General features: G+C 42.2%; 2 protein-coding genes and 1 pseudogene across 2 annotated transcripts; 2 read left to right on the top strand and 1 right to left on the bottom strand.

Annotated features, from left to right (window-relative positions):
* Positions 1-44,281: 44,281 nt before the first annotated feature.
* LOC121438928 lies at positions 44,282-44,810 on the top strand (annotated as a pseudogene).
* A 974-nt stretch (positions 44,811-45,784) lies between these two features.
* On the bottom strand, positions 45,785-73,489 carry Ddx1 (DEAD-box helicase 1). Its single transcript, XM_041639389.1, has 26 exons — positions 73,389-73,489; positions 70,720-70,771; positions 70,379-70,442; positions 69,646-69,675; positions 68,633-68,729; positions 67,014-67,061; positions 65,363-65,446; positions 65,072-65,155; positions 64,488-64,564; positions 63,670-63,742; positions 62,390-62,466; positions 62,168-62,282; positions 61,330-61,468; positions 59,215-59,275; positions 56,657-56,755; positions 55,458-55,547; positions 54,547-54,735; positions 53,876-53,927; positions 52,214-52,360; positions 50,928-51,019; positions 49,481-49,553; positions 49,333-49,405; positions 49,213-49,255; positions 47,404-47,499; positions 46,843-46,963; positions 45,785-46,099 (listed from the first exon to the last, which is right to left on the bottom strand). Exons 1-26 carry the CDS (start codon positions 73,402-73,404, stop codon positions 45,969-45,971), a joined length of 2,223 nt encoding a protein of 740 aa, XP_041495323.1. The 5' UTR covers positions 73,405-73,489; the 3' UTR covers positions 45,785-45,968.
* A 27,893-nt stretch (positions 73,490-101,382) lies between these two features.
* Positions 101,383-413,441, top strand: Nbas (NBAS subunit of NRZ tethering complex). Its single transcript, XM_041639422.1, has 52 exons — positions 101,383-101,505; positions 103,487-103,541; positions 105,075-105,111; positions 106,458-106,535; positions 107,056-107,103; positions 113,244-113,287; positions 127,384-127,517; positions 130,183-130,316; positions 131,304-131,402; positions 147,629-147,767; positions 155,020-155,088; positions 160,606-160,734; positions 167,158-167,221; positions 171,076-171,269; positions 172,546-172,803; positions 173,987-174,112; positions 175,937-176,088; positions 179,237-179,377; positions 179,621-179,699; positions 183,564-183,668; positions 184,013-184,149; positions 201,832-201,915; positions 205,529-205,682; positions 210,423-210,608; positions 211,627-211,800; positions 219,034-219,167; positions 225,798-225,860; positions 227,637-227,759; positions 239,710-239,812; positions 245,641-245,870; positions 251,832-251,944; positions 256,372-256,485; positions 263,961-264,074; positions 270,166-270,323; positions 271,060-271,146; positions 283,623-283,790; positions 288,039-288,152; positions 288,453-288,537; positions 300,215-300,291; positions 300,626-300,763; positions 313,839-314,068; positions 321,374-321,484; positions 331,507-331,757; positions 332,942-333,276; positions 360,552-360,770; positions 363,533-363,735; positions 365,886-365,975; positions 377,922-378,117; positions 393,846-393,985; positions 397,303-397,441; positions 402,820-402,948; positions 413,048-413,441. The coding sequence occupies exons 1-52, from the start codon at positions 101,392-101,394 to the stop codon at positions 413,321-413,323; spliced, it is 7,074 nt and encodes a 2,357-aa protein (XP_041495356.1). The 5' UTR covers positions 101,383-101,391; the 3' UTR covers positions 413,324-413,441.
* Positions 413,442-576,716: the final 163,275 nt, after the last annotated feature.

Raw genomic sequence — 576,716 nt, 5'->3', positions numbered from 1 at the left:
CCCCAGGCATGCCTGCTTTCCCCAGCAAGCCAGGCTAACCCAAGGACAGTCATTAACTTGTTATTCTAAGTAATCCTCTGCTGAAAGCTCTGAGCCGCCTGTGGTGGACAAGAACAGAGCTTTCCAGTACAAAATAAAAGCTGGACTTGCTGGCTCGTCTGAAGACAGACAGTTTCCAAGGAGGAGGGAGGGCCCCTGAGGCCGGCTGGCTCCAAACAGCACAGAAGAACCAGTACAGAGCCAGCCTTATTCAGCTGGCTGCGCTGGCTTCTGTAGTCGTGTGGAGAACACAGCATCGGCCCACCGCTCATGAGCGCCACCATCTTTGTGGTCAACGGAAGATGCTGCTCTGCTTACCACATCAGATGGACAGTGGGTGTGGCCCTTGGGTTTCTAAAACATCACATGTTATTATTTGCCCTGACCCAGATAAGATCCCCAACACCAGACCAGCTCCTGTGGGGACACTGCCCCCCCCCATTTCTCCAACCACATCTTCCTCTTATCATTCCTCCATCCTATTAGGCACTTAACTGTCACAATTGTGTTTGTTCCCTAGTCCCAGGAGTGTCCTCCTCCCTTCTCCCCATGAGCATAACCTGGCCAGGATTCGCTGCTTCCAAACAGGCATCTTGCTGGGGTGTAGCTCAGGGGTAGAGCCCTTTCTTTGAGTGCCCCAGGCCCTGGGTTCCATTTCCGGCAGAGGGAACGCAAACACCCACCTCGGTCACTGCATTTCACATGCTGTGCAGGCTCCTGGTTGACTTCCATGAGGTTATGTGAGGCCGCAGCCCCTCTCCCCAAGACTACCTGAAAGCTGAAACCCAAGCCCCTGAGTGATCCCCAAAAGTTACCTCTTCTTTTACTTCTAAAGTGCTCAGATCTTGGCAAGAGCAAACTTCCTGGGAGAAGAGTCGTTCTTAACATTTGTCTTTGGCAGGTTTTTGTTTTTTGGCCCCTTCCTAAGCTTGTTTCTAAGAACATGCTGTATGCCTTTTTTGGGTCCCTTGATACCCACAAATTCATTTCCTCTCTACAACTTCAGGGGTCCCAATACGCAGTCTTTGATAGACAAATCCACACACAGCTGCTGCCTTGGAGACCAGAAACCCGGAAGCCTCCACTGCCTGCCTGGTTCTTCTCTTGCAAACGTCTGAGAAGGCGTCCAGAAGGAGGCAGGGGCTATTCCAGCCTGATGAAGACTGGAGTTTCTGCAGGGAGTGGGAGAAAGTTCAGACCACGACCACCAAGCTTTTATATCCTTTCTCTTACAAGTAAAGTACCTCCTGGAAAATATGACGGCGCTGGCTTTGGCAGACCTGTGGGTCTTTTGCAAGCAAAGACGTGTTCCTTCCAGGCTTGGAATCTGAGCCAGCTCCACCCCGCCCCCCCCCCCCCCCCCATAGTAACAAACATAAAGTTAGGTACCACATTTTTCTTACTGCCTACCATGTTCCCGGCACTGTCCAAAGAGATGGACATGAACTTTGGCCAAATGATGAGTATGGCTCCGGAACCCACCCCACCCTCTTTTTGGAGCGGAGCAACTGGCACGTCCTTCAGCTACCCTGTAAATAAACAACACACAGTGGCCGCCTGGCACGGGAAACGTATGGTTCCACGGGGAAAATCATTCACCTAGACAAACCCCTGCTGGAAGCACTCAGCTGTGGAGTCCATTGTCACCAGCCCAAGTGTGACAACACCCAGCCAGGCCAGACCCAGGAAATGAAAGCCCAGGGTTCAACAGGAAGTTTCCCATGCCTCCCTTGCCTGCTCCAAGGGATGCAGCTGCTCAGAAGTGGGCATGGACTTCCTTTTCTGTTCTCTGGAGAAAAGAGACAGCATGGCTTTCTCTCCAAAGTCTTGGGATACTGAACAGGTGGATGACAACCCACTGTGAAGGACCACACTAGGCCACATGCATCTGTGAGCACGTGACATGGCAGGGATCTTCGTATGTTTTGCTCCCTGCAGCATACAGTCACCGAATCGATACTTTCTGACTGGCTGAGTGAATGAATGAATGAGCGAACGAACGAGGTAAGTATCTTGACTACAAACAGCCAACAGACTCAGCTATTGAGAACAACGGTTATCTACAGAGGAAGCTAAAGCAGCTCCCACCAGGGATATCTAGACACATGGGATTGGGTAGAGCCTGAAGAATAGAGCGTGAATCTATTAGCTTCTGGACAAATGTCTGGTATCTAGTGACAAAGCTACTAACCAACAAGTCCGTGACAACCCCAGACTTAGTCCTGCCTCTGCCACGCCTGGCACTGGTGATTAAATAGAACTTTTCAGCAGGGGGTTCATTTTATCCACATGTGGCTTTAGTTCACAGTGCCTGTCCATCTCCACAATGAGAGCCAAATGAGACAAGGCATGCCAAAGCATTTTAGCAACAGCAAAGATGAACTGAACATAGTTATCCCATCTTCCCTGAGGCTGGCTCTGCTCACCGTACTGTACTCACTTCTAACCCTTCCATGACTGGGAGCTTGATTCTCTTCCAGGTATAGTCACACTCTCTCACCTCTGCCCAGGAACCACTGGTGCCCGGCATGCACAGTTCCAGAACAGGGACCTCCAGAGAAGGCACGGGTTTGGCATGAAGTGATGAGAGGACCAGAAGACATGTAAGCCTGCACCAATGATTGGAGAGGGCAGGACTAGGGTGGTCACTCTGGTTTGCTTCGTGTTTCCTAGACCATCATTGAACAATGGAGAGAGGTAGAGGAAGAAATGCATCGTTGCACCAGGAAACCAGATCTTTGAACTGGAAAGAATTTGGAACTTGGCCCTGCTCCCTTCCTGCTCAGGGTTAGAGAGAGGGCTCAAGAGAGGTTTCTTTCTGAGCCCTGCTCTCCCCTGGGTCTCCTTGTGGTAACCCCCAGGGAGCTAGGCACTACTCTGACCCCGAGAGCATAAGCACAGAGGTCACCCAACCCAGGACCAGGAAACCCCTAAGGCCTTCCCTCAGTGCAAAACCTGGGTGTCCTTTCTCATGGGTGAGTGGGTGTCTGTCTACTGTCCCACCTCATATAATTGTAACCACTGGACTTTCAGAATGCCCATGGAGGAAATTACAGCCTTTCTTAAAACATCAACACATCCTTAACATCCTTAGTTAGAGATGCTCCCATTGGCCTATGGGGAGGATGTTTGGGAGGTGGGTAGAACCTAGAGGGTATATTTTCTGTATTTCTGGTCACACCTCTGCTGTGGGGCCCAAGACTCCAGCTAAGCCTCATTGCCCACCAAAATAATAATAATAATAATAATCTCGGTGCTTGACACACCTGTCTCTGCATGTCCTTTGTGACTATCTACCTATGTCATTCCAGGCAGTGTCCTGCCAGCCTGGTCCAGGTCCCCTCTATCAGGTGCAAACCTTAACCCTGAGTGGGGGTGGGTACAACCTCCCTCATGCCTTGCCCACACCCTCAGGGCTGGCACAACATCAAGGTTAGTTAAAAGGGGCCTCCAAAGCTCTTGCATGTGGCCCAGGGTCCGAGCGACTCATTAGGCGGTGGCGGCTCTCACACACGGCCTTTAATGTGGGGCGATGGTATTTTTCAGGATTCTTTTCAGAAGGAAAAAGTTAATAACGTGAAGGCTTTATTAGCTCTCTCTTCCCCCCTCTGAGACGTGCCCTTTGGTAGCGCAATGCCGGGGCTAGTTAAGGCCGAGGCCCGGGGATTTCCTCCTCTCTGGGAAAGACTGTAATTACACACACACGGGGGCCAAGGCAGTGAAGTGGTAACACACCAAGGTCTTAACCTCAGAGGCGGGAGGGGAGCTAGGTGTGAGCCGTCGTGGCCCGGCCTGCAAAGCAGAACCATATGGGAAATCCATTACCTGCTCTACAAAGGCGGCCTTGCTAATAAACGTATTTACTGGGTTAAATAAATATGCGCAGGGTTGTTAAAAGCCTGGCCCTGTGACTTCAAGTCACCAACATTTTTCACTTGTCAGAAAGAGCCTTTTGGAAGCTTTCAAGCAGCCTGCCTTCCTGCCCGTGTTTATGCATCCACTGTGCCCCTGCCCACGGAGAAAGAAAGGGTCTTTGTGTAGCACTGTGGAGACCTTACAGGTAGTTAGGGGCACACACAGGCTGTGTGTGCCGAGCCTCAGGAGCCCAGGTCAATGCTCGGAGCCCATGTGAGGAAACACATCCCCACACAGCTTTGTGTCCAAGGAGAGGGAGGGCTCTGCTCACACTGCATCATGGAATCTTCATGACTGTAATTTTCCGTCTATTTTTGCTGTCAAAAACATGTGATATAAAATCACGGTTTCCATCATTTTCAAGTGTACATTTTCAGTGCGTCTAGTATGTTCGTCACTGCTACTTTCTGCTTCAGAACCTTTTCACCACCCCAGTGGAAACACTCACCCCCTTGCTGGAGGCCTCCTCTCCTCTCCCCTCTAAGCCCCTAGCAACCTCTCACCTGGCCCCTGTTCTGCGGGTGTAGCTATTCCAGACCTATGGGATCTTTTGTGTCTTCAACAGTCACTCACTAAGTGATTTCCATTTCACCCATGTTACAGTTTGTATCCATACTTCATCCTTTGTTACAGTTAAGTAGTATTCCATTGTGTGGTTAGATCGCATTTTGCTATATATGCACCAACTTCATGGGTATCTTGATTGTTTCTTTCTTTTTGGATATTGCACATGATTCTACTGTGAACATTCTTTTTTCTCTTTTTTATTTTTTAAACAATCTTTTCTCATTTTACATACCAATCCCAGTTTCCTCTCCCAGCCTCTATGGACATTCTTTTTTTTTTTTTTTGTTTTTGTTTTTTTTTTGTTTTTCAAGGCAGGGTTTCTCTGTGTTTTGGAGCCTGTCCTGGAACTAGCTCTTGTAGACCAGGCTGGTCTCGAACTCACAGAGATCCGCCTGCTTCTGCCTCCTGAGTGCTGGGATTAAAGGCGTGCGCCACCACCGCCCGGCCTCTATGGACATTCTTACATAGTGTTTTTGAACACCTGTTTTTGTTTTGTGGGGGGAATATACCTAGGAGTGGAAATCCAGGGGGTCAGGGCAACTTTCTATTTAAAAAATATTGGTGGCCAATCCTTTTGCACTTGGGAGAAAATCAAGGAACCAAAATTTTTTTTTCTTATAAAACTCTAGTTCACTCAGCAGTAAAAAACAATGACTTCTTGAATTTTGCATGCAAATGGACGGAAATAGAAAACACTATCCTGAGTGAGGTAAGCCAGACCCAAAAAGAGGAACACGGGATGTACTCACTCATATTTGGTTTCTAGCCATAAATAAAGGACATTGAGCCTATAATTTGTGATCCTAGAGAAGCTAAATAAGAAGGTGAACCCAAAGAAAAACATATAGGCATCCTCCTGAATATTAACTTTCATCAGGCGATGAAAGGAGACAGAGACAGAGACCCACATTGGAGCACCGGACATAATTCTCAAGGTCCAAATGAGGAGCAGAAGGAGAGAGAGCACGAGCAAGGAACTCAGGACCGCGAGGGGTGCACCCACACACTGAGACAATGGGGATGTTCTATCGGGAACTCACCAAGGCCAGCTGGCCTGGGTCTGAAAAAGCATGGGATAAAACCGGACTCGCTGAACATAGCGGATAATGAGGACTACTGAGAACTCAAGAACAATGGCAATGGGTTTTTGATCCTACTGCATGTACTGGCTTTGGGGGAGCCTAGGCAGCTCGGATGCTCACCTTACTAGACCTGGATGGAGGTGGGTGGTCCTTGGACTTCTCACAGGGCAGGGAACCCTGATTGCTCTTCGGGCTGACGAGGGAGGGGGACTTGATGGGGGAGGGGGAGGGAAATGGGAGGCGGTGGCGGGGAGGAGGCAGAAATCTTAAATAAATAAATAAATTAATTAATTAATTAATAAAAATAAAACTCTAGTTCTTGTAGCTCTGCCCCAATGTTGGGCATATTCTCTTCATCTTGCAGACAAGTGTGAAAACCGAGGGACTGAGATTCATATCAAATATGGGTGCTTGGGATTTGAAAGCTGGTTCTTCAGACCATGGAATGAATAGTCTCCCTTCTTGCCATCTCCCCACTCGGCTGCGGCTCTATAGGAAATGGTGTGCACTTCCAGAGCCCCAAGAAGATCTCAAGAAATTGTTAAGTCGCCCTTCTGTAGAAACGTCACAGAGAACATGAACTTAGGGCCCCCAAAACACAGGGCTTCTCACATCCTCAGGTCACCAACAGTGAGAGTGTGGAGGGGGGCAGCTCATTTCTTCTCAAGCAGAAAGGCTTCTTTCTCTCCAAGAGGAAAGGTTCCTTTATTCCCATAGCGTTTTCTGGCTCTTGAAAACAGTATGTGATGCCTGCTGCCTGACTCTGTACGGATGACCTCGTATTCCGTGAGCGGAGCACCCCAAGAATTGATACAAGGAAAACAGCAGTCCTTTCACGCCTACTCTGCTTTTGATTTCACTGTCACGAAAATCTTATTGTTATCAGCCGGGTCATTCCTTACCGTATAGTCCAACCTAGTGTTTCTCATCAAGCCTTTGATTCTATGTATGTCAGTCATCACACACACACACACACACACACACACACACACACACACACACACACACCCCTGGCAGGACTGTGGTTACCACATGTAATCTCAGTCACTGGTCATTTCCTCTGCACTGAAGATCTAGTCAAGGCAATACAAACAGCCTCTGAGACCAACAAAGGTGGGCTTGACACCAACTGCGAGTTCTTCATTAGTGGGTTTAAGCAACACTAAGAGCCCATCTCAACCTTTATGCCCTTACCTGTAATTAAAGGCATGAGAGGCTATAATGTTTGGGGGGGGCGGGGCATTGTGTGGTGTGTTTTTGGCATGTGTGTGGTGTGGGTGCACATGGGTGGGGAACAAGTGTGTGTTAGAGTGTGTGTGTACATGTGTGTAGAGGCCAGAGATTGACATCTGGTGTCTTCTCCATCTCTCCCAACCTTACATCTATTGAGATAGGGTCTCTCAGTTTAACCTAGATTCTACACTCCAGGTGCTGAGATGATAGGCAGGTTGCTCTGCCCACCTGTCATTGTATGTGGGTGCTGGGGTCCAAACTCTGGTCCTTATGCTTACGTAGCAAGCACTTTACCTGCTGAGCCACCTCTCCATCGTCCTGTGATGATGTTTAATGAAATATCGCATTTTCTAGGATTCCCACACCCATTCCAGTTTTGGCTTAGGACAAGTCAGCAACCTTTCACCTACTCCTTCATTTGGTGATGGTGGGGAGGACTGGAGGGTGCAATGAAGAAAGGAGCAACACGCTCTAAATGGAACCATTCTCCGAACAGGGGGACATGGTTTTCTTTTCTGTACATTGCAGAGATCGCACCACTTGGTAAGATATTACAGTTCCAAGCCAGGCGGTGGTAGCACACACCTTTAATCCTACCAATCTGGAGGCAGAGGCAGGCAGATCTTTGAGTTTGAGGCTAGCCTGGTTTACAGAGCTAGTTCCAGGATAGCCTGGGCTACCCAGAGAAACCCTGTCTTAACAAAACAAAAGATATTACATATCCATTATGACAATTCTATTGCAGTCAAGTCGTAGACACAAAGTCAGTTGGGAACCGTTGAGGGTTTGGTCAAACTGCATAGAGCAAGGACCGCCGAGTCCGGTGAGCCATTTCCTGATCACTAGGCCCATGGAGGTGGAAAAGGAACTCTCAACGGCCCAGGCCATTCGGGGTAGAGGCGACTTTCTGGCTCATATCCATGCTCTCGGTCCATTCTCGGTGGCAGAAAACTAGTGAGTTTCCCGGGGTCAGTGGCTCCCTCTGGGAACAGACCCGGGAGGGGAGTAGAAAAAGTGTCTTCAGATAATGAGCAGAAGTTTCCAATCAACTTGATGCGTGTCAGATTCTCAAAAGATGAGTTATGTGTGGCAAAGTCGCTTCTTTCAAGTCCTGTTTATGGCTGGCTAAATAAGCAACAGGATAATCTGTCACTTCGGGTCTCAGCTGGTGAGCGCAGAGAGTAACAAGCTAATCTGATGTGAAATGATTTGGACAGTAAATAAATAAATCCCACCTTGATAAGCTAGTCTCCCCGGGAGCTCTCCCACGGGTCCTAAACATTCTGAATAAGGGTTGATGAGGGCTTCCCAGGGAGAGGCCAGAGACATCTTCCCTGGAGGTCCCCACAAGCGGAGCCACATTCCATCTGTTGGGGAGGGGCGGGGACAGTTTAGCTTGATGGAGGGCAAGCGGGTGAAGGGGTGAACCAGGTGACCTTTCCTCATCTCATCCACCAAGAAGGCTCAGAAACTTATCTCCAGGCAACTGACACATTTGGAGCCTGCACCCAGTATAAGATTCACCCTGAATTTCAGCGGCGTCAATAGGCGTGACTGGAGATACACATGAAGGGGGAAGTGCGTGCGTGCGTGCGTGCGTGCGTGCGTGCGTGCGTGTGTGTGTTAGTGGGGCATGGGTAATGCCTAAACAATCTTCATAGATGTCGTAAAGATGCAACTACTCCCTGGAAGGCAGCTTAGCAGAGCGGAGCGTCTGAACACTAAGTCACCACACTGCTGGGAAAGGAGTGATGATATTCCAGCTCACATAGTCCTGTGGCCCTGGGCAAGCGTTTTCTTTTTCTTTTTTCCTTTTTTTTCGGTAGCATCTTTTTGCAGTGTGAGATGGAAATATTTATTTATGTGTACCCTTTCCTGGTTTTATACCCATCCCTACTTGCTACCCATTTTAAAAAGCAAGCAAACAAACAAAAACCATTGCTCCAACAGTCACGTGCTTTAGAAGCCCCTCAAGGCAACAGCTTCTCGTGGTTAAGCACTTCAGTCTCTTCCACATCGCCTCTGGAGAAAAACCGGGAGCTACCCCTTGGTGGGATGCTCACAGCCCATGCTGTTCTCTGGATTTGATTCTTCACTTCCAAGGTTGGGTAGGTTACTGTCTGTACCTCGGTTTCCTCATCTATGCAATGGATGCAGATGGTACCTAACAGAGAGGGTTGTCCTGAAGCAGAAATGGCTCCACTGTTGAAAGTTCCAGCAAGGTTTGTGAGGAAATGGGACTCAGCCACTTCTCACAAAGGCAGACCCCCTCGGAGCCCGCCAGCCAGCATTGTCTGCTCTCGCTCTGTTTTCTTTTCTGTTTGAATTTTGTTTCTTCTTTTCATCATCTTCTTTTCTAGTAATAGGATTGCTCCTAGTTTTATTTTTAGAAAAATGGAATTTACATTTTCTTACATTGTAACAGTGACTTCCCTTGTAGGGAGTTTGAAAGAGATTTTAAAAAGTACGAAGAAAGAAAGGAAACGAAAGGAAAGAAGGAAGGGAGGAAGGAAAGAAAAAAGGAAGGAGGAAATGAAGAAAAAAATCAAGTAATTAAAAATTCTATCAAGTTGAGACAATTATTTGGGGGATGTTCCTATCATATTTCCCCCTGTGGGTATAGTAAAGGTCTGTACATTTTTTTCTTATTAGCATATTTGGTAGAGGTGGTTTATGCAACCTACTGCACACATTTTGTTCATTATCTTTTAACTACTCTGGGAACACATTATGGATGTAACTCTCAAATAGGAGGAACATTTTGGTAATGGCAATAACCATTTCCTGATTGCCAATTATGTACCAGATGCTGGCTGCTTCGGGAGCTCCACTAAAATTACTTCATTCATTTCTATAAGCCCCTAGGAGAGAGTCGTTAGGTTCTCCTACATATTAAGAACTGGATCTCTGAGGGAACAAATGATATACCAAAGTTCACACAAGTCAGAAAACGATAAAACCAAGATTTAAAACCAGGTCTGGGTCCAGCAAGGTGGCTCGGCGTGTAAAAGCATTCAGTGCCCCATAGTGCAAGCCTGACATTCGAGTTTGATCCTCAGAAGCCACATACAGGTGGGAGGAGAGAACCAGCTTCACAGGGCTATTCTCTGATCTCCACACACACTGTGGTGTATGATGTTCACACACATGTGCCAAAGGTAATCATAAATACAATTCAAAGGAAAACAACAGCCAGGTCCTGCGTACTCCATAGTGTAACCCTTGCATTCATTCAGTGGTTGGCCTAGAGATCTTCAGTAAGCACAGAGGTATGAGCCTTCTCAACATAAAGAATAGATGTGCAAGGGGACAAAGACAGGTGTGATGAGAAACCCAGAGACTTAGAGGAAGGTTTTCAATTCAATAAAAGAACCTTGATTTTCTCATAGGGTCCACGGAAGGAATTAAAGAATCAGAAGCAGGAATGACGTTAGGGACCTAACTTGAGGAACCACCATGGTCTCCACAGCGATGTTATACTGGGAGAAGTCGGGGCAGACACGCTGGGGGAGTGATGACTGCAGCTTGGACCAAGGTATGGGTGGACATGGAGAAAATAGAGTCAAAGAGCATCTTGGGAAATACACTCTACAGAGCTTGTCAATGATTAGCTGTGGCAAGAGAGGGCAGGATCCAGATTAACCCAATGGATCACCAGTTCAGTGTTTGGTTACAGCAGGGTTGAGATGCCAGAGAGGGCAAGATCATCACATGGAGGTCTGCCCCTGCCTCCTTTTCTATTAAGAACCAGATTGACAGCTGCATCTTAGTTATGAGCACAGTAACTCTTTACCACAGTTAGAGTGGTTACAAAGCCTAGCAAGTGAATGCTAGCTGCAACCCCATCGACTTGGGGTTATCAGTTGCACAGAGAGGAAGAAAGTGGACTGGAAGCTGTGATCCAGGTTCCCTACCTGGAGAAGCCACTCACTGAAGGGCGAATGGTGAATATGACGAGCCCAGAATTGTGAGCACCTGAAACCTCACCATGGTCCCTGGTAAGTCTTGCAATATGAAGGTCTGCCGTGGGGCAATAGCTTGTACCGTCAATCATATTTTAATAAAATGCTGATTGGCCAGTAGCCAGGCAGGAAGTAGAGGCGGGGCAAAGAGAATTCTGGAAGAGGAAAGCTCAGTCTGCAGTGGTGACCCAGCCACAGAGGAAGCAAGATGTGATTGTCTTGCCAAATAAGGTACCAAGCCACGTGGCTAACTCAGACAAGAATTATGGGCTAATGTAAGTATAAGAATGAGTAAATAAGAAGCCTGAGCTAATGGGCCAATCAGTTTATAACTAATATAGACCTCTGTGTGATTCTTTGGGACTGAACAACTGTGGGAACCTGGCAGGTCAGAAACCTCTGTCAACAAAGCACAGATGGGAGCCGGTTAGGGGAGCTTTCTGGAGTTTACACCATAGCTTTGCTCTAAAGAAAGAGTTGCCTCTCCTGCCTCTTAACTCTCAGATCTCGGCTGAAGCATGGGTTTGAATGTTACCAGCCACCAGTCACCCAGTGTACCCGGCCAGTTTAAGCCACACCTACCTGGGCCACTAGACACTAGAGTATTCATTCTGCATGCGGCTCAGTGAGAGAAAAGATCTCTTTTCATTGTACCCAAGCCCGTGGATTAGAGCAAGGGGAGCTACAGAAAGACTCACGTTATGGTGTCCAGTTGGAAGCAAAGTCAACACAGCCTTTCTGAACCATTACTTTAGATAGATGGAGGATGGAGCATGACAATTACCACCTCTGAAAGTGGTGGACATGATTCATTCACCAGCTGTGCAAATCTCAAAGGAGGCCACAAGAAAAAGAGAAAAACAAGGTAACGTGAACCCTACAGACAACATGGTAACTCTTCAGCAACAGACCTCCAGGATAGCAAAATACCCGGCAAAGAACTCAGAAGAGTGACCGAAAGGGGACAGTGGGATTAGGGAAAACACAAACTTCAGCAGAGCCAAGAAAACAACACGTGATACACGAGAAAGTTGGCGCAGACACAGGGGGTTGAAAAAGGTCTGATGGTCTCAACATGTCCAAACCAGAATGCCACTGAAGGCCTGACTAGCTCAAGTAGAAGAGAGGAATTTCAAACTTGAAATCAGCCATATAGATAGCTAAAAGAAGCATTTGAAATACCACTCAATGTACAAATAGCACCTGAGGAAAGAAACAAATTCTAGAAAATCCTTTCAATAAAGTCATAGCTAAAAGAGTTCCCTAGTCTTGGTAAAGATAAAAGACACCAAGGCACAGGATGGGTATAAGGCTCCAGCTAGATTTGAGCAGAAAAGATCTTCATCGTAACTTATAATAGTCAAGATATCAGAAGGAGAAGGCAAAGAGAGAGTGCTAAGAATTGGAAAAGAGATTGCCAAGCCTTATTTAAATCTGCAGCCATTGGAGTAAGCGCATACTTCTCAGCAGAAAACATACATACCACGGGGAATGGGATGCATTCCAAGTTCTAAAAGAAACTATGCCAATTATGACTACTTATACCCAGTCAAGATATCCTTCAGAAATGAAAGAAAAATAAAGACATTCTCAAACAGGCAAAAAAAAAAAAAAAAAAAAAAAAAAAAAAAAAAGAAGAGGGAATCCATCATTGCTGTACCAGCTTTTCAGACTTATGGAAGTCCCATATTCAGATATGAAAGACAGCGAAAACCAGGAGAGTGTAAAAACCCACTAGAGGATGTACAAAAGAGAATCAAAATGTAGCAATACAATAAGTACACCATCACTTTCATAGCGCATGTCTGTCCCCACCCAGGTACCAACACCTCCCCTCCCCCATGCAAAAGTAATTTAGATCTTGGATACTGCCTCCCAGAGTTGCTTCAATCCCATACATTTTTTGGCTCAGCACTGAACAGCTTCCCCTCTGCTACAAAGATGAACAACAACAAAACAAAATAAGAGCATTTAGCAAACATTAGTAGATTAAGAAAATGACATATAAATTGGTACTCACCTACGACAAGTTTGAAGAGAAAGAAACTTAAGTTCCTAAATAAAAGATACAAGCTAACTGTGCTTACAACATTCAGTTTACCAAGGAAGATGCAACTCTCACACGAAATGCCAGAGATGCTGTTTATAACATCTTCAACCAAGGGAGGGGGGGTTACATGTGTAGTATGATATAGAATTTATAATGAATGCTTGGAATGGAATTATCTGAGTGTTTCTATTACCTATGTGGGAAAGCCAATAGATATTTGTCATTCTTCTAGGCTATCCTACACCTGAACCCCTTTCTCATGATTAGGAAACCCTTTGTCTAATGGGGCCAAGTCCAACTGTAAAAGTTAAAAGATCAGTCTTTGCAGTGACTTAGAGCTGGGAAGGTGGCTCCCCTGGTAAAGGGCTTACTATGCATCACAAGGACCTGAATATGGACCCCCAGAACCATGTAAATGGCAATTTTAGTATATGTCTGTAAGCATAGTGCCAGAGAAGGGGCAGACACAGGCAGGTCCCAGGGCTCCCTGACTACCTGGTCTAACCAACAGGTAAACTCTGAGCTCAGTGAGAGAAATCCTGATTCAAAAAATAAGGTGGAAGACATCCAACATAAACCTTTGGCCTCCATTTGCTTAAGTGAGTGTGTGTTGTGTATATACATCTCTCTCTCTCTCTCTCTCTCTCTCTCTCTCTCTCTCTCTCACACACACACACGCACACGCACACGCACACACTCACACACCACTCATTAGACTGAGGATTGTCTCCTAGGACTGTTTCGATCCCACACATTTTTGCCTAGAGAGTCACCCCCTAAGAAGAAAAGCCTGCCCTGCTAAAAGCCAGCCATGTGGCTTGACTAATCCCTTGCTCCTCCTCTGGCCACCTGTCCAGGAGACTATGACGGTCATCAGAGAGTTCCAGGCTTACTTTACTGCCCTTTCTAACCTCTCACGTGTCCACGTCGCTGATCGCCAGCGTAATTACCTGGTTAATTCAGACAGATCAATTATCTCATGAGGATGAGAAAGCAGATTCTCTTTTCTGGCCTTGGATAATGAAGATTGTTCTTCCTCGAAGCTGTAAATATAACACCCAAAATAGCATGGAGTTGAGAGAAACTGGAGCTCATCAGCAGATTTAAAATTAAGTGCCCTTCTTTCCCATTGACAATAGGGTTTCGTTTTCATCTATATTTTTGCTATGAACTTCACTTCATCATGCTTAATTAGATGGATGTAATAGCTCAGACCAACGGGAGATATCACTATTGATAATGAGGAGACAACAGAAACAATGTGTACCTTGAGAGGTCCTGCCTAAGAGACTTGTACCATTTATGTTGGACAACACAAAATGGACTTGTTTTGTTTGTTTGTTTGTTAGTTTTTTTTGGTGGGGGCAGACTGTGGTGTATGATATGAGATTCCCAAATAACCAATGAAAAAAGACCTATTCCATAAACTTTTTGTGTGACAGAAATGTTATGTGTTACACTGTAACTGAATCATTTCTGGCAATGTGTGGCTACTGAGCCCTTGAAATGGAGATAAAGAATAAAAACATTGGGGGCTGGAGAGATGGCTCAGTGGTTAGGAGTACTGGCTACTCTTCCAGAGGATGTGGGTTCAAGTTCCAGCTACAAGGCAGCTCACAACTGTAATTCCAGTTCCAGGAGATCCAACACTGTCACACAGACATACACGCAGTCAGAACAGCAATGCACATAAAGTAAAAAATAAATAGGTTCTTAAAAAAACATCCATCTATTAAAAAACAAAAATGATAAATTCACTTATCACTAAAGTAAGTTTTTATGTATGACTAGTGACTATAGAATTATACAGGACAGGGGATATCTGTGACCAGATCTCTCTCACTGTGACCTCAACAAGAAGCCCCCAAGTAAATCAAGATTTCCCAAAGTTAGTCATTTGGCTGGAGATTGTTTGGAGACATGAGATGTGGAACAGAACTCCCCTTTCCCAGTACTGTATAGGGGTTTATTAATTGTCTACACAATTGCTTTTGTAAAGGATCTACTTCTGTTAGCACAGAGTGAGGAGCTCTGAATTTGAAGCCATTTATTAGGCTTAAATTTATGTGGTGTGAAATCTGTTAGATCATTTGCTCATCAGTAGGTTGTCTAGAAGAAAGGCCCATCTACAAAGGGCTTGGAGGGTGAGGGTCACTGGTGTAATCAGAAACATACCAAGCCTGCCCTGCAGCTAACGGGTCTGTGCTTTCAAGTAAATCTTGAGTTTGAGAAGTGGCCTTTTAAAGACCTTCCTATTGCTAACATTTCCTTTCTTATTAAACAAGAAGAAGGAAAAAAAACAAAAGTAATTATTTTTCACTATTCTTTAACTTAAAAACGGAAAGGTAGAAGCCTCTAGAAGTTCACATCTAAAATTGTGGGGCACGTGAGGTTGCCACAGTGGAACAAAACCTTTGAACCTAATAGGCAGGGGATGGGAATTAAGAAGGCTTGAGTAGGGTTTGGACAGAATGGTAATAGGAACGTCCAGCCAACCCCAGCCATCAGAGGACTGTACCACACTTCAGCATTCAAGAGGGAATTGTCAGTGTTGGTTTGGAGGCCAGCTCATTCATCCAACAAATGCCAGCCACAGGCCATACAGGACCTGAGCTGCATTCTGGGGAAATAAAGATGATAATGTAGCTGTTGCTTGGGGATTCACCCTTCTAGGAAAGCCCCCAGTGGGAACCTGCAGTGTGCCATCATGGGGGACGGTGTGCCTCAAAGTCAGCTGGAGGAATCTTCTGCTTAGTCAGTTGAATGTCTGTCTAGCATGCTCAAAGTCCCCCATCTGTTCCCCAGCACTGCACAAACCAGGCATGTTTGCCCATACTTGTAATCCCATGATTCAGCAGGTACAGGGGGGAGAATAGAAGTTTGAGACCATCCTTAGCTACATGGAGAGTTTCAGGGAGGCTGGACTGGAGACACTGTCTCAAGTAAATAGGTAAAATTAATTAAATAACAACAAACAAACAAACAACAAAAAAAATCAATGGATCGTCTGAACAGCAATTTGAAAAGCAATTTTTTTTTCTCCCTCTCAAATATTCTCATTTCCCAGTTCTGAGGCAACCCATGAGAATGACAGAGAATTATTTGGCATCTTTCTTTCTTTGTTTTGAGATAACAGGTCTTGATATATAGCATAGTATATGACATTTCACAGTCATGATCCTTTGCTTCAGCCTCCCAAATGCTAGGGTTACAGGTGTGTGGCAGTGCATCCATCAGTGAGAAAGAAGGCATTTACACTAGGAGTATTCAGGGACGGATAAGCTCTTAGAAGAGTCAGGTTAAGAGACAACCTGGGAAGCTTGGACAGAGGGAATGTGTCAGTTCTCAATCCTCATTATCCCAATTGCTTCAGCAAGACGCCCTAAACACCCACATCACTAAAGCCCAGGAATTTCACCCCATTGGGCTCCCCAAATCGTTCCTTCAGTATGTTTCACATGGAAGGCTACAACCATCCCCCTTCCTTGGCCATCTCTATCTTGCTATAAAGTCATCCATGGGAGCCATTGTGACTTCCCCAAAACATGAAATTGAATGTGTGTAATTATTGCTCATAACCCCCATTCTTCAGGCCTGACTCCTGGGAATATCTGTGGGTTGACGCTGTGCTCTGGACAATTTCTTCTCTGCACTTCCTTCTTCATGTGTTCAACAGAAGAAGGGTATACCTCTTTCTGAACCCATCAAGGCCCACCACTGATGCACAGTCTTTCTGTGAAGTCCCTCTTCATCCTGCTCCCATTGTGACACTTGCCCTCCTACCTCTGCTGGTATATCTACCTATTGGGTTTGAAGGTTTCATTTCATTGTGAGAATATCTCAGAATGGTCAGAACATAGGTCATGGGGACAGTCCCACCGGGACACAATCAGAGACATCAAGGAAATATGAGTCACAAAGAATGTTAAAGACAGTCTATAGAGTTAGTCTCATTCTGTAGAAATGGGAAAGACGTGGACAGAGAACTCCCAAGAAGAGGGGAGTAGAGAGCCCCAGACAGTTCTCTGGCTGTTGTCTGATCAGTCTTCCTACTACAGATTTTGAAAAGTGTCAGAAAAGTTCCCCAAAGTAGACCAAACGCTATAAGCAAACTTCATGATGAACGAAGCATGAAGGATTCCGCTCATTCCCGGGACATGGAAACTCGTGTGTATGGTAAACCTTGTCGATACCCAGGCCTTGCCCTTGCTGCCGTGTCTGTCTATTTCTGACTCAAGTCTCCCTCCCAGGCTCCCATTCCACCTAGCAGAGGTTGACCGTGGAGCAAGCATGGAAGAGCACTACATCAGCCTGGTTAGAAGCTATCACCCATGACATCTGGCCAAGTTGGTGAGTCCCACTCTGGCACCCTCTCCTCCTCTCCGGTCACTATGTGTGGGAAGTTGGAAAAGAATTAGCTATTGAGAGCATTAAAATAGTGGTCATCTCAGTGAAGCTGGAGAGGGGAGAAAGGATTGAAGCCCTGATGCTAAGCAAGGTAGCATCGAGGCTGTAAATAGGCAGCCCAGAAAGGATTGAAGTCAGCAAGGTATTTTGAGGACAGGTGACTTAAGAATCGAAGTCACATCATTCTTGTGAGGCAGGGAAGAGGGGGAAATGGTAGATCGATATCAAGAGCCCGGAGGCTCTCCTTGGCCAAGAGCTGAAGTTTGGCAGCCAGCTAGCAGTAGCGCCTGAAGCCAAACCTCTAGAGTCAAGCCCTTGCCCCCCACAGCCTCTCTATTAATGCTAACCACCTGGCACCTGCCATTTGGTGGCCTGATGCTAGCCAGGCCTCCTCGGGCACCTTTCATGTGACATTCCTCTCTCCTCAGCTTTCACAGGACACAGGGTTACTGCCTGCAGTGCTGGGAGATGAGAAGCAGGCCTCGGGGGTGAAGAGGAGGCTATGGTGATGCCCCAGGCCTCCCTGAGGGCAACGTTAGTAACCCTGGTTCCCACAGAGCTGAGCTTCAGCAGTGGTTCCCACTGCTGGGGCAGTAACAGGAGGTGTGAAGTCCATGGAAGGGGGGAGTTGGTGCGGGGAGGGGCCCAGGGCTTATCTGTAATGAAACCTCAGCGCTGGAGCCAAAGGAGCCTGCAGCTCCTGATGACCCAAAGTGCAACCACTGATGTGTCACCAATGACCTAGGGAAGGGCTTCTCCCGGCACTATTATCTACCCATGTTGGCAGAGGATCCCAGGATCCCAGGACAGGCCTTGAACGGTCATTGGCTATGAAGGCTCTGTTTCTTTCCAAGGATATGTTTTATCTCTACAAAGCATATATGCAAAACTGTCCATTCTCCCAGGGTCTCCAGACAGCTCTGGGCTCAAAGTATAAGGTATAGTTGCCAATGATGGTATTGGTGGGAAACAAACCTGCTTAGAGATTATTAACAGTCTTAGGCAATGTCCTCTCTTAGACCCAATGCGAGTCAGGAAATAGGCAGAGGGGCCCCTTGTGGGTCAGAGAGAGCTCTCCAAATTGCAACTTAGCTTGAAATCTCTTTAATTCCTCTAAGGATGAAGATAATGCCAAAGATTTTTCATTTTAAATAGGTAATGTGGAAAAATAGAAAATATTTGTGATGAGCTAGAACAGAGACAGAACTTGCGTTTTCTGTCATGTGTCACGCATGGACGGTTCTGCGCACTACTGAACAAAGTCATTAGGGCCACCCCTTGCACGTTCTTCCCCTGTGTCCAGCTAATCCCACACCATTTTGCAAACTGCATGCCCATATTGGGTCCCGTAGAGATCCCAATTTGAGCTTTGCCTGAGAGAGACACTTAAGTGGGAAGAGTAGGTCTGTGAAGGTCCTGGGTAGCGAGGTTCCCAGGGTGTGCTCAGCCCCCACTTGTGGGACAGCAGGGAGGCACAGAGTGTGGTGTAGGGTGTCCATGGGAATCTGTATGTGCTGGTCATTTGGAACTGTTTGTCTCTGAGGGTGATTTACATCTCATCCTGCTGGCTGTTTGATCTCCAGCCTGAAGGCTGAACACATTAGCGTGTCCACTCCACCCCCACCTCATGAGGCCCTTATGACCAGCCTTGGATGGTGTGGTTGGCATGGTCTGAGAGCACTGGGTGGCAAGCCTGCCTTGGGCCAGCAGAAATGGCAGAGCATGGAGAAGGGACATCCATCAGTGCTCTTTCCAGGAAGGCAGGGCAATGAGTTGAAAAGCAAGAGCACTCTGAGCCAGAGAAGTCACAGTACCAATCCCAGGCCCATAATTCACCCTTTACCCTTTGTGTAAATTCTCTGAGCCTTCCATTTCCTTATTTGTAAAGTGAGGGCAGTACAGCCTCCTTGAAGAGATTTGGGGGCAATAAAGATAGATAATGGGTCCAGAGCCCCTGGTTTAGGCAAAGCACTCATAAAAATCCCTATAAATTTTGTTGTTATTTACTTGGGGAAAAACTGACCCTATTACTAGGGCTCATCCTTCAACATCAAGCTGGGTGTTAGGCTCACACTAGTCACCAAAAAGAAGGCAGAAGGGGACTTTCTTTCCCAATGGAAGCCAGGGTTCTCACTACTGAGAACAGCAGTCACACGAGGATGAAAAACTAGGGAGGTAGGTGTATGCAATGGATTAAGTAGAATGCTGCAGATCCCCAAGTGGCTGCAGTGGCAGAAATGCTGCAGGTCACGCAGCTGCAGCCGGTCCTGAGAGCAGGCAGTCCCAGGCAGGGATGGTGCAGTTTCCAAGTGGCTGCATTGGGCCATGAGGGGCAGCGAGTCCCATGAGGAGAGACAGACACCACGAGACCACACCACAAGTCTCTGAAGACAGCTGGTCCCAGGCAGGGAGCCACGCTGCAGGCGAAAGACAGAGACATGGATAGGCACACTATGTAGAGTGACGTTGGATATTTATTTATTTGGTTATGGAAGGGAAAGGGAGAGGGGGTAAAAGAAGAAGGAGGAAAAGCAGAGAAAAACAGAGAGAGAGAGAGAGAGAGAGAGAGAGAGAGAGACAGAGAGAGAGACAGAGACAGAGTGGGTAGGGGAGAAGTGGGGAGAATGGAGCGAGACAGAAGCTGCCTCTTTGGGGGAGAGACAGAAAAGGGAAGGGTCTCAGGATGGAAGCTGAAGATCAGTTTGCCTCAGTGAATGGGGGGTAGGTGTGGCTTGTCTCTTAAAGGAACAGAGCAGACCATTATAATAGGTAGGGTATAGGGAAAGCAAACAGTTGGGGAACTGAGGTTCCAACTGTTTCTTCTGCTCTGCATCTTAACTTTCTCTGCCCAGAGTAGAGAGGCAGGGAGGTTGGTCCAGGAAGGGTAGGGTAGAAAGGGACCTAGATGATTCTCTGCCAACACAGTCTGCCTGCAAAGATGCTCCGTGCCCAAGCACTACCTTACCCTGTGAGAGCCTTTGTCATTGCCATTTAGTCATCCCCAGGTTAGTGATGGCTAGGACCTTACCTGAGCATGGTGGTGAGCCTGCTGTCCCAACACCTGGGAGCTGAGGCCAAAGAGTCTCTTGAGAATCAGAGATCAAGACAGCCTAGGAAACTCAGAGAGATGTCAGAATGAAGTTAGAAATTACGGGTGTGGAGAACTTTTGCAGAGAAGGCCAGAGAACTGGCAGGGATACCACCTGGGAAATTAGCTGGATTTTAAAAAAAAGAAGGAAGAATACAAACGTGGAAGCCCCAAAATATGAGCCTATTTCCACCTTGTCTGAAGGTCAGAGAGTTTTAGCCTGTTCAAAGTTGTTGACAACTGTGGCTATACACCCTGACCAAGGGTATGGTTATTTGGTGTTTTAGACATCAAGATGGCCTGTACAGGTACATCCAGTCCACTCTGACCAAAGGTCAGAGAATTCAAGCATACTTTTATTCCTTCTTTTGAATTAGGAGGTTTGACCTATGGAGTTACTACTTTCAGGATACTTGGTCTAGGGTAGGTTTACTGCCTAAACAACAGAATGCTTTTTTCAATAAGTAATGACATGATGTATCAAGTATTGGGGCAAGTAACTGTTCTAGTTGTCTTTGTGTCATGTTAAAGAGTCTTTTGCCTTCTTTTGCCTTCCTCCCCCTTTTGTATTGGGCATAAAAATGTATGGAAAAGTAAACACTGGTGAACTCCTCAGAACTAAGAATTCAGCATTCAGTATTTGCTGAGTTGCCTTCCCAATACTATCCTATGTCTCTGTGATTCCTTCTTATATCTATTCCTCCTACCTAACATTTCTAATCCTCATGCCCCTACCATGGAAGGTGCAAACCCGCCATTCCAGGATGGCAGCAGAAGTCACCCCAAAAAGGTGGCTCTCGACATATGGCAGCCCATCATGGCACAGCTTACAACATACAAAGGCCTAATGGAATGGGCAAAGAAAGTGTTACAAACAACATAATCTACCGGACCAAAGCTACTGTCTCAGGAGAGTGAGCCCAGGATACCCCTTCCCAATCTGATGAGCATCAGAATATGTGCCCTCCCTGTAATGGAAAAAATAAAATGGCGCAGATCCCCAAAGGGCAGCAGGCCACGAGGGGCAGCAGGTCCCAGGCAGAGAGCCACACAAAATCAGCCAGTCCCATGAGGAACTGCAGTGGGTAAAAGACAGAGATGAATAGGTATACCATGCAGAGTGAGGTTGAATGTTTATTTAGAGGGTTATGGAGGGGAAGGGAAAAGGGGAGAGGGAGGGAGAAGGGGGACAAAGAGAGAAAGGAAGAGAGAGAAACAGTGAAAGAGAGGCGGGAGGAGAGGAGAAGAGAAGCTACCTCTTCAGGAGAGAGACAGAAAGGAGGAGAGCTCAGGAGAGAAGCAGAAGGAAGATCTGCTTGCCGCAGTGGACAGGGGAGGGAGTGGGCAGGACTTGTCTCTTTTTTTTTTAAATGTTTATTTATTTATTATGTATACAATATTCTTTCAGCGCGTATGCCTGAAGGCCAGAAGAGGGCACCAGACCTCATTACAGATGGTTGTGAGCCACCATGTGGTTGCTGGGAATTGAACTCAGGACCTTTGGTAGAGCACACAATGCTCTCAACCGCTGAGCCATCTCTCCAGCCCCAGGACTTGTCTCTTAAAGGGACAGGACAGACCAATACATTCCCATATCTTTTTTATAAAAAAAAAAAAAAAAAGGAGGGAGGTTAGGTACAACAGGTTAAAGGAATCAGGGCAGTGGATTCTCAAGACTGCTTCCCACTTATTTGTGGGTGTCATCTTGAGGGGGGACTTGAGAAAGCTGGGTGTTGGTCACATCCTAGGGTAGCTGGTCTCTTTGCTCCTTTCTGGTGTTTGTGGTATGGAAATGACTGATGTCTCTAACACCGTTTAAGGTATTGACAGAACAGATGACAAAGTTAAGCTTAGGGGAAAAAAATTTAGGACCAGGAAATTGAGAGGGGTGTATCTGACTTATTTAAGGTGGATCCTTTAATTTTGCTCCCTAAAACTCACAACAATTTTTTGGGGTTGTGAAAACATAAGTTTTAGTTTATTTATGTCAGAATGACTGTGACAGATGTTTTTGTACAATGAAAAGTATTTCTAAGACTATGAAAGGCAGCGTGAAAGAGAAATTTGATAGTGTGCACTTGTCCTCACACCTTTATAACTTGCAGGTACACACCTAATAACTTGTATTTGTATTTTGCTAAAATTTGTTTGGTGAGGTTGTCCTTTTAAACTGACAAAACCTCTCAGCTGTCAAATTGCATTAGAGATCTTTGAGAAGAATAAAAGTTTACTTGAGTTATTGATTAAAAAATGACAGAGGACTTACTTGCTTGGCACCTAAAGCTACCCCTCAGGGGTCCTCCATAGTCGCTGAAGGTTGTATTTGCCTTTTGCTGTTTAGCACAGGGTTTGCCAGGCTCCAGAAGATCCTGTGGGCTAAAAAAATTTGTGAGAAGACAAGCCTACCTTGACCTGAGCAGCTAGGCTGTCAATTCCAGTGATTCTGTCCACTGTCTGGAGATCTTCATTTTAGATGAAAGGCAGTTTTTCCCAGTGGTCAGTGCTTGGCAGTTGAAGTGAATTATGGATAGACATTGTTCTGTGCCCATTTGTCTTCTGTCTTCTTTGGGAGAAGTAGAGTGCTGCTGCTGTTTCTGTTATAAAAAGTCTTTTAATAATTAAATATTTAAATGCCATATTCCCCAGATCTCTGAGTAGTTGAGGATTGTTTACCACATATAGATAAGCTATAACTATAGTATAGAATCTGCCTTTAGAACTGGGTCCAAGTTTGACTGTACTGGCTCTCAACTTAACAGGTAGGATTTATACTTGTAAAAGACAGAAAGAAGAAAACAACTACTTCCATTGAAGATTAATGGCAGAACTGACAATAGCAGAGAACAGCTTGATATATTTTAAAGCAGAGTTGGATTACATATATAGTATTTTTTGTAAGAGACTTAAAAGTACATACCAATTTAAAACATGAGACCTATTGTTTTTACAGTCTGAAGTGAGATACAATGAACTAATTAAAACATTTAACAGTAAACATGGGTACATTTAAGTTACATGTATGCACACACACACACACAGTGAACAGGAATTGGGTGAAATGGATGTTTTTGGTGGATCCTACCAAAGGCATACCACTGCACAAAACACACATGGAACAGAGTCAGCAAGAGGAATTTAGACACAATTCTAAACCAGGGGACCAGGCAGCGTATACCTCAGTAAAGATGGCCAGACATGGTCACCTGATCTGGCCCTCAGTTAAGATGGTGGTAAGGTCACCTGACCTCAGTCAAAATGGCGGCAGTCACGTGTTATGTGGAGAAGCCACATTTTCTGAGTCACAGGAGTTTTAAGCATAATAACAAGAGAGACCTAGAGGTGTGATCCACCCTGTCACTGAGCCACTTTGCCACAAGCAGTGGTGGGGGAAAAAGGCTGGAATTGACAAAAACAGCCCTGTGGATCTGACTAATCTTTTTGGTTTCTGTAGGACCAGTGGTAGCAGTGGCAGGGATACTTTGAGGAAAAGCAGAGCTGGCAGGACACTGGCAGAGCATTTAGAGGCAGGTGGCTGATAGTTTAGCTGAAAATGTGGAAACCTGTGAAAACAGCAAACAAACACCACAAGACCTGTAGAAGAATTTCTTCTCTCTATAGACAGAGCATTAATGAAGCTGGACTGGCTCCGGGTCCAGGCTACTTGGAAGCCAGAGGTTAGAGGCTGTCATGGATGGTCTCTCACAACAAGAACTACTTGTAAGCAGTCCAAACGAAAAGAAAAGAAAAAGAAAAATCTGAGGGACCCCTGGCCCCAAAGTGCACACACTGCTCAGTGTGTGCAGTGCTAGCATGGGTGGACCACCCTGGGTTGTCTGATCATGTTTTTGAGCTATGGGAAGCAACCATAGATAAATGTCAGCAAAGGGCTCAACCGTAGCCATGAAGTCTGTGGTTTGGGGGCAATATGGTTAAGCTGACTGGAAGGGGAAAACGCACCACCAAAGCTGCTGGTGTGCATAGAGGCTGGCATTCAGGCAGATAGAACATGGGGCTGCTGTAAAGAAACCCAGTTCCTGAGCCCAGGGTTCCACACGTCCTCAGCTGGCCCGCATGCAGGCAGGAGGGGACATGGAGAGAACCTGGCTGAGTCATAGAGCACCAATGTAAGGGTTTAGATAAGATTCCCCAGGGGGTACAGTGGACCTCAAGGGGTGGTGGGTCCCAGGCAGGGAGCTGCACAGTGGGTGGGAGATCTTGGTGGGTCAGCAGCGGGACAGCCAGGAGCCATGAAGAATGAGGTTGGATATTTATTAGTGGGTTACGGAAGGGAAGGGGAAAGGTGAGAGGGAGGCAGAAGGGGGATGAGGAGGGGGGAGGAGAGAAGAAAAGAGAAGCTACCTTTTAGGGAGAGAGACAGAAAGGAAGGAGCTCAGGCTAGAAGCTGAAGGAAGATCCACTTGCTTTGGCCAATGGGGGAGGGAGTGGGTGGGGCTTGTCTCTTAAAGGGACAGGGCAGACCATTGCACTCCTGCCTCACAAAAATAAAAGGCATTTGCTGTGACCTCCTCTCCCAAGTGAGTATCCATCAGTCTTAAATAGAAGACCCTGTTCTGTCCTTCATTGCCCAAGGTATGTCAAAACTGGAGCCTGCCTTTTGTTGTCTGAAGACCCTCTGAGAGGTGTCATCCTGGTCCTTCTGGGTCTGTTCCAGCTTCCTCCGATTTCAGGTGAGATCTCATGCAGAGATGAGTAAGGGGGAAAAGACCACCCTGTCTTCTGCCTTGACAAGCGGGTGGTTAGATAGAGCGGCAGTGCTTGGTAGGTGAGCAGGTGGCAGAATGAAGGTGTCACTGAGCTAGGAGAAACACAGGTAAATTATGGAGGAAGAGGGAGGAGGAGGGAGAAGGAGGAGGGAGGAGGAGGAGAAAGAAATAAGGAGTTGGAGGGAGGAGGGAAGTGGGAGGGGGAGGCAAGTAAGAGCAAGGAGAGTGAGTGGGAGAGAAAATGGATTGTCCCTGTCTTACACAGGAATAAGGTGGTCTGGGCTGTAAGGTGTATGTGTAACCAGGAAGCCCATAGAACACATAGAGCCTCAATCCTGACCTCACTTCTAGCTGCTAGGTGAGACTCTCAACATAGTGTGCCCCACTGTTCAGGGGATACAAACTGCTGATGATCTTAGGGAAGATAGGATGTTAGCTTGTAAGTTAGACGATCAGAAAATGAGAAACATCATCATATTTTTTTCTTGCCTTTCATATGATTTTATTTCCTCTCTTCATTCACAGAAATGTGATTCTAAAATGTTGTCTTTCCTGTAAACACAAGTTTCTCTCTCCTGCTTCTGGGCAAGGCAAGTGGGGCTTGGTGAAATGGTTCCACCGTGGGCCCATCCAGTCATCCAGCCCAAGCCACCCCTTTGCCTGGTGTTACACTTGCTATATTCTGTAGCTGTCTCAATGAATCCCATCCAAGACTTTTAACTTCTCAATGGCTTCCATGATTTTGCCATATTTTCCCCCACAGAATGTGCCTGATCTTTACTACATTACCATCACCTCTGTGGCCTGGAGATGTCTTATCAACATGGCCACTCCAAAGAGGCTGCCCATTTCTAGAACCTTTTCTCTTTCTTTCTTTCTTTCTTTCTTTCTTTCTTTCTTTTTTATTTTGGGTGCATCCTCTTAACTTGCTGTTGAACTCTCAGCCATGACCATCGTTCTTTGTAAGCTTGAAGCCAACACACTGGAAAGACGAACTGAAGTTTAGTTTCCCCTGGGGTTGGGCAGTTGTTAAGACCTCAGCCTCCCATCCTTGACGGCTGTATTAATAGAAGTGAGGTGTTCATGTCTGGGCATGTGTGGACCCTACTTTATTCCACACCTCCCAGTTGGTGCACTGGGTTGGGTATGGGTTCTATCTTTGATCCTTTTGACCTAAGAGGGGGCTTGGATGTCACATTAAAGAGGCAGAATTCAAAGGGCCACTGGTGGTTTGATGTGGGAAAGAGAAACCCTGGAAGAGGGGTGATTGGAGGGCTTCGTGGAGTGCTGAGGGACTCTCTGGTCTGAGGGAGCAGACAGTGAAGAGCAGAGAGAACAGGAATTGCTAGTGTGAGCATTGGTCTGCCTGTGGAATCAGGCCTGCACTGTGTGAAAATCTAACCCTAGAAGCCTGCACAATGCTGCCTGCTCTGGAACAGCTGCTGCGTGGGGGTGGGAGACCAGGTTCTTTCCACCCTATAACATTGACATTCTATGGCGCTATGAGATCCCCACTGGGGAAACCCTTAAGTTCCTACTCTGAGAATGCCTGCCCACATGCAGAAGCATGTCAGCTGCTTGAGTATCTCTGAGTCCCATTCAATCTGTGCAGTTGTTTTGTCCAGGGTGTGGTCCCCAGCAAGGGTGATGTCACTATAAAAGTATGAACATCATGTCCCACACCTTTCCAGGTCACTGGGCTGTTCCTGTAGCAGGAAGACAAATTTCCTGGCTCTGGTCTCCTCTCAGGGATCCCTGGTCCTAGTATCCTGTCTCTGAGCTAGCAGAGCATCCTGTGCTGCTCCCTGGGCTCGCTGGAGTCTTGACTGAAGCTTGGTGTCAGTCACGTGAAAAGACAGTGTTTGGGTCAGCTAGATGAGGAGATGGAAGTGGCAGTCCCGTGAGGACGGCCTGAGGTGCAGCATGCACTTCCCAGGGCAGAAGGACCATAGCTGTGTCTACAAGACAGGGGCAGCCAGAGCTGCTAGGCCTGGCACAGAATGAGATGATTGCAAAGATGCCCTCCCTCCCTCCAACCACTGTTCTTATTCCTCCTCAGTTGATTTTCCCATAAAATCTCCTCCATGTTCTCAACGCACTTCAGAAAACTCTTCCCCTGACCTTTCATAATCTGGGCCACATATTAGTATGGAAGTCCCAATATGGCAGGCTTAGATTCAGGCTTTTTCAAAGTTACTCTGAATTCTGATTCCAGGCAATGCTCCATGTTGAACGAATCTCAGTCCTGGGGTCAGAGAAAGGTTATGTGTTTCTTCAGAACGAAATCGGAGGAAGGCAGATGTAGCTCAGTGGTCAAGCACTTCTGGAGGCCATGTGCGAGGCTCCGGATGCCATTCCCAGCACTGCCACAGGAAGTGGGGTATAGGAGGAGCTGAGTGGCTCTGCTCTGTCTGTCAGACCCTTCCCCAAGAGATCTGTCAGCTCTGAGATCACAACACTCAGGCCTATGGACTGAGGACATGCGATGGGGCTTCCCAGGCTGGGAGGGTAGAGGTGGGAAGACACAGAGGGTAGAGACAGACATGGCATGTCGGGGTTGTTGTGGAATATTATTTAAACTGGGCAAAGATGTGTCATGTTTGTTTATGCTGCTTTTGTTTAATTATGAAAAGATGTGCTGCATTTGTTTCTCTTTGCCTGCCTAAGGCACCTGACTGGTCTAATCAAAAGCTAAATAGCCACTAGCTAGGCAAGAGAAGAATAGGTGGTGGCGGGCATAAAGAATAAATAGGAGGAGAAATCTAGGCTCAGGAAGGACTGAGAGAAAGAAGATGAGGAGAGACCAAGGGACACGCCAGGGGCAGAAGCCAGTCAGCATCCAGTAAGACATGAGAAGCAGTGAAAGTAAGATACACAGAAAGAAAAAAAAGTAAAAAGTCCTGAGGCAAAAGGTAAATGAAGAGAAACAGGTTAATTTAAGTTAAAAGAGCCAGCCCGAAATGAGCCTGAGCTAGGCTAGACATTCATAACTATCATAACTAGTAAGAAGTCTGCTTGTCGAGATTTGGGAGCTGGTTGGTGGTCCAAAAGGAAAAGTCTGGTTCAAGGGAGAGAGAGGGAAAGAGAGGGAGAGAGAGAGAGAGAGGAGAGAGAGAGAGAGAGAGAGAGAGAGAGAGAGAGAGAGACAGACAGACGGGGGGGGGGAGGGAGAGAGGAGAGAAAGAATCATTTTGTTTCACTGGGGAAGATAACACCTTGGTCAACACAACCTCAGCGTCACCAAGCCCTATGGGTGAAGGTCACCACCTCTCTTCCATAGAAACCTAGGATCACTCTTTCCTGCAGTATGGTTCCACGCATGCTGCAGGCCACAGTAGTTGTCTTCCTACTTCTCTACAGGGCCTGAGCCCTGGGATGGTCCCTGGCAGGTGTAAGCTCTCCTGGATGGCCATTCTGTAGGGATTGTCAAACCAGGGGAACTATAGGAATGTAATTCCAAAGATATTGCCAAAGCCCAGGAGGGTATGGTGTGCCCCTGCTTGCCCCATGCGTACCCAGTGCCCCATGCAGAAGATTCGTTTCCATGACAGCTTTGCTGAGTGGCAGTGCACGGGCCCTGTAGTCGCCAAGAGACAATTCGATGGCTTTTAATAAAGGCACATATCTACAACCAGCGCTGCTGTCATAAAACACTCTTTAGGAGGGTTCTCTGGGAGTTGGGTTGGCACTTTTATTCCTTTTTTTAATTAATTAATTAATTTATTTATTTTTGTTGTTGTTTTTGTTTTTTTCGAGACATGGTTTCTCTGCAGCTTTGGAGCCTGTCCCGGAACTAGCTCTTGTAGACCAGGCTGGCCTCAAACTCACAGAGATCCGTCTGCCTCTATCTCCCTAGTGGTGGGATTAAACATTGCCCAGCCCTTTTATATTGCTTTTTAAAAAGTAATTTTAGCCATTTTAAAAATGAGTAGGCCAGGAGCTCTAGATCCATCTGTAACATCGTCCAGTAATCTCTGTTCTCTGTCTCTAAACTTCTTATCTTCCAAGAACAAACTTCCCTCTCCCCACCCCTAATGATCTCTATCCTAGTTTGTACCACTAAAAGTTGGGTGGCCGTAGGCACAGCACATATGTGGAATCCTTTTGTATTCAACCTTTTGTGTCTGGTTTATTTCACTTAGCGCAAGATCCAAGAAGGTTGTTGCAGGGGTCAGAATTTCAGTTTTGTATCATGAACAATAAAAACCCAGAGACAGATATTGGGGTTCAACCCAAAAACCAGAAAAGCAAAGCAGCCAAGCCACTAGAGAAGTCTTACCTCTACCAAAGCTGGGTGACCTCAGACTAAGTCTCTCTCTCTCCCCATTTCATATTCCCTGTAGTGCTGGGATTAAGAGCATGTAATTCCCCAGGACTGGGATTAAAGGTGTGAGCCGCTACCACCTCGATTGGTTTCTTCATTGACACTGTGAGGCCCCGAATGGCCTTGAGCTCACAGAGTCTCTGTCTCCCAAATCCTGGGATTAAAGGTGCGTGTCACCACTGCCTGACCTCTAGTGGCTTAGCTTCACCCTTCTGATCTTTAGGCAAGCTTTATTTATTAAAACATAAATAAAATATTACTATATTTCACCTAAGTAAAAAACAAAGGCTATAAATAATATAAGAAAAACTATACACAGTAAGCACAATAACTATATACAATATACACAGGCAATAAATACATCAACAATGTCTAGTCCATTTGCACTTAACAAGTTCAGAGAAAATACTCCATAGCTATCCTATCTTGATGAGTCCAAAGTCTTGTACCTAAAGTAAAAGCCCCACAGTCTTCACAAATTTAAACACATTAAAAATCAGTCCCTTTGGGCTGGACAGATGGAGCATTGCCTGCTCTTCCAAAGGTCCTGAGTTCAATTCCCAGCAATCACATGTGTTCACAACCATATGTAATGAGATTTAGTGCCTTCTTCTGACCTGCAGCGATACATACAGGCAGCACACCGAATACGTAATAAATAAATAAAATCTTAAAAAAAAAATCAGTCCCTTTAAAAACATCCAGTCTCTTTAAAAATCCAAACTCTCTTAAAAGTTTAAAATTTCTCAACTGTGGGCTCCCATTAAAGTCAAAATTGAGTTAAATACTTTCTTATTTCAAGAGGGAAGAACCAGGGAACAGTCACAGTCTGAGGAAGGAAAAACCTTACTCTAACAATGTAAATAATTCAACAGCCAATATCTGGGATTCATTCGCCATCTTCTGGGCTCCTCCAAAGGACTTGGGTCACTTCTCCAGCTCTGCCCTCTGCAGCACACACAGCTTGTCTTCTAGGCTCTGGCTGGCTCTACTCCACAGTTACTGCCGTTCCTTGTCACTCTCCCATGTCATCTTCAAAACTCTGGGCTCTTCGGCTGCGAGTGAACTGCATCCTGGGCTCTCTTCAGGGACTCCAGCCCAACCGCACAGCACTAAGTCTCAGCTGTTCTCCATAACTCCCTCACACCTTCAAAACCAGTACCACCTGGGTGACTCTTAGGCTGCCAAGTTTGGCTGCCAGCAGGAGGTAAAACCTTGGCTACCTCTGGAACACAGCTTCTGTGCCTTAGGGCACTCTTCCAAAAAGACTTCACCTCAATGTTGTTGGTCTCTTGCGATTTTTCAGCGCCGGCTAACCAGAACCACAGAGTATGAACTCAAGCGGCCAGGGAGTCTTTGCTTCCCTCTGAAACCTCACAGGCCAGGCCTCCATGGTCTGCCCTGCTCTCAACATTCTTATCTCCCAAGCGCCACAGAACACAGCTCACCATGCTCTCAACACTTAATAGTATTCCTAGCCTGAAGCTCTTCCACAATCCTTCTCCAAACAAGGCCAGGTCTGTGACAGCTGCACCATACTATCCTGGTACCAATTTCTGTCCTAGTTAGGGTCACTACTGTTGTGATGAGACATCACGACCAAAAGGAAGAAGATGAGAGGAAAGGGTTTGGTTGTTTGGTTTGACACTTCCTTATCACTGTCCCTAAGTGAAAGAAGTCAGGGCAGTAACACAAACACAGGGCAGGGGCTGATGCACAGCCCATAGAGGAGTGCTGCTTACTGGCTTGCTCCCCATGGCTTGCTCGGTATGTTTTCTTATAGAACCCAGGCCCCGCTGCCCAGGGATGACACCACCCACAGTGGGCCGGCCTTCCCCCATCAATCAGTCATTAAGACAATGCCCTACAGGCTTGCCTACAGTTTGATCTTATGGAGTCATTTCTCTCTTTTCCAGTGACTCTCGCTTGTATCGAGTTAACATAAAATTAGTCAGTACACACAGATAATTTTAGAATAAGTAAATCTTTAAAAAAAAATGAAAGAGAATAACTTGGGAGTGCTGAGCCCTAACAAGGATATCCATCAGAGAGAGAGAGAGAGAGAGAGAGAGAGAATGAACGAACAAGCCCAGGAAACAGTATAGGAAAGGGGACACTAAGATTGTTTGGCAAGAACTACGGTGAAACAATGTCTTCCGGGTATGACATGGCCATTGCACTGATGTACTTCCACTGAATAAGATCAAGCCATTCTAGCATGGATGGGGAAAAGACTCTTGAAGCCCCATCCCCAGCTGAGGAGCTTTGGAAGTTGAGAGCTCCTGGCGGCATAGGGAGACTTCCTTTGTTTGGGGGGAAGTGGCCTGTGCTCCCATGGGTGGTCTTAACACCTGTGCACACACGGACAGCACTGATCGGACTCAGTGGGCTGTGAAATGAGGAGCTGAAGTCAAGGTGAGGGTGCGGTGAGGGCTTTGGGAGGACTTCACAGGGGAGGATGGGGTTCGTATGATCAAGATACATTGTATCCAAGCATGAAATTATCAAAAAATTAGTAAAGAGGTGAACTTCAGAAAGGCCAAGAGTCATTGCTGACAGTGCAGAGCGTTCAGTGACAGCCATTGCTTGGAACAAGCTTTATTTTCCCGTCTCTTTTGTAACCTCCTGGAGGTTACACAGATCATGATAAACTTGCGATTTTTCAACTCCACAGCTTCCAGCACAGATCAAGACAAGAATCATTATTTATTTATTCAAAAGTGATGTATTGAACATCTCTATCATGCCAGGAGTGAGTGACCTGTGGTTACCCTAGCAATAACGTCAGCTGAACCCAGGCAGGAGCTGCCAGCACCAAACCAATTAGCTGAGTGGGACCCAGGACAGGATGCTGGTAGGCAGTGGTGCTGGGCAAAAGAGCGCAAGCTTTGCAGTCTGAGAAACCCTTGCTCAGAGCTTGCTTGCCAATCAGTTATGTGTGGCCAAGTTATTGTACGACCTTCTCATAGTTGTCGAGGTCTCCATAGCAACCCCCTCCACACCTGCCGAGATGTACCTTACCTGTCATTGTCGCACCTTCTGCTTTTCCAGTCATTGCTTGCCAAATCCCACTGTGAGAGAGACTTGGTTTCCAGTGGGCGCTCCAGTTTTAAAGGTGGAATGGGCATATGATCTGGTCTGGCTGAACATTACCAAATCCCCTAAGTGCCAACTCACCACAGGACCTAAAAGCTAGCTGTTCCAATTGTCATACTGTATCCTGGGTCTTGTTTAAAAGCAGCTTTGTTTCTTCTGCTGGATCCAGGAGCCACATGCCTGGGATTGGCCACCATATAAATGTGAATAAAACCACCCAGAGGACAGCAGAGCCAAGGAAGGCAGAGAAACCAAGTGCCATGGCCGTCACCTGTTGTTAGGTCTCTTCTGTGGCGACTCTTGTTGGGGTTCCTTCAGCCTCCCTGGTAGAGAGGTGGTGTCAAGGGCTGGTGAACGAAACTCAGATAGAAGCAGGTCTTTTTGTTTGTTTTGATTTTTTTGTTTTGTTTTGTTTTTCCTTGAGACAAGGTCTTACTGTGTATCCCTGGCTAGCCCGAAACTCACAATATAGATCAAGATGCCTTTGAACTCACAGAGATCCACCTGCCTATGCCTCCTGAATATTGATTGGGCAGACAGAAGTTCTTACACTAGCCTGGGGAAATTCTCTAGATCAGTGGTTCTCAGCCTTCCGGACGCTGTGACCCTTTAATACAATTCCTCATGTTGTGGTGATCCCAACCATAAAATGATTTCATTGCTACTTCATAACTGTGACTTTGCTACTGTTATATTGTAAAGTAAATATCTGATCTGCAATATATCTGTTAGGCGACCCCTATGAAAGGGGTGTCCCACCCACCAAGGGGTCACGACCCACAGGTTGAGAACCACTGCTCTACAGGGACACAACCTCCAAGAGACTCAGTCTTTGTCTTGCTTTCTTCTGTAATTCAGAGGTGACCGCTAGAGTTCCAGTTGCAGGGTTGTGGCTGGGTATGTGTTCGTGTGTGTTCATGTGTGTGTTTGCATGTGTTCTCGTATGCAGGTGCATGTTAGCGTGGACATGTGTCCGTGTAGAGGCCAGAGACCAACACAGAACCTGGAGCTCTCAGACTCTGCTAGACTGGCAGGCCAGAGAATTGCGGGCATCCTCCTGTTCTGTTGCCCTGGTGCTGAAACTTTTATGGCACTGTGGTGTGTGCCCCCCAAGACCAGCTTTTTACCTGGATGTTGGGGATCTGAACCCATGTCCTCACACCTGCGTAGGAAGGGCTTTGCCCACTGAGCCGTCTCCCTCAGCCCTGAAGGAGCTTCCTTGAGGCAGGCGTGAGCTTGAGATAAGTACAGAGCAGAAAGCCAGAATGAACCGGATAACTGACGACAGAGGGTCAACTTTATCAGCCCCAAACTACCTGAGGCCTCTATGTCTTTTTCAAGAGGACACACAATAGAACCTTTGTGCCGAGTTATGGCTGGCAACGCTGTGGTATGCGGCTGCACCGCGCAATAACTGATAATTCACGACTCACACCGGTGTTCATGGGTTATTGTCTCTTCCTTTCGTTCTCGTCACCAAATGAACTAACTCCGTGTCTGACAGCTTGAGCAATGGACATGGGCGAGGCCTCGAGGTGGCACCCTCTGGGAGACACAGCCATTTCTCAGCTGGTCAGATACAAGCTCTTCTTCATCACTTTCTCTGGGGCAAAAAGTGCATCACCATCATCATCATCATCAATTTTACTAACTTTATGATATGGAAATTTGAGATCACTAATTCCAAAACGGAATTAAAACTCCCATTTGAAAAAAAAAATTAAATGAAAGGCCCTTTTCCCCATGCCATAACAACCTCTTTGACAGCAGGTGGGAAGGCTGTGGGGATCAGATCCATTGCCTGGCCCCTTCCTGTCCACAGCCCCAGTGGATCAAAAGGCCCAGAGAATGGGGAGGCTCTGCTTCTGCAGGACAGCCCCCGGCTCTTAAAATGAATGACCAACTTCTTTAACAGACTTCCCCCTTAACCCCCACCTCTGAGTCTCACATTCCCCATGGTTGGTGAGGCAGAAAATTTGTAAGAACAAAGCTCTTGCCCTAAAAAGATCTTTTCAACTTAGGGTCAGTTCCACATCCGAGGCTTCCAGAGGAGTCACCTTTAATTGAAGAAAGGGAGCAAAGAAGCCGTTGCATTTAAGCTCCAGGAGAACCACACACGGATGTGCATGGTATCTGCCTGCCCCCCCCCCCCATATTCTTCGTGGGAACCTGGCAGGTTTGGAGGCCCAGAGTAGCCCGAGGAGGTGGGGCAGTACCCAGAGGGCAAGGGAATCCTAATCCCTGGACTCCTTGCCCTCACACGGTGGGTTGAGTGCAAGGTTACTTCCACAAGCCTCGGCTGGCACTCTGCACCCTCCTAGCTCCAATTAGGCAGAGAAGAAGACATCTATAAGACTTTGTCATCTCCGCTGGTCCTGAGCTGGCCGCATGCCACTCTAGTCCTGGCAAGTGGTGGCATCCATCCCACTGCACAGTTAGCTGGGGTGAGCCAGTAGAATATACACACCTGGGCGCACGAAAGTCAATACTGCACACATTTTTAATCCTTAGGAAATGGCAGAAATCTAGGTTCTATACATGGACCTGAGATCTTGATCCCTGTTCCTAACCTATAACTATGCAGAAAAGCGGCTAGGTTTGAGGGCTCCCTTGAATCGGCTCCATCTGAGGAGGGGCCAGTCCTGAGTGTGGGCAGTATCCATTTCTCTGGGAGCCCAGAATGGGGACAGGGCAGATGAGCTTCCCCGCCTGGTACCCAAGGCCAGGTCAAGGTGATCAAGTTTCTCTTCAGGCATAGACACCACCCCTCAGGCTCCAGGGTAATAAACTCGGTGTCAGGGCTTCAGCTCTAGCCCAGTTCATTTCTGGGCCAAATCTCTGAAGGCGAAGGGTTTATTTTTAAGGACTAGCAGTTTGCTGCTTCCAGCTTCTCTCATCAGAAATTGTGCGATTCAGCTCGATCTGCATGGGAAGCATAATTTATCATTGTACACAGATGGCAGCTAAGGATGGGGAGGAGTGCGCTTTTCATTTTAGTTCAGCAAACATTTCCGGAGCCTTTCTTGTGTGCCAGGCACAGAGTAAAACCACTAGGGATGTGCAGGTGAGTGACAGGAGTCCCTGGTCCTTGAGCACTTACAGGCAGAGTGGGGAGACAGAGCCATGTCTGAACCTGGCCACAAACCTTGTCTTATTTCTGACATTCCCTGTCGGAGTCACCTTGGGAAAAGGACCTCTTCTCTTTCTAGACAAAGCCTTGCCAGCTTTGTTGATCTTGCTGAAACATGAATCTTTGGTTCCATTGATTTTCTTCTGTTGTTTCCATTTTCTGTTTATTAACATCTGCTCTGATCTTTATTATTTCCTTCCATCTGCTTGCTTTGGGATTTATTTTCTACTTTCTTTCACCCTGGTTCCTTAAGATGGGAATTTAACTTAGATTCTTTTTTTTTTTATTATTAAAAAATTGTGTGTGGGGGGGGGGGAGAGGGAGAGGGAGAGGGAGGGAGAGAGAGAGAGCCTACATGTGCCTTGTGCTGTCTATTGTCCTCAGAGGCAGAAGGGGCATCAGATCCCCTGGAACTGAGTTACAAGTGACTGTGAGCCACCACCTAGGTGCTGGGAACCCAACTCAGGTCCTCTGCAAAAACAGCAAGTCCTCTTAAGGCCTGAGCTGTCTCCTTAGGGTCCCTCTCTTTCCCTTTTAAATAGGGTGATTCATAGCTACAGAATTCTCTCTAAACACAGCTTCGTTACCTCCCATATCTGTCTTTGCCTTTTCCACTTTCCCCTTTGTCAAAGCAGTTTCTAATTCCCTTCATGATTTCTTCCTTGGCATAGGGGCCTTTTGTTCCTTGTGTTACGAGCTCAGCGCTTTCTGTTATTGACTTCTGAGTTCAGTCTGGTGTGTTTGGTGGATGTGCTTTGTATGGCTTTAATCCTTGTAAGTAGACTGAGGCATTGTGGACTAGCTGTTGCCGGGTCCTCTAAAGATTGGGTCTTGTCAGTTTATATTCTGTTAATGTAATTAAACCTTTCCTGTTCTTGTTGAAAGTCTGGTATTTAAGTATCCAGCTAGACTTCTTGACTTGTTACCTTGTTACTTCAAGTCATCGTTTTCCTTAAAGGACAATAATTATTCCTGCTTGACAGAGGGGTAAGAAACTCAAAACAGTGGTGACACATATCTTTAATGCCAGCACTTGCCTTTAATCCCCACACTCAGGAGGCAGAGGTAGGCAGATCCTGAGTTTGAGACCAGCCTGGTCTACAAAGTGAGTTCCAGGATAGGTAGGGCTACATAAAGAAACCTAGTCTCAAAAAAACCAAAATAAATAAACTAGTGAATGAACCTAAACATAAACAAATGAACTGAAAACACCAGGACCCAGCCTGCCACACAGTGAAGCCTGCTGCAGGGGCTGAGAACAAGGGGCAGTGCAGCACAGTGTGCGAAAAAGATTTCCCCCAGTGTAACTGGATGGTTCTGTTGCATAGACACTGCTCCATTCTGGAAAAACACAACCCACTTGGAAGAATCATCAGCCCTGGATGTTCCTACAACCTTGGAAATTTCCAAGACCTTCCATCTAAAATAATAACTAAAGTTCTAATTTCTCATCCTAACTAGATGACTCCTCAGGAGTTTCTGGTCGCTTACACTGTCTACTCCTCTCTCCTCCCTGCCTTTTTCCAGTTTAACAGGTGCTTCCCAGCAGCCTTTGCGGGGCCAGACTGCCCTCTGTCCCAAGGATCCTGACCCTAGGCCTGCGGTAACTGTCTAGACAGGTGAATCACAGGAACCGTACACTGTGGTGAGAGAAGGAACAGAAAGGCTTGCAGCACTGCCCGGTAGGGACAGAGGAGAAGCAGTAGGAGCGGTTCCCAACACAGCAGTATTAAACACTGACAAGTGCAGTCCTCCAGTTTCAGAACCCTCCCTGGCCCTGCCAGCCCTCTGAGGTGGGAGGGGCCCAGGGGAGGAAAAGGAGGAAAACAAGAGGATGTTACACCGAGTGAGTCATCCAGCCTCAAATAAAGGAGAGCTGCTAAGGCAGAAAGTTCTCGACTTGGCACTTTGCCAACTCCAGTGCTGCAAAAATAGCCATGATGAATTCACATATTTCTTTGCGAGTGTCGGTCCTTCGAACCAGTGAGATCTCAGTCAGAGCAAACTGGAACTTGGGACCCATATGCTCAAAATCATGCTCAGATTTTAGTCAAAGGTTTTTATTTTCTTGAGAAAGCTAGAAAGCTGTATTTCCTACTGAAAAGTTGTCTATTCTCCCATCCTGCTGGGGTTATTGGACTATGGGATATTGTTTCCTGTTTGGAGTGAAAACTCCTGTTTTCTTGTTGGAGGTTTCTAATACCTCAGCAGAATATTCCTGTCAGTCAGAAAGCTCCCCATGATAGGAGAGATAATGTCCTGCCTGTACCCACTCTGAACATAGTAGAGGGCGAAAAGGGGGTGTAGCCCATTCGCCTTTCCCTAGAGGGCACCTTGATCCATCTGGAATAGGGAGGGGGCATGGAGCTAATTAGAGTGTGTAGAGGTGACAAAGGGATGTGCTGAGGTGTTCCCAGAGGCCCACAGCATAGCAGGAAAGCCCACCTTCGAGGGCTTGACCAACTCAATACATAAGATCCAGCTTGACCTCCATTGAGCCTCAGGTTTCTTACTTTCAAAAAAGCTAGCACTGGTTCTTCCATGAGTCAGAACACAAACTATCTGGCTTCTGGGTGGCATTCCAGAGCATAGTTTCCAGAGTCTCTCAGCGGGGTGGAAAGGATGACTCAGGTCCCTGATCGGCAAGAAAGTGGGAAGATCTCTCAGCAGGCAACAGCACAAGAATAGAGACAGAGCCCCATTACTTCCCAGCCATGCGATCTCTAAACTAATCACTACCCTGCTGGTGTTTAAGCTTCCTCATCTGCAGAAGGGCAGAGTGATGATAACTCAGCTCCTGGGTCATCAGGACTGAACGAAGATGGGCACTTACAATGATGCCAGTTCACAGTCTAGACCAATAAATGTGGCCCTGTTATTTTTACATATGGAGGGGGCTGGAAAGACCAGAGGGTTGGTATGAAGTGAGAGGGAGTAAGGAGTGCTGAGAAATAGATTATAATGGACTTTAAGTGCCCATCTGAGTTGGGAGCCAAGTAACACAAGAGAGTCCTACCTCAGGTTCTTGAGTGGGTTTGACACTGAATAATAGGTCCAGCAGAGGATGCTATAGAGACAGTGTCGTAGTTAGGGTTTCTATTAGTGTGAAGAGACACTGTGATCACACCAACGCTTATAAAGGAAACACATCTGAGGTGGCGGCTTACATTTTCAGAGTTCAGTCTATTATCATCATGGCGGGAAACACACTGGCATGCAGGCAGACATGGTGCCCACTACATCTTGATTGGAAGGCAACAGGAAGTGAATTGTCAAACTGAGTAAAGCTTAAGCCAAAGAAACCTCCAAGCCTGCATCCACAGTGAGTGACACACTTCCTTCAACAAGGCCACACCTTGCTGGGCTGTGGTGGTGTATGCCTTTAATCCCAGCACTTGTGGAGACAGAAATTTCTGTCCTGCCGGTCCCCCAGCCATTCAGTCCCCACAAAACACACAGAGGCTTATATTAATTATAAACTGTTAGGCTTATTATCTCAGGCTTATTATCAACTAGCTCTTATAACTTAAATTAACCCATAATTCTTGTCTGTTTAGCCATGTGGCCTGGTACCTTTTCTCAATAAGGCATTCTCATCTTGCTTCTTCTTGCAACTGCATCTCTTTGCCTTTCCTCATCCCAGAATTCTCCTAGTCTGGTTGCCCTGCCTATACTATTCCTGCCTGGCTACTGGCCAATCAGTTTTTTATTAAACCAATATGAGTGATAAATCTTTACACTGTAGAAGAGCATTATCCCACAGCACACTTGAGAGGCAGAGGCAGGCAGAGCTCCATGAGTTCCAGGCCAGCCTGGTCTACAAAGTGAGCCAATTCCAGGCCAGGCTCAAAGCTACACAAAGAAACCCTGTCTCAAAAAACCAAAACCAACCAAAAAACAAAACCCACCACCACTACCACCACCACCGCCACACAACAACAACAAAAACAGAAACAAGGCCATAATTCCCTATAGTGCCAACCCTATGAGCTTATGCGGGTCAATTATATTCAAAGCACCACAGTTAACAACAAGCCTCCTGCTTCCAGCACCCAAGATAGCAGAAGGATGGGAGCTGATGGGATGGCTCAGCACTTAAAAGCATTTGTTGCTATTGCAAAGAACTGGGTTTGGTTTTCAGTACCCATATTTTGGCTCACAATCATCTGTAACTTCAGTTTCAGGGGATATAACACCATCTTAGGACCTCCACAGGTACCAGGCACACAAAACATGAATATACATCAAATAAAATAAAAACAGAAAACAGAAGTCACTTGCTGAGGAGTGAGATTCTGGAAGAGCACCACTGGGATGACCAACATTCTCATTTTTTCAGAATAGAGCTCATGCACTGCCATGTGAAGTGACTAGACTCATTGTGCTGGGTGAGCCCACGCAGCCTGCCCTTGTCCTCACCCACACCCACCCACTGGCAGGCAAGTCCACAAACTTCTACATCAGCTGTAGAAGAGGCAGGAAGTATGGCGGGAGTCGGCAATTAGTTAACATGATACCCACCTCTCTCCATTTGGAGCAGGCCTTTCAGAGACAGGCAGAGTCAAAGGAAACAACTGAGAAAAAAGCACTCCAGGTTCTAGAGATGCTAATGAGCACAGCAATTAGCCTAAGCACGATCCTGACATGTATGAAGTTCTGTATACAGAGAAGTCTCCAGTGATGGGCCCTGGAGAAGGCAGGGGTGGTGGTTCACCATCATGTGACAGGAGGAACCACCCAGGCACTAACCATGTGGGGCCAATTCATGGGGGAAAAAAAATCCCAATACACATTTCTTGGCCTTCAAGATCTAGGGGAAAAAAAAAAGACCACAGCCTCTGTCAAATGTAATGGGGAAATAATTCCTTTGAATCTGTGAATTTGCTTAGATGGGAAAAAAGGGAAGTCAGGTGATCCTTAAGTGACCCCAGGTGGCAAAAATACACCAGCACACGTGTTCAGGCCTTTGTGGGTACTCATGGTGTGACACTAGCGCCACCTAGTGTACACAACTGGGACACAAGCCACAAACCCACAAACCTGACTCTGGTCCTCTCCGTTGTCACATCTGTTTTGTTTTGCGGTGTTTTCTTGCTGCTGGGTTGTGAGCCAATAGCAGTGGGAAAATGAGCAGCAGTTTATGGATGGACATGCATTACAAGATTTGTTATCACAGCCTATAGCACTAATACTAGTATGCCAGTAAACAGTATGTAACTGTACAGAGAGGATCCAATCTCTCCACATTGCCTGCATTTTAAGCACCGAACAAAATACCTCAAACTCTAGTCTGGGTCTGCAGGCTAATGGTTCTCATGCCAGCACGTCTAAGAATTCTTCAGCGAGTCCTTACTAAGTCTGACTGCTGCTAAGCACGTCATTTCATCAACCTTAAATGGCTTCTCCAGAGCTTTCTTGCTCGCTCCCCTTGTACCCAGCCTCTCCTACTACAGTACTTTGCCCAAACACAGAAAGGACTTTCTCTTCTATACCCAAATCATACCGACATAGTTGGCTGTTAACACAAAGTAGCAAGCATGTGAGGGTCTCCAGGGATTCACAATGTGGGAAAGAAAGCCAAGCTCAGGCCAGACATCACCATGATGGACACGCAACAGTCAAGTAGAGTGGTCTCTCTCCTGTTCTATCAGGGTTTCCAGCCCAGATTCTTCTCCACAAGACCCTGCAAACACGCACATGCACACATGCGCACAGGTATGGCAGCTAAGGCGTGTGCGGAGGAGGAATCAGACTCCATGTACAGCAGCTTGGGACATCCGGGGCTCCAGTCCCGAGAGCAGCTAAAGCCAAGTTCCTAGAGGTGAGGTCCAGACACTGGCATGTCACTTAGAGCACAATCAGCTGTCATGCCCTTTGAGTCCACCTTTGTGTAAAACCATGCCGTGAGAACAAAAGCTCTGGGAGCTACTTCTTCAAGTGCTTCTCCAATCGTTCATGGTCCCTCAGCAATCCCGACTGGTTAAAATGCAGACATTGTGCGTCCCCCCTTTGGGCTGACAGACTCTGCATATGGGGAGGCTAAAGAGAAGTCTGTAACTATAACCGCAATCAAATGCAGGTCTCCTAGATTCCAAAGCCTTCCAGATTTCCCCAATAGTTTAACCAGAAGTGTACTATCAGAAAGAACCTAACTAGAGCTTTAGAGGACTTTACATGAACCTGAAACTGAAATGGACAGCAAAAATCTCACCCCTAAGGGAACCTCCTGTAACCCCCACCTTCTCATCCCCCTAAAGAAACCCTCTACAATGCCCAATCTCTGGCCCCAGAGGAACCCTGTAAAACCCATCTCCTCCTTCCCTAAAGGAACCCCATGCCCCCTCCTTCCTCCCTTGAAAGGGATCCTCCACAATTACTTTGGATTAGAAAAATAACATTCTTCCCTCTTCATCCTGCACCGTTTTGTTTTTGCTCTGACAGACTCCTCCCTGCCCTCACAAAAGATCACTTCAGCGTGCCTGGCAGTACTGTAGAAAACGCCTGTCTAGAGTCAAATGATGAGAGGGACGGGAGAGTTTACCCTGAGCTCCCTTGTATGTTTCCCCCACATTGTCTTCGTTCCACACCTCTCACTCAGACGGCAATGGGGCGCATATTGTCTAAGCCAGAAAGTGAGTAAATGGCTCTGCCCCTTGGATTGGCCAGGAACCAATTCTTTTCTTTAAGTCTGGGGCAGTTCTGAGTCATTGCCACAGTTCTACTTTGGGAAGGGTGGTGTGTGGGGTGTGTGTGAAAAAAGAAAGCTAAGTGCAAGCCTAGATCTTAGTTTATATTATAACTCAACACAGTGGTGGTGGTAGAAGCCACAGGGACGGAGGGTCAGGGCTAAGGGGACAAACGGGAAGGTCTTCTGTCTTCCACTCACTGGCACTGATCTACACACTCTAAACAGGCAACAGGAAAGCAAAGCTTAGGGGCAATGAGCTCTATTTTCGCTCATAAAATGTATTGCATAGGTTCTTTCTGTGTTGTTAATGTGAACGCCAAACAGCACAACCCTTTCAGAAAGTAATTTGGCACTGGCAGCCTTGAAAGATATCCATAATGTTCATACTCTTGAATTCCATGTTTAGGAAAGCATTCTGAAACAGAAGCGGCACACTGCAGTACTGTATGTAACACAAGGACACTGAAAACAATGCGAACACTGAGAAACAGGGTATGAGTGCCTCTCATCTACTGAACTTCGCTGAATGCTTGACAGACTACTGAATAATGCAAATTATTTTCATGAAGGAACCACAGCTTACAGAAGCTAGTGCCCGTGCCCTCTACTGTACTGAAAGTATGGGTTCAAACTAGATTCCATCCAGGCCTACATGAAGTCCACATGCTTTTCAGTTCCCATTGGTTCTCATCAACATTGGGGTGCACTGTGACATAATCATTGCTCTGCTTCAGTGGGTTACAAGTTTAGTAAGGCTGGAAACATCCCCCAACCCCCCAAGCACAGAACCATCCAGTCACCAAGCAGGAGATGCCCTCACAATCAAAGGCTGAAGACAGTGGGTGCTGGAGTGGAGAAAGCTGTAGAGAGGACTGACCTGAGATCTGTGAGTAGCATCTCAGTTCCTGTAGAATTTAATAAACAAGGGACAACAAAAAAGTTGGGTCAGAAACACTACCATTTACAAGTTAATATTTAACATGTTCTAGCCTTTCAAAGGCTTCTAGTGTTCTATGAGGCAGAGGCCAAAGTTCTGTGACCAAGATCTGATCATACGCGCTCAGATAAGATCCAGTTACTTATCAGACAATTCACAGAGAATGGGCAGCTCTTTTCCAGGGTCAGCCAGGTCCCTTATTAGGTCTCTGCCATTTCCCACTATCACACTGAACTAATGATTTATCTACTGGCTCACTAGAACTGCCTCCAAGGTCCAGCCTGAGTGAGAGGAAGGACAGAAAGAGGAGGCCAAGAATGACACAGGCTCGGTCATCAGTGGGCACCAGACTTAAAGAATGACTACAGGCTCACCACCGACAAAGCAGAAGGAGACAGCATCTAATAGGGAGCCAACAGAATGCACCAGTGAAGAGGTGGGGAAAGAGACAGTGGGTCAGGTCAGACCTCCAAAGAGCACCCCACAACCCCCTCCATCCTCACGTTGGGTCCATTTACCTGAAGCTTTCTCCTGAAGTGAGACAGCAATTTGAACTGCAGACAAAGTTAAGCAACCCTCAGCTGCCACTCAGCTCAACTCAGCACTGCTCTTAGCTGCCGGGGAATGTCAGAATCATTTTCAAAAGGGGTTTGGAGAGCGAACAATGAAACCAAAAATTTGAGTTCTGTTTATAGCTCTATCAACCAAAGGTTTGTTAAGCTCAGGTCTGTAACAGGAGGATTAGGTAGGGTCTTTCTGGCTCTTAGCATTTAGCCAACCTGAACTTCAGTCCTGTTGTACTATGATGCATCAAACATCCATTTCTAAAGTGGTTAAAGTGAGCAGCCTTCGGAGATCCCTTGGATCTGTGTCTTGCTTCAACAGTGTTTGGACGGAACAGACCCGGGGCCTCCCTTTGTTAGCTTCCACCGCTCCTCATCTGCAGCCGCAGCCTCTGGGACCATCACCTAGCCGCCTTCTGCTCCCAGGACCAACCAGCACCGCCTCTTAGAGGGTAGCTCCAGACTATGTCTCAACCATGACCTCCCAGATTCGTCAGAATTATTCCACTGAAGTGGAGGCTGCTGTGAACCACCCGGTCAACCTGCACCTGCGGGCCTCCTACACCTACCTCTCGCTGGGCTACTATTTTGACCGGGATGACGTGGCTCTGGAGGGTGTAGGCCACTTCTTCAGCGAATTGGCGGAGGAGAAGCGCGAGGGCGCCGAGCATCTCCTCAAGTTGCAGAACGATCGCGGAGGCCGTGCACTCTTTCAGGATGTGCAGAAGCCATCTCAAGATGAATGGGGTAAAACCCAGGAGGCCATGGAAGCTGCCCTGGCCTTGGAGAAGAACTTGAACCAGGCCCTCTTGGATCTTCATTCCCTGGACTCTGCCTGCATAGATCCTCATCTGTGACTTCCTTGAAAATCACTTCCTGGATAAGGAGGTGAAGGTCATCAAGAAGATGGGCAACCACCTGACCAACCTCCGCAGGTTGGCTACTGGGCCCCAGGCGTTTCTGTGCGAGTACCTCTTTGAGTGGCTCACTCTCAAGCATGACTAGGAGGCCTCTCCTTCCAAGGGGCTCCCACCTCTGCTCTGTACCAGCCCGCCTCAGGACCTTCACCCGAACCTCTCAAGAAGCCACTAAGCAGCTTTGTAACGCCCTGGAGCCCCTCTCAAGTCTTGGACCAAGTAAAAATAAAGCCTTTGAAACAGAAAAAAAAAAAAAGTGGTTAAAGTGCTGAGCATGCAAAGGCTGCCACCATATAGCCATAAGAAGTGATAGGACATCTCTAAAGAAACTCGTCTAGAAGCTAAAGACTGGCATCCTCAAATCATTTGGCACAGAGCTTGGGAACTGAAGCATCAGTGATGGCTTTCTCACTAATCTGTTTCTATACTGGATTTCACTCAAGATATTGCTGTATGATCTCATTGCTAAAAGGTCTGAAATAAAATCCCATGCTCTTAGGGAATCCCTAGGATGAGAATAACCCTACCCCCAAAACTACTCCATCAACTAAAAGTCCAAAGGCACAAAAGACCAATTCAATAGTCTTTCTCCTTGAGGTATTATAATCAAGGGGCAGAAATTAACTGGTTTTAGAACACAGAAGAACAGCAAAGCTGTTTTGTCCTTCCTTGCATCATCTGCAAAGGAAGGTTCGTGAAAAAAAGAAAGTCCAGAGACACCTTCACTGGCATTAGTTATCAATCCACATATACCAAACCATACCCAAGCCCTAAGCAATCCCCTGGCTTCCCAATTAGTCAAAAAGTCCTTCTACCTTGAGATCCTTGGCTTTTCTTTCATGTTGCAACTCTCCTCAGTTTCATGTACTTAGAAAGCCTTAAGTATCTGAAAAATCACATGAACCTAGCATTGCTCCTGTAAAAAATTCTACTTAAAGGATATTTGATCTGGTTTCATATGAATCCTGGGTCACATTCATGCATCCATAAAATATATTTCACAAGCCCATAGTATTCTTAAAAGAAAAAAAATGTAACTTTAAAAGAAGACACAAACCTTCATTAAAATATAGTTGTCAAATTTATTTTCATTAGGTTGCCATTTTATGAAGAATTCCTAAGATTTGTGTTTCTTGACATGCAAGAGTTAGCAGTCATAGCTCAGTTACTATAAATACTGCTGCTTGGAAGCAGCACCACCATGTTAGAGACTTTATTACTGAGACCCTATTCCGTCTACATGGAATCAGAAGGTTCTGAACAGCTGGTTGGGAAGGTAGCCAAGGTGCAGGAAAGATGTCTGTGCTTCCTTCTCAAGGGCAGCCAACTCCTGAACAGTAGGTGCCAGGATATCCACATGGCCTTTATAGTTTCCACCTGTACCACACACACAAATCATAAAGCAACGTAAATGACACGCTTGAAGACTTGTCAGGAAGACGTAGGCTCAAGTATCACTTCATACACTGTTTCCAGCATTAAGCTTCTGGGTGAGTTATCTGCAGCACATTTAGCTTTAACTTTTAAAGTCAAGAACTTCAATATAAATTAGTATTCAAGCTTCACTAATATAACAGTTGCCTCAATAGCCACACCCACCATTCCCTTGGTTTGCAAACCACTAGTTTACCCTGAATCAGAGACATTCTGGGCAAAGAGAACATTAAACAGGTTGCCAATTACATTAAAGACTTCTGATTCTTTGTTCAAAATCACCTAAAATACCCATTTTCTAATATTTCATTAAAAGTTCAAGTACTCTTGATATGAATACTTCAAGACAATCAGCTAAATTGCTGTCCCTCATTCACATACAGATCACATAATAAAATGCTGCAAGCCAAGCAATAAAGCACTGGAGAATAATTAGTAGAAAATAATTAACATGCTAATAATATACTATTAGCATAATGGAACAAAATCATTGTCTTCATAAACTGACATTCAAAGAGGCAAATTTAGCTAGGTGTGTTAGTACAGGCCTATAATCTCAGCATTCAGAAGGCCGAGGCAGGAAGATCCTGAGTTTCAGGCCAGTCTGGGGGTCTGGGCTACAAAACAGCGGTGCAAAGTGGAAAGGCAGGCAGGTGGACAATACACTGATAGGTCTGACAGCTTACCGCCAGCAGCCCTCTTTTGACCGTAGGTAACTTTCCCATCAAACTCATCCACTGGAACCTTTATATCTGGCTCAACCTGGGAAATAGTGCAGTTCAGGTGTTCTTCTATCTCGGAAAGTAGCTAAGAAAGAATGAGAAAATGAAAATATTTCAAATAAGAATTTCACTTTAATAGTTTCACTGTAGCTGTACTAACTAAAATTAGGCAGGCCTGATGCTTGGACAAACGGAAGCTAGATCTCTGAATCACAACTCACAAACAGCATTATTAGCCAATACCGCTATCTCATCGCTGACAAATATATCAAAGTAGAGTTGTAATTTTTCTTTTCTTTTTATTTAATAATTTATTTAACTTTACTTTATTTACTTTATGTGCATTGGTGTGAAGGTATCAGATCCCCTGGAACTGGAGTTACAGACAGTTGTGAGCTGTCATGTGGGTGCTAGGAATTGAACCAGGGTCATCAGGAAGAGCAGCCAGTGCACTACCACTGAGCCACTTATCCAGCCCCGAGATGTAAGTTTTATAGATGAATGCACTGTTTATCAAGGTCTCACCTGCATTTCATTGTACCAGATGGTACAGCCACCATCTTCCTTGAGCCTCGTGTTATAGCATCCTTTCCCACGGTTGCTGCATACATGATACCAAACCTACAGTAAAGGAAGAAAAAAATATCAACATGCATAGAGACAAAGAGAAATAATTTGCTCTAAATTTTGGGGTTTTTAACTTTTTATTTCCTTAAAACACTAAAAAAAAAAAAAGGATTATGTGTTTCATGCAATGGCTCATTGTATTTTGTATTCTGAAAATACAAAAGGGCGAGAGCTACAGAAAGAAATTTTCAGAGTGACCGAACAGTGAACTGACATCACAACCTGAGGTCCAAGGGGCGCAGGCGGCTAGGTGTGGCGGAGCATGCCTGCAAACCAGCACTCAGGCCTCGGCAGGGAGGACTGAGTCTGAGGCCTGCCTGAACCACAAAAAGGTGGGTATGGGTAGGAAGGGGATAAATACTGGAGAAGGTTACATCAAAATTAATATTCTGAAGACTGTTATAGGCAAGAACAATAAAGTACATAAGGGACATGTGCACATGAATTTGAGAAAAAGATGTATGAGATCTTATAAAAGTTTTTCTACAAATCCCTCATTACATTTATAAAGAGCCTGTGTCACCCCCAAAGTGTCCTATACTACAATGTTTAGAGAGTTTTTGTTGACAACTATATTAAGGCTATTAGGAATATTCATATATTGCCCTTTTTACTATAAATCATATGCTATTATTTATCTATTCAATCCATGCAGAGGAAAGAAATGCCATAAAATGTTCACTTAACCCAGACCTACAAAGACAAATATGGTATGCGCTCACTCATAAGTGGGTATTAGATGTAAAGTAAAGGATAACCAGGCTACAATTCACAACCCCAGAGAAGCTAGGTAAAAGAGGACCCTAAAAGGGACACACACACAGAGCCCCAGGAAAGGCAAATAGTAGAAGGGAGGGGATGGGGGATGGGAACATGAGGGTGAGATGGTCAAGTTGAGGGAGGGACAGAGGAGAGGAGCAATGAAAGAGATATCTTGATAGAGGGAGACATTGCGGGATTAGGGAAGTTCTCAGGAATTCACAAGGATGACCCCAATGAAGACTCCTAGCAATAGTGGAAAGGGTGCTTGAACTGGCCTTCCTCTATAATCAGTAACTAATGGAAGCAGTTGCAGGGATCCACAGCCAAGCACTGAGCTGAGCTCCCGGAGTTCAGGAGTTCAACTGAAGAGGGAAAAAGGATAGTATGAGCCAGGGTGTGTGTGGGTGTGTCAAGATCATCATTGGGAAAACCAGAGGACAGCTGACCCGAGCTAGTGAGCGCTCTGGACTAACAGCTGAGGATCCTGCATGGGAGACTCAACTAAGTCCTCTGAATGTGGGTGACAGTTATGTGACTTGATCTGGGGGCAGGGACTGGCAGTGGGACCAGAACTTATCCTGAGTGCATTAACTGGCTTTTTGGAATCCATTTCCTATAGTGGGATATCTTGCTCAGCCTTGATACGGGGGAGGGGCTTAGTCCTGCCTCAATTTGTCATACCAGACTTGCCAAGGGAGGGCTTACCTCCTCTGAGGAGTAGATAGGGGGTGGAATGGGGGCAAGTGGGGGAGGGTAGGAGGAGGGGAAAGAGGGGGAACTGGGGCTAGTATGTAAAATTTAAAAAAAATTTTAAATAATAATAAAAAACCATTCACTCACTTCCATTTGTGACTGACTCCAGTTTCAGAGGGAAAACCAAACTGCTTTTACTTCCCAATCAAACCACAACTCACAATGACTCTAAGAGAACACTGGGAAGATTACCTTTTCTTTCTCTGTTGCCACCAGGGAAATGGCCAGGCCCATTCTGAAAGATTTTAAAGCCTGTATTAGACCTTAGTTCTGAAACACAGGAGCTCAAAGGGGGAAGAACCTGGGCAGTACCTTTCAGCTCGCCCTACTCTGCCAATCCGGTGCACGTAGTTCTGTTTTTCATCAGGCAGGGTGACATTTATAACTGCAAATAAAGACAATGGTTAACAGCTGCCACGGTTTGTAAGGTTAGAGTGTAGGGCAGTAAGTCTCTTCTTACCATAAGGAACACCATGGATGTCAATGCCTCTAGCAGCTACATCTGTGCAAATCAAAAATCTTACGTCTCCTTTCTAAAAGAACCAAGAAAAAGGAGTCTGTCAGTGAACACACTAGACATAAAAACAATCTTTCCACTAACAGAGCTAAATGCTACTTTCAGATTAGCTTTTGGACATAATCTACTGGACCAAGTGTTGGTGTTTTCCTCTATTATCTGCAGAAACACAGTATGAATGTCTGGCCTTGTTTTCTTTACAGCAGTGTTATTAAACCTGGCTTTATCTTTAGAAATATTCTTGGAAACTCAAAACTATACAATAGAACAGAACATAGAAACTTAGGTGTTGTCCTTACTCATATTAAACTAAATCTAGGGGCTGGAGAGATGGCTCAGTGGTTAAGTGCACTGACTGATTTCTGGTGCTCCGTTCCCAGTGCCTACACAGCACTAACAACAATCTGTAATGTCAACTCTAGAGGACCCAACACCCTCTTCTGACTTCTGTGAGCACTGCACACATGTGGTGCAGGAAAAATACCCATACACATTCAAAAGAAAACTTCAAAACCAAAACCAAATCCACACTACTAGATGTTTTACCCCAAAAGTCACAAAGTAACAGACAAATCCCAAAAGAGTGGCAGGGAATGAGCCCCTAGTGCTTACAAAAGACAGACAAACTAGCCTTTGGAAGCCTTTGTGCAGAGGAAACTTGAGATTTGGCAGTGAGAGGAGCACAGTGATTTTTGGTCTAGTATAATCCCCGAATGGTGGTGTACTTGTGTAATGAGACCAGGGAACACCAGCGATACACAGTATGGAAGCATGAACCAATCTAAGCCCAGTAAGTCCCACATTTTCCCATACCACGGGTCTTAGAAAAAAAAAAAAAAACCTGCTCTGGTGAACTGGAATGTCAGTGGGAAGAAACTGCTGATGTTTATCTAAAAAGCTGAGGCCTACTAAACACACCAGGAGCTCTGAAAGCCATTAGTATGCAGAAGCACATGGAAGTGCACCTCAAACAACAGTAAAACACTACTAAACTCTAATGACAATTCCTTTAATAACAAAGTAAATTCTCTGTAAGTATTCATGTCCTCTCTAAAAAACTTCCACAGACATGGTTTACCTATGCCATATTTCCACAAAGTACCTATGTGAGGAAAGCAAGTATGTATTTATGTATGTCAAAGAGCAGGTTACCGAACACACCATCCAGGAGCAGTGGACCAGGTACTAACTACAGTGCTGTCTGCCTACCTGATGGGGAACATGACATTTTTTTATCTGAGTGTCAAAGGACTAATTCCTGCTACAATGAAGATGTATGGGTAAGAGTTCAGTCTCTAGGATGAGAAAAGTTGTAATGTTAAGTGACACAAGGAACACTATAATCAGCCAGTTTAAATAATAAGGAAATACAGGCAACCAGGCCCCGTACCTTAAATCTTTCCAAGTTCTGCTTTCTCTCATGAGGCTTTCTGTCACCGTGAAGACATACACATGAGAACTGGTGTCCTTTTTTATCAGGTCCTAATGAAAAGCATATTGAACAACTGACCTTGAAAAGCATTATGCAGAAGACTACAGACTAACAGCACCTGCCTATAAAGATCTGTATACCCAAGTTTGGCACAAATGAAAGCAACAGCTTTTCTGTCATAGGCAAAATGCCATTAAAATAAATTCCATGAAAGGCTGGGGAGGCAGCTTAGTTGGTAAACGTAAGCATGGGCAGTGGCGGCATCTTTAACCCCAGCTGAGAGTGTGGATGGACAGGTGGACTGGCGGAACTCGCTGGCTAGCAAGCCTAGCTGAATCCATTAGCTCCAGGTCCAGGGCGAGAGCAAGAAGATGGGAAGTAATCAAAAAAAGACCCCTTTGGCCTCCACAGGCATGTGTACACCCTACAGGAACATACACACCTCCCCTCCTCTCACACACACAAAACACAAGTCAGCAAATGGTTTTTAATAATTTCCTTGAGTTTTTGGTATGTTCTTTGTAACGACATATGCCTAATGTTTGTCTAGAGTAATACTCTATGTGACCTTAGCATAAGACTTCAGTCCACTGAATTACTGAATATGTAATATATATTAAATATATATGAATTAAATATATTCAAGATTTTTACAATACTGATCTTATTCTGTGATTTCTAATATGTATTTTCTCCTCCAGGACTAGAGATGGAACTCAGAGCCTTACTCATAACCAGGCAAGTTCTATCATTGAGCTCTCTTATCTCCTGTTCTTTGGGTTTCTGAGATACCATCTCATTATGCAGCTCAGGCTGCCCTTAAGTGACCTCACAATCCTCCAGCCTCTGCCTCCCAAGTGCTGGGATTACAGGTGTGTGCCGCAAGGCCTGGCTTCTTTCTTCCTTTAGTCTTATTTAAGGCTTCCCCCTCATTCCTCTTTTTCCTCTTTACCAGTTTAGAAAATACACATTCTGTATTAGTCATTATTCTTTAAATGTTAGTATTAATCCGTAACCTAGATCTACAGCCTTAGACTTCTGTGGTTCAGGTTTACTCTAATGAAGACTGCAGCAGTGCGGAAACGTTCTCACTATTTACCCCAGGGTTCATCCATGAAAATGTAGATAGACACTGCTAAGTTACACTGTGCCATCACTGCTTCCAGCTCTGTGCATGCATTCTGGCTTTCATCAATGTGACCTCAACAGTCTATGAAATGAGGATATAAGTGAGAAAAATTTACCTCCTCCTTGTTGCATAAAGTACTGCTCCAAGTTATCACAGTCAATTTTAGTTCTACAGAAGATAATTGCTTGATCCATCTTGTGTTCCTTGATTGCTCGGACAGCATACTCCCCCTTAAGTATTTTAATAGCTTCAGACCACATCTCTTGATTACCATAGCAACAGAACAAGCAACAGAATGTCAATATGAAGCTATCATGAGCACACATTATCGGTCAGACATACTTAACTCTCCTAAAAATCTCTGCTGTACAATAGATAAGGCAGAGTATGGGAGTGAAATACTGAGTTAATTCATTACTTCATTTACTTTTGTTTCCGTCAAGGTCAATGTTACCTACTTTTAGGTCTCTCTCTCTCTCTCTCTCTCTCTCTCTCTCTCTCACACACACACACACACACACACACACACACACAAAACCACAACCATTATAAACACAAATGTGCAAACAGACTAGCACAAAAGGCACACACATCAAAACTTGCTACTTTCCTCTCAGGCATTAGTTATAATTGGTCTTGCATTAACTTCCCTTCCTGCACAAGACATGATTATTGGATTATCTTAAGACTTAAGGAAATTAATAAATCTAACCAGCCTAACAGCACTCCACAAAATGAGAACCTGGCTAGAAGTTTCAGCCATGGGAAGTGGTGCTATCATGTTACCTGTCTGCTGATGCCCAACCTGTTTCTAAATGCTCTCTGGTCGTCTCCAGCTGCAGGGCAATACAGTAAAATGGGTATTTGGGAAGTGCATTCTCTATCCATGGGTTAACAGTATGGGCTTAACTAGTACTTTCTCTACTTTTCTCTCACAGGGAGGAAAAGTGAGTATAAATAATGCTAATCTGGAGTTACACATAAAACTGAATTCAAAGAAACTCCAATCAAGATTTCAGTCAATCCACCTTTCAGAAGTATATCACAAACCTCTCGGTGAACTCAACCAAGAAGCAAAACAGCTCTGGCCTCTTCTAAGGATCCACTCAAGACATCCGGTGTCAGACATGCAGTCTGATGAGTCTAAGGTCCTTCCCTTAGGTCTTAGCATCTTATATCCTACCGCACCTTCATAAATTCTTGGAACATTATGAACACGAAACAAATTGTCTCATAGGCTATCTTCACTGAGTTCAGACTAATGTTAATGCTTTTCAGAACTGATCACTGAGTAGAGTTTCTTGTTTGAGAATATGAAGTGTATGATTGAACAATACAAATGTGTTTAATGCCTTGAATCACATACCAAAAAAGTCACAATGATCACAAAAATAATCAAGAAAGCCAGATTGTCTTTCAACATTATAGCTAAAGGCATTTCCCCCTACCATCCCTCTTCCTCATTTTTCTAGAATTTCAAAGTCAATATAAATCTGTCACGACAAATTTGTTGGTTTTTCTATAATCTATAATCCAAGACTTATAATTTTGAAGTCATAAAACCAATGTCTAAGTTCACTGATTAACATTCCCCTCCCCAAGCTAAATGGATTATTGTGCCCCATTTTTCAATTATTCTTATTGCTTTTATTTTTCCCATTCTAACTTTGTAGGTCATATCTCACATCTTTTGGGAGACTAGTTGGAGCAGAAACTCAACAGAGCAAACAAGTTATTTCCCAGATCTCTAACACATTTTAGGAATTTTTCAGCTCACCTGGACTGTTAGCACCAGGTCTTGTGTTATCTTTTGCGTGTACATCATCAGTCTGTTGGAAGGGAGAGATAGAAAGGGATGTGGATATTAAAGAGTGATTAAGAGCAGGTGCCATTCTATTCAAAGGAAGAAATTTATCTGTCTTTGGACTGAATTTCAAGCATGTCTTTATAATCTGTACACAAAACCATTTTCAGTTCAGAAAATTTCTTCATTAACTAAGGAAATTAAGTATAAATGTAACAAAAATAAAAATGTGGCTTTCAATCTATTATATTTAATAGTTGAAACACACTTTTATTACATAAAAATAAATGTAGCAAAAGTGGAGAAAAGGACAAGATGGGCAAGTGAAACTGACTTTTATGAGAACAGGGCACATCAAATAACACAAGGCAGCTCCTACTGAAATGTTACTAAAATGGAAGTTTCTGCACCTGAAATTTGACATAGGTAATCTTTTTTACAAAAATTTTATCAAGGAAGCTAATCACAAAGAAAAAAGTTAAAGATGAAATTTGCCATTTATTTGGTGCCTTTTGCACGCCTAAGCTTTCACAGTCAAGACACGGCTTAATGTGAGGCTTTGGTACAAAAGCTCCGTGCTTTCAGCACCACTGAGCGCCCAGGAGACTCGTTCACCACACCAATGTTCACCACACAGCACTTACTCGAATGTGGTTCTTCCCCAGCCTTTCCCAGAGCTTGTCAGTTTTCGGATTTACAGGGACGACTACATGGTGCACAGTGTCTGGAACAGAATCTTCCCCTTTCAAATCGACCCATGTGGGAAAATGCATTATCTTCTCGGATAGTTTCTTTACATCGAAAGAATGCAGAGTAGCAGAGCAAACAATCACCTAAGACAGGAGAATATGGGTGTAGATCAACTCTATAACAATCAGCATCACATTACACTCATTTTTAAAATTTATTTCTTTTATATTTTGAGACTCACACTAATAATGAATAATATGAGAACAAAGTATAGTAACCAGAGGATCCAAAATACATCCAGTACCTGACTCCATGTACTAAAGAATAACAGTGTGACACTGGCAGGCTGTCGGCCAAGACAAATCCAATACCCCATTGCATGTAGTAACTATTAACTATGTGACACCGGCATGCCATCGGTACCCTCACTGTCAAACACAGAGCATGCTAGCTCTCCCTCTAGGAAGTTTTTTGTCTTGTTTATTTTAAAAGTCAGAGTTCACAAGTTATTAATCTTCCCGTTCTCTAAAAAGTCTCTCTTCTCAAACCACTTCCTATGGAAGGATGAAGAAAGGAAGGACAATGTTTTCAGAAACAACCACGACAAAGATGAGTGACTTCAATAGCTGAACCTACTTCCGCGCTGCACAGGAAGCAGCACTGAGAATGTCTTAGGGTCATCAGTGGTGACTAAGAAATCACCTTTATTTCTAAAAGCAGCTTTTAAGCTGTGTGTGCATGTGTACTACTCGGTAACTAGATGATAACAAAGTGTTTAATCAGCGAACTTATTCAAAACTCTTGGTTCCTCCATCAGTGGTACCGCTGGCTACACATAGTTGGAGAGGCACTGGCCACCTGATACCTGGAGTCTTTTCCCATCAGAAGTAATCTGAGGAATCTGACTGTGCATCCTGTTAATGAAGTCAGAGTAACCTTGAGAGAGAAGCCCATCCTGCAAAAGAAAAGAGTTTCTAATCAGTATTAAAATCTTTTAATTTTAAAATTTAAAATGCAAGGTAACCAAACAAACATATAAACATACATATCCCTGTATTTACAAAATAATTATGATCCGTTAAATACTTAAAGACAAGTTATAAATTCAACTTTAGTTTCCTTGTGACTACAATATGAAAAAGGTATAATAAATAAACCCAAACCATACTCCAATATTCAAAAATTAATACAACAGTTTATAACATATGTCTTTAAGATAATGACTTTAATTTGAAAACTGAGAAAGTTTCAGTGATGGGAAATTAACCCAACCATCTTGAGAATAATTTGGAAGAGTATTTCAAAGCTTCAAACACATTTATGTTCTTCCAGATGGTCCACATTTTGCATCTCTGATATAAATAATTTGTTGTATAAGAAATAATGTATGCACAAAAAATCATTAGGAATAAAAAAGGCAAACTACCTATGTAAATAATTTGTTGTATAAGAATAATGTATGCAGAGTTATTAGGAATAAAAAAAGCAAACTATGTAACTAGTCAGATAATAAACATACCATGATATATCCATATAACAGAACATTAAATAGCCTTCAAAGAGTAATTACGAATAGTGATGTGAAAAGTTTATGATTTTTTTTTATAAATGTTTGCAAAACTCCCCAAAGTCGAATTTTAATGACCTACAGTAAGTCAGTGCCAGAACCCCTACTGGATCCCGAAATTCAGCTGCTCAAGGTCTTGGTGTAAAGCTATGTATATTCCTATGTATATTCTCCATCTACTTGAAAGCAGGCTTAGATTTCTCATACCTGTGTGCAATGTAAATAGTTGTTACACTGCATTAGTTATGCAAAATTATAAGTCTATATATGTTCAATATAAACGGGATTTTTTTCTAATATTTTCTTTCAAGCTTGATTTAATATGCATATATAAAAAGCCAACTGCATGTATATCAATATGTAGTGTATGAAAATGTGTTTAACTGTGATATTTAGATAGTAGGATCATGGCTAAAGTGTATTTTTTTCATCTTATAAATCTTATATGAAAAAGCACAAGCATATTCTAAAGAAAATATGAACATATTTCAACATACTGCTTCATCCAGAACCAAGAATCTAACTTGAGACAAGTTGAGCTTTCCCGTTGATACCAAATCATCTAATCTTCCCGGAGTACCGACGACAATATCAACCTGAAAAGCCAAAAGCAACACCCAAGGCAAACTGAAAAATTACTATGATTACTTTAAACAGCTAAGTGTCCTTTTCCACTCACAACAAAACATACAGAGTATTGACATAGTGACAGTGAACGCAAAGGACATTTAAGGTCACTACGAATAAATAATGCTACACATACATCATCTGTGCTTCATGTGAAGTTAATATGATGACTTTGGCAACTGATTTTGGACAGCTTTAACTTTTAAACATAATCTAATACGTAAAATTTGCATTTTACAAGAAGAAACATATGAATTTACATGAATTCTAAAATTCCCAAATGACAACTTCAATACCAGCTCCACCATTATCCCACTATGAGGCCATGAATGATGTCATTCAGTATCAATTTCCCATTTTGAGCAGGGGAATATCTTTATCTTACAAGATAGTTTTGATAATTAAGAGAAGGCCCACAGAGCACTGGATGCCTTGTGTGTGCTGAGTGCTCACTGTATTTTCTTATAATAAAGAGTAATTGTGATTAGACTGGTCAGGAAATAATTATAGGGTCTGTCAAGTAGTCAGAGTGAACAGACACAATGCTCAATTTCTTCCAGGTTCCATCCCTGTGACACAATTGAAGGAGTAGATTATAGTGTGGACCCATTACTACGGTCACAGTACTGGATATGCCACTAGTAAGTGCCCACACTGAGATTCAAACTGAATCTATTAAGAGGTCTGTGGGGCTGGAGAGGTGGCTTAGGTTAAGAGCACTTATTGAATTTGTCGAGTACTGGGTTTGGTTTCCAGTGTCCAAAGAACAGCTCATAACCATCCCATAGCTTAGTGCCAGCAGAAAGAACACTCTCTTCTCACTTCCACAGGTGGAGACAACAGTGGAAAATGTGGGAAGGGAAACAAAGAGAGCACAGCACCTCCTTTAACAAAACAATGGAATAATACTGCCTTTCCTTTGCCACTGGCTTCAGTAGTATCCTGAGCGTGTGAATGTCCATGCGTGTGCACATGCACTGTAGGTCAGAGGCTGACATCAGCTATCTTCCACCTTATTTTTTGAGACGGGGTCTCTTACTGAGTAGGCTACGGCAACAGGCCCTAGGGATCTTCCTGTGGTTACTTTTCTAGCACAGGGATTATACGTTCAGGCCACCATGTCTGACTTTGTCCAAGATGCTTTTCCTCCACCTCCCAAGTGCTGGGATGACAGGTGTGTCCCTCCATGCATGACTTATGCAGTGGTGGATATTGAACCCAGGGATTCATGCATGCTAGGAGAGCTCTCTGCCAACTGAGATTCATTCCCAGCCTCACATCTGGCTTTTATGCTGGGGTTGGGGACTGAACTCACATCCTCATGCTTGCATAGCAAACGCTCTACTGCAGTCTAAGCCACAAACTACGAAACATGACTGATGGAAGCAGATCTAATGCTCTCAAAATTCCACAGCTGGAAAACATAAGGTGAAAAGCCCAGTACATTATGGGAAAACTGAATTGAGTTTGAAAAACAAGGGCCATGAATGAAACTATTAAATTTACTAACCAATAAAAAACAAACAAACAAATAAAAATCACATAAGAACATAGCAGAGAAACACTATCCATTTTAAAATAGCATTGGCAAGTACATTATTATGATGCCTTGTTCTTAATATACTGTCAAGCCAAATTTACAGTTCATTCAACATCAAATTTAGTTTGGCAAGGATGGAACTGAAAGGAACCGGAGATGGTCTAGATTTCACAATTAGATATTAAGGAAAGGAAATAAAAGGGAAATCTGTAAGATGTTCATTTCATAAACATAAATATAGAATTTTATAAAGTCCCAAATAATAGGGACCAGAGAATCTTGGCTTTGTCCTACACAATGGCACATCTAAGCAGTTTATAAGACTTTCTTCATGTGTCTGAGCTCAGAGGCTGTCTCGGTATTCTTCATCATTTCAAGGCTTGCAGAAACTTTGACATTTAATCTCCATATTTATATTGGTTATACTTAGCATTGGGCTTTTTTGTTGTTGTTGTTAAATAAATAATAAATACATCAGGCAGTGATGGCGCACGCCTTTGATCCCAGCACTTGGTAGGCAGAGGCAGACAGATCTCTTTGAATTTGAGGCCAGGCTGGCCTACAATGTGAGTTCAAGGATAGCCAGGACTGTTATATGGAGAAACCCTGTCTCAAAAAAAAAAAAGAAAGAAAAAGAATAAATAACTAAACATTGACTTTTAATCAGAAAGTCTAGAAGGAAATTTCCAGGGAACCAAAGCATAAACAAACAGCATGGTGGAATTTTGGATGAGGAATTTAAAAAGGACCACTGCCCTCTAACTTCTGGGTAAAAAGTAGGTGTGCCCACAAGGTGTCTTCCAGCATTTGGTCTTGTGCTCATTTAAGCTTCAGTCGATTTTTCTTGGAAAAAACAGAATTTATTCCCAAGTTAAAAGTACAACTTACCCCATTATCCAAAACTGAGAGCTGATCCCGAGCCGCCACTCCCCCAATTATGAGCAGTTCCCTGAAGTGAACAACAGAATAAGGGGGAGATTAAAGTCTGTCCTGCAGTTTGCTCTACACTCTTTTCAGGCAAGGTCACTGAAGAAGGGCTGCATTAACGTGAGTCCAGGAACATGGAAGCTGAGCACTTCACCCCCAAAACCAGAAATGGCGCTGGGGCAACTGAGCGCTTACAGTTAGTCAGTCCTCATCTACACAGCCTACCCCACGGAAGCTCTTCAAAACCAGACTTCCACCTTTTAAAACACACTTGTCTGTAGTATAGAGAATAGGAGTCAGGGTAAAAAGAGGTTGCCTTCAGGAAGGATAATCAGAAACTGAAGGTAAGACTTGTATTTAGTGTTACTCATAGCTTGTTAAAAGACAGAAAATTTCTCATTAAAAAAAGATTTTTAAGCTGAGTGGTGGTGGTGCACACCTTTAATTCCAACACTTGAGAGGCGGAGACAGACAGAACTCTCTGAATTCGGGACCAGCCTGGTTTACAGACTGAGTTCCAGGACAGCCAGAGCTACAAAGAAAAACCCTGTCTTGAGAAACAAATAAACAAACAAAAATATTTTATATGTATGAATGTCTTGCCAACACGCATGTATGTGTACCACACACGTCAGCTGCCCATGGAAGGGTGTGTCAGATGTGCTGAAACTGGAGTTACAGATGGGTGTGACCCACCATGTGAGTGCTGGAAAGCCTCTTGATGGGTTGCCTGGTGCTCTTTACCACTGAGCCATGTCTCTAGCCACCTCATCCCCCCTTTTTGAAACTGGGTCTAATTATGTAGTCCTGGCTGGCCTCAGACTCACTGTGTAGGATGGGTAGGGTAGTTTCAAATAGTCACTAGGGCTTCAAGTAAGGCAAGGGCTTATTTGTATTAAATACCAAATAAGTAATCTATAACCCATAATTTCACCATCCTCCCCAGTGAACTGTTTTCTACCATCCACTTCCCCTTGCGGACTTTGTCTAAACACATTCATTTTATAGATAATGACAGCAGCAAATCAAACTACAAAGGCATTTTACCTTTACAAAGGCTTCCAAAACTGCTCCTCTGAAGGTCAAGACTCTTACACTGAACAGGAGCTCTGTTATCAACTCCTTAGGAGCTTCCTTTTCCACATGCTCAAAATGCTTCCCCCAGTTTTCGTATTTTTCTCCTCTCCACACTATCCCACAATCCCACAATGAGTTCTGTGAAGGTGGGGGCAACTCTCACTACTGGAGCCCAGTCTAGATCTTAGGCACAGACTTTACAACACAGGGTTCTTAATATCTGCCAAATAAGTAATGTGTCAATCCATTCAATGAAATTAAGGATTATTTTGCCTAGTATAATTCATAACTAAATCAGTCTGCTTAACTTGTAAGTAAGGTCACTATTAACACCAGAACCTCTAAATTTCTGGAATAAAGAGAGTAGCTATGATCACATAACATTGTTAATATACCAAAACCCACCTAAATGTACATTTCTGAACATGAGCTTTATCACCCAAATTGCTCCAAGAAAAAAAAAATTAAAAAAAAAGTTAAAAACAAAGTAACAAAAATTATTAAGCATGAAATCCACAAGTAGTTTTCTTACAGGATTTGGCTTTTCACAAATTAAAAAGGATTCTGAGCTGAATATGGTGGCTCACACATGTAATCTTAGTACTTAAAATGCAGGAGGATGGTGAGTTTGAGGCCAGCATGATTACACAGCAAGATTCTATCTCACAAAAGGAATAAAGGAACAAAGAAAGTCTCCCTCCACGGAACACCTGGAGATGGAGAAGACAACACCGCAAGAGTCTTAGAGTCACTCTCAGGTTAGGGCTACTGACAACCTTCACTGAGCCACACATTTTCTAAGCAGTGAAGAGATGAAATTAATTTAACACTGAATGAAATCAGCCTCTGCCCAAAGGAGGACAGTCTCAGTGGAAACACCGCTACTACAAAGTTATAGTGTTTTATGTTGTACACCGATGCCTCCTTTTGTTTAACTTTCCTCTTCCAGAACACTTTAAACAAAGACAATAAGCATCTGAGCTCGAAAGGAAGGCTTACCGTAACTTAGGGTTATCAATATATTTCTTAAACTGCTTGACGTTGTTCAGGGTTTGCTCTGCTAACTCCCGGGAGGGTTCCACAATGAGAGCTTTTGGAGCATTAGGGAGAAATTTTGTTTGTGAAACCTGTGCATTACCTTAGGAGAACAGAAAGGACCACAGGTCACATAAAACACACCTGAAAACACGTCAGTTAAAAACATGAGTGCTAATGTTTCAGTTATCAAACTTTAAGTAATAATTGTAAAATATAGGAGACAATCCAACAAAATAAAGCTAAAATTCCTAAAATAACTTGTGGGTTTTTTTTTTTAAAGTCAAGTTGGGCTGAGTACAGTTGATTGAGGCTGTTATCTTGTGACAAGGCAGGAAATGTACTTTAAGTGGGTGAACTATACCAGGCAATCATACAGAAAATAACGTAAGCTTTCAAGTCAAAACTGCTTGGATCTGAATTCAGTTCTAGCACTTATCTGCTCTGAGACTTTGGGCAAATGATTTCAAATCCGTATTCCGCAGGCCCCCTGTAAAATGTAAAGGCTACCTCAGAGCGCTGTGGAAAGATCAAACAATCTGTGGCAAGCCCTCAGCAGGCTGCTATGGCACTTCAGAAGCACAGGAGCCAAGCACATCACTGCCATCAAGACTGAGATAGCCTAAATGCCTTAACAGACACAAAATAGCTAGCTCATCAATTGTGTTTGAAACTGAAGTTTACTAATCTGTTAATCACAGGGGTGGATTAAACTAGAGCAGGAGAAAAATGAGACTTACTAAGAGAAGCCCTTCCCATTCGGGTTCTCTAAAACCCTCACCCTCTCCGGTGCAGTAAGTACCTGTGTGCTGCGACTTGACAATATAACTATCAGGGGCCTTGGAAATAGCAACAAAACCATCTTTTGGTGGAAACTTAAATTCTTCTTCACCAAAGTTAAATTTCAATTCAGCATTCTGGCAGTGAATAAAAGGGAAAAAAAAAGGTTTAACATAATGGCAAACTGCCCAGTAAAATATAATAAAAATCAAACAGTTTAGATCACAGCAAAACTTCTAAATACCTTCAAAACACAGGCGGGGAAGAGAGCTTGATTTTTTATATGTGCTGGTATTTCAAATGCTAGACCAAGGTCTTTTCCTTTAAAACAAGCAAACAAAACCAGAGAAATTAAAATGAAAAAGAATTTCCACATACACACTAAAATCTACCAACCTGCCTCTCTTTCTCATGCTCTCTGGAACCTATGGATAAAGGTGGGCTGCCCAGAGCCAACCTGCTCAGTGTTTGACTTCACTAACTGTCCCCTCTTCGTGTCTACATGTCTAATTACTCCCTATCTCCAAGACCTCTGCCTCTAGAGACATCATAGCTCACATACTCCACATTAGACACAAAATCCTCCCTTGGATCCACAGTTCCTTCCATTTCACTTGTATTTTTCTTCTCACTTATGAAGTAAAATCCCTGATTTCCATTTTTAGGACATCCTTCCTTCTGCTCATCTCACTGTCTACATGTCTGACTCATGATCACCTACCACCTTTCCCTACCAAATTAGCTACCAAGTACCAAATTCTGAGGCAAACTTACTCCTGTCTCTCTTGACAATACCTTCAGTAGTACTGGGCACAAACCAACTTCTCCCTTGAGTAGCTGGAGCCCATGCGCCCCATTCTCTCCTTCTCTTCTTCTCTGCTAGATTCTCCTCAGTTAGCCAGCCTTTAGCCACAGGAAAGCAGGCCTTGGATCTTTACTATTATTTATGTCCAGTTCCCACCTCCTCATCTGTTTTCGACACGGCTGGCCCATGCTGCTGAGAACCCCGGGGTTTCCCACTTACTCTATCTCACTGAGCTAGCACTTCAGCCCCTCACACCTGCACCTCCTCACTGTTGCTAAGGCAGTGTGGACACTTACACCTAGAACCTTCCTTTGCCCTTCCCTCTTCCTGAAATGCTCTTCAGTTCTCTGCACAAACCCTCCCCCCTCCATGAGTTCTCATCAGCAGAGCCTTCTCTGAGCGCCATCTAGAAAAGCACATATCCCCACACAGCAACTGACTCCTTTGCCTTGCTCTTCCTCTCTTCCCCACTCACTACCACCTAATGTTTTATTTGTAAATAATGGCTGTCTGCCTCTCCTCATCAGTGTGAAAGCACCACAGAGCTACCCTTCATTTGTTCCACCTTCTGCTGCGGTTTCATCACTTTCCCGTGCACATGGCACACAGCAAACACTCAACAGAACAAATACCTACTGAAATGAAAGGTAGGTGAATAGGATAGAGGATTTAAGAACAGAGTAAGACAAGTAAGAAACAAGAATCATAAATATTCTTACCATTCTTAGAGAACTTCACATGCCCTTTATCAATATCTAAGTAGCACCCAATGGTATCATGCATAGTGAATTCCTGAAAACCCAGAAAGTGAAACGTCATGAACAGAAAGCTCTGAAACGAGGTTAACAAAGCACAAGCAGCAGCAGCAAAAACAATGGTGGTGTCTCTAAAGACTTTAAATGAAATGAGGGTATCTAAACGACTATCACAGGTGGGGATGGAGACTCACTCCTGTAATGTTGGAAAGGCTGAGGCAGAAGGATCACCAGGCTCCTAGGTTACAGAGTAAGATTTTGTCTTAAAAAAATAAACCACTAAAAACTTGTCAGAGCACATATCATATCTAATAGTAGATATATCTGACATACTTCTCAGAATCAACATGATATTAAAGATTACTGCCATGGACTTAGACACAGAAAACTATATTTAAAGTCTTCATAATCAAAACTAAAAATTGAGATGTAAGCGGACATTTCCTGTACTGACTGCCCGCTCCCCTATAGATATATTGGTTTTTTCAAGACAGGGTTTCTCTGTGTAACAGCAGTGGCTGTTCTGAAACTCACTCTGTAGATCAGGCTGGCCTTGAACTCACAGAGATCCATCTGTCTCTGCTTCCTGAGTGATCAGGTTAAAGGGGCATGCACTACCACCACCTGGCTCCCAATAAAAATTTAAGCCCTATCTACTTATTTAGTCTTAAATATATAAATTTCTTTCTCAAGTCCAAACCTGAACTATCTCAATCATGTCTTAAGTGATCAAGAATGTAAGACTTACAAATGCTGTTTCAATAAACAGCATCAAAGCTTACCTCTCCGTAATTATCAAACTGTTTATTATGAGATTTCTTTCCTGTTCCACCGAAGCCAAATCCAAACTTGTCAGTACCTAGATTTTAAAAGTAGTTTACTAGAGGTCTGAGCTCACCAGGAGAATTAAAAGCCCTGTGAAAGAAGTGATTTTGTCCTTGCAGTCTGAGAGTCCAGACAAGTCTCCCTGGGTTTCGGAGCCCTGCATCATCTGGGGCATTTTCAGCCAATGCAGAATATGCAACAGACACAAGTGACACCACCTCACTACTGGCTATGGTCACTAAACGAACTCACAATAATCTGAAGTGTCTCTGCAGTATGCTCATTCTAGCCTGATCTTCATTCATTTTTAGTCTCTCTTATTCCATATTGTCAGAACAAGGAATGGGGTGCAAACAGGAAGCAAGCAGTAACTTATTTCAAGTCTTTTCTGGAACCGAGTGAAGTACAGATAAATATTTTTTGTGTTCATAAAATTAAGTTCTAATGCAATGAAGCTCATTCATTCATCTGTCTCCAAAAAAAATTAAGATGTTAAAAATGTATAAATATAAGACAGCTCAGTTATTAAAGAAACACTTACCCAGGTCTAAGGAGGCCTGCATGGTAGACCACCCAACTCTGCACAGGCCTTGGTCATGACAGGATACCTCATAGTAGTGTTTCCCTGTAATGGTAAAATTCCATGAGATTAACACAAACTGCATACATATGACCCATTTACCAACCGCTTCTGAGTTACATTTGTATGTGACAGAAGAACTGTGGGTCTTTCTGTACCATGAAGATTGTCAGATCTCTGCATTAAAGTGCCTATGGAGAATTCACATACTGACAGTTCAACCTTAAGCAGTTATGAAGGCTGGTGCAATACCTTTCAGCAGTCCTCTGGTCGCTCTGCACCCGTGCCACTCCTTCACTTCTCTGCTCTGACAACACAGGCCATCTGACCCAATAGCTAGATGTGGGGAAACACAGAGATGTACATAAGTACAGGCCACACAAACCATTCTTCAGGAAATAAAATAATTACTCAGTCTCATCAATAAGAGCTTTACTTCTCAGAGTGTTCCAGACTTTAGATTCCTAGATGACAGCAGTCTTCCCCTTTATCCCTGCATCTCCTGGGCTTCTATACTGTCACTGTTAGGACAAGAATTCACCTGAGTCCAGGAAGACGAGTATAACTCCTAGAATATTCTGCCTGAATAACAGCCTCAAGGCCAATATGCGTGTTTGTCCTTCTTCAGTGGTGGGAGAACAAGACTGCTAAGGAATAACATGGGACTATTCGTTACAATTTGCTGCTCTGACTATTTAGTAAGAAGCATACAAATGACCAGAGTGTGTTACTGGGTAGTACTGGGGACTCTAAGAAATGAGGTTTTACATTACACACCAGAGTCAGACAGATGCAGATTAATAAAGATTTAGTTTTTGTCTATACTGGAAAAAAAAACTGTATCTTTAGCCACATTCATGTTTTTCCAAGTCATGTTTAGTACCTGGTAAAGAACAAACTTGTAAAATACCACTTTTTTCATTTTTCAATTACCTAATTTTTCAAAAATTTTAAGTTCTTATTCATGTGATAATATTAGAAATATATGTAAAAGGATCTCTAGTGAGCTGCCTGCAATCCCAGCACTTGGGAGATAGAGAGAAAGGAAAATCAAGAGTTCAAGAAGGAAATCAAGAGGAGAAAGGTAGATGGATGCTTGTAATTAAAACATAACGTCTGGGGCTGGAGAGATGGCTCAGTGGTTAAGAGTGCAGTCTGCTCTTCCAGAGGTCCTGAGTTCAATTCCCAGCAACCACATGGTGGCTCAAAACCATCTGTAATGAGATCTGGTGCCCTCCTCTGGCGTTTGGGTATACATGGAGGCAGAAAGTTGTATACATAATAAATATATATATCTTTTTAAAAAAAAAACACAATGTCTGTACAAATGGAATCCCAATAAATCCTAATAGTTTACACAATTAATGTGTCAATTAAAATAATAAAACAATAAACACAAACATTCTTTTATAATTTCTAAGTCTTCTACTTGAATTAGAAAAGCTTCTCTTCTACTAAATGATACATGCTAAATTGTACATGCACATATACGTCCACACATATTTTTTGTGTGTATGCACGAACACATATATATAATTTAAATCTCAAGTACATGTGAAATCTATTTCTAGTTAAGATACATAGAAGCCAGTTTTTGGTTGTTTCAGATGGATCGTCAATGTCGCCCGTGTCTTTCACCATATAAATCTCCCTTCCCCATGGAAACACAATACTACAATACTCCATTTTTTGTGTACATTACACTGTCATTTCCACTAGGATTTATTTCCATCATATTCTACTGTCTATTTCTAGTTCAGCACTATACTATTTAAATTTAGTGACTATACTATAATCTCTGGAAATTAAATCATGCACAATACTTTTTCATAATTTTTTTGGTATTTTCATTTTTTTTAAAGTTTCTGAATTATCAATGAGTAGGCAGAATTTATCCACTTACCAAAAGCAGATCCTCTGTCATATGGGTTCATCTGCCATTTGTTGAGCACTAGACAAATTAATGTAAGAAAAGTGAGTCAAACCATATGCTACATAGCTCTATGAAAACAGAAGATAGTTTGTACTTTATACACCAATGCCTTTGATTCAACATGGTTTTGTACATCATTTGTAATGTTCACATATATATGCAGCTGTTTTTATTAAAGACAAACTAGCCCTGAAAAATCAAAAGGTATCGATGAAAACCACTGGCCCACTCGGGACTGCAACCCAGTCTCCCCTTGTTTCAGTGCACTCTGGGTACAGGACACTGATCTCTGTCACTGATAAAGTGAAACTTAAGTATCTAAGCAACTCAACCTTGAACATAGAGGAAATAAACGATCTTATCAGCCAGTCCTTTATTTTAATTCAATATGAAATTTCAAGTCATACTTTTATTTTTCTTCCTGTTTTATATGATTGGTATTTTTCCTTTTCTAAAATCTTGTTGGACCATGAATAATAAAAAATTACAGTAATTAAGGAGACTTTATATGCATTTTAGCCCATTTCCCTGTTCATGGTCGAAATCCTTTCTGGATCAGGTCTGTCTATCTGTCTTTCTGAGCAAGAGCTGTCTATGAAGTTTATATACTATGAATGCTGGAGACCTATCTTCCTTAGGGCTCTCCCTTATCAGCTCATCCTAACCACTAGCAAGTCCTAAAGGTAAGAGATCCTACACATTATCCGTAAGCCTTTCTGGGCCTTGTTCCCCAGAGCAACCATTTTCTTTCCACATGTCTTTAGTCATCGGCTGTCATCGTCTCCCTTATCCTTCATGTTTACAATGTAGGTTTGTGTTCCCTCATCAGAGATGAGTTTTAGACCCACCCTACTTCTGTCTGGCCACCTCAGAAACATTCCTGTCTTGTATCATCTCTCATAAATGATGGCATATGGCTGTTAAAAGTTCTGAAACTATTTTAAAATAGGCCAATATTACAATGAATGTGTAATTACATTCATTTTTATCTCTCACAATTCATTTATTCATTCATTCATCCTTTATATATCAAAACTAAAAAGTTGATATGCCAAGTTCATTCAAACTTGTTATTTTTCATAATTCTGTTTTGTATCATAAAACAAGTTACTTCAAAATATATAATACATTTGTTAAAACATAACAGAAGCAGAGATGAAGAATAAAATTTAGGAACCCTGGAAGGAAAAAGATCGTTACTTAAAGATAAGGAAATGAAGGTGAGATTATTCATAATAGGATCAACACCCAGTAAGAGGATCAGCCTCCGTGTAAGGAAGACAAATACCACTTTGCACAATATTCATCCTTACTCGTAGACATACACAGTTATATATGGTTAAGAAAAACACAAAAACAACTAAAGGTAAATTCCAAATGCCAGTGTATTCTCAAAAGACACACCATTTGCATTTTAGAATGGACGATTTGCTAATTAGGTCATAAATGTCACTTTTTATCCTTGTTTCCAGGACACAACACTGCAATGCTGTACTGTGTACACAGCAATAAAATGCATACCCCAAACCAAACCAGCAAACAAGAGAATGACTAATTTTCAAAAAAGAAAGTATCAATATAATAGTTACCCGAAGCACCGGTTTTAATAGTAGTTTTCCCTTTCTTTCCTTCCTGTTGGTCTTTCAGGGTCTCATACACTATCTGGATAACTGGAATACTAAAGGCCTGTCAGAGAAACAGTTTCTGTTAGCAGTCGGCTGCTGAGGATAGTAGTCAATATAATGGCCAAGGCTATGCATGCACATTAGAAATTATCCAGAGAACTGCTATTTCATTTACCCAAACCTAAATGCCAATCAGATAATCAAGAGTTGACAGACAGAAGTCAGCTGATGCCCTGGAACTTCAGAATGAACACAGAGCAAAGCGGGAAGATGTCTACTCAGACGGCTTCTCTAGTCTAGGATAACAGACACACTTTCTGGGTGCAAACTTTTTAAGAGCACTGAAATTCTGAAATGCCTGTAAACATACAGAATTTGTGTCTCTTTCTGTAAGACCGCTTTAAATGACATCCTTAAATCCATACCCTTTACAAAGCTTCATAACTTGTCAACAAGAGAAACAGTACTCCGAATGGCTAGTTTTACATCAGCTGAAATGAGCTACAGTCATTGAGGGGAGGAATCTTAGCTCAGACACTGCCTCCACAGACCCATGGGGCATTTTCTTAATTATGAGATGGGAGGGTCCAAACCATTATGGGTGCAAAAAAAAAAAACCAGTCTGAGCAAGCCATGGGGAGCAAGTCAGTAAGCAATACTCTGTGACCTCTGCTTCAGCTCCTGCCTCCAGGATTCTGCCAGGTTTGAGTTCCTGCACTGGCTTCCCTCAATGGACTGGGATTTAGGATATGTAAGCCAAATAAACCCTTTCCTCCGCAAGCTGTTTTTGGTCATGGTATTTCATCACAGTGATAATAACCATAATTAAGTCAATGACAAACTATCATTTCTTATATATTAGAAGGTGATGTTTGAATTAAAAATTTCAAAATATAAGCTGTTCAAATACACAAATATATACTGTTCAAACATACTTTTAAATTCAGGTTTTAATTAAATGTAAATGTATTACTTACACCAGTCTTTCCACTTCCTGTTTCTGCTGCCTGAATAAGTGGGGGAAATTGTAGTTTAAATTGTGAATTAAAAGAGATTAAACTTAGCATAATAGCATGTAGAAACCTTGTAATACTTGACTAGCCAACTTTATTTCTAGTGTGTCAAGATTACTCTGTCTCAGTCAATTTTGATTCCTGTCAATCGGGTCACCTCTACCAATTCATTAAGAATCTGCCCTTTTCTTTCCTTTCCCATTACTACCACCCAACGGAGGCCCATGTCATTTTAACCTAATTATTAGAGTATACTAAGAGTATCTAACCGCACAGATCTATACTACAATCTGCTATACAACTGATATTCACAAAACCATAATTCTAACCTACACCTACCTGGCAGCTTTCCATACTCCCCACTGCGCAAATTATTTAACTTGAAAAAGAATCCAATCTGATTAAATGTATATTTCCTATTGTTATCGCAAGTGATACCACCATTCCAGCTATATATTTTATGCTCCCACCCACCATTACCTTCAATAAAAACTGTTAAGTCACTGCAAGCCTATCCCTACCACTTTTATAGAATACGCTGACCACAGTATACATGTTAAAAATGCCGGTTAGTGAATAAAAATAATTTGGTAAAACAATTCCAGACTCAAGCTTCTGAGATATCTTAAACAGGGTCACACAGCTCCAGAACATGTGTGCCCCGTACAACCAACCACCTTATTAGATGTAAACCTACCATAAGTACATCTCCTCCTCCTAGGATCAATGGGATAGATTCTGCCTGGATATCAGTTGGTAGACTAAAAGAATCACATTTGAAGAACTGTAGTTAGTTAAGAATAGAGAATTATCCAGGCTAATTAAGTCATGCTAAATCAACCTAAAAGAAACTGTACGTGGCAATCCAACCATTTTTTTTCCAGCTAGAATTAAAAATTCAAAGGAGACATTTATGACGTAAAGAATCACCATGAACTAAATTTCACTTACTCAGCTAGATAAAAATATATTTGACAAAAATTACTGTTCACATTAGGAGATTTCTGATACAAACACATTCAAGTTTTATATACTTACAGCCAATCCATTTCTTCCACAGCTTGTGCAATCTCAGGCATAACACCCATCTCTGAAAACAAAAAGTCATTTTAATAATCAAACCTATTAATAAGCCATCTTTTCTTAAAGCTGATTTATAGAACTGGGGAAAGGCTTTGAAGTTTAGCTCTTATATTGGTCCTTTGTATGGTATTGCTGAGTGTTGAGCTTTGGAGACAGATTTGAGTTCAATCCAAGGTCTCATTTACTAGAACAGGACCTTGGGAAAGAACTATAAACCTGTTTTCTCTGCAGAAAATGGGACTTGTCGTACCTGCTTTTGTGGGGGTATAGGAAAATGTTCCTGTAATACTGCTGACATGGTGCCATTAGCCCGTGGTAGCTCGTAGCTCGTGGTGAAAAACCTGGCAGGCTCCTAGCCCTGCACCTCTAGTTTCACCGGGTGAGCTAAGAAAAACAAACAGCCCACCTTCCATGGCAGCCATAGTCAAAATTCTGTTCATCAGGTACTGTGTGCCTCAGACTAGAAGAGGCTTCTTAATGTCCTTACTATAGATTTGACAAGTTTAAGGTAATGCTCACACTATTTACTGAGTTAACTATTATATTATGAAGCATATTCATAGACGAAAACTTCACACTGTACCTTTTAACTACATACAAATACTATATTTCAATTAAAAAAAAAAACTTTAAAAGTTTAAGTAAATCAAAAACTCCCAAATACAGGAGTAACTTTTGGTCACCTGCTCAGAATCTCACTCTACTCAAGCTTGACACTGGGGTCCTTCTTAAGTGTATACAGCCTCTCAGCCCCCAATACACCGCCCAGCACAAGGAGTGTGAGGTGTTTTCACAGTCAAGACACTGCTTCGAGGAGGAATTCCTTTTTCTAAGTTTGAGAAGTGTTTGTATTTTTAACATAAAAAACAAATTCTGATTAACTGATGGCGGGGAGGACAGGAAGCCTGAACAACGGGAGCTGTCAGGTGAAGACCTGCTTTGTCAATTGTCTGTTTAAATACTTCTGCATTAAGGCCAGCCATAAATGGACAAAGTGGGCAGTTCCTGAGTGTTCTGTCATTTTATCCTTCCTCAAGTGAAATCAATTATAGTAGGTAGATTACTTAACCTTCCCTTCCAAAGATAAACTAATGAAGCCCAAAAGATGACCAACTAGACTGGTCTAATAAACTATGCCTAGAGTCTATTCCTATTCTGACCCCTAGAATGCAAACTACTGGGAAAAATGGGGGAGCAATGGGCCAGGCTCAGGAGCTTAAGGCACTTGCCACCAAGTCTGAAGACCCAAGTTCAAGTCCCTGCTCCCACATGGTAGAGGATCAACTGCAGAAAGTTGACCTGACCTCCACTGGGAAACGTCCATGTTCAACCCCTACCACAAAAATATAAATTAAAAAGAAAGTGATAGCCTTAAATATGTTACACATGGAAAACTGCAAGCTCGAGCTGCTTGCAGGACTGATACAAGCAGCAACCATGGATTGCTTTTAGCAAATTTTAGACATTTTCCCCCAGATCCTAGTCATGTGCTGGGCATATTTTCTACAGAAACCTTATCTTTAAAAAAGTGCAACAGTTAACCTTTTAAGGGAAACAGGTACATGTTTAAATTCTTTCATTTAACTTTTGTCTGAAATTTGAGCATTTCTCCCAAAGATGTGTGCCCATAAAACAACGACCCACAACTTCCTGGCAGATTTCAGGTCTAAAGTGAGAGGATTCCTCTTGGAAGACGTGACTTTAACAGAAATGAAATGTTTCCCCTGTAGCCTGAGATTTGGAATTCCTGATATTCTTACAGAAGAAAATGGAAAAAGCAAATGATAGTAAAATGCCATTTAAATAGGTTAACAACATGAAAAGATAGCATACCAAACTCATTGCTATACATAAGCATACACACACACACATACACACATATACATACACACACATATATAGATCATATTTAGTATATTCAAGGCTGGTTGGAATTTTGCAAAACTGTGGGTGCATAAAGAAAGGTTGATTGAGAAAGTGAGAAACATCAACTGGAGAGTTCAATACCCCATCCCAAATCCTGTTTGCTATCACAAAGCAAGTAACTAATTCTAAAAAGTTTTAGTTAGTATGTTCATGAGGGGGGGAAAATTGCTTTAGCTTTGACACTGAACGTTAACCCTCAGTGTGCTGTTTAGCAAATGACGATTTGACTTATTCTTGATAGTTTTACTCGTGGAAAGGCTTGTGTGTGGACAGGGGACCCCCCCCCCCAACAGGACAATCATCCTTTTCCCTCAAAATATCCCTTCCCCACGCTACTTGCTTCTTGGCCTGGCCAGGACCAGATGTGTCGCGGGGCAGAAAAATGTTCTTGGTCACTGCCACGTCAAAGAGGCAGGAGGCCGGGCTCCGCGAGCGCAGACACCACGGTCGGGATTTGGCAGGTGGCGGCAAGGCCCACGGCAGAATGGGGGAAGAAAAAGCGGCTTGGCGAAGATTCCCGGGCAGCGCCCGCGGGAAAAAGCCCGGCCTGCACCGGCCGCCCCTGCCCGACAGCGCGGGTGCCCGGAGGACGGCATCCCTCCGGTCTCCCGCCACCCCACCGCCGCAACAGTAGTCCCCACCAACTCCCCGTGGACCGAGACGAGCCGCTCGCAACCCCTCAGCTTCCCACCACGCACCGGAGAAGGCCGCCATCTTCGCTCACTCCTCCGCCGCTCGCTCGGTCGTTCCTTCTCTCCCTCCCTGCAGACACGCCGACCTGCGACGGCCCGCGCTTCCGGTCCGCGCCCTATGGTTTTCCCTCTCTGGGCGAGGACGCAGACCCAGGACAAAGGTTCCGAGAAAGAAAAGACCCGCCGGTCTGCTCAAGCAAGGCTGAGGGACTTTGGTTTCCCCAATAACCATGTCTGGTTATTATCAGCCACGTTTAGAGTTACGATTGTACCTAGAGGAAGTCGTGTGCTATTGAGGTCATCCTTCCTCGATTAAGAAGCCACGATCCTCAAACAAGGAACTAACATACCCTGACAGCAAAACTGTGCCCTCTGACCTCAATTTCACAAGGATGACAAGGACAAACGGTTTGGGAATGACTTGGGAAAACACTGAATTCATTGCCCATTTAACCAGGACTAGCAAATGTTGTCACCCATAGGACCTATTAAATATTTTTATTGAAAAACTAGAGGTGTAGTTTCGTTTACTTACTTCAATCATGTTTAATGTAGTATTGATAATTTTAGGCTTGACTTCCAAGCTATTTTAAGTCCCCTTTCTTTTCAGAGTGATGGATCAGTAAAGGAATGATGGCTCCTCCCCATACTATGTGTGTTAGAATCTTTAAATATTCATCCATGATTCTGGAAAAGTTAATAGTTTATGTAATGCCACAAAACTACTGCTAAATTGTATCGTGGGATCTATCTCTGGAGACCATTCCACACTTTCTTCCCCAGAAATCAGGGAGATACATGAAACCTTTAGTCAACGTAGGACTAGAAGCACAGATTTGAGAGCTGGACATCCTGAGTCTGAATTCTAGCCTTATCACTGGCTAGCTTTGTAATCTTAAAAAATCATACAACATCTCTGAGTTCCATTTTATTCATCTGTAAAATAGAGATGAATGCTAACATGAATGGCTATATCATGGTAGATAGCTTGATAGATAAAGTTCAGAGTAGAGAGAGAATAGTGGACTGAACATGAATGACCAGCAGATTCAACTGGGCCGTGAGAGGAGAGGGGCATGGAGATCAAGAAAAGAAGAGGAGAGAGAGGGGCAGAAGAGGGGAACAAGAGAGAGCCGAGGGGACCAAGGGAACCAAGAGAACCAAGAAGACCAAGAAGGCAAAAGAGGACAAGATAACCAAGAGAGGGAGAAGAACCAAGAGAGTGCATGGCTGAAATGGCAGGTGTTATAGGAATCTGAAGCTGGGGGGGGGGGACAAAGCCCCTGGGATGGAAAGGTTTAGGGTAGGGGGCAGGAGTAAGAAGAGGAGGGAGGAGTCACAGGTACTGAGTGAGCCCACAGGCTATCATGTCCTTTGTTATATGATAATAGCCACACACTTAGCCATTTGTCCTGGGTGTCTTTGGAACCTGACCCAAAGCTCTTAGAAGAGTAAATAACACATGATAATAATGAATGTGGTGTTCTAATTATCACAAATAAACGGAACAGAATTCACCTGAATCTCCAAAGGCAATGGAGAATCTATTCAGGCCTGTAGCTTCACACTCCCAGAGGCCACCACTCACATAATTTGTAATAGTTATATACTTTGTGGAAATGATACTCCTAAGAGTTATGTAATGCAAACCTTGTGAGCATACACCAAATATGACCATGGACCAAAGAGAAGTACCAGGTCGCATACTGGGCCACATGCCAAAGTAGAATCTGAAACTTGGTATTTGTGCCTTTAGCTAGCACTCACCCTAAAACCATGTAAGTATTAAGAGATGAGGTGATATGGATGAGAAACGTCTCCACCAGTGTGTGTCTTGGAACATGTGGTCCTGGCTGGTGGCACTGCTTGAGAGATGTTTGTGTGCTACAACGTTGTCAGAGGAGAGGCTTTTGAAACTAAAAACCTCATGCCGCTTGCAGTTTCCCCTCTGTTTTGTGATTGCAGTTCAAGATATTAGCTCTTGACTTCCTGTTCCTGCTGTCATGCCTGCCACCTGCTGCTGTGCCTCTACCCCTCTATCATGGACTCTTAGCTATCTGGAATATCAAGCCAAATATACTCTCTCTTTCTTACGTTTTATTTGGTCATGGTGTTTTATCACAGCCACAGACCAGAGGCAAGTGAAGTATTTTTCTAAAAAGGAGCTGTTGATGTCCTGTTGTGTTTTATCTTTCAAAGGAAAAAGCATTTCCCAGGGTTCCATTCAGAGAACCTTTAATCTCAGGAGTTTGAGTCTTATAGATGGAGAGAAGAGAAGAGAAGAGAAGAGAAGAGAAGAGAAGAGAAGAGAAGGCTGTTGGAAGAACACAGTGCATTTTACATAACTGTGGAAGAAACATGACTTTTCCCAGCAAAGGCCAATTGAACACATAAGAAGTGAACTTCAAAGGAAAGGCATTTAAAATGAATTGTGCACAGAGGCTGAGTAGTTCATCAGATAAACTCTCGAGGACCCAGACTGTTTCCACACCATCCAGGGGGAGCAGGGACATCACCCACAAAGAGTCATGCCCTCGGGACTGCAGTAGGAGAAGTGCCAAGATATGCCCTTTGAGGGAAAGAATAAGCCTTTGTTACCAAAGCTGTTAGAGTCGGAGCTTGGGTTTTGACATCCCTCATAAGTTAGCATCAGCCACTAGTCCTCTACAAGTCAAGCAATCACACAAGTGACAGTGAAAAGAAGAAAAAAGATATCTGTTCAATATGGACACATTGGGAGGAACAACAAAGTAGTCTGGAGATGTTCCCTTCATGGCCATCCTTGGCATCCTGCCATGAAGTATGGGTTTAAATAGAAGGCACAAACTGTGTAGAACTAGGCAAGTCTTGTCAAGGTGTAGTTCTGCCCATCATCATTGTCTCAGCTCCAGTCTTTGGTAGCCTGATGGGCCTTCAGGACTGATTGAAATCTGTTGCCGGGATACAAGTTCTTCCTCTGCAGGCACCAGGGCTTTGTCATTTTTCTCCTTTTCCCAGCGTGAGATTCCAGGGGAGATTGCAAGTTCTCGGGATGCTTCATTTCACTGGTCTTATTTCCAAAGACATGGAAACCTGTGTCTCTTCAGAGTGATTTTATTCTATGTGCCGTATGCATGACGGAATCAGGGCTTTGCTAAGAGGAATTTAGATTCTCTCTTGACTTATGTGTCAGAAACAAGACTGTGGTGGTTTGAATGAAAATGGCCCCATGGCTCAGGGACTGGCACTATGAGGAGGTCTGTTCTTGTTGGAGAAGGTGTGGCCTTATTGGAGGAAATGTGCCACTGGTGGGGGTGGGGTCTTTGGGGTTTCAGAGACTCAACCCAGGCCAAGTGGCTCACTGTCTCTTCCTGCTGCCTACAGATCCAGATGTAGAACTCTCAACCACCCCTCCAACACTATGCCTACCTTTATACAACCTCTTCCTACCATGACTATCATGAACTAAACCTCTGAACTGTAAACCAACCCCAGTTCAATGTTTCCCTTTATGAGAGGTGCCGTGGTTATGATCTCTCTTCACAGCCATAAAACCCTAAGTCAGAGTCTTAATCTGAGAGTGGAGAACAGAGGAGAACAAATGCCCTGTCCCCTGCACTGCAGGCTTGGAATAAGCCAAGCTAGGAGCAGAAAAGCTATGCCTTGTTAAAGTAATCACTCTTAACCACTGTACCAAACTTCACAGTGTTAGGTCCTAAAGAAACTCAGGACAGTTAGCTGAGGTGACTGTTAACATCCCAAAGCAGACATTGGCAGCCAGGTTTACCCAGCATCCACATACTTGTTACAGAATCCTGGCTTCTCTCAGAACTTCTCACCTCAACCCCCTACCTTTTCATTCCCTGGGCTTCCCTTCCCTTCCACCAGCTTCAGATTCCTATATAACCCAGTCATTTGGCCATACATTGTTGGTTTTTCTCCTCTCCTTGTCCTCCTTCTCTGGGTTCTTCTCCCTCTCTTGGTCCCCTCTCTCGCCCCTGTTTCCCCTCCCCCATGTCCATGACCTCATCTATTCTCCTAGCCATGCTCATTCTGGACTCTTCCAGATGCCTTTGACTATTCTCTCACTCATATCTACAATAAAACTCTTCTCAACCATACCCAGGAGTGGTCACGTCCTCATTTTCTTTCAGAAAGATAGCTTAATTATAGAAATAAAGCTGTGGTTGTGATTATAATTAAAGTAACCAAAACACCAATTAGTTGAAAATGACCAGAAAAGCTTTAGAAGTAGGCCAAGGATTACATTTAGGTCATGGAAAGAAATGAACCTCAGAGGGTCAGTGAGATGACCCAGCAGGAAAATCAGCTAGAAGTAGGCAGAGAGAATGGGCTTCATAAGGTTTTCCTCAAACTTCCACATATATACTGTGGCGTTGCATGTACACATACAATCATACATATTCTAATTTAAGAAAGAAAAACACATAGATTATATCTTAGTGTAATTGACATATTTTATATGAGCTCATGTAATATATTGCTCTAGTTATAAATGTGTGAGTGTGTGTGTTGCAATGCCTTCAAGAATGCAAATAAAAATTCAGTGTGTATTGTTTCTTTAGCTGTTGGATTTGAAAAAACCAGGTAGAGATGTTCCAGGCAATCAAAGGACTAGAAACCAGAAAAAAAAACCAGTCTTATGAAAAAATTCTGATTAAATGTGTCTGCAGAAGGAGATTTCTAGAAACTCTTGATCCCACAAATCCAGTTAGCAAAAGACAGGTACCACGGTTGGTTCCAAGTGGCAGGTACACAGGGAAGACATTATCCTGAACTATCCAAACTCCAAATGTAGTTTTGTCCCCAGCGTTTATTTCTGTGGCCTCGTAATAAACTAACAGTTTATGTAATTAATCATGATACAGAATCTTACTATACCATCCATATCAATCATACCCCATTAGGTATTTGTTGAGTAAGCTATGCTCCACTACAGAACAGATGGTTTTTGCAAAGGCAAGAAATCCTAAGGAAAACAACATTAAAATACCCAGGATAGTGCATAGAGATTGGACTTTGCAAAGCACCTTAAATTGGCCACCACAAACCATGAAAAATGGTTTTATATATAAAAGCCTACGTCAGTTCATTTATATTGTAATAACAAAATACAACTTCCCAAATGATGAGTTTTTAAAAATATGTTGGGCAGCTACCAAAAGAGAAAAAATTAAATGGTTTAACTAATGGAGAAATTTTCCATTAGTTAAGAAACAACAGTTTAATCCTTCACAGCTCTTTAGGCTGAAAAATAAATCCAAGATTTAGATGTTGGTATGTTTGTTCATTGGCGAGGAATAAATCTCAACTTGAGAAATGGCCTTTTGAATACTGCACCCTCTGAAGCGCTGGAATGGTGGGTGTATCCTAACATGACAGAAGATGAAAGGGCAAGCCCCCAGTGCTGCATAAAGCCTCTTTGGAAAGCTTTAATCACATTCATGAGGGAAGACTATATTCACCTTTTGAGAGTCTTGTCCTTTAGTAGTGTCACAAGACAATGCCTGAATTTGGTGGGGTTACATTCAAACTGTGATAGTGTTCCCCTCTCCCAATTTCTCTATCTTTGCTATAGAGGTTGGAAAGGAAAACAGCAATAACAAATCAAACAAAGTAAGCAAACAGACAAAACAAACAAACAAAAACATTTCCCCCGACTCTTTTGAATCATCAGAGTCTTGAGACCCAGTTTTGCCTAGAGAGGTAAATGTAGTTCCACACTGGGTCTTCTATGAACATTGCACAAAAGATGACAATCTGATCAGATTTTTTTTCTTTTCCTCTTGAAACATTGACATGATACAGAAAAAGATAACATAAAAAATATTGTCCATAAGGCTGTTGTAGCACAATATAAAAGAAAACTAGATTCTTCATGATGATGATGAGTTAAGTTACCAGTACAGGTATTTCTACTTTGAAAGATCTCTTTTTTATTTTAATTATTCATTGTTTAAACATTTATTTATGCACTTATTATGGGAAGGCATACCATGACCTGTGTGTGTCAGGTCATGAGGAGATATTGCAGGATTGGTTCTTTCTTTCCATTAAGTAGGTCCAGAGAATTGAACTCAGGTCGTCAGACTTGGCAATAAACACCTTTACAAGCTAAAACACCTCAAAAAACCTCTCGAGACCCCTCATGGTTTGAAAAATCTCTCCATCAGTTAAACCATTTAAACTTTTCTTTTGTCAGCTGCCAGACATACTAAGAAAACTCATCATTTTGGAAGCTGTATAATCAATCTATTGAAAAAGTTCAAGAGAGGGTTGGGAAGATGGTTCATTAGGTAAAAATGCTTGCTGTGCCAGCACGAGGACCCGAGTTTGCATCCTCTACACCCACTTGTGTGCCAGGCATGGTGGTGTGTGTCTGTAACCTCAGCACTAGGAGGTGGAGAGGGTTAGCTCCTACAGGTGCCACTCAGCAGCCAGCTTAGCCAAATCATCAATCTCTAGATTCAGTGAGACACCTTATCTTAAAAGATGAGGGGGAGAGAGAGAGAGGGAGAGAGAGAGAAAGAGAGAGAGAGAGAGAGAGAGAGAGAGAGAGAGAGAGAGCTGACATTCACCACCTCTGGTCTTCACATGAGTATGCATGGGCCAGTGTACCTCTCAAAGAAATCTATTGTGGATCCAAGAGAAGCTGATATGTGGCTTGAGTTGTGAATGTACCATTAAAATGATCCTTAAATGTTTGTTTTTTCTTCACAACCAAATGGGAAAACAAAAACAAAAAACAAGCAAACAAACAAAAAAGGAAGTGTGCCATTCCTTGTGAGAGCTGTGACTCTGAACCCAGCTGAAGAACTATAAAGCAAGCTGCTGGTTTAATGCTTCCTTTTATAAGTTATTAACTTGCTGCCTAGTTCCTAGTCTCGGGTTCTTCTTGGAAGAGGAAAAAAAGCTGCCAAGTTCCTGAAGATTTAGCCAAGAATGAAACAGCAAGGGAAGATACTGTTTTAAACTAAAACAAACCCAGTAGACTATGTCTTCCATACACGTTCTCCCAGTCCCTACTCATAGTACCTGATACACACTCATCTGTCATCCTACAAGATAACAGCAATCTTCTCCCTCTTAAACACTGCCCATGAAAATTGCCCTCAGATCCATGAGTTAGTGAAAAGAACTCAGGGAGCCCTTGCTGTTCATATTGAATCTTGACCTTCCCTCAGCCTTCTCTCCTTCATGACACGTCTTGATAGATGAGGCTCTTGAGTTTGTGTTTGTAAGAACAGCACATACCAGATCTTCCACTTCTAGACTCCCGATGACTTATTACCCATCACTGTCTTCCATAAATTTTACTTTCTAGCCTATCAAACTAAGTAGAACCCATTGCACACACCAGATTGTTTCGTGGCACCATATATTTTTCTATGTATGCTCTTCCTTGCAACAAGAATAGCCTTCCTTTCTAGTTCTTGGTATCAAAACAGTGTAACAATCACTGAAAACTTAGTGGCATAATGTAACAGCCAGTTTCTTAGCTCATAATTCTGTAGGCCAAAATATGGGGCTAAGCTTCGACTGGGTAGTTCTCCTCTATGTGATAGTCCTAGGATCCTTCATGCTGTTGCATTTAGATGGTATAGGGTAGGTTAGGAGGTATGAGAGGACCGTTTCTGTGGATGGTGCCTCAGCCTTCTGTTTCATGGCCTTTGTTCCATGCATGTGATCAGTCTGGGTGTTCTCACAGCAGGATTAATACCAGGGATGACAGACTTACTACTCACTAACTGGGTTCCATCAATATGTGTTCCTCTAATGCGGACTGCTTAACTCTTGAGCCTACACAGTGTCACTTCAGACAAAGTCTATTGCTGTGGGAGAATGCTCTTGTGCACGATAAAGATTTATCACTTGTATTAGTCTAATAAAATGCTGATTGGCCAATAGCCATGCAGGAAGTATAGGCGGAGTGACCAGACTAAGAGAATTCTGGGAAGGCAAAAGGCAGACAGTCATCAGTCAGAAGCAGAGGAAGAAAGATGAGAATGCCTTACTGAGAAAAGGTACCAAGCCACATGGCTAAACATAGGCAAGAATTTTGGGCTATTTAAGTGGTAAGAACTAGTTAATAATAAGCCTAAACTAAGAGGCCAAACAGTTTATAATTAATATAAGCCTCTGTGTTTTTCTTTAGTACTGAACAGCTGCAGGACCAGGCGGGACAGAAACTTCTGTCTATATTCTACTGGTCATACAATCAACCTTTACTCTTGTAGCAGGGACAGAAATACATTCTTTCCCCTCGGGGTAATCAATGGCAAAGAGTCTGCAATAATTTATAATAAAATTATCATGCATAAACTCATTGGGCATATAAAATATGTCTGTTATATCTTCCCATTATATTTTCTTAGAATTGTCATTCTGATTCAGATAAGCTAGCATTTTGCTGAAATTCTGTTACTCCAGTGTTCACTTCTCATTTCCCTTATAATTGGGACTTCTGTCTATACACAAAGCTACCCATGATGAAGATTGCTTTTCCATCAGCTAATTCCAGTCACTAGACATGGATGTATTCACCGGTTCTAGTAAGTGATGTATAAACAGCAGTGTCATATGGACCTCAGGGAAATATCTTTAAGTAAGGTATTACATGCTTCTTCCTCCTTGTGGGCTAAAAATGGGATATAGTAGCCATATTGCACCAAGTAAGTGGAGCCCCACATGGAGTATTCCCCACAATAGGAGAGTGTAGTAAGAAGCTGCGGGTTGCATTCCTGCCACCAGCTCCTGGCCGCCTGGCTAGCTTAGGCCCTGAAATAACAACACACAAATTGTATTCTTTTAAACACTGCTTGGCCCATTATATCTAGCCTCTTCTCGGCTAACTCTCGCACCTGGACTAGCCCATTTCTAATAATGTGTGTAGCACCCCAAGATGCGCTTACCGGGAATATTCTAGCCTATGTCCATCCTGGGTCGGAGCTTCAACATGTCTGCCCTGGAGAAGAGTGGTGGCCTGGCATCTGAGCTCACTTCCTCTTCCTCCAAGCATTCTGTTCTGTTTACTCCACCCACCTATGCTCTAACCCATCAGGGTCAAGCAGTTTCTTTATTAATTAACCAATGACCTTCCTCCATCAGGAGAGACATAGTCTGAGTCACAGATGCCATGGAACACCAAGTCAACCCAAAATTATAATGACATATTTCTTGTGTGACTCTCTTCATATTGGGGTCTCTGTTCCATGAAACCAAATGATTTTATCCTGTGGACCTCCTCTAAGTTATGTATTACTACAAAACAAGTTACCTCCACATCAGTCACTTAACCTAATATGTGTTTATCATTGCTCAGTCTCTGTGGACCAGGGGCAGCTTGGTTGGGCAGTTCTGCTTTGATCCTTCTTTTAGTGACTGTCACTGGTAGGGATTGAAACCATCCATCTAACCATCTGACTGTAGCTGGAGATCAGCTCTAAAGGATCACTCAGTCACGTGACTGTGTTGTTAGTTGGCCGAAGGCTCCTATTCTTCAGCTGTAGCTGGTCTCTTATGATGTCATGCTATGACTGGTGGCACATTTCCCTGCCTTCACCATTAAAGCCAGTCACCCCAGAGAACAAAACCGAGAGGTATCTTTGTAGGCAAAACCATCAGAGTCACGTGTGGTCACTTCTAGATGTGGGATTCCCCTCTGTATGCTGTGATTACCATTTGTTAACAAAGAAACTGCTTTGGGCCTATAGCAGGGCAGAACAGAGCTGGCGGGGGGGGGGGGGGGACTAAACTAAACTGAATTCTGGGAGAAAGAAGGTGGAGTCAGAAAGAAGTCATGTAGCCACCGCTGGGAACAGATGCCATGGGACCTTGCCAGTAAGCCACAGCCATGTGGGGATGCACAGATTAAAGGATATGGGTTAGTTTAGGTTATAAGGACTAGCTAAAAATATGCTTAAACTATTGGCCAAACAGTATTGCAAATAATATGGTTTCTGTGTGACTATTTCGGGTCTGGGCATCCGGGAGCAAACTAAAAGCCTCCGCCAACAACGTCTGCAATCTCTTAGTTGCCCACAGATTTGTGTAGTGTGGAAGGGGACTATACAAAAAGTTGCTATAATTGTCAAATAAAGAGAACCTTCCAGGCCATATTCCACGGGCTGTCACACACCCTCATTTCCGTAACAGACTCCGTGTTGCATTCACTTGCAAGCAGTAACCCTTCCATTCTGGAAGGACACTGACGCACAATATCCTCTGGAATAAATCCTGGTGCTTTTAAACCATCCATTCTCATTAAATTTGTTGCTTTACCTTCCCATGCTTTTAACAATTTACCTGACTCAGAGCAATTTGGATAAGGGGAGGGTCGAATGTAAACCTTCTCTTTCGTCTTCTTCTTCTTGTTGTTGTTTTTTTTTTTTTTTATCACTGTATTTTCTCCAGCTTCTGAGCTGAACAACCATCATTGAATTTTATGCTTTTGTCAAAATAAGCTGTCAGAAACTGGCCCAGATCTATTAGAAGAGAGCATCATTCTCTCTGCCCCGGAATTCACCTTATGGTATCGGGACCAGAGGGGGGCTGGCAAATACACATAAATCCAGAGATCTATAACTCTGTATCCCCTGAAGTAGTGGCCATAAAGTCCTTCACTCCAGATATATGGAGGGAGGGAGACAAAGGGGCAGCCAGGAAGAGCTGCAGAGGGACTGTAAAACAGAAAAAAAGAGATCTCACTAACTGTCGGGCTCATTATAAGGAAGCCTGGCCGGGCCATTATTTATGGCTTGATGCTTACTGGCAGGCAGGCAGGCAGGCAGGCAGGCAGGCAGGCAGGCAGGCAGAATTGCAGTTCTCGCTCCCCCACGCCTGCGGTCTGTCTCCTCAGCCCGCCATCTTGCAGGCTCATCAGGCCCCGTGAGTGATGCTGCTGAGTACGTGAGAACAGAGTGTGCACCTGGCAAACATTCTAAATCCCAGCATCCCAGAGGCTTCTTATATCTCTCTCTCTCTCATATCGCTTGCTGAAGAGAGCCATTTTATATCCATACATGGGAATTGTGGCTTGCTTTCTCCTTCCCAGAGTCCTCATTCACGGCACCTCCTATGCACCTGTGACACTGATTGCATGGGCTGTATGTTAACTTAGCTTGTGATTACCTATCTGGTTAAAATAAGACAACTTGCTGTATCCAAAAAGGGGCTACCTAACAAATAGGATGGTCACAAATGCTTCAAAATATCTAGCAAGAATAATCCTAAATATAAAAATTCACGTTACCTCTTCCCCTTGCTACAGTAATAAGAAGGGGAATTTGCAAAGGCTGATTCAACTGTAGCTCTGAGTGACAATGTTCCAGTTACTATGGCTGCATAATAAATCACCAGCGTGGCTTATTTTGTTCATGAAGTCTGTGGGTGAAGAAGCCAGTCACGGTACAGTCTGGATACATCAACTTTATTCTTCAATGCCTACCAGCTCCACTGAAAGACTCCAAGGCTGGGCTAGACTCAAGAGAAGACTCAGATACATCACTTGGGTGACGTTCATGTTCATGAACTCCTGGCTGGGGCTGGGGCTGGAGTTGGTTGAAGCATTACATTTGGCCCAGGCCCCGGAGAGTTTGGGGTCCAAAGGTAGATGTTCAAGCATACACACCATGTGGGGCTTTTCTAACCGAGCTTTAGAATTCAAGCAGAGTCAGTTCCCCAAATTCTATTAATTAAGACAATTATTAAGGTCAGCTCAGTTTCAAGAGAGCAATCTTTATTCCAAGAGCTCTCCATTCCAGAACAGTAATCCAATTTCTTCCTGGTAATTAGAAAAAAAAAAGCACCCTACCTAGCACAGTTAATCCCTTCTTTGCCTATTGGTTCAGAAGCATAAGCATCTAGAAATGGCCATATGGTTGTGCTAACTTCTCATTTGCTGGACTCAAGAAAGCTATGAATAAATCAGGCTAGCAATACAAATTTATCCAAGGCATACTTTCAAGTTGAGGGTGCAGAGATTAAAAAGACATTCTTGGCTAGATGTGGCGTAATCCTTAAATCCTAGCACTTGGAGGCAGAGGCAGGCAGTTTCCTGCAAGTTCCAGCCTAGCCTGGTCTATATAGTGAGTTCCAGGCAAGCCAGGCTACATAGTAGGACCTTGTCTTAAAACAATTGTCACTACTTACAAAGAAATGTATCTCCTTTTTAAGATTTCCCCTTGAATTTCTGCGTTGCTGGTGTTATTTGAGTCTCCCTAGGTACCCCCACATCTGTAGACATAAGTGGAAGCCACTTTGATGGGAAGCAGTGTAATTTCATTGATCCTGTTCCCTGTTGAAGACATGAGATGCCATGTCACTAATAAAATCTTCTACCACATACTTCTGGGGAACTCCAGAGGTGGTTGGGGCGTGTTGGCAAACAAATTCATTCCTTTTGGACTCTGTCAACTATTTTCTTTAGAAGCTACTATTGCTTTGTTTGGTCAGTGCATCTGCAAGCTGCATGGCTCTCTGAGGTAAAGCTGAGGAGAAGCCAGTTGTTTTCCTCTGCTAGGTTTAGTGAGCTTCTCAGGCAAGCTGACAGACAAATTTTAAAAGAGTTCCCCAAATACCCAGACGACATGCTAAAACACAGAAACAAAAGCAGAGCTTTAAAAGTGAATGAGTGTGAAGTCTCAGGAGAGAGAGAGAGAGGGAGAGAGAGAGAGAGAGAGAGAGAGAGAGAGCTCTTCCAAGAATCTATTTGCAATTGATACCATACCTGTTGGTAAAGGAAAAATCAGTTTTCTTCAATGAAGTGTCAGTAGGTAAATGAATCACACTCCAAAGCAGTCTCCATGCCCAGGGGTAGCTGACCAAAAGAAATGAACTCTGCGTATTGTTGACTTTTTGTTTTGACACACACATGCTGTGTGTGCACGTGTGTTACTTTTTTGTTTTTTTATTTTTATTTTTGATAGATTTGTTTGTTTGTTTTGGAGATTATAAACTTAAAGATTATTTAAGAATTTCCACCAAAATTTCAAGAGAAGTTTTACTTTATCCCTCTTTATCTTTTTTAAAACATTTATTTATTTTAAAATTCATTTTACATTTCAACCAAGGTTCTCCCTCTCACCTCTCCTTCTGGCCCCTGCCGCTTCCCTCCCCAGCCCAGCCCACCTCCCATTCACTCCTTCCAACAGGTAAGGTCTCTCATAGGCATTGACACAGTTTGGCACCTTAATTTGGGGCAGGACCAATTCCCCACCCTCTGCATTAAGGCTGAGTATGGCATCCCCTCATAGGAAATGGGTTCCAACAAGCTAGCTCCCTCACCAGGGATAGATCCTAGGCCTACTGCCAGGGGCCCCTCAGACAGCCCAAGTTCCACAACTGACTTCCACATACGGAGGGCCTAGTTCGGACCCATAGAGGCATCACAGCTGTCTATGCAGAGTTCATGAGTTTCCACGATCTTGGCTCAGCTGTCTCTGTAGATTTCTCCATCATGATCTTGCTCTCACTTGTTCATGTATTCCCTCTTCCCTTTGAATGGCTTCCTGGAGTTCAGCCTGGTGCTTGGTTGTGGATCTTTGCATCTGGTTCCATCAGTTACAGAAAGAAGGTTCTAGCTTCTCTGGACCAGTGAAATGTAGACTGAATATCTTTTGCTTTGTTTTATAGTTTCTATCCACTTAAGAGTGAGCATATATTGTGTTTGTCTTTCTGAGTTTGGGTTACCTCACTCAGAATTTTTTTCTAGTTCTATCCATTTGCCTGAAAATTACATAATATTGTTTTTTACAGCTGAGTAACAGTTCATTGTGTAAATATACTCCTTTTCTTTATTCATTCTTCAGTTGAGGGGCATCTAGGTTGTTTCCAAGTTTTGGCTATTTGCAAATAATGCTGCTATGAATATTGTTGAGCAAATATTCTTGTGGTATGATTGAGTATCCTTTGGATATATGCCCAAGAGTGATATCACTAGGTCTTGAGGTAGATTGATTCCCAATTTTTTAAGACGCCACCATACTGATTTCCAGAATGGCTGTACTAGGTGTAGAGGAGTGTTCTCTAGCCTCCACATCCTCTCCAAAAGAAGCTGTGCTCAGTATTTTTGATCTTGACTGATGGAGGAAGGTCATTGGCTAATAAAGGAACTGCCCTGGCCCATTTTATTGGTTAGAGGATAGGTGGGAGGAGTAAACAGAACAGAACGCTGGGAGGAAGAGGAAGTGAGCTCAGAGACTCCACAGCTCTCTCGGGAGCAGACGCCTCAGAGAGACGCCATGCCCCGCTCCCGGGCAGACACACGCCATGAAGCTCCGACCCAGGATGGACATAGGCTAGAATCTTCCTGGTAAGCGCACCTTGGGGTGCCATACACAGATGATTAGAAATGGGCTAAATTAATATGTGAGAATTAGCCTAGAAGAGAATGGGCCAAGCAGTGTTTAAATGAATACTGTTTGTGTGTTGTTATTTCGGGCATAAGCTAGCCGAGCAGGTGCCTGGGGTGTTGGGGACGCAGCCCCGCCGCCCTTATTACTGCATATGGCGCCCACGTGGACAACTGCTTCCAGATAAATCCTGAGACAGTTTGGGAAGTAATTCTAGAACAAAATGAAAGCATTGTGCCTGGTTTCTTGGTAGCAGCAATTTCTTGGTTCTACTCTGCTTGCTAGAGGCAAGCAAGCGCCTCATCTAAGAGAGGCTTCCTGACTCAGCTTTAGCTGCAAAGCCTGCAGCTCATTAAGAGGTCCTGCCACAAAACACTTAAACGGTGTTGACGAAAAGCTGACCGCATGCTTTTCGGTTTTCAGCTGTAGCAAAAAAAAAAAAAAAAAAAAAAAAAAAAAAAAAAAAAAAACTGCGCCGTTTAAAAATGCCGGCTTTCTGGGCTGTCCTGCCAGGACAAACTCTGACTCTTTTACGCAGGCGGTTTGTGCGGTTTGCGCGGTTTGCAAGCACAGGCTGCTGAAGCTCGCTTGCTGGCTACAGCCAGTACCTCAGCCATGAGGCTGGAAAGCTAAGGAATGGGCTGGATCCAGCCGGCAAAGCCACACCTTTAATCCTACTGATATTGCTTGGTAAATTAAAGACTTGTGTGGTCAGAAAAAGAGAGATATACAGTAAAGAGAGATTCAAAGACAAAGAAAATTTCTAAATGGTTTGAAGTGTGTTAAAAATATATGCAGACTAAAATTTAAAGTTCTTAAAGTAACAAAAAAAAGGAAGAGAGTTGTTGTGTGTGGTACACACCTTTAATCCCAACACTTGGGTAGGCAGAGGGAGATAGACCTCTGTGACTTCAAGGTGTGGTAGCACACGCCTTTAATCCCAGTGCCTAGAAGGCAGAGACAAACAGATCTCTGTGAGTTCAAGGTGTAGTAGTGTACACCTTTAATCCCAGTGCCTGGGAGGCAGAGACAGGCGGATCTCTGAGAGTTCAAAGACAGCCTGGTCTACAGAGTTACTTCAGGTCAAAGATACAGAGAATCTGTCTCAAAAAGCAAAGAGTTAAAAGTAAAAATAAACAAAATAGAGATTAAAACAAAGCTGCACAAAGATGGAAAATACACAGAGAATTTTGATAATGTATGCTATTGTGCTCTCTTTGAATTGTTTGAATGCTGAGGAAAGAGCAAAAGCTACTAAAAGATATTTATTTATAAATGTTGCTGAGCTAATCCAACATAGATATTTTGATGCCTTGACTTTGAAATTTGGATCTAAGGACATGATGCTTTGGAAAGGAGTTTCTTATTTTGTTTTCACAGAGGATGAGACGCTGTTCATTTCTTCTATTCCGATTTGGTATGATGGACCACGCCCTCCTGAAGGATTGTTGTGAACATCTTCAGAAAATTGCTTCGCTCAACTGCCAACTGAGATGAAACTAACACACAGGTTATACCATGAAAGACCTAATTAATGACGCCCCCATTCAGCAGGAAGCAGTTTGGAGAGAAATAACTGCGCCCATATTCCCAAATATTGTTTATAAATGTTCTTTTACATTTAAAGGGGGATATGATAGAGATATGGATAATTTACATTGATATGGATTTTGTTTTAGTGATTTAAGGTCAATTTTGTTATATGTATATGTGTTTCTGATCTTGATTAAGGAACTGTGATTGTGTAGTTCATTTAAAAATGTAATGTATAATTAGAAATATAGATTGTTAATAGATAATCATAATAGTCAAGTTTGTAGTCATGTTAGTTAAGATTTTCTAGATGTACATAGATATATTTTAGATAGGCATTCTTCATATTTTTCAAAGATTACAGAATAGGACATTTAATGTTTTAATAATTTAGGACTTTTCATGACAATGAGACACTCTGCTCCTGGCAGCACCAATCTACTTCAAGAGGAAGATGGGCATCGAAGAGGATCCTTATGGAGTTTGATAGCCATTTGGGCAAGAAACTGCTCTTGCCTGGACTATTGCATAAACTGGACACAGAGAACCCGCAGAGAGAGGACTACTGAACTTGCCTAAGGTGAGATGATCTTTCGGGCTCCTGATTCATGAGAGAATCTGCGAGACATTCTTCAGGAAAGCAGATAGTGACTGCCTTTGGAATTTCCTGCTTGATGAAAATGTCTGCTGGATACTATGGGCCTGAAGGCTGAAGATGGATGCCCCAACGGTACAAAAGAACTTTGGGTGACTGTCCAGGCAGTCATTTCTAGAGTTTGAAGTTTCTTAGTTCTTGTTTACTTAGGTAATATTATATCTTTCTGGTGTCTTTGATGGAGTTAAGAATAGTTAGTTATAGTTATAGTTTTCCTTAGTTATGATAAAGATTATTGTAATTTTTACTTGATAACTGCTTTGTTATATGTAATTTTGCTATGTTAAAGTTAAAGCCTTCTTTTTTTGTTTAAACCAAAAAAGGGGAAATGATGGAGGAAGGTCATTGGCTAATAAAGGAACTGCCCTGGCCCATTTTATTGGTTAGAGAATAGGTGGGAGGAGTAAACAGAACAGAATGCTGGGAGGAAGAGGAAGTGAGCTCAGAGACTCCACAGCTCTCTCGGGAGCAGATGCCTCAGAGAGACGCCATGCCCCGCTCCCAGGCAGATATACGCCATGAAGCTCCAACCCAGGATGGACATAGGCTAGAATCTTCCTGGTAAGCGCACCTTGGGGTGCCATACACAGATGATTAGAAATGGGCTAATTTAATATGTGAGAATTAGCCTAGAAGAGAATGGGCCAAGCAGTGATTAAAAGGATACAGTGTCCATGTAATTATTTTGGGTAAAGCTAGCCGTGGGGGCGGCCGGGTGCCGGGGACGCAGCCCCGCCGCCCCTATTACTTCACTTGGTCATTTTGACTTGTGTAAGAGAGTATCTCAGAGTTATTTTGATCATCCCTGATGATAAAGGATGTTGTGCAATTCCTTAAATGACTTTCTGTTATTTTAGTTTCTTCTGTTGAGAATTCTCTGTTTAGTACTTCATCTCATTTAAAACATTGGATTATTTGGTATTTTGTTGTCTAGTTTCTTGAGTTCTTTATATATTTTGGAGATCAGCCGTCTATCTGATGTGGGGTTGGTGATGCTGTTTTGTCTTATTGACCATGTTCTCGCTTTATAGAAGCTTTTTGATTTCAGGAGATTCCATTTATTAATTGTTGCTCTCAATGTGTGTGCTACTGGTGCTCTATTTAGGAAGTGTTCTCCTGTGCCAGTGCATTCAAGGCTACTTCCCATTTTCTCTTCTATCAGGTTCAATGTAACTGGCTTTATGTTGAGGTCCTTGATTCACTTGGACTTGAGTTTTGTGCAGGATGATAGATATGGATCTACTTGCAATCTTCTACATGTTGACATCCAGTTATATCATCACCATTTTTAAAGATGTTTTCCTTTTTTATTGTTCCTTTTTGGCTTGTTCATCAAAAAGGTGTTAGGTGTTCATATGTGAATGGATAAATATCAGGGTTTTCAATTTGATTCCATTCATCCATATATCTGTTTTTACATCAATACCATGCTCTTTTTATTACTATAGCTCTATAATAGAGCTTGAGGTTAGGGATGGTGATACCTCCGAAAGTTCCTTTATTGTACAGGATTGTTTTTAGCTACACTGGGTTTTTTGTTTTTCCATCTGAAGTTGAGTGTAGCATCTGTACTACTATGTGTACTATGGTCCTGTAGAACCTGTACTATGTGTACTATGGTATTATGCCTGTAGTGTACTGCCTGCACTACAGGACCATACACGAGCTGAACAAGGGCCTGGAGATTGACACACACAGAGAAAGAGACATGGGTCATCCTTGAATTCACCAAGAATGTTCCCTTTGTTGTGTCTCAGGGGAGCTTATATAGGGATCCTTAACTGATTATCACACCCCAACCAAACCCACCAGAACCCACTCTCCTGCTCAGAGCAGCTTCAAACATAGGAAAACAAATTGTTTTGCTCAGAGCAGCATAACAATTTGTTTACATCAAATTCAGGGTCTCAGGGTCCACAGTTCCCAACAGTTGAGTAATGTTCTCAAAACATCTGTGAAGAATTGTGTTGAGATTTTGATGGGGAGTGCATTGAATCTGTACATTGCTTTTAGTAAGATTGTCATTTTTATTATGTTGATCTTACCTATCCAAAAGCATCAGAAAATTTCCATTTTCTGATGTCTTCTCCAATTTCTTTCTTTAGAGAATTAAATTTCTTGTCATACATGTTTGGTTAGGGTTACCCCAAGTTATTTTATGTTATTGGTAGCTATTGTAAAGAGTAATGTTTCTCTGATTTCTTTCTCAGCCCATTTGTATATAGGAGGGCTACCTATTTTTTTTTTTGAGTTAATCTTGCATCCCTCCACATTACTGAAGGTGTTTATCAGTTGTAGGAGTTCTTGGGTAGGCTTTTCAGGATCACTATGTATACTATTATATTATCTGTGAAAAGTGATAGTTTGACTTCTTCTTGTATCCCCTTGATCTTCTTTTGTTGTCTTACTACTCTAGCCAGAACTTCATGAACTATGTTGAATAGATACAGAGAGAGTGGACAGCCTTGTCTTGTTCCTGATTTTAGTGGAATCATTTGTGTTCTCCATTTAATTTGATGTTGGCTGTCAGCTTGCTATAAGTTGCTTTTAATATGTTTAGATATGTTCCTTGTGCCACGCCAGCACGGGCTGGAACCAAGAGTCTCGGCGGAGGGTGTCCAGGTTGAATGAATACACAGAGCACGAGCTTGAGGTGGAACAGCTTCTCTTTATTGTCTGCTGGGCTGGTTTTATAACATGGCAACAAATGAGGAGGGGGCTGCGAAGGGACTGTAACCTGACCCTGGCAGGGATCAAGGACCAGTCACCATGCACTTAAAATTCCTTCCTTCCCCGCTCCAGGAGCAGAGGGAATTTATTATGTTTTCCTTGCAGATAAGCACCTCAAATGGGGGCAGAGATATCAACTCGGGGCTGCAGTTCCCACACCTTGTATCCTTGATTTCTAAAAGATTTTTATCATGAAGGAGTATTGGATTTTGTCAAAAGCTTCTTTGGCATCTAATGAGATGATCATGTGTGTTTTCCCCCCCTTTCACTTTGTTTATATGGTAGATTACGTGGACAGATTTCCATATGTAGAGCCAATGCTGAATCTCTGGGATGAAGCCTACTTGATTAGGGTGGATGTTTTTTTGATGCGTTGTTAGATTTGGTTTACGAGTATTTTATTGAGTATTTTTGCATCAATGTTCATGTGGAAGATTGGTCTGGGTATTAGGTATCTTTGTGTGGTTTGGGTATTAGGGTAACTGTAGCCTCGTAAAAAGAGTTTGGCAATGTTCTTTCTGTTTCTATTGTTTGTAGTACTTTAAGGAGTATTAGCTCTTCTTTGAAGTTCTGGTAGAATTCTGGGCTGAAGACATCTGGTCCTGGACTTTTTTTGGTTGGGAGACTTTTAACGACTGCTTCTATTTCCTTTGGGGTTATAGGTCTATTTAAATGATCTCATCTTGACTTAATTTTAGTAAGTGGTACCTATCATAGGTATAACCTTCTTTAGGTTGGAAAGGTTTTCTTCTATAATTTTGTTGAATATATTTTCTGTGCCTTTGAGCTGGACTTTTTCTTCTTCTTCTAACCCTATTATTTTTAGATTCGGTCTTTCCATGGTGTCCCAGATTTCCTGGATATTTTGTGTTGAGAATTTGTTTGCTTTAACATTTTCTTTGACTGATGAATCCATTTCCTCTATGGTATCTTCAACACTTGAGAGTTTCTCTTTTATTTCTTGTATTTTGTTGTTTATGCTTGTCCCTGCAGTTCCCGATCATTTACTTAGCTTTTCCATTTCCAGAATTCCCTGTTTGTGTTTTCTTTATTACCTCTATTTCAGTTTTTAAGTCTTTAACCATTTCCTTCACCTGTTTGATTGCTTTTTCTTGGCTTTCTTTAAGGGGTTTGTTGATTTCTTCTAAGTTTTTGTTTGTCTTTTCTTCCATTTCATTAGGAAAATTTTCATTTCCTTTTTAAGGACCTCAATCATCTTCATAAAGTCATTTTTAAGGTTGTTTTCTTCTGCTTCATCTGCGTTGGTATGCTCAGGTCTTGCTATTATAGAACCATTAGTTTCTGGTGGCGTGGCATTGCTCTTTATGTTGTTGAGTGCATTCTTGCCCTGTTGTCTACCCATCTCTTCCTCCGGTTGGTACAGGTGGATCCTGTGCTTCAGGTAGGCCCTCTTCCTCCAATTGGTGCAGGTGGTGGCCTTTGATGGCTCCTCCAGATGCAGATGGATTCATGCTCTGCTCATCATTTCTCTTGGTGCACAGGGGTCTGTGGCTCCTACTGTCAATGCTTCCAGGCCACCAAGGCCGTCACTCCATCTCTGATACTTCTGGGCAGGTACTGGGGTCACTGTTGCTCTCCCTTTCTCTCCGATGCTTCCAGGCTGGGGCCCTATCCCTCTTTATCTTAGTGCATTCAGTCACACCCTGCTCAAATTGATACATTTTCTTTATTTTCCATATTCCATCCCATGTTTTGGGAGCTGCATGTTACTTTTTCTCATTTGTAGCAAACATATGACTACTTTCTCAATAGGTATGAAGTTATTTAGTGCCTGCAGCATTCCCTTGATCCCAGAGAGACCATCTTCCCCTACTCCTAATATTGAAGATTTACCCTTTTCCAGCATTTTCATATGTAACAAAGTTGAAAGAATTTTGTGATGGATTCTCATACTCATACCGAGATTCTACCATTAATATTTCATATATATGAAGAAATCCCCAGTCCCTTATTTGAATTTTGTTTACTCTAATCAACTGTATTTTCATGCAGGTCATTTCTTCCTCTATTTTTGTCAGTCTGAAATTAAATTGGATGTTACTGGGGAACATGTCCTCCCAAAGCCATACACAATGACAAGTGCATGTATGGTATCCACTAACTCATTTTATATGTTTTATATTTTGAGACACATCAATTATGTTGTTGTTCTGAAATAGAATTTTAAAAAGCGATTCTAAATTCTAAGTCAGCAACTTTTAATTTACCCATATGTTTTATTTGCACTATTTATTTGTCTATTGTTTCCATTTCCATCTGGTCATCCACAGCAGGACATTTCACCTCTTCACCACGTGAGTGCAGCTTTGTCATTTTTGCCAAGCATTCTCTGGGATGTGCCATCCTGTGGAAAAGAAAACACAGAACTCAAACCTGAAGAGACATGTATGGAATTTGCTCTGTAGTGATCTTGGAATTCTGTCTGCCTTGCTTTCCATGTCTGTGAATGGATTTCCAAGCTTCGGTCTGTCTTTCCAAGTGTCAGTCTGTCCATTCCAGGAGAGACTATAAAGATCAGAGAACAATTTAAAGCACACGTAGCATCTATCAATAGCCAATAAAACAGTCAGTCAGCTTGGAAGCGCATTGAATAGCACGTGGTGGCTGTTGCACTTGCCATTGCTTGGGGCTCTGGGAGATCTGTTCTCCAGGGACATCCCATTTAATTTCTGAGTGACAGAAATAGAGGAAGAAATGACCTGATTGAAAGTATAGTGGATTAGAGTAAACAAAATTCAAGTAGGGGGCTGGGGATTTCTTCTTGGCTCAAGTTATGCCTGAACTTTGTATTGTTTTGCCTGCCAAGAGATATTATAGCAGTCTTAGGATATTTATGGACGGTTTGACTTGGATCTTTAGACTTTTGGAGAAAAAAGAATTTCTTGAATGACGCTTTGCAATCAGGTAGGAATGCGTGGCACCTAAGAGAGAATTTCCATGCCTTAATTCAATTTTGTTACACAGTTGTAAATTTAAAATGGAAGGAACTCCAACGACTAACCAATTTCTTTGGTCTCTAATGTGCAGAAGCACAAAAGGGTTAACTGCTGAATCATTGATGGCTTTTTAGCTTAATGGGCCTCTTTGCGGACAGGGACTAAAAAGCTGAGCCTCATGAGAAATGAGACTATGTCTTAATGATAGCTCTACATGGAAGAATTAAGAGACACAAATTGCGTCTTCTGCGACATCATTAAGCTATTCCTGCCTGATGGTAAGGTATAAATGTGTATGACCATCAGCAAAGTCAATTCTAGTTACATTTTAATTGATTTGAGATGTATTTGATGTGTGGTAAGGGTCGAAGGAGGTGGGGAAATATTACTATTCCCAGCTCCTTTCTGCTCCTCCCCATCAAAAGCTTTTATAAGCATCAGATCATTGCTCTTCAGATGAATATGCCCCAATGCCTTCTCTTAGGAATTTGAACCATCAGTATAGGCCCTCGGCTGGACCACCATGATGTAGAGCTTCAGTGTCCTCTTACAAATCTTTCAACATGGAGGGGGCAGGAGCAGGCACACTCCTATTGTGTATCTGTCTCAGTTTTTATTTGTCTTAAATCCTTATGTTCTTCACAGAGTTACAATTCGCGTTTAGTATCTGCAGTAATCTTTCTTTTAAAAATGATTTATTTGTGACTTAAAGTGTCTCTGAATTATAGGCATATCCGTAGTCTCTTGGGTTGCTACAATAAAATATCTAGAAGAACATTTTCTAAACAAAAGAAATTGATTTCCGACAGTTCTTGAGGCTGAGTTCAAGATCAGAGTACATCTGTTTGGAACTCTTTTTCACATATATTGCACTTTCTTCCTGTGTCCTTACATCATAGAAGGAATAGAAAAAGATCGCTCAATTATTTTGTGTATATACGATGTGTGTGTGTGTGTGTGTGTGTGTGTGTGCATGCACACACAGAGGCAGAGGGGCAAGCTGCGAGTCCTATCTATCACCCTCTGCCAATTCTCCTAAGACATTATTTCTGTGAAACTGGACCTACGTAGTAGCCAGTAAGTCCCAGCGATCCTCCTGTGCAGCCATTCCTAGCTTTGTATTATGTGTTTGTGCTGGGACAGGTCCTTAGGCATGTGCAGCAACCCTTCACCCGCTCTGAACATCTCTGCAGCCACCTTAGTCATCTTTCCTGAACCTTACTTCATTACCCACCAGTTCAGAATATTTAACATATGAATTTGGAGGGAAGACATACTCAGACCATAGAAGATAGAATTTCAACTGCAGGATGATGTTGATTAGATGGCTATCGTAGCACTCAGCAACCAAACTCTTACACAGCACACTTAATAGAGCAGGCTGGTAATAATATAAGTCCATCTGCTGGCATAGCACTCCTGGTCAACATTTCATTTACTTCTTCAACTGTTGGATTGCTTTGTCTACAGTATTGAGTTATCCTTTGCATTACAAATATCTGCCATGTGCTGCCCTATGGAGAAAAGAACATATGGATCTCAAGAACTATGTTTGCTTGTTTGTTTAAAGGCTCACTATGCAGCTCAGGCTGATTTTGAACTCAGGAGGATCCTCCTGTCTCAATCTCCCAAGTGCTAGGATTACAGATGTGATCCACTGTGCCTTGCTGAAACACTGGATCCGTTTTGCTCTATTGTGATCATGGAGTTTTATAAATTTGTAGTTTCCCTCTGAGAATGGAGGTTCATCTCTCAAGTCCAAGAACACATCCTTTGTTCATCGCAGCTGTATGATCAGGTAGACATGACAAAGAAAATGGAAGAAGCCAAAAGTCATTACAATTTCTGTCGAAGGAAAGACAGGGGAGAGGTTGGACCAGGAAAGTTGGTATGCCGTTGAAGGTGGGTGCTCTTTTGAGGTACTGTATGGGAACCCTACCATTTCCCCTGCCCAGTATTCAGATCTCTGCCTTCTCTGGTGTGCCATGTGAGACATGCTCTTTGTAGTGGTGTAACTTGTTATGTTCTGCAGAGTAGATAGAAAGAATGCTGGGGTTTGTGGTTGGGAACTCGATGAAAAGACCCAGATGCTGTAAAAGAAATACTCTGAGCGTGTAAAAGTAAGTCGTTTGAAAATCCCTGTGTAGTGAGAACTCCACCGAATATAGATGCAAGAGGTTTGCTTGACAGTAAGAGTTCCAAGCTTGCTGGTGCCACGTGGTAGGAGTTTGTTAAAAAAATGTTGTTTGAAAATTCTTCTTTTACTCAACAGCAATATAAATTTTGTCCCCTGCTCTGTGCTTGGTATTGTTATAAATGCTGGGAACACAGTGCAGCTGTGTATTGAATTTATTATACAAGATGATGATGCTCTCTATCAGGTCGGAACTTTCATTTTGGAGGTTGGGGACAGAGAGTGCACAGAGACGATACATTATACATCACATAGCCTTTCCAGTGATGACATGTGTCATGAAAAAAGAACACTAAATAACTGAGCAGGCGTGGAGAAGGCCGTGAAGCTGAAGTAGTGGTGAAGTGCTTGCAAATTTACACACAGGCAGGTGGTGTGGGAGGTCCTTCTGTATATGTGTCGTTTTTATTGGTTAATGAATAAAGAAGGGGGAGACAAGGAGATGCCATGTAGCCGCTGCTGGGGACAGACATGGTGGAACCTTGCCGGTAAGCCACAGCCATGTGGCAATGCACAGATTAATAGTAATGGGTTGATTTAAGATATAAGAGTAAGCTAGAAATACACTTAAGCTATTGGCCAAACAGTATTGCAAATAATAGAGTTTCTGTGCGGTTATTTTAAGTGTGGACAACTGGGAACAAACAAGAGGCTCTTCTACTACAGGCAGGCATGGTAGAGTTCAGAAGGGAGGTGACATTTAAACAGAAACTGGAAGGATATGAGAAAGCCACCATATATCAGGTAGAACCTCCATGATAGGGAACATCCCTGTCAAAGTGCCTGCTGTTTATATGTGTGTAGTGTCTCAGAAGCAGTAAGAGTCTAGCTAAATGTGTGTGTGTGTGTGTGTGTGTGTGTGTGTAACAGAAGTTTAGCTGTGAGAACACAAGGTGCAGGCAAAAGATATATGGCTTTGAGTTAATTTAACTTGGAGAGAAATGGGAACTATTAGACACGCTCCAGTTGTGCCTTTTAATTATATCATTGCCTAATGTGCAGAGATGGTTATTGTACAGTATCATTTCTGAAAGGTATGTTGGGAAATTGTGCTTCTTCTTAATGCAGCCCATGTGGTCATTCAGGTCACAGTTGGCTCTGTTTTCAGTAAACGGCCTTCCACAGAGAGACATTTGTTCAGGAATAAGCAAATGAACAAATGAGGTAAGTACCCCATTTAGGGAATCCTCCAGCTGTTGTATTTTTATTGTCCTGTACCCCCTTTCCCAGCTTGGCCTCTCTCTATTCACCCTGTCTGTCATTGCAACTCAATTTTTCTATCTATGTCTTTATGTGCTGCAGTCGCTTCTAACATAAATATTCTTTCCAGACCTTCTCCATCAGATCCAGTTTTTATCTATAGTTGAAGATCCACGGCTGGTCATGGTGGCACATATCTGAACTCTGAGTCCTGGGGAGGACTGAGTCTAAGGCTAGTCCATGTTGTACAGTGATTTCTAGGACATCCTCTGTTACATAGCTGGCAAGCTCTACCTGCTACAGGAAGTCTCCATCAGACCCTCTTGCGCTCACTGGGTGTTTTAGGAGCCTAAAAACACCATCCATGTGATATTCAACCGTTAGTTTATTCTGTAGATCTGGATAACTCCTTGGTATATTTAAAGCCCTCTGGCCGAACATTTTCTGTGTTAGAGGATGGCTACCTAAATGAACACCAGCATTTCTGGAGGTATTTGTTTCTAGTCTTTTGTTGAAACTGACTGGGTAAGAATGGTTCTGGGTCTCTGTCTCTGTCTCCTTTCATTGCCTGATGAAGGTTAATATTCTGGAGGATGCCTATATGTTTTTCTTTGGGTTCTCCTTCTTATTTAGCTTCTCTAGGATCACTAATTATAGGTTCAATGTCCTTTATTTATGGCAATGGGTTTTTTTTTAAATTTATTTATTTATTAAGATTTCTGTCTCTTCCCCGCCACCGCCTCCCATTTCCCTCCCCCTCCCCCAACTAAGTACCCCCCCCCCCCCCCTCCTCAGCCCGAAAAGCAATCAGGGTTCCCTGTCCTGTGGGAAGTCCAAGGAACCCCCACCTCCATCCAGGTCTAGTAAGTTGAGCATCCAAACTGCCTAGACTCCCACAAAGCCAGTGCGTGCAGTAGGATCAGAAACCCATTGCCATTGTTCTTGAGTTCTCAGTAATCCTCATTGTCTGCTATGTTTAGAGAGTCCGGTTTTATCCCAGACTTTTCCAGACCCAGACCAGCTGGCCTTGGTGAGTTCCCAGTAGAACATCCCCATTGTCTCAGTGTGTGGGTGTACCCCTTGCGGTCCTGAGTTCCTTGCTCGTGCTCTTTCTCCTTCTGCTCCTGATTTGGACCTTGAGATTTATGTCCGGTGTTCCAATGTGGGTCTCTGTCTCCTTTCATCGCCTGATGAAGGTTAATATTCAGGAGGATGCCTATATGTTTTTCTTTGGGTTCTCCTTATTTAGCTTCTCTAGGATCACTAATTATAGGCTCAATGTCCTTGGTTTATGGCTAGAAACCAAATATGAGTGAGTACATCCCATGTTCCTCTTTTTGGGTCTGGCTCACCTCACTCAGGATAGTGTTTTCTATTTCCATCCATTTGTATGCAAAATTCAAGAAGCCCTTGTTTTTTACTGCTGAGTAATACTCTAATATGTATATATTCCATACTTTCTTCATCCATTCTTCCATTGAAGGGCATCTAGGTTGTTTCCAGGTTCTGGCTATCACAAACAATGCTGCTATGAACATAGTAGAGCATATACTTTGGTTGTATGATAAGGCCTCTCTTGGGTATATTCCCAAGAGTGGTATTGTTGGGTCCAGGGGTAAGTTGATTCCGAATTTCCTGAGAAACTGCCACACTGCTTTCCAAAGTGGTTGCACAAGTTTACATTCCCACCAGCAATGGATGAGTGTACTCCTTTCTCCACAACCTCTCCAACAAAGGCTATCATTGGTGTTTTTTATTTTAGCCATTCTGACAGGTGTAAGATGGTATCTTAAAGTTGTCTTGATTTGCATTTCCCTGATCACTAATGAAGTTGAGCATGACCTTAAGTGTCTTTTGGCCATTTGAAGTTCTTCTGTTGAGAATTCTCTGTTCAGCTCAATGCCCCATTTTATAATTGGGTTGATTTACCTTTTCCTACTGCACGTACTGGCTTTGTGGGAGCCTAGGCAGTTTGGATGCTCACCTTACTAGACCTTGAAGGAGGTGGGTGGTCCTTGGACTTCCCACAGGGCAAGGAACCCTGTTCGTTCTTTGGGCTGACGAGGGAGGGGGACTTGATTGGGGGAGGGGGAGAGAAATGGGAGGCGGTGGTGGGGAAGAGACAGAAATCTTTAATAAATAAATAAATTAAAAAAAAAGAATGGTTCTGGGACTTGAGTCATGTTAGGCACAAATGAGCACAGAACGGACAGAGTCCAAGATCTACCTTACACATGGACACCGTCATTTTTCTACCCATAGTATGCCCTTTCAGCAGCCAATTAATTCACTTCACTCTCTTCCAATCAGCAGTGGCCGCGTCCCGGAAAGTTTGACCCGCGTGAGCTACCGTAGGGCCCCTCCTTCCGCCACTCTGTTCCGGGCCAACATGGCGGCCTCCGAGTCAGTGCCGGCTTCGAGTCCCGACTCTGCAGACGAGGAGGAGACGATCCTCTATGACTTGCTGGTCAACACCGAGTGGCCACCCGAGACAGAAGTGCAGGTGAGCCGGACCCTCCTTGAAGGCGGTAGGCGTGACGCGGGCGCTTGGAGCGTGGAGCCACGTAGCGGTGCCACGCAGCCCGGTGGAGCGGGGATGGCAGCTGTGCTGTCGCCTGGCAACGGCGGGGCAGCTGGGTCTGGGGCTCTCTGAGGGGTGTCTCTGGAGTCAGAGTTCGGCTGTCGGTCCTCAGTCAGGCTGTCACCCGCTCGGGTGGTCGGTGTCACTCGCCTGCCTTAGAGGGAGGGAGTCCTTGCCACATCCGGACTTGGCTTGCTTTCTTGTTCTCCGTGGCGGGAGAATTTTTTTTGCAGGACCCTACGGTCTTCTCGACATCTCAGTAAGAGGCTTGTAAGTGTGTGGTTTGTCTGTGTGTGCACACGGTCTTCTTGACATCTCAGAAATAGGCGTGTACGTGTGTGTGTGTGTGTGTGTGTGTGAGAGAGAGAGAGAGAGAGAGAGAGAGAGAGAGAGAGAGAGAGATCAGAAATCTGCCTGCTTGCCTTCCTGTCTGTCCGTCTGTCCTGGGTCCCAAAGATGAGTTGTCTTCATGGAACTTCCACTGTGGAGGAGAGAAAACCGACCAGTGACCAAGCTTTAAGTGGCCTGTCTGAGCAAAATGCGAAGGGAGTGAAAAGAAAGAAAGAAGCTGTGGTCGTTCTCCAGTTCTGCAGGAGACGAAGTACGGTGTTTGCTAACTTATAGACCCTGGAGTTACTCATTTCCTAGGGAGAGCCTGCTAGTCCTAGGGAGAAGAACAGGAGCCTGAGGACCATTTATTTGGCATATCATACAGAGGGCCTGACATGCCAGTGTATTAGGTCTAGTGTATTAGCATGCACGAAGGACTTTTATTAAAGATTTCTGAATCCAGCCTACTGACCTTCATTGCCATCTTTTCTGAGTGTTTATTCCCCTTGTCTTGAATTATGTCTTGTATGGCAGAGATCTCCATATATTGTTTTCATTATTTCCTGCTTCTCCTGAATAATGTGGACATTTTGTAGATCATGAAATTAAGAGGCTGTTTCGTGCTGCCTTTTAGTTGGATAAAGACACCTGACACTTCTGACAACATCTGTAATAATGTCTCAGCATGCTTAACATTACACATTGATTTAAAAACAGCACAGCGTCACCTTGTACGGAAACCTCTTTGTACTTTGCCCTCTCGCGTCTGTCTTTATTACAGATTTCCATATCTACTCAACACAGCTATTGACCTTTAGGCTCTGCGTCTGATTCACTTTTCTATACCCCCGCGGTGCCAAATTGTCTTCTGATGATTGCTTCATGTTTGTTGAGTGGGCTTCTTAGGGAATAATCTACTTGCTCTTGCTGATGCTTTTATTCATTATATTCTTGGTAGGAGTTTAATAGTGTACTTACTATACTTTCATATAGTACTCACCATAGGAAATATTGTTGTTCTTTATCCTACAACATTCAGTTTATAATTATGGAGTCAAATTATTTAATGTACTAGTTATATCTGTGTTTTGTTAATAACATTGTCTCAGTGGATACACAATAGATAACTACTTTTCCTCTGAGTAAAATTTGTTTAAGGTTTCTGTGGTCTACTTAAGTCAACTGTACTGACTTGTCAACCAGTATAGTCTTGAATGGTCAAACCCTGACCTCGTCTGGCCCTACACATGATAGGCAAGTTTCCTACCATTTAGATACACCTCAGCCCTGTCCCTGGTCTTTTTTTGTCTTTTTATTTGTGTTTTGATTTGAAAACAGTTTCTAACCTCATTTTTGTGTTTTTTCTGACATGTACCTGTAATTGTCAGTTTCACTCTTAAGCCACAGAAACACAGTCTAGATGATGTTATTTCAGTCTGGAAGAAGTTTTAAAATACTGATAGTACTCAATTCTCTGGATAGAAATAAAGAAGTTTAAATTAATATGTTGTGAGTATTGTAAAATTAAAAAATGTAAGTTTAAAACATTTTAAATTTTTTTTTTAAATTGTAGCTTAGAGGCAACCGAAAGCATGGGGCATCATTCATCATCACAAAAGCCATCAGAGGTAAATATGATTCGTGTTTTATGTATTACATAGTTAGTGGGCTGTTTTTTCTCAATTCACAACTGTGCAATTCTAGACAGCCTAGTGATTTAAAAAGGTTCTTTTAGACTTCTGATATAAAACCTAATGAAGGTAGTTAGCATACATATTATCTGGCTTTAATCTTGTATGTAAATATTTCTACAGATTCATGTATGTATGTGTGTGTGCGTACGTAGGTTTTCAGTCTTACATATCTCTAACTCAGTGTAGAACTAAACTGTAGCCTAGGTTTAGCCATTACCTGTGTTGTACCAGGAGGTGATGAGGAAGCCCAATGTGAGATACCATTGCACATGTTTACACAGAGGTTCAGATAGAATGTGAAAAATATTCAAATTACAAGTGTGATTAAATTGAGCATTCATTTAACCAATGATAGACTTTATATATAAACCAGCAAGAGTCTGAAAAAGAATTGAGGACCAGCCTTTTTGAGCTATGAGGACTTTATTATATTAACAGATTAATGTAATTCTCCCAGCACACTGTTAGGGTAGGTGCTGTCTTATATTTATTTATTTCATATTATATGTATGTATAAATGTATGTGGGTGTCCCTGTGTGTGTGTACCATGTGTGTGCAGGAACCCATGGATGTCTGAGGAGATGTAGGGTTTGCTGGAGCTGAAGTTATAGATGGTTGTGCGCCACCATGCCTGTGCTGGGAATCAAACCCAGGTCTTAACCACCAAGCATCTTTCTAGCCCCTACCTTTAATGTTTTCAGATGTGGAAATTTGTTCACATCGTTCTTTGGGAATGTGATTACCTGTCTGTCCTTCTGGCCTTTTAGGCCATCCTTATGTTGGGTATGAGTTCCTTATGAAGAGAAGAATCAGTTCAAAAAAATTGAAAACTTATGAATAACTAAGGTTGTGGTGTATTCAGTTTTCATTATCACAAACAAAGTTTTGACTTAATTTAGAAAACATATATAACTGATTAAAATAATTTAGAAAAAATTTGAAAGTATAAGTAACTACATATCATAATAAAAATTTCTTCATTTTACAACCTAGATATGATGTTCTTCTTCAGACTTTTCTCCCTCACTCTATACCTAGCTGTATGTACAGGAGTGTGTGTGTCTTTCTGTGTCTCTCAAACACACACACACACACGATATAAAGCAGTCTTAAACCTGTGTTTGAAATTTTGTTTATCACAGACTTCTCCAGGTATTACTTACATAGTTGTTGCAAAGTTCAAATTACTATCTTGATTTAGATTTTATACTTCATACCAATAGATTTGTTTTAAAGAGCAATCTACTGTAATTCCTAGTAATGATTTGAATAAGGTTTCATAGATTAAATTTAGCATCTCATAAACCATTTTTTAAAATTAGTAGTTGGAAAATATTTCAGTGTTTGAGTAATGTAAGCGTGGACTTTAATATAAACAAATATATGGTCTTATAAAAGTTATAGTGTATATTAGGTTGGTCTCATTTTATAAGTTGTTTGCAAATGGCTGCTTCTTTTTCTTACAGATCACCTGTTATTTTTTCGTCAGTACATCTGGTACAGGTGAGCCTTCAGTTTTTACAAAGATTGTCATTTGTGATTTAATGTTTTGAATATCAGATTAAGGTAAAGATATATATATCTCCAATATATATGGAAATTCAGGCTTTGGAAGTTTGTTCAAATTTGTTGTTGCCGTTTCAGTTTCTTAATGGTGTGTTTGAAAAGCTCAAGTTTTTTTTTTCATTTTTTTTATTAATTAACTTATTTTACATCCCAACCATGGCGTCCCCTACCTTCACCCCTCCCCCATCCTCCTCTGTAATCACTCAGAAAGGGGCATGCCTCCCATGGCAAACCTAGTTTTTAATAGGCATTTCACAGAATTTGGTGTAAGCTGCTGATGTCTCAGTACACTCATTGTTCCCCTAGTCCATAGTGATCATATTCTGCTCGCTTCCATTCCTCTGAAGAGCATCCGTAACTGCATAGGAGACGCCCCTATGCTGCATGTGTGTCTTGTATATGATAAGCAGCACTTTTGTTCTTGTTGTTGCATCAACTCTGTGGTCAAAAGCTGGCTTGCTGTGTTGTAGGTCTTCAGATTTTACCTCTTGTGCTTTTTTTTTTTAATTCTTTGAATGTTGTTATGTTCAACTATGATGCTGATTTTTCAGGTTCAACAAGGACAAGGAAATAATTAATCTGATAAAATAATATAATTCAGCATTTAGCAATGTTTGTAGTGTTTTTTAAAAGTAGACTTATTAATTGCATGTTGCTTTCTCTAAACCTTAAACTTAACAGTTCTAAAGATAAGATAGTTCTAAAATAGAGACCTTTGATCACTTGTAGAACTATTTGCTCAGTGTTTTTTTTTATTTTATTCTCTCTGTCTCTGTTTGTGTGTGTGTGCACGCAAGTGTGTGTATGTGATATGTTTGTTTTTGTTAGTTTTGATTTTTGAGGATGTAGGGCGCAATAGGGTAGAGATGGTTGAGGAAATTGGCTGCATTGGTAATTGTATGAACTATAAGTATGCCATTGGGTCTTTATCTCGTACTTATGAAGTTTCATATATCATATTAGTAGTTTTTGAACTGGGGAGATGGCTCAGCCATTAAGAGCACTGCTTGCTCTTTTAAAGGTCCTGAGTTAAAGTCCCAGCAACTACATGGTGGTTCACAACCATCTATTATGAGATTTTGTGCCCTCTTCTGACCTGCAGGCAGATCACTGTATATATAATAAATAAGATCTTTTAAAAATTGTAAAAATTTGGTAGTTTTTGGATTTAGGTTTACTAATATTCAAGTTTTTTAATATAAAACCCTCTCTTTTAATTTTTCCTCCTTTCCATATGATTTTCATGATTCATTCTTAAGCTAGCTTATGTGCTGTGCTTTCAGCCCTGCTCCGTTTTTGCTTCCCGAGGGACTGGTTCGCTTGGTCAATAAGCAGATAAACTGGCATTTGGTTCTTGCGAAGTAAGTATGTATAAATTCACTTCAAACTTCTGTCTGCATGTCTCCTAAATCTAGATTCAGACATGGATTTTAGGGGTCCTTGTGGCTTTCATTCTTGATTTGTATTAAATTCCCTTTTGTTACATATGGTCATTGTTGCTTGAACATATTAATTTAAGCTGTATTGAATCATTTCTATGATTTTGTACTTGTATAGTTGTCAAGTCAGAAGGTAGATAATGAAAGCAAAACTTTAAAAAACTTACTGGAGAGGGAGGGGGAGAGGAGTGGGGGGAGGAGGAGAAGGGTGGGAGGAGGGGGAGAAGGGTGGGAGGAGGGGAAGGGAAATGGGAGGCTGGGAGGAGGTGGAAACTTGTTTTTTGTTTATGGTTTTTTTATTTTTTTTTTCTTCTTTTCGCAATAAAAAAAACCACAAAAAAAAAAAATGAAAGAAGAAAAAAAAACTTACTGTAAAATAATCCCATCAAAGTAAAGACTCCAATACTCACAGCAGAATTTCTTTCTCTTTTCTCCCATGAAGCAATGGCAAGCTTTTGGCAGCTGTCCAAGACCAGTGTGTGGAAATCAGGTAATTGTTAATGTAGGCTCTATGGAAAATTTCTTTTGAGGAGAAAAACCCTCATTCCTTATACATAAGAGCTAAAGTTTTAATCTTTTCATAGGTGATATTTGAAGGGATTTTACTTTTGTGACGTATCAAAGACTGACTTACAAATGACGCTCTCTTAGTGTGGTTTGCTCATCTCTGTACTTATCTGCTGGCTCCCGAGAAGTGATACCTTCTTGCTACATGAAGATAATATTCTAGAAGTCTGGAAGTAACTGTTGTTGGACTAGTTACTGATGAAATAGTTATTTAGACCAATGTAAGATGTCTCAAGATATGAAACAAAGCAGGGCAATGTTGTGATATTTAACTCCTTTGCTTTTTGAGGGGCCTACCACCTAGCTCCCAGATAAATCACAAATGGAGACTTATTTTAGTTATGAATGCCCAGTCTTAGCTTGGCTTGTTTTTTTTTTTTTCTGCCATTTTCTTAAGTTATCCCATCTATCTTTGTCCTTGGGGCTTTTTCCTTTTCTTACATTGGTATATCTTATTTTTCCCTCATTCCGTGGCTGACTGTGTAGCTGGGTAGTTGGTTCCTGATGTCCTCCTCTCCTTGTTCTCTTAATGCTCATCCTCTCTCCTCCCACATTTCCCCTTCTATTTATTCTCTCTGCCTGCCAGGCCCACCTATCTTTGCTCCTGCCTTGCTATTGGCTGTTTATCTTTTTATTAGACCATCAGGTGTTTTATACACGCAAGGAACCACAGCTTTATAGAGTTAAACAAATGAAGCATAAACATAAGTCACACACCTTAAAATAATATTCCCCAGCAGGGCAGCTTTGCAATAATGGCATAAGTGTGGGAATATAGAACTGTGAATGACCAAGGTGATTACTGGAGATCTGTGTGGTGTCCACTCAGTACATTCAATGATACTATGTTCTTATCTAAAATATCCCTCTAGGGGTTGGAGAGATGGCTCAGTGGTTAAAACTGCTTATTGCTCTTGCAGGGACCTGGGTTCTGTTCCCAGCACCTGACCTTCATGGTGGCTCACAACTGCCCATGGCTTCATTTCCAGGGACTTTAATGCCTTCTTCTTCTTCTCACATAGACACACACATATGTACATTAAAAAACGTACTTTTTAAGCTGGCCTGGGTTGCAAACTCAGGAGTAGTTGGTTTGTTTTGGAATTTGCATCAATCCACCAAATATTTGCCATTTCTAATATTGAGGGTCCCCCTTTTAGTAGGCAAAGCCTACCTATTGGTTGTCAGATATAAGTGGAGGGCTTGGGTGATAGCTGAGCAGATAAACAGCTTGCCATGCCATCTAAAGGAGGGGAGTTTGGATTCATAGAACCTATGTAAAAGATGGGTGGGCATAGTGTCCTACCTGTAATCCACTTCCTGTGGTAGGTGGAAATGGGATCCCCACAGCAATGCAGTTAGCCACAGAAACTGAGAGCGTTAGCTCTGGTTTGAACATGAGACCCTGTGGCAGCATATGAGGTAGAGACTGGTAAGGAAGACACCTGTTGTCACTTTTGGGCCTCCCTATGTGCACATGTCCACCTACACATATGTGGGTGTGGATGCATACTGACATGCACAGCACACATATAAATACTTAGATACTAATAGAAATGTCTTCTGCTGTTCCACTGTTCTCACTAAAATAGCACTAGTGCCCATTCAGTTGCTCTTGCGTTGGTGTTCATTTTCTGCCCGTTTTCGGTTTTTTTCTTCCTGTGTATCCAAGCAGAACTGGATTCTCGCAGCTCTTTGGAGGAGTAGAAAAGTCTTTCCCTGTCAGGTACTGGCTTCAAGTGGGGAGGCTTTCTGAGTCCTTTCAAGCCACCAGGGAAATAATGGCAGTGATGACAATCTTCCCTTGCTCAGCACTTGAACCAGATATGGCTACATAGATCCTTCTGTGTTGTTTTTAAGCACGTTGTTAAGCATCCATTTGGCAGCATTTGAATTTATACCATTAGTAGGGATGGCTAGATTCTCCTATTCCGTTTGTTGCAGTTCTGTGAAGTGTTTTGAGAAACAAGCTTATAGTATATACCTTACTTATAAACAGCAGTCAGAACACAACATTCACTTTTCCCTTGAAAAGAGAAGATGGATGAAGTGATTTTTGATATAAGAGTCAGGGCATGTATGTGCGATCAACATATTTGGGTCTGAGAGGGAGAGCTTGACCAAAGATCCATGGAACTTGCCAATGAAAATTTAGGAGAAAGGATAATTTGCAAAAGCTTTGTAATACACACAAATTTTGGTATGAGATGAGCTCCACCAGGAAGCCTTTGAGAGCACACTATGTGTGGGGAGCTCCTCACCCCATGACACCGGTAACATTGAGCACATGTTGGGTTACTCTTATTAAGTTGATGCCAGTGCTGGGTGTTAGGTACTCCTGTTAACTCATGATATTCTCGTAGGTCTGAAATGTTGGGTAGATTTTCCTCTGCTTTGGAAATGAAGGATAAATGATACATGTAAGAATTCAGGATCCATTTTTGTAGCTTCAGGTTTTATGCACTGTGTTTCTGATGTGGGATTCCCCTCTGTATGCTATGAATATGTTTTATTACTATTAGTTAATGAAGAAGTTGCTTTGGCCTATGACAGGGCAGAATTTAGCTAGTGGAGAAAACTAAAGTGAATGCAGGAAGAAAGGAGGCGGAGTCAGGCAGACACCATGTAACCACCCAAGAAACAAGATGTGAGGTAACAACCCACAAATCTTGTGGTAAAATATAAAATAATAGAAATGGGTTAATTTAAGATGTGAGAGCTAGCTAGGATACGCCTGAGCTGTTGGCCAAAAAGATTTATTTATTTATTTATTTATTTATTTATTTATTTATTATGTATACAATATTCTGTCTGTGCATATGCCTGCAGGTCAGAAGAGGGCACCAGACCCCATTACAGATGGTTGTGAGACACCATGTGGTGGCTGGGAATTGAACTCAGGACCTTTGGAAGAGCAGGCAATGCGCTTAACCTCTGAGCTATCTCTCCAGCCCCGCCAAAAAGTTTTTGTGTGATTATTCAGGTCTGAGTGGCCAGGAAACGAAAGTACAGTTTCCATTTCCATTCCAGCCATGCTGTGCTTTGGTATGGATGCTGGCTGTCCCCCTCATTATGATTAGCACTTCTGTTTTCTACAGATCCAGCATGTGCCATTTTCAAGGAATGCATTGTGAATGAGGCCTGGGACCTGCAGCTCTGATTTTATTGTGTTTTCTTTATAGTTAGGGATCGTCTCCCTCAGTATGATATATTCCCACAAATATAAGGGTGGAGATGTAGCACAGTGATAGAGCTCTTGTCTACCTGGGGCAAAGCCCCAAGTTCAATTCCCTCCGCTCAAAAAAGGTCACTTGACCTCCACTTGTTCCATTTCTCTGAACATAATAGGAGTTGCTAGTCTCCATGTGATGAACAATGCCAGTGCAAGAGGAGGAACAGATGCTAAGAGGGGATTATGGGGTGTAGCTTTGTTCAGAGTTGCTGTTTAGCTGCTTTTGTGTTGAATGGATACAGGCACAGGTCTGGACTTGGCAGTGACCTGAAAGGAAGTGTTTTCTAGTAAATGAGGAATAACCAGCAAAGTACAGTGTATATAGCGATTGTCTTGCAGCTTTTCTTTGAGATGGGATCTCTCTGTGTGACCCCAGCTAGCCTAGAACTTTTAATTCTCTGCCTCTGCCTTCTCAGTGCTGGGGTTACAGGTGTGTGCCACCATGTTGGGCTGTTTTTGAATTTTAAAGTCACTTTCTCTCTTCTCTCTGTGTGTATTCTATCCACAACAGTGATGAACACAAGTGGCTTAATTATTTCAAACATTGCTGAGATAAAATACCTAACTAAAGCAGCTTAGGATCAAGGAGTTCATTCTGGTTTCTGGGAGCTGTAGTCTGTCGTAGTGGGGAAGGCGTGATGGCAGGAGCCTGAGGCAGGCTGGGCGAACCGCATGAGTGGTCAGGGACAGGGAGAGGACAGGAAGGAGGGCTGGGCTCCACAACCTTCACTTCCTTCAGCAAATGTCCACCTCCTAAAGGTCACACAACTTTCCCAAACAGCCCCCAACTGGGGACTAAGTGGTAAAGCTCGTGGGCTTATGCAGGGCAATTCCTATTTAAACCACATATACAATGTGAAACCTGTTCAGTGGTAGCTGTAGCAACACCGCGCATGTGTTTAAGGAGTAGTTCTTTTTTTTTTTTTTTTTTTTGATTCAAGTCAACTGTGGGAGTTGGTGCTAGTGTTAAGACCTAAGGGTCATTATTTGCCATAGGAGTAATTGTGAACCTGAAATGGTTCCTGAGAAAAGAAACACCGAAGCAGTTTAATTTTTGAGAGGTAGCCCTGCTTTCTGCAATAGTATTTGGGTTGTTGTTTTCCAGTGTTATTGTATTAAATGCTGGTCACTAACTTACTCTACTGTCCTTAACTTGCTTGTGTTAGGGGCTGATTTTGGATAAAATAACAATGTGTGAATTCTTCTTTAATTTGCATGTTGGCAGTAGCTACAGTTTTTGAGTGGTTAATAGATGTTTACTTTATTCAAATAGTGAAGTAATAATTCCATATGGTTGTGGGCTGCTGCTAGTAGGGGAACTAGTTAGAAGTTGTGAAAGACCCCAACAAAGACAGGAAGAAACTGAAGAAAATGTGTAAATATCCCTACCACAAGTTTGCTCTATGAAAGTGAATAAAGTATGATGGTTTTAGCAAAGCTGTTAGGTCCATCCCTCTTTCCTCTTCCCATTCATTTGCTGTCACGTGTAGGATGGATTCTATATTCACTGACATCTCCTTCAGTTTTCTCTGGGCTGTGTGAGGCGCTGTCATCCCATTGTCTGAAGGGAAGGTTATGCTCATCCTTTGTCTCAGCCCCTGAGATGGAGTCGGAATCAGGTCAGCTTCATTTCTGAGCCGGTTCTCTCTGCCTCGTCCCACTTGGGAGCTAAGAAGGGTGTTGTCTTGGATACTTATTTCTGTATTTATGTCTGTAGTCATAGCTAACATTATTTGAAAAATAGCTAAAATATGAAAAGTTTTGTAAATTATTTAAAAAACAGTGCTCAGTTAGTCCCTTTAGAAATAATAGAAGATATAGTTAAATAGAAAGAATTAGTAATTACCTTTTTGACTATCCAACTTGTTTACTATTAATATTTTGATATATGTTGTTTGAAACTTGTCTTTCTATCTGTGTGTATGTGTGTGTATCATTAGTGGATAATATTGTTTATTCTACTTGGTGTCAACTTGTGAATTACTCTTGTGATTTATAAATTTAATTTACACTTTAAAATTTATATCACTTTTTTTCCTTGGTAACACTTGAAATCAATTTATTATGAAATTGTTCCATGTCAGGTATAGTAATTGAATAATATTTCATTGGATGTGCACAGCAAAATTTAATTAATCTCCCATACTTGGTATGTTTTTCTTCTTTATAAATTGGATTACCTTAGTTTCCTTGATAACTATATAAATCTGTAATTACTTCCTGGGAATAACTTCATAGAAGTGAAATTGGTTAGTCAAGTTCTATAGATATTAAAGTTTTAGGTAATTATTTTAAAATTATGTTCTTAAAAGTTCACCAGTTTTTGTTTTGAACATAGTTTGTACTAATTATGCTACTACATTCTATATTTCAGGATTATAGATTGTAAACAGGTCACTGCTTTATGTATTATAACATATTTAGGTTATGTGATTTATTAAGTTACTGATTTGTGATCAGGCTTTGTAATATGCTACATATCAGTGGTTCTTAACTGATACAGTGTGTGGAGCTTTAGTCTATAATCTTACTTGGGTCCCATCCTAGATTTATTGAATCACATCTTTTGAGCCGGTGGTGCAGACTCCTACTGTATCATAAGATCATGCTTAAGCCCACTTCTGCTATATCATAATATTCCTCTTCTAGCCCCATTTCCGTAATAAGAAGATTGCTAATGACAGAATCCAGTTTGGGACACTAAACCACCTGTCTTTGTGACAGAGGGATTACCTACTATTATGTACAGGTGTTGTCTAGATCACAGTGTTTCGTAGACTTACATATCAGTTTATTATGGTAAAACTATTGTTTTTATTTTTCATTTGTAGGTCTGCAAAAGATGATTTTACATCAATTATTGGGAAATGTCAAGGTAAGAGTTTCCAAAATATTGAAATATGAAAATTTAAATTTTGTAATGATTTACAATGTTTCTGTAAAGTTTGAATAGATATTCCCAAAGTACTTACTAGTAAGATCTTATCATGACTTTATTAAACTTATTTAAAAAATTATAATTATTCTTTAATCTTTAAATGTTTTGATTTAGCATATATACTTTTTAGGGCTTTGAACTTAAATTGTGTTTTAAAATATTCAAGTCCATTTTTTTTGAAAGTATTTGTAAGTACTGTAGTCTTTTGTAGTACAGGGATAAATACTTAGTTATAATTTTAAAGTTGTTCAGATAAAAACTAATAAAAATGTTTGTGATTTGATCTTTCTTACTAATTCTTCTAAGTTCAATATTAGATATTTTGTTTTATTGACAGAAAGCTAACACATTCTGGCCTCATTTGTGTTTTCTGTTCTAGAGATATTTTGTTTATGATCTAACAAAGTTTCTGAAGATTAGAGTGCAAAGCTAGCCACACTAGTCAGCCATACAGTTTAGGCAGTGGTGACAAACATCTTTAATTCCAGCAGCTACATTAGTTAGTCATAGAGGCTGGGAAGTACTGGTCATGCCTTTAATCCCAGCACTAGAGAGGAATATAAGGCAGGATGAGATAGGAACTCGTCTTTTTCAGTCTGAAGGTTTCATAGAGGTAAGAGCTCTTTAGAGGCTTGGCTACTTTGCTTTTCTGATCTTCAACTTGAACTCCAATATCTGTTTCTGGGTTTTTATTAGTCATGCTACATCTAATGCCCAATGTTTGGGGTACAAATTTATAAAAAAAGCCATTTGTCTGTAGCTTTGCAGCCACCTGCCTAGGCTAGAGCTACATGTGACTGGAGTCACCGCCTTACAGCCTTGTTTTTCCTTACCATCTCATGGTGGACTTTCCTTGAACCCCCTTCTTGCACTGCTGCCAAAATAGGTAGCTGCCTTGAAATCTAATCAGACTTTTACTCTTCTATGCAATGAGAAAATTGGGAATTCTTAAGGGAGGAATTAGTTAAAAGGGAGAGTTTGTTTCCCATGTTAAAAAATGGGGAACACAGTTACAATAGAGAAAATCTGTCTCTATATGATTATGTAATTCATAAATTAAAAATGAAACAACTAAATGAAGGGATACTCAACTGGGATTGATATACTGTTAATTGTCATTTTGATAATCCTTGTTGTTTTGATAATTTATTCGTTTATCTCTTAAAAAGTTGTTTGGTTTGACTGCCAAGATAAAGGCCTTAGAAAAACTTAATAAAACAGATCACAGAGATATCCAAATTTAGACATAGGAATTTAATGGAGAATCAGTTTCAGCATTACACTATAAGGTTAGAGATAAACAGCCTAAGGTTTTTAAAAAATCTAGTAACCTTACAGGAACATCTGCCAAATGATAGATATACCCAAGGTTATGCAAGAGTTAAATGGACTCCTTTGGAAATGTTGGATTTAAGGAGATTCAAGGAAGTAATAGTCTCAAATGGCAAGCATTCACCTTTTGTGAAGCAAATGTTAAACTCAAGGTCAGTTTGTAATAGAAGTATTCCTAAAGGCTGGATAGACTTGGTTAAAGCTGCTTTAGAGCCTGATCCACATTTACAATGGAGTACCTGGTTCAGAGAAGAGGCTAAGACAGTTGAACAATGGAGTAAAGCTAGACGTAGGGAAATCTCCCAAGATCAACTTCTTGGAGAAGGAAATTATGCTATTGTAGAAAGGCAATCTTTATATGATGACCGCATCCTGGCTTTATGCTGTATAGCAGCTTTGAATGCTTGGGACAGAATTGGAGAAGTAGGAAAGGAAACTAAGTCATTTACTAAAGTTATACAGGGCCCAAAGAAAGCCTTTATGGATTTCTTACAAAGATTGACTTCAGGAGTAAATAGAATGATACAAAATTCAGAGCTTAGACAAATAATAATTGAATCTTTGGCTTTTGAAAATGTTAATTCTCAATGCAGAAGGATAATTAGGTCTTATAGTCAAGATCAGCACCCTTAGAGGAATGGATCCAAGAGACAATCAATAATGACTCTCATGACCATGATGATTCATGTATAGGAAAGGTGATTTCCAGAGGTTTAAGGTAAAATAAAAATGTCAAGTGTTATAATTGTGGCAAACAAGGTCACCTTAAAAGTGATTGTAAACAAGGCATTCTTAGAAACAATGTTTATTCTAATCAAAACAAAATGCCCTTTCCTTCTGGATTATGCAGAAGGTATAGCAAAGGCAGGCATTGAAGTATAGATCAACAAGAGATTTTCAGGGTAACACTTTGCCATCAGGAAACTCTGTGAAGGCGGGCCTTTTGCAGGCCTCTATGCCAAATCCAGTTTAGCCATTTACTGCCATCTAGAAGAAACTCCTTCCCGGATTAATTGAAGAGCCTAATGCCTACTTTAAGAAACCATACTGTTCTGGATAATAGAACAGCTATAGAAGAGACAACAAAAAAATTTAGGGTAAGCCATAAAGCGAGGATTTTGGCAAACTTCTATAAATGGACAAAGACCAGAATTAAAAATACAAATAAATGACATTATTGTCTGGTAGACATAGGTGTGATGTAGCAATAATTTCACCAAAATCTTGGCATCCAAATTGGCCTCTTCAGGAGGTAAATATTCAGCTTTTAGAGACTGAAACTTTATCTCAGGTAAAACAGAGCACGAATTTGGTCAAATATATAGACCCGGAAGGACAGAGAGGAAAATTAAAGCCACATGTGGCTATCATTGCAATGAATTTTTGGGGATGTGATTTGTTACAGTAATAGAATACTCATATTAATATTTCCCCAGTCTTAGAAACAAACCGTAAATTAACATGTTTCTGGGAAAAATATTAGAAGGTATTATAAAGAATAGTCGCTGACCATTGAGGTTGTATAAGAACAGGGCACAAGAGCTGCTAATATTCCAAAGGCACCAACAGTCCTACCTTTTAAATGGTTGACAGACAAACCTGTATGGGTTGCATAATGGCTTTTAACAATAGAAAACTGCAAACTTTATTATAGCTGGTGCAGGAACAATTAAATGTTCAGCATATTGAAGAATTAACCAGTCCTTGGAATTCTTCTGTATTTGTTGTTAAAAAGATATCTGGGAAATGGAGAATGATAACTCACCAAGATAGGATAGAGAATGGAGTATTTTCTTTGAGTTTGTCAAATGCAAATGGACTAAACATTGTTGATGCACTTATTGCCTGTATATGTTGTATATAGTTACTGTACTTATTGTATATAGTTTTTCTTATATTAGTTATAACCTTTTTATATTAAACAAAAGAGGGGAAATATAGTGATATTTTGTTTATGATATATCAAATAATGTTTGCCTGAAGATCAGAGTGCAAAGCTAGCCGTACTAGTCAGCCATACAGGCCATGCAGTGGCGGCACACACCTTTAGTCCCAGCAGCCACACCAGTTAGCCATAGAGGTCAGGTGGTGGTGGTGCATGCCTTTAATCCCAGCACTAGAGAGGAATATAAAGTGAGATGAGACAGGAACTCACTGCCTTTTTCAGTGAAGATTTCATAGAGGTAAGAGCTCTCTAGTGACTTGGCTACTTTGTTTTTCTGATCTTCAGCTTGAACCCCAATATCTGTCCCTGGGTTTTTATTATTTATGCTGCAATCTGTAATATGCACATAATTTTTAAATAATAGAGAAATTTTGTGTTTTTTTTTTTTGTTTTTTCGAGACAGGGTTTCTCTGTGGTTTTGGAGCCTGTCCTCCTGGAACTAGCTCTTGTAGACCAGGCTGGTCTCGAACTCACAGAGATCCGCCTGCCTCTGCCTCCCAAGTGCTGAGATTAAAGGCTTGCGCCACCACCGCCCAGCTAATAGAGAAAGTTTGAATTAACATGTATAACCTTTACTCAGTGGTGCATGATCGCTACTTAGGAAGTGCTAAAGAGTAACTACTAGGTACTATGATTATACCTAAAAATTCTCAGTTGATTGATTCTAACTGTGGAACATGGTTTTTATTTTGTTACTCAAGGTCATTCTTAGCCTACCCATCTATCTTAGTCAGGGATTCTATTGCTGTGATAACTCTGTGACCAAAGCAGTGTGGAGTGGAATGTGTTTATTAGGCTTACACTTCCATATCATTGTTTACCATCAAAGTAAGTCAGGACAGGAACTCAAACAGACCAGGAACCTGGAGGCAGGAGCTGATGGAGAGGTCATAGAGGGGTGTTGCTTACAGGTTCCCCACGGCATGCTCAAGTTACTTTATTATAGACCCACCCATGGCCACCTGCCCAGGAATGGCACCACCTCCAATGGGCTGGGCCCTTCTCTTTGATTAATTAAGAAAATACTTTAAAGGCTTGCCTGCAGCCTGATCTCATGGAAGCATTTTCATAATTAAGGTTTACTTTTAGTTTGAGTTGTTGATGTTAAGTCGAGCCAGCACACCATCCTGTGACAGTTTTTTTTTTTTTTTTTTTTTGGCCAGGTGTTCTGTGTTGTAGTGAACAGTTGTGAGCAGTTTTCTCAGCCCCTCTGTGCCCTCTTCCCTTGATACAGTTCCTTCTGCCACCCAGCTGCTGCTGTTACACTGCATTGGTTCATTAGCCTGCCCTTGTAAGGTCAAGTGCAGCTCCTTCTGCAGACCTTTCCTCTACTCCCCTCCTCACCAGTTTGCGACTCTGATACTCGTCTGCCTGTAGCGACCCTTGTCCTGATTTTTCTTTTCCAACTTAGATTATGTGTTACTTCTAATTGCTATAATGAGAATATTTGACCAAAAGAACTTAAGGAAGAAAGCATTTATTCTAGGTGGCTCAGGTTTTACAGTTCGTTGTGGAGGTGGGAGTGTGTGACCACTCATTCCATTAGCTAAGTAGTCAGGAAGCAGAGAGAGGAGAGTGCAGGCAAGGTGGGGTTGTAAGAGCTCAAGGCCCACCCTTCACTGGTACACTTCCATTGGATGACTCACTTACAAAACATCTACAGATTTTCCAATAGTACCATTGCCTGGGGACCAAATGTTCAAGTACACGAGTTTGTGGAGAATATTTCTCAATCAAACTGTAACAGATTGTAAAGTCTCTGAAGGCAGGGTTCCTCTGTTACTCAGCTTAAAAAAAGATTTCTAGTGCTCCCCATACTTGGTAGTTACATACATTTCTAGAGTCTAGCATGCTTTCCCACACAGGATCGACACACATGACAGTTACATACATTTCCAGTTACACATGGTAGTCACATAGATTTTTTTTGTCTCTGTTAAATTGTGGGGGCTATAAAATTATTTTTTATGAATGAGTATGTATTTGTCTGTTCTTGGCTAATTTTGGAAACTTTTGAGAGTAAATTGTAGGAGACTGCTCTTTAGTTTCCCAGTGCCCAGACCCGAATAATTACACAGAAACTATATTAATTATAACACTGCTTGGCAAATGACTTAGGTGTTGAAATAAGAGCAGTGGGCTGTGTCCCGCCACCTGGCTAGCTTTACCCGAAATAATTACACGGAAACTGTATTCTTTTAAACACTGCCTGACCCATTAGTTTCAGTTTCTTATTGGCTAGCTTTTACATATTGATCTAACCCATTTCTATTAATCTGTGTAGCCCAAGAGCTGGCTTACCAGGAATGATCTTAACCTGCGTCTGTCTGGAGTGGGAGAACCATGGCGACTCTCTGGCTCAGCTTCTTTCTCCCAGCATTCCGTTCTGTTTACTCCGCCTACCTAAGGGTTGGCCTATCAAATGGGTCTAGGCAGTTTCTTTATTAATAAGAAATCACTCCCACATCATTTCCCCTTTTTCTGTTTAAACAAAAAAGAAAGGCTTTAACTTTAACATAGTAAAATTACATATAGCAAAACAGTTATCAAGCAAGAATTACAGTTACAATATTTATATCTATTTTATCTTTTATCATAACTAAGGAAAACTATAACTATCTATTTATTCTTTAACTCCATCAAAGACTCCAGAAGGATATAATACTACCTAAGTAAACAAGAAATAAGAAAACTCTAGAAATGACAGAGACATCTTGCTGCCTGGACAGTCACCCAAAGTTCTTTTGTATGGTTGGGGCATCCATCTTCAGCCTTCAGGCCCATAGTATCCAGCAGACATTTTCATGAAGCAGGAAATTTCAAAGACAGTTCAGTCACTATCTGCTGTGTCCTGCAGAATGTCTCACAGACTCTTTCATGAGTCATGAACCCCAAAAGACCGTCTCACCTTTAGGCAAGTTCAGCAGTCCTCTCTCTGCGGGTTCTCTGTGTCCATTTTATGCAACAGTCCAGGCAAGAGCAGTTTCTTGCCCAAATGGCTATCCAACTCCATAAGGATCCTCTTCGATGCCCATCTTCCTCTCGAAGTAGATTGGTGCCACCAGGAACAGATATGTCTCATTGTCATGAAAAGTCCTAAGTTATTAAAATATTTTAAATGCCATATTCTGTAGCCTTTGAGAGATATGAAGAATGCCTATCTGAAATATATCTCTATATATCTAGAAAATCTAAGTAACATGACTACAAACTTTACTATCATCGATGATTATCCATTAGCAACCTATATTTCCTATTATACATTACATTTTAAAAGAACTACACAATCACAATACCTTAATCAATATCAGAAATACATATACATATAACAAAATTGACCTTAAAATCCACACCAATTCAAATTATTCATACCTATATCATTTCCCCCTTTAAATGTAAAAGAACATTTATAAACAATATTTTGGGAACATGGGCGCAGTTTTTTCTCTCCAAACTGCTTCCTGCTGAATGGGGGCGCTGTTAATCAGATCATTTAGGGTGTAACCTGTGTGCCAGGTTTATCTCAGTTGGCAGTTGAGTGAAGTAATTTCTTGAGGGTGTTCACAGGAACTTTTCAGGAGGTCGTGGTCTATCATACCATATCGGGATAGATGCAATCCACAGGGTCTGGTCCTCTGTGAAAACAAAAGAAGACCCTTTCCAAAGCATCATATCCTTAGATCCAAATTCTGAAGTCATACCCTCATGATATCCGTTTTGGTTCCATTTGGCAGCCCATAGAATGAAATGTCTCTCTGTACTTAGCTCCTTCATAGTCAAAAATTTTAAAGAAAACACAATGTACATAATCCAGACTCTCTGTGAATTTTCCATTTTTACGTGGCTTATTTTTCTTTATTTCTTTTAATCTCTTAACTATCTCTACTCTGTCTCTTTAAAGACTTTACCTTTTTTTTTAAACCATTAACTTTATTTTTTATATTCTTTTTCTTCTCCCTCTCAAGTCTATGTGCATTCATCCAACAGTGTGGTCTTTTATGTCTGAATCTGTTTTATTGTGAATCTGTAACATTTTTTTACTATCCAGGAACATTTCTTAAAATGTTAAGCAGTTCTTAAAAACTTAAGTTGCGCCATGTACAGGTAATACGGTACCGCCTGTGTCTTGCCCAGTTGAAACCTTAAATGCACTGTTTTTATGGTAATTACGGTAGTTCCTGCCTGAGACCATCACAGTTCAGCATGGCAGAGCTGAGCCAAGCCGCTCCTGCCTCAGAGCCATTTGGTGCCCCTGAGCCACACACAGTTCCAGGCACACAGCAGTCCACATTGCCATCAAGCAAGCCGTAGAGCTTTACTCCAAATGCTCCATTCAAAAGCTCTGTCTCCCACAGGAGCCAGACAGAGATCGCAATGGCGGCACAGCCCAGAAAGCCTGCATTTTAAAACAGCCAGTTTTTTTCCTGTTGCTGAGTCAGGACAATTTCTTTGCGGCAAACAACCCACAAACAGCAAAAAGCTGTCTTAAATTCCCTTTCTCTCCTTTTTAAGCCCTCTCAGGTTTTATGTGGAGTTCATTAGCACGTTGGGTGCCACTCTGTTAAAATACGGAGCGGCGGGCTGTGTCCCGCCACCTGGCTAGCTTTACCCGAAATAATTACACGGAAACTGTATTCTTTTAAACACTGCCTGACCCATTAGTTTCAGTTTCTTATTGGCTAGCTTTTACATATTGATCTAACCCATTTCTATTAATCTGTGTAGCCCAAGAGCTGGCTTACCAGGAATGATCTTAACCTGCGTCTGTCTGGAGTGGGAGAACCATGGCGACTCTCTGGCTCAGCTTCTTTCTCCCAGCATTCCGTTCTGTTTACTCCGCCTACCTAAGGGTTGGCCTATCAAATGGGTCTAGGCAGTTTCTTTATTAATAAGAAATCACTCCCACATCAACTTAGGCACCTTCCTGGCTAACTCTTACATCTTAAATTAATCCATTTCTATTATTTTATATTTTACAATGAAGCTTGTGGTTTGTTACCTCTTGTTTCTTGGGCAGCTACATGGTATCTGCCTCCTTTGGCAGCTACATGGCATCTCCTTGACTCCACCTGCTCTCTCTCTATAGCCATTCCAGCCTGGCTATATTCTGCCAAAGCAGCTTCATTCATTGACCAGTAAAAGCAACACATAGACAGAAGGTCATCTCACATCAGTAAATGTATATTTATTTTATATTTTGTATACTATAGTATATATGTACATTTTTGAATAGCATCAGTCAGGCTTTGTATTTCTCTCTATTTAGTGTATATACAAACCACATTAGGACCTTGCGCATTGGTAAGGTCTTTCTGTGGAGTAACTTTTTCAAGATAATGAGAAGCAGTGTTTAAATGTTGACTGTCAACTTGGAACTCAGGTATATCCTGAATTAACTTCATGTACTTCTCTCGTTGATAGTTGCTAGATTAGGTCAGATCTGCATGGGTCAAGAAGTCTACAGAAGAGTCATGTGGGATGTTCAATCGCCTATTTGCCAGTGTAGTTTTCTTGCTGGTGGAAGACTTAGGGAGTCTGAGACAGGCCTCTTCTGAGCATGCTCACTCAGTGTTGGCGTGATCCTGATACACAGGGAGGGCCCCTTTGAGTGTTTGCATTAGGGACCTGCTCTTAGCCAGCAGGTAAACTAAGATGCCACAAGTTAACATGAAAATAGGAAGCTTCAACTGTTCTGTATTTTGTACATAGTGTATTTGTTAGAGTTTTTTAGTGCGTACAGTTAATGTGGCAGCCTAGATGAGATAATGTGGTGAGAACTAATGGTTTATTTTGTGGGCTTCTGAATGTCAGAATTTATGACCTTAATGTTGCATTAATAGCTTCTCTCCATTTCATATAATGCAAGGCAATGATCATTTGCTTATTATTTGACTCATCTTTATGGGAATCACTCCCATATGCCAAATGATATTTCATGTGTGTGCCTGGAGAAGAGGGGCCAGATTGTCGTTAATGCATTTTTGAGACTGCATATTGCAGAGTCTGCAAACTGAAATAGGAGTTATTTGGTTCCACTTTGATATTTTTCAATTATTGTTTTATAAAAGATAGGCCATTTGAGAATGATTGAAATCTGGGCTGGAAGTTGTTTGACTCTGTTCACCAGACCATTGATGGCAATTCAGTCTTCTTCTTCTGCCTTAAAATGGCAGATGGGATTAGACTTTTGAAGAGCTGTGGTGTTGAGTTTTTGTCCTCTTGCCTACTGCAGGAACACCGAGAGAGCCTATTGGCCTATTGATGCAGGCTGGGCAGGCTGATGGCTCCTGGTTGCCACTTACTTTTTGAAGCCTCCTCAGCTTACTGTTAGATGCTGTGCAAGCACGGTTTCTTTAAATATGTGTCTACATGAAAAATATCAGGAATATAAACTATTTGAAATGCCCAGACTTTGAAACAAACTACTCAGTTTTTAAAATGTGAGTCCAGTGTCTCAGGTTATCCAACATCCCTTTGCTCTCTCTTTCTTTATTTTTGTATTTTTAGTGAATTTTTTTATTATTGAAAGCATAGTATACATTCTTAGTAGCAACCAAGGATGAACAAAAATAGACATTAAAATCCATCTGATTTTTAGGAGTTTTTCTCTAATAATGTAGCACAATATATTCTACACAAGTAAACTGTAATGAAATCTGGGATACTTGCTTGTTGATGGCCATGAACATTTTTTAAGGCTGACGTTTTAGACAGACTTTCTCAGGTTGTCTTTTCAACCCAGTTTTCATGCTAGCTGTAGGTATTTGGACACAGGTATTCTAATTATCAACAGAACCCTAAGCATTTCGATAAACTTGATCTCTGAGTAGCAAGCGACTCAGTATCATATTTGATTACCTTTAGATCAAGATCATTATTAGACCTTTATGCAGATACATTCATCAAAATACTGCACCTATATTCATGAGGAATATAGGTGTGTACTTGTTTTCACATCCTGGTTTTATACTTTGTTAGTGATGGTCTTAAAATTGGAGTGGGTGTTGTTGCTTTTTTATTTTCTGAAGAGTTTGCATGGAATCTTTTTATAAGCAGGATTTGATTCAGTTTTAAAAACAGATGTTAAAAATTTTGACTTTTGCATGAAATTTTTCATACAATTCATAGCTATAAAGTAGTTTATAACATTCTAACATTCTCTGTTTTATGTTTTCTGTTATCACTTTACTATCCACTGGAATCTGTACTGATACCACTTTTGTTGTTTCTAATATTTGTAGCTTACATCATCTTCTCTTTCTCTTCATTCAAGCCAGATTTTTGTCAGTTTACTAATGTTCCTCAGTCATAAAAATTTGGTTGTTGGTTTCTTTTTTGTTGTTGTTGTTTATTTTCTTTGACTTTTGGCTTTATCTTTTTTCCTTTGCATGCAGATTTTAAGTTGCTTTCATTTTGCTAGGTAGAAGATGGAAATTTAGATAATTAATTTCAAACCATCATTATTTAATTATATTTGCTATTTATTTGAGGCAGGGATTGCTACTTAACCTAGACTGGCCTGGAGCTCACCATCCTCTGTGTGCTTTTATTTAATAAAGTAGCTGTCTATTCTTATTTAGTATATGTGCCTGATAGGCAGCATTTGATTGGATTTTACCTTTTTTATCCTCTAAGTAGTTCCGTCATTTAATTGGAATGTTTAGAATATTTATATTTAATACAGTTATTGATTTGGTTAGGATTAAGTCTGTCTACTTTGTTTTTCTATCTCTTCCATTTGTGATGTACAGTCCAGCTTGAAACTTATTATTTGATTCATTTTAATAATAAATGTGATAACATAGTTGTAATGAATAATACAGGAAAGTTGAAAAAGGTAATAATACTTTTCATTTTAATTTGCTCTCTTCTTATATATTGAAATTAATAACTTGAAATAACCCTTCTATAATCCTGTGTACACATGAATTGGCTTTTTAGATAATGGAGTAGGATCATGCAATTTATTTCGTTTTCTTCAATATATTGTGTTGATAGTGTCCCATTTCTTAATTAGTTGGTTGATTTCTTTAGCCAGGTCTCAGTCTGTTGTGCATGCTCCCCTAGAATGCACTTTTGGGCAGGTTTCCTGCTTTAGCGCCTCCGACACCAGCCTCACCTGTTCATTAGCTTATGCTCTAGTCATTTTGTGTTGTGTGACCAAATATGCTGATGGAAACCATGTAGGATGAAGGGTGGGTGGCTGCCTTGTCAGCGTGATGGTGTTTAGAATGAGCTCACAGACAAATGTCTGAGTGTCTGTTCGGGGGTTTACAGACATGTTTAGCAAAGGAGGGAAATCCTGAGATGGTAACTCCAAATAGGACAATTTCTTCAATTTTAAGGACATCAGAGATCCATGGGACATTCAATTATGTAAGCAACATGATATGATGTGGTAAATACTTCAGAAGGGTTTGTGCTCAGCATATTTGGTGCACAGAGACCACTGTCTGTATTGAAGAGTCAAGGAAGGAGAGATGCAGCTGGAAAGGGACCATCTAGCAGAGGTAGTGAAGTGTGTGGAGGGCACAGGTTTGTTTATTTCCCAGGGGGTGAGGCTGGTGTTGGGAGTATGAGGGGGATGCGATGGAGGGGAAGCTAGAATACCATGATGGGCTCTTTTGTGAAGGATCGTCTGTGTATATTGAGAAGTCAGTGCTTGTGTTGTTGGAAGCAGAGCCATCAGGGATTTTAGGACAACAGGAAGATGTGATCTGTTTATCTTCCTATTTGAAAAGTTACCTTTGGAAAATGTCAAGGTGGAAAGAGAAGAGAGACACACGTGTGAAGAGTAGGTACAAGTAGGTAAGAGTCAGAGCAAGAGGAGATGAGACCTGGCTGCAGGGACGAATCAGAGGCCGCATTTGTAACTTAGTACCCATCAATCAGCATGTCTGCATCTCACCCTCTCCACCGTCCTCTCTCTGGAGCCACTTTTGTGTGCTCAGATTTTGTGAGATCAACTTTCTAAGATTTCATGTATGAATGAGATTGTACAGTATTGTCTGTGCCTGCTCATCTCATTTAACATAAAGATTGTCAGTTTCTCCATGTTGATGCAAATGATGGGACTGTATTCTTTTATGGCTGAAAAGTATTCCATTAAACACATGTATATATCTGATTTTACTTATCTATCATCACTTGATAAATATATTTTCTGTTCCTTGTCTGTTATAAATAATGAAGTAACAACGTGGGAGCGTAGTTATCTCATAGATCTCATTTGCTTTGAAAATAATCAGGAATGAGACTTCAGAGTCATAAGGAAGATTTATTTGTAATTTTAAAATCAATTTGCATATGGTTTTTATTACGACTATTAAGATATTTATTATCAAAATTTTAAAACTTTATGATTAGAAATAGCCCTTAATTTATCTGCCTTTATATATACATATATGTATATATAATTTATTTTCATATTTATTTCTTAGATTGTATCTTCTGATAATATACTCTGCCTTTACTTAAAAACTCTCGGTTGTACTTTTAATGTTGTGGATTTTTAGAGGAGCTGAACTCAGTGGCTTGGAATAATTACTGATTTTACTAACTTTAGGCTAATGCTGCTTAAATTTTTTTTTACTTATGACTCTAATTTGTCTGTGAAATTTATTGTCCCCAGGTATATAGATATAGAAACTAGATCTACAAATAAAATATTTATTGAAAATAAACCATACAAAATGTATTTATAAATATTTTGGTATGTGTATGTATATATGTAAATATATAATTTTATCTTTTATTAAAGAGGAAAACAAACCTTCATACTAATGAGATACATGTACTTGCTTATGTGGTACTGCACAATGTCAAACATCTTTAGTGTTTTTCAGAGTTTGGCTGACATTTTGATTTTGTAGTCATCAATGCTGAGAATATGCTTCACAAAAATACATAGTACCAAATGACAGAAGTATGTTTAATACCATTTAAAATTGTGCCCTAATTCTAAACCAAAATTCTTTGAAGTTTCTAAACTGTCAACTCAACTAACAATTTTAAAACCAAACATTCAAACACAGTACAGTCCAAATATTTGATACATCCTGAGAAATAATAGGAAAGTATTAGAAGTCTTTGTTTTCTGTAAAAATGTTTTTCTATAAGAGCAGGCAATTTTGTGTGTATAGTAAAGAGACTAGTTCATTGTATGCTGTCATTTTTGAGTCCTAGTGAGTATTTCAGGCTGTCTTCCTTGGTGTTGCATGGTCTGACATGTCGTGCATGTCCAAGGCGAGTGTGCTGTACAGCTAGGGAGTGCAGTATGGGTGAACACTGCCAGGGACACTTCAAATTTATTGTGTGTTTGATTTTGATTCAATTTTTGGTCATTGTGTGCCCAAAATATTTTTATCATCCTCACATTTTTCTTGACTCCCACAGTTAGGTTTGCCACCCCATTACAGCAGCACAGTTTAATAACTTGTGCTCTGGGCTTTTGATTACTCTCAATTTCATCAGTATTTGGAGTAGCTTATTCTTGAGCCCTTACTAGTCTAGGGCATGTTCAGCAATTATTAGAGCTCTGGCATCAGTAAGCTGCTTTGCTTATGAAGTAACGGAGCCAAAGTTTGCCATGGTTTGTGCCCTGAAGTAGGTTTCTGGGAACTATTGTTTTGACTGAGCATTAGATCACTTTAGGAGATGAGGTACTTACCGATTATTTATGCTAGCTACAGTCATTTAAACTATTTTCTCTCTTTATTATGTATTGTTTAAAATGCCTCCTTTCTTTTTGCTCTAGTTCCAAAGGACCCGAAGCCCCAGTGGAGACGGGTAGCATGGAGTTATGACTGCACGCTCCTGGCTTATGCTGAAAGTACCGGGACTGTAAGGGTGTTTGACCTCATGGGAAGTGAGCTCTTCGTCATTTCCCCGGTGTGTGTACATTTCAAATCACCCGCCACATGTTTCTTCTCTGTATAAGTTGCAGTGGATGAGTGTGAAGAGAGGCGAAATACAAGTATAAATGAGAATAATAAGCTATGATCTTAAAATATTAGCATCTAGTTAATAATTGTACTTATGTGGTTTTTATTCTTTGTATTTGTTAATGCACCTTGTAGGCATAAGCCATTTTACAACAAGAACTGAACAGAAATGATTAAAGTCTTTGGTTTTTGTTTTTTAAGACAGGGTTTCTTTGGAGCCTGTCCTGGAGCTCTGCCTGCCTCTGCCTTCTGAGTGCTGGGATTAAAGGTGTGCACCACCACTGCCCGGCTCAGAAATGATTAAACTCTTAAGATTAGGGGATGTCTGAATTTAAAAGGTTTTTTTTTTTTTTTTTTTCAGTCAATGAGGTAGAGACTAGCAAAGGATCAGGTCCAGGGAAAATTTCTCCTGTCTTTCAGGAGCAAGGCTCCAGTTAGAAACTGTCTCCTGGACTCAGAGTGAAGGGTTGTGTGGTAGTCTCAGGAGAATGGAAGCATGGTTTCAGTGGATCTACATTGCTATAGAAAGGAGGGATGGGATAATGTCGTTGAAGGAGCTGTGGGCTGCGTTCCTGCCACCCAGCTCCCAGCCGACTGGCTAGCTTATGCCCCAAAATAACAACACACAAATTATATTCATTTAAACTTTGCTTGGCCCATTAGTTTCTAGCCTCTTCTTGGCTCTCATATCTTGTTTAACCCATCTCTAATAATCTGTGTAGCACCAGTCTTACCGGGAAAGATTCAGCATGTCTGACCTGGTGGCTTGCTTCATCGCGTCTGCCCAGAGAGGAGAGGAGGTGTCTACCTCACTTCCTCTTCCTCCCAGCATTCTGTTCTGTTTACTCCACCCACCTATGTTCTAACCTATCAGGCCAAGCAGTTTCTTTATTAATTAACCAATGACCTTCCTCCATCATAATGTGAAGCAGGGAAGCTTAGGATGTGAGGACCATCTGTAAGGAGAAGCAGTCCTTGTTTATGGACTTGAACAGTCAAGCTACATTGTGTGTGGGCCTGGTGGTTGGTCCTGATGGGGTTTAAGTCACAGTGGGAGCATGAACAGTGTGTGGGCCTCAGGCACTGCTTCCTCCATCTCTGGCCCTCATCGTTTCATTTAGGACATCTCAGTTTCTCTTTTATCATGGTATGGATTGTTGATAGGCTATTGTGAGGGAAGAAACCCGTGAGTTGTTGCAACTGAGTCAACATCTAGAGCAGCTGGACTTTGTTACCTTAAAAGGGAGAGTAGAGAAAAAGCAATGGACTGACTTAGGAAGTTAATGTTGAGAGCCAATGATAGGGAATGATTTTCCTAAGAAATAACAAGTGGAAACATGGAAAGACTGAACAGAGCTCAGATTATAGAAGTTCCACAAAACCTAACTAAGGTTCAAATTACCATTTAACAGGCAAGTGCTGTCCAGTGGGACTGTAATGAGCGCTATCTATGCGGTCAAGGGTAATTTTACCTTTTCAAGTGGTTGTCATGGGGATGTGTAAAATTTATGGAGATTGTGTTTTATTTAATTACAGTACATCCAACACATGATCATTTTATCATGTAATCATTTTTAAATGTTGTGAGGTGTTTGCATTTTTTGCTTTGGTACTAAGTGTGAAATTTGGCAAGGGCTTTGATATTCATATTTGTAGACTCTGTGTCTGGATTAGGCCTTTGTGGGTGTTTGTTGAACAGTTCTAGATCATGAAGAATTCTTTGAAATGTTGGAACAAAACTTTTTTTCTCCATTTTCTTGAATTAATTTCTGTGGGCCTGCAAATTAATTTTTAAAAGAGATAGATTAGCATAATAAAATGTTTATTTGGTACCTGTATTTCTGAATGCATGGGGCTTGATAGAAAAGTGAAAAACCTAAAGAAACAGTTTGAGCCAGGAGCTTATATCCTGTAAACTGTGGAGATGTGGCTTTACAAGGGCAATGGAGTGTGGGTTGCTCGGGTTGTTGCGCTGTGGGAAATGATGTGGAGATACATGAAGGACTGACTAATCTTTAAAAGACTCACATGCTTATTTAGATGTGCCTCTTTTTTCTCTGCCTACTTCAGAGGGACACTATCACCAAAAGAAATTTGTGCCTCATTTTTAAGTAATGGAAGAATAGAGGGCCTTGTCTGTCCATTGATTTTTAGTTGCTTTAGCCTAAAATAGTCTTGCCAAGATGGAGCATTCTGATCACGTTCTAGGTAGATACTGTTATGTATGCCTCCAAATGTGCTTAGACTTTCAGATCTCCATCAACATGGTTAGATAGGTGCTTGATGGAAAGGCTGACATTGAGTGTGCATTCTCCCCTCTGAATTGTTGAGTAGGCATGTGGAAAGTGCCTGAAGTCTTTTTAGCATAGACTGTTGCAGTGGAGATTAATACTTGACAGCTTATGTCTGGGAAGAGGCTGAATGGTGGCATCTCCTGCTTTTCCCCCCCTCTTGATTTTACAGGGAATTTTAATAGGAATGTGCTTATTTGGCTGAGCATTTCAAGGAGCCTGCTGTGGTCTAAACTTGGTTTCATAGCCAGTGTCTGGGATATTGTCTAGTTATGTGCTATTTTTCTGCTACCTCTATAATAACTTAATTTCCTATTTCAGGCATCTCTTTTTCCTGGTGACTTGAGCTATGCCATAGCTGGATTAGTATTTTTAGAATACAAAGCAAGTGCACAGTGGTCTGCAGAGCTCTTGGTCATCAATTACCGAGGAGAACTTAGAAGTTACCTTGTCAGGTAAAAATGCATTGGACATCATTTTGATGTGATGTTTATTCTTCTGAGCTAGTGTCTGATATTGATATTTTTTTGTCAAACTATGAAAAATTGCAAATACATTAGTCACTTCTAAAGACTTGTATAGTGAATACTCATACATTTATTTCTTGTATTTCATAGTGCATTAGAAGCATCAAATGCTTGAGAATGCATATTATTAAGAGTTCATTATGTTATCATAGTTTTTTCAGAGATGCACTTTGCAGACAGTGGTATGCACATATCTTAATTGTAGCTCTCTGTGAGTTTGATTAGTGCACTGATTTGTACCATTCAGACCACTGTCAAGAAATAGAACATTGTCACCATACGAGAGAGCTCCCTCCTCCCTCCCTTTTCCACATCTACCCATGACAACTACTATTTTCAAAGACTTTATTTTTAATCATAAATTAGCTTTGCTTATTGAGACAGTTCACATCAATGGAATCATATATATATATATATATATATAATATTTATTTTGGTATATCGTTACTTTATTCCCTTTTAACCAATGATTCATCTTTCATGAATTATACAAATATATTTACATTTATATACACAAGTATCTCATGGTTTGTTTATTCATTCCTTTTTAGATAGACTTTTCAATTTGGGGCTGTGGCAAACTGGACCATTCTTGACCATTGGATCATGACACAGATTGTATGATGGCCATTCGTGCATAAGTCTTTATGGATAACCATTTTTATTCTTCCTGGGCCATTATCTTCCAATGGGATTGCTGGGTCATAGGGTCATGTAGTTTATTTTTATATGAAACTTTCAGACTTTTAAACAATATGATTGTATCAGTCATCTTCCCACTGTAGTGTGTTTGGTTGTTTTATGTCTTCAATAATGGCTGGTGTTGTCTGTCCCTAAAGCCTAGCTGCTACAGTATCTACTGGTGTCCGTGGTGGTTTAATGTTACTTATTTCTGTTTTTCTTTCTTTAACTTAGTGTTGGAACAAATCAGAGCTACCAAGAGAGTCACAGTTTCAGCTTCAGTGGTCATTATCCTCATGGGATAAATACTGCTGTTTACCACCCTGGTCATAGGTAAGCAGCCCTCTGTTCTCTTGTTTACTGGACTATTAGGTGCATATATAAATCTTGGTGTCTTCAGTCTGTACTTGTGTATAATTACATTTAGTATCTATGACATTGTATTTATATTCTGGTCCTTCTGCCTCTGGGCCAGACACTGGAAATTTCATTGAGAAGTTTGTCCTGTTCTATTAGCCTTCTAGACCTTCTCTCTCTTTTCTGTATGCAATACCTGTCACTATTTGGAGGACTAAGGAAGGACCGCGTCTGCAGTGCTTTCCTACGAAAGGGTCTCAGTGGACATCACCTGTCCACTTACAGAGTCAGGTTAACTTGTTGCTTGCGTTGTATCTCTCAGTACGTCTGCCCTCTTCTTCACCGTTACTCTGCTTCTTTATTTACCCACCATCCCCACTGGGGTTTACTTGAAACCATGAATGTTTCTACTGTTGGTGATGTTTCCTCTTTGTAACTGGAGACTGAAATTGACATGTGTTTTGTTAGTTGGCCAAGTTACGTGTCTGGTTCTCTAAATGGATAGAGTATCAGATTTTTAGTCAGATGAACAAAACATGAGATCTAAATTTTTAGTTTAATTTGTGTCTACTAGTGAGTCTTAAATGTTCTGTCATTATGCTTGAATGTCAGGCCAAGAATGTGTACAAGTTTTGTATGCCAGTCACAGGTAAGTCTATAGCTTTTTGTTCAGGATTTTATAAAATTTTTATAAGGTAGAAGAGCTTGCATACATCTGGTCATGGACACATAGACACATATACACAGTATAGACACACACAGACACATAGACACAGGCACACACACATAGTCACAAACACACAGATACACACACACATAGATACATACACACAGACACAGGCACACACACATAGACACAAACACACAGACACATGCACACATACATAGATGCACACACACAGATACGTACACACAGACATACAGGCAAATACAGGCACACACACACAGACACAGGCATACAGACACACAGGCAGACGCAGGCATATACACATAGATGCACACACACAGACACACAGGCAAACACAGGCACATACACATAGATGCACACACACAGACACACAGGCAAACACAGGCACACAAGACACGCAGACACAGGCATACAGACACACAGGCAAACACAGGCATATACACATAGATGCACACACATAGACACACAGACACAGGCACACACACAGACACAGGGACACACACTCACATACACACACCCCCACGTTCATGATCCCGTTGGCTTGTCAGAGAGGAAACACTAAACATTACTGTTAGTTATAACTCTTAGTCTCTCTCCTTCCTCACAGTGTTATCACTTCCTCATATTTAATTGTCTTGTTTTCATTTCATATCCATGGAATCACATAGAAGATACAGCAGTCTTGCTCTCTGACTTGATGTTTGATTTATATTGCTCTAGTTCATTTATTAACACTAGTAGGGAATTTCATTTTATCTTGACTATGCATCATGTTTCTTCATTCTCCTGTAGATAAAAATTTGATTTTTTTCAGGATGTTTTAAAAGTTGTAAAGTTGTAGTGTGCTAACAGACATTGCATATTACTTTGGCACATATGTGCATGAGTATCTGCAGGATGCAGAACCAAGATTTGATTGGCTGGACTATTGGGAACATCTCCAAGTTCATCAGATAATGCCACCATTTTTCACAGTAGTTGTACCAATTTACCATCAGCATATGAGCCTTTCTGTTATTTCTCATTTCTTTTTGTTGTCTGTAATAAGGCCTGCTTGTTTGTTCCCAGCTGTCAGCCCAGAAATAATCACACAGAAACTATATATTTTTTTTTTACTTTTTGAAGTTTTATTTTTTGTTTTTTTTTCTTTTTCTGTTTCTCTGTTTTTTTTCTTTTTTTCTTTTTTATTTTTTTTTAGAAACTATTATTTACAATACTGTTTGGCCAATTAGCTCTAGCTTCTTATTGGCTAACTCTTATATCTTAATTTAACCCATTTCTATTAATCTGTATGTTGCCATGAGGCTATGACTTACAGGGTAAAGTTCCAGCGTCTGTGTCTGGTGGGGCTACACGGCTTCTCTCTGACTCCACCTCCTTTCTCCCAGCATTCAGTTTAGCTTTCCCTGCCCATCTAAGTTCTGCCCTATCAACAGGCCAAGGCAGTTTCTTTATTCACCAATGGTATTCACAGCATACAGAGGGGAATCCCTCATCAGTTGTTGCTGTGTTTTTTCCCTTTTATTGAAAGTAGATTATTTTTCATACAATATGTTCTGATATTTTCCCTTCCTCCTATTCCTCCCAATTCCTCACCATCTTCCTTCCCATCTCAATTCACACCCTTTATGTCTCTTCTTTTAGAAAACAGGGAGGCATCTAAGGAATAATAAGATAAATAAAACAAAGACAACCAAATTGAAATAGGACAAAACAACCAAATAAGAAAAAGAGCCAAAGAAAAAGCACAAGAACTGCATTTAGATGCAGAGGCACATGTTTGTACACATGGGAATCCCATAGAAACACAAAACCAAAAGACAGAATATATAAGCAAAGGACTTGTGAGGTTTAAAATAAAAAAATGTCCTGACTTAACACTCTGAGACAAAGAGCCTCCAAAGATGCCAGTGAGTTTATTTTGTGTTGACCATTTACTACTGGGCATTCTGCCTCCCCTTTGGAGTGGTTTGTTTCTCCAGTGAGACTTCCTGAAAGGAAACTCCTTTATTTGTAAGATAGAGATGGATCCCTGTTTAGGTGTGTGTGTGTGTGTGTGTGTGTGTGTGTGTGTGTGTGTGTGTTCCTTCTCCTTTCAGCTCTAGGACCCTATCTGGTGCAGACCTGTGCAGGTCCTGGGCACGCTGCCTCAGTCTCTGTGAGTTCATATGTGCATTTATTCTTTTATTTATAGGGCCTTGTTTTCTTGGCTTTTTCCATCCCTTCTTGCTCTTAGACTCTTTATGCCTCCTTTTTCAAAGGGTTCCTTGAACCCTTGAGGGGAGGGATTTGATGGACACATCATGTTTAGGGCTGAGTATTCCAAGGTCTCTCACTCTCTTCATTGTTTGGTTCTTGTTTTCTGGTTTTGTTCCGTCTGCTGCAGGAAGAAGCTTCTCTGATGATGACTAAGTAAGGCACAGATCTATGAGTATAGCAGATTGTCATTAGGAGCCATTTTACTGCTCTGTCCTTTCAGTAGAACAGTAGTATTTGGGGTTTCCCACTCTTGGAGAGCAAGGGCTTTGTAGCTGGGTTGATATTTACCTTCCTCTTTTGGTAGTATGTCGAGTACCTGCCAATACCAAAAGCACTAATCCAAAGGGTGAAGGCTCTAGGTAGGCACCAGCTCCATTTTTAATGAGTTATGTAGGTGTTGTCTTCAGCAATAAGCCTTACCATCAGTTTGTGGGGAGCCATGAAAATAACCTTGGTAATTTGTACTCTTGGTTGATATCACATTGAATACCTATTATGAAAGAATTACTTCTGGGATGGAAAAGGTGCAGTGCAGAGGTATAAGTGTATGGTCTTCCGTTCATCCTCAGCTCTGCAAGAACCCAATAACAAAAAATATTCCATTCTAGTTTTAATTTGCATTTCCTTGTCTACTAATGCTGTTGAACAGCTCTTTGTATGCTAATTGACTAGTCACGCTTATTCACTATGAAATGCTTATCATAGGGCTTATTTTATTAGGTACTTTGGTTGTGGCATTTTGTATAATCTATATAATCTGCATATTAATTCTGGATGTGTGGGACACATGGTGAATACTTCCCAAGATGTCACTTACCATTACAGTTTTTTCTTTTATGTTTTATTTTTATGAATGATGTTTAGATATAATTTTAAGTGTTAAGTAGTTCTAAAATATCCCTTGCTTCAAATTCTTGCTTTCTACAGGTAGACACTCTTAGGTACTACTTGATTCTTTGATTTTAAGATTGAAGTAAAATGCTCACATTCCTACTTTTTTATTTCCAATTTCACCAGTTATATATTGACTTGTGTTTGTGGACAATGGTATTTATTTTTCTTACCCACTCTGCAGGTCTGCACAGTGCTTTGCTGCTCTTCTTTACTGCTCCTATTATAGTTTGTGAGTGAATCCTGGTGTGGCTAGAACGTGCTGGCTGTGGTGTGATTGAACTGCTCATGTATCGCACTAGTACATTTCCGTTCTTCCCTCTGTACCCTCTGCTAGACCATATGTAACCTGCTGTAGAGGGGACCATGAGTGACAAGTAAAGGACATATAGGGTGGGAGAAGCTGATAAGTACTCCTGAAAAAGGTTGTCAGAGATGGAGAGTAAAGAACAGATGGCAGGTTAGAGTGTCTAGCTGGTGAGATGTGTGGGCAGGCCAAGTGCTTATCATGACACCTGATGACTGGAGTACCCTGACATGGTGGAAGGAGATGACTGACTCCTACAAACTGCCCTCTGCTGTCCTCACCTGTGCTGCGGCATTGTACTTACACACACACACACACACACACACACACACACGTAATTTTAATAATAATAAACCCAACAAAAATGTGTCTAGGTTACCTCCGTTGACAAAAAAATGACACCTCACCAAAGACCAGCAAGAAGGTGAGGGTAGTTGTTTTTGGATTTCTAGGACCTGAGGGTTCCATGCAGACAGAATAGCTAGCTCTAACTTGGTAATGCCCTTGGTGTTGTCTAGGAAGAGCAGGGAGGCGGGTTTGAAAGGCACGAGCTGACTAGTAGATTAATGACCTGAGGTCAAAACCTAATGCTGAGTGCCAAATCATGTAGAACTTTGTAGGCCAATTAGGGTGACATATGCTCTTTTTAAAATTTACTCTCTGGTTAGTTAAAAATTCTTGTTAATTACCAACCCAGAAATGGTGGTGCATGCCTGTAACACCATGATACAAAAATCTAAGCACCTAACTACTGTTTTAGTGGTAGTGGTCTGCTTAATGAGTTTTAGAAAGTTCGGCATATTCTCTCAGTGAAGGAGATGCTCTTTTGGATTCTACAGTCAAAGGTAACTCCCAAGAGCAGTTGGCTCAGAGATGGATGGCATTGATGTTCCTGGTGGAGAATTGCTGTCAAGCAGGGATGAATGTAAATATCCCACTGGGAATGATAAAACATTTGCCTTGTGGTTTATATTTTCATTGTGTGGTCTTTTTTTTAAATGAAAGAAGGTGAAATATTTATCACAGCTTTGTTTGTTCTGTAGTAATATGAGCATGTGACATTCATCACCTGCGAGGGTTTTATAAGTGCACAATAAATCAGCCATAGAGGAGTTGGAATGAATTGATAACATACGAACTCATGGTTTTTATGAAATTCACTATGTTGTCTGGTGCTGCAAGCTTTGTTCAAGAAGAGAAATTGAGGTGGTGAATTGGGTAACATAAAACAGGAATTAATTGGGCATCTTGGGAATACACTCTATGGTCATGCTTGTTTATTTCCCCTCCATATCTAAGCCAACCCAAGAAGTATACTTGATCCTCCTTAAACAATCAGAGTTTCTCATCCCTGCTCCCCTTCTCCATCTACCCTGTGTGCCACCACTCTCCTCCTTTTCTTTTTTTTAAAATACTGTTTAATATACATTTTAAATGACACTGAATACTTTAAACAGGGTATAGTCTTTTTTTTGCCTTTGTTCTTAATTTAATTGAATTGTAAATACATGTATGCAAAAATTTGTTCTATTCAACTTTGAATTTCTATCAGGTGTTGTTAACTACAAAATTACTGTTTAGTAGTATTGACCTCTTTAGATTTTAGATCCTCTATATCATGATTTTTTTTTTTTTGTTTTGTTTTTCGAGACAAGGTTTCTCTGTAGCTTTGGAGCCTGTCCTGGAACTAGCTCTTATAGACCAGGCTGGCCTTGAACTCAGAGATCTGCCTGCTACTGCCTCCCGAGTGCTGGGACTAAAGGCGTGCACCACCACCGCCCGCTCGGCTATATCATGAATTTTCAGGATGTATGTCATACTGGAATAAGCTGTTTTTGCCAGTCTATTTGTACTTGCTGTCAGAAAATACCCGAGTGTGCTTTTCTTTTTTCTTTCTTTCTTTCTTTTTCTTTTTTCCATCTTTCCTTTCTTTTTTTCTTTCTAGAAAAGAGCTTTATTTTGGCTTAGAGTCCTAAAGGTCTAAGGTCCGTCGGCCTTATTGGGTAGATAGACTTCATGCTGGAATCCTGTGACCTTTCATGGAAAGAGGGCAGGAGAGAGAGAGAGAGAGGAGGGGAGTTGGGGGTAGGACAGAGAGAGAGGAAGAGGGAAGAAAGCTCCCAGCCACCATCTGGTTTCGCTACCACTAGGTTTGGAGATTTCCCAAATGGAGGTTCCCCTAATTGTTTTATCTATTCCTCATATCATAAAAGCCCCCATCTCTTAGCAATATAGTTAAGTTAATTTTGTTTACCCTCTTAGTACTTCTCAATAGAGATCAAATTTCAACCCATAGAACCAGAGCCTTGGGTTACAATCAAACCATATCCAAGCCATAGCACTATTCCTTATAAATAGTTGAATAAATTAGAAAAAGAGGCCCTTTAGTTTTCAATTGAACATCTTATCTGTAACACTTGTCTTTCATACAGTCCGTGGGAAGTACCTGACTGATGAATAATGCAAGTCAGAGCTGTGCAGAAGGAGAGCTCAAGCCTTTGGATGATTGAAAATATACTGTTCTCGAAGTGAATGTTGTCTTAAGCCAAACTTGACACAGCATTTACAGAGGACAATAGATAGGACATCAGCTTGTCTTGAAGTGGATAATCATCAGCTAAGGGTGACTTGCAATGCTGAAGAGTAGTTATGTCAAATCTGTCCCTTACCACACAGTAGTCGGGGCCGTGCTATTCTAGGAGGCTTTGAAGGTGGAAGAGGACACACATAGTCGTTAGGGAAGTAGGGAACACTTTCAAATAGTGGAGTGTTGAACGCTGAAGAGCTATGCTTTATGGGTGCTGATTTGGTTATTCCGGATGGGTTTCTGTTTGTTTTTTCACTTGATCAAAATATTTTGAATATGTAACTCACTATGCTGGCAGAGTTTGGTCATTAGCGGTCTCCAGATGGATACCAGCTAAGTAGGCTACAACTTGTTAGCCTCTTTATCTTTGTGGTGAGGAATAGTGTATGATTGGTGATATATGGTAATGGTGGTAAGTTTTTGGCAGTTGTGGCTTGACCTTGGCCTATTATTGAAATAAAAAATGGGAATCAGTTTGGGACCCCCTCCCTTGTCATTGCTCCTCTGGAGATTCCTTGGTAGGCTGTGTTGGTTCTTGTGATAGAGTTCAGCTTCATGGGGCTGATGCTGCTCTGCTGCTTGGTTGTTGCTTTGGATCTCATGATTTTTTTCCCTCCCTCCCCCTCCCTCCCTTCCTCCCTCCCTTCCTCCCTCCCATCTTCCATTCTTGTCTTTTGTTTTTTTGAGTGTTTTGATTTAACTTGGCATTTTTTTTTAATGTCTGGATTTTACTAATCTTGAGGAATATTTTTTGTGCTTTGATTATATTTTCTTGTGTAGATGTAAGAGCCATTCTATAATCCCCCTTTCTTCCTTTCTCCCTCTCTCCCTCCTTCCTTCCCTTCTTCCTTCCCTCCTTCCCAGAGAAATTAACTTGGCCAAACTGAATTTCTTTCTGTGCTCTGAATGCTGCCTCTTGCTTATTTTGGGAGTGAATGAAGAACTGCAAGACTTACCTTGACTTATTTTATAGGAATTTTACTTAGTTTTGTTTGAGAGGAACAATGGGTTCGTGTGTGTGTACATATATGAAATATGATGTTATATACTTTTGAGCCTTTTATTATTTTGACAAGTCTGGTCTTTTTTTTTTTTTAATGGTGCTGAGATGTAGCCCCATACCTTCTGTCTGGTAAACAAGTGCTCCACCATTGAGCTCCTCCAGTTCTTTAAGTATTTTAAAATTTTGGGCCATGAGTATCTTTTTCTTTCCTTGTTTCATTTTTGTGTGCATTCTGGTCATTGTATATAATATACACACCAGGAACTGTTGGTTATTTCTTTTTTTTTTGTGGGCCAGAAGGGATTTTACACCACTAGATGGCAGATTCTTCCAACATTTCTAGAATTAAGACCCTTAATAAGCCATTTCTAATTCTTGAAATGCTTTTTCAGTGTGACTCTTCATCAGCATTATATAAAGTCTTGGTACTGAAGGACTTGCATCACCTGCCTGTCCTTTTCTCAGGCAGCTGTGCCTGCTTCTCTGTTGCTGACCCTGTTCTCTGCCCCCTTGCTTTATTTAAGCTCAAGTTAATTCGGCTCCTTACCCCCCCCCCCCCCCCCCCCGTGTGTGTGTGTGTGTGTGTGTGTGTGTACTTTCTTCCCCAGTGTCACTTTATTCATTTATTTTTTTTTCTGGAACCTGTGTTCTTTCTCTGACTTTGAGAGTTGGAGCATTAGAGCTGGAACAGCCTTCATCTGTCATTGGTTAAACTCTTCATTTTTCAGGTGGGAGAGTTGCAGCTTAGAGAGGTTAAGCCAAGGACGAAGACTGTGTCTTATCTTTGTGCAGCTACAGTTCTTTGAACAAACTTCCTAGATAGATTTTTCCAGAGTGAAGCACACTGGGTAAATGCTGTAAAGGATACAGTGATGAAATGGACACCCCAAATGGCTCCAGCTCAGTGATAGAATTATGATTTGATTAACTGTTGCAGTGCATTGTGCTAAGTGCTCAAGGAAGAGATCATGATTAAATATTTGGGAGGCTAAGGGTGCTTCGTCTCCTGTTTCTTCACTTGTTCTTTAGAGACTGCAGACACTCACTGCATTTCCTGAAGTCCTCCGTGCACCGTTGCAGCCTAGCTGTACTATGCAGCATGTTCCCTTGGCCTGAGTGCTATAACTTAACCCACTTGTCTGTCTGGGAACTTTTCAAAGGCTGCATCCCTGTGATGCCCTCCCTAACGTCTTTCTTCATGCCCTTGTCCCTCTGATGCAGTTTTGTACCTAGCTCTAAGGTGGCTGCCAAGGTTCTGTGCAACAGTAGCTAGTGGTTACTAATGGCTACTAATAACTTCATCTGCAGTGGATTGGGTCCTGCTCATTTCTGTGTAAGAGAAGCAAGGAATGTACATAACAGAATGCAAACCTGCTAAGCAGGCTGTGCACTTGATACACATTGACTGTGAAATGGGAGAGTTTAGGTACTCATTGCTGTTAGGAGAGTTAGAAATGGCCTTGTCTGACAGTCCTTCAATTACTTCCTGAACACTTCATATACAAAATTAATGAGAAAGCCATGTCTACAGATTACATACATTTGTGCAAAGGTCTTTGAGCTTCATGCCTTGAGTCCCAAAATCGTGATAGTTTCTGCTAATACCTACATGATTTCATATTGAAGATTATTAAGAAAGAGCCTTTCTCTCTCCATCTTGTTTTTGTGAATGAAAAGTAGTTTTGTTGATGAGTGCTGCGGCCCGGAAAGCGCTGTTTGTGGCATTCCTTCATGACTCCTGGCTCTTACATTCTTTCTGCTTCCTTTCCGATGATGACCCCTGAGTCTTAGGGAGAGCCGTATAATGTAGATGTTCCAACTAAGGCTGAACACTTTATAGCTTCTTATTTTCTGCCTTTTGAGCCTCTGTGAATCTCTGTGAATCAGCTTCTCTGATGATGAGAGCTGCACTAACACGTGGGTGTAAAGATAATTCTTTAGGTCACACTTAGCTTAGCTTAGTGTCCATTTAGCTGAATAGTAGCAGAGTTGTCTCCTAGGGCTTCTGACCCACCCAGCATGGTTTCTTGGCTCACTGAACAGCAGTAGGAGACAGGAATTTGTTACAGCAGCTGTGACTCTGCATAAGACCAAGGCAGCCACAGTTCTGGACTGGATGAGGGAGGATCTCATAGCATCCTACTCACAGCTGAAGGGCTGTTGGCACTTGATGGCTACTGAGGAGGAAGAGTGAGTTTCATTTGGAAATGGCCCATGGTAGGCTGCCCGTTTTCCAGTGGGTGGCCTTACACCCTTGCACATGCTAGCAGTACTATGCTTACCCGGTGGGTTAAATAAAAAGCTCATGAATTTGGGAGGGAAAAGCGATGAGGGTATGGGAGGAGTTGGAGGGGAGTGAGAGTAGATTTGCTTAAAACATTATATTTGTGTATGAAATTCTCAAACAGTAAAAAACAAAAAATAAATAAAAATAAATCTACTTAAAGCAAGGTAAAGAAAGAAAAGCAGCTTTGTGAATCATGTGCTTTAGAGTTTTATTTATAATTAAACATTTAACATTTATCTTTATATAATTCAGTTACATAAATATATGATAATATGGTTGTCGTATATATGACAGTATTACATATGACTTTGAATGTAAACCTCAGCCTGACCCCTCTGCCTATGCCCTGCATCTGAGTATTCTTGGTGGAGGAACTTAACGAAGCAGAAAAGGACATTAGTCTATAAATTATTTCCTACCTATCGCCTGTTTGTAGACTTAATTTCTATAAAAATCTAATAGCAATTTTGGTGTTAAGTCAGAGAATGCTCAAGCTATAGCTATTAAGTTCCTGCTTCTTATATTTAACCCTCCAAGAGGAAGCTTTCATGACTTTGTTTATATTTCTTTGAATTGTATTTTGTGTGTATGGATGTGTCTTCCCTGTACCTATTCCTATGTACTGTGTACATACAGCACCCATGGAGGCCAGCAGAGGGTGTTGGATCCTTTTGGACTGGAGTGTGAACTGCCATGTGGGTGCTGGGAATTGAATTAGGGTCTTTAGGAAGAGCAACCAGTGCTCTAAACCTCAGAGCCAGCTTAGCTTTCATGATTTTAGCATGTGACCTTTTATTATATTAAAAAAATATTTTTCCACTTTACATTGTAAACAGAGCCACACTAATAATGATTGTAGTTTCTACAAACTACAATCTTTTGAGAAAGTCCACAAACTTTCTCACATTGGTAAACATTTTCACTGTAAATGTAATCTCACCAGTTTGTAAGACTTACTAAACCTTTAAGGGGGGTTGGTATAAATCTGCACATTTGGTCTTTGGATTTCTTTTATGTCTTTCCATTGTTTATTTATTCCTTGTCCATTATTCCTTTGAATTGGTGGTGGATCTTTTTAAATCCTTTATACAGATGTACTATTAACTTTATATGTTATAAACTTCCCCCATTTACAATTTTTTAATCTGTAAATACAAGTTTTAAATTTTAAGTAGAATCTTTATTCACACACACATATATGTGTTACATACATATACACACATATGCATATATACATAAATGTTTTTTTTTCCTCAGTATGTATAGCTCAAGCTGTTCTGGAATTTGCTGTCTAGGCCAGCCTGGCCTCAAACTTGCCATCTTCCTGCCTCAGCCTCACGAATATTGCTATTCCAGGAATGCATCATCACCCTTGTCTGTGTGGATGTCTTAATGACACAAAGGCAGGGAAATGCTCTCAAGTTGAGATGCACCAAACCCAGCTTGGCAGGGTGGATTGCCCCATGTGGATTGAGTTGGCACTCCCCTCTCCTCCCATGTAATTCAGTGTGTTCAGTTCTGTGAACAATTCTGCTAGTATTTCCTTTGAAAGTGCCTGCACTTTGTATATTAATTTAAGAAGGGTTTGTGTCATTCACATGTTGATAGTTCAACAGAGAACTTGCTGTCTTGCTTTCTTTCTTCAAGTGTAGCACTTTTCTAATGGGTGTTTTGAACAGTTTTTGTTGGTGAGCTTTACCATACTCTTGTGTTCACATTGTCCTGTACTGTTTAATGAAATGGTTAAAAGAAATAACCAACAGTTCCTGGTGTTGTATATTATATACAATGACCAGAATGCACACAAAAATGAAACAAGGAAAGAAAAAGATACTCATGGCCCAAAATTTTAAAATACTTAAAGAACTGGAGGAGCTCAATGGTGGAGCACTTGTTTACCAGACAGAAGGTATGGGGCTACATCTCAGCACCATTAAAAAAAAAAAAGACCAGACTTGTCAAAATAATAAAAGGCTCAAAAGTATATAACATCGTATTTCATATATGTACACACACACGAACCCATTGTTCCTCTCAAACAAAACTAAGTAAAATTCCTATAAAATAAGTGCGACTGCCACCTCCCACTATCCCCACTGCCCCTACCCCCTTCCTGCCTTAAATACTCCTCTGTTACTGTTGAAATCTATAGTAAAGACTGTCATTGTGGAGATGGCTCGCCCTAGTACCTCTGTGTGTTCTGTGCTGTTTAAGGAGGAGGGAGGAGCTTTCCATTTGCAGGCCACTGGCAGGTATTTACTGAGTGTATCATGTTGGGCCTGAGACTCCTCTCCTCTTCTAGCCATTGGCTGGCTTTTCCTCCATTAGCATGGCTTTACCAGTGCAATGTTGCTCCTCAGCATGTCTGTTGTCCTAGAAACCTCCTCTAATGCTGCAGTCACATGGAGGAATATTTATTTACTCAGCCAAGCAGTGGCCTGCTTTGATTTTCATTTTCATAATCTCTTGCAGGTTAGCTCTCAGTCAGTGTTGCGAACCTTGTGAATCAATAAAGTGATGTCAAAATTAATGTAATGATTTGGGCTGATGTGTGTGTATAAGTTTGCATGTGTCTTGAAGAAATCATGCCTTTTATTTTCTATAGTCTCACTCCTTAGATTTTGTTGATCACAGCTTTGTATTATCATTTAAAGTATTTTTAATTTTTTCATCTGTACTTTTTTTCCAGATTGGTAGTTAGATTTATGAGGGTAATGGTAGTTGGGAACATTTACTTGAGCAGTGATCTGCACAGAGCGAGTGCTCTGGACACATACAGTGCTGTCACTGTGACTGCAGACCCGGTGTGTCTTTGACCTTGGGGAACAAGCAAAATTGTATTTTAGCTCTGAGTGTTCGCCTGGAGTAGAAATAGTCCAGTTAGCTTCCAGCCACCCTCTCGAATTGTTGTCTCTTCATCTTCTGATGTGAACTAGTTAGTACTGCCTGGAAAAAGAGCAGGAGAAAGGATGTGAGCGAAGGCTGAAGTTGTGTTTCTCTCAGTGAGTACTTACCTGACGTCATAGGTTTCTGAGCTGGGATACTGGAGGATTATTACTCAGTTTTGAAGTTCTTACACCTTCTCCCTCCCTCCCTCCCTCCCCCCCTCTCTTTCTGCATTATTGTTGGCTCAGTTCAGAAACAAGTTAGGAAGCAGCTGGGGGCTGAGAAGCACCGTGTGGCACTGGAGTCTGATAGTCGTTGGGGTTTTAGGACTGGCGGTGAAGCATGGTGTGCTGTAGTTTACTGGGACCGCTCTACCATATCGTTGTGAATGTGCTGGTAGAGCTGCACTGATTTTGATTTCAGGAGATCAGAGGTTGAAATGAGCATTGGTGGGCTGCTCAAGGTGCCAGTAGGGCCATTATGGAGGGTTTTCTGGCTTTCCTAGACTCTCCAGATTCCCTGGCTTGTTAGCCTGCCTACCTGCAAAGCTGCCCTGAGCCAGTTGAGTCTGTCACACATTACTTCATTCCGAGCCAGACACTTTTGCTTGCTCCTTCCACTCTTGGGATCCTTGTGATTTCATGGACTCACCTGGAAAGCCAAGATAATTTCTATGTGGGGGCAGTTGATTGGCAATCTACATTTCTTTGCTGCCTAGCACAGAAGCTAGGTTGCTGATACATTTTTAATTTTTACTTTTTTTCCTTTATTTTTTTTAAAAGAAAACTCTTTTTTTTTCATTATACATACCAATCCAAGTTCCACTCCCCTACTCCCATTTCTTCCACATGCCCTCCCACCCAACCCCATCCACTCCTCAGAGAGGGTAAGGCATATTGCTTTGGGGAAGGTCCAAGGCCCTCCCTACTATATCTAGGCTGAGCAGGGTACCCGTTCAAAGAGAATAGGTTCCCCAAAAGCCAGTACATGCAGTAGAGATAAAATCCTGGTGTCGTTTCCAGTGGCCCCTCAGTCTGTCCAGCCATGCAACTGTCAACCACAATCAGAGGGACTAGTTTGGTCCTGTGCTTGTTCCTTCCCAATCTGGCTGCAGTTTGTGAGCTCCCATTAGCTCAGGTAGACTGTTTCAGTGGGTGTACCTGTCATGGTCTTGACCTCTTTGCTCATATTCTCATTCCTCCCACTCTTCAGCTGGACTTTGGGAGCTCAGTCCAGTGCTCTGATGCAGGTCTCTGCCTCTGTTTCCATCAGTTTCTAGATGAAGATTCTATGGTGATATTTAAGATATTCATCAATCTGACTACAGGGCAAGTCAAGATTGGGCCCTCTCTCCTCTATTGCTTAGGGTCTTTGCTGGGGTCATCCTTGTGGATTCCTGGGAATTCTCTAGAGCCAGGTTTCTTGCTAACCCTTTAATGGCTCGGCTCTCTCAATCAAGTTATCTCTTTCCTTGCTCTCATCTCTGTCCTTCCTCCTTCTTGACTATCCCATTTCCTCAAGTTCTCCTCACCCCTCCCCTTTCCCCTCCTTCCTCCCTTCCATTTCCCCCCACCCCCTGCTCCCAATTTTGTCAGGCTATCTTGTCTGTTTTGTCTTTTCCGGTGGATCTATATATGTTTTTTTTTAGGGTTTCAGGTGTCAGTGTTTACAATAGAGTAGTTCTGTTTGACAACCCTTGTATATACCTGTACTAGTCTCAAAGGTGAAATATAAGTGGTCATCATGTGATGTCAAGCTATTGATATTTATAAGTTTATATTACTCAGTTATAAACTTAAATGTGGTACATGTCTGCAGTCCCAGTATTTGTGAGGCAGGGCAGGAGGATTGGGAACTAGAGGTCAGCACTGCCTTTATAGTAAAGTATCTCAAAAAAAAGTATAAGTTAATATGGTTCTATAATTTAGTCTTTTGTTATGTCAGATCTTATAAACCTCATGAAATGCGGTGTTATCCTTACTAAAAACAGACAGACAGACAAAAACCAAAATGTTTCAAGTTGTAGGTTTCCCTTGAATGTGGCCGAGAACAAAGCGGCCGTGTGGTGAAAGCTCACTCTCGTCTCAGCCAGACGGGGGCTTTGTGGTGGGGAGGCTTTGTTGGTTTTGGTTTGGCTGAGTTTGACACAGTGTCCTGTCACTTGAGACAGTGGTAGATGGGGTGGGGACAGCATGTGAGCAGAGGTCCAGGGAACCACTCTCTTTGGTCGTGGGCTCTCTTAAAACATGAAAATTCTTTTCATTCTTATAATTATTAGTTTAACCATTAAGAAATGCGTGGATTATTTTTCTTGTTATTTCTGTTGTCTCTTGTCATTGATGACAGATAAGACATTAACAATGGATGTTTTTCTGTTAGCATATCAAAATTTCACCTTGAGTTTTTATCATTGTTTGTTTAGTAATTATTATTTGTACATGTGCATACATATGTACATGTGGAGGTCAGGGGACAACTCTGTGGAGTCAGTTCTCTTCACCTTTGCCTGGGTCTGGGGTTCGAACTCAGGACATCAGGCTTGCATGGCAAGTGCTTTAGCCACTGATCACCTTCCTGGCTCTACCTTGGTGCCTCCCCCCACTCTCACATAAGTGATTGTAAGGATCACTATCCTGCTACTATGCAGGATTCTGCCAGATGTACTGACCCTGATTTAACTGCAGAAGTGGCGGCTTGGCTTTTATTGTTTACCAGCTCAGTTTTGCTGTGACTGCATAGTGTATCTTTGACTCTCTAGTGTTTAGTAGATTGTTTGCTCTCTTAGTAACTGGCCTGTCCTTTGCTGATGGAGTATGGCAGGCAGAAGTGAATCATGAGTAACATGCGGCTCTCCTCTTACCTCTGAGCAGTTACTGCCGTGTGCTCTTTCCCATGGCACACACCCAGCTGCTGCCACGTCTTTCTAAGGCTGCAGTTGGGCCACATTGCATCGCGTATGGTGTTGGCATCACTGAGTGTGTGTCTGGTTCCTGCCAATGCTTGTTAGGTTTGATAACGCCAGTGTCTGTGAGCTGCATTGCAAATTCCAGACATTTCCCTTTATTTCTAAATTTCTGGATGCATTTAGGTGCCTAAATGTTTACCTTTTGCTTCTCTATCAGTGAAGGTGAAGTTCAAATTGAAAAACCATTAGGTTTCTTTTCTTGAATAGTAATCATCTAGGTATAATGACAGCAATTTTAGCTTTCTGTGTTCAGGGGGCTAATTCTGCACTGTTTTCTTGTTACCTTGTTCATATTTGTAATTTATTAATTCTGTTCTTGTTATTTCTAGACTTTTACTGGTTGGTGGATGTGAAACTACTGAACTGGGCATTTCCAAAGCTTCTAGCTGTGGCCTTTCTGCGTGGAGAGTCCTCTCAGGCTCACCGTATTATAAGCAAGTTACTAGCAGTGGAGATACGGTCACTGAGGTATGTGGTAGTGCAATTATCTAGACTATTTCCTAATTGGTGTTAGACAAGGAAACCTGTGAAAGATATAACCAGCAATGTTTGTCTCACAAAAGAGAAATTAATGGTTCTGTGATCTTAGTGTTTTATTATTCTCACTTGCTTATTAACTCTAACTAAAATGTTCTTAAAATGTATTAATAACAATGAATAGTATATCCCAAATAATATTAATAATATAACTAAAACATCATTTGTTATTACTATATATCAAATATAGTAAAATGTATTGAATTTAACTTGACTTCCCTTTTAGTAATGATATTTTCAGATAATAGAAAAGAAGTGTAGATCAGATGAGGCGACTCAGCAGGTAACTGTTTGTCTCACAAGCTTGGCAGCCTGAGTCCATAGGCAAAAGGTGAGGAATGATTGCATAGTTATTTTTTTGTACACTCTGGCTCGGACCTGTGTGCACACATATATCTGTACACACCCACAAATAATATACAAAAGTGTAAAAAAGAGAAAACAGCATAGCCTGTCTGCTGTCTTATTACTTATATTTTCTCACTTAGTCATTAACATTTAGCATGCTGTTTTTGTGTTGATAACTGTTCAGAGTGCTTTTATCCCAGGCTAGCTCACCTAAGAGTGCTTTCAGTTGGGTTAGCCCATGTCACTTAACCTAACCAGCAAGTGAGACTAGCATGCCAGTTCACATTCTGAACTACCTTGTATACATCCTTCCGTGTTTATAGCAAATGCCCTATTGCTCCGTATTCATTCTTTATCATTTATTAGACCTCTGTTTTGTGCCACACTCTCCTTGAGTTAGCCTTTCACCTTTGACCAAATAAGTTTATTTTGACCTGCAGTTTCAGAGACTTCAGCTGATGGTGGCTTGGTTCTCTTGTGGCATTGTAGCTCGTGATGGGGTCACATGATGTGAGAGTGCTTACTTCATGGCCTCTCTGAGAGGCAGGGAGAAGCAGAGTCAGAGAAAGCATGACCTTGATATGAGTGTCTACCAGGGTCCCCGTGTCTCTCTAGGGTGGTGTGCCTTCCCGCTGTCCTTCTACAACACCCCTTCCTGGAGGGAACACCACCTCCCAATAGCACTGATGCTGGCACTAGCCAGCCTTTAACACTTGGACCGTAGGTGCTTTCCAGATCCCAAGTATAGCACCCTGTTAGTCTGTAGCATTAGAGTAGGCTAGACAGAGTGTGAAAAAAATCATACAGTCATACAAACATATTGGAAGACCTAAAATGTCTGTGGCTTGTCACATCAAAATTCCTGGCCAAGCCTACTGATGCTGCTGTGTCTTTTCTAGGCAGTTTGTTATACCTGAAGATTAGAGAATCTGTGGACTATGACTTCTTGAGGTCCCACTGTCTCTACTGCTGGCTTTAGGAAGGGCAGAGAGGAATTAAAGGTGGAACTTTTCTCAGACTTATCCCAAAAGTGACACCAATTTTGCTTATTTATCAAACTAACCACGTGACCCTTCCTAGCTCCAAGGAAGATTGGAAATAGTTTCTGTGTGTCCAGAAATATGAAATCAGTTAGGTGCCGGTAAATGCTAATTATGTCTACCATGTTGGTCATACTCTACGTATATGTGTCTTGGTTTTTTGGGTAAATTGTGTGAAAGAAGCACTTGATGGCGGTTATGAGCCTGTACTTAGTGTGTGCCTGTCATGCATGAGAGCTGCGTGTTTTTAAAGTGAGGAATAAAACAGGCAAACTAAAGCAGAGTATAAGGGAATATGCTAATTTCATAAGTGATTGTATTTGTCTTGTTATTTTTCTTAAAATATATTGATTTAAAAGTAATCTTCCAAACCAGCAAATGGCTAGGTGTTGGAAAAGATTCTGAAGGATGAGCTTTTGAAAAAGAAATCTTTAGCAGTTACAGTAGTCTTCATTGTTATTGTTAGACTTGGCCTGCATTGTAATAAATAATTGTGATTTAACCCAACAAAATAATTCAAAATGATACCAACCTACTGTTTTTTGTGGCACGAACCTTAAATCAGCTAATATTTGCAGCTCCCATTATGGAATGCTGGTTTTTCTTCTTCCATTTATGATCCATCTACCTGCTTTCCTGCTTGGTCATTTTCCCTTCAGTGCTCAGAGAGGAGGCAGTTGGTTAGCAGCCCCTTTTCTCAGCCCTGGAGTGTTAGGCCAAATAGAGCTTAATGATGGAAGACAGGAAGACATAGCTTGGATCGGATGCCCTGGTTCCTTATCGCATTTCCTCTCAGATTATCTGTGTGTCTGACTGTTAATCTTATCTGCCCCGAAAAGACTGAGGTGGGATTGATTGAAGAAATGGACACATTACTTCATGTTGTAGGAACTTTTTTTTTTTTTTTGGTTTTTCGAGACAGGGTTTCTCTGTGGTTTTGGAGCCTGTCCTGGAACTAGCTCTGTAGACCAGGCTGGTCTCGAACTCACAGAGATCCGCCTGCCTCTGCCTCCCGAGTGCTGGGATTAGAGGCGTGCGCCACCACCGCCCGGCTAAACTCTAATTTTTTTTTTTTATTAGCTGTGTTTTTCACTGACTTTTGTAACTTCTAGTTTTATGTGACATAAATCAAGCAGATCTTGGAAAAATCTTATCCTTCAAATCTGCATAAAACAAGTATGATTCTTACAGCTTATTTTCAGATGGTTCAGTTACAATATGAGAAGCTTTTGCATGTATGAAAAGCAAACTGGTGTAGCAAAATGTAAATGACTGGTCAGCGCAACGAGTACGTTGTCTTTTCTGGAGCTTGAAATTTCTCTACATCAAAAGTGAGAAAAGGACCGCAAGGGGTGCGTCCACCCACTGAGACTGTGTGACTGACCTAATGGGAGCTCACCAAGGCCAGCTGGACTGGGACTGAACGAGCATGTGATCAAACCGGACTCTCTGAATGTGGCTGACAATGAGGGCTGACTGAAAAGCCAATGATAATGGCACTGGGTTTTGGTCCTACTGCATGTACTGGCTTTTTTGGGAGCCTAGTCTGTTTGGATGCACACCTTCCTAGACCTGGATGGAGGGGGGAGGTCCTTGTACTTCCTACAGGACAGGGAACCCTGACTTCTCTTATGACTGGAGAGGGAGGGGAAGTGGGGGGAGTGGGAGGGAAATGGGAGGCGGGGAGGAGGTGGAAATTTTTCATAATAAAAAAAAGGTGAGAAAAGGAAAGAAACAGATGAGTGTGGAGAATACAAGGGAAGACCACGTGGGCTCCGTGAGTCTTTTCGTCCAGCAGCATTGAGGGCATCTATAGAAAGTGGCCCTGCAGAGGGGAGTTTTCTGTGTGCTGTCACCTGGCAGCAGACCTTTCCCCTGGACTCCTTTGGGTTTGTGCGCTTCTGCTCGGCTTCCTTTTGAGTTCTGTATTGTAAAAGTGCTCTGCTGTGTGTACTCTTCCTGTCTCAAGCCCAAGGGGCTTTGATATTGACTTCTCTTAAGAGAAAATTGCTTGTCCACTGACAGAATGAGTTAGGAAAAACATTGAATTGCAGAGTGAATGCCCTGCTGTATGATTGACTTCTTGAAATGCTGCAAATGTATTTTGCTGCCATTAGTAGCTTTCAAGTGTGTTGTGCAGCTAACCTTGCAGCCCTTCTTCATAGCCTTCCCACCTCAGAATCATTGGCGGTTATAACGTTTGTCCCTTTCATCAGGAGGTGGCTGCTGTGCTTAGTGAGCGCCCTCTCCCACAGGCTGCTGGCAGGCTCTAAAACGACTATACAAAATTCAGTATGTGCATTGATCAACACTTCCAGATGAATGCTAGTGTCCTAAATGACTTTCCTTAATCATTGTTCAACATTGAATTATTGCTCCAAGTAATAGGAATATAAAAAAACTTATATAGCTAACTCTACAAATGTGTACAATAAAGTATGACAGTGCCCAGTTAGAATTCAGAAGCTGAGGATAGAATGGGTGTAGGCTCTGGAGTTAGAAGGCTGAAATTCCAGCACCCCCCCCCCCCACACCTTTTCTTGCCACTTGGGTGATGAGGCTTTTGTCAGGACCTTGTGAAGCAATCTCTTTGAAGGCAGTTGATAAACTCTTATGACAATATGCATGGTAATTATTGTTGTCTGTTTGGCGTTTTAAGACTGAACTTTGTATAAAGAAATGTGGAAATGAATGAAAGTCCTGAAGTTTTGTTATTGATGTTGTGCTTTTTCCAATGCTTATCATCCTGTGGAAATAGTGCAGGCACTTTGAGCATATTGTTTTCTTAAAAATCCTTTCTCTGAAAAGAGGGTGCAATCCGAATACTTCCCCTGAGATTCTCCTGTCTGCTCAGCTCTGTCCTGTGTGGGTCTTCCTTTGCTGCTGCCGCCAAGCACCTTTTCCTGTGCCTTTTCCCCCTTTCCCTCCTGCTTGTTTCCCTTCCCGTTCCCAGTGTCTGAGTGTGTAGGCAGCCTGAGCATGAGCTCTCACAGCTCCCTTCATCCTTTCTCTTTCTCCCAGACTCTGTGCTTTCAGATGTGCTAATACTCTTTGCCATTAATATTTCATTATTCTCCTTCCTTTAAAATTTTCTTTTGTCAAATTTCTTTTTAGTTACTGAGTTTTAACTTAGGGCAATTAAAAGTTTCCTGCATCCTTAAATTCTTGTTGAAGCACATTGTTTTTCTTAAAGCAATAATTTTGTTTCCTTATATTTCTTAGTTGTTTTCCGTAGTGCAATCTACCCTTGTTTACATATGTGAATGTTTGTCTTCTGATTTCCTTTTCTTTTTAACTTTATAGAACTTGTTGATCTTTGTGTTTGTCTTTCAATTTCTATGAGATATTTCTGAGTCTTTTTCTTGTTCATTGCAATGATACTAGAATATTTTCCAGGATTCCTGGGTTAGTGGTTCCCTGTGTGATTGGTAGAGTGACCCTCAGGTGCTCTGTCGATGTTGATGGGAAGGGCTATGGGCTCCAGAAACAAAGCTTCTCTCTTGTCTTGCAGCACACTGCATTTCCTTCTTTGCTTCTTCTATTAGTCCACCTCTGTTGTCAAAAGATACTGCCTCTCCTTCGCATTGTTCTTCCTCAGAAACCGTGTGCCTGATAGATAATTTTTCTAATGTGTTCTTGGATTCGGTTTGCCAGTATTTTGTTGAGGATTTTTGCGTCGATGTTCATGAGGCTTTGTGGGAGCCTAGCCAGTTTGGATGTTCACCTTCCTAGATATGGACGGAGGGGGGAGGACCTAGGGCTTACCACAGGGCAGGGAACCCTGACTGCTCTTTGGACTGGAGAGGGAGGGGGAGAGGAGTGGGGAGAAGGGGAGAAGGGTGGGAGGAGGGGGAGAAGGGTGGGAGGAGGGGGAGGGAAATGAGAGGCTGGGAGGAGGCAGAAAATTGTTTTTTTTTTTCCTTTTCTCAATAAAAAAAAAGAGTATAAAAAACACACAAAAAAAGAAAAAAAATAGAAAAAAAAAAAGAAACCGTGTGCCTGTCAGATTGCTCCTTCTAAGGACACTCCTGTCCTTTCCCTTTAGCCCATGTCTTGATGACATGGGTACTCTTTCAGTGTTATCAGGCAGCAAATGGACCTGATAGTTTTGGATTGGACTTAGATGGACCCTTGACTTCTTTTCTGTCTTTCCTTGGTTGTCCTTCTTGGGCCCTGCAGTACTTTTTCCATCTGCTTTGTTCATCACCAAGCAGGAGCAATGAATGTGACAAACTGGTACTGGATAATTTTTCTCTCTTTATGTACAGTTATTTTGGAAGTTATTATCTTCATCATCATCATTTGTTTTCAAGTTAAACTGATTGTATGGTTCTCATTTATATATCTTCATGTATTCTGTTGTTTTTGGAGGAAATATTGGGATGTTTGTGGATAAGCCATCACTGATCTTCAGTGGTTTGGAAGCTCTGGTAGCATAATTGTTAACCTTACCTGCATAATAAGCACTTTTGCTTCTAGTTGTATTTATGTACAGGTATGTATGTTTTTCTATGTGGGTTTACATGCATAGCATGTGAGTATGTTCAGTGCCTGTGGGGGCCGGAAGAGGACATTGCATCCCCTGGAACTGGAGTTGCAAGTGATAATGAGTTACTATGTGGGTGCTGGGAACTGAGCCTGGGTCATTTGTGACAGCAGTGAGCACTCTTAACTAGTGAGCCGTTTCTCTAGTTCCTTTGCCTTGTTTTGTTTTGAGCTTTTGAGACAGGGTGTCCTACTTATCTGAGGCTGGCCTGATGCTTATTGTGTAGCCTAGGATAGACTCACAGTCATGATAGTCTTGTTGTAACCTCCTGAGTATTATAGGTGTGAGCCACCATACTTAGCTTCCATTTTGCTTATTACAATATTGGAGTGAAATTCATATAGTAAAAAATCAGTTGTTTTAAAGTGGACAGTGATAGTGTACACCTAGGAAAGAATCAGTAGGTCATGTTTTAGTTTTGTTTCAGTTTTGAGGATCTACTAAACTTTCCCAGAGTGGCTGTACTACTTGATAATTCCCAAATCAGAGCATGGTGGTTCCAAATTTTCTACATTCTCAATAACACCTTTTCCATTCCAAAAATTATAGTTATCACTTTTCTTGTTTTAAATACTGGTTTCTAAATGTTATTTTTCCCCTTGTATGTTGGAAGAATAGATTCAGTTCCAAATGAATGAAGTTTCTATGGGAACTTTTGAATTTTTTCACAGTGATAGTAAGATAAATGTCAAACTTAGCCTCAGCCAAGAATATGCTTTGATTTCAATTTGCGTGTGCTGTGTTAGACTTGTTATTTGCCTACTGAAGAAAGCATTTGATTGTGACTTTTCTTAGACCTTCCCACTTGGTAGACTCCCTCACCCCATCAGAATGCTGTCAAGATCATTGGCATTCGTTGATTTTACTCACCGTATAGCCTTAGCTGGCTTGGAACTTGCTTTGAAGATCAGGCTGTCCTCAAACTCCCAGAAATCCACCTGCCTCTGCCTCTCGAGTGCTGGGATTAAAGGCTATCAATTTTTTTTAAAAGTCAATTTAATACTGGGCTACTTGGGCCTTGATGACCACATTGTAACTACACTCAACTCTCTATTGCTTTAATTGTGGTATGTTGTCTCAATCATGCGGTGTTCATTTTCTTCACTGAGGCGTATCCTTGACCCACTAGTGTTTTTTTTTAAAACTATTTTAAAAAATACTTAATGTGTGCTTTTTATTCCATCATAAAAGGGTAACAAAGAAAACATTCCATTAAGATTTCTTTATATGATGTATCTTAATTTTGTAGGTGCCGAAGACACTGGGATTATTAAAGCTGTTAAGTGTCAAGTTTTACACTCGTCGGGGACAAGAACAGGTAATGTAAATTTGCCTAAGTTTGTTTTTCAGACACTCTCAGTGGAGTGCCTTTAAGGTCCAAGCTGAGTGATGCTTGGCTGGTCAGGCCTTTGTCACTGTCACCAGATATCTGGCGCACGAGAGGCCGGACATGCTCATGGTTTCAGAGGTTTGAGTCCACCAGGCTCACGGGAGCTGGCGGAGCAGGACTGTTCCTGCAGGCAGCTGGGAAACAGGTAGAGCAGCTCACCTCGGGTGGAGAAGGGGCAAAGTGGAACAGTATCAGAAAGAGGCGTGGCATGCAGCCTCTGTGGCCCCTTGCCTAGGACACTGCTTCCTCCAGCCCGGCCCCACTGGCAGAACCTGCTTCAACAAAATCAGTGGGGGTATGTGGGTAGGAGTGCATAGCCTACCTGTAGTGATGAGGCGAGCAGGCCGCTTTTCGTCCCGCCTGGCTTCCGCACGACTAGCTTTACACCCAAAATAACAACACACAAAGTATATTCATTCAAACACTGCCTGGCCTATTAGCTCTAACCTCTTACTGGCTAACTCTCACACCTTGATTAACCCATTTCTATTAATGTGTATCGCCACTTGACTGTGGCTTATAGGCATGAGTCTAACCACCATCTGTCTTGGGTAGAAGATGTATGGCATCTGCCTGACTCTGCTTTCTTCCTCCCAGAATTCTGTTCGGTCTCCTCCACCCACCTAAGGGCCAGCCTATCAAAAAGCCAGGGCAGTTTCTTTATTAACAAATGAAAGTAACACATAGTCAGATGACCTTCCTACGTCACCTACCTTCCCCAGTTCCACCTATTCCCAATGCTTGGTTCTAAGGTCGAATCCATCAGTATTTTAGACCATTTAATAGTTGGAACCCTGATGAGCTTGTTGTGTCTGGAACAGCCTGGCAGACACATTTGGAGGTGTCCTTGTCACTCACCTGTATGCTTCTCTGTCTGATCAAGAGGACAATCAAGGGAACTATTATAAAGCCTTGAATGATCTAGGCCTTCATCTGGTGTATGCAACAATAGGAGTTTCTAGAGCTATTTATGGAAAATTTGTATATTTTTAGTATGTATTAATTAAAAAAAAATAGAATATATCCAGTCCTCTTGAAGGATGAAAGTATAGTCTGAACAAATCATTCTGCTTAGAAGCCATATATCTTTCCAGATTTCTTCCAAAATTGTATGAGGATTTTATTCTGGCAAGAAATCTCTCTCTCTCTCTCTCTCTCTCTCTCTCTCTCTCTCTGATAAAAATCAGAAGTTCATTCTCAAATGGGAGGCTGGTGATGACTCAGTGGAAGAGTCATGATGAACTAACTGTATTGGCAAGAGAGGTGTGGCTGCCGGGCACAGGCCTTGACTGTGCCCTTGAATAGAGATGGTCACACAACAGCTGCCTCTGAGGGAGGTGGGTACATTGCTGTCCTAGCATGACTCTTACAGCAGGCTCCATCTGTGGGGGACAGCAAATCATACTTTTGTCTTGGCAAGAGTAAAATGGCCTTGTTTTTCTATTTCCTTAATTTCTTCACTAAATTATCAGGATGAATGTAATGAGACTTCTGTTGCTACTTTAGTATCCAGTATATTTTAAGTTTAAATTATTTCTTTGCCCTTGACTTCAGCATAGTCGTGTACTTTGGATAGAGCGGACATCCCGTCTGTAGATTTGAGCGGTAACAGTGCCCGGTGTCTACAGTCTCTTTCATCTTTAATCCTCTGTGTAATTACACTGTATTCTAGTTGGCATCCTCTTTTCTTATTTCCTGGAGCTGTCTTCATTTTTCAGATGAAGAAACATATGTAAGACTAAATGACTTGGCTTCTGTCTTGAAGTTTGTTTGTCCTAATGTGCTGTGTTCCCTGTGTCTGCAGCACCATGCTATTGTTGAGGATACCACTTCCCTTTCTCCCTGACTCCCCTTTGTATTCTCCATGATTTCTAAGACCTTACTCTTTCCTTTAACTAGGCTTCTTTTGCTGTTGTCAATTAAGTCCTGTTGAGGTGTGTGCTAGAGAGTGTGGAGTTTTAGGATTCCTGTTTTTCAGTCTGTAGGTGTGTACTTTAAGACAGCATAATGTCAGCATTGAGAATAAAGGTTGTTTAGTGTAGGCCTCTCTTCAAAGCCCACAGTGTGATAGGTTAGGCCCTGAAGCAGGGCAGAATGGGGCAGGGCAGAGCAGAGCACACACTATTCCCATCTGAAGTGCAGCAGAGGAAGAAGCATCTAGCTCTTGGGGTATCTTGGTTTGAATCTTGAGGTGAGGAAGTTCCCAGACAGGGAAGGAAGGATCAGTCTTCTGGTCAGGGGTGAGATGTGCACAGGCATGTGGAGTGGCAGTGGTACCATTGGAACATACTGTTTGCTCCAGTAGCTAGAGACTCCTCGGGCACTTAGTTTTGGCTTTCCTTGTTATCATTTCCGCATCCTTATATTTAGGATAATATAATTATAGCAATATTTGGAATAAGACCTATCTAGGGGATTGATTTTTTGATTCTTCTCCGTGTCATCTCTGACTCATATTAGAACTGTGTGTGTCAGCTGATTTGATTTAGCAGGAGGTGTGGGTCTGTATGGTTAGTGTAAAGAGACTGTTTTCTTTATGGTCATACCACCTGGAACTTAAGCTGTGGATTGTTTCGGCCCATGCTATTGGTTATTCTCATCAGATGGCTCTCGTTCTTTTTCATTCTGACATGATCCTCTGTGACTGAGCAAAACAGAGAGAAGGAAGCAATTAATTTCGTTGTAATTTGATCCTGCATTTCGACACACTGTCCCCAAATCTTTAACTTGTCTGGGCTTTTAAATTTAGTAGTCTGAACCCAGGGCTTTCCAGAAAATATCTGAATGCTGTGTGTGTCATCTTGTTTGTACCTAGACATTTCTGTTCATGGCCTGGAGATTTTCAGTGCTGTAATTTCAGAGCTGTTGGTGCACAGGGGGACCTAAGGGTTTCTTCCTGTCGTGAGCACAGTGTAACTAGCGGATGACTTCACATGCCGCCCCAGCAAGCTCTGTGACTGGCATGGTAATGTCTGTTTTCTTGATGAAGAAGTTGAAGCCTCAAGACGAGTGACCTGTCCAATACAGTTAACCAGACGTGATGTCCAGGTTTGCTCTTGGAAGGGCTTTGAAAGCTGTTATTTTCTACCACCTCTGGCTGTGGAGGAAGCTGAAGGAATAGAAAGGAAGGCGTACTATACTCAAGAGGAGTCAAGGCCTCCGGTTACATGGATTCTAGAATAATGATCTACTTTACCACTTAAGTTTGACAGTAGTTGTATTATCTTTTAAGATATATTCTGAGGTAGGAGGTTAGGTGTTCAAGCCCCATCTGTATCAAAAATGAAAAAAAATAAAATAAATCCTTTCTTCTTTTAGCTATGAGTATTTTAAAGTGATCTGCCCTTTTTTATGTAACTGTATAGCTACTATTTAGTTCATTCTTTTCTGTATTCACTTGTCAGACTTTAAATCAGTGACTGTCATCTTATAGACACTCAGTTAATGTGTGGTGGTGGCTGTTATAGCTCTCTTAATTTCTTCATGTCCACAATGGTACCAATAATTAATCTGAATTTCAATACTTTTTGTTGGTACGTGTGCATGACATGTATGAGCACATGTATGTGTACATGTTTCTGTGTGTGACTGTGCCTGTGCTCATTCCATGTTCATGTGTAGAGGTCAGAGGACAACAGTGGGTGTCACATCTTGTCTCTGCATTCTTTTAAGAGAGGATCTCAGCCTGGCATTGGTGTTGCACACATTTAATCCCAGCACTCGGGAGACAGAGGAAGGCAGATCTCTGTGAGTTTGAGGCCAGCCTGGTCTACAAAGCAAGTTATAGGACAGCTGGAGCTGTTACACAGAGAAATCCTGTCTCTAAGAAAATAGGAGGGAGAGAGGGAGGAAGGGAGGGAAGGAAGGAGGGAAGGAAGGGAGGGAGGGAGGGAGGGAGCGATCTCTTTGTTATTCCCCACTGTATATGCCTGACTAGCTGGCCCCAGAGCTTCTTGCTGCAGGAGGCCTGGGATAGCAGATGAGTTCTACCATGTCTGTCTAATAGGTGGGTTCTGAGGTTCAGACTCAGTCTTCATGCTTGTGTGGACAACACCATTTCCCACTGAGCCATCCATCCAGCCCTCCATGTTCATTTAAACATTATGGTTTAGTGTGCCTAAATGCCATATGGCTCTAAATAATAAGCTTTTGTTTGTGGTATATATGTCTTAAGACTGTAATGGTAATAATAACTAGATTTATGCATATTTATGAGTGGAATTGGCTTGGAGTGTTTTTATCAAGTATTGTCTATTCCTCATACTCTTTTGTCTTTTGTCTCAGGTTGTTAATCAGGCTATTGAGGATGGCTGTTTCAGTTTGAAAGATCTCTTCCTTTCTCCTTCCTTCCCTCTCTCCTTCCTCCCTTTTTCCTTCCCCCCCTCCCTTCTTTTTTATTCTTTATTCTAAATTACACTAGACTAAAATATATAAACTTAAAAAAGCCCTAAAACTACTTGAAGTCAAATTAAGGGTCTCGTGGATGCCAGGCAAGGGTTGCATCCTTAACATCTGGCAAGCTTCCCAAGGGCAGGGATTTGTGTTTATTTTGTTTACTGCTGATAGCAGAGTGCAAAAACAGGACCTGACATGCAGTATTTATTGCTCAATATGTCATATTCAGCAAGTATTTGTGGAATGTTAGAGGAGCATCACTTAGAAAATTACATTTTATTGATTTGACATTTTTTTCTTTCAGAATATGTAGAAATTTAAAACATTTTGAATGCTTTCAGTAGAGTTCAATACTTTTATTTTAATATCTCTTATGCAATTGAAAGGTGGAGGTAATGGAAACCACTGATTTTTAGTTATTTCACAGAGGTGATAAGCAACTGAAGAAAGTGAAGAGTTTAATATCAATATAGCACTCTATTTGACATCACAGAGCTCCCTTGTCTCAGGGAAGATTGAAGTTTTATTACAGTATTTGAGAGAAGGTACAAGTCCTACTCTAAATATTGATGCCAGTAGCAGAAGCCTTGAATTAGTGCTTTTAGTTAAGAAAAGATACAATGGACATTTGAGCTAGTCCTTTAATGTAAGTGAGCGGTACACGAAATTGTATCAATCCAACATGTGGTTTAATGACTTTGTGAAATAGATATATTGAAATCATATAGTCCCCTTTTAGTGACACACTGGTTCTTATTGTAATTATAGTCCCAGCCTCAATTTTAGAAACAATTTTTCACCTTGAAAAAAACCACACACCCCTTAACCATTACTCCCAAGTATGAGTGTACATTTCAAAGAATTCATAATCTATTCAAGTGCAGCTGTAAAAGTTACTGGGAAATCTCGGTACTTGATTGATGTGAGATTGGCAGAGTTCTCAGCTGCTCATAATAGCTTGTAACATGTAGCCTTGCCGAGTACTGTTTTAATTCTGAACGCTCTTTCTGTCCATACGTCTTCTGCTCTCACCACACTGTTCACGTACAGGATGGAATCTTTAAGATGAGCCTTTCTCCAGACGGGAGCCTCCTTGCAGCGATCCACTTCTCAGGGAAGCTGAGCATCTGGGCCATTCCATCCCTGAAGCAACAAGGTGTCTGGAGTCAAGATGAGCAGGTGTGTCCTCCGTTAGGGTCACTCTCGAGGGTGAGGTCTGAAAATAGTAATAGTAATTTCATTTTGTTGATGTTTTTCTGAACCACACAGCTATTATTTATCCTCATCTTTCGAAACCCACCCTAGTCTTAAGTCAAATCATCGTATCACCTGATAAGGACAAGTCATGAACTGAATGGTTCTCTGCATTCGTTCTAACTTGGAACGTGGCACACTCTACATACCAAGAGTTCTACCGAACTCTGTAATCCTCCTTAATGCTCAGCAAACATAGAGTGGAGATTGTAAAATTCTACCAAACCAGCTTTTAACAAGTCTTTAGATAGTTCAATGCTAAAGGGTTCCTTTTCTTTCTAAATCCTGGAGCCCCGCTCTGTACTCACTTAGGTCTGAAGGCAGTTGCCTTCTGTCCTTGCAGAACGATGGGGCATTTTTAATAGTTTATCCTCATCTTTCTTGAGGTAGCTAATTAAGAATTAGATGAGTTTGTTCTTTAGAATCAGCTAAACTCAACCATTTTAATATATATTAATAATGGAAATATAAATTAAAGATATAATATAATAAAGGGAAAAGTCAGATGTACTCATGGGGAGCCCTGTATTAGGACAGAATAGAGATTATTATTCTTTAAAATTTGTTTTACATGTATTTATTTTATTTTATGTGTATGATAGTTTTTTTTTACTGCATGTATGGATGTGTACTGTGTACACCCTATGAAAGCATAGCTCTGTCGGGATTGCCCCTTAGAGGGCTCAGTGCATTAGCTGTGTGCCTTAGACGTGACCTCTACTAGGTTGCCGTGAACTGGCTGCTGGTTGGAGTAGAGCTTAGGCAATTGACATTTACATCCTGTTGTTTCTGTTTCCTGAAGCCCAAGACAAAGTTTCTACTTTGAATTATTCAGAGAATCCCCCAAATGCAGCGTGTTTTCCTGGCTTTCTATATGTGGTAGTAAAGCTCGGCTTCTTTCATTTGCGAGGCTCATGAGTGCCCCATATTTGGGAAATATCTTTTTAAATGGTGACATTTTAGACAGTGAGGGTACCTCAGCTTTTGTCTCCTTACATTATTTTCTTTCACTTAACAGAAATATTGACCAGCTCTTGAAGCACTCTTAATGTTCTATCTAGAATCTCAAGCATACAGTGCATGCACTATTAGTGGTGGAATTGAGTAGTGGGCTTTTTATGTCTGTTGACATTCCGAAGGGCCTCCTTTGCCTCTGTGCTCCTGATGGCATGTGCTCATCGCTGGTTACAAGCCAACCCTATTATGATTAATTACTCTTCAATATTATTTATTATTTTCTTTTTAGAAATTGAAAATAGTTTTTTTCATACAATATCTTCTTGTTATAATTTTCCCTCCTCCAACTCCTCCCAGATCCTCCTTTAATTTTAATAGTTCCACTATTAAATTTGCTTAAAAACCTTGAAATCTGGGACTGTGTAGGTGATTTATTTTTGTAGCTTTAAATATGTAGTTAAGTAAAATAATGGAGCAGGAAATATGAATTTTCCAAAATGGAGATGTATATAGAAGAGATGACTTGAGCCTAAAAGTTTGTATCAACTAAGTGAGTCATTAGACACAGCTGAACTGAGTATCTGTATGGCAGCAGGGGTGGGGGCTGCCGCCATGCCCATCTGTTGGATATTCACTCCTGTGGCTCCGACTGAATACTCCCCATACCACCCTCAGGTTGAGCATGGTCTCCAGTCTGTGCTAATCACAGGCCTCCTTACTCTCATGGGTGTTGTGTCTGTTTACATGTGTTTACATGCCAGTTTCTTCTCCTGCATGTTGTATATGTTATTAACAGTTTATACTTCGAAATACATGCCAGTATTTTCTGCTTTGGTAAGAATGGTTCCAATTGAACACCTAAGTAAACCAGAAATAGTAGATCTTGTGTTCACACAGTTGAAAACCAGGACCTGTTGCTATCACAGTGGGCTTTGTGTAAGCTGTAGTGTCTTTGCCTTTTGCTGAGGGAGCAGGGTTTAGCCACAGTTGCTAAGCCTAATCCTGAATCAGTTGTTGTCAACTGATGCTTAGTGATATCATTTCCTCCCTTTGTATTCTAGTGCTCAGCCTGCAGAGAGGGATGCTACAGACACCCGCCTCACCTTTGAGGCTGCTGTTGGCTTTAGCTTAAAAAGAAATTTTGGTTTAAATTTGGAAACAATGAATTTATTTATTTATTTATTTATTTATTTATTTATTTATTTTTATGAAAATCCTGCTGTCAAAATGCAAAGCTCTCCACTTTCCTGTCGTCTTAGTGGTCAGTGTACACTTTGCTCCTGTGCTCATCTACCTGCTTCTGTGCAGTCCTTTTGACTGCGTGCTCTAGAGCGTCATTCTATCACAGACGTTCCCGTGAGCTTCAGCTTTTCAGACATATGGGATCCTTAGTGCACTTGTCTCTGGAGAACTGCGGAGCGTGTAGGGCCTGGGCACAATGCTCCGTTGCATTTACAGAATTCACTGAATGTTATGTGATGAACATTTGCTTTGTTTTAGTTTATGCACCAACTAAGTAGTTAGGATAACATCTGGTTCTGTCTCTCTGACTGTGATGCCTGTTCTCTTTCCAAGGTCTTATAGGAAAACACATATTTAAGAAAATGATGGAACTCATTATTAGAGCAGTGAATGCCAGGACACTCAGCATACTCCCACGTTCACACTGTCTTCATGCTCTTCCTTTAGGAGCATTCTGTTATTTGAAAGGTTGGGTTCAAGTGTGTCAGGGTCAGAAATCCCCGATCACTCTTTCCTGGTTCTACTGCTTTACATCAGTTCATTACTTGGTAATCTTAGAAAGCTCAGAGACAAGTTCTATTTCCTTGCACCTTGCAGACTGAACACCGGTTCCATCACTGCCCCTCAGATGGGCTTCATTATTGAAGAACTAGTTAGTGAACACAGGGAGCAGAGTAAATAATTGACGAAGTCACTTTTTGGTAAACTCTTAGTGTTGTTGCAGGTCTCTAGAGGACTCGGGGCATTGATCACTTAGGAAAGATGAAGGTGGTAACTTTTCTGTTGTTTGGACAACTGACTTTGTCAGAGTCTCACCTGTGTCCTGTGACACTAGCTTGTGTATTTTGCATTGGGACTTTAGCTTATGTGGTATTAAACCTGGTGCACTATAGTGAACATAAGGATTAGCTGTAACTGTTCCATTTTAACCATGGTAGCCCTAGCATAAAACCATGATGCTAAATCTGCTGAGCTCTGCAGTAAGAAACATGGTAGGTGCTAGTCTGGTCTCTTAAGATAGTCACAGTCTTGCCATGACAATTATAGAGAAAAAAATTAAAGTAACATTTTAATATTAAAAAGAAAATCTCAAGAAGAGAGATTTGTAACTGTAGTATTGGGGAGTAGTATTCTTGGAACTAAATTTGCACATTGCAGCTTGGGTTCTTACAGAGCAGTTGGACTTATAGCAAATCAGTTTAGCAAAAGTTCCCATTTGAATAGATGTAAAAGAGTGCAAAAAGAAATTAATATGCTATCACTATGTGGTGAAATCAAGATTTCATTCGTCAGAATTTTGACTGGCAGTGTTTCCATTTAGAAGTACAGACGTGTGTTTGAGCAAATGAAGTACTAGTGTATGAGATAATGTACTCGAGGAAGAGATTTCTCCTTGCAGCCTGTCTGGGTGACAGGCGCTGATGTGCAGTTCATATTCAGACACTGAATATGTGCAAATGCAGTAGCCACCAGGGAGGGCATAGTACTGTCATTTACCAGATAGATGAGCATGTGTATGCAAAGTCGCTGGACTTCCTTTGAAGAGGACTCTCTGGTTCTGACAAGTACTTGGACAGTTGGACTTTTCTTATTCCTCTGGCAGTCATCAAGTGAGCCTGGTCCAGCAGGCAGGGCAGAGCTTTGCCTCCCTCTTGGCTATGTTAGGAAAGGAATGGACAGCCCAATGAATGAATTGATATTCAATTATATGGCAGAATGTAATATAGCCGGGTTATAATTGTTGTCTGAGAAGAAAACATTGTTACTACTGCACTGTACTTCTTTATAGTTCTTTACCAAAATTGTGGATTCAGCTCATTTGGGGCTTTCTTCATGCAATTTGCCGCTTTATTAGTTTTTATAATATACTTTGTGTGATTGAGTATTTTCTCTGTGAAGACTAATGATTAGAGATAGTTATGGGAGTGCCTATTCTAATTTACTTTGTATCCAGTTTTGAGTTGATTAAATACTTTGGCTTTCATTGTCAGTGTGAAAAATCCATCTGGCTGGAAATCTCTGTACTAAATTTGTTCATGTCTACAAGAGAGTAAAGTTGTTTCAATAATTTTTGTTTCATACATTTCCCATATGTTATGTTTATATCTTTACATCTTGTTTTTGGTCTTAATTTTTCTCTGAAGTTTTATTACTTTCCAACCTGTACATCTGTGTAGGTGTAGAAAGTGAGATAGAAGCTTATCGTTTTCATTTTGATTGTATTTCTCTTTGATACAGAGTAGGTGTTAGACTAATTTTGTTAAATGATGAATCCATGAAGGACAAGTGGGAAGATGGGAGCTTGTGTGATTAATCTTGTTAGAGCCCATAGCTGTTTTCACAACTTCACTAAACTGTGGACTCTTGTGAGTCAGCACTACGCACATCTCACTCGAAGCTTTTCCTTGGGCTTTGCATATTAAACACTAATAAATATTTGTACAGTGAATACACACTTGAAATATTGCTCCTGTTCTGTGAGAGGCTGAGACTGATTCTAGTGGTTAAAAAAAAATCAGTAAATAAAATCCTTAGATCTAAGAAAACATTGTTTTAGTTCATTCTGGCAATTTAGTTGGTCTATAAACACAACATGACCATGTTCTTAGAAGACCATCTGTTTTGACCACTGCTGTACTGCAAAGGGCTGTGTATTTGCTTTTTACAGACACAAAGTAGAGAGAGATGGGGCAGAAAGGTAGATTCTTCACCTCCCTGGTGCGTGTACATAGGGCCACACAGACCTGGATAACAAAAGGTCAGTCCCTAAGAGAAAGGCACAGCACATTTTGTTAATCAGTGACTTTCTCTTGCAAGGGAGGGAAAATGAGCTGTATTTGGAAAGAAAAAAAATATTGGTTTTCTGTTGTCTAACAGGTTCTGTAGGCAGATCCTGTTTATTTAGTTCTCTTTTTTGTTGGTTTTTGTTAGTACTTCCAGGATCTCATCCACCTCATCCTGAGGTCTTAGAGCAAGTCAGTTTCTCTGCTGACAAACACTAGGTGCCAGAAACTGTGGGAGTGGAATAAGGGTGATGATTGATAACTGTCAGGACAGCCATGCAGAAATGTGATTGGACACAAAGGTTGTAATCTAGTAGTAATAGGCCACAGGCAAGGCCCGCATGGACTCTCTGTCATCCTTTGTGGCCTTTCTGTCAGCATCCTCCACCACAGATATGTGTGGTTAGACCCAGTGGCAAGAGAGTCATTATAGGTGAAGAACCTTGTAGGATGCATGGCTCTCTTTGGAGTAGGAGCCCTAATTTTCTGACCTCCTTGTGGGAGAGGATTTCTGCTTCCTGTGACTCCCTTTTGGGGAGAGTAATGGGCTGGGATAGAGCAGGAGAAGGTCAGAGACACATTGCTTTAGGTGTTTGTCAGTTCGAAGTCACCATTGTAAGGTGATGTACCTTGGGGTGCGGTGTTAATGTTCTGAGCTCCAACAGGTACAAAAGAAGGGAAGCAAGGCTGTTCCTTAGACTGTGTCCATGGAGTTCTAAGAGCAGGTGACCTGGGGTGTCCTTCCTTGTGGCTTGTGAGCACCAGGTGCTCCTGCCCTCGGCATATCCATCTGCATAGATTACATGGTCCTAGTGTGAGGACATGCACATAGAATAAACCAGCGGTGTGTCTAGCTTTCATTTGTTTTGGTTGTCTACTTTCTGACTTATCTTGTATGCATATTGAGGCACAGTTCCTGCCTGTGAGCACTAAGGGCAGTGACATTTGTTTCCCCTCACTGCTATGCCGGGGAACAGAGAGCATGGGCAAACTTCATTTCCACACTTTTTTTTCAATTGTGAAAATTTCCTTGCCGGGCGGTGGTGGCGCACGCCTTTAATCCCAACACTCGGGAGGCAGAGGCAGGCCTGGTCTACAAGAGCTAGTTCTAGGACAGGAACCAAAAGCTTTGGAGAAACCCTGTCTTGAAAATCCAAAAAAAAACCAAAAAAAAAAAAAAAAACCAACAAAAACCCAAAACAACAACAACAAAACAAAACAAAACAAAACAAAAAAAAAAACAAAGAAAATTTCCTGGGTCTTGGGGAACTTCTTGTTTATTTTATATATTATATTGTTCTTTATTTTATATATTTATTTTACATGTTTGACTTAAAATAAATTCAGCACAAATCTTTTTATGTAGCCGGGGCACGATGAGCTTAATCCTGATTGGAGGTCATCTCCTGAGAAAAGGAAGAAAATAAAAGGTGAGTGGGTGTAAGAATTATGTCTGTCACAGCTTTACACGTCCCCTTTTATCACTTATGTATTCTTTAGATATAAAAAGCCTCTAGACTCTCCTGCGTCACCTTGGAATTACCACAGAATTATAGCAAGGCATGTGTTTTTTTTTTTTAAGTTTTTCTTTGTTTGCTAGGTTTATAGGTTTTCCTCTCTAAATTTATATACACTTTTATATTTGAAATAATTTGTTTTGTAAAGTGAGCAAGATATACTATTATGTGAAAGTAATTTTTAAATAGTAGATTGAAACTAAAGAAATGAGAGCTCCTTTGACTTTTTTGCTCTAGATATATGACCTTTTTCATGGGCTATTGAATTTGGTTTGCAAGTACTTTATTAAGAACTTCAGTTTACAGTTTTCTCTTTTGTCCATCCTTATTGTGATTTGGTGTCAGGCTAATTCTGGCATGATGGGAGGCATTTGCTGCTGTTCTTTTCCCTGAGACTTTAATAACATTCCCTCTTGTTTATCTGAGATCACTCTGAGTGCACATGCAAAAGCTTATAGCTATAAACTTTCATTTTAATAAAAACCACCTTTGCTGGATCTCAAAGATTCTAAGTTGTGCTTTTATTTTTATGTAATTCTAGGAATTTAAAAAATTTCCTTCCTAATTTCTTTAGTGGTGTGCTTATCCTTCAGGAACGCTCAGTCTGTGGATTTTGTGGTTTCTTTGGTTTCCCAGATGTTGAAGTCTCCCTTACTATACCATGATCGAATAAGATGCAAGAGATGGTTTTATTTTAAGTTTTATAAACTTTATTATTTTTCTCTTCTTTTTTATTTTATTGTTTTAATTCATTTTACATTCCAACTACAGTTCACCCTCCTTCCTTTCCTCTTGTTCCCCCTTCCCTGTCTCTCTCCACCCCCCACCCACTCCTCAGAGAGGGTAAGGCCTCCCATGGGGAGTCAACAAAGCCTGGCTTTTCAAGTAGAAGCAGGACCAAACCCCTATCCCCTGTTTCAAGGCTGAGCAAGATATATCATCATAGGGAACGGGCTCCAAATAGCCAGTGCATGCGCCATCTGGTTCCTATGCCGGAAGCCCCACAAACAGACCAAGCTACACAACTGTCCCCCACATGCAGAGCCCTAGTTCAGTCCAATGCAGGCTCCCCAGCTGTTAGTACAGAGTCCATGAGCTCCAGCTCAGGTCAGCTGGAGATGATTATATTTCTTGTTTTGGTTTTTGATAAGATTTGTTTTGTAACCTAATACATAATCTATTTTAGAGAGAGCTCCATGGGCTGTTGAGAAGAATGCATATTCCAGAGATGTTAGGTGGAATGTATTTAGATGTCTGTTCAATCTATTCGATATGGTGAAGTTTGACTCTGAAGTTTATGTATTACTTGGTTTTGAAGGGGTGTGTGTGGATGATCTGTCTGTTGATTTAGTAAGGTATTAAAATGGCATATTGTTGAATCTGGACCTGTCTCATCTGTTTACTGTCTAATAGTTTTATTTTTGAAGTTGTGTTCACTAATGTTCAGTTCATGTACTTAGAACTTTTGCATATTCTGCATGGATTGCTTCCATTATTAATATATAGTAGTCTCTTAAAAATTTCTTTGACGAATTTGGACTCGATGTCCCCTTTATCAGATTTGGGTATAGTTCCTCTTGCTTGTTTTGGATTATTGTATTTTCAGCCTTTTATATGAGATGTGTTTTTTAGACAAACAAATGATACATCTTGTCTCTTACTCCAACCAGCAACTGAGTTTTTAATTGAAAAGTTATGGCCATTTATCTTTAGTCTTTTTTAGAATGATTTATTTATTTTTATTGTATATACATTAGTGTTCTGCCTGCATGTGTGTCTGTGTGAAGGTGTCGATCTCTCAGAACTGAAGTTACAGACAGTTGTGAGCTGCCATGTGAGTGCTGAGAACTGAACCTGGGTCCTTTGGAAGAGCAGCCTGTGCTCTTAACCACTGAACCATCTGTTCTGCCTGTATCTCTGTTCTTGTTATTAGTAGTGGTGTGCTGATTTGTGTGGTTTTGTGGGTTATTCACCTAGTTGGTCCGATTATTGTTGGCTTTTTCTTTCTCCCTTTGTTCATTTCAGGGATTTCCTGAGTTGGACATGGCTGATTCTTTTTCTTTTATTCTTCTCTTCCTCTCATGAAATTTACTCTTTCCTATGCTCTTATGATTAAAGCTGCCCTTATGTGTAGACCTCCATTAAGTACCTGCTGCAGAGCTGGCTAGGTACTTAGGAATTTTTTCAGTTGACACTTACCTTGAAATGCCTTCTTTTCTCTATTGATCTTTTTAAAGATAACTTTATTGGATGGAGTGGTCACGGCTGGCAGCTATTTATTTCCAGGCCTTCACACATCTCTTTGTTGCATTCTGCTTTCTTCTGCTCAGAGGTTGGACAGGAGTTCTGTTTTTTGCCTTTGAGAGTGAAGTTTTAATTCTTGTAACTTTTCATATTGTTTGTGTGTTAGCTTTAGCATCTTGAATACAATATGTAATGGAGTTGGTGGGTTTTCAGTTCCAGTTTCTTTGGGACTGTAGCTGCCTCATGCCTTTCCTTTATTCTGCGGTACTTTGATTGACTAGGCTGCCTCTGCTGTCATTTGTGTCTCCTTTCCCCTTCTGGCACATGGTGTTTATGTTTTGTTGCTTCAGCATTTCCCAGCGTTCCTGCATTTGAAGTCATGATCATTTATTTATTTTTCTTTTTTGTTGATATCTGAATGTAGTAGTTTTTTTCTTTTATTTTTTCTTTTTTTTAAATTCCACCTGCTTGGAACATAAGCCCCAGATGCAAGCATGATTCTAGAAACTTCTAATTTAAACAAACTATCTGAGGCTTCCATCTGAAGAAATGTGTTAGGGTCGCCCCCCCCCCCCCCCTTTTTTTTAATTAGTGAGTTGTTTTCAGTCTGACTAACTAGTTTAAACATCTTTTCTTTTTGAGTTTAAGTATACTTTAAATATCTTCTCTTTTTGAGTTTAAGTATACTTTAAATATCTTCTCTTTTTGAGTTTAAGCATGCTTTAAATTTTATGACGTACTCTTATAGGCATCATCGTTAAGCAATATCATATCCATTGTGGAATAATCATCATTAAAAATGTGCTATGAAATCATAACAAAATATCATGACATTTCCTTTTAAATCCCTCAGTTTGGTAAACCATAATTCATTTTATTATCAGAACTCTTTATTGATTTTTTTTCTCTGTTAGCTAAATGTTTAGGAGCATATCTCCCTGGAAGCTGTTATTTTTTTTAATATTATTCATTTTTATTTTTAAATGTCTCTGAAAGTGATAGGAATACATTTTAAAAGATCTTTTATAACATTGTATCTCTGAGATTTATATACCTCTACTTCTCAATTTACTATGCTGAAAATGGTTGTATATCTCTTTCTTGAGTATATAATTATGTCTTTGATGAATTGTGTGCTGTCCTGTGTCGTGTCCACATACCCCTGCCCCTTGGTTTCCAACCCAGGGTCTTACAAATGCTAAGGAAGAGTTCAGCACTGAACTCCAGTTGACAACTGTGTGTCTTTGTTTTGAAGAGAAGACCTTTCTTTGCTTTCTTTTATAGCTTTATAGCTTTGCCTGGTCATTGCCACTTAGGCATTTCTTGAATGAATTACTGTACCTTTTCTATCTTTACCTGGGTAAGAATTTGAAGGATGGTTTCAGGTTTATTTTTTTTCTTCCTTTTTTAAGGCATCTTTGAAGTCCCCCAAATATGAAATAGCTTGGAGTTTAAAATATTACGTTAAGTGATTTGCACTTAAACCACGTTTGCAGATGTACTCACAGCTTCTCTCCCTCTAGATAAAGAGTCCTTCTACCCATTGATTGATGTCAATTGGTGGGCAGATGGCGCAGTGACCTTGGCTCGGTGCTCTGGTGCATTAACTGTCTCATCAGCGAAAACCTTGAAGAATTTACTGGGAAAATCTTGTGAATGGTTTGAGCCGTCCCCACAAGTCACTGCTACCCACGATGGGGGTTTCTTAAGTTTGGAGGTGAGCTTTCTCTCTTTGAGAATACATTTCTCAAAGTGCCTCTCTTTGAGGCACTAAACTGACTATTTGGCTTTTTAATTGTGTGTGATACTGTTCTCTGTTGGAATAGAAGGCTGTTATTGAAATAAAATATTGAGTCTAATGTGATAAACCCCATCACCATGAATCAAATGCATTGCATTGCTAAGAGAATAAAGAACATTTATAGCAATTTTGTTTCCTTTAAAACATTTCATCTTTGCTGGACATGATAGATTTTTCTTTTTCTCTGGGATGAATCATTTGAAAATGTAGAATGCTATCATTACTTCCTGGTTAGGAACTACTTAATGTTTATATTATTATTTCTTCAAAGTATGGTAACCTAAAGTTTTTTCCTTTCAGAAAAAAGTTGTTATTATGAAAGAGTTGAAAGTAGAGGCTCTTTCTTTTTTCTTTCTCTCTCTCTCTTGTTTTCTTTTCTTTCTTTGTTTTTTTTTTTTTTTTTTTTTTTTTTGAAAAAAAAGTTTCTCTGTAGCTTTGGAGCCTGTCCTGGAACTAGCTCTTGTACACCAGGCTGGCCTCGAACTCACAGAGGTCCACCTGCTTCTGCCTCCCGAGTGCTGGGATTAAAGGCGTGTGGCTCCACTGTTCAGCAAGGCTGTTTCTCTATAGCTGCATTTGCTTGTTTAGAGTTCGTATTTCTTTCAGGGGTGCAGTCTTTTGCAGCTTTACTTCGGCGGGCACAGTGAAAGGCATTCTTAGGTCTGAAGTTTATCATCCAATCAAAGATCTTCCTTACAGAAAACCATGGATTCAACATCAACCCAGTTCTATTAAGTCTCAGTGGAATTGTCCTAGCAACCAGCCCTTCACCAATCAGCCCTTCACCCTCAGCATTTGTGAAGCTGGTGGGCAGGGACATCCTAAGATTGTTCCTGGCAACAAAAATAAATACCTTCATGTCATTTTCTAAATTATCTTCTTGTTTTTCTACGGCAAGTACAGACTTATTAAAAGTTAAAGAAACTCATATTTCTAATTTTTTACTCTGTGAACTAGTTATAGATATTTATATTAATGTCCTGTTTTAAAAGTGGTTTTCAGCTTTAAAGATTTGGAAACCATATAAATGTGTATATTTTAGGCCTTTGATTTTCTTTGTTTCCTTTGGATCCGTTGTGAATGACACATAATGAATCAAACCAGAGTATAATTAAATTAAGTTTTTCATTGCCTCTTAAAAATCTGTCTTTTGTTTCCTATAATTAATTTTACATCTCTCTTTTCAATTTAGTGTGAAATTAAACTTGCCCCCAAACGATCTCGTGTGGAGTTGAGGGCTGGGGAAGAAGATGAAGGAGAAGAGGATTCTGACTCTGATCATGACATGTCTGCCAAGGCTCGCTATTTTGGTTACGTCAAACAAGGTCTTTACTTAGTGACAGAGATGGAGAGGTTTGCACCTCCAAGGAAACGGCCGCGAGCTATTACTAAGAACTACCGCCTTGTGAGTCTGCGCTCCACAACTCCAGAGGAGCTTTATCAGAGAAAGGTGAGCCATCCTGCTGCTTCTTGCTGTGTTTATTGCAGAGCTATACTATTTCAATAAGAAAAGAAATTCAAGGAGGGCATGTGCATGTCGTCTCTGACACGTTAGAAATACCAGTTCTGTAAGCTTTTAGAATGATGCCTTCTTTCTAACTGAGTAATCAGAATCAAAGCAGTGGATACAGAACTCAGGGGCTGGAAGACAGCCCAGAGGACTAAGCATGAGGTCAGAGTTCACATGCCAGCATTCAGTTTAATGCCTGGTGGGCATGCAGTCTGCATGGAACTCAGTGCTCCTGAGGTGAAGCTGGAATCCCCAAAGCCAGTTAGCTAGAATAGTTGAATCCATGAGCTCTGAGTTCAAGTGACAGACCTTGCCTTAGTGTGTAAGGTAGAAAGCAACTGAAGAAGACATTTATCTTGTTTTGGCCTGCAAGCATGTGTGCCTTACACACACACACACACACACACACACACACACACACACACACACAAAGAAAACAATTGACGCTGTTTAGTTATCCACTTTGTGGCCTAAATTTTTTCATTACATTTATTTATTTAATTTATTTAGCGTGTGTGTGTGTGTGTGTGTGTGTGTGTGTGTGTATGTGTGTTTGAGTGGTTCCACGGTGCATATTTGAAGGTCAGAGGACAATGTGCAGGATTCAGTTCTCTCCTTCTACTATGATTAAATTTAAGTTGTCAGACTTGGCGCCAAGCACCTTTACCCACTGAGCCATCATTGGTCCTAGCCTGAGGTTTTTGCTACCTCTTTGTGTTTTCAGTTGTCCCTCTTACCTGCCCTTAGGTACAGCTCTCTACTAGATCACAGATGGTGAGGGAAGCATTCAGCAGCTGCCCTGGAAGCCTGTGTGGCCAACACCACCTCTCAGAATGACTCGCTGTGCTCTGGCAATTGTTTGAATGATGTTGATCTGAACCAGACTACTGCCTACTCTGGTCTCAGTTTTGTATCCATTTGACTGTATAAGCTAAAACTTTTTATCATATTTGTTAAAGTGCAAAAGGAAGTCAGCAGACTTAGCTGCTTCTTAGAATTCTAGGTGCTTCTGGTAACATTGCATGTGTATTCATAACTTGTCGCATAGGTCATGTGACTGTCTTGACCCTTCCTCTAACCAGAACAGCCTCATGGGTAATTCATGTCTGTTTCTTTGACAAAGATTGAAAGTGAAGAGTATGAAGAAGCCTTGTCTTTGGCTCACACGTATGGCCTGGATACCGACCTTGTCTATCAGAGGCAGTGGAGGAAGTCAGCTGTCAACATTGCTTCAATTCAGAATTACTTGGTATGTGTCAATATTTGTGGTAACTTGATGAAATTAATATTTATGGATTATCTTTTGTTTATAGAGTATTTCACACTGCTAATTTTTGTAAAGAAGTGCTACCTTGGAAAAATTGTCAAAACATCTTTTTTCTGCAGCAGGATTTTGATGCTAAAGATATTAAATGTACACTTTCCAATAAACCAGTCATCTCTGTGATTATTTCCATTATTGAATTTCTCTTCAACTAACATTGGTCAAGACCTACTTAAGAACCATTAGGAGAATCTCAGTGATGAGATTTGCATTTCTGCTAACCAGAGATTAATGATAAAGAGGTGAAGAGAACTTGAAGGAACCTTCACACCAAGAGGCTTCATTTAGGAGAAGAGTAGTTGGGACAGATTGCATGGAAAGATGTTCTAGGATTGTTTTGGACCTCACTGATCTCTAATGATTTGAGATGGGGAGAGAAGCTGGCCGTCTCCTGCCTGGGTGCCAGTAAGCTGAGGTGGTGTTCAGAAAGTTTAAGTCCTAGCAAGCAGTACATGCCCCAGAAGCAGGATATAGGTCAGATTTGGCAAGTTGGTAGAGACAATGGCCAGGATTGGCAAGAAAAACTTTTTAAAGAACAGCTTACCATGATTTTGTATGATATGAGTTTGACCTCACAGTCAAATTAAGATGTAACCACTGTACATGGTGCTCTTGTAGTTCTGTTTTGAAGCTAAGTATGTTTCCCACTCTGGAAAATACCTGATTTTACTCCTCTACTTTATATTCTCTTCTGTACAACCAGAACACAATCTAGAGGCAGCTACAAAAGATCTTTTTTTTATACTTCTAGAGAAGGGTAAGAGAGCTTTGTGTTTCACTGTGGCTCATCAGAGTTAAACAGAATGATGCCGGTGCAAATTTCTTGGTGTGGATCCAAGGCCACCACCCATCCCCAGTTCTTTCTCCACACCTTCCAGCCTTTTCTTCTAACCCAGCTCTATTCTTTTGTGACTCCCACTGACCCCCAGAGCTGTTCTCTGCCAGGGACCCATAGCTGTCACCATTCTCTGCTTGGGCTCAGACTCAAGTATCTGTGTAGAAGAGGAAGAGGAAGGCTGTAAGGAGGTAGAAGATTAGGGAACTAAGGTTCTTCTAGACACAGCAAGTCTGATTCATGTGTGAACTCGCAGACATGCACAAGTCCCACACAGGTCTAAACCACACAGGATCTTAGCACTGAGAAGGAAGTAGACACAAAGTCCCTCCCCTAACCAAGAAGCTATTTGTAACTGATACCTGCTGGGAAAGGGAAAATCAGTTTTTTCTTATGGATGTCACTAAGTGTATCAATGACACTCCAGGGCATGCCACGCCCAGCAGTAGTTGTTCAACACATAAAGGACTACGCTTTTTTTTTTTCCACGTAGTGTTTTCATTTTGGTACTTTTTCTTATTGGGTTCCCATCACCTTTGGAGAGACAAACACAGAAAGACACGGAGCTGAGTTGGTAGGGGAGTCTGGAGCATCTGGAAGGAGTTGGGGATGGAGAAACAATATGATGAGTATATTGTATGAAAAGTTTAAACAAACAAACTAAAAATCCTGAATGCTGCTTGGACTCACACCTCCCATATCCAGTTGCATTCACCAATAGTGAACTAAGTTTGTGGTTTTTAGATCGTCATCAAGGAGCTACCTAGGACCAAGTTCTTTAGTGACCCTAATACAAAAGGTCTAGTTATTATCTATAATTATCTAGTTATTACCTATAATTCCAGATAGCAGTCATTTGGTTTTATATGATGGCATCTGTTGTTAAATGCCTGTGTATTTTTCTTTGTATGTAGAGCAAAATAAAGAAGCGGTCCTGGGTTCTCCATGAGTGTTTGGAGAGGGTTCCTGAAAATGTGGATGCTGCCAAGGAGCTGCTACAGTATGGCTTGAAAGGCACTGACCTGGAGGCTCTCGTGGCGATAGGGAAGGGGGCAGACGACGGCAGGTTAGTTTTGGAGATTTATGCTCACCGCAAAGTTGATGTGGAGCAAAGGTCAGCTGAGGCATTGAGCCAGGTAACTATAAAGGCACACTGTTGAAGCTGTTGCAGTTGGCCAGGGCTTGCTTTTCTTTCGGTCACATATATTTGCCGGTGGTGGTTTGGTGCTAAGGGCACATCATGCTCCATACATACTCACTAAATGCTGGGGCTTGTGGCACCAACAGGGTTGGCTTCACATGTCAGCCTGTGGGGTCCTACTAAATACTTTTAGTGTTTACCTGGAGCTCACCAACTCCACCTGGACTGGGAATGAACGAGCATGGGATCAAACTGGTCCCTCTGAATGAGGTTGACAGTTGGGGCAGACTGAGGGGCCAATGACAATGGCACTAGGATTTATCTCTACTGCATGTACTGGCTTTTGGGGATCCTATTCTCTTTGGATGCATACTTTGCTCAGCCTGGATGTAGTGGGGAGGGCCTTTGACTTCCCACAGGGCAGGGTGCCTTGCCCTCTCTTAGGACTGGAGGGAGTTGGGGGGAAAAATGGGTGGGGGGAGTGGGAGAGAAGTGGGAGGAAGTGGCAAATTTGATTGGTATTATTTTTAAAGTAATAAAAAATAAAATAATAAAAAAGAAAGTACCCACAGACATTTAACACTAAGTGCTAGTTAGTAATATAATAAAAGTGTTAAATTGTTGGACAAGCTATTGCTTACACGATATTTGGGACTTCGTTGAGATATAAATTATAGTATATACCTGATAATTAAAGCATTTTAATGAGACTAACATTTTTTTACTCTGTTAAGATCATAAATCATGTGATATTCCTATCTATGAAATGCAAATCAAAATCACATAACTTATTATTTAAATCTAGTTATAATGGTTGTTATAAAAATAGCAAGTGTTAGTGACACTGAGAAAGAAAAACTCTTATGCAATTTTAGGGAGAATGTAAATTGATATAACCACCATGGAAAATGAAATATAGGTTCTTCAAGAATTACAGAAGAGAAATACCAGATGATCTAGTAATTCTGTTAGTGTATATTTATAAAAAGGAAATGAAAATGTATACCCCTATTTAAAACCACATTGTTCACAGTTGCTGAGACATGGAATCAACTAAGATGTCTATCTACAAATAAGCAGATAAAGAAAGTGCGGCACATTCACACAATAGAATACTAGAATCATTATTTTGGCCATAACAGTCAGAAAGCTGGTTAAGAGCTTTCAGTGGTTAAGAGCACTTACTGCTGTGCAGAGATCCTGAGCTCGGTTCCCAGCATGCACGCCATACACACTCACTGATGTGCAGAGGTCCTAAACTGGGTTCCCAGCATGCACACTGTGCACCTCACAATGGCCTTTAACTCTAGTTTCAGGGGATCCAATCACATGTGCTCAGGAGCGTGCGTGTGCGCGCTCGTGCGTGCACGCGTGCGCACACACACACACACACACACACAAAATTAGTCTTTAAATCACAAATAGATGAGTGCTTACTGCTTTAGTAGATGACCTGGGTTTGGTTCTCAGATGCAAATGGTATCTTAGAACTGCTTGTAACTTCAGTTCTAGGGATCTGATGGTCTCTTCTGGCCTCCACAGGTACCAGGTGTGCTCATGGTACACATAGGTAGATGCAGGCACTCATACATACAAATAACATGACATAAATAAGTCATAGAAAAGGGGACAAAGGCTTGTTATTTGTAGCAGGGTAAATGGAACTGAGTGTCAGTCACAAGGCTGAGTGAGGTAACTGATGCTGCATGTGGACTTAACTCCCATGTGCAGGAGAGAAGAACTGAGCTCTCTTAGCCAGTGAGAGGAACAGTGGGTCCCAGAGCAGAAGGACGGGAAAGGGGAACGGAGGTGGGAGGTTGTTTGAGAGGAACAAAATCATGACCAGGTTCAAGGAATGAGCTTTGGAGTTCACATAGTAATGTATATAGTTCAGGAAAAATACAAAAGACGATGCCAGTGTTCTCATCACAAATGTCAGAATCATGTCACATGGTGGGGAAGTATCTTGAGTTAATCAATACACAGTGTGGAAAGGTACTGTGATCTAAAGTTTCCTACGAAAGTCACACCTGTGTGTACAATTCTGCCGACTAACTGGATAGGAAGAATTTCCTCTGATTGTGGAGGATGGAGTAATGCAGATCCTAAACTGAAGTTACCTTGGGCTCTCTTTAGTGCCCGGAAAAGCCATTTATCACCACCTCTGCATTTGATGTAACTTCCATCCTTTGAATATCAAGTAAAACCTTAGTAATGCAGTAAATTCACTATTTGTTCACACGCACACACACACACACAATTATAGACAGAAGTGGTTCAAATAGTAAAACCTGTTTTATGCCAGGTGAATGCACTTCTATTCGACTCCTTATGTTTCCCTAGGTAGATACGCCCTCCCCCCCCCCCCCCTTTTTTTTGAGAGGTCTGCCATCACTACTTACCCTTATTACTTATCCTGTGGATATAGTGTTTTTCCTTTGGTTCACCTTCTTATTTAGCTTCTTTAGGTTCACCAATTGTAGACTCTGTGACCCTTATTTATGGCTAGAAACCAATTATGAGTGAGTACACCCAATGTTCATCTTTTTGGGTCTGGGTTACCTCACTCAGGATAGTGTTTTCTATTTCCATCCATTTGCGTGCAAAATTCGAGAAGTCATTGTTTTTTACCGCAGCATAGTATTCTAATGTGTATATATTCCACACTTTCTTCATCCATTCTTCCATTGAAGGGCATCTAGGTTGTTTCCAGGTTCTGGCTATTACAAATAATACTGCTATGAACATAGTTGAACAAATGCTTTTGTAATATGATAGGGCATCTCTTGGGTATATTCCCAGGAGTGGTATTGCTGGGTCCAGGGGTAGGTTGATCCCGAATTTCCTGAGAAACCGAAACACTGATTTCCAAAGTGGGTTGCACAAGATTGCATTCCCACCAGCAATGGATGAATGAATGAATCCTGCTGTTTGGCAGAAATTTAAAAAGCGATCTTTTCTGTTTTGGTGGAAACTAACTTAGTTGAATAAATATAGGAGAAAGCAACTTTTCATCACATGGAAGAAACAAACTAAGCTAATAGAAGTCAACTGAATTCTTTTCTCTTTGCAGATTCACGTTGCCGGGTGATGTAGACATTGAGAGCATTGCCTATGAGGAGCTTACTCCAGCTGACAAAGAGTCTGCCAAGAGCAAACGTCAGAAAGAGCTCAAGAAGAGACGCGAGCTCCTCAAATTAGTGAACTTTTCAACGTGAGTCGTTCATTACTGCTCACTGGAGGTAAAATCCCTGGCAGTTTCCCTGTGCTCTTTGCTGTGCGACTCACTAAGCTACTGCAGCAACTTGAGCGGTCACTTTTTGTTTAGCCTCAGGATTTTGCATACAGTTTTAAGAACTGTCGACAAAGGGAACAAGGGCTATTTTCTTGCTGTTTTCCCTCCTAGAGAAGAGTGTGTCTGTAAATGTGAGCTGCTCAATCGAATTCTTCCACACAGGTTGACCCTGGAACAAAAGGAACTGTGCCGTTGTAGACTGAAGTTATTAACCTTCTTAGATCGACTTGCAACGTATGAGGTGAGGAATGAGCTTAGCCCAGCAGTCATGCTCATCATCTTCTCTGACACATGCATTGCTGCCCTAGTGTCTGATATTTTGGTCTCTGAGGTTATGTATATGGGAAAATTAATTTATTGAAAAATCAGATTCTCTATTAGACTGCTTTTGACAAAAATTAGAAATTATAAAAGGCCAAAAGTTGTTTTGTTAGACTACAGGATAAAAGGGCTTTATCTATTTGTGTGCACATCTGCTTTCTAGATTTAAAATCCTTTTTAATGTACTAATTGTTTATTTCCTGGTAACGGCACAGACTTGACTCTAGTATTGAGTTTCAGGGCATACTAAGTGTCAATACTTACAGAATGAACATTGTCGCCCATTTTAATAACTTGCTAGTGAACTGAGTTTAGTTGATTGGTCTTTGATCTTTATTAGAGCCACTCTTGAATTTAATAGCAATATAATTCTTTGTTCTTTGGGAACACGAGCACATATATCCCATGTTGGTCATTTTAACGTTGTGTTGTACCAGTTCCATGTTAAGCATGGAAGTAGAAGCTGGATATCTGGTAACCCATGCTTGTCATGGCGGTAATTTTTTTGGAAGTTGAGTCAGGGAAATTGTCTTGAGTTTGAAAGTAGCCTGGGCTGTAGAATGAGACTTTATTTCAGAAGACAAAATGTAATCAAAAATACTAGGTGGAAGTGATCACTTTCAATGGCTAGGAACAGTTTAGTTTGTGTGTGTGTGTGTTTTATGGGATCCTCTTATCTAAACTTGCTCGGGTTTCTTCTTTTTTTCCCATCTGGGGCTAGGCAGCTGCCCTCTGCTGAGCAGTGTGCCGAGGCTCTCTTCTGTGGCCACGCCCTTGGCCTAAGAGTGCTGAAGGAATTTAACACGTCTGATCATGCAAACTCAGAAGCATTGGATTCCCCAACCCCTATAACGTTATCAAACAAAACAGTGAAAGAAAAACTGATGCTGGCGGAGTGGAGATCACATGGAGACATATTAGATCCCTGTCGCTCCCACCAAGCATTTAAAAAAATGCTGGGCATGGTGGGCATGGGCTGAGCACTCGGTAGATAGAGGCAGATGGATCCGTGTGAGCCTGAGGCTAGCCTGATCTACTAAGTGGGTGGTGGTATCAGGACAGCCAGAGCTACATAGTGAGACCGAAGAAGGAGGAGGAGGTGGAAGAAAAGGAAGAGGAGGAAAAAGAGGAGGAGGAGAAGAAAACACTAAAAACAACTTCTTCCCGTGGCTGTTCACAGTGAGGGTATAATTTTAACGAGAAAGCTGTGAGGAGCTCCTGGTGAGTCCATTGGCTGCCGCTGGCTTGGTTGTTGGCTGGTCATTTTCCTTTAGAGCATTTCCTTTTTCAGTCCAGTTCTGGGACATTTTGAGGTAATATTAAGAATAAACATATTGGAAACTGCCTATGTCGTACAGTATGGTTCATTATTTTCATAATCCACTTGAATTTTATTGAATGATAAAATCTTTGAAAAGGTCCTTGTAACGTTGAGTTTGACTGTGCACTTAATTTTCTTTCATTATTCATTGGCTATTGAATTGCTAATCTCTGTATGACAATAGTAAGTGTATTGTTATTATATTGTGATAGTGACCTTTAAAGTCCTTTTGAGACCACTCTTTTTAGGAAATGAACCTTTTAGAAGTAGATGTCTTGGACAAACTTGCTATTAATACTGTGTGATGAGAATGTTTGGGTGTCATGTTTGCCAGTTACATAGTGGTAGAGACAGGCTTTGCATTTTCATCATCGGGCATGGCTAATTTTTTAATTCCATGTAAATAAGATAATTCATTTACATTTTACGTAGGTGCTTCCTACATGCTAGCTATGATGCCTTTGATGGACATAGGGAGACATATGAGCCACAGTTTTCCTGGAGTCCTCAAGATACAGACTTTTAGTGAAAGTCACAGTGTGAAGAATCGGTGCAGCAGAGGAGAGAAGCATACTGAATTCTCAGAGATACTCAGGACATCTCTATAAGGAAGTCACTATCTGCTAGTCCTTGACAAGTGAAGGTAGATTTATAAGAGACAGGAAGGTAGAATTCAGAATTTGGTCTTCTTGATTTCCTTAAGTCCAGAGCTCAGCATGGTATCTGACTCACTGTAGACCTTGTAAATATTTGTTCAGAAACACCCGTGAAATTACCTTCATAGTTCATCAGCCAATGTCCCATGTGCTTAGTCCCAACAAGCTGGTAATTTTCTAGCAGTCCTTTGTGGCCATCATTGCTATCCTTTTTACTGACAACATGAAAACCGAGAAGTTATGGCTTGTCCAGATAGGTCAGAAGCATAAGCAGATCCCACTGATGGGAAGCTTATGTTGATAATTGGAGTTTGGACAAAGGCATGATCAAAGATAGCGTGTCCTTGAGACTGTGTGCTTGCTTGGTGTTTTATAGCAGAGGGAGGAAGGGACATTGTTTGGACATTAATGGGAATGAGTCAGTAGAGGGATGAGGAGGAGTTTATTGAGTGGAAGAAAAAAGGCATACCTACATGTTCATAGAAAGAGTTGAGATGGGGTCCAGAGCGTGGGTGGAGTGTGAGACATTAAAGGTTCAGAGCTGTTTGTTTTGGCCATTCCTGAAGGAAGGAGAGTCATACTGGTGGAGATGTAGGCAGATTTGCAGTTTTGGTAGGTTGGAAACTGAGTGTCCATCAAGTAGTACCAGTTTAAAAGAATGTTTTTACCTAAGAATGGTGGCTGAGGAACACGTCGGCAGTTTAGAAAAATGTATAGAAGTTTGTAAACAACTAGGAAAGAAAAGCTATATAAGCAGTGCCTACTTTCCATTTGAACATTTCATTGTAAGTTTGTCAGAATGTTTTTAGCCTTTCATTATAAAAAATTCAAACTGGAAGAATGGTGTAGAGGATAGTGTTACGGACCCAGAGGGACTCCTTCCCAACTTCAAACATTTTCAACATTGTCAGTCTCACAGCCTTTATGTTTTGCATTCCTACATCTGTAGCCTTTTTTCACAATCCATAAACCGTATCATTTTTACCCATGTGTCTATAGCTGTAACTAATATGGACCTGGAGAAACAACAATGGCATTGCTACTTGTAACAAAATCAACCCGAGTTTCCTTATATCATCTAATATGCAGTTCATGTTCAGAGGTCTCTGATGCTGGGCAAATGCTATTAAAGATACCCTTGGCTCAGCCAGGCAGTGGTGTCTCATGTCTTTAATCCCAGCACTCAAGAGGCAGAGGCAAGCAGATCTTGTGAGTTTCAGGCCAACCTGGTATATAAGAGCTAGTACCAGGACAGACTCTCCAAAGCTACAGAGAGACCCTGTCTAAAAAAAAAAAAAAAAAAAAAAAAAAAAAAGATACATTTGGTTCATTTCCTATGAATTTGTTTGTGAGCTATTTGCTGCATCTCCAGTGCTTTTCACAGTGGTCCTAGGGCATGGTGGACTCTTAGTTCATTTGTGTTTGCTGAGTGAACGAAAGCCTCACTTGTATTAACACCACTTACTGTAGCAGTATTAAAATTCATGGCATTCTCATGTAGCAATGGCGGGTCCCCACAACAGTAGCCATGGTAACTGTTACTTATGTGCTGTTTTCAGGTGATTTTTGGTTGTCCTACAGAAACCAATTTAATTTTTACTATTTCATTTACTTATAGATCTGAAATGTTAATAGCACTTACAAACTAATATAGTCCTTAAAAAGGTAAGGAACTTAAGTTAGCAGTTAGTAGTTGAAATAAACTAATTTGGGCCATATTTATTTCGGCAGGCAGCGGCATAATGGATTGTAATATTTTCTTGTCATCCATTTTTAGAAGCCTATTTATTGTCATTGTTTCCCTCAGGAAATCCTAGGGGCACCTCATGCATCTGAGCAGAGATATGATGCTGAATTTTTTAAGAAGTTCAGAAGTCAGAATATTGTTCTCTCAGCAAGAACGTATGCTCGGGTAATTACTTTTTGTAAATAGAGTAATTATGGTTATTACCACTAAATCTGCGAGCTGTGTAGTTAATGTTAGTGCATGCATATACTCTTACACTCTGCTTTTCTATTGTAATATTAACAACTGTACAGAAAATAGGGTATGTTTTGAAATTGTTACCATTAGAGCTTTAAAATAAATAATTTTATACTGTTAGATTGAGAAAGATGTAAATAAGAAAAAACAAAGGGTATTTCAAAATAACATCAGAACTGTATTCAAAATTTAGTTTTAAGTTTTGAATATTGCCATAAAAATCAGTCTTTCTGAAGTTCCTAGTAGACACTTGTGCCTTGCCTTCCATCCAGGAGAGTAATGTCCAAGCCCTGGAGATCCTGCTGACATACCATGGCTCCGATCTGCTCCCTCATCGCCTTGCCATCCTCTCCAACTTCCCAGAAACCACTTCTCCACATGAGTACTCAGTCTTGTTGCCTGAGGCTTGGTATGCTACCCTTTGATCAATTATGACTGTGCGTGTGTTTTATGTTAGACACCTTATGTTTCAAAAAAAAAATAATCTTTTAAAACTTAGTTAGAATGAACAAAAATGTATTTACCAAATAGGATCCCCTTCACATGGACTTGTTTTCTGCCTAAAAACTGCTTAGGCTGACAATGCCTGCTTGAATTAGTTATCTCTCAGGAATTGAACTGAAGTTCTGATAAGATTAGGGACCCTGCAGTGTCTGCATCCTGGCTGCTCCATAGCCTTGTCTCTCATTGAAATTCTAGAGACAGAAAGGTGAATTCATAATATGATTAGCTGGACTAATGCTCTTTATTTCACGTCAAGGCTGTTTGTAAGTGGTCACAGCAGGCATCTAAATTCTAAGCCAGTATAGACATCAAACCCCACTGTTACCACTTATTCTCTCCTGGAGACCTCAATATCTTTTTATTTATTTTATTTGTACTTCTGTTTTTGAGATAAGAGTCTCACTAGGAAGCTCTCACTGGCTTGGGACTCAACAGGCAGAACAGGACAGCCTCCTGCATGCAGTGACCTCCTGCCTTGAGACGTCTGAGTACTGGGGTCCTAGGCCATGACACATCCACACACCAGCTCCTCTTTAAACACACAGGGCAGCTGTGTAAGTTCAGTCCCTCCATTGAAATAAGAGGCTCCTTGTGTCCTTAGCAGACAGGAGGAAGCTCCATGTGAGTGTTTTATCCAGGATCCATTGATCTGAATGGTCTATTCTTGTTTTAACCCACTGAAAAGGCATTTCCATCTCTTTATTGAATTCCTCATTTATGTCTTATTCTGAATTGCTTATTTCATTCACCTGCTTATTGTATTCTCTTTGAATTCAGTCAGAAGTTTTTTGCTTATTTGAGTTCATTGAGCTGTCTTGCAATCATTCTTTTGAATTCTTTGTTTGGGATTTAGTTTAATTAACTCTGGTAATCTGTTAGTACAGTGTTGGTCAATTTACAAGGAGTCCTAGTGCCTGAATTCTTTCATGCTTCTTTGGGTCTCTGCATTTTGGATTAGATTATTGGTTGGAATTTTTGAAATCAGCTGTTATTTTAGGTGAAGGATTTATGGAGTTGAAGTGGGATTTGTATGTTTGGTGTGTCAATCCTACCTGTGACATTTTTTTTCTCAGTAGCTAAACCTTGACCCATATTATATCCATAACACTGGATATAATCTCCAAAGATTAGGCTCCCCAAACTGCAAAAGCAGCCATAAGTGATATACTCAATACTAAATGTACTAGTAGCTAATTCAAAATAATTGCCCCTTCAACTCTAGTAGTTGTTAGAGAATGAAGAAGCCTAGAGAGTGCTTGTACTGATTTTAGTTAAGGGTTGTAGGAATGAAAAGGGAATCAGTTAGGTTGACTAGGAAGTAATATTAGAGCAACAGGAAAAGTAGAAGGGAGCAGAGTGAATAAAGGAGAGCGGCAGGAGCAGGTGACACAGGCGCCCCAGCTCCAGGCCGAATGGCAGTGGGACGCTGGAGAGAAAAGCACTTACAGAACTTCGGTCGACCCCAGCACTGATGACTGAGACAAGGGTCCTCATTTCCAGTCTAACCCGATCTCTGGGGAGAGTCAGCCTTAGCAAGGCAAGGCGGTGGGGGATGGAACAATATAGAACAAAGCAGTGTACAAATCATAATTGATTACGTTGTGTCTTTTTCTGAGACTTTTCCTGAGTGCACTTTCTGTGTTTGCCTGGCTTTTCCTTCTTGGGCTCATGGGCTGGTGTTTTCTGATCAGAGCAGAACCTCTAGTGATGTTTTGCTTCTTACACTGATCTTCATGTTTTGTCTTGCAACCAAAGTGGATCAGACAGTGGGTACTTCCTCAATCTGGGATTTTATTTGACCAAATCGGATATATGCTTTTCTTTTTCAGAAAGTGTCCTAATAAAGTTGTAAGGAGCTTCATTTGAAGGGTTTAGAGTACCATTAACAGTGTGCTTGCCAGTTCTGCAGTCTGGCCCTTGTTTGTAGGTGCATCTATTTGTCTGTCTCATGAGCCTGGGACGATGCCTGCTTCTCTCCCTCCTCTCCCAAACTTCTTTTGGTTGGGTAACTGGAAGGACTCAGGAGAGGTGCTGAAGTAACCGTGCCTCACCAAGTGCCTTTGTAGCACCCAGGCCCAGAGTTTACCTCTGGAGGACACACTGCACTCATTGGCTGGGCCAGACTGGCCCTGATTAGCCAGTGTTTTTGTAAAGAATTGTTTTTCATTTCAATGATTTATGGGTATGTGTGTGTGCACAGGGACAGGAGCACGTATTTGCAATTGTCTCTGTTGGCCAGATGTGTCTGATCCCCTGGAGCTGCAATGTCTGTGTTAGCCAGATGTGTCTGATCCCCTGGAGATGGAATTACAGGCCATTGTGAGCCTCCTGACAGGGTGCTAAGATCTGAACCAAGGTCCTATGGGAGAGCAGTGAGCACTCTAAACTTCTGAGCTATCTCTCTAGTCCCCAATTAGCCGGTTATCATTTCTGTGGCCAGAAAGCAGCCTATTTTGTGTTTTATTTAGTTATTTTTAAGTCATCAGGTGTACGCAACATTGATGAAATGTGACCAAGTGGTGCAAAGCTTTGAAATCACGTTTCTCTGTCACATGTGATGTATCATTTCATTAGCTACCTATTTTCCTCACTTCTGCCAGTCCGCTTACGGTTGTATTCCACCTATTTCAGGTCAGTTTGCAAGTCCATTTACGTCTGTATTCCCAGTGCTGTTTCTCAAGCTCTTGAGCACATCTCTTTGTTAGGATTCTTGTTTACTTAGTAGAGAGACTCATTATGTAAGTGAGTTTTTATTTTTCATAATTTTGAGTATGTAGAGCACATTTAAGAAAGAATTTTCTTTATTTCAATCTAGATTTCTTTATTTTATCACCTTTTTCTTTCCTATAAAATCTTTTCAGAATGATCACTAAAACCTGATTGTAGGGGTCCGAGAAAACACCGAAGAAGACCCCACACTCAAATATATTGTAAAAGCAAAGAGCTTTTATTTACCAGCATGAGGGGGTCGACCAGCTCTACAATACGGCAACTGCAACGAAGGCACGCAGGGCCTTTTTTTAAATTTTTAGTTAATTTATTTTTTTATTAATTTTTTTTATTAAAAATTTCTGCCTCCTCCCCGCCTCCCCCCTCCCTCTCCAGTCCAAAGAGCAGTCAGGGTTCCCTGCCCTGTGGGCAGTCCAAGGTCCTCCCCCATCCAAAAAAAAAAAAAAAGGGGAAAAAAAAGAGAAAAGAAAATGAGGTGATTATAGCAATTAGTTCTTCCTATAGTGAGAATGAATGGGAGAATGACTCTGATATTGTAGTTAGCATTTTTATTGTTGTAGTAAAGCACTGATAAAAGCAATTTGGGGAGAAAAGGGTTTATTTCATTTTAAAGTTTATATTCCATCATCCAGGGAAGTCATAACAGGTACCTGGAGGCAAGAACTGAAACAGAAGCCATGAGGAACTCTGCTTTCTGGCTTGTTCAAATGACTTGCTCAGCGTGCTTTCCTTTACAATTAAGGACCACGTGTCCACGAATGGTAGTGCCACCGTGCACGGAGGGAGCCCTTCTACATCAGTTGCCAACAAAGAAGATGTCCACAGGCTTGCCTACAGAGCAAGCTGATGGAATAGTTTTCTCAATTAAGGTTCCCTCTTCTCAGCTGACTCTAGCTGTCAAACTGACAAAACTAACCAACACATGTGCAGGCAGAAGCCACCAGCAGTGCCTGGAGTGCATGCTGTTGGCAGTTATCAACAGAGCTTTCTACTAAGTTCGGCCTTAGACTCTGTGTATCCTTACTGGCTTAGACTTCTCCTTGGAGTAAGTGTATATTTTCAGAAACATCAAAAGGAAAATGGAGAATTTTTGTGTTCTGTTAGTCTGAAGTCCCATCTCATTCATACATATAGAGCACATTTTTCAAAATAAGAAATCGAGTTATCATTTCTGCCATATGGTGACAATGCATTACTAAAAAATCTCTGTGCACATCATTCAAAGAAACTGTAGAAACTGTAGTGCATGTTAGAGAAATGAGGGTAGTGGCATTTGTCACACTGACGGAAAGTAAGTAGCTGATAAAACTTTGCATGGTTTGATACATGTAACCTGGTAATCACACATAAGACTAAAGCATAGCACTGACGAGAACTGAGGACAAGCTTCCATTGGGACAGGACGCTGCAGGTTCTGAGTTCTAGGGATGTGGAAGGAGAAGGTAACAGAAACCTGATGGGAACTTGAAATTCTAGGTGTGTTTGCAATGGCATCCGATGTACTTGCTGAAAGAGGAAGCTGGTTGCCATTGCAGAGTATGCATATACGTGGGGGCTGGTGCTGTTTTTGTCATCTAGCTGGCATATGCTTAAAACATTGTGCGGTTCTTTTGATGGGAGGTATCATTGAAAGTGCAGTTCGCTAGTATGGGCTTTGCAGATGATACCGTTTTTGTCTCACTGTCAAAAGGCTGGACATGCCAGAAGCATCCCACAGAGAAACTTGTGCATTGGCAAAATGAAATAGGCCATCTCTAATTTGTTTGCTAATGCATCAGTTTATTGGGAATATTTATATTTGCAACCATTATAGCCAACTTGTTATACAGTATAATGAAGTAGCTGCAGGTTTATTTATCTAGTGTTTCACTAATATCTCTTTTCTGTTTGAAGAGCCTGTCTCATATTACTGCATTTACATATAGACTTGATTTGCTTGAATTTAAAAAAAATTACTTATTACTTTTTAACTTTTTTTGTGTGTGCAAGTGTTTTGCTGGCATGTACATATACATACCACCTGCATGCCTTGTGCCCATGGAGGCCAGAAGAAGTCATTGTACCCCTAGAATTGGATGGTTGTGAGCTGCCAGGTGGGTACTGGGAACCGAACACAGGTCTGCTGCAAGAGCAGCAGGTTCTCTTAACCACTGGGTCACCATCTCTCCAGGCCTCTTCCTGTACCCGTAGCTCAGGAAAGTGAGCACTGTACTTCAGTATCTGTCAGCTGTGAAATCCTTTGACAGAGTTGCCAGTTAATAAAAATATTCATTATGATATACTCCTGGATAATCATAAGAAAAGACCAAATATTTATTTTGTGCTATTATTGCAAAGTATTTATCGTGTAAGTGTTGTGATTTTATTAATGGGCTCAGATGTCAGCAGCACGTTCTTATGACTGTGGCAGCTCTGCAGTGTGCGTGTCTTTAACTGTGGACATTTAGTGATGTCATTTGCAGTTGAAGATTAAACTCTGAAAAGTGTCCTTCCCTATGCAGAAGGACTACGAATGGTCACTGCATTGCAGATGTTCCCATTTCCACCCCCTCCCGGTTTTGTGGTATTAATGTTCTAGTTCCATGTTTCTGATTACTATGTTAGTTTAGTTCCCCAATGATTTATATGCCATATTATCAATTCTAAATGTAAAATGACTATAGAGCAATTTCAGAACAAATTTGATAATGTCAAATTGATTTACCTCATATTTTAAATCGTTATTGTAATTTTTGGTGGGGAGTGTTGAGTCAAAGGTGCTATGAATTCACTATGTAGCTCAGGCTAGCCTCAGACTCACAGTGTTCCTCCTGTCTTAGCCTCCTGAGTGTGCCGCCATCTCTGACTCCAAATCATTCACACACCCTATATCACTAAGTCATTAGTAATACCCTGAATGTCTCTGAAAGGCGACAACTGGAACATTTTTAGTGACGTCAGTGTCATCTCTGGGCAGTTTCTGTTCAGAAGGTGTAGAAGTATTGTTTTCATCTTCCTTGAGAAGCAACAGGAGATCTTTCCACAGATGGTTCCTGTAGATTTAATTTTAAAGTTTTATAAACATTCTGGAAGGTCATTTGCTATAAAGAACATATTAATGGTATCTTATAAAGCAGATATTTCTTTTCTTTCTTTCTTTCTTTCTTTCTTTCTTCAGTTTTAACCTTTTTTCATTGAAATTTGTAACTAGACATGAGTATATGTGAACTGATTTAAAATTAAGATCTTTTAAAATGATTTTCCTTTCAAAAGACAGCTTAAAGGAGACATGAGTCACACAAATGTATGATTTATTTTAGTAGAAATTTTAGCTAGTGTTTTTGTTTCATACATAGGTATTATATTAGCTTGAATAGGTAGATATAAATATGAGTGCAATATGTTCTCTTTCACCACATAAAATATAATCTAGTAGGGAAGACCGGAGAGATAGGTGTAGAGATAGGTATCTGGTCAACTATATAATATGAGAGGATGCAGTGAAGCAGCCTGCTCAGTGGGTAAAGACCTTGTTACTAAGCCTTATGAGCAACATAATGGAATGAGAGAATCGACTCCTGCGTGTTGTCCTTTGACCCTCACACTTGAGCCATGGCAGGTGTCTGCCCAAATACATACACCTATGTATATAAATAATGCAATTTAATAAAAGTTTAAATGATTGTTTCACATTAGGAATGCAGATATATTTAGAGATAGGAGAGACTGCATTCTATTGAAGTCAGGACCAGAAAAAGCCTTCTTGGAGAAGGCAATGTTTGGATCTAAGTATTGAAAATCCAGTGTGTGACTCTGGAAAGTCTGAGTAGAAAAGGGATAGTTGGAAAATATTTAATTTGAGATTGTTCATATATTCAACAATATTATATTATTTCTTCACAAGGTGCGAATGATATCCCCAATTAGCTTCTTAGTTGGAAATGAATTAGCAGCCAGGCAGGCCTACTGGCTCATGTTTGTAATTGCTCTTGGCAATTACAGCTCTTGGCAGCCTGAGGAATGGAAAACACATGCCATGAGTTTGAGGCTAGCCTGGGTTATAACGAAGGAAAAACTGTATTTTTTTCTAACAAAGAAATACGAGATCTTAGTTTACTTATGGTTTTACTAGTGTTTTTCTTTTATTATTATTATTTTTTAATTATTGAAAAAATTTCTGCCTCCTCCTGACTCCCGTTTCCCTCCCCACCTCCCATTTTCCTCACCCTCCCCCCATTCCTCTCCTCCTCCCCCTATTCCTCTCCTCTTCCCCCCACTCCTTTCCTCTTCCCTCTCCAGCCCAAAGAGCAGTCAGGGTTCCTGGCCCTGTGGGAAATCCAAGGTCCTCCCCCCTCCATCCAGGTCTAGGAAGGTGAGCATCCAAACAGGCTAGGCTCCCACAAAGCCAGTACAAGCAGTAGGATCAAAACCCAGTGCCATTGTCCTTGGCTTCTCATCAGCCCTCATTGTCTGCCATGTTCAGAGAGTTCGGTTTTATCCCATGCTTTTTCAGTCCCAGTCCAGCTGGCCTTGGTGAGCTCCCAATAGATCAGCTCCACTGTCTCAGTGGGTGGGTGCACCCCTCGTGGTCCTGACTTCCTTGCTCATGTTCTCCCTCCTTTCTGCTCCTCATTGGGACCATGGGAGCTCAGTCTGCTGCTCCAGTGTGGGTCTCTGTCTCTATCTCCATCCATCGCCAGATGAAGGTTCTATGGTGATATGCAAGATATTCATCAGTATGGCTATAGGATAGGGCCATTTCAGGTTCCCTATCCTCAGCTGCCCAAGGAACTAACTGGGGACATCTCCCTGGACACCTGGGAGCCCCTCTAGAGTCAAGACTTTTGCCAACCCTAAGATGGCTCCCTTAATTAGGATATATACTTCCCTGCTCCCATATCCACCCTTCCTTTATCCCAACCATCCAATTCCCCCAAGCTCCCCCCATCCTCCCCTTCTCACTTTTCTCTCCCCATTTCCCCTTATCCCCATCCCACCCCCAAGTTCCCAATTTTTGCCCGGCAATCTTGTCTACTTCCAATATCCAGGAGGGTGACTATATGTTTTTCTTTGGGTTCACCTTCTTATTTAGCTTCCCTAGGATCACAAATTATAGGCTCAATGTTCTTTATTTATGGCTATAAACCAATTATGAGTGAGTACATCCCATGTTTATCTTTTTGGGTCTGGCTTACCTCACTCAGGATAGTGTTTTCTATTTCCATCCATTTGCATGCAAAATTCAAGAAGTCGTTTTTTACCGCTGAGTAGTACTCCAATATGTATGTATTCCACACTTTCTTCATCCATTCTTCCATTGAAGGGCATCTAGGTTGTTTCCAGGTTCTGGCTATTACAAATAATGCTGCTATGAACAAAGTTGAACAAATCCTTTTGTAGTATGATAGGGCATCTCTTGGGTATATTCCTAAGAGTGGTATTGCTGGGTCCTGGGGTAGGTTGATCCCAAATTTCCTGAGAAACCACTACACTGCTTTCCAAAGTGGTTGCACAAGTTTGCATTCCCACCAGCAATGGATGAGTGTACCCCTTTCTCCACAACCTCTCCAACAAAGGCTATCAGTGGTGTTTTTGATTTTAGCCATTCTGACAGGTGTAAGATGATATCTCAAAGTTGTTTTGATTTGCATTTCCCTGATTGGTAAGGAGGTTGAGCATGACCTTAAGTGTCTTTTGGCCATTTGAACTTCTTCTGTAAAGAATTTTCTGTTCAGTTCAGTGCCCCATTTTTTAATTGGGTTAATTAGCATTTTAAAGTCTAGTTTCTTGAGTTCTTTATATATTTTGGAGATCAGACCTTTTTCTGTTGTGGGGTTGGTGAAGATCTTCTCCCAGTCAGTAGGTTGCCTTTTTGTCATAGTGACAGTGTCCTTTGCTTTACAGAAGCTTCTCAGTTTCAGGAGGTCCCATTTATTCAATGTTGCCCTTAATGTCTGTGCTGCTGGGGTTATACGTAGGTATTTGTAATAAGAAAAATGCTGTCAGCAATCAGAGTCATTTGATAATAAAACATGCATTAAGATGTCTTGATTTGGACTGGAGAGATAGCTCAGAGGTTCAGAGCACTGGCTGCTCTTCCAGAGGTCCTGAGTTCAATTCCCAGCAACCACATGGTGGTTCATAACCATCTATACTAAGATATGATGCCTTCTGACCTGCAGGGATAAATGTAGACAAAACACTGTATACATAATAAAATAATAAAAAAATGTCTTGATTCATTGTGTACCCATTTTATTTAATGTTACAATTGTGGATATTGTTCACAAAACCCGAGAAAAACTTACTACATATTATTGGGTTCATGACCTGGTGCTGATGTGGGGAGATGGTGCTGTGTTTCCTGAAAATGCAGAGCTTTCTAGGTGAGAGTTTAGAAGTTTGGACTTGTTCTTGGGACTGAGCCTGGCTAACTGGGTTACCCCAGTTCCAAATACTTTTATGGTGTTCAAGGGATGATGATGGTGCTCACAGGGAGGCTGAGGTCACAGTGAGGCTGAAGTCACAGTGAGGCTGAGGTCATAGGGAGGCTGAGGTCACAGTGAGGCTGAAGTCACAGTGAGGCTGAGGTCACAGTGAGGCTGAGGTCACAGTGAGGCTGAGGTCACAGTGAGGCTGAGGTCACAGTGAGGCTGAGGTCACAGTGAGGCTGAGGTCACAGTGAGGCTGAGGTCACAGTGAGGCTGAGGTCACAGTGAGGCTGAGGTCATAGTGAGGCTGAGGTCACAGTGAGGCTGAGGTCACAGTGAGGCTGAGGTCACAGTGAGGCTGAAGTCACAGTGAGGCTGAGGTAACAGAGGCAGAAGTCACAGTGTTATTGAAGAGGTCACACCGAGACAGTTGGCATTTTCTAGAAATGATTTTGGTGTAGATGCAGTCATTTAGGAGAGGTGAGGATGTGTAGTAAAAGCACATGAATGAGATGGGTGTGGGTTTTTCAGGACAAGTTGTACTTTAGTATCTTAAGAGTTGCCTTATATATTTTGGACCTTTATTTTTTACTTTTGGATGTTGCTGAGAATTGAACTTAGAGTGTCATGCATCTAGGAATATTGCAGAGCTGGATCACCATCCTGAATTTGGTGACTTTAAAAATTGCATCTCTAGTGTGCTTACTATTTATTTGAAATGTGTATGTACACGAGGGTGCTCACCCTTGAGCAGGTATGGAGACAAAGTTCACCTGTGGTGTTCTCTTTTGCTCGTCATGGCAATTTTTTGAGATCTGGTCCATCAGTGAACTTGGAACTTGCTATTTCAGCGGCACTAGCTGGCCAGTGCGTTTTCAGGATCTGCCTGTCTATACTTGCTCTCTCCCTAGTGCTGTGGTCATAGGGCATGAGCCATCTATCCAGCTTTTCCCATGGGGGCTGAGGATCTCAGGTTCTCATGCATGCTTAGCCTGTTCTTTACCCATCTTGTCAGTCCTAGGAATTTACATGTATGTACTGGAGACCCTAGGCTAGTACCTGATGTGTAGTGGGAAGAAATATAAACTAAAAAGACAAAGCCAGTAATCACAAGTCAAATGAGTCCTTTCTGTAGTAGATCTCAAGGGAGTTAAGATGTGTTTTGACAGTGAACTGTTTTTGATCTTGTGAGATTCTCAGGCAGGTACAGGTTCACGGCTGACAAATGAGCAAGGTTAAAACCACAGGATACATACACTTAGGCATTGCCCTTATTTTAATATTCCTAGCAATTTTAGATATTTGTATAAAAAAGGAATATTATCTCTACATAGGACATCTTTTTGGAATATGTGTAAAATTCTCAACTCTCATCTCCAAGAAATTTCACCTAGACTCTTGGTTGAGGCCTCCTTTCTCTTCCAAAGTCCTCTTAACTTTCCTGTCCTTATCCTATATCACAGTATTTCGCCCCTCCCTCCCTTCCTCTCTCCCTCCCTCCATTGCACCTTCTTCTCTTCTCACTTCTTTTGTCATTGGAGGATCCTTCAAACATTGGAGTAGTCATATGCATGTTGGGTAACAAACTCCTATGCACTGTTTTGTATTTTATTGTATCCTTGTTTGAAAGCTGTGTATTCAAATGAAATAGCTCACATGCAGAGGTTTTGAAGGTAGCAATGAAGAAATTACTCTTCCTATGGTATGTAGTTTTCTTTAGACATTATATTATTTGTGCTGAATTTTGGTTATATGATGAATAGGATATAAAGACATCATTACCCCCCATACTATTTCAAATCTGTGAGCACTTTAAACATATACAGGGTTCCAGTTAGTAATGCCCACCTGTACACTTGCTGAGTCTTTCGGAATGTTTCAGGTTTGTAGTTGATAATTCAGATGTCATCTATTTGTATCTTTATTCTGGCAGTGGTTTCCTTGGTATAGTTAATAGACCAAATAAGATTGGTCAGGGTCTGGTTGGTATTAAGTAATGTTGAATAAAGACTTCATTATTTTCTCTAACAGTTTTGTATTAACCTAGGCCATAAAGGTTAGGAAGCAAGATTTATTGGGCTTTTCTATTTGGTTCCTTTTTATTTGGTAGCAGGTGCTTTTTGATGAGAATGGTCCTCATCATGAGTCCTTACATTTTAGCTCTCCAACACCATCACATTTGATAGATTTGACAGCCTTGAATATAGTTGACTAGTTTACATGAAAATTCTTAAGCAATTTTGAGTTGGTCTCCTAATTCTTTTTGATGCATGTGACATGTAATGATATTAGCTTGATTGCACTGAGTCACTCCAGGAGACTAGTAAAGCCCAGACAGCTGTGTAGGAGGGCTTTCCTGGGATGACTGTATCCTGTGGGAGCTGAGCTGAAATGGTTTGTTGTAGGAGGCCACTTGTTTGTTCCCAGCCACTGAGCCCCGAAATAATCGCACAGACACCATATTATTTGCAATACTGTTTAGCCAATAGCTTAAGCATATTTCTGGCTAACTCTTAAATTAATCCATCTTCACTAATCTGTGTATTGTCACATGGCTGTGGCTTACTGGATAAAGTTCCATCTGACTTCTGTCTCCAGTGCGGTCTACATGGCTTCTCCCTGACTCTGCTTTCCTTCTCCCAGCATTCAGTTTAGTTTTCCCCACCTAGCTCTTCTCTGCCCTATCAGGCCAAACCTGTTTCTTTATTCATTAACCAATAAAAACAGCACATAGACAGAAGGACCTCCCAATCAATGGTTGAATGTGTTAATGGTTCCAAATCTGAATAGACTTTTGGGACTCAGTAGAGCTGTAGGTAGGACCTTGTTGGAGGAAGGTGTCTTGGTCTCAGCCCATTGTGTTATTCTGCTCTCTTGGCTTTTGTAAATTGGCAGTCCTGCTTCCATCCTGCCCTCTCTCTCTGAGGCTGTGCCTCATCCCAGGCCCAAAGCGTTTGGAGTCAGTGTGAAACCGTTGAAACCACAGACCAAATAAACCTTGTTGTCTTGGATATTTGTGATTGTATCAAAAAGTCTGACTAATAAAATGTAATATTACAAATATGACTTTTGAAAAATAAATAAAGAACGTGTTTATATATTTCTTATTTCTGTAATGCTAATTTATTGTAAGGCTTACTGCATGAATGATTTATTTTTGAGATGTTTCAGCTATTTCCAGTTGGGCTTATTTTTGACAAAGTTAAAAAAAGATTGCACCAGCCAGGCAGTGGTGGCACACATCTTTAATCCCAGCACTCGGGAGACAGAGGCAGCAGATTTCTGTGAGTTCAAGGCCAGCCTGGTCTGCAAGAGCTACTTCTAGGACAGGCTCCAAAGCTACAGAGAATCCCTGTCTCAAAAAACCAAACCAAACCAAACCAAACAAAAATTTCCAAAGCATTGCACCTAGGTTTGTGGATGCTGTCCTTTCATTTTTTCCTTGTAACTTCCCTTATGGCCAGTCAAGTTATCTCACTCGGGTCCCAGAACCTTTATTGTCTCTTTTTCAAAATTAGAGCCAGCTTTTCATTATGCTGTAGGTAGTAATGGTAGAAGATACCAATTTTATTCTAGTGATGTCTTTACCAATTTCTTGTTGACATTAATCATCTTATCTAGAACAGTCTTAATTACATAACTGACTTTTCTGGAAAGTTCTGTAGTTGGAATTCAATTGGACTTCGTTTAATGTTTCTTTCAAACTAGTACTGTGAGATAGTCAAATAATTTTCTTTCTCATTTTTATACTTGCATTTGTCAGGAAGACCAGTATTTTGGGTAATTAATTATTAGTATATTATTATAGCTTACTATTCATTACATCTTGCAATGTTAACTAAAATCATATTTATCTTATATTTACTACTTAGGAATAACTTTATTGCTGTTGTTAGAAATAATATAATGGTTAGTACTAAACATTTCCTATGTGCTGGGTGCCATTTAAGAATGTATGTACTAGTTTAATATTGTATGTCTGAACTCAGAATGATACCTTTGGTTAGGTCTTTTTTTGGTCTTGGTGCTGTGAGTGGTAACGGCTCTGTGATGGGCTTTCCAACAAGTCTTTGATCATCTCGGCATGTTTAGTGATGATAACCTGAAGTAGTTATATGTGTATTCCAAATTATCCTTATTTTGGAGGCTTTGTTAAATAATAAAAATAAATAGAAGTCTACATCTTAAAAGCAATGCATACAAGTTGGCAATTAGTAGCAATAAGCTGTCTACCCAGCCTTTGGTTCTAAGGCATAGAACATGTACAAAAGAATTTTTGGAAGTCTGCTCTTCGTACAGTTTGCTTGAAATAAAACACTTACTTATATTTAGTGGAAGAAGTATTTGGTGAGAGGATTGTTGACTATAATAGGACTTATTATATTCATTCCTTTCCTGCTGACAGATAAATGCTACCTTCAAATGAAACCAGCATAGTTAATTATTCAGAAAAATATATGAACAGGGCTCAAATTCAAAGAATCCTAAAGTCAAACAAAAGCCGCCATTGCTTTGTAAAGAGAAAACTTTAATCTACTATGTTATTTTTTTTAACTGGGGATGATGCATTTAAATTCTGAATTTAAGTGGAGTGTGTAGAAGAAGAGAAAGATGAACAAAGAAGGCATGTGTATGTGCCGCTTTGTGTTCCCAGAGCTTGGCTTAAAGGCTTCCTGTTTAGCTGAGATTTCTACAGTTGCGGGTGGCAGCAATAGGATTTCTGAACTGTAATTTCACATTGGCGATGGACTTAGATGATTAGTATTTTAGAAGTAAACTCAATTAATGAAAAGGCTTTTCTCTAAATTTCCTTAAACATTCTGACATTCTGTTTATCTTGTGAATGATTAAGTTGTTTTGAATTGTGAAGAATACCTAGTATGTTGCTTTGCTCTTCAGTGTGATGTAAGATTGACTAGAAACCCTGTACAGAGGGAGATTTATTCAGGCCTGTGAGTGGGATGCAGTCCATTATGGTGGGAAGGGATGAACGTGTGGTAGCTGGTCTTACACAATGGCATTCAGGAAGAAGAAGGGGAGGAGTTGGGAGACAGACTCAGACAGGAAAAGACAGATGGATCAACCACTTTTTTCCAGCAGGCCCTACCTCCTAAAGAGTTCCACATTTTCCCCAAACAGTTGTCATCACCTGGGGACCAAGTGTACCAATGCATGAGTCTGTGGTGGCGTTTTACATCTGAACTGTGGCAGTGAGTTTTAGAGATGACTCTGTTGTCTTCCCTTCCCCGTGTGACATGCCCATCTGTTTTTACAGTCAAATACAAATGCTCTAAACACTTGTGATCCTAAGCATCCTAAACCAGACGTATAGCTTTGCCTTCCGTTGGTGTAATAGTAAGATTAGGAGGTCGTTCCGTATCTCATTCTGGTCTGTACTGTGTAGGCATAACTGTTATTGTTAATAGAGTATTTGCTTCTGTTGCCATATTATAGTTCTCACTTTTTATATTATTCATGAGAACCTTTTTAAAATTCTTTGTTGTTCTGTTAATTACTTAACTCAGTAAACACATATTTTTTAGAGTCTGCTAAATGCCAGATACTGTTTTAGTTGCTAAGGATGTAGCAATAGATAAAATAAATAAAAACCCTGTGTTAGTTACTTTTTTGAGTTGCTGTGATAAAACACTTGGATAAAAGCAACCTAAGAGAGAATGGCTTATTTTGCTCTTGATTCTTAGGTACACCCTATCGTGCCTGAGGAGTTGGGATGGCCGGAGCTTGAAGTGGCTGGTCATGTTTAATCCACAATCAGGAAGCAGAATGTGGTTAATGAATGCTTATTTCATTTTATTTCCTCTTTCATAAAATCCAGTGTCTTATCGCAGGGAGCAGTACCATCTGCAGTGGGTGGATCTTTCACCTCAATTAATCAAATAAAGGTAGCCCCAAACATCCTGAGAAGCCTGTTCCCCATTACTCCAAACCTCAAGTTGACAACTGAAACCAATCCTCAAGCCTGTCCTGAGGTGTCTTGATTTTGGTTTGGGAAAAGACCCTTTCTTCTCTTAGAAGCTATTATTTGAGGTCACATTAAGAATGTACTATTCTCTTTGAGCCTATACTGAACTATGATCTTCTAAAAGGGAATATAAAATAATTTGTAGTAACAGCTGCAAGAAAACCAAGCAGCAAAAAGAAGTTTGGCTTGTTTTTCTTTGGCCTGTTCTCTTTCTTTGAGACAGAGTCTCACTGTGTAGCCTGAGATGACCAGAATGTATCATGTGTTCAGTGTTCGTTTTGACATACCCCGTGCTTGGATTTTGTTTTTCATTGTATAAGCATTGGTGATCAGATCTGAAAGTAAGCCATGTTTGGTAGAAATTCTTTTCTAAGACTAGTAATTCACTGATTCTGTCACTGGAAGCTGAGGAAAATATTATGGCTGGCTTTTTTTTTTTTTTTTTTTTTTTTTTTTTTTTTTTTTGGTGGGTAGGATGAGTGAAGGTATTGCAGTTTAAAAGCACCATGTACTGTTTAGGCCATAGTAAGAGAAAAGGAAATACTGAAGAGTATTGCTGGTCATTGCTGACATGATAAGGAGACAGCAACTGTGCTTTGGTAATAAAATAAAACACATTATTACTAACAGGCCTCTCTGGGTCTCCCTTTCACTGTGGGCCTCTGAGCAGAATTATTTGTGCAGTTTTAATGGGTTTCTTACTCATTTCATTCAACAAATACCCATAAAAGTGACCTTTTTGTCTAAAGTGTATTACACATTCAGCTTGCCTGGCCCAGGACCCTGTCTTTACCTACCATTGTAGTAAGGACTTTTGGGTTTCATATATCCTCTGTAGAAAATACAAATATCAGCTTGTAACATGTTTTTCTGAAATCTTTTTGAAAACATTTTGTGTAGCTTAAGGAAGCGTGTCTGTTTTGATTTGAAAAGTTACAATAGCTGCTGAGATGTGTTTTTCTGCTTCTCGATTCATTGCACTAATTTGTTGTTCAGTTGACGGAGTGGGCATCATCATCATCTCCAGTCAAATGTTATCTTTCTCACTTTTCATCCCAGCAGTTTGCAATAAAATATTTCTGACATGAATGGGAATAAAATAGTCTGTTTGGTGTCAAATGGATAGTACTGTGGCTTTTGCCCTGTGTCAGCATCTGACTGATTCCATACTTAAAAATCTGAGCATAAATATGTTCACAGTGTGTCTTTGGCACCTGGTTTACTAGTCTAGTCTATTATGTTTTGGCTGAAAGTGGTACTCTTAGTAGAGCATCTAATCAGCTTATTTAATATTGGGGGACCTCGTCTTCGCCTGATTTATTCCCGCAATATCTGGTGGCATGCTGTTGTTGATTGGTGAGCCATTGCTGCTTCATTCCTAACCCCCTCAGCTCTGCCTCCACTGCAGGACCCTCAGGAACCTTCCTTTTCCTTTTCACATGGAATCTCTTTACCAGTGCAGTTTCCCTGTGTGTATGGAGTGTTTCATGTATAGAGCATGTCTCACAGCATAGGAGCATTTGTCCCTTTCTCCAGGGTAGTGGTACATTTTAGGAAAATGCCACAATTGATAGTCTGAAATATTTTACTAAACTGCACAAGCATGGCAATTCAAGTTTTTTTTTCTTTTTAAAGTTTTGTCTTTATTTTTAATTGAGCATGTTTCTATCTTTCACATGGATCTGTTATAATGAAAGGGGACTCTGCAGATATTGTTTAAAACCCGTCCCTGTTTCTGTTTTCTGTGATTGTTATTTCTAGCAAGTTGCTGTCTATGTTAACATGTTTGTTCACTTCCATTTTCCTTTAAGCGGATTCTTTTTTTTTTAATTTTTTTATTTTTTTTTATTTTTTTTAAGTGGATTCTTTAAAAAATATGCTATTATGCATTTAGAGATCAGAGGACATTTGTTTGAAGTGGGTTTTCTCCTTCTAGATTGGTGACAGCATCTGATCGTATGTGGCTATTGAAATTGACATTAATAATAATAAATAAATTTATAATTAACTTTCTTAGAGTCAGTTGCCTGATTTCCAGTGGTTAATATATGCCTGTGGAGATTGTGAGGCACTGAACTAGGACAACACAGACAGACCATTTCCATAGTTGCTGGAATCTCAGTGAAATAGCATCGGACAGGCTGCTGGTGTGTGCAGAAGACTCTGGGTTGAAATCTTGATTATTCTTTAGACACACAAGTGACTGTGTACTCCTGTCATCCTTTAGCTTATCACTGTATTTTTTCTTTGGAATTTTCCTTTTAAATAGCTAAAGGATGAACAAAAAAGAGGGCAGTGTGCTAGCTTAGTTATATAGTGTATGCTCTGTATCGTGTGCCACTTAGACTAGTGTAACCAGAAATCCTCATGGCAATTCCTTCTCTGTATTCCTAGTCGTATGCGTTATGAAGGTAGGTAGCCTGTATTTTAAAGTCTGTGCATGTTTTTTATTTTTAAATTTTAGTTGGAATGGTGGCTCCTTGAAGATCATTCCTTGGGCTGAGCATAAACACCGAGCTGAAGATTGGTGTGAGGAACCGGACTGCAGGCCAGTATGAACTAGCACAAGGCGTCATTGTTCTTTGTGCCATGGACTCACGTGACTCTGTGACAAACTTTTGTGACCCGTCGTATTCTGTTAAGAGGAATTTAGAGGAGTTTTTAGAAAACACAAATGACTTGGGATATAGTAAAAGAATTAATGAGAATGTAGCAAATGTTGAGGGGGAACTGTTTAAACAATGATCTTTATTACAACTCTTCCCTTTAGCATATTGGCTTCCAGTCTACCAAATGAGCTGATACATTTGCATAGTTTTGTCCTGGTGTATATGCAATTTTATTCTCGGTTAAATTTTTGTTCTTATTTTCCCAAGACTGTTCTTAGGGAAGCCTCAGAATGGAGATGAAAATGCTACAAAAGGGGGGTTGTGTGCATATAGTGGGGAGGAGAGTCAGTAGGAGGCACACTTAGTACCTGTAGTCTCCACCCTTCATTTGTCCTCCTTTAATTGCCTTTATGAGATAAGAGCTTTATCCTTCCGGCCTGCAGACTGCTTTTTAGTTACCTGTCCTCCATGGTCCTGGATGTCAGTCTGGGCATCTGGAGAAGAGATGGTAAAGTGAAGCTCTGAAGATCCAGACTTCTAGAAAATTTACACATTTTCATATCCCTTTATCCCCCAGAGGCAGGGGATTACCCATGTAGAAGTTTGTAGAGTTCTTTTCTGGAGAAACAAAGTGGCCTCAGAAAAGAGGCCTTTAGATCCTGAGGTGTGGTCCTCAAAAGTTTGTGCACAACCACAACAGTGGAGCTGACAAATGAACAGGTCCTGTCACATCCATAGAGCTTTCTGGACATCGAGGATAGATTCTGCTTGATGGAACAGAGAGGACAAAATACAGAAAATGGAACAACACTTCAAAGGAGACATTATGCAGAAGAAGAAAATTTCAAAAATTATAGTTAATGTCATCCAGAAGATAAGTTGCTGTAGTTTGTATAATTAAAATAATAGAATTACACAAATAAAAATCCATAGCCACCATTCTCCAGTGGATAATTCCACACCATGGCCACATACCATTGGCTGTTGTTCACTTGGTGGGCCACAAAATACAAAGAATGAGTGTGGGAAAGGACTTGTGCAGTGGGACCCGGGGGGGCGGGGGGGAGGACTAAGAGAGAAGAGGGACAGTGAGCAGACTGCATTAGAGATGCATGTGATGCTGTCAAAGAAGAGCAAAATCTACAAACAATCTATTTCTAAATACCACAGGACTGTATAAAATAGTACCAGAAAGTAAGAGAGCTTTACTTACTTAGGAGCATTTAAAAACAGCATAGTATACAAAAATTAGATAGGAGTCTCCGGTAGACTCAAGGTAAAATCAAGGCATTTTCTTAGACATTAGAATAAATATGCAGAGCTAGAATAGAATACCAAATATTTAATGAAAAAAGTCTACTTACAATTCAAGTTACAGGTATTAAAAAGATGACATAGGTGACTGAGGAGAAAAATTTAAGAATAATTATTGGAGGAGGCCACTAGTTAGTTCCTGGCTGCTCAGCCCTGAAATAATCACACAGAAATTATATTATTTAAAACATTGCTTGGCCCATTAGTTCTAGCTTCTTATTGGCTAACTCTTACATATTAATTTAACCCATTTCTATTAATCTGTGTATTGTCATGAGGCTGTGACTTACTGGGTAAAGTTCCAAGTTCTGTCTGGCGTCTGTCTCTGGCAGGGCTACATGACTTCTTCCTCATTCTGCCTTCTTTCTCCCAGCATTCAGTTTAGCTTTCTCCGCCTACCTAATTTCTGCCCTATCAACAGGCCAAGGCAGATTTTTATTCATCAATGATATTCACAGCATACAGAGGCGAATATTGTAACTCTAATTCTTGTTTGATACCTGTTTTGTTGTATGTAATTTTACTATGTTAAAGTTAAATTCTTTCTTTTTTTTTTTTTTAAACAGAAAAGGGGAGGTAATGTTTGGATTCCCCAAACAGTATTGCAAATAATATGGTTTCTATGTGATTATTTCGGGGCTGAGCAGCCAGGAACCAATAAGCAGCCTTCTTCCAACAAATAATCAAGTCAATAATTAGAATTTGAAGCCTTCGATTGAAATGTTCTTTAAAGTATTTCACCCCAAGGTTCTAAAATATCAAGGATATGTTCATTTAAAGAGAATGACCTCATTTCATGAAAGGAAATCAAAGTCAGAATGACCTTGAATCTGGATATGTGATGGTGTTGAAGGGGAGTCCAGAGAGAGTGAGAGAAAGAGAAAGAGAATGGGAGGGAGGATGCTCCCTGAGAAGAGTAGAGAGCTGGGAGCGCCAGTGTTTAATGTTTTATAGAGCAGAATGTTTTAGCAAGGACAGTTGAAAAAGAGCATCCAGAAAAGATGAGAAGAGCCATAGCTTCTATGGCTCGATAAAAGGCAAGTGGCTTCCTGTGAGTGCTGCATTCACTATCAAAGGATGTGAGGGGCTGACCCGGGAGAGTTGAAATAGTGTCCCAGGAACTCGGAGTCGCCACTGGCTGTTCCTGCTGAAATGAGGCGGAGTTCACAGAGTCCAGGGTGGCCATTGTGGCAGTGTGTGCAGCACTGGACAGGAATCTCTGGGAAGCGTGGGAGTCACGCCAGGAGAGGGGCTGAGGAAAGGACTCTCCTGCAGATGGAACGTTCTTGCAACATGTGTCACATGCACAGTGAGTGGTCTTAGGTGTGTGGATAAACCACCTCAATATTAGGGTGACTTTAACAATCTCAACAACAACAACAAATAGCAGTTATAAATAAAATCAAGAGCCTGGTTGTGCTGCCCTTCTAACTTCTCACAGCAGTTTGCATAGATTACCCCCATGACTTTGAAGAATGAAAGGAGTGAAGGACGTTTTAAAGCCATGTGCACGGGTTTGCCAGCCTTCGCTGGTGGACTTGTTCTTTGGATTTGGTTTGGAGCCCCAAGCTCTCCTCAGCTGTTGAGTACTCGCAGCTGTCAGCCTCTGCGCTCCTGCAGCAAGTCACTTGAGGGGCCCGGAAGTTCTTCTGAGACCCTTAGCTTACTTTTCATTCCTTTGTTAATCTTTAGTGTAGAAAGCAGTCATCCACTGTTCCCCTTGTATTTGTGGTCCTTGTGTGGGTTCCCTGAAGATGTCTGATCCTCAGTGGACAGGGCGCGCTGTCAGGAGGCCTGTGCTGCGCACTTGTCAGCACAGGTGAGGTGCATTTCTTATTTCCCTGAAAACTGGAAACGAGATTTCAGAATTCCAGTTCCAGCTGGATTCTTTCGGGTATAGTTCCTGCGGTGGTGACTCTTGGCCTGCGGAAGAGCTTTGATTTGGGCAGCCGGCAGAAGCACCAGTGGGGTGCGCTCTGTAAAGCTCTTTAGTTTCTGTCAGTTCCTGTCTGGTTGAGCTGTGGCATACCTGTTTTATTTTCTGTTCTGAACTTTGAAGTCAGAAAAACCAGTTAGAAAATGTTAAATTTCCTCAAATGTCCCATTAACCTGCAAGTGAGCACATACACGGAGACACAGACACCCCCACCTCTGTAAGCCGCTCTCTTCTCATCCCTGTCTCTGTCCTTTTCTGCCGCACTCCTGACAGTTATTAATTGTTCCTCCTGTGCTTTGCAGAACGGTGGTGGAGCCTGGCCTCCAGGATGACAGTGAGTTCCTGTATGCTGAGCAGCCTGAGCTGCTGCAGTATAAGATGCCCCAGCTGACGGTGGAGAAGGCAATGGACTGGTACCGGAGCAGAGCAGAGGAGATAGAGCACCATGCTGGTCAGGTGAGGCGAGAGAGCACTGCTGTTCAGTGGTGATGGCGATTCAGTCCACATAGTGCACATGACCAGAAATCTCAGGTGTGATTCAGAGGGCTGAAAGGAGCAGTTCTTAGTGCTTCTGTCCATTTGCCCTTTGCCCAGAAGTCTTTGTAACTTTTAGATTCTTACAAAGCAAATGAATACAAGAAATGTTCAAAATCTTTCTTTAAAACAGGAACACAAAATAACTGCATACTGTGCCTGATTTTTTCCATGTATTTTAATAGATGAATTACACCTTAATTGTTCAGATTGTATCAACTTAAAAACTATTTGCTTAGTCCCCAGTTACAGTGTACGACCACAGGTGATTGTGACTGTGCCTTTCAGGAACTCTGGTCCCGTGTGCCTTCTGTTTTCCTTCGGCTTAGGCCTGACCTCACAACTCTGCTTTTCTATTGGCTGTGGTCTTCTGTAGTGGTCTCTGTCTGTTGCTAAGAGAAGTCCTTGATGAGGGTGATGACTACACTTGCCTGTGGGTTGTTAGGGATGATGCCGGTTTAGTAAATGGCAGCTGTAGATTCTCTTCCAAGGTCTCTGACCTCATGAATCCCTAGTACTTGGCTGGGTTTCCAATACTAGGTGTGATTTTCCTTTTGTTGCACAGCTCTTGATTCAAGTTAGAGAGCTCTTGGTTTCATCCAGAGTGTGCGTGCCACTACTGTGCCATGCTGGTCCTGTGGTTCACGGGTGTTAGGGCTGGGTAGGACTATTGGTCTATTGGTTGCTTCCCTCTTTTGGAAGCCTGCACAGTTCCTCCTGCTGCTGTGTTAGCTAGTCCTCATGGAGGAGACTTTTTGGTGAGTTTCAGCTCGGGGGGCCTCTGGGTCCCGTGTCTAAAGTGCACGGTGTCATCGGCAGGGCAGACTTACTCCTTTCCTTGGTGGGGCAGGAGTCTTAGCAGCTGTATGGACACTGGGTTCTGCCCAGTTTTGTGATGAATCTGAAGCTGCTCTGTCAGAGGTTGTACTAGGCATCCCGAGACATCATGGCTTCCCTTTAGGAGACCAGGGGCGATGATGAAGCAAGGCCGTTGGGTGCTTTTCTTATATTTAGTTGGATTATGTCCTGTTCTGTCTTTCATTATTTAAAAACTCTCATAATGGCTTTTATTTTTTTTTGACTTCATGTGAAGTAATGACATTTCATGTCAGTTGTGATGCAATCAAAGTGATATCTAACATGGATTTTACAGTTTTCATTTTTAGAGGTTTAATTGATGTGGAACTTCTTTTTCCTCAGTGCCTATAAATGCCTTCAGCAAAACTTGTTTGTTGGTGAAGGAAGTGTTTATGGTGGTGACTTCCCCCACTTGAAGGCTCAGCATGCGGACCACTCCTGTTAGCTTCACTGGTGCCTCTTTCCTATCCGCCTTTGGTAGCTAGATTTTAAACCCGTGTACTTTGGTAAACGTTGGGGACGACAACAAATGTGCTGTTTTCCAACTGTTCCTCATGTAGTTTTGTGTGCTGTGTATCAGGTTTTCTGCAAATTCTTCTGAGGTTTTTAGAATTGTTTTGAAGATGGAAGTGTACATTCAGATGTGACTCGTTTGCTTAAATCATTATTAAGTATCGGTGGTCCTACTTTTGCTTGAGCCTTGCCCCTCACACTCTCTCCCTTTGATTTATTAGTACCAGTCTTCCCATGGCATCACACCTTGCCTCTCCCTTCTTCACCTGTCTGCCAATCCAGTGGTTTTGGGGATATGGCTGCTCTTTTTCGTTGCTTTCTGTGAATGTTTTTCATTCCTTCGCTGTTCCTCCTCTTACCCCATTGTTTTCTTCCCCACGCTCAGAAAGTAATTTGTTTTGTAGCTCATTTGGGAGACTGAGAACTTCCTTCCATCAGGACCTTTTCTGGCTTTTCCCAGAGGAAGAAGCCTCTCTCCTTGAGTTCACAGCCACCGTTTTTTGCCCTGTGCTCTCGATTCTACACCTGCACGCCCGTGTACTTAGTCTTCCTTCCGCGCACACCTTTAACTTCTCCTTCCCTAGGTCTGCTGTTCCTCACCTTCAGTTCTACACATGCAGAATGTGAAGCTGTCTACTTCCAGGCTTCTGCTGTGTTTCTTGTTTCCCTATAGCTGGCCCAGAATTAGTCCCTCTGCTTCTGGACACAGTCTGCCTGTGCCTGCCACCGTCCGCAAGTTGTGACAGTGAAGCCAGCGGTCCTCTCTTATCCTAACTTTACATCCTTTCTGTTGCTGCTGTTTTCTTTTCTTTGCAGAAATTTCCTCCTGGACTTCTGTGATCCAGCTCAAGTTTTTTGTTCTTGTCATTCATTTTAGCATGCTCCTGTTTTTTTGGCTTGCCCCTTATCACTATTCCCCAGGGAACTACTGTTGACACTAATCTTGTCTACACATGTGGCCCATTCAGGGCTTCTTCTCAAATGTTGCTCCATGATTTATGTTCCCAAGTGTCCATTCTAGGCATGGAAATTGCTTTCATTATAGATTTTGTTTTGTTTATTTCATTTGGACCATCAATTGAGGGTCTTGCACCAAGGTACTGCATGGGCTACATAGACTCCTCAGCAGCACACATGCAGTACAGAATTCACTTACTTCTCTTGAGTGTTCTTGAGTTCTCAGCACTCTCATCTTCCCACTGAGAGGAGAAGCCAGGCCATCATCCTTCTTACCCATGCTCTGTGGACCGAGGTTTCTGGTCCTGCAGTCATTCAGTCCCAAAGAAAAACACAGAGGTCTACAGTAATCATAAACTGATTACCCTATTAGCTCAGACCTCTTATTAACTCTTATAACTTATATTTGCCCAAAATTCTTGTGTGTGTCAGCCATGTGGCATGGTAACTTTTTCAGTGAGGCAGTCTCATCTTGCTTCCTCTGTATCTGGGTGACGGCTGCAGACTGACTGTTTCCTCTTTCCAGAATTCTCCTGTTCTCATTGCCCTGTCTCTGTTTCCTGCCTGGTCACCCCACCTCTACTTCCTTCCTAGTTGCCCCACCTATACTTCCTGCCTTGTCCCACAACAATGCTCTTTATCTGCTCTACCCAAATTCTGTCTTCTAATGACTTATATGTCTGTCTTATATGTCTGATGTCACACTGCCCCTATCTTTTTGTCCAGCCCATGTGGGAGTGTTCAGCAAATGTTTCCTCAGTGTGGGCAAGAGAATCCACTGAGAAGTGAGTGAGCAGCACACTTCTGCCAGGATTCCCCACACCTAGAGCTACAGTGCTCCTGAATGCTCCTTCTGCTTTCAGTCCATCTTTGATTCGTTATTCACATTAGCTCATCCAGCCGTTCATACTGAGTATTCCTCTCAGTGTAAACCCTGTGGACACTGTCCTTTGGGTCCACATGGTTAGTGCCACCCGAAAACAAGAGCACTTATGATCCCCTACACGAGCTTCTCGTAGGGTGGGCTCACTAACCTTTCCTTGCCGATGTGAGGTGTTTGCTCCTCAGACCCAGTTCTTCCCTGGATGCATAAGCAAGGAACAGCTCCTGGAAGAGGAGGAGACTCTTGCATATAGTTGCTCTGAGTTACCCATTTTCCTGAAAGAGTCCTGGGTTGAAATCATTGGGTCATTAATCTTGACATGGCAGAATCTTTCCCTGCTCTGTCATCAGTGCCCTGTCTGGGGTGAACGGATATTTGTTATGTCTCTCTGGGGAAGTCACATAGTACATGCCTCAGTGGAAACTTTCAGTCAGGTGTTAGCTGGTATCTTCTCAGTCTAGGGGTCAGAGACCTCATTTGTATCTCTGACACCTAGATTGACATTACCTCCTGTCGTAGGAGGCAGCTTGTTCATTCCTGGCTGCCCAGACCCGCAATAATCACTCAGAAACTATATTATTTGCAATACTGTTTGGCCAATGGCTTAAACATATTTCTGGCTAATTCTTATATCCTAAACTAACCCATCTCCTTTAATCTGTGCATCCCAAGGTCATGGCCTACTGGCAAAGTTTCGGTATGCTCCAGCAGAGGCGTCTGTCCCTGGCAGTGCTACATGGCTCTCATTGACTCCGCCTTCTTTCTTCCAGCATTCAGTTTGGTTTTCTTGTCTAGCTCTATTCTGCTAAGCCACTAGCCAAAACAGATTTATTCATTAGACAATAAAAGCAACACATAGACAGGACTTCACATACCAAGCTCCCTATAGGCCCTTCATGTATTTTAGAGTAGGAATGGAAGAGGAACGTTAGTGTGGGCTACAACTGATGATTTCCCATCAACCAGAGGATGTTCGTTTATAATTGTGATGAGGGAATAGGAGATAAATGTCAGTTTATTGCTCAAGTAAAGGAAATGTTGTTCTTTGTTTTAGCTAAGAAATAAATATTTATTGGGTGACTGAATTTATTGGGTGGCATGGAGCAGGAAAGCCTGCGGAGCAAAGCTTCATTTAGGAAGCACAGTGCTGTAGTGAACGTACAATTAATTTGGCATTGTCACTGCTACTTATGCCACATTTCTCTCTCCTTTTGTTACTCTGAAAGAATTAAGATACCTCTCTCCCTTCATATCTGTATCGTCAGTACATCTTGCTGATTGATGCATTTGAAACATTTTGATCCTGATATGTTTGATAAAGGACTCCAGTCCTTTTGTAGTGAGACACATTCTGACTATGGAATTTTATAGAAATGGTTACATGCTCAATTCTACGCTGGAAGTTTCCACTTTGCCTTAGTGAGTAGCTTACTGTCTCTTTTCTCTTTTAGGTTGACTGTTCCTTGTCCCTTATACGTCTTGGAGTGGAGCGCCATATTCCTGGCTTGCTGACTCTCTGTGACGATTTGGTTACCCTGGAAACACTGGTTTATGAAGCCGGGTGTGACTTCACCCTCACTCTGAAAGACCTGCAGCAGAAGAAAGACTTTGAAAAACTCAGATTGCTGATGGAGCGTGTAGGTGCCCTCTGCCCTTCTGAGCATCCCTGAGCTTCTATCGCTGTGTGTGTTACAAGCCAGATAGGAAATGTAAGAGCCCAGTAAGGAGACTTGTGGGCACATTCCAGCAGGAATACACTGCTGACTAGCTTTATCCTCGCTTTATCCTTCACTCACCTTTGCTGCTTCTGTCTGTTCTCTCCCTCATCTTCATCTCCCGTGTCTTCCCTTCATGTTCCTTAGCAGCCATCCAGTGAGATTTCATTGTATTATGTCAGTCCCTTCTTAAGAGTGGTAGGTTTGTGCTGGGCGTAGTGGCACATGCCTTTATTCCAGCACTTCAGAGGCAGAGACAGGTAGATCTCTATGAGTCTGAGGCCAGGTTGTTCTACATAGAGAGTTTCAGCCAGGACTGTGTAGAAAGCGTCTCCTCAAAAACAGATAAGACTATTGAAAAGAGTTATGGGTTTATGTCCTAGAATGATTATGAGAAGTGATGGTATTCTTTTAGAAATGATGGATGAAATGACCCGTGTCATAAAGGAGAAACAATGAAAAAGAAAAGCCATGATGGGGAAGACTTGAGGCTTTTACAAGTGGGATTCTGTTCTTGAGCAGCTCCTTTATTGGGCCCGTCTGCTCATCTGTCTCAGAGTCCCTGGCCTCAGCTGTCTCTCTCTTTCCCCCTTTCACATTTTTTTTTATTCTTTCTCTGGGTAGACTCTTTCTCTGCTATGGAGAACCTCATGGCTGTACAGTAGCCACAGCATATATGTTTCCCAGAGCAGTCACTAGGCCTGTGGGACCCTAGGCCGGTTCCAGTCTGCATAGATGGTGTGCACAGTTATAGTCACTGTATCCAACCGGCCCCAGAGGAAGGTACACATTGTTCTGCTCGTGGTTAGGTCAGAAGTGAGTGGGGATCTGCAGTGCTTCAGGAAGTATGGGGCTTCCACTGTTTGATATTAGACTGGTTATCTAGTACTGTACAGTTTTTAATTTATCGTTTGCTTTCTGTGGTTAATTATCCTTACAGTGTTCTGAGGACAATTATGTGACCAGTGCTTACCAATGGATGGTTCCCTTTCTTCACCGCTGTGAGAAACAGTCTCCTGGTGCGGCCAATGAGCTATTGAAGGAATATCTAGTAACTTTAGCTAAAGAAGACTTGAAATTTCCCTTGAAGATATTTCAGCATTCTAAGCCTGATGTAAGTAGCAACTCTAATTTCTTCAGAGTCTTTTCATTTTCTTTTTCATTAGTCTGTAGTATTAGGCTTAGGTATAAGTTTTTATAATTGGGTCTTGTAAAGAGATTCCAGTAAGTAGAAGAAAATTGTCTTTTTTTTTTTTTTTTTTTCCTCGAGGGTTTCTCTTTAGCTTTGGAGCCTGTCCTGGAATTAACTCTTGTAGACCAGGTTAGCCTTGAACTCACAAAGATCCTCCTGCCTCTGCCTCCCAGTGCTGGGATTAAAGGAATGCACCACCACCGCCCAGCAAAATTGTTATTTAAAAAAATGTTTCAATATTGTTGATGTACATTTTTCCAAAGTTTATGCAGTTACAGTTATTTCGGCTCATTCATTCCATAGTTCTCGTGTGTTGGAACATGTGAGTACAAAGATCTGTAGTTCCAGATGTTGCACTCTAACTGTGAAGACTTTTCACTAACCTCAACTCCTTCCGTTTCTTTAGTAAGGGGAGGAAGTGGAAGGGGATTCATGCTATGAGGTCTTCACGCTTTTGCCTAGATCTCCTTATTCTGTACCTGTGTTCTTGTCCAGTGTATTTATGATGTCACCAATAATCAAAAGTGTCTTCTCTCAGAGATATTCAAGGAGTTTATGAAGGTTTTTATGTTTTCATAAGGACATACTCAATCACCCTGGTGATTCTTATAGCAGTAGAAGAAGATTGCTTCTGTGCTGTTTGGGTTCCCTGGAGTAAAAACCATTTTGTTAGGCATAACTACTTTTGCACTGTGAAAATCTCTTAATTTTGTGGTAGATTAAAATATGCTATTCCAGGCAGTGCAGTGGCTCTCCTGTCTTTGGAGTAGGGACTTTAAGCAAGGTAACACAGTCCCTGGAACATGGTCATGAGACCAGTATTTAAGCAAAAGGCACTTCAAATTCAGGCTTCTTCCAGGTGTTAGTTCTGATTGAGTCTACTTCATATTGGCCACAGTTAGCACCTTGAACGTCACTCACTAAGATAAGCAGTCGTGGCACTGAGTAACCTAAACAGGAAGGAAAACATTGCTCTGTCTTAGGCCTTTCTGGGTTTATAAGATGGTTGTCTGTCTGAAATGCCTCTGCTCATTGATTACTTAAAGTTTTCATTCCCTTAAAATCAGCTTCCACTTAGTGGCAGGTTTTACATTTGTGGTGAGCCCTAGTGGGCACTGATGGCTGCAGAATACCACATGCGATGCAGAACGGGTTGACAATGAATGTTTTGTGAGGAACGAAGAATTAACTTTAAATTCTTCCTGCAATCTTGTTTCTGATAGGTCTTCCATATGGGATCTTGTAAATCCTTTGTATATAGTCAGCTTTTTCTTGTTTTTACCTGGAAATTTAGCAGGTGTTTTTTTTTTTCCCAGAAAGAATTTTTTGGTTTTTTTATTGTTTGCATTGAGCTATACGTTTTTGTCTGCTCCCCTCACTTCCTCCCCTCTCCCTTTTACCTGCTCCCATGACCCCCACACTTCCAATTTACTCAAATCTTGTGTTTTTCAACTTCCTAAGTAGATCCATGTATATCTCTCTTACAGTCCTCTTTGTTGTCTAGGTTCTCTGGGGCTGTGGACTGTAGGGTTGATTTTCTTTGCTTTATGTCTAAAAGTCACTTATGAGTGAGTTCATATTATATTTGTCTCTCCAGGTCTGGGTTACCTCACTCAATGTTTTTTTCTAGATCCATCCATTTGCCTGTAAATTGCAAGACATCATTGTTTTTTATCACTGAGTAGTACTCCATTGTATAAAGGTACCACATTTTCTGTATCCACTCTTTGGTTGTGGAGCATTAACATTGTTTCCAGGTTCTGACTATTACAAATAATGCTGCTATGAACATAGTTGAACATATGTTCTTGTGGTATGATAGAACATTCTTTGGGTATATGCCCAAAAGTGATTTTCTGAGAAATCATCACACTGATACCCAAAGGGATTCTACCAGTTTGTACTCCCAACAGAAATGCAGGAGTGTTCCCCTTACCCTACATCCTCTCCAGCATAAGTTGTCATCAGTGTTTTTGATCTTGGCCATTCTTACAGGTATAAGATGGAATCTCAGAGTTGTTTCGATTTACATTTCTCTGATGGCTAACGACGTCGAACATTTCCTTAAGTATCTTTCAGCCATTTGAGATTCATCTGTTGAGAGTTCTCTGTTTAGGTCTGTACTTCATTTTTTATTAGATTATTTGTTCTTTTGTTTTCAAGTTTCTTCAGTTCTTTGTATATTTTGGAGATCAGTCCTGTGTCTGGTGTGGGTTGGTGAAGATCTTTTCCCATTCTGTAGGCTGCATTTTGTCTTATTGACTGTGTCCTTTGCTTTACAAAAGCTTTTCAGTTTCAGGAGGTCGCATTTATTAATTGTCTCTTTCAGTGTCTGTGCTGCTGGGTTATATCTAGGAAGTGGTCTCCTGTGCCAATGCATCCAAGTGTACTGCCCATTTTCTCTTCTATGAGGTTCAGTGTGGTTGGCTTTATGTTGAGGTCTTTGATCCATTTGGACTTGAGTTTTTTGCATGGTGATAGACATGGATCTATTTTCATTCTTCTACATGTTGATATCCAATTATGCCAGCACCATTTATTGAATATGCTTTTTTTCCATTTTATATTTTTTGCTTCTTTGTCAAAAATCAGGTGTTAGTAAGTGTGTAAATTAATATTAAAATTGGACTTGCCATTTCAAGGGGTTAGAGTCAGTCCATGATAATAAATCAAAGGCATGGTGGCAGGAACAGCTGGGAGCTCACATCTTGATTCACCATAGCAGGTGTTTTTGAATAAACACCAATGATAGCCTTTGCTGGAGAGGTTGTGGAGAAAGGGGTACACTCATCCATTGCTGGTGGGAATGCAAACTTGTGCAACCACTTTGGAAAGCAGTGTGGAGGTTTCTCAGGAAATTCAGGATCAACCTACCCCTGGACCCAGCAATACCACTCTTGGGAATATTCCCAAGAGAGGCCTTATCATACAACAAAAGTATATGCTCTACTATGTTCATAGCAGCATTGTTTGTAATAGCCAGAACCTGGAAACAACCTAGATGCCCTTCAACGGAAGAATGGATGAAGAAAGTATGGAATATATACATATTAGAATACTACTCAGCAGTAAAAAACAATGACTTCTTGAATTTTGCATGCAAATGGATGGAAATAGAAAACACTATCCTGAGTGAGGTAAGCCAGACCCAAAATGATGAACATGGGATGTACTCACTCACATTTGGTTTCTAGCCATAAATAAAGGACATTGAGCCTATAATTAGTGATCCTAGAGAAGCTAAATAAGAAGGAGAACCCAAAGAAAAACATATAGGCATCCTCCTGAATATTAACCTTCATCAGGCGATGAAAGGAGACAGAGACAGAGACCCACATTGGAGCACTGGACAGAAATCTCAAGGTCCAAATCAGGAGCAGAAGGAGAGAGAGCATGAGCAAGGAACTCAGGACCACGAGGGGTGCACCCACACACTGAGACAATGGGTATGTTCTACTGGGAACTCACCAAGGCTAGCTGGCCTGGGTCTGAAAAAGCCTGGGATAAAACCAGACTAGCTGAACATAGCGGACAATGAGGACTACTGAGAACTCAAGAATAATGGCAATGGGTTTTTGATCCTACTGCACGTACTGGCTTTGTTGGAGCCTAGGAAGTTTGGATGCTTATCTTACTAGACCTGGATAGAGGTGGGTGGTCCTTGGACTTCCCAGAGGGCAGGGAACCCTGATTGCTCTTTGGGCGGATGAGGGAGGGGGACTTGATTGTGGAAGGGGGAGGGAAATGGGAGGCGGTGGCGGGAAAGAGACAGAAATCTTAAATAAATAAATTAATAATAATAATAAAAAAACATGTAGCCATTTGCTTGTCTTGAAATACGTGAACACTAGACAGGTAGCAGGGATATTAGGCTCCTTCTTTCCAGGACTGTCTCCATATTTCTCGGTGTTACCTTCCTGCAGCTCAGATTTTTACCATGTCATTAATCTATGGAAATATCCCCGGTGGCTTGTGGTTGTAGACTTGCTAGCATTGGGCCCTCTAGAGTGACTTGGATAGGACTTGGCTTCCAGTTGGCCTCTTCATCCTTACTTCTCTCCATGACATAAGGCTATTGGCAGGAAACTTACCTTTACCTCTCCAGGGCTCTTTCTGGGCCTCTCAGCTAGTCGGTTAATTCCTTTGTGTACAGTTGGTTCCCTCCCTCCTCGTTTATTTGATAAGTAGCTGTCTATTTTGTGGGCCTACTCATTTAGCGACTCTGGAACCCGTGATTTCTCTGTGTACCGTCTCTAGTGTTACATCTTTTCTCATTCACTGTCATGTGAAATTCTTATTTTCCATTTCTGTGTCATCAGATTCATCAGCCTTTGTGGTTTGAGTCATGTTGAAGATGGTTTTTCCACTTAAAGCTTGTAGTAGAATTTTGTTTTCTTTGAGTACTTATATAATTTTATTCTTTTTGAGACCCCTAATCTATGAAGTTTGTACTTTTATATAGTATGAGTTATAGATATAGCTTTATGCTATCTCAAATAGCTACATATTTATCCTAGCAGAATTTATTAAAATGCATGTCTTTACCCTAGTGACCTGATGTGTCACCGTTCTTATAAACTTAAATTTTCATTTGCATGTACATCTAATTCTAGAATGTCCCCAATATCTGGTGCCCTGTTTATTATGACACTAGTTCTCTGGTGATTAGAGATTGCGTGAGATGTTCCAGGAGCTGATGAGTATAATATTTCTTTTAAGTTTTGTTTGGTTCCCACTGTTTTGTCAAAGTTGTATTGGACAGTTTCTTATCTGAATCTTAATATCAGCTTATCAAATTTCACAACATAGCTTATTTACATTTTGACTAATTTTTGTTGATTTATACGTTATTTTATGGAGACTGATAGACTCATTTGTTTATAAAGTTCAACCTCTTTTTCAAGAATAGGTTGTATTATTCTATTTGTTTTTGTGTCTTAGAATAAGGTGTATTTATATTACCAGGCATGAATTTCCGTTCCATCAATTGGTCTTATGCTTAATTAGGCATCTTGTTACCACAGATCTTGCTGGGGAATCAGTGTGTGGTTTTGTGGACTTTACAGCTGGGTGGGACTACTGATTGCTCCTCTCTCTCAGCAGCTTACATAGCACTTTCAGCTAGTATAAGAGCTAGTCCTCAGGGAGGAAACTTCCAGGTCAGGTTCTTCCATTTTCTGTGTCCAAGATAGCCAGGGACAGTGGCAATAGCTCAATCTGCTTTAGGAGACCAGCAGCTGGACAACAGGTTTCCATGACTTACACTCTGGTTTTTGTTAGATAGTCCATAGCTCTTGGGGACAGTCACCCTGTGTGTCATGACTGCATACACACACACACACACACACACATACACACACACACACTCACACACACCACCCACCTACCCACCCACTCGTATATTCATGATATATATGTTTTAAACAAGTTTAATAAAGTTTCTTCTACAGATAATATCCATTTGTTAGTAAATTAATGTTTAAGTTTTTAATGCAATGTTTCTGTTTCTCTAACTTCTTTTCCTTTGACTACTATTTGGGTTTATAAAAACTTGAGTTTCTATATTAGTTTTATATCCTGTTATTTCATGACTCTTCTATTACTTGGTTCTCTGATATTTCATTTTTATCAATTATGTGTTTTCTAGTTGTCCATAGTGTATAATTTTAAGACTTTATTTTTTAAAATTCTAATTCTCGTAGATTTTATTGCTGCCACATAGCTCAGCTGCTAACCTAGTGCTGATGGTGGGAGGACCCACTTCTTAGGATTTCTGTACAGATGCTCTTCTTTTGCTTTGAGAAGGAAGAAATGATGCTTTCTTGCTGACTACAGGGATACCAAGGAAGGAATGATGAGAGCAAGAAGTATCTCTTAGGCTGTGTAAGTTGAGACATCATGTAGGAAGTACTTACCGGCAAGAATCGGTAGTGTCTTTAGAGTGCTGTGATTTATTTATACAACGCCTTGTTTTAATAAAGAAATGCACACTGCTTTGAAGAGAAAATATCATATTCAAGGATACAGAGAGCAAAAGGATCTTTCTCTAAGTAGTGAAGTGGTGCCCATTAAGACCCACATGTGCAGGACACACACCAGGAACCTCAGTATCTGGGGGCGTCCTGTTGAATTCTGTGACAAGTGAAAATAAACCCGTGTTCCTCGTAGACTTTAGACCTGGGCAGAATGAATCCTTGAGAACATATCTTGGGTGAAATATGGCTAAGACAAGGAGAATTCGTCAGCCCTGTGTCTAGGGGAGAAGAATATTGTGGTGTCTGTACTGCAGATTTTGCATCCTTTGTATTAATCAAATGAATTCAGCCAAGCCTGGATCAAAATGTGTGAAGAAAAATTTTGTGTATACTGAACATGTAAAGTTTCTTTTTGGTTTCATTCTTGTGTAGTGTCCACATTCTACTATTACATGTAATCAAGAGATGACACAAAATCTGTGGTGGAATAACATAAGCTCTCTATGTATATTAAAGTCTTTATTCCTTCCTATTCCCTCATAGGATGGTGCTGGTAATACCTTGGCCTTAGAGATGAGAAAATAAGGCACCGTTTAGTTATTTTTTGTATTTCATAAAATACTCTAAGAATAGGAATCCTTGCTTTGCTGTGAGAAAGAAATATTCTATGTGGACAGAGGCCTGAAGTGGCCATCTTTGTACTTCAGAAGTAGAGTGTGCTCTGTGGTTGTGCCATGCGGTGGTCAACTCAGTAGCAAGGCAGTGCAGTGTGGAAAACAATAGGCTCTAATGTCTGTAACATTACTTCAGGGATTTCATATGTTTTGTAATTGAAACACACAGAGTTTGGCTTTCGGGGATAGAAATATTATTTTTAATGTTGCTGTCGTTATAATTCACTGTGTCATTTGTTTCTTGCATCTACTTTATTTGAAATGGGCCATAAATTGAAGAGTCTGATTTTAGCAGATGAAGCTTATGGGTTACAAATGATCTTTTCTAGCTGATTCTGTAATTAAAATGTGAATTCATTTAGAATTATTAAATACCTCAAAAGTCTGTAAGCTACAGAAAAATCAAGAGTTGTTTCTTTGGCTGATTAATAGCACTGTTTAATATTCTATTGACATTGGTGCTGGGAGAAACCGACACTGAGTACAACATGCTTTATTTTCTCTAGCTGCAGCAAAAATTTATTCCTGACCAGGACCAGCTGATGGCCATAGCACTCGAGTGCATCTATAACTGTGAACGGAGTGACCAGCTCTCTCTCTGCTATGACATCTTAGAATGCCTTCCACAGAGGGGAAGTGGGTAAGAAGCCAAGGATGCCGATCTCACTGAGTCTTCTTATTCTAGTGTTTAAAGCAAAGGCACCGCTTTTCGAAGTGCTTATCCACAGAAAACTTCAAAACTACAAAGAAAAAATGGGGAGTGCACGCTTAGTATTCATGTGGCCCTGAGTCTACCTTAGCCCTGCAAACCATAAAGGTTTATGGTTTATAAACCATACAGAGAAGACATGAAAACTGTATGTCAGCTTGGTGTCTGGAGATAGCCTTCATTCTTTTGTTACTAAATGGATGTTTACTGTAATTGTAATTTCTATGATCATTCCCTTAACCGTGGTCATCACACACTGGAAGCAAGAAACAGCAGCTCTGTGACAAGAATTCTCTAAAATTCTGCAGCAGTGATTTCTTTGTTCATTAACTGAGCTTTAAGTATTTATGGACTAACAGTATTTATTTTGTGAATTCTTTCTTCTTCATTCATATTTAGTAGTTCTCTCCCGGGATGTCATGTAGCTGTCATTCCCTGGCTCTTCCTTGCCGTCTCGTTCCTAAGCATCCCACATGATGCTCACTACAAGTTAGCCTCCTTGTCTGCACGCCTCTGGTACTTGAGCCAAAGTGCTCAACCTCTGTCTTAACGTCTTCCATGACATTAAATATTTAGACAGGAAGGCTTCCTTGCTGTAAATTCAGTCTGTCCCTCAATTTTCTACTTCTCTTCTCATGTTAGGGAAGTGTTTACTTTGTGTTAGATGGATGGTAGCAGTTACCATGTTTTCAAACCACCCTGAAACACTGATTCCCATAGACTTGGATACAAGGAAAGGAAGAAAATTTTTAGATAGTAGCAGAGTATTATCCAGAATCTGGCCTTTTCATATTCAAACTTCAAAGGTGAAGTTTGTCTTTTTGTCTTCACAGAGTCACAGATCGGCAGCCATCATGTTCACCCAGCTTTCACAGTAGCATCACTAATAGTTACCCTCCTTGTGTGGGGACCCAAGGCACGCTGCATGCCACAGCCTCCCTTAGGAAGAGAGGACTCTCGTTCACACAGTTTGACCCAAGTCCTACCAGTTCTTTGGACTGAACTTGACTTACAACTAATGCAGGTGCTATGAGAGCTTTTCCTGCACAGATGCAACTAAGTGATTTCCCTACATAGGGTTTGATCGACTGAACAAAGGACGATTCTGAGTTCAGCCTCATGAACTAATGTGTTTATTTGCCTTCCTTATGGGGTATAGGCATCAGACACATGAGTGACCCCAAAGCAGCCACACTGTTGTAAAGTCTGATCTAGGTGATGCCTCCTGTCCACATGGAGTCTGCCCTTCCGCTAGCCTCCTACAGTTTATGTAGGTCTAGTGCCCTCTTAGACTGCAGGCCATGTGCAGCTGGGGCAGAATCACTTACTGCTGGCGTGGAGGTGCAGTGGGTGGCTGAGACTTCAGGTGAGGGTCTGCTCAACTGCTCCATTCCTCCCTTCTTTGAGAGACTGTCACCAGTCCAGTGTCAGGTTTGCTTCTGAGTCATGACAACATCTCCAGATGAAAGTGGTGATAGATGTCATGCTCGGGGGAGTGTCCCACAGCGGGCACAGAGAGGCCTATGTGTCACCTCAGGAAAGCAGTTTGCTGTGCATAGGATGCCACACCATCTAGGAGGTTCTTGCCCTTCCACTGGGAAGATTAGTGCCATTTAGAAAAACATGTTGGTAGAGAGGCTCCATTGTATTATGAAGGAGCCCATGGGGACATATTCCTTTTCTAATTTGCAAGTATAAGGTAAGGCAAGAAAACAGTTGAAATGAAGCATTTTAAGACAGCAAACAGCTGTTTGGTGCCCACTTTCCCAGTATTGTATAACAAAGTAAATACTCTCCCCCCACTCTTTTTGATGGGGTAAGTATTTTTGACATAGAATTTTATGTAGCACAGGCTTGCTGCCTTGGACTCTCTGTGGGTCATGCTGGCCCTGAACTTGTGCTGGTTTAATCTCTATCATCCAGGTGCCTTGGTTATCACCCTGTCTACCTTAAAAAGCAAAAAGTTTCAAGAAAATTTCTTTGTTTTCTCTTTGCCTGCCTTCTGTGTCGGTTAGTTTTGGTCACCCTGAAAAAAGGGAATCCCATTTAAGAAACTGTCTCCATTAGATTGGCCAGCGGGGATGCCTGTGGGACACTTTCTTTTTTTTTTTTTAATTTATTTATTTATTAAGGATTTCTGCCTCCTCCCCGCAACCGCTTCCCATTTCCCTCCCCCTCCCCCGATCAAGTCCCCCTCCCTCATCTGCTCGAAGAGCAATCAGGGTTCCCTGACCTGTGGGAAGTCCAAGGACCGCCCACCTCTATCCAGGTCTCCTAAGGTGAGCATCCAAACTGCTTAGGCTCCCACAAAGCCAGTGCATGCAGTAGGATCAAAATCCCACTGCGATTGTTCTTGAGTTCTCAGTATTCCTCATTGTCCGCTATGTTCAGCTAGTCCGGATTTATCCCATGCTTTTTCAGACCTAGGCCAGCTGGCCTTGGTGAGTTCCCGATAGAACATCCCCATTGTCTCAGTGTGTGGGTGCACCCCTCGTGGTCCTGAGTTCCTTGCTCGTGCTCCGTCTCCTTCTGCTCCTGATTTGGACCTTGAGATTTCTGTCCGGTGCTCCCATGTGGGTCTCTGTCTCTGTCTCCTTTCATCGCCTGATGAAGGTTAATATTCAGGAGGATGCCTATGTGTTTGTCTTTGGATTCACCTTCTTATTTAGCTTCTCTAGGAACATGAATTATAAGCTCAATGTCCTTTATTTATGGCTAGAAACCAAATATGAGTGAGTACATCCCATGTTCCTCTTTTTGGGTCTGGCTTACCTCACTCAGGATAGTGTTTTCTATTTCCATCCATTTGTATGCAAAATTCAAGAAGTCCTTGTTTTTTACTGCTGAGTAATACTCTAATATGTATATATTCCATACTTTCTTCATCCATTCTTCCGTTGAAGGGCATCTAGGTTGTTTCCAGGTTCTGGCTATTACAAACAATGCTGCCATGAACATAGTTGAGCATATACTGGGACACTTTCTTGATTGTTACTTGATATCGAAGGGCCCAGCCCATCCTGGGTGGTGTTATCCATAGGTGGTGGGTCTGGCTATGTAAGGAAGATCACCAAGTAAGTAGTGGAAGCTCCAGTAAGTAACATCCTCTGTAGTTTCTCTTAATTTTTGCTTCCAGATTCGTGATTTGAAGTCCTGTGTGGCCCCTCTTGATGACTAGCAGTTTCCTATAAACCAGATAAGCCCCCTCTTCCCTGAACTGCTCTGTTCATTGTGTTCCCTTAAAAGCAGAAAACAAGCCAGGACTCTTTCTTTATAGTCTTAGACTTTTAATTTCATAGTTGAACTATAAGTGATGTGGTGGTTGTTATTGGATAGTCTTCCTCCCACTCTAGTGTTTCCACCATCATCGTGGTAGTGTAACCTTGTCAGAACAAGGTGAGACTTTTCTCTTTAGCTTTCTCTTTCCCCTGGGTTGTATCATTACTGCTTTCTTTCTTTTTCTTCTTTTTTCCCCTTAGGCTCCTGACAGAACCATAAAGTAGTCAGAAGAACTTGATAATCTCTCAGCTCCCTTTTTTCCTTGGCTCTCCCCACTTCTGAATCCCTCCTCATTGGATTTGCCCTTCGTCTTTCTTTGGTGTGACCCATCAACTGTGCTCTTACCTGGGGACTTGGCCTCGCGTCTGTGTTATTTTCTGCCTTTTACCTTCCTTTGTGATATAGCTTCTTATTTTAATGGTGTCCAATCTCAAATAGCTCCTCATCAAACACGGTAATGTCATAATTATACCTCTACACTAATGTCTGTGTTTTGACTTTCCCTGGAATTCTCAATTGATCTTTCATTTCCCGTGGTCTCTCAAGGTCTTGCTTTTGTCCTGTCCATGCTGCAGAGAAATCTGATGCCATTCTGAATTAGGCTTTTCCCTTTGTAGACTAGTAGTATCTTGTGGTCTTCCTTAGTGTTCTCAAATATCCCGAGCTTGTATTTTTGCTGTGTATTCTGCCTCATTGTGCTGTTCATTGGCCTGTATTTTTCTACTTCTGACCTGGGAGGATAAGGCCCAGTGGTGCATTCCTAAATAGTTCTCTTTTTTCTTTGATGAGTTTATTTGTACTCCCCTCTCCACTGCCTCCAAGTCTTGTTATTCAAAGGTTAGGTCTTCCAGCTTTGATATTTAATTCTAGATCTTATTTGTTCATGTATTTGTTTGCTTTTTTTTTATTCTTTTCCTCACATTTTGACCTTTTATGAATTGATCTGATAGTTCCTCAATTTTATCTTCTAATCCAGCTTTTGAATTTCAATATTTATTTTGGTTTCTTAAGGTCAACAAACTGTTTCTTGTTCATTAAAAACAAAACATAGAGTTCTAGTTCCAGATGTGTAGATGGATGCCCTCTTTCCTTCTTCTTCTCCTCCCCATTACCCAACTCTCCCAAGAGCATATGTGGGCACCATCCTCCCTGTTCCCCAGCTGTCCCAAGAGCATAGATTGACACCTTCCTTTCCATTCCCCAGCTGTCCCGAGAGCATAAGTGGGTACCTTTCTCCCTCTTACCCAGCTGTCCTGGGAGCATAGGTGGACACCCTCCTCCCTGTTACCCAGCTGTCCTGGGAGCATAGGTGGACACCCTCCTCCCTGTTACCCAGCTGTCCCGAGAGCATAGGTGGGTACCTTCCTCCCTGTTACCCAGCTGTCCTGGGAGCATAGGTGGACACCCTCCTCCCTGTTACCCAGCTGTCCTGGGAGCATAGGTGGACACCCTCCTCCCTGTTACCCAGCTGTCCTGGGAGCATAGGTGGACACCCTCCTCCCTGTTACCCAGCTGTTCTGAGAGCATAGGTGGGTACCTTCCTCCCTGTTACCCAGCTGTCCTGAGAGTATAGATGGACACCCTCTTTCCTGTTCCCAGCTGTCCTAAGAGTATAGGTGGACACCCTCTTCCCTGTTCCCAGCTGTCCTAAGAGTATAGGTGGACACCCTCTTTCCTGTTACCCAGCTGTTTTGAGAACTCTGTCTAGAATTCAGTAGGTACATGATTCTAAAGTACCTGTGAGGGTCCAGTCAGTGGTTGTTAGTGGAGAATGGCCGGGGCCCATGTAGAGAGGACCTCTGACAGCTGCTGAGCCCTGCAGCCACATGACAACTCACACGTGTGTGTTGTGCCACCTTTATGTGGCTTTCCTGATACAGTTTTATTAATCTGTCGTCTCTTTGATACTGATTATCTTAAAAGTTCTTCCCCAGTGGCTCCCTTTATAGTTGTTCCCTGATAGGGATGATCTGATGGGTGAACTTGCCCTGGTTCCTTACCACTGAAGTTGATGTGATTCTCTTCCAGGAGAAGAAATGGTTAAAGCACTCCTGAGAGTCTACTAAGTGTACCCCCTGAGTATTAGTCCTAGTAGGACTGCTTTGGGAGGTTGCAGCACTTGATAGGCATAGCAGAAGGCCAGCGTGTGGGTCATGCTCCCTAGTGTCTTTTTCCATGGTACATGATGTTTTTACTCTTTGCCCTTTCTCCATTGCTGGTTAGCCTTTTGACTAAGACCAACTGTGACTCTATTTTTAAAATTGTTATTTTGCAAATTTTATATATTAGTACTGTGTTTATATCATTTATATCCCTTCCTCTCCAACTCTAACTTCTCCTGTGTCCCCCTATTCCCTCTCAGATTATTGACCTCTTGTTCTTTACTATTATACAAACACACCCACACACACATGCTCACACATGCACACCTACACTCAGATTATTGACCTCTTGTTCTTTACTATTATACACACACACACACACACGCACACCTACACTCAGATTATTGACCTCTTGTTCTTTACTATTATACACACACACACACACACACACACACACACACGCACACCTACACTCAGATTATTGACCTCTTGTTCTTTACTATTATACACACACACACACATGCTCGCACATGCACACCTACACTCACATTATTGACCTCTTGTTCTTTACTATTATACACACACACACACATGCTCGCACATGCACACCTACACTCACATTATTGACCTCTTGTTCTTTACTATTATACACACACACACACACATGCTCGCACATGCACACACACACACACACACATGCTCGCACATGCACACACACATACACACACATGCTCGCACATGCACACCCACACTCACACCTACACCCCAGTAAACAACTCTTCATAATTCTTTTTTACCTTGAAGCAGAATCGGCTCAAAAGTGCCTTAGAAATTGGTTGCTCACATCTTATTAATCTCTAACAGAGAGTGATGTTTGATTACACTAATTTTCATTTTAGTCCATTGATTTGATTTGGTGAAATAGGTACAAATAATTTCACTGTATGCTTCTGGGTGTGACCAGAGATAGGCCTGATAGTCATATTATGCTATTGGCACTTCAAGGATATAGTGTAGGACCCTGGGGGTCTTTGGATGGTACATAGGAAATAAGCCTCAAATTTTACTTGGACAGTGTAATATTGTTCTATGTAAGAGAAATTTGCTTTTTTTTTTACGATATAGTTGTTTTATATTTTATTAAAAACCTATTTCTAAACCTAAATTTTATGTTTTTTAGCCAATCAACAAAAGTGACCACAGCTCTTCATGACATGGTAGACCAACTGGAAAAAATTCTCAGGTGAATAAAAAAGACAAGTCTTTTTGTTCTATGCTTATTATGGTGTGTATCCGGCAATGCAGCTATGGCCTGTTATTCATGTACAGTTTGAATGCTTAGTCCCGTGACTCTCTTGAATGTTTTCTCAATGATGTGAGTACTGTCTTACAGTAGCCGAGTGCTGGGGTAGGAGCAGGATACCTGAGGAGCCTGAGTGTGTGCATACACAGCTGCTTGTGCTCCTCAGTCTAGTCTTTCTCCACCCCTATGCAGTTTTGCTGGGGTCCATGGATGATCCTCCTGCCTCTACTGTTCCTGTGCTGTTCTTACAGTTGTGTGCTGTTTTTGTTTGTTTTTTAAAAAGCATCTTTCCATGTAGCTCAGGCTAGCTTCAAACTCAGTTATCCTCCTGCCTCAGCCTTCCTGTGTTGGAATAATAGGTATGAGATGCCATGCCAGATAAGTGTGTATCCAAGTCCAAGCATTTTTTCTCACTAGCTAGATGATCTTTGAACTTAAGTTTTTCTTATATATAATAATTAATTCATGAGATGATGAAAGTTCTATTACATTAAGAAATTAAAATCCCTCATACTGTCTAGGTACACAGAAATGTTAATTTATATAGCAACAATTTCATCAGTCAGTAAATAGTGTCTATTACACTCATAAGACTTGGAGCACAATAGCGTGTTTGAGTGATGTTGGGATAATACCAAACTGTGTTGGAACTTTGATGCATTTTTGGTGGGATATTCTTACTTTTATAATGGAATGTTGAGCTTGTGTTGTCTTTCTTTGAGACAGAATAGTCTTAATTACCCCTGTAGGGAGTTTGGTGTTATTTACTAGCATTCATTTTTATGTATGCATGTATGTATGAATGTATGTATGTATGTGTTTCATGCATACATAAAAAATGTAAGTGTATACATACATACATACATATATATAAACAATTCTTAAATATGCTATAAATACAAATTGAATAAACTAGGATCTGGGAATGCAGCTCAGCTGATAGAGTGCTTGCTCAGCAGGCACAAAGCTCTGGATTTGATCCCCAGCTCCATAAAATGTGTATGTGGTGGTCTGTGCTGGTTATCCTGGCACTAGGAGATGGAGGTAGGAGGATCAGAAGTTCAAGATCATCCTCGGATATATGAGTTGATGGTCAGCCTGGAGTATGTGAGACCTTGTATTGAAAGGAAGGAAGAAAGGAAGAAATGGAGAAAGGGAAGGCAGAAGGAAGTAAGGAACAAAATAATAACCAACTATCCTTTTAATGTATAATTGCTGATGATACCATTTTAGTAAGAGTGTATATATAGAAAAGGATCATTATTTGGAGACCATCTACTCATTCACTCAAACTAGAGATGGTAGTATAAAAATATTTTAAGTTGCATTTAATGGAACAGAGTGCTCCATACACCATAGTGCTGTGTACTGACAAGCGTTGAAGCCTAGTACTTAAGCCACACATTTGCCTGATTACTGTGTGTGCTCTTAGAGTGGAGGCAGCTTGCCAGAAAGGTTTTCAGTTAGATATTTCATGTTTTAAAGAATAGATCATTTATTCCAAGTATAGTCTAATAAAAGCTGATGAGAAATATGCAGCTTGATATGTAATTATGTGCTTTATTTTTGGTACGAATTAACGCAATATGTATTACTGGATCATATGTATATGTGATACCTTTTATTTTTCTACCAAATGTCTAAGTATAATTTAAATGCTTAAAAGCTTTGTCTCTTTGCTTGGACAATGTTCAACATTTCTTTTTTCACTTATAGTGTGTCAGAACTTTTGAAAAAACATGGACTGGAGAAGCCAGTTTCATTTGTTAAGAACACGCAGTCCAGCTCAGAAGAGGCACGCAGCTTGATGGTTCGTCTGACTAGGCACATTGGACGGAAGTAAGTGACAAACACACTTGATAGATGCTTATAGATATTGATATTTTCTTTATTGAAAACTCCGATGAATTATATAGTTGATCAATGACATAATGTAGCTATAAGATATATAATTTGATAAGTTTTTTTCTGCATTAGATAAACTGATTGGCGCATTAGCTCAGGCTTCTTATTAGCTCTTGTAACTTTATTAACCCATTATCCTTTTCTATGTTAGCCACAAGGCTCAGTACCTTTTTCAGCCAGGCACGTCACATCTTGCTTCTTCGGTGGTCTGCACTAGACTGGGAGGAATGGGCTTTCTTCCCTGAATTCTCCTGTTCTCATCGTCCCGCCTCTACTTCCTGTCTGGTTGACCTGCCTATACTTCCTGCCTGACTAATCAGTGTTTATTTAAAATATAATTGACAGAATACAGATAATTATTCCACACCCCTTCCCCCTCTCCCCCTCTTTTTTTTTTTTTTTTTAAACAAAGGAAAATATCCATAGGCCATTTTTGGGGAATGTGGGCAGAGTATTCCAGGCTACTTCTGTCTGGTTGGAGGCACTGATAATCTTATGGGGACCTAAAGAAAATTTAGAGTTATGATCAAGTCTTGACTGGAATATCCTGTGAGGCTTGATCGTCTCAGGCAGCATCTTGAATCCTTTCTGGATGTACAACTCTGATAACTGGGCCATCTGTTCCTGCCGGAGATTTCTCAGGTGGTCTTCCTTGATGAAACCTGATTTTTCTTACCTCAGAATGAATCCACAGCCTCTCATTTCCTGTGGAAACCAAAGCAAAATGTCTTCTCCAAAGTAACATACCTTTTGACTTTAATTTTGAAGTCAAGTATTTTCAAAATACCTATCTTGGATTAATTCAGCAGCATACATAAGAAAATATCTTTCTGGGCCGTCCTGCCACTGCAAACTCTGACTCTTTGAACCAGGAGGTCTGACAACAGAGAGAGCATTTCAGTGTTTTTTTTTTTTTTGGACACACTGTTGCAGTTTGCTTGCTGGCAAGGACCTTGAAATGCCATACAGTTGTGGTGATAAATGTGGCTACAGCCGATACCTGAGCCACAAGGCTGAAATCTCAGAAAGCTAAGAAATGGGCTGGATCTAGCCGTCAAAGCCACGGCTTTAATCCTCTCCATACTGCTTAGCAAATTAAAGACTCATGTAGTCAGAAAAAGAGAGATATCCAGTAAACAGAGATTCAAAGACAAAGAAAACCTCTAAATGGTTTACCCCGTGTTAAAAATATATGCAGGCTAAAGGTTAAAGTTCTTAAAGTAAAAAAGAAAGAAAGAGAGTAGTTGGGTGTGGTGGTACACACCTTTAATCCCAGCACTTGGAAGGCAGAGGTAGATTGACCTCTGTGACTTCAAGGTGTCCTGCACACAGCTTTAATTCCAATGCCTGGGAGGCAGAGACAGACAGATCTCTGTGAGTTCGAGGTGTTGCTGTGTACACCTTTAATCCCAGAGGTGGAGAGGCAGAGTTGGTAAGATCTCTGTGAGTTCAAGAACAGCCTGGTCCACAGAGTGAGTTCCTGGACAAAGAGACACAGAAACCCTGTCTCAAAAAGCCAAAAGTTAAAAGTAAAAATAAAAGAAATAGAGGTTAAAGTAAAGCCACATAAAGGTGGAAAATACACAGAAAATCTTGATGCTGTATATTATTATGCTCTCTTTGAATTGTTTGAATGCTGAGGAAGGAGCAACAGCTGCTAAAAGATAAGTTTTGATATATGCACATTCTCATGGTCTACACTGTCACTCCATCGAGAATAATGGCCAAAAGAGACAGTGACCCTTACAAGTTTCCTCTTCCTTCTCCATTGTCCCTTTCCTCCTACTTGCTAGGCCACTCATGGCTGCTACCTGTCTATTGTATATCCCTTTAAGTGTTATTTTCAGTTTCTTAGACTCTTATGTAACTGAGCCAGACATTATTTTGTTATTTGATTTACATTGATTTAGCATAATTGCTTTGATTTATCCGCCTTGTACCATGACTTAAAAGATTAAAGTTTTATTTGCAGAATAGAAATCCATGTGTTAGGTTTTTTTTTCTTTCACATCCTGTGTTTGCTCACCTGTTAGTGGACACTGGAGTTGTTTTGAGTTTTGATGTTTATAAACATAGATTTTATAGATACTTTTGATTTCAAAGGACTATATTTAATTTTTTTGAATACATAAAGATAGACTGCAGGATTATATGTTGGGAACAAAACAAAACAAAACCCCTGCCTAATAGTCTTTTCAGTATTCATTCCATTTAGTTTGAAACCAGACTTTAGGGATTGGGTTTGTTGCTTGTACCCTCATCAACTCAGGTGCATTAATGTACGTTTCTCTCCTAATGGGTGTGTGCTTGGACCTCTTTGGGTGACAGCAGGAAGCATAGTTCTGGTCTTTTCTGTCCATCCTTCAACACCAAGCTGCTTTCTCCTTACTGCATCTGAGGATTTTTTCACCGTTCGGGGCCCACTTTGCCTTTAAAGCACTGACTGAGTCTCCCATCATCACCGTTTGGGACCCACTTTACCTTTAAGGCATTGATGGAGTCTCCCATGTGCACCTTGCCCTTTCCATTTTCTTACCTACAGTTTCTGATGAACAGGCTTAAAAAAAACCGTTTTCATTGGTGAGAATTATTATTTGATGAAGTTCTACACATCTGCAATGCATTCTGCATACTCTCACCTTAGCATTCCACAGTCTGTTATCTGTCCCCTCACCCCTGGCTGGCTTCATCTCCCTCATTCATCTCTAAACCCAGGACTGGCTCTAGGTACACACCTGAAGGTGACAGTTGACTCTTCTCCACAACCCAGTACTTCACCAGGGGCCCAGGAGCCCAGAGCCCCTCCTGGACCCATGTGTCTTGCTCGGTCTGGTGCAAGCGCCCATAGTGCTGGGACTGACTGCAGTGTCCATGTCCTGCTTCAAAGATGGCATTTCGCAGCTGTCTCTGTCCTTCCGAGTTTACATTCTTTCTCTTCTCTCACCTAGAATATTCTCCGAGCCTCAGAAGGAGTAGTGGAAATGTTCTGGTTGTGACTGAGCACTGAACTCACGTTTTTCTGAGCTCCTAGATTTCTTGAACAGCCATAGTCTTGGAATAGACTCCTTTTTTCTTTACATAACGTCAGAAGCCAATCTGTGCTCTGTGATTGTGGTTGTATTAGTTTTACAGGAAGTTTATTTTTACCTTTTTTTAAGCCAAACTTTCAAATTCACACAAATTAAATTTATGATTTGTTTTCACAGTTTTTGATTATTTTTCCAGCTATGGGTCAAAATTTTTCTACTGTTTGGCTAGTCTCACACTATTTGTTGAAAACTCTAGCCTTTCTCTACTGAATTGCCTTTGTAACCTTATTGAAAATCAGTTTTCCACACAGGTCAGGCTGGGTTTTGACAATTTTATTGTGTCTCTTCTACCTATTTATTTATTTTCAAGTAACACACTGTGTTAGTTATCTTAGATGTATTATAAATTTTGAAATTAGGTAATATTCGTCTTTTGACATTACTTTTTTTTACATTTGTTTTGTTTATATGTTATAGGGTTTTTGTATTTCTAATATAAAGTTTAGAATCAACTTTTCTGATACATTATTTGTGATTTTCTTTCTAATTCAAGAAAGAATCTTGCTACCTAACCCAGAACTCAACATTTAGCTCAGGCTGGGCTCAACCCTACTATATTCTCCTGTGTTAGTCTCCTGATCCCTGAGTTTACAGGTGTATGCTAGCATGCCCACCTTCATTTGGGGTGGTGATAATGGTGTCAGGTCTGTCCCCAGTTGGGGAGTATGGCTGTGCTAAACCCTTTTTAGGCTCTCAGTCCACGGGCACAGAACGGATGCCTTTCTGTTCCATTCAGTGTTTCATAGTTTGAGTATGCAAGTCTTGTAATTATTGTGTGAAATTGATTGCTAGGTATGTTACGTGGTAATTTGTATTAGATTCATTTGACATAGTTCATTCTTAATATATAGATATGCAATCTGTGTTTGTGTGTGTTTATGTGTGTGTACACGTGTGTGTGTTCACTTGTGAGTTGGGGTATTCCTGTGTAGCTCATACTGGTTTCAATCTTCTAATTCTCATGTCTCACCTTTTGAGTACTAAGGTCACAGGTATTCACCATCAGAACTGATCAATTGTTCTTTCATATATTGATCTTTAGTCTTACAATCTTGCTGAATTCACTTATATATTATTGACTATATAATTTAATTATTATTCTTGTTTCATAACAAAGTTTCTAACAAATTATAGATACTCATATTTTCAAATGAATAGGTGAATAAAACATAGTAATGATAACAATTTTTTTCCTAGTCAGTGTTTCTCTCTGTATAGCATTGGCTGTCCTGGAATTTGCTTTGTAGACCGTGCTGGCCTTGAGCTCACAGAGATCTACCAGCATGCACCACCACCACTCAGCATGATAGCAATTTTTAAAGTAAAGTATTTGTGTTTTGTGATTTTTTTTTGCTCTTTCTATGTTGTTATCATTTAAAGTACATTTATTCTGATGGAGGTATGAATTTTGCCGTTCCTTTTTGGAGATTCAAAAGTTATAAGAGAGCTAGCAAGCTGAATTTATTAGTTAACAATTGCATCTTCCTCATATTTAGTTGTACTTTTCTTAATTATGCATTTATTTGTAAATTTTTATTCACATTATTTTTTGATTATTTTGTTAATATTCACATTTCTTAATCATGAATAAATGAATTTTTCATTCACATTGTTTATGAATATTTCGTTATAGGTTTGGACAATTTTTTGTCAGCCTGTGTAAAAGCAAGAAATATTGTATCTCCTTCATCTGTCCAAGCTGTCCAGTTAAATATGAGGGAGAAAATAGAAAATTTGCCTTGTAGAAAAATTTTCAAGGCAAAAGACTTACTTTCAAAGGCTTTTCCAACTATGTGGGATCCAAATGGCACACATTTGGCCCATTCTAATAGTTCTGGTGGGAAGGACCTGTGAATTTTCACTGGTTGTCAGGCAGTAGCTGGAGAGCCTGACTTGGAGAGGCTGGTGTAACAAATGGAGATAGTCAGAGCTTTGAGGGTGGTCCCCAGGTATGTATGAGGAAGTTACCTTCTGAATCTGTCACACGGGGAAGGTGTGAAAATGTAAAGATATCTGGAGGGGAATAATAAATCGTAATCAACTGGGAACAAGCTTGCTGGCAGTAGGATTAAATAATGAATGGTTAGAGATACAGTTGAGCCGGATAAAAGAAGAAATGAAATTCCAATATTGATAAGATAGTGCTTGTTTTCAGCTCCTCGAGCAGAGCCAGACTCTGTCCTGGGAACGTCTCACATCTTGCATCTTTCTCTCATCACTGTCTCCCTCTCTTGCAGCACTGTGCTGTCTTTATTATACATGTATTTGTGCCTTAGGTTTTCTTCTAGTTTTTAAGCTAGAGATACTGGCAAGGAACTTACAAACTATGGCCCGGGCAATTGCTGACTGAGTGACTGTTGTAGTCTTATGACAACTTTACAAGGGGTCAGTGCCCCTAGGGTGATGCTGCTTTTGCTAGGACCAGCACCTCCACAGCTGGAAAGCCTTGCTCCAGCTGCTGAGCTGTGTATGTGCTTCTGATGTGCCCAGCGTAAATTTCTCCATGTGGCAGTCTGCTTACTGTGAATGTTTAGGAGAACATGGTCTCACCTTCAAAGTTGTCAGCTTGATATCAGTCTCAACATGTGAGTGTGCTCAAGCTTTCAGTACCTCTAAAACAGTCTTCTGGGCATCGTAAACAATGGCAGAGCCCATCATGTTAGTCTGAGTCTAGGTTTTACCATCTTGAATGTGGTAATGTTTATACTTGAGTTGGAGGAAAATCTATCTCCACTACTGGCTTGTAACTAATACTTTGTATTCAGACATCTTGTTGGTTTGCTAAATTCTGCTTTCTTTAAATCCCACTTTTGATTTTTATTTATGGGATGCATTATGAAAAAGGCCATTGTAAATGATGTGTTATAATTTATTTTAATTAGAATCTCCACTTATGGTTAGCCATGTGTGAGGGAACATTTATACCATCTGCCCTAGTGCTGATGGCTTCCAGAGGAACAGCTGGGCTGTGAGACGTGCGTTCAGCCTGACAAGACCAAGGTCTGACTTTGTTAAGCTAATTACTTGGACACTGACTTCAAACATTTTGTTACTCCTCTGCCTTCAAGTCAAATCTGAAAGGAGTCCTGCAATTCTTTGAAGCCCATCAAAAAAGTTCAATGAGCAAGATGAAAATACTGAATATACTTTATAGGTTGTCATAGGAAACTTGCAGAAGCAACAGTGTGTTTTCTGTGTGTGTGTGCCAGAAAAGTACTGTGTCTTCATGTGCCTTGTTGCACATGGAGCAAGAAGAAGTGTTTATTTCAGGTAGTAAATAGAAAACGGCACTGACAGTGAGGCATGTGCTTGTTAACATTTTAGGGTTTGCAAAGCCTTCCTGCCGTGTGACCCTGCTCCGGTTTATAAATTGCTACTGTGTGTGTTGTAATTGCTCTGCTCTGAGCATAAGAGCCATCTTCTTTAGAACATCTGTGATTCTTTGCTTGTTGACTGTTGATGTTCTCCCATAGAAGGAGGGGAAGAGGAGGGTCACTGGATCATTACTTGAGGACATTTCTTCCTGCACTTTCCATCATCTGTCTGTCATTCTGCCCTGAATTCATGTAGACTCCTGGTCTGGGGAGGCACTAGAGTGTTTGTTTATACCGTAGAAGGTTAATGGAAGAGTCTGACTTCTCATTTTTGCAATTTTTCATTTTTCAAAGCTTGATACTTTTCCAAAAGTATCACATTGTTACTTTTCAGTGCTATGTTTGCTTTGGGTTGTCATATGCTCCTCTAAGTAACCTTAATAAATTTCTGGGTTCACCAAGCTAAACTGGTTTGTTGTTGAAGCTCTTTAAGGAGGGAAGTATATGTCTATGGAGAGAATTTCCACAACACTTATGTAGGTGGCAGGAATCAATGAAGCTGAAGATGAGTTTGGAAAGAGCAGTGGTGTTTATCTGAGGGTGGGCTGTCTACAGGAGCATCAGAAGAGCAGTGATGTTTTTTGCTGTGAGTGATAGACAGCTAACTATCTGAGGGTGGGTTGTCTACAGGAGCGTCAGGTATGAATCCTCTCATATGGTGTGGGATGCTGTGTCAGCTTCTGTGCTCTTATAGTCATCACAAGGTTGCTATTTTACATAAGATGTGGGACTGAGGCCTGGATGGATACCCTGAGGAACTTGCATTTATAAAGGTGAAATTACAGTGGGGCATACAGCTAGTGTTTTTCACTTTAGCCTGTTGTTTCTAAAAGGTGGACGAGAATACAGATATGTGTTAAAAACCCTTCCTGGAATTGGAGAATTGGAATTCATGGGAACTGTCTGACAGTATAAAAGAAAAGCATGAGGTAGCGGTGATAGTGAATAGCTGAGAATGAGAGGGATGGGATGTGGTAACCACTCACCAGGCAGGGCAGTGCTGTGTTCATCACAGTGAAGCAAGGTTCGTTTCATTTTGCATGGCTTTGATGAACCCCATAGTACAACTATTTTGCTGAGGTAGGAATACTATGTGGAATTTGACTAGTATAAAATGAATAAACCAGTCAAGTAGAGGCAGAAAACGGAAGGGAAATGGGGTCATTCTTAGTCTCTGTCTGAATGTCTAGCAAAATCTATGTTGAATTTGTCTCCTTAGGGGGCAAAATTGGTGGAAAACATTTTGGAGGTTTTAGAGTCTTAGTTGGTAGTTCAGTAAGGGTGGACTGCTGGGAGATGGCCAGTGAGCCCCACTGTACTTGCCTTTGTGGAGGAGGAGGCTCTTTTGGGGGTGGAAATACAACAGCTGTTAGCTCCCCTATGTTGTCTGAGGGGTTTCTGTCCTACCTGGTTCCTGTAATCGTTAAGTCCCAAACAAATCACACAGAGGTCTATATTAACTATAAACTGATTGGCCCATTATTAGGTTTCTTATTAACTCTTATAACTTATATTAGCCCATTATTCTTGTCTGTGCTAGCCATGTGACTTGCTACCTTTTTTGGCAAGGCAGTTACATCTTGCTTGTTCTGAGGCTGGGCAAAGGACTGCAGAAGAAACTTCCTTCTTCCCAGAATTCTCCTGTTTTCATTGTCACGCCTCTACTTCCTGTCTGGTTGTCCCACCTATACTTCCTGCCTGGCTACTAACCAATCAGCGTTTATTTAAAATATAATTGACAGAATACAGTTGTCCCACACCACCCCTAAGCAGGAGGCATGTGACTGCAATGAGGGCTCTGCAGGACGATTGGAAGCGCCATGCTGACCTGTTTGTTTATTAATCATCTATTTGCAGATTATCTGGGGAGAGATTATTGATGCACAGTTATTATTTCCTATTGCTGAACACTGGGACAGGGGATGTTTGAATCAGATATTCTCCTATTCCTTGGTTCTTTGCAACTTCAGGACAGTGAATATTAGTATGGAGATAGTGGGTACAGACAGAAGTATTAAGCATGGCCTAGGGATGGTAAAGGCATTTCTCTCCTGTGGTAGATTGTTTGCCCACCCAGCCCGTCTTCTTAATGAGTATGTGGCCAATGGAAGAGTTGACTGTCTGCAGCTGCTATGCAAGGGCAGTTAAGATTCTGTAAAAGTCTAAGGGACCAGGGCTGAGCATGAGTACAGTCTCCTCAACAGCAGGGATGAGCTATAACCATACACTGTCTGGATAGGAGCTGAATGCTTTGTTCTTTTGTGAGCATGTTACTGACCTCTCTTTTGAGGGGATCTTGAAAATTATGTCTCAGGAATTGTGGCAAAAGAGACTGTCTTTTTTGGAGCTTGATGTTTCTTCCTAAGGCAGCTGGCAATGCCTGCAACCACTCTGAGGTTCTGGCAGCTTGTGCCTGGGCTGTCACCTAAGAAGGTAACTCCTCAAGGTCTCTGTTTATTGCTTGTGAACTGCTGCCTAATATTCCACTTAAAGCAGTGGTTCTCACCCTGTGGGCCATTGTCCTGACCAGTGGGACATGAATCAGGAACCGGATACTGGAGGGGAGAAATGAAGGGGAAAGGAATATGAGAAATGGACAGCAAGTCTGCATTCTGATCAAGCTGCCAACTTTATTTTTTCTCAGGAGCATAATATAGCAAAAGGGGAGGGGGTAGGTAGGTTGCTAAGTCTTTGTTCTTACTGGAATGTCAGTTCTGGAGACCTCCCTAGCTGATAGGAAGAGATAAGGAAATGTAAATGTTTACTAACAGGGGGAATGCTAATGACTTCAGAGTCCTGGGTCCTGCAAGTCAGTAGACACTCTTTACTCACAGGGAGAGGTTATTTCCTGGGCCCGGAACTCACCCCACAGAGGTGAATAGCTTTCTTAACTTGTGAACTACTAAGATGCTTTGACTATAACCAAAATACAGGTCTTTACTCCCAGCAGGTCCTCCCTTTTCATGAGGCGAGCAGGCCATGCCTTCTTTGGGGGTGATTACATATCAGATATTCACATTACAACTCATAACAGTAGTGAACTTACAGGTATGAAGTAGCAACAAAAATAGTTTTATCGTTGGGGTCACCATGATGTGATGAGGAACTGTATTAAAAGGTCACAATATTAGGAAGGTTGAAAGTCACTGATTTACTGCAAAGTCTCCAGCTATAATGCTAGCGGTAGGTGGTTCCTGTTCCCCAGACCTGTGCTAATAGCAGTCTATGGTTGCCTCCTATGTCTTTTTTTAATAATTAAATTTATTTTTTAAAACAATCTTTTCTCATTTTACACACCTATCACAGTTCCCGCCCTTCCTCTCCTCCTGCTTTCCCCACTTCAGCCCTCCATCCACTCCTCAAAGAGGGTAAGACTTCCCAAGTGGAGTCAACAAAGTCTGACATATCACTTTGAGGCAGGACTGAGGCCCTTCCCCCATCTAGGCTGAGCAAAATATCCCTCCAAAAAGAATGGGTTCCAAAATGCCAGTTCAAGCACTGGGGATATATCCTGGTCCCACTGCCAGTGGCCTACCCAAACCACACCACTGTCACCCACATTCAGTGGACCTACTTTGGTCCTATGCTGGTTTCCTTGCTATAAGTCCAGAGTCAGTGAGCTCTCACTAGCTCAGGTCAGCTGTTTCTCTGGGTATCCCCATTATGGGCTTCACCCCTTTGCTCATGTTATCACTCTTTCCTCTCTTGGATTGGCCTCTGTAAGCTTGGTCCAGTGCTTAGCTATGGATTTCTACATTTGCTTCCATCAGTTGATGGATGAAGTTTCTATGATGACAATTAAGATATTCATCAATCTGACTGGCAAGGTCAGTTCAGGCACCCTCTCCTCTATTGCTTAGGATTTTAGCTGGGGTCATTCTTGTGGGTTCCTGACAGTTTCTCTAGTGCCAGGTTTTTTATACTGCATAATGGCTCCCTCCCTCTCTGTCCTTCTCCCATTTCAACCATCAAGTTCCCTCATGTTCGTCTCTTCTCTTTCCTTTCCCCTCCCCTCTTTCACCCTCTCATCTCCCCCTCTCTCATACTCCCAATTTTTTTAGATCTTGTTGAATTCTGCTTCCCAGGGGGATCCGTGTTCTCCTTGTTACCTAATTCTCTCTGGATTTGTGGACTATAAACTGGTTATTCTCTGCTTTACATCTAATATCCACTTATGAGTGAGTACATACCATGTTTGTCTTTTCTGGTTCTGGGTTACCTCACGCAGGATGTTTTTTCTAGTTCCATCCATTTGCATGGAAATTTCAAGATGCCATTGTTTTTTTGTTTTTTTGTTTTTTTTTTTTTACCGCTGTGTAGTATGCCTTTGCATAAATGTACCACATTTTATTTATCCATTCTTCAGTTGAGGGGTATCTAGGTTGTTTCCAGGTTCTGGCTATTATGAATAATGCTGCTGTGAACACAGTTGAACAAATGTCCTTGTAGTATGATTGAGCATCTTTTGGGTGTATTCCCAATAGTGGTATTGCTGGATCTTAAGTAGATTGATTCCCAGTTTTCTGAGAAACCACCACACTGATTTCCAAAGTGGCTGTACAAGTTTGCACTCCCATCAACAATGGAGGAGTGTTCCCTTTACCCCACATCCTCTCCAGCATAAGTTGTCATCCGTGTTTTTTAATTTTAGTCATTCTGACAGGTGTAAGATGGTGTCTTAGAGTCATTTTGATTTTTATTTCCCTGATGGCTAAGGATGTTGAGCAATTTCTTAAGTATCTTTTGGCCATTTGCAATTCTTCTGTTGAGAATTCTCTGTTTAGATCTTTACCCCATTTTTTTGATTGGATTTTTTTTTTTTGGTCTTTTGATGTCTAGTTTTTTGAATTCTTTATGTATTTTGGAGATCAGTCTCTCTCTGATGTAGGGTGAGTGAAGATCTTCTCCCATTTGTAGCTGCCTTTTTATCTTATTGACTATGCCGTTTGCCTTACAGAAGCTTCTCAGTTTCAGGAGGTCTCATTTATTAATTGTTGCTCTCAGTGTCTGTGCTGTTGGTGTTGTATTAGGAAGTGGTCTCCTGTACCCATGTGTTCAAGGCTACTTCTTACTTTTCCTTCAATGAGGTTCAGTGTGGCTGGATTTATATTGAGGTCTTTGATCCATTTGGACTTGAGTCTTGTGCATGGGGTTAGACAAGGACCTATTTGCATTCTTCTTCATGGCAACATCCAGCCATATCAGCACCATTTTGAGGATGGATTTGAAGCTCTTACTTGTCTCTGTTTTTTCTGCTTTATTTTGCTGTGGGATTTCTCTCCACGTGGGAACTCTGTCTACATTTTCCTATAAATTTAAATTAATTTAGCCCTATTGTTTGTTAAAGCATTGTTGTGCCTGGAGTAGTAGTACCTGTGCCTTTGGAGTCTGGTTTCATGTGTTATTTTTTTCCTTCCCCAGGCAGCCTCCTGTTGGCGAGTCTCAGTGGAGAGTGCTGCTGCAGGACATGCTGACCATGCAGCAGCATGTGTACACATGCCTCGATGCCGATGCCTGCTATGAGGTAATGCAGCTGTAACTGTTTTTTTTTTATTTAGAAATTTTAATTGTGTTTGCCACAAGGGAGAGACTGAAAGAGACACTGTATATAATGTGATTGATGATTGATCAACTAGTGCTATGGATTTAAGCCTTATCATATCCCTCTTCTGCCTTCCCCTTGTTTTTTGCGGTGCCATCTATTTTGCAGATCAGTCTTCTGAAACCCTGAATATGATATGATTTCTCCCTATATGTTTTGGTGGTCACTAAAACTATAGCTCTTGTGGGGGCCTACCACCCAGCTCCAGAATAAATTAAAAACAGAGGTTTATTATGTCTTGTGAAATAAGCTTGGCCTTAGCTTGGCTTGTTTCTAGCCAGATTTTCTGTTTTTATTTATTTATTTATTAAAAATTTCCACCTCCTCCTCTCCTCCCATTACCCTCCCACTCCTCCTACTCCCTCTCCAGTCCTAAGAGCAGTCAGTGTTTCCTGCCCTGTGGGAAGTCCAAGGTCCTCCACCCTCCATCCAGGTCTAGGAAAGTGAGCACCCAAACAGGCCTAGTCTTCCACAAGGCCAGTCCATGCAGTAGAATCAAAACTCAGTGCCATTGTCCTTGGCTTCTCAGTCAGCCCTCATTGTCAGCCACATTCAGAGAGTCCGGTTTGATCACATGCTCCATCAGTCCCAGTCTAGCTGGCCTTGGTGAGCTCCCATTAGATCAGTCCCATGGTCCTGACTTCCTTGCTCATGTTCTGGAGTCATTACCGTCCCTGACTTCAAACTCTATTACAGAGCTACAATAATGAAAACAGCTTGGTATTGGCATAAAAACAGAGATGTTGATCAATGGAATCGAATCGAAGACCCGGATATTAGCCCACAAACCTATGAACACCTGATTTTTGACAAGGGAGCTAAAAGTATGCAATGGAATGATGTAGGTGGGTCGGTCATCTGTCTATGTGTTGCTTTCATTGGTTAATAAAGAAACTGCCTTGGCCCTTTGATAGGACAGAAAATTAGGTAGGCAGAGTAAATAGAACAGAATGCTGGGAGGAAGAAGGCAGTGAGGCAGATGCGATGAAGCTCCAGCCCAAGATGGATGTAGGCTAGAATCTTTCCCGGTAAGCTACCACCTCGTGGTGCTACACAGATTATTACAAATGGGTTAATCAAGATGTGAGAATTAGCCAATAAGAGGCTAGAGCTAATGGGCCAGGAATGTTTAAATGAATACAATTTGTGTGTTGTTATTTTGGGTGTAAAGCTAGCCGTGCTGGAGCTTTGGGCGGGACAAAAAGCAGGCCTGCTCTGCCTCAATACTATAATGGAAGAAAGAAAGCATCTTCAACAAATGGTGCTGGCACAACTGGATGTCAACCTGTAGAAGAATGAAAATAGATCTATATCTATCACCGTGCACAAAACTCAAGTCCAAATGAATTAAAGACCTCAATATAAATCTGACCACGCTGAACCTGATAGAAGAGAAAGTGGGAAGTAGTCTACAACACATGGGCACAGGAGACCAATTCCTACGTATAACCCCAGTAATACAGACAATAAGAGAAACAATGAATAAATGGGACCTCCTGAAAATGAGAAGCTTCTGTAATGCAAAGGACACTGTCACTAAGACAAAAAGGCAACCTACTGAATGGGAGAAGATCTTCACCAACCCCACAACAGACAAAGGTCTGATCTCTAAAATATATAAAGAACTCAAGAAACTAGACATTAAAACTCTAATTAACCCAATTAAAAAAATGGGGTACTGAACTGTACAGAGAATTCTCAACAGAAGTAGTTCAAATGGCCAAAAGACACTTAAGGTCATGCTCAACCTCCTTATTGATCAGGGAAATGCAAATCAAAACATCTTTGAGATACCGTCTTACACCTGTCAGAATGGCTAAAATCAAATCACCAATGATAGCCTTTGCTGGAGAGGTTGTGGAGTAAGGGGAACACTCATCCATTGTTGGTGGGAATGCAAACTTGTACAACCACTTTGGAAATCAGTGTGGTGGTTTTTCAGGAAACTGGGAGTCAACCTACCTCAGGATCCAGCAATACCACTCTTGGGAATATACCCAAGAGATGCCCAATCATACTACAAAAGCATTTTGTTCAACTATGTTCATAGCAGCACTATTTGTAATAGCCAGTTTTTCTGATCTTATCACCGCTAACTTTTACCTCTGGGCTCTTTCCTTTTCTTACTTCTGTGTATTTTACTTTCACTCTGACTCTGTGGCTGGGCTGGGTGGTTGGCCTTTGGAATCCTCTTATTCCCTTGCTCCTTCCTTCTCATCTCCCAGGTTTCTCCTCCTGTTTATTCTCTCTGCCTGCCAACCCTGCCTATCCGTTCCCCTGCCTTGCTATTAGCCATTCAGCTCTTTATTAGACCATCAGGTGTCTTAGACAGGCACTGTAACACAGCTTCACAGAGTTAAACAAATGCAACATGAATGAACGCAACACATCTTTTTATCATTATTTGCACATGTTCCATAGCATAAAAAATGTAACACATCTTAAAATAATATTTTGCAACATGCTTCTACTTCATTTCCTGTGTTTATATCTTCTTTTGCTTTACATTTGTTAACACCTGATGCTCTCCTTCATACACTCTTTTTCTTGTTCCAAATCACTCTATAGGTGCCTACACTTGTGTCCTGAAGAACCACAATGGCCCGAGCCTCCTAGGTTCCTCTTGGTCACTCCACAGTGTTCCACAGTCTGTTCAAGTAGCTCCCTCAAGTAGGATGTATATCGACCCTTCCTGTGACTGTGTGTATAATGTTCCCTCTATCTGGAATATAGTCTTTTTTCTTACTTGGAAAACTCCTGATAAATTTTCATGACTAGGCTGACTGTGCTTGCTAAGATCTCATAGAACTTGCCTCTACTGTAGCCTTCCTTTAAAATGGAGCTGTTTGCAGATAAGATGGGTTCTTTCGGCTTTGGGCTTGTGGTCCTAGGTAGGCATTTTACTATCACATATTTGAATGAATATCTTTCTGCAAAAGAACATTAGAAAGCATTTATATGTTTTTAAAAGCTCTAGAAGACAGTAATGCAGACTTTTCAAAACTAACATTTTAATTTGCACCTTTTGACAATTTCTGTATTTGCTGTTAAGTTTTGTTGTCCCTTGGAAAATAATTTGAGAGCACAGTGGCCTAACTTTGAACATGGTAGACAAAGGCTTGACATTCTGCCTCTAGAATGACGTCCAGATTGTCATTGTAGGGTGAGTAAAGTGCCTTTTCCAACATGGATCATGATGCTCTATGCATGGCAGTGCTTCTCAACCTTCCCATCGCTGTGCCCTTTTGCTAGAGTGCCTCACATTGTGGTGACTCCAACCATAAAGTTATTTTTGTTGCTACTTCATAACTGTAATTTTGCTACTGTTATGAACTGTAGTATAAATATCTGTATTTTCTAATGCTCTTTAGTGACCCCTGTGAAAGTCATTTGACTCCCAAAGGGTCACAACCCGCAGATTGAGAACCACTGCTCTATAACTAGCATGAATACATCATTGGAAGCTCATTTGGCTTGTGCTCAGTGTGCCAGTTTGACCTGGCAGAACCTAGTGAGGAGCGCCAGCAGGTCAAATGTGCTCTCACCAGAGCTTCCATTTCATAGCCTCTCTTGTTATGTTAAGTGAGTTTTCTGCCCCAGACATCAAAATAAAGGCTCCTCTAAAGAGCAGTGATTAGGTAATATAGGGAAAGCCGGGGGAAACTCCTGTTCCCCATCAAGTTGTTCCTGTCTCATCAGTTTCTTCACTGTCCTCATCCACCTATGAATGGCAGGGAAAGAATGTCACATTGTCAATAATAGGCTTGGCAGTCACATTGTTTAATACTTTTCTGGCACAAGTAATCTCAAATACTTTTAATATATTCAGTGCCATTAGTACAATAAATTCTTTGTAAGATACCTCCTGTCAGTGTTTCTTATTTTATTGAGATACATTTTTTTTCTTTTTTTTTTATTGCGAAAAGAAGAAAAAAAAACATAAACAAAAAACAAGTTTCCACCTCCTCCCAGCCTCCCATTTCCCTTCCCCTCCTCCCACCCTTCTCCCCCTCCTCCCACCCTTCTCCCCCTCCCCCCACTCCTCTCCCCCTCCCTCTCCAGTCCACAGAGCAGTCCGGGTTCCCTGCCCTGTGTTAAGTCCTAGGTCCTCCCCCCTCCGTCCATATCTAGGAAGGTGAACATCCAAACTGGCTAGGCTCCCACAAAGCCAGCACATTAAGTAGGATCAAAACCCCGTGCCATTGTCCTTGGTGTCTCATCAGCCCTCATTGTTCGCCATGTTCAGAGAGTCCGGTTTTATCCCATGCTTTTTCGGTCACAGTCCAGCTGGCCTTGGTGAGCTCCCCGTAGATCAGCTCCACTGTCTCAGTGGGTGGATGCACACCTCGTGGTCCCGAATTCTTTGCTCATGTTCTCCCTCCTTCTGCTCCTCCTTGGGACCTTGGGAGCTCAGTCCAGTGCTCCTGTGTGGGTCTCTGTCTCTATCTCTATCCATCACCAGATGAAGATTCTATGATGATATGCAAGATATTCGTCAGTATTGCTCTAGGATAGGGTCATTTCAGGTTCCCAATCCTCAGCTGCCCAAGGAACTAACTGGGAACCTCATCTTGGGCTCTAGGGAGCCCCTCTAGGGTCAAAACACTATCCTGAGTGAGGTGTCCCAGACCCAAAAAGATGAATATGGGATGTACTCACTCATAATTGGTTTCTAGCCATAAATAAGGACCACGGAGTCTACAATAGGTGAACCTAAAGAAGCTAAGTAAGAAGGTGAACCCAAGGAAAAACATATAGTTGTCCTCTTGGCTAAGGGAAGTAGACCAAATTTCCAGGGAGAAAATGGGATCTTGGGGGTGGGGTGGGATGGGGATAAGGGGAGATGGGGAGAGAAAAGGTAGAAGGGAAGGAGGGGGGACCTGGGAAACAGGAGAATTGGGATAAAGGAAAGGTGGATAGGGGAGCACGGAACCACAATTCTTAGTTAAGGGAGCCACTTTAGGGTGGGCAAGAGAATTGAGATACATTTTAATATCCAAGTTAGAAAAAAGTCTCATTGCTCCATGCTATCATTTTAATGTTTATGTGTAAGTTAACATTTACAGTCTAACTCATTCATAAGGGTGAATTCAGATGAGGTTGGGGGTGTAGCTTATTGGGCCAGTACCTGCCTATCACACACAGACACTGGTTTGATCCTGCTCCACAGCGACAGAGAATGTGAATGTCTGTGTTATCAGCAATGACATATTATGGGTGTCAGATCTTGTCACAGTCTGTTACAGTCGGCAGAATGCGTCCATTTTGAGTAGCTCACTGCCTGTAGTAGTTGACCAGTGCGTTTTACTGATTGATTATTTACTTTATTTATAGGACATCCATGTAATCTAGGATGGCCTAGGGCTCAATTATCTTCCCTGAATCTCTCAAGTGCTGTTATTACGGCTGTGTGCCATCATACCCCGCTTCAGTTTTGTTTTCTAATGAATAAACTTTACATACTTAAGTTTTTATTGTAATGACTTAGATAGCATGATTTACTTGTTTCATCCTCTAAAATTTATTCTGAAAGCTAATTTTTCTTTTATTGAGGTGGAATTAATAGAACAGTTAGGTAGCTGCTTTAACGTAGGCAGTGTGTGCTTACTTACTACATACACTATGTCATACAAACCCCAGGTATAGGATAGATATAGTTTTGACTTGAAATCTTTTGGATTTCAGAGCCTTCATTTTGTTGAACAGAGCCTCTCTTCTTTATCAATAACTGTGGAGTCTTCTTTTCCCAGATATTTACTGAAAGCCTTCTCTGCTCCAGTCGCCTGGAGAATATCCACCTTGCCGGGCAGATGATGCACTGCAGCGCTTCTTCGGTTAATCTTTCAGCTGTTGCACCCCATAAGGGACGAGCCCAGTTCAGGGTCGAGTACGGGAGGAGTATTGACTTGGTGTTGGCTGCCAGCAGAGAGTACTTCAACTCTTCCACCAACCTCACTGACAGCTGCATGGACTTGGCCAGGTAGGAAGTCCGTGTTCTGGGAGCGCTGTGTGCATGTCCAATGCAGGTCGTCTCAGATGCAGGCTGTGTACACTGCACAGGTTTCTGTTGTGTACTGCTTTACTATAGAATGCGACCAGTGAATTTTGAAGTGCCTGAATTCTTCTTGATTCCCCATAAACATTCTTTTGATTGAGTCATTTTGTTCATTATCTATAAGCCTCTATTCCTCTGAAGCTTTGTAGGTGATATTTATCTCTTTTGCATAGCATGTGCTCCAAAGTCAACTCTGGATAGAAATTTCTAGATTTAAATTCAGTTCCTTTCTTGGCCTATCATTAGTCCTTTCCTCTTAGTTGACATGAAAAACCGGTATACTTGGCTTCTGAATTTAATAGTCTTATTAAAGAATTTCATCGTTCTTGAGGGAAGATTTTATGAATTGAAATTAATATTTATAAAGTAAATTTTTATAAAACTCAGAATTCAATAAATCTTATCCCCAAATTTATGTTACTTCTGAAACTTAAATGCTTCAGGAAAGCCTTTTGTATTAGTCCCTTATTCTATTGTTACAAAAACTCTTGAGCTTTTACTCTCAAACTGTATAAGCAGTATGAGATGGGAGGTCATGGTGGAGGAAGGTACTCTATGCTAAGACAGAAAGCCAGCAGGGAGTATCCTATTTTAAGACGTCTAGGCTCTGGCTTTTAATGGTCATGTTCTGTTTAGAGCAGTGGTTCTCACGCTTCCTACCACGGTGAGCCTTTAATACAGTTCATCATGAACTCCCAACCATAAAACTATTTTTATTGCTACTTCATAACTGTAATTTTTCTACTGTTATAAGTTGTAATATAAATATCTGACATGCAAGATATCTTACTGACCCTTCAACATGATAACGTCTTTTGACTCCCAAAGGAGTTATGACCCACAGGTTGAGAACTGCTGGTTTAGATAGTGCTTTCCTGGGGAACAAGCTGACAAGTCATAAACCCTAGAGGGACACATGCACAATCTCATGTCCAAACCAATGCAATAACTGCATGTTTCACTCTGCATAAACAGTGGCTTAGTTATGTTTCTCCTGGCGCTCTTCTGCCATCTGATCATCAGTTTGCCTCTGGTCAGCATCTTTTAGGGCACACCATGGAAGTCCTATTCTGCTGTTTTCTTGGAGTTCTACCTTTTAGACCACACTGAGCTTTTCTTTCCTCCACTCTAGAGACACATGAAACTTGCTTCCTTTTGTGATATTACTTACTTTGCAAGTACACATATAATTTTATAAAATGGAGACATTGTACATTTCTTGTTATGACTTTTTAATGTTTTATTAAGCCAGTATGTGAACTGAAGCATTGCCATGCACTTTACAACATTGTGTTAAATGATTTCACTACATTTGTGCCTGAATTTAGCTGGTTGTAGTTCTCCTCTTTGCATTGTTGGAGTGACAGTAAAGCTGAAGTTAAGATGTCTTCTGGATCCAGATGCCTGTATGTCAGCCCAGTCCCAGCCATCCCGCAGCCTTCTGACATTGGCTTCTTTTGAAAGCAGACTTGAGAGAGCTGTTGTGATTGCGTGTCTGTGTTTGTGAAGGTGCAGTGCCTATGTGCATGTGTGGACAAAGGATGCTGTCCTTCTCTATTGAGCTCCATCTTGATCCCTCAAGGAAGAGTCTTTTTCCTGACCTTAGAGCCCACCAATTTTTGGCAATTCACACAACAGCCAGCAGGCCCCAGTGGAGTTAATGCTGAAGTCCTCTAGTGCCTTCCTCCCACAGTACTGGGGACATTGTATCATGTACCAATACATAGCTTTTCACATGTGTGTTGGGGTTCAAGTTCTCATGCCTGTGTTGCAAGCAGTCTCATCCAGTGAGCCATCTCCCCAGTCCCCTCCTTTTCACTATTGTGATCTTAAGTGGGTTTCTAAGTGGTCAGAACTGTTGCTGTTTTGTGAACAGCTAAGAGTAGTTGGTAGTCACCAGATGAACACTTGCGAAGCTTCCTTTATGTTGCCAAGTGGTTCTCGTTTATTTCCCATTGCACGTTATATGCTGAAATGCCTATTCTCTAAGCATAATGTGCACCTCCACTTGAACTTATTTTGAAACCTGTTTCTAGCCCTAAATTTAATCGTTTGGTGGTGGTGGTGTTCATCTTTTCTTGATTCTTGGGGACTTTTCGTTTTTCATAAAAAGTATTGAGTTTGGGAGATTCTCAGTCAATGAAGTAGTTGCCATGCAAGCTTGCAGGCTTGAGTTTGGAGCCCTGGTACACATATAAAAGCAGTGTGCAGTGACGTGTGTACCTCATGCGGGGTGGAGTGTGCGGCTAGACACAGGCAGACCTCTAGAGTTGGCTGGTTGGCTCTCTAGCTCTATTAGTTAGTTTCAGAGTCAATGAGAAAACCTGTTTTAAGGTTACTGAGGTAGCAAACAGCTGAGACACCAGCTGTCGTCAGCCTCTGACCCCTGTGCGTCAATGTGCACACATACAGAACTCTTTCTATAACACAAGGATATTTGGGCTTGTCTTTCTTAGTTTGACTCATTGCCCAGTCTTCTAGGTGTAATTTCTCTTGTTTTCTCTTTTTTAAAGACTGTATGTGCATATGAATGTGAAAGCTTGTGGAGGCCCGAAGTTGTGGTCAGATCCCTTAGGTCTGGAGTTACGGACAGTTGTGAGCTGCCTGACATGGGTACTGGGAAGTGAGCTTCAGTTGTCCTCAAAATCAGCAAGGGCTCTTAATCTCAGAGCTATCTCACCAGCCCTGGTTTTTTTTTTTTTTTTTATGCCATTCTTTGAAATACTAATTGTCATAAAATTCTCATATACTTTGATGCTTTTCAGTTAATCTTCAAGCTTATTGAACATGGTCTTAACTGCGATAGCTGTCTGGATTCATTTCCCCCTTAAATGACTGGTAGTTTCTTCAACTCTAGCAAAGGTGAAAAACAACCCTTTTCCCTCGTGGTAACTTATGTCAGAGTCATGCTCCCTCGTTTCTTTCTTCAAACTGTTACTGAACTTGACAGAGTCCTTTAAAGTAGTTAGTAAGCCTTTTTCTTTCTCTCTAGGGATCCTATTTTTATTTCAAATGCTGGAAATATCAAATAGAATAGCCTTTGAAATTCCAACTTGTGTTTGACCTAAAGCTTCTAGGCAGGTGTTTCTGGGTGATTATAAAATCCCCTTGCTGCATTGTGCCCTCACTATATCCCTTCCCATCCCACAAGGATGCACTTTGATTTTCATCCCATGTGTATGATGCTGTGCTGGACTAATTGTGGCCTATGAGCCCTAAGGCATCTGTGTTTACCATGGTATGGAGTATAGGAAATATTTCTTTCATTCTTATTTATTAGGAATTTGTTATTCCTTGAGGAAGCAAAAGGTATGTGTGCTGGAAGTTTCATGTCAGTTTGCCTGAAGCTAGAGTCACTGGAGCAAAGGGAACTTCAGTTGAGAAAATGCAGCCTCCATTGAGAAAATGCTTCCATAAGATCTGAATGTAGGCAAGCTTGTAGGACATTTTCTTAATTAGTGATTGATGGGCCCAGCATGCATGTATGTATGTATGTGTATGCACAAATATATACAGATACAACCTGATGAGTACATTTTTTATTTGTGCATATATGGTTATATATGGTTTCAAGGGTGATCACTATGTAGCAGACAACTAAGCAGCAACAGTCAGTGACTCATGGTGCTTTTGCCCTTCATTGCTAACATTTCATTTGTGTCCATACTCTTGTTCTGGTCTTATTTATGCAGCTCTTAGTAAGAGAGACTGTTTCACAGCAGACCTTCTGGTTTTCTGCCTCTTACAGCTGTTCTTTTCCCTCTTCTGTGAAGATCAGGAGCTGTGATGTAGGAGTGTTTGTTGGGACTGGGCTCTTCATGATCTGTTTTGTTTAGTTGTGGTTTTATGTGCTGATTTCCATTTGCTATAAAGAGGATGGTCTTTGGTGGTAGCTGCACTTTGCTGTGGATAAGATTTAGAATGTAGTAAGGAATATTAACGGTCTAGCAGAGGGTGGTAGTCGATTTCTATGGTCATCGACCTCCTTAGCCTAGAGAAGCTGGCCTGGATCAGCACCAGTTACCCAATTGTTTGTTGCCACCAGCATATGGGTACCACTTCATGCACCTTAATGTGTTTCTTGTCATGGATCATAGGTGTTGCATCTAGGTAGGATTGTTTACCTGCATCCCTTCCTTGGCAGCTTGTGTAGTATTTTCTGGAAGCACAGAAGTAGACCCTAGAAAACAGGCTCTCAGGTCATTGGTTGCCTCTCAGGTATTAAAGGTGAATTCCCTCCCACCCCTATTGCTGAAGACACCACACACGAAGGACACATGGCTCAAATGAATTGAGGTGGATATGCCCTTTATTATTTGGAGAATTTTGCCTACTTTGCAACTTTTTTCTGAAACAAAGAAAATGCAGCAATCTAGTAATAGGGATGTATAAGCCTTTCTGTTGAGTAAATTTCCTGCCTAGAATTCGTGGGTTCGAGGGTAAGTGCATGTAAAGTGTTGTACAAATCAGAGTTTATAATCCTTACGTTAGAATCAGCAGAACTTGTGAGTGCTCACAGATGGAAATCTTCCAACTGTGCACGATCAAGTTCTGCTTCTTGCCATTGAGTCATACTTACCCTTGAGTGACGGCAGTGCCCTCCTGGTGCCTCAATTCCTTTAAATGTGCTGTCGCTGTCAGCATATAATAGCCCTTGTCGGCTAAATGGTCTTACATAGGCACCTTTCCAAAATAAGTTTATGCATTAGAGAAAACTTCTTAAAAGTGAATTTTTTTATGAATTAAAAAAGAAAAACATGAAAACTTCTTAAAAGTGAATTTTTTTTATGAATTAAAAAAGAAAAACATTGAAAGTATTCTACATGATCAGATGTTAAATGAGAAGGACAGGTCATCCAATGCCACACAGAAAGGTGCTGTCTCAAAGCAAAGAAAGCAAATGTCACTCACCTGTTGATTACCAATCACATTCTCTCTTTTGACAGTGCTGTATTACCAACTGATTCTTCTCTTCTGTTAAAGTTCTTTGATTGTATAGGACTGTTTTAGCTATTCTGGATTTTTCATTTTCCCATATAAAGTTGAATATTATCCTTTCAAGGTCTATAAAGAACTCCATTGGAATTTTTATGGAATTGTTTTGGGGATTGCATTGAATCTGTAGATTCCTTTAGGTAGGATGGCCATTTTTACTGTTGTAATCCTACCAATCCATGAGTGTGGGAGATCTTTCCATCATTTGATAACGTTTTCAATTTCTTTCTTAAAAGGCTTGAAGCTGGCCAGATGGTGGTATCCCATACCTTTACTTCCAGGATTGTTATACAGAGAAACCCTATCTTAAAACACACACACACACACACACACCCACACCCACACCCACACACACACACAAAGGCATACAGTCATACAGTTTTGGAGCAAGTCTTTCACTTGCTTGATTAGAGTTACTCCAAGATATTTTATGTTTTTTTTTTGTGGCTGCTGTGAAGGGTATTGTTTCCCCAATTTCTTTTTCAGCTTGTTTGTCATTTGTGTATAGGAGGGCTACTGATTCTTTTTTTTGTGTGTGTGTGAGTTAATTTTGTGTCTAGCCACTTCACTGAAGGTTTTTTTTTATCAGCTGTAGGAATTCCCTGGTAGAATTTTTTGGGGTCATTTATTTATACTATCATATCATCTGCTAATTATGATATTTTGACTTCTTCCTTTCCAGTTTATATCTCCTTGATCTCCTTCCATTGTCTTATTGTTTCATCTAGAACTTCAGGTCCTATATTGAATCAATATGGAGAAAATGGACAACCTTTTAGCAGTCTGACAGGTGTTAGAGAAATATGTGTTCGAGCACTTCTTGTTCACTATAGAAAAGTAACTGGGTGAATTTATGCTGCTGGGTTTCAAAATCTATGTGATTTGTTTTAGGTGCTGCTTGCAGCTCATAACAGACAGGCCGGCTGCCATTCAAGAGGAACTAGACCTCATTGAAGCTCTGGGGTATCTTGAAGAATTTGGGGTAAAGATCCTGCCTTTGCAAGGTGCGTCTTCTGCTTGGTATTGCATTGCTAACTTATTTTGCACCAATTAAGTATTGTTCCTTTTATTTTTTTCAATGAAAGTAACTTTGATAATCTGAATATATTATTAATATATAATATTGTCTTTTTTAATTTTTGCAATGAAATCTCAAGTTAAAACATTTTGCAGTGAATTAAAAAAATCTTGTTTATAACCTTTAAAGATGTAATAGTAGTGACAGAGCAACTGAACAGTGAGGCCATTGGATCAAAGCAAACATAGATACTTCTTATTTTTATGAATGACAGTTGTAGATTTATTTCAGTTTTGGCATATAGCTTATTCCTGTATTTTACTTTCATAAATTATTAACTAGGTGATCACCTCCCAATCTTGACTTAAAAGTAATGGGAGACAATTCTTTCTTAGAACTTAATTGCCAATGATGTTTTCATTTTGCTCAGGTTCTTTTGTCTAAGTTTAACAGGTATGTTGGAGTCATCTGGACAGACGTCACACAGCTTGTCCTAAACTGTAAGGATGATACATTGTAACATTCCAGGCCTTAGCTGATCATAGCTGACCATAGACTCTTTAAATCCATATCTGGTCCCTGAATGAAAAGGTGGTTGCCTAGGGAGAAGTATACTTGGCTGGCTGCTATAGTCTACCATTCCTCACTCTAGAACTGGCTGGAACTAGTGACGAGGAAATATAACAGTTCATTGTAGCACAAAATTGCTGTCTCCTACCCAGTCCACAGCCATTCAATCCCAAAGAAACACACAGAGGCTTATATTAATTATAAACTGGTTGGCTAATTGCTCAGGCTTATTGCTAACTAGCTCTTATGACTTAAGTTCACACAGAATTTTTGTCTATTTATCCACATGGCTTGGTACCTTTTGTAAGTAAGGCATTCTCATTTTGTTTCCTCTGCCTCTGGCTGGACTGACTCTGCCTTTCCTCTTCCCAGAATGCTCTTAGTCTAGTCACCCTGTCTATCTTTTCTGCCTGACTACTGGCCAATCATTGTTTTATTAAATTAATATGAGTGACAAATCTTTACATTGTACAAGAGCATTATCCCACAGCAGTTTATTTCATCTTTTTCTTTTTTGTAAGTTTCCACCATAGTTGTGCTCTTTCATTTAAAAAAATAATATTGCATCAGAAGCCTCAGTTCCTCCAGGTGCTAGTGGCTGTGTTCCTTAGTCCCCTGCAGTGTCAGCAATAACTGGGACTGAGGAAGAGCCAGGAGTTGCCGTGTCACAGTTTGAAATTTTATATGGATTTTCTTTATGGTTTTACTCAAAGTTTCACTTCTCAGTAAAAGCTACTGTGCTGGAAAGACATAGACTATTATTACTCCGAGTATCATTGTTGGACCTAATTATTATACAGGCGTAAGTAGCAGACTGAGTATATATGGAAGGTGATGGTTAGATTGTTAGGTCATAGACAATCTATTCAGATGCACCATTAATGCAACTTTTGAACTCAAAACTTTTTAAATATTATGAAAATTAATCAAAGTTGCTAAAAACCATTTTAGCTTATTCTAAAATGTTTGATTATTAACTATTTTCCCTCCATAATATATTTGTTAATTTTAGCAGAGCAAGATTCTAGAACATAATAAGTTTTTTTCTCCTTTATGTTTCATTAGGATAAATATTGCAGCATTGGTATGTGTGTGTACATGTGTCTGCATGTGTGTGTGCACATTCAGCTGTGTATGTATTTTTGCTACTTAAATAATCTGAGCTGAGTGATGTATAAAAAAACTGTTCTGCATGCTGTGATCCTTTAGAATGCTAAGTGAGTTCTGAGCTCTTGTGGTGGTCAGTTAGATGTGATTTTGATGATACACAACCAAGACTGTTAAGACTATACCTTCTGGGAAGTTTCTGAGTGGAGGAGTCGCTGCTGTGATACTGGGGTTTAGTCACCCTAAGATGGTCAGTAAAAGGAACTGTTGTACCAGCAGTTCAAAGAGGAGTTAAAAAGTGTTGACTTGTATGTGCTAATTACAATCACTTAGACTCTTGCTGTCCAATTGAATATACTTATCTATTATTAGTAACCATTGCTCAGGCTGAATGGATAAAACAAGTGTTTCATTGAATGGAAAAATGGGTTGATGAGGATCTAGCACTACAGTTTCCTACCCTGGTTGTGGTTAGGAGGAGGATGATAATAGTAGGGAAGTCAGCCCCTGAAAGCTAGAACTTTTATTTGAAGCACGCAAGGCATATGGCATATAAGACCCAGCCTCTTTTTTTGTGTGTAGAAGTATTATATCCATAACAGGCTTTGATTTAAACATCTATTTAGAATTTAAAAAAGTAGCTGTTTCATAGTCATTGTGTTATTGAATCTGGAGGAAAACATGTAAAATGACAGCAGATACTGAGGAGAAAGCCCACACTTTAAAAAATCAAGTTATAGAGACGTTATATACAGTCCTTTAAAACCTTGACCGCCCTGTGTTATAAAGGCTGATGGAAATAACCAGCAGCTCACGGGCTGGGTTGCGTGACTGGAGCTGCCCACTGTGATCAGCTCTGCGTGCCTTGAGACAGCGTTCCCATACAGGGGAACATCAGTGGGGAGTCTAGTGATGTGGCCTTTACTCACACATGGCATATAGCTTTTCCACTCTCGTTCACTGTCCAAAGAAGTTACAGTGTAGATGGAGCGGCGGGTTGCGTTCCCACCCGATTCCTGCATGGCTAGCTTTACACCTAAATAACAACATACAAATTGTATTCTTTTGAACACTGCCAGGCCCATTATATCTAGCCTCTTCTTGGCTAACTTTCATATCTTGCTTAACCCATTTCTATTAATGTGTGTAGCACCACAAGGTTGTGGCTTAGTGGGAAAGATTCTAGCCTACATCTGTCTCAGGTTGAAGAATCATGGTGACTGCCTGAATCTGCTTCTTTCTCCCAGCATCCTGTCCTGTTTACTCCACCTACCTAATTTTCTGTCCTATCAAAGGGCCAAGGCAGTGTCTTTATTAACCAATGAAAGTAATACATAGACAGATGACCCTCCTCCATCATTACAGCATGACTTTAGCAAGGTCAGCAAGGTAGACATTTGGGATATAAAACTGGGGTGGATACAAGTGTTCATCTGCAAACATCCTGCACTTGAGGATGTGCATATACTGGAACACTGAGGTATAAAGGGCATGTGCTTTGCAATTTTTCCTCAAATGGTTAACAAAAGTATTGGTCTGTGTGTGTGAATATGCATATAGAGGAAGACAGGAGTGAGTGTATGCGTGTATGATTGTGTATATATGTATAAGATTAAAAGGAATTAAGAGCTGGTGAATCCAATTAATACAGTATTACAATGTAGATATTTTTGCAACTTGCAACCTTTCTGTAAGTTCCAAATTCAATTGCAATAAAAAAATGTAGAAAATAACAGACTAATTCCAATGAAAAACCACAATATCTTCATTTCAATAAGATTTATGTCACTCTCAGCCAACTACATATGAGACATTTCCAAAGAGCAGGCTATGTAAGGATTTACTAGGGATTTAGGAATAAAGATGAAAGCCACAGGCAAAATTTAGAGACTTGGGTTGAATTCAGGATCCACCTCTTTTTGGTGGGTCTTTGTTAAAGTATCTTAAGCTCTCTATACCCCAGTTTTTTTCCCTTTGGGAAAATAACCTGTTTATTAGGTGGGTGTTGTGTGGTTGTTATACATAAGTCAGTTCTGGAGACACAATTCATCTCCATTTTATGTTAGCTGCTGATGCAGTTGTCATGGTTACTGCAAGTCAGCTGCCTAGGCAATACCGTCTTCTTTGCCCTTGCTACTCTGAGTAAGAATTACTTACCCTTAGAGCTCACTTGATGCCCTTTGACATTTTCCCTTTAAATACTGTTTGCTCTATGATATGAACTGGTTAATTAGGCATTTCATTTTCTTGAGTGCTAGTTTAAGTGAGAGGACTGGGCTTAGCCATAGGAGATGTGAAACTTGGTGCCCTCCATCCTGGGGTGAGGTTGCCTTAGACAAACTTAGTTGTACTTCCCTGTAAACCCAGTACTCAGGAGGCAGGCAGGAGGATTTCTGCACAACCAGGCTCTCTCTCTCTCTCTCTCTCTCTCTCTCTCTCTCTCTCTCTCTCTCTCTCTCTCTGTGTGTGTGTGTGTGTGTGTTTGTGTGTACTCATACACACTAAAGTATATTTTGAACTTGGGCATGGGGAGATGAGTCTTTATTGTATAGTCCATGCTGGACTCAAATGTGTGATCATCCTGCCTTAGCCTCAACACTGTTGAATTACAGGGGTATGTCACTGCAGCCACTCTGAGATCATCTGAGATCAGTAATTACATTTTGGTTCCCTAATGCTTGAACATTTGTGGCACCCCTTCTTGTGTTCATGAAGTTCTTCACTGTCTGTTTTTAGTGCGCTTGTGTTCTGATCGGATCAGCCTCATCAAGGAGTGTGTTTTGCAGTCTCCCACATGCTACAAACAGTCAGCCAAGCTGCTAGGCCTTGCTGAGTTGCTGAGGGTTGCAGGTAAGTCTCTGAGTGCTAAACTCCTGTCCCATTTATCACATCAGTCTATATGAGCATCAGGATTTGCTCAGTTGCTCAGAAGAACTTTTTTTTTCTTTTTAAAGCAAGGAACAATATTTTCTAGAAATCTTGGCCTGTTATTAAAGTGTGTGTTCACTGAAGTTTTGGGAAAATCAGATGCCCTTGAGTGAAAAGGACTTAATTAGGGTGTACAGTTGTGAAGTCAGCAGAAGTTCTTGTTGTCATTCAAAGGAGACTGCTGTGTGAAGCACCTACTGTACCAGCACACTCACGAGCCAGACTGAGTCTGATAGTTCTGATAAACTTGGTAGAAAGTTTTGTGCACTTACTATTTGGCAAAGTTATCATACATTTTAGCTCATTAATTTTTTTTCGAAATTGTTACAGTGTTGGTTAGCTTCCCATTTTATAATAGAAATTCAGAAGTTAAGCGTGATGCTTACCAGGATGAAGTAGGAGCCTGACTTTCAAGGAAAATCTCTGACTCTGCGTTTTATGCTCCATTAACTATAGTGCTCCTACCTACCAGAATATTTTAGTGCTAGTTTTGTATTTTTTTGAAATATATTCACATATATACACATACATATACATGTATATATGTGTGTGTGTGAATATATATACATACATATATGTATATTTATATTTATATAAGAATAATTGTTGGGTATTTTGTTCTTTAATAGTGGTTTGAGTTTGTCGTAGTCTAAACCATGAAACAGACTCAAAAGTAAAGAAAATTTGTTTTTATTTTTAGCCTTTATAAATTCAATATATTTAATAGACACATAGGTTAATATTTCGAAGTACTAATAGGTAGAACTCTTATTAAGGTCTTTCTTCTAATAAATATGTATCACTTCTCAGCTTGGAGCACAACGCTGACATCTGCTACACACTCGGAAAGGTCTTGGGACCTGGCTTCTCTGTGAGGCATATTGGGCTCCCTGGGAGAACATTGAATGTAGACTCAGAAAAATTGTTTGATCCTGATTGTGTGTGTGTGTGTGTGTGTGTGTGTGTGTGTTTATAAGCGCGTGTGCGTGTGTGCTATAAGTTTGCAAGCTTTATTTGTCTAGAGCGCATATCTAGGAAACAGGAAAGCTGTCCCTTTTGGTTACCCATAGTCTAGTAATAAGAGAACCAACTGAGTGCATGCATAGAAAAGCTCTTCCAACATGAAGGGTAGATTTCATGAGGGCCTAGCTCTTACAGATGTGCTGTTCGTCACCTCCGCACCTGTTAGAATAGTGTCTTGCTTTGATTGTGACATATAATGAATGGACCAGCCAGCCCTCAAACAGTTCTATAGGAGAGCATTCCTCCTGAGGATACTGTAGAAGCGTGTGGAGATGCATTGTTCTTGGATCTATTTTCCTTATTGCAGCTAATTTAGTTCTAAAACTTCAGATCATCTCAGATTGGCCACACTTCACTTCCCAAATGCTAACATGCTATGTCTTGTATGATATTCCAACTCGGAGCAGTATCGTTGAAACATAAGACTAAAGTATAAAAATTGTTCAACAGATTGATCTTGTGAGCTGTGTGCATTTACACAAAAGTCTCTATCAGGTACAGATTTAGTGTCTTTTCTGCCTTAACCCCACACCTGCTCCAGAGACTGCAGCTTTTACAGTTTGAAGTGTGATTTTAGAACTACAGTGACGTTTCCCTTTCCCAGCTTCACAGGCCAAAGGCTCGTTATTACTATGCTCACTAAATCCAGACCTTTTACCTTTTCCTTAAAGCTTGCCCTTGATGGCTTCATTTTGTTTCTGGCATTCTCAAATGGTAACCATTTTCATTTTGGCACTTTAGGACCCCACTAAGTAACTGACGGGTACATGAACACTATATTGTGACAGTGGGACTGATAACCAGAATGGTGCAGAGTGACTGGAGACTGTAGTGATGAGGCAAGCAGGCCTGCTTTTTGTCCTGCCCTGCTCCTGCACAGCTAGCTTAGCCCTGGAATAATTACATGGAACTGTATTCATTTAAACACTGCCTGACCCATTAGTTCTAGCCTCTTATCGGCTAACTCTCACATCTTGCTTAACCCATATTTAGTAATCTGTGTAGCACCGTGAGGTGGCGGCTTACCAGGAAAGATCCTATCCTGCGTCCATCTCGGGTTGGAGAATCATGGCGTCTGCCTCACTGCCTTCTTCCTCCCAGGATTCTGTTCTGTCTTCCCCTCCTACCTATGTTCTGATCTATCAGGCCAAGCAATTTTCTTTATTAATTAGCCAATGAAAGCAACAGATAGATAGAAGACCCACGTACATCAGGAGACCAGCTTACATAGACGTGTCTTATTGTACAGTGGATACAGGGATGACTTGTGTCTTGAGTACAGACATGGGGCAGTGTTCAACTCCATCATGTTACTCAAAACATGCAGAAATAAACTGTGGGAACAGGAGAGTCATCATAAATAATCAAGACTCATTGTTGGTGGAGGGGAGTTTGGCCCCTTACTTGAAGGGAACATATAGCTATTAGCAGACATATTTTATGTTGTACTTCAGTACTCAAAGCTGTTTGTTATGGAACCATTAATGTTCTTCAGACAATCCATGGAAGGAATAGTCTTGGTTTGTAGCCCAGTTTTGCTTCTCATCTAATCTGTAGCCTCCTGAGGTCAGAATGACACACATGAGCACCACAGCCATGAATGGTTTCTTTCATCATTCTCCATGAGCCCCCACACTCCTGGCTCTTGTCTCTGAGAATATACTTGCTTAATAACATTTTCTAGGACTGCTCTTAACCATGTTGAGTTTTGGATTACCTGATCAACTTTTAACTTTCAACTAAATAACTTTGGGCTTCATGATTGCTATTTGGCTATTCTTCACATAAAATTTATCAACAATAATGATTTCAATTTTATTTTTTAATATTTCATACAGCTTCATTCTTTAATATCTATCTCTAATCCTTGTTACTGTGTGCCTATGTGTACATAGGCAGAGAGGTGAATCTCATTTTGAAAGTGAAGACATAGGATTAGAGAAATCAGTTTGTTTTTTAGCCAGGCAATTGCCTTTCTACCTTCTGCTTTTATCTGTGTGTATACTCTTTCTGATGTTGTGTGATGGCTCTCAGTGGCCTCTGTGTACTTCATTCTCCTTTGTAACACTTTTATAAGTGTATGACTCTTTGTGCAGAAATCATCAGATATGGAGTTTTTTGATCTTAATAAGAGAAAATAATGTGTAAAGGTATTGACACATGTAAATAAATATTCATATTTCCTGGGAAGGCTGAGACAGGAAGGTTGCAATTTGGAGCTCAATTTATATTGCTTATTGAGACCCTGTCCATTTAAAAACATGTATAAAAAGAGAAGTAATAGGTGAAATCCCTTGTTTTATTACTCCTGCTCCTACCAGAGAAGTAAAGCAAATATAGCATGAGAGACAGCTGTACAAGATTGGCTTCTGCTACCATGAGGTGGGTTGGTTGAGTCTGAAATTCCTGTGGCTGGGTGAGAAGATTAGGACCTGGTCTAGTTCCACAGGTATGGCCTAAGACTGCTCTGCATAGGAGTCTTTCACCCTCACCCACCCCCATCCCTTTCATCTGTGAATCTTTTTCTGTGACTCTGTCTGCCTCCCAAGATTATCCAGGATTAACCTTTTCTCTTAGCTGCTAGGGGCTTGCACATTGTCTTCAACAATGAGTTTAGTATTTAGAGCCTAGCCAAGACACATGAGAAAAAATGCACTTGACTCTTTCACTATTGTATATAGTGTGCACAAATGCAAGCATTTCAAGAGTATTAGGTAGGGAATGTGTTTACATTAAACATGGTATGTGCATTTCCTCATGTGTGTATATATGGTTAGTCAGGAGTAAGTCTCTGGAAATCAAGAAGTAAAGGAGTATATGACAGTTTAACAGAGAATGTCTGGGCAGGCTTCCTTCAAGAGGAAGGTGAGGGAGGGTCTTCCTTTGTGTCTGTCGGTGTGCTGTGTTCAAGAGGCTGTCTTGTGGTTTGTTTCTTGCTGGGGCACCCCACGCATGTAGGAAGTGTGCATGTTGTTCACCTTCTGTACATTTTCTTTTAGTTAAGTTGTCTTTTCACAGGAAGTATTCTCAAATAAGAATTATTAAATTAGAGGGAAGATTGTTTTTCAGTTTCTAAGTGAAAAATAGAGCATGTTGTGAACCATATGGATGTAAGTTTGAGTTAGTTTATATTGTATTTAAAGTGAACTATTGTATCATTACTTGTTGATCTATGGTTTCTTTCATGCTGCTACCTTTTAAGGACAGCTAAGACAAAAATGTCATGTGGCTTACCTAGAGTTGGGGGTGGTGGTGAAGTTACATTATAAAAGTGCCTTTGACATCTATAAGTAGCGTAATACTTTTTTATTCAATGAAATTTATAATCTAGGTTTTCATAATGTCCTTGGCTTGGACCGTGCTAACTTCCTGGTTATCATTATAGTGGCAGTGTATACTCAGTTGAATTGAGCATATGATTTTTAAAACAATAGAAATTTTTATTAGTATATTAGAAAAAAATGTCCTTGCCATTCTTGACATACTTATGTCTGCGTTGCTGAAATATGTGCATGCTGTTTTAAAAAGGTCTTAATATTTGCTAAAATGTTGAGGGAGACTATTTCAAATAATTTATATTTCAGTTTGCTACACTGAGGTCTTTGTAGTAGGAAACTTAAAGGGCTTATTAAAAGCTAAGTGGAGATGCATTAAAATTGTAATCAGTTAATTTAGCAGATAGCCTCATGAATCAGGTAGAATCAAACCTGGATTGGTTCAGAGTCCTGTAGACTAAAATAGGAAAACTTTTAAGGTGTTTAAGAAAAAAGCAAATATATATTTATATATGTATATATATTGAAGTGGAAACCTCCTACTTAGAGGCTAACTGGAAGCTCTGATTCCTGGCCTTGATTAGTAGAGCCCTGAAATGAAGTCTCAACTCTGAATCTATCTACATATTAGGTATGGCCACCTGTCCCCAAACCAAAAGGAGTAAAGGTGAAAAGTTGGAAAAGCATCTTATTCACTGTATCTAAATTGGTCCTATAAAGAGGACTAATGATGCTCCTTCAGTATTCCAGGGAAACATCCAGAGCTCCTAGATTATACAGGGAAGGGAGCAGAGTCGGGCTCTGGCCTGTTGATCATTATCTTATGACTGATCCAGGAGGCCTTGTTTCAGTACCACAATCACAGCTGCTTGGGGATGGAACCTACTCCTGCCAGCTGTTTATCCATTAGACCCCTTGTTTCTGGAGCCTGAGGTGACTGAAGGACAAAATGACTTGGAGTGAAAGAGATGGATGTAGTGGAGACAGAGAGACCAGCGTTTATTGAGCTTTCAGGCACTTACTGGACATTTGCGGGCCCAGGAAAGAGTCAGTGCTTTAACAAAAACCCGCCCCTAAGTCCTTGTGAGTATTACTGAATAGGTAGTGGTCTCTGATGTTCTCAGCTAAAGTTTTTCATTGTCTGAGCGCTTTGTACTCAGATGTTTATGTCTCAGGCATTCCTTTCAAATACAAGAAATATATCACACATTTTTATAAAGATGAATTCAAAACAAAATCCCTTCACTATAGTCTCTATAATCGTTGGGTGCTGGGTCCCTTCTGACATTAAATGTTCAACGCTGAAAATGAGGTCTTCTTATTAAAAGTCTGTGTTCATACTGTCCCACAGTTCTTCAAAGTTTATATCAGCAAATTCAGGTAGGTGCAAGATAGGAAATGGGTGTCCATTGAGCACAAAGTAAAGAACTAAGATGTCAAGTTCATAGTGAACACAGTGGTTCTCATGACCATACGGTCTTGAGGAAAGTGCTCTGAGAGGGTGCTGTGCACTCAGGATGATGAGCACTCAGGGTTCTGGTGCCCAGGCTGACTGTGTTCTAGTAACAGCTCTCAGGCCATGGAGGGCTGCCAGACATATCTGTTTCTATAGAAGCCATCTTAAACATCGGAGACCATACACAGCTCAGTAGGGAATTGAAATCCTTAAACTCTGATGGATATGTGTTGTTCCACAATAGCTAGCTGTGTTCAGGGTTCTGTGCATTCAGACATCTTCAAAGAGTATGTTGCAGTACCAATTCAGTCTTACTGTTGTACCACTTTATTGAAACACAAGGAATGTTTTTTTTAAATACTTTGTTCAGTAACCATGTATTCATTAAGTCAAAGAATACCATGAAAGCCACACACATTTCTGAGGTAGTAACTATAGTAGTTGGGCATACAAACTTTGTTTAGCATTTTCTGATTTTTGAGAAGCCCAATAGTCTCAATTATTTTGGCAATTTTAACTGAATGGTTCTATTATATCTCTGTGGCATTTTACTGCTTCCCATTAGTTGGGTTTCTGTTGGCTCTCTAGGAAGTCAAGGTGGAGTTTCTCCTGCTATTGGCTTCTCAATGACAGTCAGAAGTGCAAATACTAGTGTGTTCTTTGTGTGTGTGTGCACATGTGTGTGTGCGCATGGTTAAGTGTCTTGTGTGTGAGAGTATGTGTATGAATCTCTCTCTCTTTCTCGTGTGTGTGTGTGTGTGTGTGTAAGATTATCAGGAACACCCATCAAGGGTAAGAGAGGATTCCACTCTCTGAACCTAACAGGATATGGTTCTTTTTTAAGAGTCCAAAATGGCCAAATATTAGCAGAAGAGAAATGAACATCGAGGCAGTACAGTATACCCATAGTGGGGATTCTGGCTTACCTAGTTGGTGAGGACTTTGCTAAGACTGAAGTGTGGAGGGCAGTCACAGAGTTGAGGTTTAGCTATGCTTACAGATTGTTCAAAGATTTGATTGGTGGTGGTGGTCTGGTTTAGAGACAAGTCAGCAGTTCTCCATCAATTTGGACTGTCTTTGTTTGGGTTTTACATTTTATTTATTGTGTGTGGCATGAGAGCAGAGGTCAAATACAACTTGGATGAGCTAATTTCCTCCATCATATGGGGCCTGGTGATTGACCTGAGGTCATTAGGACTCATTTAATAACCTGTTTTTGAAATAAAGACTTTTTCCTTAGTAAAGGAAAATTCAAGTCCTTTGTAGGACTGTAGACTATCCTTTATATGTGTGTGTGTGTGCATGTGTGTGTGTGTGCATGTGTGTGTGTGCATGTGTGTGTGTGTGTATGTGTGTGTGTGTGTGTGTGTGTGTGTGAGAGAGAGAGAGAGAGAGAGAGAGAGAGAGAGAGAGAGAGGGAGGTTTGGATATCTTATGAACTAATATTAATCAATGATCTCTTCAGAGACTGAGGAGGACTTCCATGCATAATAAGTAGATAAGAAGGTAAAAACTATGATAACCTTTATCCTCCAATCACTAAAAATTAATTTAATCCTTTTTACTTGTTCATTTGATACACACTGTTACTTAACTTGATCAGTTGGGGCTGATCTAATCATGTCGTCTGCATCTGTGTACAGGGGAAGACCCAGAAGAAAGGCGTGGCCAGGTTCTGATCCTGTTAGTTGAACAAGCACTGCATGTCCAGGACTACAAAGCAGCCAGTATGTACTGTCAGGATCTGATGGCCGCAGGTGAGTATACAGCTTTGTGCTTTGCTTGCATCCTCTCTACATGATGAATAATGGAAATGGGTTCTTCCGAAATCTGTCAGCCTGGTTGGTAAGCCAGGCATGTGTTTGTTTGATTTTGTTATGCCCAGATCACAGTGTCTCCCCAAAATCAACTAGGAGACCAAGTCCTATATGTAATAGCAAAGAACCTTTATTCTTACATAAGTTTTTAAGCTCAGGCTCTCCAAGTTTTCAGTATATTGGAAGTGATTGAAGAGCCCCTAATGCAGTTGGAGTTGGGTTTTATAATAGCAAGGGTAGTGGTGAAGGATTTCTATGGTTCATGATTCCCGATTTGTAGATAGAGGCTGCTCGTTTGTTTCCCAGCTGCCCAGACCCAAATAATCACACAGAAACTGTATTAATTCCAACACTGTTTGGCCAATAGCTTAGGTAATTTTTAGCTAACTCTTACATCTTAAATTAACCCATTTGTATTAATCTGTGTATTGCCATGAGGCTGTAGCTGTAAAGATCTGGCTGGTGGCTGGAATGTTTCTTCTTTGGCAACTATATGGTGTCTCCTTGACTCTGCCTACTTCATCTTTATATCTCTCTTCTCTATATCTTTTTTTTTTTTTTTGATTTTCAAGACAGGGTTTCTCTGAAGTTTTTGGTACCTGTCCTGGAACTAGCTCTTATAGACCAGGCTGGCCTTGAACTCACAGAGATCCGCCTGCCTCTGCCTCCCGAGTGCTGGGATTAAAGGCGTGCGCCACCACCGCCCAGATCCTCTCTATATCTTTATATCTCTGTTTGGGCTTCCCACCTGGCTTTGCTCTGGTAAGCCATTGCTCAAAACAGCTTCTTTAATAACCAATGTTAACAAAACATATTCACAGCGTACAGACGGGAATCCTACATCATTTCCTCTTTTCTGTCTAAAAAAAGAAAGGTTTTAACTTTAACAGAGTAACATTACATATACAAAACAGGTATCAAGCAAGAATTACAGTTGCAATATTTATATATGCTTTATCTTTATTATAACTAAGGAAAACTATAACTATCTATTCTTCAACTCCATCAAAGACCCCAGAAGGATATAATATTACCTAAGTTAACAGGAAGTGCATTGTAAGCAACTTCCAAAACTCTAGAATTGACACAGACATCTCACTGCCTGGACAGTTACTCAAAGTTCTTCTGTAACAATGGGGCATTCATCTTCAGCCTACAGGCCCATAGTATCTGGCAGACTTTTCCTTGAATCAGGAAATTTGAAAGACAGTTTTACTTCTATTGGCAGTTTATTAGTCACTTCTTCTGTATCATGCAGAATGTCTGGCAGACTCTTTTATGAAGCAGGAACCCTGAAGGACCGTCTCACTTTTAGGCAAGTTCAACAGTCATTTTTCTGCATGTCCAGTTCATACAGCATACCATCAAGCATTCTAGGCAAGAGCAGTTTCTTGCCCAAATGGCTAAACAACTCAATAAGAAGCCTGCTCAATGTTTGTCATCCTCTTGAAGTAGATTGGTGCTGAGAGAAGCAGATGTGTCTCTTTGTCCTGAAAAGTCCTAAGTTCTTAAAATATTTTAAATGCCATATTCTGTTAGTCTTTGAAAGGTTTGAAGAATACCTATCCATCTGAAATATATCTCTGTATGTCTAGAAAACCTAACTAACATGCCTACAAGCTTGACTATTATAGATGACTATCTATTAATCTGTAATTCTTAATTAATTATACATTACATTTTTAAATGAACTGTACAAACACAATATCTTAATCAAGGACAGAAATATACAGATAGCAAAATTGACCTTAAATTTTTATCAATAAACCAAAATTCATACCAATCCAAAGTTTTCATCTCTATATCATATCCCCCTTTAAATGTAAACAAACATTTATAAATAATTGGACATTGTTCTCTAGACTACTTCCTGCTGATTGGGGGTACTGTTAATCAGGTCTTTCATGGAGTATCTTGTATGGTAGGTCCATCTCAGCCAACATTCCTGAAGCTGTCATGGATATTGGACCATCTGGGCCATTGCTTCAGGGGGGGGTTTGTTTGATCAAACCATATTAGCTGGCAAGGAATTCCCAGCTTTCTATACTCTGTGGAACCAAAAGCAGAATCTCTTTTCCAAAGTAGCATATCCTTAGACCCAAATTTTGACGTCAAGACACCTTTAAAATATGTATGTTGGTTTAGCTTAGCAGTCCGTACAATGAAATGTCTCTCTGTTCTTAGCTCATTCATAGTCAAAAAATTAAAAGAAAACACAATAATACACATAATCCAGAAACTTTGTGTATTTTCCATCTTATGTGGCCTGTTTTCTTTACTCCTTTAATCTATGACTGTACTGTGTTTTTTTAAAGACTTTATTTTTTAAAACTATTTTTTATAACTGTCTGTACTCATCTTTTTCTCTCGAGCCTATGTACATTTTAAAAAATACACTGTGACCAGTTCAGAGATTTATTTTTGTTTGAATCTGTCTTTTTTAAGTATCTGTAATTATTTTCAGACCAGCAGTGCTTTTAAAATTGTAAGCAGCTAGTCACAGTGGCCCTGGATGTTAGCTCCACTTCTCTCAGCCTTTCAATATGCCAGAGGTACCTTTATGGTCACCCCTGGGTCTGCTAGGTGGGAACCATCATCACCACCTCAACTTTCGGTTGCAGTTGGTCCATGCTGCCACTAACTTGCAGCACGCTGCCCTCAAACCTCATTCAAGTGATCGGCCTTCTGAAAGAGCCAGAGCTGTTCATGAAACTAGTGTGAACCAGGAAGCCTTCTTAGAGGAGCTGTACAGTTTTTGCTGCTACTGCTGAGTCAGGAAGCCTTCTCTTATAGTAACCATGCCTCTATTTGCTTCTAGCAAACCGAGTCCACCTGAGAAATTGCTGCTACTATGAAGCTGTTGCCTAACTATGGTTTATTTGTGTGTGTGTGTGTGTGTCTAGAATTTCTTCCCAAGCTCTCTCAGGTTTTATGTGGTTGTAGTTGGCCCATGTTGTGCACCATTGTATAGGCAGAGACTGCTTGTTCATCTCCCAGCCGCTCAGAACTGAATAATAACACAGAAACTCTTACATCTTAAATTCACCCATTTCTATGAATCTGTGAATTACCACAAGGCTGTGGCCTACCAGCAAGATTCTGGCTGGCAGCTGGTGTCTTTCTCCTTTGGCAGCTATATTATATCTCCTTGACTCTGCCTACTTTCTGTATCTCTGTTCAGATTTTCTGCCTGGCTTTGCTCTGCTAAGCCATTGGCCAAAACAGCTTCTTTAATAAACAATGGTAATGAAACATATTCACAGAATGCAGAGGGGAATCCCACATCTCTGATTGGCTGACATTTGTCTGTGTGTGTCCTGGGGAAAAGCAATGGGTGGGTGCTGGCAGGTGATCCCATCTACAATGGTTTGAATCTTAGGAATTTCCTGTTCCTTGGTGGTGTCTGGGTAGTCTCAGTTATGGTCTTTCTTGGAATCATGTATTGTCTTAGGGTAAACTACTGAGACTTGGGCCTTTATTGAGCTTGTCATGGCTGGGTCCTATAGTAATTATTTTATAAGCAGCAAGCATGTATGCTTTGTATTTATAGATTTATATCAATATTTTAATGGGCTCAGATATAATAGACTATCTTTAATTTTGTTTACTTTATATTCCCTGACTAGAATATGTTAATCATTTAAGAACAATAGTATTTGAAGCATTTTAATGCTATTTTTTATATTATACAAAATAAAATTTGGTAGAATATCTACAATTTGCTGGATAGTCAGTATTTCTATATCTTAATGTAAGAAAAAAAATGGTATTGACAAATTGGGAAGGCATTTGGCCTAAATATTTTCTAAATTGAATTTAAAGTTTCTGTCTTGAAAGAATAGTGAAACTTTATTGAAGAATAATTTCTTATCCAAAGTACACATTACTTACTGGAAGAGAGCACAGTACCCTCTATCATGATCCTTCCATGGGAAAACCTTTGTACTCCAATAGGGCAGTGAGTGCAGCATGCTATACTGTGGTGATTCCTGCACTGCTCACTCCGCATTCCTGCACTTGTTTGTTGCTGGGGATTCACTCTGGACTCCTTGTGTCTAGTGAACTTCAGCCCTGTGTCTGTACTGTACCTGTTAGTGCCTAGTAACTGTCAGGAAGGCTGTTTAGGATTACTGTGTTAGAGAAAGTAAACCCAGCTCCTCACATCATGGACAGATGGGCATTACATCTTACAAACTGACTGAAGTTGGTTATTTGATGGAAAATGAGAAGAAGAGAGGTTTGGGGAGAGGAAGCATCTCTGAGTTGTTTGAAGTCAAGTCCAGGAGAAAGGGCAGAAGGTGACAATATTTGATTTGCTGTCAAGGACGTGGATTATGCTCAGCCTTCAAGAGTTTCGGAAACCTGAGCTGTGAGGGCCAGAATGAAACCCGGCCTACAATACGGGAACCTGGTTAAAGTTCTGGTCAAGCACATGATCTTTGGCAAGAAATATACAAATACATTTATATTCTGGAAGTCAACACAGACCATCTTAACCTTATCATTAGAAAGAATTTTCAATGCTGGATGGTGGCAGAGCACACCTTTAATCCCAGCACACAGGAGGCAGAGGCAAGCAGATCTCTGTGAGTTCAAGGCCAGCCTGGTCTACAGAATGAGTTCCAGGACAGCCAGGGCTACACAGATAAACCCTGTTTGAAAAACCAAAACCAACCAAACAAACAAACAAACAAAAAAAAGCAAAAAACAAAAAAAGATGTTCCATGAAAGCCTGCATTCTTTACAGTTAATTGTGATGTTGCCACATGAAATTCAGAGTCATTGTTTTCTATACAAATGTTAATGTATCCAAAATTACTTTTAAAACTCTTCATATTAATTTTATTTCTATAGGGTTAATTCCAGAATTAATTTTTAGTGTATATATTTAGAAATATGTTTCTGGGTGGATGCCTTTAATCCTTAGAGCAAAATCTTCAGTCAGCCCGGAGCACCTTCAAATGAGAATATGTGTATTTGAGGAATTCATAGTGTGACATTATTGTAGAAAAACATCTACTGGGGCTTTTGCTAGCTCCATTTGGCCCTGACCTTAGATGTCTGTCCTCTATGAAGTGGGTGTTTCTATGTGAGTACCTGCTTTAGTTCACTTTATAACAGGCTGCAAATTCTGTTGCATTTTCCAGTACAAATGTGCTTTAGTCCTTTCAACAACTCTAGAGAAAAAGGGTTGCTTTTATTGTCTCTTTGTAGTTGTAATGGAAGGTGTGGTATTGGAGCTTTTTCCAGTTTACAGAAATGCCAAGTAGTTGCACAGTGTCAAACTCTTGGTTGAAGTAATAAGGGCGGCGGGGCTGCGTTCCCAGCACCCCGGCCGCCTGCTCGGCTAGCTTATGCCCCGAAATAACAACATACAAACTGTATTCATTTAATCACTGCTTGGCCCTTTAGCCTTAGCCCTTACTGGCTAATTCTCACATCCCGATCAACCCATCTCTAATAATCTGTGAGAACCGGTCTTACCGGGAAGATTCTAGCCTAGTCCATCCTGGGTCGGAGCTTCATGCCGGGCGCGGGGCATGGCGTCTCTCTCAGGCGTCTGCTCCCGAGAGAGCTGTGGAGTCTCTGACCTCACTTCCTCTTCCTCCCAGTGTTCTGTCCTGTTTTCTCCTCCCACCTATCCTCTAACCAATAAAATGGGCCAGGGCAGTGCCTTTATTAGCCAATGACCTTCCTCCATCACTTGGTATTTTGAATTCAGAATCCACTTTTCTATTGAACATTAAGTTCCGTGAATAATTTGCATTCATTTATCAATTCTGAAATTTAAAGTGTTCTGTCCAAAACTCTTGTCTCGAGTAGCCCTGAATTTTGTGGATAATGAATCAGTCAAATCTTTTTTTTCCACCTTGGATATTCATGCCTTGTGCACATTGTGGTGTTAATGACTGCTTTGTTGCCTTGGTACCACAAGCCCAAGTTAGGACTCTGCTGGACCCCTTGCCTTTGCTTGCATTACTCTTGTTGCAAATCACGTTTTCTTCTTTTTTCCTCTTTGCTAATTTTTCAGGATATCCGAAAAGTTGGGCTGTTTGCAGCCAGCTGGGCCAATCAGAAGGCTTCCAGGACCTAGCCACTCGTCAGGAGCTCATGGCTTTTGCTATGACACATTGTCCTCCCAGCAGCATTGAACTACTTTTGGCAGCTAGCAGCTCTCTTCAAACAGAGGTAAGTGGACACAAATACACTAAATCCATACGTGTGTGAGATTCATTTTGTTGAGTGTATGTATGTGAGAGACATGGGGTCAGTGTTGTTTGTTTTTGTAGCATACAGATGATCTAGAAGAATCACAATTGTCACCCAAGAGGAATTTGAAAACCTGAGGATTTTAAAGTATTGTTGGCTTTATTATAGTAAGGTAGAAAGGGTGTCAGAGGTTTGAGTAAAACTACAAGTATGTTAAGAAATAAGTAATTGAAAAATGAAGGAAATGTAGAATCAAATAGATGGGAAAAAATCATATGAATTGTGTCTAAAACCATGTTAGTTAAAACAACTGTTATATATTCCTTCTGGTGTCCTTGAGAAATCAAGAGTGGAAATTGGCCTTGGAGAGATGCTAAATTCTCTAAAATCAAACTAAGTTGGGTGGAGACCCTTCTCTATGAGATACAGCTGGCAGAGGGAGGGCACAGTGAACCTTCCATTTCATGCCATAGACATCCATCAGTGGCAGGCTTCTCACAGACCATTCCCACTCCTGGAACTGTCCCTTTCTTGTGCAACTCCTCCCAAACTCCTGATTTGTTTTGCTTGTTTGGGCAATAGTTTGTTGCCCAAAACTGTAGGTTATCAAATAACACCCCCACCCTTTGAGGAAGAACCTATTACTTCTTAAATTTCAAGTCTACAATGTGAAAAGCAGGAAATTAAAACAAAAATGCAACCTTTCTTGTTTCAGATTCTTTATCAAAGGGTAAATTTCCAGATCCATCCGGAAGGAGAAAATATTAGTGTCTCACCCTTAGCTGGTAAAGTTCTTCAAGAGGTATGCTAAAAGTGTGTAAGGAGTGAGCTTGAAGGATGCTGTGGGTGGAATGCAATGAGAGCAGTTGCTGTGTGCCTCGATGGGCAGGTGTGTGCGCGTACTATGTCTCAGTTGTGTGTGTTGTGCGAAATACAGCCTTCACATGGAAAACGACTCAAAAGTGTCCTGCTCACACTTAACAAAGGAAGCTTTCAAAACCCCCATGGAGATGAAGAAATAGCATGTGGCTAATTTCCTACCGCTCTCCCAGTTTAGCTTCTGTCCTGCTGTCTGCTCTCAGAGACCCTCATGGTCCTGCTGAGTCCTAGAAACTCATCCTCATACAGCTTAGTAGTCATATGGTGTGCTGTTTCTAGGAGCTGTGTTTCCTCCAGACCCAAAGCAGCTCTAATTGGAGGCAGTGGACACTCCACCTTGTGTTGTAGTAGGAGTCGTCTCTTGGGTCTAGTTGAAGACTAACTCTGTTGATTAATGAAGACTTGACTCTGTTGATTGTCCACCATCTGCCCACGTGACTAGGCACAACCATCTGGTGGTCTCCTAGCCATCTCCTGTTGGTGCTTTTCAAACTGTGAGTCATGGGAGACCCATCCTCGTTCTCTGAGTAGGTTCTGTCACACATCTTCCCTTCCCACCCTTCTTGTTTATGCTCTGAATTTGAGCCCTTCCTTACAAAATATTTTCTAATACTTTTCTGGATTCCTCTCACAGTTTCTTCCACTGTGTTCTATGAGTATCCTTCACATTTTTCTATTGTATCACTTTACAGTAGATGTGGTGTTTTGTTTGGCCAATAAAGGTGATACTATGTCTTTACACCTTCTTCACCGTGTGCTTGTCAGTGGATGCCTAATGTTAGCTAGAGCTGTTGGCAATATCCGCTGCTTTATGCTTAGTTTGTGACTAACAGAAATGAGGAGCTAAATAAAGAATATAAAGTCTTATGTGGTGGTTTCTCAGGTCTTGTCATGGTTTGGTCAGTATGAGAGGGTTTTCATTTTTCTGTTTCCTGTAGAATCAGATTATTTGTCTGCTGAGCACAGCTCCCTAGGCTTGTTCTGAATCCCTATCCTCCTTTAAGACAGATTCAAATCCTTTTGTGACTGTGGGGTTTCCTGGTTTCTGGTATTATGATGAATTAGAAAGTGTCAGCCTGGCCCCACAATGACTTCTTTGAATTAAGCGGTGCTGTGCTGCCACAAGTGTGCACACACTGCTCCGGTAGACTCTTGTTGGCAATGAAGCCAGCCATAGCAGTCCTCTGTGTCTACTTAGACAGGAAAGGCATCCTCCGAAAGTGATTATTTTTTCCTTAAAAGCTTTTCTGTCTTCCTCCTTTCTCTTTTAGGCACTTATAATAGATCTAGATTTCATGAAGTACTAGTCCAAACCCTCCTATAACTTTGATGAATGAAGCACATTTCAGAATACTGTAGCTACTATTATCACAGTATAATGTAGTATTTAGTTTTAAGCTGCCATGCATTACACATTAACAGTAAAGGTAATAACCGTATTAAATTATAACTCATAAATGAAGTCAGATTTCATATATAACCTGCCTCATACTTAATACTTCTATTACTTAATTGTGAGAATTATTTTTATTATATATATTCAGGAAAAATAATGATAGTGTTCTGTAGTAACATCCATGTGAATAGAGTGGACTGTACATACATGTTAGATGCTATGGTTGTTCCTGTGTGCAAAATTGTTTATAATAGAACAAAATGCAAACTCTATGAATAATTACAAGATTACAGATTTCCAGTTCTTATTGATGTTGGTTATTAGACTTTTTAGATTGAACAGTTTTATACCATTTTGAGTATATTATTGTTTTGCTTAGCTAGTATCACTTAGCTGGTGGGATTTTCTCTAGATAAATTTAATTAAAGATTGAAATGGATTGTATACTAGGTTTCCATTTAAAAAAATGTTTCACCATGGGAAGAATTGTTTATGAGCATTTGATGTTATACGTTACATGTTTGAACTATTTAGTGTTTAGGGAACAAACATGTTCTTAGCATATTGCTGCTTTCAATAAATAGAAGGACTATTTAGAAATAGTTGAGTAAAAGCAAGCATATGGCAGTTAGTTTCAATACCATGGCAAGTACTATGTTTTTCCATTGATTTAGCAATGAGCCCTTGGATAGTTTCCACCTCTTACTTACTGTGAATGAGGCCTCTCTGAACATTGATATTCAATGTTAGTATGGAAGCGTTTTTATTTCTCACATAGATGCCCTGGAATAGACTGCTATATGCTGTGTTCTTGATATCCAAATATGCTAATGTCCAAATTGGCTGCATATTTGTCTTAGTTTGTCATAGTTGTGATAAAATAGCTGATTAAAAGCAGCTGAAAATAAAGAAAAGCATTGACATGTTTTCAGAATTTGGGAGCTTTGGACATTTGGTTTTGTTGCTTCTGGCTTGAGGCTTGTGAGGCAGCACACTTTATAGGAATCTATGGTGGAGGACAGGGGCTAACATGTGGCTCAGAAAAGCTAGGGACAGACCAAGGAAGAGGCCTGGATGAGGCTACAGCCACCAGGACCATGTCCTTACTGATGTGCTTCCTTTTAGCAGGTCTCATCTCTGGGTGGGCTCACCAGTCCAGTTGTGCCATCAAATGATGAGTATGTCATTGGGTCAGTCCAAAGGGAAGACAAAGTCCCTGGTCTAGTTGTGTCTCAGGATCTCTTGTCTGAATAGTACAAACCTTTCTTAATGATACTTATTTTTAAAGATTATCATAAAATTAGACTATTTTCCCCCTCATTTTCTTTCATATACCACTCTTTATTCTCTTTCAAATTCACGTCCTCTTCTTTTATCAGTTGTTGTTATATGCATATATATATATATATATAGTGATATTGCATTTATATTTTAATAAATAAAGCTTGCCTGAAGTTCAGAGAGTAAAACACCTCACTGATCAGCCTTACAGACCAGGCAGTGGTGACACTCACCTTTAATCCAAGTAGCCACACTAGTTTGCCATAAAACTGGGTGGTAGTGTTTCATGTCCTAGTTGCAGCCCTAGAGAGGAATATAAGATGTGAGGAGACAGCTCTCACTCAGTCTCATTTTGAGATTCCTAAAGGCGGGATCACCATTTTTATTTGAGGTAGAGGTAAGAGCCAATACCTGGCTGTTTTGCTTTTCTGACCTCCAAGTAGAGCCCCAATTTCTGTCTCTGGGTTTTATTAATTGTGATACACACACACACACACACACACACACACACACACACACACACTACTGTTTTCATATATATATTCCCAAATACAACAACCTAGTTGGTTGGTATAATGTTACTTACATGTGTGGTTTTGGGGCTGACTGGTAGTGGGATAATCGGTTGGTATGCTCTTCCCTGGGAGAGACTATGTCTTCCACGCTCAGCATTCAGTTTACCCGCCCAGCAGGTCCTAAGTTATTCCAGGGTCTGAAGAGGCACTATCTGAAAGACGTGGGCGAGAGACAGACGCCAAGCAGTATTCTTTTGTCGAGGCATTTTTTTATTGAAGCAAGTTCTATGTCTTATATACTCCTCAGTGAGGAGCTTGGGCAGGGTGAACTGAGGAAGGGGGAAGGAAAGGAGGGGCTTGGCAGCTTAACAGCTAAGGGGGGGCAGTTGCAAGGTCGGTGGCTAAAACACCTGCTGTTAGTGATAAGCAGCAAACAAAGAAGACACTCTGTGGTGCCATCTGAAGCTTGAATCTCCAAGGTTAACACACAATGTTTTAGTTAACTTTAAGTTTTCTGTCTCAAGGTTTTTACTTCAAGGCCCTGTGAGATGTGAGAAAGGAGAAGCCTGAAATGGCTCCTGACATTCAGTTGTGCAGGGTGAGGCCTTGTGGTCTTTCCTTTGTCTGATTTAGCATGTCTGTTGGTGTTGGCCTTGTTCATCTCATCTTTAGGCAGTCAGTCATGTTGGTGAGTCTTAATGGTTGTTGCCTCGGACATCACTAGGAGACATAATCTCGCAGCAAACTTTTTCATCCTTTAGATCTTGCAGTCTTTCTGCTCCATCTTCTTCAATGCCTCTTGGGCCTTAGGTGTGGAAATGTTTTGTAGATGTATCCATTGGGACTGGGCTCTAGCCTGCATTTGGATCAGGTGTGGTTTTATGTAATGATTTCTGTATGTTACAAAGTGGCATTCCCTTGACGGAAGATGAAGGAACTGACAGTGTGAGGACAAATATTATTAGGATACAGTTAGGGAGTATACTGGCTAAGAAAAGCTGTAGTAATAAGAGGAGCGGCGGGGCTGCCTCCCCGGCACCCCGGCCGCCTGCTCGGCTTATGCCCCGAAATAACAACACACAAACTGTATTCATTTAATCACTGCTTGGCCCATTTCTATCTAGCCTCTTCTAGGCTAATTCTCACATATTAATTTAGCCCATTTCTAATCATCTGTGTAGCGCCCCTAGGTGCGCTTACCGGGAAGATTCTAGCCTAGTCCATCCTGGGTCGGAGCTTCATGGCGTGTGTCTGCCCGGGAGCGGGGCATGGCATCTCTCTGAGGCGTCTGCTCCCGAGAAGAGAGCTGTGGAGTCTGAGCTCACTTCCTCTTCCTCCCAGCGTTCTGTTCTGTTTACTCCACCCACCTAAGGGTGGGCCTATCAAATGGGCCTAGCAGTTTCTTTATTGCTTAACCAATGAAATCAATAGATTGATATATGACACTCCCACATCAAAAAGCAGGGGTTGTAGGTTCTGCTCTAAGATCTACTGTACTACACTGGGTAGTTGGCTAGGTTTCCAGTACCAGGCATGAATTGCCCCTTGTTAAGTAAATCTTCGGTTCAAATAGAAAGCTGTTGGTTACCACTGAGGTATGTTTGCCAGTACGGGGTGGGCCCTTAGGGTCCCACACTTGTCGTTGTTGTTCACTGGTGTTGTAACTAGATAGGACTGTTGCTTCCCTTCTTTGGAAACTTGCTTGGCACCTACTATGAAAACTAGACCTCAGGGAGGATGCATTCTGGTCAGTTCCAGTCAGGGGCCTCTGGGTCCTGTACTAAGACCAAAACTTTAGTACCTAACCCTTTGATGTACCAATTAATATCCAGACCACCCCAATATTTTTATTTAATGTTTGTGCTTTTCCACTGGATTTTTATTTTATATGTGTGCTATCTTATTATGCATCTGATATACTGAGGACATAATTGTATCCTATGCAGTTGATAGCTGTGAGCACATTTTCATATGCTAATGGTCATGTTGAAAGGGCCATTCACATATTTCTTGTTTTATTTTCCAACTTTGTTTCTTGTCTTGTGACTAAGCTGGTAATAAATTTTCAATTAATATTTTGGATACTAGATAGAAGTAGTTTATCTAGATTTGTTTCAGATTTGTGGTTTGTAAGTCTTTTTCAGTCCATGTGTGATAGGAATTTTTATTTTCTTGCTGGTTTCTTGCAAAGTACTGATGTTTTTCATGTTGTCTAAGGTCTTCTTATAGCATTTTCATTTATCGGTTATGCCTTTCACGTATCTAAGAAATCTGTGTCTGACTCAGTGTTGTGAAGATTTACTCCTAGGCTTTTTTTTCTAAGAGTTTCTTCTTAAATTTATAGGTCAATGAATAGTTAAAAAGCACTTTAATATAAATATTGTTGTGTAGAAGTATCCACATGCAATTGGATAAATTTATAAAGTAACTTGCATCTCATTTGAAGATTACCTGGAAACTATATTTGGTTAGTTTCTTTTATGTTATGTAATCATTTGTTCTCTGTTAATAGGTTTCTGAGAAATTTTATTTCTTACAGGTAAAAAATTAGATATGAACCATTTATGATAAAATAGTAGCATCTGTTACCTTCTATTAAGTGGTACATAGATGGACCTTGTATCTTACATATTTTGCCTCTTTTAATAAATTATTTAATCAACAATCTGTTATCAATTGTATTAAAGTTTATTTCTCTCCTTCTTTCTGTCTATATAGCTCATGAGTCACTGCCTAGCTAGAAACATTTTAAGCTGTATATGTTACTCAATGTTGTTTTGTTTCCTAGACCTTATGATCCTCTCATGTTCTGGATCAGCCTGTGATTGCTCCATGATACATAGCCTGGCCTTCCACATTTTTCATGAATATGTACAAAGCTTCTGTGTGGCTCTCTTGGCTCATGGGGATTTTTTGTTACTAAAGCTATATTATATATGCACACACATTACTGGTATTTCTTTGCAGTTAAGATGTTCTTGTACTGTTCTATTTGGAGACAGTGCTTCACTAGACAATCTAGGCTGACCTCTGAGCATCTTTAGCAGTAATGAGGGTTGCAGTCTTAAGACTCCATACTGGAAAGAAAGTGCTGCAGGTGTTACTTGAAGAAAAGTGTTCTCTATTATTTAAGGATGTTTTCGAGAAGGGTCACTGGCTAAGCCCTGCCAGAGTTGTTTATATTCCTTAAGTAGCCTATGGATACCATGAGCTCAGTTTAACTGAGGTCGACTGGTTTCTCTGAAATTAGTCTTCATTAACTGACGTAAGAGGAGCCTCTCCTTAAGTCTTGATAGCAGCAGACTGGGAGCCATATTTGATGCATAAAGTAATCCTGTTCTCAGGAGTCATTTCGGTAATGGTGTTTTTTTGTTTTTTGTTTTTGTTTGAAAGGTGGCTATTACTATTGAGTAACTTCAAACTGTGGAGCATGCTTAATATTTATGAGATTTCATGCTAAATTTTATGCTGGCAACTGTTGCTGTGTTTTTGGTTTCTAAACTGTTTCTGCTGTTACACAGTCTAAAGTAATTAGCATTGCGCCACTATGAATATGACAAATGTCATTTTAGGACTAAATGTTTAGCTCCCTCTTTTCTATTATTCTTAGTGTATGAAGGTGAATGAAAATGGCTTTTCTCACTAATGAGTCTGGCTGTACTAAGATTGTGGTAGACTACCTTGCTGGTGAAGTTTGCCCATCCTCCTTTTCACGATGCTGAAAGAGAATGTTTTCTTTTCTTTTTTTTATTGAGAAAAGGGAAAAAAGTATCCGCCTCCTCCCAGCCTCCCATTTCCCTCCCCCTCCTCCCACCCCTCTACCCCTCCCCCCACTCCTCTCCCCCTCCCTCTCCAGTCCAAAGAGCAGTCAGGGTTCCCTGTCCTGTGGAAAGTCCAAGGTCCGCCCCCCTCCGTCCATGTCTAGGAAGGTGAACATCCAACCTGGCTAGGCTCTCACAAAGCCAGAACATGAAGTAGGATCAAAACCCCGTGCCATTGTCCTTGGCTTCTCATCAGCCCTGATTGTTCGCCATGTTCAGAGAGTCTGGTTTTATCCCATGCTTTTTCAGTCACAGTCCAGCTGGCCTTGGTGAGCTCCCAATAGATCAGCCCCACTGTCTCAGTGGGTGGGTGCACCCCTCGTGGTCCTGACTTCCTTGCTCATGTTCTCCCTCCTTCTGCTCCTCATTGGGACCTTGGGAGCTCAGTCCAGTTCTCCAGTGTGGGTCTCTGTCTCTATCTCCATCCATCACCAGATGAAGGTTCTATGGTGATATGCAAGATATTCGTCAGTATTGCTATAGGATAGGGTCATTTCAGGTTCCCTATCTTCAGCTGCCCAAGGGACTAACTGGGGACAACACCTTGGGCTCCTGGGAGCACTCTAGGTTCAAGTCTCTTGCCAACCCTAAGGTGGCTGGCTCCCTTAACTAAGAATTGTGCTTCTGTGCTCCCCTATCCAACCTTCCTTTATCCCAATTATCCTGTTTCCCCAAGTTCCCCCCATCCTCCCCTTCTCACTTTTCTCTCCCCATCTCTCCTTACCCCCATCCCACCCCGCCCCAAGATCCCAATTTTCTCCCCGGCAATTTTGTCTACTTCCCATAGCCAAGAGGATAACTATATGTTTTTCCTTGGGTTCACCTTCTTATTTAGCTTCTTTAGGTTCACCAATTGTAGTCTCTGTGACCCTTATTTATGGCTAGAAACCAATTATGAGTGAGTACATCCCATGTTCATCTTTTTGGGTCTGGCTTACCTCACTCAGGATAGTGTTTTCTATTTCCATCCATTTGCATGCAAAATTTGAGAAGTCATTGTTTTTTACCTCAGCATAGTACTCTAATGTGTATATATTCCACACTTTCTTCATCCATTCTTCCATTGAAGGGCATCTAGGTTGTTTCAAGGTTCTGGCTATTACAAATAATACTGCTATGAACATAGTTGAACAAATAAATGCTTTTGTCATATGATAGGGCATCTCTTGGGTATATTCCCAAGAATGGTATTGCTGGGTCCAGGGGTAGGTTGATCCTGAATTTCCTGAGAAACCTCCACACTGCTTTCCAAAGTGGTTGTACAAGTTTGCATTACCACCAGCAATGGATGAGTGTACCCCTTTCTCCATAACCTCTCCAACAAAGGCTATCAGTGGTGTTTTTGATTTTAGCCATTCTGACAGGTGTAAGATGGTGTCTCAAAGTTGTTTTGATTTGCATTTCCCTGATCGGTAAGGAGGTTGAGCATGAAATTCTATTTGAGTAGTGTTTATTCTAGACACATCTTGAAATTGTATCTCAAACATTTAAATGGTACAGTAAACCCAACTTCATACAGTTTTTTATAGCTCCAACCGTGGAGATTCTCACATACCCTGTAATAACGAATCAACAGTGGCCTTACTCTTGAACAGCTTCCTCTGCAGTAAATGAAAAATTATTCCAGTGTGTTCTGTAAATACTACATTAACTAAGCATATAATGCCACAAGTGGATCGGAGGGCAGTAATCCCTGCCACTTAAAGGAATACAATCTTTCATGTTAAGGTAAACTGAGAAGAATACTTTGTGACGTTAGAGTAGGCAAATACTTCTCAGTTAGATATAAAAGTAGCAAACATGTCTAATCAAATTAACTTTTTTCCTAAGACACCAGTGAGAAAATGGAATGATAATTCACAGAGGCCTAGAAATACCATTGTTTGCATGTTCAGTGAGGTCTGTGAACCCAAAATGTGTACGACTTCAACTGAGTAAGCTTGCCCTGTTTGCAGTAGCCTGACTATGAATTACTACGTAGCTTAGAGTAGCTTCTGCCTCCCAAATGTTGCTGTTACCCTTGTGTCCCAGTCATGCCCCAGTGAAACAGCAATGGGTGTGTTAAGCTCTCTTTTAGTGTTTACACAGTGTATTAAGTGAAGCGCTGTGTAAAGTAGACTTTCTGTTGCAACAGTCGGCCAGTTTTGTTTTTCTGCCTGACTGGTAGGCCTGCTGTTTCCCCTCTACATGGGGATTTCATAAGTTGATGCATTGCTCTAGTTTGTTAGTAGTGTCGGTGCATTCTACCTAATTCTGCTCAATGCCTGATTGAGGTCAAGAACATTCACCTTGGTCTTTATTTTCCTCCTCTCTTGTCTTTATAACCAACAGGGGGTGCTAGAGAGTTGACTCAGCAGTTAAAAGTACTTGCTGTTCTTGTAGAGAACCAGAGTTCAGTCACAACACTCAGTCTGGCAGTTCACAACCTGCAATCCCAGCTCCAAAGTGCCCAGCACCCTCCTCTGGCCCCCATGGGTACCTGCACTTTGAGCATATACTCCTGCACAGGCACCAACATGTATACATAATTAAAAAAATACACCACCCACACAAAACCACAGCCTGCTGGTTTTTGTTGCTGGTTTTTTTTTTTTCAGCACTTCTCCATTTGTAACAACCACGTGTTGTGTGCTGCAGGCCCGTAGACCAGAGCTGTGTGGTGTTGGAGGTCACAGGCAGCTCTGGGTGTGTTTCTGCCCAGTTTCCCACTGGTGCTCTGACAGTGGTGATGGCAGCTAACCATGTCTGCCCTGTACACTGAACACTTGGAAAGCTTTCCTCAAGATACTGGCTTGTAAATGGCTTTTTAGCCAACTATTGCTTCTTTATCGTTATCTCCAATGTCGAATGAAGACAGTGTTTCTTATCTCCTGGCTACTCTGTTATCAGGTTGTTCTTCTTATTTTTTTTTTTTTTATGAATCAAGTTCAGTTATAGATCCCAGAAAGCCTTCTCACTGTTATAGGTGGAAGGTGAATTTTTTTAATGGTTTAGAAAGTTGCTTAAGTACTAAAGTTATAGGTGTTGGTAGTAGTTACTTCTTGTTGCAGGTCAGTGTTTCCGAGCTTCCTTTCTGGGGAGCTACAGTCTACCTTTGGAGCCAAAAGGTGAGTTTCCAGGCTTTGCCAACTCCACCAAGATGGAAGTCGGCAGCTCAGAAGTTCATGGTTGTCATTTAACTTCCTTTCTTAATGTGGCAACAGGGTTCACTGATACAGTTTTATAGTTGTATATATATAGTTTGTTAGTCATATATCTATGTATTTCTTGCCAGTAGAAGAATCATAGAGATGGTAAAACATCAGCCTCTAAAATAACTTTCTAGTAGTATTTATGTAGGTGAAATGTGAATAAAGTGGGTCATGTATGCAGGACCAGTTACAAGTGAGTGTAAGAAGTGTATTATTTAGCTTTAAACAGGCACACCAGTACAGTTTGTAGAGAGACCCAAATACATGTAAGGCAATGATGCCACAGTACCTGACCCAACTAAGCCTAGAGAAACATTGTATTGGGCTGGAGAGATGGCTCAAGGTTAAGAGCACTGGCTGCTCTTCCAGAGGTCCTGAGTTCAATTCCCAGCAACTACATGGTGGCTCACAGCCATCTATAGTGAGATCTGGTGCCCTCTTCTGGTATGCAGGTAGAATACTATATACATAATAAATAAATAAATAAATAAATAATAAAAAAGAAACACTGTATTTATTGCTACATAAGCCTCAGTTATATTTTGTGTGATTATCTTATAATGTACAAGCAATATAGCATGTTTTTCTACTGCCATTGTATCTGTTTTCATAATTTAATCTGTAATGTTGCATTGAGTTTATGGATATATATTTTCTAATGTCAAAAATGCAGTAAAACGTGCACAGTGCATTTTAGAGGAAGCAGCCTCCGGCAGTGGGGAGTAGGTAAATTCTGGGCTTTGGTTAATGTAGCTTCAAGGCTTCTTTTTAGTTTCCCTTTAGAAATACTAAAATGCACATTTAAGTTTCCTAGCATGATCTCTTCTTTGCTCTTGCCATAATCCCACGGCTTTTAGAAAACAGTTAATTATTTTAGGGTTCCCATAAGATAGGAATTTTGCAGGCTCTGATGGAGAATCTGTTTCTGTCCTTCTTCATGTTGTTGGCCAAATTTCATTCCTTGTGTTTGTGGACTGAGGTCCACATTCCCTTCCTGGTTATCACCTGACAGTTGTGCTCAAGTTTCTGGAATATACTCTGATTCTTTGGATCATGGCTCTCAGCCTTCATTTTGAAGAGCAGAAGCTGTGGGTTGAGTCTCTTTACATTTTAGATCTCACATGCACCCCACCCAGCTTCTCCCTTACAAGCTCTCTAACTCTAGCAGATTTTCTGCTTTGTGGGCTCAAGTCATAATACTGGTCAAGTGTCCTGTTTTGGTTTAATCTTTCTGCTTCCAGGGTGGTGTCCTCAATCATCCGCTAAATTTCATTGCTGTAGAGTAGTCCCACAGGTTCCAGGGCAAGAACAGGGATGCCCTGTCCTTAGTTCTGCTCCCGAGGCTGCTGTTAGGTAGAACTAGAGCCTGCTCCTGTCTGAGTGCTCCCTGTGAGAGAGTATCCTGAGAATTTTTGAGTAATTTTATGATCTATTACTTTTATTACTTCAGTGTATGGTATGACCCAGAATTAAATGACAAACCCAGGCTAGCTGCTATTAGTATCAAGAAGGCCAAGCCACTTATTTGAATCAGAGGATTACAAATTAGTTTTTAACTCTTACTGGAATAACTTAAGAAAAACCTGTGAGTAGTCATTAACCTAAAAGTTTACTTTTACAGAATAATTTTGAATAAGAACAGATGCAGTCTTTGTTATTTTTGCTTAAAAGACTTAACGTGTGTGATTTTTCTCCTTCTTTCAGTTTTTAAAAGGATAGGTAACATTTTTGTTAAATGCCTCAAAATTGGCAGGAGGTTTCATCTTTTAAATAATATTAATCATCTACTTGTTTGGAGAAAAGCAATTCCTTTTGTGTTGAAAGCAGATGTTGGAGTCTTGTACTTTTGTCAGGGCCATAGAAGCATTGATTACTTAACTGATTTTCTTTGTAATTTAAAAACCACTTAGAATGCATGGCTGTTAGATTGGTAATAATAGAGCCCATCCCGTCTTGGCAGGTCTTCTGAAAGGGAGTGTTGACTGAAGGCCTGAGGTTCTTTCTGTTTTCTTTTGTAAACAGCTGAGTGGGGAATGATGCACTGTTAGCATTTCTTTCTCATTTGTTTAGTTACTCACAAAGATAGACTTTAAGTTTGTTTGTGCTGGACTCTAATGAGTCTGATTGCTGTCTGCAGTCTCTATCTCTGCTCTGTCTACCGATGACCATTTTACACTTGCTTTTTCTCACTGCAGGATGATGGAAGTGCTTTGGGCAGCAGTTCTGCTGACCTGCTACACTGGACCACTGCAACCACCATGAAAGTCTTGTCTAACACCACGACAACCACCAAGGCTGTCCTGCAGGCCGTCAGTGACGGGCAGTGGTGGAAGAAGTCTTTAGCGTACCTGCGGCCTCTCCAAGTAAGCAGGGGATCTTCATAAAAATTGGTTTTATGATTGGCACCAGTTTATCAGGGCTGCTGTCTAGTTGTTGTCACAATAAATCTGTGGTTGTCAAATGGCTTACGAAATCTGGTCCTCACATTGGGTAAGGAATGAGCAATCTATTTCATAGAATGTAATTTTCTTCCATGCATTCCTTGCAAAGAAACTGAGATTCATTTGAGTGACACCTGTTTTATATATATCAGGATTAAAATCCAGGGAGATGAAATAAGAAAGGGCCTCTGAGTACTCAGTTGCTTCTGTTGTATTTCTGTGAGCTGGTAGTTGAGGACAGGCAGTGTCATCTTTGGGACAACTCTACAGACTCCTACTTCTGCACTAGAGTTACAGATAAGGCTAACAGTAGAACAGTTGAGGCTGCTTTGCTGGTGTCTTTAATAAGTGTTTCATTTGCTGCTTCTCTTCTTTGCCACACTGCAGTTCTTTGTACTGTACCAGAAAATAAAGGATAAAGAAATGTTGGTGCAGTACCAGTGCATCCCAGACACTCAGGGAACTGTCAATCTTCATCCACACTTTCTTCACCCAGCTACTTATTCGTCCATTTAGCATATACTTAGTAGTCATTTTCTGTGTGTCAGCAGTTTTAAATACTGGGAATAGAATGAGGAAAGACCTCAGTGTAGTTTTGTTCTCTACAATGGTGGAAAAGATGGAATATCTACGTAATAGTGAAATGATTTTGCTATATAAGGATAACTTTAATATGGTGGACTGGTAGTCACCATTATCTTGAATGGGAAAAAAGAAAGCAATCTTCCAAAAATCAGTATGAGACAGTGTTGTCTTCTAGTCAGATGTTAGTTAGTCAAATGCATAAGGCAAGGGAGAGAAATAGAAAGGATGTATACAAGCAGGGAAGCGACAAATTGTCCTTGTTTTAAGATGATGTTGCTACAATTAAAAGTTCAGATTCAGCCAGTGAAATTCTTCAGAAACAAACAAACAAACAAACAAACAAACAAACAAAAAATCCTGACGTTCACATGGGAACATAAAGACCTGAAATACCCAAAGCAGTCTTGAGCTAATGAACAACTCGGGATGCATTGCAATACTTGACATAGACTTATAGTGCAGAGATGCGATAATAAAAACAGCATGGTAGTGGCCCCCAAACAGACACACAGCCTACTACCCAGAGGACTAGGGTAGGAAATTTAGAAATAAGACCATGCCCCTAAGGCTGCCTGACTCTTAATTATGATACTGAAGTGAGACAGTGTGAGGGATTAGCCTCTTCAGCACGAGGTGCTGGGGAACTGAATATCCACACACACAAGAGTGAAACTGCATCCCTGTCTCTCTGTGAGATTCAGGGACCCGAAACCCTGAGGCTACTGGAGGAGAATAGGCTTACATGGTAAGAGCCAGAGTGGACACTTGGGACTCTGTCAAACGGGAAAACTTCTTGAGAGCCAAGAAAGGATGAGCATTCTGATAAGAATGCTCACCAGATGGAGAAGTCCTTACCAAATAGGCAGCCGTCTGACAAAGATTATCTGGAATTATAAGCATCTCTAATATTTAAATAAAGTGGTAATAATCAAATTGAGGAGTGGACAGTGGACAGACATTTCTAGCAAATACAGCTGGATAATGAGTACATGAAAAAAATGTTCAACATTTTTATCTATTACATGAATGCAAATCAAAACTACATATAGTATACAATTCAAACCAGAATGGCTACCTCCAAAGAATAACAGATAACTGGCAAGAACATGGGGAAGAAAGAAACTTACTCCTGTTGGTGGGAATATAAATCACAGCCAATATGGAAATTGGTACAGAGGTTTCTATAATTTAAGACAGCGCCCATATGGTCCACTGTGACAGGCTGCCTGCTTGTGTTTCTGTGACACCATTCACATTGCCAAATTATGGACTCAGCCTAGTGCCTGTCAACGGAGAAACAGGTAAATAAGGAAGTATGGTTTGTACTTTAAATGAAGTTTGCCCACTTATAAGGGACAAAGCTGATATTTTCAGAAAGAGAGACAGAACTGGCAAGGACCGTAGTAATTGAAATAAGCCATGCTCAAAAAGACAATAATTAGGACGTTTCCTTTCCTGGTTGAAAGCTTGAGAGAGAACCTGAACTAAAAGTGGACATGTGGAAGATGAGGGAGTGGACCATAAAGAATACATAATGATAGGCTCTGTGTATTAATATGTACCATAGCATGCACTTCTGAGGAAAACGAGTGAGATGACCAACAAAGATAGCGTGAGCAGGCCAAGTGAAGAAAGACTTTAGTGAGAGAGGAAAGTTTTCATTAGAGGGATGTTAGGTTTTTCAGAAAATAATCATTTCACAGAGAAATGTGATTGAGCTGACCCACAGCCCTGGTGTGGACATACAGCAGAGAGTGGCCGTTAGTGGGGACGTCAGAGCTGAAAGCCGCTTGCAGAGTATGATGCGACTGTGGGCCTTGTCTGCACCAGACGGAAAGCATTGGATAGTGTGGTTGTGTGTTGCACCTTTTCTTAATGAGCGCATGTAACTGCTGTGTGGAAGGGCAATGCTCAGGGTGGAAGCAAAGACAGATCCCAGCTACCTTGCTCTCTGCTGTCTCGGTGGGAGGTGCCAGTCATTTGAAACAGTTGTGAAGAGTGAAAGTGGCTGTTGGGGGAAGTGTTTTAAGTACGCCCTGATGGTCTCTGTGGGTTTATTCAGGAAAGGAACTGTAGGGGCAGAGGTCTGCAGAGTTGGTAAAGGAGGTTCCACTTACTGACTTGCTGGCCTTGCCTTGGGACAGACCTGTCTCTTCATGTGTCACACTGGGTTATGATTGTCGTAGTTTCCTTTCTTTTACCTGGTGGATTTTCTTTTCTTTTTTTTTTTCGAGACAGGGTTTCTCTGTGGATTTAGAGCCTGTCCTGGAACTAGCTCTGTAGACCAGGCTGGTCTTGAACTCACAGAGATCCGCCTGCCTCTGCCTCCTGAGTGCTGGGATTAAAGGCGTGCGTCACCATCGCCTGGCTGGATTTTCTTTTTTACTTTTTTTTTTGAAGGCTTATGTGTTAAAAGTGTCCAACACTGTTTTTTTTGATGATCTAACATATCCTATTTATTTATTTTTATTTATATATTAAAAATTTCTACCTCCTCCCATTCCCCCATTTTCCTCCCACTCTCTCCAGTCCTAAGAGAAGTCAGGGTGCCCTGCCCTGTTGGAAGTCCAAGGCCCTCCCCCCTCTATCCAGGTTTAGGAAGGTGTGCATCTAAACAGACTAGGCTCCCAAAAAGCCAGTACATACAGTAGAATCAAAACCCAGTGCCTTTATCATTGGCTTCTCAGTCTGCCCTCATTGTCAGCCACATTCAGAGAGTCCCATTTGATCACTCCCAGTCCAGCTGGCTTTGGTGAGCTCCCATTAGATCAGTCCCACCGTCTCTGGGAGTGGACACACCCCTCGTGGTCCTTACTTCCTTGCTCATGTTCTCCCTCCTTCTGTAACATTTTTTTTTTTTTTAAAATAGCAGCTTCATTGTTTCTTGGGCTGTGCCTGGCAGGAAGTCTGCCATAATCTGTGCAAGAATATGTTTGACTTAACTTTCCCCATGAGGAGTTTTTGCATCTATTAGAGGAGAGCAGAGAGTGTAGTGAGTGTAGATGGGCAATAGATACTTGGTAATCATGTCTGATGAAAATAAACCAAAGGATCTTTGGACGGGGAATGATAGTGGAGGAGTCCAGCTGGGGAAAGGAGCACAGTCAGACTGTGCTGTGATTTGCTAAGACTTTAGCATGTGGACCTGAGCCGGGCCTAGAGAAACAGTCAGACCTCCTTGAGGGGACCGTTTCAGTAGAGGGTCATAGGCCCATGACAGCAAGGGCCACCACCTTTGGTGTTATCACTCAATGTCTTGGCTGCTCGCCTTACTCAGAGCCACTGCAGTTTGTCAGTAGAGCAACACAGGGTGGGCTTTTAGAGTGGTTATTCTAATGCCACTGTTCTCCAGGACTTCTGAGTCATTGATGTCCACATGGCCAAGGAGGTCAGGAGGCATCAGGGTGGCTGCAACTGCTGACCTTAGGTCCTCTGCTGGGCATCTGTGTCATGCTGCCTTAATTGTACAAAACCCACTGCTTGCTTTCTCCTGAAAGCAGCACCCCCACTTCCCACCCTTCTCTTCCTTTCTGCCTATCCTTGATCTCTCTTTTAATCGAACTTTCTTCACATTGTTCTTTCTAGGGGCAGGATTTTGGTGGAGCATATCGAATGGGAACTGTAGCCAACGACAACCTAGAGCAACAAGGATGCCATCCTTTTTATGAGTCGGTCATCACTAATCCCTTTGTCACTGAGGTAAGGACAGTGTGCTTAAGAAGAGGATTTAATTGCCATGAATAAGGAGAAACTAAAATTTTCCTGAACTACATCTTGGGCTTGGCTCTTGCCATGGTGGTCGTTGGTTCTGGGATTTGTTTCATATAGATCATAATATTTTATAAGTTGAAAATCTTCCCAACTGTTAAATAAAACAATGTACATTAGTGAGAAATAGTTATCCATCTCACCAAGCGCCATGAAGTCATGCAATCGTGTTTTCTAAGTGAAACTTCTGCTGTTGTGTCCTCTGAAGTGACCCCTGCTGCCTATCATCAGGTCCCCGTCGAGAGCTTCGCTGAAGTGTTGCTGAGAGCTGGGAAGTTGGCAGAGGCCAAAACAGAAGTGTTTCCAACCACGGAAGGTAAGGCAGGCTGCGGCCACTCAGAGGTCACAGGTCCTAGTGGAAAGCAGTGAGCGTGACTGGGTGGGCAGTTCAGAAAGAAGTCATTTTCAGTCACTCTGAATTGCCTAATGGCATATCCCTTTGTGGAAAGAATTTATTGAGTTCTTACTGTTTTCCGGATTCACATTTAAAAGATTGAATACCCTACAATTACTGTCTTTAGGATGTTAATTGACATAGTGGATGGTGTGCTCTGCTCAGTGTTTCTCTTCTTTGAAAGTAGAGCTAGTGTTGATCTACAGGGCTTTCTATGTAGTAACATATTTCCAGGGAGGATGCTTTGGAAAAGAAAGAAATGTGCAAGTTTACTAAATACAGTTTATTTGTCTTTTTTCCCCACTTCTCTTTTTAGTTTGCTATTTCTTTTGGAGTTTCTAAGCATTTTTAATAAGTATTTTTAAAATATATATACATATATATTTTATGTATGTATGTATGCATATATATATATATATATATATATATATATATATATATATATATATTGTGTGTGTGTGTGTGTGTGTGTGTGTGTGTACAACTTGTGAGTCAGTGCTTGCTCCTACCCTCTGGACCTTTTTCCTGGCAGGACAGGAAGCTCCCTGCATTGTTTCTGTCAGCTCTGTTCAACTTTAAGTTCAGCCTCCACTTGCTGCATCTACTAGCAGTCCTGCTAGAAGCTGCAGGATGGTCTGTTTGGGACATGCAAAGTACTTGTCCGTGTGGTGGTGAAGGGGCAGTGTGGGTACCATGACTGTCAGGTCAGGTTGTAGACTGTGCTCTTCATTGATCTGAATGCATGTTTGTGAGCTGTTTGTGGGGTCAGTAGGATATCAGGGTAAAGGGCTTTATATGTGTGTCCTGGTATTTTTTTTTAATATCCAATATGACTGCTTAAAAAAATTTTAGAGCTAAGAAAGGACATTTTGTACATACCCTTAATTTGCTGTGAATATTCGGTATAGGCATGGTTTTAATAATAGCTTCTTTTATTTGGATTTATCTTTTGTGAACTAGCAAATATGGTGTCTTTGAACAACGCTATCACATAGAGAAACTATGCACAATAGTTTTATAACATGTGATAATGGCCAGGTACCCAGCCAAAATGAGGAATCATAGAAACTAAATTTAATTAAATTTAAAATCATGATAGGAATGTGATTCCTGATGACTTCTGATGTGGATTATAACACACATTAAACTTTCCTGGATGATTTGGATTTTTAGACTCTTTAAATAAAGGTGATGAAAAAGTTTTTATATAAACCAACTGAAGAAAGTAATCATTATTTATTTAGCTGAATGAATGATTTAATGGCTAATGATTTCCAAATCAATAATAAGGGTGTCTTTGCTTTGAGCATTTAGTTCTGGAATGGAATTCACCATGGAAAGCATTGTAGAGGTTTTTAAACAGATCATCTGCTTTTGGATGTTTAACTTGTTTGGAAAAATGCATTGCCTTCAAGGGTTGTAGGCTAGCATTGCAAATTAAACTCAAACACACTGCTAAAAAGTAGAGCAGTTCTTTTTAAAATTTGTATATTTCAAATTGTGATATAAAGTTCCCGTGATTGATTTTCTTTAGCCAGTATGGAATTTTGTGGGTCCTTGTGAAACCCCTTGTGTTTATTTTTTTCTCTGAGAAGGGTCCGATGTTGATTCTGAGACTGCTATGTCTCCTTTATGTGTGGCTTGACTGGCCCTTTGTAGCAACATTTGATTCCCAATGAGAGCTGTAAGAAAGTATAAGGCATGATTCCCTCCCCTTCCAGTCCTCCCATCAATATACTTTAATGGCTGGTCTGTTAGGAGAGGCACCAAGCTAGGGTGGAAGAGAATAATGAGTTATGATCTTATGTTGAAGAAAAATGTTATGTTATACTAGCAGCTTTGTTGTGGTTGGGAAGAGACATGATCTGTCCCACCTGGGCTTGTGATCAGATAGTCCCGGGACTCCTGTGATTCTAGTAGAAAGTACTTGGGTGGTTATGAGCCTAGTTGGCTGAGTGCTGGGGACCAGATCTGGAAAGCTGTTCTAGAAGGGAGCTTCTGTGAAGAATCGGTGAACAACAGCAAGATTGAACGTTTGACGTATTTAAGTATAAGAGAAGCCTTCTCCTCCCAAAATTTTATTAAAACATTTACTATTCTTAATAAAATTGAAAAATTCTACATTGATTATACCCATAGACCTTCATCTACATTTGGCAATTTATCTTTTACTATACATACTGTGGTTTTATTTCTTCACCCTTCTACACCAAATCCAAGTTATTTTTTCATGTATTGCAAGGTAAGTTGAAGACTTGACTCTTTCCTCCTCCACGTAATATTGTTAGGTTTGAGATAGGGTTAATATTTACTGCTTTTTCAACAAATAAGGATTATAAATGGTGGAACAGAAAAATAGTCCAGCCAAGTGCTGCGTGACGCCCTGCCCTGTCCAGAAACATAATGTTGTTGTCCCCCTTCTCCTAGCCAGTGCACGTCCCACCCTCCTAGAGCACATACGTGTCTGATTTGCCTACTGCACACACATTTTTGGCAGTTGTAGAATGCATGCAGTGGAATCATTTGGTGTGTAAACCTTATGTAAAACTTAATTTGAGAGGTTTTGAAATCTTTTCTCGCCATGCCTTTTAGTACATTATTTTTGTTTACTGCTGTTGAATATTGATTTGTTATATGACTATGAAACAGTTTGCCTATTTTTTTTTTTTTGGATTTTCGAGACAGGGTTTCTCCGTAGCTTTTTGGTTCCTGTCCTGGAACTAGCTCTTGTAGACCAGGCTGGCCTCGAACTCACAGAGATCCACCTGCCTCTGCCTCCCGAGTGCTGGGATTAAAGGCGTGCGCCACCACCGCCTGGCTAGTTTGTCTATTTTGTTGTGGAAGGACATGGCAGATTCAGATCAGAGGCTCTCACAAAAAGCTGCTGTGGACTCCCTGATGCAAATGTCTTGTAGCTGTTGAAGGGAGTAGACTGCTTGTTTGTCCCGACCGCTCAGAACTGAAATAATCAAGCAGAAACTATGTTAATTAAAACACCGCTTGGCCAATTAGCTGTAACTTCTTATTGGCTAACTCTTACATCTTAGTTTAACCCATTTCTATTAATCTGTGTATCATCACGTGGCAGTGGCTTACCGGCTAAGTCTCAGGAGCATGTCTTACTCTGGTGGCAGATCCATGGTGTCTCTGACTCCGCCCTTCTTCCTTCTTGTATTCAGTCCTGTCTTCCCTGTCTACCTAAGTTCTGCCCTATCAACAGGCCAAGGCAGTTTCTTTATAAATGCTAATTGCAACACAAAGAGGGGACTCCCACATCATGTAGCCATAATTTTGTTTCAGTTAAACAGGTTTTCATTTGGAAATGCTGGATTAGAGATTATACATTTGTTTCATTTAATAAGAAAATGTTGGGCCTCTCTTAGTGTTTAAATGTGGTGCATTCCTGTCCTTTAGTTCTTCAGTCTGGCAGACTCTGACCAGCACCACATTTGGCATATCCTCTGTATCGGATACACCCTACATTCTGGCCTTGGGCATCACTCATTAGCTGTTTCAACTCTCAGACACAGCTCTCAGAGTCTCACCCATAGGCAGCCATTTTGATTTTTTTGGCTGTGTTGCAGTTCTTCATGTTTGTTAAGAAATGCAAGCCGTGTGCGGGGTGAGGGGTGCCTTTCCCTTCCGGTGCACCCCTCACTTCCTTGTTCTGTCCTACCTTGTCTTCCTGGTATGTTGTTCAACCTTTATTTTGGATTTTCTTTTATAGAGTGGTTTGACAAGGAGAACCCCAACCGCAGAGACTTTTGCATTGTCGGTGCATTCAGTTCTTAAAATCATGGTTCTCCAGAAAGGAATGGAAATCTCTAGGGCCTTTTATTAGGGTCAATTTTAGGAGGTTATCCCATGAGTGAAGACTTACCTTGTGCACAGAGTTTTGGACATGTTTCCCTCGTCTTGGGCAGTTGAAATAGATGTTAAAAAGCCTAGTACGATGGGTCAGGATGTTCAAGTGTGAATGAACTGGCCCAGCTCTGAAGCCGTCCTAGCAGTGGTGCTGCAGAGAGCGAGGGCTAAAGTGGAGACGTAAGAAACACAGGCCACTTATGGCCATTTACTAACAGCATGCAGATTATAGTTGTGTGTACTTCCATCCCCTAATGCTCCCTATAGTAATTTGTCCTGTGAATCTTAGCAACACACACTAACAAACAGATAGGGCTGGTTCATTGCTTGTAATAGCATGGGATATCAACAACCGGGTGTGTACTTATAGTAACTGTCTTACTTGGCTTTCCTGTTTCCTATCTGTACACATAACTGGTTTTTAAATTTGGGCCTATGTTCATAAGGTTTGAGATAGTATTATTCAGAGGGTTTTTGTGTGTGTGTGTGTGTGTGTGTGTGTGTGTGTGTGTATGTGTATGTGTGTGTGTTGGGAGAAACTAATTCATTCAAAGTATCAGTTCCATATGTATCCCATCAGGGAAGATATTTTAAAAATGATAGGCAGTTTAGTCAGTGCCTCTTGTTACATGCAGGAATGCCATGAGCAAAGGCCACCTGTGAATGTCAGGTTGATTTATCTGGTGTATGTGAGAGTGGCATTTGAAACCACAATTAAAAGTCACCACACACTCAGCCCAGATAAGAAATTTTAACTTTAATTGTTTAAACAATGGGTAGATCTGGAAAAGGTTTGTTATTTTTTGATATGGAGACGGCCAGTTATACTGGCTTAGTTAACACTACAGTAGTCCTACTGTGTGAAGAGGACATGGAAGGAGGACTGAAGGTGCTAACTACAATAGTCCTACTGTGTGGAGAGGACATGGAAGGAGGAGGACTGAAGGTGCTAACTACAATAGTCCTACTGTGTGAAGAGGACATGGAAGGAGGAGGACTGAAGGTGCTGACACTGCAGTAGTCCTACTGTGTGAAGAGGACATGGAAGGAGGAGGACTGAAGGTGCTAACTACAATAGTCCTACTGTGTGAAGAGGACATGGAAGGAGGAGGACTGAAGGTGCTAACTACAATAGTCCTACTGTGTGAAGAGGACACGGAAGGAGGAGGACTGAAGGTGCTGACACTACAGTAGTCCTACTGTGTGAAGAGGACATGGAAGGAGGAGGAATGAAGGTGCTGACACTGCAGTAGTCCTACTGTGTGAAGAGGACATGGAAGGAGGAGGACTGAAGGTGCTAACTACAATAGTCCTACTGTGTGAAGAGGACACGGAAGGAGGAGGACTGAAGGTGCTAACTACAGTAGTTCTACTGTGTGAAGAGGACACGGAAGGAGGAAGACTGAAGGTGCCAGGTAGAGGGTTGGAAGGTTGTTAAGAGTCATTCTTTTAAGCCGGTCGGTGGTGGCGCATGCCTTTAATCCCAGCACTTTGGAAGCAGAGGCAGGTGGATCTCTGTGAGTTTGAGACCAGCCTGGTCTACAAGAGCTAGTTCCAGGACAGGCTCCAAAGCTACAGAGAAACCCTGTCTCGAAAAACCAAAAAAAAAAAAAAAAAAAAAAAAGAGTCATTCTTTTAAAGGACAAAAAACTTGAATCCGGATATTGTAGCATGGAAAGAAAGGTGTGTGTGAAAGCCCTTTGGTGGTGACCCATCAGGAGTTTTGATTACTTCCCGCAGAGCAGGGAGCAAAGAAGAGACTGGGGTCCTAGATGCCTCTTGAATTTTAAGTCTGGTTTACAGGGATGAGTGAAAGGTTTCAGAAATACTGAAGTCATTGTGTAAAGAGGAAGAAGTTGGGGCAGGATGTTTGTGCCATCATCAACATATACTTAGCAATGTCAAGTCTTCTGAGATGGGTTGAAGGAGAAGGGAAATAGACCAGAGTGTCCGTTGACATCAAGATTCTGGGGGTTTATCCACAGGATAAACTGTAAAGTGGGACTAAGATAAAGATATGACAGCAACCTCATCCACCATCTAGGGGAGAAGAGGTAGAGGAGAGACCATTTGAGGACAGGTGGAGGAAAAGTCATGTTGTTGGAGCCCACAGACAGAATCATCTAACCTTGTGCAGTGCCACAGTGAGAGCTGAAAAACGTAAAGGAAAAGGAAGAAAATTAGGTTTCACAGCCTGTGGTCTCATATCAGTTGGGATGTAGTTGGGATGCAGGGATGCAGAACTCAGGAAGTGGACATGAAGGCAGTGAATACCATGAACTGGACCACTCATTTAAGATGAGCAATGAAAAGGAAGGAACACAGCTGAGGTGTTAGCATGGCTAGTTGCCAAAGGAAGGATGTTTTCCCCCAGCCATCCATGGCATGTGTGTTGGCTGACGGCACATAGGAAAGGAAGGACTTACTGAGACTCTGCGATGTCCTTTGCAGATGCATGGAAAGCCCTGCCATCTTCCACAGAGAAGATGAGGGGCGACTGGTACAGCTGCTGTGGAGAGCTGCATAGGAGTGGTAGGCAACAGCAAGCAGCTGCGGGTTGACACACCCCCATTAATCAGGCGTGGCTGTTAGAGTGTACAGTTCCTTCGGAATGAAATTGGTCTTCCTGCTTAAATGCAGTTACTAATTTGTTAAGAATTGTGATTTATCGCCGGGCGATGGTGGCGCACGCCTTTAATCCCAGCACTTGGGAGGCAGAGGCAGGCGGATCTCTGTGAGTTCGAGACCAGCCTGGTCTAGAGAGCTAGTTCCAGGACAGGCTCCAAAGCCACAGAGAAACCCTGTCTCGAAAAAACAAAAAACAAAAAAACAAAAAAAAACAAAGAATTGTGATTTATATAAAATGGAAGCAATTGCCTCTTTTACCTGTGGTACTTACCTGTTATAGGAAAGACTTACCATTCAATCAATGTTTGAGGAGAAATTAAAACAAGTCCTACTGAAAAACAGCACTTCAAGCCAGTCGCTGATGGAGGAAGTGGGCTCCTGCCTGCTAGAGACTGCTCTGCACTTTCCCTGCCTTGCTTCACTTACTCTTCGCTTAGAAGGCCAATATTCTCAGACCCCAAATCCAAAATGCTTTGAAAGCCAAAGGGACTTTTTGTAACTTGTTTCTAAGCCTGAACTAAGCAGACACGAGGCTTTTACTGTCTGCTTATCCCCTGAAGTTGAGAGTCTGAAATGCTTTGTAGCTCATTTACTCATGCCAGCGGTTACTGAGTGTGCTGCTGGTAAGGGTGTCTTACGCCATGTCCAGCAGAGTCTCCTGGAGTCTGAAACATTCTCTGCGCTGCAGCTCGGATCAGGAGGACCTGGTCATTTTCCTGGTGCTGTCTAATTCTAGAGATGGTGCTCTTCTTCCTCTATCATTTGTCTGAGGTTCACTGTGCAGTTCTAGATTTTTGCCCTAGTTATTCCAGGCTACAGCAGGGATTTTAGGTTTCCTTGAGTGTGCAGACACATAGGTATGAAAATAATTGTCATGAAGGGAGGTGGTCGATACAGACCCTAAAACATGGGTAAAAGCAGCTGGTAGGCAGCAGTGGCTAGAGGGATCAGGGAAGGCATGTGTAAAGGTCGTTATTGATGTTCTGATAAGAGGAGAGGGGAGCATGTGCAAGGTTAACTTTGAGTAGAATGGATAGCCCAAGGCTATCAGTTTAGATTCTAATTGTCTAGACCAGGCCCTGGAGTGATTAAGATTGATAATCATGGGACAGTATATTACAACCAAGTCAGAGAAACTGGTGCAGAGCCTTGAGTCTGGGTTTGTTTTACATGTCAAATCTAGGCTCACGGGCTACTCACCATCTCCAGCATCAGCTAGCTCCAGGAGGACGGCCTCTCTGGGATAAGCAAGGATTCCATAATGTCAAAGCAATATAAAGATAGAAGATAGTGTAATCAGCATAGTTGTGTGTCCGGTGTCTGTGCGGGTGGTGTTGTGTTGTAGCAAACATTCGTGTCCACAGTGTTGGCTTTCACAGCAAGGGCAATGATGACCCTTAGAAAAAGCTTCAAGTGGCGTTTTTGTTAGTACTCATAGTGAATGAGAATTGCCCATTTCTTGTTCTATTGTTATTTGGTATAAACTGTGTATGTATATTATTTAAGTTCAGAGATGTTATTAACAGTTTGGGACATAGTATAGCTTTTTTAGAATAAATTTTCTGGAATTTCTAATGCAGATGAAGACTTTCCCAGTTTTAAATTGTTTGTTGGAGGCTGTTTATTCTAAGTGCCAGCATTCCTCTTATGATGCCTTGTTTGTTTGCTCTGGAGCATCTTCCACATTGTGAGCATATGCCTAGTTACACCCCCTGTGGAAACAAACTTTAATCCCTTAGTGGTGCTTTGGTTTTTGGAAACCAGGAGCTGCACAGTAAATCAAGGAAAAGTTGAGTTGATGCGCCAATAAAGATGTGATGACAAGACTGTCAGTAACGGGGCTTAATTTCCCAGGTGGGACTGAGCTTGGCTCTAACCACGGCTCTGGAAAGCCAGGTCCTGCGCTAGCTAGCTGGAGCAAAGCCACTACCTGTGAGGCAGATGCACCTGAGGGATCCTGGGAAGAGATGAGTGGATTCAGATAATGGAGTGAGATAATCTGAAGAAAATTGGAGTAGAATTGGAAATCAACTAGGTCAGGTTTCAATTAAAGGTCACGTTTGAAGACTTCAAGAAATAAAACTAATAGGGAACAATTCTCAGTGTGTGAAACACTGGAATTTCCTTAAAAGGAGGTTTCCAGAGAACTGGTAGACTCCACTGAATTGTAGACAATGTCAGATAGACATTGGTCAGAACTGCAGCTCCCCCCCCCTCCCCCCCCCCTCCCCCCCCCCCCCCCCCCCCCGCTTCCCAGAGAGCTCCCTGGGAAATGAAGTCCATTGCTGACCATTGTGTGTGGAGTTTCTGTAATATGCAATTAAAGTTTTCTTAAGTAATCCCGAATCTTCTGCAACCTAAGCTTTGCATACTTTCTTCTATTATTTTCAGTGTGTAAAACATAAAGCTTGTGCTGTAGTTCATCCTTAGGCTTGAAGTCTTCAGGGACACATCGTCACCTTGGGCTTCTGTTTTGCTTCTATAATTGTTGGTAAAATCGGATTCAGGCTTTTTATGTTGTACTTTAAAATTATTTGTTTAGAGACTTGCTCTTGTCCTCACCCATTCATTCCGGAATGACAAGGAATTTGCTTCTTGTCTTTGAGAATGGCTGCTTAGAGAAGATTTCCCTTAATGCTGAGTGAAGGGATGAGTTTGGAAGTGGGTTTTGAAAGGAAGATCTTTTGACTGAAAATGTTCTTAGAATTTATGATTTCTTTGGAGGCCTGAACATGGTTCCTAAGGCCTGGAGAAACGTTAGGGATGCATCTTTTCTTTACAGAAATGGGACACTCTGGAAAGGGCAGACTAGAGAAAGCACAGTGTTTTCTCCAGTGAATCACCACAGGAAAATTTGAATTTGAAGTGGCAACCTTTGACACTTGTGGGCTCTTCCTCCTTCTTCTTGCCATCAGCTAAGCTCAGATTATACTAATAACTTAAATATTTGTCCACGTAAGGCAAGTTTCCTGTGGGAATCCTGCAATGCATTTCCAGAATCAAATTCCGTTTTCTTTGTGCTGTTCATACAGTGTTCTCTTCCATTTTACACACACATACACACTGAAATTAGAAGTTACAGTAGCCATTCCCCGTGGAAGCGGCCGAGCCACACATGGGCCTTTTCACTTGCACTGTGCAATGTATTTGTATGTACTTCCCCAGCACAAGAGATGAGAAATTCATAACAGTGAGAGCCAGCCAGAGTAACTGCGCATCTTCCCTTAGAGTTCACGCTCATTGCTGCACCCTGCCCATCTCCTCCCCTAAGAGCCTGTCTGCTACATATGTACTTATGTGCTTATATTATTGTCTAGATTTTACAAACGAAAGAAAGCATGTAGATTTTCCTAAGATTGTCTGACCATGTTTAATATTATACATTCTAAGTCTGTCCATTTTCTTGTATATTTTGTGATTTCATTGATAAAATGCTATTCAGCCATCAATTTGATGCATATCTGTATATAATTTGGTATACATCCACACACGTATATATAAAACTTTCCCCATTCATCTGTTGATGGACATCTAGGTTGATTCCAGTTCATTGCTATAGTGGATAATGCAGGAATAAACATGAGGTGCAGATATCTCTATGATGGCATTTGAGACTATATGTTTTTTAAACAGTGAATTCACACTGTGAGCATACATAAAGCCACAAATAAATAGAATGCATCCTTATCAAAATAAATCGTGTGTAAACCCAGAACTGATTGGCAATGTACTGGTCTGTTAAAGTTATGGCATTAAGCCGGTTGTTGCTTGTAATAATTCTTGTGGAAAAACTCTTAATGGTTAGAGAACTTTAGTGCATGAGGAAAGCAAATGGCTGGTTTGCTTTTTGTGAACAATGAGGAGGAGTGTGGTTCTTGTAAAGAACAAAATTGCCGTCATTTTGTTCATAATCTAGGGACTTTTCCTAGATTACAAAGCTATGTATTTTTTTATTTTTAAATTTTATTTTATGTGTATGAGTGTTTTGCAGAAGTGCATGTTTGTCTGTGTACCATATATGTGTCTTGTGCTCACAGAAGGCAGAAGAGGGCCTTGGATCCCATGGAATTGGCATTATCGGTAATTGTGAGTTATCATGTAGGTTTGGGGAATTGAAACTGGGTTCTATGGAAGAACAGCCAGTGCTCTAACTATTGAACCATCTCTGCAGCCGCTTATTAAGCTGTCCCACTGTTCTGGTCTTATGGTATTCATGTAATCACCGCAGTTAGTTGTTCTGGATACAGAGGGTTTTGCAGCAAGATCCTTGTCTTTGAAAAGGCTGCGTTCTGAGGACCCATCATGGATGTCTTTATGCTTGAACTTTACAAGACCTGCTCTGTCAGGGATACCTCAAGTGTTAGTAACACACACTCTAGATTTTCCCAGTTACAGAGAGATGGACGTAGTTAACATAGTTTGATGTGATCTGTGTTAAGTCAGTGCCAAGTTACAGTTTCATGAGCAGGTAAATTGTGTTAAGCTGTTTTTTCATACAAGGCTAAAAGCATGACACTTTTGACTAAGTGCCATGTGGTTCTAAAGCAATGTAAGGTAATTTTAAAGATTTTTTTTATTCTCAAGAATATCATACATATATACAGTAACCATATTTTTACCACCTATTTTCCTCCCGTTTTCCACACTGGCCCCCCTTCTAGTTCCATGCTCCCCCCATTTTATTTTATTTTTCTGTATTTCATTAACTCTAATTAGTGTTACCGCTATGTGCATGGGAAATCCTCCTGGTGGCCACATTCTTAAAAAAGAGTGATTCCCCCTCCCCAGTTGCTCTCAGCTGCAGAAGGCAGTGTTTCCCAGGACTCCTCCCCTCTCCTGTCTGCCTCCTCTTCCTCTGTGGTCCCTGCACCTGGCAGGTGGGGGTGATGCTGTAGATGTTTCCGTTGGCACTGAGCACTCATGGCTCATTCTCAGCACTATACCAGGTGAGCATCTGTTCGCTGACTGCAGCAGAGAGCAGCGCAGGTCCATGCGTACGAACATAAATATTCAGTGGGAATTTTACAGCATGGCTTTTTAGCAAAATAACTATAGCAAGTTCCATCCTGAGTAATGCAGTTTTTGTGTTTATCCCCTCTACATTCAGTTCTTTTGCAGCTAGCAAGTGATGCTTTGCCGCATGACATGACGCTGGCTCTTGCTTATCTTCTTGCCTTACCACAGGTAAGCTCACCTTAGCAACAGAGAACTTAAAAACACAAAAGCCTAACTTGGGAATCATTGTCAGTGAAACTGTGTATGGTATATGTCTTCCTTTCCTGATAATGTCTAGGTACCAGAGCTCAGTCAGTATCCAGAGACCAAACTGTATAATGCTAATTCAATGTTCAGTTTGTCTTTCAATCTGCTTTTATATAGTGAGGTCTACTTTATTTCTGAACTTTCTTACTGCCTGTTATGATGGACTCAAGCTGATATGATAGGAAGTTTGTATTATAATCCTAGGGTAATCAGTGTGTGATAACTTCTGAGTTGATTCTCCACCACTTCTTCCTAGGTGTTAGATGCTAACAAGTGTTTTGAGAAGCAGGCTCACTCGGCATTGTCTCTCCAGCTGGCAGCGTACTACTACAGCCTTCAGATCTATGCCCGATTGGTTCCATGTTTCAGGGACAAGTGCCATCCTCTTTACAGGGTGAGTCCTTATGGTTTCTGCTCTACTATTGAGTTGAATTATAGCCTTTCTGAAATAGTCAAAATAAGCTTTTATATACAATGGTTTTCCACAAACAGCTCTATCCTTTTCTATGAGACATAGCTGCTTCCGGATAGCATAAAGAGACAATTGTCTAATACCAATGGTAAATCTTTATCCTCTCTCACTTCTTCAAAGGTGATTTTACTAAGCTCTTAGGAGAGACTAAAAGGCAAAATTGGTTTTTTACTTCCCATCTCCCAACGAGACTGACTCTCTAAATTGCATAGTAGACACCTTCGTTTCTTTTCCTATTCTTGTGATAAATACTGACACATGTTACAGGATAGAAGGTTTACCTTTAGTTCACAGCTCAAGGTGCATGCCATGTTGGTGGAAATGGGCAGGAGGAGCTTGAAGCAGCTACTCCCATTCTGTCCATAGTTGGTGCATACATGCTGTTTAGTCTCCTCTGTTTATAAGTCCAGGATCACAGCCCGGGGAAATGTGATCTGTGGTGGTGAGTCTTCCCATCTCAGGTGACACAGTCAAGGTAATCCCCCTTAGGGATGTCCAGAGGCCCACCTCCCAGATGATTCTAGATTCTGTGGTTGTAAGCTCTCAGTCACCATCACAGCGAGCGGTGTGATCTGTGAATGATACTGCACCTTCCTTTGTGATCCCAAGGTGAGGAGGCACCAAGTGTACAGATGTAATCCTGTCTACATTTGCCACAAGCTCCAGGTGCTCCTCATTGCTAAGTTCTGAGTGACAGGACTAGTTGCATGCCTGTTGTTGACCAAAAGTGTGGCTGTCACTACTGGGAAATCCTGCAGTTTACTTGTGTGAAGCACATGTAAGGATCAGCATTAAAAAATGATCTATTATTTGATTTGGATCGCTTTAAGAGAACTTCAATGCATAGTTAAATAGATCAGACTTTCACAGCCACAGTGTGTACACACCTAATGTCTACTGAAGCAAGATTCTCCTTTTCTGGCCAAGGCAGACTATGAAGAAATAATTTCAAATTTCACAGGTTTATCAAAATTTTAGCTGTCATAACCATTCTAAATGCACTAGTCCCTTAAAGCATGTGGATTCTACATGTGAGAACAGTTGCTCTCATCTTTCAGTTTTTATTTAAAAGACGAGTGGGTGTACCAGTCTATCACGGTATAGGGTTATCTTCCTAGGACCTGGCCACTGTTGGGTGTGCATTGTTCCTAGGTCTGTTTTAATACCTTAGTAGCGTTTGGCTAAGCAAGCACTGTGTTCTTACCCCACTAAGTGTGAGGCATTCATTTAGGGACTGTACCTGATCTATGTAGCAGAAATGGCTAACTAGTCAAGGCCTGGAGGCAATATATACTTCTCCTTTTGTTCCAAGGTCCATGTTTTCTGATCTTTCAAGATGTGAACAAACCACACTGCAAGCCACCACTTCCATGCACGGAGCAGTTCTAGCATGCTTGCTCCCTACTGTGGTGAACCAGATTCTTTGAAAGTATATGCCAACGCAAAGCTTTCCTCACTCGAGATTCTTTAGTGAGGTGTTATATTAGTTTCCTTTCTACTGCTGTGACAAAATTCCATGACCAAGGCAACTTAGAAAAGAAAGCATTTAATCAGTCATCTGGTCCCAAGGGACTGGAATCCTGATGGCAGAGTTAAGGCATGGAGGAAGGAGCAGCTGAGGGGACATATTTCAGACTGCAAGCAGCAGGCACTGAGAATGGCTTGCATCTTTTGAAAGCTCAAAGGCTATCCTGAGTGACACACCTCCACAACAGTGCCACTCCAGCTACTCCTTCCCAAACAGTTCCACTCATTCAAACCAGAGCAGGTGTCTTATCATAGAGATTAAGTGGAGGCTAAGTGGGGATTTGTAGTGAGTTTATTTTTTGCTTGTTTTCATTAGTACTTTATTATACCCAATAGGAACAAGTAATTTGCTTTAAGACACCAATTTGTTGAAGCACAGTGATGCTTTACTTTGCCAAATGCATTGTACCTTGTTATAAACGTGACTATTTTCCCAGAAGGTGAGTTGACTCTTGAAGCACAGTTGACTGTGTTCTGGATGTCATTGGCATGCAGCACAGGTGCTGTGTGAAGGGGACCTCTCTCCATTTCACTCAGTCATTGTGTTCATCAGCTTTTGGTTATGGCTGCAGTCACCCAAGAGAAACATTTTTAAAAAAGGGAAGATTTCTGCTGCTATTGTTTGTAATTTCCAAGGGTTGAGTTCTTATTGGGTTGACCTCACTGCTGGAAGGAGGCATCCCACAACCTGATGGTAGTAGCACTTGGGGGAGGTTGCAGAGAGGACTATGGGTTTCTCCTGCTCCCTGTTATCCCGTCTTCTCTCCTAGCCTTGGGGATACAAGTCCATTTCTTATCAATGTGACACCCAAACACATCTCCCTAGATCACAGCTTTACATCCCTGACCCCCAAAGAGGTCATATCTACAGTATAATGTTGACTGCATCCAGTCCAGCACCAAGAGTCTCTCTCCATTGTCTTAATAGGTCTAACATTATTTGAAGTCCCACATTCCAACTGTCTTCCCGACGCTAAAGGCATCTCTTAGCTTCCAGTTTTAGATCTTAGTCCATGGTTGGTTGATTCCATTGTTTAGAGTATGAAACAATCAGAATACCAAGGTGGCAGGAGTGTGTGGCAGAGGCTGTCCTCCTCCAGACAACAGGGAAGCAGAGAAATGAGGCTGTGGTCCTGCTACAGGATTCCCTCTTTCCCCCACTTTATTCAACTCAGACCTCTAACCTTTGGCACAGTATCATCCACATTCAGGGCAGGCGTCTCACTTAATGCCTACTGGAAACACAGATACGCTCAGAGTTACAGTTTACGAATCTCCTGAGAACTTAAGCTTTCACATCCAATCAAGATAGCAATGAACATTAACCATTATAGCCATCTATATATCAGCTTCCCACCACATGCAATGTATTCTGCTGCATTTTCCTTGAATTCAGAAAATGCCAAAGCTCTCAGCACACTTATCACTAACTACCTATAACACCTCTTACTCTGGCCTTCCCATTGGGATGTAAAAGGAAGATTCCTGACCTCATTGATCTACAAGTGTTCTCCCCATCTGTTAAGTGATGCACAAGGTGGCTGCAAAGATGGCCAGGAATTAAGAACATATCCTGCTTTTGCAGAGGACCTGGATTTGGTTGCCAGCACCTGTGCCAGATAGCTAACCATCACCTGTAACTCCAGCTCCCGGGATCCAACATCTTCTGGCATCTGCAGGCACCTATCGTCATTTGCATATCCTTGTATATTTAGATCCATATATACAAATTAAAAAAATCATTAGTCAGGGAGAAGAGAGAGCACGCTATGTGAGCTGCAGTATGCAGGAGCTGGAAGACTGTGTGCCGAACAAGGAAACACCATTCCCTAGACCCAGTACAGCTTCTGTAGCCTTTAATTCTCAGCATCGGCAGCAGTCACCTGCACCGGGCACACAAAAGACTAGCTTCATTAACAGTCAGTCAGGAAAGGCAGAGATCTTGTGGCCCTTACCTTGCACCTCTGGATGGTTGTTTTATCTGTAGAGTCTGGAAGAGAGTCACTGTCTTTAGTCATGTGCATGCTGCTGAGCCCTCCATGCTTCAACCTGTAACTCCAAACCCACTGTCACCAAATGATGCTGCTTAACCTTGGGTCACAAAACAAAACACAATACATGTAAGAGATTTTGGGGAGGGGAAAGTGTTGACATAGTTGGTAGGGAGGGAAGAGGGGTTGGTATGCAAAGCACACACTTGTGAAATTGTAAAAATATGAAAGTAAAACTTTTTAAAAAGATAGTTGTATGATGTGTGGATCAGAGTACTGAATGCTAGAGACAAGAGGACCAAAGAGAGATTCAGTATATACTCCACATAACAGCTCTGAGACAGCCGGAGACCTGGCCCCGGAGCTGCACCTTGACCCCTTCTGTTTCACTTTCAGAAAAATCTCTAAAGCATTCTTTGGAGGAAAATTCTGATTAAAGTTTTCTTTGCTCTTCTCCCCCATACTGAAAGCTCCAAGTTCTATGTATACGCAGTCCCTGATAGGTGTGACTGAGTGTGCAGAAAACTTTCCCATCTGGCCCTCACTTGGTCCTTTCTCAGAATTGTTTTCCGTCTCACTGGAGCACCTTCCTGGAGTCCTCCCTGTCTGTGCGGGCATTGCTTGCACACTGGAGCACCTTCCTGGAGTCCTCCCTGTCTGTGTGGGCATTGCTTACACACTGGAGCACCTTCCTGGAGTCCTCGCTGTCTGTGTGGGCATTGCTTACACACTGGAGCACTTTCCTGGAGTCCTCGCTGTCTGTGCGGGCATTGCTTACACACTGGAGCACTTTCCTGGAGTCCTCCCTGTCTGTGTGGGCAATGCTTAACACTTAGCCTGTGCCTGCCCCTTCATGGTGTGCATACTATGTTATAGAGAGTTTATCATTAGATAATGAGGTATTTGAAGGCATGGTCTGTTGTGTATAGTAGATTTCCCAGTGCTTAGAGCAGACCCTGGAATATGAAGGGGTAATAATAAATGTTTCTTGGGAAGATGGCTGAAAACTCATACTTGTATAGTATATCTTAAACGCTGGAGCCGTGTGTTTTCAGTCACATGTGCCGCGGTGTTCTGGAGGGAGCAGCAGTGAGCACATAAAGCACCCCCACTTAGGAGTTACGTTTTCCTGGGGACCCAGGTCTGTGTTAGTCACTGTTTGTGGCTTCAATAAAACACTATGACCTAAAGCTACTTACGTAAGAGTTTATTTTGGCTTAGGATTCCAGAGAGTGTCTGTAGTGGCAGGGCAGGCACAGCAGCAGGAGGCCTGAGCAGGAAGCTGAGAGATCACATCTTCCACATAAACACAAAGCAGAGGGTGAACTAGAAGTGGAATGTGGCTAAACTCAAAGCCAGCCCCAATGATGTACTTCCTCCAACAAGACTGTACCTCCTAAACGTTCACTAACTTTCAACAGTGCCACCATTGGTAGGCCACATGTTCAGATACATGTTCAAACTCCCCCATAATATCAAGAGTAAAATGTAAAGGTAAGTAATGGGAAGTAGAGGTGTGTGTGTGTGTGTGTGTGTGTGTGTGTGTGTATGTGTGTGTGTGTATGTGCGTGTGTGTGTGTATGTTTGTGTGTATGTGTGTGTGTATGTGTGTGTGTATGTGTATGTGTGTGTATGTGTGTGTGTATGTGTGTGCATGTGTGTGTATATGTGTGTGTATGTGTGTGTATGTGTGCGTATGTGTGTATGTGTGTGTATGTGTGTGTATGTGTGTGTATGTGTGTATGTGTGTGTGTATGTGTGTGTGTATGTGTGTGTGTATATGTGTGTGTATGTGTGTGTGTATGTGTATGTATGTGTGTGTGTATGTGTGTGTATGTGTGTGTATGTGTGTGTATGTATGTGTGTGTGTATGTGTGTGTATGTGTGTGTATGTATGTGTGTGTATGTGTATGTGTGTGCGCGTGTGTGTGCGCGTGTGTGTGTATGTGTGTGTATGTGTGTGTATGTGTGTATGTGTGTGTATGTGTGTGTTTGTGTATGTATGTGCATGTGTGTGTATGTGCGTGTGTGTGTATATGCGTGTGTGTGTATGTGTGTATGTGCGTATGTGTGTGTATGTGCGTGTGTGTGTGTATGTGTGTGTGTATGTATGTGAGTGTGTATGTGTGTGTATGTGTGTGTGTATGTGTGTGTATGTGTGTGTGTATGTGAGTGTGTGTGTATGTGTGTGTATGTATGTGAGTGTGTATGTGTGTGTATGTGTGTGTATGTGTGTGTGTATGTGTATGTATGTGAGTGTGTATGTGTGTGTGTATGTGTGTGTATGTGTGTGTATGTGTGTGTATGTATGTATGTGTGTGTGTATGTGTGTGTATGTGTGTGTGTATGTATTTATGTGTGTGTGTGTGTGTGTGTATATGTGTGTGTGTGTGTGTGTGTGTGTGTGTGGTACTGAGAAGGGTCAGGAAAGGTGGCAGTTGGTGAAGGTTATCGTTGAGTAAAGACAGAACCATTAGCGTCCCTGTGCAGCCGCGGATCGGAAGAGCTTTCTGGGCAGGAAGCAGCAGCACCAAAGTCACAGAAGGGTCATTGTTCAGCCATACATGCTGTAGTGTTTTATCTCAAGGTATGTGAGTTGGTCTTAAATTTCTACTCTATAGAATTCAAAGCATAAAAGAGTTGCCTTTTTATGTAAAAGTATGTTTAAAAAATTATGGAAAAGGTCTTCCTAGTTGTTCCAGGGACTGTCAGGAAGGGTTGTAACAATAGTCAGCTGAGCGACTTGTTTTTCGGAGCTTCCAGTGCTCAGTAGAAATATAAAGTGTACCATATAGCCACGTGTCTGCTTTAAAATGCCTTCACTCCTGTCTTCCATTGGGCCTTGTGAGCAGCTCCATTGTGCAGGGGACAGCTGTGCTCAAAATGGCTCAGAGGACTGTGCTGCCTGCTCAAGGTTACCCTAGGATAGACGGCATCCTGTCATGGCTTTTTCTGCTCATTACTTGGGCATGCTGCCACTCTGGCTTTTTTGCAAAAGAAGGAGTGTCACATTTTTTTGGACCTGAGTGATCTTTCTGGCATACAAGTCTAATGGAATTTCCCAGTGGGATATTTTCATGTGCTGCTGTGTCTGTAATATGAATTCTAAGCTCCTGTGCATGACAGATAAACCCCCAGTGAACTGCCTCTCTTTCCTATCCCTCAGGCCTGCTTCCCGACATTGCCTCTTTCAGAGATTGTATTCTAGCTGTTCTGATATTTTATTTCTCAGAACTAAAATCTTGTGTGTACCTGTGTCGATATGTGGATATAATCCTTTCTGCCCAGCTATCTACTCCCCACTGTGGACAAATGAATCTGAGCCAAGGTACCTTCTCTGATGCCCTTCTTGCCTCCTCCATAGGCATGGGCCACTTTCACTCATCTCTTTATTCCTTGCTTGTGTGCTCAGGGTAAAAGGTTCTTTTAGGATATTATAGGTGATGCCAATGTGTCTCCTCTCAAGTCAGTGACTGTATTTGAGGACAGAAATCCCGTTTTTTCCTGTATCTTTAGGACCTAATTCCCTATGCATTCTCAGTGACTGCTAACTGGTATGTACATAAATTAAGAACTCTAGTTCACTGCTGTGCAGTGGGACATTAGGACACTAGGAGCTTCAGATGAGCAAATGTGAGGCCTGACCTGCCCAGACTGGAGGAAGGAGGGGCAGTTGGGTGAGCTGGAGGCTTGGAGTACACAGGAGTGTTCTGAAGACTGATGACCCATTCCTTGACTCATCAGCGGCTTCCCCTGCATCAGACAGCACTGCTGAGTTTGGAATTAAATATGACAAAGTCCTGATGAGTCATCCTGGAAAGTGAGATGAAAGTGGTTTCAGTTTGTTGTCTCCACATAAGAATACCCAGTGAAGCTTGCCTTTCCCTCTTTGTCAGTGCAGTGGTTCTGGTTTCCCAGTCTTTTCATGCTCTCTACTCCCTGAGGCTCTGTGTGCGGGGACCCCCCTCTCCCTGGTAGATGATAGGATCCTGCCTGTGCACTATGAAAGTGGTGCTGTCCTGAGCCAGGCTGCAGCAGCTGGAACTCACCAGGATTTTTAGGTGGCATTTGGGGCAGCCTCTTGCCAATAGTTCTCTTCAGTTTTTTACAATGATTGATAAATGAATAATAGAAAATTACTCCTTCTTCTAATGTTTGTCCTAATTTGATCTCTTTTACTACATAATCCACATGTAGGCAAACGTACAGCTACAGAAGATGGTGTTCAGTAAATTCTGTTTCCATTTCATACCTGTCCAACTGCAGATCGGAAATTCACATTTAAGAGAAGTTTATTTCGGATAGATTGTGCTGTGCCTTGCTTTTCACTCTCATCTGACCTTTGTGGTTGTGGTAAATGTGTTTGGAAGTGTGGTCTTGCTGTCATTTGTAAATTCCTGAGCCAATATCAGTTAAAAATGGAGACATGTCCTTTAGCTTTATAGGCTAGAGAAGCAAATGCAACAGGGATTATATCCCAAATTTCATGAAAAATTATTTCTAAAGTGTGTGTGTATGTGTGTGTGTGTGTAAGATACTAATAGAAATTACTAAGTAGAACACTGTCTCAAAATAACAGCCCTAACGGTGATCCCATACCACTTACAATATCTCAAGCAGTGTTACCAAGAAATGGAGACTGTCAAACACAATAGACTAACTCCTTTTTTGCTGCTTCAGTAGTATCAGTGAGTAGACATTTTTGTAAATACTTGTGTATACCTTGGTGTCGTAAGACCTTGACTATATTCTTTAAAGAACTATTTTATTCACCCCTTGAAGAATTTTTACTGCTTTGGAGGTAAATAGAATGACTCTTTATACTTTCCTTTTTAGAGGTTTTGGTGCCTTTTTATGCTGCTAGGCTTTTCTAGCCTGTGTGATATTTTGCATTATCACTTGAACATTGAGTATGGAAGATTTCAAAGCTAACCACAATATCTTTTAGCCTTCTTAGAGGCTGAAAGCTTCCACATTTGTCTTCAGACTTCTGGGAGAACAGGGTGGGGTGGAAAGACAAGAAAAATGGATGTTAGAGAATACTCTAAACAGCAAGAATTCCCAAGTAAAGTTAGGTGTAAGGCTGGTTGTAGAGCACTCAGAGACATGACTGAGTGGCATAGAGAAAGAGTGTGGAAGGCCGTGTGCTTTGAGTTTTCTTCCCAGCTATAGGACTGCAGCTGCAGGCCCCTGAAGTACAAAGCAGGCACAGAAGATTAAAACAGCTTGTCTGCCGCCCTGCCCCTACTTCACCCCTTTTCTGCTGCCCTGCCCCTACTTCACCCCTTGTCTGCCGCCCTGCCCCTACTTCACCCCTTGTCTGCCGCCCTGCCCCTACTTCACCCCTTTTCTGCCGCCCTGCCCCTACTTCACCCCTTGTCTGCCGCCCTGCCCCTACTTCACCCCTTGTCTGCCGCCCTGCCCCTACTTCACCCCTTGCTGGGTTATATGAAGTTCCTGTGAAAACACTTTTCAAAGTTTCAAATGTTTGCATTTGGAGAAATGACTGAATGTGTGTACCAAATAAAATATTGGAGTGATTCAAAAATTACTTTGGAATATTTTGAGAAAAGTCATAATTGCACGGGGAAATTTTCACTAAAATTTAAGTTGAGTTTTAGAAGTAATAATAACCAGCTAAGTCCCTTTAGAAAGAGAGGAGATAATGGTGTCAGTAGGCAAGTAATCCACAGAGCAGGTGAGTTTACAGTAGTCATCCTGCTTGCTGCGTATGGTCTTTAGGAGGATTGTATTGAAGAAATCACTTCAAGTTTAAAACCATATGACTTGATGAGGAAGAAATGCCAGGAATCAAGGCCTTTGAGGCCAATTCAGTTATTTCTCCTGTAGAAGAAATTTTACTTTTTCTTAGAATGTTTTTGTGAAAACTTGTCTCTTTTTCTCATGTTTTCCACAGTCATTTGAAATATTGAAAAATATGTCAAATGTAACAGATATTATGGTAATTCATACACTTGTCATGCATAATTCCCTAAAGAGGTATACTCAGGGAGCCAAGCATAAAGTGCTGTTATTGTTTGAGCAGGAAAGACTGGTTGGGAAATGAAACTATTCTCAACCTTCCCACACTCACATAGGTATGTAAACAGCTCTACCTGTACTATAGAATGGCACTAAGAAGATCTGTTATTTGTAAATCTGTCATTCGTGAAAGGACTGCAGTGACTGGTCTCATTTATGTGTCATGGGGAACGTGTATGCACTGGTCTTAAAGCTTTAAGAGAATACCTTCCCTGAATATCATGTATAAAAGGATGCTTCTAGAATGCATTGTGCTTGGGAGTCAGGCCCTTGCATACTCTGCTACCTGCCTAGCAGTCTCATATGGCCCTAGGAGACACCTGTCCTCTGGGTTGTTCTGTTAGCAAGGGCTCACTCAGCACAGGTGTATGAAGTCTCAGCCTTCCATCCTGAACACTTCGGTACTGGGGTTTTGTTCTTAAACATTTCATAAGTAATGTGAATAAATTTGATGTACAAAGTTGTGAAATAAGAACTATTCATACAGGACTAGTTTCACAGTAAAGTAGATGAGATTAAGCTGTTTCAGCTTGTGCGACTCTATTAACTATCATCTGTTGTTCTGAAAATATGTCTTACAAAGAAATCGGTTCTGAATACTTAGTGGAAGCATGCAGTAGAGTTGTACCCTCATTTCCATACCTGGAGGGATTTGCGAGGATTTATCTTATTTTAATGATTGAATTTGTGTGCACTCATAGGAGTTTAATCTTAGGAAGGTGATCATCCAGTACAGCTTACCCTGCCCCCCCTCCCCTTGTAGAAACTGAGCACCAGGAGAATCAAGAAAAGGAGATAATTCCTCCCTTCATGGCATTCCCCGGACTGGTAGCCTCTGGTTCTGCACTGAGCATCTATTCAGATCCTCCTGTGAACTGCTTAAGAGTACCTGTAGTCAGTTGCTACTTTTTAATTCCTTGAAAATAAGCTATGGGTGTAACTTGTTTTCATAAACAGTAGAGAGAAAGGAGTGGTTTGTTAAGTAAGCTTCTGTTTGCCATAGATGACAGCCAGCACAGAGACCACAACAGTCCCAAGTACAGAAACTGAGACTAGAAGAGTCAGCCCCCAAGAGTCATGTATTCTGTACCCTGTCTTCCAAAGACTCAGGGATCAGTGAAAAAGGGGGGGGGGGGGAGTGTAAGAGCTAGAGGCAGTGCATGACTATAAGGAGGTACTCACCTTGGTGATGTCAGCGTGCACATGACCCAGAGAAGCCCAAACCAGACCAGTTTCCAGCATAGAGAACAGAGTTGGCCATGAGGTTCCACCCAGTGAGGGAGCTTTTGGCAGTTATTAGCTCTGAGGAAGGAAGGGACCATGTTCTCTAAGAGATAAAGTCAGCAAAGCTCTAGTAGAAAACCACACATTCATGACTATTTGGGCAGCATAAATTAGCACAGAACATGCTAATTTGGATAGGAATAGAAGGGGGTTAGATTTGGAAAGTCTTAGGGAAGGGAGGGTAAATATGATTGAAATGTACAAAATTCTCAAAAAACTAATAAAAATTTAAAAAATACCTTATTTGTGTTTTCCAAAAAACCAAAGAGGGTGTTGACTAACAGTCTTTCTTAGTGAAGAAACAGGGAAAATGAACTCTGAATTACCCCTCTACCAGGTGGGGAAGAAGAATGTAAACTATAACTCCTGACTTAAAACTCAGAACACTTTACCAAGCACCTTATTTTTGTAGAAGATTCTGTTGTGTTCTAGAAAAGATGGATTTATGACATGCTCATGGACTCTTTCCTCCAGAAATTATGATATAATAAGAGAAGGGAAGCACAAATTATGTAACAACAGTTGCCATGAGGTTTTTCAAATATCTTTCAGCATGCTTTACATTACTTTTTTATTTTGGAGCCCTCCTTTATGCCATCTTGGTTTGTATATTTTCTCTTAGGCTTCTAAAGCTGTTTGAACCTTGCTTCCAATTTTCTAATTTATTTATTATTCATCCATTCAGTCAGTCAGTTTTTATTAATAATTCTAGACACTAAAATGTTTATATCTAACCTTTGCTGGAATATATCTTTATATTTCTTGGGGCCTTTCTGATGCTAGTCCCTGATGTTAGCATAGCTATAACTCTTCCGAGAAGATTTTTTTTTGTTGTGTTCTGTTTCTCTGTAGCATCCCAAGCTCATTGTGTTTACCATCTTACTAATGCTTGCTTCCTTGTCTCTCTCAGTAGGTTGCATCTCTAGAGTAGCAGGGCACATTCTCATAATACATTGTTTGGTACTTATTGTGTAACATGAGTGGGCCTGCTTGTTGGGGTTTCTGCCCTTTCCAGTTCCCCACAGCCGGCACCTGTTAGAATCCAGTATTTCTCTATTTGGTTTTTATCTATGCCTCCAGACTGTTCCATAATAGGATGAAGAGAGCCACTGACAGGCCAGGGTTGGTTGAATAAACTCAACATTGACAAATCTCCAGTGTAGCTCAGAATAATGGGTTTTCTTGTTAAAATGTTGACAGCTTACCATCATTAAGAATGGAGTTCTGAGAAACAAAGACTGTGTGTGTGTTTTTTCTTCCTAAACTTATTATAAAATATGTAGTTTGTCTCCTAACAATCAGAATAGAGTGAGTTAGTGTCATAGTATGATGGTATTTGTGTTTCCAGAATCATGACTGAGTCTGTTTTGCTTTATTGAGTTTCAATACACACACACACACACACACACACACACACACACACACACACATTTCAATCAATAAGTATAACCACTTAATCACTAATTTACCTGCTCTTATATCTGTTGGATTCGCTGTTATATTCTATTTGAATAATAATATTGCTTTTTGAGATGCTACCAAGAACCATAGGCCCTATGTCCTTTTGAGCGACAAATCAGAGTCAATAGTCAAATCCATTGATAATTGCAATACTTTCTTTATATCTAGAAGTTCTTTTGACTTTTGCAAGTGTGAGTAAGTTTTTATTTTTGTTTTCTTCACCTGTTCCTTGAAAAGAACATTCTTCTCCTTTGCTGTCTACCTTCTATAGGGAGGTTATTAATCTGTATCTTTCTTACTGAGAGTATTTAGGGTATATACAGAGGCTATGGGAGGAGGAGAATGTCTTCGCAGAGTGAATTATTAAAAGTGATCAGCAAGTTAGAACAAAAATGTGATATAGGTTTATAATAGTTGAAAAGCTGAAAATATTAATCCTTAAGTTGTTCAGAAAGTTTTTAAGATGGAAAAAAAGATCAAAGCAGGAGTCCAGAAAGCTCAGCTCTGCATCCTTTCTTTGAGTTGCATTAAGTGCTACCTCTGCAGCTGGCTTTTAGGAGACTATGACTAATGTACCCAGCAGTGGGAAGTACCATTTAGATTTCCAGGAGCTGTCTTCTACTCTTTTTATATACCTGTTCATATTGTATGCCCCAAAATGTATAAAATACATTTTTCTTCAACTTTCACAGGTTGACCCCAAAATGTTAATCAAGATGGTTACCAGGCATGTGGCTCAACATGGACATGAGTCCTGGCCTGAAGACCTCGTGTCCCTGACCAAGCAGCTTCACTACTACAACGAGCGTCTCCTAGATTTCACCCAGGCTCAGCTCCTTCAGGGCCTGCGGAAGGGTGTGGATGTGCAACGGTTTACTGCTGATGACCAATACAAAAGAGAAACCATCCTGGGCCTTGCAGAGTAAGTGCTTACCTTGTTTCCTGAGGGGGTGGGTTCACAATGCAGAAGAATGAGTTGAATTCATAAATTAGCACGCATAGTTGTTAGGAACCTTTCTCCAACCTTCCCAGTCCTGTGAGGAATAGATAGCACATAGACTCTCTAAGTAGTCTTAAGCTAGAGAAGTCTATCATAAGCAGACACAGACTTATAAGCCTATTAATTTCGGTAGTAGCTCTGAATTGTGTTGGGGTTTTGTTGTTGGTTGCTATTAAGCATCTCAGCCTTGGTAACCCAGTTCCAGAATTGTGTCAGTTCTGGGGACCTGGGCAATGCCTTGGTAAAGAAGGATGGTGTCTGTGATGGGACTTTAAAAATGAGATGGCCTCTTATCCTTGGCTGAGAATCTCCCATCTCAGAGTACTTTGAATTGATATTCTTTAGTGTGTTTATAGACACTGTGGTGGTTTGAAAAAAATAGCCCCCAAAGGGAGTGGCATTATGAGGAAGTATAGCTTTTTTGAAGTGGGTGTAGCCTTGTTGGAGGAAGTGTGTCACTGTGGAGGTGGGCTTTGCGGTCTCATATGTGCTCAAGCCATACACAGTGTCTAAGATCACTTCCTGTTGTCTCTGAGTCAAGATATAGGACACTCAGCTACTTCTCCAGCTTGCACACTACCATATCAGTTTGCACACCACCACGTCTCACCATGATGATAATGGAGTAAACCTCTGTAACTTTAAGCCACCCTAATTAAATGTTTTCTCTTATAAGAGTTGCTATGGTCACAACAATAGAAATCTTAACTAAGATAGTTACAGTTGCTCTCAGTTTAGAAAATCAAGTGTTGTAGGGACAGGTGTCTACATCCCATTTTCTAGAAAAACAAGCCATTTTCAGCTCAGTCTCCTCACAGAGCAGGGAAAAACTGCCATTTGCCTTTGTGAGTGAAGAGGAGGTCCTACGTGAGAAGGGGGTACAATTTAAGCACAGTTGCAAGAGTGGCTCTCCAAGAATGGAGGAATGGAATTTATTTCCTTGTGTTTTATTTCTGGCTTGCTGCGTTTTAATAAATTAGATCCAGTGAGTAATAGTGACTGTCCTGAAGATGTGAGAAGACGGCCACCCACGTGATTAACGGTAGAAACTGATTTTAACTCCTCCACACAACCATCGCATACTCACTGTGGAGCACACCCAAAGTGTTATGTGTGATGCTCTTCAGGCTTCATCTGAAGTTTTCCATCCTATAGACAGCCCTGTGATATCAAAGTATTCTTATCTGCATTTATTAAATTAAAAAGAAGTTGCTGCTTAGGGATGGTCAGTGGCAAAGTTTACATGAGTGATAAAATCTCGAAGCTTGATCTTAATTTGAGTCTGTCACATCTCTACCACAACGTGGTGTGCCTTCTTGTACATTGTTTCCACTCTCAAGGAAGCTCTAGCGGGCCATGCAGGTTAGTATTATGGTATTGAGACTTTGGTTAGATTGTGTGTTTGCTGATAGGATAGTTATTTGTGTCTCCTGAGAAATTCCTTTGAAATACCAAAAATTATTTTGATGGTGGTAATGGTATGATATTGTTCAATATGATCCTTTAAATTCTTACAAAGTGGCAAAGAAGTATAGCCAGTCTCTGGTAACTATATTATCCTGGACCTCTTTGCTCTTGGAGGTATCTGGATCTTCTGTGAGGTCTGAGGTCTGGATCTTCCTTCAGGCAGTGTGTGAGAGATCCGAAGGAAAGAGTGGAGAAAGCCTGTACCAGTCTCATTTAAGAAGTGGCTTCCTCTTAATCATTTCACCTGAAAGGTCAGCTTCAGAGTCAATTAATGTCTGACTTGACGGTATCCTAAGTTAGTGCACAGCCCAACTTCGTTGCTTCTAGAAGAATCTGAGAAACAGGTTTTTAAGGAGTTGTTCAAGGTCACACAGCCAGGACGTGAGCCTGGGTTTCCTTCTAGACCCAGTGTGCTTTTCTTTTGGCCATTTGTAATCTTGCTGGCATGTTGATGGTTTTTTTATGAGAAGATGATTATGCAGAATACAATATTGTGAGGTGGAAAGTGTCTTAGATTATTAGTTACATTTTGCTGGAGTTTTTCTATGTATGCAGCTAGCTTATGCTATTTGAAGTATGTCCTCAAGGATAAATGTATGCTTTTGATAAATATATAATAGATTCTTTTATATTCTGTAGCTTAGAGAGATTCACTGTGGTCCTTGGATGGTTTGTTTAAATTCTCTCATAGTGTCACTGGGGTTTGAGCTTTGCCATTTCTGAGTTGGTGGAGATTCTAGTGTTTAGGGCAGTATTAAGAAATAGTTTCTCCTGATTTTTGCCATTCTATCTCCAATTATGCACAATGCGGCCATACTTCTTCCCACCCCTTGTCGTTTGTAAGTTAGTGTTTGCTTTTTGGGTCTTACATTGCCTGCATGTCTTTGGGAAGGCAGGCAACTTTGAAGAGGGTGGAACATAATTTCGTTCCTTCTCATCCCCACAAAGTGATAAACACACCAGTGCAGGGCTGGAGTGCTAGCTCAGCTGGTAAAGTGCTTGCCTTGTGGGAATCTGAATTTGATTTCCCAGAATCTATGTAAAAAGCCAGACATTGTGACATTGTCTTACAATCCCAGTGATGGTGAAAAGGCAGGTAAAGATGACAGCTCTCAGAGAGCTTGGGGACCAACTACCCTTAGTCCTTAGTGTGTGGCAAAGACCCAGGCCAGTGAGAGACCTTGACTCAAAAGGTAGTAGGCAACTGGAGACTGACCACTGAGATTGTCCTCAGATCTCCTCATGTGTACTGTGTATGACTGTACCCTCATCCCCTTACACACACACATATGCACACACGCGCGCGCGCGCGCACACACACACACACACACACTCACACAAAGGTGCTAATCCATATCCAACATATATCTCTGCTAGTTTCCTATAGTAGAAAGGGAACATTAGTAATGTTCCCTAGTGGTTTCTCATTTCATCACATAGGCACTGTATTTAATTAGAAAAACGTTCAACTAACGGTAACATACTGCATGGGATAACACACTTTTGAAGCACTAAATAGTTCTCTTCTGTAGTCTGTGAGAACACTTTTGAAGGTTGATAGAAAAACAAGCAAGAATCCCAAAAGAATACAAAAGAAGGTGGGCACAGGCACTGTGCAGCAGCAAAATCAATATACTTATCAGGGCCCTTTCCAGAAAGCATTTGCCAACCCCCAGCTAAAAAACCTCTCAATGCTGTGACTCGCTTAGCTAGAGATGTAATCCTCGCTGTGTTCACTGGAACAGATTTCCTTGATGCTTCTGTGGTTGCTCCAAGAACCTTCCATCCAAGAGTTCCATCTTCTATTTCTCTGCCATAGGAAGCAGAATCCCTGCAGTATCTTTCATGTTACTACTCTGAACCATTTTCTTTGACTCTTTATATCCCTTTCCAATGTGAGGCCATTTCTTAGCTTAAACCTCCCACCAGATCTTTGTTGACTGCAGAGAAAGTTATAGGTCCTTTAGGCATGAGGACTGTGCACTTTTCTTAAGGATGATCTACTTGCTCCATTTATCAAAATCTCTCAGACTGGTCTGTTGGCACTTGTGCATGGGTAATCTTGGTTTGTTCTTCATTCTTCAGGTCAAATGGGTTACTCTTACTTCCAATTCTCACAATATTTTAGAATTAAAAAAAAAACGATTGCTATTTCATGTCTCATTTCCTATTCAACTGCAACTGTGTGTGCCCAAAACATCTTGCTTGTTTTTATGACCGAAACAGCATAATACCTGACAATGCAGAAAACAAACAGAAGTCATTTTTATAGTTCACTTCTGTAGACATAAATTTCTGTCCTGACTGGTCCCTGCAGTCGTTCAGTCCCAAAGAAACACACAGAGGCTTATACTAATTATAGATTGTTTGTCCTATTAGCACAGTCTTATTACTAAATAGCTTTTCAAGTTAAATTACCCATAATTCTTATCTATGTTTAGCTACATGGCTTGGAACTTTGTCTCAGTAAGAGATTCTTATCTTGCTTCCTCTGCTTCTGGATGGTGACTGCATCTCTGCCTTTCATCTTCCCAGAATTTTCCTAGTCTGATTTCCTTGCCTATCCTTCCTGCCTGGCTACTAGCCAATCAGTGTTTTCTTAAACCAGTGAGCAAGTGAAAAATCTTTACAGTGTACAAGAGCTTTATCTGTTGAAGAACAGCTTCAGCAAAACTCATGTATTCGAGGGTAGGAGCATGAGGATTAGAATTATTAAGCAAAAGGAACAGAGCTATAAGAGAAACACAGATACATAAGATAGTACTGGGAGGGCAACTCAGTGGATACTGAATACTGAATTCACCCATGTTTAATTTTCAAATGCTCTTATACCCCAATACAAAAGGGGGAGAAGAAGGCAAAAACTGCTTTAACATATCACAAAGGACAACCAGAACAGATCCTTACTTCAATACTTGAGACATCAAGCCATTGTTTTCTGAGTAAAGCATTTGATGTTTTGGGCATGAATATGTTGTGAACACACCCTAGACCAAGTATCCTGTAGGCAGCCCCTCCCTATGTCAACCTCCTGTTTGTTTGTTTATTTATTTATTTATCTATTTACTTATTTACTTCCTTCCTTCTTTTTTTATTTTTTGTTTTTATTTTTTTGAGCCAGGGTTTCTCTGTAGTTTCGGAGCCTGTCCTGGAACTAGCTCTTGTAGACCAGGCTGGCCTTGAACTCACAGAGATCCACCTGCCTCTGCCTCCCAAGTGCTGAGATTAAAGGTGTGCACCACCACTGCCTGGCTTCAACCTCCTATTTTAAGTGAAAGAGCAGAAGTATGCTTGAATTCTCTGACCTTTGGTCATTGCAGAAAGGATCCACCTTTATGGGCCATCTTAATGTCCAAAACACCAAGTAAGCACACCCTAAGTTGGGATATCTTGTTTTGTAGCTATACCTGTTATCAACAACTTTGAAACAGCAAAAAGAAGCTCAGACACTCTGACCTCTAGTCAAGGTGGAAGAGGCTCACATCTGTTTCTGTTCCCACAATTATCCCATAGAATTTTGCCCTTTTTTCTTTTCAGAGCAAGACCCTGAATCTAATTAACTTTGTTTAGCTTCTTTTTTTCCTGATCATTATCCATAACATCTTGTAACCAACACACTAAACAAAGGCAAACATTCATAATTCATTTTTTTTTGGAAATGTGGACATAGTTTTCTAGGTTACTTCCTGTTGATTGAGGGTGCTGATCATCTTATAGGGACCCAAAGAAAATTTAGAATTATGGTCAAGTTCTGACTGGAGTATTCTGTGAGGCTGGATCATCTCAGCTGACAGTTTTGAAGCTGTGCTGGATGTAGAACTCAGAGGAAACTGCAACAGAGGTGCTCTGAAACACTAGATGATCTAGGTAGCCCATTCCTATTGGAAAATTTTCAGGGGTTTTCCTTGATCAAATCTTATTTTTCTTAATCCATAATATATCCACAACCTCTCATTTCCAGTGGGGGGGGGGGGAAGCAAAACCTCTTCTCCAAAGTAACATATCTTTTGACTTAAATTTTGAAGTCAAGGCATTTTCAAAATATATAGGTTGGATAAATTCAGCAGCATGTTTTAGCAGCTGTTGCCCCTTCCTCACCAGTCAAAGACAATCTAATAACATACAGTATCCAGGTTCTCTGTGTGTTTTCCATCTTTATGTGGCTTTTTAAAAACTCTGTTTATTTTATTTTTTATGTTTTGTCTTTTGAGACACGGTTTCTCTATATATCTTTGACTGTCCTAGAACGTACTCTGCTGACCAGGTTAGTCTTGAACTCACAGAGATCTGCCTGCCTCTGCCTCCCTAGTGCTGGGATTAAAAGCATGTGCTATCACATCTGACTACTCTATTTTTTCATTTTTAGGGACTGCTATCCATTTTCTTTTCTCTCCCAAGCCTATGTATTTTTTTTTTAAATATTGTAAACTGGATAGAGGTTTGTTATTTTCCTCTGAATCTATCTTTACTGAATATTTCTATCTTTTCTGACGACATGAGTCTTTCATCTGCTATGTGGTATGGCTGGGATTAAAACTGCAACTATGGTAGCAGGCTCTAGTCCATTCCTTAGCTTTTTGAGAGTCTTCATGGCAGATGCACTAACAGGAGCCACATTTATTGCCACAACTCTGTGGAGTTTTGGGTCCCTGCCACCACCAAGAACCCTGATGTGGGCAGCTCATAACCATCATGCAGTGTTTGGTGGCAGAGCCTCTTAAAATAGCTGCGAGGTTTTTGCCCCAACACTGATTCAGGAAGCCTCTCTCAAAGGAGCTGTGCCTGTGCTTGAGGCCAATAGAGGCTACTGGAAAAAAGACGGTTAACAAAAAGCTGCACTTGAGTATGTTCTTGTCTGTCTAGATTCCTTTTCTTTTTAAATCTTTATTAGACTTTATATAGAAATTCTTGCCAAATATTTGGGCACCCTTTGTAGACAGAAGTTTCTGTCCTGCCTGGCTCTGCAGCTGTTCAATCCCAAAGAAACACACAGAGGCTTATATTAATTATAAACTGTTTGGCCTGTTAGCTCAGGCTTAATATTAACTAGCTCTTACATTTTAAATTAATCCATAATTCTTATCTATGTTTAGCCACTTGGTTTGGTACCTTGTCTCAGTAAGCATTCTTATCTTGCCTTCTCTACATCTGGCTGGTGACCACATCTCTGCCTTTCTTTTTCCCAGTACTCTCTTAGTCTGGTTTCCCCGCCTATACTTCCTGCCTGGCTACTGATCAATCAGTATTTTATTAAACCAATATGAGTGACAAATCTTTACAATGTACAAGAGCGTTATCCCACAGCATACTTCTATGCTTTTAAATGTTTCTGTGACTATAGAGTCTGAATCAGAATACTTACTATTTATTCCTCAGCACTATTGCCATTTGACTGGGGAATCCTGTCTTGGGGAAGACCATACTATGCTTGGCAGGATATTCAATATCATACCTGGTTTATGACTACAAATCCAATCCTATTTGTGGCAATTAGAATGTTTCCTCACATGGTCAGGTGTCTCCTGGAGTCAGAATTACCTTTTGACAGGGAGCCGCTGGCAAATAGGTTCCTGCTAACCTGCCTTGCAGTCCTGTGAGTGGGAGCTGGGAAGCCTTTTTACTGCATTCTCAAGAGCTATGAATACAAAATACACAGTCCTCTCTGACATGGCTCTATGTCCTAAAGAGAATTTTCTTTGCTGATTAGGGTCATCTATTTTTTCTCTTTCCCCTTTCTGTGCTTGGCGGACACTCCTGAAGGACCCTTGAGGAAAATGTCTACAGCATCGCCCTTTCACTGGCACAGCGGTATGGCATCTCACAGTGGGAAGTCTTCATGACCCATTTGGAGTTCCTGTTCAGTGACAGTGGGTAAGTACAGTTGACATGCACATTGATGTCCATGCCTATCTCTTCAGACTCTTGTTTAAAACACAGTAATTTCAGTATTCCTCTTAGCTGTAAATTAGGATGTTGATGTTGGATGTTCTTCTGTGTATGTGTGGGTTTTATTGATGTATAAAGCTGTTTTGGTCAGTGCCTTAGCATAATAAAGCCAGGCTGGAAATGTGATAAAAGATAGAGAGTAGGAGGAGTTGGGGACATCATGTAGCTGCTGAAGGAGTAACCTGCCACACTGGTAAGTTCCAGCCCTGTGGCAATACACAGATTAATAAAAATGGGCTAATTTAATAGTTAGATCTAGCCTATAAGAAGTCTAAGACATTGACCAAACAATTGTAACTAATAATGAGCATTAGAGTGGTTATTTCATAAGCAGCTTCAGGAACAGGTGGGCAGAAAAAAACCAGTCCAGGGGAACCAGCAGGATAGAGAGTATGCCTAGCTACATCTGGCATTCTATGTGGGGCTTGAACCCACGGCCCTGGGATTAAGAGTCCCATTCTCTACCGACTGAGCTAGCCAGGCTGGTACTGGGTGTGATATGGTGCTTTAGTAATGGGAGAAAAGGGTGGGTATCTTGGCATCGTTGAGTCTACAGTGGAAGTTACAAGACAATTTGAGTAATGACTTAGGCAAGTATGAAAATAAAATTTTTATGCTCTATGTAGAAAATCCAGTTAGGAAAGTAGAATACTTAGGGAAGGCTTTCCTGAGAGCATAATATTTGAGCTGTGCTATGGTTTGGGTATGGTTTTGATAGCCTCCAAGTGTTTACTTGTTGAAATTTAATCCCACTGGGGGACAGTAAAGGAGCAATAATCCTGCTGTGCTGTTTAGATCAGCCTTGGGAAGGTGATTGGGATTGGATTAAGTCAGCACAGTAGAGCAACTATATAGGCTGGTGTAGACGTGTGCACTGTCTTTCCTTCACCCTGCAGTGCTCTGTCAGACTTAGGACTCTGCCAGCTAGCATGAAGGACTTGAGCATATAGATCTGTGATCTGAATAAACTTTTGTATCATGAAGTAGTCTGTTCTGGGCATTTTATTATAGCAATTCAAAATGAAATATTGTAAGCTGAAATCTCAATATTGAGTCAGGCTTAACTATACTACAAATGGAAGGGAGCCATTTGGGGTGATTAGTAAACCCAGAGGTCCTTAGATTAGAAGCATGATGAGTCAGAGGGCCTGGCAGGGAGTCACTGTGATAGGACAGACGTGGGGAATGATTGTGGGTGAGGTGTAGGAACTAGATCATGCTGTGCTCATGATTTGGCATCTTGAAATTATATTAGTCACTGAAATATTAACATCTACATTGTAAGCATTTATCAATACAGTGTACTGTATTGATATTATAGACGGTAAATGCTCTCCTAAGTACACAGTTTTTTCAGGGCCTCAAAAGGACCATTGACATCTCTCTAAGAACCACAGGCTATTTAAACATTTGAATGAAATAGAAGGTGAAAAGTAATTTACCAAAGTTTCACTTCAATAAGATCTCTTTGGTTAGTGTGTGGGAGAAAGATTATGGTAAGGTAGGGAATTGTTGTAGGAATAGCATGCAGGACAGGTTGTCCCAGCTTAGAGTGGGGCTTTGAGAGTATAGGAGAGGCAAGAATTAGTTCTATAAACACTTGAAAGGCAAAATAGTGTACTTAGCATGTGGGTAAACTGGGATGAAGTAAACACAGGAACAGTGAGGGAAAGTCTGTGGCTTCACCTGTTGTATGGCAGCTCCCCTGAGGGAGTAAGGGAGCTCTACTAAGGTAAAGCAGGTTGAAGGAGTGACTTGTACCTGAAAAGGGCAGGGCAAGGTTTCAGTTGCCACAGGGAGAGCTGATGTCAGGAGACTGAGCACAGGGCTGACCTGAGAGCTCTGAGCATGTACTCTGTGCAGTAGTACTCTTGTCAGGGACTCACATGACAAAGGGAGGGAGACCTGAGACAGTGTCGTGGTTAGTTTCATGTTAACACAAGCTGCAGTTATCTGAAAGGAGGAAACTATAAGGTCTGCCTGTAGGGTATTTTCTTATTTTCTTAACTAGTGATCAATAAGGGAAGGCCCAGTTTATTTGAGGTGGTGCTGTCCCTGGGGTTGGTGGTCCTGGGTTCTATAAGAAAGCAGTCTGAGCAAGCCATGAGGAGCAAGTCAGCAATCAGCCCCCCTCCATGGCCTCTCCATCAGCTCCTGCTTCCAGGTTCCTGCCCTGCTTGAGTTCCTGATGCTTTTGATGATGAACTTTTATGTAGAACTGTGAGTTGAAACAAACCCTTTCCTCTCCCAAGGTCTTTTTAGTCATAGTTTTTCATTACAGCAATAGAAACCTAACTAACATGGACAGATGTTGAGGCCTTCTGTATGCCCTGGGAGAGAATTAGCATTTGACAAAAGGTTTAAAGATACGTGAAAACAGGGTCTTACTGTCAGGAAGCCATGTCAAGAGTATTCCAGGAATGGAGAGATATGAAGGGGTCAAATCCTGCAAAAGGCCAAAAGTTCTTTGTAACCTAAGCATGTTTAATTTCTAGTAATCATTGAAATGTTAATGTCTACATTTGAGCATTTATCGGATTCTTCCCTGATGATGGCGCTATGGGGTAAACATTGTTCTGAATTCACCAATTCTTTTTTTAGGTTTTGTTTTGTTTGTTTGTTTGTTTGTTTTTTGAGACAGGATTTCTCTGTAGCTTTGGAGCCTGTCCTAGAATAGCTCTTGTAGACCACGACCAAAATCTGCCTGACTCTGCTTCCTGAGTGGTGGAATTAAAGGCATGCATTACCACTGCCCAGCTGAATCCACCAATTCTTAGGCACAGTAATATTGTTAGATAAATATTTTCTGTGATATGTGTGGCGTTTAAAAATATACCATGGCATTTTTATTATGTATCTTTTTCTCTTTTATTGACTGGTACACAAGGGATGTTGTCTGTGCAAACAGGATGAGTCCTTGGTCTCTGAATATGTTACAAATTATCAGGCAATTGAGGAGCAGGCAAGGCTTCTCCTGGCATATCATTATACCTGAGAGCAGTGTGATTATGCAGATGCACAGCAATTACAAAGCAGGAAATCGCTACCTCCCGGCATCATTACGTGTGAGTGGCAGTGCACTTAATATTGATTTACCAAGTGCTGTTTGGGTCTGTTTCTTGCTCAGAAGGGCAGCACTTTGCCTGACGACTTCATCAAACACACTAACTGGTTATTAGAAATCAGCCTTGTAAATACTGTCAAAGTTGCCCAACATTTAGTTAAACCAGTGCCATTGGGCAGTTAACCAGTAGAACAACAGAAATACTATCCTTGGCTGTAGGGTATTTCTTTACTGTTCCCTAAAGTTTCCCTGATCCACCCATGAAGTTCATTTTTTCACTGGTCCTTTTCCTTCCTCTGCCTCATTTTAACCTGCAGCACAACCTTGACAGATAGGTAAAGGTATGGCAGTGTTATGCATAGGGTGTCATCCCCCAGACCAGATGGCTGGACCAGTTCCTGTGAGTGCTGTGTGTATGTGTCTTTAAACTAGATGATCCCCTCCTCTGGAGCCTGTTTTCCTCAACCATAAGCAAGTGATTAAGTGCTAAAAACCTAATCTGCTCCTTAACTTATGGTCCCTATATCTGGAAGCTGATCCTCCTGCGCATCCAGGTACACTTGAGTTCTCGAGCTCCATCTTCGCTATTGCCCCCTTTATTCCTATTACTGGTTTTAAACAAAATACTGCTTTTTCTTGGTTGCAAGGACATAGGGTCCCTCCCACCCGACAGACACTGGTTCTCCTGGCCTCTCTATTCTGCTTTGGCATGCTCTCCCTTCACCTTCCAAACTGATGAGTTACTTATGCAGACATATTGATGCTGTACCGTGGGACATCTCTAGTCAGGTTAGAGGACCCTGTAGATGACAGTAACTGTGTGAATGTGTGGCCTAGTAGCAAGGGCATGGGACTTGAAAAAGATCTTCTTTCAAAATGCAGAGCTACTGCCCAGAGCCACCTACTGCTAGCCTTGAGTGTGTATCTTAATTCTCCAAATCACTGCCTTCTCAGTGAGGGGGTGTCGCTGTCCTTACCTGCAGGGTTGTGAAACTTAAAGCCAGAACTGCGAGGCCTGTATAACCCAGTGGTTCTTTGTTTGCTGTTGTCACCATTCCTCTTATCTTTGCTCTTGTTAATTCTTATTTTTCAGCTTCAAGCTTTAGACAGGTATTTTTTTTTCATACCAGAGATTATTTCTAGCTGATGAATTAGCACTATATTTATTCATTACATGTTAATATTTTTGTGACTTTGTATACTAAACAGTTTTAGGTACTAGACAAGTTAGAAACTTGTGGAACTCATACTCTGATAAGGAGTTGTCTCTCCCCCCCCCATCCAAAATATCAGGTGCAGTGCATAATGGAGAACTCAGTACAGTATGGGGAAGGCTCTCATGTGTGAAAAGAGATGCCCGCCTTTGAAGAGTGATAAAGGGAGAGCATTCTTTCCATCTCAAGGGGACTGTGGGCGAGTGTGAGTTCTTGATGTTCCATAGCTAAAGGAAGGCCCCATAGCAGACCGTGGTGAGCCAAGGAGACCTAAGGAAGGTGGGCACAGACATCAGTGTGTCAGACTCATTCTCCATCTCTGTCTTCTTATTAAATTTACTGTGCTTTGCTCTCAGTCTCTCTAGCCCTTGGGGTGATGGTCCAGGTGCTTTTTCTTGGCTGATACACAGCACAAAACTGTCTTCTTGTTGGTGAGTTAGGTACTGTCCCTTTTGCACACACAGGCAAAGGCCTCTGATCTTGAAGACTTTGAGTAACTGCACTGGTTTTTAGTCGATTTCATTTTGAGGAAGTTTCCTTCCATCTCAGGTAGAGATGTGGATGAGTAAGCTGTCTCTTTGGGGAGCAGAATAAACTGTAAAGAATATAGCTGCTTTGTTCTGAAGGAAACAATAGATGCAGAATTATGTTGGGGAATATTGTTTTCAGGTGTGTGACTTTTGTTTACAGTGCATTTGTTTAACTCTGTGAAGCTGTGTTACTGTGCCTGTCTAACACCTGGTGGTCCTAACAATGAGATGAACAACCAATAGTGAGTCAGGAGCAATGATAGGTGGAGGTGGCAGGCAGAGAATAGAAAAACAAAGGAAATAGAAGGAGAAACAAGGAAGAAGAGGAGCAAGAGAAAAAGGAGAGGAGGACACCAGGGCCAGCCACCCAGCTACACAACAAGCCACACAGAAAGAAGTAAAGAAAGGTATGTAGAAATAGAGAAAGAAAAGCCCAGAGGTAAAAGGTAGGATAATTTAAGAAGAGCTGGCTAGAAACAGGTCAGGCTAAGGCTGGGTATTTATAACTAAGAATAAGCCTTTGTGTGTGATTTATTTGGGAGCTGGGTGGCAGGCCTCCAAAAGCCAAAAGAGTAAAACATCATATAACAGAATTATGCCAGAGGGTTGCTGTCACTCACACAGGGAGACTTTGTGCCTGATCTGCCACATTGGAACAATCCTGAATACTGACCTGGTCTTCCAGCCTCACTCTAAAAGGCCCCCGTGCAGAAAGAAGTTAGTGCCAGCATGGCTAGTAGATGGAGAAGGAACAACTGAGTTCATACAAGCTTCTCAAGATTTAAAGTAACTTAGTTTATTATATGGTATGCCGGATCATTGAAAATAATCAAACAAGCAGAAATGCAGAGCCAGCACTAGCCTGTTCCTGAGGTGCTGTGTTGTATGTGAATACCCAGGTCACATATCTCAGTATTTAAAATTGGTCTTGGTTCACCTCAAGGCCCTAGAGAAGTTGACCAGGGCTGTGATTTGTGCTTTGCATAAAAATAAATCTACTAGCTTCAAGAGGAACAAAAACTAATTTCTACCATTGCCAAGATAGAAGCATCCTGCAACACTCATCTCTGTATTGTAATTTTTTTAAAGTTTAAATCTTTGGCGAGTTTGCATATGTATACCAGGTATTTATTCTTGTTTTCCCTATTACCCTTTCTCCTCCACCATTCCTGCAGTTCTTCTTCATAGCCGGTACCCTCCCTTCTTCCTTGCCTTTTGTGCCGTGCTTGTTTTTTTGTGCAGATAGCCCCTGCTGGTTTTGTCTGTGGTTGCAATGACCATGTCACATGCAGTAGCAAGGAATTCAGTCTCTCTACCTCCTCCTTCACAGTGTTTCCTGGGTCTTGGAGGAGGTGATATGGATGTCCTGTTTAGGACTGAGCATGAATGTGGTGTGATTCTTAAAGTTCCCTTTTTACACATAGCCAACAAGTTCCTGAAGTAGATATAATCAAAACAGTCTATTTGGGTCAGTGTATGTCCTGTGCCAGGCACAGCCCTGGTGCTGGGACTCCCCTAATGCAAGCCTGGCCAGGCCCCAACACTCCCCTCGTTTAAAATGTTCCTGATAAAATTCTTTGAGCCCTCTAAGTACATTTTCCTCCCTGCAAAATATACTTTTTTTTTTTTTTTGCAAAAATGCCATGAAATTAGAGACTTGTTTTTGGTTTTTTGAGACAGGGTGTGAAATTAGAGATCTATATAGAGTATCTGTCATATAGGAGTGTTTTCAAAAGCATCTATTACTGTTGATTTTAAAAATAATCTACATTTACCCAATTCATCCTATGACCCCTACAGTCCATCTGAGCAATTGCTCTTCAAGTCAGTGTGGATATCAGTAACTGCCATGAGGATAGTGACACTACAGGACAAGATGACTGTTTTTAGTTGGTGCCTGTTACTGTATCTGTGCTATTGTACTTTCGGAATATTGTTAAAGACGCAAATAGTATGAAGTTTTATAAACTTGTCAAAATTGACCTTTTATTGTCAAATTGTCTCCTTGGGAAGCATACAAAACTTACTCATGGGTCTCAGTATTACCACTGTATTTATATAATAAAATATTTGATAAAGGAACTCACTGAATACCATTGTTAGAAAAAAAATAGAATCTCAGACACTCACTATCAGTTCTTTCAGCAACTGTCTACCTTACCCATGCCTTACTTGAGGCCTTCTTGTGCTAGACACCTCAGTTTGCCCCCCTTCTCCGGTGTGGCTGTAATTCAGAGGGTATGTGTGTCATTTCACAGTAGCCAGTGCTAAAGCCACCTGTCCATTGGAGTCACCCATTGGAATTCATGGATCCTCATTCTGTGGAGATTAGTTTCTGTGGGAATGCCCAATCGCTATGTCTCAACTGTGCCGAGCAAAATTCTTGGATGGACACATTGCCTTATTGTAGAGTATTAACAGAGAGAGCTATCTCTCGGAGGTCTAACTTGGGACCAGCTCCTACTTCCTTCCAGTTAGATTACTTTTGTTTGAGTTTTGGCTTCTTTCAGAGAATAGAAACAAGACCTTCTGTGAAGAGTAGTTATCAAGGCCAAGAGGTGTTGTAGACATAAAGTATTGCTGGGTTGCCTGTAAATTTCATGTCACCCTACCCCCATCCCCTCTCTGTGCTCCCTCTAATTCTCCCAGGAACCTTCCTTTGTCTCCTTTCTCGTTCCTCCGCTTTCTTCTCTTATCTCTATTCCTTTTAGGCTAATGGAATTGTATTGTTTCTCAGTCTCAGACTAAATAAAGTAAAATGTATTTAAATAAATTCATTTTCTTGTACAAATGAAAGTCCCTTTAGTGCATGCTATTTTGAATCAGTTTTGAGTTATTGACAACTCGAAAGCATTGCAGAGTATCTTAATCATAGGATTATTCATAATAATTCTACTCCTTGTACATTAAGTACAACCAATGCCCACGCCTTTCAGTAGTTAGCCCCTGAAAGATAAGTAGGCAACACACAGAGTATAAGCTGCTCCATAGCTAAACTTCAGTGCAGGAAAAAAAGCACCTAAACCATTTTTAAAGGTAATTATTAGTTAGATTAGAGAAAAGAATACAATGGTTTTATAGTATTTTATTGGCTTTTTTGAGTGGGGTCCTTTAGAATTGTTTTCTAAGCAAAGATTTAATTTCTTGTTCCAAAGAGAAGATAACAGTTTGTTTCTCTGAAGTCATTAAAATGGACTATTGGTTACTGGCATCTACAGAAGATCTTAACACATTGTAATTTATTGGAGAGAGATGCTTGATTTTTTTTTAATCTTGTGTCAGTACAGGTATTCCAGGATCTGTCTTGACAAGATAATCAGGTGAAACTGTGTATGAGACAGACTGATCTGTCAGCTCAGAACGGGAAGTGAGTGGATGAGGAGACAGTCATGTTGAGACAGACCGCACTCAGAATTAAGTCCAGATGAAGCTAAATAAGCTTGGAGCCCTTGTCCATGCTGTAGACTGCTTTATCCCGGACACTGTTGATTGGGCTGTTAGGCGTGAAGTGTGGCAGGATGACTCTTAGCATATTGTTGCTAGAAGGGAGAACTGGTAAATGGATTCCTGTTTGTAAGACAGTGTTAGTATGGGTGCTTGGCCTTCATGACACACAGCCTCTCTGTGAGGTAATGAGCAAATATACTCTGAGGTCAAGTGGGTCAGTCTTCCGTGTGGTGATAATTAAGCCGCTGCAAGTTACTAACATAGGAGTCGACATAGTGAGTAGAAAGCTCTTTCTTCCTCTCCACCGCCTTCACCTTCTCTCTTTTCATCTGGGTGGCTCATCTTAGGCTATATACAGTGTGTGGGTCATGTTAGTGAGATTATACAGTATGGGTCGTTAGTGGGGTTACACAGTGTGTGGGTCATCTTAGTGGGGTTACACAGTGTGTGGGTCATCTTAGTGGTGTTACGCAGATAGTGGGGTTATGCAGAGTGTGGTTGTCTTAGTGGGATTACGCAGTGTGTGGGTCGTCTTAATGGGGTTACACAGTTTACAGTTTTCTTTCTCACTTCATCATTCTCAGACTTCATTTTTTTTCAAATTATGAAGAAGCTTGTTTGTGATTTTACTATATGACTAAGTACAGTGTCCCCCAAGTATTGAAAGCACCATTTCTATTAGTGTGGTGGAGTGCCCTAAGGAGTCACACACATTCCAGGGCCCTGAGATTTTCAGAGACCTGAGTTGATTGTCTAGAGGAAAACAGGAGACCAAATGAAGTCTTCTTATCTCTCCAGTTAAACAAATCTAGACAACTCATTCAGCAAACAAATATCCTGATCTTTTCTTTACCTCATCAGATTAACCTTAAATAACTCTTATTAAAGTTTATGTTAGAATTTGAGTTCTTATAAAAAGATACTTAAATTAGTATGAAAATATTAAGATGAATCTTTTATTCAAGAAGCAGTTCTATAGATAGTATTGAAAGCATCATTATCTCTTTCCTGTTTTAACTTGAACATGGCATGAAGTTGATGTTTATTGAATATTATTAATTCAATACTTTTAGATGTAAGACATGCCAAATGTTGAAATTTTATTCTTCCCCTTACTAGTTTATTCTTACATTTTAAATTTGCATTTTTATTTATTGCTTATTTTGTATGTACTTCTGCACATATGTGTGGAGATCGTAAATTATTTAGAATAAATTTCCTATCTTATGAGCTAGCTGGCAAGAATAGACAGTCCTGGAACTTTCGAAATGCCTGTTTCTCAAGGCAGCTATGGCTCTGCCTGTGGTGACATGTGAGAAAGGTTACATAGTAGGATGGCAGACCTCTACTTCTTGTTTGTTTCACTTTATACCCACGGCATAGGTCTTGTGGCTAATAAGAAAAGACTTATTATCTCTGGGCCAACAAGATGGCTCACCTTGTGGCCTGAATTGCATCACAGGACCCATGGTGGAAGGAAAGAACCAGTTCCTAGAAGTTGTTCTTTGACTTCCATGTGCTCACTGTATCAGGCATCTCTGTGAGCTCCTTCCACAGCACCACACACACACACACACACACACACACACACACACACACACACACACTAAATTAGCCTTTCCTCCAGGGCTTATTATCATGTTTATTAAGGGAACAACATGATAACAGAGACTGTTTGATTCTTGATTTCAGTTTGTCCACAGGAGAAATTGAAAAGCGAGCCCAAACCCTTCATCTCTTTGACACTTTGAAGACAGATCCTGAGTCCTTTCATAAGCACATGGTCAAGTACATCTACCCCACCATCGCGGGCCTCGATCATGAAAGGCTGCTGTATTACTTCACTCTCCTGGAAGCGTGTGGCTGCGCGGACTTCGAGACAGCTTCTATTAAACCAGAAACCCACATTCGCCTACTGAAGAAATTTAAAGTCGTTGCATCAGGTAGGACACGTATGTTCCTGCTGACCCCTCCCTTCTAAATGAAACCTTGGGATTAATCTTGCGCTCGCATCCAGCTGTGTTTGTAAACTGTCGCTGAGAGTGAATCCACAGTCTGTGGAGGAGATTGACGTTAGCTAGCATCTTCCAGCTCCTTTGCCCTGCAGTGAGAACATTCTGCATCAGGAAAAGACAGACGTCTCCTGAAATTTCCTAGTGATTTCAGGTGGATCTGCTGTGGACAACCTTCTTTTGTCATATTTGCTATTTTAAAATGACATGATTGGGCCACTAGTTTTAGGCAGTTTGGCAGAATTTCACTTTAGTAGAACCATTTATTTAAAATAGTCATGGCGCTTGTAGGGCTGGAAAGGTAGGTCAGCATTAGAGCGCTTGCTGCTCTTTCTTACTGAATTCCTAGGTTGGTTCCCAGCATGCTCGTTAGGCAGTTTACAATTTCCTAGACAACCTCAGCTCCACAAGCTCCAACATCTTCTTCTGGCCTCCATGGCCACCTACACATGTTGTGCACAGACATGGATGCTGGTACTCACACATTCACATAAAAGAAGTAAAGCCTTAAACATATATGTGCAATATTAACTATGTAAATTTTATATATATATATATATATACATACAAAATAAAATATTTGCAGGACATGTAAAGAGGAAGCTTTGCACCTTGATGCATTTTAGAAGTGGGTAGTGTGGTGTCCATGCACTTATAGCTGGAAAATGAAAGGGGTCACCTACCTTAATTCTCTGCAGTGCTCCATACTTTATGTGGCACTTTGGTTTATATTCATCTTCTTTCCATGGCAACTGTGAGAATGTCCTTTAGGTTATCAGTTGTTCTGAGAGCTGTCTTAAGTAGCCAGTGACAAATGGGCAGACTGGTGACTGTCCTTATGGAAGACAGCGTAGGTGCAGAGGGGGCATGAGCTGTAGGCAAGGCAAGAGTACAGAGAAGGACCCGGAGAGTTGTGTAAATTGAGTGATGTGGGATTGTACAGTGTAGGTCCAGGCTGGGGCTAGAACTAGAATCTGATCTTCTCTTTAAAGCCTAAAGCTCACAGTATAAATTGCTGTCTTTTAATTTAGCCATCCAAGGGGCTCTGTGTGTTTGAGGCATGTGCGTGTTTCCACCTGAGTCATCCACTTCCTCCCATTCTCTTCTCCCCATAGGTCTTAATTATAAGAAGTTGACAGATGAAAGCGGGGATGCACTGGGAGCACTGGAGCCAGTGCTCACGAGTCAGAACATCCTATCTATTTCCAAACTTGTTCCCAGAATCCCTGAGAAGGATGGGCGGATGCTTTCCCCCAGCTCTCTATACACTGTCTGGTTGCAGAAGTTGTTCTGGACTGGAGATCCTCAGCTCATCAAGCAGGCCCCGCAGTCCTCCCCGGAGTGGCTGCATGCCTATGACGTCTGCCTGAAGTACTTTGATCGCCTGTGTCCAGATGACCTCATCACTGTTGTGGATGCAATTACATTTTCTCCAGAAGCTGTGTCCAAGGTAACTGAAAAAGTATTTGAAGGCAGATTGAGAGTACTTGGGGAGAAAAGAAAATTGTACTTACATTCTATAGATTGGGTTTTATTTTCTTCCTTGAAGTAGAAAAAGATACATTTGACTGCTCTTTTTTACTGAGCTTAATTGAGAAATCACTTTCTCCAATTACATATAAAGAAACAATAAAAGCAGTGATTTACTCGTATATTTTGAGCTGTTATAGTTCTTATGGGTGTGTCATCATTATTATAGCAACATCCTTCTTTTTTTTTTTTTTAAACTGTGAAGTGTAAGGGAGTCTGTTGTCCATCCTTGTTTCATTTTACTGAGAACCTAGTCTGACACCTTTCTGGACTCTGGTGGAGCCCTTAGGGTCTTCTCCATGAATTTGAATGATGCAGAGTAGGACATGGTGATTGGGTGTCTTTGGGAATGCATGCCATCCTTGCTGGTGCTCTGTGTTGGTATCTGATCCCTTCGACTCCCTAAACCAACCTTAATCATAGGCTTTCAAGGTTTTGTGAACTATTTGAAAGTGTGTGACACAGTTGTTTGTGTGTGTAATTTTATGAAGAAAAAGCACATGGCTGGCTCAGAAGATTTGGTCAATTACTATGTTGTTTCCTTAACTCAGGTGGAGTAATCCAGGTGCAGCATTGCTTTCTCATGGACTGTTCTCAAAAGTGAGATTTCTAGTGCGACAGGAAAATTATAAACGTAAAATAATTGCCTTACAATCTGTATCTTTAGTCTAGGTTTAAAATCTCTCCCCATTTTCTTAATTGTTTGGCTTTTTATTTTCTGGTTAGAGCTGCTATTTATGGCATTTAGATAAAGTGGGTATTCAAAACTATGCAGGACTGAGACATGGAGGGAGGAAAGAGAGAGAGTGTGTGATATGAGACACAAGCCCCACATGTTAGAAGACACATTTGGAAGATGGAATACAACTGGATTTGTTGAAATTTTCAAAACACCAGATGTTCCCACAGCTTGTGCACGATGCTGCAAGTGTACAGTGAGTGTGTGTTACTCATCCACGGTATGCAGTTTTCAGGAGCGTGCCCACAGTTAATTCAGAGAGAAATCTTTAGAAAGAATACGTAAGCTTTTTCTAGAGCGCCTAGCAAGACAGTCAGCAATTGTTCAGATACTAAAATTCAGACAGGAATTTCCTGACGTCTGCATTATGGGCTGAATCCACAGCGATCATGCCAATGGTCTCTTTCCCTACTTGTCCCAACAGTTGTTTAATTAACATTTGCATTAGCAGAATTCTCAGATGCTCTGGAGACATCATTCTCCAAATAGCATTATGCCGTATGTAGTGGCTACCCTTTTCCAGTGCTTGAGGTGACGGGTATGCAGAGGAGAAAAGGACAAGATGTGTATCTGCTGCAGCCTGAATTGCTGAGTTGGTTGGAGTGGCCCCACCTTGTTAACTTCAGCAACTGGAAACACTTTTGTCTCAGGTACAGACATGCGAGGGTGGCTAACACTGTTCCCAGGGATTTGTGAGCACGTGCCTCCTCACCCCAGAAAGAGAACCAGCAATAGTAGGTCTGGCTGTCACCAAAGCCTGACTTGGTAAGCCAATTTGTTTATTAGGGGTTCTTACAGAAGTGTGGGTAGCAGGCAGTTACAGGAGTGGTGGTGAAGGGTCATTTATGGCTGAGAGGTGACTCGAATGGTGACTGCATCAGCAAGACACTGAAGCCTGGGCCACAGCTCCCCACAGCTGGAAGCAGGGAGTTCAGAGCCTCACAGGCAGCAGCAGCTGGACAATTGGGGAGGGCCGTCTCAGGCAGCTGGCTTGGACTCTGTGCCCTGTTTCTACATTTAGACTGTTGTTCTGACTGCAGTCGTAAAGAAAAGTCAGTGTACACAGACGTGGTTAGGAAAGAGCATGGTGTAGTAGCCACTACTTTGGGGTGTATTTTGATATTCTACTCAAGCATGAAACATTTTAAATACTAGCTGCAGTAAGAAATCTAAAATAAAAATGTAATTGCATTTGGAAGTATTGGTGCACTGGATGATGAAGATCACTCAAATGTTGAGACATTGCATTGTTCAGTGTCAAGAAGTTGCATGTGGTACCATGAGCACCAGGCTTTCATCAGATAAATCTTGATTTTTTTTTTTCAGATACTGTCAAGCTAAGAGTGAGAGATGTAAGATTCCTTTTTTTTTTCATTTTGTTTTTCAAACTTTATCATTAAAAACAAATATTTTGCACTGTTTTCCTTGAATTGGTAGACTTTTTCAGTTTGAAGAAAGTATGTACCAGATATTTGTCAGCTGCTTTCTGAAGGAAAAAAAAAAAAGTTGCTCACAAAGCTCAGGCTGTGAACTCCCGGTTCACATGATTGCACAGATTCAGTGTCCTGATGACACTTGTCTACACAGTGACATGCACAGATCTCACTTCTTCACGTGGAATATTGATGGATAGACACAGTGAATTTTACTTAATAAACTTAACTACTTCTTACATGGAATGTCAGTGTCCTGCAGTGACTTTTATGTAAGTCCTCACAGCTTCACCTACGATTGCATTTACATTTTGAGTATGACGTCAACACGCTGGAAATAGGTAAATAATACATTACTTTCATTATGAAAACAATTTTTACTTTTAAAATTCTTTGAAGTAATTAAGAATTCCTTATAGTTTACACACCACACTTTGACATTGTTTTGGGACCCCTGATACTTTATGGACTTTACTAAAAGTTACCATCTCTAGTAAGAATAACTTTCACAGTTCTGTTTGGTGTTTGCACAAAAGATAGTTTCAAATTTCTAAGACTCGTTTATTATTTTTATGCATATGTTTGTAGCCACATGAATTTATGTGCACCACATGAGTGCAGGACCATAAATATATAAAAATAGTTTAGTAGAAATTTCAGCATTATTATTGGTAGGAACTGGAGAGGGGAATGTGGCTTACTTCTCCTGTCAACCTTGTTCATCGTGAACTATCTAGATCTTCACCCAACCCTGCGAGACACACAGGCAGGCCTGTAGCTCACACCATGTTCATGGAAAGGGCTATCTTATTTCTATTCACAGGCTCCAGAGAGGGAAATTCTAGTTAGTGCTTACCGTAGATCTAGATACCTAGGGAGTTTGAAATGTAACGTAGGTGAAGTTGTCCTTTGTTTTATTGTCCCAACATGTGGCCAGTGTAAGATGTGAAGGGGAATTTGCGAGTGAGAATGGATCACAAAACACACAACAGAATTCACTTTAGGAGGTTATTGAGAGAAAGACACGTGTGCAGGCCTGGGAAAGTTGGTTCAAGAAGAAAGCATGGAGCAGGCGGGTTCAGCTTTTAAAGGCTGCCTAACGCATGCACACAGGGGCTTACATAGCTGTCCCATGCATAGACCATGTGAGCATGCTGCACATAGGTCACATAGGGCTTGAGGGCCCTGGGTGTCTATATAAGTTGCCTAAGCACCCGGAAGTGCCAGAACTTGGGGTGGCTAGACATTTTGCCAAAGTGCTAGGTGATGGAAATGATGACATTTCACCCTTTTGTTTATTATAAAAATTTGGGGGTGGTTACAGGTAGTTGATGGGTGGGAATGGAGTATTGGGTCTCTGGAGACTACTTTCTGCTGGCTTGTGGATGTTAGAGAGTTGGGGTACTTGGCCATGTCCTGTGGTAGCTAGTTACTTCAGTGTTTTCTGGGCTCTGTGGAACTATCCCGCTGGCAGCTTGGACTTGACAAGATGGTGGCAAGGCAGATTATGTTTAAAAAAGTTTTAAATCCTGGGGATTGAGGGAGGAGGGTCCTAAGATGAAAAATTGAGGAGGGTTCCTAAGATGGAGGAGAGAGTTTCCCAGGAATTCTGAGAGATGGAGGGGGTTCCCAAGATGAAGGAGGGAGTTTCCCAGGGGTCTCAAGACCAAGGAAAAATTAAATGATACTTGTCCTGGGAGACCAGGGAAGAGTTAAATGATAGTTGTCCTGGGCAAGTCTGGTCTGTTCAGGTAGGTCCAATTTGGCTCTCTGAACTTTATGAGAATGTTTAAATTTATAAAAATAGATAAATTTAGACGCATTAGAAGCTCATGGTTATGGTAGTAAGGTGTTGGAATAGAAGATTATGAATAGTTGTACAGTGAGCAAGGAGGGAGGGGAAGAAAGGGAATTATTGGACCTTTTGATATTTTCCCTGAAGCAAACCTTAAGGCACTTGTTTCTTTTAGCATCATGGTATTACCTTAACATCCAGGAGACACCGCTGTAGTCAATGTTAAACATGTTATATTAACATCTTTTCTGTGAGTCTCCCTTTTGAATCTGGGGGTGTGAATATCCCCAGACTGTTATTGTTTCTTACTACCTTGGCATCTGACAGTCTTTGCACCTCCGGCTCTGTGTTTAATGGTGTTCTCTCCAGCAATAGCTGAATAGTTAACTGGAAATTTCAATATGACATTGGAGATACAGCCTAGAGGGATAGTGGAAAGAAGTGTGTAAGGGTTAGGCACTACAGGATAAAAAGGGACCACTGCAGAATTAATGAGCCAGAGGTCTTGAACCAGGCCGTAGTTTCCGTTAGGTTTTTTAGCTGCAAGAATAAAGGTATTAAAAGGAGAAGAGGTGGGACAAAGTAGCTTTTTTCATAGAAGGTCAGAGATGATAGGCTTAAGTCCCCTAAGGCTCTGGAGTGAGAAAGGGTACTGAGCTTGGGTAATGCACCTGGTAGGATCCTATAATTAGATGGCTATGGGGTGATGGGGTTTAGCAATAGAGAGGTTTTGGGTGTCCCAGAGTAGGGGGTCCACCTGAGAGGCCGGCAAAGGAAATGACATATTGGAGCTAGGAGGAAGAGGAGAGGGGCTGCTGGCAAGCCTGGGGTCAGACGAATGGAAGGGGCAAACGAAATAGATGCTACCAATTTAACCAAAAAACCTCTTCCCATAAGAGGTACAGGACAGGTTAGCATGACTAAAAAAATGAATACAATTGAGTGGTGGAGTCTGATGAGGTAGGTAAGGCTGTCCTCCTACCCCAACAATAGGGAAACTAGAAAGAGAGGTAGGTCCCCCAAACTCCCTCAGTACCAAGTATGTGGCTCCGGTGTCCAAGAGAAAGTAGATGGACTGTCCTGATACCGTGATATTTACCTACGGCTCCTATTACAGATGATGGTTGTGGTTGTGTCAAGGGAGCCCAGGCAGCCTCAATCATCCATGGCCAAACCTAGAAAGTCTGTTTGGGAGTCATCTGTGTCTGATGTCTCCATGTAACAATGTGCACAAGGACAATTGATTGCCCAGTGCCCTTCCCTATGGCACTTTGGACACAGTCTCATGGGACCAATGTGAAGATTAGGACACATCTGGGCCCACTGCCCAGTTTTACCTCATTTGAACATGGGCCTGGCAGCCTTTGCGCCTCGAGGGGCAAGCAAGTGGCACAGGCAGGACAGTCAGTCACCTCAGCCAGTCGGATGGCCTTGGCCAGCATTTGACATTTCTCTCTACAGTTCTTATCATGCCCTCCATGGCACACCTTAAAAGCCAGCTCTAAGATTTCTGCCTGTGGGGTCAAGGGGCCTTTCTCCAAACTCTTAAGTTTAGACGTAATATCGGGGAAGCTCTGGGAAAGGAAATGTATCCTGAGGAGCTGTTTGCCCTCTGTAGTCTCTGGATCTAAATTTAGTATACTGCAAGGGAACCTTTGTGCGGCATTCTAAGAATGCAGAAGGATTTTTATTTGTATCCTGAACAACATCTAATAGTTTATTATAGCTTTCTGGTTTGAGGGTAGCCTTATGGAGACCTGCCAAGAGGCAAATCATAAACTGGTCTCTAGCTAAAATACCACCTGGGTGTTATAATCCCAGTGTGAATCTTGCTTTGGGACACCTCTGCCCTGGGGTGTGGGCGGTATGCTGCATTAATCTGGGGAACCTCATCTGTATGTACTTTGACCTGCACCCAAACTCCCCTGCACTCCTCAGGAAGTAGGTAATTACTTAGGACCATAAAAATATCATGAAAGGTGAGACAGTAAGAATGGATAATATATTGGAATAGTTTTATGAAAGAGGTAGAATTAGACATATAAAAACCCAGTTTTTGTTCTGTGTAAGAGAGTTCTGAGAGAGAGAAAGGAGCGTGTACCTTGACCAGCCCATCCACACTGACTACCCCTTGCAATGGGAGAAGTGCGGCCAGCTAGGTTGTGTCAGGATTGGGTTCCTTAGCATCATGCAAGCCCATGAGAGGAGGGGTAAAAGTGGGTGCTAGAGTTGGGTGGCTGCTGCGGCATGGCATAAGAGAGGAGGAAGGATCCAGAGGGCCTGATGGAGCAACTCATGAGGGGAGAGAGAGAACTGGAGAGGTAGAAGTACCTGTCTGCTGAGGTTGGAAAGGTGAAGGTTTGTTAACAGGGTTGAGATTGGAAGCAGGATGTTCCTCAGGCTCAGGTGGCATAGCCAGGAACATGTGAGCAGATGAACAGCTTGCAAGGACAGAGAGCTTCGAGCTTAGACAGACAAAGACTTGGATATAAGAAAATTCTTTCCATCTGCCTGTGCGCTGACAAGTCAGAGAGCTCCCGCAGAATATTCGGGATCTAAGGTGCCATTAGGTGGTCACTTTCAGTTATTATCTAAAGGATACTTGCACCATTTCTTAGTACAAGGGTGAATAAGCTTGTGAATCTGTAAGGCATTATTAAGCTTTGAGGTTTCAGGGTCTCTAAATGACATCCTGGGGGTGGGGAAGTTGAACTTGATAGTTTTGAGAGTTTATTTCCCATAGCTAAGAATGTAAGAAAGGTGAGGACCAAATGGCAATTAACTACAAACTTCTTTGGGATAATGCAAGGGTCAAGGGCTAGGTCAAATCAACGTAAGGCCCATTGGTACAGGAATTGAGGACGAGATAGGACCATTCCAAGTGGCCTGAGAGAGGACACCAGTCCAAGAGAGACACAGAACCAATGAAACTACCAAGAACGGATTACAAGACACACCACAGAACCCACTTTAAGAGTTTATTGAGAAAGAGACGTGCACAGGCCTGAGGAAGTTGGTGCAGGAAAAGAGCATGGAGCAGGTTTGTCCAGCTCTTAAAGGCTGTCTAACGCTTGCACACAGGGGCTTATGTAGCTGTGTCATGTGTAGATCACGTGACCATGCTGCATATAGGTCATGTCGGGCTTCAGGGCCCTGGGTGACTATGTAAGTTGCCTGAGCGCTTGGTGGTGCATGCACAGCCCTGGAACCCAGAAGTGCCAAAGCACTGGGTGATGGAAATGATAACACATTATAAGTTCACCGAGACACAAGGTCCTTTGAAATGGTCAGTATCCACATGAACATGTTAGATGTACTCTTGAACCTGTGTGACCCTGAACCATACATGACTGCCAGTGAAGGACACAAGTAATAGAAGAGCTCTCTGTCACAACAACCAGGTAGACCCTTAGGGGGAAGGGCAGGGCTAGGTGTAGACATCAGTGTCTTCCCCGCCATGTCACTTGCAGGGTGAGAGAGGAAAGTGTAAAGCGGCATTTGCTTTCTTTAGACTCATAATGAAAAGTTCCTGGTTTATAGGCAAAAGAAGAAACTGAAGAAAGAGAAAGCTCCTTTTCAAAGGAGTGTCACACTGACCCTAACTAAGGCCTCAGAGCTCTTCTGTCCCGTGTGACGTACAGTGGTGGCTACGGTTTATTGACCACTTACTGTGTACCAGGACTGACCTAACAGTTTCCATTATCACCAGTAAATACTGCAAGTGTTATAATCTCCTTTGCAAAGTCACCTCAAGGTCAGGGGTTAGATAATTTCAAAGTGAGAAGTAAGTTTGTAGCTAAGCCAGAATTCCAATTCTGGCTTTATCTCCTCCACTGTTTGAGGACTTCACCAGATAAGGAGCTTTTGCTTTTTAAGGAGCCTACAATTTTAGAGGCAATGTATTCATTTTTGGATGTGTCACTGCTCTTCGTATATGGAGTCCGCATCTACCTGCGGCGTTTGTTTTTTCTGTAACAAGAAATAGTGCCTCTTCTTCCTCCACTGTGGCAGGTTTTCGCTAGAGTAGAAAATCAGCCCCCCTCGGGTCCTCATCATCGTATTCCAAATCTAATCACATTCTTGGTCCACTTTATTTTGTGTCCCTCTGAAAAGATATTTATTGACTTAAATAGCACAAATCTATATTGTCTATAGCAGTATAGTTTAGATGTAAGGCTATAGTTTCACTGGGCTAAAATCAAAACATAGGGAAAACGGCAGTGATTTCTGGAGGCTCTATGGTAATCCCTCTTTGTCTCCTCTGATGTCTGGTGGCCACTGTCATTCATTGACTCACAGTCTTTTTCCATCTTCAGAGACAGGAACCACTGTCCCTCCCTGCTTTTCTGCTGTGCATATTCTCTCTGTTCAAAGACAAGGGAGTTTCCATTGTGAGACCTGGGGTGCTTACGCTGACTCAGGATGGTCTCCCCTCTCAGTGCCCATGCATTCTCAAGGATGGGGACATTGGAGGGGTAGGTGTGTGTGCATGACTTCACTTTCCCCTGGCTCTATATAAAATAAGGGTTTTATAGAATTTATAGGCCCAGGAAAACTTTGTAAAAGTATTCAAATTGAGACCAAAATGATAAGAACCTTAAAAGATTGCCAAAGTTCTGTAGAAGGAGCGGCGGGCTGCGTTCCTGCCACCCCTCTTCTGGCCGCCTGGCTAGCTTATGCCCCGAAATAACAACACACAAATTGTATTCATTTAAACACTGCTTGGCCCCTTAGCTCTAGTCTCTTACTGGCTAACTCTCATATCTTGCTTTAACCCATATCTAATAATCTGTGTAGCACCACGAGGTGGTGGCTTACCAGGAAGATTCTAGTGTACGTCCATCTTGGGCTGGAGCTTCATAGTGTCTGACCTCACTTCCTTCTACCCAGCATTCTGTTCTGTCTACTCCACCCTATCAAATGGGTCAAGGCAGTTTCTTTATTAACCAATGAAATTAACTCCTCCATCAAAGTTCAAATATGCTTTCATAACTAATATATTTATAGTTTGAGATATATTTTTTAATTTCAAGCAAGATAGTCTAGAATGTTATATATTACTTAGAAATAGTCTGATATTCATAATTCCATTTATAGAAATAAAAATTTCTTTAAACCACTAAGTTTTAAAGCTGCCCATTAGTACATAGAAGATTGCATGCTGATGGCTGCTGCCTTATATTAAGCCTGAACTCAGATGTGGAGTGTGGTAAAGTGGTTTCCAGGGCTCTAAATCTGCTAAGTGCTAATTCGTGGTCTTTTGTTAATCTCTAATTAATTTCCTTTGCACATTGACCTCTGTTTTTTTCTGATTCCCCTGATTTCTGAATGAAAGTATCATTCTAAATACTTTCAGGAAATTTGATTGGAGAACCTCTTCATTGCCATTCTTCGCAATATTCGCCATGCTCCTTGTCTTCAAGCTGCTCTTGGTTTCTTGTGCATGAATAGCAAATGAAGTATGATTCAATGGAAGCACAGTCCCAGTAAAAACTATTTCAGAGGTATCCCGTTCTAGCCTGACCTTCATCTAGCTTCTGTATTACAGCCCTAAACATTGTTGCTCCATTCTTACTGAGTGTTTATGCTTTTGTATAACAAACTGTCTTCTGTTATTGAAGGTAAGAATTTAGCTCAGTAAGGATATTCTATCTAGACAGAAATGCAGACAACCATCAACTTAGGAGATATGAAGACAAAAACAAATCTAAACTGGAATTTTTTTCCCAGTATGACTGTCAACACCACCAAATAGATAGGAGCAAGAATTCTTGAGGAATGGAGAATATAATCGTTAAAGTATGATATAATAAAAGAGTACGAACTTTTTACATACATACATACATACGTGTGTGTGTGTGTGTGTGTGTAAGTATGAAGTTGTATGTGCATCATGCCATAATGAATGTATATACATCATATGACAACTTGGTTGTTCTTAGTTCTTTCTCCATTGTCTGTTTTAGCATCAAACTAAGTCAGTTTGACTTGGTGGTGAGCGCCTTCATCCATCAGTGTCTGGCTGGCCCAGAATTAAATCTTAAATAAATGCAGACAGCCCTGAGGAAAAAGACACTTGCTAAGACTGGAGAGTGGAAAGCTTTCCTAGAAAAGGTTACACATGGCATTACCTGTTCCTCAGTAGTTGGTTTTGTCTGGTTTATTCGTTTTCCATTTGCTTAAAGTCATCGTCATCGTTGTTGGCAGAGACTGCTCCTTCGTTTCCTGACTGCTCAGACCATTAAGGTTCTTAAGGTTCCCTCAGCTGGGCTTAACTCTGTTATTTTGTGTCTAGCATTCCTTCCCAAGCTCTCTCAGGTTTTATGTTTATGTATTTGCTCCTCACTTTTTGCATAGACGGAGACTATTCATTCATTTCCTGGCTGCCCAGACCTGAATAAGCACACAAAACTATATTAATTACAACACTGTTTGGTCAATGGCTTAGGTATCTTTCTAGTTAGCTCTTACATCTTAAATTAACCCATTTCTATTAATCTATGTATTATTGCGAGGTTGTGGCCTACCAGTAAGGTTTTGGTTCCTGCAGCGTCTGTCTACTTTGACAGTTACATGGCATCTCCCTGACTCTACCTACTCTTTCTATATATATATCCCTTCCAACCTGACTATATTCTGCCCTGCCATAGGCCAAAGTAGTTTTATCATTAACCAATAAAAGTAACACATATACAGGAGGACATCCTACATCAGTTGTCCTCATTGTCATCGTAGGAGGTTCTTGGAGAAGTCGGTCTGGTTTTCCATTTGGCTAGTCTTTCCTTTCTTCAAGTATATATTATTCCTTAGTTCATCCATTCAATAAACAAGTTTTTCAACAGTACTGTGACTTGACTTCCAGGCTTTGTGCCTGGTAGGCGATATTCTGCAACCTCGGAGCTCTGTTCCTAGCTCTGAACAGTGGGTCATTGAGGATTGCTGTGTGTGAGTTTCCAAGATGGCCTCACTAGGATTTAAGCCACTGTGTAATTTCCACTTTTAGAAAGTGGGTAGGACTTGCTGATGTTCCTCAAACAAATAGAGTGGAAGGGACAGCCAGCGAGGTGAGAAGGATATTAATAACCAGGCTATACAGAGTCTGAGCCTGTTTATGTTACACACATTGGAGAACCTAGCTGCCATGTTTGAGCAACTTACTGAAGAAGCCCCATGACTAGGGAGCACAGATGGCAGCAACCATGTGACTAGGCATGGAGTCAGGTTTTTTCTCTATACCAGTCATGTATATGGAATATTCCATGTAGATGGAAGTTAATCCGAGCCATTTCCAGATTTATGCCTCATAGAAGCTCTTGTGGAATATGGATTTTAACCTTCAAATTTAGATAATTTGTAATGCACTAGTAGATTATATCCACTACACACCAGGAATCAGTCTCAATGCTTGGCATATATCGCTGAACAGAATAGGCAAACATCTCTAGCATTAGGAATATACTCTAGTGGGAGATAGAAACTAAACTAAAATATAAAATGATTGCATTCAGACATGTGAAATAATCATGGATACAAGTGAGGAATAAACTAGGGAAAGATTCAGGCTGCAAGGCAACAGGGCTGTTGTCAAGGAAGATGTCCAAAGAAGCCCTCAGTGTGAGAGCCATTCGAGAAAAGACTGGCAAAGTAAGGCCACAGGACAGGATTTGCTGAGCACAGAGAAGATGGATATGCTGTAGGTTCCCCAGCAGGGAGCATGCTGGGGTTATTTGAGGAAAAGGAGGCCAGCGTATTGATGTAGAATGAAAGAGAAGAATAATGGGGGCAGGTGAGGTCAACAAGGGATAAAATGGTTACCAGCTTGAATAGAAGTTTAAATGAAGGAGAAGCCACTGGAGGTGTTGGTCTAAACTGGTGTTTTTAACAGAATTTCTTGGCCTCTATGTGGGAGATGTTATAGCAGGTAGCAGCAGAAGCCAACTTCTTCCTAGGTCTGCTTCTGGATGATGGACTTTTATGAGCAAGAACCCTCTTACCTGTGATCACATTAGGAAGGATTCTTGTTGTCAGACAGGTGGCCTGTTTGTGACATGCTTTTCTTGCCTTCTTCAAAGATTATTCCATTCCTTCTGAGTTTCACAAACTTTCCTTAGAAGACAGCTAAGTACTGTCCTTCACAGCTTGCATAGAGCTTGATCTACACCAGTTGTGGTCCTAGAGCTTAAAGGAGAAGGGGACACACATGCCCATCCCTAACCTTACCAGGCAAGAAAGAGATTCAGAACAGTTAGCTAACTGGTAGACATGATAGGCCAGGACTCAGGCCCATGCCTGCCTCAAAGCCTTGCATTGCATATTTCCTTTGCTTGCCGATTTGGCTGCAGAGGTGCATCTGGGATGATCATAATTCCTTGCCCAGCTAGCAAGCTGAACTCATTCTCTGCTTTTGCTTGGGAAATCATTTCAAATTGACGAAGGTGATAATTGAGCGAGAAATGGGAAATTGGTCAGCAATCGTGTGCACCATATAGTCACAAATGGCAATTCCCCCTACCCCTGGAGAGGGTCTGGAGGGATGCACGCTCAGAGTTGTCTTTATTAATAAGGCAGGGAAAGCTGCAGCCCCCTTCCCATGAAGCTTAGAGGCTTTAAATGCATTGTGGTGTAAATCCTTGAAAGGACAGAGAAGTAAATAAATCTCAGAATAATACACAGCCAATATTAAAACATATTTAACATGAAAAGGAACAGAGGGGGACAGGAGGTCTGGAAATAACCCCCTCCAAGCTGTGCCTTTCCTTGGCAGGCCTCATCAGTCGGCACCACTGACTCTTCAGTGGCCTGCCTCTCGCTGCTCCACTGTGTTCATCCTGCAGGCTCCCTTCCTGCCATTTACTGCTTTTCAAACTTACAGCCAGATTTAACTCCTGTTTGCTGTATATGAGTATGTCCCCCAGCCTGTGCAGTGGAGGAATTGTGATAAAAAGCCCTGCTTTGTCCTTCCAGATAATTGCAGCTCTTTGCCAGGTTGTGAGCAAGAACCCTCAGAATTTAAGGTCTTGGGGTGCCACTTGCTCTTACTTGTTTGGCGGTCATGAGGAGCACTCGTAGGTGAAGGTGTTAAGTGGATGAAGAAAGTATAAGCAGTTAACACTTAAGTCAGTTGGGCCTGAGACACTCCAGGAAGCGCACCATTGTAGAAGAGGTACTGCTCCTGAGTCTGTGTGTGTGCTGTCTGTGCCTGTCATGGCCCCACAGCAGGACAGACTTGAAAGAGACTGTATTCCAGACAAATGTAGTAAGAAATAACCGAGGACTTTCAGCTGACTACGGATAGATACCCTATAGTGGAATCAGAGGGCTGTAAGCTAGAGAGAAGAGGAGGAGGCTGACTTAAAGGTTTGAACTTCATCGTGGAAGTGATTGGTTAGACCTGAGTTTTAAGGTAGATTGTTGTACTTTCACCTCAGGAGTGACTCTGTACTGACTGCAGAAGGGAACAGAGGGCATCAGTCTGGAAACCAGGACACCCCACTGTGAAGGCCATCACAGAATTTGATGGGACAAGTCGGGAGGGGCTTGGCTGTGGTTGTTACTGTGGTACAGCCATGTGCCTGTTTATATGGCCTTATGTTGTATTTCTAGAAACTGCCCCTTAGGACTTTGTATTGTCTTGTCAACACTGTTAGCTGACTCACTCAGCAAAGCTCCTTAGCCACAGTGTGGCCATTTCATCTCCAGTTCACCTGATGGGTTCTCCATGCCATATTTATGTGGAAAAGCCTGAGGGATCAATGTGTGGGTTTTATACATTGTCATGAGCATAGATCAAATCAGTTGAAATTTACATGGTCCCGGGGATGCATAGGAAGTTTCATACTTAACATCGCAGCCCCTCAGTCTGGTGAATTGAGGTGCTGAGATACACAATAGCGTGGTCCTGTCAGAAGCCGACCTTAAGTCTCAACCAGGCCCAATTGGCAAAGTTCCTCTGCTGAGATAACATTCTCCCTTGTACATAAGGGGCCTCATCTCTCCTGTGTGAATACACATCAATTTGAGAATGATTTTAGACACAAGTATACATCTGATAAAAATGACCCTTTAGCTGATGGAAACATTACCAGCTCATGTGACTCAGAGATGAGGCCAATGACTTGGTTAATTATCTCAGTGGTATTTGCTGTCATGGAGCCCCCTGTCTGTCTGCTGTAGTCTGTGATGTTAGCCTCATCATAAGACTTTGTGCTGCAAATAGTCCTAGAATACTCTCCCCAATCGGTGAGTGAGTGATGTTGCTTTCTAATTTGTGTTCAAAGAGATATGGTGTGAGTACACACACGCATGCATGCATGTAACAAGCAGAAAGTTCCCACTGTGCATACTCCCATGCCCTCGGTCAGCCTCTGTATCCCTGGCTTGCAAGGTGCTCATTACCTCAAGTCTGGATTGCCTGAGTTTATCTACCAGTGTTAGCTCTGAGTCAGTTCTACACGGCTTCAGGGGCACTTATAGAGACACAGTGTGTGTGTGTGTATGTGTGTGTGAGGGGAGGGAGGGGGAGAGACAAGTGGGACAAACATTAGCAACTATTGTGAGGCTATATAAGAGTGTGTGTAAAAGTCCTATTACATACAGTAAGGTATTTGGTGATTCACCTCTTTATTCCTCTTCCCATGAAGCTAAAACATTGCCCTTTCAGTTCAGCTCTAAAAAGTTGTGCCTGATTAGACGGTTTTAAATGGTAATTTAAAGTTGGGGTATCTGAATTTTCATATTTGTACTTGGTTTTGACAGAAGTATAGTGAATCTACTTTCAATGATCACAGCCACCACAGTGTGCAGTAAGCGTTTCTTGCGTGCATGTGGGTAAGTTCTCTGGACAGTGTGAGGGAATGCTTTCTAGTTTCTTAACACTGTGTATGTACAGTAACAATAGAAAGCATGGTACTGTTTGCACCTTCACGTTGCCTCATTTCTAACACTCCTTGGGCTCCATCCATTGAGTAAAGATGGCCTTCAAACTCTGGAAAACCGAAAGCGATCAGTGAAAATAAGTAGGGAGGTGTAATGGTTCAATTAAAGACACCACAAATAGCTAAAGGGGGCTAAAAATCCGAGGTTAAAGATCTGAGGGGTAAGAAATCTACTCACAATGGGAATCGTCTGTCTGTGTTCCTTTATTCTTCTCTCAATCCTTATTCTTCCTTGTTCTCTTTTGTTCTACATCATTCTTCATTATCCTACCCTGTTAGAAATGTTCCCAGTCATATAAACTGAAGCAGCAAATCCCCAGCCCCAGCAGGTTGCAGGTTCCAGGGCTGAAATTCTTTTGCTTCATAGGAAATCAGATAATGGTTTTCACACACACACACACACACACACACACACACACACACACACACGGAGAGAGAGAGGGAGAGAGAGGGAGGGAGAGAGAGAAATAGACAGACAGACAGACAGAGGCAGACAGACATCTGGTAAACTTCTAAACTCCTTAATGGAGATAACTAGTTAAGAAAGGAATTAAATCATCAAGGAATTCTACAGGGAAGGTTAGTGTGTTATAGTACATTTTTAGGTGGTTAGAAAGAGCTAAAACCTTTATTTCTAGTAAAATTATAAATAGGGCACGGTTATTTAAATCAGTGTGCCACTTCTTTTCTCCCAGTATACATAGAGGCTACCAAGTGAACAGGTAACCTACATAAACGATCAACGGTACACTGATGGCTCTTGATCAGATAACACGTACACCAGATACTGCAGTTTCTACAGGCCTAGGTCTAGAATTAGACTTACTGCTGTAAGAGAAGAAGAGACCCAGGCCTCTAAATTATCAGTTCCGTGCTGTGCTGTTATCAACCATTCTGATTGTGGGTGTTGTGGGTTGCAGTTAATTATCTCTTCTGCTGTCCTTGAGAGTCCTGAACCAAAATCATCAGTAACTAAGGTGAAAGTGAGCATAAGGAGTTAGGAATCTTTTAAGTGGAGTAAAACCAGAACAGCAGCTTGGGCAGGTAGTAATTCTATGTCCTTGGATATCTGTGCATATCTTAAGTGGGATGCTTTATGCCTGGACCCAAATGCCTGGTGATAAAGATAAATGCAGGAAGGCAGATCTCGCACCTACCTACGGGAGAGGAACGGAGACCTGCCAGTGGGAAACTGTTCTGAACTAGGGAATTAATTCCCAAATATGTAACAGAAAGGTAGTTAGCTACAGTGAAAAATCTACAGCAAAGGACAGCCACTTATTCACAAAGCAATAACGCCCAAAAGCCTTGCCTATTGGTTTAGCATATACCAGATCCCTTGGTTCTGATAAGTGGGTCAGGAAAAGATGGCTGAGCAATTACTGGATAATTCTGCAGTTTGCTGAAGAGCAACCCTGTTTCTGTGCTTCCTGTGCAAGGCTAAGGGCAAAGAAAACGGCCTCTGTGGTTTGGATTCATTTTTATTATGTAAGTAATTGACAGTTAAGGCATAAGAGCACAGCTGTGATAATGATTTTAAATCATACAAGGATAGACAGAGGCATCTATGTTTTGTCTGAATATCTGACTTGTTCTAGTAATGCAGAGTTAATATTTACCTACAGTTGTGCTGCTTTATCGTGTGTGTGTGTGTGTGTGTGTGTGTGTGTGGTGTGGTGTGAAATTTAAGATTAGTGCCTGGCATACTGTAACATGGAGACTCAGTTTGGTCCTGCTCTTGTGCCCTACAGTCAGTCCTGTGCTAAAACCACGTGTAGCATTTGGTAGCAGCACACACAGCAAGCGATGAGGTGTTTGGCTAGGGCAGAGCAGAAAGTGATCAATCAAGCCTGTTAAAGGTAGCTGAAGTGACTGCTGTCTCCCTTGTAGCCCCATGTTTGCTGGCTCCTGTAAGTTATTCTGCCACCAGAGCCCAGTTACATGTATTTTAAAATTATGCATTATAAAGCATTGGCAGGTATTGTAATTAGGTTAAGCCATTGTAGTTAGCATTGAAAAGAAAACAAGAAACAGAACACAGACTGGAGATTAGAACAAGAGGTATCATATTGCATCTCATCTTAGGGGTTGTATGCTTCATCAAAGTTCTATTTACTTTTAATATATGCATGTGTTTCTGAATATATGTGTACTCTCTAATTGAATTTTGATATACAGTCTTTCTTGTTCTGGGTATTGAACAAAATATTTGAAGCTGCTGATGCAACTAATTGGCAAGTGGCTGAGTAACAAAACATACCCAGGAATTAGCTTAAGCTATCCTTCAGGTTTTTTTACACATGCCATTGAAGTCCAGGCTTCCTTTCTTTCTTCCTTCAGTTCCATGCACCCCATCTAGACTTTCCCTGGGTCCCAGAGCAGCCCCTCCCATCTCCCACATTTGCCACTGGGTCAGTCATTGAGTCGTTCAGAGACTTGGATCCCCAGAGCTTTTCATAGCAGTCACACACTTCCATTACTACTGAAATTAGCCAGGAGAAGCTCAGCAATATAGGGTGTCTTTCTTCTTTGGCAGTGTCTCTCCCAACCTGGCATAATACTCAGAGTGCCCAGGAATAGATGTCTCTGTTGTCAGACTTAGCTATTTCAACACAGGTGACAATACATTAGCAAAATGGCCCTGAACCCTGTGCTCTGTGTACCTAAGGGATCCTAAGATGGCTCGCTTACCCTCTCCTGTGCTGGATATATAAAAATTGTATCCTACTTAGAGCTGGTTACAAAGAGGGCATAAGTCCCAGCACATTGTAAATAGTGACCTCTCCTTTGAAACTATTATGCAGTATAACAAATAGAAATTTGGGATCTACCTGTCCTTTTACTCTACAAGGACAAATGCATCTTTGACGCACAGGATGAGTGCCCCTTCTCAGACTGTCCCCAATTCATCCAAGTGAAGTGAAGCCGGAATGTGAGTAAAAGAGGTAAAGATAGATTCCATTTGGTAATACCGAACAGAAGGACGGGCACAGAGGAAATCGAGTTCCATTTTGCCTACACAGCAGGCGGAGGAGTTCAAATGCTGCTCTGGACTGAAGGAAGATACTGAGGATACTGGGAGCCAAGGGTGGAGCAACTACACCACCTGACTCTGCCTACTGGAAACAAACTTTTTGTTTATTTGACAGATGGTAGGTTTTCAGAAGTAGGGCTAGCAACATCAGACCCGTCCGCTGCCTGTAAGGACTGCCAGTGGTAAGAGTTGCCTCCTTGCGTGTTTTGGAGAAGCATTATGTTTTCTGAGAGGATGCTGGGTGCTAGGAGAGTTGCAGTGCAAAACGGGCAGGGTTTATAACTGCATGCCTCTAAGGAACGTCTCTTGAGAGTGAGGGCTACATGAGCCTAACACAAGGTGTCGGCTAGAACAACAGTAAATCGGCCTAGAAGCTTTGAGCTTGTCATTAGACCTTTTAAAGGGCCCTCCGTGGAGAGATGAGCCATGCTAGGGTTCGGTCTCTTCAGGATTTAGATAGTCATTTTGTGCTCAGAGTTTTGTTGTTTTCACTTTCATGTGATTTCATCACCATGCAGCATGGTGATTTTTTGAGTCTGTTTTCTGTATGAGATGTGATTATGTCAATAAAAATTAACTTGGAAACATTTCTGAGACCATCAGCTTCTAATGTTTTCTTTTTAAAATTTTGTGTTGAGCTACTACTACAATTATTGTATTTATTTAATAAGAGAAACATAGGTAAGCTGAATTTTTGCTGTTCAATAAATAACACGAAAATAAATTGCAATTTCAAGTATACATCTTAGGCGGTGGGTGGGGTTTAATATTAGTCTTAATTAGTCTGTGAGTCCTTGAGTGACTATCATTTAATGCTAGATTGAGATCAGGATCAGCATCAATTCATTTATAATCTATATTTCTTTTTGTTTGGAGTACATGTTTCCTAGTTGAAGACCACTAGCCAGAGTAGACAGTATCAATTGCTCAACATTTCCCACGAGGCAGCCTTAACCTTCCCTGACTCTCTTCTAACCCACGCACGCAAACACGCTTTATACTACTAGCAAGAACTTTTCCAGGATAGTGTGGAATTGAGACTGGCATAGGAATAGTATTTCTCTTTGAGCATCAAACTTTGGGGATATTTTGAAAACCGATTTCCCCCATTTTCCTCTAATGTGCTGCCAGCTGCTGCTTTGCATCCATTTCTGGGCCCAGGAGGTTCCTTCAAATAGTGAGCCAGTGTTTTTGTTGAGAGTATGTTATCTCCCTAAGGTGTTTTAGAGCTCAGTAAAAGAGCAGGAGTAATGCTCATAGACCATTCTCTTTTATACTAGCCTTTGTTTAATTTCTTAATATGCTTCTCTACCCAAAAGTCATCCCCTCCCTTTGCTCCCCCGAGCTATTTGTCCCCATCAAGTCCTAGGTCAGCCATAGCCTCCGTTTGATAGACTTCTGTTTCCCTAAGGCAGACTTTTTTCTCCTTTACTATCTACATACTTCATTTATATTCCTGTACCTCTTAGAAATATTTAATTGTACCTCATCTTTCCTTTAGCGTGCATGTTCGAAGGTAGAGTGTCTTAGACTGCACTTGCTTCCCTGTGTGCCAAGGCCGGTCCTAGCACATGGTCCGTGTTGCAGTGTTGGGCATAAACATGGAGGAGGGAGGGAGGGAAGGAGTGAGGTGGGCTTGTAAATAGGAGCATGAAAAAAAAGACTGTCTATGCAATCATACTTAAATAAATTGTAATCAGTTTCAAATGAACTGGTGCTGAGAACATCTGAGTCCAATACATTTTCTCGTGGCTTTCCTAATATTTTATAGAGCTGCTGTTGGCAGTGGAAACCACCGAGCCCAGTTTTCCACCATAGGAAGCAACTGGGTTTTCTTAAGCAACTCCCCTGCCTTTTTTTTTCTTCCAAATGCCAGCTTTATGATAAAGTCCAGCCAGGCTCACTTTTTTTTTTTTTTTTTTTTTTTTGGTTTTTCAAGACAGGGTTTCTCTGTGGCTTTGGAGCCTGTCCTGGAACTAGCTCTGTAGACCAGGCTGGTCTCGAACTCACAGAGATCCACCTGCCTCTGCCTCCCGAGTGCTGGGATTAAAGGCGTGCGCCACCATCGCCCGGCGCAGGCTCACTTTTGAAAGCATGTCTTCCTGGCGGGATGTCTCAGCCTTAAGGTACCTGCAACTGAACGCTGTCCCTGTGAATTTTGCATCAAGGCATTTCCCAAAAGCTCCAGGACTAGATGTGTCTTTCTCTGTCAGAGCTCCTTTCTCTGCATCCCAGGAATCAAGATCTAAGAACAGTGCTTTTAGCCTGATTCTTAGGGCTCTGGTGATGTCACCCCGTCTCTTTCCTCTTCTTCTCTGGCATGTCTTTGTTGTGCCGTGCTTTCCAGCCAAGCTTGTGTGCTTGCAGCTGCCTGTGTGGTATTGACTGGTGACCTCTTCAGATCCTCTTTTCTGCCTGAGTTCCCACTGGCTCTTTGGCCTCTCCTTTGGAAGGTCTCTCTCCAGCAGCTCCTTCCTGCCTCCGCTCTGGATGGAGTGCTCCTCTAAAGACCTCAGTAGCTCCCTATAGCTGCCCTAGTTACAGAGTAGCCACGCTTCTTTGTAATGCCTTGTACGTCTTCATGTTTCCAACTAGACTGTGACATAGCCAGGGGCAAGGGCTTGATCTAATTCTGTGTTTTACCAGTACCCTGCCTGAGACAAAGGAACACCGTGTCTTGGAAAATGTCTGTCAGGTAAATAAATGGAACATTGCCAGTTGGCCTTCCTTGCACTCTTCCCATGCGACTTCTGATCCCTCTGGCCTGTCACTGTCCTGATGGTGTTTTGTTATAGCTCAGTTCGTATTATTGTATCACATTCTTTAAACTGTTCTTTTTGTAGTTCTTGACTTCTTGCAGCCTTCCAGTGGGGTAGTGCACCGTTTTGATAATTTGCAGCCATTTGAGCATTCTGGACCATGAGTATTTAGGGAACATGGTGCTTCATTGTACTTTTTAGAGGTCCTTTTCTCTCCTGCTTGTTTATTAGAGTTGCTAAGCAGTTTCGCTGTAGTTCTTTTACCACGAAGGGATACAAACTTAATAAACAGTTTTTATCCTGAAGGGCATTGCTTCAACGGTAAAAATACTGTGCCTATGAACTGCATAGAAGGAGTCGATGAGCATGGAGGTGACATCAGGGGTCAGGAAAGTTCCTAGAACCGAGTTTCTAAACTTATTGTAGAAGGACAAGGATGGAGGTCAGAGAAAAAGTGATGCTTGCCAAGGTAGTTCCCAGTGGGCTACATTTCCCATCCAGTCTGATCTGGACCAGGAACTTAGTGGTCAAAGCTCTGCGGTGTTGCCCCAGTCCCACCAGCACATAGATGGCTCCTTTAGACACTGCGTGGCAGTTGTACATTCTGGCCTGTGGGGTTTGGAGACTTCTCTGTATGAAATGGGGGTGAAGTCCTTAAGTAGTCTAGACCCACATTCTGGGTCTCACCGTCTTTGTCTCTGTGAACCTACTCCCTCCTTCCACTTCAGTGGGGTTCTTCCTACCTCATTCCACAGTTCCATGTATAGTGCTATGAAAGGCCTGAGTCCTTGAAAATGTGCCCTCTTCCCTCAGACTGTGGGACAAGGTCAAAGCCTCAGAACATCTGAGATGTCCACAAGCATCTAAGTTGTGGCTGTGGCAGGTACCGCCATACCAGAAACTTAGCTCAATTCATGTGGGCCTGATATCTATTAGCAATGTGTACACAAGCTGCCATCTTTGGAGTCTTTTATTTGCTTACTTGTTTTGAGACATTTTCTTCAATTCCAAATTGAATTCCAAGATGTATCCTCCTTTCCATAATCTCTCTCCGTTTAAAGGGAGCTGCCTTCAAGCTATCAGGTTCCCATGGTGATCTACCTCCTTAGTTGGATCGCTATCAGGGTCCCGTATGATTCATATCCTTAGTTGGATGGCTATCAGGTTCCCATGGTGATCCATATCCTTAGTTGGATAGCTATCAGGTTCTCGTGTGATCCATATCTTTAGTTGGATTGTGGCAAAAGAATCAGCAAATGTCATACCCTTGGTTTATCTTCCCCTGAAGCATTTTAATCTTCTGAGGGTTTTACCTGCCATTTGCTGTCTGTGGATTTCTCAGAATTATCTTCTACCACTGGTGTGTGAATAACAATTGTTTAACCATCTAAAGCCCTGAATTTCTGTGATATTTTTCTACTCTATTTGGTTCCTATATATAATCTGGATAGTAGTTTGATAGTATAATTTCTTATTTATAGTATTTGACCATAGAATCCTGTAACATCCAACACATACTGCTAATTTTGATATTCCAGCTTCTGTAGACTTTGATATTCATTAATATCCATATGCTATGTAGATAAATGCTCTGTTATACTATATAAGTATATGACATATGATATACTATATAAATAAAGGATATATAACTACACTATATGGATATGTGGTGTATGATAGACTGTGTGGATAAATGGTATATGATATGCTATATGGGTATATGGTATAAGATAAACTATATGGTATATGACATACTATATGGATATATGCTATATGAGCTGCACCCCTAATGTAAATACAGTTTTACAGTGTCTGACTTGGCAACAAAACTACCCATGGCATTACTATTATCACCTGTTGTTTGTCAGAAACAGCAGTGCAAAAACTCATGGTCCTCCCTTGTCCAAATGGAATAAGAGACCTAAACCATGAATCACGTAGGACCCATGCTGGTGGGAGCCCTACCATCTTGTGTCAGTACCACATAAGTCCCACATGCTCTTAACTGCTATGGCTGAGGTAGAAAAAATGGACAACCATAATCCATGCATATTTTTCTTGCCTTCCTTCAAAATGGCACAAGTCATATCTGGTCAGATCTCATTGACTGGAATATGGCTGATCTCAACTGCAAGGAAGCCAACCAGCCCAGCTGGTAGAAGGGATGCTGGTGTCTTATGAACATGCCATCCATCCGTCACACTAGGGGACAAGTCATCATCGTGGCAACACTCCAGGAGAGGCCATGGTGTCTCCCAGTGCACTGACAGTGAAGCTAGACACTCCATAGAGTTGTCGTATTCTGAACATAGATCCGGGAAAATGTGCTGATGTCATTTCATCTCAACCCTTTCTCCTCCTCATATTCTGGTCACACATGCCTTCTTTATGAGCCAAGTTCATGCTTTTAATCTTATTTTTTTGAAACCTAGAAAACATATTATCAGTACCTATTTTTCAGTAGTAAAAAACTCAGTTGTTTACTTTAAAAGCTTTCTACAATTATTACTGTGTGTATGTGGAGGTCAGAGGGCTACCTGTGGGGTTCAGCTCCCCGCCCCCCCAGCTCTTTCCTTCCACTTTGTGAGTTTCAGGGATTGAATGCTGCCTTAACCACAAGCACCTTCACTCACTTGGGCCATCTCACCTGTCCCAGCTAGCTACCTTTTTTAATTTCACAAACTCTACATTATTTTAATAGCAGTTATTACTACAGAGGATAGCAAAAAAATATTATCTGTGTTATCATGTTAAAACTGTGTATTAATGACATGTTGATGGACCTTAAAAGTAATTTTAGTAATGAAGATATTGTGTGACTACCAGGTACAGTAAAGAAGCTGTTGTTTTTTACTTTGGTAAATTTTATTTTTCCCTTTATTCCTATCCCCTTGATCATAGTAAAATGTAAAGAAAATAAATGTCTAAATAAAGGTTTAGTGGTGAACTTCCAGTTCTTAACCAGGCTCTGGAGTATCCCCTGGTGAACTTGTCCTTATAAAAAAAAAATGGAGAAATCATGAGTTAAGTCAAATGCATGGTGGGATAAAAACTCTCCCATCCTTTAGCATAGAACTGTTTCTTACAGTCCTAGATAGCTCAGAACAATTACCTTAGGTTGTTTATTCACATTCAGTACAGTGCTATTTAGTTATTTTCAAATAGTTATTCTGAATCTGTTAAAACAGGAAAAAGAAAGTGTCTTTTGTGATAATGCTGCAGTATGAGGATCAGCGTTTAAGCTGTTGATGGCAGTCAGGGCCACCGCCATACATTGTATGAGAGTGTGTAGTGCAGAGAGAGACAATGCTGGGTGATGCTGGGAACATCAGCTTACTGGACACTTAAGAAGCTGGGTTGCACATGGCTTCCGGAGCAGAGGGCTTTTCAGTCGACTGAAGTGGGAGCTGAAGAACCTGCTGGATCTAGATTGACTGCATGTGTATGCTGTTGAAGTATGATTAGAGATTTCTCTTGCCATAAAAAAGGAGCAAATACCCCATTGAGGCACCAGTGACACCCAGGAGTTACAGACTCTGCATGTGACTGGAGACTGGAATATGAGTTGTCTTGAATTAGCCTGAGTTTCATGCTATGCAACTTGATGAGTTCATTTTAAAGGGGGTGGTATAAGAGTGTTACATGAGAAGTAGGAATATGAAAAGCTGGTGGGTAGGGAGGAGGGCCTTTGTTGGAGTAAAACTCAGGCTTATTTATTGAGCTCTTTCTGTAGACTCTGAACTATAATGATTGTGTTATATACTGTGTTAATTGTTTAATACTGTATGTGTTAGATACCAGTGTTCACATCTTGTTGATGAAGGAACTAGAGCTTAAAAGTCTTTGTGAAGTTGTCAGACAGCTGGGACTACGTAGTACATCTTAGACATAAATTACCTGACTTTACTCCCTTCCAGTTACCTGTGCCTTCATCCCAGTGTTTGTCACTGTCAGTGAAACCTTGGTTGTCAACAACGTGCCTGGACCTACATGCTCAGGACCCTGCCATTTCTCCCACCTCCACACATAACTCCCTGCCTTTTCCTATCCTCTGGCTAGTTTTCTCTCAAGACTTCCCTCTACTGCACACCAGGTTGAAGACTGTTAGACAAGCTGGCATATTCAGATAAATCTCCAATTTTGTTTGTGGGGCAAAAAAGCATAAATGAGTTGAAAGAAGAGACTCACAGCACTGCTGTTCAGCCTTGATTTTGTCGCAGTGCTCAGCCAGTTGTGTGCTCTGGGACAGTGTCAGACCTAGGATGCAGAGAGGAGGCCAGAAGCAAGTTGTGTGCTCTGGGACAGTGTCAGACCTAGGATGCAGAGAGGAGGCCAGAAGCAAGTTGTGTGCTCTGGGACAGTGTCAGACCTAGGATGCAGAGAGGAGGCCAGAAGCAAGTTGTGTGGTCTGTGTCAGGACACACTCTCTGGATGGCATGTGGTGTGGATTCCAGGTTTCCGTTTTGTATTTTCTCTGAGACAGAGTCTCAGTGTGGAGGCCAGGTGAGTCGAGTTTTCAGTTCCCATGCTTCAGCCTCTTGATTGGGCTCTGTTCATGCACTGGATTCAAGTTTCATTCCTCTCTACTTTCCCCGACTTTGCATGCTCAGGGTAGAGGAGGGGAAGGTCTGCTGAGCAAACATATATGACATACTTGTAGTTTCTTGTATTACTTATAGTTTTGGTTTTGAGCCTCGCCTTTAATGGCTGAGCCATCTCTCCAGCCCAGTGTCTTGTGTTTCTAAACCACAGAGAGGAGCGCCATACTGACTGAGAGGAAGGGCTAATGCCGCAGTTAATCCTGTCTAGTTAGGGCAGTGGTTCTCAGCCTTCCTCTGCTGCAGCCCTTTAATACAGTTCATGCTGTGTGACCCCAGCCATACAGTTATTTTGTTGCTACTACATAACTGCAATTTTGCTACTGTTATGAACTGTAATATAAATTACAGTATAAATTTTGGACATAGAAGTTTGCCAGGGGTCATAACCCACAGGTTGAGAACCACTTGAGTTGGAAGCGTGTGGATCTCATGCCATCAGCTTAGCAGAACCCAGGGGGTAGAATTTAGACAATGTCAGCTGTCAACATTCAAACTAATCCTCTGAAATAGCCTGGAGTTTGGGTAGGGGAACATTGACTTTGTAGTGTAATCACTGGTGCCTGCGTTTTACTTTACTTCCATCTTTCAGAAATGGATCACTGACTAATTTTAAGAAGTAATCTGTAAATTTAAGATGTTGTCAAATACAAAACACTAAATCCTTTTGAGGATCTAGAAAAATTGGGCTCGGGTGGTCAACAGGAGACAGTGTCGGAACTTGTCTGCAGGCACCTAGAGGTGCTCAGAGGAACTCCTCCTCCATCCCAGAAGGGGAAGCTTGGCTTTCTTTTATATTCTTGAAATGAGATGAATGCGATAGGAAACTATAAGCCCTGTATGCTTAATGTGCAAGCTGCCTGCCGCATGTGGGGAACGAGGGAATGAGCACAACACTGTTAGACAGCCAGGAAAGCAGGCAGGAAAGCTACTCAGAACCTGCACACTTTGTCACTAGTACCTTGTCATAGTAGTAGATATAGTATTAGGTGTAATATGTATTTGTACTATATATATAAATGGCCAGACATATTTTTCTGCAGATATTTTATAGACATGTTTATATGCACAGAAAATGTAGAATATATGGAAAAATTGGTTTTGTGTATAGATATAATTTAAGTTTTACTATAATTATGGTACAGATGATTTTCTGTCCTGATTCCTAAAATTTAATGTTTTGTGGAAGCACTGTAAAATTGCTCTCCTGGTTTCAGAGCTCTAGTTTTGATAACTGTACAGTATGCTGACCACTAATGCATTCTAACCTAGGTACTGTTATTCTTGTCAACTAGATTGCTTTTGAATTTTCCCTTTGGTAGTCTTATTCTAGTTAAAATCTTCATGACTCTGTGTCTGTGTCTCTCCCTCCGTCTTTCAACCCATCTCAGTTACTTTAGGAGTTTTTTTTTTTTTTTTTGAGACAAGATTTTAGTACTTAGCCCGTGATGACTTCAAACTTAAAATACTTCTGCCTCCACCTAGAAAGAGCTGGGTTGCTGACATGCACCAGCTCACCCAGCAGACCATGGGTCTTAATTTTTTTACTTGACAGTGAGTAAATGCTCAGAGCTGGAAATTCTAACTATAAATGGCTCTGTGTCTTTGCCCTTCGGCCAAGAGTCAATGTGATGTCTAGTTTCATCCTTTCCATTCTTAACCTTCTCTGACTGTTGCCATTGTTTACACTGTCTTTACAACTGAGGAGAAGAAATAGTATGTCACCATTTTTGTTTCCTCCACAGGAGGAAAGAAAACCCAAGCCAAAACAAATCAGTGGAAGTGCTGACCACTGGTTAATTTATGTTAAAATTTAGCTTTTCTTCTATCCCTCAATACCTACTGAATGTGCCAAATATAATACTGGCTTTTATTCCTGACTTTTATTATTGCATTTTTGAAGCTGTCTGTAGAAGCACGTGAAGAGATGACCAGAAAGGCCATTAAGACAGTCAGGCATTTCATAGAGAAACCAAGGAAAAGAAATTCAGAAGACGACCCCCAGGAAAGTCGCGAATCTCAGGTCACCTATGCAGATGCCTTGGCTCACCTGGAGACATCACTTGCCCACCTGGAAACCCTCAACCACAGCTTCATCCTCGGTCTGAAGAACAGTGAGCAGGTATGAAATACAAACCTGGGGATGACTGGGGTGGCGCCATGTCTGTTCTGTTTACCTCAAAGCCACATTTGTAGCTCTGTTAGCTCCTAGCTCCTGGAAGAGACACGTGAAATAATCATTTTATAAGTGGAAAGACCTTATTTCTGCCATGGTTTTAAAGGTTTCAGTCTGTGGGCCTCTTTGCTGAAAGGCCTGTGGTAGCTCTGATGGAGCAAAACCACTCCGGTCATCATTAAGAAGGGGGACAGAGACAAAAGACAGGAGTCCCACTGTGCTCTTCAGCCCTACTGCCCTCTCGCTGGATCATGTCTCCTAAAAGGTCTCACCGCCTTATCCTTCAATAGAGTCCTCTGTGGGATGTGAAGACCCAGCCGGAACAATGTGCTGTTAGGACTGTAGAATGAAAAGTGGTCCTTGAGTCTTCACTTTATATTCCTATCACGTATATGTCCTTGTGCCTGGAGGTTGGCCCATCCTAGTCAGCCTTTCACTTTGTCCACAAGGACTCTTCTGTCTTCCTTGAGAAGATTACACTTAAGTGTAGCCACTGCAATATATCATAATAAACACTGGTATTCTATAATATCATTGAAATTTTGCTAATGTTCAGATTTCATGTGGGGGTTTTAAAAAACGAAGTATTGTTCAGGGTTATTTGTTGCAGAATATTATTTTAAGGTGTGTTGCTTTTGTTTATGCTGCATTTGTTTAACTCTGTGAAGCTGTGATTCTTTGCCTGTTTAAAGCACCTGATGGTCTAATAAAGTGCTGAATGGCCAATAGCAAGGCAGGAGAGAGGATAGGCAAGGATGGCAGGCAGAGAGAATAAATAGAAGGAGAAATCTGGCAGAGCAAAAAGAGCAGGTAGAAGAAGAAGAGGAGGACTTGAGCGCGGCCGGCGTGGAGCGAGAGTGGAAGTGACACACAGGTGAGAAGAGGAAAGGCTCGGAGGAGAGAGGCAGTCGGGATCATTTAAATGAAGGCTGGCAAGAAACAAGCCAAGCTAAGGCCAGGTGGTCATAAGTAATAATAAGCCTCCGTGTGTGTTTGCTTAGGAATTGGGTGTTGGGCCCCCAAAAGAGCAAACACAGCCAACAGTTATCAGGGAAACTACACAGACTGGAAAGCGGTGCTGTTGTCTAGTGGCCGTGTGCAATTATATGTGACCACGGCAACGTGCTGGAAACCACAGCTGGGGCTGCCTTCCTCAGTTATTTCTTGTAATGTTGGTTTTTACAGATACGTTTAAAGAGCAACAATACAGCATGGAGTGGAAAATGACTTCTAAGTCCTAATCTCAGCTCCTTTCTTGAGTAGCCATGTGTCTTTAGGCATGCTGTTTAGTGCCTTGGATCTTTGGTTACTTTTTGGATAAGACAGAACTAATAAAACGTACTTGTACGACTATTTTTGGAAATATTTAATTAAATACCATCTATATAACACTTGGGATTATATAGTTGTTGTCCAAAACACCTGTAATGCTTCAGAGTTCAGTAAAAACCAGTGCGGTCCAGCTTCCCTACTGTCTGCGCCTGACACTGCAAATGGCCTGATTTTTCTGTCGTCCTTTGCTGGTGGCCTTGTCAGAGGAGCAGCAGGTGGCACTAGAATTCAGGAGTTTGGCCCACCGGGATGCAAAGTATTGATGGGTAGATCTTGGATAGGCAAGGCCCTGAGGGCTTTGGCTTCAGAACGTCTCTTGCTACTGCTGTGCCATTACGTTTGCCACTGCCATTTTCCTCTGGTATCTGGCATGGTGTGACTGAGTCGGGGGTAAGGAAGGTCGATCCCCACTGTCTTTAATGAAGTGTGACTATCTCAAAGAAATATCCTGTTGCACGGGGCATTTTTACCAGTGGATTATTATGAAGATAATTTCCTCTTAAGCTGTACTGTTTAACTGAAGTAATGGTTTTATATAGTGTTGGTTTAAATAGAATTTTGATGATTAAGAGTTTTTCTAACAAACATAGTAAGGGATTGTGATGAAGGTTAGTTTAGTGGGATAATTAATATAGGTAGGGTATAGTGTTGCCTCCACCCTGATAAAACAGGAGTTGAAGAAGATAGAAAATGGGAACAAGGAATTGTCATGCAGCTAGGACTTATGAGTTTCTTTTGAGAGCCATATACACTGTGGTTTAGGTTACTGATTAGGGACAATCAAGTCCTAGGAGTTAGTTCAAGTTCTTCTGATATCGGGAGATGAGTTCATGGGTTTCAGTGTGCATCAAGCTAAAACAAGCTTTAAATAATGGACTTGGAAAACAAAGAATTGGATGGTTAGTTAAGATAATTGGACTGGCCGGGGGCAATAGAAGGGAGTCATCAGGAAGCAGTGGATAAGGAAGTGATTAGGAAGTAATGAAAAGGGAGGCCTCAGGAAGTAGTGGAAGAAAGTCTTCAGAAAAGAGAAGAAGGAAAAAAACCAAGGTAGAAGAACAGAACAGATAACAAACAGAGTAGAACAAGCAACCGAAAGAATAATAAAACAGAAGAGAAGCTTTTATCCCTCAGAAAAGAAATCTGTGTATTTTTTTTCTTGCTGACTCAAAATCTGGTTTCCAGTCTCTCCAAACTGTGGAAGGCTGTACCTTGGTAGAATTCACAACACCCTCTGTTCACAAGACCATTCTGTCCCTTGGTGTGCTATTGATCATAGGAATATATTTTGTTTGTGGACCTTCAAAATATACTTTGTGTATGTAACACATTTAACTTTTTAAAATTTCAGTGCTGATTGCTTTTTTCCCCCTCAGGAAATACTACAGAAATACAGTTACCGCTACGATCTATCCCGCTCAGAAAAAGGGAAACTTCATGAGCAAGCTGTAGCTATGTGTTTAGATGGCCAGCCTCTAAGGATGATTCAGCAGCTGCTAGAAGTGGCCATTGGTCCTATCAACATCTCACCCAAGGATGTAGTGCATAGTGCAATCACAAAAATAATTTCTGCATTGAGGTAAGCTATAAAATAACAATTACAGAAGACCTCAGGTTGTATTTCACCAATAGTAATACCTACCCCATAATCATTATGGTGCTAAACCCTCCTCATGCATTTCGAAGTATATCATATTTTCAAATGTTTTACAAACCTGAGTGATTACTTCTAGTGTATTCAAACTCTTAATGGAGAACCATGAATATGTCCTCCCTGGTTTTATATATATATATATATATATATATATATATATATATATATATATATATATAACATGCTATGAAGTCAATTCCTGGTTGGACTCCTTCACTGCTACACATTATCGAGAGGCAAGAGAAAGGCCAAATGTCATGTAAAGTGGGTAGCCAAGAGCCAGATTGCCCCATCACTTCAATGTGGCTACTCATCTCCTTCGTTTTCTAATTCCCCTTCTTGGAGACAGTGAGAAATGGTGTCCAAGTGGTTCTTTTGATGAACTCAAGTCACAACTGATCCAGGTAAGAAGTTAGACACTGGCTGTGTTGGGGCATCGTTTGCCTGCCGTGAGTGGTGTAAGCTTGGCAGTGGAGAAGTTCTTGCTTCCTGTTCCCACACAGGCCCTTTAGTGCACAGCAAACAAGAAGACTGGGAAGGAGAAAAGTGAAGCTAAAGGGAATAATGAGGCACCATGCGCTTTTTGTGAATAATGTAATTAGGCTAAGAGATTTAGTTGTATTTAATTTATTCTCCTTTTAAGCATTCTTTGTAATTCTGTATTGCTCTTGAGGAACTTTTTGATTAAATGCATGTCAGTTTTCTGAAGCTAAACTGAAATCAAATGAGCCTTTATCAGTTTAATTACCCCAGCCTCATCCAGTTTTCACATTAGTGCTCTGAGCTACCTAGTAATTTTATGCAGAGGAGACAGAATGCGGCAGCACTTCACTTTAGAAATAACAAATTCCACATTAATAACGCTTTGTTCTATTAGTCTGTTGTGATTTCTCTGCTGTTACTTAGAGGAACCACTCATTGCCAAATGATAACAGATATTTATTTGCCATGTTTTGTACCTTTTAGTTTATAATTATAGTTTCTTAACCAGATAAAGCTTATAAAATAAACATTTAGAAAAATGATCGCCTTTATGGCGTTTCTGCTCCTAGAGACTTGGTTTGAATCTCGTCTGTTTGATCAGATTGCTTCTAATGGCAGTGCACTGAAGACATTTGACCAATGTGAGTTTAAAACTTTCAGTGTTGGAGGGCTCAGGATCATGGAGAGATCAAATTCTGCACTCTCAGGGCCAAGGACACTGTTGGGGGAGGCCCCTGCATGTACCTCAATTAAGTTTAGTGGGCGTAAGCACAAAATGACAAAGACCTGGAAATAACTGAAGTCCAGCAGGTGGTTTAAATCCAAAAGTATTCTGGAAATACATATAAAATTTCTTTTTCCTCCTTTGTACTTCGAGAATTTGTGAGAGTTCTAGTCAGTGTGTAAATACTGTTCCGTTTTATTTTCTTTAACTTTCTTTTTATTTATTCTTTGTGTCTTTAACAGTATGCCTCCCAATCCTACCCATCACCCCCAAAATAAAAGAAAATAAAATTTAAGAGAGAGAAAAAAAAAGAGAATCTCATCATAGAAACCCATCTGTAATCTGTTGGAACATGGGGTGGGAGTAGAGATGTGGGGGAAGGGGTCAGTCCTGTGGACCCAGGGCTTGAAGTCCAGGAAGAGTCCAAGTGAAGACCTGTTGTTGATGGTGTAGCAGAGACCAGGGAAGTCAAACCAAAACAATGATTTTTTGCAAAGAATGCCTGCATGTAAAAATGTGTGGATAAAGGGGTCTACTGCATAAATATTGTTTTGTAAAAGCCCCAAGCTGGTGGATTTAAAATATTAATATATTTAATGTTTAAAATGCTTTAATGTTCAGTTGCTTTTGAATGACAAAGCAGGGTAAATTGTTCTGGTAGAAATGTGTTCATGGATTAAATCTTAAGGGCCTTAAGGGAAGCCAACTTTTCCATCCTCGACACTTCCCTCGAGCACAGAGCGGTGAGAGAGCACCACACCACACCATAATCCACCTGGGTTTACCTGAGTGTGCCAATAGAAAGTGTAATTTTGAGGATTCGATTGATTGACCCTTTCTGACTCAAGTATTCTCTTTCTCATCACAGTGGCAGTAGTGCTGAACTCTTTGGGCCACGTGACCCCCTCCAGGTTCTGGAAGGTGTTGTTGGGGCAGTCCATACCAGTGTGGACAACGGGTAAGATCAGGACTGCTTGTCCACCTCCCCTGAACAGCTTTTCTCATGCTTTAGTTACTTTACTATTGCTGTGAAGAGACACCATGACCATGACAACTTTTAAAGTGAGCATTTTACTGCATACAGTTTCAGAGGGTTAGTTCATAACCATCATGGCTGGGAGCATGGCAGCAGGCAGGTGAACAGGCGGGTGCTGAAGCAGCTGCTAGGAGTTAGAGGGTGAGAGGGGGAGCTAGAATGGGCATGGCTTGTGACATAGGTCATCAGGAAGGCCACACTTCCTAGTCCTTCTCAAAACAGTTCCACCAACTAGGGACCAGTAATTCAAATATATGAGCCAATGGAGGGCATTTTCATTTGAACCACTACATTTTACTCCCTGACTCCCATAGGCTTGTAGCCATATCATATTGCAAAAATGTGTTTAGTCCAACTTTAAAAGTATCCATTGCTTTCCACAGTTTGAACACATTTCAATGTCAAAATTCTCTTCTGAGACTCAAGGCAATCTGTTACCTACAACCTCCTGTAAATTCACAAAGCAGATTCCCTGCTTGCAGCATGCAATGTCATAAGAATGTTCATTAATTACCATTTCAAAATTGAGGAAAGGGCTCAGAGTGTGGAAATATTGGAATGTTCATGGTCTGGTTTGTCTGCTGTGCATATACAGCTGAACTTTTAACCTGCTTTCTCCCTTCTATTTATAATAACTACCTTTTCCATATTTTAGGAGTAGTCATGTCCTTTTATTTTATTTTTTTTTTCTTTTTTCATTCATGGACCAAAGTAATAACAAAACCCAGCAGGGTAAGCTCCAAACTCCATGTCCCATGTCAAAGGGATTAGATGGCTCTTTAGATCTTCCCTTCATTCCAGGATTGTTGACTGTAACACATTTGTCTCTCTTGGGCTGGATCCAATCCTTGTATGTAGCTCTCACTGACAGATCTCTCATGGCTCTGACATCTACAACATCTTGAAGATGTTGAAAATCTAGGCTTCACCTTCACATCCTCACAAAATAGCATCTTTGGGCATCCATGTAGGGACTCCCCTGGCACATACCTGGACTCAGTGGCCTTCCTTAACTGTGATAGAAGATTCCAGAACCCCTCTACTCCTGTATCTTTCAGGACTTTAAAGGCAGAAGCAGGGCACTGATGCTTGGGGTGGAACCTGATCCCTCCTTGAATTACATTTGCATAAGTTTTGATTTGTTGATATAATTCTTGTTGAATAAGCTTGCCCTTGCTTGAGGAGAGGATTCCTTAGGCATTTTGCTTTTACAATGTGGGTGTTTGACCGGATAGAGTCTTGCCCTGAAGGTGCCTTTTATTCCACTAAACTTTCGGCTTTTCATTATATTTCTTGTCTCTTTGAAAATAAGACTTGGTTCCAACATTACATTTCTTGGTTCCCTTTTCCTTCTTGATATTTCTTTTGCCCTACTCATTCTCTTTCATTATAGATCTACATAAGGGTGATCATGAACAGCTACATGATACATTCGATAAATCTTTTCTGCCAATATTAGTCCAAAAACTTCAGTTTTAGTCTCAGAAATATTATTAGGACAAGACCAAAAATCAGCTGCATTCTTGGTCAAAATATTACTGTTTCTTATATTGTTCCCCTCCAAAATGTCTTGAACTGGGTGTCACTACTTACATTGTTCTTTGCACTTCTGTCTTTCAAGTTCCTACTAGGGTGGTCCATTAAGCTCTACTTAAAGTACTCAATCACTTTTCTAGTTCAAAGTCCCAGTGTCTTGCATTTGGCTCCAAAACAACAGCATGGTCAGGCCTATTAAAGTAATATTCTAGTCCCTGGTACCAATTTCTGTCTTAGTTACTCTTCTATAACTGTGAAGAGACACCATGACAAAATCAACTTATAAAAGAAAGCATGTACTTGGGGGCTTGATTACAGTTTCAGAGGTTGAGTCCATGACCATTGTGGTAGGGAGTAGTGAAGGAGGCAGTCAGGCCTGGTATTAAAGCTGTAACTTTGAACTTATCTACAATCAGGAGGTAAAACAGGAGTGAGGTGGTCCTCAGAGCCCACCCCCAGTGTCACACCTTCTCCAGTAAAGCCACCCCTCCTAATGCTTCCCAAACAGCTCTACCAATTTGAGACCAACTATTCAAACATGAGCCTGGGAGGAAATACTCATTCAAACCACAACAACCACTTAACAAGTGTGCAAATACTTGGAGATTCCAGTAGTCTTTGTTCAGTAGTGTAGATGGAGACTGCTTGTTCATTTCCTGACCAACTTGACACAAATAATCACACAGAAACTGTATTAGTTAATACTGCTTGGACAATAGCTTAGGCTTCTTATTAACTAACTCTTACATTTTAAATTAATTCATTCCTATTATTTTATATTTTACCAGTAAGATTCCTGGGCAACTGTCTCCTTCAGCAGCTACATGGTATCTCCTTGACTCATCCTTCTTTTCTCTTCTATTTCTGCTTCGAATTCCCCCCTTGTTCTGTTCTCCTGTCATAGGCCCAAGCAGCTTTTTTATTCATTAGCCAATAAAAACAACACTTATGCAGAAGGACTTCCCACACCACAGTAGTCTTTGTTCCAGCTGATACCCACATCTATCCTGCCTGGTCTCTCCTCAGCTAGCAGGTTTTCTATTGAAAATAATAGCAAAGAGGGGTTTAGGAAGCTTCCTCACTGAGTAATAAAATGCCTTTCTGTCTAATTATTAATTAAGTACACATATGTTTCACATAGTTTCAATAAAGATAAATGGGCACTTATGTGTTCTACTCTGTTGGCTTATAACCCTTCTCACTTATCTTTGTGAATTTAATTCTTAGGATGGTTAGTCTAGCTACATATGTTATTGCTGCATTCAGGAATTGATATAAAAGTTCACCACTTGCCAGGGGCAATAGAACCAAGCTCTGCTTGACTCTAAAGTTCAGGGTTAGTATGTAAATGCTGTGACAGTATGCCTTTATGAGCTTGATTTTTCCCCAGGCTTGATAGGATATAAGATAAGCTGTGTCAATGAATATGAGAAAGTATTGCAAGCAGGACCCTCTGTTTTCTCTGCCCCTTACCTTGTATAGTTTTCTAAACCTCCTTTGCTTGTGGATTTTCAAGTAAAGATACGTGAAAATAGCTGTAGTGATGCCCAATTCAGATCTCTTATTTGAGGAGGTATATGTTTATTCTCTACTGTGTCTCCTGCACTACTAAGTCATACAAAGTTATAGATGGTATAGGAGTAACTTCTAAGCCCAGGGATCTATCAGTTTTGCAGAGAAGACAAGCTTACACATAACCCTGGTAACTACTGTAGACTGGGAAGTACCATGCTGGACACAGAATGGAGGACAAGAGAGGGCAGAATTGGAAATGCAGTGGGTAACAGGGGCCCAGTCTCTGAATGGAGTCTGTTGGGAGGAGAGGGTGATGGTATTCTACCTGAGACTCTGCCTGGACATGGCAGATGCATCAGGTGGGAAAGCAGGTACACTGAGTCACCTTCTCGGCATTGCACACACTGCTGCCGTTTTAGTGCCAGCCAGCACCCAGGGAAGGAACCCTTGTCAGCAGCCAGCTTATCTCAAGTGGGGTTGGCTCTGGGTTCTGGGCTGTCAAGATGACGTGTAGACCAAGACTGCATTTTGTTTCCCATCTGTCCCGACCTGAATAATCACACAGAATCTTTATTAATTACAACACTACTTGGCCGATGGCTCAGGCATATTTCTAGCTAGCTCTTACATCTTAAGTTAACTTGTTTCTATTATTCTATGTATCACCACGAAGTTGTGGTCTACTGGTAAGGTTTCGACACCTTTCTCCTTCGTCAGCTACATGATGTCTGCCCAACTCTGCCTTCTTTCTCCCCTGTCTCTACTTGGATTTCCTGCCTTGCTATATTCTGCCCTGTCATAGATCAAAACAGTGTCTTTATTAACCAATGGTAATAAAAAATATTCACAGCATACAGAGGGGAATCCCACATCATCAAGGCTCTCTCTGCTACTGTGTAAGGCCTCTGCAAGTAAATTCTAAAATCTTGTCTACCTGATGTCATCTCGCAGTTAAAGACAATGTTTTTCCCCATGAACTTCTAGCTAGATACACTGAAGAATGTACCTGGGGACTTCGGAATACAGGCTATTTATTTTTTAAAGCTCCAAAAAGACTTTAGGGAGTAGAGAAGCAGAACAAGATCATCCTTTGCATTCCAGAGACAGACTAACAAAAGATTTTTTGGGAAAAGCTTCAGTGGATTTGTCTGTCTTTAAAAAAAAGAAAGAGAAGAAAAATAATATTGTAACTTCTATTTCTAGCAAGTATTCTTGAATTTCAGGTACTATTTGCTTGGTTTTCCATTCCCCAGCTACCTGTCCAAGTTCCTGCTCATCCATGTCATCAATCAGCACACACATTTACATGTGTATGCTCTTTATGATGTATGTAAACTATCTCAATGTTTTTTCCACAGAGAATGAAGAGAAGATTAAGAATTAGAGTATGTGTGAAGTAACTACCAAGTGTTTGGTTGTGTGGCTGTTATTTTTCAGGCGTTCTGTTTTCTTGAGATAGGTTTATATGTGTCTCAGGCTGGCCACAACCTCACTATTCCCCAGGGATGACCTTTAACTTCTGTTCTTTCTGCCTGTACTTCCCAAGTGCAAGGATTATAGGTATGTTCCACCATGCCTGTGTGGCTGTGTAACACAAGTGATAAAAACCCAGAGACAGATATTGGGGTTCAATACAAAGATCAGAAAAGCAAAGCAGCCAACCACTAGAGAGATTTTACCTCTATCAAGGCTCAGACAAACAAAGGGCAATCATGCCTCTACAAATCCTCAGTTTTGTAGTTGAGACCTGTCTCCTCCCGTTTTATGTTCCTCTCTAGTGCTAGGATTAAAGGCATGTTTCACCACCACCCAACCATGGCTAACTAGTGTGGCTGCTGGGATTAAATGTGTGTGCCATGACTGCCTGGCTTGTATGGCTGACTAGTGTGGCTGTTTCGCATTTTGGTCTTCCGGCAAGCTCTATTTATTTATTTATTTATTTATTTATTTATTTTCCCCCTGGGAGTTCTTCATCTCCTTTTTTTAATTAATTAATTAATTTATTAAAGATTTCTGTCTCTTCCCCGCCACCGCCTCCCATTTCCTTCCCCCTCCCCATGGGAGCCTAGGCAGTTTGGAAGCTTTATTTATTAAAATACAAATGACATATCACTATATGACTATCTTCAATACATAGTCCATTCTATACCAGCATAAATTCTTGCTTATCCTAGAACAAGTGTCAGTTGCTTTCTGACTACAACATGCCTTTTCTGGGCAACTCTCTCTCCTGTGCTGGTTTTAAATCCTATGAACACACAGCACTTAGGCAATACTAACAGAACCTTAACCATCTCACCAGACATGGCTATCTATACTAGCATGACAAAATTTTTGATAGAATCAACTGAAAGGAGAAAGGGTTACTTTATCTCATGGTTTGAGAAGCAGTCTTAGCACAGAAGAGAACACATAGGTGAGAGCAGCTTGGAACTGAGGCGCCCAAATGTGAGCCTGCTTGCTCACATCTGGGCAGATCAAAAAGCAGAGATCAGGTAGGAAGCAGAACCAGATTATACATCAAGGCCAGTCCCTAGTCACCTTTCTCCACTGGGACTCTGCCCCCTAAATGTTCTCCAACCTTCCAAACTGGTGCCACTAGCTGGAGGCTAATGTTCAAAAGCGTGACCCTGGGGGACAATGCACAGCATTGTGTTCATTCCTCCTCTGTACATCAGGGTTTACTCTCCCAAGGGTTTTAAATCATGCTCTAGACTTTTGCTAACATCTGAAGGAATAGCACATATAGCAGATAGGAAAGAGTAATGAATCAGTTAGAGGTTCATGCCTCTTTCATTTACATTATGATAGTATCTGCTCTCCCCTATTTTGATACATATCTGTAAGGTCATCTTTTGAGATTATACTCTAAATTTCTAGTTTATGTGAAATATTAGGTTATTACATAGCTTACAGAATAAGTTTTTTTGGAAATATGCACCAGCTGGAATGATGAATGATTCAGTGGGTAAAAGTGCTTGACTCCAAGACTGACATATGTGTTCTATCCCTAGAACCCATGTGGTGGAAGAGAGACTGACAAATGGTGCTCTGACTTCCACATGCATATCATAGCATGTAGGTACTACCTTCCCCGTCCTATAAACAGACCCTCATAGACAGATAAATAAAAAATCCATCCAATGATGAAAATAATTTTCTAAAATAGTGTATTAAACCTAGAATTAACAAAATGCTGTTAACATCTAGTTTAAGAAAATAACTTCTCCTAATGAACAGCTTCATTCTATGGCAAGACCTTGAGAAGGTGTGGTCCAGTCACTCTGAACAACCACGTGGCATATATTTTCCCCACCCTATAAATGAAGTTATGAAACTGGAGGGGTTAGAGAACCTGTTTGAGATCAGCCAGTGAGGATGTGCTATGCATCACCTGATCTCAAAGCCATCTCAGGGTATATTTGGCTTCTCAGTTCTTTGTCTAGGGATGAGGCCCCATTTAACCCCTCTCCCTCCCAGTTGCATGTTAGCTTATGTATGGATATTGTCATTGTCCAGGACTTATTTGGGCAGTCACATTGTTACAGTATCCTGGTTATAGCTTCTCAACCCAGCCTCACAACAGACTTCCTATTCCAATGTCTCTTAGAATCCTTCACCCCCTGCTTCTTGATGTTCCCTGAGCCTTAAGTACAGGAGTTATGTTATAGGTGTATCCATTTGGGCTGCCTATGTCAGTTATTCTCTGTATTCTGACCAGCTCTTGTTTTCTGTGAAGATCTCCATCTGCTACAGAGGGAAGCCTCTTTGATGTAGAGTGAGAGCTACATTTTTCTTTGTATGTAAAAAGAAGTGTTGGTAGAGGTTTCTGTCCCACCCGGTCCTGTAGCCATTCAGTCCCAAAGAAACACACAGAGGCCTACATTAATTATAATCTGGTTTGTCTATTAGCTTAGGCTTCTCATTAACTAACTCTTACATCTTAAATTAACCCATAATTCTTATCTGTTTTAGCCATGTGGCTTGGTACGTTTTATCAATGAGGCATTCTTATCTTGCTTCCTCTGCATCTGGGTGACAACTGAAAACTGAGCCTTTCTTCTCAGAATTCTCCTATTCTGGTCACCCCACCTATACTTTGTGCCTGATTACTGGCCAATTAGTGTTTTATTAAGGCAGCACAAGTGACAAAATTTATAGGATACAGGACCATTGTCCCATAGCAGAGAAGTATGTAGTTAGGAAATACACAGTGTAATAAGGTGTTGTTTGACTAGTTCATACATGTGTAAGTATATCTTGATTTCTGTTACACACATATAAAACTACCTTACCCCTTTGACCTGCCCTCCTCTCTACAAATCATTTCCCCAGAATCATGTCTTTTGTTGATAAGTTTAACCAGGACTATCTTTGTGATCATGGATTTGGAACTAAGCCCTTGGATCCTGGTAGTGTCATAAGTGGGTAAATAAAAGAAAATGTCTTCTCCTCATGCAGAATCCATCAGTAGTCAGTAGTTCATCAGGCAAGGTTAGGGCCCAATGAGCCTCTTCCTGATCCATGATTTATTGTTGTCAGACCCTTTGTAAGCAGCCATAGTTACTGTGAGATCATGATAGGTTGGTTGAGTCATTCCCAGAAGATGGCACTTCAGCCCTTTTCCCTGTCTTTGCCACTTCCTTTCTTTCCTACCTCTCCTTGTTGATATACTGTGAGCCTTCAAGGGGATTGTATAAATATCTTAATTAGGGCCATGCACTAAATTATCACTTATTCTCACTCAGCACCTTGAGTAGCCATGCTATTCAAAGTTATCTGAGTGGAGGAAACCTCAATAAAGAAAATGCCTTTGTAGTTTGGGCTCTAGGTAGGCCTGTAGGACATTTTCTTAATTAATGATTTATGTGGAAGGGCCTAGCCCATGTGGATGGTGCTATTCCTGGACTGGTGGACCTAGGTTCCATAAGAAAGCAGACTGAGCAAGCCATGGAGATCAAGCCAGTAAGCAGCACCCCTCCATGGCCTCTGCATCAGCTCCTGCCTCCAGGTTCTTGACCTGTTTTAGTTCCTGTCCTAATTTCCTCCAGTGATCTACTATAATGTGGAAATGTAAGCCAAATAAACCCTTTCCTCCCTAAGTTGCTTTTGGGCATGGTGTTTCATCAAAGCAATAGTAACCCTATCTAAGCTATTTTATGAAAGATTATTTCTTTTATATTCTAAAAATCTTGTCTTGATTCAATTGCTCTTTTGTTGACATCCCCTTCCATTCTTTTGTACTTGCACAAATGTCTTTTCATGCTACAGAAGCAATAGAGAAGAGTGGATGAGCACTCCACCCCACCCTGGAGTGTCAGTCCTCAAATAAGCACTCAGCATGCTTGTGCTGCTGCTGCTGCTGCTCTTTCTTGTTAGTAGAGTAGTTGTTAAGTAGATGACCCCTTATCTGTTGAGCCACAGCTGATCATGTGACTGTGTGTCTTTGTTAGTGGATTGTTTTTAAATAAGGTGCCAGATGGGCTCTTTACAGTGTGGTAGAAGTAATTGCCTGTTTGTTTGTTTATTGTTGTTGTTTTATAGTGAAACTATAGAGCTTTTCCTTTTAGCTATTTAATAACTTTTACTAATCATTTTTATAATAAAGTAAATGTGTTTTGAAATGATTTTCTCCTTTTATTATTATTCTCATTAAGCCTTCTTTCCTTCACCAGAGACTACAAAAACTAGAATCATTTGTCTTCTTCTCCTTCTGGATCTCTACATTTCTGACATCATGCTTTTTATCTCTACTTATTTTTATCCCCCATCTCACATATTTATCTTGACAAGTTTCCAACTCACAGGAAAATGTTAAGGTTAGAAAATACTCACCTGTTTCCTTTTACCATTGTTTGGTCAAGCGTGCACATGCGCATGTATGTGTGCGCATGTGTTTCTCTGTAAGAACGGCTGTGAGTTTTAAAAACTATCTTTAGACTATCTGACCCATGGCTTTGACATTGCTTTATAAAAGTCCTTTTCTTTCCGTGTGGTCATTGTGACGCCTGTGTTCAGCTGGATGTGCGGTGATGCTTGTTCAAGACATGGTGCCTTTGGAACAGTGTTTGAATTTTAGAAATGAGCTCCTATTATTTGATTATGTATTTGAAACATCAATTAAAAAATTAGATTAAGTCTCTCTAAAATATCAGATGTTATTAACTGAACAATAAACTTAGGAATAAAAGAGTCCAACACAACTGTTTGGAAAGTGTTACGATCATCTTTCTGTATCTCTTCAGTAACTGAAGTTTCTGCTGTAGTATGAGGTAATATGTCTCAAATGACTTAGTTGCAAGATACAGTAATTGACAAGGCAAGCAAGCAGTAGCTCAAGGCAGTAAGGTAGACCCACTGCAGGCCATATGACCTTGGGGGATCATTTCCTTGCGTGTACTTTGCAGTGAGGCCAGTATACCTGAAAAGGGTAGTTGTGATAGTCACTGCTCACAGTAAACCTCCATAAATAATCCTGCATATTTTTAGCATTCACCGTAGTAAGATAGATTATTGTTTCTCTGACTTCCATTTGGTCTTTATGGCTCCAGTTCTCTGACTTTGGAGCTTATCCTACTCACCTTGACACTTGGGTATGAGGGTTAAAACACCAGCTTCAGGTTGTGCAAAACTAGTTGGATTTGTTGGTAGAAATGAAGTTCATACAACTTTCTACCTGCTTTTTACGAGGGCGGTGGTGCGGAGTACTTTCTCTGTGCCATGGACTGTGCAAGGTGCTTTGCATATGTTGTCTTGGTTACATGGATTCTAACAGATGCTTTCCCAAGACCTTTAACTATAGAGGGAGCATGACAGTCATGGTTGTTGTTTAGACTTAGAAAATGATGGCGCTGAGAACAAGTCTAAAATGATCTTGTTGATACAGGTCTACAGACAGGAAGTATTCAGGGAATACCTGTGCATTCTCTTTCTTGCATAAATATTTTTCAGTTTCTGTGTATGTCTACATACACATAGAATTATGTCTTCTCTTGTATGTACAATGTGCATACATGTGTGTGTGCACATTCACATAGATGTATGTCTTCACTTGTGTGTACAGGTGTACATACATATATGTGTGTTTATATACACAAAGCTGTACATATTTTCAGCTGTGTACAGGTGTGTATGCATGTATGTGTGTACATATACATGACTATATATGTTTCCACTCATGTATGGATTTTCGTGCATGTAGCTGTGTGTGTGTACATACACAGATTTAAGTATGTCTTCACTTGTGTGTACACATGTGTGTAAATGGAGATAAGCAGTTCTTTTTAGGTGCCTTCCTCAACCCCTGTCCTCCTTATTGTTTTTAAGTTTTATTAGTTGTGTGTATATGTATGTGCCTGATTGTCTATGTATAATATTTGTACTATGTGTGTGCAGTGACTAGAAAAGCTACAAGGGCATCCTCCTGGAAGCTGCCTGGTGTTGGTGCTGAAAACCATGCTCAGATCCTCTGCAAGACCAGCTAGTGCTCTTAATCACCGAGCTTCCTCGCCAGCCCTTCCACCAAAGTCTGTGTGCCTGCCTCCAGGCCTGCCTTTTCCACATGGTCTCTGAGGATTGAAATCAGTTCCTCATGTGTGTTGGCAAGCACTTTTCTGACTGAGCTATCTCCCACCCCTAGTTTTTCTCATTTCTAACAAGTACTGAGAAGAAAGGGTAGCTATTGGTAAAATTAGCAGATAATTCATAAATTTAGAAATGTTTAAGCCAATTCTTTACATTTTATAATTTCCTTTTTCTCTAATTCTATTTTTAATGTAAGTTGCCATAAGACAGCATTTGTCAGTATATGTATGTGCCTGATTGTCTGTGTATAATATTTGTACAGTGTGCTGTGGTAGATGCTGAGAGACATGTTCAATGGCAATACAGAACCTAAATTTTGAAGAGTTTTTTTTTTGTTTTTAAATATATTATTTTGGTCTTGTTAGAGTAGGAATTGGCATAATGTTTGACCTGGTCTGCAGTTCAATTTAGGAGATTTATGCGAAGAACTTTGTAAGGATGTGATTGTACAAACATTGCATAATGCAGGGCCTTGGGGAAGGGAGTCTGCCATGGGTAACACTTAGCAGCTATCACTGACATCAGCAAGTGAGTGAGTTCACTGACATGGCCCTTTCGGGGTTACGGGAAAACAGATCCTAGGTTGGGAGGAGAGGTGTGCAGAACATCCCCTTCACTTCATCCTTCTGGACCACGCAGCCGTATAGTAGCTAAGCATTCACATTCTGTTTCTAGATGATACTAAGTGATTACGTATCCACATGCGTAAATTGTGGTCAAAGTGAGAAGTGATGGAGAAACACAGGCAGTGGGATCAAACCACTATACATGACAGATCCTGGGGACGTTTTACCACCTCCCCGAAGCTACATCTGTCCTGGCAAATGTAATTGGTGATGTCTTGTTTACACAGCTGTTGCCAACTAGTAACCAAGTATATAAAATTACTAGCCTGGGACCTGACACTTAGTACAAGCAATTAGACAAGCTTTCCAACTTGTTAAATTTTCAAAGAAATAAACTAAGAGCGCAGTAGTTAGTGGTTACGTCTTATCAGCTTTATGAAGCTCAGTTTTCAGTTTAATAGGCTACTGTTTAAGAATTCCATTTATTTTACATAGTTTTTAGGTCTTCCAGTATGGTTTACTGTATGTCACTTTAAACGTTTTGTTTTTTGTTTTTTGTTTTTTGTTTTTTTTTCTCATTAGAAAACAAAGTCAGTGGTGGCATTTGATTATAAGAAGGACACAAAAGCCTCAGGAGTTTCTCTTCCCATCTTGTCTTGATCTGCAGGGAGGAGCTGGTGTCTGCTGAGGACCTGCTGCAGTGGCTGCGGCCTTTCTGTGCTGACGACACCTGCCCTGTGAGGCCTCGAATCCAGGCGCTCCAGATCTTGGGGCAGTCTTTCCATTTGAGTGAGGAGGACAGCAAGCTTCTGGTGTTCTTCCGAACAGAAGCCATTCTCAGAGCTGCATGGCCTCAGAGACAGGTAAGCCGCATCTACGTTCACATCCTTCCTCAACCAGCTTCAGTTGCTAATAGTAACCGTTTTGGTAATGCAGACTTCCATTAGGTTCAGTGTGCTGGCTGCAGACTGGTACCAACTGCTTAGTGATAGATTCTGGGTAATAAAGTCTATTCTGATTTTCGTACATGGCTGAACATGACTGTGCTTACTAAACACATGTCCATCATGTCCACATGCCCATCTTCAGGACTGTTGATGATGTTGGTTAAATGGACTTTGACTTTTTCCAGAAGAAATGCCTGGAAAGGCAGGTGGCTTTCCTGTGACCTTTTGACATGACCTTCCTTCTCCTGTACCACTGTGGGCTAGGAAGACAAATGTCTTCGTTCCTCAGACCTTTGGAGGCTCCCACAGGCCTCCACTCTGGAACTTCTCTGATGACTGCAAACTTTACTGAACTTTGAATTCTCAAAAGTTAGAACTCCTTTAGTTATCTTTTCTTTCTCCATCCTTCCTTTCCCCTTCTTCCTTTTTAAAGTTTGTCTCCCTGTATCATAGAAACTCTGGAAGATACAGGTCCTAGCTAGCTTTATCTTCAATTGGACACAACCTAAAATCATCTGAGGGAGCTCAGTTACGGGATTGGCAAGGAGGCCAGAGCCCACTGTGGGCAGCACTGTCCCTAGGTAGGCAGATCTGTGCTCCATACGAGGGTGAGCTGGAAAGCATGTTAGTAATCTGGTCCTCCGTGATCTCTGCTTGAAGCTCCCGCCTTGGCTTCCCTTGATGGACAACGACTGAAAAAACCCTTAGCCTCTCCAGGGGGCTCTTCCTCAGATTCTCAGTCACTGTTTCTACTTTGTTGCTGTGGCTGTAGCCTGTTTGCTGTCATCCTTGAGGTCCATGAACTTCATTTCAGGAGTATTTGCTCTGTGAAGGAGCAAATGTTCTGGCCCTCTGGAAGTCTTAGAGTGACAAGTGAAAGTTATCCTGTGTCTCATTTACATTTTTATTTTCTCCCTGTGTCTACTTTCCTCTCAGAAAAGAGCAGCTTTCCTGCTTCTGGCAGGTAAGGGTCAGGTTCCTTAAATATTTGGTAGTGGAATTGAGCACACCCCATGCTGGCGTTGCTCGGCTTTTGTCCTGGGTATTATCTGAGGAACAGTGTGGTGACTGCATCTCCTCTGTGTCTGCCTGGCCTTTTCAGAGTACAAGGGAATTGGATGAGGAATTTTCCCTTCTAGCTGAAGAGCCTTCTTGGTCTTTGGGAAAGGAAGCAGCGGTTTCAGAATGAAACATGATCTGCATCTGGAATGTTGTTTTAACTGTGTCTATGGTTTAAATCATCTCTTCAATTGCCAGTTTTCAGAGACCGTGTTATCTTTCTCTAGAAGTCTGGGGAGATTGGGCACTTGTGGGCAGTGCATGTTTCCATCAGCCTTCTTCCACTAGGTCTGTCACCCTGGGGAGGAGACCTTCACACTTTGTGTGCAAAGTAGAACCTTGAGCTAAGGTATACAATGGTTCACCTCACCTACTCAGTCATTCTGTTCTTGCCATCTCTGCATCCCAGGTACCTGGAGAACAGTGTTTCCTGTTTCGCCTTGGCCTCTTTCTCCTTCAGGAGCCTTTACAGTTCTCTTGCTGATAGACCCACTCTACAGACTGGAGATGAGAATAGATAATGATACCACAGTGTTCCATTATAAGAACAAAATGTGGGTGCCACGTTCGCCATGCTGGTAATCCTCTTAGGCAGACTTTGCATACATCAAAGAGGGGCTTAATATTTAATTATCCTCAAAGTGCCCAAAGTAGTGGCCCCACAAACCATTGTGTTGCTGGGAAACCACCAGTGCCTGCAAGATCCAACATGGCTGTGCCGCCTGCCCTCACCGCTTCACAGAGAGATAGCAATTTCTAGTTTTCTAATGGTTAGTTAATGGAATTAAAAATTCAGAGACCCTCAGTTTTCAGCAGTTTGAGAGGCTTTAATTTCCTTCCCAGAAACGCAGCTCTGCATGGTATGAGTGGGAAGGAGGAGGGGAGGGCGTATTATATTAATCCCTTGGTACAGTTTATCAGAGGTTTTCAGCTTTTGTAATTTTCTAGTTAACTGGTGCATGAAAAATGTGGGTCAAAATACTGATGTTTCCTTTGAAAGCTTCCATACCTCAGCACCTCAGGTTTTCCCATACTTTTATATAAAGGGGGACATGGAGTTAAGTTTTGCCTTTTTTACTTTTCAGTACATCTGGATTTTGTGGTGTATGGTATTGCTAGAAAGATTTAGTTTAAGATAACACTCATGTTATGAAGTCACATGACTGCCTGGTCTGAAAAAGCGAATCCATGCTAACACTCCTGTGAGGGCCCAGCTGACCTTCATTGGGCAAATATTAGTAAAGTATAAACTTCTCAGGTAGACCTAAAGAAATTCAGTATGCAAAACCATATGGAGTTTGCTGAAAATAATTTACTATTGCAGTAAATGCCTTCAAAGCTAAGAGTCCACATTTGATCTGATTAACCTAGTACAGGTGCTGAGCTGTGCACGTTGTTCCCAGAGATAATGTATCTCCAACAGCCGTGATGTCTTGCTATCCTGGAGCTATGAGAGGCTTTCGTTACCTCCCTGCTCAGCTGTTTTGTAGGAAAATATATGGATGTCCAAAACTGAGGAGTTGCTGGAGCTTTGCTTGTCTCAAGTGTGACCTTTGTGAATGACTCCGCAGTTCAGTACAATCTGTTTCCTTGCTGTCTTCATTCTTGTCATTTGCCACTATCTGAAAACTTCCTCCCCAACTCTCTGCCTGTTTGTTATATCATATCTTTCTTCTGCCATTAGAATATAAATTCTTTGAGGGTAGGGATCTGAAAGATACTCTGTAAATATTTGTTGAATAAATGAATATTAAGTCTTTAAGAACCTGACCAAGGTCATGCTTCAAATGGCAAGACAGAGCTCCAGCTTTCAGAGTGCTGTTCTTGCCTTTACCGCCTACTCTTATCTGGAGGCAAATGATTTACCTGGGGTGATGGGAAGATGTCCTTTAAGAGTGACCTGCTGCATCTGGGTTGATGTGATTTAGTTTGCCACACTGTTCTCATGATGACTTCTGACTAGCTTGCTGCTTTCAAATGGCAGCAAGCATCATTTTATAGACATGAGCAGGAGAGCTAATATTCCCAAAGGTAATTTTGATCTCTTTTCCCCAAGATGATTAAAGTCAAGAGAGCAGCCATGTTAACCACTTGTAGATCTATAGAATCTCCCAGTGTGACCCCTTTGGTTCCCTTCCTCTAGAGATCCTCCCTCTCAGTGCTGTGGGAGTTATTTGGGGCAGAGCAGGAGACTGTGAGTTTGATCTGTGTGTGCGTTAGAACTGTCATAGGGAGTGATTAGCATCCTCCCTAATTTAGGTGATACTGTGTGACTGGCTTGTGAGGGCTGAGGCAGGAATTTCACCTCGGTTCTCTGTAGTCCCAGAGGCTGTGTTCTTGGCTACGTGCTGGAAATCTCCATTTGCTGGGGACATGCATGTACTCAGCACCTGCACTGAGTCATCATTCATGTACTCAGAACCCAGTCCTGTTGCACGACTTGCAGTATGTTCCAGAAGCCTTTTCTCCTCCCATGTATCGGGTTTTGTTAGACATGAGAAATCAGGAGTTTGAAGGATAACAGAAAGCATTTCTTTGTCATTTCACAAAGTCTCCCAGCAGTGCTGTATGTGTTAACTACTGTTCACATGGAATGTTGGGAAACTCTGTGCCTGCTCACTAATGATTGTTGTGATAAAGCACTATGGAAATATTTATCAGACATTCTTCAGGCCAGTGGTATATCCTATGAACTGTAAGTGCTGTGGGTGTGGAAATAAGTAAGATACTTGCTTCTGGAGCCCATGAGTTTTCATATACAGAGACCTGAATTCAAACCCCAGTTTCACTACTCACTAGCTGTGAGCTGGAGAAACTTAGTAATTCTCTCATCTATAAGTGGGAATAGCATAATCATTGTGAAGATGAAATGGCATAAAAATTGTAATGTTCTCACTTCAAACAAGGTAATGGTCCTTGTTGGGTGGGGACTTCTTACTGCCAGCAGTCAGTAAAGTGTCCAGACACCAAGATAAGTGTTGACATGTAACACAAGCCTCAAGGATCACATGTAGCATATGTCAAGGCAGCGAGACCACTTCTCTGATTAGTTCATCAGAACCAGACAGTTGTGTGAAAATAGCGAGACGCCATTGGCTTCAGGTGACATGGGGTGGGCAGGCTTTCAGGAGCCACGTGTGTTCTGATCAGGGAATGTGGGAACACGATGGCGTGGTGGCATGTGAGCAGATTGCTGTTTGGGGAAATGAGCTGACCATGAGGAGGAGGACTGAGACAGTGGTCTGGTTGCTGAGCTTTGCTCTTGCAGTGGAGATGGGCATGGGTGGAGAAGAGAGCCTGATACCATGCTCACATGTGGGCAGAGGAGGAGGCAGTTACTGTTGCTCCTAATTTTGCCTGTGAGTAGAAGGGACGTGGGCCACTTAACTTGCTGGACAGTGCTGGAGGAGAATCTAGGTCCTGAGTTCAGCAAGTTATCAGTATGCTTTAATCTAGCCGTCAGTTTGCTCTATTTCTAAACAGCATTTTCTGTAGCATGCTGGAGCAGCAGTGACGCAGGGAGGCTCAGTTGGTCTCCACAAAGACAATGTCTTTGTAGGCTTAATGTGCCCTCGTAATGGTCACTTCCCAGGAATAGACTTGAATTTACCAAATGTCCCCAGATGTGACTCCCGGCTTCCCGGACTCAGGTCAGGTCAGTTGTCTGTGTAGTGGATAACTGTATCCAGTGACTTTTAAAATGTCATTACTGTGTGTTTGTTGTCCCTAGTGAGAGTTTCATTAGGACACTGCCCACAGCAGTGTGAGGATTGATCTTACCCTCCCGTTGCCTCTTGCCCTTCTCCCCATTCTCACTGGCCCCCTTCCTCTTCTCCAGCAGTCTTCTGTCTGCCCGCATGTCTTGTGTAGATTTGAAATTCTGGGTCTACATATGAGAAACAAGGCACACTGTTTGCCTTTCTGGGCCTGGTGTATTTTGCTTAACCTATAGATCTCTATTTCTATTTGTTTCTCATTGGTGATATAGTTTCATTCTTCTTTATGGCTTCATAGACCTCCATTGTGTGTGCATCACATTTACATTATCCACTCGTCTCGATGGGCATGTAAGCTAATCCCATCCCTTGATCACTGTGATATGCAGATCCCTCTGCTGGGCTCCGATGTAGAATATCTCAGCTCTTTTGCCTAGGAGAGGTGTAGCCGGATCATAAGGTAGCCCTGTGTCTAGTTTTATAAAGATCTCTATGCTGACTTCCTTGGTGTCTGGCCTATTTGCATTCCTACCACTAGTGCCTAATGGTTTATTTTGCCCTGCATCCTTACTAGCATTTATTTTCATTATTTGAGCCATTTTGACCAGGGTGGAATAGAATCTCAGTATGGCTTTTATTTGTTTTTCCCTGGTGAGTAAGGATGTTGAACATTTTCTATATATCTATTGGTAATTTGCATTTTCTCTTTTGAGAACTGTCTATTTAATTCGTTTTTTCCAGTTTGTGGTTGGATTTAGCGAGTTGAAGTTTCTTGGTTGCAGATTTAGTCGGATGTCAGATGAGCAGCTAGCCAAGACTCCCTCCTGTTATACTCTTCACTCCGCTATTTCCTTTCTGTGCAGAAGCTTTCTAATTGCATGATTTCAGTAATCTCCTCACACTGGCCATGCTGTACAAGGAGACTTGTCTTCTGTGCTCATGTGGGCTGCAGAGAACTAAAGGGAAAGAAAAAATAAGAGCGTTTGACTGTTGGGCATTGAGAAGCAGTGCAGCTGAGGTTTGTACTTTTATTTTGAAGTGATGTGAGACTTACAAAAAGGTGTGTAAATTGTACATAAATTTCTGTGTATTTTTCAGTTCAATGCTGCAAATAGTAATGGCTCAATCATAGCCACACGAGTTTAGTACCGCTTCCTGACTGATACCCAGCTCCTCTGCTCCTCCTCTAGTCCCTTTTCTGAACCACATCCACCCAAGTCACACACTGCGCTGTCCTATCTCCTTAAATCTGTAACAACTTTTTAGTCTGTTTATGTGTTTGGTCTTTTATGATCTTGTTATTTGTAAAAAGCAGTGGGAAATTATTTTGTAAAATGTCACTTAATTTGACATTTCGTGTTTTCAGGTTTTGTGTTTTTAGTAGGAGACCACAGAAGTGATGTGTCTTTCTTGGTGCGTTACATCAGGACTTGTTTCGTGACTAATAGTATCAACCTGAAGTACTATGAAGGAGTACTTTTTTATGATTATTAGGTAGTTTATTAGTTTGAGGTTATTATTATTATTATTATTATGTTCTCTCATCGTTCTTTCGTGTACTTATTTTAGCATGAATTGGTGATTACTGCATGAGAATAATATTTCTATGATTGGATTTTCTTCCATCACTTGTCCACCTAAACATATTATTTTACTTGCTTATTTATTTCAGTGTGGTCATAAGTGTTTTTGTTTTGTTTCATGGCTCTAATCCATCAAAATTATTTGTTTTTGCTTAAATCTTCCAGAGCTGGTCTTTGGGATTTCTCTTCAAGTCTTCTTCTTTTCTAGCATGCCCATCATTTCTGAAGCACTTACTGTCTGATATTCTTCCTGAACTGATAAATCCATAGAAGCCCCAACTTGTTTCCATGCTTTTGAGAGCCTCCCATGCACTGGACGTCAGTGCACACAAATATAGTTCTCAGGCACAGGTGTTCTTGCTGTCCCGCTCCTCACATGGGGAATGAGGCTAAGGCTGGTTAAGAAAGCTGTGTGTCTCAACACTGAAATATGTCACTTAGATCAGTGGGGGAGACTCTAGTTAACACTTGGTGATGGGATGGGGTTTTCACAATCTTCTCCACATTCCATTTCCACAGGAGGCCACACTCCCCCACGGATCATCACAGGTCTGGTTTTGCCTAGAGCTCAGCCCTGTTAACCTTTTGTGTTTCTGTTTTTCTACTGTGCCTACAATTTTTTGTTTGTATTTGAAGCTCTTTGTATGAGTGTCACAGCATGACATCATCAAATTTGTGAACAGAATCACATAATTATTTTGCCTCTTTACATTAATCATCCTGTTATTTGTGAGGAGTCACAGGAGCAGAGCTCAGTATCACTCTTACCGAAGGTACACAGGTTTGTAGCAGTTCTACCCATAGAGTACTTGGATGTTCTGTGGTAGCGCTTGTGTAGTCGTGCCTGCAGCAACAGTGAGCTGCTGTCAGTGCCTGAAGGAAGAGAAATAATCAGGTGCACTGCCCGGTTCATGTCCAGTAGACCAGAAAGTTTAAGGTAAAAATGGCTTCGGCTGAGAACAGTGTGTTAGGCCTTCTCCTTCAAGGACAATGAGTCTGTCTGATAAGCAGCTGCAGCCACTTGACAAACTGACTTAGAGGAAAGGACGAAAGTCCCCTAATTCAACATGGAAGAAAGCAGCAATACTTAGAAACCAAAACAGTACTCTCGTGTTTGAGTCACATCTGTCTTTTGCCCTTTTCAGTTTTATAACATTTAGTTAGTGTCAGTAGCAAATAGACACTAAATATGCAGGTGCTTGTGAAATATTGCCAGTTTTCTCAGATACTTCTGGGACTAGGATGGAGGGAATGATACGCCGAGCATGTGCAGGTCAGTTCCATCGGGGGAACAGCGTAGTGGGTTAAATTCTTGTCCCCTAAGCATGAGGGCCAGAGTTCAGATCTTCAGAACTTGTGGAAATACCAGGTAGGTGTGTAGCTGGCCTGTAATTGTAGCACTGGAAAGGAAGGCTGAGACAGGGGTTGGACTAGCTCATCCGTGACCTCTGTGTTAAGTTAGAGGCTGCATCAGTAACTTAGACTGCACTCAAGGGAGCTTTTGTTTGGACTATTCCACATCATGGAAGCTGGAGGTTGTCATTACTGCCTAGATCCCCATCCTGATCGAGCCAGGAGCATTGATTTCAGGTATTTTAGAGAGAGAAATTCTCAAAATGCTCGTACTAACCATCTGTCCTCACACTTCCGGAAGCCTGTATAATACCCACATAATTAAACTTTTTGGGCTCAGGTAAATCCTTCCTTCATTTTTGCTTTGATAACTTGTCAATTTTATGAAATGGTGATTTTTTTTCAGCTTAAAATTACTTAATTTTTCTGACTCTTCAACTAATATTCCTAAATATATTCTGCAAATATATTGGAACAAAGCTGTCTGCTAGAAAGTTATCATTATTTTAATTATACCGTTTGTACACACACACATATATACAAACACACACAAAGTGTACATTGATCATATGATGTTCAATTTTCTGTGCTGACTACTCGATTTGATCATGACTAACAATTTTTAACTGAAAATCTGAAGCATAGTCATCATAACTGGAAGTAAGTAGTTTGCTGATGGCATCTTAGCACTGTTCTCAACCAGGATAGGGACAAACAGAGCCTCTAAGTTTTTGAAAACCTAAACTGCCATTATTTTCTTATGGTTTTCTAATTTCTAGATTCCCAAGGAAAAGGAGTGGACTTACTAAAGGGAATATGTAACTGGACTGACAAGAGCTAAAAGAGCATGTGTTGACATATATGAGCATAAGTGTAAGTCCCTGTCATGTGGGCTCATGAGTCTAAATACAGAGACATAGCTTTTCAAATTTAAGTGTGTCAAATGTCAGAGTAAATGTTGCTCTTCCCAAGTTCATTAGCACTTAGATCTGGAAAGCTGTGTCTAAGAACCTGCATTTTATGTTCTTTACTAAAGAGTTTGACAGCAGTAAGATAGTCCTGGCTGTGCTGAGGAGGCAGCTCAGCAGTTAAAGAACTTGCTATCCAAGCAAGAGAACCCTATCAACCTGCAGTTCCAGCCGTGTACGATGAAAATGGTATCCCTAAAGCAAACTCGCCAGACTAGCCCTATGGGCAAGCTCCGGGTTTGTCTCGGGGACTCTAGCACGAAGAATAAGGCGGAAAAGTGATAGAGAAGGATTCTCTGCATCAACTTTGGGCCTCCACACTCATACACACCTGCACTCATAAGTATACAGATGCATCAGGGAAGACTTAAAGATATTAAAAGATAGTTTTGGACTCTTTCCCAACATAATAATTATAGGAATTTCAAAAGGCTTCTGGAAAGTAATTTTCTACAGATCTCTTGCACTTCAGCGAGGCTCGTGCGCAGAGGAACTGACTAAAGATTGCTTCAAGATTCTTTTCATTGGCATTTTATAGACATGGCCTGGGAAGGTACTGTCTCCTATGAGCAGGTCACATACACGTGCCGTTCAGTACAGCAGGCTCATAGTCTTTGAGTGTAGGGCTCTTTGCAACCTGTACCTCATGTGTGTGTCGCTTTCTAAGTACTGCTTCTGAGCCTAAGGACTTGGGGAACTGACGCAGAAAATGCTGGTGACTGCCACTTTTCCTGTGAGTATAAAAGGTCTTTGTTTCTGACCCAACAGTCTCTTGTCTTCTGTCAGAACCTCTAGACACTCTATCCTGCCAGCTTGGCAGGAAGAGTCTTTCTTATCTTTAACAAAAGCTATGTCTTTCAAAATCCACTCCAGGGTCTTGTTTCTATAACACATAACACAATGCAGGGAGCAGGCCATGACCCATCCGTTTTCATATACAGTCAGATGCCTGGGAGTTTACTCCAGGAATGGGGTCAGCCTAAGAGACACTTTGCATGGGAACTTCCTTAGAAGCCTGATGTGTCTCCCTTTGTGTGTAGTGGGGATCCTAGCCATTATCACTCCTTTGAGCAGAGCAGAGCCAAAGTCTGGTATGACCCAGGTTGATTTCAGTGAGAAAGCAAAGTGGCACAGCCCCTGGGACCAACAGTGTGAGCTGTGAAGAGGTGGTGCTAGCCTTGCTTTCTCTCCTTTAATCTTTCCAGTGACTTGAGAAGGGATTTGCCTCTTATTTCTAGAGCCCCACCATTAGGGCCTGGCTCTGGGTTTAGCTGCTTGTTTATGTTAAGAGAAAAAAAGTTAAAATATACACAATAAAAACTGGATTTCCTTAGAGCTTTGGCCATGGCTGGAGGGAGCTACGCTCAGTCCACTGCTCTTCTAGTAGCCATGCTGCAGTTTGTAGGCAGAACAACAGTGCACAGATTCAGTTGTGGGGCCAGGGAGTCCAGCTGGGAAATAATCTTAGAATTCACAATTCCGACTCTTGGGAACTTATTGCACCCTAGTGCTGGAGGCTAAGCTGTTGGGTAGGAGGTCATTGAATTCACTCTTAATATACCGGGGGCTAGGGCTGACCTAGTTAAAACACAAATCCTTATTTCAAGGAAGCTATTATACTTCAGCTCTACCTTACCATTGGGAGTAGAGGCTTAACCCCGAGTATATAGGTGAGTAAATGTTCACACTTAACACTCGCCCCTCCCCTCTGTAAGCCACTGAGGAATGCACTGCTTTTGCATCTTTTCCTGTCTAAAACTATCAGTTACAGAAGCACGAGGGATTTCTACAGTCCCCGTCTGTGTGGTTCACTTCCACTTCTACCATTGCAAATTCCAGCAGGAAGGAGACTCCTCAGAACATATGAGTGGTGTTAGCTGGTAATTTTAACAATGTCCTGTTATCTGTCCATGCATGTCGTTAGTCATTTTACCATCTGAATGCCACAGCCTTCCAGATCAACAAAATTTCTCTGGTTCTCCTCTGATAATATATTAAATGTGCTTTATTTTCATTCAGTGTCTTTCCATCTCATTACGTGTCATGTGTTGTGCAAGAATCTAGGAGGAATGTAAGAATCTTCTGGGTTTTCAGGATTCACTCTACCCATATCTTAATTTCTTCTATTTCATCTTTTAAGTCTTCTTTCTAAAATCCAATCTCTGTGAAGTCTTGTTTCTTCCAGACTAGAGCTTCTCTCTTTGTGCTCAGCATATGAAATACAGTGTTGAGGTTGATGTACAAGAGGAAAACCCAAACAGATGCCCAGTCACTGGAGAGGAAGCAAAGGTTTCACTAGTTCTTCTTATAGATGTGGACGCCATTCTTAAGTGCTGTAGCAAATCTACAAGTGCTTCTGTCCTAAATATTAGTTACCGTCTGGAATTTGAAGTCATTGATGGAGGAAGGTCATTGGTTAATAAAGAAACTGCCTTGGCCCATTTGATAGGCCAGCCCTTAGGTGGGTGGAGTAGACAGAACAGAATGCTGGGAGGAGGTGAGGCAATTGCCATGCCTCTCCTCTCTGGAGCAGACACAGTGAAGCTCCAGCCCAAGATGGACGTACGCTAGAATCTTCTCGGTAAGCCACCACCTCGTGGTGCTACAGATTATTAGGTATGGGTTAAAGCAAGATATGAGAGTTAGCCAGTAAGAGGCTAGAGCTAATGGGCCAAGCAGTGTTTAAATGAATACAATTTGTGTGTTGTTATTTCGGGGCATAAGCTAGCCAGGCGTCTGGGAGCCTGGCAGTGGGAAGCACCCCCCAGCTCCTTCTACAAGTCATGGCAGCAGCTTTTTTTTTTCATATTTTTTTTGTAAAACTAGAAAATGAATCCATTGATCTGCCTTTCACTCTGATGTATGTTGATGAAACATGCTGACTGTTTGGAAAATATCTGTTGATTAAGTTAGGTAGCTCCTGAACATTAGGCCATTTCCTATGTAAAATCAATTCTTATGTGTTATATAGTATTAAGAATCCAATTCATGCCATGCTTTTTCAGTCCCAGTCCAGCTGGCCTTGGTGAGCTCCCAATAGATCAGCCCCACTGTCTCAGTGAATGGGTGCACCCCTCGCGGTCCTGACTTCCTTGCTCATGTTCTCCCTCCTTCTGCTCCTCATTGGGACCTTGGGAGCTCAGTCCAGTGCTCCAATGTGGGTCTCTGTCTCTATCTCCATCCATCGCCAGATGAAGGTTTTATGGTGATATGCAAGATATTCATCAGTATGGCAATAGGATAGGGTCATTTCAGGCACCCTCTCCTCAGCTGCCCAAGGAACTAGCTTGGGACATCTCCCTGGACACCTGGGAACCCCTCTAGAGTTAAGTCTGTTGCCAACCCTAAAATGGCCTCCTTAATTAAGATATATACTTCCCTGCTCCCATATCCACCCTTCCTTTATCCCAACCATCCCATTCCCCCAAGCTCTCCCCATCCTCCCCTTCTCACTTTTCTCTCTCCATTTCCCCTTACCCCCACCCCCAAGTTCCCAATTTTTGCCCTGTAGTCTTGTCTACTTCCAATATCCAGGAGGATAATTATGTTTTTCTTTGGGTTCATCTTCTTATTTAGCTTCTCTAGGATCATGAATTATAGGCTCAGTGTCCTTTATTTATGGCTAGAAACCAATTATGAGTGAGTACATCCCATGTTCATCTTTTTTGGGTCTGGGTTACCTTGCTCAGGATAGTAAAACCGGACTCTCTGAACATGGCAGACAATGAGGGCTGATGAGAAGCCAAGGACAATGGCACTGGGTTTTGATCCTACTGCATGTACTGGCTTTGTGGGAGCCTAGCCTGTCTGGATGCTCACCTTCCTAGACCTGGATGGAGGGGGGAGGACCTTGAACTTCCCACAGGGCAGGGAACCCTGACTGCTCTTTGGACTGGAGAGGGAGGGAGGGAGGGAGGGAGGGAGGGAGGGAGGGAGGAGTGGGGGGAGGGAAATGGGAGGTGGGGAGATGGCAGAAATTTTTAATAAAAAAATAAATAAATAAAAAGATTAGAACCAAGACCATGAAAAAAAAAAGAATCCAATTCATGTCGCTGTCAATCTGTGTTATTAGAAACACGTTGTTGGGAAGTGGCAGATACAAGCTTATTAAAGTTCACGTTTCTCACAGAAGTTTTGTTCTTGTCTTTGGCAGCATATGCTGCCCATGGTTTTCCTCAGACTGAAGAGCTCACCTGGCTTGAGGAGTTAGGATACTGAGATGGTTGGCGAGCGTGTGTACAGCAGCTCACACTTGTACTGAGATGGCTGGCGAGCGTGTGTATAGCAGTTCACAATTGTGCTTGTGTCAGCGTTTACACAATATATAGTATATTTACACAAAAATTCTATTAAAGTATTCATAAACTGAAACTATTCTCAAACTAATAAAACATGAAAGTTTAATTTATAGTTAGATTTCCCTTTTTGATGAAATCTTTTCAAATTTTATAAGATTTTACAATTTTTGGAAAGAAATTGAATCTAGATGTTAAAACATAACTTTAAAAGAAATCTCTTCATGAGATACATATCACATATAGAAGCACAACCCACATAGAGCCTGTGCTTTATAATAAAAAGGTAAGCTGCTTATTGTTAATTATCTTCATTTAATCACAGACTCCTTGATCATCGTATTACTGAGCATGTTAGCAGTGCACTGTTTGCTGGGTCTTCAGTGCTTTTCTTTTAAGCACAAACCTCTGCTCAGGAAACTCTAAGTTATGGAGAATGAAGAGGTCAGCCCCGCTCCCTGATGCAGACATCAAGCTGCACCCTCATGACCTGAGACCTCTGGCTTTTTTAAAAGGCCATTGTCCAAGTGAGGAAAACGAGGCCCAGAGCAAGGGGCTTCCCTGAAATCTATTGGGGCACGTAATCGCTGTCGTCTGTTGTTCCAGCAGTGTTCTCTTCCTTGTCTAGCAGCATTTTATTGTTAAGTCTTCTAGCTCCAGTAACAAAACCAACCAAAACTTTATGACAAATCTATGAGGATTTAACATTACTTCTGCTAAATTGTCTTATAAATGATAAATTATCATTTATTTGTAAGTTTGGCCACTCAGTTCTCTCATGCCAAAAGAGCCTCATTTTTTTTAAGTACTAAAAAGGAAAACGAAACAGAAAGATGCTCAGGCATGGGTGTGCATTCAGTCAGGTAAGCAGGGCCGTCACCTGAAGGGTGATGTTCACCGCTTTGAGAAAACGGATCTCTAAGCTTCCACCAGTATCTGGAAGAAGAATGTTCCTGGCCAAGGAGCAGTTCCAGGTAGCCGAGGCAGAATGGGTGTGATTGTCAGTGGGAAACCTCAACAGGCCTTGAGGCTGGAGATGGTTGAAGGTGAGGAGGTTGGGTAATAACTACAGGTCTTGAATTTGGGTTTTACAACCTGTTTCTTTATTCCTGAGACAACTGCCTGCTCTCAGTTGGAAGCCTTGCTTAAATAATGTTGAGCTTTTCTAGTGTTCCGTCCTCTTGCCAGAACATGTAGCTCTGATTACCTTTGGCTCTGTCACTTGAGAGTCCCAGCACTAGGACAGTTGACACAGGTCTATGTTCCTTGAGGTTGCTCACTCTGAGTGTCCCCGTCATGGAGCTGTGATAGGGTCAACTGTCTTGCTATACTGTGAAATTATTTCAAAACCTATGAAGTGCTCTGGGGCTATTCTTCCAGATCTGAATGGCCTAGGGCTTCAAGGTGGGCTTGGGATGACCCAGTGGGTCACTGCCGGACCTGGGCTTTTTGTAGTAATTGCCGATAATTTCAAAGTACAGATGACCATTTACAACATTGCAGAATCTGTGGTGTTACTTCTTCAGATGGTGTCATCCATCAGAGCCATCGTGGCCATTAAATAAATGTTTTGGAAACATGCACTAGTGTATGACAATTTAACAAATGCATAAGTAAAATCCATTCTCATTATCCTTTCAAGGTGTGATTTTCTGAATTCCTGTGAACACATACCATCATGTATTTGCCATTATGATTGTCTGTCCACCCAAATGCTGAGAACCTAAGTGAAGAGAAACTAATAAGGGGAAGCTGACTTACTTTTGTCAAAACCACTTTTTAGTGTAAAATGACTGCCATTTCCCCCAGAGGCTCTACACGGGCACTGTGTTTACAACTGCCCGGATTGGAAGAGAAGCTGTTTGGTTGGCTATGCAGAAAGAGAATGGGCATAAATTGCGTGTTTGGTTTAGTTTGGTTTGTAGCAAAAGCATCATGTGACAAGTGAACTTGCATAGAATCTTTGGGTCAAATAAGAGGACTTTGTAGGCACATGGAAGCAAAACAGTTTTCTGATGAGTATTAGGAGTTAACTTTAGACAATTTAAACATTCTAAATGCATTTGATATTAAGTATACTTAAATACTAGTTTCAAAAGTAAAAGCAATCTGTATTTTAACGTGTTAAATGCCATTGACTGATGTGGAGAAGGCTATTTGTTTGACTTTATTTTGGTAAGGAAAGTTGAGACCTCACTGTAAGTATTTGAACTTCTGAAGCTTTGTGTATTAGGGTGTTTCTTCATTACTGGAATGAAATGCCTGAGGCATTCTGAGTATGTAATGAACAGAGGTTTATGCCGCTGCAGGTACAGAAGATAAAAGACAGTGATGGCACTGGTTCATCTCTGGCAATGGCCTTCTTGACTGTGCCACCTTCTGTTGGGAGTAGTTGGGTAATGGAGTCAGGCAAGAGTAAGGTCCCATAGTCCCTTTCAAAGGCCATTGTGCCAGCAACCTCTAAGGACCAGCCTCTCTACCTGGAAGCTTTCAGATGGCACACATCTGAACCATAGCAGAGTTTTGTTCTGGTTTGGGTTTTGATGCTATTAATTTTCACTCAATATGTGACCAGAATTTTCAAGGTTATTTTCTCATATAGTCACATGCAACCTTCTGTGAACCAACTCTGCATTGCCATGCGCTTCAACTGTATATTGCTTCTTCCAGGTAGACATAGCTGACATTGAGAATGAAGAAAACCGCCACTCTCTGTTCACGGAACTCCTAGAATCTAGTCATAGTGAGATTGAATTTCAGCACTTGATTTTACTCTTGCAAGCTTGGCCACCTATGAAAAGTGAATGTGTGTAAGTATTATGATAAGTTTAGCCTAACTTGACATCCTCTGTCTGAATGTCAGTTTGGAAAATGTAATATCTTCAGCGAAGCTAATGAAAGGAGAGAGAGGAGGTGTGCATGCCTGTGTGTGTCTGTGTGGACTTGCATACACATATATCAAGGTTTCAGACAGACTATTCCTTATATGAGGAGCTTATGTTCTAAGCACTCTGAAAATGTGGATGGTACCACACTCTGCTCTCCGCCATGCTTTTCCTATACATGTTCCTGTACCTCTCTGCACAGATTTAATGTTTTTGTCCATACTAGCTAAGCACTTACTATGTACTGTGGCAGTGATTTTTTTCTCTTTTTATTATTTTTTTAATTTTTTTCTTAAGAATTTCCTACATGTATACAGTGAAATATGATTATGACTATTCCCCATTTTCCTCTCAGTCTCATCTCATACCCCACCACATGCCCCTTCCCAAATCCATCTTTATTTGTATTTTTTTTTTGATAACCCAGTAAGTCCAGATATTGCTGCCCGTATGTGCATGGGTATGGCACTATCCACTGCAGCATGGTGGTCTACCAGTAGCTACATCCTCAGGGAAAAAAACAAACAGAACAGAAAACCATTCCCAGTGTCACCAGCTCCTCTGTAAGTGGTGGGGCCTGGAGATCTACCTACCTATGCTGGGATTTAGGCGGGCTTGATCTTGCTGGATACAGCATTTCACACCCTTCTCCACTTTCTCTGGCTCTTCTACCCTCCCCTACTTCTTCCACAGTATTCTCTGAGCCTTCATGGTGTTGAAACTCCTCTGGCCAAGATTGTGGGCAACTGAGGTCAATGAATACACACATACATGTGTAGAAGACAGTTTGACAGGATGGTCATTAAGCAAAATAACATTAGCAAGTTATACTCTGGGTTCTGTGACCTCCCCAGGCATGGGCTTTTGACCAAATTACAGCACCAGAAATGAATTTGATACAGGATAATTTTTGTTTAAAAATAGATGTGTGTTGTGTTATATCTGTGTGTGTTATATTCATGTAGGTAGGTATGCACACCAATACGAAGGCCAGAGTGCAAGCAAAATTGTCTCTCCCTCTCCATCCTATTGCTTGAAATAGACTGAGTCTAAACTACTTTATCCAGGCTCTCAGTACACACCTCTCTCCAGGCCCTAATTCTGGTGTTGCAGACACATGCAGCCGTGTCAGCACCTCCAGCCGGGCTTGCAGACAAGTGCCTTATGTGGGTACCGGATGTGACCTCATACTTCAGGACCTTATGTTTGCAGGGCAGGCACTGACACCCACTAAGCCATCTCTTTAGTCCCCTGTGGTTGTAACCTTGCAGTTCAGTGTACAATAGAAGCACGGTTGAATTTCGTTTTCCTTCCTGACAGTTTCACAGGTGGAAGATTTGTTTTCACGACAGGTCTTGGCAATGTCAACATACAGGGTTTTTTTCCCTACAGTTGATAACTTTCCAATTTTCACTTAAAGGGGACGCTTTATGGCTTCCCTTTGGCATGTCTGAGCTGCCATTGTCACTATTTCCGCTGGTGCAGGCTACCACCGAATAAGTAAGGATTAGTTAAGTACAGGCACCGGGATACAGTTGACACTCTGTTAGCAGAGGGGGCAGCTAAATGACCGACAGAAAGAAGAACCCTTATGTAGCATGGATACCCTGAATCATCATCATGCAACTGCTTTTGGAATTTTCCTTTTAATGTTTTTTGGATTGTATTTTCATGGGTAACTGAAGAACGCAAGCGTAATTGTAAATCTAAAAAGATATATATTATATGTGTGTGAGAAAGAGATCATTACTTGACTTTTAAGGCAATTTAAATTGTTTCTGAAGTATTAGAGTGTCTCTCTTTTCCCTGTATCTAAGCCCAGTGTCTCCTTCAGAAGTGTCGTACAGTTCGTCACGGCCATGTCTAATATACAGCATGAACACAGCACTTTGTTCTGGTATTTTCACTAGGAAATTTGTTACCTGGTTTTTAAAACAAAGCTTAGAGTGCTCCTTGAGAATTCATATGGAACAAATAATTCCCATTTATTAAGCACTCACAGTATTGAGCTTGCAGTTTAAATACATTACCAATCATTTACACAACAAACATGCAAAGGTAGTTTTACCTGGTTATGTAGATGAAGGAACTGAGTCTCAAAAGTTAAGTCACTTCAGTTTGTTCATAGCTAACGAGGGAAGGAGACGGAGTTCTCACCAGGAGTGGCCCCACCATAGCCTTGGGTTCTCGCCTCTCTGTCCTCAGAGATACTTGGGGTACCTGCCTCATCCTGTGCTGTTGGCCATGTGGCCCCTCTCCTCTGAACACGTCACTGTCTGTCTGAGGCTGCATTTCATTGTTAAGAAGCATGAGGCCCTGGGACCTGCTCGGGCCTGTTCGCTCCAGTACTGATCTTCGGTACTCAGTGAGAAATTCTGCCCTAGACCAGCAAACCTTCCACATCTTGGAATGGGAAGAAGGATGCTTCCCTGAAAATGGTTTCCCTGGAGCAATTCAGGAGCAGGAGAGAACATGTGGGAGAAACTCTTTGCCTGAGCCCTAGGGTGGAACTTTAGGAACTCCTGAAGCAAACTGAGAAGGAGATGGTCTCTGTTTGTCTTATAGCCTGATGCTTTTAGAAAGGAAAAAGAAACATGGCCCAGGTCTCTATCGTCTGTGACAGTGATGGCATGCTGACTGTGTTCTAAAGAGTGCGTTTCACCCTAACTGTTTAGTTTGGGTTTGTGGTTGTTTAAGACAGAGTCTGGTTGTGTAGCCCAGAATGGCCTTGAACTAGTGAGCCCAGTCCCTCATGTCCTACCATGCCTGACTCTGTCACACCAGCTCTGTTCACCGCAGCACCTTCACTGTCCCGGAACTGCTTTCCTGTGGTCTTGCTAAAGCTACCCAGGGCCTGCCAATGCTTGCTAACTGCAGGTTCCTGGGTCCTAGTCGCCAGAGCAGAGAGTGATAAATAGAGATTCTAGTATTGGCAGTACTACCATGGGGTGAGAATTTGAGACTGGGTCTATAAAGTCTTAGGAGCCTGAGCTCTCAGGACATCTGATGCCCCAGGGTGCCCTCTGCTTGTTCATGCCACAGAGGCCTGCACATCTCCTCCATGTCACCTTCTCCACAGGATAGACTAAAGGAGCACATTATGTACTCTCCAGGTGTGAGCCGCCATAAAGACCTTATTTCAGAATTGGAAGGAATTTTTGTTGTTGTTATTGTTTAATGTATCACAGTTGTGAGAGCTTTAATCCCCTCCAATGTTTTGCACATTTCTCTGTGAGGAGCAGCGCAGGCAGCAGCCCATGGGTGAGACTGACGACTGTGATGCTGACCAGATGCACAGCAGAGAACAAGCGGGAGCTAGGGGGTGAGGTGTTGAACATCTGCCGCTCTCTCTACAACACCAAGCAGATGCTGCCTGTGGAGGTGAGTGGACGCTGCGAGCGGCTTCCCCGGGATGGCCTCTTTCTTCTCAGCGCCCTCTCTTCTAGGCAGTTGTAGCTGTACTAGAACACTTAGCTTAAGCAATTCTAGTAAAGACCAATAATTTGTAATAGATCTCATGAGGAAGAGCAGCGCTGCAAGGATGCCTGGAAGGTGTTTTTTTCCTGCCAGCGCTCTGAGTTCCAGGGCATATCCCAGTGCAGTTCCCTCAGGAGGCCTTTTTATGGCCCATCCTGGCGGACGTTCTGAGGGAACTCAGTGACTCAGGTGTTGTCTGTCTAACCGAGCAAGCACTCTGATCTTTGCATACGTCATTGTGTCATTATAAGTCATTATAAGAACACGGGATAGTCACAGCAGTTCTCTCTGTAGCAGAGACAGCAGAGACTCGGCCACCTCCTTTGTCCCAATGACTTAAGTGTCATTGGAGTATTCGTAATACGTGCACCATGGAAACTTTGGTGTTTTCTGTTATAGTAGCCTGCTCTATGTCCACTCAGCAGTATACTGTTGGGGCAACTCATATTCTTAAATTTAAGCATTTGGATAATGCCATTAAATGAATTAATTGGTTTTGAGTTTCTGCCAGGTAAGGCATAAACTTGAAAGCAAAATTATAAATCTGGGCCTATAAATCCTCATTGTGATCACTCAAGAAAACCACTCTTACTTGAATGAACATTTAATGTTGTTTTCCAAATTTGGGACTGAGAAAGTGTTTTTGTTGAATTTTTAAAGGCTTATTTGTTTAAAGAACTCTTCCAACCACTGGAATGACAGAGGAATTCTATAAAATACTTAAAGTACCAGCAGCTAAAATAGTGTAGTGGAGTGTGTGTTTGGAGCTGTGTACCATGGCCCTCTTCATATGAGCTAAGGTGGAGCTCTGACCAATCAGGACCAAATGTCAAGACTGACCCTTAGCTGTTCTGTTGAATTGAATGTTGGTTAGAAAGGTCTGCGTAGGCTCTCGAGTTACTTCCTGGCAGTTCTGTCTCCACCACTGTGTCTCTAGCTCTAAGGCGGGGCTGAACCTCCCTGTGGGCTCCTAACCACCACGCCACCACTCATAGATCCAGACTTCTTGAGGTGGGAAGGGAGTGGATTAATTGCCGCTTCGGAGTAGGTTGCGACAGTCTCTGTCTAACTTGCTGGAGAGAAAAGTAGCTACTGAATGAGTGCTGTTGCCACTGACTGCTTCTTAAGCTCAGCCTCCTTCCTCATGTTGGGCATGCATATAAAAATGTTCCTTGCATGTCATGATTACAGGAGATTAGTAAATGATAAGCATTATTTTTATTGTTAAATGTGCTCAATAAAAAGTTAAAGTGTTACTAGGGAGAGAACGTAATTATTACAAAATAAAAGAGTCTTGAATTTATTTTACATTTCAAAGTTGCTCAGCTTAATCTCAGAGCTCCATAATAATTTTCTTCACCATGGTGCTAAGATTACCCACTCCTCAGTTATTTTATTCTGCCCACGGCTAATGACGTGTGTGCCCAGTTGTGACAGGGCCCTGAGGCGGACCCACCTCTTCCCTTGTCCCTGTTTCTCATCACCTACAAGCCTCATGATTACAGTTTTTTCTCTCCTCCATGACTTATCAGAGCACTTTTGTGTGTGTGTGATTTCACGCTGTTCCTCCTTCTACCTGCTTCTGTACAGCTATGATGGTTTTTCTTGTGAAAAATTACCAGCAAATGAAAATCATTGCTTTTCCAAAGTTGTGCATCCTGTGATTTTGCTAGCTGTGGCCAGTGCTTCTCAGTCTGTATCCATGGCAATATAAAAGTCTCCTCAAGAGCTGAGGGCGTGTGGGATAAGAAATGTAAACAAGATCATGGCATTCCTGAATGGACAGCTCTAAGTCCGCACTTTCTGTCAGCAGCCTGCCAGGAATTAGGGTCCCAGAGGCTGCTGGCTGCTGTGTGGAAGCAGGTCACCCAGATGAGCCTGGCTAAGCCCAGCTTGGGAACCTCAAGAGTGGTCATCCTTCCTCACAACTGAGCACTTTTGACGGTGCTGGGAGCTTGGTTTAAACTCTCCCATGACATCCAAACTATTTCCCTTTTACCTGCTTCTTCCTCAACCTCCTCTCATTAACAGGGCTAAAATGCCTTCTTTAAAGGGTTTTGGAACAAACCAAATGACATGGTGTGTACTAACGCCTGGCAAACATAGCAAGCAGGTGTTTCAGGTCAGAATCCCTGAGTCTCTGGGTGGAGGTGATAGATGGAGGCAGATTTTGCAGTCAGAAGTCAGATCTAGGCCCAGCCTTTCTTGAACAGCTCTGAAGACCAGGAGTCCATGGATAGCCCCATGCCCAGCACAGCCTTCACTGGTATGACACGTCAGAACCTACAACAGAGGGAGCAGACAGCTCCTCTGCATGTGTGAGCAACACACACCTGCACACAGTCCCTCTCAGGCTCTAAAACACCTATTGACACTGATCTGCTGAGTCCCTGCAGGTTGTATAAAGGCCAAAAGGGTGTCAGTGGACTGGTGTGACTTCCCTGGCAACACCAGGCCAAGGCTTATCCCTGAGCTTGGGCCTGCTTATGTGTCCCCTTTCAAGGCCTGTCTTTCTTATGATGTCGTGTCCTGACTGTCTGAACTGTGAAGTTGTCAGCTTCAGTGGTTTTGTGCTCTCTCTGCTGCTTGGTCTTCTTGTAGTTCCCTGTGTAAGTCTCTTAATTCATCTCTTGCAGTACAAGCCCTGGAGAAGATTAGCTAAGAGACTGTACATTCCTAAGTGGGTCACATAAACTGGCATCCTGTGTCCTCACAGTCCTTGCCTGGGCCATGTGCTATCTACCCTGCTTAGATTTTTATCACAAGGTAGAGTCATCTGGGAAGAGAAACCTTAAATGAGAAAACCTGTCAGATTGCCTAAAGGCAAGTCTGAGGGGCGTTTTCGTTTTCTTGATTAATGATTGATGAGAGGGTGCCATTCCTGAGCAGGTGGTCCTGGGTGGTAAAAGAAAGCAGGCTGAGCAAGTCAGCAGACTGCGCTCCTCCATGGTCTCCGCTTCAGTTCCTGGCTCCAGGTTCCTGCTCTAGCGCCCCTTTGTGGTGGACTGTAAGCTTTAGGATGAAATAAACTATTCCCATAGTCACCTTTGCTTATGGTTTTATCACAGCAATAGAAAGAAGCTGACACTATCTATTAATTGTCTTCTCAGATGGTGTCTGTGCTTTTCATTAAAAATTGTCATTTAGAGCTACAGTCAATAAAGAGTTAGTGTAAACATGAAACAATGAGGCTCTATGTCAATTAGTGATAGCTTATTGAATAAACAGCAGACATGAATGCCAAGAGAGACTCATTTATAAATTTTCAGTGTACCTTTAGAGCAGACGAAGCATTGTGCACCCTCACAGGGGGGCATATAGGTGAATAGAGAACTGCAGGAGAGAAGGTAATGAAGAGTACAGCGAGATGTAGAATGGAGGCTGAGCTCGGCAAGTCGGAGGTGCCTGTCATTGTGTAGGTGGAGACTGCTCATGTCCCAGCCACTCAGACCCAAATAATCACACAGAAACTATATTAATTGCAACCCTACTTGGCCAATAGCTCAGGCATATTCCTAGCTAATCCTTACATCTTAACCCATTTCTATTAATCTGTATATTGCCATGAGGCTGTGGCCTACCGTTTAAAGGTTCTGGTGGCATCTGTTTCCTTCGCCAGCTACATGGCATCTCCTCACTCCGCTTACTCTATATATCTCTGTTCAGATTTCCTGCCTGGCTTTACTGTGCTAAGCTATTGGCCAAAATAGGTTGTTTTTTTTTTTTCATGAAAAAGCACCACATATACAAAAGGACATCCCACATCAATTGTGTGTCGCTATTCTTGGGGAGATGTGAACCAGTGTGTACTTAGCCAGATAAGGAGCCAACAGCAGACCAATGATACCACTGACATCCAACTAGGTGAACCAGTGAGTTTTACTGGGGTGCTACTGGAGTGAGAGTGAGGGGTCACCTCCAGGAGCAGAAACTACTCTGGGCCAGCTGTATCCCTAAAAGCCCGCCCCAGTGGGTGGTAGTTCATGAAAGCAGAAACCCTGGAGCTCACTGCTCAACTTCAGGCAGCTCACCAGTTTGGAAACTGTCTCATTCAGTTGATCATCATTGCCTTCCCATCCTGGAATGCTGGGCAGGGATGCTGAGAGTGCCCTGGGTTTGGAATGTTCTCTGCTCTGCTGTGGTGTAGCGCATGCAGGGCTGTGACCCTTCATTCTTTTTCCAAAGTAGGCTTGCTTTAGTATAATGGGCCACACCGTTGTTTCTCTTTGGTCTAGTGTTCAGTTCTTTATGTCATAGATACAGTCAGGACACTTCAAGTAGCCAGCAGTCAAAACAGTTGTGTGTTTTCTGTCTCTTCGTTGTAAAGGATTGCCTTCTGTTACCTTATTCAGAGTTCTTTTCTCTGGGGACAGGTTCAGCAAATAGAATTAAAAACTAAGAATGAAATCCAGGTCTACACTTGTTCACTCTTTTGAACCACAGGTAGTTTTCAAAATGATGATGGAATATCTTAAATATATCAAGAATTCCATTTACTTTAGCATTAGAATTTTGAACATATTTTTAAAACATTGTCTGTGCCGATGTCCTTCATCTCAGTAGATAAGAACTAGATGTCGGCTTCATTAGTGGTGACAGCTGCCATGAAGTCTCTGCTGTGTGCTTAGCGCTGTGCATTTATATTAATTCTCAGGTACACAGCAAAAACTGCAAAACAAATACAGTTGGCTCCATTTTATTTATAGGGAAAACAGGGCTTTGAGAATTAGAATAAATTGTAGCACTAGATCTGTGCTGCAATAGATAGTGAGTGTATCCTGCCACTCAAAGTGATATTATACACAGATAGACCTGGAAAGATGGCCACAGCTTACCAGGAAGGGAATGACATGGACAGCAGCTCTGTCACACAAACATGCACGCACGCACACACACACACACACACACACACACACACACACACGTACACACATATACACATCCATATACATATAACCATAAAAACACACACATATACATACACAATATAAGCACAAATACATAGATACATATATGTACAAATATAACAACACATATAGACACATACATAGAAACAAATATAAACACACATATACACACATACATACACAAATATAAACCCACAATGAATACACAAATATAAACACATACATATACACACATACACACATATATGCACAAACATAGCCACACATATGTATCCACATATACACAATAAGAGGCATGTGAAGGTGCATCCAGAAGTCGCAGCACAGGGTTGCACCTGTTTCCCTGAGTAGAACTCACCTCCTCTGTGATTTCAGGATGTGAAGGAACTGTGTATGCTGCTGTTGGACCAGTCCCTACTGCTCCCGTCCCTGAAGCTTCTGTTGGAGAGTGGAGATGAGAGTCTACAGGCCATGGCCCTGCAGCAAATCTCAACTGTCACTAAGGTATACCCAGCTGATTTACTACTGCTCTTGTTTAAAAAAGTAAATGAGTGCATTTATCCTCATTAACAATAACCATGATCAATTTCCAGCTGCTTTATATATAGTATTCTTTGACTATAGCAGGTGCCTCTCTTCTATCCAGGCAGTGTATGCTTGGATTCATAGGCAGTTCCTGAGCCTCTCCCATGATCCAGGCTCTAGATGACTGCTGAGAACACAGACACATGTGACAAACATCTTTACAGAGAAACAGCAAACAGCATCTCAGTAGCATGAACCAGTGGCCCGGGTGCCTTGCTGCTTGGGATTTGGGTCTGGAAAAATTTGATCTGCTTGAGGCTGGCTTCCATCTCCTGGGTTGTGTGTGGTAGCTGCTCACAGACAGAAACATTTCCCAGCAGCACACACTGCCAACATCTGAAGTCCAGAACTGTGGTCCTCTGGAACCTGAGCCTCAGCAGAAGCAGCGTTTGACCTTGAAAACAAGCGTGCTTAAGTCACCTTTGGAGATTCCTCCCACAAGGCTGGCTGTCTTGTGATGACTGAGGAAAGCAGCGATCTCTCTCTTCCTCTTAAGATGTGCAGTCTTCAGTTAAATAGCTCAGGGCTGTGTTATAGCAAATTCTCATCAAATGATCCTTCCCCAAAGCCTTCTCTACAGACATCCTTGTTTCACGTGAGCATTGTGTTCACGTTCATGTACACACAGAGATGCAAGTGGACTCTATCATTTTACTGTCTGCTGTCTCCCTGTTAACAAGATGTCTTCTGGGGAGCAGAGAGAAGGGAGTTGTAGAACAGAGGTCTGTGCTGGCTGCAGAAGACAGCTAAGAAATAGAAGAAAAGATGGTGTTGATAAAATGTTTTATTAATGCAAAGTACCCAAATGTTACATACATTGGATCTGACAACGGTCATTGAAGATCCGTTGCTTTTGATCAGTTTTATTCTTGAAGTAGTATAAGACTGTCTGCAGAGACTTTGGAATGGCTGCCCTTTGTCACTGATGCTGGCAGGACCTTTGGGCTGCCTGACTGAAGTACTTGGGGGTTGATCTCTTGCTAGCCTCCCATCTCCTTGCTGGTGGGAATATTTCTTGTATCTTCACTAAAATTGAGAATTATAATGAGTTTTTTCTGAGGCTTTTTTTTTTCTTGTAAACCCAGGAAGATAGGACTGGACCAAATCAGTCTGACCGTGATTCTCCATCACATCCTCCTCCATCAACTATCAAAATCAGAAAGTAAATGAGAACTATATGGCACTAGTGGGGCTCCTCCGTAAGAAGGTCCTCAGAGCTTGTGAGGTGCCACATCATGTTAAGACTCCGAGTTCACAACTGCTCTGTATGCTATGGGGAGTTTCCTTGGGGCCATGAAGCTGGGACCAGCCAGTGGTGCCCATCAGGCTTGAGACTGAAAGCCACACGTCTAAATTGTCTCACTTGCTATGTGGAGACACTCGCGTTTAGAAATTCGGTCATAAGAGTCTACCTTAAGGTGTGGGTATATTAGGGCAGCCTACTGTTCGCCTAAATTTACATCACCAAAATGTACATGTCTGGGCATCCTCAGACATGCTACATGTTCTGCATACTCTTATATTCAGTTGTAGGAAATGTATAATAAGGTCTCCGATCCTTGTCACCCATCTTTCCCAAGGTAAAATATGATATAACTACAGCAATCACGACCAAGATTGTAAGCGTTGACATGGCCTATTGGCCTTTTTTCATCTTTCACTAGAACTCCCCACTTCTCTGTGTGTGGAATCTGTAGCAGGTGGGTCTCCTGTGAGAAGTGCCATGGTGTCTCTCTGCCACAGGCCTTCACTCTGCCCTCTGTAGCTGGAGAAACTTTGGCAACATTATCTGCTCTTCATCTCTGTAATTTTGTCATTTCAAGAGATCTGGATAAACGAATATGCAGTTACCATGGTCTGTCATTGTTCTTCAACCCTGAGAAAGGGTCATCTCATACATCCCTCAGAAAAGAGCATCAGCAGGCGATACTGTGTGCCCTGGCCTGCTGATTTTATATCATCCCTGGCTGCTGAGTGAGAACTAGAAACCTCTGCTGCTTCTCTTTGGTTCTGTCCATTAGTAAGGGCTAAGGTTCATCAATAACTTTAGTTTTCCCCTTATTGGTTGTTGATAGGAGTTCCTGTTGACATTAAAAAAATAACATCTGGCAAAGGGATCCTCTGACAGCAATTGGTCCACACAGTGCACAGCTATGAAAGGAGAAAGCCCTGCACTTGTTTGCTGGGAGCATGTATTATTTCGCTGTTCATTATCAGCTGCTGACAGCTTTATAGGTGCTCGCAGTTACAGTGAAGATGCTTAAGTGCTGGTGCTGGCTGCAGCTTTCCCTTCAACAGCGGGACCCACTTCTTTCTCTAAGCACTTCTGGAATGGCACACCTCTAGTCTTCAGTATGTGACCTTATTCAAGTAGGCAGAAGCTTCTATCCTGGGAAGCAAACAGTCTTTCCTGAGCTGGTATTGGTATCATCCTTGGTGATAGTCTGCTGGGTGACTTCTCCACCAGTCTTGGTCAGATTGAGAGCTTGCTCACAATGCAGTGCTCACCATGAAGGCTATTCCTTGGCATGCTTGAAGTTGATTTCCAGGTTCTATCTGTTTAGGTCAAAATCCCCAAAGATAGCAAATGTATTTTACTAGTCTTGTAAACTGAGATTATCTGTGTTTACTATTCCAGAAGCCTGGTGGCTCCTACCACTTATTATGTCCTCCTCTAGTGCTTCCCAGTCCCTCTGTCCCCCAGGCCATAGCCCAGACCCCTAGTGTAAAAGAGTAAACCATGTTTCTGACCTTACCAAGGGCCTCTTTCCTTTCACAGTGCCTGCGTCTCTCAAGTCCCACTTGCTGCCAGGTATGACAGAAAGAACAGCCCCTATCTCCTCAACAACCCTTCACTATTCACAAAGCTTCTGGGATGTGCTGCTCTGTTTTCACAGGGGAGACACTGAGTCACACAGCCAGTGAACAGCCAGGCCTAACATTCAAAGTCAGGCTAAGCCATGCTGCTTTAAAACATGTTGTGTAAGGTGCCTTCAAAGAAACGAGACTGTGGAATCACCCTGAAGTGTGTAGTAATGCTAGGGCTGAAAAAGATGGGATCGGAGCGGCCACTGAGTCACCCATCTAGATTTTCTTTGTAAGCCTCTTATTCCCCTGGGCTAGGGTCAAGCATGGCAGGGGACAGACCATTTCCCTAGCACTGGGCACTGTGCCATTGTGAGTGCCTTAAGCAAGACTTGCACCCTTTACCTTGTGCACATGGACCTTAGTCCTGCCCTGGGGAGTGACTCAGAGTGAGCGGGGCCCTTCTTCCCATGGCAGTACTTCACTGGTCTAGCCAATGTGTTCCTTTCATCTCAGCATCAAGGCACGAGAACCTGGCAGGCCATCCTGTGACAAGTGCCTGAGCTGGAGGGAGAACCTTAAAAGTGCTCAGAAGAGCCTTCATGGGTTGGTAAAACCCATTGAAACCAAGGATCCCAGCTCTCTTTGTCCCTCTAATGCCTCAGTTTCTCCAAGTTTCTCCCCAGTAGGAGTCCCTTTCATGTGGGATTGTTGTTGGTGTTGTCTCTCACTTTCGGTTCTGTTTTGCTGTAGTATGATAGTGGACACACGTGTGAGGGGCTTCATGACCTCCTCTGTGTCTACAGAGCCCTTCTTTGGTGTTGACCCTAATATCAGTTTTTTGTTTGTTTGTTTGTTCTTCCTCTCATGCAGCTGTCTTAATGATAAAGTCTGTGGAGCACATCACAGAGTCTGACTGCTTCCTCCTGGGCCAGAAAGCTGGTTCGCTCATTTTTGAACCCATTTGACTTCTATGCAGCCAGTTTTGAACCGCACCAGTGTCTGGTTGACCTGTGTTGTAGACAGACGTACTGAGCACTATGTGCTCCAGTGCTGTGTAAAGAGTGAAGACATTTGCAAGACATATGTAAAGATGAACCAAGATATCATCCATCACTCTGTTTAAATGGCATATCTCTAGGGCAGAGGGATTCAGAAACAACAGTGAATTGGAGCCCAAAGTCTAGCACTTTGCTCTATTCACAGCCACAAGCAGGCTGGAGTTCTCAAAGGGCCTCTCCCCATGTTTTTAGATAAACCTTATGGCTTAGCCAAAGCATGTTAGACGTTCTTCCAGATGTAGAACTCACGGTCTGCCGAGGAGGTGAGGTCAGAATGTCATGTTCAAATACAGGACACAGGCATTATCTTGCGAGTGTTCTCATTTGAAGTACACACTTGTGTACACTTTTTCTGCAATTGTAGGTTAATATTTTTAATAACTTACGTAGTGTTAGTGTTATGTGAAGAAGAGGCAAATGTGCTCCCTAAGTAAACAGTGAAACGTTAGTAATGATCTCTAAAGTCGCCAAGATGAAGCTCCATACGCATTACGCTGCTGGAGTGCAGCTTCCCTCTTTACTGTAATTACTCTTAGCTGATGGAGATCTATAAATTCAAAGGCTTGAATTCAGAGAAGGCTCATTATGTATTGTTGAGCAAGGAACTAAAGAAATAATGGTTGGAAGACAGTAATACTCTGTCTATAGCTATGCATTTCTTTCCCAAGAAACACAGAGTTTTATTTAGCCTCCAAAGCTGATCACCAACAGGAACACATGAAAGAGAGAAGCTTCTAGAAAATTCCTAATTCCTATTTGTCTGCTATAGCTTCAGCTGAACTGTACACTAGGTACTGTGCTAGGCACATGGAAGTTTGCTTACTGTCAGCCTCAGACCGTGTGCCTTCTTGATGGAACTTGGAGACTTGAGAGAGAGCTCCTGCAAGGCTACACAGACATTTAGAAACAGACCCAGGGCTGGAAATGATCTCTGCCACAAAGGACTGCCTCGCACCCTAAGTCATTTGTTTAGTGGGAAATGAGCCAACCCTTCAGACTTGGCTCATGCTTATTGTAATCATAGCCAAACTGAGACCCAGAACAATATTTTTTCCTTCAAGCCCATACTACACCGGCTAAGCTAATAGCAAGGATATGTGATTATCTAAGCCTGTATACAAAGACAAAGTCAATTCCTAGAGAACTTAAGACCATATTAAACATATTTTAAAAGTCAGAAAATTACACACAAATACTTTTTTGAGAAGTTAAAACTTAAATTTTAAAATAACTAAAGAAATTATAAGATAGTAACTGGTTTGCCAACACTATAAAAATATAAAAATCTCTGTATATGAAAATATAACAAAAATAGAAATTGCAAACAATAAGACAAAGTGTCTATTATAGTGAAGCCAGGGTTGGCACATAAGTCATAAGGAGACCCCAAATTCTATTAAATGAGTGGAGGTCCCAGTCCCTCTGTTAACAACAGTAAGAGTGGTGATAGGAAATATGTGGGGGAAATTTAATTCTGTAAATACACGAATCCAGAATAAAGAAGTCGTGAAATACCATTGCCTAGCTCCCAAATTAACACACCTCACTCAGGTACTGTGTGTGATGGCACCCGTAACAGTTCCCCGAGTTGGACAGCCTCAACAGCAGAGCCTGCTTTTCTTACAGTTCCAGAGATGAGCAGTCTGAAGTCAGAGCCATGGCCAGCTTGTTTTCTTCTGAGGCCTCTCTCTGTCGGGAGGTGACTGTTGTCAGGCATGTAACTGCCGGCTTTCCTGTGTGTCCTCAGCTTTGGTCCTCAAAAAGGCACTAATTATAGTGAAGCCAAGCCCTTCCTGGTGCCTCCAGCTCACCCCTTAGCCCTTATCACCTCTTGCGAGGCCTGGTCTCTAACTAAACCTACTCACTGCGTGTTGAGGGAGCTGCGGGCATCTTCCCACAGCCCGGCTCCTGGCCGCCTGGTTAGCTTATGCCCCGAAATAATTACATGGAAACTGTATTCTCTTAAATACTGCTTGGCCCATTAGTTCTAGCCTCTTAATGGCTAACTCTCATATCTTGCTTTAACCCATCTCTAATAATCTATGTAGCACCAGTCCTACCGGGAAAGATTCAGCATGTCTGACCTGGCGGCTTGCTTCATTGCGTCTGCCCCAGAGAGGAGAGCTATCGAGTCTGTCTGAGGCGTCTTACTTCACTTCCTCTTCCTCCCAGCATTCTGATCTGTTTACTCCACCCACCTATGTTCTAACCTATCAGGGCCAAGCAGTTTCTTTATTAATTAACCAATGACCTTCCTCCATTAACTGCGTGCAGTCTTTGGGTAGAAACTGGGCTCTGTGCAAGTTTAGAATGCAGGAAAGGGACACAACACAGTTCAACTCATAATGACCCAATATTATCTCTCCTAGAGATTTATAGTACGGAAAAGGCAAAGAAGAAAATATGTGCTTAGAATGTATCCCATGTAGTGCTTCAATAATCTCCATTTAAAACAGCTGAAATTCCTAGCAGAAGTTAAATAATGGTGACATCTTTTCAATAGGCTATTTTGCACCCATTAAAGAAAGCAAGTGTGAAAACCATAAAACCATTCTTATAATTCTTAGTGTTATTGAGAAGACTTGTATCATATGATCCCCTGTGAAAAGATTGTCTCAGTTCATAGCTCCTGGAAGGGGAGTGTGGACACCGTCTTGCTCTCTATGAAGACTGCTTTCTTTTCCAAAGTATTTTGCTTTCCTTTTGCTTTTTAATTTGAAGAAGAATAAGTGGTGAGGATACATGAGATGGAGGAAGAGAAACCGCCCTCGGTAGTAGACAGACCAGATCATTAAAGCTTTAGTTAGAATTGTAGACAAAGGCTTTCTGAGGCCTAACAAGTTAACACAATGCGGTTAGTGCCTAGAGTGTTGTGGCCAGTGCGGGGTGAAAGGAGAGCCTGGCTGCTACTGCTGATGAAAGACAAACAGGCAACAGGCGTGGGGAGAGGCGCTGACCTAATGCTGTGGCTGCTCATTTCCTTTCTGGTCGGCGCTTCTCTTTAAAGTAGTTAGAATGGATCAGACAAAAACCGTGTCTGTCGTTACTCTTGCTATAAGTGTGTGTGAGGGCACCCACGCTCCACAGAACAGTGTGGAGGTCACAGTACCACTTTTGGGTGTCAGCCAGGGATGGGACTGAGGTCGTCAGGTCTGGGAGGCAAGCTGTCACCCACTGAGCCATCTCATCACCCCTGTTCCTTTTTTACTTTTCAATATGGCCTTGAACTCACTATGTAGCCCAGGCTGGCCTTGAGCGTCTAATGTTCTGTCTTCCAACAGCTGGAATTACAGCTCCACCATGCTCAGATTTTGTTTACTTTTTCACTCTGCATGTTCCAGATATGCACAGAATGATTGTCTCCACAGCATTTTCCTTACAGAACACTATGCTGAAGCCGTTCTGTGCTTCTAAGAGCAGGCAGGAGGCCACGGGAGAAAATGAAATGAGGCAGTCACTACCATTTTCCCCACACTCCATCCTGAGAGGCAAGAGCAGAATCCCCGCAAGCCTTTCCCCACTCCCTGCCCACGACTCTTGGTCCTGACTCTCCTTTTCCTGGGGGCATCTCAGCGAGGAACACTGAACTCCAACAGGCCTCTGCTCCTCCTGCTCTCTCCCTGCTGGTCTCTGCAGTTCCCGGGAAGGCAGAACCCCACTCACCAGAAGCACGTGTGATGGATATCAGGTCCGGACAAGCAGTGGCAGGGACCAGCTGTGCCAGAGGAACTCTCTCCCTTCAGCTGAACCTATCTAGACACCAGCCTTGAACACTTACCTAGGACTTCTCACTCGACAGGCCTAGACTCAACCTTTCATCCAGGAGCTCTATCAGACATTGGACAGGGCCTGCTGGCATGCGGCTGTTTCCTAAAGGCTATGGTAGAGCCTTTATGTTGAAGGGTAAACCAGAAAATGACATGTGAAGTAGCCCCTAGGGCATGTGCTTGCACTCCGCACAGATAACCATGTGGAGTGAAACAGTAAGACCTCTGCCTGTGGGTGATCTATCCATTCACATCCTTATTCCGCAAATCCTGAGGTGCGACCGTCCTGTGGCCAGCCGCTCCGATCATGGGGGCTGCCTGAGTAGACACAAGCTATGGAGTCTCCACCCTGGAGAGGCTGCTGTTCTAGAAGGAAACCAAGAACAGACAAACTCAGAGCTGAGCTGCTGAGACAGACCCCATCACGAGGCGCCCACACAGTGTTCATTGTTATGTGAGGATACAGCTACCATAGCGGAGTCCTGTGGATGCCGAGAGCATGTCTCTGCAACTGTGCATGTGGTGGGGAGCAGGAGCTCCATGGGATGAAGATTGATGCTTGACAAGTGTGAAAAGCAGGGGTGGGCTTGCGCAGGGTGTGCTGAGTTAGAGAAACCACAGAGCTTACAGACACATGGGCACCCTATCAGGCCATGGTGGGAGCCCTCATAGGGCAAGAGAACCTGGCTCTTACACCAGTTACGTCTCCTGTATAGTATTTGCAAGCAATAAAAGCCCAAAGCCCAATAGAGATAAACTAGATATTTTACTAGGTCAAAGGTATCTGTGCATGAATTTGGAAAGCCCAAGCCAGATGTGGTTTGTACCTGTAACCCCAGCGCTCCAGAACCTGAGATAAGAGGGTTGCTGTGAATTCCAGTTTTAGGCCAGTTTGAGTTACATGTGAGATTCTGCCTCAAAACAAGTGTGTGAAATGAGAAGCCGGAGAAAGAGCCCTGAGGGCTTGGAGATGCCAGGATAGCAGCATCCAATGCCCTTAGGATCGGAGATTGATTTGCTGCCAAAATAGATCTTTATCACATATTTGTACAGTTTACAAAACTGTGACAGCATTTACTGAAGTCAGCTCGCTTGGCTATTTAACCGATGTGAACTGCACTGGGTAGTAAAATAGAAAAACTATGAAACCCTTGTACCCTCCACCATCCCCTGCAGTGGGGAACCAGAAAGGTCACCCCAGAATAGCAGGAAGAGGTGTGTGTCAGGTGTGTAGGGGGCTTGAAGGGAGGAAGGATGAGCCTGGCTAACAGCTTTAGAAAAGGTCACAAGAAAGTTGCACTGGAGCTGATGTTTATGTTGGGCTATGAACAATCCTGATGCATTGTTGATAAAGCCAGCAAATGTTATCATCTCTGCTTCTCTCAGTCTGCGCCAGGAGATAGTGTCTTCCTCCTCAGTACCTCCATCACAAACAGGTAGGAAGAAGCACACTGTGTAGAGTTTTGTGATAGAGTTGATCTAATTAATTATTTCGTTAATTAATTGACTTTGAATGCCACATAATTTTTGAGGTCCATACAACCACAGTTAAAACCTGCCATGACAGTGGATAGAACCAGCCATGCAATGGTCTCATGTTGCCAGAGGGCAGTAATGATTTCCGATATGCTATCCATGTTGACTCAGTTCTTTGCAAGAAGGAATGATAATCCAAAACAGTAAAAATGTAAATAAAGCAACAAAGCCATGGAGAGTCATGTGTAGACATGGAAGATGCGACCTGCGCCTCCCACGGCTTCAGTGAGAAGACTATCACCCACTGCCCCTCAGTGTCTTTCTGCTCACTCTCACAAGAGCAGGAATCAGGCTTTCTTACCCGGACAAGATTTGTCTTCATGTGGCTCTGCATTCAAGAGAGAATTGGGGTTAAAGAACATAGATGAAAAGACAAAGAAAATGGTAAATGTGGTTGTTAGGCTCGCTTGGACTTTAAAGGTGCAGACTGTGGTTCTACAACTTACTACAATGTTAAGCAAACATTTCTTGCACGTTAATTTCCGTACGTGTGAAACTGAGACATGAAAGTGCTGACTTCCCAGGCTGAACTGGAAGGGGGCTCCTTGAAGTGCTGCTTCTGCAGCATTAAACATGATGCATGGTTCAATATATGATTGTTGGAATAGTCAGGGCTCGAGCAAGGGTCTGGTGCATTGTCTGCTTGTGTTAAAAGGAAGCTGTGTCTGTCCATCTCTGACCTTCAAGGTGCTCACTTCCCCCCTGCACTGTTTGGCCTAGGTCACCTTCAGCTGGATGTGCATAATGCAGAAAGCCAGCAGACTGCATGTGACCACCTCGTGGAGAGCACAGGGAATTGTGGGAGATAAGGCTGCAAATGTCCACTCATGGGTTTCTTATTTCTTGAAGGTGGATGACTCCAATTGTGACCAGGAGCTGCTTGACTTGCTTGTGGATGCCAGGCTGTTGGTGAAATGTGTCTCCACACCCTTCTATCCACGTATTGTTGGTCACCTTGTGGCCACCAAGCAGCAAGGACGCTGGGATGCAGAGGAACTGGCTAGCCACCTGCAGGAGGCCGGATATGAAGTCGAAGCTGGGTCACTCCTTCTGGCTGTGCAGGGGACTCACCAGGCCTTCAGAACTTTCAGCACTGCCCTCAGCTCAGTGAGGCAGTGGGTGTGAGCACAGTTTCCCATGACCCTGCCCCTGGAGTGAGAGGCCGTCGGACCCTGAAGCAGAACATGTAGAAGTTACCTGTTCTCAGCATTTCTAACAGTCATGAATAAAGGCATATATAAGTGGCAAGCAGGTGCTCTTAAGTGCTTTCTTCCTCATACTGATGGGTTTGCATATTCTGTTATTACTGTTGAGTACTTTATTTTATTTTTGCCTTTTCTGGTTGGAACACAGTTAACTGAATCAGAAGCTATAGCTCAGAAAATGGGAAATGGTGGCATGTTGTGTGAGAGATCGTAGTATAGCCAGTGGCTTGGCCAGCTGTCGTAGGCTGGAGGATGAATAGTCCTGTGTTCAAGGCTCAAGATGGTCCAGTAGTCAACCTCCTCAAGCCTTGAAGATCAGTTGTATGAAGATCAGTGCTATATTATATAGCTCACAGAGTTAATGAGTATTGTATGAAGGTGTGTGTAGTAAGTCTTTCTCTGTCCTGCCAGCCAGCTCCCAAATAATGACATGGAGACTTCCGATTAATTATGAAAGGTTGACCTTAGTTTAGGGTTGTTTCTAACTAGCTCTTATAACTTAAATTAACCCATTTCTATTCATCTGTGAACTGCCATGTGGCTCATGGCTTTTATCTCTCCTCCTGTGTGTCCTGCTTCCTCTGCATCTGGCTGGTGCCTCCTGCTTTCTTCTTCCCAGAGCTTGCTGTCTGGAAGTCACACCTATACCTCCTGCCTAGCTATTGGCTGTTCAGCTTGTTATTAAACCTATCACGGTGACATATCTTCATGCGATGTGATCAAATATCTTGCCTCAGGTGTGTATAGTGAAGCTCCATCAAGTACATAGAAAAGGTTTAAGTAATAATGATACTAATACTAACTGTCCTGCCTGTTAGCTATTAGAATATGTGGATGTTGTCTATAAGACGCAGCCAGATGATCAGGAATAACACATGGGCTGCTGATCAATTAGCATGATTGTCAGCGTAAGCATATTAAGGCTGACACATTCGCATGTCCGTAAAGTCACAGAAGGGCATCCCACGGTGAAGGGGATAAGGACTCTCACACATTGCTCCTCCTGCCCAAGCATGTGATCAAAGACAGAACCTATGGCCCAGTTTCCTGGATTTGGTTTTCAAAAGAGTCTCATTCAAACCTCACAGCAACAGCCTAGGTCATGGGTTGGGGGAGCATTCATACCAACACCATGTCCTTTCCCATCACTATACTCTGGCTCGAAGGTCCTCCCCCCTGCCAGCACAAAATAATTTGGGAGGGGAGTTAGCTGATAATCAATATGTGTAATATATGTGTAAAAGGGATGACATTTTATTAATCTTTTGTCACGAACAGTAACCTGAAGATGCTGCCCGTGGTCAGTTTCCATTTCCCGCTAAAACCAGTAGGGTGACCATAATTGTGCTCCATGTAAGACTCTGCCTTGTAGCATATTGGAGTAGAATGACGCCACATCCTAAGCCATGGATGCCCATCCAGAGGACAGCAGCCTCTAAGGATGTTGTCTCTTCACCTGCTAGCCTGTGTGCACTGGCGTCCCCTTGCTCCTACTTCTCTGGAAGCAGCTGTGCACTCTAAACAGAACACTCCAGTTGTCTTTGGACACTTGCTGCTAAGTGCACTCTCCCAGCCCATGGCCTCTGAGTTCCTCTCCCTAGATCTTAGTAGCACTTGAGAAAGGTTGTCACAAGCCTCAAGTCCTTGAGGAGAAAGAGATAACCTATGCTTTCACTCCATAGCCTTGCTTGTCTGGAGCCACACTTGAAGGGTTTAAACAGTTGCTATGGATGGGAGGACAAAACCAGAAAGCATCAAATTCACTCCAGATAGATAGCAAACAGTTGCAGAATTGGTCCAGAATAGAGTTGATCTCTGTGTTAGTGTTCAGAACAACCACCATAAATGCCAAATTGAGTAAAATAGCTTGTCTTTCTGGTGAAGAATTCATCAGCTACCTCAGACTTTGCTCTTTGAAAATGAAGCAGAAGTGGCTACAGTGGCCTCCAGATGTGCAGTGTAGAGACCTGGGGTAGAGACTCGATGAGCAAGGGTGGCTTTAAAGTGGTCTTCCTATAAAAATAGCCTAGGTGTGAACTCAGACCTCCACACAGGCTACTTGTCTGTAACCCTGGGTTTCCTCCTCTCTAAGGAGGAGTAATAGTACCTCCCTCAGTTTATTAAATTGACTAATGATGAAAATCAGGGTTTGGCTCAAGAGCAAGCCTTGGCTACAGTGCCACATTCATTTCATCATGAAATATCTTAGACCCTCTACTGAGCAACCTGCATGAACTTTTGGAGAATATTTAAGTGACACACTACTCTGTTTTCCGTTCCCTTCTTCTGGGGAGCATCAAGTGGGCTAGACAGGCTATCTCAAATGAAAACAACACCAAACTGACGCTGACATTTCCAAAATCCCCATCTCACTTATCACTGAGAGGCCTTTATGCAAACCTTCCCTGGTGGCCTAGCCTTCTCCAAGCAGATGTTTGTGATCTGACCACACTGACATGCTCTGTAAGATAGCTGTTATTATAATATCACTTAACTGACCAAGGGCAGATCAAGGACTCTTGAAGTGATTAACAGCCACTTTTGAAGGTCACCTGGACCAGGGGTTACCACAGGCTACACTAACTAAACCCCCCAAGGGCAATTGAAACACTGATGTCTGAACCTGGAGTGCTTTATCGCATCCTCTGACCAACAAATGGAGTCATAACCTCTGGGATAGTCTTCCAGAGACTCCCAGCCACAGCAGGTAGGGGAGCTGAACTCCGTCCCTGGCTTACCATCCCATGTTGGCCACCAATTAGTCACTTGCTTTCATTCAGAAGCAAATAGAAAATTCATTCTCAAATAAAAACTGTCATTGTGTTAGGCATTCTCCAAGACTGATGGATTAAAACTCCAGTGGCTGTGGAGTGCCAGACGTTGCAGGTCCAGAGCCAAATTATCTTGGACTTCCTTCCATTCCTTAAGTAGCCATTTACTGCTCACTTTTGTGTATGACATAATATTCTTGTGACTGCCAGACAAAATCTCCCTTTAAAAAGCATTTTGTGTGTATGGGTGTTTTGTTGGCAAGTACTTCTGTGCACCACACGTGTGCCTGACTTTAACAGAAGAGGACATTAGATCCTCTTGGACTGGAGTTACAAATGGTTCTGAGCTGCCCTTTGGGTGCTGGGAATTGAGCCTGTGTCCTGTAGAAGAGCAATCAGTGCTCTTGACCACTGAGCCATCTTTCTGGAGTATACAGACTCCTATGACCCAACCACTAAGAATATCATCCTATAGCATGTGGAGCCTGTAAACAGAGACTTCCTGAAGCTTTGCTGTAACCCCCTGAGCTGATGTTTCTACCAATGTTTTTGAAACTGTTGGTTTATGACTTTCTTTGTTCTAATCTGTAAAAAGCTTCATGAAACAGCTACCATGTTGAAACATGGAATATGGGGTAAAACAGGATTGTGATCCCAAGCCATTCATTGCTCAGATTTGTGACTCCCTTTGAGGTAAGAGATATATTCTCTTTGTCATCAAAAAGACTGCCAATCTGGCTGGTTTCTCCCTACCAGTCCCATTTTGGAAGGAAGGGCAACTGGAAGGTCCTAGTTCTATTTCTGTTGCTGTCATAAAAATACCCCAACAAAGGCAATTTAAGGGAGTGTGGTGGTCTGAAGAATGCCCCCTGACTCATAGATTTGACTGCTTAGTCATCAAGGAGTAGTACTACTTGAGAGGGATTAGTGGGTGTGGTCTTGTTGGAAGAAGTGTGTCACTGGGAGTAGGCTTTGAGGTCTCAATAGCCCAAGCCAAGCCCAGTGCCTCTCTTCCTGTTGCCTGTGGATCTGGATGTAGAACTCTCAGCTACTTCTCCAACACTATGTCTTCCTATGCGCGAGCCATCATGCTGCCTGCCATGCTGATAATGGACTAAACCTTTGAAACTACAAGCAAACCCCAGTTAAACACTTTCTTTGGTAAGAGGTGCTGAGGTCCTACTATCTCTTCACAACAACAGAACACTGACTAAGACAGGAAGAAAGAGTTTTTATTTCAGCTCATAACTCCATATGACGATCTATCATTGTGAAGAAGTCAGAGCAGGGACTTGATGCCTCTAGTCTCATCTGCAGTCAAGAACAAAGAGAATGAATGCATGCGTGTTTAGTGCTCAGCTCTGCAGGATAAAAGGGCCAGCCAAAAAGACATCCACCCTGGCCCTGAAACTAGAGCCAGTGAAAGAAACACAGTTTGATCCTGAAATCAGAGCCATCTCTGTTCCTGACTAACTAACCAATCCCTGTGCAGGAAAACTAAGCAATTTCTGACCAGAAAATCTTCTCCCTAGGAAATCTCTGCCCCTAAAAAGCCGTGTGTGTGTGTGTGTGTGTGTGTGTGTGTGTGTAGTCTTATATAAAACCCTTCTGCCTATTCAATTACTGTCTGTCCTTTCCCACCCTGGCGGAGGCAGCCATTCTCCTGGACTACTCCTTCCCAAATAAATCACTTTCTTTAAAGAGTTTTGGGTGAAGACTTTCTTTCACCAGCATGAAGCAGTAGAACATTAGCTGAGACATTTTCTTATGGGGGCTGAGCAGAAAAGCAAAGAAGAATTTTTTGAGATGTTTTCTTAGGGGGGCTGAGGGAAAAAAAAACACAGAAGAAACAGCTGGGAAACTCCCTTAGATGTGGAGCAGAAAAAGTAACTTTGCACGGAGCCAGAGGAGATTGGTACATTCCTGCAGGGGTTTCCCTTTAGCAGAGTGAGGCAGAAGAAGTAACATCTTGGATGGGAACTGATCAGAGCTGAAAAAGAAACATAACTCTGCTAGGACGTTCCCTTAGGGGAACAGTAGAGCTCAGCCAGAATGGCTCATTCTCGGAAGAGCAGGATTGCTACATCCTAAGGGAAGGACATTCCCTGTGCACCCCAGCGTCAGGAGTTGCCTGACTTCCCAACAAGTCAGGATACCTTTCTCTCCAGAGCACTAAAGCTTACAAGCTCACTTTCCCTTCTCCAGATCCTAAACCCAGGTAATAGTGATGCCCACAGGGGACTGGGTCTTCCCATCTCAATCAGTATGATTGTGACAGTCATCACAGGCCAACCCAATCTAGACAGTCCCTCATTATGACTCTCTTCCCTTACCAGGTGATTCTAGGTTGTGTCAAGTTGACAGAAGGAACCCTCACAAAAAAGCTGGTGTCTTTATTGCCCGAAGCTATCTGCCACCTCCAGTTCACTCTTTGCCTCTCAGGGGAAAGTGTGTTGGATTGGCTTGAAAAAGAAGGGATCTAATGTCAGAAGTGAAAAGTTCTGTGGTTTATTCAATCGAAGTCCAATTTGGATTGAGAGAGGTTGTTTTGTATTGGGGTTTGGTGGGTTGGTGGTTTTTAAGCAGCTGTCTTTGGTCCCTGGGTCTGAATGGCAGCACCCTTGGAGGGACAGCATGAGTTAAGTTCTCCACCGTTTTCAAATTAGCTCTTACTTTTTTGCAAAGAAAACTCATTATGATATACCTAGCAGGAACTCAGTCAAAGGCAAGCTCGCCCTATGATGTGGAGTGAGCTGGGGTTTCTATAGTTAACTGTAAACGCTAAAACTCCATGCGCGTTTGGCTTCAGCAGCTGGGGATTCAGTCACTCTCCTTAATAACTCAGAGTCATTAAAAACTGAAGATGGCTTATACAATGGCAAAATAGACTTAGGCTTTACAGGAAGAAAAAGAAGCTTCTTCATTTGAGTACTCGTGTGATGGGTTTTCTCACCACTGGCAGACTTGAGTTGGAAGACTGGTTTTCCATTCTGATGAATCCAGAGCTCTCCAGTCTGAGAGCAGCCTTGCACACTTGAGAGCACTGGAGTGCAACCTGCTCACAGCGGCAAGTCCAGGATCACACACACCAAATGGTTGCTGGTGAAATGGGAAGTTCATTCCACTCTGGATCGGTGTTGAACTTCTAGGGTATGATTTCCCCGGAGCTCTGGCTAGCTGCCTGCAGGCACCCAGGCCCATTCCAGAAGCCAGAAGCTTTATAACCCAAGCAGGGGAGAGAAGCCAGGGCTGTGTGATTTGATGCTGGTGGGTTCTGGAAACAGGAATTGTTCTAATGCTAAGGAGAACAGAGGCAGAACAGATGGGAATTTGAACCCGGCTCTCACCCATCCTTAGCCTACTGATGTAGGGGGGTGCTATTCTTGCAAGCAACATACTGTTGCTAAGAGCACATTTAGACTAAAGTCAGGCCTATGAATCTGAAGTCAATTTGGCCAATTTATGACCTTGGTCACCTCTGTTTATCTTCCTCTGTTTCTGTTACCCGCCACACTTCCTCATTGTAAGCCTCAAGTTCATTTTCAGGTAAAGCAGAGGATGAGGCTGGGAAGGAAGAAGAACACCTGGAAGAGAGAGCTAGAGGAGGGTGGACCTAGGCCTTGACCTTGCTCAGCCCTCACTGGGAGGCCAGACAGGAGACTGAAATCCTAAGGATGCACCCTGACTGTTCCCTGTCTCATCTTTGGACACTTGAATCATGACTCTCTCTACATCTGAACTGGGCTAAGGCAGCATTAAGAATCCTGCCCTTCTAGGAGTAAGACAGACATTCATTTTGCTAACCAGGAGACTCAGGACAGGCCTTCCTACCATGTCAAGGTTTGTTGTCCTTTGGTTAAGGTGTAAGCCAGAGTTCAGTGGCTCAGGTCCTGCAATGCGCAGACTCAGCTTGCTTCTCTCTTAGGAAAGGGACTGAACTGCCCTGGATATTTGCTGTGTGTATTCATACTCAGATCCAGACATGTCCCCTTGAGCAGTGTCACTGAACCCTGCCCCACTCTCCTCCCTTGCCACCCATCATGTATTAGGCTGAGTCCTTGGATATTCCTCCTGCCTGTCCCATGCTGCAAACAGTGTCTCCTGTGTCCTCCTGGGTCCTACTCTTTCCTCTCTGGCTGCCTCACCTCAAGTCCATGGCCTCTCTTGACAGCCACATCAGCTGCCTCTTTATTATGGACATCTTCCTTGTCACACTTCAATTTGAAGCCCTTTAGTGATCTCTTGTCTGAAACTCTGTAGCATGATGGTAAAAGCATTCCCTATGCTTGGGTGGGGAGCTGCTTCATGCAACATAAAAATCCTTTCTAAACATTCTCACATTAACCCTATTATATATTATTTTTCATGTATTTTATGAAACATTGTGAGATTTATGGGGATCTCAATGCTGCTCAATCATAGTCAGCAGAACTGAACCAGTACCTGCTTGTCTCCTAACTCTCTTCTGTAGTAGGATGTCCCAGGTAGTGTGTGTCTGTGTGTGAACATCATAAAGACTTTAAGCATACCGTGCAGTAGATTGAAGCCTGTTTGCTTTGTGTGACCCATTATCAGAAATTTCTCCTCATGCATAATTGAAACTTTCTACACATTAAACAGTTTCCCATCTCCCCCGACCCCATTTGAGCTGATGCTGGGCTGTTACATAAGTGAGCACATACAGTATTTGTCTTTTGGTTATAATTTGGCTTACTTAATGCAAGAGGGGGCTTTTGTAATTTTTTTTTAAAAAATCAGAGACTGTGGTATGTTGATTATATCCACTGTACTGACAATTGGAAACTCATTCATTTTCTTTTTTTTTTTTTTTTGAGAAATTGAAAAGATAAATTAAAACTTCCCTAATATTACAATTATGGTGTGCCACCTCAAATTCTTGCATTTGTCAAATAAGTTGGAGGAGTCTTTTAGTAAACCACTGGATGCAGCCATGGGGTTTTATTTAAAAGTCTTACATGGTTTCCTGGTAGCTGAGTCTGCCTTCTTATACAGAAAGCATTTCCCAATGTTTTAAATTAGCTCATTTACCAAGAGTATTCCCTGAACTTGAAAAGTTTGGAAGAGCTGATTCCAAGCCAGATGCCACATCCTTTTGGAGTAAAATCCTTGATAATGTTCTCCCTTGATTTCATGATGTAAATTTCCTACTTTTCAAATATTTTTAAAAATTATGTTCATGTGTGTGTGTGGGTGTATCTTTCTGTCCTGCCAGTCAGCTCTATCCTACCAGCCAACTCCCAAATAAACACACAGAGACTTATTATTAATTATAAATGCTGGACTGATAGCTTAGGCTTGTTACTAGCCAGCTCTTATAACTAAAATCAACCCATGTTTCTTATCTACACTCTGCCATGTGATGGTACCTTTTCCCCACATGACATATTCACCTCCTACTTCTCCTGTGTCTGGCTGGCGACTCGGCCATTCATCCCAACATTCTCTCAGTCTGGCTTTCCTGCCTCACCTCTTCCTGCCCAGCTATTAACCAATTGACCCTTTATTAAACCAATGAGAGTAATACATATTCACAGTGTACAAAAGGATTATTCCGCGGCATCTGTGTGTGGGTTTAAGTGGATGACTGTAGTGCCTATGGGGGCCAGAAGAGGGCATCGAGGATTCCCCTTGGGCTAGAGTTACAGATGATTGTGAGTCTCCCAATGTGGGTCATAGGATCTGAATTCAGGTCATCTGTAAAGGCAGTGCTTAACTACTTGTTCATCTCTCTAGAATCCTTTTTCTAGTTTTTCATCCCGCTGAGACAATCCATGTTTTTCTTAAAAGTCATCTACTTCTCGGAGTTAAATAAAAGTGTTGAATCATAAACAGGTATCACCTTTATGCTTTATTCTGTATATCTTTATATTTTTAGGGTAGTTTTGTTTGTTTAGTTACTTTTCTTGCTGCTGACAGAATACCCTGATAAGAGTAACAAGGGAAGAAGTGTTGATTTTGGCTTATAGTTCCAAGGGGATGCAGTTCATCGTGGTATCTTAGGATGCCTATCGCTGTGAAGAGACACCATGGCCACAGGAACTCCTATCAAGGAAAACACCTAATTTAGATGGCTTAGAGTTTGGAGGTTTAGTCCACTATTGTCATGGTGGGGAGCAGGGCAACACGCAGGAAGACTTGGCCCTGGAGAGTCAGCTGAGCGTTCTCCATCTGGATCCACAGGCAGCAGGAAGAAACTATGAGCCACTGGCCTGGCTTGAGCATTAGAGACCTCAAGGTCTACCCACACAGTGACTTATTCCTCCAACAAAGCCACTCCTACTCCAATAAGACCACACCTCCTAATAGTGTCACTCCCTGTGAGCTTATGGGGGCCATTTCCGTTTAAACCACCATAGGGCGGAAGGCATGGCAGCAGACAGGAGCCAGTCTGTCTTGTCACAGCAACAGCAGGTAGCAGCCAGAGTGCTCTTTATTCACCTTTTACTAAGTCCCAGACGCAGCCCTTGATACCGCACCACCCAGCCCACATTTAGAGTGGGTCTTCCTACTCAGCTAATCTAGAAAACCCCTCACAGCCATGTCCAAAGACTCATTTTCCCTGTGATTCTTAGGTCCTGTCAAGTTGACAGCCAGTGTCACAGCTGTGTACATTTCCGGGGCTAATTTTGTATGTTTTAGACAAACTGAGAGTTCTGTCACCTGATTTTTGTTTGTCTGTTTGTTCGTTGTTATTTTTGGCAGTCGAAAGGTCACCTCCTGTTGTTCAAAGCTTTGATTTCCCAGCATTCCTTTCTTACTCATCACTAACAGGCCCCAGTTGCAGGCTTTGTAAAAGTTCCATAGGGTTTTGCTTTGGAGACAGATTCCATCATTAGCCTCTGTGTCCAGTGTTTCTCCTGGTGCCTGGGAAGACCTCACTCTGTGGATCCAATTGTACTGAAGGAGCCTTTCACGCCCAGCCCTGTTTTCAGAATCAAAGAGTGGTGATTTTTCTGCCCCAATCCCTGGGGGTATCCTGGGTAATGCCCAGTCTCTGGTTCCATCTGCTCTAAATAGAATCATCAAAGTCTATGGCAGGTGCTCTTCCTGGCTTCCACCATTGTATTCTCCAAACATTATCTAAGGACCTGGGCTGGACTGGGGGCTAGACTCTTCTTATTCCGATCAACTAGCCAAACCACTGTTTTCCCTGGATGCCAAAGTGTTGTCTCATTTGCTTCTTACAAAGACTCTGCAAGAAAAGTGTTTTGCATTCTCAGTCTACAGAGGAGGAAGCTTCCAGGCAGTGGGCTGAGCCACTGTTCCCAGCCCCTAGTCCCAGAGGTGGTGAATAGCTACACCGTGCATGTTTCAGGGATCCCTTGAGAAACCCAGTCTCACTACCCCTGTGCCTAGATTCCTCCCTGCTTACTTTTTTCTTTTTATTATTTTTTCATTTATTTTACATCCCTACTGGTTTCCCCTCCCTCCTCTCCTCCAAACCCCACCACCTCCACTCTGCCCCTCCCATCCACTCCTCCACTGTTTCTGTTTAGAGAACATGGGTGTCCACAAAACATGGCTCCCTGCTCATTTTTTATGTTGTCTCAGAATCTCCTCTGGAAGGTGGAGACTTTCAAACCAGAGGAACAAAGGGAAGATTGATCCCCTGAGAGAGGGTGTGGCAATTTACCTTAGGCGGTTGTGCTATTGCAGAAATGTGAATCCCACAGACAGGCTAGCCATGCAAGTGTCATTCTGTAAACCGATAACCAGCCACAGAAGAGCAGGGGCCAAGACCACTGGGCTGGGGACGCAGATGCTACCTCGTGTCTCTTTTGCACTGGTTACCAACAAGCTCTGCCTCTCTCTGTGTCTGGGTTAGGCTCCCTCCTGCTCGTGACCTTCTGCAAGGGCAACACATGATTCCCTAAAGCCTGAGGCATGTCTCACAGTTCAACCAGGGAGAAAAGGGTTTTTTTCTCTCTGCCCCTTTCAGGCAAACAGAGGACCTGGGGCTGATTCTAGATGAGGCTGCTTTCCCAGAAGGATAAGATGAGGTGTGAAGGACCTGGATCTTAATGACCATGGTGATGGAAATCTCATTAGGATGATGACAGGGAATCAGGCAAGTGTATATCTGATCCAGCAGCAACGGGAGGCACATGCGCAACAGACAGTCTTGTCAAGAAGTCTGATGTGTTGCAGAAGGGCCGTAGTGTAGAGAGAGGAGCAGGTGAGGGAGCATGCCAAAGCTGCCACTTGCCACCTGTGTAACCCAGGCAGGGCCTGTGTGCCCCAGGTAGGACCTACGTGCCTGCTGGCATTCAGAGACATCTTACCTTGCTTTCAGACTTGCTGAAGGGAAGGGAAATATCAGCCCAGCCCTTGGCCTTGTCATTCCTTCTGAGAAAACTTACATGGGGTTGTCATGGCAACACCCTGCTTTTTTTTTTTCCAAGCCTGGAGTCAGGCTGGCTGTTAACCGTGCAGACACTGTCAGTCTCAGGGCCAGAGGTCTTCCACTGTTCACACTGGGCTTCTGTCCAGTGGAGGCTTTGGGTTGGGCTGTTCCCAGATCACCTGGATCTCTGTCTCTCAAGGCTCTCCACTTAAGAGAATGGCTTTGGAAAGTGTCTACAAATGAGGTCTTACAGTCCCAAGCTTGCTCAGCCCACTGTTCTCATAAGTTCCAGGCATGCAGAGTAGCTGGGATTCAGGACGATGAAAGGGGTCCTTTTCATCTTCTGTGCCAATGCCCTGCATGGCCCTTTCTCAGTCTTGGATTTGTGTGACACCTTCCTTATTCTGCTGAGGGCACAGAGGCAGGAGGGGTCAAGGGACATAGCTAGGATGCCCACTCAGATACAGTAAAGCTGCAAACGGGGTACTTCCACTTTGGGTCTCACCTTCTTTCCCAGGATTCCACAGTGCTCCCCCAAACTGCTGCTGACTTTGCATGCTAGGACTTGGGCTTTTCCAAGCGATGGTTGCTGTTCTGCTCTTCCTGTGAAATATTCAAATACTGTAATGCTGATAGAAAAGAAAATCCTACATTATTTTCCCTTTGGTGTGTGCATGTATGCATGCGTGCATGCACATGTGTATGTATGTATGTATGTGTGGGAGAGAGAGAGAGAGAGAGAGAGAGAGAGAGAGAGAGAGAGAGAGAGAGATTATACCATAGTATATATGTGGAGGTCAGAAAACAACCTCAGCTATGATTCCCCATCTTTTACCTTGTTTGAGACAGGGTCTCTTGATCATCCCTGCATATGATCACAAGTGAGCTGGGGGATTGTCCTGTGACCACCTCTCAGTTGCCTTTAGGGGCAATCGGATTGTAGACGTGTGCTACTCATCTGGCTGTCCATGGGTTCTCGAACCAAACTGAACTCCTTCATGGAGGGAATTCTGGATGGTGATGGCTTCGTTCAGTAAGTAGGCCATTCTGCACATGATAGAGGCTACAGGGGCTTCTGAGCCAAGCAGTGCAAGGCCAGGTATATCTGTGCTCCTGAGAACTCTGCTCTGGAGTTCTCACAAGGTGCACTGTGGTTCCGTACTCTGTTCGGTGGGCAGAATAAATGTACCAGTCTCCCGTTGCATCCTGGGACACTTTTTGATGAGGACCTCAATGGAGCTCTAATCAACAACAACTGAGTTTGCGGCTGGGGAAGGAGTACAGCAATGATTAGTATTGGTAATCAACTTGAGAGACTCTGAAATCGCTGAAAAGACAAACCTCGTGGCATGAGGAGGTTTCTACAGTGACTTAACTGAGATGAGAAGGTTTAGCCTAGACGTGGGTGGCATCACTGCAGAGGCTGGGATCGTCCACTGGATGAAAAGGGGCATTTCTGCTTCTTGACAATGGATGAGATGTGAGTATCCACTGCAAGGTCCAACCCTTCTCTACCACATCCCAGACTGCACCCTGGAACTGACATAAGAGGAACCCAAATGAACCTTTACGTTGTTTCTCTCGGGTATCCTGTCAGCAAGCATTGCAGTATCATTTTATCCCCAATGGATTACAGTGAGGAAGAGCTCAGTTCCCAGCTTGGATACAGATCAGGATAAGACTATTGGGGATCTCCTAACCTCTCCCCCAGTTTTCATGAATGAGTTTCAGAAGGGTCAAGCCATGGAATTATTCATTGTATGTGTTGTGTGTACAGAAGACACAGAGACTGAGAGAGACAGACAACGTGGAAAAGAAAGTCAAGAAGAAAGAAGTAATGTGGGGGCATGCTGGGGCACGCCTTTAATCCCAGCACTCGGGAGGCAGAAGCAGGCGGATCTCTGTGAGTTCGAGACCAGCCTGGTCTACAGAGTGAGTTCCAGGACAGCAAGGGCTACATAGTGAGACCCTACCTCAAAATGACAACAAAAATTTTTTAAAAAGGGAGAGGAGGATGGAGAAGAAGAGAGAAAAAAGAAGAAACAAGGAGGAAGAAAGGAACAGTTGGAAGGATACAGAGACAGAAAAGAACAGCGAGAAGAGGAAGAAAGAAAAAAAGGAACAGAGGAGAGAGAAAGAGACGGCAGATGGAAAAGAAATAAAGTGAGAAAGGAAATTCTTGGAGCCCTCAGGAAATAAAGAAGAGAACCAAGTCCATAGGCTCCTCCTCTGCACCCCATATATGATTTATGTCTTATCAGTCTACACACACCCACAGTAATAAATGAATAAATAATTTAAAAAAGAACTGAGGGCTTTGAGGGAATGTTATTAGGTCATGAGAGGTTAAGCCCTGATGGGACTTCACCCATCTAAGAAGAGAGCAGAAGGAGCTTGTGGATCCCCTCCCAAATGAGGATACAGTCAGATCAACTCTCTATGAGCAAGAGACCCTCACCAAACCTCAAAGCTATACACAATAAATTCTGATGTATGTAAATATATAAGTCACCTGTCCCTATATACTACTGCATTGGCTGAACAAAGCACATCTTTCTACATGGACAGACTGTAGGGGAGACCCAGCCCAATGGGGGGGGGGTGTTCACATCTGGCTAATGTTTATGTATAAATCTGGTGGGCGTGAGCCCCGCAGGCCTTTTTTTGTATTTGCTGCCCATCGCTGGATCCCTGGTGTTGTAAGCTATCCCTTCATTAAAATTTGCTGTTTCATATTAAGCAAGCCTGGTTATTATGCTGTATACACTTGGCGCCCAACGTGGGGCTTTTTTGCCACCCCCCCCCCCACTCCCTGCGTGGCCCTGGGGCACAAGCTCCATCTTTCCCAGCCTTTGCAAGAAGTCAGCTACCAGAGCTCAGGAAGGGCTACTGGGCTCCAGCGAGCGTAGCCCGCTAGCTTTCACAGCGCACTCCGGGCTTGCTTTCCCTTCCCTCACTCCCATCCAGCTGCATGTTCACAGTCGCAGCTCCAGCAGATGGGTGACCCCACTCAACCCAGCACACCATAGCCTGCGGCCCTGTCCCGCCCCGCCCACCAGACTTGCTCTGATCTAGCAACAATGGTACAAGCACCTCTGTATTCAGCCCCCCCCCCAGCACCTAGCAGTAAAACAGCGTGATCAGTACACAATGCCACTCTGTGCACGTGACTGCTCTGCGTCCCCTCCCTGCGGGTGGCTGAGTCCTGCCTTGGCTCTGCCCGGTTTCCTGGCCCTCCCCACTGCTGCTTACAGTTAACTTTCAGTTTTGGGTTTTGAGTAGACTTTTCAGACCAGCTCTGACTCCTGCCATGTAGACTCATGTGTACTTCGCCAACACAACCATCTGCTGGCAGGAAACGGTCATTACAGGTAAAAATTAATTATATACTTGATATACTTTCTTTGCCTTTCCTCATATCTGTGTCTTTCTTTATATGTCACTATATGTCTTTGTTGTTAATGTTTAAATTTCCCATAACAAACAACAAATTTTCCTACAGTAATCTCTAAAGTTTCCAGGGTGAAGATGGGGCCCCACGACATCAACTCAATCTGGTTTTTATGACGTCATGAATTTTTTTTAAGCGCTAAAATTAGACCTGTTTTTTGGTACCAACTACACGAGACAATTTCAAATGTTGCACATTTTTGACAACACTTTGGCCAAACCTTCTCAAAACGCTCAGAGACTAGTTACAATTTTCTTAGGTCAAAGGTTAATTTGGAAATTTTACCATCATTTGCTTTCACAGGACCCCTAAAAAGAACGTCGCCCCCATGTCAGCTAGAAGCAATCTTAGAGGACGACGTCCCCTCTCCCAACAGAGTTTGCCCTCAGGGTTAGGGACATCATTTATTGGTTTGTCCAGGGTTGAGGGAATGGGGGAGATATTTTATGGAATTAGGGGTATTTTCAAAAAAAAGGGGGGGATTAACTGGTTTGATGGGATGATTGGTATTTGTGAATTACTGTTTTTAGAAAATTGTATTGGTACTGTTTCTTGTATATTGATATATTAAATATTGAATGTGAGTGTTCCTACCTCTATTTTTGTATAAGAATATGCTTATAACTTTGTCTATATTGTATTGATACATCTACCATATTACAATGTACATTTCTACCTCTGATATTATTTATCTAATAACATTGTTTACATTTGATATGTAATGACATTGTTTATAGTTGAAGATCATTGTCTTCATATATTGCACAGTTGTTTATTCTCTTAGTCTTCAAGTTAGATAGGTATTGAAAATTATATGTTTGTCATATTTATTTTTAGGTTAATCAGGTTTTTTAGATATATAAAGATTATATTTAATATAGATAGTATAATATTCAGTCTCTTCGAAGAGCTGTAAAAAATGGCCTTTAATCTAACCTAGAATTCTGTGCCAACGAGCCACAATCACTCCTGGCAACACCGCTCTACTCCCGAGAAAATGTTGAGCACCAAAGACACTCCACTGGGAGCTTGTCTTCTTGGCAGAACTGGCCTTTGGGTTAAGAAAAGCCCATACCTCAACTACTGACAAAGATACAAAATATCCATAAATGGATAAAACAGGATTGTCTTATCTTACCAAGACAGGGTAGGATAGTTCTAAGAAAGTTCCTTGCCTTTAATAATGGTTTTCAGGTATATTAGGCCTTAGCCAAAGTTGGTTGACTCAACATTACAAACAAGACTTTGGGTGATTGCCCAGGTAGTCAATTGTCTCTGTCATTTGTTACACATTTTGGATATCTCTCATTTATTAAGTAATATTAATTCCCTTCTCAGATCTTTAACGAAGTTAAAGATTAGATAATTGTAGTTACTCTCTACATTATTTAGACTCCTTGAGATAGAATGTTTAGCAAAACTTTTGTTATATATTGTTTGTTATATTTATTATTTGTTACTATTGTATATAGTTGTATTTAGTTTAGTTCTGTATTATTTAGACAAAAGGGGGAGATGTAGGAGAGGCCCAGCCCAATGGGGGGCATGTTCGCCTCAGGCTAATGTTTATGTATAAATCTGGCGGGCATGAGCCCCGCAGGCCCTTTTTTGTATTTGCTGCCCATCGCTGGATCCCTGGTGCTATAAGCTATCCCTTCATTAAAATTTGCTGTTTCATATTAAACTAGCCTGGTTATTACACCGCATACAACAGACATTTTCTCTGCCCCTTTGGGTGTGGTGTCTGTGCCTTTCTCTTCCATTCCCAGACTTCAGAAAGTGGCTTTCTAATTTCTTGAGTTCTTTATATATTTTGGAGATCAGCCCTCTGTCTGATGTGGGGTTGGTGAAATCTTTTCCCATTCAGCAGGCTGCCTTTTTGTTTTATTGACTGTGTCCTTTGCTTTACAGAAGCTTCTTAGTTTCAGGAGGTTCCATTTATTAATTGTTGCTCTCAGTGTCTGTGCTACTGGGGTTATATTTAGGATGTGGTCTCCTGTGCCCATGTATTGAAGGCTACTTCTCACTTTCTCTTCTATCAGGTTCCATGTGATCGATTCAAATTGAGGTTTTTGATCCATTTGGACTTGAGTTTTATGCATGGGAATAGATATGGGTCTATTTGCATTCTTCTACATGTTGACATCCAGTTATGCCAGCACCATTTGTTGAAGATGCTTTCTTTTTTCCATTGTATAATTTTAGCTTCTTTGTCTAAAGCTAGGTATTAATAGGTGTGTGGGTTAATTTCCAGGTCTTTGATTCGATTCCATTAGTCTACCTGTCTGCTTTTATGCCAGTACCAGCCTGTTTTCATTACTGTAGCTTTATAAAAGAGCTTGATGTCAGGGATGGTGATGCCTCGAAAGTTCCTTTATTGAATAGTATTGTTTTGGCTATCCTAAGTTTTTTGTTTTTTTTTTTTAATATGAAGTTGAGTATTGTTTTTTCAAGGTCTGTGTCAAAATTCTAAATAATCTAATTTGAAAATGGGGTACACATCTAAACAGAGAATTCTCAACAGAAGAATCTCAAATGGCTGTAAGACACTTCATGAAATGTTCAGCATCCTTAGCCATCAGGGAAATGCAAATCAAAATGACTCTGAGATACCATCTTACACTATCAGAATGGCTAAGGTCAAAAATACCAATAAGTGCTTAGGCTGGAGGGGATGTGGATTAAGAGAAACACTCCTTTATTGCTGGTAGGAATGCAAACTTGTACAACCACTCTGAAAATCAGTATGGTGGTTTCTCAGAAAATTGGGAATCAACTTACCTCAGGACCCAACAATACCACTCTTGGGCATATACTCAAAGGATGCTAATACTGCAAGGACATTTGTTCAACTGTATTCATGGCAGCATTATTTATAATAGCCAGAACCTGGAAACAATCTATATGTCCCTCAACTGAAGAATGGATAAAGAAAATGTGGTACATTTACCCAATGGAGTACTACTCAGTGGTAAAAAAAAAAAAAAAACAATGACATCTTGAAATTTTCATGCAAATGGATGGAACTTAAAAAAATCCATCCTGAGTAAGGTAACCCAGACCCAGAAAGATGAGCATGGTATGTACTAACTTCTAAGTAGATACTATCTGTAAAGCAAATGATAACAAGCCTATAGTCCATGATCCTAGTAACAAGGTGAACCCTAAGAGAAACATATACAGATCCACCTGGGAAGAGGAAATAGACAAGATCTCCTGACAAATTGGGAGCATGGGGGTTGGGGGAGAAGGGAGGGCAGAAGGGAAGGAGGAGGAGAGAAGGGGAAGTGGGAGGAGAATTTGAGGGAATGGAATAGTTGAGATGGGGGAAGGACAGAGACAGAAAAGCAGAAAAGAGATATCTTGATAAAGAGAGCCATTATGGGGGCTAGCAAGAAACCTGACACTAGAGAAATTTCCAGGAATCCACAAGGATGACCCCAGATAAGACTTTAAGCAAAATGGAGAGGGTGCCCAAACTGACCTTGTCCTGTAGTCAGGTTGATAAAAGTCACCATAGAACCTTCATCCAGCAACTGATGAAAATAGAGGCAGAGATCCACAGGGGAACACTGGGCTGAGCCCCAGTCGAAGAGTGGGAGGAGTGAGAATATGAGCAAAGGGGTCAAGACCATGATGGAGACACCCACTGAAACAACTTATCTGAGCTAATGGGAGCTCACCAACTCCAGCCAGACAGGGAAGGAAACAGCGTAAGACCAAACCAGTCCTTCTAAATGTAGGTGACAATTGTATGGCTGGGGTAGACTGAGGGGCCACTGGCAGTGGCACCAGGATTTATCTCTACTGCTTGTACTAGGTTTTTTGGAACCCATTCTCTTTGAATGGATACCTTGCTCAGCCTAGATATAGTAGGGAGGGCCTTGGACCTTCCTCAGAGCAGTGTGCCTTATTTTCTCTGAGGAGTGGATGGGGGTGGGGTGGGGAGAAAGGTGGAGGGAATGGGAGAAGGGCAGGGAATAGAAACTGGGATTGGTATTTAAAATGAAAAAAAGATTGTTTTTGTTGTTATTATTGTTGTTGTTTTAAATCAAGTTTAGAACCTGGAAGACGAGAGAGAGAGAGAGAGAGAGAGAGAGAGAGAGAGAGAGAGAGAGAAAGTGGCTTTCTAAAGTGATGAGCCAGGGTCCCCACAGAGCCACTGTTCCCAGCAGAAACACAATGACCTTTCTCAACCTTTCTGCCTTCCCGTGGAGAGCAGCCTTAGCTTACCTAAGCAAGCTCAGTTCAAGGAAACAAAAACATTTGGGGGGGCCAGGGAACTATTGCCTTTAATGCCTGTCAAGCATCTGCTGAGATTCAGACTAAAACCAACTACTGTGAAAGAGGGAAGGAAATAAAAGGTGCTTTTATTACCCTGGGCACTTACCTTTCCGTTGTGAAACATAGACCTTCTGTGTGTCTTGGCACAGGGAGGCGGCTGAGGAGCTGCTGGTGATTTCCTCCCACAGACCATCTGGGCGCCAGAGTCGTCTTTATAGGAATGCTTACTTGGTGGAAAGGGAGCTGAAGAGCGGGCTGGAACTCTCTTCAGCGGGCCATTTTATGCATGTGTGGCAATGACTTCTGCGGGAGGATGGAAAAAGATTTACTGCCTCTACGATTGCACAGCCCCGTTAATATTGCACCATAAAACTCAGCGTCCAGAACACAAGTAGCACGGCTCTCTGGAGCCCAAGCTGGACACGACACGGTCTACTTCCCGGACCTGAAGCAGGGCGCGCAGTACTCCTCTGCACGCTGGGAACCGGTACCAGCCTCCCAGAAGTGCAGCCAAGATGTAGGGCCACAAGGGCAGATTGGGCTGTCAGAGGGAAGGTGCAGCTGGGAAACTTCTTGGAAATTGGACTAAATGGCAGCCAGAATCTCTCTGCCTTGAGATTGAATTCTTTGCCCTCTGGTCTTTCTATAAATGGGTCCTTACTATTTTGGATAAAAATAAAAATTCTCATCAGAGACCTAGGGGAAGGGTTTGTTATATCCCTACTATGTGCCAGCCAAGCTTTAAGGGGCAGGGGCTTAACATACTTTATCACCGCCCCCCCCCAGTACTTGAATTTGGGTTCGGGAAGATTTCTATCCTCATTTACAGATGGAATATGGAGAATCAGAGGGTCTCAGTACTTGCCCAAGGACATTCTGCTAGCTAAGGCACAATGCCCCGACGCTAGCATTACAGTGGGTGCACTGGGGAAATACTTAGGAGCCGCCTGCTTCACCCGTGTTCTAATGCAGGGAGAACCTCTGCTTCTAGATTAACCCAGCTTCCCCTCTGCAGAGGACAGCTCATAGGAAATTTATCTCTTGCCCCAATGTCAGCTCCTACCCCATCTCTTCCTACCACATGAAGATGTAGCGGGAAAGTCAAAATCGGTGAGCAGGGGACCTTCCCCAGATAGTGTAGTGCTGGTTTTTCACTGTCGGACTTCCCAGCTCCCAGGACTATGCCATGAGTACCAGGCTACAGCCTAGAGGTCCCACAGTGGTAAACAAAGGTGGGCTTGGGGACTTGGCTTTGGTAACTCTGGGGGTCAGAGGATATGTTTGCTCCTGTATGGAACAAGACTAGGCTCAGCTGTTGTTCACAGTGGAGGCAAAGGGCTGGCTTTCCAGAGTAGTTGCTTGATAAATTCTTGCTGGCCTGAATCGGACAAGAAAGTAGAAGCAGGAGTAGAGATGGGTCCGTGGGCAAAATGCTTGCCTTGACCCTGCTTTGATTCCCAGTGACTGGAGGGGGCGGGCGTTGGGGGCAAGGTGTTGTGTGCATGGGATCCTAGCCCTGGAGAAGTAGAGACAGAGAGAGTCCTGAGTTCACTAGCCAGCTGGCTTAACCTGCTTGGCAAGTTCCAGACCAGTGAGAGCCCATTTCAGACACACACACACACACACACACACACACACACACAACGGGGGAGAGGGGGCAAATGGAGGAGGAGGAAGAATAAGATGGGAAAGAAAGAATGATGTGAATGAAATGAATTTGTATGAAATTGTGTCCCTAGACCTCCAGAAATGATGTTTCCAGCTTAAGTCCTGGATAGAAAAATAAAGCAACAGAACTAGATGGCACAGCAAAGAGACAGACCTCAAAACACCCGTGTCTGCACAGCTCCCAAGAGGCACAAAAAGGAAGACAGCCCTAGCTACTGTGGCACCATGGTCCACATCAGGGCCCCTCTTCCAGGCAGCCCTCTTCCCTGCCCAGCTATGAGCCTGGGATAGAATGGAATGCCTTTTCTTCTGCTAATATCTTTAATTAGGAAGGGAATTCCAACAACTCCCTATGGACCCTGAGAGTAGCCAGTATATCGTTTTTTCAAAATTTGAAATAAATCAAAATAAAAAAACATGCCTGCTTCTGAGCAGACATTCAGGCTCAGCCTTGGTGGTTTACAAGAATCATTAGTACTGGATGGGAAGTGCAAGTGACCTCTGTGCCCTGTGTGCCACGGTTGGCTGCCGTGTTGTGCTTCCAAAGCCAGAGTGGAATAATGTAATCCGTAACAAGCGCCATCAGCTTCAAGAGCCTTTTATTTCCAAGCTCTTCAAGTCTTAATGATGATCCACACGAGTACAACACTTTTTAGTTCATAAAATGTGTTTGTGGGGGATATTTTCTCATTGAATTTAGGAGTTACATCCTTCTTATAATTTACAACATCCCTATAATGAATCCTCTTCATTCTGTATCAAGGGATGGATGCTGAGGTTGCGGAAAGGATGAGAATCAAGAAGAGCACAAATGTGGTGTTTGGATGAAATGCCCCCATCAGCTCATAGGGAGCAGCACTATCAGGAGATGTGGCCTTGTTGGAGGAAATGTGTCACCAAGGGGTGGCTGTTGAGGTTTTAGAAGCTCAAGTCATCCCACTGGGTCACCCTCTCTTCCTGCTGATTGCTTCTCTGGGTGAACTCTCAGCTACTTCTCTGTCACCATGTCTGCACTCGGCCATGTTTCCCACCATGATGACAATGGACTAAGTCTCTGAACTGTAAGCCAGCCCCAATTAAATACTTTGCTTTGTTGCCACATTCACATTGTCTCTTCTTAGCCATATAAACCCTAACTAAGAAAACAAAGGCGCTAAATAGTTGAGGAGGCCCTTGCCTCTGAGTCTTCCCACACAACATCTCTGCCACCGGGTCTGTTACCAACAGCAAAAAGGCTGGTTTCAGAGCCTTCAGCCTGCTAGGGGATACCACAGCTCTAGGATGTTAAAGTGGAAGGAACTAGGCCACCTTAGTGTTCAGCAATAGCTCCACTTCCAGAGCTCTGCTTCTCAGAGTTAGCTCTAGTGACAGTGCTCACGCACAGGATTGTTTAAAAGGCAAAAATCTGCCTTCTCTGCCCCACTAAAGGGTCCTGGTCCTCCCTACAGGGGCCTACAGGGGACATCTGTTCTTTCAGATCACCTGCAGGGGGCAGCACTTCCTGTATGTCCCTGTCCAGTCCATCTTTTTCATGCATTCCATAGCAAGCTTTCATCTGTCACCCACATGTTCCAAAGAGAGCTTTAGCATCCACATCACATTACTGACTCTGCCCAGGGAGGGTCTGGGAAGTCACCGTTCATAGGTTTTTGCAGTGACATCAAGCTAACTGGGCTGGTGAGGCTGATTTGTTTATTTGATTTTTGTTTGCCCCACTTTTGGAAATCTTTCTTCAGTTTTCATTTCTGAAATGCTTCTATAAACTCTGGTGATTTTTCCTCAGACTCATAGTGGATTAGTAACCTATGTGGTTCATATTCTCTCTCTCTCTCTCTCTCTCTCTCTCTCTCTCTCTCTCTCCTCTCTCTGTACTGACCTCCCACATGCTAGTAAGGTACTCTACCATTGAGCTAGATATCTCGACCCTTTTCTTACATTTTATTTTGCAACAGAGCCTCATTAGTTGTCAAGGCTGGCCTTGAACCCTCACTGTAGCGCAGTCCTTGAACTTGCCACCTTCCTGTCTTATTCTCTTGAGTAGCTTAGAATGCCAAGCCTGAGCCACCAAGTCCAACTGACACTGTTTCTTGTCTGTCTGTTGTAAGAGGTGGCTTGTTTGTTCCCGGCCACCCAGAACTGAAATAAAAAACCACATAGACACTATATTATTTAAATCACTGCTTGGCCAATCTCTGAAGCATATTATTAGCTAGCTCTTACATATAGGATTAACTCATGTCCATTATTTTATATTTTACCATGAGGCTTGTGGCCTACCAGCAACGTTCTGGCTGGCAGCTTGCGTATTTCTCCTCTGGCGTATTTCTCCTCTGGCGTATTTCTCCTCTGGCGGCGTATTTCTCCTCTGGCGTATTTCTCCTCTGGCGTATTTCTCCTCTGGCGTATTTCTCCTCTGGCGTATTTCTCCTCTGGCGTATTTCTCCTCTGGCGGCTCCATAGTCGCCATGGCTTCTCACTGACTCTGCCTCTCTCTCTCTCTCTCTCTCTCTCTCTCTCTCTCTCTCTCTCCATATGTATATGTATACATATATATTCCATCCAGCCTGGCTATATTCTGTGAAGCTATTGGCCAAAAAAACAGCTTCTTTATTAACCAATAAAAGCCACACAGTGACAGAAGGACCTCCCACGCCATTTCCCCTTTTCCGTTTAAATAAAAAGGAAGGTTTTAACTTTAAAATAGTAAAATTACATATAACAAAATAGGTACCGAATAAGAATTACAGTTACAATATTTATATCTACTTTATGTTTTATCATAACTAACTACAACTATCTATTCTTCAACTTCTTCAAAGACCCCAGGAGGATATAATATTACCTAAGTAAACAAGAAGTGCTTTATAAGCAACCTCTAAAATTCTAGAATTGACAGAGTCATCTTGCTGCCTGGATAGTCACCCAAAGTTCTTTTGTAACATTGGGGCACCCATATTTAGCTTATAGGCCTATAGTATCTGGCAGACTTTTCCATGAGGCAGGGAATTTCAAAGACAGTTCCACCTATATTGGCAGTTTGCCAGTTGCTTTCTTCTGTGTCCTGCAGAATGTCTAGCAGACTCTTTTCATGAAGCAGGAACCCCGAAGGATCATCTCATCTTTAGGCAAGTTTGGAAGTCATTTCTTGGTGGGTCCTGTATGTCTAGTTCATATAGCATAACATCAAGCAGTCCAGGGAAGAGCAGTTTCTTGCCCAAATGGCTAACCGATGCCATAAGAAGCCCCTTCGGTGCCCATCATCCTCTTGAAGTAGATTGGTGCTGCCAGGAGCAGATATCTCATTGTCATGAACAGTCTTAAGTTTTAAAAACATTTTAAATGCCATATTCTATATAGTCTTTGAAAGATTTGAAGAATACCTATCTAACTGAAATATATCTCTATAATATCTAGAAAAATAACTAACTTGATTACAAACTTGACTATTATAGATGATTATCTATTAACCTATATTTCTTAATTATACATTACATTTTTATTTTACTTTACTTTATTTTATTTTTGGTTTTTCGAGACAAGGTTTCTCTGTAGCTTTGGAGCCTGTCTTGGAACTAGTTCTTATAGACCAGGTTGGCTTCTAACTCACAGAGATCCGCCAACCTCTGCCTCCCAAGTGTTGGGATTAAAGGTGTGTGCCACCACCGCCCAGCACATTACATTTTTTTTCTCATTAAACTTGTTTTAATGAGTCTCAAAATTCTGTGACAGATTTTTGGTCAAGTTGTTTCCATTAAAAAGTACTGATTTTGAAAACCAATAACTTAAAACTTCCACGCACACACACACACAAAATGGTCCACAAAACATTCTCCTTTCCTTCTGAAGGTTTTACGATGCATTGTTATCATTAACCAGTCTTTTACTATTAAACTTAAATGGCCAATTGAGACAAACAGTTCTGAGACCGTTCTTCCACATTACGTTTTTAAATGAGCTGCACAAACACAATACTTTAATCAAGAGCAGAAACATATATATATATATATATATATATATATATATATATATATATATATTAAAAGTGGCCTAAAATTTATACTAATATACCAAGATTCATATCAATGCAAATTATTCATATCTATATCATATTACCCTTTAAATGTAAAAAAATATAAACAATCATTTAGGGAATTTGGGCACAGTTCTTTCCAAACTATTTCCTGGTTTTTGTTGGGTGAAGTCATTTTTGGGGGATGTTCATAGCCACATTTCAGGGAGTCTCGGTCCATCAAACCACATTAGTCTGGAAGAGATCCACAGGTTCTCATTTTAGGTACCAGTTTGTTGGGGGAGGCTTCTTGTTCATTCCTGGCTGCCTAGACCACAAAGTAATCATACAGAAACCATATTATTTGCAATACTGTTTGGTCAATAGCTTATGCGTATTTCTGGCTAACTTTTATATCCTAAACTAGACCATCTCCATTAATCTGTGTATCGGCATGTGGCTGTGGCTTACTGGCAAGTTTCCAACCGGTGTCTGTCTCCAGCATGGCTACATGGCTTCTCCTGACTCTGCCTTCTTTGTTCCACCATTCAGTTTAGTTTTCACCTCCTAGCTCTGGTCTGCCCTGCTATAGGCCAGAGCAATTTTTTATTAATCAATGGTAATCACAGCATATAGAGGGGAATCCTACATCATTTGTCCATGAATCTTGCCTGGTCATCTGTCCTACTGTCCTCTTTGGAAACTGTTCTCATTGGAGAAACTAGAGCAAACAGAGAGATGTTCTGTTCTTTATGATATACTTAGCTGGATTCTAACTAGATAAGTATAGGCCTGTGCCTGAAGGAATTGTTCCTCATGCTGCATTGTCCAGCAGACCTCCTGTCATGTCTGTAGAAGACTATAGGGTATTCAGACATTCTTGCTTGCCTCTGCACAGGCCTGCACAGGTGACCCTTTGGCAAATTGAGAAAGGGTTTATAGGCCAGGATAAGAAGGCCCATGCATGTAAATAACCTTTCCTTGTTGTTGCAGCTGCTAAGCTAAAAGGTGGCTCCATTCTCACAACAGAGCATGGAATTCTCAGTTCCTTTGGCCACAGAATTTGCTTTGAGACACAAGACAGACAGTTGCCTTGGAAGGGTCTGGGTATCATTGTACTGACCCATATTTATTATAAGGGCCTGTTGGCTTGATGAGCCCTACAAGGAGCCTCGTTCCCCATGGAGACATGCAATGTCCCACATCTTTGAGCACATGTCCTATGTTCTGTAGTCCTAGGAGAGATTCAGATTTGAGACTCTCTCAAGAAAGAAAGGAGTGAGAAAAATTTCCCATCTTCCAACAGAAGTCAGCCTGAGTATAGTCAAAGTCCATGAAGTGGGGACCTGGACCCCAGGAGCTAAGCCGACCTACTCAAGGCCAGGCAGCAAATGGTAGTGGTGGTAGAGGGTGAACCCAGACATTTCCAGCTCCTGTTCCATTGTTCTGTCTCAGGTTGGGGTGACTGCTGTCACTAATGGGAACCAACAGGACAAAAGGACTCTTTGAGCCTTGTACACTGAGCAGGATCCATAAAGGAATTGGATTCACCTTCATTTTATAGACAATGGCTATAGCTCTGCCCTGGGTTGTTTGCACTGAACTCAATGGGATCTGCTCCCAGGAAACCCCAGGATGCCCTAGCAGTGACTGGTATGTAGACTTGGAACCTCTTCACATTGTTTCTGGCCCAGAAGGAAGAGGAGCCTGAGATGGGACCAGTCAGGAAGGTTTTGTGGCACAGGTGAGGCTCTAGCCCTATGGAGTACTGAGAACCATAGGGATACATCTTTCATGCTGGGTTCCCTGTTGTGTCTGATGCAGGACAGCAGGGCCTGCCCCCACCCAGTCATCTTTTCTGAGGGGTGTCCCAGATCCTCACTGTTGCTTCAACTCTGGATTCTTTGCTAGGTGCTCCACCAACAGTGATACCTTTTCACCAAGTAGGGTAGGGTCCTTGCTCTTGATCAACTGGCGTCTCCACAGTCAGTTCTAAGATTATGACGGCTTCCGCTTATCCTTAGTGGTCTTACTTACATTCCTGTTGATATCATAAAACTCTCTTGGCCAAAACACACTGAGGGAGAAAGAGGTTGTTTTAGCTTACAGTTGAAGAGGACTATAGTCCACCAGAGTGAGAAGACTTGGCAGCTGGCAGGGAAGACATGGCATCAGAAGCAGGAGGCTAGCTGCTCACACAGCACCCATCCTTAGGAAGCAGAAAGTGGGTCTCAAAGCCCACCCTCAGAGACCTACTTCCTCCATGAGGCTGCACCCTCTAAAGATATTGAAACTGGAGACCAAGTTTCAGACACATGGCTCTTTGAGGGACATTTTGTAGGGCAAGGTTGGACGTGTTAGAGTTTTGTTCCATTGTTTTTAAATATTCTAAACATGTCTGAAGAATGTTCCCAGAAGTTCACCATCACATAGCTCTTCTCTGATTTCGTAGTAGCCATTTAAGGTGTTTTATGTTCAACTAAGGTTCAATGTGGGATGGCCTTAGCTATCATACTGTAAGATCTGTTCAGCAGGCAGTTTATGACCCCACAAAGCAGTAACGTTGTCACCCTGTTGTATGGGTTGGAAAACCAAGGCACTGGCATCTAAACAGATTGCCTAAGGGTATACAGCTAGGGAAGAGAGCAGCCAAGATTTGGACAAGGCTGTCGGATCCTAACTTTGACTGATTCCTGATCTAAAGAATACTATTCTCCTTTACCTAGTCTCAGGAACTTAGAACCATATCATCAGATAGGGCCCCATTCCACCTTGCAGAATATAGAGTACTGCATGGCAGCTACTGCTTAGGGAATTTTGTGAGTCATGTCCTCTAACTCACAGAGATTCACTTGTCTCTGTCTTCCAAGTGCTGGTCTTAAAGGCGTGTGCCACCACTGCCGGGCTGTCCATGGCCACTTTAGGTCCAAGATGAGGCTAAATACCATGGCAAAATCAAGAACTAATGGAAACAGAGTTACTTAACCTAAGACATGTTCCTAGGTATCTACTTCCTCCAACCAGTTCTACCTCTTAAAGTTTTCCCCCACTTCCCAATGATGTTGAGAGTACGTATCCATCAGTGGAGTAATCCACAGATGAGGCCAGAACCTTCCAGATCTAATCCTCACTCACTTCTGAATGCTACTGCACTTCAACACCTGAGCTCTGGGAGGACCCTTCATTTCCAAACCACACTGAGGACCAGTGAGCTTACCAAGTCTCAGATTTCTCAGCTGAGAACTAAGGACCCTAGTTGACTTCCCAGAGGACAGTGGGAAATGATACATTTCATGAAGGGCACCTATAGCAACAAACACAGCTTGCTTCCAGAAGCTTCTATTCTATTTGAGGTGACAAAGCACACTTTAAAAGCAGAAAGTAATCATGGGCATATTTCAGAATGCTGATTTTGTGGTTCAGCAAACACTCTATGGCTCAGTTCATTTCCTACGGAAACATTTTCCAACAATCACTTGGTGAAGGAGGGTGGATAGTGAGGCACTGATTTTTCCACAGTTCGTCATAAAATCCATCAGCAATATGGAGAAGTGTTTCTTCTAACGTTTAACATCTTTGTTCTCATCTGCCTGCTACATGGATTTTTCAGAAATTGAACAAAGATACAGTCCTGAGAGACCTAGGCAATGGATTTTCATTTCCACCAGAGAAGGATCTCCAATTCCCCCTCCCTATGGTCCTCAGAGACATCCCTTGAGAGGAAAGGAAAGAAGCTTTCTCAGCAGGCATCCTTGGGAATAGCCCTCCAGAGAATGGCATGCAAGCCGCCAGAATAAACTTGTACTTGAGAGTTTTTAGCAAGGCCGGGCAAGATGTCTAGCCCAGGAAGGGTGCCAATCAATAGCCTTGACAGATATCTCTCTGCCATGGTAGGTGGCCAGCGAAGCGTTCCTTTAAATATTTTCATGTGAGCCCCTCAAAGGACAGCGGTTTTAGCTCTCCAATAGTGTGCATCTTCGTGGCTGCCGCAACTAAGCATGCCTGACGTTATATAGGGGAGACTGATGGAGCTGTAATGAGAAGACATTTCAAGCTGAGAACAACACAAACCTCATTCCAGATGTTACGTTCCATTTGCTGAGCTCAGCTCACACACCTGTGCCCTTCTGCAGAGCCAAGCTTGTCTGTCCCAGGTAGCTGCCGGGGCAGGGCAAGGATGGCTGCTCTCACCTGCTCTCTGCTCTGTCATCCTCCCTGCTGCTGTGCCTCGGGTACCCCGATTGCCACACATTTGCAGTGTCTATGACTTAGGTGCAGAGAGGTGGCTCCCCTGTAGCATGAACACTGCTTGGCATTTTCTGAATATTACCATTTGAGAAGCGAGTGACCCCCAGTACATGGCTAGAAATAAATGGGGTTTCATACTTGGGGGCTGTGGGCAATTCCAGATTTATTCTCTGACATGAGGTGGTGATTGTAAATGTCACAGACTCACACCATTTTTAAATCTGTTCATGACCTCGGCATCAATGGGAATTTGTATTTCAAGCTCACCTCTTCTCTTTCTAGCAAAGGATGAAGGAACTGTGTAGGCACAACCTGCTCGTGGGTTTGAATAGTGACTGGTGTCCCCGGTGTTGGCTTGAAGCTCTTTCTGGTGATCTCTACACCTTGCTTTTTTTTTTTTTTTTTTTTTTTTTGGAGGAATACAGATAATTTGGCAGACTGAGTGCTGGTTCTGTTTCTCTTCTTTGCTTGGCTACACTAATGTCCCTACTGTGAAAAAAATTCAATTTTGCTTATAATTAACAAGGTGATAACCTATTTCATAAAATACCCTTGCTTGTATCACAAATGAGGGTAGCCTTTATAAAATCTAAGTGCTGACTTGGTTTGAAGAGCTAACTGAAATGGTTTGAAATCAAATAGCATCATCTCAGGCTTCCAGAATGAAGAGGATAGCAGCCCAAGCTCCAGCAGGAATAGGGAGCGAGCAGGGCAAAGAGTGAGGTGGCCAGGATCTCGGCTGGTTCAGTAGGTGCCCCTCTAGGCACTTCTGGTTCTTGTGTATCAGAACAAGGAGTTGGCAAGGAAAAACGGGGACAGTTTCCTAGAAAAAGAGGAAGCAGAGTGGAAAGAGAGAAAACTTGTGAGTTTAATGTCACCTGCTGTGCAGTGTGGGGCTTATGCCATACAGTGGGGGCTTATATCACCTAGTAGGGACTTTCTGGCTCCTTTGTATTAGCATGGGTTTCTTTGGGGGGAATCATTTTCATGGTGTGGAATTTCTAGTGCACACTCTTTTGCATGTGATTCTTCATAAACTTCATGTTTCATGTGTCTCATAAGTGTCTTAAATCTTCACCCAGGGGCGTGCACTTAAGTATTATAGTGAGCCACAGGTCGCCATCCCCTGGAGAACCTCTGAGTCTGTGCCAGAAGATTCAGCCAGTTCCTAATAAGCCTATGCAGGGCATTGGCGCGTGGAGGGGGGGGGGGTGTCTTGCATGCTAATTTGCAGCCTTTGAACGTGGCTTTCTGGACTTTAATCTGCCCTGCTCTCCTCCTCGCTGGTACAAGCTGGGTAAGACTCAGAGCCTCTCATCTATCAGATGGGGGCAATGCTTGTTATCTTTTTGGGGTTTTAGCAGGAGATAGACAGACAGAGGGACAGAGAGAGGTGGTATGTGAGCTCAGAGAATGCATTCCATGGGCACGCAACAGGATATCTCATTGTAAAGTTTTAAAGTAACTCAGTACTCTAAGATGTTCAGAGACAGAGGGAAAAGGGAAGAGGCAGGAAGAGGGAAGCTCGAGACAGAGACACAAGTGACAGGGACAGGCAGAGATATGTTGAGGTACAGGTTTAGATAGAGGTAGGAAAGACAGGAAGAGACACATTGATGGAGAGGTGGAGAGAGAGGCAGGAGAGACCTACTACATTCTGAGAAGTCCCTAGAGATGCACTTAAACCCCAAGAAATAACGGGCTGAGGAAGAAGGCGCATTCAGATCAGCCCAGAGTTAGGAGTTCCCATTTCTTGCTCATTCACCCAATGCTATACTCTCTGCATGTCCCTAGGGAGGCATTTCCCAGTTTTCTTCATGGGGTGGGGACAAGCCTGCCTTGCAATTAAGACCAGAGGAATTCCTCAAGAAATGCCACGCGTTCAACCCTAATAAGAATATATTGTGTCATTTAATGTTCCAAGAGGCCCCTTCTGTTGGAGTATGAAGCTGAATGAATTTCACATATGTCTTCATATTCTTCCTGGATTTCTCCTGGCTACCTTCTATGTCACTGTTAAAACAACAGAGGCCTCACGTGGGGGTCTGACAGGGACGCCCTCACCTAGGCACAAGGAAGAATTAAGATTGGACGGCACAAGGCTTCTCTGAAATTTAAAAACAACACTGTTTTTTTTATTTGAAACATCTTTATGTTTACGAAGTGCCTCCTGCATACCAGTTTATATAGTTCTGAACAAAATTCCATGTGCAGATATTAATTTCATTTGTAAATCAAAAGTCTGAGAACCGTAGTCATTAAATGTCTTATTTAAGTTTGCCAGATGATGATCCTGGGATCTGAGTTAGTTTTCCAGTTCGCTATTCTCTTTCTCCACAATAACCTCCCTGGATTGGGCGTTTAGTGTTGCCGAACTACAACACTTGTGTTCAGGAGCCCATGAGATCGGGTGTTTGCAAGGGGACTTATTTCTGCTCTATGTTGTATGGAGCCTCCCTGGGATAACTAGAAGTTGCAAGGGGACTTATTTCTGCTCTATGTTGTATGGAGCCTCCCTGGGATAACTAGAAGTCTAAGGTCCCTCGTGCTAGAAGGAGAAGTGGGCTCATGATTGAAACTGACTGTACTCTGACATCCCTCTGTGCACTGCTGGTGAGAGTATTGTATAGCATTGCGTAACCATGGTGACTTTGTGCTTGCTAACACCATGGCGGCTGGGTACCAAGAGTAGCCTCCCTAAATGAGTCAGGAAGTTGTACTGCCTTATATTACAGCCTCAGAACTTAAACTGTAGTCACACCTGCCTGTACCCATGGAGAGGGACAAGAGTTTCCTTTTCTACTGTCAAAGTCACACAGGACAGAGATCAGGTACGATGGAAGATGTTACTGTGTCTATCTGTGTAAAATATAGTCCATCACTAACTGTTGTATAGCCTTCTGAAGAAACTGATGTGTACACACACACACACACACACACACACACACACACGGGGAGGGGGGAGAGAGAGAGAGAGAAAGAGAGAGAGAGAGAGAGAGAGAGAGAGAGATGGAGAGGCAGAGAATCTGAATCTTAATATGGAGACAGAAAATCTAAAGAAGTAACCCACATGGAAATCATATTTACAGTCTTAGACTCGTACAGTGACTGGACCCTGGGTTAAATACCAGCATCCCAAAGCCAACGATGGTTAAAAATTGGACGTGGGTAGGCTTATATTCCTTATATGTCTCCATCTTCTATTATTTCTCAAAGCCTTTAAAACTGATTCTCAACCTTTGGGGGTTGCATAGCAGATATCCTGCATATCAGATATTTACACTGTGATTCATAGCAGTAGAAAAGTTACAGTTATGAAATAGCATGGAGATAATTTTATGGTTGGGGTCACTACAACATGAGGAACTGTATTAAAGGGCTGCAGCCTTAGGAAGGGTGAGAACCGCTGCTTTACTTTCTTGTATTAAAAAAAATGTGTTTGTGTGTGTGTGTGTGTGTTGTGTGTGTGTGTGTTTTTCAAGATAGAAGCCTGTATAAGTGACATTTCAGAGGAGAAAGGGGAATTGGAAATGCGCAGTTTGACTCACTGTCTTTGTGGTTGGAGCCTCCCCACGGGTGGCCCAATGCTTTTTACCGTCCCTCCTTCAGCTACACCAAACTCTGGCATGAAAATCCCAGCTGGGGCACTGGAGTGGGTGAGAAACCCTTCCTGCCTCCTGCCCTCCAAGAACAAACAAAGAATCAGGAGAAGGATTAAGACTTGAAAAAAAGCAGTTTGACATCTCAGAGGCAAATGGGAAAAGGAAGCAAAGATTGCCTTCTTGTTCTCTTTCCTTTCAAGACAAAGGTGACTTCTCGGAGCTGACTTTTTTTGTTTCCCGCCGGGCTGGCTAATGTGTCTTAATTATCCCGCTCTTTATTCCTCACAGCACCCAAGTTCTCGTTATTATTTCATCAAATCCATTTCATCAGCCGCCCAGAAGTGGTACGTTCTGAGGCCGAAGAAATTAACCATGAAATGAGCATCTCCGAGATATTGGCTATAACACACCCCCACTTGCTTGTTTATTACCTATTCACGGAAGCCTTGTTCCCAAGGCTCTGTCCCAGGCTCTAAATGGAGAGCAGACCTATGATGCTGGGGTTCGCTGGCAGGTGTGTGGCCAAGGTGTGGGCTTCCCTCTTCTTCATCCTTCTGCCAGCATGCTCCTGAGAATAAATGAGGTGGCTTGTCAGAAGCCAGGAGCATGGTCCTGGAACACAGGGAAATGCGTCATGAATTCTAACCATTGCTGTTTCCGTTCGGAAAATCTGCTTCCATTATTTTTCTCTTTAAAAAGCTTCACAAACCCCTTCTGAGTATCAAAATCCAGCCTGAACCACCCGGATTGCCTATGAGTCCTGCTTCTCCCCCCACCTAGGCTCAGTGACGCTCACCTTCTAAAAGATTCTGTGTTTTGTGCCCCAGGAGAGGGTCAGCAATGCCATTTTCCATGATTGAATTTTTTCCTTCCCAGACCCTCTATCTTTCTGTCTTTCTTCTACCATCTCTGTTCTTTCTGCCCTAATTCCCTCGCCACCCTGAGCAGGCTAGGTCTCTACTATACACCAAACCGCTATAGGTCCTGGTTACATCCTGTGCCTTTCTCGGGTATCTTAAGTTGGTGTGCGGGAAGTGCCCCCATTAATGGCAGCAGAGATGGGGTCCTGGTAAATGGTTGAAATGAGTAGGAGCCAGAAAGTCTGCTTACTGGAGACTGAGCACATTTTCCTTCTCAGGGATGGAGAACTGAATTCCCTTAGCAGGCAGGAGGCTTCTGTTATGACGAGACATCTCTGGAGAGGCGCTTTGGTTAGACCAAGGTGAGGCTAAGAACCTCCTTCATCTGCATTTGAAAAATCTGAGTGTCTAGGTCCTGACTTTATATAAACCTTGATGCTTCCACAGGACCTGTCGTTATGTGGACCGTGCCATTTCCATAGGTCTTGCTCTTTCGCAGGACCATCATGCCTTTGTGGTCCTGTCCTCACGTGGATCATGATGCTTCCACAGGGACTCTACTTTGGTTTGGCTATGGTACTTCCGCAGGTGCCCTCACTTTTACTTTCTCTCCAGGTCCCTTCTGTCATCTCTCCACAGCCTTCGCTCTACCCCATCACTACTCTCTCCTCTATAATGAAGAAGGCGTGCCGTGTTTATCACCGTGCCTTGAGCTCTCTGAGAGCCTCCCACTGAACCCTGAGTACACATATTATCAGGATAAATTCAGATCATTATAAAATGACCAAGTGCCACCAACAGATCTCCTCCTCCCCAAGGCAGTGCCACAGAGATGCCCCGCCTAGCTTGCTGTTGAGGTTCACTAAGTGATAGTAACTTTTATTCATCTCAATCTCTGCTTTCATTCCTGGGAATAGACCAGCAGGATGTGAGCAACTGTAAGTTCTCTTCAGGGAAAGCCAGGTCTCATCCACCTCCTCAAACCTCCTGAGAGAGCCAACCTAGCAGTCCCCTCTTTGACTTGAAAATGACACCTTAAGAAGTGGATTGCATAAGAGCCCCCAGTGGAGTAATCTTTTATGACTGTACTTCGGGCTGACAACAGATCTAAATTAGAGGGTGCAGCTGACTGGAATGAGCTTAATTCTCCATACAAATGTGGGTTCTCGGAAAGAAATCGCTTTTTTTCAGGTCTAAAATCTATTTTATCTCCCCCTAATTAGGAGAATATGTATAGCAAGAGTAGGGGAATGGCGTTCAATTTGCCATAAAAAGCAAACCCAGTAGTTTATAAGATCGCACTTCCCAAACAAGCTCCGGCCCATTAGAGGAGATCATACATAATTCAGGACTCACTTGTTACTGCGTGTATCATGCAAATTCACTCAAATTACATTTGGAAAAAAAATGAGGTTCATCTTCCAGCTTTAAATAGACTATTAGCAAAGGGGGAGACCGAAAAGCCTCAGAGATGCAGAGGATTTCAGGGGCTCCTGTGTGAGCATGGGATGGGAGACTTTAACTGAATGGGTGGAAAGCCCCGGGGTGGTAAGTTCCGTGCAGAACAGGGACTTGGCGGCAGTGTCGGCCTCCGTCCATCACACACCCACATCCATCACCCCTGTCTGTTCTGCACAAACATCAGTCAGATCCCATCACGGGGAGGATATCTGTGTTCCAGTCACCTTTCGTTGTTGACATCATGTGAATTGTGTCCTTCTGAAAGACATTATTCAGGTTAATATCATAAAAATATCATGTCATAGTGGGCTTATAAACAACACACATGTATACCACATGGTTCTGGAGGCTGGAAGTCTAAGTAGGATGGGAGAGTTCTATGGGACTGGCTTCTTTGCAGGGTATTGCTTTTTTTTTTTTTTTGGAAGGTGAACTATGGCAAGGGTACTCTCTGGGGTCTCATCTAAGGATACTAATGTCATCATGATGGCTCCATCCCCATGACCTCATCACCTCCTCCCAAAGTCCATCTCTCCTAAAGTTATCACATTGGGCTCTTTATTTATTGAAACCTAAGACCTGTGGGCCTTTTCTTGTGGTCTAAATGGAGACAGCATCTGGAAGACTGGGGTTCACTGGCAGGTATGGGACCAACCAGTCAGTTTCCAGCTTCCCTGCTCGACATCGTCCTGCTAACCCGCGCCTGAGACTGAATGAGGTAGTTTGAGAGTTCACTGACACTGGGCATTAGGATTTCAATGTATAAATTCAGGGGAGCGATAGAAACTTTGCCTCCAAACCAAGATACACGTGGAGATAAATTCGGGTCAAGGAAAAAGAAAGAGACAGAGAGAGGGGAGGCCTGTGTATCTGTGGTAGAGATGGTAGCAGTGGTGAAGGGCTGGGATTTTTGCACAATCCCAGGAGGGCTTTTCAGTTGGAACATGGATCTCATCACCAAATGTGACCACGAATCTTTTCTAACCTATTACAATCTTACATAAAAATCCTTCAAACCGGAAATAAAAGAATTACTTGTAAAAGGAATATGTACAAACTTGAAAATTATAGCCCGCTTTTAGAATACATTATTTCTATCAAACAAATTTTATTTATTTTTATTTTTTTATTGAGCTTTACAATTTTCTCTGCTCCCCTCCCTGCCTCTCACCTCCCCCTTTCAACCCTCCCCCAAGGTCCCCATGTTCCAAATTTACTCAGGAGATCTTGTCTTTTTCTACTTCCCATGTACATATATACTCAAAAGTGGTATTACTGGGTCTTGAGGAAGGTTGTTTCCCAATTTTCTGAGAAATCGCCATACTGACATCCAAAGGGGTTGTACCAGCTTGCATTCCCACCAGCAATGCAGAAGTGTGCCCTTTACCCCACAACCTCTCCATCATAAGTTGTCATCAGTGTTTTTGATTATGGCCATTCTTACAGGTGTAAGATGGAATTCAAACAAATTTTTAAAAAGGCCACTTGATAGCCTGCTCAACACAACCTTCCCTTCAAAGTTTTCAATGGCTTTCCAGAGACATCCAACTACTCATGGTCTCCCTCAGCCACTTCCCAGGGCAGATCAGACCTGGCTCCTTTTCCTACCTTTCAAAGCTACTGGATGTCAATGGTGTTCTCTCTCTCTCTCTCTCTCTCTCTCTCTCTCTCTCTCTCCTCTCTCTTTTCCTCCTTTCCTCCCTCCCTTCTTCCTTCCTGCCCTCCCTCCCCTTCTCTCCTTTTGAGACAGGGTTCTCTGTGTAGTCCTGGATGTCCTGGAACTCTCTCTGTAGACCAGGCTGGTCTTGAACTCAGAATTCTGCCTGCTGCTGCCTCTGGAGTGCTGGGATTAAAAGCATGCACCACTGCCAGTCAATTTCAGTTCCCTTCTCTTTAGACCATTCATGAGGCACTTCCTGGAGTGATGCCTTGTCCATTTTATCCCTACAGCACCATCCAAGTGGGTTTCTCCCCCTGCCTTGGCAGTCTCATCAAAGGGACGCCAAACATCAGCAAGCTTCTTTGGTTCCTCTGCTAGGCTGTGATCTTCTCAGGGTAGAGTACTTCTCGTTGTCCCTTTGAACCCCGTGAGTACCAAGACTTCTGTGTCACGAGCCTTAAATTTCTCATCTTGATGGACAAAGCACACCTGAATTTAAATTTCTACTTCAAAACACAAGATGTATTGCATTTTTCAGAAAAGAAAGTTGACATTTTCTTTTAATAATACCTTATTTCTTACTGGGAATATATTATGTAATTTCTTGCATATGACTTGGAAAATATTACAATCTATAAAATAGTATTTTGCAAAGTTCTAGCTCCTTCCCACACAGAAGTTCTTGTGGTTAAATCAGTTAACTGCCTGTCAGTGCTTTTATGTACATGAGAGTGTGTGTATAAGAGTGTGTGAGTGAATGGGAGCATGTGTGTGTTGTGTATGTAGGCAAATGTGTGTGTACTGTATGATTATAGGTGTGAATGGAAGTGTGTTCTGTGTGTGTTGTATATGTGTGTGCATATGTGTGCATGTGTGTGAGATGTATGTATGTGTGTGAGCATATGCGTGTATATGTGAGAGCATATGTGTATTGTATGTGCATGTGAGCTTATATGTGTAAATGTGTGTGAGTGTGTGTGTGCTCATGGCTTTAAAAACCACAGAGTAGCTTCATGCTAGGGATTAAACCCAGGAGACTTGCAAATCCTGAGTAAGTTCTACTGAGCTGCATCTCCAGCCATCATGAGTTCCAATTATTATATGTTCTGCAGAGTTGCAGAATTACCATTCTAGAAAAATTTGGATTTCACAGCAGAATTCAGAGAAGACAGTAGTGTTTCTCACACACCTGCTCTTCTTCATCTCTGGTGCAGATGGTCCTCGCACACCTGCTCTCCCATTCACAGATGCAGATGGTTCTCACACACCTGCTCTCCCATTCACAGGTGCAGATGGTCCTCACACACCTGCTCTCCCATTCACAGGTGCAGATGGTCCTCGCACACCTGCTCTCCCATTCACAGATGCAGATGGTTCTCACACATCTGCTCTCCATTCACAAGTACAGATGGTTCTCATGCACCTGCTCTCCCATTCATGGTGCAGATGGTTCTCACACACCTGCTCTCTCATTCACAGGTCCAGATGGTTCTCACACACCTGCTCTCCTATTCACAGGTGCAGATGGTTCTCACAACCTGTTCTCCCATTCACAGGTACAGATGGTTCTCATGCACCTGCTTTCCCATTTACAGGTGTGGATGGTTCTCACACACCTGTTCTCCCATTTACAGTTATAGATGGTTCTCACACACCTGCTTTCCCATTCACAGGTAGATCTACACCTACCTACAACCTCACCTGAGTGGTACATCTGTCACACTTGAGATTCCTACATTCACACATGATAGTCACCTATTGCTTATTTGACATTGGTCCTCACTCATGGTGGCATGCATTCTTTGGCTTTTGACAGCTGTGAGAATGGCATTTATCTATTGTTACAGTGCCATACAAAGTAGTATATTTGCCCTAAGAATCTACTGTTCCCCAAATGTCCTTTATTCATTTTTCTCACTGAACCCATGTTCAGCAACCACTTATAAAAATTGTTACTCTAGTTTGGCCTTCTCTATAATATCATATACTTAGATCATGGAGAATTCAGTCTTGTTAGAGAAATATCAGTAACAAGTATATAAAGTGCTTTTGTATCTTCTGGCCTTGAAAATGCATTTCTCTTTAGTGCTGAATGATACTCTCTCGCCTGGCTATCCTAAGCTTATTTAACCTCCCTTCTACTGAAGGTTGTCTCAGATGCTTCCACAGTGCATCAGCTTGAGACAGAGCCAACACAAATGCATAGGCAGGACCTGATGAGACACACATTTTCAACTGGGTTGGCTAAATTACAAGGAGTTGCTGATTCTTAGATGTTAGTTTTTGTTTCTGCAAAATACTTATGAGTTAAAGAAGAAAATGATCCAGGCTTCCTATATGCATTTAAAAAATTTTCTCCCTCTCTTCCTTCCCCTCTTGCCTTCCTCTTCTCTTTCAGACACAAGTCCTCACTATTTCACTATGTAGCCCAGGTTAACACAGAATTCAAGATTTTTCTGCCTTGGCCTCTTAAATGTTGGGGTTATAGGCATTAGATTGGGCACTTACCCTTGTCTGTCTATTTGTTTTTACGCTCTATTTCTTATTTTATTTGTGTGTATTATATGGTTGTAGTTGTAGGCGTTCCTATGTGGTGCACATGTGTGTGAATACATGTGCATATGTTTGCACTGGAGGCCATCAGCCAGTGTCAGGTACCTCTTTCAATTTATTTTTACCTTATGTTTTTGAGACAGGGTATTTAATTGAACCCTGAACTCACCAATTGGCACAGGCTGGCTAGCAAGTGAGCCCTGCTGGTCCTCCTTTCTCTGCTGAGATTACAGGTGTGCGCTTCCATTTTCTGGTTTTTATGTGGGTGCTGGAGATCCCGACTTGGGTCCTCAGGCTTATGTGGTGAACAACATTACCAAGTGAGCCATCTCTCTAGCCCCTGAGGGCGCTGAGGCTCAGTAGAGACATAAGCTAGGACGGAGCAGGGGCAGGACCCAAATCCAGTTCTCTGCATTCTGAGTGGAGCAAGAATTACGTCATCACCATGGCTTTCCAAGATGGCGGGTCCCGGAGGAAGTAGGCCATCTAGTGCAGCTTTCCTTCTTGATGACCTTCGGGGGAGAATTCAGAGATTTCAATGGCAGGAAGCTGCACACATGCACACTGGAGAGGTCTTTGGAAACTACTATTTTAAAAATTAAAAAAAAAACAAAAGTACATCCTCATGACCTAAAGAAAATCGCACTGCTCGAATCCTGTACTTCAGATTCTGCACCAGACTTGCGAATCAAGGCTGATTAGAGTCAGAATCCAAAGAACCTAGGCTAGAATTCAATGGAGTGCTTATCTGAAAACTCTCCTATGCTGTATGATTTATAATGGTGGTTCTCAATCTGAGGGGCGTGACCCCTTCGGCAAAGCTCTGTATCAAAAAGTATTTACATTAGATTCGTAACAAAAGCAAAATTATAGTTACGACATGGCAACAAAAATAATTTTATGGTTGGGGGTGACCAAGACATGAAGAACTGAATTAGAGGGTCTCAGCATTAGGAAGGTTGAGAACCACCGGGCAAAAGATACTCTTCGTTGACACTCCTGACCATGACCATGAACAAATGAGCAAATGTTCAGTTTTTTGTTTTTGTTTTCCAAGACAGGGTTTCTCTGTACAGCCCTGCATATACAATTCATATACCAATATACAACTGGTATATTGGCAGCGGAATATTATCCAGCTATAGTAAAGGACTGAGTACTGGCTTATGTGCCAGAAGTTGACAACATTTAGCCATGTGGAGGAGTCCAGAGGGTGGCCTCCTGCTACGTGGTGGCATCCATTAGAAATATCCAGAATAGACAGATCCTTAGAGACAGAAAGCAGAGGGTGATTGGTAAGGAGTTGGGAGAGGAAAAAACAGGAAGTGACCTGTAATGGGTGTGGTGTATTTTCTTTAGGAAGATGGGCACATTCTAGATCTTGATGTGAGTGGTTGCACAGAATCATAAAGGTGGAAAATGCTGTTAATTGTGAATCCCATGCTGTTAATTGCAAGAAGGGGCCCCTTGTTTGTCCTGGCCGTCCAGCTAGCTTACATCTGAAATAACCACACTTTGGTTGAAATAAGTACACTGCTTGGCCATTAGCTCTGACTTCTTATTGGCTAACTCTTACATATTAGTCTAGCCCATCTCCATTAATCTGCGTATTGCCACGTGGCAGTGGCTAAACTGAGATTCCAACCGGTGTCCGACTCAGGCAGAGGATCCATGGCTTCTCTGACTCCGCCCTTCTTCCTCCCAGCATTCAGTTCTGTTTTCTCTCCACCTAAGTTCTGCCCTATCAAAAGGCCAAGGCAGTTTCTTTATTCATTAAACAATGAAAAGAACACATAAACAGAAGTAACTTTTATATCACCATGCCGCGTGTCTTACCATAAAATTAGAAAGCAGTGTGGGGGCACACTACCGGAGGGAGGTGCTACGAGGGCATTGCAACTTCTGCTCTTAGGAGAAAGGCCAAACGTAGGGGCAGGCAGAGAACTGGCGAGGTTACAGTTACACTCAAGAGAGCGCGAAGGAGGCCTGGTCTCTTCCATGGCTCGCCCGAGCCTTTCTCTGCTGTAGTGTGTCCTGGAGAATACAAGAGGGGGCACAGTGGCCCTTAGAATTTGCTCTGAAGCCTTCCTTCTCCGCCACTCCAGCTGTCAGTTCCCAGCCAGAAGCTTGATGCTCGAGTGATCAATAAACCAAACAAGGCCATGTGCAACCGGGGAGTTTAAAGGAGATAATTAAACAAACTTCTCATGCAAGCACCCTTGCGGGGATTAATTGAGATTTAAATAATTAAGCCTCTCTGGGTATGCTAGAAGAGAAATACAAATGAGGAAGGGCTGTCATGGTACCCAGGCCAGACCCACTGCACTGAGGAGATGCAGTGTGGGTACCAGTTTTACGTCGCAGAATCCCAGCTCCCCTCGCTCTCCTGGTTCTTTTTTGTGTAAGGTCTCAGTAAAAGCATCCATCTTCTACCTGAGTTCAAAGCCACATCTTCCCATTCCACTTCATCTCTGCTTAGATTCTGCCATGCCTCCTGGCCAGTCACCTGCATGGGCTTCCAGATTTTAATATTTTAAGGAACAGCCCCATTGCCTTATCCATCTTTGCCTTACCTGGCCTGCCAGTCCTCTATGGTATGACCCCAGTGAGTTTTCCAGCTCTCCCTCGGGCTCTCTGCTGCTATAGAGGGGAATCTAGTCTTATGTTTCCCTTCAGCTTCCTGCTACATGAGCCGGTGGCAAGCTACTGACATCATTACAACACTTTCTTAGGGTGCATCCCCATCTCCTTCAAAGATAAACATTTCTGTGTAAAGCTCATCTCTTCTTCAATCCCCGGCTTCTCCCATAGGCAGCTATACATGTCCACACCATGAACGGAGTCTTGTAACGTGTGTTAAGGGGAGGGAAGATCCAAAGTCCCAGTAGCAGATGAGCTTTGGAAAGTAGAATGTCTCCATTTGGGATAGGTAGGATGGTGTGTCTATTCCCTCACCGTGTCATAACAGCAGGTGGTCTCTGCCAGGTGCAGCATCCACAGCTTGGCCGCACATGCAGGGACAGTCACATCAGAAGGGGGAAATGTGGATGGTATGTACTCAGGTCAGATCAGGCTTGACCCGTAGTCTGCAAAAAACTCTGCTTTCAGAGTTTGCCTTCAGGAACTGAGGATCCTGAAGCTCGCTCCCTGAGGCATCTCAGGGATGCAGCTAGGGAGAACTGAGCTTGTCAATATACTTTCCCAAGAAGAAAGGAGACCATCTCCAACTCAGCTTTTCTCAACTAGATCCTTCTATGGGCAGAGAAGCTTCCAGTGAATGGAGAATTGCAACAATAAACATTTCTGTTGAGTCTTAGTGGCTCCAGTCTTTTGGGAGACCATTGGGCATTGCTCATATGCATATCAAGGGGGAGGGCAGGGTCTCGGGTGGCGAGGGGATCCCCTCAGCTTCAGCATGGGACTTGAGCACAGCCTCAAGTGTACATATCTGTCTTCAAGACATTCTGACCATGCCTTGGTTTCTGGCTCTTTTTCAGTACCACAGCCACAATCAGCTTCGATAATCCGGCCGCTGGACTTGATTGAGAGAGCAAGGCAGCCTGGCAAGGTTAGATCAAAGGAGAGGTGTAAATGATTAAAGAGAAAGAAACACAAGTCTGGGTGAGAAAGTAGGGACGTAGATCCAGTTCTCAAAAGAAGAGCTACCTTAATATCGGGGGATCCTCGCTGGGCCCAGGTAACCTAGATACCGCCTCTCAGTGAATGTTATAGATTTGTTTCCAAGCTGGATCTTAGTGGCTTTCAAATCACAGCTTCTTGGATTTATTGCAGGTCATTAGCCACTGTGCTGCGACACAGGGAAGGAGTGAGAAGATTAAAGTAACAGCCGGGGTCTTTGAGAAAGAATTTGGCCACTCTCTGCTGCCTGGAGTATGCTGTTAAATCATTATCACCTGTTAATTCTCCGTGTAACGTTAGGGAGGGAAATTATTATCCAAGTGGCAGGGAGTTTTCAATTAATTCTGCAGAGCCAGTCACATGATAACAGGCTGCCTGTGAGCTGGAGACGAGTTTCTTGGGTGAATTAGAATGTGGACAGGCAAGGCTCTCCGAGTCGAGGACCTGGTGTGAAATCCACAGCTTAATGCAAAGTGAATAGCAATGAGTGGCCAAGGAGGCTTATGGAAGGAAGGGTTCATTGTGGCTGCTCACAGTCTGAGGACACAGCCCGTTGTGACTGGGAGTCGTGGTGGCAGGGGTGTGAGGTCACACTGCAGCCAGGGACCAGAGAACAGTGACTGTCTGTGCTCAGCTCACTTCTCATTCAGTTCAGAACCCCAGCCCATGGGGCGGCATTGCTCACATTCAAGGTGACTTGTCCCTTCTCAGTTCAACCTTTCTGGGAACACCCTCATAGACACATCCAGAGGTGTGTTTCCATGGCAATTTTAAAGGCTGTCATGTTGACAACTCCTCTTCCAAATTAGCTGTGTTTCAAGACAGTAGGATTGGGGAGTCGTAAGCCTAGTATGAGAGGTTTCTGAGACCAGGCAATACTGACTCCAGACTCAAAATGCCTGTGACGTAGACTGCTCCACAGCATGCAGTGATGTTGGAGGGAATGCTATGCAGTAGGAAAAAAAAAGCATCTGTCTTCTAAAGCAGGGCAGCTTACATGTTTAGTTTTGCATGGTACTGCTTGGGTGACGAGAAGATAGCCTGTGTGTCCCCATTTGTGACCTTCAGCTAATGTACTGGTCTCATAGTGATAGAAATGCCATGTAACCTATACAGTGTTTAACGAAGCCTGTGATCTTTAGTAAGTTGCTGTTCACGAGCAGCCTTGTGGGTCCTCTGCCACATCCTCTCACACCCCTCCCCCCAGCACTTGTCAGCTGATTTCCAGATGTTAGCATCCGCATCTCTTGGTTGGCACCAGGAATAGCCAATATAATATCATCATCCCTCAACTAGTGACTGAAGAATCAGCATTGCAGTTCTCCAGTTCTGTCACCCCTCAGATGTGAGGACTTAAGTTCTGCGTCTTCAATGGCCCCTGAGTTTGCCCAGGGGACTCAGTCTCCCCTCCCAGCAGAGGGGGCTAGCTTGCCATTCTTTCCTTGCCTGCTGTTTCCTATGGCCCTTGCTATTCTGCTGGTAGGCAGGTCATGTGATCTCTAAATTTGTGTCTAGTGAACTCGCACCCTCTTCATTTTTCCACAGTGGGAAGGGATGTAGATGATGATGCTCAAACACAGAACCCAGGTCTTGGATATGTCAGCTGGGGCTGTGGGGGAAGGAGTGTGAAGAAAGTCTGTTGAGAGCTACTGTGACTTCAACAGAGAGGGCACAGTTTCACTGAATAACTGCAATGGCCCAGGACACTGAATGCCTGGACCCAGCCTACTGATCCCTACTTTACTTCAGTGGAGGTATCTGAATATTTCCAGGAAGAGAAACCACGGGGACCCCTACTTTCCTGTGGGGACACTAGTTGTGTGCCAGACATCAAGGGTCTCCCCATCTGGACCAGACCGTGTCGTCTTCAAGCAAGGAGAGCATATGAGGGGCCTGGTATTTTTCTCCTCTGGCCCTCGCCTTCAGCAGGTCCACACTGACATGGTCCTACAGATAGATAGATACCCGGGCCACACACAGGACGCTCAGACCCTCAATGCGAGGTCACTCTTCAGTGTTGTTGTGTTTTTGCTGTCTGTAGAGTTTGAGGATTTCCTTCCAGCTTCCCTGGCTCACACTTAGGTTTCACTTAGTTTTATTTTGTGTGCTCTTGGGGTAGGTTTGGAAACTGCAGATCTCTCTCTCTCTCTCTCTCTCTCTCTCTCTCTCTCTCTCTTTTCTACTTTTCCTCTTGCTCGTTTTTCCTTTGTCTTTCCCTAGTCTCTGTTCAAAATGGTGGTATAAAGAATGGCAGGCTTCTCTGAGAGACAAAGATCATCAAGGATGCTGTGTGTGGGCCCCTCTGGGGGTCTAAGACAGCCTAAGGGACATCGCAGAGCAGTGTTTCTTAGTGTATAAAATAAGGCATGTAATTACAAAGACAAAACATAATAATGCCTTACTATGGTGATAAATTATAAGACCTCAATTTATGGCCTAACACTATCTGTGGTTTCAGATCATGATTTAAAAACAAGATCTAATGTGGTTGTGCATATAACCTTCATAAACTTGAAGTACTAATGGGCATAAATAATAGTTTTTATATACCAGCAACCACGATAAGATGTCATAAACATGTCTGTTGATGATAAAAATCCCAGAATTATTAATACTAGTCTGGTTGTCTGTTTACTTTCATAACGAAAGGGAAAGCTACATTTCAGTTAGAGATGAATGAAAAGAAATGTGTAGAGGTTTCCCACTCATGTTTTGGGTTGTCTGATTTCTATCCTCTGGCCTCTGTTAAAAGGACATTTTAGAATTTGATGAGCAAGCTGAATCTTCCTCTGCTTTCTCTACCCGTCATAGCAGCTGTCTTGCTCCCCAGTGAGGCAAGTGAGCATAGGGACGAGCTTTGCAGCCTCGGACTCCACTTGGCTTGGGCTGTATATATGTCCCTCTTCTAACAATCATTCGCCTACCTAGGGGTCTCCCCAGCATGTCTAATACACATCTGACTCTGAACAGTTCACCTAGCAACCTGTGGGCAATCTAGGACCCCACCTGCATCAAGCTACATGCAGACCCCACTCTCAACAATGGAGTTGGTTTTTCTTTTCCTTAATAACCATCAGATTTTGACAACTCCTGCTCAAATATTATCCCAATACATCTGGGGGGTCAGAGGCCAATGCAGCCTGAGCTAGTTTAGGGTGCACACACAATAAAGAGAATTATGACCTCAAAGTGAACCCTTTGGGAAAACTCCTATTTATCATCTAAGACCTATGCATAATTTGGCATGCATATAATTAAAATCAGATACATTGTGGGAAGGGACATTTGCCATGAGCAAATTCTTGCCTAACCCAAGCCTGTCAGTCAAAATACAGAACCATTCAAAACTATGCCCCTAGTAACCAAACTCCTTCTCTTGAACCTTATAAATGCAAGCCACATAGAGTAGCCAGGGCCCTGGTACCCTCACTCATGTGGCCTACAGTCAGTCCTGATTGTGGATTCCTTTTTCAACTGCACTGTGTCCTGATCTGTAGCTTCCCTGCTACCTTGCAACAGGTGAACTAATCTGTTTAATTCTTAAATAAGAAATTAAGAATCTGGAAACACCTGGCTTAAACTTGGAGCACCAGGAACACCAACAGAATGACGGCTGAGGGGGCTGGAGAGATGGCTCAGAGGTTAAGAGCACTGGCTGCTCTTCCAGAGGTCCTGAGTTCAATTCCCAGCAACCACATGGTGGCTCACAACCATCTATGATGAAATCTGGTGCCCTCTTCTGGTGTGCAGGCATACATGCAGACAGAATGCTGTATACATAATAAATAAATAAATCTTTAAAAAAAAAAAGAATGAGGGCTGAGTCATGTTGTGGGCCCGTGTCTCTCACCACTACCACCTGTGGACACCCTCGATCACGGCAGCAGCATTGGTCGGCCATCACTGTGTTAGTTAAATACAGAGAGATGAAGGCTGTGTCAAGCTTCTACTTAGGGATGCCAAGCCAGGCCCCTGCCCCCAAATATAATTCCACTAAAGCCCACAATTGCCCATGAGGAAAATCCACCTTTCACACTGGTGGACATATGGGCGGTCTGGAAATCGACAGATAATTGTATCCCACCCCAATTTGGCTTTCCTTCAAGATAGAAGATGAATTAGATACTGAGCAAAATTATTGCCTGAGTGGAAAAATAGATGTTCTTCAGCCAAAAAAAAAAAAAAATAAAAAAAAAATAAAGGAGGCGGAGGAAAGCTGCAAACAGGCCATTAGAGGGTGACAAAGGCGTCCTGTGTGGAGAAAGGTCATATGCAGGAAGAAATATTCAGTCGCCCAGACTGCAGTGTGGAAACAATACTTTCCCGGGGTGCCTCTGGCAGCCCCGCAGTGTGTGGCAGAGAGAAAAGCTGTTGCTGGGCAGGCTGTGTTCATGCCCAAGCCTTCACTCTCGTTTTAAATGCTATTCTTTCTGGAGCCCCTTTGTCCACCCTCTCCTGGCAAAAAGCTGCTTTTTTTAAATTTTTTTATGTCTTTCTGATGGATAGTTCCCGCATTGGCAGAGTACTTGGCCTTAAAGGGACAAGAAGAAAGGAAAAATGGGGGTTCAAATTCTGTCTTTTTCATAGTAACCAGGGGCCTCAGGTAAGTACTCATCCTTGCAATTCTTACCTGAGAAATGAGAGCAAAGAGACAGAGCGTGAGGCGGGCACACTGTGGGGTCAGCATCCAGACAGATGTGGTTGGGGAGGAGTGTGGGAAAGCACCAATAGTCCCAGAAAGGAACGCCAGCATCCGTAGCTGCACCACCTCACACCTGGGAAGAATAGGAAGGGTTCTCATCTCCAGTCTCCAAGATGCATGAGGGCTTGCTGCGTGAAGGATAGTAGGTATTCCAACCGCTTCTTGGCATGGTTCCTCCCCAGGCTTATTAGTAGCCAAGGCCCCACTTCTTAAGCTGTAAAATCTGATGCTGGCCTACAAACCATAGGGCTAGAGGTGTGGATGAACCCGCCATGGTTTTGAAAATGTTCCTGTGAGAGACCCTGCATATTGATTTTACCGTGTGCCTATTTCCAGAGCTTCTGGGGTCTCTGTGCCCAACATCCCTGAGCCTTTGATGCTCACACTCTAAGCTTGGCTACGGCTTCCCTCAGTTCTCCCAAACAGAGGATACCTACCCATCCATCTCTTCTAGCTCAGCCCCCAGGCTAGGTCAGAGTCTCTCAAGAATCCTTTGCCAAGAGGCAAGTTCCTTTGGGTGACTGTGAGTGATACTCGTTTGTCACAGCAGCCCTATCTCTGTCGACGCTGGCCTGCCAGCACGCATTGCCGTAGGATATGTCTCTTCATTTTCCTCTGACTCCACTCTAAACCCCAGGCCCTGCACATCGCTCCATTATTTATACTTGTTAATAAACGGCCCTCTGACATAGTGGCAGATCACAGTAGGCTTATTGCTACTCATAATTCTTGGTGGTCATTCATGATACAGGGCAACTGTTTTAGTCTGGGTATGAAATATCCCTTCCAGGATCAAATGTGGAACACTTGTTCCTCAGCTGGAGGAAGCAGGTCACTAGGGCCATGCTTTTGAAGGTCATTTTTGGTTTGTTCCTTCCTTCTCCCCACTCCCTGTTCACTGTGAAGTGAACAATATCTGTACACATTCCTACTGCCACGCTACTCCACCCATCCTGGGCTCAGGATCAACAGAACCTAGGACTGTGGACTGAGGTCCCTGGAGCACTGAGCAATAATAAAGAATTCCTTTCTTGAAGTTGTTTGCTTATACATTTGGTTATGGCCATCCTAAAACTAATGTGGCAATGTAGAAGGGGTTTTATTTACTCTTCTCATTGTTGAGACAAAATACCTGACAGAAGTGACTTGAGGAAAGGGCAGTTTGCTTAGGCTCAGGGTTTGGAAATACAGTCCATCACAATGACAAAGGCATGGTTGCAGATGCGTGAGGTGGCCAGTCACATTACGCCTATAGTCAGGAAGCAGAAAAAGATGTGTGTTCATAGTCACCCAGCCTTCTCTTTTTTATTTAGTCTAGGATCATGAGCTGGTACTGCCCACATTCAAGGTTAATTTTCCCTCCTCAATAAACCCATTATGAAACACTATCATAGACACATTCAGAGGTGTGTTTCCATGCCAATTCTAAATTCAGTCAGGCTGACAGTCAAGATTAAACGCCATCCGTGGATATTGCTCACCATTCTGTGGGTGAGAACTGAGAACTAGGGTCCTCACACAACTTCTTCACTTGTCTACTGTCTTGGCGAGATAGGCTGCAAGTCTAGGCTCATTTGAGTGCTGTGTCTAGTCAGTGTCCTGTGACCTCTCTATACACGCTCTTTATCTTCCTTCTGCAGCAGAGTGGTCAGACAGCTGATGAAGACCAGTTATAGAGCAGCTCACATCTAACACAAGAGGGAAGGGTCTAAACCTGAGGAGTGTTCATATAGGGCTGAGTCATTGAGACCCCCTTTGGAGACCCACCACAACTAAGTCCTTCCATGGTGGCAGTGGTCAAACACAAGTCTTGCGTGCTGGAGTCTATCCTACGCAGAAACTTTACCAAGTGGTTTTTTCAGTGAGCACCACTGACCAAATGTGTGCCAGGGCCTGCTGCCCTGCAATGCCTGATTAATGACGGTGACGGACATGGGCAGCCATAATGGCAGACACGATGATCAATGGCCTCTGAGACCGGACAGGGCCCCCTGAAGCTAGAGTGTCAAAGGCCTTGTGAAAGAAAGGAGCAGGAAGTACTGAATGGCTAGGGTGAGATGAAAACAAATTGCTTCTCTTCTCCTGTTAATAAAGCCCGACCCTGATAACCCCAGGGGATGTGTGATAATAGCACTAGTGTCTGCTTTTCCATATCGTAGCCCCAAGTGTGACTGCCCTCAGGGTCTTCTAGTATATAACAGAATATTGAAACCCAGCAAAAGAAAGGGAGCCTGATGGTGTAAATGCAGCGTGGGTAAAGATTGGACAGGCTGATCATGTGGCATGCTCGCAGGAGCAGGAGAAGAATTTGTGTCGCCCTGTGTCCCCACTGCTTTGGTTGCCAGACCTTGTCCCTGGTGCCAACAGCTGCAGACTATGTAAAGATGTGTTCTTCCATGAATGGGGCTGTGTAAACAATAAATTTAGAGAATGTTTGTATTCTAGAGAGGCTTTTCTTCCTAAACTACCAGCATACTGGGGTGGGGGGCTATCTAGTTCTGCTTAGCTCATTTTCCAATCACAGAAATTACAAGATCTACAAAAGTTAAAAGATTTGCTTCTGTGATAAGCACCCTAGTTAGCTTTAAGTGTCCACTTGACACAGCCTGGCGTCATCTGAGAAGAGCATCTCAACGGAGGGATTGACCTGTAGGAATATCCACTGGTGGTTGTCCCGATCGTTAATTGACTTCGGAGAGTCCATTCCACCGTGGGTAGCACCATCCCCTGAGTCAGTGCTTCTGAGTTATATAAGGAGGCTACCTAAGCATGAACCTGGGTTCATAAGCATAACCTCACAGGCAACGTTCCTCCATGGTTTCCTCTTCAAGGTCCTGTTTGAGTTCTTGCCTTGACTTCTCTCCATTTATGACCTGGAAGTTTAGGTGTAAATAAACCCATCCTCCCCTTAGGTTGCTTTTGGTTAAAGTTTTATCACAGCAACAGAAAGGGAGCTAGGACAACAGCTAAGCATGGAGACCCGAAAGCAGGTCTCAAAAGCCACCTTCCTGAAGTCCAGGGAAATTTATGGGGCAATGAAACAGGGCAGTCTACAGCATAGAAAAAGGTGGTCAGAGGGAGAAGGACAATAGCTTCCAGCACTGCATGCAGACTCGGATACCATCTCTTGATGGGACTGCACTTTGTGGACTCCATTCTCTAGTTCCTCCACAGGATTTCTTGAGATGGAATGCTTATCATCACTCTTGCACGGAAAGCATCTTTACTCATGGAACCATCTTGCCCACCCTTGGCTTTCTTTTCAACCCCCTCAGTTGAATAAAGATTAGGTCTGGGTGCTTCAGTAGCCATGAGAGGATTGCAAGGTCAGTAAATAGCTGTGGTCATTGTAAAGGTGATTCACAGAGACCCTATGCTGATAGTCCAGTTGGTAATTATTATAAGTAAAATGTCAAGCATCTTCCATCTTATTCCACTTAAGGCAATCTGATCTTGTCCTATAACATCAGGAGTGAAGTAGATTTGTCTAAATAATGAAGAAGAAACAGCATATCCAAAGAAGTGTGTATTTAACACTTCTTAGTTAAATCTTCCCAGATTATAGACGCCTTATGTTCTCAGGAATTAAAACTATTTTCCCCCAAGGGCCAGAGTGGTAGACACAGATTGACATACCAAATCTCTCCAATTCTGGTGTGAAATCAAGTGTTTACTCACCAGAATCCCCTTTACTGAGTATTTCTTCTATGCTTCTGGAACCAAGCAGGACACTGGAAGCACTGAGTTCAAAAGGATACAATTAAACATTAGGAATGGATTTTTTTAAACGAAAATATTTTTACATATGCCATGCTTAAAGTACAGGCATTGCACACACATATAAATGAAATGGGGGAAACTGAATAAATCTTGCATATAGCCCTGGCATCTTAGGGTTTCTATCATTGTGGAGGGGCATCATGACCATGCAATCACTTATTGGGGTCGACTTACATTCCATTCTTGTCATGGTGGAAGACACGGAGGCATGCGGGCTGACATGATGCTGATGAAGGAGCTGAGAGTCCCACATATTGATCCACAGGTAGCAGAAGAAGACTGTGTACCACATGGGGCATAGCTGGAGTACATAAGACCTCAAAGCCTACCCCACAGTGATACACTTCCTCCAACAATGTCACACCTCCACCGACAAGACCATACCTTCTAGTAGTGTCACTCCCTACAGGCCAAGCATTCAAACACGGGAGTTCACAGGTGCTAACCCTTCAAACCGCCACATTTGGTTTTATTGACTGGTAGTTAATTCCTTCTAGTTGATTTTTTAAAAATCACTGTTGTGAGGCTTACCTTTCCTTTCAATGTATAGCTAGCACCCCTCATCAAAGCATCTTCTCTTTGCAGCAAATGGAGACCTTTGCAAGAAACCACAACTGGACATGATGCAGGGATCAATGACTCCTAGGGAGAACAGCCCCTGTAGGATACATCGGCATCACAGTTCCCGCATCCATGGCTCAGGGAACATTGCAGAATATGGTGGGGTGGGAAGATAGACAGCAAGAGCCAGAATACCAGGTAGACTGTGGAAAACTGTCTCCTAGAAATGGATGCATAAACAGTGCCAGGACAATGGCAATATCAATGGACTTGCTAACATGGAGGGAAGAAATCTAATGGAGTCCCACCCCTAGACAAAGACCTACAGGCAGCTATAGACTGATGGGAGGAGGAGAGTTAGCCCCTCCTGGGGATGAGCTCCCTATTGACTGTCTAATGCAGAGTTGTCAGCCTTGGTGTTATATACACACCAACAGCAATAATGGGCTCAGCGGGTTATATGAATTTGTATACCCATATATGTAACACATACAATCAAAGAAAAAGAGATGAATAACTTGAGAGTCAGGGAAATGAGGGGTTCCAGGGAGGGTACCTGGCAGAAGCTAGAGTGAGAAAGGGAGGGGTGAGGAGATATAATCTATTTCAATTAAACACACAGAAATAAATCATCAACTTTAGGCGGGTAATGAGGCTCACACTATCTTTGCTGTAATCCCTTAGCTTATAAGGCCTGCTTGGTGGAGCAGCTGTTTAGTGCTTTCTTCAAGACATAGAGGCCTCTGTGAGCTAGTTCAAATTTCTTGAACCCAGAATCTTTTTGTTTGGGCTGGCATTAATGATCCTTGGGTCTTTTTTGGCATCATCATGCCCTAACGACACCCTCAGGGCTCTCCTGAACAAGCTTGTGACACGGAGCTGTTTGGTTAGATTGTGCATGTGCAGACCGCTAGGTCTGGACTTTGTTCTCCACCCAGTTGCCTCTTCCCATTCCCCACCCTGGTTCTTTAAACCTTACCTTTGTGGGAACACATTGAGACTCTCTTCACCTCTTCTTAGGCAACTTCCTTTTGCAAAACTTGTCATTTCTGTGTTACTGTAAAATGGGCTTGGTCCAGTATTACTCGTTCCTAACTCCGCTCCTCTTGAAGGGAAACACTTCTAACCTGTTCACATCTTCTTCAAGTGCTTATCATCATACTTTACATAAAGACTGTCATCCTCCTGCACCACACAGTGCAGAAAACTACATCAAACAGATTGCAATGAGCTACAAGAAGGGGAAACTTGTGACCACTGCCTTTGTCAGGAGGAAGAGGTTAAAGTCACCCCAGACGCCTTCACAGGCCAGTTCCCGTCTCTACTAGAGAATCAGGTGGCCGTCAGAGGAGCTGAATCAAGGACTAAAACATATCACCTCTGCTTGCTGTTGTGTCTATGGTGTTTTTTCTTTTGTGCCTACATACCGGCCATGAACTCGAGGAATATTCTGTGTGTTTCCAGAATTGCAGCTCAGTGAAAATCAAGTACATTTCTTATTGACGGGTACTAGAGACCATGATATACAAGGGGATCCTGCTTGGTATGAGTGGAGGCATCTGATGGACTGTAGAAATGCAAACATGGCCTTCCTAATGTGGTTTTAATGGCCTTCGCCTCTGGAAATTAGCCAGAGTCTGCATCCTAAGTACTAAAAGATTTGCTCTGCAGGCCAATTTTTCCCTTTAGAGTTTCGCTAAAGATTTGACCTCGACCCCTACGGTTCCTTTATTTTCTTGTTCCAGTGAATTGATTCTCTAGTTTGTGAGGCCTGGAGTCCGGGTGGAGTGGTATTTACCACATTTTAATTGATTGCATTGCCTTGGTCAGCATTAGGGTTGATTTCATGTGAGATCCTAAACGTACCTGAGTGCCTGAATGCTAAGACCAAAAACTCTCTTCAGACAGTGATGGAAAAACGCGGCTCTCTTATTTGTGTTCATTAATTATGAACCAGCTGCATTTTCAGCCTGACAGGAGGCAATTGCTTACAGCTTCCAAAATCACGTACTCCGTACTGGTGGGTCTAAGTCTTTCCCTTTCAATAACTTCTCTGGTAAATACTGATAGCTCCCTGCCTTGGCCCAGAGAAGACCTCTATAAGCCAGCATTCCCCTCTCCCTAGGGTTCCATCTCTCCATTTAGTCACTGACCTTTCCAGTACTAGGTCACTGTAAAAACTACAAGTCTATAAGGAACCCCACATTTTCTTGAGTTCAATGTTATGTCCTTTGGGGAGTCAATGAAGAGAGCAGAGGGTGTTAAGGAAATAACATGGCATCCGGGTGTGTCTATAGCATGACCTGCCTGCTGCTACATGAAAGTAAACAAGTCAGTTCCCTCGATGAAACTCACAGTAGCCAAAAAGTAATGATAATGATAATTTTCTTATAGTAGGGAGGAGGGAAGTCACTTGTTTGTTCCAGCTTCCCAGAACCAAAATAATCACACAGATACTGTATTAATTAAATCACTGCTTGGCCCATTAGCTCTAGCTTCTTATTGGCTAACTCTTTTCTTAATTTAACCCATTTCTATTAATCTGTATATTACCACATGGCTGTGGCTTACCAGGTAAGTTCCCAGCATCTGTCTCAGGTGGCTCAATGGCCTCTCTCTGACTCTGCCCTTCTTCCTCCCAGCATTCAGTTTAGTTTTCCCCACCTAGCTAAGTTCTGCCCTGCTATAGGTCCAAAGCAGTTTCTTTATTCATTAATGTTAAACATAGCATACAGAGGGAAATTCCACACCATTTTCTGTTGTTGAGTAGTCAATAGACTTAAACAAGGTAAATTAAAAATGTGTGGTACAAGCAGAGGCAATGGCTCAGTGGGTAAGAATTCATGAACACTCAGGTTCAAATCCCCAGCACCCATTAAAAAAAGCCAGGCATAGCTGTGCATGTTCACCTGTAACCCCAACGTCTCTGGGTGTGAGAAAAGACAGTAAAATTACTTGGGGCTTGCTAGCTGTTGGCTCTGCTCCAGGTTCAGTGAAAGACCTTGTCTCAAAGGAATGAGGTAGAGAGTGATGGATCAGAGCACATTATGTCTTTTTTTAATCTATGCATTTGTATGGGTGTGTGCATTAGCACATACATAGCAAACCCACAGTAAATAAATGAATTTAATTGACAGCAGCTTTCAATAGCAATAGCACCAACTTGGAGCATGCCCAGAGTCTATCAACAGGTCAATGAATAAACAAATGTGGCACCAACGGTCCTAAACTTATAATAGTTTAGCAATGAATTTTTTAAGCTTTTAAAGATTATTTTTAATTTAATTTAAATGATACAAAACAATACATATTTGGTAGAATCCATACTTTAAAATTTGATTTTTTTTTGTTCTGGTTACATGTAGCATTATACCATGTCTGCAAACAATAGTTCTCAAGCAGCCACGCAATCACATAGATAATTCCTACAATGTTCCGTGTTGTTCAGATCTGATGTTTGATGGACTATGCATGTACATTATGATAGTGATCTTATATTTGATTTATTTTCTGCTTAGCATGTGTTTATCTGGAAGTAACTTCCACTGTTTCTTGATAGCACCTCCACATTCAATCAATGCAGCTAGCTATTCGGCAATGAAGAAAATTGACTTCTGACACATGTAGGCAATGTGGCCAGCAGCAAGACATCTCAGCGGGTAAATGCACTTGCTGCCAAGACTGAAAGCCCGACTATGATCCCCTGGTCCTGCAGGGTGGAAAGCATGAGTAGAATCCTGCAAGTTCTTCCCTGACCTGGTACATTGTGGCACACATGCATTTATACACACAAACACACACACACACACACACACACACACACACACACACACACACTCTCTCTCTCTCTCTCTCTCTCTCTCTCTCACACACACACACACTAAATTAATAAAAATATAATAAATATAAATAAAGGTGTTATGTTGAGAACAAGAAGCCAAACAAAGAAAACTGTACTTTGTCTCTTCTGTGATTTCCTAGACATTCCAGGAAAGACACAGATAATTAGTAGATAGTGATGACCTAGATCCAGGCAAGAGCACTCATTAGAAAAGGGTCCAAGGGATTTGTGTGTGTATGTGTGTTTGTGTATGTGTGTGTATGAGAGAGAGGGGGGAGGGGAGGAAGAAAGAGAGTGAGAGAGAGTCCACCAGTACCCACTTTTATTTCAGACAGAATCTCTCATTGAACCTGAAGTTCATTAGTTTGGCTAGGCTGTATAGCCAGTGTTCTTCAAGAATCTGCCTGCCTTAGTCTTCCCAGGACCGAGTTGCAGGAATGCGCCACCACCTCTGACTTTCATCAAAGTTCTGGGGATTTGGCCTCAGATCCCCAAGCTTGATTGGCAGGCACTTTACTCACTGAGTCATCTCCCCAGCCTTCAGAATAATCTTGGAGTGATTGAACTGTTTTCATCTCTTGATTGTGGCTTCCTAGGAAAGCATGATGGTTGGAATTTGTAGATGGTGCCCTTAAAATGTGTGTATTTTATTGTATGTAAATGATACCTTAATAAAGTTGATTTAAAAATAGCTGGTATGGGACAGAAGAGATGGCCCAATGGTCAAGAGTACTTGCTGTTCTTGCAGAAGACCCAGGTTCAGTTCCCAACACCCATATCAGGCAGATCACATCTCTTTGTAACTCCAGTTTCTGGGGGATCTGACACCCTTTTTGGCCTCCACAGGCACCTGAACACATATGATGCACATACAGACAAGCAGGCATGTACACACAACATGTTAAAGATAATTAATCTTTTTAATATTCTGGTGAAGTATGACACATAGTAAGCTCTCACTAAACATTGCTTCCCTTTCTCATTGGGTGGTTCTGGGGGTGGTGCATATCACCTTATTGTCTCTGTCTCATATTGATTATCTAGGCTCCAAAGCTTGTGACAGAGCCAAGTCTGAATATTTCTGTCTGAATCTGTCTTTATTGCATACCTGTAATTATTTTCTGACTGGGAGTGCTTTTTTTTGAAAAATGTTAATTGGGTGTGGCTAGACCAAATCCGTGGTCCTGCCTGTTGGCTCCACCCAGTCCGACACTGCTGAGGCAAGTTTGCTGTCTCTGAGAGCCACACACACTGCTCTGGCTACAAGGTCACAGTGGGTCTGTGTCATCAAGCAATTTGTTTTTTTTTATTAATTAATTTATTTATTATAGATTTCTGCCTCCTCCCCGCCACCACCTCCCATTTCCCTCCCCCTCCGCCAATCAAGTCCCCCTCCCTCGTCAGCCCGAAGAGCAATCAGGGTTCCCTGCCCTGTGGGAAGTCCAAGGACCATCCATCTCCATTCAGGTCTAGGAAGGTGAGCATCCAAACTGCCTAGGCTCCCACAAAGCCAGTACGTGCAGTAGGATCAAAAACCCATTGCCATTGTTCTTGAGTTCTCAGTAGTCCTCATTGTCCGCTATGTTCAGTGAGTCCAGTTTTATCCCAGGCTTTTTCAGACCCAGGCCAGCTGGCCTTGGTAAGTTCCCAATAGAACATCCCCATTGTCTCAGTGTGTGGGTGCACCCTTCAGGGTCCTGAGTTCCTTGCTCGTGCTCTCTCTCCTGCTCCTGATTTGGACCTTGAGATTTCTGTCCAGTGCTCCAATGCGGGACTCTGTCTCTGTCTCCTTTCATCGCCTGATGAAGGTTAATATTCAGGAGGATGCCTATATGTTTTTCTTTGGGTTCTCCTTCTTATTTAGCTTCTCTAGGATCACTAATTATAGGCTCAATGTCCTTTATTTATGGCTAGAAACCAAATATGAGTGAGAACATCCCATATTCCTCTTTTTGGGTCTGACTTACCTCACTCAGGATAGTGTTTTCTATTTCCATCCATTTGCATGCAAAATTCAAGAAGTCATTGTTTTTTACTGCGGAGTAGTACTCTAATATGTATATATTCCATACTTTCTTCATCCATTCTTCCATTGAAGGGCATCTAGGTTTTTTCCAGGTTCTGGCTATTACAAACAATGCTGCTATGAACATAGTTGAGCAGATACTTTTGTTGTATGATAGGGCATCTCTTGGGTATATTCCCAAGAGTGGTATTGCTGGGTCCAGGGGTAGGTTGATCCCGAATTTCCTGACTGCTCACAGACCCCATTCAAGTGCTTGGCCTCCTGAAAGAGCCAGAACAGAGCTATTCCAGCAACTAGCACAAACCAGGAAGTGACTGTTTTGAAACCACACTTTTTTTTTTTTTTTTTTTTTTTTTTTTTTTGCTGCTACCATTGAATCAGGAAGGATGAGCCATGGTGCCCCTGCTTGCTGCCAGCAAACAGAGTCCATCTGAAAAATAAGAGGCAGCTAAATTTGTTTTTTTTTTTTTGTGTGTGTGTGTGTCTAGAATTCCTTTCCAAGCTTTCTCAGGTTTTATGTGGATTTAGCTGGCACACATTGGCACACCAATCTGTTGTTGGAGACTGCTTATTCATTTCCTGGCCACCCAGACCTGAAATAATCAAACAGAAACTGTATTATTACAACACTGCTTGGTCTATTAGCTTATGCATATTTCTAGCTAGCTCTTATATCTTAAAGTAACCCTTCTCTATTAACCTGTGTCTTACCACATGATTGTGGCTTACCAGTAAGATTCTAACTGGTGTCCGTTTTCTGCAGAGGCTACATGGCTTCTCCCTGACTCCACCTATTCTCTTTCTACATCTCTGTTCAGATTTCCTGCCTGGCTTTACTCTGTTAAGACAATGGCTGAAAGTAGCTTTATTTATTAACCAATAAAAGCAACACATATACAGAAGGATTTCCCACATAATTTCCCCTTTTCTGAATCCCACATCAAAACTCTGGTCATCTAACTCCTCTGGATTCCCCAAGAAGTCTCTCTAGTGCCCACAACTGGAGACAGCTCTCATTGTGGATCTCACGACACAGCTGTAGTAAGAGGGCAGATGGAGTTTCCAGAAAGCCCTTCCCCAGCTTAGTTGCAAAGTTCATAGCAGAGCTTTCCCATCTTGTGTCAGTGGCTTCAACAAAATTCATGTTCATTGCCTGATGTAGAGCTTACAGTGTTGATATCTTGTACCTTGGGTCACTTTTCTAGTAATTTTAATATTTTATTTATTGACTGATTTAACTTTTAACAGTGCCCCAAACCATCTCATTATAGCACAGTGCTGAAAGAGGCCAGTGAAATAGCTATCCTGTTGTTCAATCCAATCTGGACAGATGTAGCCCAAGGCAAAAAGAGAATCATAATATCTGTAATATTTTCAGTCCTATGTTGCAAACAGGTCTTAGCTTGTCTGTTTGTATGATTGGGTATGATAGGTAAATTTCCAAAGATCTTTCAAGATCAGCAGAGGACCAGTCTCTGGACCAGGCTGATGGCCATAGCCACATGATACTGTGCCTGTGTGCTGTGTCCCCATTCCATCCATATTCAGGATGCTTAGAGAGCCTCGTGTTTTGCTGCTTAGTCTTTGAATTTACACTCCACAAGGCAGGGAATTGTGAAATATTTTAATTAAACTGGATCTTAACTTGCATTTTTCTAATCCCCATGTGAGCTCTGTCCTTGGTCCTGAAGAGTTAACCTTTTCAAGCAATGGCTTTGGTGGTTTGGAAGAAATTCTGTGACTTGTAATGTTGGTAAACGCATAGGGGGACATAGATAATATAAAAATGGTTTCTCTGTGGTATGCTATCCTCACTCTATTAGACACTGTAACAGATAAGCAACGCTCTGTACAGAGTGCTCCTGGGAAGTCGTTGCATCATTCTTTTCTGAATATTGGGCCCAGGAGACTGAGTGTGACTATCAAAGGTAGCTCTCAAATGAGTTCATAATTTCAATCCTATATTATGTCCAAGAATATGTTCCTCATAATTAATCATTGGGGACCAGGATGTCTGCTGGGAGATTGTGTCTTCAATATATGACAGGGAAGCTGTTCTCAGGACATCTCAACAATATAGTTGTCTAAACAAGATCTGGGAAATGACAGTACTAGTTGACAAACAAACATATGCAGAAGAATTCTCTCAGGGCTCTACCTCTAGATGGAGAGTTACAAGCAATCTATCGTTTCTGAATGAGGGAGAGTAAGTCTTCTCCAGGGTCAAGACCCCTGTAACTTATCCTAAGAGGTCAACTTTAAATTAAATACATATGAACAATGCTAAATGAACATAGCAGGTTCCATATATATATGGAATATATATATATATTTACATACACATACACATGGTGTGTGTCATCTGTCTGTGTGTACATGTATCTATAACAAAAGAATAAATGACCATGTATTTGAGGACTTGAGCGGGGCCAGATAAAAAGTTGGAAGAGGAGAGGTGGTGGGGATAATGAAAATATAGTATCAATATATTATATCTCAAAAAATAAATAAAAATAGGTAACAGTAAGAGAGGTAGTAAATATGATATAGCATAAAATATTTTAATGTAACACTTTTAAAAACTCATTGAGAATTTCATGCGATGTATTTTGGTCATATTCACCACCTCCCTTCTCCCCTAGCATCACCTGGAGGCACCCACTCCTGCCTAATACCGTGTCCTCTTAATAAACAGGCTTGTAGTTAATGGTCAGTTTAGGAACAGCAGGCTTAAATAGGCATTGAAGAAGCTAAGTTTAATTTTGATTATTGGATGCCAATCAGCTTTGCAAACTGGAGTTGACAGTTCTCCTGTAATTTCATAGCTGTTCCTCAGCCCCAGTCTTGGGATAAGTGTCAGCTTCTTATATTAAACTCTAGAATGAAGTCCTCAGGTGCAAAAATACAACCTCTCTGGGGATATAAAAAATATTACATAACAATGTAACCTAAAAATATTTATTGGGATGTTTTCTGTCTGAGGCATCTCTAGAGAGACATTGGTAAAGCCTTTGGGGATTTTCTGAAAGGAAATAGGAGGGCTTGGCACATGAGCAGGTGCCAGAAGAATATTCTAGACCGGGGATAGCAAGGTTCAAAGTGCAGAGGGAAACTTAGGAGCATAGATCTATGACATTACTGGAATATGCCACCATGCTCAGTTTACAGGGTGTTGGTGATTGAACCCAGGGCTTTCTGCATGCTAGGAAAGTGTGCTACCAGCTGAGCCACAGTCTCAGTCCTTATATAAAATTTTGAATTTGCACATATTAATATGCTAAGAGTATATATTGTGATTTGTAAAATATAGATACAATACACATATTATTGTTTTATATATACAAATATAGAACTTTTAAATTTTAATTTAAATATAATACTGATAGTACCCTAAATTGCCTGAGTTAAAATTATTTTTCTATGTTACTTTCATTTCTAATACTGGAGTTATTAATAATAATGTAAATAAGTATTAAGACAAAATATCCTTCATTATTTATGAAATTTTAACACTTGATATGGTGAGGTATTGAAGTTCTAAGTTTAGTTTTAAAAAATATTTTTAGTTTTAATGGCTTCCAGGGTTCTAACGGATTTCTTACAAAGAGATGTTGATCCCAATGGAAGAACGGCACTGGTGGCTGTATTTACTCAATCATGATTCTCATTTTTCAATGCCACCCACCAATTATGCATTGGGCTCTGTTGAAATTGGTCTAGTAAATTTCCATCTTCCTGGTGTCAGGCAGTTACTCTTGCAAACTAATTGGAAGATATTTCATTCCTACATCTTTAAATAAATGTGTCCCTAACCCACCGAAACTTCCTTGAAAGATTTTTAAGCATTGCTGGAGATCTCGGTTTAAGTGTGCACACGTGACTACGGTTATACTGGCTGCTGTGTGCACTGACTGTATTGGCCAAAAGCATTGCATAGGGACAAGGATGGTTTTTAAAGTACTCTTGAGTACACAGATCTCTTCAGAGAAGCAGTACTTTCTCACTCTTAATCTTGTAGGGTCAGATTAAATGTGTATAATATATATATATACATTGCCGACACATCAGGAAAGCTATTTGTCATCACAGGGAAGGTCTCCAGATTTGATAGCCTGTCTCTTTGTGAAAGAGAAATGCATAACCAAGTTTCAAGCACAGCAGCCATCTCAAGTACATCATACATTGCAGCAGAAGTTCACGGTCATATGCTGAAGCATTCTGAATTTCATTGTTTCCACTCTGTACTATCCTATGAATGACACCATGGGGCACATACGCCTCTCGCTTATATTTGTTGTTGTAACAACATGGCTCCAAGTGACACTCTGGATGGATTTTATGTGTGATGCTCTCTCGAACATTAGTCTAGAATCTTTGTCAAATTCTAAAGGTTGTGTTTCTACAGTGTTCTTGTTAAGCACTTATTGCAGAGAGTTATTGAGAGTGTTTTCTCATAGGTGACATCACACCAGGGTTGATCATAGCAATGTGTGCCACACAGCGTCAGAGACACATGTTACATAAACAACAATAGGAATGACATCCTGGATTTCCATTAAGAGAAAAGCTAAAATATATTATGTAAGTAATATGACCTAACTATATTTTTAATGTCTAAAATATATCAAAGTCTTGCTTATTTTCTTTTTTGATTGTCTTAGGATGGCCATAGCTCAGATAGCAATGAATGTTCCTCCAGAGTCCTATGATTTTTAAAAATATAGTTATTTTCATGAAAGTTATGTGTTTATTATAAATATAAGGTAAGTTAAGAAAAATGTCTATAAAATACAGCTCTCAGAAATTATCATCTGAAACCTTGATATTCATCTCCAAGCTTTTTAGACTTTCTAAAATATACCCAAGACCATAGTATTCATAGAATACATCTCAAATTTTCACTTAATAAATGGTTCCTATCCTTTTAGAAAATCTTGTTTTTGGTTGTTTGAGATGGTACCTCACTAGCCCAGGCTAGCCTTGAATGTGCTACGTAGTCCAGGCTGGTGTTGAACATGTAGTCATGCTTCTGTCATAGGTTCTTGAGTGTTAGGTTTATTCATGCAAACTACCACACCCAACTACAGTCTAGAAACTCTCTGTGTTATTCTGGCAATATTTGACTGGTGTAGAGAATACCTTCTTTTGGTGTCATCTGGATCCTAGTGTGTATCCTGACTGTTGGCCATAATCAGGGGGGCATCTTTGGGCTTGTGATCCAGCCTGACAACTTTAACTCATTTTTGTGCAATACGAGTAGCAATACCCCCTGTAGAGAATAAATAAGGAAACAAACGCCTATTGAGGTTTGTGATTGCAAGGGCTGGAGGTTGAAGTCAAGTCTATCACATAAGGGCTGACCTTAGTTGTACACAGTCTTCTCTTACTTCCTGTTTAGCTACCTCTCTAACAGGAACATCCTTAGGGTTTTGGGGAGTACCGATGATCACACAGAAACTATATTAATTAAAACACTGCTTGGCCTATTAGCGCTCTGGCTTTCTATTAACTAACTCTTACATCTTAAATTAACCTATTTCTTTTCTTTTCTTTTCTTTTTTTTTTTTTTTTTTTTTTTTTTGGTTTTTCGAGACAGGGTTTCTCTGCGGCTTTGGAGCCTGTCCTGGAACTAGCTCTGTAGACCAGGCTGGTCTCGAACTCACAGAGATCCGCCTGCCTCTGCCTCCCGAGTGCTGGGATTAAAGGCGTGCGCCACCATCACCCGGCTAAATTAACCTATTTCTATTATTTTATATTTTACATGAGGCTCGTGGTTTACTGATAAGGTTCCGGTTTGTCTGTCTCCTTTGACAGTGACGTGGTGTCTCTTTGACTCTGCCTTCTTTCTCCCAGCATTCAGTTTAGTTTTCCCACCTAGCTCTATTCTGCCCCACCACAGGCCAAAGCAGCTTCTTTAATTAACCAATGATAATAAAATATATTAACAGCATGCACAGGGGAATCCCACATCATAACCAGCCCCTCTCAAAGCACTCAGTCAGTGTCTGGCAGGAGAAGTTAAGTGAATACCTTGCTCACCACAGATGAAATAACTCATCCCTGGCTGTCAGAGATGTCTGGGGACTAAGCTTTACCCACTCTGTTGCCCCTTACTCTCTTCTCTTCCTACAGCCATTGCCACTCACCCTGTGGTGTTTCCCAGGAGCCCTTCTTTTGCACCCACCGTTTTGCTTCAAGTCTTATACTTGTCATTCTTGATAACGTATTTATCATCAGCCGTGTTAGGATGGTGGCAGACACTAAGCGGGTTACTAACAACACATCACATCTCATCAGAGGTGATGTGACTGATCACTGAGGAGAGCCAGAAAGTGGGAGTAAGATTGAAATGTCACCCTTTCAGGAAACTTCCAACCCTAGCACCTGCTCCTGGTGTCACAAGTGTCAAGTGCTCTGGCACCATCCTGTGTGTGGTGGTACAGGGACCTCCAGACCCAAACACTGGAGGCTACAGAAGCAAGGTGGCATTTGTTTGTGTAACCCATGAGGGCCTAGCAGAGGATAGAAACCGTAACATGGGACTGCTTCTAGCATCTGGCAACAACAAAGGTTGTGCTGGGCTTGCTGGTTTTTAAATTTATTTTGTAGAGACCTTCTTCTTAGCTCTCAGAATGGCTTCATTGAGATCCATTGACAATGGAATTATAAGCCCCAGAGGTTGGTCTAGATGTCAGCTGTAGCCTTGAGTCATGGCAGGAGGGGCAGATAATTACCTAATTCGTCTTTGTCTTGACTTAGCCAGTTGGTAAATGGGGAAGCAATATTGCCTCTTGCTTTAAAGAGCTTGTCAGCTGGTCCCAAGCAAGCATAAAAATGAATGTGGGGTTTGAAATGCTTAGGTTCAGGGCAGCTGGTCTGGGTTGTGTCTGGGCTGAGCTGTTGGGTGTAAGCTAAGGCAGCAAAGACAGAAATGATGCTATTTCTTTGCTATTTCCTTTGAATTGATACATTCTTTCCTGGAGGGAGACTCCTAAGACTTAGGAAATACAGGAAATTCACAAGGTCCAGAAAGTAATGGAAACTTACAGGTCTCAGAGAGCATCTGAAATGCAAATGATTCACAGGGTCCCTCCTTATGGTGATGTAAGTGGTCAAATTTGCCAGAGAGAGGAGACTGCAAGTCATGCAGGGAGCTCCAAGAATGCTGCATTCCTAAGTGATCGATCACCCAGGCTGGAGTGGCCTTCTTGGTAAAACAGCTGTCTTTGGGTTACCATCTCCTTTAAGTAGCATGCCACTTACATTTCTGTAAACTCACTAAATTTGATTTTTGCAGCATTACTTCTTTGGTTTGATGTCAGTACCCTATCTGGAGTCAATACTAGTTCACATCTCCCTCAGTAATAGGCATTCCACAGCAGGACTGGCAGAACTGAGAACTGTGTCGAACCTGTGTGTTGACCGACCTCTTGACAGCCTGCCTTTGCTTAATTTCAAACTGTGATGTTACCAGAGGGAGGTGGCAATGTGTTCCCCATGGAGCATGCTAGCTCCAGGATGGGAGCAACCTGGGAACAGTTAAACTAGATGTTCGTTTTTCATCTTTCTTCTAGAACAGATGTGAGCATTCTCTCTGATTGCCCTCAGACCCAGAAAAGCCCACCATGAACTAGACTTGCCATGCTTTTAAGTGGGAGCACAGGTGCCATGTCAGGGCCTAGAAACCACCGATTGTATGATTCATGCTCACTGGGGAGATGGGGATGGGATCATGGGTGAAGGCAGAGTGTTGCCATGCAAGATAGAGGATGGATGTAGTTCTTTAGACACCATGTCCAGGCATCTGGAGAAGGAGGTGTTAGGCTATGAGCCCTGGTCTAAGCTAGATTTGGGCCAGGAGATGCCAACTTCAAAATGCTCACTGTTGTCTCCCTGGCAATTGTTTGTGTTTGTATAACCTTGTGACTTCAGGCCTTTATGAATCTCCTAACTTTCTGGTCCTCCCTGAGATCTATGAGCTTTCTTTCCTGAACAGTGAAATTTTCATTCTCTTCCTGAGTCTCAAAGAGCCTCCCCATAGGAGGGAATAATTCGGTTCACAGGGAATAGCTCCATGTAGACAGTCTCTGCTGTGTGCGTTGCTTTACAGCCCAACAGGTCAGCACAGACACAAGTTGCCCTCAATCAAAGCATTTTCTAAGCCCACATTCATTACTAGGCTTTCTCCAGACCATCTGACTGGCTCTTTGAAACACAATGCAGCATTGTTTCCTCATTTGCCATCTCTTAAATCTGTTCATTATAGGAAGTTATGACTATATAGAAAAGTTAGGAGGCAAACACTCATACTATTCATCAAATCCATGCCAACTCTAAACACTTTGGCACTATCTTCGCGGCCATTAAAAATGAAATCTCATTTTGAGAGTATAATGGAAGCAGCACTATCAGCGGTTCTGTATTTTACCCCGCCCTCTTTTTTATATTGTTTCTGTTTCTTCACTTTACTAAAAGCCACTGTTAAAAACATCCAGTCCTGGAAAAGACAGCTATGTTTTCCCCTTTGCATTTGGCCAGTGTCCTCACTGTCACAACTTACTGTGTCTGTATCCTTCTTGGAACCTGGTTTATGTGATAAGCTCACAGGATGCCTGTTCTGTCTCTCTGCCTGTGGTTCAAGTATGTCATGGATATAGATACAGAGAGCCTAAGGTAGTGTTTTGGAATTGTGGGCATCACAGAGCTCAGGTGCCTGCAGGAAGCTGGGCACTGTCTTACAGCCCATTCGTCCCTATCTCTTCCCTATCTCTTAAGCCTTAAAAGCACTCAGTCTGTCAGGCTTGAACTTAAGGCCAGAGGCTTGGCTTTGCTTCCATTACAAATGTCTTGAGCCATCCAGGCTCTTAATAAGAAAATTGATTCCAGCCCAGGCTTAATCCCCTAGGTGCATTTCCCCCCCATGACAGCAAGTTCATGACTCTGTCGTATCTGATTTAGATGTTTTGAAAATGTGTTCTTTGACAAGACTTAATTAAAGAGGATTGCACCTAGGTAGGGACACCCCTACCATTTCCATAACAAATACTATTATTACCAGGAGCAATGCGTTTTTTGTTCTATTGATGTCTTTTATGGTGGTGCCATAAAAAGAAGATTATGACTCTTGTTATGAGGCAGATGGAGAGGAAGACGCATTTTGATTACCGGAGAAGGGAATATGTTCTTTCCAAATGTTACCCTAACAGTCAGCGAGGGCCCGACAGGACACAAACTGGAGGGCTAGGCATGATCCTGGTTTTATCGGGACATTTCTTTGTCTGTTTTAAAATGAGATTTGTCAAATGTGAGGCTGGTTTCTCACTTTGGCCCCAAACCATGCCCTCTAAAACTGATATGTCAAAATTCATCCAGTGTGTTTCCCCATTTAGTAACCAGCAAGTAGGCTTATTTTTTTTAAATCCATTATAATTAAGAAGCACTTAAAATATTCAGTGTGTTGTGGGAATCATTCACTAGAAATATGCTTTGAATGGGAAGAGCTGTACTTTTTTTTTTTTTTTGCTGTTACAAATTGGGGGGAAAAGTTTTTATATTTACAAGGCCAGTTGTGACTCCTCCCATTTGAGTATATGCTCCACATCTAATTATCTTTTTTTGTTTGTTTGTTTTGTTTTTTTTTTTTGTTTTTCGAGACAGGGTTTCTCTGTGGTTTTGGAGCCTGTCCTGGAACTAGCTCTCTCTAATTATCTTTTTAAAAACCATTTTACCTAACTTTATGTTTGTTAACTCTGTGGTTATAATGTAACTGATCTGAGCTTCTCTTTCTAAATAGAGCATTTCCCTCCATGTTTCCTACTTATGTAAACAACACAGACAAACCCTGGGTGGAGAAGTCTCTATTGGTTCTTGTTTTCACTAGAGTTTGGAAGGTTGCCTCATGGTTGAAGACTGTTTGGGCATGGGAGGTGGGCTCTGGCTAGGTCCCTAGGGGGTGCCCTTGGAAGGTTCTCTCTGCTTCCTGGTGTACACACCTGCCATCTTGCACTCCCTCTGCCTTGGAGCTGTTCCTTCTGACCCCGCCTTTCTCCATTGTCCTGATTAGTGCTTATTGTCATCTTCAAGGCACCTGGGGGAGGAGGGTCTTTCAACTGAAGAATTACCTAGGTCTCTGGCCTCTGGGCAGTCTGGTAGCATTTTCTTGATTGTTAATTGATATAGGAAGAAGACCCAGCCCACTGTGGGTGGTGCCCTCCCTATGCAGGTAGACTTGGGCTATACTAGAAAGCCAGGGGAGCAGGAGCCTGTAAGCTAGCCAAGAAGCAGAATTCCTCCATAGTTTGTGTTTCAGGTTGTGCCCTAAGTTCCCTCAATGGTGGACTGTGATCTGGAAATGCAGGCAGAATAAACCCTCTCCTCTCTCAGGTTGTGTCTATTGGGTATCCTTTTGGAGTGATGAAAGCACAGCTAACAGGGTCTCTGGGTAACCTCCTGGAATCAACTTAGGAAGAGAACTGACAGGGCTAAATCATTTCAGCATACTGCCAATGAGCTTTACAGAAAGTCATGCCAATTTATACATTTATGAACATATGGGGAATGTGCTAAACCTTTGTCTATATCTACTCAGCAGAAATAAATTGACCCTTATTTTAGTTCTATGTCTTTGATAAGAGACTGTAGAGTTCTGCATTGCACTGTGATAGGAAATTAATATTAATACTAATTAATACTTGTATGTGTGTGGGCATGTGCATGTTTGTGCAAGAGTATATTGTGCTTGCATATGGTGACTATGGTGGTTTGAACAGGTCTGGCCCCATAGACTTACACGTTTGAATGTTTGGCATGTAGGGAAGCACTATTAGGAGGTATGACCTTGTTGGAGGGGGTACGGCCTTGTTGGAAGAAGGGTGTCCCTGTGAGGGTAGGCTTTGAGGTCTCATATGCTCAAGCTATGCCCAGTGTCACAGTTCACTTCCTGTTGCCCATGGACCATGATAAAATCTCAGTGACTTCTCTAGAACCATGTCTACCTGCATGCTGTCATGCTTCTTACCATGACAATAATGGACTTGAAACTGTAAGCCAGCCCCAACTAAATGTGTTCCCTTATAAGAGCTGTTATGGTCATGGTGTCTCTTCACAGCAGTAGAAACCCTGTCTAAGAGAGGCCGAGGTATTGATCCTCTCTGGAAGCTCTCCACCTTACATTTTTTGAAATTTTGTCTTTCAGCTGACCTGGAGCTGGCTTGCCAGTGTGTCCCTGGAATCCTCCTGTCTCTATGTCCCCAATGCTGGGAGTAAAAACATGTCACCACACCTAACTTTTCATGTATGTGCCAGGAATTAAACCAAGGTCCTCAGACTTGCATGGCAACCACTTTATTGACTGCTGCATTTGAGTAACATTTTAGAATATTTTCATTTATATTCCACACTTTGATAAAGTACAGTGTTATGTTGGTTATTTTGCCTCTTCCTTCACAATCAGAATTGATGGTGATGACCAAATAGATGTAAAGAGGGATTTCAATTTGAACCAAGAAATAATCCTATAATATGGAAATCTGTGAAGCCCAAATTGACATTTTGCCTTTTCTTCAAAAACAACAAACAAAAAACCACTGCCTTCATGTAGAGTCAATTATCAAGAGCAGATTATGTTTTTAGTTTGAACTAATTGTCTATGAATTGGACATACTGGAGGAAGCGCCAGCTGTGTCTGTAGATGGGAGAATCCTACCAGCCGGGGAAGAAGCACGTAGTGCAGAGAGAGGAGCTTCAGAGGCAACCTGAAAAGCCTAGAGGAATGTAGAGGCTTGTAATGTCTTTGCAGAATGAAATAGAGGGGGAGGAACAAAGTACCAGAGGCAATTAATACATTTCTTCGGAAGCTAATTCACAAAACTTTATCATGAACTCTGAAGTCTCGTTCTTTGTTTCTGGTCCAATCTCCCTTGTGTTTCACTCAGCTAATTAATTAGAGCATGCATTGAGTACTTGCCAAGGGTGTGCAATTTATCATGCCTGGGATGCCGAAACCATCGTAGGCAAATTTTTGTTTTTTTTAAAGATGTATGCCATTAGCTCCTAGGGGAAACGTTGAAAGTACTCCTTTTTTTACTTGGAGCTCTTTAAAACCAACGGCTAGGTGGGTATTTTATTGACAGGCAGTTGAAATGGAGACACAGTGTGGTGTATTAGAAAAATAATATCTGAGCTCAGAGTCACACTGTGCTTCTGGGACTAGGGCCTCAGGTTTCCCCATTCACAGTTACCTGCATCTAGGTTTAGGTAATTGAATTAGATGGTTTTGGAGGGAGCTCAGTCAGTAGACTCAGGACTCCAGAACAATGAAGAAGGTTTATGCTTTCAGGAACTTATCAGGAATGCAAGAGAAAGCTATTTTGTCTCTAGCATGATTTGCGTTTGTTGACAGTTGTGGATAAGGAATGAATGAGGACCATCCTTTTTGTCAGGGCTCAAGCATCTAAAGCATCCCACTGACATCCCACTGACCCCCGTCATCCTGAAGCTCTTAGCAAGGAGGGAAGCCCCTAAAGACTGTGAAGGCCCCATAATGCTGGAGTGTGAAAACCATTTGAAATGCCTTTTATCTAATGCCACAGGGCTCGGAAATAAAGACCTCTTGCCTGCTGTGGCTTCTTCAGATGTGGTGTGGGGATTTTGCTCAGTGTGACTGTCAGTGTAAATACACCTCTGGTGTCAGCCTCAGAATGACCTATATGGAGGGATTTCCTAGCCTCGGACAGCTCTCAGAGGATGGGAAACACTTGGGTGAGGACACCTTTGCCTGTTCTAACTGCTTTTCTATTTAGAGAATCACTTCAAAGATGCCTTAATAGTTTTGCCAGTAGTGTGGGGGTCAAGTGCAAGGATAGCATCTTCCTTTTCCTTTGGGTTTTTGTAGTTGGGACAGATCTTATTCCATCTCGCAGTGTGTATATTGGAAATATCTACCTGCTTGGGGACTGGATTGGACTATGAATGCTGAGATCAGTGCTGTAAAATTTGTCATGGTTCTCATGCACACAAACTGTGTGTGTGTTTTGTGTGTGTGTTTTGTGTGCGTGCATGCTGTGTTTGTCTGTGTGTGTGTCTCTCTCTCTCTCTCTCTCTGTGTAGACCTGAGAGCTTGATGCCGGGTATCTTCTTCAATTGTTTCACATTAGTCTTTGAGATAGGGTTTCTCTCTGAACCTGAAGCTTATAGGCACTTGTATGGCTGCGATCCCAGGGATACTCTGGCCTTTGCCTCCATGGCTCTGGGACTGTAGACATGTACTGCCATCCCAAGTTGTTTGCATGGGTGCTGGGGATCCATAATCAGGTCTCTTGCTGATGAAGACACACTGTATTGATGGCACCATGTCTCTGGCCCCAGTGTGTATGTCTTATCAAGGTTACTTGTATTCACAGAAATGAAAACCAAGCTCACATTGTCACTTGGGTCTTGCATGCTTTCCCAGAGTTCTCGTGACTTGATACCCAGTGTTGGCTGTATTAGGAACAGTGAGTCTTTCAGGAGGTGGGTGTAGTGGAAGGGATTACATCACTGCCAGGGTGTCATTGAAAGACATACTGGAACTCTGTCCCTTTCCTTTATCCTGTTGCTTCTCAATCTCTACAGTGTGAGTGGTTTCTGTCTAACACATGCTCTCTGTTATGTTGATTTTCCCTGCCACTGGCTGAAAGTGACAGGGTCAAGTAACAGTGGGATAAAACTTTTGAAATCACTGACCGAAGTAAGCCTTTTCACATTTTAAAGCTTATTTTCTTGGGTATTTTGTCATAGCAATGGAAAGCTGGCTAGCACATCTGAGGAAATCCTTACAGAACCAAACTGAATCACTCACAGAGGATAGTGTGTGTGCGTGTGAGTGTGCGTGCATGCATGTGTGTGTGTGTGTGTGTGTGGTCCTCAGTGGAGAAAGGCAAGTTATTACCATGTTCCCAGATTTCCGCAAATGGGTTGAAAGTGACTGCCACGCCCGTGGAAGATCACAGAACCCAAAGTGGCAGACAGGGACTTTGTGCTGTGCTTCTGCTGTCTCTACCTGGGGTCCTCCCTATGTTCTTAGCCTGAACAAAGTTTGACAAACTTAGGTCACTTACTATACCAATCTTCTAAAAAACATCGATTTCACATAAGACCCTGATTTCTAGATTTCCAGACTCTCTTTGAAGAGTTACCTATGACACCGAACCAGCTTTCCCACAGCAATGGCCGTGGAGCTGTGTGTGGGGCTCTTGGTACCTGGCCCAGCCTCTGATGTTCTGGGTGGGGTTTCCTACTCCCAACACTACTTATTGCACATGCCTATGACCGCTATAGTGGTGGCCCTGGCTATGAACCAGTGCTCCGAACACTAGTCTGGACAAGTCTTCTCTCCTCCTTGGGTATCAGTTTCCCCAGAAGCAAAATGAGGAATTGACTGCAAAAGAGGTGCAAACTCAGATTCATGATCCTAGGCTAGTGAAGAATTTAAAAGTACTTCCTCCAGGTATATTTTAGAAGGCAGATGCATTTCTCCATGCATAGGTAAGTCTAATATTAATGAAAAATTTACAAAGCCATTTGTAATGTTATAGCAGAGCTCAGTCTTGCAGGGACAGAGGAGACCTGGAGTTCAGGGTGGTGAATATGTGTGGGAGAGGGGTTTTCTGTGGAATTTGTCATCGGCTTCCCTGCTGCCCAGGTAGTTTCACAGACACCTTTGAATTGTACTTGTCTGGTATTGACTGTAAATATATTGGCTCATATATTTTTTGCTGTTTTGTGGACCTGATTATGATCCTGAATTCTCATATTTTATTTTGCATCCAAGTTGGGTTTGAGGTGTGAAAAGAAGACCTGGACTTGGTCCTGCCTGGGATCTGTCATAGACATATTCTCCTGGTCCCACTTATGTCTTTGTGTTTCTAACTCTGTAAGGCGGAGCACTATTTTTTTCTGTCCCTAGCATTCTGTGTTCTTTTTTTTTTCCATTTTTTTATTGAGAAAAGGAGAAAAAAAAACAAGTTTCCACCTCCTCCCAGCCTCCCATTTCCCTCCCCCTCCTCCCACCCTTCTTCCCTTCCTCCCACCCTTCTCCCCCTCCCCCCACTCCTCTCCCCATCCCTCTCCAGTCCAAAGAGCAGTCAGGGTTTTCTGCACTGTGGTAAGTCCTAGGTCCTCCCCTCTCCGTCCATTTCTAGGAAGGTGAACATCCAAACTGGCTAGGCTCCCACAAAGCCAGCACATTACGTAGGTTCAAAACCCCGTGCCATTGTCCTTGGCTTTTCATCAGTCCTCATTGTTCGCCATGCTCAGAGAGTCCAGTTTTATCCCATGTTTTTTCAGTCGCAGTCCAGCTGGCCTTGGTGAGCTCCCAATAGATCAGCTCCACTGTCTCAGTGGGTGGGTGCACCCCTCGTGGTCCCGACTTCTTTGCTCATGTTCTCCCTCCTTCTGCTCCTCATTGGGACCTTGGGAGCTCAGTCCAGTGCTCCAGTGTGGGTCTCTGTCTCTATCTCCATCCATCACCAGATGAAGGTTCTATGATGATATGCAAGATATTCGTCAGTATTGCAATAGGATAGGGTCATTTCAGGTTCCCTATCCTCAGCTGCCCAAGGAACTAACTGGGGACCTTGGCTTGGGCATCTGGGAGCCAGTCTAGGTTCAAGTCTCTTGCCAACTCTAAGGTGGCTCCCTTAACTGAGAATTGTGCTTCCGTGATCCCCTATCCAGCCTTCCTTTATCCCAATCCTCCTTTTCCCCCAAGTTCCCCCCATTCTCCCCTTCTCCCTTTTCTCTTCCCATCTCCCCTTACCCCCATCCCACCCCACCCCCAAGAGCTCAATTTTCTCCCCGGCCATTTTGTCTACTTCCCATAGCCAAGAGGACAACTATATGTTTTTCCTTTGGTTAACCTTCTTACTTAGCTTCTTTGGGATCACCAATTGTAGACTCCGTGACCCTTGTTTATGGCTAGAAACCAATTATGAGTGAGTACATCCCATATTCATCTTTTTTGGGTCTGGGTTACCTCACTCAGGATAGTGTTTTCTATTTCCATCCATTTGCATGCAAAATTCGAGAAGTCATTGTTTTTTACCGCAGCGTAGTACTCTAATCTTACACCCGTCAGAATGGCTAAAATAAAAAACTCCAATGATAGCCTTTGCTGGAGAGGCTGTGGAGGAAGGGGTACCCTCATCCATTGCTGGTGGGAATGCAATCTTGTGCAACCACTTTGGAAATCGGTGTTTCGGTTTCTCAGGAAATTCGGGATCAACCTACCCCTGGACCCAGCAATACCACTCCTGGGATTATACCCAAGAGATGCCCGATCATATGACAAGAGCATTTGTTCAACTATGTTCATAGCAGTATTATTTGTAATAGCCAGAACCTGGAAACAACCTAGATGCCCTTCAATGGAAGAATGGATGAAGAAAGTATGGAATATATACACATTAGAGTACTACGCATTCTGTGTTCTTAAGGGTCATCTTATGTTCAATGGACATATCAAGGAAACCTCCAGAAGAGAAGTCAGATTTCCATCCCTCAATAGCTCTGCAATGTGTAAGGCTCTATGCAGACCCAACAGTGTTTGTCAGCAAGTTGCGTCTGTTAGCTTTCTGTTGCCAGAAAGAAATTAACAATAATAAGACAAATTCCAGACTCACAATTCCAGACATCTTAGCACACCATCAGGCCAAGCTGCTGGTTTTCAGCCTGTATCTAGGAAGCCCATCTTAGCGGGTAGAGCATGGTGAACCGGGCTGTTCACCTCGCTATGTCAGGAAGCAAAGAGAGCAGAGAAGGAGCAGGCCCACAATTTCCTTTAAGAGCACACTTAGAGTGGCCCAAAATCTTCCTTCCAGACCCCCATCTCTGTATTCCACCACCACTGAATGGCACCAAGTCAGGGCTAAGCTTCTAACATGTGGGCCTTTATCTCTTGTTATGTGGTAGTAAGTGGTGAGTTCATTCCTTACATCCCTGGCTCTGGCTAACTCTAAGTTTTCTGGGATTATTGATTGAATGATTAATCAATAACCTTTTACACAATTTCTCTGATTATGAAGGTACATGCCACTGTTCAAAGTTCTCTTTGTTTCCATCACTATCCTGTATATTTTATTTGTCATAGTCAACCTACACAATATCTTTCCTTCTCTTTTACAAACACCAGAACGACTGCTGGGAGGCATTGAGCACCTTTCCTAGGCTGCAGAGCTGCTAAGTCCAGAGCTGAGAGTGACAGCTAGAGACATTATGGATCCAAATGATAGCACTAAGGTCTCTGGTCTTAAGAGCATTGCATCAAGATTGGGGCTGTCTTTCAGGAGGGCATTCCTTGGCTCTGGGGTGGGTGTTTAACTCGGGGCTCAGGGTGCTGGATGCTCACAGTCACACGGAAGTTTTACTGCGTCTGTAGCTGCTCAGCCACTGAAGCATCAAGAGAAAACACCTTGCATATTTGAAGAATAAAATTCATCAACCATAGAAGGTTCTAGAGAATCTACTCTATTATAGATTCACAGACAGGAGCCAAAGAAAGATAGAGGGCAGAGCTCGCGTCCAGCAGGAGGAGTCCCAGAAAGCAGGATGCGATGGAACAGTCTAGGGGCTGTTTAAGGACACAGGATAGAAACTGGGGTGAGGCATGAGGTAGGGGTGGGCTGATCAGTCAATTGGCCCAACCACCAGATGTCTCCACACAGTTTCGGTCAAGGCCTCATGCACACTTTCCAGTTAAGGATGAGCGATGACAAGGGGCCAGGACCCAGTGTTATTGTAGACTGCTTAGCCACCCTAAGTGCTGGCACTTCCGGGTTCCATGGCCGTGCATGTGCCTTCAAGCATCCAGGCAACCAAATCCTATGTGATCTAGGCGCAGCGTGGTCACGTGATCTATGCTCGATTGGCCACATGAGCCCTTGTGCGCATGCGCTAGATGGCCTTTAAAAGCTGGGCACGCTCCACATTCTCTTCCCTCACCACACTTCAGACAGGCATAAGCACTTACCTCTTATTTCCCTCTCTTAATAAACTTTTAAAGTGGGATTAGTTGTGTGTCTTGGGATCCGTTCTTGTAATTTCCACCCAGAACCCTCTCCTGCCATTCTGACCTCCAACAAGGACATTCTCTGAACTTCTGCCTTGGGGTCTGTGCCCCATGTGGACATTCCCACCTCCTGTCCTCATCAAAGCCAGAGACTCCACCACAGAATCGTTCTTTACCTCCATTGTCTCCACTTTAAAGGGTCACTTGTGTTCCATATCGCAGAGAAAAACAATAAAAAAGAAACGTAGAACATTGAAAAATTAGGTTTCAGATGCACCCCTGACAGCTTGAATTTTTTAACCCGAGCTCCTTTCTCTCGGCTCTCACTGTCCTGCCTGTACTTGTTGACTGGTAAGGACCTTCCCCTCTCTTAGTGTCTGCCGTCTCTGATGCCCATACAATCTACTCAGCCAGAGTTAGCGTTTTGGGCGTAGTAAGGGCTCAGCAAGAATCTGTGGAAAGAACAAATGACTGAATGACTGAAAAGTCCAGCCTGCAGGAATGGGGGCTATCCATGCCACGGGGGAACCCTGCCCCCAGCTGATCCTCTCTGCCCTTTCCCATTTCCCACCAGCTAACCTCGCTTTTTCTTTCTGCGGATGTCTCAGAGGAGTGTTCCTAGCCCAGAGCGCAGTCACACGGAGCTGTCCAGCACCCTTCGAGAATAAAGGGATCTCATTTTCAAGGTGTCTTTTCTTGACGCTTCGCAGGCTGAGCAGCTGATGAATTCTCAGCGAACATTTCCCATTTCCCTTCCCGGGTGCCCTGGAGAGGTGAACTGGGCTGGTCACTCTGTCTTCCTTATCTGTAATGGTGTGGTTAAACATCATTGGTCTGACCAGTTAGGGATGAAGGGCAGGCTGAGGAGAAAGCCTGATGACACACACCACATTCGAGGAGCACATCATTTATCTTCCCTAACTACCTCTTACTAGGTGCCAGCAACGGTGCAGAGATTAGCACCTTAAAAGACATGTCCCAGAAAACTGCAGCAAGGGAAGTCCTTCCTTAGGATTTAAATTACCGAAGGGTGGAGGTTTCTCGGGCTCTGCTGAGGTCCTTTACAAAAAGCCTGGTCAAAAGAACCTTAATTCTGCCACTGACCCTGATCGTCTAAGCTACTCAAAACCTTACGTATTGCTGCTGGCTCGTATTAAGATTAATCAAGGTGTGCCTGCCAATAATTTGAAGCACAGCCTCCAGGACTGCTGGTTCACCTGAAGATGTGCTAAAGAGAGGGGAGGACTAATTAACCACTTAATATGATAATGTGCTTATCTTTCCCAGCAGCCCTTGCTCGCTGGGACAGACACTGACTGTTTCCACGGGGTAGCACTAGAGAACTTTTCTCCTTGTCTGAGTCCTAAAACTGCAACATTCCCTTCCCTCTCCCTTCCTTCCCTCCCTCCCTCTCACTTCCTCCTGTCCTTCCTCTTCTCCCTTCCCTTCCCCTCCCTTCCTCTTTCCCTTTCTCTCTCTCTCTCTCTCTCTCTCTCTCTCTCTCTCTCTCTCTCCCTCTCTCCTTATTTCAGATACTAGCCAAATGTCTAACCACACGCTTTCCCTGGCAAACTGGGCTTTCTCCGAAGTACCCCTTCATCTTCCACGCAGCTGCTTGCTAACCTCCATTGTAGAAGGCATGACCTTTTCTCTTCCTCTTTTCCATTTCTCTCTTCCAGACTGTGGTCAGGATTTACAGCTTTCTAGTCCCATTCTTTTTTTCTCTCAAAGTCTAATAAGATGCCCCCTGATCTTTCTTCTAAGTCTGCTTTTAAATGCTTGTATTAACTAGACTAATAACCCAAAAGGAGACCTCAGTTTTCCTAGTAACAGTAAATGAAGTTTATCCCAGACCTTCCAGGCTAATTTAACACTGGTGTTGCTGAGAATAAATAAACCTATGGATTGGTGTTTTAATTAATTAATTGATAAGCCTTCTATATTATTTCTATGTTAATAAAGGCAAAAGCTATTGTTCAATACTTACCATGTAGTATTCACTATCTCTCTCTTTTTTCTGTGGTGTGTGTGTATGGTGTGTGTGTGTGTGTGTGTGTGTGTGTGTGTGTGTGTGTGTGGTGTGTGTACACTTAACTATGTAAGCACATATGGAGGCCAAAGGTAGACTCTGGGTGTCTTAGTATCTTAGTTAGGGTTCCTATTGCTGTGAAGACACCATTATCACAGCAGTTCTTATAAAGAGAAATGTTTAACTGGGGCTAGCTTACAATTTTAGAAATTTAGTTAATTACTAACATGATGGAACATGGAGGCTTGCCGGCAGAAATGGTACTGGGGAAGTAGCCGATTGTTCCACATCTTGACCCACAGGTAGCAGAATGAGACTGTTTTCCACAATGGGTATAGCTTGAGCATATAATACCTCAAAGTCCACTTCCACCATGACACACTTCCTCCAACAAGGCCACACCTCCTAATAGTGCCACTCCTTATGGCCAGGCTTTCAAACATATAAACCTGTGGGGCCATTCCTACTCAAACCACCACACTGGTTACTATTTTCCTACATTACTCTCCATCTATATTTTGAGACAAGATCACTCTGAACCAGTGCTCATTATTTCAGCTAGACTGGCTGGCCAGCAAGCCCTAGAGACCAGCCTGTGTCTGTCCCATAGCGCTAGTGTGCCCCGTCATGCCCAGCTACTTTCCCCTAGCACCTATTTCTGTCTCGCAGATGTTAAAACTACATATCTGAGTCAAGAGGCTAACCCATCCTTTGTAGGTAGCAGAGCTTATATGTCCAGAGCTGGCCTCTTGACCTCAAAACTCAGGATCTCCTCCTGGGATTTCTACTTGGAGAGGATAAGCCGATGGCTTATACAGGCTGCTCATTCAGTCCCAGAGCCTTCTTAATGGAATCTCTTCCCTCCTCTGGATCTACCCACACGAGTTTGGAAAAGCTATGATTTTGTTGTGATGGATGAAAATGGTTTGATGATCCTGCACGCTATGTTGGTAAAAGCGGACTCTACCTGCATCAAACATCTGTTCATTCCTCATCACAGCATTATTCTGAGACTGAACAAAAATGCAAAAGAGGGCAGACAATTTTAGCTCACAACAATTTTCAATTTCAGAACACTTTTGCAAATGATGCTGAAAGAGGTACATATTCCGTGTGGAATAGACGAGGACATTCTGTTCCTACCAAGCAAACCTGGATAAAAATGAGTGAATCCAATTTTTGCTTTAAAAACATTAGCAGGTAGCTGCTGTATGCTACTCAACTATGAACTTTGGGTATCGTTGCCCATGCAGCTAGACACTGGGGAAATTAAGAGGAAAAGAAGATGGGTTCTGCCTGGTGTCAGTTGACTTAGCAAACACTGTCACAAGAAACAGAATTCCCTTCAGACCAGTTCAAAGATAGTGAGACTCTGAAAGAAAGAAAGCCTTTCCCCAGCTATGTCCCAGGGGTATGATGGGGCTTTGGGAAGGCTGGTGATCTTTGCCTGTCAAGGGTCTCCGGAGTGTACCTTTCTCTCCACTATCTCCACTATCGCCATTATCATAACTACCAACTTCATTACCATTATTACCACTACCACTACGACCAACACTGTACCATGTCCACTACCACCAAGTCCACCACTATCAAATCACCAGCTCCATAGTCATCTCATGAAAGCTAGTTTCTTTAAAAAGCATTTTAAAGAGAACATTCTATATTAAATTATCCTTTTAAATCTAGTTCTTATGGTTCACATAGTCATAGATACTATCACCCTTACTTAATGACTGTGGAAATAGACACTAAGAGATTAAAAATATTCCTGAGGTTTACATGCCTAGTAACTTGAAGAAATATGAGTCAACTCAGATATGCCTGACTCTGTACAATGTTGTGCCTATAATATCTGTCACATACACAAACTCTCTGTATGTAGACAGAAACAATGAGCCTTACAGATAGCAGCCAAAGTCTCAAGAAAACTAGCATATAAGACACATCTTTCCAGAATCACACCAATGACTCAGGGAGCAGATGGTAATCATCTAAAGACAGAGGAGGATGACTTTGGATGTGGATTCATGATATAGCCCTAGCTATAAGTATGCAAAGTAAGAAAGAGCGATGTTGTAACACTCCCTAACTGTAACTCCATTGTGCTCAGTTATCTGCAGAACGGTGTTCTTGGCCAATGCTTTTGGAGGCCAAGGGTTATGAGTAGCAGGAAAGCCCATGCACTGCTGATTGTGTTGAGTAAGAGCTCTTGGCTAGGCTTACTAGACTGATCATAGTCAATACGTAGATATTTATGTCATAAAGGAGTTACCTGACTATTTATCCACCCCACACATCCATCTATCATCTACCCATTTTCAGAAAAGATAAAATGAATTAAAGCAGAATATGTGCATAAACAACCCGAGCAGATGTACTACTGAGCATTTCCCTTTGGACAAGCATCTCTCGGGAATATTCCTTTAAAACTCCCAGGGTTAACTGGGAAAGAATTAGAATGAATGGTGAAGAGCCAACTATTATTCATGTAGGTAACATTAGAGTAAAAAGTCTGAAATCAATGTCAGGATGACCTCATTGTCATCCATAGGCCATTCCGCATTTGTACTATTTGGGTTCATAAGGCAGGTACTCTTTGCTTGGCTCAGAGATTAACTGATTCATCTAGGAGCCGTGGTAGAGTATGAGGAGACCATCAGGAGACAGAAATAATTCAGGAGTACATGTGATGTGACAGCCATTTTCTCTTGATTGATTCTTTATCTACAAGATAAAAGGTGGCTATGTGATCTTTGGCAGTCTCTCAGTCAAGAATTGTAGTTTGAATCCACCATCTGAATCCAGGTAGGTTTATGACTCATGAAGTAGTGTTGAAGTGATATCATTAAAGCCTCCCAAGACATTGTGAACTTCCATTTCTTGAGTCTTAATGATCTCTGGGATCATTAAGCCACCATATGTAGAAGTCTGTCAAGATGACAAGTCACAGGTAGACTCTTCAATATCAGTCTGCCTGAGCTCAATTTTCTAGCGACTCCACCAATGTGGAGACACTACAGTGAAGCCATCAGACCGACCTCTTCCAAGTTGAAGTCCACTCTGCAGTTTTAGTGGTTCCTGGGTGAAACAGAAGGCTAAGCGAGCTGAACCTTGCCCCAATTCTTATGCCACAGTGTCAAGAAAATGGCTAGCTTGTTTCAAAACCCACTGACTTTTAGTGATGTGTGCTTACATCAATAGGTAACTAGAGGAAACACGGCATCACTTGCCTAAAGTCTGGGGAGTTTTTTGTTTTTTCGAGACAGGGTTTCTCTGTAGCTTTGGAGCCTGTCTTGAAACTAGCTCTTGTAGACCAGGCTGGCCTCGAACTCACAGAGATCCACCTGCCTCTGCTTCCCGGGTACTGGGATTAAAGGCATGCATCACCACTATCCGGAAATTCTGGGGAGTTTTAAGTGTTGATCAAACGAGGACAGTGTTTTTGCAGAGGAGCAGAGTGTTGAAATGACACACCAGAGTGTTCAGGGACAACTGTGGCTCCAGCCACGCAGTTCTGGGGACTGACACTTCTGTGTCATCAGCTTGGCCCTAACCAGTTATCCTGAGTGCCTATGAGCCCTTGATGGCTTATGATGACAGGATTGAACAACCCAAGAACCTTAGGGCTCTGGGGTTCTGGAGGAAACTGGACCATACTCTTCATACCAGGGTCTGCTAGTCCTCTGTGCTGAAGGAAACAGCCACCAACCCCCCCCCCCCCCCCCGTCAGGGTCCTGTCCCCGGTGCTGGTTGTATGATGGGACTGGCTTCTTGATCAGAGGGACCGGCTCATAGGGCAGGAGTGGATTTCTTCTCCCCAACTTCCTCATTAAGTCAGAATTCTTAGGGCTGTGAGGTGATGTTCTGTTATTAAAAACGCCATATCAAAATAAAATATTTCTAAGGAAAAGAACTGCCCTTTTGTTATTGTAGCGGCTATAAAGAGCCATGCTAAAGATATTCTAATATGCTCTCAAAATACGTATTGGTTTACTCTGCGTGTTACATTCGGAACTAGGGACTAAGAGACAACTCTATCCCCAAGAGCTCCTAGCCCTTTATGGATTAAGGCTTGTAGGAGAACTGCAATGCTGGGCAATGGATACCATACAGAGGGCAATGACAGGGGCTGCAGAAGGTCAGGGGAGAACGAGACAACTGTTGAGACTGTGCTGAAGATACCAGAAAGGAGGCATATCAGTTACTTTTCTTGCTGTTGTGGCAAGAGTCCCACCTGTTTCTTGGGGCTCACAGTCTGAGGGTCCAGTTCACCGTGGCAGGGCAGGTGCCGCAGCATGTGCCCCAGGCAGTTGGTCACACTGCCTCTGTGGTCAGGAAGCAGAGAGCAGTGGAAGCTGGTGTTCTTCTGTGTTCCTCTTAGTTACAACAGTCTTGGAATCCAGCCTGGGGCAGGATTCTCTTGATGGCAGACCTTCCTGCTTCAACCTAACCTAGACACCGCCTTACAGACATGGCCAGCAGGTATCTCCTGCTGGGTTCCAGAGCCTGTCGAGGTGACTCTCAATATGAACCATCTCATATGTGAGCTAGAACTCTGTTACTACCAGAGCTTCAGATACTGACTGTATCATTTAGCCTTTGACACCTCAGTGGTCCTAACAGTGGGGAGCATGAGAAATTCAGGTTCATAGTGAATGCAATGGGCATCCCATATCCTGCGGAATGTGTGTGCAGACTGTGGATCCCACCAGCTAGCTGGCCCGGAGATGAATGATGGCTTCTGCTCCATTGCTGAGGGACCTGGGGTTGATTGACAAGGATGATGGAGAACATGAGTAATTGGAAGGCTGACTGACAGTTGCAGCTCCGTTTTAATTTCTCAAACATTTATGTTTTAATTTTATGGAGGAAGATACTGAGTCTTGAAGTAACGGAAGTATGGACGCCACTCCGCTAGTTAGTGGCTGAGGGAGGTTCTTATTTTAGCCCAGTTGAGTTTTAAATTCATATCTCCTTTCCACAGAGGAGCCAAAGATGGCCTGAACTAAAGCTCTGCGATTAATCTGCTGCTTTGCCATTTTACAGAGTTTTACAGCCAGCTAATCCAGGATTTGGAGGGAATTCTGAGGTCAAATCAGCCATAACCTAAAACCCCCCTGCGTGCTCCCTGCCTGAAGGGCAATTCACAGAGGAACAGGAAAGATGCCATTCACGGGTCAGCAGTTTGCCAGTTTTCGGACATTATAACGCTCATTATCCAAAACGACTGTGCATTGTGTGTCCCCACTCGTCACGTGATGTGCTCGTTTACACGTCTCTTGCTTCCTCTAGCTGAAATTTACTGGGATCCCAAATTATGTATTCCCTTTGGTGCTGATTTTCTTATGTGGCCAGAAGGAACACACACGCACAGATTAAAAGTCCTCACTTCTGTGTTTTTAATGTCCATCTTTTATGTTGTTTTAAAATACAGTCTAGACTTTTTTTTTTTTTTTTTTTTTTTTTTTTTATAATGAAAGGCCTATTGTTTGGAAATGTTGCATCTTGCAGTCTTTACCCCAGGTCTGGCTTTCCAAGTTCTGCCAACTCAGGGGGTCCAGGGACAGTCGTTCCTTTGGTAGAGAGTGGGTGAAATTGACAGAGATGAAAGGCCCCCTTCGTTGTAATTCACACATCCCGGGCTTGACAGTATTTGTGAGCACCCAGCGGAAGTGTTATTTTTCTCACCCTATCTTTGAGAGCCGCCTGGAAAGATGAAAGAGACCAAGTCCCTGGGTTTCTTTGACTTTCCTGGAAGAATGAACAGATGTGGGACAAAGCACAATTTATTTTGAGCAGGAGACAAAGGTGTTCCTCAAAAGACGTGTGCTGTGCTGGGTTTATTGAAACTCACCCGTTGTGTATAACGTACACTGCAATCCTCTCTCCAGGGCAATTCCGCATCCACCATCGCAAGGAGGCCGCACCTCTGACCTTGTCAGCTCCCCGCTGGAAGAAACTTTCAGGGCTCCAATTCAGTGTTAAGAAATCCCGATCATGTCTTGACTGAGGCTTCTCTAACCCTTTCCAGCAATTCCCACTCCACCTCTGGGTTTGTGCATGTTTGACTGTCTGCCCAAAATGTCTTTTCTTCTCTGGTATACCTTGAGAATTTTGGAGCAATGTTTAAAACTTTCAGAGAGCTCTGTAAATCCTCAGTGGGTCTTTCTATTCCCAGATGAATCACATCAGTAACCCAACACTACATCCATCAGCTCCCACTACTCGTCGGGACAAAGTAAGCTGCGTACATTTGGTCCTTTTCTGTATTCCCAACTGGGTTAGCATCTCTAACTAAAGGCTGGCGTCTCTTTCTCTCTATGTTCAGCAAATGGTTGATTCAGAGATTAGCACCAAGGAAGCCTGTTAAATCGAACTGCTGATTGAAGTCAGGGGAAGCAGGAGGGTCTTTGTAGAGTAAATGCTGACGTGTGTACCAGATCAAACACTTCACTGTGAGAAAAATATAATTTACACTATGTTTTTTTCTTTAACAGTTTGGTTGCATAAATAAACCCTATTGCTTAGCTTCATCCTTGCTTGTGTGAATTCTGACACAGTGAGCTCAAACTTGACTGTTGACAGCTTTGTCCCATGGCGGCTCATTCCACTCTTCAATGCGAGGGAAGGTAAAATGTTGGGATTACAGTCACCACAACTGGCTCTTGTCCTAAGAAAACTGCTGTTCTGTGTATGTGTGGCGTGTGTGCATGCATATCCACATGTGTGCACAAGCATGTATGTGTGAGTGTGTACATGAGTGTATGTGTGTGAGTGTGAGTATGAGGATAAGTGCACGAGTGTTTGTGTATGTTTGTGTGTGTCACGGGAGAGGAGTCTAGACATCCAACTGTAGGCACAATTGTAGTCTTTGCTTAGCAGCAGTGATGGATAGCGAAATACATTCTGCTGTGAGGGAAGGGTGACTTTGAAGCAAGGTCTCTGGGACAACTTTGTTATGAACTTGGTCAACCAACAGTAAGAAATTGTCTCTGATAGGGGGGTGGCTTCTTCACTGGGAAGACTGATGTGGGATAATGCTCTTGTATACTGTAAAGATTTGTCACTTGTATTGGTTTAATAAAACGTTGACTGACCAGTATCCATGCAGTAAGTATAGGTAGGGCAACAACCACCTGTTCTATACTAAGAGAATTCTGGAAAGAGGAAAGGCAGAGATACAGTCACAAGAGAGATACAGAGGAAGTAAGATGAGAATGCCTCACTGAGAAACAGTACCAACCCACATGGCTAAACTTAGACAAGAATTATGGGTTAATTTAAGTTGTAAGAACAAGTTAATAATAGGCCTGAGCTAGTAGGCCAAACCATTTATAATTAATAGAAGCCTCTGTGTGTTTCTTTGGAACTGAATGGGTGTAAAACTACATGGGACAGAAGCTTACATCTACAGAAGACTGATTTGCCGAATCCCAAGAATTAACCTCTGGCTTCATTGGAATTATATGTGGGTGTCTAATGTCATGTGTCAGTCTTTTCTCATTAAGTCTCATCTTTCCCAAGGGGAAGATTATGTACTGAATTCCTATTCACTTCTAATCATAGGAGAGTCAGATTAAACCAATTCCTCTTTTATTTTCTTAAGTTCACCATCCTCCAAATAAGCATACCAAAATAGTATAGTATCAGGAGAGGGACACTTTGATGACATAATTCCCATCAGTTGTGAAAAACTAAGCTTCAAACTCATGGGAATCCTCTCCCAGAAGGTGAAGTGTTGGGGTTACAGGTGTGAGCCACAGTGACTGAGTAAGAAAAGTGCTGTTGTGCTGTTTCTCTCTCTCCCCCTTCCCTCTCTGTGTGTATGCTGTGCACATGTGTGTGTGAGAGAGAGAGATGAGGGGGGAAGAGGGAGTTGGACATCAAGGCTGGGTTCACATGTACCCATCTAACACAGAAATAAATTCCCAGCCCCAGATTTCTGTTTTTTTTATCTTTCAAATATCTTCTGATTAGATCCTTAGGTGAAGTGAATACTCTCATATTCACTTATGAATATGAGTATGGGGAAGAGCTGAGAGACACACTGGCTTTAGGTTCTAAGAGTCACGTGGCTAACTGCAGCAATTATAAGACTAGAGATTTCTAGAATAGAAGTGTTCATTCTGATGGAGGATATGTGTTTAATGTCATTCTATTTTTGATAACATTGCATACTAAAGGCACAGTGACATATTTCTAAGTCTCTTTATCAATATACCTCTATATTTAAATGGAGATACACGTTCATTTGATTGAAAGACCTCAACTGGCATAAATTCATTAAAATGAAAACATAAAACACAGACTATTCTTGATTTCTATTAATGAACTCTTTCATCTAGAGTTTCAATTTTCTGTGTCCTCCCAGGAAGTTTCTATGCATGTATTGAGTCTGTGTACATGTATGTGTATAATAATTTGGGGGATTGCATCATAAATCTCATCATTCTATAGATAGTTATCAATGTTTCAACAGAAAGCAAATGACATTCTTGAATCAATATAAGCTGAAGAGAGTGTAGCTAATTACAGCAATACCATCAACAGAGATCTTAATACACATCAGATTGATCCAACCTTCCCCAAGAACATGTGGTTAGTGGTTAGGAGTTGTTACATAACTCAAGAATGTAATTTCCTGTGGGTTATAATTTACTGAGTACACTTTTGAGTTTGCTATTTATTTTATTTTGTGCATATGTATATGCTTTATGTGTGTGTTCCTGTGTGCATGCACATGCCTGGGTGAGTGTGCATGAGTGCAGGTGGCATTGTGTGTCTCTCTCACACAACGTGTGTGCTTACGGAGGTCACAGGTTGACATCATGTGTCTTTCTCAATTGCTTTCCACCTACTTTATCTTTAAGCCAAGTTCTCCCACTGAACCGGGACATACTGATTTGTCAAAGCTGGCTGGTCAGTGAACTCTGGGGATCTATTAATTGAATATGATTGATGTTACTTGCCATGAAGTATTATTCATTTAGTTTCATATCAAAAATACTTTGGTTAATTCAGATTTTTGCTATTATGAACAGCGCCACAATGTGTTTGTTGTAGAAAAATTTTAGGACACTTGTTCCAGTTTATCAATAAAATTAAACTGTTGAAGGAGAATTACTGATTTAAAGAATTGTTGGATTTTAATGAAGACAGATACTATCAGACCACCATCAACTTTTTATAAAGCCACAATCACCACTGGGCTCTGGTATCATTTATGTCATTCAAATCCCTGCTGTTCTGACAGATAGAAAACACAAACTGTGCCTCTTTCATTGTGAACTCTGCTGACAACTTTTTATACATTCATGGAAGAGTTCATCATATCTGTGTGTAGTATGTTACTTGGTTTTCTGCCTGAATTCATTCATATATAAAAAAAGTGGTTGGAACCCAAGCTTACTGTTACTAACTGGTTGGCCAATCTTCAAGGCAATATTGATTGGATCAGCTTTTATCGTTGGTTCAGAATTTCTGCTTTAATCTTGTGTGTGCCTTCAAATGGACTTGGGTTTATTTTTGAGCTCTTTGAAAATTCCTGTTGCTCTCCCTATTCCTCAACCAATACCCACTTATTTCTATTATTAAAAGTTTATAACGTAATTTTTAATAATTGGTGTTAATGGTCCCATGATTCACAAGAGATTTTTCTATGTTCTTATTTATTTTTTCATTTATTTTGTTCATGTGTATGTGTGTGTACCTTCATGGATTCGTAGGCATCTTGTACATGTGAGTACCTGTGGAGGCTGGAGGGTGCTGAATCTCTTGGACCTAGCGTCACAGGCAGTTGTGAGCCTCCTGTTGACAGTGTTGGGAACAGACCTCAGGTCCTCTGCAAGAACAGTATGCACTTTCCACCACCGAGCCCTCTCTCTAGTTCCTGAAATGTTTTCCCTGAATTTTAAAAGTGTTTTTAATAAATGATAAAATCATCATGTCTCTTTACAAAAGTATCCTGTTGAAATTTTAACTAACTCTTGCAAATTATTTTGGAGGCAGGACAGAGTATTATGTATAAATGTAAAAACAAACAAAGAAACAAACACAAAATCAAAACCCAAAACCCAACCCTGAATACTTGTTAAAAAAATGACATGTTACAATTTATTTAACAATGATTATATTATGATATATATATATCACTTGGGAGAGAAAGGATGTTCCAGTATAATCTGTGTTGTAGTGGAGGACTCTTTCAAAACTGCACTGGGAACAGAGACAGGAGGATTGCGGGGTCTGGCTGGCTGATAGCCCGCCTTCCAGACTTAGGGAGAGATCCTGTCTTAAAGGACAAGGTATAGAGTCATAGGGCAGAATACCCAATGTCTCTCTCTGGCCTCTGTAAGTGTAAGGACAGACCCCCCTCCAACACACCATATGCACATATATCCACCTCATACACATACACAGAGAAAGTATGTCATGGAGGATGACAATGTTACGTATCTGATCTTTGTGTGCACGCAGCCTAAAGAGACATCATAGCACCTGTTTAAACAGTAAATGTGAAAATAATAAAAACACAATTGAGGGTTGTGGCTATTTGCAGTGACTTAGGGAATGAACATAGCTAATAAGTAGACACAGGTTGTGTTTCTTAATGTAAGAGGATGTGTGGCATTACTTTCAATATACTCACCTGCTTGTCATCGATGTTGATAATTGTTTTTCATTTAAAAAGTCCACCAAGCCCATAAATTATCCTCAGATAGGAAGAGAGCTTCTTCTCAGATGAGCAATGTTATACTATGCTTTCCATTCTCTGTGTCTCCTCATCAGGGGATAGGTGATCATTTCCCTTAACACATTGTGTCAAGACTTTTTAAATATTTATGTAATTATCACCTCACAAAAAGTAAATACGAAACCAGGGTTGAAATGGACAAACATTTGCCTAATTGTTTAAAGATGAGCACCTTGTCTATTGGAGAAATCACAGAGAATTAGATGGATTTGATTAGGTGAAGTTAAAAGAAATCTTAATGCTATAAAAATGTGGTAAAAAGTCAAATGAAGGATGATAGAGTAATATTTAAAATAAAAACCATGCTAAATGAATATAAATATTTTCACCAATTAATAATAATAATAATAATAATAAAACAAAAAGTCCTAACATCATGATGTCCAATAGGATGCTAAAATCTTGAACAGGAAATCAGGAAGTGAACTGAAGAATAAATACAGTCACAGAAAACAAAACAAGCTTAATCTTAATAAAATCATTTAAAACAAAGTGAATAGTTTAATAACCTAATAAATAAGGAAGATTAAAGGTGATATAAAAATACTGGAACCAGCCATAAGCAAGTACTCTCATATGCTGTTAAATTAAAACTCTTGGAAGGCAATAAAAATATACCTCCAAAGTCACAAAACAAGTAATTTTAAAAAGTATTATCCCTTCTATAGTGCTATCCAGAGCAACTAGGAAAAACAAGTCAGACAAATGTTAGTTTGCGTGGCAGTCCATCTGAGTTTTCATATTTATTTTCTCCACAAACTCAAGAACAATGATTTAATCAATGCCCTCTCTCCTTGATAATATTTTCATTGTGCCCTTGGTCATTACATCTCTGCTTCTCATAGCCCTGTCCTTCAGGTTTTTAAAAAGACTGAAAGCATATAGAATCCGACATCCCAAGAAGAGCACATGACAAGGGATTACTTTGCAAAACCGGAAGCCTCTGCCTGCCATGTCTACGTTACTGTTGACATACTGGTGAGTTACTGCTCCTCTGTGATATTTTATTGTTTCATCTGGAAGGTGGAATGCTTGATCTTGAATGTGTGGCTTTTGTGAAGTGTGCCAAGGCAGTATAAAAACTGTTGCAAGAGAAGGGGACTTAGCCTTCTCGCTAAGGATATTGAGTTCACATTTTAGTCTTTCAAATGGGTATCCAAACAATGTGACCAAGGGCATGTATTGCAAATACTCCAACATTGCCCTTTCTAACCCTCATGGGAGAGGGGTGGAGTTTTCCATGGGAGCGAAGCAGGGTTCCCAGAAGAGAGCAGTTAGCCATAGGTAGGAAATTTGATTGACATTTAGCCTGATGAAGACTAATGGGCCTGGAGTCAGAGGTCCTGGGGAGCCATGGGATGCCTCTACTCATACTGGTGAGCCAATCTTGATAAGGGGTCAGATGCACATAATCAACCACTTCAAATTACTCTGGTTTCTCCAGGAAACCTCTGCAAATTCTAGAGGCACAGACAGAAGCTGTGAAGTCCTGCAACCTATGACGGACTTGAGTTCATTGTTGGTACAGAAGGAACCAGGCTGGACTCTGTGCACACGTGAAGAGCTGTGGCCTGTTCTCAAAGCCAGATAAGTGGCTTCAGCAGTGGGTAAATGAGGAAACAGCTATGCCGGGTGGAGGATGGAGCTGAGAAACGCTTACTGTATACCTCTTCTTGCTGGCCTTTTGTTTTCCATAGAATGGAAACATTTCCAGAAGCAACTGCAGAGAAGTGCATGGGAAGCAGTGTGGGGCACCGGGGCTGCTCTTCTAAGCACAAATGAAGAAAAGTCCCTGCTAGAGACTGCAGCGTGATGTCCTATTGAAGGGGTGCTCCGTGAGCACTCTTCTCTGAATAAGGAGAACTTGGTTTCACTGCACCCCTTAAAGGAGTCTTGGGTAGTCTGGGTCAAGGTCTACAGAACTTCATGTCCACATATGACATTGTGTATCCTAATGCTTTTCTTTCTTTTCTTGCTGATAGTCACAAACATCGCTCTGCCTTCCTGCACCCCATCAAATGTTTTCCTTATGCAGCTGCTGTCATAGATGGGAACTATCTTTGAAAAGTTACTTTCTTTCTCAATGAGACTGAAGATATTGAAAAGCTAGGAAACCCAGAAGCATTCCAGGACTTTTAAAACATGAAAAATGGAACCAGGTGATGGTGGCACACATCGTTAATCCCAGCACTCAGGAAGCAGAGGCAGGTGAATCTCTGCAAGTTTGAGGCCAACCTGGTCTATGAGAACTAGTTCTAGGACAGCAAGGGCTACACAGAGAAACCTTGTCTTGAACCCCCCCCCCGCTAAAAAAATATGAAAAGTGGTTTGAGTAGTCACTTGCCATCTTTGGTATGCCTTTTCTAGATCCATAGATTTCCCCCCCCCTTTTTTTTCCCCCAGAGTCTCATGGAACCCATGATGAGAACTGCACACGGTTCCCGTGGTGAGCCTAGTGTTCTGGGAGCTGTTGACCCTCCCTGAGAAGAGCACAATGATGTGGGGCCTTTGTCATTTTTGAAGGACTCTCTTCTCCAGGCAATGTGACAGTTTCCAGAGCAGCTTGCCTGCTGAGCACAGCAACCAGAAGCTATTTGAGGGAGTCCCCAGTGTGGCAGCCAAGGATTTTGACAAATTGGATAGGAAAAGGTTGAAGATGTGTGTGTCCTCACATTTTCTCTTCAGGTGGATAAGGAGAGTGTATCTGGGATTTCCAAAAGTCAGAAAAAGACATTATGTCTCAGCTTTGGTCCCTGGATGGGGATGGCAGGACAACTTAGCCTGTCATTTAGAAAAGCAAGTCAGTTGATAATTCCATTGCACAAGTATCTACTAACAACCACTGTTATATGAACATAGCTTATCTGAATGGCCATGGACTAGTATAACAGGCCCCCAGATCTTAGTAGACTCTGAGACCTTAGCACAACTGATGCCATGTTAGAGGTACAATTCTGACCTTAGAACCCAGCACATAGACCCCAACATCTGCTGAAATGGAAACAAAGGGTTAATCCATCAGATACCTAGTCAATATCACCAGGATATGGGAAAGTCCCTCCATGTGCTGCCTTCACCTTCTGGCTTCTGTAATTTTGCTTCTTACTAATTGCTCTTGCTAACCAAGTGTGTAAACCAGGATGTGTATTTTGGTGCATAAAAGGCAAAAGTCACTGAGACTTGGGGTACATGACTTAGGCAAGTTCTCTTGGCTCCAAGAGTCTGTGTGTAACACTAGTCCTTGGGGGTCAAAGACGAGAAGAAGAAGCATGGACTTAGTACTTTTACTGCTTGGTGGTCCTCAGCTATATTCCTTCCCACACTGGGGCAGCATGCAATATCTGTGCTGTTTACAGGGGATTAGGCTAAGAGTAGATGAGGAGATGTTTCAAATATGACGCAAAGCAGAAAGCCAGATTCCAGGGATTTTAAGGAACCAGTCCCATCCTCACAGTTAGTATATGGAAGAGGACCTAGTCAATTTTAAGCCATTGTAGACATTATTAATATGTGTCTCAACTTGGAGACTAATCATCCTCTCTATTTTGTTTTGGCCTTCCAATTACTTTATGTATGTATTTTTCTTCATTGATTTTAAATTGAATCTCAAGACTGTGTCATTTCTCTTTGATTTATTTTTGTTTATTGATTTTCTTCTTCTAGGGGTGAGGGGGTTTCTCAGTGGGTAAAGGGTTTGCTGTGCAAACATGAGGACCTGAGTTTGAGTCTTCAGCACCCACACCAGAAGCTGAACTTTGCAGTACATACTTGCAATTCTGGCTGAGGAGGCAGAGCCAGATCTTGCTATCATGCTGAATCAGGGAGCTCCAGGTTCAGTGGGAGACCTCTCCTCAAAAGCTATGGTGGTGGTGGTGTATGTTTAAGGAAGACATTTGATGTTGGTCTCCGGCCTCCATGTGCATCCTTCCCTGGATCCTGTTCTTAGGCGAGAGGACTTCAGGTTTTCCTTGATAAGGTATTAACTCTGGGCTTTTCTTAGTTGACTTTTGTTCATGTCTAGTAGCTTCATTGAGACATGTCAATGATAACATTTAAGATATACATCTTGGTGTTTTAATATATGTGCGCATTGTAAAATTGTCATACTCAAGCTAATTAAAGTTGTTTTGCATGGCCTATATTATGCTGTAGCAAGTACCTTCTAAGCCTAGTTTCCTAGAAAATTTTTGTGGAAGAACTTGAGTTTTATCGATTTTTTTTGGTAGCTGTTGAGATGGTTTCATGACATTTATCCTTCATCCTTTGAGTGCACTGTCTTACCCTCATCCGTTGTCTTCAGTTGTACCATCCTTGCATGCCAGGAGTCATTCACACTTGGTTTTTGCGTATGATCATTTTTAATGTGCTGTTGAAGTCAGTTTACAAAATGTAATCGAGGAGCTTGGCACTTGTGTTCTTCGGAGACATGACCTGTGTTCTCTGTTAAACTCTGGCTTTGGTGATGGTGGACTCTTTAAAATACATCTGGAAAATGTCTCTCTGTTTCCAATTGTTTAGCAGAGTTTAGAAAGGGTTGATAATAATTCTTCCTTAAATGTTGGTAGACTTCATCAGAGACCCCCACTTGGCCCTGGGTCTTTTTTGTGTTGCCTTTGATTATCTCTTCAAACCCCTTATATTTTACTATCTTGTTCTGATTTTCTTTCCATGACTCAGTACAGGGAGGTTATATAATGTGAGGAATTTATTCACTTCCTCTAGCTTATGTAATTTGTTGATATAAAATTGCTCATAATAGTCTTGCGACTCCCTTTTCCCTGTGGCGTCAGATGTAAGTTCTCTTCTTTTACTTCTGGCTTTATTTATTAGAGTCTTCTTTTGTTCTTAGTTAATCTAGCTGAGGGGCTTGTCAAATTTATCTTTCCAGAAAACCAACTCTTGGTTTCATTGATTTTTTTTCCTATTGTCTTTCTATTTTCAACTTCAATTATTTCTGCTGTAATCTTTATTATTTCCTTCCTTCTACTAACTTTGGGCTTAGTTTGTTGGAGACTTCAATACTCCACTTTCAATAATGGATAGGGCATCCAGACAGAAAATCAATAAGGAGACAGCAGCCTTACACAAACTACCGACCATATGAGCCTAATGGACACACACAACATTCTGTTTCGGTTTTTCTTCCATGTCTCTGCCTCCCATTCAACTGCTAAGAGGAGATGAGACAGCCAAACGGGGATTTTCCATGTCACAACTTATGTATTAGTTTGTTAGAGCTCCCATAACAAAATACAATGGACTAGGTGAATGAGTAGCAGAAATATATCCTCTCATGGTTCTGGAAGATAGAAGTCTGAGAATAAGGCATTTCTTTTGCCGTCCCTTCTAATTGCTTGCCAATGGCCAGCTTCTCTTCAAGTACCCACCTGGCCCCTTTCTGCTGCTGTCTGGTCCCTCTTCCTCTTATAAGGATGCCAATCACATTGAATTAGGGCCCTACTTTTAAGACATCATTTAACCAATTCTTTAGAGGTCCCATCATATAACACATTCATGTTCTGTGATATCCTAGAGTCTGGACTTGAATGTGTAAATTATGGAGAAACTCAGCTGAAGGGCTAACATCAGCATCTCCAACCCCTACCATGTTTCATGCACACTCTCAAGTTATGAGCTTCTTTTTCTTTGATTTTTGTATGTATGTATGTATGTATACACACTAAAAATATCTAAAACCAAACTGAGTCCATTTTTGTTGTTTGTATATAAATGGTTTCAAGGATGACCATTCTTCAATGGACAACCAATTTTCTCAGGCTTATCCCTGAGAAAAGCTAATTCTCCTTCTCCAACCTAGTCACTAATTGCTCATAGTTATTAAAGGCAAATGCTTGTGCGTGCATGCACACGCACACACACACACACAGAGAGAGACACACACACACCTGTCTGTCAGTAACTTACACTATTTATGCAGAGCCTCTAAAGGAAGATAGGGGTAGTGGACCACAGGGGAGGACTGTAGCAGTCAGGGGAAGCTGTGATGAACTGATATTTGGGGAAAGACACTCTGTATTTCTAGAAATCCAGAGACAAGGCAGATCCCACAAGTCAAATAGATGTGAGAAGTCAGTTCTCAATTTCCTACAGCATCAGAAACATTGTTCTGCTAGGCCCTGGGCTGAGGAATGAGAATACAAGGTCTTGCCCCGAGTTTGACTGTCTTTTGGGAGAAGGGTGACATCAAGGTAAGTCAAGGACTGATACTGTATTTGACAGATAGTGGAGATTACAATAAAACCAGATATCCGCCATTGCCTTGTGGGGAGCTGTGTCTCCTAAAAACCTTGCTCAGAGTTCAGTGGTAAACACAGAACACTGCAGGAACTTCTGGCTTCATCTCCATCTTGTCTTCTGAAGCCCTCCTCACAGAAGTTCCTTCTGTGACAGTCCTATTTTGATGGGACACGTTCGCTTTCCCCTCTGTTCTTTAGTCCTCGGCGTGCTCAGATTTTAAAGTCACAGGGGCAGGACCTTGTCTTTTACATTTCCTTATTTGCAAAGTTCAGTGTGCATGTGTGATGCCCTTCATAAACCATGCATGTTAATCAGTTGCGGCTTCAACCACAACAGACTTTGACCTGATAGTGTCCAAATTCTGACAACCAGAATGCAAAACCATTGTCCCCAACAGTCTATCATTTCCACTAATTGCCCTAATATGCTGGCTCCTCTTTTTGATTCTGTGCCCTTTAGAAGAAATCCATTGATACATTAATTATAGCTTTCATCTGGAGGTTCCAGCATTTCTAAACACTTTTTTCAACTTCATGCCAAACTAGGGATAATTGCCTAACAGAGGATCATGCTGGGTTAGAATCTGAGATGGGGTTTTCAGATACTTCACCTCTAGTCTAAATAGCCCCACTGGCAGCCCAGGCTCCTCACGACTTTGTGCTGTGCAGCTTGAACAAGTTCATTTTCTGCTCAGTGATAACACAGGAGAGTAGATGGTGGTCTGAGAGGAAGTAATCTTCAAGGTTGATGGTTAATTCTAGTCCAGTGGTTCTCAACCTGTGGGTCACAACACCTTTGGGGGTCTCATATCAGATATCCTGCATAGAAATTTGCATTACAATTCATAAAAGTAACAAAATAACAGTTATAAATTAAAAATAATTGACTTTATGGTGGGGGAGTCAGCATAACATGAGCATTTGTACTAAGGGGTAACAGCATTAGGAAGATTGAGAACCAATATTCTAACCCAAGAACACAGAAGGTGCGAGTGTAAAGTCCCATCCCATCTTAGAGAATCCCAACCACAGGGGCAAGATACATGATTTTTGTGCAATAAATTCTAGAAAGATGTGTCTTGTTAGTGTTGAATGATGGGATGTTGTCTAGACAGGATAGCCCATTTGAATTCTTGCAGGTAGTAAATTATTGGAGATACTGTCCCTTAAAGTCTGGAGTGTGCTTCTTGGGGTCTTTGCTGACTGTTCATCTTGGGGACACTGATAGTCAATATCTTGCTTTGAGGGTGGGTCCCTACCTTTCTTTCTCTTCCCTTCCCTCCTGGCCTGTGTATATTTCTGCAGGTTCCTTGAGCTCACAGCACTCTTCTCTACGATTTGTTACCTTCCCCTATGAGAATTGAAGACGGAGCCCTTAGTGTTGTATTAAAAAGGAAATGTTGTCATCAAATGTTCCCACATTGTGTCCCTCTGGAATGTGACCACCAAACCAGCTGCTGAGGGATGGGACAGACATCCTGAGCACTCTGACTAGAGTCCTGGGAGCTGTAGGTTGTTTGAAATGTCCTGCCTGTTAGGAACATAGGACTAGAGTGCAGGGTGAATTCCTACTCCAACCTCCACGACTCAAATGGCCTTGATGATGTCATCTGAATGGCCTTCATTTCTTTGAACACCCAGTAGCATTTTAATGTTTATACCATAGTTAACAGATACTGGCTCCTATTCCAAAAGTATATTTCTGAGTACTCTCTGTCCTCAGCATCAGGTTAGGCATTTTATATACATGAGTTGACTTCATCTTCATGACAGCTTTGGAAATTAGTTACGGGCATCAGAAAGAGTAGAAAGTAGTTAGCCTAAAATCATAACTTTACTAAGGAAGCCCTTAACCTGGCTCCCTTCTCTGCTTCAAGGTGTGTCTCAGCCAACAGATTCGATCCAGTGAGTTCAACAATGAGTGTAAAAATGCAGCACGGATGTGTGAGCTTTCACACATGAGCAAGTTTGTGATTAGTGCACACATGAAAAAGACTCATGATTTTACATTAGGGGAGCAAGTGAGTCACTTGTCTGTTTCCTAATGGCCCAGGGCAGAGTTTTGTTCTCTTGCCTTGTGTCCTGGGCCAGTCTTTCTTGGAAGAGATTACTCAAATCCTTTTCATTGTCCTTGTTTGCTGAGTAAAGGGAACACTGGGACTTTTGTTTCCGGTTGTGACAGGATAACGGAGCCCTGTAAATACCTGTCATTAATTATGCAGCTGATTTCTTATCCTTTTGAGAATCCAACTTAGCATTTGACGTTATAATAGTTTTGATTACTGGGAGCTGGGGAAGTGTGGTCCTGCATTGGTAATCTCTGTTCTCACTTAAGCTTTGTCCTTGATTTCCCCCAGGACCTCCGAGGTAACAATTGCTGCCATCTCCCAAATTTCAGAGCTTGGAAACACTGAGGCTCAGATAAGTTACAGTATTTGTTTCAAGTCATCCAGAAGCTTCCAGAACTGGACCTTTGATGTGAAGCCCATCTTCTTCCCTCTGCATCAGCAAATTGGGTGGGTTTTCATCTCCCTCTTCTCTTCTCTGCATGACTATGTGGGTCAGAGGCCCTGGCTGGCCCTGTGTGTGCTCAACTGGTGGCCAATGTCTCTCAAGGTCAGAGGAGGCGTGAGCAGGGGCTCAGCAGGCCTGTGTTCTCCAGTGTTTCAGTAAAACATGATTTCCTGCAGAGAGCCCAGCACTGTTCTCAGATTTCATTAAATTGAGAACTCTCTCAGGACTGTCCTCAGTAAGAGAAAGTTTCACTATGCTCAGAGTGTGGCTTCATGGAGACGTGCGGTGGGGATGCTCAGAGGGTGGCTCAATGAAGACATGCGGTGAGGAGCTGCCACAGAGATGCAAAGTTGTTCCAGAGACACGGCAAGGTGGGTGGACAAGATCTCAGCATAGCCTTGCCATTCCTGTCCCATTCATGCTTTCTCAGTGTAAGCTTGCATGGGTCTGATCATCTCCCTATTATTAACAATGGATGGAGTACCAATATTTTGTGAGGTGACACATTCATGGTCACTCAGCATGGTGGTAGCTGGGGTATGAGTGAGTCTACTCTACACAAGGTATTAGTTTGATATGTTAAATGACAGAGACTTCTGAGTGGACTTTTAATTTTTCTGTTATACTCAGTTCATGATTAATAATACAGACTTTCCTGTAGACTCATGATTATTACTAGCAGGCTCTCTTTATACTGCTCTGGCACCTCCCCTTTTCCCAGTTCAGCCTCCAGACCTTCTCAGAACACATGTGTAGCCCAAATCCTCCTCCTTTAGGGTCAGCACCTTTGACTCATGCAGTGTGCTCTGCTCATAGGAAGTGACCAATTCTATTCTAGGCTTCCTACTGTATGTGGGAACCAGGACATATGTGTCATGGTGAATAAAACCCATTTCCAAGGGTGGAGTCTTCTCAGGTCAGGGCACACAGAGAGCTCTGTAGGGGCCCTGGGATCCAGGGGACGCAGTGTCTGGAGAGGACCTAGGCAGACCACACAACGGTTCATTCTCTGCTGCTTATGGGGACATTATATGTCTTCTGTCTGTGGCAAAATTCTGGGAGAGCAGACAAGATGTTTTGTAGTTCCTTCCTTCCTGCCCTGCCTCGTGCCTCTGTGCCTCATCATCAGCCAAGATTAGGTTCTGAACACCAATTATATACAAGGTGAAGACTCGGTGATTGTCTGAATAATGATCTGTCTATATTGGTCCACACTCTGCCCTCTGTCCACACTCATCAGTTCACAGCCAACCAGGTCCCTCTGCAGGTGGAGCTGTGGAATTGGCCTTGACCCAAGTCTGGTGGCAGACTTTACCTGGGGCAGGGTTTAAAAAAAAATGGAAGATGCTGGAAACAGAGGCCAAAGAAAGGTTTTGAAGCATAGCGTTCAAAGTCAGAAGGAGGATGGAAGGGCATTAAGAGCAGACAATGAAGGTGCCATTTAAGCCACAGTCCACGACAAGGAATTTTAAAGAAGGAGCTGGAGTCAGAGGGACACAGAAAGGACAGAGTTGCTGCTCAAAGCAAATGGTGGGCCTCAAAGTCTGTTCCCATGGCGTCCTGACCTGGGTCTGCAGGATCAGTCTGGGGATGGAGTCAATAACAGTTCAAGGTCATTTGTCACATTTTGCAGAGAGAGAAAGCAGCCATGCCAGAACAGTTGTGAAAGCAATAATACACTCAAAAGTAGATCCTGTCCCTTTTACCACTTCCTCGATCCCTGCCATCTGTCCAACCTGTACAAAGACCTGGAGCAGAATGAGCTGGATGTCCCTTATGAACATGGAGCTATCATGGAGCTGTGGATGAGAGTCAGCGGATGAATATGTCCCGGCTATGGGTTAGTCCACTAAACGTCATCCCTGCCTGCTCAATGGTGCATGATGTGTGCTTATGAGATATATTATCTAAGTTATGCACCTATAACTTTCTTTTACCTTTCTATTTTTTTTCTTTTCAAAACACAGTTTCTCTCTGTAACCCTGGCTACCCTGGAATTCACTCTGTAGACTAGGCTGTCTTCAAACTCAGAGATTCCCCTGCTTCTACATCCTGAGTGCTGGGATTAAAGGTGTGACCCACCACGGCCTGACTTTCTCTTTTTCATTTTTTTCTAAATCATATATTTTTTTTGTTGGATAAGAATTTCTGGTGTTACTTACCCTTTTCACTTTTGAAGCTTTGGCCTGGACAGAGTGTAGCTAAAAGATCAGCACAGACTGGGCACTCGGGGAGTCAACAGATAGTGTGTGATGGTTCTCAGGTTGTCTTCATGAGACAGTCCGTGCAACGATCTCAGTAGCTCCTGTTTGGTTGTGGAAATTATGCCCGACTTCACCATGGTACCCCAGATACCTGACTAAGACTGGACATAGAGTGAAGCTGCCTTGTGTCTTGCTTCCTGGGCTGAAAATTCCTCTTTTTTCTCTCTTTCATTCTCTTACGGGTCTGTGGTAAATTGCATAGCCCCAGAAGCATAGGGAGCCATCAAATGTACCATCAGGTCCTTCCTGATCAGTATATTCTGAACAGGGCCTGGGGTCTGCAGGGAAAATGACACGAGGCCATTTTTGTTCCTATCATCTCTGGAGAATCTAGCCTGAGTGGTTTGGTCCCTGGAGTCTAACTTGGGCACCTGTCACACCCACCTTCCAGTTCTCCCAGGTCTGCTCCCTATTGTGACCCCACCACCAAAAAACAGAAACAAGACAAAACAAACAAAAATCAAAAATAAGCCCAATTTGGGTTTCCTATGTACTCACTGGAACAGGGTCAAACTTGCAGTGGTCAGGTTGACAACTGTGGTCTGTGGTCCACAGAGGAACACATTGGGGTCTGTGGACCTGCTGCAGCTGGTGGGCACATTGATGTCTGTGGTCCATGTAACCCTAAGGAGCACGTAGATGTCCATGATTTGTGCTGCCACCTGGGGCCATGTTGATATCCGTGGGCCAGGTTTCCACCAGAGACCATATTGGTATCTGTGGCTCATACTGCTCCGGAGGTCATGTTGATATTCTTTTTTTCATTGTTATTTTCTTTTTAAATTGATTTTTATTGAGCTCTACATTTTTCTCTGTTCCCCTCCCTGTCTCTCCTCTCCCCTTCAACCCTCTCCCAAGATCCCCATGCTCCCAGTTTACTCAGGAGATCTTGTCTTTTTCTACTTCCCATGTAGATTAGATCTATGCATGTCTCTCTTTGGGTCCTCATTGTTGTCTAGGTTCTCTGGGATTGTGAACTGAGAATCCCAGATTTGTGGGCTGGTTTTCTTTGCTTTATGTTTAAAAACCACTTATGAGTAAGTACATGTGATATTTGTCTTTCTGGGTCTCGGTTACCTCACTCAAAATGATATTTTCTAGCTCCATCCATTTGCCTGCAAAATTCAAAATGTCGTTATTTTTTACTGCTGTGTAGTACTTCATTGTGTAAATGTACCACATTTTCTCTATCCAACATGTTGATATTCTTGTCCTGTGCTGCCAGCAAGGGTTATGATAGTGACCGTGGCCTAAGCCACGGCAGAAGGCGTTGTTGATGTCTGTGGTCTGTACTGCCGAGGGAGACCATGCTGAGGTTCATGGTGCACATGGTCGCCAGAAACCATGTGGAAGTCCATGATCCATGCTCCTGCGGATAGTGAAGGGCAAGGAAGCTACCTTTGCAGTAGATTCACATCTCTCTTTTCAGGAGTAAAGGGCAGTCCCGAGTGGAAGGATAGTCAGCATCACACAGTGACTTAGAGTTAGTGGGGGGGGGGGCAGAATTCGGGTCCTGAGTTCTGCCCTGCCTTCCCCTGCACACATACTGTCTTAATTGCTTTGACCCACATCATGGCCCTGACATTATCTGTGCTTGCTCAGATTTCAACAGATCGTTTGCCCATTAAAGTGTAAAACCCAGGAAATTTATTCCCTAAAATAATTTTAAATTGGTAGACACATATAATCATGCTATTTTTTTTTCTGAGGCATGCGTGGGCAGTCCGTATATGGCGGTTCTGTTGAACTTGTCCATATTGGGTTTCATGACCTAAGTTGATGAGGACCACGGACCAGGTCTCTAGATGATTAGAGGCATGCACATGGCATTTCTGGCTTACTATCAGTCAATGACATGGAATTACAAATGCCTCACCCTTTATTTTAATAGACATAATATAAGAAGCTTAGGGATGTTATAGTCACTATCACTATTACAGTGATAATACGTCAAGTACAGTGGTCCTCGAATGGATGGCTACGATGATGATGATGGTGATGATGATGATGACAATAGAGGTATTGGGGACTAAAGGTAGGCTAATGTTGTATCAGTGAACCACACTTCTAGGCCCATCAATGGACTGTTTTTAAATAGTTGCACCTTTACATTATTATTAATTTTCTCATTGAGTTTAAATTTCTATTTCTCTCCCTTTTGGAATTTAAATGATCATAATATATTTTATATTTAAATACCTTTTAAAATAACTACCCTGTCATACATTCTTGTCTCAAAATATGTACATGATTTGAAACATAAAAACCAATTTTCCCTGTCTATTAAGGCTCTTTTAATGTTATTGTCTTCTGTGTTGGATCCCTATTACAATTGCTTTTAATATGCAATTCATTAGGAAAAAATACACATAATGCAAATGACTGTATCTATTAAATATGAAACATAATTGTGATTGGTAACTATCTATGCCTCTGCAAGATGAGATGGGGGGGTTAGAGAGCCAGGACTCAGAGGTCAGTCAACATTAGTGATTGGAGAGTTTGTTAGGTGCTCTAGAGATGAAACAAACTGGGGACATTTCATATGGGGAGGAGGTCATGTCTATATTTTGTAGAAAGAGTAAGGATGAGCATGTGAGGGAAGGTGAGAGATGACAGCCACGTGGTGCCGTTTCCACCGTGGGGCATTTTGGGAAAGAATTTCAGGCTAAGTATATATAAGTTCAGGACTAAGAAATGGACATCATGGACTCCATTCTCCATGTCCTGGGCGCTTTGGGAATATCTGGTGTTTCTGCAGCTTTTCCTGTTGTCAGCCATGGTGGGTGTGGTCCTCGCACATCACTGTGAACTGAGCAGAGAGGTGACATGCAGCCCATGTTCATCACTTTCTGCGTCCAGCACTCTATGGAGCAGTCCCAATCCACCATTCGAATCTGAGCTAAGGCATCTTTATCCCATTCTGGTCTCTTTTTCACATCCACAGACTTGACTGTGGAATAAGTTAACATGTTTGATGATGGAATGTTCCCTAAGGCCCTGGTGGATGTTACATGATGTATTTTATATGAGCCACATTCTCTTATATATTTATTTGTGTGTGTGAGCACATGTACATGCATCTGTATGTTTTGTGTACATGCACTTCTTTTTTTGGTTTTTCGAGACAGGATTTCTCTTTATATGTGTGTGGAGGTGAAGGTTCAGCCTCAATATGACCCACCTTGTGTTTTAAGGGAGGGTCAGTCTGTTCTGGAGCCCACTGATAGGGCAAGCTGGCTGTCCAGTGAACCCACGGTATCCTCTTGTCTCCCCACAAGTGCTTTGTTATGTGGGTTCAGGAGACCAAAGTCATTTCCTTATGCTTACACGGCGTGCATCTTTCTGAATGAGCCATCTTCCCAGCCCCCATTCCTTTTTAAAGCCAGGAAAACCTGAATTTTGTAGCTCCTTGGGCTCTGAATAAAAGATTATGAACCTGTCACAGACAGTCTGGCTAGAGGAAGTGCAGCTAGTGCAGTTTCAAAGCACAAGAAAGAGGGATGGCGTTAGAAGGAGGTGGACTGGGTTCTAGTATGGTGGTCCCTTAATATGGTTCCAGGATGAGGTTCCTGAGCTTAAATGCAATCCAAACCAAAGCGAGCATGAGTGAAAGAAGTTAAGAGTTCTGGATAGTTCAAGGATGATGCTACCAAACCCCAGTCAGGAAGATTTGCCTGAAGTCACACATCCAGTTAGATCTGCGGCTGTGTAGCTCTGGCTGAAATGGGCTGTCTGTGGTGGCCAAGAGCAGACCCCCACAGCTTCAGTATGGGTGACACCCACAAATGAATGCACGCTGTGAATAAACAAGTCTGTGGTCTGGTTTTTGTTTGTTGTTGTTTCTGTTGCCTCTGTCAGCTCCTCAGCTCTGTAGGTTCCTGCTGGGTTGCCCAGAGCTGCCCTGTTGCCAGCTTCTTCTTTTCCAAGCCTCTCCTCCCTCCTCCACCATGTTCCCTAGCTCAGCTGCCAAAGGCAGGGATGCGTGACTGACCTGCAGTCCCCATGATAGACGCAGCAGGCATACTGGTCTCCATCACCTGCCATCAGCCCCCAGAGCTCTCATGAATCTGTCATACTTTTTATTCTGAATGCTCCCCACTGCTGTGACTGCCATTCAGTGCCACTTCAGAGAGAGAGAGAGAGAGAGAGAGAAAGAGAGCGAGAGAGCTGTGAGTTTCCTGGTCTAGATAAACAGACTGTGGGACTGACATCTGAGGAGGAAGCCTGGTACCCTCACATTCCAAATAATTCTCTCCTTTCCTTGTCACAGCACTTCCAGGGTTCAGGGCCTTGGAGCCGGAAGCTACTGAGCACCAGCCTGGCAACAGAGAATCTCTGGCTGCTGGTGACCTGCGGGACTCAGCAGGAAAGGCCCAAAGAAAAGAATGACAAAGGATGGAGGTGCAGTATGTGTAGGTCAGCTCAGGCTTGTGGGAGGCCTGGCAGGAAGGAATGAGCAGTAGTGGCTCTATAGGTGGTTGAACTTGGCAGTGGGTAAAATTTGAGTTCTTGGTAGGCCGATGGCAGCTCTAAGTTGTGGTATATGTTACCTTCTTTTTACCTGCAAAACCTCTGCATGTGGTCGACTCCCCCACTGGAGATTCTGCCCACGCGGTTTCTCAGTCTGTCCCCAGCTCAGGTGTTTGGGTTGGAGATTCTCTCTTCTGTGTACTATAGCATAACCTGTTATCTATCTACCTATTATCTATCTCTATTATCTATCATCTATAGCTATCTATCTATCTATCTATCATCTATCTATCTATCTATCTATCTATCTATCTATCTCTCTATCTCTCTATCTCTCTGTCTCTCTGTCTCTCTGTCTCTCTGTCTCTCTGTCTCTCTGTCTCTCTGTCTCTCTGTCTCTCTGTCTCTCTATCTATCTCTCTATCTTTTATCTATCATCTATCTATTATCTGTCTGTCTGTCTGTCTATCTTCTGCCGCACTTTTTCCAGTGTGTTGCATACTTAGCTACAACTGATCCAGGCAGTAGGCTCATGAAGGAAGGTAAAGTTGCTTGTCCAACTAAATCTTAACGAGCAGACCAGTCTCTAAGCAGTGTTGGGCTGAGGTTCCCTGTGAAACGGAGCTCTAAGCAGGGCAGGGAATGGAGGCTGATGATCTGTGTGTTAGCCAGACGCTACTGTCACAAAATATCCATGGGAAACCATTTAGAAGAGAGAAGAGGAAGTTTATTCTTGCATGGGGGTTCAGTCCATTGTTGGCTGGAATCATTTGCTTCTGGGTCTCTGAAGCAGAACATTATGGTGGAAGGGAAAATTATGGTGTGGCAGGGAAAATCTACCCACAACATGGTAGCTGGAAGTAGGGGTTGCCACCCCCGAATCCCCTACAAAGGTACAACCCTTCTAACTAGAACTGACTTTCTAAAGCTCTGCCACCTGCCAGTATGCCATGGGCAGGTGAACAATCCTTGAGCACAGGGTCCCTGGGAGTCTTTCCTCCCATCTCTCTCTCCCTTCCTCCCTTCCTCCCTTCTACTCTCTCCATCTTTCTATCTCTCTCTCCTTTCTGCTTCCTCTCCTCTCCCCTCCTTCCATATATCCCTCCCCCATCCCCTTCTCTTTTCTTTTCCTATTCTCTCACCCTCTTCCCCTGTGCTATCTACCCCTTTCATCCCTTCTTTTATCCCTCCCTCCTGGGTCGCTCTCCCTTATCCGCCCCTTCGGTCTCATTTTCTGTTTCGTCCTTACCTGCCGTCCCTTCCCCTGCTCTTCCCTTCCTTCTCCCATCCTTCTCTCCCCTCTTCCTTATTTCCTCTAGAAATAAGGCTTACTTGACTTAAGCAATACAGCATCTGGCAAGCGCCTCCCTTAGCTGTGCCACAGCAGGCTGCGAAGTAGAAAGGGGACCAACCACAGACAGAAAACGCACCTGCGTGGGAGGATGCAGGAGAGAGTCATCTGAGGAGGCTAAATATACTATCAAACAACCCATTCTTACGGGAGCTCATTCAGCCCCAGAGATCTGAACCACTCCTCTGGGGGACATTTCAGATCCAAATACTTGGCTAGGCGGAGGCTCGTCTCTGAAATGAGGAAAGAGCCATGTCGTTGGAACCCAATGGCAAGTCAGATGGGGACACAGCCTGGTCACTTGGTGACTGTGTCTGGCTGTTGAGCTGAGTTACCCTCAGTCTGATCTTGTAAGGAACAGGAATTTGTGCTTGGCTTGGGACCAAGGCTGCCGGTGGTCGTTAGCAATGGGAAGAGGAGCCGGTGACATGCAGGGCAAACCTTGATGCCACTTCACTTCCTAGTGCCATGCTAGAGTACCTCTGTCCCTGGAGAGTAGGTCTGGGGTTTCCCATGCAGAGCTGGTCATTAATTAAGGCCATCTTCTCACTTTCACTTCAGTCAGTGACAAGTTAGGGAGAGAAACCATTTCCTCTCTTGTCTGAGCTCACCCAGATGCTCTTCTGTACAATCAACGGAAATAAAATCTCTTTCAGCATTAAGCTGGCGAAAGGACATATAATAAAAATAGAATATCTTCCCATTTCCACATCACAACACTTCTTGTGGTTTCTGAAGGGAGCTTTTCTTTCTGCCTCCCTTTAAATTATCCTCATTATAAGCATTGCAGGAGCCGAAAGGAAGGCTCAGGGTGTGTTGGATTTAAGTGACAGTCCCCTTAAATTCCGTAACTACGTATACAGCAGTTAAGATGTTTTGCAGCTCTATGGTGAGAATTTTAAAAGTATTTTTAAAAGTTTTAGCTTTTATGTGAATTTCAGCAAGACATTTCAGTTGAGTTTTTAGCCCATTCAAATTAAGCCTCAAGAGCTAAAATAAACATTATCTGTAAAAATATCTCAAACTGAGCTTCGTCAAGGATACAGGAGTCTGGGGAAGAATGGTACCTTACAATGGGGGGAGGGAGCCGGAACTAGTTCAAAGCCATGTCTTTGAGCCTGCAGAAATAGGAACGAGGGGAAACTTCATGGAGAGACAGTGGCTGATGGCAGGAGAAACAAAATTGTGCTCACTCGGGCAGCCACTTGTGGGCGGGAGGAGTTCAGCCAGAAGCCGCAATAAGCTGGTGTTGGTTGAGTGTGGGCTGATGGGACAGAAAGAAGCCCCTGGAGTTGCTGAAAGCCTTTTTGTACAGGTTTCCCTAGCCTTATGGGTATGGACATGATGAGGAGATGGCAGTGGAGCGTTAGAACAAAATGCCATTCTCCCTCCCCCATCTCCACTGCAGCTCCCTGCAGTCAGTGAGGCTGGGCACTGGCATCTCCCACCACAGCACAGGTGACATCCCCTGCTGTAGCTGGAGGAAGGGAGTGTAGAGCCATGCTGTTCCTGGAGGATAGGACAATATGTGCCAATCCCAAGAGGGCAATTGGTCCTTGGCTCCAATGGAGATGGAAGGAAAGATTCTAATTGTATTACAGTGTCTGACCTGACGTCATGAGGCAGGCGGGGGAAATCAGCAAGCAGCAGAATTCAGAAAGCTTTCTGGACAACATTTTACCTGGATTTTAGAAAAGACAGGGCAAATAACTTCTCTTTGTAGTTCTGAGGGGTAAATCTAGTTCTCACAGGGAATGCATATGCTAGGATTAAGCAAATAAGTACTTGAGATGGCTAATCTTGGTTATCAACTTGAAAATACCCAGGAAAAGGGGGTCTCAGTGGAAGCATTGCCTTTCCACCAGACTGACCTTTGGGCCTGTCTATGGGGACATTTTCTTGATTGCCAGTTGATGTAGGAGGGCTCAGCTCCCTGTGGGTGGTACCCCATGTAAGCAGGTGGGCTTGGACTCCCTAAAACAGGTAGATAAATGTGGGTCTGGAAGCAAGCAAGTAAGCAGCATTCCTCTATGGTCTCTGCTTGAGTCTTCACTGAGGTCCTGCCTTGGTTTCCTAGATGATGAGCCTCTGAGTCAGGATGAGCTTGTTCTTCTCCCAAGTTGCTTTAGGTTACTGTTTCATTACAACAATAAGGGAGCAGACAGGGACAGCACTCTCAACTGTGAAGAGTTGGGGGTAGGGGTTTTCTTTGCTAGAGAAAGAAGATAGATAAAAGATCAGAGATTGGCGTGGCACTTGTGTGGCTGGATTAGACTAGAACATTGTATTCTCAGCATCTGCTTATTTTGATATGTGACTATATGTGCACAGCTACATAGATGCAGAAACACAGGTGTCTATAGTAAAGAAAATGGTTCTGGAACCCGTCCAAATGGCACCGACTTTGAGACTATTATGCATGGGAAGTTATTAACAGGAAAGTGAGGTACAAGGTATGTGTGTTCTTACTGAATGGACCTGAGAAGGTTCACAGGATTTAGACATCGGAATGGAGGAGGGGAAATTGGATCAGACAGCAAGGATGAGCTATCCTCTAGGTAGTGTAGCATAGGCTTCTCTAAGCTTGGGGCCCGGGTCTAGAGGAGGACCCAGAGGAGTCAAGCTTACATTTGGTTCAGGAGATTGTTAGTATATGTGGGACTTGAAGATAACCTTCAACCAAGCAAAATAGGCCAGGCAGAGAAAGGCCAACAATATAATCTCACAAATATGATAAATAAATTCCAGAATTTGTGGTATCTAAGGGCTGAGGTGTGAGTGGTTGGGAAAGGAAAGAGGTGGCCAAATGCACACTCTCAGTTGTAGGATGAACATGTTTTGGGGGTGTCAGTTACAGTATAGTGATTGCGGATATGATGCTGGGTTGCGAACGTGAAATTTACCAATGTAATACTTAACGCCCTAGCACATGCACATAGAGGTGACCTGCGAGGCAGGGGATGTGTTTACTAACTTGGTCATGGCGACGATTTCATCATGATGGGCACCCTAACTATAAACATTTTTATTTACCAGTTTATCAGGAAATAATTCCCATCTCCACTCCCACTGGGGCCGCATGCCCATTTCTGTGTGTCACTGAGCCTGCATCTCCCTCTGAGAAGGGCTTGCCATGTGAGCTCCTGTGGAGTGTGCAAAGACTCCGGCTTTGGGGCGGAGTGTCTGTGGTTTGCTAGGGAAACTGCGCTGGCAAAGTCATTTCTAAGCTTCAGGGCCTCTGTAACCATATCAATGTCACATGCCTTGGAGCCCCTCCCTGAGGCCTTCCTGAGCTAAAGAAGATGACACAGTACAAGATGAAGTCAGTCTCAGAATAGACCTTCAGGAAATAGCCCGTGTTTCCTTCTCTAGCATCTTGGGTTCATGTTTGTTTGTTTGTTTGTCATTTTATTTTTCAACTTGACACAAGTTAAACTCATCTGGAAAGAGGAATCTCAGTTGAGAAAATGCCTCCATCACATAGTCCTGAAGCAAAGTCCATGGGGTATTTTCCCATTACTGATTGATATGGGAGGTCTCTGCTCAGTTTGGGTGTGGCTACCCTCCGGCAGGTGATCCGGGGTTGTATAAAAATAGCAGGCACGAGGAGCAAGCCAGTAGGAAGCACCCCTCAATGGCCTCTCCATTAGTTCCTGCCTCCATGTAGGTCCCCAAGTTCCTCCCCTGATTGCCCTTCATGACGGACAGTGACAGGGACATGTGAGATGAAATAAACTCTTTCCTCTCCAAGCTCTGTCTGGTCATGATCTTAATCATAGTAAACAGAAATCTGTGTAGGAGACCCCATCTTGAAGAGATGGAAAAACCCTTGAGTGTGAAGCCCAGCCATGGAAGGGGGCAGGGTTCAGGACCTTGTATTCTGAGTTGGGAAAGGCATTTCTGAGTGGAGAGGGATGAGCGAGGCAGCTGGGCACGGTTTCAGACAACAACGTGAAATCTCTCCAGGCCATTTCAATTGCACCATGTCCAGCTGGCCACTGGGGAGGGGGTGTTGGAAATTATGCAGGAAGGACTAAGAATGGCCTTCCTCTCTGCTTCCTCAGTGCTGTGCTCAGACCCGGCATTAGCGTCTCTCACACACCGGGAGTGCTTTATTTTCTCAATCACTACTTGTTGGTCTATGAGCTCAGGATGGTAACATATGGTATTTTTAGCTCCCAACGCAGGGCCCAACATAATGTTGGCAGTCAATTAGAACTCCCTGGATTGATTTGTCTAATTTGAATGCTCCAGGAATTTTGGAAAATACATGATTGAGATTCTGATATTTACTTTGGGAGAAGATAATATTTAGAAATTGATCAGTCTTTGCTAATTGTGCAGAATAGGCCCTTTCCTTTGACATCTGATTTCGATACACCGTCCCTCAGGGAGCTCCTATTAGCATATGACATTTCATTGCTACGTGTCAGCCTTTTCCCAGTATTGCCTTGGTGCTAGCAAATCCATTTGTATTTCATTCCAAGGCTCCACGCTTCAAGCATTGTTTCTGCGTGGGGGAGATCAAACTATCCTCCAGTGGAACGTGACTGCAGGGTTGGACACAAGTGTGAAGGACAGCGAGCTGGCTAATTTCAGGTTAATTAGACACAGGCTGGAGTCATCAGAGAGGAGGGGACCTCAGTAGAGAAAATGCTTCCATAAGGTTGGGCGGCAGGCAAGACTGTAGGGCACTTTTTAAAGTAGTGATGGATGGGAGAAGGGCCCAACCTATTGTGGTTGGGGCCACCCCTGGAAAACTTGTCCAGTGATCTGTAAGAAGGAACTGAGCAAGCCATGGGGAGCAAGCCAGTAAGTAGCACCCTCCAGGGCCTCTGTATCAGCTCCTGTCTTTGTGTTCCTGCCCTACTTGAGTTCCTCTCCTAGCTTCCTATAGTGATGGACTACAGTGTGGAAGTGTAAGACCAATAACAACCCCCACACACACTTGCTTTTGGTCAGGGGGTTTCATCATAGTAACAGAAACCCTAACTAAGACAAGTTGGCACTTGCATGGTAGGGTGTTGCTGTGACAGGCCTGACCGTGATTTGGGGAGGGTCCTACCAGGACTTTGAAACTTTGCGCTAGAAGAGCCATCAAGTGTTGAGAGTTCAGTTGGAACTTGGAAGATAAGAATGTTGAAAGCAATGCAGATGGTAGAGGCCTGATCCATGAGGTTCAGAGGGAAGCAAAGGCTCTCCCAGGTCATTTGTGGGAAGAATCTGTGGTATCTAGTCAGCTGGAGCTGAAGAATCGGCTGTGTTTAAGAAGAGACCGGCATCGATGAGACGGAGTCATCTGATAAGTGTTTCCTGAGGGTCAGCACACAGAAGCTGTGCTCCAGAGGCCGCCAAGGTTGTACCTCCTGCTGGCAGCCGAACTTGGTAGTGTAAGAGTCACGTAGATGGGGCTGATTTTAAACTCATGAAGGGGTCACGGAGAGCAGCTGAGGCTTGGCACTGTGAGAGGCCAGGAGAGGCCATTGGTGAAAGTGCAGCCCAGCTGCCGCTGAAGAGTCCAGCTTGCTGGAGACACCAGGGGAGGACTGCCCAGAACAGCATCAGCTGTGGAGTGGAGCCAGCGGGAGCCTGGAGGACAAGGTATGCGTGCTGCAGAGGCGGAGCTGGAAAAATGATCCACGCCCCTTCGGGGAGCCCAGAAGATGGTTAGTGAAGCCCAGACATTGGACACTGGGTTATTTACACTGTTGGAGTTTGTATGGTTCAGATTGTGTCTGTGGCCTGATTCTCTCCTCTTGAAGGGAGAAACTATTTAACTTAGTTTTTCATTTTACTTTGTAGGAGCCTAAACTTGAGAGGTTTCGAATTGTTAAAAGAGATCTTAGATTTTAAATGAGACTTTAAAATTTTAGGGAGATTAAATGTTTAAAATGTTTGAATTGGTAAAAACTATGGGATGTTTAAGTTTGTAATATTTTTTCTTTTTATGACATTTTAAAATCTGAGATCACGGAGATGAACCAAAAAAGGGAAAGGTTATGTCTTAAAAAGTGTTGTGTGTTTGTAGTGTGTTAAGTTGACACAGGGTCAAGAGTGCTAGCTAATTTTATGTCAACTTGACACAGGCTAGAGTCATCTGCGGGAACTCTAAGACTGAGCTGTGGGCAAGCCTGTGGGACTTTCTCTTAGTGATTCTAGTGGGGTAGAGCCCAGCTCATTGTGAGTGATGCTATCCCTGGGCTGGTGGTGGTCCCGAGTTCTATAAGAAAGCAGACTGAACAAGCACCCCTCCATGGCCTCTGTATCAGCTCCTGCCTCCAGGTTCTTGCCCTGTCCGAGTTCCTGTGCCGACTTCCTTCAGTGGTGGACTATAGATGTGGAATTGCAAGCCAAATAAAGCCTTTCCTCCTGAACTTATTTTCGGTCATGGTGTTTCATCACAGAATAGTAACCCCAATGAGACAGATATATATATCTCAAAGGATATAGATGACCACACCCATTGCACAGGTGAGAAAAATCAGTCTTAGTAAGTGAATGACTGACCGACCTCTGAATTAGAACAAACCTCCTGCATCCAACCCCGAGGTTCTTCTTTTCTTTCCTGGCCGCATTAGGAAACAACCCTGCTCCTCTCCGTATGCGGCTCTCTGTGGAGCCCCTTGTCAGTACGCTGTGCTGGGGCTTGCCTTTATGTTTCTGACTCACGGAGACCCTCATTACTAGAGCCTTGCTGAGACTCTTCTGAATGTGGGATGTCAATAGGCTTGAACACAGCTGAAATAATTGGCTGTGGGGGTTCTGGGCTGGGAGTTTATTGTTAAGTCAGCTGTCACCGGCTCTTCATCAGTTGGAGGGAACTCAGCCATGCAAAGGACTGCCTCGCCCCTGTCCCGTGCATTGTCGGCACATGAACAGGTGGTCTTAGGGCATGCCCATTCTGTCATCTGGAAACTAGCTAATGAGGAACACTACTTCTTCCGGGTCAGCACGCACTGGGGACTAGTTTGATTTCTGTGTCATGGCCGGGGCTTTTATCCTCTCCTCAGTCTAAGCCCCCCATGAAGGTTAATCTCGACTGTCAAGTTGACAAGATCTAGAACCTCCCAGGAGACAGGGCTTTGGCTGTCTCTATGAGGGATCTACAGATTGTGTTCATGGCAATGAGGAGACCCATCCTGAAGGTGAGTGGCACTGGCCCATGGGCTGATGTTACGGCCTGCATGGAAAGCATCAGGAAAGATGAGCATTTGTAATTCTCTGCTTCCTAACTACAGGAATTCGTAATCACAGTGGGAGCAGCTGTCTCAAGCTCCTGATGCCTTTCCTTTCCCACCGTGACAGATTGCACCTCCAAACCCTCCCTTGTTAAAGTTGCTTTTATTTGGTATTTGTCACAAAAGTTAAGAAAACTAATATATATGTATTACAAGAAAATCCCCATATTTTCAAAATCACTACTAAAAGAATTCCATTCAGTTGTTCCGTCAGTCAACCAACTTTCATTGCTCCTGTGCTCTGGAGCAGGAAGCAGTCACTTTGTGTGGACAGAAAGGAAAGGGGGGGGATTTCTGTTTGATTAGGTCAAGTTTACAGAGAGGACACAGAGACAGACAAGACACTGTAGGGCTTTTGAAAACCTAGGTGTCCTGGCAGCCTAGCGTGGGGTAGAGTCAGTGGCACTGTCCAATGGTACAGCTGAGCTGAGTGGGGAAGACTCTTCTGGCCAGTAGAGGGCCACCAGGGCCTGGTTGAGCCAGATTTACAGCCTGTGTTTCCATAGTTCCTCAGGATTTTGTTAGTCTTTTCCATCTCCCTGGGGTCCTAGTAGAAATTCTGGTGTGAATAAGGCCTTGGGCCAGGGCTTGGGACTCAGGAGAGACTGTGTCTAGTCTCTGCAGGCCAACAGGAGATCTTGAAGAGTTTTTAGCAGAGTTGAACATGGCAGAAATCGAGTGTATGCAGCTGTTCAGCCAGAGGACGCAGAATTCTGGGAGGACGCTTCCTGTGATAGACAAGTAAGAAGCTGGAGTCAGACCATGACACTCATGTCCAGAGAAGCTCCCTTGGCAGGTAGAGTGCAGGCCCAAGAGCCCAATTGTCAGATATGTAGGAGCCCAAGATACAAGGATGTCCCGCTCTGCATTTTGCTGTCCACAAATTGTGTGGTGTCAGATAGGACACTTGGGTTTCGGGAGCCCAGTCTGAATTCTTTGTCAAAGTCAACTGGGGCTCCCCCACTAACTGTCTTCATCACATGCTACTGAGATCAAACAGCGATAAAACCAGCATGGAAGATGTGCAAATAGAAAGGGCTTGCTATTATACTTTAAAGCAGAGCTTGGCAGGCTAGGGTCCAGAGACGAAATGCAGCTGCTGCCTGTTTTCATAAGCCAACAGCCAGACTTCTTTGTGCATGCATTGCCCATAGCTGCCTTCCTCCTGCCGCGATGAAATTGATTCACAGCCCCAGACACCCTGCCGCCCTCCAAGTCTGGAATACCTACTAGCCAGCCTTTAAAGGCTCAAGACTACTTCCTGATTTAAGTCGTGGATTATGCCAAATTTAATTATCGCTTGGTGGTGGAAGATTCCAGAATAGCCTTCATTATGCTCAACCCCTGCTGTGCAGAAGTCAGGGCACCCTCAAGTGTCTGGCTTCCCCTAGCCCTGGGCTGGAAGGGTCTCCTCCAAGGAAAGGCCCAGTGGCTTTGCAGCCCAGCCATACTCCTCCCCTGTTGAGAATTCCCAGGGAATTGGAGGCTAGGTCTTGCTTCGTCAGAAGGAACTCAAACAGGTGCATAGCCTGAGGGGCTTGCTTTGAATGCTCAGCTACTTTGCTCCTTTCCCCCTCTTTTTAGCTGATGGTCACTTTAACCTCATGGCTGGCCATTCACCCACTTCCCAGTGTCCTGGAGTAATTTTGTTTCTCCCAACAATTTTCTTCTCTCTATTCCAATTAACAACCTGTGTAATAATAAATAGAAACTCAGCTAAATTATGGTCATTATTGCCCCGGCATTCATCTCCAGCCGGCAGGGGCACTGTCATTTCTTTAGTTCAAATCTCTTGGCATTTTCTAGCCTCCAAGGATAGCAATTATACATTTATAGTCAGAAAAGAGCAGAGGGAAGGCCACCGCCTCCCAGGTTCACCTCTTCCCCCACCGTTCCTTTTCCTACAAAGGAAACCAATTTGGATTAAGTTTTTATGTGAAGCCTCCAGCAGTCTCCAGCTGCAGAAATATCAGGAAGATTTAGACGTGGCTCATGCTATTAAATATTGCCCGTGTTTAAAGCAAATAATGAAATGTGAAGCCCTGGCACAAATCACCTTTATTCCTCACCTCATTTTCCCTGCTCTGAAGTCAGTGGTGGAAGGCACTCTGGAGCCTAAAGATGCCCTTACTGTCCCAAGTATTATTTCCAATCCATGTCAGAGGAGGGAAAAGGGGGCTTGGTGCTGGCAGAGCCCATGAAAGTGAGACAGTTTGTGGGTCTCACTGTATAGCATGCCAGATGTACCTGTATTGTTACGGAGTCACGTGGAAACTCCCACTGAGCAACTGGACTCGGGAAGGAGTGTTTCCACTTGGCTCAGGACTTATCCATTCACCTGCTGTGTAGACGGAGAACACAGAAGTTCTTTCCTGAGTGGACTCCAGCCCTGGCTGTCCCTGCTGCATGTGGTCAGCTAGGCTGTTTCTGCCTCTGACCAACTTCACTCACAGGGATAGGTGACTTTGAAACATATGTATCACCTTAAGTTTACTAGTAACTTCAGGGTGGTAGGTACCGCATCTGCCAAAGGGCTTGAGCCATGTGTTCTGGAAGCCTTCCATCTACTGTCAAAGGGTGACTCGGGCAACTGCAAGAGTTGGGATAAGGGATACCTGAGGGTGACTTTCAGCAGGCCATTGGCTCACTCTTGAAGCTGCCTGATTACTTTGCAGGACACTGGGCTTGCCAGAGCCAAGTGTTCTGCCACTTGGTAGTACAAGACTACCCTGGGTGTTTCTCCAGTCAGATTTTTTCAGCATCCTTCTCCAAAACTGGATATTTATCCTACCTTCTCCGGTTTTGGGATGGGTCATGCATGTTCAATTCCATATGCACACATTTAAAACTCTCCAAAGCCCCATGAGAACCAGAACGCACCCCTTTCTGAAGTGAATCATGCTATGAGTGATGGAGGGAGAGTCATGGTCACTTTTGAGCCTGTTTTCCCACCTATATCAATAGATTCCTTGTTGGATGGTGGGAAGAATCAGACGAGATGTGTTTTACACTTTACAGTGGGGCAGTCAGGGTGGTAAAGAGTAGGATCATATAGCATAGGGTAGAGGTGGGAGAAGAGGGAAGGAGGAAGGGAGGGAGGGAGAGAGAAGGAGAGGGGGAGAGAGAGGAGAGAGAGAGAGAGAGAGAGGAGAGAGAGAATGAATTCCTTTGCCTATCAGCATCCTCCTCCTTGTGGGAACTCCATGCCCTATGGGACTTCTGAGAATACTTTAGAGGGTCAGTGCAGGCTAATCCCTGCCTGATTCTACCCTGGCTTCAGCCTCCTCTCTCAGTGGATCTGCCTTTCCCTTCTGCGACCGAGAAGATGGATCACCCTCTTGAAGACTCATCAGTCACGTCATCACCCGAATGACCTGTGACAAGACTTGAGCTGTCAGCTAATTTGTTTCTCATTAAGTGCAGACACCTCTTCACCTCTTCACCTTTAGTAGAGCTCCAGGCAGGAATGGGGAAAGAAGCCAGGAGTCAGGGATTCACCAGCCTCCAGGGATGCCCTGTGAACTCTCACAACCTCCGGGGACTATGCAGTGTTTCTCAACCTGTGGGTCACGAGTTCTTGTTCCGTGGTGGGCAGAAGTCAAATGACCCTTCCACAGGGGTCACCTGAGACCATTGGAAAGCACATGTTTACATTATGATTCCTAATAGTAGCAAAATTGTAGTTATGAAGTAGCAGTGAAAATAATTTTATGGCTGGGGGTCACCGTGACGTAAGGAGCTGTATTAAAGGGTCATAGCACTAGGAAGGTGGAGAACCATTGACCTAGGGGAGGACTTGCTTTGCCTCATGGCCTGGGCTATTCTACCCCTCACCGCTCAGAAGAGGTCAGTGAGTTTTTAAAGGGCTAAAGAGAGAACTCTGGGCTTCAGTGGACTCTGTAAAGTCCCAGCTTCCTGGAAATCCTTCTGTCCGATTCCCTCAATGCTTATCTGAAAGATCCTGGCCTGTGTACAGACTACTGAGTAGTATTCACCCCTGGACTCCTGGGATAGGATCTGAAGTAATGAGTCTCTGAATTTCCAGAAGTCCTAAGTCTTCTTTGACCTGCACAGATTAGTCTGTGAAAAATTGCCTGTAATTATTTCTTTCAATTCTCCCTGGCTTATGCTGTGGGGATGCTGGACCATCATTTCTAGGACGACTGGATGCAGAGGGCTGCCTGTGTAGTTACCTCCCCTTGTGTACTCCACCCCCATCGCAGTGAGATGGGTAGTTGTCATCTTTATGATGGCTGCAGAACATGGTGTGATGAGTTCCATTTTTCAGATTAGGAAACAAAATTTCTCTTTAAAATTTAAAGCTTTAATTTGGTGTGTGTGCATGTGGGTGCACTTGGAGATAAGTGCCTTTACCCCCTTGGTCATCATTCTGGGAGATGAAATCTCAAGCTTAAGCAAGTGACTTATGAAAAGACAGCAGTCTCATAAGGGTCAGGGGCTGTGTGAGAATTTAGGCCTACCTGTTCCCATGGTGCCTATAGTCACGCAAAGTCAGTTGCTGCTACAGATGTCTATTTCTAGAGTGTTTCATGGACTCTGGGTTGCTTCTAGAGCCAAAGTAGAGGGGTTTGCCATGAGGCCAAGGAAGTTGAGCTGTGGAGTGAGTCCTAAGGATTTGTTCACAGGACCTGGTCTCTCTGTTGACTTTGCCTAAGGAAGTTGCAAGCTCCTGAATGTGGAGCTGATGAGGAACTGGCTGTCCTTGCAATCCAACATCCTCATATTCTCCTCAGGCCAGGATAGTGGGGTGGCTGTGGACCTTCTGCGACTGGCCAAAGAGGCTTCACGTGGAGACACTTGCTTGGTTGTGATGGGGTATTTCAGCATGGTCTTGGATACTTGGGGAGTGTTATTCAGTTACTGTCTGATGGTCTGGGGGTGGAAGGATTTTCAGAAACTCTCTGTCGTTGTTTGAGTGAGAATGGCTTGCATAAAATATATTTGACTGTTTGATCTCCTGTTGGCAGAACTGTTTGGAAAGGATTCTGGTGGTGTGGCCTGGTTAGAGAGGGGTGTGTCCCTGGAAGTGGGCTTTGAAATTTCAAACACCCATGGCATTCTCTCTCTCTGTCTCTGTCTCTGTCTCTGTCTCTCTTTCTCTCTCTCTCTGTCATCTCTGTCTCAGTTTCTCTGCCTTGTTGTGGATCAGGATGACTCAAGCTATGACTCAAGCGCCATGCATGCTTGCCTGTTACTGGGCTCCATATTCTCTTACCTTCTAGAACCATGAGCCTCTGCCTTACTTTTAAATTGCTAAAATACAGTGTAAAGACACCATGGCTAAGGCAACCTGTAGAAGAAAAAGTTCATATGGGGGCTTTCATCTTGATCTACAAGCACGAGGCAGAAAGAGAGAGTGTGTGAGAGAGACTGGAAATGGTATTGATTTTTGAAACACCAAAGCCTGCCTGCCCCCAGTGACATACCTACAGCCAGAGGTCATATTAATAAGGAGTCTCATGGCACCAGACATGAAACGCTAGTTTACTGGAATATCTTTCAGTAATGAGGTATTCATGATATAATTGAGATGCTTGCTTCTCAGCTATTAAGGCAAGTGGAATTCTCCCTACCTAAGACAGTAGTTGATGCCATTCACATACCCGTCTAAGCTGTTGGCTTCATAACCATTTGTCACACTTTGGTTGCTTTATGAGAACCATGTGAAGTGGGAAATTTCAGACGCTTATGCTGCTGTGCATATTTCAGCCAAAGCTGGGCCTCAGCCACAGTTGATGGAAGAGCTGTCGGTCTAACAGACGTGCAATCTGCAGGTGCATCTGAGCATAGATCCCCATGCTTTCGCCAACACCACTATTTAAAACCAAGTTTTAGTCAACCCCTTTAGAAGAAAGACAGAGCTAATCACTGACCGTTTACACAAAAAATAAATCTAACAAATCATTGTCATATCAGAAGATGATAAAAGCACAGTCACACAGGCTACAAGGAAGATAATGGTGTTTCAAGTAGACAATCATAGATAGAAGGGCTGTGCGGCTTTTTGGATTTTATGGCATTTACTATGTTTCTCTGCTTTAGGAGTTCTGTCATATATGTTTCACTTCCAATTCCACATAATTGTCCACTTGATTTAAATTTTGTCATTTTGGTTTTTTTCTTCTTCCAGTAGAAGGTCTCTTGAGAGGTAAAACCTTGAGGTTTTTAGATGAACAGTACCAACCTCTGGCCCGAGAACTATTGTGTAAATTGTAGAGTGCTTGGGGTGGAGACAGGCTGGAGATGAGAAGATGCAGAGAAGACTAAGACTTGAATCCCGTGTCTCCAGAAATGCCTTGCTCTGCTGTGTGGGTTTCCTTGAGTGAAAGACCAGAGCAGGGTCCAGGAACAGAAATTAATTCATGTAGTGGTACTGAGACTTGAACTTCGGCTGAAGCATGCTTGGAACATGCTCATAGCTGAGTTATGTCTCCGTTCTCATTCTCTTTTTTACTTGTTTATTTCAAGAATCTCACAAAATTGAGAGCCTGATCTTGGACTCCCCCTATAGCCAAGGGGGAGTCTACCTCCCAGGTAGCTGAGATCACATGCCTGTTTTCCCAGGTCCTGGATCAGGACTTCATCGTTCCTGGAGGAAGAGGAGGGAGCTCTGTGCTAGCCCGCTCTCTTTCTGTGGTAAACCCCATGACTGGAAGAAGAAGGTCTATTTCTCTCACATTTTCACATCGCCACCAGTCATCTAAAGCAGACGAGGCAAGAACTGAATGGAGCAGAGGGCATGGAGGAATGATGTCTTGGTTTGCTCCCTATGGCTTGCCAAGCTTCCTTTCTTATATAACCTGGGACCGCCTGCCTTAGGGTGGTTACACCCTCAGTGGTCCGGGTCCTCCCACACCAATCATTAACCAAGAAAGTGTGCTTCTTTCCCATATTCCTACCCATGAGCCATTCTGTTCCCTGCCCTACTTGAGTCCTCCTCCTTCTAGAATGTTCCTTTCATGCCCAGCCTGTAGGCACCTTTCGGAAGTATTCTAATTGTCTTTGTGCCTAGGCTTCCTCTTGGACAGTTGGCAGCTTCTACGTCTGCTGGCTGTGGGCTCTTGCTTTGCTCACTAACTCTCTGTGAGTCAGATTCTAAATTTCAAGTGTCCAAGGAAACCTTGCCCTGTCTCCCTAAAGAGCTGCCTTGGGTTCCAGAGAGTAGGAGAAGAGAAAGGGTTTGGAGAGCTATATGTTGGTGGCTATGGAGACAAATGTCACTCTGCTGATTATCTGCTTCAAATCATCCCTTAGGCCTGGAATGGGTGTGGTGTGAATGATTTTGAGACCTCCTGAAGCATCATGTGTGGAGAAGGCACTCCACCAAGATCTGGGGGTGCCAAAGTGGACTGGAACTCCATTTTTGGAGTCAGACATGCCTGGACTCTTATTTTCCATTGCCCTATTATCTCTATGGCCTTGAGGATTTACTTCATCTTTCCGGCCTTCAATCTCTCTGATTACAAGATAGGAAGAAAAAATGAGTGCTTTGGAGAGAAGTTGAGGGAATCAATGAGGCCACGAATATAATGGGACTAATACACCACCCGGCACTGTCACCCAGAAAAGTCTCTGTTCTTGCAATTGTATTCTTTTATTCAGAAGTTCTGATAAAAGGATGCAAGAAAGAGTGGGGATCAAGGTTACTGGTAATCATGAAAATGAGAATGAAACCAGATTGTTAGAAATAAAGCATATCAGAAAAAAAGCATCAATATTGTCAAGTCTGTGGGAGAGTGTTAGAGTTGCTTGTGGGAATACAAACTGGGTTTTTGGAGGGAAAGTTCATAATTTCTCTCTTTAAATCTTCCCTTTTGGATTTTGAGAACTCATGATCTTTCTGCCTCGGAGTCCTAAAGGCTGGTGTTATATGTGTCGCCTGTAATTTCTACTTGAATTTAAAATGTGCGTGCACTTTGAATCCAGCGATCCCACTCGCTTTATTTGCCCCAAGGAAAACATTTGCATATGTAAATTCTGAAACATTCACAGAAGTTTCTATTGCAGTATTGCTTATGAATAAAACACTGGAAAGATAAAACCCTAAATATTTATCAGCAGGGTAAGGCAATACATGGCCCAATTATACCACAAAAGACTATAAATCCATTAAAACTAAAGATCTGTGTTTGCTAACAGGAGAAGATCTCACAATAATTGTATTAAGCATAGAAATAAAATATAGCATTATCATTGATGAGTTCCCACCGACAGAAAAACAAAACCCTCAAAGCCTTTTGATTCTGGGTGCCTATATAATAACACAGAAAAGCGCAATGGATACTGTCAAACTGGTGCGTTTCCCCTGAGGACTGACTGGAGGAGCAAAGTTACAGTAATTTCTTAACACCGACTTAATGTTTAACAAGTGCTTGCATTCATATATTATTTGAATAATAGCAAAATAATGATAATGAGTAGGCACTCAGGAGTTCTGCTGTAATTATCAATATGATGGGAACATGGATTTGTATCTGGGAGCTGCAGTGATGTTCCTTGCAGTAGAATTTTTTCCTTTGCTGTATGGTTTGTGGAGGTTTGTGCTGCTATCACAAAGTACAGAGACTAAGTAGTTTATAAACAATAGGAATTTAGTTCTCTGAAAATCCAAGATTCAGGTGCTAAGATTCTTGGGTTCTCCTGAGAATTCTCTCTGAGGCTTCAGAGTTCTGAGTCAGGATGAAAGACTAGGGAGAATGAAGTTTCTCCTGTTGCTTCCTATAAAGATCTTAGTCCCATTTTAGGGCTTCTTTGTCATGTGCTAATTGACTTCCAAGGCTCTACCTTCACATATGAACATATTCAATATTAGAAGTAAACATACGTAATTGGGAGCACATAAATATTTATTCAATAATACACTCTCCCAACCCCCAAGTCGATGTCCTCCTTGCCCCCCCCCCAACATATTCATTATGTTCCAACAGTTCTGTCAATCTCATCATGCTTGTCTGTCAGCTCTGAGATCTAAAAATACCACCTCCATCAGCTCTGAGTGAGACTCAAAGCACACAATCCAGAGGCCAAACAGTTCTTTGGCTGTGAGTTCGTGACACCAAACTGGAGATATGCTTCCCCAAGGCAATGATGGGACCGAGGTATGACTGACATTTCCAGTCTAAAAGGAGAAATGGTTGGGAAAGAAGCAGGAAGCTGTTGTTGGCCCCAAGTCAGCCTGTGCTGTCTGACATGAAAACCTTTCTGTATTTCTTCTCTTCTTCAAACCCTTCAATTTAAACTTGAAAACGTCCCGGTGGAGTGCATGAGGAAGAATGTGGCCCACCCAAGAGCCTCTCTTTGTCAAATGTTCTCCAAACCACTGGCTTATCACTACCAATCATGCTTTATGACAAACTGCTATATAAAAAGCCTGAGAATTTCCTAAATACTAATTTGTAGTTCCTTTCATTAGAAATTCTGCTTTCACATTCTTTTCTTACCCTTCACGGTAAGTAATGAAAAGAAGCCAAGTCCATTACTGTGACGTTACAAATTTTCAGAGGACTCTTATTGTCCTGAGTGCCCACATTTCTTGTGTCTCTGCACTGGCCATAGCACATTGGGATTCAGTTTGGGGAGATCCTTTCAGCCAATGCAATTATAATGCTCAAGTGGCCCTAGGTTGCAATGGGGCTGAGATGGTGTCACTTCCGACTGAGCTTGGGTAGAAGTCAGCAGGTCAACCCTCAGCCCACATACTCAGGGTGCTGGGCTCCATCTCTACCATTATTCTGAGAGCCAAAATCTCTCTTTGGAAGCAAGGAAAAATGATGCATAGGCCTATGAGGAAAGCACAGGAGGAGCCAATGAAAAGCACTCTTCAGGGCTTGCAGGGTTTGCTCAGCAGTTAGAGCACTGGCTGCTCTTTCAGGGGATCCTGGTTCAATTCCTAACACCCACACAGTGGCTCATACCCCCTGTCACTACGATGACAGGGTATTTGGAGTCTTCTCCTGCCTCTTATGGTACCAGGCACACACATAGTGTATAGACATACATGAAGGCAAACACTCATAGAAATAATAAAATCAAAATGAAAAAAATCACTGAACTCCAATAATTTTAGGAAATAAATGAACAAGGACTACATGATATGCACTAAGTCATTGGCTACTAAAGGGTAAGAATGGGAGAGAAATAAGATGAGCAGTCTTCTAGTGCTAGAGCAATAGAGGTAAAATAGAAGACAGAAAAGCAAATGGAAAGTGCTTTACTCAGGGTTCTCTAGAGGTTGTCTGTCTGTCTATCTATCTATTCATATATTTATCACCTATCATCTGTCTCCCTATCTCTATTAGCTATCATATATTTATTATCTATCCACATGTATTTATCATCTATTTAAGTATCTATCTATCTATCTATCTATCTATCTATCTATCTATCTATCATGTCTATAACTATCATTTATCTATCTACCTCTGCATGTATTATCCATCGTCTTTCTATCCATCTGTCTGTCCATCTATCTGTCTGTTTATCATCTATCTATCTATCTCTAAGAAGTGGTATATAGTAAGTAGACTTGTGCAGTGTGGCTGAACGAGTCCAGCACTGGTGCATCTGCTTGAGAGCCTGACAATTCTCCTCTCTCAGTCTTTGAGGCTTGTGTCTCAGTGGTTCCAATCTGGTGCCAAAGATCTGCAGTGTTTTTAGAGACCCAGCATGGAAGACAAGAACAGCAGGTTCCTGAGGCAGCAAAGGAATCTTCACTACTGAGCTGCCTTGCGGGTGCAGAGAATTGAACCTGGGTCCTCTGGAAAAGCAGCCAGAGCTCTTAACCACTGCGCCATCTCTCCAGCCTTGAAAAATCATTTTTAATGAAAGGCTTCCAGTTGTGTTCAGAGAAGAAGCGATTCCCCAGGATCACCATTTCTTTTGCTAGTAAGACTGCTGCACAGTCCCTCCCTTCTCCCTCCTTTTTCCCTCCCTCCTCCCTCCCACCTCTTTTGTTCCCTCTTTAAACAATCTTTTACTGAAGTCCAGTACAATTTTGCCGAGACCCTCTGTTTGTTTCAAGCTGTGGTTCTGAGCTCCTATACCAGCAGTTCTCAATCCATTGGGAAACACAGATTTCCTATGGTTTTAGGAACCCTCAACCATAAATTGTTTTTTCATAATTGCTACGTCATAATTGTAATTTTGCTGCTTAGTGGTGTGTCAGTTCCTAAGACCATCAGAAATACGTGTTTCTGAAGGTTGTGGCCCACAGGTTAAGGACCGCTCTACACTTTGATGCGCTCCCACTGGGAGCAGGAGAGCATACCCTAGCGGGGACCAAGTCCTCAGAAGCAGACTCTGGGCTCACTTTCCTGCTCTTCTTTCCTTTGGCTCTCACCTGCCTCACATGATGGCGACCCTCCAACAGCCGTGGACGCTCTAGAAGTCTACGTATGTCTGGGTGTCATCCATCTGAGTAAAGCCCATGTGCTCCTTAGAGGAGAAAAAGTATACTTCAAAAGATCAATTTCCACTCTCTCCCAGAGGATGCCTTTTCTGGAGACAATAGACAGTTGCTTAAATTAATTAAGAGCAAAAACTGCACAAGGATGAGCCTCTTCCCCCATGGGCCTTGGAGTCTAGGAGCCGAAATTATTTTTTATGCTAAAAGGGTTCCTTTTCAGAAGACTAAATTCCTGACTTTTAAAAAGAAGGATCCCTTTGAGCCATGCCATCTTTGAACCCTTCAGCTCTCTCTTGAGAGAAGAGTGAACCGTTTAGACTTGGGAGTGCACGTCACAGGCACCGGATGCTCCCATCCTCCCATCTCTATGTGGCAGAACACGCTGGGGTGGCAGCAGTCAAAGTCTGCCAGGCAGTTGGTGACAGCTGGGCTGGAAGACAGATCTGTGTCCTGCCTGCTCCTTCACTCTGTGTGTGTGGGGCTGGTAAATTGTTGGCTCTCTCAAGTCATCTGATGTGGACAAAACTCACGGTGGAGACAGAAGGGTGGCTCCTTCCCTCCACTCAGCGTGCCATTCCTTCCTGAGTGGCTCCTCCATTGTCCTTGTCTGCTTCCTTACTGCTTCCACTCACTTCTCCCTCCCCACACCTCAGCTACCTCATCTTGTGAGCCATTACTGGAACACATGGCATATAAAAAGCCAGAATCTTTGGGGCAGTGTCAGCACCCCGTACCCCCTAAACCTCTTATCTCTAGACACTAAGGAATTTGCTTTGAGTTCTACCACAGGGATTCTTCAGGTTATTTTTTTTCTCTGTCTCCTGAGTTTGCTGAAATCACTCTGGCTTTTTTTCCTGTGTATTTTCTCTTAATCTTTCTTTCTTAATCCACATTCATCTTTTCTTTTGCTATTGATAAGCTTTATCTGTACAGTAAAAATAACGAAGGGGAGCCAGTCTGAAGGCAGAGGTCTGAACCAGGCAACTGTATACAACTCATTTTGCTAAAGGATTTGCCGTGGTTCTATGGGTGACCACACGTCTAGTAGAATGTGATTAGAATTCTCCTCCCTGTACAACTTGCTTAATCAGGACAGGCTTATCTTGTCTTCTGAGTTCTCCACGACCTTTAAGAGGAACATTTAAATTAACAATTCTTTATTATGAATACTTTTTTGAGCCAAGGAAAGATCAATAAACATTCATTTCCTTTATCTGGGGGCTTTGTCTTGAGCAAGTTTTATACCAGGCTCTAGGTGATGGGCTCAAAGCATACCGTGTTGACTCCCTTTGACACCCAAGATTCATAAGGAATCAGGTCCTGTGTGAATGCTTAGAGTTTAGTGGTATAAAGAAAGTGAGCTCCCTGCTGCTGTGCCTGTTACATTGTGGGCTTAGGAATTATAAAAAGTAAACAAGGACATAACGTAAGAAAACATCGGGTAGCAATAATGAAGGGCCCTTAGCCAGCCCAGGCATAGCAATTAGGGCTCTGGCAGGCCTTTCCCTCTACCTTGCTAAGGACCATTAGATTACATTCCTAAAGCTAGTCACCAAGGTCTATTTCCTTATTTGGCCACTTCCTCCTCGGGAAGCTGACTATCAAGATCCAAATATCAAAGTATTGAGTCCAGCAATCAAAAGTTGCCTTGTGACTGCCCTAATTAACCTGTCCAATCAAAATTAAACACTTCAGTCTAATATGGGATTTACCTTTTTTACCTTTATCAACCGCCATTTGCCTAGGAGCCACATCTGTCTCCTTTTATCCAGAGGCAGTGTTTTGTCCCTCTGGGACAAATGTCCCTTCTCCCTTTTCCTTGTTCTTTTCCCTTTCTCCCTGATCTTCTATTTCCTGTCTTTGTCTTCTATTCCTTTTTCTTTGTCCCTCTGGGGCAAGTAAATCTCCTTTGTGCTGAGAACTTGGTTTGGGGGTGTCTTGTGCTGATGCTGGTCCCTGTAGATAAGGTCTGAAGATATTACCCAGTGGTCTGGGTGGTAGGAGAGTCCCTGGGGTCCACTTTGGAGCACGCTTCATTCAAGGAGGGGATTCCAGTGAGGGAAAGAGCAAGCACTATAATAATGCAGGCCAAGCTCACCTCACTTGATTGGCTCCGCAGAAGCTGTGGCATCAAAAGGTGAGGTCAAGTGAATATAACACGCTGTATTACATCATAAGGAACCCCTTATGGGCTAGAGAAAGGAATCTGGGTTTTAGTTGGGGTTTCAATGGAATAATACTGCTCAAAAGCTTTAAATAGGAAAATAGTTTCTTTTTTTTCTTTTTTCTTTTCCACTTTAAAAAGAAAGCCTGGTCTTCTAGTTTCATCAGGTTTTGGTATTAGAGTTGTGCCAGCTCCACAAAATGAACAAGGAGCTCTATAAACATTTAAGAACAATAGTTCTCAAATTGTTTCATGGGTCAGAATCACCCGGAAAGCCAGAGAAGAACACAGAGACCTAGGCTCACTGAAGTATGCAAGGGCGGGGCCTCTGTTCTTTTCCGTTTCATTTCCCCAGCTTTCCTGGGTGATTCTTATTCATAGCGGAGTCTGGAAATCAGTGGGTCAGAAAGCAATGCAATTATTTGCTATTTAAAGTTTGGATAAAATGCAGCTGTGAACACTGCAGTTCCTGAGGACTCCCCGACGCTGGTCCTTTAATTATGTTTCCAGTGTCTTTTGTGGCAATCAATCTATTCACCACCACCAGAAAACAACTGCATTCGAAAGGCAGAAGTGCTAAACACTAGTCAGCCTGTTCCAACGATGCATCCAAAGGACAGTATGTGATGATTGCTATCGGGAAGGGAGGAAGCCCTGGATGAGTGAAGTCCTGAGTGAATACCATTGACATGGGCACAGCCATGATTCCAAGGCCTACAGAGACCTCCTACTGAGATGACATAGCACCCCACCTCCTTGCTATACCTAATAAACACACTGCGGTTCCTGGTGGCAAAGGTAGTAGGGGTGGCTCCATCTGAGAGCATACCCCAACTTTTTTATATGTGTGCCTGTGTGTCTGTTCTCTCTTCAATCCCTTGCACTACTAGTCAGGATTTCTGGACCCAAGCAGCATGGGATGCAGCAGGTAGAGAGAACTGCTTACCTTTAAACCAAAGTACACCAGTGGAATGCATAAACATTGTTATACCAGCAAAACCAAGAGAGAACGCTGTTATCTGCCAACAAACGCTGTGTTCCCTAATAGCAATCTCTCCAAAGAACCCTGTGGCTACAGAGGCCAGGATACAATAGTTAAATGATATTAACAACAGAAAACTAATGCTAAATATTACTCGAAATGTGAACAAAGTTGAGGTAAAGTTGGAAGCTGCCCTAGGTGCGGTGCCCAGAGATAAGATGTAATCCCAACACGCAAAATGATGTGGCAGGAGCATCATAAGTTTATGGCCAGCCTGGGCTACACAGGGAGATACTGCCGCACAGAAAGAATCAAGAGCTAATGGGCAATGCACCTGTGCTATTCTTTCTTGTAATCGGGGACATGAATGAAGGTGAGACATTGTGGAATAAAATAACTGCTTTTAGTGTTTGATATAAAAGCATCTTTTAGATTATGATGCATTTTATTTGCAGTTCTAGGGGCCTCATGCTTGCTAAGCAAGCACTCTACTGCTGAGCTATCCCTCAGCCCCATGATGTTTCCCTTTCTATTTAAGAACCCAGAAGAACCTGGTAAAGCTACTGAAGTTATTAATAGATTATAGTGCTGGATGTGCTGGCACACATCTGTAATTCCAGCCCTCAGGAGGTCCAATCAAGAGACCTGTCAAGAGTCTGGGTTACCCAGTGAGTATCGGGCCAGTCTCTACAGTGTAACAGGACCCTGTCTCACATAAACAGAAATCAAAGCAAAAATATATTAAGGTCAAGTCTCCCTGTCATAAACACTCTGTTTTAAATTAATAATAAGTTTTAAGCTATGGAAAATAAGCTTTGATACCAGGAATAGGTCAGCATCATGGAGGCTGAAGAGACTGAGAGGAGTCGTAAACAGATAAAATATACTTTCCCAGCACCCAGGCCACAATGCCAGGAGACAGTGGCATGTTCCCAGGTAAAGCCTGACACACAGGCCACACACAGGCAGGCACAAGTATACATGGAGACTGACCCACAGACTCCATGTAGACATGTACAGGCTTGTATAGTTTAGCTGGTGAGGATAGTAGGTGGAGGAAGAGGTGTATGCCACTGACCTCAAGACCACACTTATACAAAACCCCGCAAAGTGGCATTAACCCAAGAATATTTCTACGACACACTGCATACCTGTTTGCCCGGTGTTCCTGCATATTCAATGCTAACTCACAGTTTCCCATATCGTCATTGACAGCCGTGTTATAGCTGGCTCCTACCTACATCAGCGTCATGGTGGCTAAATATGTACTGGCCCATACAGCCTTCTGCTCCTTTTATTGCCTAATTAATATCCCACACTTTTGGGAGCATAGGAATTGAAAAGCCATGATAATAGGAGAATGAAAGCCAGAGAGAAAATACCCAGCAGATATAATGAAGGACAAGAAGTAGGGATTTCCCTCAATAGATGTCATTAATGGTAAAGTCCTTATAAACATGTCAGTAGGTCATTAGCTTATGAGTGGACAAGCAGACTAGTAGGATATAAAATAGAGAACTCATCCCTAATGTATGCAGGGCATGATTTAGGATGTGATACCAGAACAACCGAGTGTTTACCTGCCTAATTTAAACCCTTTTTCCTCTATATCACACATTAATATTGTAGATGAGTTTTAATACCAGGCTCAGGGAAACCTGCAAAACCATGTTGGCTGTATAGGAGTTGGCGAAGCATTCTGGACTATAACTACAAACTCAAATGATGTGCACGGATTTGAGGGTGAATTGAATATTGCGAGATTACAATATTGCTACTGTACATGGAAACATGCCATACATGATACCAACACCAAATCATAATGAGATAACAGTATCAATGATAGTACATATCAGGATTGTGAAAGAGAGCAGCTTTTTAAAGGGGGCCACAGAATCTTTACCAGAAGGAAAGAATCATAAAGCAAAAGGCATATTCTTTCCTTCAGGAAAAAGTAAGAAAACAGCAACTAATGTTTAAATTATTTCTTAGAGAATGAGGTGGAAATTAAATTATTATCATTATAAGATATACTCTTATGCATACTGGTTGGAAATTTTTAAATAAAAAGGATCTACCAAATACACATGTATGTGCTTGCGTGTTGTGACTGGCTCTCGCCACCATCTGGGGTCTGGGGTCTGGGGATCTAACTCTGGCGTCACTCTTAACGGCAAGCCACTTTCCCCACTGAACCATTTCGTCTTGCTAGCCTTGACCAGCAGAGTTTAAAGGGAAATGGAGAAATATAAAGCCGATGGGCGTTGGGGTGAAAGGATGCCGTGCTTTCTGTTTCAGCTCCGAGAAACGTCAAGTTGCCACGGCTTTGGGTAGCAATAAGGACAGCCACAGCCCAGGATGGTGGCTTGACTTCCTTTGCTCTATCAGTCAGTGGAGCTCAGAGAAGGGCATGTTTAAGCTATCTGCCTGCCTAGTCTCCTTTTCAGAGTTTAGTTTCCGGGGCAACTGAGCCCTCACGGTCACAGAGAAGGCGACAGAAATCCAGGTTTTCTGAAAGAAAATGAAGTTTTATTACTTTCTCAAGACTCGAGACTGCCTGGGTAGTCTTTGCCCGTGGTTCTTGGGGTTGGTATTTGCGACTGCTATTGTGCAGAAGCCTTAACGTGGAGATCAGCAGCCAGAAGCTGGCTCACTGTGTCTCATTCTAGGCCACAGAGTTCAGATTGGTTGCCTCAAAGATGACTTTGTGTCCTGTCAGTGCTCAGCTAAGGAGGGTGACTGTTTAAGTCAGCTCTAGGAGAGGGTCTCCAACAGTGCTCCAAACCAGACTGGTTATAGCCTGGGGCCACTCCCCACCTCTTCCTGGATGTGGACTGTGCACCTTCTCTTGTTAAAATGAATTAATTCAGCTAACAACAGATAACAGCGCCCATATTCTACAGGGTAGGTCCCTGAGGTGGTATACTGCTATTCCCTCTGCCATGTTCGCTCCCCATTTTGTTCCTTCTTCAGAGCACATGCCTCGGATCATTGCCTTTTGTCCCTTGATCTCTCCCATGTACTCCAGAGTCAGCACTCTTAGAACGTGGTCTAACACCCTGAGCTGGCTAAGTGCTGGCTAAGTGGTGGTGCAGTTTAATCTGTGGAAGACTAAACTCATTTTTTTCCGCTTTCCGTCTGCATTAGCAGGCTTGTGATGCTCTCTCCCCGGTGCGTGTCAACTCGTTTTGTCTTAGATGTCTGAACACAAAGGAGACACCACCTCACAGTTATTTCCCTGATGAAAGTTACCTCTCATCTCTCAGCTCTGAGGACTCCAAGCCAAAATGGCTGAAATTCTCCCCATCTCTTTGAACTTGCTCTTGGGAACCGAACGCTCTCTTTGCTCTGCCCTGCATCTCTGACTCCCGGGTCCCTTACTTTACTGTGTTCTTCTGCTCTGCCCTCTTATTCTCAGGGTCAACTTCCCTCTAGGTCCACCAAACTTCCCCCCTGGGTCCTTGCTTCATCCATAATCTCCCCCTCCCCCTGCATTCATCTCTATTCCCATCCTGGAGCAAGAACCTTTGAGCTATGCTACTCCTTGGTCTCCTGTTGCATATGCGCCAGAAGAATGGCTTGAGTGTTTGCTTCCATTGTTTCTCATACCGTTCCTTTACAGAAAAGTCCGTTTGCTCATGAAATCTACACACCTGCTCCTGAAAATATTACTGACACTTTAGTAACCCTAACCTTCAGAACAAGTTTTCCTTCATAGAAATCAGACAGTACCTTCTCTCTGTGGTAACTCTTCTTCTCTCAAGGACATCTGCAGCTCTGTGATGGGGTGTAAAAGAACATGAACTCGGGTGTGAGGCGGAAGACAGTCCTTCATCCAGTTCTCTAATGGTAACTGTTGTGACCTGGGCTGGATTGCTTTTTAAGCCTTTATTTTCTCAACTGGAAAAGGGGAGGTAACAGGAAAGATGACGTGGGATCTATTGTATTCCAGGATGCTATTGCTAGGCACTACAGACTGTATGGCTTATAAACAGCAGAATTTATTTTCTGTGGATTGGAAGACAAGACCCTAGTGCCCACACCATCAGGCTCTGAGGGTAAGATCCCAGTGCCCACACCGTCAGGCTCTGAGGGCAAGACCCCAGTGCCCACACCGTCAGGCTCTGAGGGCAAGACTCCAGTGCCCACACTGTCAGGCTCTGATGAATCTCACTTCTAGGTCAGACTGTAGACTTCTTGAATTCCCACACGGTGAAAAGAGTTTTAGATTATCTAGTTCTCTGGTGCATGCTTGCAGTGTGTGTGTGTGTGTGTGTGTGTGTGTGTGTGTGTGTGTGTGTGCTTGTGTAGGTGAGAATTGGTGTTGAGTGTCTTTTTCGGTCACTCCCTATCTACTATTTTGAGACTGTAGGTATCACTGAACCTGGAACTCACTGATTTGGCTAGGTTGACTAGCTAGCTAACCCAGGGATCTGCCCATCTACCTCTCCAGGCATGCATCACCATGCTCTCTTCTTATAGGGCCCTGGGGAACTCAACTATGGACCTCATGCTTGCCGAGCATGCACTTACCAAGAGAGCATTTTCCCCAGCTTCACAAAACTCTATTCTCATGAATAAATCACTTCTCAAAGACATCACCTCTAAATTCTGTCATTTCAGTGGTGGGTTTCAATATGTGTATTTTGTAGGGGATCCAGAGATGCACCCCATAATAGATAATTGTGCAATAAGAATAAGATGCTATAGTAATTTTCCTGGTCCAGAAGCCTTCTGCCAAGCTATTGTCTCCTGACTTGTCTACTCAGACTCTCCTTTCTTTTGACTGCAGTCCCATTTCCTCTAGTTGCTGTCTATCAGAGTGTGTCCAAGAGACAATGCACAAAGTGTTATAAAGAAAGAACTTTGAGCCAGGCGGTGGTGGTGCACGCCTTTAATCCCAGCACTCGGGAGGGAACAGAGGCAGGTGGATCTCTGTGAGTTTGAGTTTGAGGCCAGCCTGGTCTACAAGAGCTAGTTCCAGGACAGGCACCAAAGCTACAGAGAAACCCTGTCAAAAAAAAAAAAAAAAAAAGAAAGAACTTTGACTTTTATAGCAAGAAGCACATGAGCAGTTGTGAATACAAAACATTTGATGAATAATCTCATGATTTTTGTTTTAATTATTTACCTCATGTATAATTATCACCAAAAAAAGTGCTGCTAATATTTCAACATTCTATCCCAATTCAAGCCATTTTGCAACAATTTCTAATGATTTTGCAACAATGTCTGTATCAGGACTCTGATTGTAGAGAACTCTTTAATCTGTTGCCAATTTGACTATTTACTTATTATGCATTCAGGGTAAATGTAAATTGTCTTATGTTCCTCGAGAGGAATTAGACATGGCTTGATACATTAATGAAATCATTACCATTTCATTAGACTTGGTGTTTTGAAGTGGACCGTTCCGTGGCTTATTGATATGCAGAAGGAGCTCCTGACATGCATAATCACATCTGATGGATACATTTACAATATGCAAAAGCTGGAAGGTTGTGCATGAAATACCTTCTTGGAGGTGCATGAAATCCTGTGAAAAATGGCTAAAAGGAAGATTTAAATGAAGAGGAAAATATTCTGCTAAGTACATTTGATTTGACTAAAAGAAGAATTGTTACCTGGGTCTCAGAAGTCAAGTTTCTCTTATTTGGATGAATGTGGAAACTATTACACATAAAAATGGTTCTCAAACTTTCATCGGTAGGACAAAGGGTTAGGAATACTCTTGCATAGTAATTGATACTGCCAGGTCATTGATTAAGTCTTAAATAAAAAAATGAAGTGTGTGCATAATTCAGTCCTTTAATGTTTACACCAAGGTAATTCCCGCAGCTTTCCCCAATACCAAAACTACAGTGTTACTTTGGGCAAACAAACTTTCTTTAGGCAACAATAATAATCAGGTCAATGCTTTGGAAGGTAATTATAACAGTCCACTAACGAAAGTCCTGAGATGAAGTGAAGACTATTACCACAGTTTAGACTCTCATGGCCACACAGCCCAGGACAGACACAAGTAGGCAGTGACACATCAGAGAAAACTGACAGAAGTTGCACATGGCATTGGGCCTAGATCACGCTCACACGACTCTCCATCCATGTGTGATTGCATTGCTCTTAGGCCCTTCAGACTCACGTTTCTTTCTTGTCTGAAGCTGGAATCGTTTTAGTCCCAGGTCTAGAGCTTCACAGCATGGCCGCAAACGTCGGACAATAGGGAAGTTGTAAATGTTTCTTCTAAAATTATGATTTTCCATAAAAACAGGGGGTGTCGTTATGCAGAAACCATGCTGGGCCAGAGCAGTGTTCTGAGTGGCTCCCCATGATGGTCATATGATCGGCGACTGGGACTAGGCTGAGATGCTTTCCTATGGTCTCCCTTCATGTTAGTAGGCAGGTGTTGAAGTTGTAAGGGGAGGAGACCAGTAGTTACCTTCCCTTTCATACTGTGGGATGCAGAGAAGCAGCATCCTCTCAGGCATTCACGTGGAAAGAGGAGCCCTCTGACTCAGAAGATCCCTAATTCAGGGGTATCCGCTCATTCCTTCTTTATTTTATTAGGCTTGAGAGTTGAACACAACACTTCTACTCACCTGCTCTGTAGCCTTCTGTTCTCCGTGATCTCCCCAGAGACTTCTATTCTCATTCCTTCTTTCTCTTCTTTTACCCTCTTCTAGTAATCTTTAAATTTAAACTGGCAAATCTTTACTAATGGGTGTTTCTTAGACCATATAGTGAGTTTTCCATCATCGTAATAAAATACTGTGTACAAGGCACTTAAGGAGTAAAGAAAGAGCTGTTTTGATCCATGGTTCTGAAGGTTTATGTCCAAGACCAGGTAATGGTAAGTATCGTCGTCTCATCATGACATTATGAGAGCATGTTAGAGCCAGTGATCAAGTGTCCAGTGTCAGGTGGTCCAAGGTCACAAGAAGAGAGAGGGAGCAAGAAAGAGACAAATAGACATAGATACACATACAGAGGAGTAAGGAGAGGAGAGGGAGACACATACACACACAGACATACATACATACAGACAGACAGAGATCATGAGGACCCAGAAAGCTTCTGTGGTAAGGAAGCAGGAGATGATGAGACCGAAAGTTGTTTGCTTTTACTGCTACTGATTGTCTTTGTGGTCCTCACGGTTGAAAGAATTGACCCTGGCTAGTAGAGATGTTGTCAGTGGGAATCAGGACTGGAGCATCTTTTGTTCAGTATCATCTTATTGAGGTTGAGGGGCCAAACGATGTCATGTCAAACTTCATTGTAGGCTGTTGTACTATTTAAGTATTATCTGTGAATGATGGTAATCAGGATTTGTCATCTGCCTTTTACAGAGGTAGGGAGCAACCCTAGGGGATCTAATATGACATGGTGGAGTGAAGCTAGATAGTATGTCACAGAACTGGGGTTTGAACTCATGTCAAAACCAAAGCTTAAGATCTTTTATTCTGCAATACATTTTTTTTGTTGGTTGAAGATCTTTAGGCTTTTCCATTAGACCTTTGAAAATTATTTTTGATATCTAGAGTTGGGTAGAGAATTTTTTTTTGTTTCCACTGAAGGGAAAGAATCACCATTTCCCCTCAGACAATCTGATGAGATTAGCAGCTCAGAATGTCTGGGTTGGAGCCCAAGCTTTTAGCAAAGATGCTTTACATAAAGGCAACCAACTGATTCCTGGAAAAACATGTAACTGACAAAGAAAATAACCTAAACAAGAAAATGATTGTTCCATGAAAAAAAAGGAAGTTTTTCCATCTCTTTGAAATAAACAGTGTAGATTTAAAAGTCAGGGTGACAAAGATGCAGAATTACAAGATTTGCCCAAATTTGAAAATCATGAATAAATGAACCACATATTAAAAGGGAAAAATCAAAGCCGTTGATAGAATTGGCTTCCTACCGTGGAACAGCGTGGGACTGAATGAGTCTCAGCACCCGCTGCTGCCTTCTAAGTGGAATTGCCCATTGTGTGGGAAGAAGGATCATGGCAGTGCTCAGAGACTGGCCTCAGATAATTGGCTTGCCTAGTGTATCCTGATAACTTCGTTTTAAAATTGGTCCAAATTCTATGAAGATGAAAATCAGCCCATGTATTGAAAATGCCCTTGGAAGAAAAAGTAGGCCTAAATGATAAATGGTCCCGTGTTCTCGCTTGGCATCTTGTCCACGGTTCCCCTGGGGTGGTTGAGAATTCCTGACTGGCTTAATCTGCTTTAATGATGATAAAGGGGGACTGAGTGGCATTTAATGATGTTTTAAGTAGATCCTAAATGGAAGCTCATGACCAACATCAAGGCATAGGGAAAACACAAGTGAACGCCACAGGCAGAGCAATCAGCAGTAGTCACCTCCTGCGGCAGTGGAATTAATCCAACTCAGGTGGTTCCTGGGACTTGCTAGCACACACAGATCAGAAAACATCTGTTGGCAGTCCCCAAAGCCCTGATGCTGGATGGCCAGGTCATGCCTTTGGGCAGCTGAGTGTGCAAGGGAAGTGCCTAGAGAGCTGGAAGGGACATTCGAATGGTTGTGTTATTCACAGTAATAGTGTCTAAGGAGTATAGAAGATGCAGAGTTGGCATTTGACTCAGTGAACAGAAACCTCTATTTCCTCTTAGTATGGAACTGATTCCTATTCTATTGTGGTATACATTTTAAAAGTAGAGTTGTACCTGTATTATATCTATAACCTTCATTATTTTGTACCATTTTCGTATGCTATCTATATAATTATATATATTCTAGAATATTTATAATACCTTAAATGTAGCATAATATGCTAAATCATGCCTTGTCTAGACTTTTTTTTTAAAAAAATAGATGATTATGAAAATGTCATAAGCAGTGTGATGGTTTGGATAAAAATTGCCCCATAGGTTTGTTTGTTTTTCTTCTTTCTTTCTTTCTTTCTTTCTTCCTTTCTTTCTTTCATTTTTCTTCCTAAACAGTGTTTCTCTGTGTAGCTCCATGTGTCCTGAAATTCCCTCTGTAGACCAGGCTAGTCTTCAACTCAGAGATCTGTCTGCCTTGGCCTCCTGAGTACTGGGATTTAAAGGCCTGTGCAAAGATTTATTTTGTTTTTAAGTATGTGTATGTCTGAATGCATATTTGTGCCCATGAGTGCAGGTGACACAGAGGCCAGAGGCATTGCATCCCCCTGGAGCTGAAGTCATAGGCTGCTGTGAGCCACCAGATATGGGTGCTGGGAACTGAACTCAGGTTCTCTGCAAGAGCAGTCTGTGCTCTTAACCACTGAGCTATCTCTCGAGCCCTGGTTCATATATTTAAATTCTCAGGGAGTGGCGGTATTTACAAGGATTAGGAGAGTTGTTCTTGTTAGAGGAGGCGTGTCACTGAAGGTGGGCTTTGAGGTTTCAGAAACCCAAGCATGGCCCAGTGGCTTTCTTTTCCTGTTGCCTATGGATCTGAATGTAGAACTTTCAGCCCCTCTCCATCACCATGTCTGCCTGATGCCGCCAAGCTTCTTGCCATACTGATAACAGACTAAACCTGAACTGTGACCAAACCTCAGTTAAATGCTTTGCTTCCTAAGAGCTGTTGTGGTCATGGTGTCTCTTTACAACAACAGAACACTGACAAAGATACATCTTAGTACACAGAGATTATTTCTCTGAATACTTATTAATCTTCTGTGTTGAAGAATAGAAGTCCCCATGCATGTTGACTTTGTTTCTTCAAAGGGCAGACTTTTTCTAGTGTAACTATGTGTGTGTGGAACTAACTTCAAACTGGTCTCCCTGCCCAAGTAACCATTTCATCCTCCATATGATTGTTACTGTTATTTCTAAAATTATCACCCTCATTCAGTTTTCTCAAATTCTTACAGTGGGACAGTGAGAGCTTCCCTGAGAGTCAAGACAGCACACATATAATAGCTGTGCTTTGTATCTTTCCTTTACATCCCTCATAGACAGCAGAGCATAGGTCCTCTTGGTACTGCGGAAGCTCCTTTCATTCCTTCAGCCAATAGCCTTTAAGATACCAGCCCACTGGGGCGTGGTCTCTTATACTTTGAAAAGAAGTGGGAACTGGGGTGCCCTCTCTCTTGCTTCTGCTCCCATCCAGCAACTAGTCTCTCTGTTTCCTGTTTGCGATGAGAGGACTGTTGTTAGGGATGGTGATCTGTAAGTTTTTCCTCTTAAATAAATAACTCTTTTTATTATCTAAAATTCTTAACTGGTGTGGGATTGTTTTGGGTTTCACTTTGTCTCGGACCTCTCTAGGCTCTAATGTTACCTTCCCCTGTCATTTAGCCATGGTATGGAACAATCACTTTAATCTACCACAGCCACATTTATCTCTTAATGCTGATGGGAACATAAAAAATATACAAAAACAGTGCACACTAGATTGTTAGTAAACAAATATTTCTAAATGTTTCCCTATCCCTTGAAACAAGAGGCTCTTGGAAGTATGTAAATGAAGAAGGGGAGGGAAGAAAGTTGCCTGCCAGGAACTCAGTTCAGGTGATAGCAGATGTAATTCTTGGATCTCAAGAGACAAACACATTCTACAGATCTGCATGCAGCATTTGTCTAGACAAAGCAATGACTTAGTGCATGCTTCCGGATCTTTTAGAGAGTAACAGCATCCTCAAAATACAAAAACCTCGATTCTCAGGGTTTTATTTTTGTAAGCACGGAAACAGACTTGTTCAAATTCCAGAATGGTAGTACTGAGTGTACTGTTACTGTTTGGCATTAGGATTACTTCTGAGTGTCGGGTGGCTCTCCCAACTGTAGTATCCATATCCTAACTGTCTTATCAATTTTATCTCGTATCGGACACACAGTCTTCAATGTACAACGCAAACTGATATTTGCCACTCAACAGCTTGCTCCTTAAAAGCACTACTGAAAGTGATGAAAATAGCCACCTCCCCACTCCCGGTTTGACTTGTAACACTGTAAAATGTTAGTTTCCGGACTGCATTCAAGGATGCTTGTGTAAGGCAGTGAAATATAAAATCCAAGGACAATCTGCTGGGAGAACACAGGGAGCGTGATTGGTGAGCCATTTCTTTTCCTTATGTGTAAGAGAAGAGATTTTCAAAACACTTAAAAATTATAAATTGTGTACATTTGCAGGCCTAAAAGTCACTTATTTTGAAAACCTAACATTACTCCAGAAAAGTCAGATTTAAAAGCATCACAAAAGCCTATGTTGGGCTAAATGAACTGGATAGTAAAGAAACTGTTTTATTGAAAGGGACTAAGTTTATTTGTGACCGGAGGCCAGGAATCCAATTTGTGAAGATAACACGAGACTGAGCGTATGAATTCTTAGCTCTAAAACATACCGTTAAATGTTATGGATATTGGTGACCTAAGAAGAATTTAAAGTATGTCCCAATTTTTAAAATAGTTTTTAAAAAATAGATGTCTGGAAATGACTGGCAATTTCTCAAGTGGATTTATCGTTCACAAGCCACCAGAGGAAAGCTGAGTTTTCTGATACCGTGTCCTGTAAATTTTTTTGTTCAGGCATGGGAGAGAATTCTAATTAAAACTAATCCAGTCACGAACTTGAAATATCAGGTACTTTAATGTGATTTGCTTCTTAACAGCCAAGACTATCTTGCCATAAATATTTCACACTTGGTTGGTTAGAATCTAATTCAAAAAGTGACAGGGCAGCAATGGCTTGGGGAGGCTGGAGTCTCAGATTCCATCAAATGAACACGGAGTGTAGCATTCGTGAGGGAGATGTGTGTGTGGGGGGGGCTCCGTGATCCTCCTTCAGAGGGCACACACGATGGCTTGTCTTTAGGAAGAAAGAAAGAAAACTCCAGCAGCCTTCTCATAGGCAAAGATACAATTCACCAGACTCTCCTTCTGGCTCCTCATTCTTCCTAGCATCGATAGCTGGAAGATACAGCATGGGTTTTCTGATTTGTTCCATCTTCTCTGCATTGAGGTAGGAGCTCTGTGAATGCAGGAAACGGCCAGGTCTGCTTCCTCCACATTCATGCCGTCTAGGAGCCGCTCCAGGCACGCAGGGGAGGAAGGTAAGGGAGCAATATCTGGGTACCAGAACAACCCCCAAGGCATCTTCATAAATGTAGGCTTTCTTTAATTGTTCAACAGTGCCAAAATTGTGTGTCCTTCTATCCAAACTCTTATTTCTCTTCATTACCGACTTTCACATCTTAAAAGCTCAGTTTAAATGCACATCCTTCAAATATTTGCCTTGGCCTGTGTTCCTAAAACCAATGTCTCCCCACTCCAAATAACCTGAGCATTTAAAATATACTTTATACTACATCAGTGCAACATGCACACATGCCCACACATGTGTGTGCTCATACACACACATACATACACACACACACACACACCCCTCTCACACCTCTTACACTGAAACAAACTATAGTTTTATTTAACACTGCAATATGGTATCTTATTATATTACAATAAAACCATTGTAACTTAAGTAGATTTGTGCTACAACTATGTTCTTCTCCTATTAGACTCTGAAGTTCTCAAAGATAAGAACTGAGTTACGTTTGTCATGTTACCTAATACATCCAGGATTCTCCATCTTACACTGTGGATGTTCTGGAAAGGATTTTGTGACAAGTAGCTAGGTTATGACATGTGCAAGTGCCGGCAGAAGAAAGATCTGGCATGTGGCTCAAGCGCCTAGAGATGTAGAGTACCTTTCAAAGTCTGTTAAGAGAGCAGACCTTATGTCAAGTGTTCTTACTGTCATAAAAGGAAACACGGACGTTAATTCTTCCCCTTGAGTAATCATTGCTTTTAATTTCATGTCACAGATACTCCATCACCCTCTTTCTCCTCTCCCTCTCCTGAGCCTCTTCCTGCCTCCTCAGTCAGAGCCCCCCTCCTACTCCCATGCCCCTCATTTATCTCTATTTAAATCTAAGCTCTCCATATGAGTCAATGTATTTTTCTGAGTTTGATTAATTTCACTCCAGTTCCTTCCATTTTCTTGCAAATACCATGATTTCACTTTTCTTTTAATGGTTGAATAAAGTTCCATTTTATATACATCCCACTTATTTTCTTTGTCTGCCCATCTGTTACTGGCCTCCTAGGGTGCGTGTGTACCCTGGCTACTGTGAATAATGACACAGTAAGCACAGAGGTATTAGTACCTGTGTGGTACACTGACTTAGCATCCTTTGGGTGTGTACACAAGAGTTGAACTGGATGGTACCGTTGTTCTAATTCCACTCTTTCTGAGTCTTATGCTGTCTTTCGCAGCGGTTGTACCAGCTAACATTTCCACATAGTCTGTGGATTTTAACAGTGCCTCAAGCCTCATGAGTTGAAGGCTTGTTTGCCTACAGATTGTACTTTTGGGAGGTGATGGAAAATTTAGGGGTGGGATCCTAATACCTTCAACGAGGCCATTGGAAGAGTTCATTGCCTCAACTGTGTATTGGGACCTTTCTCTCTCAGACCTTCTTTCTCTCCCTCTTTTCCTTCTTTCCCTCCTCTCCAACCACCTGCCATTGGGTGTGCAGATTTTCTCTGCCATGCAATCCTCACCATGATGCCTGACTTTGTTAGAGATCCAAATCAAGGAAGGCAAGGAACCAAGAAGTCTGTGACACCGTGAGCCCAGATAAATGTTTCTTCCACCCCTTCAGGTATTTAGTCACGATGAAGGAAAGCTGGCACTTAGAGTTCCTGTGCTTATAAAAGAGCAAGAGGAATTGTCACTGCAACAGCCCCCACTGGGTGTTAAATGGGACCGTAGACACTGGTGCTCAGCACCTGGGATCCCTGGCCACTTTTGTCATTGGGGGTGGAGCTTTCCAAAGGCCTTGTCTTCGAGGGGAATTTCCACCCTAGGGGATCAGAAATGCAGGGTCTTCATTATCTGTCCCCACTGCTGATTTAATATTCATCACCTGCTTTCTTACAGTTTCTTTGTGACATTCATTCTGGTCATATTACCTGAGAGCAGCTAAGCCCAAAGGAGGCAAGCAGGAAAGTTACACTGAGAAGCATTCGGCTCCGGTTTAAGTTATCAAAGTTGTTTCCATACACAGCTGCCTATGTTCTTTTATGGCGGCCCACACCCATTCCCACTGGGGAGCAGTCACACAGTCTCCTGTCTTTGCTATGACATTGACTCTCTTTTGAACCTCTGGCATGGCTACAATAAACACCATGAAAGCTGACTGGTGCAGGGTTCGCAAGGAGCGCATTGTTCTCAGCAATGGCTCTGCCACTCCCAGCGCCGCCTCCTCCTTTTATGATTATAATCCTCTGAACCACAGGATCAAGAAAAGAAGTGGTAGCTGGGAAGAAGACACAGGCAGTGAAGCACTTGCTGCCTAAGAATGAGTCCAAACCCTCAGACTCCATGCAAAGCTGGGGAAATGCTGACAGCACATTTATAATCTCAGGGCTCCTGCAGGGGTGAGATGGGAAATGCAGATGGGAGAATCTCAGAAGCTAATGGATCAGGTAGGCTAGTGTAGGCAGTGGCAAACAACAGAGACCTGTCTCAAGGTGGAAGGTGAGGACTGATACCCAAGGCTGTCGTCCTCTGACATCCACATGTGTGCACTGTGGTGCACACCCAGAGTCACACACACACACACACACACACACACACACACACACACACACACTCCATTCTGGCACAGCCATTTATTCTCCTTTTGCACAGCCAATAAGCTGACAAGGTCTGTGCGATGAATTCATGTGGCTCCCGATCATCTTTTGCTGTTTTCAGCTAAGGTAAAGAGATCCTAAGCCAGAGCTCAGCTGCTCTCCCCAGGCAGAGGTGCTTCTTTAAGACATTTATAGCTTGCTTCTGGCCCAAGTAAAGCCGCCTGGGCCCACCTCATGTCAGTCTTGCTGGTTGTGATCTTAGTCATTCATTAAAAACCCCTTTTATAGTACAATAAGAGCCATGAGCCCTGCTCAGAGCTTGGCCAGAAAGTCATGCCTCAGTGTGCCATTGTTGGCAACAATGAAGCCAATGCCCTGGTGCTGATTGTAATCTGTCATTTACTCCTCATCTGGCTTCTGCTTCATGCACCCGTAGCTCATCTTTCCAGAAGAGAAACTTGGGAGTCTGGGAATTGAGGATGTTTTTGGTAGCGCACACGGACAGCACATGACAGACATGAGGAATGAGCTCCGCCCCTTCTGACTCCCAACATGCCGAGCTGATGAAGAGATAAAAATAATTTTTAATTTTACGTCAGCTCGAGCTGTCCTGTATCTGCATACACAGCAGTTGCCAGCTAAACTTGTAAATGGGCCGTGCTGAGGTGCCTCAGGATAGGGCTAGCTAATACGGATGGCTTCTCTGCAGTCGCACTTACGAGATTCATCGCAAGGCTCCTTCTCTGTAGAGAGCAAGATATAGTCAAGAAGAACTTTTGCATCATCTCAAAGAGCATTCTTGGAGCCTTGCATAAATGGGCAGCTGACTCCCTCTTCACAGGGGCGTGTGCTTACGTATGTGCCCTAGTCTATGTGGAGGCCAAAGGTCAATCAATGTCCACTATGACTCTATGTATTATCTGTTTTTGACATACTGTCTCACTGCAGCTGGTGATCACCAATGGATTAGGCTGGCTTGTACTCTCTGGAGAGGCTCTGGCCTCTGTCCCACCCCTGGCAGCATGGGAGTCACAGATACATGGTGACCTTTCACAGGGTTTTAGCGGGTGCTGGGGATCCAAACTCAGGTCTGCAGGATTTGCACAGCATGCCCTGTACCCATGAACCATCTTCTCCAGCCCTGTCTTCTAGACGTTCAGAGATTGAATAGAGGCTTAGAAATGTGAGTGATGCAGAGCGGCTCACAAAATGGACACAGGAATTGTGGTCCTATGGGGCTCTTCTCTGTCTGAGAGTAGAGGAGAGAGGGCCTCCCCCGGGAACGGGGCTTTGATGGCTTGCCTATACTTTATTAATTAGAGACAGCTTCATGGTTGCCGGCATACTGTGATTGTCCTGAAAGATCATCAGATTTGGAAAATTCAGCCTGCTGGTCGGCTGTGCATCCCGTCAGGACAGCTTCTGCTTGCTGTCTTCTTGTAAATGGAAGTGTGTTTTGCTTCAAAGATGTGAGGGGGAAATTTTAATAGAATAAAAGGCAGGGAATTCTCCAGGATGGTTCCCATAGCAACTGTGGGGAGCATGTGTGTGTGTGTGTGTGTGTGTGTGTGTGTGTGTGTGTGTGTGTGCATGTGTCTAAGTTATACATTGGCAGAGAAAAAGCAGCTCATTTCAGCACACAAGTCTGAAGTGTGAAACTGGGAGAGCAGGCGGCTGTTAGTGCCCTCAAGAAGACCACGTTGGACTTCCTCCTTTCATTGATGTGTGCATGTTCTCCTCAATGTTGCAGTGGCAAGCTGTATTCTTTTAATTTTTCCTTTTCTTTGGCCTTGCATAGGCAAGATGACATGTTGGCCACAACACTAAAGGGCAGAACAACTGCGTTTAAGAGGTAGACTTGGAAAGCAGGTCTCAATCACACTGACATTTTCTCCTGCAACTTTCTCAGCCACCAGCTCACTCGGAGCGGTGGGACCTGGCTTTGTGCACAGACAGACCAGGTTAGCCCCCAGCTTGCAGTCATCACTTCTACATATTTGGGCATTTCATCCATTACCTGACTACGACTTCCATTTCCTCTTTCAAAAATCCCATTGGCGGAAAAGTAATGCTACTACCTAAGGCAGTACCAGATTTGAAAGAAAGAGACGGGGATCGAGTCTTCCTTCCTTCCCGGGGGCTGGCAACATTGGATCAGAGGCTCCCATGACTTGTAAGATGTTGTCACGTTCACGGATGCACATGAACCATGCAGGCTGACCCTGGTCAGAGAGGAAACATTCTGGGTGGAAGCAAGTGAGGGAAAAGGAACAGGATACAGCCATAAGATGAAAGAAAAAACCTCTGAAGATTAATACATAGCATGATGGGGACAATTACTGATAGACCACAAACCACAAGTATCCCCGCCTAAGGAAAAAGGGACTCTGTTGAGCTGATGACTGTGTCATGCTGCAGGGCTATGGTGACCCTTTCCATGTACCAGAGGACATTATTTTATACACTTCTAATGTGTCCATTTCTAGCAGGTATAGATCAAAGGTGGGCCAGTGTTGTGATGATGCTGGGCTGAGCTGAATATGATACCCAGTTCATGTGCCAGGCTAGAAAGAGAAGAAAACCAACATAAAAAAATCAAGTCATTTGGTGCCATGTTCTTTTCATAAACAGATAAAACTTCTGTTATAGGGTTCAAGGTTGCGGCATTGTAGATTAAAGTTCAGGCTTCTTCATTTCTGTAGTTTCTAAATCAGAGTTAACAATTTTCCTGTTCTCTGAAAAGCTGTTTCCCACGTGATTCTGATGGGCTACTCAGGATAGACAGGAGAGGCTTTTATTTTGTGCACGTCCCTGCTGGAGAGAGACGGAGGTGGCTGTGACTTTTTTCCTGAGTCCTTGAAGCATCTTGTACTTGGTTTACCCAAGAAGTACTTCTCTCTCAAGAGTAGCATCTGCTGTTCCGATCTTTGGAAGGCAGGAGGGGCTCTGGGGTGCCCAGCAGACAGCCTCTTCTTGCAATATTAACTTCAGCCCTGACAAGCCAAGGTTTCTAACATCGTCCTTAGCACCCGAGGGTGTCTGTCATTGCAAAGACGCAGCCGCATCTCCTGACAGCTTGGAGCAATTATGGTAGAAGTGTTTCCCTCTGGGCTGTACAGAGCAGGTGGGCAGTACAGGAACAGATGTCCCCTTGTTGGGCGAGGAGTTTGACCTTGGAGAACAACCTGGTGCTGAGTACAGTCTGGGGTGAAGACAGCCCGGGTTGAATCCAGACTGTACATTCATTGCTCTGTGACCCGGGACAAGTTCTGGCAGACCCTTGGCCTCCATTTGCTAATTTATAAACTGGAATGAGAATGGTCGTCAAGTAAAAAAACCCTGCAGAAAACTGCAAGCTGGCACACAGGAGAGTCTTCATAAAGAGTCACAAATGTCAGTAACTGATGTCATTGTGGGTGTCTTGGTGAACCTAACCAGAAGAGAAAGGCAGTGGGGCCACTTCATTTTTCTCTGGGTACAGACCCCACAGACATTTATTGAAAATCTAACCCTTACGAGACACTTGCTATTCACATTGTTTTTTTTTTAGCTGCTGCTGAGGATAACAAGGAATGTCCCTGGTTTGGGGATAGGTCTGGTCAAGGTAGGATTAGGGACAAGTATAGATATAAGAAAATATTCTGTGTTCTTGAATGGGGTGGGCAAGGGGAGCATGACATAGGTCCTAACCTTGGGTCTTTCAGCTGCCAGGTTGGGCACGGAGAAGGAAAGGGAAGCCGTCTACGTGGACAGGCTCGATGAGAAGAGCTGAAAGGGAGAAGGATGGTAGAAGATGATGAATTGCACCTGAGGTGTGTATCTTGCCAGGAAATACAACCTAGGTGAGGTTGGGCATCATGCAGGCGTGAGGCAGGAACCTCTCTGGTATGATGCTGTGGAGGCAGAGTGGTTGTGAGAGTGGGTGCTTCCAGGTTGGTAAATAGGCTTAGAACATATGCAGAGTGCTCACAACCTGGCCATCTCTCAGAACCTGCTGCGAACTTGTCACAAGGCAGGTTCCTCTGACACGTGTGACCTGCCTGGTCAGAGTCTGTGACTCAGAAGAGGAGCCAAGCACTTTGGATAGGTGCCCGCAGTTGTGCAGCGATGCAGCCCTGAGCTCTATGGGTGGGGTTTAGTCCTAACCATAGATGCAGCAGCTCCCCACAGAGTGGTCCCTGCATGCTCAGACCATGCCAGAGCTGAAGGACACCCAGCCCGTGCTGAAGCCAGAGAATGTCCTGTGTCTGTCCTGGCAGAACTCTGTCCTAGGTAGGGCAGATATGATAAGGAGTCTGGGTACTAGAGGCTCTGGGTGGTACTTGCAGAGCAGGGGCCAAATGCCCAGGGTGTGGATCCTCAGACACATTACTGGAAGAGAGGAGAGCATCAGCCACATGAAAGGCTTCCTGCTCAAAAAGGGGGAGATAGAAGCCCACATGTTCTCAGTTCAATTCTATCCTCACCAAACCTCTGATTTTTTGTTTTGGCTGTCACGGGGCAATGAACCCTTGTACTGGGCATCATATTAGCCAGGCAAGAATACTACCACTGCACTACCAGCCTTAGCCCTGGCTTTTTGATCTTATATCAGCTTCAGGAATCAGATATTATGATTATTGCTATTTTAGAGGCCAGACATACTTTCTTGCTGTATTGCATGGCATTGACCACCTAGAGTGAGTGGTTAAGACTGATCTTCAAGACAACATGGCTGCCGGAGTGGGACCATTCTGAAGGGCTGATGGAGGATGTGCAGATTGGTAGGAGGGCTGCCTTAATATGTCTTGTACACGGCTCCCAGGCCTGAAGTCGTGTCTTCTCCCACCAGTTACAGAGCTTGCTGCCTCCATTCATTTTATTCTGTCAGCCCCTTTGTCCTACATAAGATGTGCTATAGTCAGGGCTGGAGAGATGGCTCAGCAGATAAGAGCACTGACTGCTCTTCCAGAGGATTTGGGTTCAATTCACAGCACCCATATGGCAGCTAACAACTGTCTTTAACACCAAGTTCTGACACCCTCACACAGACATACGTGGAGGCAAAATACTAATGCAAATGAAATAAAAAGTAAATTATATATATAAAAAAAGATGTGCTATAGTCTGCGGACCTTCAAAATTAAAAAAGATTTGTAAATAAAGAGTTTACTAGCCAATAGCATCTACTAATGTTATATTCATTCTATTGAGAGTTCCACCGATGCCATCAGTCAAACACTCTCTTAGTAAACCCAGGCATCTTCTCATGGTTTCTGTGATGTTAGCAGCCATGCCCTATCCATCTTCTGAGTGCTGAAATTATAGATGGTGAGTTTTGGTGATGAGAACTCTGGTCCCCACGCTTGTCTAGCAGGTGCTTTCACCATGGAGCAACCTTCTCCCTAGCCCCCAAATGCAGATCTTTGGAAACTTTTTTGAGCATTCAGCTATTAATGTGTGTTTATGTGTGCATGTGTGTGTGTACATGCAGGTGCGGGTGCATGCACCAGGGCACATGTGTGGAGATCAAGGACATTTTCCAGGAGTCAGTGCTTTCCCTTCACTGTGCAGGTCTCAAGGGTCAAACTCAGGCCAGCAGGCTCAAGAGCTCACAGTATTTCTGTGCATGCTTTTATCTCTTACCTGAGTGCAACCTTTGTAGAGCATCAAGGATGTGTCTCACTCATTTTTAAAGCTAAACCCTTTGAAACAATGGGAGGCACGTGGCTGGCGTTCTCTTCATTGGTGCAGCTTGAGTTGAATTTTTTTATAATATTGTGTCATTGATAAATTTGTTTATTTGACTTGACTCAAGAGATATTTGGAAACTCGAGAATATGCGGTATAATGGACTATTGGAAATATTGATTTAGGAGAGGTTGTGTTGGGTTTAGTTTTATTTCTCACAGAGTGACTGGGTTTTTAGTAAACATGCTGGCTGCAAGGAGTAAAGAGAAAATGTACTTTATGTTTTGACAACTACAAAGTAGAATTTGCCAGCTCTTTGAAAGGGAAACTTTTTGAATACAGAATTACTTGGGACATTTAGAGGACAGACAAAAACTTGTGGATTGTCTTTAGCGAGGGTGTTCTATTGTTCTAGATACAATCACCATCTTCAGATCCTCACTGAGAGCATAAGGGTCCAAGGTCACCCGAGAAAAGGGCAAAGATGTGGCAGAGCAGAACGAGAATAGGAACACCTGGCAGATGGATAGCAAGCTTGCCAAGTCACTCTTCTGTTCCTAGGATTCTTTTCCTTGCTGTGGTCACAATGGAAACATAAATGGAGCAGATGAGAGTGAAAGCTGAGGTTTGCACAACCATAACTTGTGCCTTGGGTAATTTGACTTCCTCCAGGGCCAGTTTTCTTGTGACTGACAGGGAGAGACTGGTGCCTTCTTCCTTGGGATATTTCAAGCGAGCTATGCCACGAGGGGGCACATAAAGTATCCCTTGAGATGCATGGCAAAGCGTATGTGCTCAGTAGATAGACACTCCCTTTCTGTCCCTCCCACCCCCAGAGAACTTAAGAGAGCCCATAAATAATAAAGGAGTCTCTCTAATAAGTCTTATAAAAATGATCTTTCCCAATGAGTGGATTCACAGTTGATTGGCTTCTTCAGAAACAGAATTCAGAGATATGAAGTCAATCCATTGCCAGGTGCTGGCAACTGCTGTCACTGTTGAAGGGGCAGAATGGAGGTGAGGTGCCTATGATCAAGTTGGCATTTGTCTGGAATGGTGTACTGTCCTGCTTGACTCTTCCTTTTTCTTACCCCACAGAAAGCAGTGGCAACAGAAGTTCATCTAACTAGTTTAGAACCGGTGGTGATTGTTGGTGACAGATGTTGTTGTTGGTGGATGGTGGTGGTGGTGGATGGTGGTCCACTGTCTTCTGGAAAGTGTTCACCTCAAATATTTTTAGCTTTTCACTCATACCTAATAGGTTGATGACTTGTGAGTTGTGTGTAAAGTTTGGTCTTTTGGAGACTGATAAGAGTACAACCCCGTGGACTGCACGCCTCTCAGGGTACCTGTGAATGTGGGCCAAAGCACTTCAGGTCATATCGTGCCACAGTGTGAAAAAGCTGGACACCCTTATTCCAGCAAAGAAAATAGCTGGATCTAGGGCTGATTCCACAAAAGCCTGAAAACTGTCCTCAAAATTCTGACCCATCTGCTGGAATCAGAGAAGTCTCCTGTTCCTTTTCAAAGCACTGTTAGGACTGTATTTTAAATTATCTGAGCATGAATGGAGATGATGTTATAAATTGTGCTGGCCTGGCAGGAAAAGCAGGGTGTGTGGTCACACTGGTCAGCTCATCTGGGCAGAGGATGCTATGCGTCAGATCATTCTGCCTCGTGTCAGCTCCATCATTTGAGAAGAATAGAGCACCAGGGGCGCATCCACTCAGAGAAGAATTGAGCACTGGGGACGCATCCACTCAGATCTGGTGATTGCATTTAGGTGTCATTAAGAGTTAAATTTGCCTAAGACTCCTGTAAGATCCACGAAGTCTTGTGTGGGAAAATAGAAACACTCCCATTTGCATAATGATTTACAGTTTACAGAGCATTTTCACACACATTGTATCGCCAATCTGGACCTCCTCCTTACACTTCAAAATTCTAAACTGCGAGTATGCTGCTTCTGATGTAACCTGGCTGATGTGAAACTTGTGATGTCACATGCCCCGGCACCATGCTTCCTCCAGGAGGTCTCTTTTATCAACCCACCATTCCTACTCTTCCAGAGAGGGTAAGCTCTGGAGATCTCAAGGGTTAAGCATATCTTGCTTAATCCTTGAAGATAGAGCTTGGATTCAGGCTCCTCTGTATTCTGAAGGCCAGAAGAGGAGGAACTGGAGTTCCTTATAGCCTTAGCAGATTCATACTGAAAGGTGCCTCTCCAACTTTAAGCTGCATGCTAACTACATGGAGAGTTTATAAAACTAAGAGTCTCACACTGGAGAACTGGGAGGGTCGAGTGGCCATGACTACAAAGTGCCTAGGTGACCTTTATGCCTGTGGTCCTTGACGATGCTTTGATGTCAGAGTTCTTGAGCATGGGACTACAATGTGGCTGGACATTTGCTTCATCAGGGGAGTTTAAATCTGGGCCACACTTGCAGAGTTTCAGATGCAAAAGGTGAGTTTGCACTTGGGCAACAAAACTGTTAGAAGTCTTTAAGGGTTCTGAAGCATAGTGGAATTTGAAGACCTTGACTATAGCAGGAAATCTGTCATGCCATCCAGCTTTCAAACATCTAGAATTAGAGCTCTCTGGTAGAGCTACAGGGAAACACACTAATGGTATTTTGTATTTCTTAGGTTGACAAAGATCGTTAACACAATCTCATCAGTTCTCAACACCCCGAGCAGGAGGCATTTATCTTTCTCCAGATAATCAGACTCCTCCAGGTGATCTCTAGAGCTGAGTCATGGTAGGATTTTAGTTTTAATTACTTCAATATATTCTCCTGTTTCTTCCCTGGATGATGGAAAAAGTCCAAAGCTACTGGACAGAGGTTTTGCGTTCTATTGCTGACCGCTGATTAGGGAATCATCTGGTTTTGGAATACATTGCTTTCTCTAGGCTATGCCTCCCCGCTAGACTTATATGCTCTGGCTCCTCTCCGCCTGGACCCAGATGGAAGGAATATGAACACATCTCATCTCTTGCCTGATCCTTTCTCTACCTCTCAAATTGCCACCCACTCTCCAAGCCCAGGCTCAGCTGCCCCTAGTCTATTAGACAGGCTTAGCCTCTCCCACACTCAACCTCTGTAATTGTCATTAGTGTCTATTTCTTGGGTTGCATCTTGAAAGAAACTTAGGCAAAGTAAAAGCAGGATGCCCAACATAGATACTGACAGTTATCAGTTATTGCAGTCCCTTGTTCATTGAATTTTTTACAATTATACACTATACAATGATGCTTTGGTAAATCATGGACTGGCTATGTCACAATAGTCCTGTAATACTATATGGTCTTGTAACAATATGACCATGTTAATGTGTGGAAGTATACTTTGTGATGTTTATAAATTGACAATTTTTAAAAGCATGTTTTGAATAAAGCCTCAAACAGGTATCCCACTGTAATTTTATCTTATACTGCTTCCAAAATGCTAAATTGCTCATGCGATTTGTCCCTTATGTTTTCTGAGAAGCAAGTATTCCTGCTATTTTTATAATTTAAGTCTTATGAGAAACTAACTAATTAGAATCCTAATTAAATTAGAATCATCAAAAGATAAGGAATAAATGGAAAATAAAAAAATTACCAGCAATATCGTTACACAAGCGTAACTGGATGGAATTCTAATGTGCCCCTGTCTGGTCTGTTAGATGCACACATTTTTAGAAACAGTTTGTAAGGTTGGCATCTGTGCTTTATGCACCTGCTTTCCCTTGGAGCTCTGGCACGTGTGCTTCCTCTTGTTGAACCATTATATCTGTGAACATCCCTTTCAGTGGCCGTGTTCTACACTGTAAAGTGTACAGACCAGATTCTGCACATGCACTACCTGGCCATGAGCCATGGAAGTTGTGTTTTCTTCTCTCCATGTTGAATAAACGATGAAGCGAGGTCTTATGTTAAAGACATGTTTAAATGAATTTGGGGACATTTCTCTGAGCCAATGACAATGTTCTTTGAGCCCTCCTCCTGATGTATGTTATTTATTGCAACATGACTGGGGTTAACAATTTACAACCTTATTTCTACAACCAAGCCATATTCAGTTTTAAATTGTAATAATTCACTAAGTTAAAAAAAAAGCGCTTTTTGTTAGTTTTTATTTCTTTGACTACTAGGGAGTTAGAAGAAGTATCAAAGGTTATTGCATCTTCAAGGGTTGTGTGAGATTTCCTTTGAACTGTCTCCTGGGTGACTTCTCTAGCTAGCTTTAACTGTCAAGTTGACACAGCCCAGAGTCATCTGAGTGGAAAGCCTAGATTGAGAAATTGCCTAGATCAGGTGGGACTCATCTGTGGGGCATTGTTCTGATGCACAAGGTCCCAGGCCGCAGTAGGCAGCACTGTGCTGCTGTGCTTGTTGGCGTGAGACAGAGAGCAAGCCAGCAATCACCAGTCCTCCATGGTTTCCCTTCAGTTGTTGCCAAGGGTTGCGAGAGCAAGCCAGCAATCACCAGTCCTCCATGGTTTCCCTTCAGTTGTTCCCAAGGGTCCTTTGTGGATGTTCCCCACAGTGGACTGTGACCTGGAAAAGTGTGCTGAACAAACCCTGTCCTCACCTAAGCTGCTTTTTGTCATAGTGTCATCCCATCCACAGACGTAGTGGACATTGAACATAGAACAGTGACTATTATATACCTCTGTGTACCATAAGACTCTTAGTCTGGAATACACCAGTATCCTGTTTAATAAACACCCAGTGAGCATGAGCTCGGCTGAATGCATTGATCCCATCTATGAATGCTCAAAAATCCCTGGTCATATTTATTATGTTTGATTTATAAATAGGAAAATGGTGACAAAGTACCAGCTACTGTGGTAGTCTTGCTGTCTGTGCAGTTTTATTACCTCCTTGTTTCCATAACCCACATTAGCTAGTGGTCTTCACAATGGGTGTATCGTGGATGATGGGGTCCCATTACATAAATACAAATGGAATGTTTTACCCTGAATCTCATTTCTAGATGTTTATATTGACCGCGACTTTATTGTTTGGTATATACAAGTTTATTGTTGTTTTCTCATAGTAAGCTTACAGAAGTGAAGTGCCTGGGTCAAATGGGTTAAAACATTCATACGTCACATGTTGTGTACTTTTTTTCTTAAGGAGGCCTGAAAATTGATAGTTGTCTTAGTAACAGGGAATCACTGGTTTAGGAAGCTCAGTGCAAATGGTGAGCTAGGTAAAACTTTGAAAAGTTTGATCAATTAATAATTACACATATGTACCTAGTGTTTTAAACTTATACTTTTTAACTAAATAGGCTAAATATTAAAAAACTGCTTACTGATTGTTGTTTTTCTTCTGTTAAATTAGTTCTTCATCTTTCTTTACCTAACTGCTCTCTTAATTTCCCTGGTTTTTAATTCTTAAGGTTTTGTGGTTTCCTTCTGTTGATTTCTTGGTGGTCCCTGGGAACAATAGACAGAGAAATAAAGGCAACACTCATTGTTTTTCAAGGCTCATACTTGGATCAAGAGAGAAATGACAAGGTCTGTCCCTAACACTTTGATTGGCTCTTGAGAATCTATTCTTCATACTGGCTTGCCTTTCCAGCCTTAACACAACGGAGGTGCTTAGTTTTACCACAACTTGATATATGCCATGTTTTGTGGAAGCCTGTCCCTTTCTGAATAGAAATAGAGGGGGAGTGGATGGGAGGGTTTGTGGTCGGAGGAGGAAATGGGATGAGTGGAGGAAGGGGAAATTGCAGTTAGGTTCCAAAATAAATAAATAAAAGTAATAAAAGAGGGATATGACATTAAGTCATCTTTAACAGTAGTGTTTGTCATAAGTCAGCACTGTCTCTGCCTACAAGGGGATGCTTCCAGCAGGTAGGGTGTCTCATGTGTACTTCAAGGATAAATTTTATACACGAGATGCACTTCCTCCAGTTACTTGAAAATAGTAATTTCTTACAAATGGACATGGGCCACACTCATATGTCTGCTTCAAAATCAAGAGAAGACTTGGTAAAACTTCTTAGGTAAGGTTTCTTGTCCTCTGACCTAATTCTGGAGGAGAATACAGAGAGAAGGAGAGGACATGGGAGGGTACATTATTTATTTCCATAGCAATGCTTTCTTCTTGATGTGTATCAATGCCTCTGGCCCAGAGCTGTTTCAGAGCCAGAATGGACAAGTCTGGATAGACATGAGACAAATCACTTACCACATTAACTAACTGATTACATGCTAATTGGAAAAGAGAGAATGGAGTTCGGTTTAGGAGAAAAGGAGAATAGTTTGGGAAACCACTTAAAATTTTATCCGAATTGATCACTAAGATCAAGTATAAAAAATACATAGAAAAGAAAGCATATGTATTTAAACACATTTAAAATGTATTTAAGTGTTTTCCATTGTTGGTATTTGGATGAACTGTAACTTTAGCTCTGCATGTGAACGAAAACCTGTGCAGAATGAGATTGTGGCTAGTGGGACCTCCTCCATCATGTGTTTCTTTGCTGTCTTTGTTCTCATAAATGGCCCATCTTTAAATATCAAGTAAAATATTATATCTCTGTGGAGAAATTCTTCCTGAATCATTCATTCTGATTTACCCAGAGCAAATTTCTCAAAAGAGATGACCATGGTGCGAGACAGCCTACGTTGCTAAGGTCCTGGTTGTTTAGGATGAGTGTTTTACATTTATTATGAAAACAAATGCTATGTCTGTGAAAAGCAACACTTCACAAGTGTCATTTAGTCTAGAACACAAAGCTCCCCAAATCTGAACTTAGGAAACAACAACCCATAATATCTAATGAAACACACTAATAAAATCCAGCAGTACTACTATGTGAACATAGATGCTATTACTTGTTTTTGCTTTAATAAATTTAATAATTTGCTTCTATGAAGCAACTGCAGTTGGTGTGTGTCAAGTAAGTCTCTTCTAAATGATCGGATGTGCATGGTTGGTAAAGTTAGGTTATCTTAAAAATATGTACTGTTTTAAAGGATCTAATATTTCATGAGCTAACTTATAATAATAAAAGCAACAATAATTACTATTATGAATAGTATTTTATTTAGAGCTGGTTGGGATTTAAAACTGAGTATTTGAAATTACATCATATCTATCTTTAGATCTTCACTTACAGAATAATTAGATAGATAATTAACTTGTCTAAAAATAAACTAATGGCTTCCTTATGACCTTTCTGTGTTTATTTTAATTTTTAAATTCTGTGTGAATTTTTAATTAAAAAATACATAGATATCACTTACAACAAAGTAAGCTATGTGCTTTGGAATGTGAGGGACCCTGTATAGACCTAATGGTGACATTTCTGGGATATATTTTATTTGTAAATAAGTGAAAGTTCTTACATTACTGGATGGATTTTATTGTGACATAGTCACTTTCTGGAACCAGGACCCTGATGGCCAACAAGTCTATTAGAAACAGTTTGCATCGAGCTTCACTATGAAAGCTGGTGTCAAATAATAAGGGGGAGAATGCTTGAGACAGGCATTCCACGTCTGGCGAAGATTGGGCAAGCACACCCACCCACATGCATGTGCACACATGAAACAATCCATACACGCATACGTACATACAAAATTGTTAGGAAATGGCACCCTTTTAAAATAGACTGGTGCAGAGGAAGAATTCTCAACTGTCTAGACACTGAAGTTGGGGGTGGGCTAAGTTCAAGGAAGTGAGCTTGAAGTTAGAGGCTGGACCGTGTTTTCATACAGAGAAATGGGCTTTTAATAATTTCTTCTAGTATACACGAAATCTAGCATGGAGGAAAAGTCTTGGCACAAAAATCCTTGTACTAGTTTCCTTTGAAAAATCGAGACATGATGGGGAATTTAAGTTGTATAAATGTGCTCTGTCTAAAGACCTGGTTTTGTTTCCTTTGGTGGAAGGTGTTACATGGCAAGGAGACTTTATACGGTGTATCCTTACGGGAGGAAGACTCAATGTGTTAGATTAATTTTTTAACAACATTCTACTTGGTAGTGTTAAATGCATTTTCTCTCTGAGCTGTTGTGAATTTAATGGACCATTCTCTGTGTTGGCAGGAGATATTATTTTGGGAATTACAATGGAGCATTCCAATCCATATATTTTTAGAGAGTCAAATACAGCTTTTCCCCCTATTATGCTGCCCTAAGACATACCCATGGGGGATTTAAATGCCTGAAAATGAGCAATGCTATTCTGCACTGGGATGTTTGACAGATAAAACAAACACTGGAAATAGTAATTTAATATAGTGACTAACATCTCTCATTTGCATGTGGATTCTACCCAAGTATCTACTGCTAAAAACTGACATCAACCACCCCAGTGGCTAACCTTAGTTTGACTTATATTTGCCTGAGAATAATATGGAATATTGCATAAATATCAGAAATGTTTTAGATTACTGTTAGATTTCAGTATACCTTTTGAATATGATGTATGATATGTTATATCGAAATATACTAGTTTTACAAATTCTTTGAGAATTAATAATACAAGTTTTTAATTCTCTTTCAGGTTTTAGCATCAGTGTTAATCTTAAATATAGAGGATTCAGACGTTCAAAGCAGAAACCCTTTGATATCACAGCTATTAAACTGATTCTTGTTTATTTTTCTGTTGCCGTGATAAAACATGACCAAGGCAAAGTATAAGAGAAATCATTTAATTTGGCTTACAGTCTCAGTGGGTTAGAGGCCATGATAATGGAACTAAGGAACAGTTGAGAGCTCACGTCTTGATCTAGAATCATATGAGAGAGAGAGAGAGAGAGAGAGAGAGAGAGAGAGAGAGAGAGCTATTATATGAGTCTTCTTAAACCCCAATCTGTCCCCATTGACAAGTCCTCCAAGACCACACCACTAACTTAGGACCAAAGACTCAAACATATGAGCCTATGGAGGTCATTCTCATTCAAACCATCACCTAGACATTCATTGGATTATGTACTTTACTGGTTTCAATCATAAATAAATAATTTCAACACTGAGTCTGTAATGTGTGTGTACCAGGATCTCTCCACAGATTAGTTGCTTCCTTAGAGTTCTTGGGGACTCAGGGTAAAATAATTTATCCTCACTCTCCCGAACAGTACCTTTTCTTAGCTTTTTAGCTGTGCTGCTTTTAGCTATCTTATTCTGGTGGAATGCCAATGGAAGCTTTATTTTCTATCATTTTTATAATTTCATTTCGATCATTTACAGCAGCGTTGCGTTTCTAGCACCCCATTTCTTGTTGCCCTTCTTTCTTCAGGCTGCTAAAAGTATCTTTGATTATTTGAACCTGACCTGTATTTATCTTCATTTTCTCTTTACTGTAGATGGGACTGACAGTGTTTCTGGGGTGCGAGCCCTATCTTTTCTCTTTTGGGCTAGCGATCCAGCCTAGGACCTCACTGATATTAAGCAAGTTCTCCATCTAATCATTTCTCTTTCTCTTTCTCCTGGGCCTGACGTGCCTTCACGATCAATAGTATTCTGTATATTTACCACACATGGAGCCTTCTCTGTCCTTCACTGTGTGCCTAACCTCTGCCTCTGGGGAAACTGGTTCTTTGAACGGTTATATTCCACAGCAAACTCTCAGATGCCACTCTTGTATCATGGTTTATAACAATTTAATGAAGTTTTCTGCCGCCTAAGTCCTCAAAGATGGTCTATTCTTAACACCCTGGGAATGCTATACATCATTTTGATCAGAAATTTCACACTCTCTCTGTAATTCTAGGTTCACAGTCTGAGGATCAAACCTCAATACAAACACACACCTAGAAGACACTGAGGAAGAGGGAAATGTGTTATCAGTGTTCCTGCACATGAACTTTCACATATACCCACGACTGGTCAACATTATGAGTGGAAAATGCCTAATTTGGTGATCCTATCAACTCTGCTAAGGTTGAAGGCTCGAAATAGAGAGAAATGATGGAGGCGGAGTAGGGGAGACAGAATAATTGATGGACCAGGGTTGCCTCTATTCCAAGTTTGTAGTCACTGACACTTAAGGCGTGTTCTATTTCTAAACAGGGTTGTTTCTGGGATGTCCAAATTTTACTTCCGTTCCCTTATTTCCCATTTAAGGAGATGGTCTTCAGAAAGCATTCACTAGTTTTATTGCAGACTGGAATTTTCCCTCATTTCTCCTTCCGTGATTCTGAAGTTGAGACGCAAAGGTCTCACCCTCAAGCCATAGTCAGCTATGGAACAGTGGCACAGTCTTGGTGTCAGGAGGGAGGCCCTTCGCAGAGCCAACTCAGGGAAAGGGGACCACTTCAGGATGAGAGCATGGAGTCTATCTGAAGAGGAAATGAGGAATGACAGGAAACCAGGTGCACGCAGGGGCTTGGACAGAAGGTCCTGGACGACTGACAAGAGCATCAGCTCCCGGGGAATAGGGTAGCTGTATTTCTAGCTTGTGATGGGATTGATCCTGGCAGATGCCCTGTGAAGGCCAACCCCCACCAGGCGAAGTGTTTACGTTCATGAGATTCCAATAGCAGCAGGTCTCAGGGTCTGTTGCTGTCTTGTCAGAACCCTGGCTAGTCAACATGTCTGTGGGGCTGAGCTCTGCCTTCAGACTCCTCAAGAATTGACTTCCAGGGCCCCCTTCCACCATCCACACTAATTTTCTGTGTCTCAGCACAGAATTTGAGAGCACTTCATCTTTTCTCCCTCACATTCTCTTTACCTTGAAAAACCAAACCGAATGCATTTAACCTTTCCTTATTGTATATGTATTTATTCAATGCAAATGTGCTTTCTGTTGACAAATGTTCTATAGCTGGGTAATGGGGTGGAAGTTTCCCTGAACCTGGAGCTCATGGCTTTGACTAGGTAAGCTTCCACACACTTCTGTTCTCAGAGCACTAGAGTGACAAGCAAGACCCCTCAGCATTCGCGTGAATGCTTGGGATCCAAACTCGGGTTTTTGTGACAGTGTTCCAAGCATCTTACCAACTAAGCCATCTCCACAAACCCCTCCTCTCCAGTTTTCATATTTATCAAACAATTCTTACTCATGGGGTAAAATCAAACATGATAAAGGCAATATTGTGGTAGTGCATGCATACACACACACACACTGTTAGGTATGGTTATAAATGCTCTATATATGCCAACTCATTTAATAGTGACTGCTTAATATTATTGTCTTCCAATGGGGCATTGGGTTCAGAGAAGATTATTCACATACAAAAGTCCAAAGATACTACAGTGGTAGTGTTGAAATGCTGATGGGCAGTATAGCATGGAGATTCTTTGTTACTGCTCTTGGACTTACAGAGAAAGTGGCCCCTTCTCTGAACTGATGGCACAATCCCTACCTCCTGATTTCTAGCTCTTTTTCCAAGAGACACTGAAGTTTGTCCAGCATGTATTTTTTCTCTGATGTTAGACTCTATTTCTAAGTAATATACAGTCATGGCTACTTGTTGACTTACTAGCTTTTGATACTGTCTTCGGAATGCCTGAGATGTGAGTTGATGATGGCTTCACTATTACACACACTTCCTTTGTTTCCTCCCTCATAGTCTCATCTTAGAATTACTTATCCCATCAGCATTGACTTTTTGTAATTACGCACATTTTTATTATGACCCAGATCCTATATAATCATTACATTTTCTTTCTTATTTGGTTTATATTACCTGGGGATGAATACATGCCTAACTTTTCATTTATTTGCTTGTATATACAGCTATTATTTTTACCACCCAGTGTTAGAAGCTATTAGATATTTTTTCCTGGATGTTCAAATGTTTGAGATCAGGCACCAAGTCTACACTTCTGCAGAGCTTTCTCTGACAGTGGATGCTTCCATAGATTCTGTTCAGTGTGTTCAGCTATTCCCTGTATCCATCTTACTCTGGACCATTCTTTTCGTTCCCCCTTTCCCCTAGATCCCATGTCTTCATTCTCAGATTGGCTCCCTTGCTGTGTGTTCTTCCCCATCACTGCGTCATAAACCAAGCAAAGATCATTGGCTTAAAGCAATTTCTTTTCTTTCTGCTGTTCAGTTGGTTGACTGGGTTATTCTGTGCCAGGGGAGATAGTGACAGGGTACTGTGACACTGGCAGTCACATGAGCCTGAGTGGTTCTGCAGACTGAAGATGGCTCTCTCACACAGCGGGAAGACAAAGCTGGCTGTTGGTTGGGAGCTTGGCTTGAACAGCCAACTAAGACCCCTACATATGGACTCCCCATGTAGTTTGGGCTTTTCACAGCACAGTTGGTGAGGGAGATTGGGGTTGGTGAGGGAGAATATAAAGAATGAACTTTTAAAGATGTCTAGGAGTTGTCTGCAAGATTTCTCATTGTTAGCTGTGGATGACCTCCAATATCTCTTTGCCTGCATTTGTCTCTTCTAGAGAAATCACAGCTGTGGTTTGGATTTGGAATGCACTCCAAAGTCCCAGGTGTTGCAAGCTGGTCTCCAGCCTGTGATGCTAATGGAAAGTTCTAGAATTTTTAAGAAGCAGGAGGTCTGATATCACTGGGGCATGCCCTCCCGAGCAGCAGTTCTCAATCTGTTGGTTCAGACGTTGGCAAACCTCTATCTCCAAAAATATTTGCATTATGGTTTATAACAGTAGTAAAATTGAAGTTATGAAGCAGCAACACAATAATCTTATGGTTGGGGGTTAGCACGTCATGGACTGCATTAAAGGGCCGCAGCATCAGGAAGGTTGAGAACCGTTGCTCAAACTGGTTACGCAACCCTAGTCTCCTGTATGTGTTTGTTCTCACTCTGTCTCCCTCTTATACACTTCTTGGAGGCCAGGATGTAGGCAGCTTCATCTGCTACACATTCCTACCATGATACAGTGCCTCACCATGGGAAAAAAGGCAGTGAATCCAAGTGGTAATGGACTAATTTTTCAAACCCTGAGTCTGAATAAATCTTTCCCTCATACAAATGAATGGTGGCGTCCGATGGTTTGTCGTTGTTATTGTTGCAATTACATTAACACAATGAAAGAGAAGTACTAACTCCAGAAAAGTTAGTATGTGCGTGGATGGATAGAAAGACTAGTTGGGATGAGGACCCTAAGAGAGAACATACATGGGTCTGATCTACATGGGAAGTAGAAAAAGACAAGATCTTCTGAGTAAATTGGGAGCATGGGGATCATGGGAGAGGGTTGAAGGGGAGCGGGGAGGAAGGAAGGGGAGCAGAGAAAAATGTATAGCTCAATAAAATGAATAAAATAGGAAGACTAGTTGAAAACCATCTTTGAGACCAGCTGCCATAGTCACCTATACTGCTGCTATAAGTGACCTGCAGCACTCTGTTGTTTTAACAATGGCACTTTATGTCCTGCTTCTCTGCTCTCCCCTTCCAATGTTTATCATCACACCACACCAAGGACACTGGAATCATGCTTTTAGGTGAATGATGGAGGGAGAGGGTGTGGGCCCTAGGGGACATCTTTCTGCATCTTCATTCCCCTTCTCAAGAATCAGGCACATGGGTAAATCTAGACACAATGGGAGTTAAGCATGACTTTCTGTGACTAACTAGTTATATCTACTTCTCTCTCTCTTTCTCTCTCTCTCTCTCTCTCTCTCTCTCTCTCTCTCTCTCTCTCTCTGTGTGTGTGTGTGTGTGTGTGTGTGTCTCCTCTCTGATAAATGGCTAGTATTTGCAGAAACCGGTCCCATTTGTTTCCCAAAGTCAGAGCTTGGGAAGTTTTCTGAGCTTACTCCATCAATCTACTTACTTGTTAAACATGGCCCTGAAGTTTTAGTACATGTTTAGAGCAAGACAGTTGGGGTGGTAACTGTGCCTTATTTCTATGTAACCCTTTGTGCCTCAACTTCATATTATTTCTGATTGCTGTCTTGACCTGTAGGGGCCAAAGGTTTAATTTCTTTGGGGGACACATTTCAGGTTCCCTCACTCAGTTGTATGGGTAACATGGTTAATGCCTGGTTTCCTAAGTATAACGAGAGGCCCTAGGGCCTGGCTAAAATTCTCTCAGTACTATGCTGGAGTCCTCTGCTTAACTCTGACTTGCCTAGCAGTTTCCCCTAAGGAAGAATCCTCTTCAGGGTTCTTGTCTTCAGTGCTAATACTTCTTTGGGCTGCGGTTGTAGTCGTCACTTTCGCCTTTGTGATGCTCTGTGTTTGGGGGTAGTTTGCGTGTGGCCGTCCCTTCTTCTATTTAGTTTGCACTTATGGGTTTATAGGCGTTCATTCCTTCAAGATTTTATATCAGAGTCTGGGGAGAGACCACAGGATCTCACAGTTCAGGATGCCCACAATTAGCTCTTTTGTTATCTGTATGTGATAACAAGATAGGCTTAGGTATCTTTTAAAGCATTTCACACCAAGTCATAAGTGACTTCCAATGGCATCTGCACCATGGACTGGGAGTAATTTTCTTCTATTGTAGTATTTGTTTTTCAACTGTTTTTCTTCAGGACAATAAGGAGTTGCTGGATAGAAAGCTCCGACTGAGTGACAGGTTATAGCTGTGTGCTAATTGGTCATATGAAGACTACTGGCAGAAAGGCCAAGTCTTTTGGAATCACAAAGATTTGTGTATGAACCCCACTCCTGCTCATCTCTGGGCAAGGACCAAGCCTTACTTTCCTTATCTGTAAAGTAAGATAATGACACATATAACTGCAAAAACTATTTTGAAGGCTTAAGGTAACAATGAGAAGAAAATGGCCTTATTGTGAAGTTTAGTAAGTTATAACTGATTTTATTTCTACTTAAGTATTGTCTGGACTATCAACATAATCAGAAAGTTTCTAGAGCTACTGGCAAATATTTCTGTCAGTTTCAAACATCAGGATGCAAGCAGACAATGGCTATTTAAAGAAAAACCTCATTTAAATACTTGAGAGGAGCTGGCTCCTTATCTTTCCCATAAATCTTCTTTGCTTCTCATAATGCAGAAATGAGTTCCAGGCTTGGAGATAGCAATATCAGGGCAATATTTTATGGTGTTATTGCATTTTGTATCCAAACATGCCCCGAGGATTTTATAAGCAAAAATGAAATTTCTTCACATCCCTGTGGCACAGGCATTTCATTACTAAATTTATAGACAGATAAACAGTGACTCAGAAAAATGAAAACTTTCTCCCCCAGCCTTGGCTGTGACTAATGGGACCTGGCAAGAAAGTCGTTCTCCACACACCTATGTGCACCACTGATTCACGTTTTGTAACACAAATCCCCCATGTACCTTGAGAGCGGTGGGAAGGTGAGATTAAAGAGAGGACTTTTCATAACAATGCTGGGTGGGATGTGGGATTGGATGTGTGTGTGATGAACGGAGTAGGAATGTGGAGGGAATGTCCCTGAGATGCACTGTAGTGAAGACTGGGTTTTATTGGCGAACAAAGGAATGACTTGGAGTGTACCCAATAGAAAGAGAATCCTGCTACCACTTACTTTATGACTTCACAGATTTGATCAGCCTCTCTGAACTTCTTCTCTATTTGCTTTTAGCCCTTCTGAATTACTAAATGCAGTTCTGATCTTTCTGTTCAATTGGAAAAGTGTTAGCTGTCTACACACAACATTTCAGCTAACCTGAAGGCCATTGCTCTAGTGATTCCCCCTCTCTGCTTTTTTATTCAGAAAAATAACTATTTTTAAAAACTTTCCTCCATAGTTCTTATATGGGAACAGATAGAATTCTTTGAGATTAACCTCTCCTAATAGGAAATTTGCTTTCTTTCCATTAATATTGATGAATTGTCTTGTGGTGGTAGCTTTGCTAGCAGGGACCAATGGAGGTTTCAGAGATAAAGATGCAGCTGTCACTCTTCTCAAGCCAACACTCTAGTGTTGAAGACAGTTGAGGAGGATAAGCCTCAGTGCAGAACATTGGGATGCATTCTGTCTCTGAAAGAGCTCCAAAGCTTCTTCAGTGGAAAGCTGAGGACAAGACCCTGCGAGGACTGTCCTCCGGCACTGTACTAAGAAGATGCTCTTCAGACTGAGCAGCAGCAAAGGTAGGGTTGAAATTTTAGCAGGAGGAGAATGGAAGAGAAGGAGATGTAGGTGAAGGTGTCATGCTGGCCACCATG

The sequence above is a fragment of the Microtus oregoni genome, unplaced genomic scaffold (assembly GCF_018167655.1).
Source record: "Microtus oregoni isolate MIOR12 unplaced genomic scaffold, Mior012 000058F_ref0000040, whole genome shotgun sequence".
Lineage (NCBI taxonomy): Eukaryota > Metazoa > Chordata > Mammalia > Rodentia > Cricetidae > Microtus > Microtus oregoni.
The sequence above is the reverse complement of the archived record's forward strand: the minus strand, read 5'-3'. Positions and strand labels throughout refer to the sequence as shown.

Bases quoted from the DNA above. Each gene is read 5' to 3' on its own strand.
- Ddx1 (XM_041639389.1), bottom strand. The intron at 61,469-62,167 runs GTACTTACTGCA...TGTTCTCCTAAG, and splicing joins TGTCAAGTCGCAGCACACAG to GTAATGCACAGGTTTCACAA. The intron at 46,964-47,403 runs GTGAGACCTTGA...ATTCTTTCTTAG, and splicing joins TCTGGTACAATGAAATGCAG to CTACTTTCCGAGATAGAAGA.
- Nbas (XM_041639422.1), top strand. From the start codon at position 101,392: ATGGCGGCCTCCGAGTCAGTGCCGGCTTCGAGTCCCGACTCTGCAGAC. The intron at 176,089-179,236 runs GTTAGTTTTGGA...TTCTCTTTGCAG, and splicing joins AAGGGGGCAGACGACGGCAG to ATTCACGTTGCCGGGTGATG. The intron at 321,485-331,506 runs GTAAGTACAGTT...TCTTGATTTCAG, and splicing joins TTCCTGTTCAGTGACAGTGG to TTTGTCCACAGGAGAAATTG.